Source organism: Homo sapiens, chromosome 5, assembly GCF_000001405.40.
Source record: "Homo sapiens chromosome 5, GRCh38.p14 Primary Assembly".
Taxonomy (NCBI): Eukaryota; Metazoa; Chordata; class Mammalia; order Primates; family Hominidae; genus Homo; species Homo sapiens.
The window spans coordinates 10,523,811-10,959,495 of record NC_000005.10 but is presented as its reverse complement, the minus strand read 5'-3'; the positions used below and the strand labels follow the sequence as shown (position 1 = coordinate 10,959,495).

At 44.9% G+C, this 435,685-nt stretch overlaps 2 protein-coding genes, 2 long non-coding RNA genes and 1 pseudogene across 8 annotated transcripts, besides 62 other annotated features; 3 read left to right on the top strand and 2 right to left on the bottom strand.

The window, feature by feature from the left end:
- Positions 54,108–54,762: an enhancer, noted in NCBI's record as "OCT4-NANOG hESC enhancer chr5:10904846-10905500 (GRCh37/hg19 assembly coordinates)". NCBI's record gives its function as "activates a minimal SCP1, AML or CMV promoter by ChIP-STARR-seq in naive H9 embryonic stem cells {active_cell/tissue: H9 hESC(naive)}" and the evidence as "EXISTENCE:reporter gene assay evidence [ECO:0000049][PMID:30033119]".
- CTD-2154B17.1 (uncharacterized) lies at positions 172,464–184,855 on the top strand. 3 transcript variants are annotated; one of them, NR_188229.1, is made up of 5 exons: positions 172,464–172,530; positions 173,910–174,044; positions 182,435–182,532; positions 183,895–184,039; positions 184,196–184,855. It is a non-coding gene; the product is annotated as an uncharacterized CTD-2154B17.1 (long non-coding RNA). The 3 variants fall into 3 exon arrangements; NR_188230.1 differs by lacking the exon at positions 183,895–184,039; NR_188228.1 differs by having other exon boundaries at positions 183,895–184,855.
- Positions 184,856–189,200: 4,345 nt separating this feature from the next.
- On the bottom strand, positions 189,201–198,460 carry DAP-DT (DAP divergent transcript). The gene is made up of 3 exons (NR_187555.1): positions 198,280–198,460; positions 191,721–191,872; positions 189,201–189,346 (listed from the first exon to the last, which is right to left on the bottom strand). It is a non-coding gene; the product is annotated as a DAP divergent transcript (long non-coding RNA).
- Positions 197,359–198,204: an enhancer, noted in NCBI's record as "H3K27ac hESC enhancer chr5:10761404-10762249 (GRCh37/hg19 assembly coordinates)". NCBI's record gives its function as "activates a minimal SCP1, AML or CMV promoter by ChIP-STARR-seq in naive H9 embryonic stem cells {active_cell/tissue: H9 hESC(naive)}" and the evidence as "EXISTENCE:reporter gene assay evidence [ECO:0000049][PMID:30033119]".
- Positions 197,727–198,196: a silencer, noted in NCBI's record as "silent region_15931". NCBI's record gives its function as "represses an Ori minimal core promoter by ATAC-STARR-seq in GM12878 lymphoblastoid cells {active_cell/tissue: GM12878}" and the evidence as "EXISTENCE:reporter gene assay evidence [ECO:0000049][PMID:35858748]".
- On the top strand, positions 198,262–280,266 carry DAP (death associated protein). 2 transcript variants are annotated; one of them, NM_004394.3, is made up of 4 exons: positions 198,262–198,482; positions 211,225–211,321; positions 275,925–275,967; positions 278,327–280,266. In NM_004394.3, the coding sequence occupies exons 1-4, from the start codon at positions 198,428–198,430 to the stop codon at positions 278,438–278,440; spliced, it is 309 nt and encodes a 102-aa protein (NP_004385.1). In that variant the 5' UTR covers positions 198,262–198,427; the 3' UTR covers positions 278,441–280,266. The 2 variants fall into 2 exon arrangements, with proteins under 2 accessions (NP_004385.1, NP_001278892.1); NM_001291963.2 differs by lacking the exon at positions 275,925–275,967.
- Positions 198,277–198,706: a silencer, noted in NCBI's record as "silent region_15930". NCBI's record gives its function as "represses an Ori minimal core promoter by ATAC-STARR-seq in GM12878 lymphoblastoid cells {active_cell/tissue: GM12878}" and the evidence as "EXISTENCE:reporter gene assay evidence [ECO:0000049][PMID:35858748]".
- Positions 202,453–202,532: an enhancer, noted in NCBI's record as "active region_22382". NCBI's record gives its function as "activates an Ori minimal core promoter by ATAC-STARR-seq in GM12878 lymphoblastoid cells {active_cell/tissue: GM12878}" and the evidence as "EXISTENCE:reporter gene assay evidence [ECO:0000049][PMID:35858748]".
- Positions 202,753–202,842: a silencer, noted in NCBI's record as "silent region_15929". NCBI's record gives its function as "represses an Ori minimal core promoter by ATAC-STARR-seq in GM12878 lymphoblastoid cells {active_cell/tissue: GM12878}" and the evidence as "EXISTENCE:reporter gene assay evidence [ECO:0000049][PMID:35858748]".
- Positions 223,139–223,288: an enhancer, noted in NCBI's record as "active region_22381". NCBI's record gives its function as "activates an Ori minimal core promoter by ATAC-STARR-seq in GM12878 lymphoblastoid cells {active_cell/tissue: GM12878}" and the evidence as "EXISTENCE:reporter gene assay evidence [ECO:0000049][PMID:35858748]".
- Positions 227,510–228,009: an enhancer, noted in NCBI's record as "NANOG-H3K4me1 hESC enhancer chr5:10731599-10732098 (GRCh37/hg19 assembly coordinates)". NCBI's record gives its function as "activates a minimal SCP1, AML or CMV promoter by ChIP-STARR-seq in naive H9 embryonic stem cells {active_cell/tissue: H9 hESC(naive)}" and the evidence as "EXISTENCE:reporter gene assay evidence [ECO:0000049][PMID:30033119]".
- Positions 228,010–228,511: an enhancer, noted in NCBI's record as "NANOG-H3K4me1 hESC enhancer chr5:10731097-10731598 (GRCh37/hg19 assembly coordinates)". NCBI's record gives its function as "activates a minimal SCP1, AML or CMV promoter by ChIP-STARR-seq in naive H9 embryonic stem cells {active_cell/tissue: H9 hESC(naive)}" and the evidence as "EXISTENCE:reporter gene assay evidence [ECO:0000049][PMID:30033119]".
- Positions 231,646–232,145: an enhancer, noted in NCBI's record as "H3K4me1 hESC enhancer chr5:10727463-10727962 (GRCh37/hg19 assembly coordinates)". NCBI's record gives its function as "activates a minimal SCP1, AML or CMV promoter by ChIP-STARR-seq in primed H9 embryonic stem cells {active_cell/tissue: H9 hESC(primed)}" and the evidence as "EXISTENCE:reporter gene assay evidence [ECO:0000049][PMID:30033119]".
- Positions 233,017–233,180: a silencer, noted in NCBI's record as "fragment chr5:10726428-10726591 (GRCh37/hg19 assembly coordinates)". NCBI's record gives its function as "represses an EF-1alpha promoter that drives an FKBP-Casp9 reporter gene in an ReSE screen in HepG2 liver carcinoma cells {active_cell/tissue: HepG2}" and the evidence as "EXISTENCE:reporter gene assay evidence [ECO:0000049][PMID:32094911]".
- Positions 255,887–256,609: an enhancer, noted in NCBI's record as "H3K4me1 hESC enhancer chr5:10702999-10703721 (GRCh37/hg19 assembly coordinates)". NCBI's record gives its function as "activates a minimal SCP1, AML or CMV promoter by ChIP-STARR-seq in primed H9 embryonic stem cells {active_cell/tissue: H9 hESC(primed)}" and the evidence as "EXISTENCE:reporter gene assay evidence [ECO:0000049][PMID:30033119]".
- Positions 258,879–259,588: an enhancer, noted in NCBI's record as "active region_22380". NCBI's record gives its function as "activates an Ori minimal core promoter by ATAC-STARR-seq in GM12878 lymphoblastoid cells {active_cell/tissue: GM12878}" and the evidence as "EXISTENCE:reporter gene assay evidence [ECO:0000049][PMID:35858748]".
- Positions 258,879–259,966: a biological region, named in NCBI's record as "H3K4me1 hESC enhancer GRCh37_chr5:10699642-10700465".
- Positions 259,143–259,966: an enhancer, noted in NCBI's record as "H3K4me1 hESC enhancer chr5:10699642-10700465 (GRCh37/hg19 assembly coordinates)". NCBI's record gives its function as "activates a minimal SCP1, AML or CMV promoter by ChIP-STARR-seq in primed H9 embryonic stem cells {active_cell/tissue: H9 hESC(primed)}" and the evidence as "EXISTENCE:reporter gene assay evidence [ECO:0000049][PMID:30033119]".
- Positions 264,149–264,208: a silencer, noted in NCBI's record as "silent region_15928". NCBI's record gives its function as "represses an Ori minimal core promoter by ATAC-STARR-seq in GM12878 lymphoblastoid cells {active_cell/tissue: GM12878}" and the evidence as "EXISTENCE:reporter gene assay evidence [ECO:0000049][PMID:35858748]".
- Positions 274,262–274,571: an enhancer, noted in NCBI's record as "active region_22379". NCBI's record gives its function as "activates an Ori minimal core promoter by ATAC-STARR-seq in GM12878 lymphoblastoid cells {active_cell/tissue: GM12878}" and the evidence as "EXISTENCE:reporter gene assay evidence [ECO:0000049][PMID:35858748]".
- Positions 274,672–274,751: an enhancer, noted in NCBI's record as "active region_22378". NCBI's record gives its function as "activates an Ori minimal core promoter by ATAC-STARR-seq in GM12878 lymphoblastoid cells {active_cell/tissue: GM12878}" and the evidence as "EXISTENCE:reporter gene assay evidence [ECO:0000049][PMID:35858748]".
- Positions 277,251–277,751: an enhancer, noted in NCBI's record as "H3K4me1 hESC enhancer chr5:10681857-10682357 (GRCh37/hg19 assembly coordinates)". NCBI's record gives its function as "activates a minimal SCP1, AML or CMV promoter by ChIP-STARR-seq in primed H9 embryonic stem cells {active_cell/tissue: H9 hESC(primed)}" and the evidence as "EXISTENCE:reporter gene assay evidence [ECO:0000049][PMID:30033119]".
- Positions 284,921–285,621: an enhancer, noted in NCBI's record as "H3K4me1 hESC enhancer chr5:10673987-10674687 (GRCh37/hg19 assembly coordinates)". NCBI's record gives its function as "activates a minimal SCP1, AML or CMV promoter by ChIP-STARR-seq in primed H9 embryonic stem cells {active_cell/tissue: H9 hESC(primed)}" and the evidence as "EXISTENCE:reporter gene assay evidence [ECO:0000049][PMID:30033119]".
- ITSN1P1 (ITSN1 pseudogene 1) lies at positions 294,337–295,388 on the top strand (annotated as a pseudogene).
- Positions 301,680–395,426, bottom strand: ANKRD33B (ankyrin repeat domain 33B). Of its 2 annotated transcripts, NM_001164440.2 has the most exons (4): positions 394,663–395,426; positions 341,034–341,163; positions 321,328–321,468; positions 301,680–310,230 (listed from the first exon to the last, which is right to left on the bottom strand). In NM_001164440.2, exons 1-4 carry the CDS (start codon positions 395,026–395,028, stop codon positions 309,383–309,385), a joined length of 1,485 nt encoding a protein of 494 aa, NP_001157912.1. In that variant the 5' UTR covers positions 395,029–395,426; the 3' UTR covers positions 301,680–309,382. The 2 variants fall into 2 exon arrangements, with proteins under 2 accessions (NP_001157912.1, XP_005248400.1); XM_005248343.5 differs by lacking the exons at positions 341,034–341,163; positions 394,663–395,426 and adding an exon at positions 340,118–340,209.
- Positions 302,415–303,363: an enhancer, noted in NCBI's record as "H3K27ac-H3K4me1 hESC enhancer chr5:10656245-10657193 (GRCh37/hg19 assembly coordinates)". NCBI's record gives its function as "activates a minimal SCP1, AML or CMV promoter by ChIP-STARR-seq in naive H9 embryonic stem cells {active_cell/tissue: H9 hESC(naive)}" and the evidence as "EXISTENCE:reporter gene assay evidence [ECO:0000049][PMID:30033119]".
- Positions 321,794–322,526: an enhancer, noted in NCBI's record as "H3K4me1 hESC enhancer chr5:10637082-10637814 (GRCh37/hg19 assembly coordinates)". NCBI's record gives its function as "activates a minimal SCP1, AML or CMV promoter by ChIP-STARR-seq in naive and primed H9 embryonic stem cells {active_cell/tissue: H9 hESC(naive and primed)}" and the evidence as "EXISTENCE:reporter gene assay evidence [ECO:0000049][PMID:30033119]".
- Positions 323,100–323,419: an enhancer, noted in NCBI's record as "active region_22377". NCBI's record gives its function as "activates an Ori minimal core promoter by ATAC-STARR-seq in GM12878 lymphoblastoid cells {active_cell/tissue: GM12878}" and the evidence as "EXISTENCE:reporter gene assay evidence [ECO:0000049][PMID:35858748]".
- Positions 324,060–324,189: a silencer, noted in NCBI's record as "silent region_15927". NCBI's record gives its function as "represses an Ori minimal core promoter by ATAC-STARR-seq in GM12878 lymphoblastoid cells {active_cell/tissue: GM12878}" and the evidence as "EXISTENCE:reporter gene assay evidence [ECO:0000049][PMID:35858748]".
- Positions 325,312–325,391: an enhancer, noted in NCBI's record as "active region_22376". NCBI's record gives its function as "activates an Ori minimal core promoter by ATAC-STARR-seq in GM12878 lymphoblastoid cells {active_cell/tissue: GM12878}" and the evidence as "EXISTENCE:reporter gene assay evidence [ECO:0000049][PMID:35858748]".
- Positions 325,642–325,731: a silencer, noted in NCBI's record as "silent region_15926". NCBI's record gives its function as "represses an Ori minimal core promoter by ATAC-STARR-seq in GM12878 lymphoblastoid cells {active_cell/tissue: GM12878}" and the evidence as "EXISTENCE:reporter gene assay evidence [ECO:0000049][PMID:35858748]".
- Positions 326,822–326,891: an enhancer, noted in NCBI's record as "active region_22375". NCBI's record gives its function as "activates an Ori minimal core promoter by ATAC-STARR-seq in GM12878 lymphoblastoid cells {active_cell/tissue: GM12878}" and the evidence as "EXISTENCE:reporter gene assay evidence [ECO:0000049][PMID:35858748]".
- Positions 326,912–327,571: an enhancer, noted in NCBI's record as "active region_22374". NCBI's record gives its function as "activates an Ori minimal core promoter by ATAC-STARR-seq in GM12878 lymphoblastoid cells {active_cell/tissue: GM12878}" and the evidence as "EXISTENCE:reporter gene assay evidence [ECO:0000049][PMID:35858748]".
- Positions 326,912–327,994: a biological region, named in NCBI's record as "H3K4me1 hESC enhancer GRCh37_chr5:10631614-10632356".
- Positions 327,252–327,994: an enhancer, noted in NCBI's record as "H3K4me1 hESC enhancer chr5:10631614-10632356 (GRCh37/hg19 assembly coordinates)". NCBI's record gives its function as "activates a minimal SCP1, AML or CMV promoter by ChIP-STARR-seq in primed H9 embryonic stem cells {active_cell/tissue: H9 hESC(primed)}" and the evidence as "EXISTENCE:reporter gene assay evidence [ECO:0000049][PMID:30033119]".
- Positions 327,742–327,821: an enhancer, noted in NCBI's record as "active region_22373". NCBI's record gives its function as "activates an Ori minimal core promoter by ATAC-STARR-seq in GM12878 lymphoblastoid cells {active_cell/tissue: GM12878}" and the evidence as "EXISTENCE:reporter gene assay evidence [ECO:0000049][PMID:35858748]".
- Positions 327,872–327,951: an enhancer, noted in NCBI's record as "active region_22372". NCBI's record gives its function as "activates an Ori minimal core promoter by ATAC-STARR-seq in GM12878 lymphoblastoid cells {active_cell/tissue: GM12878}" and the evidence as "EXISTENCE:reporter gene assay evidence [ECO:0000049][PMID:35858748]".
- Positions 327,982–328,121: an enhancer, noted in NCBI's record as "active region_22371". NCBI's record gives its function as "activates an Ori minimal core promoter by ATAC-STARR-seq in GM12878 lymphoblastoid cells {active_cell/tissue: GM12878}" and the evidence as "EXISTENCE:reporter gene assay evidence [ECO:0000049][PMID:35858748]".
- Positions 331,553–331,602: an enhancer, noted in NCBI's record as "active region_22370". NCBI's record gives its function as "activates an Ori minimal core promoter by ATAC-STARR-seq in GM12878 lymphoblastoid cells {active_cell/tissue: GM12878}" and the evidence as "EXISTENCE:reporter gene assay evidence [ECO:0000049][PMID:35858748]".
- Positions 331,623–331,902: an enhancer, noted in NCBI's record as "active region_22369". NCBI's record gives its function as "activates an Ori minimal core promoter by ATAC-STARR-seq in GM12878 lymphoblastoid cells {active_cell/tissue: GM12878}" and the evidence as "EXISTENCE:reporter gene assay evidence [ECO:0000049][PMID:35858748]".
- Positions 351,281–351,530: an enhancer, noted in NCBI's record as "active region_22368". NCBI's record gives its function as "activates an Ori minimal core promoter by ATAC-STARR-seq in GM12878 lymphoblastoid cells {active_cell/tissue: GM12878}" and the evidence as "EXISTENCE:reporter gene assay evidence [ECO:0000049][PMID:35858748]".
- Positions 352,201–352,250: a silencer, noted in NCBI's record as "silent region_15925". NCBI's record gives its function as "represses an Ori minimal core promoter by ATAC-STARR-seq in GM12878 lymphoblastoid cells {active_cell/tissue: GM12878}" and the evidence as "EXISTENCE:reporter gene assay evidence [ECO:0000049][PMID:35858748]".
- Positions 358,174–358,303: an enhancer, noted in NCBI's record as "active region_22367". NCBI's record gives its function as "activates an Ori minimal core promoter by ATAC-STARR-seq in GM12878 lymphoblastoid cells {active_cell/tissue: GM12878}" and the evidence as "EXISTENCE:reporter gene assay evidence [ECO:0000049][PMID:35858748]".
- Positions 358,524–358,603: an enhancer, noted in NCBI's record as "active region_22366". NCBI's record gives its function as "activates an Ori minimal core promoter by ATAC-STARR-seq in GM12878 lymphoblastoid cells {active_cell/tissue: GM12878}" and the evidence as "EXISTENCE:reporter gene assay evidence [ECO:0000049][PMID:35858748]".
- Positions 363,085–364,284: an enhancer, noted in NCBI's record as "CDK7 strongly-dependent group 2 enhancer chr5:10595324-10596523 (GRCh37/hg19 assembly coordinates)". NCBI's record gives its function as "activates an origin of replication core promoter dependent on BRD2, BRD4, P300/CBP, MED14 and CDK7 cofactors, with strong dependence on CDK7, by STARR-seq in HCT116 cells {active_cell/tissue: HCT116}" and the evidence as "EXISTENCE:reporter gene assay evidence [ECO:0000049][PMID:35650434]".
- Positions 363,798–363,857: an enhancer, noted in NCBI's record as "active region_22365". NCBI's record gives its function as "activates an Ori minimal core promoter by ATAC-STARR-seq in GM12878 lymphoblastoid cells {active_cell/tissue: GM12878}" and the evidence as "EXISTENCE:reporter gene assay evidence [ECO:0000049][PMID:35858748]".
- Positions 370,305–370,599: a silencer, noted in NCBI's record as "tiled region #12583; HepG2 Repressive non-DNase unmatched - State 22:ReprW". NCBI's record gives its function as "weakly represses a minimal TATA promoter and a strong SV40 promoter by Sharpr-MPRA in HepG2 cells {active_cell/tissue: HepG2}" and the evidence as "EXISTENCE:reporter gene assay evidence [ECO:0000049][PMID:27701403]".
- Positions 370,305–370,599: an enhancer, noted in NCBI's record as "tiled region #12583; K562 Activating DNase matched - State 5:Enh". NCBI's record gives its function as "activates a minimal TATA promoter and a strong SV40 promoter by Sharpr-MPRA in K562 cells {active_cell/tissue: K562}" and the evidence as "EXISTENCE:reporter gene assay evidence [ECO:0000049][PMID:27701403]".
- Positions 379,087–379,136: an enhancer, noted in NCBI's record as "active region_22364". NCBI's record gives its function as "activates an Ori minimal core promoter by ATAC-STARR-seq in GM12878 lymphoblastoid cells {active_cell/tissue: GM12878}" and the evidence as "EXISTENCE:reporter gene assay evidence [ECO:0000049][PMID:35858748]".
- Positions 380,474–380,643: an enhancer, noted in NCBI's record as "active region_22363". NCBI's record gives its function as "activates an Ori minimal core promoter by ATAC-STARR-seq in GM12878 lymphoblastoid cells {active_cell/tissue: GM12878}" and the evidence as "EXISTENCE:reporter gene assay evidence [ECO:0000049][PMID:35858748]".
- Positions 381,962–382,061: an enhancer, noted in NCBI's record as "active region_22362". NCBI's record gives its function as "activates an Ori minimal core promoter by ATAC-STARR-seq in GM12878 lymphoblastoid cells {active_cell/tissue: GM12878}" and the evidence as "EXISTENCE:reporter gene assay evidence [ECO:0000049][PMID:35858748]".
- Positions 392,253–392,302: an enhancer, noted in NCBI's record as "active region_22361". NCBI's record gives its function as "activates an Ori minimal core promoter by ATAC-STARR-seq in GM12878 lymphoblastoid cells {active_cell/tissue: GM12878}" and the evidence as "EXISTENCE:reporter gene assay evidence [ECO:0000049][PMID:35858748]".
- Positions 392,383–392,442: an enhancer, noted in NCBI's record as "active region_22360". NCBI's record gives its function as "activates an Ori minimal core promoter by ATAC-STARR-seq in GM12878 lymphoblastoid cells {active_cell/tissue: GM12878}" and the evidence as "EXISTENCE:reporter gene assay evidence [ECO:0000049][PMID:35858748]".
- Positions 392,970–393,471: an enhancer, noted in NCBI's record as "H3K4me1 hESC enhancer chr5:10566137-10566638 (GRCh37/hg19 assembly coordinates)". NCBI's record gives its function as "activates a minimal SCP1, AML or CMV promoter by ChIP-STARR-seq in primed H9 embryonic stem cells {active_cell/tissue: H9 hESC(primed)}" and the evidence as "EXISTENCE:reporter gene assay evidence [ECO:0000049][PMID:30033119]".
- Positions 393,573–393,622: a silencer, noted in NCBI's record as "silent region_15924". NCBI's record gives its function as "represses an Ori minimal core promoter by ATAC-STARR-seq in GM12878 lymphoblastoid cells {active_cell/tissue: GM12878}" and the evidence as "EXISTENCE:reporter gene assay evidence [ECO:0000049][PMID:35858748]".
- Positions 393,573–394,468: a biological region, named in NCBI's record as "H3K27ac-H3K4me1 hESC enhancer GRCh37_chr5:10565140-10566033".
- Positions 393,575–394,468: an enhancer, noted in NCBI's record as "H3K27ac-H3K4me1 hESC enhancer chr5:10565140-10566033 (GRCh37/hg19 assembly coordinates)". NCBI's record gives its function as "activates a minimal SCP1, AML or CMV promoter by ChIP-STARR-seq in primed H9 embryonic stem cells {active_cell/tissue: H9 hESC(primed)}" and the evidence as "EXISTENCE:reporter gene assay evidence [ECO:0000049][PMID:30033119]".
- Positions 393,763–393,852: an enhancer, noted in NCBI's record as "active region_22359". NCBI's record gives its function as "activates an Ori minimal core promoter by ATAC-STARR-seq in GM12878 lymphoblastoid cells {active_cell/tissue: GM12878}" and the evidence as "EXISTENCE:reporter gene assay evidence [ECO:0000049][PMID:35858748]".
- Positions 393,873–393,922: an enhancer, noted in NCBI's record as "active region_22358". NCBI's record gives its function as "activates an Ori minimal core promoter by ATAC-STARR-seq in GM12878 lymphoblastoid cells {active_cell/tissue: GM12878}" and the evidence as "EXISTENCE:reporter gene assay evidence [ECO:0000049][PMID:35858748]".
- Positions 394,243–394,452: an enhancer, noted in NCBI's record as "active region_22357". NCBI's record gives its function as "activates an Ori minimal core promoter by ATAC-STARR-seq in GM12878 lymphoblastoid cells {active_cell/tissue: GM12878}" and the evidence as "EXISTENCE:reporter gene assay evidence [ECO:0000049][PMID:35858748]".
- Positions 394,469–395,363: an enhancer, noted in NCBI's record as "H3K27ac-H3K4me1 hESC enhancer chr5:10564245-10565139 (GRCh37/hg19 assembly coordinates)". NCBI's record gives its function as "activates a minimal SCP1, AML or CMV promoter by ChIP-STARR-seq in naive and primed H9 embryonic stem cells {active_cell/tissue: H9 hESC(naive and primed)}" and the evidence as "EXISTENCE:reporter gene assay evidence [ECO:0000049][PMID:30033119]".
- Positions 394,469–395,842: a biological region, named in NCBI's record as "H3K27ac-H3K4me1 hESC enhancer GRCh37_chr5:10564245-10565139".
- Positions 394,593–394,642: a silencer, noted in NCBI's record as "silent region_15923". NCBI's record gives its function as "represses an Ori minimal core promoter by ATAC-STARR-seq in GM12878 lymphoblastoid cells {active_cell/tissue: GM12878}" and the evidence as "EXISTENCE:reporter gene assay evidence [ECO:0000049][PMID:35858748]".
- Positions 394,983–395,842: a silencer, noted in NCBI's record as "silent region_15922". NCBI's record gives its function as "represses an Ori minimal core promoter by ATAC-STARR-seq in GM12878 lymphoblastoid cells {active_cell/tissue: GM12878}" and the evidence as "EXISTENCE:reporter gene assay evidence [ECO:0000049][PMID:35858748]".
- Positions 406,762–406,811: an enhancer, noted in NCBI's record as "active region_22356". NCBI's record gives its function as "activates an Ori minimal core promoter by ATAC-STARR-seq in GM12878 lymphoblastoid cells {active_cell/tissue: GM12878}" and the evidence as "EXISTENCE:reporter gene assay evidence [ECO:0000049][PMID:35858748]".
- Positions 406,962–407,759: an enhancer, noted in NCBI's record as "NANOG-H3K27ac-H3K4me1 hESC enhancer chr5:10551849-10552646 (GRCh37/hg19 assembly coordinates)". NCBI's record gives its function as "activates a minimal SCP1, AML or CMV promoter by ChIP-STARR-seq in naive H9 embryonic stem cells {active_cell/tissue: H9 hESC(naive)}" and the evidence as "EXISTENCE:reporter gene assay evidence [ECO:0000049][PMID:30033119]".
- Positions 426,008–426,975: an enhancer, noted in NCBI's record as "H3K4me1 hESC enhancer chr5:10532633-10533600 (GRCh37/hg19 assembly coordinates)". NCBI's record gives its function as "activates a minimal SCP1, AML or CMV promoter by ChIP-STARR-seq in primed H9 embryonic stem cells {active_cell/tissue: H9 hESC(primed)}" and the evidence as "EXISTENCE:reporter gene assay evidence [ECO:0000049][PMID:30033119]".

Here is a 435,685-nt window from a genome sequence, read left to right as displayed (position 1 = left end):
AAGTATTTACACTGTCTTAAATCAGGTTATTAGTTTTGTTGCTACTGAGTTGTAGGAGTTCTTTTTATATTGTAGAAATTAACCCCTTATCTGATGGTTTGCCAACATTTTCTTCTATTCTGTAAATTGCCTTTTCACTCTGTTGATTGTTTCCTTTGCTGTGCAGAAGCTTGTCAGTTTCATGCAGCTCCATTTGTCTAATTTTGTCAGTGTTGAACTTTGCTTCTACTGTCAGACCCATTAAATCATTGCCAGGATCAATGTCATGATGCTATTCCCCTGTTTTCTTCTAGGAATCTTATAGTTGCAGGACTTATGTTTAAGTCTATGAGTCATTTTCAGTTTACTTTGCGTATGGAGTAAAATAAGGGTCCAATTTTATCCTTTTGCATGTGAACATCCACTTTTCCCAACACCATTTTTTGAAGAGATGATTCTTTTCCCATTGTCTGTTCTTGGCACCCTTATCACCTTTTGAAGGAAAAATTGATTGTATATGTGTGGGTTGATTTCTCAGCTTTCTATTCTGTTCCATTGGTACCATAAGCTTGTCTTTATGCCAGTACCATACTGTTTTAATTACTGTAGCTTTGTAATATATTCTGAAATCAGGAAGTTTGATGCCTCCAGTTTTGCTACTTTTCAAGAAAACAACCTACAGTTTCAATAAAATTCCTATCAAAATCTCAATGACATTTTTCACAGAAATAGAAAAAATAATTCTAAAATTCATATGGAACCATGAAATACCTCAAACAGCCACATCTAATGTATATTATTAACATTCATTCAGTTAGCCCACAATCACTGAAGTTACCACGTAAGAGGCATTATATAAAAGTTTTTGGAAACAAATATAATGAGAAAACCAGTGTTGTTAATAACCACCCAAAGCTCTCCAAGGTGGATACATTCTAGTACCTGAAGGAGACTGTTTTCTGGATGGAGGGATGTGATGGCTGTCATCCATGCAAGAGTAGACATGAGATGGAGCCAGATGGCCATACCTAGAGGGAGAGGTGGGCTTTAGAGGGATGCCAGTAGTAGGTTCTTGGAGTAGGGAAAAGAGCATCAGTGTGTTGCAGGGGATGTGGAGGAAGGAGGGAGGTCTCCAAGGTGAAGCATATTAGGAGGAATTGAGGAAAGGTGATGTGTAGAAGAGGGATTGGTAAAGGGGTGGGCAGTGTAACACCCTGCCCAGCTCAGCCCAGGGACAGCAGCATTTAGAACAAGTGTAGATTATGAACCTGGGACCCCGTTTCTGCTGGACTCTGTAAGCCTCAGATGCTGGATCAACTCAGATGAGGGAAAGGTAGCCATTAAATTGACAGATGGTGCATTTCTTGTTTTAGAAAAATAAAAAAATAGGCCACTGTTTGCACCTTGAAGATGCTGAGGCAATTGTTCAGTGATAATGTTACCAAGTTACTTCTGGCTGCTCAAGATACAGTAACTTAATTACCCTGAGGTTTTAGTGTCCTATTGCTGCTGTAAAAAATTACTACAGATTTCATGGCTTAAAACAGAAATGTGTTATTTTCCAGTTCTGGAGGTCCAAGATGGGATGGCAGGGCTATGTGGCTGTGCCCCTATGGGGGCTTTAAGGAAGGATCTGTTTCCTTGTCTTTTCCAAGCTGCCTGTTTTCCTTGGCTCCATCTTCAAATCCAGCCATGTAGCATGGCTAAAACTCCTTCTCTCTTCTACTCCCCCACCCCTGTCTCCTTTTTCCCTCTCTCCTTTATAAGGACCCTTCTGATTACACTGGGTCCACCCAGATAATCCAGGATAATTTCCCCACCTTATGTTCTTTAACCCCATCTGCAAAGTCCCTCTTGCCATGTAAGATAACATACAGGTTCTGGAGATTGGAATGTGGACATCTTTGAAGGACTATTATTCTGTCTTCCACACCTGGCTTTTGCAATAGCATCATCATCAGAGTCTATAGAAAAAACAACAACAACAAAACACTCTCCTTTTTTTTTTTTTTTTTTTTTTGAGACGGAGTTTCACTGCTGTCGCCCAGGCTGGAGAGCAGTGGCGATCTCGGCTCACAGCAACCCCTGCCTCCCAGGTTCAAGTGATTCTCCTGCCTCAGCCTTCTGAGTAGCTGGGACTACAGGCACCCACCACCACACCCAGCTAATTTTTATACTTTTAGTAGAAACAGGGTTTCACCATGTTGGCCAGGTTTGTCTTGAACTCCTGACCGCAGGTGATCCACCCACCTCGGCCTCCCAAAGAGCTGGGATTAAAATAGCTTCTTGCTGTATATACATTCCTAGAACAAGGCCCTCAAATAATCTATCTTATATTAAGTTCTTCTCTGTAACTGGAATTACAGTTATAACAGAGTCCCTCGTATTTTTGAGTCTCATGCTTAGAAGTAGGTTTATTTGCAACCTGGCCTGCCAATTGCAAAGGTGGGTAAACGTTTCCAGCACGGATGGAAGTCAAGGTATAAATGTCTTGAAAAGACCCCCTGAAGACTGGGATTCTCTAAGGGAAAAGTCAAGAAACTGTCAGTGCTGCACCTCAGCTCCCACCCCTCAGCATTCGTGCACCCCACACGCTGAACTGAGTCACGATTTTGAGCTCTCAGCCTGGCTGTGCCTCATGGCCCTGCCATCTAAAGTCTAGACCCTTCCTTGACAGACAGTCATAACTTTCAGAGACAGAAATGTGTAACAAAGGAAGGCATGCACTTTGCTCACTCAACACAAATGTGTGGAAGGGATTGATATGGGCTTAACTGTGTCTCCTGCAAATTCATGTGTTGAAGTCCCGGGCCACAGTAGTTCAGAATGTGACCCTATTAAATTACCTCTAAGGAGGTAATTAAGTTAAAACAAAGTAATTAGAGGGAGCCCTAATCCCACAGGACTGGTGTTTTTATAAGAAAAAAAAAAACACTTGAACATATATAGGGACATAGGAAAGCCCATGTGAGGACACAGTGAGAAGACAGCTATCTGCAAGCCAGAAAGAGAGGCCTCAGAGTGAAATCAACATTGACAGCGCCTTGATCTTGGACTTCCAGCCTCCAGAACTGTGAGAAAATACATATCTGTTGTTTAAGCACCCAGCCTGTGGTACTTTGTTATGGCAGCCCCACAGGAATCAAAGGGGGATGCCACTGAATCCAGCCTAACTGTGGGAAATTTTCAAATTGAATGTGTCACCAAGCATCAAATCTGTCTTAATGGGGCACCAGCCATGAGAACTATATTTAACAGCACTGGTGACCACACTCATCCTGAGGCCATGATGCTTCCAAATGTCACACTCACTGTTGCTGACTCAGCTGTGTCTCTGCTGGGAAAACAGGCCAGTATGGGACACTAAGGTTCTCCACCCCCAGCCAGTGTTGCCCTCAGGTGAGGGCTGAAGAGGTGGCATCCCTGTTCCACCGCTTCCCCGTCTCAGCTCTGCTTTGAGCAAATCCATTCTTTAGGTCTCAATCCTCTTCCAGGGTCAAACTTTCCTGGGAATCCCATGAGCCTGTGAAGGTTCTTTCCAGTCCCATTTGGGGAAGCAGAAATTCAGCAATATGGTAAGTGTGATAAAGGTGATTTTTCAGAAGTGATAATGAAGTGCTTTCACTTTGTGGACTGGGTTGAACTGTTTCTTCCAAGTATTCATGTCCACCCAGAAGCTCAGAATGTGCCCTCATTTGGGAATAGATCTCTGCAGATGTAATCAAGGTGAGAGATTAAGTCAAACTGGATTTCACTGGGCCCTAAATCCAGTGAGCATGTGCTGGGCTCTTAGCCACTTATTTGAAGGCCCAAGCCCATTCTTCCACTCTGCCTGAGCCAACCCCGGGCCTGCTGGCACCTGCTCAGTTCTACCAGAGAGTCCCTTGTGTGAGCAATAAACCTTCTCTCAAACACTTTTGTGCATGGAGAGTCATCAACCTCCATACCTGAACTAAATTTGGGGTAAGGGTCCTTGCTGCTTTTGCAAGGGGACTATACAACACTAACAGAAGAAAGAGGCACCTCTGGGAAGAACATCAGCATTGAATGACTCGTATCTATGGAAACCACTAGGCCCTTAAAACTCTTCCTCCAGCAGCTTGGCCACTAAAATTCAGATTCGTGTCCATCAATAGACCCATGGCCTCCTTGGAGGTTGTCAGAAGAATCTCCAGGGGTCATTCAGACAAGCTGACATCAGAAAGTGTCAGAGCTGTGGCTTCAACAACCTTGTTCAGTGATGGTCATGGAGCTTCCATGTTAGTTCACTTCAGCCTTGCCACAATTTGTCGCAGGTTTTGACGGTTAATTTAACTAGCAAGCAGGTGATGGCAGAAATGTAACATTCAAAGAAGAGAACCTCTGGTGAATCTACATTGTGATTGAGCTTGCCTCAGCATTTCTATTTTCGTTCCAACTTTTGCTTGCCATGAGACCCAGACTTGGTGTGCCCCTCCTCAGGCCAGATGCTAAAGTCAGTTTGAAGACATCATGGCTATTCATTATTGATTAGGCTTTTGGCACCTCGAGGGTGAACTAAAGAAGACACAGCTGTGGTTTTAAAGGTATGATCTGTAAGCTGAGAGCTGCCAAAAACAACAATAGACTTTTCAGGTCAATGTGTCCTCGATGTGTCAAGTTGTCTGCCCCGGGCTGTAAGAAGAGGTAGATAATTAAGAAAAGTAGTGCCCATGGTGGCTTCATAGCTCCATGCATGGAAGAAAGGAAAAGTTGTTGCCAAGTTGGGGCTTTGCATGGGAGCAACAATAATAAAACTGTAAGGATACGAGAATGTCTTTCTCCAGGACTGCATCTGTCACAATTCTTTAGTTAAGTTTTTCTGAAACCCTGCAGGAAGCAAAATGGAATTAATTGACACATGTAAATGAGAAGCCTAGAAGTCATCAAGCTTTAGGCATGGTGGACCAAAGTCCTCACAGGCTTGTTTCTCTCTGGCTCTTGCCTTTGTCTGCAGCTGTCCTGGTCCTAATCTCAGAGTTCAGATGTAATAGGATCTCTAGGAAGTGCCGTCTCAGCCTTAAATCCATTAAGCAAGAAGAACTCCACGAAGCCTTGGTGGAAATCACAGTCTATCTCATTAATTGTTATGGGATTCACACGCTCATCCCTGAATGAGTTGTTATAAATGGAAGAATGGACAGTTCTGACAACACAAATATTTTTAAAAATTATTATGTACCAGGCACTATACCAGGGGCTTTGCTTTACATATCTTAAACTGATTTTTTAAAATAATTTCTGAGAGATATATTTAATCTTCCTGATCTTAAAGCCAAGGAAAAGAGACTCAGAGAGGTTTCATAACTTGTCTAAGGTCACACAGTATGTGGTGGGACTTGGAGAGTAAAGCTAGACTTTAGACTTACACCCTAGAGTTAGAGTGGAGCTGGGGGTCACCTTGTCAAAAGCAGAATCAAGTTTGCAGCCTCTTTGACAGATGTTCACCCAGCTGTTCACAACCTTCCAGAAATGCACACCAAATTATCAGCCCAATCTAATAACACAATAAATAGCAAGAAAGTTCCCTGTTATATTGAACTTGAATCTATACCCCCTATTTGTTACTTCCTCTAGGGCTTTTGGACACTGAGTCCGATTAATTCAGCCTAAGTTTTCTTTCAGTTTATAGGACAATCACATCACACCCTTGGTGCACCGTAAGCTTGAATCAACTAAAACTCTAGGTCTTTTTTTTGTTTGGGGAGGGTTTTGTTTGTTTTTGATTTTGCAAATAAAAATTATTTTTATCAGGCACTCTCTTCTTGCATCTATGCCTTTGATCTTTTTAATTGCATTTGGATGTCATCTCATTTCAGCCATGCCTTTTTGCATCTTGATCCAGCATTGAGGGGGCTGTTAGTGCAAAAGCCTATCATTATAGGGTTTTATTCAGGTCCTGTGTTCAATAGGAGAGTGCCCATTCAGGTCTATGGAAACCCAGGCAACTTTTCCTATTAAAACAATTATCCCTGGAGAATATTGCTCACCTTGCTGCCTACAGCATGGAGGAGCTGGGAGCTCCTTACTTTGCAAATATTCCCTAGATTTTTACTCATCACGATGGGCACATTATGTAGGTATTAGCATCTTTTTTTCATGTAACTAACTCTTATTTATTTATTTAAAAAAGTTTATTTCCATAGGTTATTGGGGAAGAGGTAGTGTTGGTTACATGAGTAAGTTCTTTAGTGGTGACTTGTGAGATTTTGGTGCACCCATTACCCAAGCAGTATGCATTGCACACAATTTGTAGTCTTTTATCTCTGACACCCTTCCGACCCTTACCCACCGAGTCCCCAGAGTTCATTGTGTCATTCTTATGCCTTTGCATCCTCATAGTTTAGCTTCCACTTATGAGTGAGAACATAGGATGCTTGGTTTTTCATTCCTGAGTTACTTCACTTAGAATAATAGTCTCCAATCATCCAGGTTGCTGCGAATGCCATTAATTCATTCCTTTTTATGGCCGAGTAGTATTCCATCATATATACCACAGTTTCTTTATCCACTAGTTGATTGATGGACATTTCGGTTGGTTCCACGTTTTTGCAATTGTGAATTGTGCTGCTATAAACATGCATGTGCAAGTATCTTTTTTGAATAATGGCTTCTTTTCCTCTGGGTAGATACCCAGTAGTGGGATTGCTGGATCAAATGGTAAAGTTTTCACAGTGCTCCATCCTTTGACACAGTCTTCTAAACTTACATGCTCTGTCTTAGCCTGTTTGGGTTGCTATAACAAAAATGACATAGACTGGGTGGCTTAAACAACATTTATTTCTCACAGTTCTAGAGGCTGGGAAGTCCAAGATCAAGGCCATGGCAGTTTTGGAGTCTGACGACAACCTGCTTCCTGGTTCATAGATGGCCGTCTTCTCACTCTACCTTCACATGGCAGAAAGGGAGGAGAGAGCTCTCTGTGGTCTCTTTTATGAGGGCTCTACTCTCATGCAAGAGACCTCCACCTTCATGACTTAGTCATCCCCCAGTGGTCCCACCTTCTAATACCATCACCTCAGGAGTTAGAATTTCAACATATGAATTTCAGAGGGACACAAACATTAAGTCTATAGCACTTTCCCACTAACTAATAAGCGACCTTGGGTAGATCACTTTCTTGGCTGGGCCTCAGTTTCCCCCATTGACAGAATGAGAGCATTGAACTAAATGCACTTCCAAGGTTTCTTCTAGTGAATTTATTCTCTATATCTACAGTTTTGCTTCACACACCACAAAAAGCCCAATGAGGCTTTTCTTTCTTGTTACAATGGCTTGGTTTTGGATTTAGATACTATTTTAAAAACACTCTCAACTTCTTGCCAGGATAAACAACAGCTAGTTCAATGTCTCACCTATTATGTTCATAGCCCATTCATTTATTTGGTTGTTGATTTTTTTATTCTCTCTCATCCCCTTTCAAAGGTTTGCATAACAAAGTAGCTTCTTGCCTGTCCATACAAATGTCACCAAGTAATATTGGTGAGGAGCGAAGTATACCATTCAAAATTTGAATATATGCTTCCACTCTAAAGCAACTCCTACCAGAAACTCCAAGTGATATGCTTTCTATCACCGACTGGGAATAAGTTATTTTATGTTTAAAAGACAAGGACTTGATGGTGCTTTATTAAGATAGAATTTCATATCTTCCATGACCACATCTTATCTAGTTGACTCCTGGGGCATGCATCATCCTGGTGGCTCAGTTGACATCATTATTTCCACTCTAAGCCACAACTACCCATGCTGTTTTTAAAAGGTGCACATTTATCCATAACAATGACCCTGGTCTGTGCATTTCTTTCAAAAGAATGAATTGAAGCATAGCGGGTACATGTTCAACTTACAAATGTAAATGAATGAGAAGTTATAAAATTAATGAAATCAGATGCTATTTCCAAGCCTTCTATTAGAGAAAACCATTTGTCAGCTTAGTACATCCTATACCTTGATTACTAATGTCCATCTCCGGAAATGCTTGTGAAGCCTAGAAACTTGTTCAGAAAATATATGGTTTGTATAGTGCTGACACAGGTCATTAAAATATTCAGAAACAATTACTAGACTAATAGAAGATTTTATTTCCAGTGGAAAAATGTTACAGTTGACAATAGAAAGAGATAAGTCTTGGAATAATTAATGCCTTTGCTCTCCTCTGGTCTTCAGCATTGGTCTATGATGTACATAGATGGCTTATAAATGAGGACCTACATCTACTTGGAAGCAGCTATTTAAATGTAGACTTTCTTTATTTGATAAAATTACATCCTATTTTTCAGTTATCTCTTTGCCAGTCATTTGCTACTTAGTCAAATAATAATACAACCAAGACAATAAGTCTTCCAAATAAGAGTGGAATTCAGCCAACTCCGGTTGATGAAGAAGAACAAGGAGGTACTTTTACAGAATTGTTGGGATGGCTGGTGAAACAGACCAAAAGCTAAGGTTCTGGGCACAGTGGCTAAAATCCAGCCGTGAGCTGCCTGGCCAGGGAGCCAAGCCTCTGCTGTTGTCTTCTGGGTGCCAGAGGAAACAGCATGGTAGCCTCAGTCCACATCAACCCACTTTTGCCCAGGGAGGGTACTATAATTTGATTTGCTTGACCCTTTCAAATCTCATGTTGAACTCTGATCTCTAATGTTGAAGGCATCACCTAATAAGGACTGTGGGTAGTAGGGCAGATTCCTCAGGAATACATTAATGTCCTCCTTGGGGTGAGGAGAGTGAGTGAGTTCTTGGTCTATTAGTTCCCTCGCCTGCCTCTCTCGCTTCCTATCTCGCCATATGATCTCTGCACACACTGGCTCCCCTTCGCCTTCCACCATGAGTGGAAGCAACCTAAAACTTCACCAGAAGCAGATGCTGGCACTATGCTTCTTGTACAGCCTGAAGAACTGTGAGCCAAATGAACCTCTTCTTTATGAATTACTCAGCCTCAGGTATTTCTTTATAGCAATACAAATGGATTAAGACAGAGGGTCTTGCGAGACAGCTGTGCCACCACCTGTCCTGAGAGAATGGATTCTGCCCAGAGCCACATTCCTCAAGTCACTCAACTGAAAGGCCTCAGGGCAGAAGCTGATGGTTGGAGCCCAGGTCACATGCCTGCATCGCTGACTTAGTGACCACTCAGGATCCAAATGTTCTGGTCTCTGCCTTGGGAAGACTGGACTTAGACTAAAGCAAATATGTCCTAACAATGCCCCACCTCCAGAAAATGTGATAAATGTCCACTAGGACATCTTGGGGATTCAAATTACATTTAGCCATTGTCATTCATCAGAGAACCAGGAGAAGCTGTGAGGATGGTGTCCAGCAGTCAGAACTCTGGAGCCAGTTGTATCTTCCCTCCTTCCTCTGTCCATTCCACGTGTCCTCCTTAGGCCTGCACTCGCAGCCAGGCACAATGTATTCACTGCACGTGTCAAAGGCCAAGATGGAGTAACAGGAGCCAGATTTCCCCTCTCACCTTGAACATGCAGAGAACTGGAGAAAATGGATGCAGTAAAAGGGTTTGCACAAAGGGCTGCACAGGACTATGGTCCCTGAGTGGAAGGAAACAAGATGAGCCAAGCCTTGTGGTCTCAACAGCACACTACATGGGGGACAGGGAGGGAACCTCAAGCAGTACCTTGCTGAGTTGAAGAGAGAGAGAACCCAAAGTTTGGGGAGACCAGGGAGGCTTGAATTTGTGGGTCAGATACAGGAGAGAAGAAAGCTACACAGAATTAAGCTAGTTTGAGTTTGTGTCCCCCCAAAATCTATATATTGAAATCCCAAGGTGATGGTGTTAGGAGGTAGAGCCTTTGGGGGGTGATTAGGTCACAGAAGCAGAGCCCTTGCGAGTGGCATCAGTGCCTATATATGTATACCAATGGAAGCCCCTCACTCCCACTGTCCTGTGAGGTTATAGTGAGAAGTCAGCCGTCTGTAACCCAGAAGGGCACCCTCACCAGAACTCAACCATGCTGCCATCCTGGCCTTGGACTTCCAGCCTCCAGAGCTGTGAGAAGTAATTTCTATTGTTTATAAGCCTGCCAGTCTATAGCAGGCTGACCAGACTTAGACAGCTGCACAGGGCCCCTCTCCCATTGATTTTGTAAAGCCCCAGCTCTTTGTTCTCCCTTCCTAGACTTCTCCTAGACCAAGATTTTGCTTTCCCATAGCCTTCAGACACGTTCAGAACAACTTATTAGGTTACCGATTTTCCCTGTTAGCACAGTATGGTCCAAAAAACATTCCCTTTTTACTGGACAGGGGTGTTTTCCAAGCACCCCAGGACATATATTTTAAAAATATCATCTTAAATTATATCTGCAAATTTATTCATTAATTCAGTGAAGAATGGTCTTCTAACAAGTTCTTCAGCACAAAGTATTATGCTGAGTAACAGGGAGGTGGAGATAAAGTCCTTACCCTTAAGGAAACCAACTTACTAAGGAACAGAGCACTGATGAATACTCTATGAGGTGAATTTTGGATAGTCACATTTTCAGAGGCTAAACTTTGCTTCATATTCTGGGGACATCTTCTTTATCTAGCATTTTCTATAATAACTGCAGGCATCTTGATTATCTGCACCACTAACCTGCTAATTCTTTAATCCTGTAAAACTGAATTGCTTTAAATACATAAAGACAAAACCACATGCTGGCTAATGGTTTCCTCTCAGCTGCAGTTGTATTCCAGCCACCAAAAACCCATTCACTCTACTTCTGGTAATAATGCCACAATTTTTCTCTTGCAGACCACTATCTTGCCTATCTTCTGACCATGTGCATTGGGTGGAGTTGGCCCTTGCCCTGGTCCCAGGACTCAGACTTGACCAATCAGAGTATGGTATCTCCCTGGCCACCATGATGGGTTCAGAGAGGATTATGTCATCCAATCAGCAGAATCAGTGAAATGCAAGAAGACTTTTCTGACTTTTCCTTTGCAGTGAGGAAGATGTGAGTTCAGAGCTGGCAAAGACACCACCTGGGGTCCTGAGAATGAAATCAAAGAGGCAGAAGTCAGAGCCAGGAGATAGAAAAACACCAGTCCCCAATGACTATGTTAGAATGCCTCGGCCTATCCTCATTTTGGGATTTTTAGTAAACAACCCAAGAATTTTCCTTCTTCTGCTAAAGTTTGAGTTGACTTTCCTAACATTTGTTAGTGGAGGCCAAGCCCCAGCTGAAACAAATCTACTCTTACATTTTATAATAAGTGAACCAACGGTCTCCCTTCTTCCACCTGCATTTGAGTTGAGTGTTCTTGCCCTTGCTGTTAAAGGCTTTCAATCCCAAACACCAGCTGAGCAACTTCTCTGCTTTGCTTTGTGCTGATGCTTTCCAAAATGGTTTCCTGTCCATTACTGAGGATGATGGTTCATCTTTAAAGACCCTTTATTCTTGACGAGGTCTCAGGTCCCCTGGTCCTGTAGATGGTATGATGGGAAATATTGTGTTAAGTGACCTTAAATAAGTTATTTGGAGTATTTTATTCTCACATGTGCCAATGCACACTACAAATTTCCAAGATTTATTTGGTAACTGAACCTATTTTTTTATGTGGCAACTATTCACCTGCTAGGAAACTTGTGTTCTAAAGAATTCACACTGGGAATTCTAGTTAAAGTCCTGTATTTCCAGCCATTCCAGAGAGGATGACAGAAGCATACCAGTGCCTTCACAAAAATCAGGTTGTCTGACGTGGGATAACTGGTAGGGACCTGATGACAGTCCTCTGAAGAAAAGATCTTTGAAGTTTCATGGAAGATTCTGGAAGGAAGCAGGGGGTAAGGAGGGCTAGCCCAGCTGAGGCTCTGCACCAGGAGTCTCTGGAGAGGCTGGGAAGTGCACAATAGCACTAGGTACCAGCAAAGCGTGAATTAGGGGTAAACAAGGAGGCCAGAAGAACAGGAAAGGGAGGTGGGAAAATGCTTTTTTTCTTTGAGACAGAGTAGCACTCTGTCACCCAGGCTGGAGTGCAGTGGCACAATCTTGGCTCGCTACAACCTCTGCTTTCCAGGCTCAAGCAATTCTCATGCCTCAGTTTCCCAAGTAGCTGGGATTACAGGCTTGCACCACCACACCCAGCTAATTTTTTTGTATTTTTAGTAGAGATGGTGTTCCACCATGTTAGCCAGGCTGGTCTTGAACTCTTGCCCTCAAGTTGATCTGCCTGCCTCCACCTTCCAAAGTGCTAGGATTACAGGCGTAAGCCACTGTGCCCATCCAGGAAATGCTTTACAATTGTGCTTAGAATAAACTTTGGGGATGATAGATAAATGAAGATTTACTTGCTCTATAAAAATTATTGCTAATGGGACAAGCATCTCTCAATTTAAATTTAAATGTAAATGATTTTTTTAAACTTTTATCAACAGTGGTCTTTCACCTTCCAATAGAAACTCACATCTTCAAGTAATCGCTGTGGGAAGAAATTCTCCCAGCACCAAACCTTTGTATGGTTTTCAAAGTGATCATCCTTAAATTGGACAAGAGCACTTATATTGTTTACTAAAAGCTAGGAGAAACCAAAAGGATAACTGAAAAGTCAACTACTGTATAAATAAACTTGCAAATAGTTAAACAAATTGCTGCAGCTTTTTCAATATATTGTAAGACTTGTTTTGCCTGTTAGAGTTTTAACTTATTTTTGTTGTACTTGTAGCATTAAACACACTACTTGAGTAGATGAGACTTTTAAACATAAAAATCAATAAAACACATTTACTCTGGGACTGTGATGAAGACGTGGCATTGAGCTGCTTATCATGCCTGTTGCTGAGTGCACAATGGGGCATATTTCAGGCTGCCACAATCCCTTGTGTCTTCCCCTATCTCATTTCATAACTCATCCAGAATTGAGAGCTCATGTTATCATGTACAGGCTGTATATCCCCTTGATGTATTAAAGGTATATATTCATTACTCCTGCCTTGGTCCTTTTGCAATGACTAAGAACAGGGCACATGCAAAATAAAAGGTAGGAGAGGAGAGAAATGAAGAAATGTGGCACATTGGAAAGAAAAGTGGGGAAACGGAGAATAGAGTCAGCCAGACCCTCTGGGCTGCAGAGGACCTTCTACCAGCCAGACACCCTTTGTGCTAAAGGCTGAATAACAGCTCCTCAAAGATGCTACACCCTAGTCCCCACAACCTTTGACTACCTGACCTTATATGGCAAAGGGGCTTTGCAGATGTCGTTAAATTAGAGATCTTGAGATGGGGGTGTAATCCTGGATTAGCCAATGGGCCAAATGTGACCACAAGTGTCCTTCTGAGAGGGAGTGGAGAGGGCCAGAGTCAGACAGAGATGCGGTGATGTCTGCAGAGCTGGGCGTGCTGGGATTGTTCACTGAATGGTGTTATGAACAAAGGAATGGAGCCGGCCTCTAGGACTGGAAAAGGAAAGGAAATGAATTCTCCCCAGGGCCTGCAGGAGGAGTGCAGTCCTGCCAACACATTTCTTCCCCCTTATGACTTAATTGCGGCTTCTGATGTCCAGAATTGTAGGATAATCAATGTGTGTTGTCTGCAGACTCAATGCGTTTGGTAGTTTGTGACAGCAGCAATAGGAAACACACACAGACATCACCCCCTCTGGGCCCCCTGGACTCCAGTTCCCATGCATGCCTAGGTTAATGAAGAATTTACTTAGAGGATATTCACACACACTAGTTAATAGTGGGAAATATGTTTATATCTCTATTTCAAATTTTATTTAACCCACTCTGTTTAAGTTAACCAAGTTTAAAGGGTAAGTTTTCTGAAAAGGATGGACTGTCTTTAAAATGAGACAGGCTTTTGACTCAGTTAGTTCTCTTCATACCCAAAAATAGTGAATTTCAATGATGAAGGCCAACATTGTGCAGTTTTTTTTTTAACACATCCAACGGGGGGAAAATCCTTATAGCGATTGGTAAAATTTGTATGAGGTTCTTTTCTTATTGGAAAAAGACCCTTTTGGGATGTTCACACTAATCAGCATATCTTAGGATATGATTTTGTTTTTCCATTTCTATTGGGTCTAAAAACGGAGCAGCAGGCTGAGAAAAAATTGGGATCTTGGGAATGCTAACTGTTCATTTCACTGACAAGTTGTAACCAATTGTTTTATCAATATATATTTATGGATCATTTTCCATAGAGAGGATTAAGTAAGTACAAAGAAGTAAAAGAAGGGTACCAATTCTCAAAGAGTTTACAATATGATGTAGTCAGACCTTCCCTGATACCGTGATAATTGGGGCAAATGAAAGCAAAAGAAAAGTTACAAGGTCATTAACACCTAGAAAAATTGGTTTAGGATTATTTGATAACAAAAAATACTGAGGAGTAACACCATATCAGAATGAATTAATTCTTCATAAACTTGTGTGAAAATGAGTATCACATTGAGCAGTGACTGAGAAAGTTGTGAGTTAAATAGGAAAGATATCTAACTGTTCACAGGTATGTTTACTTGTTCAAATTTTCTCCAAACTGTGCACCATTCTTTAAAGATATTTATTGCTAATCAGAAATGAGCAGCCCTAGTTTCTGTAGAAGGTAATTGTAATGATATCCCACATCTAAGAAAAAATAGCCTTTCTTAAGGGCATGGACCCAAAAGACACAATGACATACAGTGCTTCATATTCATGAGGCCACTCAAGACAGAATCCTTCATTACAGAGAATGTTAACCAATCTGGGGACTTGCACAGTGGAAGCAAACATTTCCGTTCTTCTTGAAGAATTCACAAGAGGAAAGGAGGTGGAACTAGCAGCAGTAAGGAGAGGCATATCAGCTCCATGTGGATGGATCTGGGATGGGAAGTGAAGATTCTGGAACAACACTGGTCCTTCCTCCATCTCCCTGACAACTTCTTTCCTGGAGCTTCCCGATATTCTTCTTCCTTCATTCACTCAGTAAATGTTGAGCTTCCCCAAACCTCTCTTCCTCCTGCTCTATCCCCTACTCTTAGGTAAATCGGTGATCTCAACCTTCAGCTGTGGACTGATACCCGCAGTCGTATTTCCAGTTGATATGGTTTGGCTGCGTCCTCACCCAACTCTCACCTTAAATTATAATAATCCCCACATGTCAAGGGCAGGATCAGGTGGAGATAATTGAATCATGGGTGCAGTTTTCCCTATACTGTTCTCGTGGTAGTGAATAAGCCTCACGAGATCTGATGGTTTTATAAATAGGAGTTCCCCTGCCCAAACTCTCTCGCCTGCTGCCGTATAAGATGTGACTCTGCTCCTTATTCGCCTTCCGCTATGATTGTGAGGCCTCCCCAGCCATGTGGAACAGTGAGTCAATTAAGCCTCTTTCCTTTATAAATTACCCAGTCTTGGGTAGGTCTTTATTAGCAGCATGAGAACAGACTAATACACCACTCAAGACCTGCATTTTAAGGTCCCAACTCAACTGTGAGTCTGCCCTTGTAGCTTCCCCAGGAATCTGTTACATCGCTATCACACCATTGTATTGAAATCACTTATTGATTCATTTTGCAGACTTTCCAAAAGAGAACAGCAACTCAAGGACTGTCCTGGGTATCTTGAAGTCCTACAGTCCTGGCATAATGCTTTGCACACAATGAGTGCTCCATGAATGCAGTGACATAAACAGGTGCTGTGTAATTATCAGGAGGGAAATATTACTGAGCTAATGGACTGGTTCTACAAGAATAACAAAGTGGGTCTCTGCTTAGAAATTATCTCGCACTTAGAAAAGAATTGGATGGGTCAAAGGAAACAACCAGCAAAGAATTTTATTATTGAATTGAAAGTGAAGTTTGTAGGATTTGGGGAATAGGATATATCCTCCAGCGATAGTCCAGGTGACAGTTCTTGGACCCCTAAAACTGGAGAAAATTTAAGTGAGGTAACAGCCTGAGACAATAATGATTTCATGCTTTGGTTAATCTGTTTTAGCTTTTTCTTCATTTGATCATCTATCATAAATCACATGGAGGTAATACCAATAAAATTGGCATCTGTGAACTGGGTGTTTTTATAAGGCTTTATAAAGTAATCTCATGCAAAGTCTTCTCAAACCCCAAATACCACCTTGTCTTTAATTTGCAAAATACATACCTTTCCTTTGAAGATACAAAATCTCTCCTATTACAAACCATTGAACACTTTTTTTTTTTTTTACTGTTTCCTGATTTACAAGGTATTGTCATTCATAAAATCAAGGTGCTGTCATTCATAAAATCCTCTTACATAAGTATTTACCCAAGAATATCTCAAAGTATCTGAAGTATAAAGAGACCAAAAACGCAAAATACATTGTGAGTACTGATACAGGTTTGCTGGTTTCACTGTTTCTCATTTAGTAAAGAAAAACTCACAAACCTTTCACCCTTAAAGGGCATTTTCTAAACTCTAATAAGCACCAGGATGTCAAAGCCACTTCTTTTATCTGCTTGGTAACCTCGCACATAAGAACAGAAGAGTTCAAACATTAAAATGCCATTAAGATCACTTTGGTTGTAGGATTCCCACAGGCTCAGCAAATCTGGGTCTAATTACTGCAGCCTTAAATGTGAAAAGAGGATATTCTGAAGTTGCTTACAGGAAGATCTTACATGATTTAAAAAAAAAAAATGAAAATCAACAGTGAGACAGTAGACAACGTTAACTTAATTAAAAAACAGCTTCTGGTGAAAAAAGCAAAATGTCCTTAGGACTGTTGATACTAAAAACATTGACATATCTGAACTAGCCCAGAAATTAAACCATCGAAACTCCTAAGTGATCCTCTTTTTCTCTACCATTACAGGAGAGTTTGGCGCTTCTCAAAAAAGAAAGAAAAAAGGAAAAAAAGGAAGGAATGAGGAAGTGAGGGAGGGAAAAAGAAAAAGAGGAGAGGGAAGTAAAGGAAGGAAAGAAGGAAATGTTAACAACAATTTAAAAACTCAGGGCCGGGCGCGGTGCTCACGCCTGTAATGCCAGCACTTTGGGAGGCCGAGGCGGGTGGATCACGAGGTCAGGAGATCGAGACCATCCTGGCTAACACAGTGAAACCCCGTCTCCACTAAAAGTACAAAAAAAATCAGCTGGGTGTGGTGGCGGGCGCCTGTAGTCCCAGCTACGGGGGAGGCTGAGGCAGGAGAATGGCGTGAACCCGGGAGGCGGAGCTTGCAGTGAGCGGAGATCGCGCCACTGCACTCCAGCCTGGGCGACAGAGTGAGACTCTGTCTCAAAAAAAAAAAACAACACTCATAAAGTTTGGAAAAGGAGAGGAGACTATTTCTTGTAAAGAGCTGCCACCTGTAAGGTGGCCACCCCGAGGGCTGGGCAACACAGGCCTTGGTTGAAGCCCAGAGACGGACACTTTGAAGGAGAAAGGGTTGGGGTGGGAGCTTTATGCTGAACAGGCTGGCTAAACATACATATTCAACAGGTTACAGGAAGAACTACAAATATTCATGAGGGTGGTCCTGACACATGTATATTGAATAAACATGCGTGTAACATATGACCCATGTTCAGTTTGGGGTGGAGACTTAACATTTAAATGTATTACAATTAGGCCCTATACGTCAAAAGGTCTTTTCAGGACAGTAAGGCAGGCAAGTGTGCACCCACTGTAAACTGCCCAGATCCAGTCCACAGTTGGTGGTCGTCTTACCGGAGAAAGTTACTGAAATCAGTGTTTTGTCCAATTAAAGCTATAGTTATGGCTGGTGGAGCAGCAGGGCTTAGTCAGTGTTTGGAGGTGGCTGAGCTGCAATTGCTTCCATATTGCTTATTTCAGGGCCAGTGCTTGTTTAGCTGCTAGAGAAAAAGAGTAACCTCCTGGCAGTTAAAATGTAGTTGATTCTTTAAGTTTACGGATGTGTGACTTAACCCTTGCCTGGAATGGCCTTGGGCCCTGTTTATAATTTGGCACCCTGTTGCCACAAAGCGTCTGTTCTGCCTGTCTTACGATCTCTATTTTAACAGTAATGCCGGCCAATTGTTGTGTCTGAACCACCAAAGGGAAGGGATGTAACAAGGCCTCTGATCTCCCATCCCATCATGGCCAGGAACTCAGTTTTTTTGTTTTGTGTGATTTTTTTTAATTTTACTTTAAATTCTGGGATACATATGCAGAACGTGCAGGTTTGTTACATAGGTATACATGTGCCATTGTGGTTTGCTGTACCCATCAACCCATCATCTAGGTTTTAAGCCCGCATGCATTGGGTATATGTCCTAATGCTCTACGTTGCCTTGCCCCCTACCCCCCTGACAGGCCCCGATGTGTGAAGTTCCCTCCCTGTGTCCATATGTTCTCATTGTTCAACTCCCACTTATGAGTGAGAACATGCAGTGTTTGGTTTTCTATTCCTGTGTTAGTCTGCTGAGAATGATGGTTTCCAGCTTCATCCATGCCCTGCAAAGGACATGAATTCATTCTTTTTTATTGCTGCATAGTATTCCACGGTGTATATGTGCCACATTTTCTTTATCCAGTCTATCATTGATGGGCATTTGGGTTGGTTCCAAGTCTTTGCTATTGTAAATAGTGCTGTGATAAACATACATGTGCACGTGTCTTTATAGTAGAACGATTTGTAATCCTTTGGGTATATACCCAGTAATGGGATGGCTGGGTCAAATAGTATTTCTGGTCCTAGATCCTTGAGGAATCACCACACTGTGTTCCACAATGGTTGAACTAATTTACACTCCCACCAACAGTGTAAAAGCAAGGAACTCACTTTTAAGGATTTTCTGGGGTCCTCTTGGCCATAAGTGGGCCCAGTCAGTGGGTGGGGTGGGGGGTGGAGCATTGTTGCTTGGGTCTTTATTTTTAGTTTATAGAAGGAAGGACAAAAGGATAACACGAAAATGAGTTTCAGACAGAAGGGGTGGCAGGAAGGGACCCATAAAGGAAATATGGGACCCATAAAGGAAATAAGTGACCCTTTTTGAGATGAGGTGACCACAATTTTGTTCTTCTGAAACCAGCAGCTCTTCTTCTTCGGGGTCCCTCTATCCCCAGAAAGACCTCTCTGTTCTTTACTTCATCTTTCTAATCTTCACTTTTACATTCATCTATCCCCTTAATTTATTCTTTATTCTCTTTCTTCTTCCATCACTGTTTGTGATACAAATTGTAAGGTTGGGAGACAGGGTGTGGAGGTCAGTACTGTGGGTTTTCCTATGTTAATGTTGCCTTGAGAGACAGTAACAGTTTGAGTGAGGTGACATCCTGAGAGAAGCAGTTCTATCTCACCATGCATGAAGCAGTGTGTGTTTTGAATTGAAATTAGTTTGGACGCAGAAAGACCATTGAAAAGACATTTGAATATTATCTGAAATCCTCCTAGATCCCCATTCATGGGGTATGTCTATGTGTCTCCATTTGGTTAGGTGCTAGGAAAGCTGATGGGTTCAGGAGAATATCCTTGTACAACCTGGAGGTCACTGGGCCCCTCCTTTTCCCTCTCTCAAGAAGTAAATTTGCTAAAGAAGTTTTTATCTTCTCTCAGAGCCACCTCTAGATATCCCCTCTCTGCCCTGAGTGGGGCTCAGAGCTATTGCAAATAGCCATGTAAGAGTCTATGGTGTGACCTGCCCATGGGGCCAACACCCTCCTCTCCCACTTTCTCTCCCAGAACGTAGAAGGACAATGCCCTGTAGAAGGCCTGGCCCTCCATGGTCCACCCAAATCCCCAAAACTCACACTCCAGACTACTATGTACATAGAGATGGATGACCTCAGTCCATTAGCTCAGGTGTTCAATAACTGGAACTAGTTTCAATTCAGTTTCTCTTCAGAGTGACCCTTGATTCCTCATGGGGCGTGGGGCAAGGGAGAGGCTTCAGTCTTTAGGCTGCGGGACATCACTGTTCTCCTCTAGTCCATCCTGGGGACAGATGGACTCAGAGACAGGAGTTGGGGCAGGGGAGGTGTGGATTTCCCCAAGGGTCTAGTTCCGTCCTCAGGGGTGAGAATGGCCCACTGGCTTATGCCCTCCCTGGGTGATCTATAAAGTGAACAAAACCTACAAAGACTAACCTGAGGCTTCTCTAAACACAGCAGTCCAACCCTGGCTTCACCTTGAGTGATGGTCTAGGATAGCATTGGCCACAGATGAAGAATGATGCCGCTAAATGGAAAGAGAAGGGCCGGGCGCGGTGGATCAGGCCTGTAATCCCAGCACTTTGGGAGGCCGAGGCGGGCGGATCACGAGGTCAGGAGATAGAGACCATCCTGGCTAACACGGTGAAACCCTGTCTCTACTAAAAATACAAAAGCTTAGTCAGGCGTGGTGGCGGGTGTCTGTAGTCCCAGCTACTCAGGAGGCCGAGGCAGGAGAATGGCATGAACCCGGGAGGTGGAGGTTGCAGTGAGCCGAGATTGCGCCACTGCACTCCAGCCTGGGTGACAGAAAGAGACTCCATCTAAAAAAAAAAAAAAAAAAGAGGTAGGTGGAGAAGGTTACCTGAGCTCCATGCCTGAGAGATCTCTCGGGCTGTGTGAGCCAGGCTTCTCCAGCTGGCTCAGGGAGCAACAGGACTGAATCATTAAGTGCTGTGTTCACAGCCTCCTGCCTGCTGACTCCAGCATTGTTACTTGAGAGGAAGGGCTGGCAATCGAGAAACAGGACTGGAGATGTGCTGGCCACTCCCGTGGCACCCTGCGTAAAGCTCTGAGCCCCCACACCAGCACCCCAAAGCTCAGATGCTAAACAGGTGACTTCTTTTTTATTTTACTGAGGAAGTAAAATTATAACCTTTGTGACAAAAGAGGCTGCTTCACAGAATGGATAAGGGCAAGGACTTGGATTGAGAAAGGCTGTGCTCCAATCCTGTCTCCAACCCTTACTGCAGGGATACCAGTTTAGCTCCTTCATTACTTTGCCTCTGGGAGCCTCAGTTTCCCCAGCCACAAATTGGGTATGATAGTAGTATTTTCATCCTAGGTATATGGAATAATTAATGTAAAACACATAGCATTCAATACATAGTAAACAATAAATAAATTATAGATCTCCTTAATAAGTAAAAAGATTTGAGGTTACTAAAAAGATGGACATCACAATTTTTATTTTCTTTTAAAATTAACTTTATTGTGATATAAAATAATTTATAAAATGTTCCCATTTTAAGGATACAATATAGTACCTTCCAACAAAAGTATTCACTCATGTAATCACTACTCCAATTAGGACGTAAAATCTCCTCACTTACTCAAGGATCTCTCCTGTTCCTATGAGGTGGTGCCCGTGTGATAAGGTTTTTCTCGGGACTTGAAACCTGGGCCATACCGCGGGAAGCTGGGAGCCTCAGCCAGGGCAGGAAAGGAAAGACAGGGTGAAGACTGCAAGAGGACTGTTGTTGAAAACCTGTGCGATGCACGAGAGGCACGTCAAGGGACTTGCTCCCAGAAATAACTGGGTATATTTGGAGGGGTGGCTGAGGTCCTCCTACCACAAAATCTGGAGCCATAGAGCCACTTAGCAAAGGGGCTGCCTTGAGACCAGAGAGCAGAGCCTGAGTTCCTTGACCCAGCATCGCATGGTCTTTCACCACTGGACACTGGACACTGTGACACCTGCTCCCTGTCCGACGCCAACTTTACCATGCTGCTTACAATCCTTGGAGCACTGTCAATTGACTAGGACCTCCAGGAAAGTAGAAACATGCCCATTTAATTTTCTGCTGTGCCCAGGGCTTAGAATGTATGTGGCATATAGCAGACAGCAATAAATATTTGTTGACTGAATAAATGCTCGACAGCCTCACATCCATGTCCTTTTCCCTCTGGTTCTCTTTGTCATATATTCTCTCTCCCACACCCCATCCTTACCCGATTCTGACTTCTTCAAAGCCCATGTGAAATTGCTTGCTATGAACCCCTTCTCCCCAGGCAGGGCAGAACTAACCACCTCCCTTCCCCAGAGCCTGCAGCATTTTCATTCCTGTATTTAGTACTGACCTCTCGATCCAGAGATCTCATGAGCCTTGCTTTAAAATGGCACATATCAATCCTGAGGCAAAGAAGCTAAATCTTTATTTAATCCACCTCCAAGATGTGCCCTCCTCCCCTTTTTTAAGCCATAACTGAAGTGCCCTATATCACTATGCCAAAAGCCAGAAAATTATTAACAATGTGTGCCATGAGAATAATGAAAATGACAAGCCTCTGTTTCCACCCTAATTAGTTAATAATTAAAACTGCCTTCGAGTTATCGAAAGAGTAACAACTGTCTTGCAGTTGCAGCTTCATCTAGAAGGAACATGTTGGTGAGTGTTTCACTGCTGGTTTTCAAAATTAAAATCTCATCACTCAAAGAGCATCTAGCAACATCCCAACATTATAATTTCAAAAGCTCACTCTCAAAAATCTTATTCTATTAGATGCAGTGTTAGGCTGAATAAAAGGCTCGTTTTTGAAATGGATAATGGGACTGCAAAATACTCAAGATGTCATGAGATCCACTTCTGTTTTCTTCAGGTAGGAACTGTTTTAGCCACTGTGAGCAAAGGAATTGACTCTGTTATTCTTTTTTTGGTTTGTTGTGTTTTTGAGACGGAGTCTCACTCTCTCGCCCAGGCTGCCAGGCTGGAGCACAGCGGTGCGATCTCGGCTCACTGCAACCTCTGCCTCCTGGGTTCAAGCGATTCTCCTGCCTCAGCCCCCCGGTTAGCTGGGATTACAGGTGCCCAACACCACACCTGGATAATGTTTGTATTTTTAGTAGAGATGGGGTTTCACCATGTTGGCCAGGCTAGTCTCAAACTCCTGACCTCATGTGATCCACCCGCCTCGGCCTCCCAGAGTGCTGGGATTACTGACGTGAGCTGCCGCGCCCAGGCGGAATCCATGCTATTCTTAAAGACCTTCAGAGGAGAACACGCCGTCATGCCCTGCAGGTACTTTTGCAGTTAGGCAGTGTTTCTACTAACAAAGTCAAGCCCAAACATCCCCTTTTGTTTAGGCAACATAACTGGTTACACTTCAGGAAACTCCAAATGCTAACAAACTAGAGATTCACTCTCATATATTTAAGACACCCATCGCAGCTCAGCAAATTCCACGACAGCATGGCTCAGAATAGGATAAACTATTCTGAATCCATGCCCCAACATCCAAAACATAAAAGTACTAGAACAGTCCTAATGTAACACCATTACACACATCCACACACCAGGGTCTCAGTGAGAATGCGAAAATGTCAGTCGGTCATAGTAGAATCATTGGTTACCAGAGACTGAAGGGGAAATAACACGGCGCCTGGTGGCTGATGCACAAATCCCCAGTTGTAAGATTAACATCACACTCTAAGAATAAAATCCCCTAAGACTAGAAGTACCCAGGAGGGCACCTCCTTTTTTCTCTGACCTTCTTGTTTGACTGTCCCAGCCACCATGATAGTACCTGTATAAGACATTTCTAAGTGGCTCTGGAGAAGCAATCTCCCTAGGCAAGCAAAATGTACTCTGCTAAAAATATTTAATTTTTTTTAATTTAACCTAAACTCTCATAACTCCATGTAATGATTTCTTTGTGGCCTGAAATTAAAGAATCAATAATCTATTCAGCTGCCCTAACTGGTAGTTACAGAACTTGTCTTCAATTCATACAGGCAGTCTGCTCAGGCCTATTTTAAAATCCACATTTGTGATTCACTGCACAGTTTGCAAAAGATTGCTTTAACAATTGTTATGGCCTTGGTTGAGCCCTTGATCAGGTTTCCCTGCAAAAAATCCCAAGCTGCTCACTCAGTTTGCATGCTGCCAGGTTCCAATGCTCCAGCCTCCTCTAACCAGAACAGATGGAATGATCAGCCCACTTATAGTCCTTCAATGGCTCTGCTCAGATTTAGGGGGAGGTTAAAGGGCCTTATAAGGCCCTCCATTCCTGGCCCTTTGCCTCTCCCTTCTGCCTTCTCTCCAGCTGAATCAAACACTGTCACCCTGACTGTCATGGTACTGGTTATCTCTGATCTTTTTCATATGCTTAGTTTCTGCCTAGGATTCTCTTTCTTGAACTGGAAGCCTTGCATTAGCCATCTTCTCTAAGGACCTATCTTCCAGCATGGTGCTTCCCAATATTGTTCATGTAGTGACATCCAGAGAAATGATCATATTTGAATGGCACCAAGTAATTAATAGATTGAGGGGAACCGAGAGGCCAGCTGAGATTTCTCTGGCCAGAGGATCAGACCCCACCCCACCAGCCACTCCATACCCCACCTGGTGGCTTCAGAGGTAGAGATCAATGTCTAGGGCACCCTCCAACCTGGTGCTGGCACGCTCACAGAGCAACCTCGTTCCTCTGACTCCTAGGAGGAGCAGGTGTTCCTCACATGTGCTTCTTCCCCTCCCCTATCATTGAATTTATCACACAGAATGAAACCGTGTAATTAACCAATTTAGGTGAGATAAACAGTATTGTTCCATAGATTCTGTGCAGGCAGGGGCTGCAGCCTTCATGGGCACCACGGTGAGGCCGGCTCATGCACAGCTGGCTCTTTGTAAGTGGTCAGCTTCTTCCCCAGCATAAACAAACACAGTGGCTAATGAGGAACCTGGCACTGTCCCTTTCCTGGTGTGTAACTGCACATATATGTGACAGGAGGGACAACTTAGCAAAGCAAACCTTATGGCTGATTGCCTTTATTACTGGCTACAAACCAATTATTTCTTTTGCCTCGTATAGTGGAGCTGGAAGAATTCTAAAGTTCAACCTAAAATGCACAAATGGCATTTCCTTTTCATCGTAAATATGACATGTAGCCCCTCCACGAAGGGATTGATTTTGTTCCTTCTTTTTTATATTCAACAGACTAAAGTTCTCAGAATTTGAAGTCTTCTATAAATTGCCAGAGCTGATTGTAATGAAGATTTCTTGGGGAATACAAGGCCCCCAAGCCATTCCAAAGCTCTCCTTGGAATGTGGGATCAGAATCTCATGCAGATTTCTAAATCAAAATCACCACCATCATCATTCCAGGAAAGTATCATTATAATGTAGTGCCATGGTATATTCTATCTCATTTATATTACCAAAATTATCTTTTTTGTGCCCTAAGTAGCACAGAATGGACATTCTTTTTTTTTCTGAGAGGTTCAATGGAAGAATGAACGCCAAGGATCTTTATGTAGTTCCAGGCAACCTAAGGCCCATCTCAACTAGAAAGTCAAGAATGATTTGTCTAAGACAACATGTCTTCAGAAGAGACAGGTGCTTATTTTTTTTTTAACTTACCTTAAGCTGAATACTATTTCCAGAGCTAAAATTGCAGGCTTCCTTTGCTGCAGGCCATGGCAGCAAATCCAAACAGAAGCTTTCCTGGCAACCCCAAAGCAAACCCATTTGACCCCAAGCACTCGTCACTTCTGTGGGCTGTCATCACGACTCTTCTCTCCATAAGGAGTACATTTAGAAAAGGACAAAAATAGGCAAGGAAAGCTGTCGACCATTTTAATTCTTCAGTTTTCTACATAGAATTTTTTTTGTGGTCTATTAAAAAATACACAGCCACTCACTTGAAATCCCTTCATTGATGTGAGGCATTAAGTCTAATCCATCTTGCCATTTTTAAGAATTGTCTTCTCTTCCTTTAAAATCCTGCTCTTATTGTAAGGTTAACACCTGTACCTCTCAATACTGTTTCATTTTTCTCAAACACCTGACTTCAGTTAAACAAGGCATATTTATGATATCATCATAATTTGAGAGCAGAGGCAGTATTGGATCCAAGAGATTGATAAGTGCAACAGCATTTTTAAGCTCTAAAGAAAAATATAAACATTAGCTACCTTTATCTTTCTTGTTCCTTCAGCATGTAATGCACAGCAAGGATTCAATAAATGTCTGCTGCATGAATTTAAATATGGACAAATAGAAAAGACACAAGGGAAATATTTCACAAGAATGATAAAACCTAAATACTGAGTCCCCATAATGTCAGCATTGCCAACCTAGAGCATTGGTCTGTGCCCAGGAGAACTCCTACAGCTGAATGTGGACCTTGTGGGTGAGATGTGGCTGTCATCCCATGGGGTCATCTGATGCCAACTTAAGAGTTCTTAGTGCTCATACCCCCAACCCCCATAAAAGGATTGCACAAGGCATTAGTGAACGAGGAAGTTTTACTGAAGGTTCTATCGGAGCATGAGTATAATCATATCGTACACCATTAGTGAGAGCCCTGTCCCTCAATCCCTGCTCTCATCAGAAGGCAGCCCCCTACCCTGCCATCTGGCATCCTCACACTCGCTCAATTCAATTCTGTCCCCAGGGAGGTGAAAGGCAATCAGACTCAAGATGTCTATCAAACTGAGGGCTTCCCAAATTTGGAACAGAGAAAGAGGTGTGGAGATAAAAGAGGAATAGAAAGGACTCATCTGTTCACAAAGATATCTAACAATAAGTTAGATCTTAATTATTTTTTGTGTTCCCTGAAAGAGAAAGGGGTTATTGTAAGTTATGATTCCCTACACAAGTGGCAGGCACAGCAGGAAGTAAGGATGGGCTACGCAGGAGATCAGCGGGAAACAATCAGTGGGTCACATGTTAGTTCTCTCAGCCACTTTTACAACATCTCATTAACTGGTCTGAAGTGAGAAGACAGTAATGTTGAGATGCCTTACTCCACAATTTTATTCTCGTACCTTGTTTTCTTTGAATTAGATTTGGGCAAAATGTTAGTAAACCTGGCCATCAAACCAAAAAGCCAGTCCCAAACCTACATCATACATTACACAGAAGGGACCCCACTCAGTGCAGGCTGAATGAAGTTTTTCCCATCTGCACCAGGTAAACATTCCCATTGACAAAGCTCTGGGCTAAGAGAACAGTCCCCAGTTGGCAGCCCAAAAGGAATGGGAAAAGCTGCTTCCAGCAAGCCCAGGCACCTCTTAGAATTGACCACAAAACTACCCCTCAGCCTTTCAGAACAAATAACAAATATTTCTGCTCCCACGCTTCCCAGCCTGACCACACTGCCCCAGCTGTGTTAGTAGGAAGAGAATGTGGGTCTCTAAATGATAATACATCCATGAAAATGGAAATAGTCTGCCTCCCAAATGCAGGTTTAACTGTTTTTCAAAATGTATTGAGCAGGTCAACAGAATTAAAATCACCTGAAAACCCGTTTAAAAAATAAATTCTCCAGCCCCACCCCAAACCTACTGAACCAGAATTATGCGCTTTCATAAGCCCTTTGGAGGATGCTGACGTACACTCCCGTGTGAGAACCATCGGTTTAAGTGAACAGTTCTGAAAAGGGGATGCCACTTGATGGAACTCGTTGAATGTGGTGATCAGTGCAGCCTTAATTGACCCCTCCACCTACACCCCCTAGAGTGGAGACTGCTTTTGTGAACGGGAAGCGATAATGGCATCAAGCAAAGATTAGGAAACAGAGATGAAGGAATGGAAGACAAGGGGGAAAAGGAGGAGAGAAAAGAAGAAAAAGTAGCTTAGCCTGTTGGGGAAAATACGAAACTGGGATGAAGTTAGATCAAGATGAAATGTGAATGGGGACCTGGGGCAGAGAACCTGTGGCTCATTGGATATTCATGTGTTCTCTCACATTTCCCAGACCCCAGGAGTCTGGATGTTGACAGGCTGTGATCTGAAATTTCCCTTTTGGGTAGACATGTGCTGCCATCTCCAGACTCTACCAATGGAGACACCTCTGAATGGTATAAAGCTGTCCCTGTGTCCTCCATTCTAATTCCGTCTAGATAATCATTCATTCTAAGCATTTTATTAATAACACAGCTTCAATCATTACATGTGTAACTGCACCAGACCAATCTGGTTCTCCTTTTATGTAACAAGGTTGTGGGTTGTTTTTCAGTTACCATGGGCCCCTAGTTTAAAGGTCATATAACCTGAGCATGCCCACACGAACCAAGCTTGCAGCCACAAGTGGAACCTACGTGCTTAGATGGAGGAGCAGGGAACCTTTTTCAGATGATAGGGAACATGGTAAGACCAGTTAATTCCATGAGCATATGTCCCCTGTCACACTTCTTTAGCTGTAAAGTGAATGCCTTGGTCAGAACCAATACTGTGTGGAATACCATGACAGTGGATAAGGCATTCCATGAGTCCACGGATGGTAGCCTTGGCAGAAGCATTGCATGCAGGATAAGCAAACCCATATCCAGAGTAAGTGTCTATTCCATTGAGGACAAACCTCTGCCCTTTCCATGGTGGAAGAGGTCCGATATCATCAACCTGCCACCAGGTAGCTGGCTGATCACCCCAAGAAATGGTGCCAAATCAAGGGCTCAGTGTTGGTCTCTGCTGCTGGCAAATTGGGCTCCCAGCAGTGGCTGTAGCCAGGTCAGCCTTGGTGAGTAGAAGTCCATGTTGCTGAGCCCATGCGTAACCTCCATCCCTGCCACCATGGCCATTTTGTTCATGGGCCCATGGGCAATGACAGGTGGCTGGGGAAAGAGGCTGAGTGCTGTCCACAGAACCAGTCATCCTATCCAATTGATTATTCAAATCCTTCTAGCCATGGCCTGGGGCTTGCCAGTGCATTTCCTTTGTGGAGGAAATAACTGCTCTGTGCAGCAGGCAGTGAAGCCATATCCCTGTGAGCATTGACCTCTGCCTGCTGTAGATGAGGCTGAAGAAACCCTTCCTGCTAACATGAGTCCAACCTCTTAGTTAAGCTAAGCTTGGTAAGAAATAAAATACTGCCCAGTGCATTTCCTATCAAAACATTCAAGTTTCTGTGGACAACTCAGGGAGGATGTTATTCCTAGACATTTACCCTGTTTCTCCAATTTAGCTCAGGATGGCAACATTTGTTGACATAGCTCTTCTATATTTTCTAAGCTTTTGTGTGTGTTTACAGTTTGAATACTGTCCCCCAAAGACATACTTAAGTTCCAAACCCCAGTACTTGTCAATGTGACTTTACTGGGAAATAGAGTCCTTGCAGATGTAATTAAGTTAAAGATCTCAGAATGAGATTATCCTGTATTTAAGGTGGGCCCTAAGCCCAGCAATTGATATGCAGATACAAGAGAAGAGAGAAAGATTAGACATACAGGCCTGCCAAAGTAGTCAGGACTTGAGATACCAAGATCCTCAAGTGAAGAAAAGTGAAGACAACAAAATTCGATAGTTTAAGTCACTTCCTCAAAGCATTCTCTTAAGATATGCAGTCCAAAAACTGTGTGGAAATTGAGACCAAAAAAAAGCGCGCAGAAGGCTAAGAAACTAAGCAGAGCTACAGTCATCTTTACACTGTTGGGGAAACAAAAATTGGGATTGGATGCCAACCAAAGTGGAGAGCTCCTGGAAAATATTCCAGTTTGCAGTTGGGACCCCTGAAGGACTACACTCTAGGAATAAAGGTAAACTGGAAACAGACTAGACCTTTGATAGACTGAAAATTAGACTGTAATCAGTGTCATCTTCAGTTGGATAAAGGTTATCTGCTCCTAACTCCATATCAAGAGTTAAAGAAAATCCTTGTTGGAAGGTAAAATCATCCAGAGCCTCTACAATTTCTTAGAATATGAGTGAATGTGTGTCAATTTACAGCATTCAATGAAAAGTTAGCAGGTATATCAAGAGACAGGACATATAAGAGACAGGAAAAAGAAGAAAAGACAATAAAAACACACCCCAGGTGATCTAAGTTAAAAAGAGTTTAGAGACTGGACTCTCGCTGTTATTGACAGACTTTAAGACAAAATAGAGAATTTTACTAGAGAACTGAAATCTATTAAAATACCATCAAATGGAAATTCTAAAACTGAAAAGTACAATAACTAAAAGAGATGTGTTTCAAAGGATATTAGACACCACTAAAAAGAGGATTAATGATTTGGAAGGTATGTCATTAAAGAATATCCATACCGAAGCACAGAAAGAAAAGGAAACAAGTAAACAAGAGCATGAGACATGAGAACTGTAGGGCATGGTAAAAATGTCTAACATATGTGTAATTGAATTGTGTGTGTATTGTATGAGTCTCAGAAATGGTGCAGACGGAGTAGAACAGAAGTAATTGAAGAAATAATGGCTGAGATTTTTTTAATTGATTAAAAAATCAGACTACAGGTTTTAAAAGTGTTACAAACTCAAGTAATATAAATACAAAGAAAATTACACGTAAGCACATTTCAGCTGAAAATCAAAGACTGAGAAAATCTTAAAAGCATCCAGAGTGTGGAAAAGGCCTATTATCTTCTGGAAAGCAACAAGAAGATGGACAGTTGACTTTTTAATAGACTCGACTGAAGCCAAGCAACCATGTAGTGACATATTTAAACATAATGAAGGAAAATAACTGCCAACATAGAACTCAACACTCAGGGAAAGTATCTTTGAAAAGTTAGGCTAAGATAAAGATTTTTCACCAACAAACCTGTATTAACCTAACAGGAGTTTTTCAGGCAGAAGAAATATGATCTTAGCCAAAAGCATGGATATGTGGGAGAAATAAAAATATATATATTTTTTAAAATGTGAATAAATCCCAATGAATAATAATTGTAGAAAACAATAATCACATCTTAAAAACATTTAAGATGTGTGAAATTAAAATTTATCAGAATAATACACAAGACATTATGTGGTAAATGTTAAAAGTTAATGTTTTCTAATGTGTTTGCATTGTCCAAGAAGTAGACTGATGTAATAACTTAGTACTAGTAAGTTATTTTAGACCTTAAACTAAGGATGCACCTTGTAATCTCTAAGTATTTTTAAAAAGTAGGAAGTAGAAAATAAAAAGAAAATTAATAGAGGAGATCATGGAATAGTTAGAAAAAAACTTGAAAATTCTAAAATAAAGAACAAAAAAAAACCAGCTAATGCAAATATAAGATGGTAACTATAAGCCCAAATGTATCAGTAATTATATTAAATGTGAAAAAACAAATGCTTTAATGAAAAAAACATTCTAAGACTTAGAAGAAAACAAAGCCTAATTATTTAGAAACTCCCAACAGTTGGCAGAAAAGAATGGGAAAAACATACCATATTATAAATGCTGACTGAAAGAAAGCTGGTGTAGCTTTATTAATATCAAAGCAGTCTTTAAGACGAGAAGCATTACTAGAGAGAAAGAGAAATATTTTATAAAGAAAAATTAAAAGGTCAATCCACCAGGAAGATATAACAAGTGGTATATGCACCTGATAACACAGCTTCAAAATATATAAATCAAAAATTGACAGAACTAAAGGGAAAAATAGACAAATGTGCAATTATAGTGAGAGATTTTAACATTTCTCAGTGACTGGTAGCACACACAGAGGAAAAAAAGAATAAAAAAGATTGGGACAACATAATTAACATGAAGCAATTGCCATGTAAAGAATTGTACACTTGGCAACTGCAGAGCCCGCAATGTTTTATATGCATGAGAAACATTTAACAAAAATGTCCATATGCTATTTCACAAAGAGCATCTCAACACAATTCAAAACATCAGACTTATACAACATATTGTCTCTGGCTCCAGTGAAATTTAGCTAGAAATAAATAACAAAAAATAATTACAAAATTCTGTAATTTAAGAAATTAAGCAGCAAATGTATAAATAATCCATGCCATCACTCTATATTGTGTATTTACCTGATTGATGGAGTTACATGCTTTTTTGAAGGTAAGAAAAATCAAAATCTTTTACTTACAAATTACAAGTACTTAAAAATAATATGAAATCCTACAATAACTTTTACTAAGCTATACTTCAGGTATCACTTTTTTCCTTTGTCAGCATTTAAGGATAAAAGGGTGGTACCTACTATGGACAACACAAATTTATTCTTCCATTTCCTCAAATTAAGGTTAAAGGACCAACACTGTAAAATTGCCATTTTGATCATTTATATCAGTAAATGAACTTCAGCATCTTTTCAAATGACACTGTGTTTTTAAACATTTGACCTCCATTTACTTGAGATATCTGCCACTGCATTACAGATTACAATGGAATTATTCTGAAAATATATCTTTAAATTTTTTTAACAAAACATCCTATTTTCAAGGACACTGTGAAAGAAATATCAATAAACTGGAGGCTAGAATGGATGACCCCAACTTGAAGGCTCTGATTATCCTCAAATCCTAATTTGGCCTACTTCAGTTTTCTTTTCCTTTTTTTTTATACTTTACGTTCTAGGGTACATGTGCACAATGTGCAGGCTCGTTACATAGGTATACGTGTGCCATGTTGGCCTGCTGCACCCATCAACCCATCATTTACATTAGGTATTTTTCCCAGTGCTATCCCTCCGCCTGCCCCCAACCCACAACAGGCCCCAGTGTGTGATGTTCCCCACCCTGTGTCCAAGTGTTCTCATTGTTCAATTCCTACCTATGAGTGAGAACATGCAGTGTTTGGTGTTCTGTCCTTGTGGTAGTTTGCTGAGAATGATGGTTTCCAGCTTCATTCATGGCCCTGCAAAGGACATGAACTGATTCTTTTTTATAGCTGCATAGTATTCCGTGGTGTATATGTGCCACATTTTCTTAATCCAGTCTATCATTGATGGACATTTGGGTTGGTTCCAAGTCTTTGCTATTGTGAATAGTGCCACAATAAACATACGTGTGCATGTGTCTTTATAGTGGCATGATTTATAATCCTTTGGGTATATACCCAGTAATGGGATCGCTGGGTCAAATGGTATTTCTAAGTCTAGATCCTTAAGGAATCACCACACTGTCTTCCACAATGGTTGAACTAGTTTACACTCCCACCAACAGTGTAAAACATTCCTATTTCTCCACATCCTCTCCAGCATCTGTTGTTTCCTGACTTTTTATTGATTGCCATTCTAACTGGTGTGAGATGGTATCTCATTGTGGTTTTGATTTGCATTTCTCTGATGATCAGTGATGATGAGCATTTTTTCATGTGTCTGTTGGGTGCATAAATGTCATCTTTTGAGAAATGTCCATATCCTTTGCCCACTTTTTGATGGGGTTGTTTGATTTTTTCTTGTAAATTTGTTTAAGTTCTTTGTAAATTCTGGATATTAGCCCTTTGTCAGATGAGTAGATTGCAAAAATTTTCTCCCATTCTGTAGGTTGCCTGTTCACTCTGATGATAGTTTCTTTGGCTGTGCAGAAGCTCTTTAGTTTAATTAGACCCCATTTGTCAATTTTGGCTTTTGTTTCCATTGCTTTTGGTGTTTTAGTCATGAAGTACTTGCCCATGCCTATGTCCTGAATGGTATTGCCTAGGTGTTCTTCTAGGGTTTTTATGTTTTAGGTCTAACATTTAAGTCTTTAATCCATCTTGAATTAATTTTTGTGTAAGGTGTAAGGAAGGGATCCAGTTTCAGCTTTCTACATATGGCTAGCCAGTTTTCCCAGCACCATTTATTAAATAGGGAATCCTTTCCCCATTTCTTGTTTTTGTCAGGTTTGTCAAAGATCAGATGGTTGTAGATGTGTGGTGTTATTTCTGAGGCCTCTATTCTGTTCCATTGGTCTATATCTCTGTTTTGGTACAAGTACCATGCTGTTTTGATTACTGTAGCCTTGTAGTATAGTTTGAAGTCAGGTAGTGTGATGCCTCCAGCTTTGTTCTTTTTTGCTTAGGATTGACTTGGCAATGTGGGCTCTTTTCTGATTCCATATGAACTTTAAAGTAGTTTTTTCCAATTCTGTGAAAAAAGTCATTGGTAGCTTGATGGGGATGGCATTGAATCTATAAATTACTTTGGGCAGTATGGCCATTTTCATGGTATTGATTCTTCCTATCCATGAGCATGGAATGTTCTTCCAAAGCATGTAGTTCTCATGCCATGGTTTTCAGCCCCATCAGGTCATTTAAGGTCTTCTCTACACTGTTTATTCTAGTTAGCCATTTGTCTAATCTTTTTTCAAGGTTTTTAGCAGCCTTGCAATGGGTTTGAATATCCTCCTTTAGCTCGGAGAAGTTTGTTATTACCGACCTTCTGAAGCCTACTTCTGTCAGCTCATCAAAGTCATTCTCTGTCCAGCTTTGTTCTATTGCTGGCGAGGAGCTACAATCCTTTGGAGGAGAAGAGGCACTCTGGTTTTTAGAATTTTCAGCTTTTTTGCTCTGGTTTCTGGTTCCATTTTCTTAATTAATGATCAAGATATTAAATACTACATCTCATGCTAAACCTACATGACAGCATAAGGTTAAATTTCTTTTTAAAAATTTTGGGAAGACTTGATGAGACAAGAGTGCATTCTTCATATTTGAATGATGTTGAAGAGATTAGATTTGTTCTAATCCTAATTTCATAGGAAAAAACTAGAATCAGAGGAAGCAAATATTGGGAAGATTTCAGGTTAAAATGAGTTTCCTTTCATTTTAATGTAATATTTAATTTTTAGATATTGTAAAAGGAAATGTTAGACAGTATGCACTCCAAATTTCGCCGCAATGGCATTACACTTGTTTTATGTCTTCATTTGCCTGTGCAACCTGTATGTTCACACACCTGTAGTTGGTATGCATTTGTAAACTTCATAGTAGCAGGCTCTGTGACTGAACCACAGTGTTTCCAAACTTTTGACAGTCTGAATTGGGAACAAACTGCTATTTGTTAGAATGCCAGAAATATATGCCCTATGCCTCTAAAGGTAAAGGGTGAGTTTGCCCTTGGGAAAGACTCTATTTCACTTTTGTGAGTAATTACATTCTGAAAGTTTTAAAACAAGAAGCTTTTTGTTGTCCTTGAACTTTGGGAAGTATTCCCAATGTAAATGCTTAAAACTGAGATGTTAAATTTTCATCACATTAATAGAAAAGGCTATTTTCATCATGGGCATCTTTGAGAGATTTTTTTATAATGGAGATGGGTGGAACGGCAGAGAGGGGTAACTGGAGCCCCTGGGACTTGCTGGAGAAGAGGAAATGACAAAGTGGATGCTAAATAGGAAAGATGGGCCCAGCAAAATGTTCGCACACACAGCCTAAGGAGGGAGACAGCCACATGGGCCTGATGGGGTGTCATGAGCCACTGCCTTCAAATTAAAGTTGTCCTTTCCTGAATGCTAATTCCCTTACATTACTGTCAGATCTTCATTAAGGTATTTTAAACACCACTGTGTCGATGGTGCTATGCCTTGGGGATTAAGAGAGGAGTCAAGTGTGAGTTCAGACATGAGGAGTTATGAGACCATGAGAGCTCCACCAGCACGGAGAAGTGCACCAAGATGGTGCATGGACTATGGCAAATATATCTGAAAGTAGGCATGTGGAGCAGGAGTGAGGAGGGAAGGCAACAGGTGAGCACTCCCGGGATTCCTCGGGAAGGGACTAGACTCTTGCAGTCATGCGAGATGGAGCCTTGGATTCTGGGCATTCGCTTACTGCAAGCAGGAATGGCCCCTGGGAGCCTGAAGAACTCGGGATCAGTTGGGGTCCTCTTGGACTGAATATTGTGGGAATTTTCTTAGGCAGAACTTTCTATCAAATAGTGGACAGACTGTCTCAGCAAGCATCAGGTTCCCATCATGAGGACCAAGCAGAAGCTGGTGATGACAGATGCTGGGGAAGGATTTCTGCTTCGGGGGGAGTTTTCCCAAGTAAGCCTGTTAGAGCTGTTAGAGCTACAAGCTGAGCATTAACAGAATTCTAAGCTTTTGAACTGAAGCATAGAAAAGTGTTTCTGGAATACAAAAATAGGTCAACCACATGCTTTGAGGAGAATTTCCATGACAAAGCCATTCAGTTCTCTCCCTGATGTTACCTGGGAACATCCAGGGAGTCTCCTCAGTGGCACTTGGTTTAAAGACTGAGTGATAGGGAGTATATCTAGACAAAGCCCAGGACCCCAGGCAGCTGCTATTCTCTGAGGAGTAGAGTCAAGCATTCATGCATCTGAGAAACGCTGCCATGAGGGATAAGCCAATATACAGGAAATGTCACAGCTTTTGGAAATAATGGGTCGTGAACATGGAGGAAAGAGGAGATTGGTAAAGCCTGGGAGAGCAACCTTATTTCTCCTAATATAAAACCCTACCTATTTTAAGACATTCAGATTTCAGAGATGGTAATTTCTTTTACATGCATCATCTTTTTGTTTTTGAGACAGGGTCTCACTCTGTCACCCATGCTGGAGTGCAGTGTCACTCGACAACTCACTGCAGCCTCAACTTCTTGGGCTCAGGTGATGAAAAATACATCTTTAAATCACTGTTTTCCATGGCCTAACCTATATTTTGATAAAAATAAATAAAAGCAAATTAAAACCAAGGACTAATTGAGTTTATATTAACTAAAGAAAATTTTTCTACCAACAACCATACTATTGACATGCACAGCCCTGACTTCCAAAAATTTCTCATCAGGAGAGACACTTTTGGTTTTTGCTTTTTGCCTCATGCTGCTTACGATGGCTGTTTGTGATTTTTCAACTATTAGCAGGATCCACAGAGACCCTCACTTCAACCGGGCATGACAATGGGGCACTGTTATATTTTAGGAAATAAATTGTCAACCTGCATTGAATTACTCATGGAAAGGTTGAGTTAGCTACACAAAAGTGTAAAATTGAGAGCCACGTTCCAAAAGGGAATTCTTGGTCCTGGACTACAGCAGACTAATAATGACTGCTCATTCCCTTGAACATAAAGATCCTGGGGGGTTTCCCCGGGCGGTGTGCCTGCAGCCAAAAATATTTTGAGGGTAAAAATTTGCCCATGTCCTTTTCAGCTTCCATAATGAATTACACCATCTGACCTCCAAACTGGAAAGTTCTAAGTTAATTCCCTTCTCTGCATCCCTCACCCACCACCTGCTGTTCCAGTAATTGATTGGCCCTGGCAAAATTGGAAACTAAATTAATTTTGTCTTCCTGTGCCTTCTCATTCTCTTTTTTCAAACCTCCTTTGGCATGATTTTCACCTTAGTTTTCTAGGCCCTCTGACATCCCAGAGTCATTGGCATTTTCCTCCTCACTTCTCATCAGTGTCAACCCACCTATTCCAACACTAGACTCATCTCCTGCCAGATGCTTCCAGCAAAGGTGTAAATTTGTGTGTGTGTGTCAGAGTTTCATTCTTGTTGCCCAGACTGGAGTGCAATGGCACAACCTCGGCTCACTGCAACCTCTGCCTCCTGGGTCAAGCAATTCTCCTGCCTCAGCCTCCCAAGCAGCTGGGATTACAGGCATGCACCACTGCGTGGCTAATTTTTGTATTTTTAGTAGAGATGGGGGTTTCACCATGTTGGCCAGGCTGGTCTCGAACTCCTGACCTCAGGTGATCTGACTGCCTTGGCCTCCCAAAGTGCTGGGATTACAGGCATGAGCCACTGTGCCCGGCCGGTGTAAATGGTCTTGATGACTTATGGTGATGTCATGTGTTCCCTCTGCCAGAAAACCTCTCTGTTTAACAGAAGAGATGGAGTCACTGAATAGTCCTCGCCCTCTAGTTCTCTGGTACCTGAACACTAGAATCACCTGGAGCACTTTAAAAAATACCAAATGCCCAGGCCCCACCCATAAATATTCTGATTTTGTAGGTCTGGAGTGGAACCCAGATATCAGTATTTTTTTTAAATCCCCTCCAGATGACTCTAAGTATAGCCAGGGTTTGGAAATCACTACTTATCCCAAGGGAGTGAGAACGAGGGTAATTGCAGAGCTGTTCTGGGCCAGACAGGAGGCTTGGGATCAGGAGGATGCCTCACGCCTCACCATGTTGGCCACTGGCCACTTCAGCTGAACAACGAGCTACTATATGCTCCTTGTATATTGATAAAAGTAATTTTTTGCAGGTCTTGTCAAATGATGAAAAATCAAACAGCTGTGCAGAAAGTATCTTTTCCTCATCAGCTAACCTAATTGAGATCTTTGAGTTGATAAAAATGTGGCTGATCCCACACCATGATAAATCCTAAGAGTTCTGTCTCTTCAGAGACTGTGCTCATTCCTTCTCTTGTCCTCAGAGAAGCACACACCTCTCTCTCTTCTAGGGTCCCCAGAAAAGCAGATTACACATGTTTTTGTTTATCAGCCCTTATTCCAGACAAGGATGTAAAGCTAGACTCCAGTTCAGAGTAAGACTAGTAGGTCTCATTTGGTCCCCTTGGAAGACAATGTATTAATAACACGACATGAAATAGAGTACAGGCAAAGGAAGCTTAACTCTGCCGTCATCTCTTTCCAGTGAGCATCTGCAAGCATTTGAAAGAAGGCTCGCTCTCCTCTCAGCAACCTGTCATGTTTGCCAATGATCAGATTACTTCTTGTATAGGAGATGTCTATGACATTTTCTTTCCACTCTCTATGTCAGCCCTACTAGCACATGAAAGTGGTAAGGCTGAATTGTTTTTCACATCATCTAAAGAAATGTCATCCTCCAAATTTACCTCCTAATATTATTTTGATCCCACATAAAAAAAAAAACAGAGCCTTTCAAAAACAAAGGGAAGTAAAACCAGCCAACGATGGACAATTGCCTCTTCTAGAATTCTTCCCAAGCAAGGAAACAACTAAGTACTGAATTGAAACTAAACTAAAATACAGAAACTATACATTGCTTAGGCCAAATCAGATGGCTGGGATATTTTGGCAGGGGCATTTCCAAATATTTCAATGATGTCTTTGGGAACTCAAGTAGCTGCCCAGAAAGCCAGGCACCTCCCTGGTCAAGAAGAGCTCCTTTAAATGTCTCTACGATTTCTGTAGGTTCTGAGTTACCACCAGAGGCACCTTCAAATCTAAGATTTGGAGTTGTGGGTAAAGAGAAAGGGTTGGAAGACTGAGATGGCCTTTCCCACATTTAACCACTGCACCTTTTATACATGGGCCTTTACTTTAAAAATACCGTCATCTGCACACAGATTGGGGAGGAAACCAGAAATCCAAGCAAATACAAAGGATATTCATTAAAATAACTAGCAGACAAATTATAGCCCCTTTGCAAATAGGACAAATGACTAAGATTTTGTGGTCCACTCATTTACGTCCACCAATTTATGCTGAAATGCATTTTTTGAGCAATCTCTCACTTTCTCCATAGTGTAAAAACTTTTGGCTCATTTTCAACTGTTTTATGAACTTCTGAAAGCTCCATTTATAAAGAACCTTTTTATATGTTATTGCTCTACTATATCTTATTATGGCCACACTGTGGACTTGGTACTAGAAACTGTCAAAAAATATATATGCTTGTATCTTAAAATTTGTGAAGTTGAGCTGGGTGAGTTTGGGCAAACTTAACTGTTAAGACTATTGGCTTTAAAAAATAATACTGATTACAGCAGTAAATTGTCAAACTTGTGAGCCAATTAAAGTCAATAAAATGAAAAACACAATGAGATCCTTATGCTGTCATTTAGCTTGGGGCCAACAAAACTTGTCCAAATATGATATGTGTCCTGAGAAAGTCATTTACTTTGTGAGTATATTTATCATTCAATCTGTCCCACTTTTCTTCCATTCTCCCTGAAGTTAAAGAGGGGAGAAACACGCCTAAATGACACCTTTCACTGTTTGGATTGGATATGTGCTTTTCCTGTGCCTTCCTCATGGACTCAGGGTCTAGAGAATCAAAGAGAATAGGTACAGGAACAGACAATCACTGCATGCCATCTGAGCAAACACTGAAAGAAAACTGGTGCCAGTGGCCTGCCGGTGACCACTCCTGTGGCTCTGATCAGTTTTTAGGTGGTGGCTTCGGCTCTCTGCCCTTGTTTACATTGACCCTCTGCTTATCCCCTTTCATCCGACTCCTTTGCTGTGCAAGCGCTTTGGTTGTTGAAGGTCTGTGTAGATGTTTCAGGGACACATAGTGAAAGAGTGAACTAAATTAGTGAGCTTTGGGGACGATACACCAACAAGTACAAAGCAAAGAGAAAACAGTAGAGTCTATTTCAGCATCAGGAAGGAAACTATCAAGCCTAGCTATGTCCTGACTAACAATGCTCTTCCTCTTTGTCTCAATGAAATATCATTGAAAACACCTTCCAGCAGTCAATTTCCTGACACCATAAACTTACTAATCCAAGGGCTTCTTATGGCTGGCTCATCTCTACGTTCAAACACTGTAATTTTGTTTTTTTCAATGACCAATTTCTTTTTGTTCTCTATTTGAATTTTTCTTCTTCTGTATTACCTGACCTGAACCTATCAACCATTTAAAGTGCTCTTGTGTGAACCAAGGTGTTAATCATGTGAGGGGTGATGTCTCAGTGTAAATTTGGGTAATCCTGGAGTTACTAAATGATAACGCTTGACATTTGAACAGCAGGTTCCAGTTTGTAAAGTACTTTCACACTGAATGTGTTATTTGCTTCTCACTACAACATTATGACATAGACAAGGAGGCCACTGGGGAAACTGAGTCTCGGGTATGTTTGTCCAGGATCCACCAGCTTCCTGACGGTCCCTTTACCTGCTGCCATTCCTGCTATGCCAGTCTCCCAGCATTGGAAGGCAGGATTGTCTGGCAATTCATTGGCTGCCATTTACTGACACCCTCCTGAAGGCCAGGAGCAAAGACAGAGAGGAACTATAAATTAACATATCAAGGAACTTTATTTTGCTCTCCCTGAACCTAAAAAACTCCTCTTTTGGGTAATGAACAAAAATTTGCTCAGATAAAAAATCAAATTTTATTTATTTACACACACACACACACACGTTAGAGTCAGTCATTTGTGAAATAACACATTTCACCAGTGTTGTATCTACAGCCTTAACAGAAAGTCATTGTCTCTTAAAAAAGGCAAACCCATAGAAACAGGAAAATGGGGGTTGCAGAGGTTGGGGAGCAGGGGGAGTAGGGAGAAAGACACAAAACTTTAGTTAGAGGAGGAATCCATTCAAGACGTCTATTGTACAACACGGGGACTATAGTTACTAGCAATATATACTTGAAAATTGCTAAGAGAGTCAATTTTAAGTGTTCTCTCCACAGAAAAATGTGAGGTAATCCATATATGTTAACTAACTTGAGTTAGCCAGTCCACAATGTATGCAGATATCAAAACATTATATTGTATACCATCAATTTATATAATGTTTTATTGTCAATTAAAAATTAGTTGGTTTTTAAAAAGAAGTCACTGTCCCCATAAAAATTCACAGTGAGCTCACTGCATACTTTTTGCTAGCAGCACTTTTAACCATTCCCATTGTTACTAGTAGAATACACAGAATCTGTTTGTAATAGTTGTGTTCTAAGTTCACTGAAAAGCAAAGTTTCCTATAGAGAGTTAAAGTTTAGGAGAAAGAAGATAAATCTGACTATGCTCCCTGTTCATCTTACCCACTGTCTTTCACCAAGCCTGTCCAGGGATGTGGAGGTGCAAGGCCAGCTCAGCAGCCCGTGGTGTGAACAAATACATCTCATATCCCCGTCAGGATCCAAGGGATCACATCAGGAAGAAACCGCAATCTTAACCACAGCCTGGACTAGCGGGATGAACCTCTATGTGGGTAAATCAGAGCTCCAACTCTCCAAAAGAGTAGGTATGGATAGGAAGATATGAGTCTGCAGGAGTAGCAGGAAAATAATCTGGGATTTCAAATCTACAGTAAGTACATAGTGAGAGGGGGTTCCCTGCAGGCCAATACAGCCTTAGCCTTCCCGGATGAAGTCCTACATCCTGAACAAGGAAAGGGAGAGTTCATTTCTAATGTGACGTGACCAAACTACAGCTGATGACTCAGTGCCCTTTGAGGTCCTCGCTTTATTTTATTTTATTGTTATTTTTATTTTATTATTTTTATTTTTATTTTATTTTATTTTATTTTTATTTTATTTTTTATTTTTTGAGACGGAGTCTTGCTCTGTCGCCCCGGCTGAAGTGCAGTGGCGCAATCTCGGCTCACTGCAAGCTCCGCCTCCCAGGTTCACGCCATTCTCCTGTCTCAGTCTCCCGAGTAGCTGGGACTACAGGCGCCCGCCACAACGCCCGGCTAATTTTTTGTATTTTTAGTAGAGATGGGGTTTCACCCTGTTAGCCAGAATGGTCTCGATCTCCTGACCGCGTGATCCGCCCGCCTCGGCCTCCCAAAGTGTTAGGATTACAGGCGTGAGCCACCGCACCTGGTCGAGGTCCTCGTTTTATGAGCAATATAGAGATGATAAGAGACTTTCAGAAGAAAGTAAGCAAGTTAAAGACGCCATTCAGACCATGCCAGACGCATCAGGAATTAAATAAATATCTGTTGAATGACTGAATGCATTAGGAATAAACGTGACGAATTGTAGAAGGAATTAGACCTCCTTTCCTAGCAAGATGAGACTTGGGGAAACTCAAAAAAAAAAAAAAAATGGTGTGCTCAAGTTCTCCGAGATACTGATGTCTAGACAGGCACAGCATGTGGGGATTTTATTTGGGGAAGTCTCTTCTGCCCCCCGCCTTGGGAAAGGGGCTTGTACAGGCGGCCTCTTGCTACCTCCCATATTTCCCTGACTCTGGACATGTTCACCTGACCTCTCAGCAGCATCTTGACCTCAGCATAGCGTTTCTCAAACACTGCCCCCACTAGGTCCTTACAGCAGATACAGTGAGTTTATAGCCTGGGTAGTCTGAGTTTGGAACACAGAAAAACCCAACTCTAAAATGAAATTGTTGGTAGTTTACTTTTTTATATTAACATTTCCTGCTTCTAATATATGTGTGATTTTAACATAATAATAATGTATTTTTCACAAACTTTGTCCAAAAGGAACTTTCCAGAGATGTGTAACTTTATACGTCTTTGCACAATGCCAAGTGGGGGGCAGCCAGAGCTTTAAAAGCACAAAAATTAGGAAATTCAGTTGTTAATCTTCCTCCTTTCTCTAAACCCAACATCTCTAGTCTGAGATCCTTCAAGCTGCCTTTGCCTCCATCCTCCCTTTTCTTTCCAGCCCACTTCTGAATCCAGCCTTTGATTCTGCTGCACCTCCTGCCTTGAGGCCATCTCTCTGCCCAACTTTCCTCATTAACCATATATTCTGTCTCCAAACCATATATCCTCTAAATACTTCCCAGCAGTATATAACATTCTTCTCCATCCCATTACTCCACTTTAGTGAAGCAATAGAATTCTGTCTTTGAATTCGCCCTGTGCCTCACTCAATCTCACCAAAGCATGCACCTATCAAACTTGTGTCAAGATAAACAATGATTTCCAATAATTATCATATGGGTAATAAGATTTTGGGCCTCAATCCTTCATTTGATGCCCAAGATTTCCTTTGAAAACCTTTTTCTTGACTCTAAAATATTCAGACTGTTTGTTATTGTGCGTGTGCAGTGCGTGCTAGGTGCTACCTACTATGAGTGTTCCTAGAATAGTGACAGAGCCTACAGTAGAGTAAGTGCCAAAAACCATGCCCATGAATAGCTCTAAGATTTAAAATAATTGCGCTTTAGGAGAGGTGCAAACATCAGACCAAGAGAGCTCCGCGAGGGACCACCTTTCTGGCCTTGAAGGATGAAGGTGATTCTGTGAGGGGTATGATGGATTGAATATGCTTAGAAGGGTGACCAACGTGGGCAGACACAGATTAGGAAAGAGAGCCAGGGTGACTTATAACAAGTGTCAAAGCCTGTTTGTAGAGTAGTGAGTTCTACAGTCCAACTGGGCTGAACACAGAACGCCAAGAACAATGGGGAGTGACAAGACTGGGGAGGAAGGTTTGGGCAAAATCCCCAAGAGCCCACAGTTGTCTTCAGACAGAAGGAAATCAGTGGCCAGCACTCTCTCATTCCCAGCTCAGGGGCTTTGCCCAGACCATGCCTAGGATGCTCTCCTCTCCTCCTGGTGTCCTATTAGATTGTCAATACTTTCTCTAAGTCACCTTGCACTGTGGAGTCTTTTCTGCCTACACCAACACAGATGCCACTGCAGCAAGCAATAGCATATGGCCAGCCAGCCCAGGCTCAAATCCCAGCCCCATTACCTCCTAGCTGCTTGCTTTGAGCACATTGATCTCTGAGCCTCGGTTTCCTTGAGGTGATGGAGGTGATAACCATAGCTTCCATCTAGAATTGTGAGTCTTAAAAGAGATCATTGTGCTCAGTTAAAATAAATGGAAGGTATTATTTTCAGCGGTGATATTAAACATATTTTACAACCAGATTAGCATAGGCACTGACTGGTCAGAATGAACACCAGCCATAAGCAGCCAAGCGCATCTTGGATGAAGGTCAGCCGAGGCTGTTACTGTTACCATCGTCTTCATCATTATTATCAGCACCTACCCACGCAGTGCTTGTCTTTCTTTACCTCTCTAAACTCTCAGTAAAGAGTTCTTGCAGTTTAGCAGTTACATCATACAGTGAATCAGGAAACTTAGAGGTACGTGCAGATTAATCATGTCTTAAATAGCTTGCATTTTCTTAAACCTTAGCATCGTGTTTGGGAACATATATCAATTAGTTTGGGTCGAAAGAGATTCTACTCCCACAAATGCCCTCAATTTTCCTATATTTGCCCATATCAAGATCACTACATTTGCCAAAAAGGAAAAAAGTTCAAAAAGAACATGAAAGTGTCATCTGTAAAGGTAAAAAAAAAAATGCATATATTATTGGGACTAGCATTACCACTTCTGGACATCATCTGTTAGAAATAAAAGAATCAATGCTCAGGAATGTAGGCAAATAAGTGATTGTCACAGCTTGGTCTGAAATGGCAAACTGCCTGCATATCCTGGATGACTGAGTGCCATGTGCTATTCGGCAATTTGTAAGAATGAGGTTGACAAAATATATTTGAAAGATGCCTATAAAATGGCTGAGTGAAAAACATCAAATTAATGAATACAGTGTTTAGTATGATACGGTTGACCTAAAAAGAATAGATATGCATACACATGCATGCATACATTCACATGCATACACACATGCACACGTGCATACACACACATGCATGCATACATTCCCATGCATACGTGCATACACACATTCATGCATGCATACGCACATGCATACATGCTTATACACAGTCATGCATGATACATTCACATGCATACACACATTCATGCATGCATACATTCCTAAGAAAAGAAAAGAGTATGGAAGAAAATATACCAAAATGCCTCATTAGGGGTAGACTTAGAAGGAGGGAAGGGAGCATTTTAAATTTGACTTTAGATTCTCCGGCAGTGTTTGGATTTTTACCAGCAGCACGTATTACTTCTGAAGTTCCAGTGACTGAATTTTTTTAAAAGCCACGAACCTATAATGCACAAGAGGAGTGACTAGTACGTAATTCAGATATATACCACACTGAAGATGTGGCCTCTTGAGATCAAAAAGCAGTGGCTGAATAATGTCTATACTTCAAGTATCATGATGGGGTGTGAGGGGGATGGAGCAGTTGGAGTCTCATCCTCATGCCTAGATGAAGAGACCCCCAGGATTCCAGTCCTCAGGTGACCCCCCTGTCCTTGCCGGAGTTATCAAGCTGACTGGGGAGCCTGGAGGTACAGCTGCACATCTCAAAGAGAAGTCTCCTGTAAAAGTTGACAGAAAGCCAGCAATGAGGACTGTCAACCTGCCTGATAAGGGGAACTTACGTAATTGCAGTGGGTGAGCCATTCTATTTAGATTCACGACCGGCTGAGTCATGATTGGAAATGGTTGGCCACATAATTACAAAGTTTGGGTTCCTGAATGATGAATTAGAAGCAGCGGCTTCATTTTATGCAAGTCCTGCTTAAAGCCCCATTGCCTTAAATAGATCCCTTTTGAAATGAATCACACTGTAAACTAGAGACTGGAAAAATAGATTGTATTGAAAGTGAATCCAAAAAATTCATTTTTTTCCTCAGACTCAACTAGCCAAAATGTTAAAACTTGTATTTATATGAGGCTTTCATAGTACTCTTGGTCTAAACCCAAAACAGAGGCTACAAATCATGTTATAAAACCCTTTTTCAATAATTAAATTTTTTGCAAGTGTGAGGAAGGAATCCTAACGTTTTACAGATCCAGAGAGCTAAACATGACTTTCAGAGGACATGGTATTCCCTCATTCCAATGTCCACGCAATCTTCAAGCTCTTACAGCCCTGAAACAAAGCCTGGTAACAGTCTCCTTCCTTCCTTCCTTCCTTCCTTCCTTCCTCCCTCCCTCCCTCTTTTCCTTCCCTCCCTCCCTCCCTTCTTTCCTTCCCTCCCTCCCTTCCTTCCTTCTTTCCCTCACTTCCTTCCTTCCTTCTTTCCTTCCTTCCTTCCTTTTCTTTCCTGCTCTCCCTCCCTTCCTTTCTCTCTTTCTTTCTTTTTTTCTCTCTCTCTTTTTTCTTTCTTTCTCTTTCTTCTCTCTTTATCTCATATTTTCCTTCTTTCTTTTTAAAATTTTTTATAGTGATAAAATACACATAAAATTTATCCTAACCCATTTTAAGTGTTAAGTAGTATTGAGTGTATTCACATTGCTGGGCAACCAATCTCCAGCACTTTCTCGCCTTAAATCTGAAACTCTGCACCCATTAAACACAATCCCCATTTCTCTCTCCCCCTAGTCTCTGGCAACCACAATTTTCCTTTCTGTTTCTATGAGTTTGACCACTCTGGATACTTCACATAGATGGAATCATCTGGTATTTTTCTTTTTGTGACTGGCTCATTTCATCTAATATAATATCCTCAAAGTTTATCCACATTGTAGCATATATCAGAAATTCCTTTCTTTTTAAGGCTAAATAAAAAAGTTAATGTAGTATATTGCCTTCTAGACTTCCTATATATTTTTTGCTAGTTTATTATCTGAGTGCTTATAATCAACATTTTAAAAGAAAGCAAATATTATAACTAGCAAGAACAACAAAATCAGCAAAGGAAATGCCCACTATCACTGTTTTCTACCATGTGAAAAATATCTGGGCATTAAGTATGCAAATGATCACTGCTTTCTACCATGTGAAAATATCTGGGCATTAAGTATGCAAATGATCACTGCTTTCCGCCACATGAGGACACATAGAAGCCATTGTCTATGAGGAATGGGCCCGCCCCAGACACTGAATCTATTGGTGCCTTGACCTTGGACTCCAGAACTAAAAACTGATGCCAAAGTCTGGGTTTTGTTATCTTCCCTGGAATCATCAGGAATATCCCAAGTTTGAAATCTGGTTTATTTCCATCACTTTGGTTTGGGACACATCCATGGATGCCTGGAAGGGGAGAGAAGTGTCCTTTTAAGTTTAGCTGTTTCCAACCATTTTTTTATTTGTTTTATTTTGATTTAGTAAATGTATTAAATGTCTGCCACGTGTTAGAAACTTTTATGTTAGTAAATCATAGTTATAAGAAAGAAGGGGAGAGAGAGACGGATGCTCACTGAGCCTCCCTCCCCAGTGAACGCTATCCATAAATTGAGAATCGTAGCTAGGTAGTCTCTCACTGATGGTGACAGAGTCAAATAAAATATAAATTGACACTAAAGGAAAACTGGAAATTTGTCAAAAGATGACCTTCATTAAGGCAATGCACTTATTTGAATGATCCGTGGTGTGGCCTGGGCAATGAAAGTTTTTTGGGTGCCCCAGGGGGGCCTTTTGGGGGCCTATTTTATCACCTGTTGTAAAGCCAGGGTGGGGAGGAATGTGGTAGGTAGGTGAACTGTTGATGCCAAGGCCAGCTGACATCGGGCCCTGGATCTGATCCCTCTCACTGCTCCTGGGCCTGACTCCAGCCCTGTTCTCTTCTGACTTCGTCCATTTCCTTCTCTACCAGATCATTCCCTTCACTGTCACTCAAACAGGCTGCCATTTCTCCAATAGCCAAATAAGAACCCTTTTCTTAACCCACTCTGATCCCTAACTTCTTTCTCATCTTTCTGCTCCTCTTGATGGGAAAACTCATTAAATGAATTATCTGCTCTTGTCGCCAAGTCCTCTCTCACTGCAAGAATGCTTTCTTTGCCACCTCTCCAGGGAAGCTGCCCTTGTCCAGTGACCTCCAGGTTGCCAATGCAATGGTTTTTCTCAGTTCTTGAGGATTTGACCTCTCAGCACTAAGTTATCTCTCTGCTTCCTGAAACGCTTCTTTCACTTGGTGTCCAGGTGACCAATCCTCTTGACTTTCCTTTCCTTGCAGGCTCCTCCTCAGTTTGCTGCACGTGTTCCTGTCTGTCTCCGCAGATCTGGTCCAGCCTTATGGGCCCTACTGCTGTTCCTGAAGCACGTCAGGCATGACCCTAGCTCATGGTCTTTGCACCACTTGTTCCCTTGCCTAGAGCTCTCTTCCCCTAGGGATCCATACCCACTTCCCAAAGGTCCTCCCTCTGCTTCCCCTTCAGAGAGCGTGTCCCTTCCCACCAGCTCTCAATATTCTTCACCTACATCTACAGTGCCTCAAGCACTTACGTCTGCTGATTTGCTTCATCTGTCTTCCCCTCTAGAAACTGAGCTCCACATGGGTAAGCATTTATTTTGTTCATTCTTTGCTGTCCTCAGTATCTGCAAAGTGCCTGCACACCGTAGGTGCTTAATAGTTGTTCATACACATTTTAGAAGAAAAAATATATCAAAAATTGATCAACAGAGTTTATTATGCATTTATTTTAATAATTAGTACTTAGTCATAATCTTAAAGTTTGCTAAGGATAAAATATAAAATTTCTCAAAAGATTTTATTTAAATCTTCAAGATAAACATTTCTTTCTTCTTTACTTTCTTTTTTTAACTACAGAACTTATGTGACCACTTACACAGATTTACATTAAGTAGCTACTGGCCAGCACTCTTGATCCTGAGGTAGCAAGAGTATACATACATATATATATATAGAGAGAGAGAGCTCAGAAATATAATTATATTAAAATGCTGTATATCAATTGCATTTTCATTTAATACTATATCTTAGGCATCTTGCTGTGTCAGTAGACTTGATTTTGCATCATCATTTCAATGACTAAAGGGCTGTATTACTTAATAGTAATGACAATTTCACTACTGTCATTGTCATTACTATTAATGCAATGTGCCTATCTATAGATAGACCTTAATAGTAATGACAATGATAGTAGTGAAAATTTAGAGTACTTATAATATGTCAGGTGTTTTGTTAAGCACTCAAAGCACATTGCTTCATTTAATTCCCACAACAACTCTAAGAGGCGTGATTAATTATTTTGTTATACTTATGAGAAGGCCAAGGCTTAGAAAGTCACTGGGCTGAGATTCAGACCCAGGCTTATCTGGTTTCCTGTGCGGACTCTTATACCACCCGCTGCTGCCCACACATTTTTCCCTGTCTCTATTTCCCTGGTGATGAATTTCTAGAAATAGAGTTTCTGGGTCAAAAGTTATGTACAATTTGACTTTTGAAATATATACAAATTTCCCTCCAAAAATGTGTCATGATTTGTTATTGCTTATTTACCACAATCCAGCCATCCTGGGTATCTTATTATTGCTTTAATATGCATTTTAATTACTGATGGTGTTATATTTCTTCTTTTACAAATTGCTTGTTTGTGTACTTGTTTTTCTATTGAGATATGTCTTTTTCTTATATTGATAGAAACTCTTATGTCTAGACTATCCTTATAATATTTTTTCTAGTTTATTTTTCTTTATATGTATAGATTTTGTCATTGAACCAAAGATTTGCATTTTGGTGTAGTCAAATCTCTCCGTGGTGGTTTCTGGTTTTGTGCCCAATATCATAGACAAAATCACTGAGAAGTTTATTCAATCATTTTAATTTTATTTTTTAAATTAAAGTATTTAATTACCCTGAATTTTGTGTGTATACATCGTAAGGTAAGAATTCAGATTTGTTTTTTTCTAAGTTATTAGCCAAAAACCCAATACATTTATAAAATATATCTTTTTCCCAATGATTTGAGACGCCACTTTTTAAATTTATTTTATACTTGAGGTTTTTTCTAGAGTGACCACTTCAGTAATCAATCTTTTTTTTTTGTTTGTTTTTAGAGATGGGGCATCTCACTATGTTGCCCAGGCTTGCCTCAAACACCTGGGTGCAAGAAATCCTCCCTCCTCAGCCTCCCCAGTAGCTGTGACTACAGGTGAGAGCCACCACACTTGGTTTCAGTGGCCAGTCTCATTTTCTTGCATGAGCACTGTACTGTTTTGAGTGTGTAATAAAATAACTTAGTATCTGGTTGTACTTGTTTCACCCTCTTTCCCATTTCTTTAACAGTCATGGCTACTTTCCCATATATATTTTTTCTCTGTTATACTTATGAAAAGTGCAACAGAAAAAAATATGTATATGGGAAAGTAGCCATGATTGTTTAAGATAAGATTTAAAATTTTATATTTTCAATTTAGAGTCTTTGTACCTAAGGAAAATGTATCACTTTTTATTTCCTCAAGTCTTTGTTTATAGTCTTTAAAGAAAAGTTTTTGTTTTCTTCACATAAATTCTATACCACATTTGCTAATTTTATTTCTAAAACTTTTATCACTGCATTTGCAAATGGAATCTTCTATTTTCATTATACTTTCTGCATATTTATTGTTGGTATCGTAAAATGTTGATTGTCAAGAGCAAGTGTTTGGGGGCGGGTGTGAGGCTGTGAGAGCTTGTGTGCACTGCTGGTTGGAACATGAATTCAGAGCTGTGGGTTCTGTCTGGAAAAGAGAAGATATGGGATTCTCTTCAGTCCCTGGTACGTACTCTAGATCCCTGGGATCTGGAGAAACACTTGAGACAAAGAGATATATATATGAATGCTCATGACAGCAAACAATGGGATAAATAGAGCTCTATTCATGCACTATAATAATTCATAGTAAGGCAATGATGGCTAGAGCCCCACGCACCCACTCAGGTGAATCCCACAAATTCAGTGCTGATTGAAACAGGTGGGCCAACAAAGAACCCTTCCAGTAGAATGCCATTTCCTTGAGACAGCAGCCAAACAGCCAATGAAATTTAAGAAGACATACATTTTTGAAAATTTTATTTATTGTTTTTCTGAGATAGGGACTCACTCTGTCACCCAGGCTGGAATGCAGTGGCATGATCATAGCTCACTGCAACTCGGAACTTCTGGGCTCAAGTGATCCTCTGGCCTCAGCCTCCCAGTTGTGCTCCATCACTTCTGGATAATTTTGTTTTTTGTATCTTTTTTATTTTTGTAGAGACAGGGCCTTGCTATGTTGCCGGGTGTATTAGTCTGTTTTCATGCTACTGATAAAGACATACCTGAGAATGGGTAATTTATAAAGAAAAAGAGGTTTAATGGACTCACAGTTCCGTGTGGCTGGGGAGGCCTCACAATCATGGAAGAAAGCAAAAGACACTTCTTACATGGGGGCAGGCAAGAGGGAATGAGAGCTAAGCAAGAGGGGTTTCCCCTTATAAAACCATCACATCTTATGAGACTTATTCACTACCATGAGAACAGTATGGGGGAAACTGCCTCCATGATTCAGTTATCTCCCACCAGGTCCCTCCCACAAGGTGTGGGAATTATGGGAGCTACAATTCAAGATGTGATTTGGGTGGAGACGCAGCCAAACCATATCACCAGGAATGGTCTCAAACTCCTGGCCTCAAGTGATCCTACCACCTCAGCCCCCCAAAATGCTGGGATTACAGGTGTAAGCCACCATGCCTAGCTCATATTTTAAAATGTATTAAAAAGTGCATGAAAATGATCAACACCAAATTCACAATAAGGATTTACCTCTAAGGGAAGAATGTGATCAGGAGAAGAACATGCAGGGCTTCAACTGCAGTGGCAATGTTTAATTTCTTAAACTGGATAGTGGGTCCACAAGTGTTTCTATGGTTTTCTTATTTTGTTCTATATGTCTGAAATATACTAATTTATAAGTAAAAACATTATTGCTTTTTGTATGCTCATATTGTAACCAGATGGCTTACTTAGTTTTTCTGTTGGTTCTAAGAGTTTTTCCACTGGATTTTGTTGGGTTTTCCTGGTAGTAAACATATTATCTGAAAATATAAACTGTCTTTGTCTTACCACAGTATAACACTCTGATTCTGATTTTTTCCTAATTTTATTATAGCATTTCCAGAACAATGTTAGATGCTGTTGAGAAAAGTCCTCTATTCACATATTGCACCATCGAACATGACATTGGCTATTGTTTCAATGCAGTGATAAGACATATGTGACTTAGAGATGTGGAGTATGATGTATGCACACATGTGACAGACATATATATATAACATGAATGTATTGTGGTTTTTATCTCATATCTTACTACAAGGCATCTTTCCATCTATTTTAATAAGACTTGTTAGCCTTGCATATGTGTTAAATATTATCTTTTGATGTATAAAGACAATCATATGATTTTTCATCATTTGATCTATTAAAAGAGCATACTATATTAATAGATTTTTTCATGTTAAACCATCCTTACATTCCTGGAACCTGACCTTTGAATATTACTTTTAAAAATACACACCTATTTATCTGCTGACACTGTATTAAAGACGTTTGCTTTTATGGTTCAAGCTGGATTGGATTGGGTAGTTTTCCCATTTGTGGTTGCCCTGTTGGCAAGAGGGTTAAGCTGACATCAGGTTAGAAGAGGAAAGCTTATTTCTTTCTGCCCTGGAACAGTTTATAGGCCCTAGGATTTATCAGTTCCTTGAAGAAATGAAAGAACTTTCTAAGGAGATCATGGATTTTAAGATGAGAGGTGTGGGGTGCTTTTTGACAGTTTTCTCAATTTTTACACCTCTATGATTTTATTTTCATCTTTAGTAATGAAATCCAAAGACAGCCTTGTTTTACAACCACTGCAGTTATGATGTCTCCCAGCCTTACTTGTTTCTCCTGCTGCAGGTAAAATGATTCTTGTGTAGACTGAAGACATATTTTACTACCATCTGTACAATCTGTGTTTTATTTGTGAGAACTGTGTTTTTCCCTTTTTCAGACTTCCCTTAGCAAATAAAACAAGGCACTTCCTTCAAGAGCTGAATAGGGGATATTGCCAATGTTTTATCCAAGTTATGATAACCTCAGTATGGCTCACAGTACATTTTCAGGCAGCCACAAAACATTAGAGTGACTAGCTGCCCTTCTTACTAAGAAAGGAAAACAAAGAAATTCGGACGAAAAACAATAAAGTAAAAATAGTGTCCTTTGCAGCAGGATTTTAAGAGGGCAATCATAATAAACCTTGTATTTCTTTCTTAATGTTGACAGGTTCCTGCCATGAGGTAGACAGTAGAGGTCAATTAAGATTATTGGTCGGAAAAGTTTTAGGCAGAAGGGTAAAAAATCCATTATCTGTCTTAGTGTCAAAGTCAACCTGTAGAAAATTCTGAACAATGACATTCTGTGCAATAGCAGAAAAATATTGTTGTAAATAACTTATAACTTTTTAAAGTAGCCTCATGTTGTTTTTCAATGGATTCAAGACAGCCTTCACTCACAATGATTACAATGGTTGTTATTATTTTGTAAACGTTCCCAGTCAATATTCACTAAAAATCCTCATCTGATCATTTTCGTTATTCCAAGAAATAAGACCCAAGCCTTATGTAATTAGAGGTTCATTATTCTTTTTCAATATGTATTTCTGCAATATTAACTGCAAACCTCTTTAAGCCCACATTAATATTGGATGTGTTCATGATTGCATTAAGCTAATCAGCTTCCCCTCCCCCCTTTGCTGTAACACAGATTTGGGAGTTTAGCTTTTATCTCACTAGTTCTGTGGACTAGCCCCATGACTTACCTGCTAGTAGGCACATGCCAAGGATGGCAGGAGGCAACAGATTTGCCACACTCCTTAATACTAGGATTATTCTCCTATTCTACTTTAGGAGTTGCTTCTTTTACTAGTCCTTGCCTTGATGAGCAAGAACAGGACTTTGCAGGCCAATAACCTGAAGAATTTTAGTTCTTCCATTTACTTCAACAACACTTGGCAAATTGATGTCTAAACTTCATTCTTAAGTCTATTATTAGCAATTTAGGTTCAGAAAAACACCCATCAAATCAAATTAAATTAAATTAAACATGAATGTTCTTAGTTTCATGGTTTAGTATATATATAATTTATAAATATGCTATACCATAATCCTAAGAAATTTATCCTCAGTTTTGTCTGTATTTAAATAGCTTTATGATTAAAAAAAAGTTTATGTCAACTTTAGATGGTCAAAATATTTTTATAGGGTCCATATGTCTCCAATTTGAGAACACATTTCATGTCTAGCTCACTCTGGTACCTACAATGTCCTTCCTGCTCCAAAGCCCAGTAGAATTCCTTTTCCTCTCATAAACCTTGACTCCAGAATAATGGGGAAGCACACAGCACTCACACTCCAGGGTAAAAGCTCAAGGTTTTGAGCTCCAGGTGTCCTCACTCACATTCTCTGTACTTTTCTTTGACTTGATTCACTCTTTCACACCATGTGTGTTTATCTCCTCATCAAAATGTTTGCCTCTGTAAGGACAGAGACTCCACCCCTCTCACCTATTCATGCCCTCTGGGCAGAGCGCAGAGTTTTTGTGCAAAGTAGATGCCCAATGAATGTCTTTTAAATAAAAAGAAACTCAACCAAAGACCAAGACCACCCTGCATTGTTACATCCGTTCACGTGTTTCACAGCATCTTGGGGGATGAAGTTAAGTTTCTAACACAACTGCAGCATCTCTAGCAAGCACCCACCTCATCTGCATGTGAATGCCTGCAAGCACAGAGAGCTCACTGTAGGGCAGGCAGCACACTTATGGTGGTTACTTTGGATGGTTAGTTAATCCCTTCTGAGATTATATTGGAGAACCTGCCATTTTGTGCCATTTGCTCCAATTCTGCTTTCTGGTATTAGACAATCTGAACCTGTTCTGCACAAGAGTTCAAAGAGACATGCATGACAGGTGTTTTTAATTCCATTTTTCCTATGAGGAAACTGAGACCCAGAGGACTTAAAAGATTTGCCTAAGGTCACTCTAGTGAGGATAGAAGCAGAAACAGTTTCAGATGTTTCACAGGTGAACTTGGCCATCTGGATTGAAAGCTACTGGAAGATATGACCCATGTCTCAAATCCATTTGCACCTCCCTTACCACGTGGCCTAGTCCATAGTAGAGTTCACAATAAGTGCTTCTTCAATGGATGCATAAATGCATAAATTAATGTCTCTGGGATGAATAAATATAGGCTAAAGACCCAGACACTGTACCCTACACTTATCAGAGACTGTAGCAATTAGCATATGCTGCTTTGTGGATTAAAGCCACAGGTGATTCATGAGACTGTTTGGAAATGACACAGGACTCTGGAGAGAATCTTGCCAAAAATGGAATACTACAATATGCTTTGAAAGAGGCAGAAATTGGTATCTTGGCTCATGAGGCATACAACATGGGAACAGCCTGAACCACCACTTGGCTCTGTGCTGGCATTTTCCTAATTCTCTAAATATATGTAGTAAGAGGCCCCAAAGGAGAGGGGTGAGATCTACCTGCTTAGACTCAGAGCACAGACTCCCCCACACCTCAGTTCCTGGGAGGTCAGATGGGCAATCACTAAAATGGAGGAAGACAACCTTTGTAACTTACTCTGGTGGAAAGAAGGGGGAGCCCAGAAGAGCAGGTGCATCTTGAACTGGGCAAGAGGCAGCCCTGCCTGGTCCTGTGCAGGTGGCTACAATGGCACAGCAACAAGGTCAAAAGAGGGGCTGGTGCCAGTAGCAGCAGAGGCCAAGTGCCCAGACACTGTTTGCACTTGGTCAAGATGATGATAATTGGTAGGCAAGGTGCCTGCAAGAGCACCCATGTCACCCATAGTCAAAGCCAAGACTTGTCTATGACCACGGGGCTTTTAGTGTGATGATTCCCCAAAGCCGAACAGAAAGAGGCTCAAGGAGAGAGACTTGGCAACATTTGCTGGAGGAGTAGTGGCTGATGCTCAACCTATGGAAGACTGAGAAAAAGGAGAATTCTACAACAAGCACAGAAATGCTTTCTCTGCAGAAGGCAACTTGCGGAAGAGCTGGTGTGAACCACAGGCAGAGCAGATTGAGCAGTGGTCCTGAGCTAGGTGGCAGCTGGCCTGGCAACCAAGAGAGACTGGGGAACATCTAAGAAATCCCTGAGGCTTCCCAGATATCCTTGGAGAGCAGAATTTGCTGTCCTGCAACTGAGCAGGATAAGGGTTCAAGTGATTGTAATTTGGAAAATTTATGTGGCCTTGTGAGACTTTACATGGGGGAAAATTTGTAGCACCCCATAGACTGTTTGCCAGATGGAAACATCCAGTGTCTGCAGCACTGAGTGGACCTGCACTTCGCCAGGCTGCTAAGACCTCGGCAGTAAGACCTGGACCTTGAAATTCCTGCACCAACTATGTGCCAGAGTTTAACTATGTGGATTCAGAATCATTGAATTTGACAGAAATTCAGGGTCATCAGAAAGAGAGAATTAGTGGTTTACGACCTTATTCAGCACAACCTGCCTGTGTCTCAGGAGTGAGACTTTGACTCCTACATGCAATGGTAAAATAAACAGCGTCCAAGCTTCTCCTTTTCTAATCTTCCAAATTGATCTGCTTCAATTCCTAAGCAGCCCACTTCATTTGAAATAGTTCTAGAAATGTCTAAAAGTCATTTTGAGTGAATTTGTCTCTCTAGTAGATGAAGAAGTAGATCATTCTTTGATTTATTTTTTCTCCTCTGCCTTGGTTTTCCAGAGCGGTGTCACACAGATGATATTGCTGACTGATTAATGTACATTTAAGGTATGTTGAATTAAGTGTCTGATGCACACATGCCCAAATAATCAGTTAACCAATTGCCTGGCTTTTCTTTTGCTTCGTTTAGCTCATCAACTGCTCTTCCCACTACTGACCTACATGCCTCATAGTGTGGCCCTGTACAGCAAGATGACACCAAACAAGCAGATGTCTCAAGCAGAACAGTCGGCTTTCATTAGAACGAATACCTTTTTCTTAGCCTCATCTTCTTTTAAAGAGGTTTCTTTCATTTATCTTCGTTTAAAATGTGCTATTGAACTAAAACAGGGCACTGTTAACAGTCACATCTGAGATTCCTGGACTCACAGTGAATCCAGAGCTGATCACCCCCTGCTTCTCCTATATCTTTTATACAACTAAATCTAACTCTTAGCTTCCTCTCTGCAAAAACTCCTTTTATCTTGCTTATTTGAAAAATCTCATTAGCACATTTTGGTCTTTTCCTAAGAATGTGACTGAGTCTTAGCCATAGCAAAAGGAACTCTGTAATCAGCCATGATCTTTCAATAGCCCCCCTGAGTTTGTAGAAGGAGTGAGATCATCAAAGCAATCCTTGACCCCAGGAAGAAGACAACAACCAACATGAGCAGAGTCAGGGAACTGAGTCCAGTGGGTAAGTTTTCCTGAGTCATAAACAAATCAATGAGTCACCGTTAAAGAAGAAAAAGTCTGAATGTTCTCCAGATTTCATTAGAAAAGAAATTATTACATGCACTTTCACGAGCCTTTGTCTTGTTTTTCAATGTGCCACTTAAACACACAGAGACAGCCGAGAAGTGTTATTTGCAAAGTCACCGTCAATGTGTAGCAGACACGAGTGGGTTTGAGAAAAGGTGGAATCTCTGCAATGCTCACCATTTTCAGGATCTCCTATACGCCTCTACTTCCAGTCAATCACCTGTCACCCAAGGACTTCTACAACCTATGGCTTCAGAGAAAACCCTCCGTGTTTCAGTCTGTTTTTGAAGAAAAGGATGGCCCTGAGCAGGTCTTAGCTGTGAGCAGGACCCTGATATGCTTGCAGCCCAGTGTTTGAGCATCTTCAGTCCTTGCTTCCCTAGCCACCTCCACTTCTCCAGAACTCATTTATAGTGGCCAAGTCATGGGTGGAACTTTTGATGGGGTGAGGAGGAGTAAATTTTTTTTTCTTTTTGAAAAATAAAAAAAAAGTGTATGAAAAGTCTTTAACAGTATACACTTTTGTAAACCAAAAGTGACAGAGGCAGATCTCAATCCATTTAGAGGTTTATTTTGCCTGTGTTGAGGATGCACCTGGGAAAAAGAAACAGAAGTCACGGTAGGGCCTGTGTCCTTTGCTTTTTCCAAAAAGGGTCTTGAGAACTTTAATATTTAAAGGGGAAAGTGCAAGAAGGAGGGGAAGAAAAAAGAAAAAAATAAGAAGAAGTCAGAATAGGTAATGAGGCAAGCGGTTCCATTCTTGTGAGGCTCTGATTAGCACTCCGTGAATCTACATTTTGTATTTGAAAAGAAAGGGAGTAGAACAATAAGTCAATTATGCATTCCTCTCATGCTCAATAAATCTATATTTTACATAAGAGAAAGTAAACATGTGAAATTACAGCTATCTGTCTGGGGACAGAAGGAAGGCAGTTTTTACATGACTCAGTTCCCAAGCTTAACTTTTCCTTTGGCATAGTGAGTTTGGGGTCCCAAGATTCTATTTTCCTTTCACACTTTTCTGGCACATAAGTTGTATTTAACATATGAAAGGAAGCCCAATTTTATTGTAAACAAATATTTTAAAGTACTCTGTTTATCTATTGCTTATATAAGGAATATTTGGTTGCTGCAAAATAAAACCAAAAGTTTCATAACATAAGTGAAATGTTCCCCTCAACCACCTCTTCCCAATCTCAAGCCCCAGAGAGAACCATTGCTAATTGGATAATGGACTTTAAATGAACAGAATGAAATTGCATTAAATTGAGACTTCGAGTAATTTTAGGAATTAAAAAAGGCATTGAGATGCAATTATCAATTTGCCACCATTCTTGTCTGTCTCTTGCTTTCATGTCTGATGTAAGAGTGTCAGTAACATAGGATCAGTTCACATTTCAGGTGCATGGCTCAGCAATGGTTTTGCTGGATCCTACACACATTCTGGACTCATCCACCTTTGTACTTTGATTGGTTCCTACATGCTACCCAGCCCAGGCCACACCTGTATACTGTGTAGACATATCTCCCTGGATGTGCCACAGGAATCTCAGACACATCTCAAAACTGAAACAATCATCAGCTCCTACTGCCACCTATGGTTCCTTGTGCCTCTGTCTGTCCAAGTTACAGAGCCAGAAAACCAGCAATCATCCTAGGCTTCACCATCCCTGACACAGACTCCACACTATTCTTCATGCAGTCCTATGGATTTTCCTCTCCAAACCTCTTTCAAATCCATGCTATCTTAATCTGAATTGATTCATAGCCTCATCTCTTCTCAACACATTGCAGCAGGCTTGCCAACTCTGCATCTCCAAAAAGACCTCTCCAATCAGGTGTCTTCCCCACATTTCCAATGGCATTCCCTCTTCTTTGCAAGGGATAACTGAACTAGCTTCCTAATTGGCTTCTCTGCTTCCAGTCTTTCTTTGAAAGACGGCAGGTTAAATTCTACTTATTCTTTTGGTCTCAGATAAATGCCATTTCCTTGAAAAGGCCTTGCCCTGATCACCCATTGAAATGAAACACCCTGCCATACTTGTTTATAGCATCGTGGAATTCCATTCATTCCACAGATTATAAATATGTATTGACTTTGGTGTCTATTTATTTAAACCCAACTTTCCTACTAACTTGTAAACTGTTTTGGTCACAACTATATTCCCAGCACCTAGCCTGTCTCCCGGCACAGAGTAGGCCTTCAAAAAATATTTGTTGAATGAATGTGTGAACAAATGGTGTTTTTGAATGGTTCTCTCTCTCTCTTGCCTCTTGTTACTGTTATTTCATTCTCAGGCTAGAGAGATCTCTCAAAGTTGCACATATGATCTTGTCAGTCTGCTGCTTAAAGATTTTAACAAGGGAATTGCAAGAATCCATTCAAACTCTCATGCTTTCTGCTGCTTCCCAACTCTAGTACCCCCTACATTAATCCCCAGGGTGCTGTGAACAAAACCCAACATAAAAGGGAAAACTGGTGGGACCCAGCATAGGCAGGAGAGGAAGTCATTTAATGACAAAGTGACTACAACAATGGTAAAACCACATACAGAAGGGAATACAATTTAAAAATAAAACCATGCCACTGGTACTCTATCCATTTATCCTCTAAACAACTACTGTTTCCCCAGTGGACCATGCTGTTTGTGGTGCTGTGCCTCCTGCCTTCCCTCAAAGTCCCATTCACTATGTTCTGCTCTAGGAAGCCTCCCTGGATTCTTCAAACATTGGACCTTGGTGCAGCTTCTACCTAGATCAAATGAGAGTCTTTTTAAAAATTTGTTTATATAAGCAGCTATCTCCCCCAATAGTTTGTATATTCCTTGAGGACAAGCACCGGGACAGTCATTTTCATATTCCAGCCCTTTCTCTGCACCTATAGAATAGTAGGTGCTCAATAAAATTTGATTGAAAGGGTGATATTTGCAAGAATTAGCATCCTGAATAACAAAGGAAACAGTGGTCAGGATGGACCCATCATGGAGACGACGGCTGGGAACACAGGTCACCCGCAAGGGCTTGCGACAACTGGGTGCCATCCTGGACCTGAGGAATGAATGGATAAACAAGTGGGTGAAAACTGAGCACCCTCCCTTCCTGTGCTCGTCTTCTCCACTTCTCCCAAGGACAAAGCATGGCAGATTGAGGAGCAAGGCTCCCTCTCTCCAGCATTCCTACTGTGGCTGTTTCTGAAAGTTCCTGCTAGCCTGGCAGTCAGCACAGGGCCTGAAGCAGCCCTGTCTGCATGTCTGTTGAAGCTGTAATCACAGCACTTGGTGCCATTTGTCTTGAGAGGGTTTCCCTTGAAACGCATTCATGTCCCATGTAGAGTTAACACACTTCACCAGCATAGTGATTTATTGTTTAGGGAGTAATTATCAGAACTTCTTGTCAACTCTGCTCTATTTTGCTGAGGGGGGAAAAAGATGTATTTTGAACGAAACAAGTCCAGGGCACAGTACCTGTAAGGAATTAGCTGATGAATGAGAGAATGAAGGCACAATGCCGGCCCTAGTAGGGGATGTAATCCTCACCAGATGAAGTCAAACCAGCCTGCCTCTAAATAAATACGACTCTCCACTGTGGGCACAGCATGCTTTGGGCTGGATCAGCAGTTTTAGATGCTTTCCTTCCCTGCACAGGCTTAGTGTAAACTGCGGCCTGAATAGCATTTTACCTTTTTCATTCTTCATTTTTCTCAGCTTGGCTGCCAGTTTTGCTGCAAATATTCAGTTGACCGTTGAACAACATGGGTTGAAACGGCATACTTATATGTGAATTTTTTTCAATAAAAGTTCTACCCAGTGCGCCTGCCTGTCTTGCCTCCCCTTCCACCTCCTCCACCTCTGCCCCCACTGAGACTCTATGTAAAGATGATGATCCACTTCCACCTAATACATAGTAAATATCTTTTCTACATAACATTTTCTCTCTCTAGCTTATTCGATTGTAAAGAATGCAGTATATAATACATATAACATAGAAAAGATGTAATAAGTGACGGTTTATGTTATCCATAAAGCTTCCAGTCAACAGGAGGCCATTAGTAGTTAAGTTTTGGGGTAGTCAAAAGCTATATGTGGATTTTAAACTGCAGGGATCAGTGCCCCAAATCCCAGCATTGTTTACAAGTAAATTGTACTATCCTACAAAAAAGGGTCATTTCTAATCTCCAGGCCTGCCTCTCTCCAACACCCCAGTCCCACAAGTTCAATTTCTTAGTCTTCCAAAGGAACACCCATTATTATAAGATCCACAAATTCTCTGAGACCAAGGCCATCACCTTGCTGTATAGTTAGTGCCCTGCCTGAAATTTATTCTTTCTATGTATGCTTTCACCCTTCCTGTAGCCTCCCAGTCATTAAATGACTTCCTCTCTCTCCTCTGTTGCGTCCCACCAGTTGTCCCTTCCATACTGGGTCTAACTCATGGCATCCCGTTGACTTTAGACCCACGGCAGCTTCCGTGGCTTCAGCCCTTACTTCTACCCACTCAGATTTTCTCAGTAGCCTTGTAACTGATTTCCAATCTCCATTCTCCTCCACCAATCCCCACCTCCAAATCGCCTCCCAATTATTCTTCCTAAGACACAGCTCTTGTCAAATCATATCTCCACTCCCAGCTGTCCATGTCTGTTCATCACCTATACCGTGTACTTCCCAAACTTGCCTGGGCTATTTGTCTTGATTGACTGACTGGTTGAATTTTTCAAAGGAGAATCCTGGAGATTCTGGTTCAATAAGCCTAGAAGAGTGCCTGTGATTGTTAATATCGAGTGTCAACTTGATTGGATTGAAGGATGCAAAGCATTGTTTCTGGGTGTGTCTGTGAGGGTGTTGCCAAAGGAGATTAACATTTGAGTCAGTGGGCTGAGGAAGGGAGATCCACCCTCAATCTGGGTGGGCACCATCTTTTTTTCTTTTTTTTTGAGACAGAGTCTTGCTCTGTCACCCAGGCTGTAGCGCAATGGCCCAGTCTCAGCTCACTGCAACCTCCGCCTCCCAGGTTCAAGCCATTCTTCTGCCTCAGCCTCCAGAGTAGCTGGGATTACAGGTGCCTGCCACCACACCCAGCTAATTTTTGGTAGAGACAGCATTTCACTGCATTGGCCAGGCTGGACTCAAACTCCTGACCTCAAGTGATCCAACCACTTTGGCCTCCCAAAGTGCTGGGATTACAGGCATGAGCCACTGCATCCGGCCTGGGTGGGCACCATCTAATCAGCTGCCAGTGTGGGTAGAACAAAGCAGGCAGAAGAAAGTGGAATGAGCAGACTGGCTGAGTCTTCCTGTCTTCATCTTTCTCCCATGCTGAATGCTTCCTGCCCTTGAACATCAGACTTCATGAGTGCCCAAGAAGTCTTTAAAAATGTCTTGTTTTTTGTATTTTTTGGACAAGTGATTCTTACCATCAGCAAGTCTGGGCAACATCAATCAAACACCTTGGCCAGCCCCATAGAGACGTTCCCTGGCCTGGCTGCAACTCCTCTGCCTTCTTCCTCTTCCCTCACGTGCAGTGAGGTTTGATGTCGTCAGGCCACGTGCCCTGCTCAGGTGGGGCTGAACACACATCTTTCCATGTTCCCCCTTCTGGGCTGCTTGTCCCTTTTTCCCTATTGAAATCACACTCATCCTTTATGGAGAGGAGCCCACCCCACTGCTATACAAAGCCTTCCCCTGTCTGCCTGTGTCCTTTCTCTCCTTTCCTCTTCCATCTGCTTTTCCTCTTTGACCTCACTCCACTCAGAAAGCTCTGATCTGGCATTTACTGTTTCCCCATCTTGTCCTGGTTTTCCTTTCACTCATCATCTCCCCAACTAGATTTTCAACTCTCTGCAAAGGACCCAGGTCCCAGGCCTCCTTGTGCCCCCACAGGATGTAGCTCTTACACTATGATAATTATTCTAAGTATCTAACTGTTTAAACTCTCAACTAAAGCAACACTGTTTCTTCTCCCTGAAACTTTGAACCTGTTGATGAAAAGGTGCTTGTGCTTCAGTTGAGCTGTGAGTCATCTGTTCATTCAACAGCTATTTGAGAGAGGATTATGTGTCAGGCCACTTCCTAGGTGCTGTAGATACAGGAGTGAATTAAACCAGCCCCTGGAATAAACGAAGTGTTCATTCATTCCAGAGCAAGGAAGTGCATAATATACCAACCACTAGCAAGTAACTCTGCACCATGTCAGATGGTGACAGGTGATATATTTTTCATTTGTTATACGCCACAGCAGAGACACCAAGTCTAAAAACATGTATTTAAAATGAGGTTCCATAATAAACTCAAGAGATTTCTAATTGCCCAAATAATACAGTGCCTGGTGAGCTGGATGATGGTGCAGTCCAAAGAGTTAACATCTTGGTATCTGAGCTTCTGCAATCCAATCTGATGGCTGAGTAACAAAATGGGATTTGATCCACTTGGCAAGAGGAAAAAAAGATGTATCAGAGACCCAGAGCAGAAAAATTATAACTTGTGAGATCTGCTTAAAACTACGGGCATTTTGCATCTAATGTTATCTTCACGGCAATCCAAGGAAACCCACACGTAAGCCAGGCATTATTGCTCCTAGATTACAGATCAACAGTGTGGGATCCAGAATGAGGTGCACACCTGTGCTCACATAGAACATGGGAGCAGAGTGGACTCTGGGCTGCCAACCCCTGGTATCCTGTCCCAAAGGCTTTTCCCATAAGGTTATAGAAAGTTGCTCTTTAATAAAATGGGGTACAGGGTCTCCAAAATGCTAAACATACTAATAGCAACTAACAGTGTTACGTATCTGTGCTCAGCACTGTTATAAGAATTTACGCGCATTAGGCCGGACACAGTGGCTCAAGCCTGTAATCCCAGCACTTTGAGAGGCCGAGGTGGGCAGATTACTAGGTCAGGAGTTCGAGACCAGCCTGGCCGACATAGTGAAACTCTATCTCTACTAAAAATACAAAAAGAAAAAAAAAATTAGCTGGGCATGTTGGCATGCGCCTGTAATCCCAGCTACTTAGGAGGCTGAGGCAGGAGAATCGCTTGAATCCAGTATGTGGAGGTTGCAGTGAGCCAAGATCACTCCACTGCACTCCAGAGCTTGGGCGACAGAGTGACACTCCGCCTAAAAAAAAAAAGAAAAAAAAGAAAACTGGGGCCAGGCGCAGTGGCTCATGCCTATAATCCCAGCACTTTGGGAGCCCGAGTGGGTGGATCACCTGAGGTCAGGCGTTCGAGACCAGCCTGGCCAACATGGCAAAACCCGATCTCCATTAAAAACAAAAAGGGAGTTTACATGCATTAAGTTTGTTATGCTTCCCAATGTATCTATCCGGTGGAGTTTACCTCACTCCCATTCCACAGATAAGCAAATTGAAGCACCTAGAGGTTATGTAACTCAGAGTCCTAGTAAGTTGTAGGGCTGGACTTTGAAACTAGGTCATTTGGCTCCTGGTGCCAACATCCAAATCGGTGCTAGACATCCCAACTGGATGTTCTATCCATCCTACTTATTCCCAGCACCAATTCTCAGGAAGGGCCCTGGGAACTGAGTGACCTGCATCACTGACCCCTGACAACTTGAAACCAAACCCCTGGGCTGATGTAATTGCCTGCCTTGGCCTGAGGGAGAGATCCTGAGGGCCTCCAGGTCACAGTTCCTGGACACTTACGAGGGCAATGTTTGGGAAGGATGCTGCAACCCGGTGAGAGGAAAGAAGCCATTCTTTGGAGCCAAGCTATTACGGCTTGGGGATAATTTTTTCCATTTATTTTGCTTCTCCAGCTGAGGAATCATAAGGCATGTATTCTAATTTTATTTTTAATGTTTATGTGATGGGCTAGCTGAGACGTTCCTCCCTGAACCCTGACATTATTTTCTTCCATCATCCAATTCTGTTTCCCGAGGGAGCCCCAGGCTGAGCTGGGTGCTTGTTATCCAGAGTCTATTACCAGCCACCCCTGACAGCGTGCTGCTGTTCCTCTAATGCGAACATGAAAACAGCAAGAAACACAGCATTCTTTCTGGCTAAAAATAAAAATAAAAATAAAAAGCTAGTGTGTGGGAAGTGTGGAGAATCGAGTTAAGGAAGGGAGAGTGCCATATATGTTATATAGAATACAAACAGGCTGGCCTCCTGGAAACACAAATAAGACAGCCACAGAGCACGCATTCCGACTCTACCCTTTCAGAGAGACACAGCTTCAGAGACTTGTTTCACTACTCGTTTTGTGCAAGGAAGTGAAGTCTAGAAAAATATATTCTGTTCTGTATCATTTTGTGATCATCACTTCTGGCCAGGTGGAAACAGAGAGAGAGAGTTGGAATTCTCACACACTGGGATTCCCTAGGCATTTATATCGTTTATGGAGATGAAGAAATTGAACCGCAGAGATCAGTAATCTAGGGGGTGTCACCAGGTTAGGAGTGAATGAATAGAAGGTGCAAATTAAAGTATTGAGTGCATAGAATGGCTAGTTAGGCTAGTCAGGAGATGTTTTGGGGTGGGGTGGGGGCTTCCAGCATCGGCCAGCCATGCACGGCTGCATCATTGTTGCATTAAATCATCCGGTACATAAAGCCAAGTGGAAAGCACTAAGTTGTTTTATTATCATCATCATTATTTTTAATGAGAATTTTCCAAGTTATTCCTAAAGGAGTGTCTCTCAACTCCCATTTCTGTCCAAAATGAATCAGTACCTAAAATATGACCAATCCCTCGTCCTATCCCACACCCAGCAGATACCAAAATTCTTTGAGTTTCCACTTCATGGTACTCTAGGTCACTGAGGGGAGGGAGATGGATACACACACACAGAAATGATATCACAATGTCCCCACTCTTTTGCCATTTATACCCCACAGATGAATCCCCTAATCAGCATTGGCTTGAGAAAGAGCCAAGCTTTTCCAGCCTGTCCGTGTCGCCCTCCTACACTGCCCAGACCACCATGCTGAGATCTCCAATGACCCCACTCTGGAAGATCCTCTGAGATTTTTAACTGGCACAAGGACTTCTGTTTTCTAGGAAGAGTGCTGCTGTGTCAGCTACTGCAGTCTCTAGGATTGGCTGACTTAACTGGAGCTCATTATCTCCCTGGTCTGCTAGAGCTGAGTCCCCAGACCCAACTACAAACCAGAACCAGCCAAGCACTGGATGACATATGGGCTTCCAAGCTCTGCCTCCCAGAACTAGATCAACAGGTCCTCCGGGTGGGGCTCAGGTGTTGAGATTTTAAATGAGATCTCTGGGTGATTCCTCGTGCAGTCAGGACTGGCAGGCATTGGCAAGAAGGGGAGCATTATGCTAAGCGAATGCTCTACGGGAAGGTTTTAATGACAGAAAGGAGACAAGACAGGACTGCAGGCAGGAGTTGGTGGAAGGACCCAATGGGGCTCCAATTAGTGACAGGACAATCACGGAAGGGGTCTAGGGACACCAATGGGGGCAGCTGGGCTTTTAGGCCCCAACATTATGAATAAAGGGCTCAAAAACAGGCAACACCTACTTTGCACTCCTAGATTTTGCCTAGGAACAGTCTGACACATAGACAGCCTTGCTGTGTTGGCCAACATGTGGAGACGAACATTTTTCTCCCAGCAACCCCGCCCTGATGGAGGGCAGATATAAAACCATGCTCATCTGCAAGCAAGGCAGGCTGACTCACCCTTTCCTGAACCCATCTCTAAAGCACCCTATCCCAACCATTCTGCCTTCATTTCTTGGGCAGATAAAGTTGGAGCAGAACCAAACTCATGCACAATGACAGAACTTCTTAGTGAAAACATTAGCTTGGTGCACAATTGTTAGAGTGTCCTCCTCTGTGTCAACCTTGCTTTTCACATTTAGTTGTATGAACAGCTGGGTTCTTGGCCCCTGGGTCCCTGACAAACCAAATAATAGCCTACGTAACAGCCTGGTTACAGTGGTTATGGCCATTTCCCAGAGTTGCCAGAGGTGGCTCCAGCCAACCTGAATTCTGCTTTTCTGGCTCCATGACAAAGCTGTGGATAGATCCCATGTACCCAGGGTCCCAGAACACCTGCACCTTGTGCTGTCTTGAGACAGCAACAGTAGCCAGTTACCCAATGTCTTCTACCAACGGGCTCTTTGTCCAACATTTTACATGCATGATTCTCATCTTGACCACAGCCCTATTCCATATATATGTATATGTGTGTATGTATATATATATGTATATGTATATTATGTATATACACACATATATGTATATATGTGTGTATATTTTATATATATATATATAAAAATATAATTTCATAGCTAAGAAAAGTGAATTTCAGAGAAATTTAGAGAGGCTGCTCCCACATATACAGCCAGTAAGTGGGTTTTAGGTGTTTTAGTATTTTAATAACTAGGCTATTTTCAAGTACTAAGAAGTGAATGCATTTGTTGTAAAATGATTATTTTTATATTTTTAAATCATAAATGAACGCTGAATCATTTGGTTTTTGCTCAACATCAATGACTCAATTATTCAATTAAGATAAACAACAATAACAACAACAACAAAACTATAACCAAACTGCAAGTCTAAACAAGTCTCTGCCAGAGTAAGCCAGGGTAAGCAATCATGTTGTGGTATTGGCAAAGTTTCCATTCCAAGAACAAATCTTCCTCTGGTTTTTATAATTTCCAAACAAATTGGATAAAAAAATGATAGTATGAAAATTGGTATAGTCACCCTGCACTGGATTCACCATCTATGCCTGATGAAAGCAAAGCCAACAAAGATCAAATAACATACTCTCTTAGAAATGACAACCAAATATATAACTCATGGATTAGTCAGCTGGAGCTGCCATAACAAAATAACCAAAGACTGGATGACTTAAACAACAGAAATTTATCTTTACACAGGTCTAGAGGCTGGAAGTCCAAGATCAAGGTGGCAGCAGGGCTGGTTTCCCCTGAGGCCTCTCTCCTTGGCTTGCAGATGGCTGCCTTCTCTCTGTGTCCACCTGTGGCATGACCTTTTTTCTGTGTGTGCATATCCCTGGTGTCTCTTCATCTTCTTATGATACGTGAGTCATATTGGACTGATATCCCATCCTTATGACCCCATTTAACCTTAATCACCCTCTTAGAGGACCTGTCCCCAAATGCAGTGACATTGGAAGTTAGGGCTTCAACATATGAATTTTGGAGGAGGCAGAATTCAACCCATAGCAGCTCTTCAGCAATGAGAGTGCAGTTCCTGAAAAAAAGAGTGTTCAATCATATATCTTTAAAATTATCAAATAAGAAATAGAATTATTTGAATTTTTCTGGAGTCAGAAAGAACTTTTTTTATTAACTTAGAATTAGTCCACCACTGTTTCTTCAACTCATTGCATATAGATTAAGAAAGATATTTTTCAGTAGCTGGAAGAATTTGCCCTCAAAAAAGCTCATAAATGAACTGTTGAGACAATTTTATATTTTTATACAGCATTTTAAAAGAAAGATTACATCGTATTTTATAATCGTGAATCAAAATTCACGGTTACTTAAATTAGTTTCACTTTGGGTCAATAGTTATTTTTTGACTAATGTTTTATTTGTATTCATTTAATCTGCTGAGAATTTATGTGGCTATGATCACATATTTTTAACATTTATAGTTTTATAAATTTACATTTTACTTGGCATTTCTGAATATGTTTGCAAATTGTTATATTTGCATATTTGCAGTGTTACTGAGTGTGCAACGTCACTGGCTTTTTTTTTTTTTTAGACGGAGTCTCTCTGTTGCCAGGCTGGAGTGCAGTGGTGTGATCTCAGCTCACTGCAACCTCTGCCTCCCAGGTTCAAGTGATTCTCCTGTCTCAGCCTCCCAAGTAGCTGGGACTACAGGTGCCCGCCACCATGCTCAGCTGATTTTTGTATTTTTAGTAGAGATGGGGTTTCACCATGTTGGCCAGGATGGCTTCAATCTCTTGACCTCATGATCTGCCCACCTCGGCCTCCCAAAGTGCTGGGATTACAGGCGTGAGTCACCGTGCCCGGCCTGGTTTTCTAACCAATTGGAGACATGTTGGGATGTTGTGCTTCTGCTCCCTGCAATGGTCCCTGGGAGCTGGCTGTGACTCCAGTCCAATCCGTCTCTCCCAGTTTGCTCTGTTTCTGCCATGAGATGGGCTTTCTGTTCCCCAAACTCAACATGCGCACTTTACCTGGCCTTCAGGTGGGGTTTCACCTGTGCATTCCTACAGCCTTGAACACACAGCCCCTCCCCTGCCTGGCTCCCCCATCATAGCTGTCATCCCTCTGTGGATATCAGGCCCATGAGGGCAGCCACAGCATCTGTCTCATTCTATCTCATTCACCACTGCATCCAGGCAACAGGGGCTCCATGAGCACTGAAGGAATGCTGGAAGCACTTTTCTGTGTAACTCCAGGGCCCAACTTCTGGGTGTCAACCCCTTCTTCCCTGGCTCCAGGCCCTTGGCTGCTGTTCCCTTGTTTTTGAACTATGTCTATTTGGTCTGTTCACTTCTCTGAATTATGCTCTTGAGCCTTGTCTCTCTTTCTGGAAGGCCCATCAGTGTTTGTTCTCTGCAGGCTCTGGGGTTCCAGCTCCACTGGGCCTGTAACTTCAGTGGGGGATAGTGTTTCTGGGCTAGTCCTCAGCACCACTTCTCATCTCCTGGACAGACACCAGCCCCTTTCTCTTCTTGTTTCCGGTTAGGTGCATAACCAAGTTACCAGCTCCTGTTCTGAAAACGGCCCACCCGACCTCTGCTATTTCCAGAGTAAGAATGAATGATGAGTAGGAAGCCCCAGGAAGGCTCAGTCCTTACTGACTCAAGTGATCAGCCTCCTCTTCCTTGGCTTTCTGGCCAAGATCTTCTTATTGCATACTTAAGAGCAATCCATTCCATGCTCAGAGAATGGGTTTTTCTAATTTACTTTAAGAATAATAGGAGTGGAGGATGCGAGGTTTCTGGATCCTGACAATGCTCTGTTTCTTGATCTGAGTGCTTGGTACACAGGGTGTTCAGTCTGGGAAAATTCAGAGAGCTATGAATATTTGTGATATGGTTTGGTTGTGACTCCACCCAAATCTTATCTTGAATTGTAACTCCCACAATCCCCATGTGTCATGGGAAGAAGCTGGTGGGAGGTAATTGAATCATGGGGGAGGTCTTTCCTGTGCTGTTCTCATGATAGTGAATAGTCTCATGAGATCTGATGGTTTTAAAAATGGGAGTTTCCCTGCACAAGCTCTCTCTCTCTTTTTGCCTGCTGCTATCCACATAAGGTGTGACTTGCTCCTCCTTGCCTTCCACAATGATTGTGAGGCCTCCCCAGTCATGTAGAACTGTAAGACCAATAAACTTCTTTCTTTTGTAAATTGCCCAGTCTCAGGTATGTCTTTATCAGAAGCATGAAAATGGACTAATACAACTTGTGATTTATATGTTTTTAATATGTGACTCTCCAATACAAATCCCCTTCCCTACATGAAAACCCATACTGAGAAGGAACACTAAAGACAATTTCAAAAATGGCACCCCCCCCAACCAAAAAATCACCCATAATATGACCTTTCTCACTCTCCACTTTTGTGTACTTCATTCCAGATTCTGTAGATATGCATTTCTATTTTATGCAGATCTTTATTGCATCCTGCCTTTCCCCACTTAACAGTACGTAATAAACATTTTCTCATAAGTCAGTTGCTATAATTTTAATTTTAATGGTTTCCCATTTTAATCACTGTTAAATAAAATTTACGAGAGCCTATTGATATGGACTGAGCTTCTGCACTAGGCCCCAGCAGATCAAACCAAAATGGACTCACTTATGCTAAAGTTCCACATCACCAAACCAAAACTTAGTTGTTTATCTGACCTTCTGAGAAATCAGGAGAGAGATGGTGGCCAAATCCACAAACGGTCGAGTGTTAGGCAGCATGATAAGGAAGCCTCCTCTACGTTACCCCTTACAAGTAAAGTAACCTGGTGTTTCCCAATCCCCTTTTTAGATTATGCCATTTCCTTGTTCCTACTCAAGCTACTTTATAAAAATCCACTTTGGCCATGCCTAATGGAGTGTCTCTCCATTTTTAGATGAGAGGCTGCCCAATTCATGAGTTGCTAACAAAAGCCAATTAAATTTTTAAACTAAATACATTGAAATTGTGTTTTTTAACATCATTGTATGGTATATGAAACATGGAAACTCTATAGCAGTTCTCAGCCAGAGAGAAATGCTATCCCCTGAACCTGACCTGAGAGGGTCTAAGAAGAAACCCAGGCCTTCGGGGCAGCTCCTCCCTCCTAGTCTAGCCTGTGGGAACAAAATGGAGAACTATGTAACTCTGTTGAAGCATGGGTTTTCTTGGTGAAAGACAGATTTTTGTATGAAGCAGTATCTAACGTCTGACGCACTTGGATTTTAATCTCTCATCAGCCACTTGCTGGCAAATGATCCTGGTGAATAATTTTGCTGCTTGGAGACTTGGATCCCCATTCTTTGAAAGGAGAAGAATGCCCACCTCACAGAGTTCAGGACTAAATGTGATCACATGTAAAGTGTCTAGAACATTGTAGGTGCTCAGAAAACCTTAGGTAAATGGTGGAAGAGGTAGATGATCATTAGACTCTTCTTCAAACAAATTTAACCACAGGTTTTGGGTCAGATAAACCCAAATTCCAGTGTCTACACCCCATACCACTTACTAAGAGTTCAATCCAGCTCACTTAATTACTAGCTAAGAGAACTTAGGCAGTAATCTTAGCTCTCTCTGCCACATTTTGGGATAATAATACCTTATAATGGGGTTGTGAGAATTAATGTATGTGTCTAAAGTGCTGGGACATAGTAACCACTTGATAATCAAAAGATATTAAATAGTATAGTAATTGTATGTAAAGGTATTACAGACATTACTATTGTACATGTTACTTTTTATAATGTTTGTATTTATATACATTATAAATCTCACATGTCATGGTATAATGTTCACTTTAAATTAGTCACATGTATTTTTATTTGAAGATCTGTAATTTGGGAGATATACACTTATGATTGTCTTAACTTCCTGATTAATTGACCCTTTATCATTATAAAATGTCTGATATGGTTTAGCTGTGTCCCCACCCAAATCTCACTTTTAATTGCAATAATCCCCATGTGTCAAGGGCAGGGCCAGGTGGAGATAATTGAATCATGGGGGTGGTTTCCTCCATGCTGTTCTTGTGCTAGTGCATGAGTCTCATGAGATAGGATGGTTTCATAAATGGGAGTCCCCCTGCACAAGCTCTCCTGCCTGCAGCCACGTAAGATGTGACTTTGCTCCTCATTCACTTTCCGCCATGATTGTGAGGCCTCCCCAGCCATGTGGAACTGTGAGTCAATTAAACCTCTTTCCTTTATAAATTACCCAGTCTTGGGTATATCTTTATTAACAGCATAAGAACAGACTAATACAGTGTCCCTCTTTGTCTCTGGTAATATTTTTTGTTATGATGTTCTTCATGTAATATTTAATTTGTCCAGACAAGACATTGGAAACCACATCTCGGTTTCCTTCTGGCTGTGTGACATTGAGAAAGTTACTTAACCTCTCTGAGTCTCTGTTTCCTCATAAGTAAACTGAAGCAAGGATAATAATAAGATATATATCACATATGTAATAATCATCATCACAGCAATGGATGTTTTTAGAAAAAGAACTAAATAGAATATTCCAAGTCCTAACAGTGCCTGACACACGGTAAGCTCTCAGAAAATCTTTTGTGAATTAAAGAGGGAAGAGAGAAGACTTGAGGAATAATGGGAAGTCCCATTTCAATGCTGAGAGGGCATGGAAGCAACTGTTACACGGACGATGGTTTTTTTAGGAATTAACAACTCAAGCATCCCTTTACTGAAGCAGGCCATATGGGCTCTCTTTTCTGAGTGCCTGTCACTAGCTCTCTAAAGCTCTCAATGTGGGAGAGGACTCTTTGAGTCTGACATTTTGAGTTTTCAAGGTGTTTCATTTGAGGCAGCCATCCACTTGTCAAAAAAAAAAAAAGAAAGAAAAAGAAAAAGGCCGGAGAGGAAGGAAAGTGATTGCCCTACTCCATCCAGAAATCCTTTCATGTAGACAAAAGAGGAGCCAGGTCACATGTCAACCCCTCCCCTCTCTCTAATTCCTCCAACACAGACTGGTGCTAGGTGCATCTTCCTAAAGCCTAGCCCCAAACAAGACACCTTCTAGCTTAAAAAAAAGTGCTTTTCAAAATTTTGTGTCAAGTTATGTAACAAAAGTTTGGACTTCGTGTTCAAAGCCCTCCAGAATCTGCCTCCTGTCCATCTCTCTGGCCTTACCACAAACCTCCAATGCCACCTCCACATGCTGGCCAGCTCCCTTGCTTCCTGAGCCTGGATCACTTTCCAGTGAGTTCTCACCTCTATGTCTTTAATTACACTGTTTTCTCCACTTCATTCACCTACCTCTGTTAACAGTTTACCCATTCTTCAATTACTATCTATCCTGTAGAGCTCTCACCTACCCTCCCTATGTACTGTTTCTCATTCATTTTAATCCAATTAACTCCTTTGTGGGGAAGGGGGATGGAGTTTTGCTCTTGTTGCCCAGGCTGGAGTGCAATGGCACGATATCGGCTCACTGCAACATCTGCCTCCTGGGTTCAAGCGATTCCCCTGTCTCAGCCTCCCAAGTAGCTGGGATTACAGGCTCCCACAACCACACCCGGCTAATTTTTGTATTTTTAGTAGAGACGGGGTTTCACCACATTGGTCAGCCTGGTTTCGAACTCTTGACCTCAGTTGATCCACCTGCCTTAGCCTCCCAAGTGCTGGGATTACAGGCATGAGCCACCATGCCTGCCTCTTGACAAGATTTCAAAGTGACATTAATAAAACAAATGTAGAGACTTGACTGAGAAGTCAATCAAACGAATACAGGATGTGGGGGGCCCACAGGGAACCACAATCCATGCGAGAAGGTCTAAGGGAGCTAGTGGAATGCACTTTCCATCTTGCTGCAAGGACAGCTCATACCATCTTGGTACATGCTCACGGAAACAGTGACCAGACCCAAAGCCACGATCATCACATTGTTATGCGTTAAATCATTGTCTATTCCTGTGTGAGTTCCCCAATGGGCCTGCCTCATTTTTCTCTACTAACATCAGGAATGTAAACGGTGATTACACCTGTCACTGGCAGAACTCAGCATTCAGGAAATCTCAAGAGTTACATCTTCTAGGAAGTTTATTGAGGATCCTCAGGAAAGTGAGACTACGTGGGTTACTTTCTACTGAGGCCTGGAACTGATAGTTGGACCATTCTACTTGACAAAACCAGACGCACAAAATCCACAAACCAGAATCAACCCCACTGTGAAGACTTTCTAAATTAGCTACGGAAAGGAATGAACATGTATCGAATTAGCAGTTTATAATGGGCAATAATTTACCGAAATTACAACTAATTATGGAGCTACTTTATATTAGAAAAGCTAAGGAAGTACTTGCCTTCATGAAAGATCCACTATGTTATTATTCGTTTGGTAGATTCCATCATCCAAAAGAAAGAGGTATGTGAGGAGTGGGAGTATGTGTGCATTGGTGTGTTGAATGAATATTTGTTAGAATGCCACTGTAATACAGCTATTGATTTTTTAACTATTTATCTTTGCACTTTAAGTGGTCATTCTAGGGATTAGACTATACATCTTTATCTTTTCACAGCCTACTTCTTTTTTTTGTTAATTAAACTTTAAGTGCTGTGATACATGTGCAGAACGTGCAGATTTGTTACATAGGTATACACGTGCCATGGTGGTTTGCTGCACCCATCAACCCATCATCTACATTAGGTATTTCTCCTAATGCTATCCCTCCCCCAGCCCGCCACCCCCCGACAGGCCCCAGTGTGTGATGTTCCCCTCCCTGTGTCCATGTGTTCTCATTGTTCAACTCCCACTTATGAGTGGGAACATGTGGTGTTTGGTTTTCTGTTCCTGTGTTAGTTTGCTGAGAATGATGGTTTCCAGCTTCATCCCGTGTTAGTTTGCTGAGAATGATGGTTTCCAGCTTCATCCATGTACCTGCAAAGGACATGAACTCATCCTTTTTTATGGCTGCATAGTATTCCATGGTGAATACGTGCCACATTTTCTTTATTCAGTCTATCATTGCTGGGCATTTGGGTTGGTTCCAAGTCTTTGCTATGGTACATAGTGCACAGCCTACTTACTTCTAAGGTACTACTTCATATAACATAATGAAACTTGCAGCCTTACTGGTCACTTGATCTGTCTTCCATCCTAGATGCTGTAGCTATCATATCTATTATAAATTCCACATGGCATGGTATAACGTTTGCTTTAAATTAGTCATGTGTATTTTTATTTGAAGATCTGTGATTTGGGACATATACATCTATGATTGTTTTAACTTCCTGATTAATTGACCCTTTGTCATTATAAAGTGTCCCTCTTTATCTCTGGTAATATTTTTTGTTGTGATGTGTATTATCTGATATTAATATATAGCTACCCCAGTATTTTTACGCTATACGCATGGTACATCTTTTAACACCTACTTACTTGCATGTCTTTCAACCTATCTATATCTGTGTATTTAAAGCACATCTTGCTTTCTTGAGTTGGGCCTTGCTTTTATATCCATCCAGACTACCTCTGCCTCTTAGAGTGTTTAGTCCATTTACACATGATGGGCTCTTACATTTACATTTGAAAGATAAAGTGGGATTCGGATCTACTATTTTACTATTTGTTTCTTGTTCATCCCATCTATTTTTGGTTTCTCTGCTCCTCCTTTTCTATTTCCATTGGGGTTAATTGAATACTTGGTAGAATTTGCTGTTTATAACTGTTATGCTGTTATTTGAGGTTAGATGACTACCTGGTTGTTCATCTCTCCCTCCCTGTCTCTGGTGTTCTGGTTCTCACCATTCTTTAGCTACTGCCATCCCTACAGGGAGATACAGAGCATCGCAGGTGGCTCCCATTTCCACATCCCTCTCCACCCGCTCGGCCCTCCTTCCTTGCACGGGCAGTTCCCTGTCGCTTAGACAAATGCGTGCACTCACCTGCTGGCAAAAGAAGGCAAAGGAGCATTTTCTAAGAAATGCAGCAGAAGTCTATGTATGACTGAGGTGGGGCCTGCTTTTTTCACTGGTTGAGTTCTTTTTTTTTTTTTTTTCCCTGAGACGGAGTTTCCCTCTTGTTGCCCAGGCTGGAGTACAGTGGCGCGATCCCGGCTCACTGCAACCTCCGCCTCCTGGGTTCAAGCGATTCTCCTACCTCAGCCTCCCGAGTAGCTGGGATTACTGGCATGCGCCACCGCACCCGGCTAATTTTCTGTATTTTTAGTAGAGACGGGGTTTCTCCATGTTGGTCAAGCTGGGGTTGAGTTCTTTTGGTGGTTATTCGAAGGAGCTACTTGAGCAGCCCAGGTGACATTAGTAATGCCCAGGGTCTCAGCTTCGAGAACTCGAAGACACTTGTTGAGAAAAATTCAGGAAGGTAAAGTGAATGCCTCGACAGCACAGCTCCCGGCCTCATGCAGCCGCCGGCAGGACGAGCACGGCCTCACAGTGAGCGACTCTGCTCCTGACCTTGGTCTTCAACCCTGGCCGCACATTACAGCCACCAAGGGGACTTGAGAAGAAAATGCTGATAGCAGGGTACGTCCTCAAACCAATTAATTCAGGATCCTTGGGCCAGGCTCGGACAGTGGATTTTTTTAAAGCTCCCCAGGTAATTCTAACACTTAGCCAGAGTAGGTAACCAGCGAATTTTTTCATCTGGATCTCAGCAAAGGCCGACGCGCCCCAGAGTCCATCTTTTTCCTGATTTCCTGCCCTCTTTTCCTCCTCTTTCTGCATTCATCCCAACTCTCACCTGGGACTCTCACTCAAGGAGCCCAGAGGGAGAACATCTTCATGTGGGGACCATTCCCCATCACCACCCCAGAGGCATTTGGCAATGTCTGAAAGCAGTTTTGGTTGTCACCGCCTGGGGAAACAGTGCTACTGGTATCTAATGTGTAGAAGCCAGGGTACCACTAAACATCCAATAATGCACAGGGCAGCCCCCCAAACCAAATGTGAATAGTGCCAAGAGGGAGAAACCTTGGTCTATAGGGAGGAAAGGTGTGCTACAGTGACCTCAGGCCAGTGGCTTCTCACCCCGGACACAGCTGGGGCACAAGGGGGCTGTGCACAAATTGGAGCCCCAGTCAAATGCACCTATGACCACTGGACCCCCTCTACAAAGAATTTTCTCATATTCCACGTTGGGTAATTCATCTGCTCTTATCAAAATCAGCCAGATATGAGGAAGGGCTAAAACCGTCGAAAAGTAAAATTCTCCAGAGACCAGGGATGACAAAAAGAAAAAAAAAAAAAGGAGACTAAATGTTATTTGCAAAGTCCGTAAACTCAGCAGGTACACTGTAGCTATGCACAACTATTAGCCCATGAAAAATTAATTCTAGTTTTCATTCAGTAGACACTGACATTAAGAAAAAAATACTCAATTTGGAGCAGCACCGTCGTGGCCAATGCCACTGGCTGACTATCTGGGGGAAGGCACTGTCAGTCACCGAGTCTGTGAAGCAGAAAAACAGTAATTTCAGAGCGCTTGCAAATCACCCAAACAGCAACCTGTTTTCTGTTCTTTTTTCCATTTTAAAGCATTCAAGAACCAGCTAGATGGAAAGTACTCCTCTGAAAATTTGAAGATAGAAGGTTTATTGGTTCTTTTCAGACCAAAATAGGGAAAATAAGGCAGTGGCCACAAAGCAAATGAAGTGTGCGTTTCCCTCACTCCATGCCTGATGAATGGAATAGTCACACAAGCCAATCTCAGTGGAGAAGGAAAAGAAAAATGAGCCGTGCACACTGGATTTGCAGGCTGTAAGTCAGAATCAGAGAAGAGAGTCCTGATTCCTCGACAAATAAAAATACCTGCCTTTAGAGAAAATGTTGAGATCTGTTAATACAGGCTGACACTGATGTAATGAAGACTGAGCCTTTAATTCATAACGATCACAGACATCCAGTTCCCTTGGGAAGTGTGGCTATGACTGGGGAAGAAACTCCAGTTCTATTTCATGGCAGGACCCTCCTGGTTACGCAACAGCCACAAGGAGCTGGGGAATGTTTTATGAGGAGAAAGGTTGTTAAGGTGTCATCTCTTGAATTAGAATGGGAGCCTTTTCCTATTATGAAAATTTTAAAGCAAAGTCAAAAATTATCCCCCACTCTTTTCTATTCCCACGACAGGAGGCATCTAAGAAAGAATGATCAGTTAGAAATCTCCAAACATTGGGGTCATTTTTTCTGTGTCTGATTGCTTGGTGTCACTTTCCAAAGTTTCTCTTCTCAGTCCATTTACCAGAGTTCATTTGCTCTTGAGATGACAAAAAAAAGAGTAATTGAGTATCAGTTTGATGGTGAAATATGCATGATTCTCTATATTTATAACCCTCCTAAAGCTAAAATTAACGGATATAGCTGCACTGACTTTAACTGTTCGGTCCTTGGCACCACTGCACTTATTCTGGGTGTTCTCTAGGTCAGAAGAAGCAGGACCCAGCACACCTGGATTCTTTTTTTTCTTGTTTTTGTTTATTTTTTTAATCAACAGATAAAAATTGCATCTATTTATGGTGTCTTTTGATATATGCACACATTGCAGCATGGCTAAATCAAGCTAATTGGCATATACATTGCCTCATATACTTACTTCTTTGCAGCAAAAACACTTAAAACCTACTCTGTTAGAAATTTTCAAGTATGCAACACATTGTTTTTTAAACTGTAGTCACCATGATGTACATCAGATCTCTTCAATTTATTCCTCCTGTCTACCAGAAGTTTTGTATTCTTTGACCAACATCTTGCCCCTTCTTCCCCACCCTGCCACAACCTCTGGAACCACCATTCTACTCCCTGTTTCTGAGTTCACCTTCTAGATTCCACATATAAGTAAGATCATGTAGTAGTTGTCTTTCTGTGTCTGGCTTATTTCACTTAACATAATGTCCTCCAGGCTCATCCACATTGTAAACCACAGAATTCCTTCCTTTTATGGCTAAATAGTATTCCATTGTGTATGTACATATTTCTTTATCCATTCATCCACTGAGGAACATATCAAGATATAATTGATTCCATATCTTGGCAATTTGGAGTAATGCTTCAATGACCATGGCAGAAGTCTTGGATTCTTCATCTAAAATCAGACTGAACATTACTGTCTTGGATCTCCCTTGGTTGAGAAAACAATTAACAGTGCTGTACCGAGGAGAGGCTGGACCGATCCAACATAAAATGCAACATGAGATTGAGAGCCACACTCCTGAGATGGTTTTCTGGAATTGTCCCTTGACTCTGTGGCCTTGGAACAGAATGAGGCCAATCTGATCCAAAAGAAGATGAAATCCAGGATCAGGTTTCATATAGGGTTTTAAACAAACATTTCCTCCATGGATAAATGGAAGGAGTAGGGGATGCAAGGATGAATGAATGAAAAAATAAATAAATGAATTGACAAATGGATGCATTAAAGAATGGTGAGATGGCTAAATGGATGGATGGAGATGGGTAGGACACAGGGCTGGGGAAATCACGTGGTTACATTCTGAAGGGCACACAGACAGGAGAGCTTAATTCTCTCTAGTAGAAGGCTATCCAGATGTGGGAGACTTCAGGATAAAGCCTTTAAATGTTATCAGAAGGAGATAACTTAGCAGAAAGGTTTGGAGATTTTAGAGGTGAGGGACCTGTGAGAAAAAAAAAAATAGTCCAAGGTATATTAAAGGTGGTGGCAAAGAAGGTGGGGGAACAGAGGAGATGAGCATTTGTGCAGGAAAAGATTATTTACAAGCTGTTTTTATCGCTACATCAATGAATTCCATGTTTCTTTACCCTTGAACACAGCTGTATCATAATTGTAATAATATGCCACTGGATTTTGCATTTTCTCCCATATCCTTTCTGTGGCTCCTCTACCATTCCAAAATTGAGCTAGTGATGATTCTTGTCACAGAGGAATTTAGATTTTGCCCTACTGGTGAGGGGAGGTCCTTCAGGACTTTAAAGCAGGGGTGACATTGAGAACTCTAGCAGCAGCCACTATGGGAAGACCAGCACATGCAACAGCAGGATGCAGTGACCCTGGAGAGCAAGGCATTTATCCAGGCCCGACACTCGGTTTCTCCCAAGAGTAGCCAAGGGAAGGCCCACACAGCAGATGGTGTGAGGACGCAGGATGGGAGTGTAGCCCACAAGGGTGGCCTCCATTGCACCAGCATAGTGACAGCACAGTGCGTAGCTCAAGATTGGACACCTACAGACAGGTTCCCATCCCAGCTTCTCCACTTCCTGACTGTGTAACTATTTAAGAAAAATTGATATGACACATGTTAATAATGGGAAGGCAGGCTTTATTCAAGGGGACCCTATCGTGGGGCTTTGCAGTAGGAGAGAGAGATGGCGTCAACTCTACAGTCAACAAGGGCAAGTGCGAATTGGTAGCCAAGGAGCAAAGTGAGGGTCAGTGGGTAAAAAATTATTAAGAGGAAACATGAAAGCTAAAGGATTCTTGTTAGATTGACGTGACAGGATTATTGCTAAAGGGAGGCCAGGATGGGGGATGAGGAAATGGATCAAGTATCAAGGGTGGGAGATTTTCACTAAACTGACCCAGCAGAATTCTTGCTAAAACTGGAATAAAAAGGCCAAGGATAGAACCCAAGGTTGGGGATTTGAGGGCTTAGAGGAGCCTGACCGGAGTTAGGTTAAGGGGAGTCTTTAACATAAGGTACATATCTTCTTCAAGCCTCAGTCTTCCTAACCAATTAACGGGAATAATATCAACTTTGTAAGATCAGCGTAACAGTTAAAATGAGAAAATGCTTGTGAACATAGTGCCCATCACATGAGAAGTATTGAAGAGATTCTTTTCTTGCCTCTCCTTCCTATATCTCTCTTAGAAAGAAACACGATTTCATCAGGATTGGTCTACTCTTGCCTTCAGCTTATCCCATTTGAGAAATATCCTCCACATTTATTAGGTAGCTGAGAACCACATAGACATTCCCTCCCTCCACGCAGATGCTAAAATTATAAGCAAAGGGTAGAATGGTAAAACTGTCTTTAGCCACACAGCTTCTTGCTTACATTGACACCACTTTACTCCAACAGGCTATGTTAACATTACTTTTCCAGGGAATTCTTACTGAGGAAGACTTACTTTATTATTTTGTTTTAAGAACTTCTTGAAAATCTATCTAAACAGTAGACTACTCAGCTTGCCCTCATCGGGGTAGTAACCCACTTCTTGGAAAAATAGATCTCTCTGCTGGGTTTATGACACATCTATTTACTCCTCAAGTCTGCCTTGAAACTTTTGTCTAGCTGTGCCCACCATGCCTGAACTATTCCATCACAAATTTTGCCTGATCCCAATCAGCATCTCCTTTCCCCTGCATTCAACGAACTACCTTAAACTAACCCTAAAAACTTTACAAATCATCCGCCCTTGCCCCTCAGCCCCTGCCCCACCTTTTTGAGATAGCACTAAAACCGTCAATATAGTGATCTTGCTACTGAGGTAAGCAACAGTGATGGTTAACATTAGGTGTCAATTTTATTGGATTGAATGCTGCCTAGATGGCTGGCAAAGTATTGTTTCTGGGTGTGTCTGTGACAGTGCTGCCAGAGAAGATTAACCTTTGAGTCGGTGGACTGGGAGAGGAAGACCCTCCCTCAATGTGGGTAGGCACCATCCAATCAGCTGCCAGCCTGGCTAGAACACAGCAGGTGGAAGAAGGTGGGATAAGCTGGCTTGCTGAGGTTCCTGGTTTTCTTCCTTCTCCTGTGCTAGATACTTCCTGCCCTTGGACATCAGACTCCAGGTTCTTTGGTCTTTGGACTCTGGGACTTACACCAGTGGTTTGCTGGGGGCTCTCAGGCCTTTGGCCACAGACTGAAGGCTGCCCTGTCAGCTTCCCTACTTTTGAGGTTTTGGGACTCGGATTGAGTCACTACTGGCTTCCTTGCTCCTCAGCTTGCAGACGGCCTACCGTGGGACTTCACCTTGTGATCGTGTGAGTCAATTCTCCTTAATAAACTCCCTTTCATATATACATCTATCCTATTAGTTCTGTCCCTCTGGAGAACCCTGACTTGTACAGCAACATACAGTGTTTTGCTTGATCACCAGGTTAATACAATGGCCCTTTCCAGCAGCTGACATCCCCTATCCATATAGGAATGGTTGCTATGAGTAATCCAGGCTTCTCTGGTCTCTAACCTAGGAGAAGTGAATGAAGGACTCCATACCATAATCCTGCCTTTCCTTCTTCAATGAAGGATTGTTATCAGATACCTCCTTTGCTTGATTTATAACTAAAGGCCATAAATAACCAGAGCTTCTCAAAATCATCTGAGACAAATACATTCCCATTGTGCATATTTGGCACCATTTGGGGGAGTTCATGTTGTGGGGAGGGGTATGTGGCATTCTTTTCCTTAGTCCAGGGTAAGACTTGGGCTCTGAGCCAGGACCAGGGAGGAGGTCTCAAGCCTGGGACTGCATGAAAAACCAGGAGCTGGGAGCCCAGTGGTCCTAAACCCAAGACATAATACTTCCTCTTTTTCAGCTTTTAGGGGCAGGCAGCACGCGGCGAGGGCTCACTTTCCCATTAACATACTCATACTTCCTCTTGGCTGAGCTTCCCTCTGCAGTCCCTGATGAGCTAAGCACCCTCTCTGGGCAGATGGAGAAGCTCTGCACAGTCTAGGACCCCTGTGGGGTGAAACATCTCTCCACTCAGGGAACACTAGGGGGAATTTAAGGTTCAGGCTCTTAAGCCGTGAGTCTTGAGCTGTTGTTATCAGAAATGCATTATGCCATCTAATTCTATTTCCATTCACCTCTGCTTGGGACCTAAGGGATATTCAGGAGGAAATGATTAATGAGTTCCTTGGGATGTTCCCATAGCAAACAGCAAACCCATCATCGGGTGACTACAAATGATGCAAGTCGCCCCAAAAACCGACCAGGGGCTTTATTTTTACACTGCACACTTGTTAGAAATCAGTAAATCAGAGACGACTGAGTTGGCAACTTTTCAAGTCCGGGGAAATGGTTTTTAATAGGGAAACAGACTGCAGATCACCTCCCTCCATCCTGCCAGAAACCTCAGGGAAGTTAAGTGGAGAACATCTATCAAGACCCAGGGACAAAAACCCAAAATCATCCATCTGGAGGAAGTGACAAAAATCCCCCAAACAACTGGAATGTCTTTCCATATTTGTCTCACTTTACCTCCAACTCATCAGCTTTCTCTGGTGTGCCAGCCAGCATGCGCAGTTAATCATGACAGTCCACTGAAGGCTCATTACGCCAATCTTGGATCTTGTTTAACATCTACTTAAAGGATGTCCCATCCACAGGTGTGCCAGTTTATCTATGCAGATGACACATCTTGAGCAGTTTGGAGATGGCGGTGTCCGGGCCCATCCCTCCTATTCCCACAGCTTTCTTGGTGTCAGGCTTGCTCTCAGGTGGAAGGAGAATGTCAGCGTTGCTTCCATTTTCCACTGAAATGAAAGTTCTGACTCAGAACTGAGTTGTCTTATCATCCCAAGTTATGCCACCCTCTGCCCCATGTAAGAGCTGGTGTCTTTTCTGAGTCACACTTTGAAACATGAACCGAGGGTTTTAGGGCAGTTCTCAATAAGCCGACACCATATGAACGCCAGGCATTTGGGGCGTGTGGGGCACTGTCTGAATTCCCCACTGGGAGCAGGCCCTTCCTCTGCACCTCAGCACCCTAAAGCACATCACTCCCCGCTGCCCCCACTCCCTGACCATGCTTTCCTTCATCCTGGGTGAAATATTTATTGAGCAACTGCTTTAAGAGAGGGGCTTTGACCTCCTGCAGAGCTGGGCTTCCACCTCCTGCAGAGCTGGGCTTCCAGCCTGAGAGACAAGACAAGCACTTGTGAAATATTTAATAATGATACAAAGGCCGGAACAAGCGATTCAGAAATAACAGCAGCTGTAGGGTTCTGAGGAGAGAAAGATTGATAAGGGCTGACGTGACTAGGAGAGGCTTTATAGAAGACATCAGACTGGGGGATAAACTTTGTGTAGACCCAAAACAGGGGAGAGGCCTTGCTGGGAGAGGCACCCAGGATGAGCAAAGGTGAGAATGAACAGACAGGGTTTTGACCACTTGGAAAAAAACATCAAGGTTATGTTGAGCCAGGAAGAAATAAGCTGGTGCATGATAAGAAGAGGAACGCTGGAGAAACAGGCCAATGCCCGGGCAGAGCCCCTGACTTCAGCAGGCCCGGCCCAGAGTACTCTCCAGTGGAAGCTTTCCCGAGAGACCCTCCCCCAAAGCTGTCACTGGCTTATTTCCTCCTAAAACATGGAAAAAGGATAGAGAAGCTAATTAGGATGAACTGAAGCACTTTATCTTACTGAAGGGAACAAGTTAAAGCACTCAAAACACTCCTTGGGCATATTCTGATCAAAACGATGTTATCCAGATGGTACAAATATGCTTCAAGGCACGCAGATGCAAGAAAGGTCAGAATTCTTTATTTTTCCTTTATCAAATTACATCTAGTGAAACAGAATAGAGAGTCTAGAAAAAGACCCACAGGTATACATTCACTTGATTTATGACGAAGGCGGCATTACAGAGTGATGTGGAAAAGAAGGTCCCTCGAATAAATGGTGCTGAGTCAATTAAATAGTCATATTTTAAAAAATGAGTCTTAGTCCCTCACAACAAGCACAGTAATAAATTCCAGGTGGTTTATATTCCTAGATCACATAGGAGAGCATTGGTATGACCTTGGAATAGCCAAAGATTTCTAAAAATGATCCAGAAGGACCTAAAAGGGCATTGACCACGAAAAAAGTTTGATAAACCGGAAGAGGTTATCATGAAGAACCTCTGTTCAATAAAAGACACTAGTAAGAGAGTGAATGGGAACCCAGGGAGAAATAATCTTTTCAGTCCATACATCTATGTCCTAGGCAGTTCAGGCGGTTATAACACAATACCATAGACTGGGTGGTTAATAAACAACAGAAATTTATTTCTCACACTTCTTCTGGAGGCTAAGAAGTTTAAGATCAAGGAACTGGAAGATTCATGTCTGCTGAAGGCCTGCTTCCTGGAACAGATGGCCACCTTCTCATTGTATCCTCACATGGCGACAACAGGCAGAACTCTCAGGGGTGCCTATCATGAGGGCACTGACCCCATTTATGAGGGTACCACCCTCATGATCTAATTTCCTCCCAAAGTCCTCTCCTACTAATTCTATCACATTAGGGATTAGGACTTCAATGTATGAATTTGGGGGCGACACAAACATTTGTCCATTGCAATCTGATAAAAGATTTATATCCAGAATATGAAAAGAACTCCTTCAAGTCACTAAGAACATGGCAGGCAACCCGACAGAACAATAGGAAGAAGACGTGAACAGGCAACTCCTTAAGAAGACAACCAGATGGCCGATAAACCAATGAAGAATCATTTAAACTCATTCGTGATCAAAAAATGCAAATTAAAACCACAATGAAATACCATTACACATCCATCTGAATGGCTAATGTGGAAAAGACTGACAATACCATGTGTTGGCAAGAATGTAGGGCAACTGGACTCTCATACAGTGCTGGCAGGTGAGAAAATGTATACAAATACCTTTGAAAAGTATTTGGCAGGGTCTTGTAAAGCTGACCGTGCAAAAGCTCCACGACCCAGCCACTCTACTCTTGGTATTTATTCAAGAGAAATGAAAACGTATGTTCATACAAAAATTTATAATAAATGCAGCAGCTTTATTCATAGCCAAAAACTGGAAACAATAAAATGTCTATTTACCAAGGGAAAAGGAAGCAAATTGTAGTATATTTATACAATGGAATGATGTTCAGCAATAAACTAACAATATATAGGGAAAGAAATATGCATACAATGATGTAAATTACACTGTAGTGGCAAAGAAAGTCCTGAAAATAATTCACATGTTTACTGTTAAAAAGGAATGTTTTAATGAATCATGGTACATTCATTCAATGAAATACCACATAATGGATTAAAAAAAAAAGAGGGAGAGAGATAAAACTAGATGCGCCGATAAGGAAAAAAATGCCAAGATAATTAAAAAGGTATTTTCCAATTGAGTTAAAAATTTGTGTTATATATGTGGAAACTTTCAGAAGGATACACAAAAAACAAGTAACTATGGCAAGCTCTGGGGTAGGGTATGGAACTGGAACAGGGTAAGCTGCTGTCTGGTTTGTCTGGGACTGAGGGACCTCCTGCGATGTGGGGCCTTCAGTTGTAAAGCCAGGGCAGTTCCTATCCACAGAACACCGTCAGGAGTGAAAGGCCCGCTCACTTTTCATTGTCCATCATTTGTACTGCTTGGTTTTTTTGTTTTGTTTTACCATGTGCATATTATTTTCTTAGTTTAAGAAATTTAAATAAAATGTAAACTGCCCTAGAATTACTTGTTTGTTTTTTTTTTTAGACACAGTCTCGCTCTGTTGCCCAGGCTGGAGTGCAGTGGCATGATCTTGGCTCACTGCAACCTCCACCTCCTGGGTTCAAGCAATTCTTGTGCCTCCACCTCCTGACTAGCTGGGATTACAGGTGCCCACCACCACGCCCAGCTAATTTTTGTGTTTTCAGTAGCAATGGTGTTTCATCATGTTGGCCAGGCTGGTCTCGAACTCCTGACCTCAGGTGATCTGCCTGCCTCGGCCTCCCAAAGTGTTGGGATTAGAGGCATAAGACGCCACACCCGACTGGTTTTTAATAAGGACGTGGTCACATTTCATAGTTTGTATTCTACGATGGGGTCGGCTGAATAAAGGCCCCCAAAGATAGCCAAGTTGCTATCCCTGGAACTGTGAGTGTGACCTTCTAAGGAAAAGTGACTGCAGAGACAGAGGCAGAGGTTGAGGTGATGCACTTTGTGGATGGAGGAAGGAGCTACAAACCAAGGAACAAAGGCGGCCACGACAAGCTGGAAAAAGCAAAGAAATGAATCTTCCCTGGAGCTTCCAGCGGGGTGTGTGGCTCCACCAACGCCTTGATTTCAGCCCAGTGATTTCAGACTTCTGGCCTCCAGAGCTGTGAGAGAATACCTTTGTGTTATTTTAAGCCACCAGCTTTGTGGCAATTTGTTACGGCATTCATAGGAAACTCACACACAAGATTTTCAAACACTGGAGAGGAAACGTCCACGCTTCCTACACATGAATATGTTGGCAAAGCCTGGCCACATAGCGAATTCAGGCAGCAGCTTCATGTAAACTAACTCACCCAAGTCAGGCTACAGCGAGATCATCCCACCCGCATGATCATGACGGGGGTTTATTTGCCTGGCCCATTACCTTCCACGCTGACATTTACTGGACCCTGGATAGAAAGTTCCAAAATTCAAAGCCTGAATTCTGTGGCTGAATACAATTTCTCTGCTCAGGTAATAATCCAAAGCAGGTTCATAAATCAATACATACATGCTAGGACTCCAGATCAAACTTTGGCCAGTGTGTGTGACAGGGTAGATCATTAATAAACGTGAGTCTTAATGAGGCTATTTTTTAAGTATCAACTACAATCACCTCTGTTCAAACTGAGATCTGCTTGATTTATTATCATTTTTACTGTACATTAATGAAAAATAAGTGGTAAAATTTTTTAATGTGTGAATTAAGGAGTTTCATATCCCTGAAATCACTCTTAATTCGATAGAATCAATCATTTTGAATACTTATAATTGTCTGATTGATGATATTTACCTTAATGGATCTTTTGCCCTAACAAAAAATTATTCAGAGATGCAGTACCTACATATATTTATTCAAAAGATTTTTCTCAGGTGCAATGAGGGTAATACATAAACACTCCAGGATTTTCCAATGTAATTTGTAAGGTCTTCCTTCCAAAGTATCAGGTTTTGACCTGGTTCTTAAAAAACTGAATCTAGAAAAGGATACTTAAAAAGCCAGACTTTCTAGTGATGAATTTTTATCATTTTCTTGGTGATTAGTTTATGCATCATCTCTCCCTTTCCTGGATATTTTAGCTTTTGGCGATGTCTCCCTGTAGAACGAGAATGTGTGAATTTTTAGGGCATTTGCTTTCAAAAACGCTCTGGCTTTTATAACAGGGAAGCCAAGAAGTATGTGTAAAATGGGATTAAAGCGGGAGAAATTGGGCAAGAATTCACTACACCAATAATTCTCTTATGACATCTGCCATGAGGATGGGAAAGTGCATGTGTCGACGACGTTTGTGCAAGAAATTCAATTTCAACGCAGCTTCCAAAACCGTCAGCACGTCGCCCATCTAACAAAGCTCCTCTTCCCCTATCCTGTCATCTTCCTAGGTCTTTATTGTTCTTGCCAGCTCAAAAAAGCAAGCCTCACCCTAACTTTCTAAACAGGACCATATAAACTGCATTTTCAAATGCCAATTTCTGACTGCAGACAAGGTGGAATATAAAATCATGGAAAAAAGAAAAAATGACAAAACTCTATCCTGGCCCTGTGATGACTGTGAAGATTGTTTGCTTATCATGCTCCAATGACCCCTTCTTGACTGTATTTCTGATGAAATATAGAGGGTTATACAAAAGAGAGAGGAGGAGGAGAAGGAGGAGGTGGGAGAAGAGAAGAAGGAACTGGATGGCGAAGGAAGCTGTGTTTGGGATTAAAATAGTTGCTGCTTGCCAGGCACAGTGGCTCACACCTATAATCCCAGCACTTTGGGAGGCCAAAGCATGCAGATAACAGGGTCAGGAGTTTGAGTCCAGGCTGGCCAATACAGTGTAACTCCGTCTCTACTAAAAAAAAAAAAAAAATACAAGAATTAGCTGGGCTTGGTGGCGGGTGCCTGTAATCCCAGCTACTTGGGAGGCTGAGGCAGGAGAATTGCTTGAACCTGGGAGGCCGAGGTTGCAGTGAGCCAAGATGACGCCACTGTACTCCAGCCTGGGTGACAGAGTGAGATGCTGTCTCCCAAAAAAAAAAAAAAAAAAATGCTGCTAGTGTTGACTCCCACCTTCCGGTCCACTTTGGACATTGCCAAGGGGAATTCTCATGTATCTGAAGGGGTCCCCAACACCCTGATGCTCTTGTCAGTCAACCCCCACCCTCTGCACCCACCCACACCCATATATGCAGTTTTCTCTCCACAACAGACTTAAAGAAACCATTTAAATAGCTCTTCCAATGCTGCATTTTTAAAAAAAAAATCTAATTTTTCCTTAAGCTTTCTCTTTCCTTTCCTGTTCCCAGCCCTTGCTTTGTTTATCCAAGTTTGTGTAGCAAGAATGATAATAATGCCTATCTTTGATTAACTCTTAGTATGTGCTAGTTTCCATGAAAGGGCATTATCTGTTTGCTTTCTATTACCCAGCACAGGAGGCATAATTATCACCTTTTTGCACCTCAGCAAACTGAGATTCATAGGATTATAGTCGCCCAAAGTCAGATAGCTTGCCATTGAACTTGCCCTCCCCTGGAAGTGTGAGCCTTTACCACTCTTGCCTCCCAGGAGATGAGAAGTGGCACAGAATGGCTTTTATGGAAGAAGAGTTTATAGGGCTGCAGTGCCAATTGATTTCTTTTAATTTTATAGATGTTTTATAAGTTCTCTTCTGAATTCACACTGAACCTCACACAAAGTATAAGGCTGTAGTCAAGTTCAAGGTAGAGAGGAAGGAAGGAGGGGAGGGAGGAAGGAAGGAAAGGAAGAGTTTAGGATAATGTTATTTTAAACCTAGGAGAAAATTCTACAAATAGCCTAAGTTTCCATCCACCTTTCCCTAAAATAGATCATTATTCTGATGATTATTTCTCCAAATGAATTGAATAAAAAGAGAATTGCCCTGTTGTAGGTTTTCCCATTGGCTTTACATCTCTGAAGCAAAAGCTGTCAATTTGTCAGAGGATCTATTCTTTACAGCTTATTGAGCCTGGGGCAAAGAAACTCAGCTACGGAGAGCATTAAATCAAGCTGGGGCTGGCCTCGGCCACGTTCCACAGCGGCTGGGATGTTATGCACGTTGTGGAAGACTCCACAGAGAGACGAGGGGCTCGGGTGGATTCTACCTCCTGTTCTCTAAGGGCCAGTGCCAAAAAGATAAAATAACTGTCTCAGATGAGAAGTTTCTGATTTACTGCTATTTTTTTTCCTGTGTTCACAGAATGGAAAAAGCTGCTTTGAAGCCATTGTTTTTCATTGGGTTTAAGGAGTTGAGTTTATAAAACAAATAGCTCTGCGATAGTAAGCAATGTGCTAAGAGATGAAGCCCCAGGAAAGCTCCATTGGGCCAAATAAAAGCTTTGAATCCAGGGGAGTAAAGGCAGGGCATTTGTCATCCAGATTTAAGTAATCGACTTTCATTCGCCCCACCCACCTCCCCAGGTAGCAGGTGCACTCATCACACAGAATGTTATAAAGGGCGCTGGCAACAGCGGTAGGAGGAGGATGAACTGACCCAATAAAGTATTCCCAAGGCCTGTTGGGAAAGACAGTTGTAAATGGAAAACAATTACTGCTAATAGGGTAAAGCACTTGTAGTTTACAAAGTATTTTCACCGGCCGTATCCATTCGTTTGATCTTATATTTACAATTTCCAAACACACAACTCCCATGGTCCTTCTGGGAGTTCCTGTCCTGAAACGCATCCTCTGAGGCTGGGTTCTCCCAGGAGGCCCTGAGCAAGGACCCAGGCCCCGGGGATTTCCTGAGGATGTTCTCCCGCAGGGACAGAAAGAGGTGGGCAAAGCCAAGTAGGGAGGAGGAGAAGCCAGCAACAGTGCATTTTCAGGGGTGGTCACGGACTCAGCTTCAACCCAAGGGGCCCCTAGAGTATAGGTTGTGCCTTGGATTCTGTCCCACCCTTAGCGACGGAGACAATTGGCTTTTGAACCATGGGCAACTCTTGTGGGAGGCGAGGGTAACCTAAACATCCAGGCCCTTCCATCTCCTGCAAGAGAGTTAAGGTTGGTTCACAGATCCGGAAAAGGGCCCTGGAGAGGCACCAAGGCCCTCTGCTCCATGTGCCCCCCCCTCTCCGCACCTGCTCCACATACCTTGGCTGTCCTCCCTCATAGCACTCCTCTGTGAACCTGAGGAACTCCTGCTAGTACTTCAAAACCCCGTCCAGGTGTTAGTGACACATTCTTTGATTGCCAGTAACCCAAGCAAAAAACCTCTTCTTTGATGCTCTTCCTTTGACTGGAATATCCTTCGAAGAGCTGCACTTGTCGTTAAAATTTTAATGACTCGTTCCCCAAGGGCCACAGTGTTACTGGTGGAGGGTGTCCAGGTTCCCAAGAATTGGACAAAACACACAAAGCAAGGAAAGAATGAAGCAACAAACAGAGAGATGTGTTGAAAGTACACTCCACGGTGTGGGAGCGGGCCTGAGTATAGGGGCTCAAGAGCCCAGTTACAGAATTTTCTGGGGTTTAAATACTCTCTAGAGGTTTCCATTGGTTACTTGGTGTACGCCCTATGTAAATGAAGAGGATGAAGTAAAGTTACAAAGTCATTTACTTGGTGCACGCCCTATGTAAATGAAGAGGATATTTCCTGTCATAGCTGAAGCATTTCCACTTGATTTAGTTCTGGGAAGTCCTTAGGTTCCCTGCCTCCAGGCCCTCTTCTCCTAGTAAGCTTGATCCCAGGGAACAGACATTATTGTATTATCTTTATTGTAGTTGTATTATATAACTACTTTATGATAGTTGTACCTATTTGGGGAGTACATGTGATATATTGATACCTGTACACAGTGTGTAATGATCAAGTCAGGGTAATTGAGATATTCATCACTTCAAACATTTATCTTTTCTTTGTGTTGGGGACATTACAATTCTCTTCTAGCTCTTTTGAAATATACAATAGATTATTTCAACTACAATTTCTCTACGATTAAATACTACAACTTACTCTTTCTAATTGTATTTTTGTACCCATTAACCAACCTCTCCCAGATATTAATGCTTCTCTCTAAGACCTTAATTTTCCCCAGTGAGGCAATGGGGAAAGCGAGCCCCCTGGCTGCGGTTTACTGAGGTGGTGTTAAAAGACTCCCAGTGACAGCAAAGTTTGTTTGCCAAGTCATTCTTCTGAAGGGGACCATGTGAACAAATCCCTAAGAAAAGCTAATGCCAAGTACTCAGCATCACCCTTCAGAGCACAATACACGGTACTTCAAGAGTTTTAAAAAGAGAGTTCCTCAAAAACTCAAGCTGTTTTTATTTTCCTGGATACTTATGTAGTGATCATATCCATTGTGAGGTTGCCCTCGGGATGTTGGGATTTTCTAAGGAACGTAAAGTCCCCAAGATTAAAGCAATGTTGTAGTCAAGAAGTTTCTCTTACTTTCACCCCATATTTAGGTGTATATTTCACTGATGTTCCAAGTATAGAAACACATTTAGCAAATAATTTTGATCTTTGAAGAAGTTCTCTTTTCAACTTTATCAGGCAAGTTCACAGATGCATTTTACAAGGCAAATCGGGAAAAAAAAGGAGATCAATTCTACTGCCGAGAAGGAATCTAGGTCAATTTTATAGATTCACACTCAAATGAAATCCACACAAGAACAAAATTCAAGACATTGGTTAAAAGAAAAATCATACCAAGTACCAAGATAAGTTAAATTGCTATATATGTACAGTTCGATAAATTGAAAACATCCTAGATCTTTACCAAAATTAATTTCTCTGGCATCTTACAGAAGCATCTGTGGGCTTCCAGTAATTTGTACTTTTAAAAATCTTATACAACAGTGTTCCTACAAAAAGAAAGTAAACACTTGCAACCAAAATTTCCATTTTTGCTCGTCAAGATTTCAATCGATTTTACTTGAACAAGCTGTTTTCGTTCAATTCACACTGATTAACATTAGCCCAATCGCTGAAAACTTTGTGGTTCTGGGATACGGGTTTTAATTGTCTTCATAATGTACTTGGAAGGTCACTGGGGAAATTGAACACAAAAGTTTTCCTATACCATGTGCTGACTAAATAAAGAGCCCGAGCAGCATGTACCTCAGCAATCTCAATCTCAAATTGACCTCCTTTTTGTTTTCTCTTTTCTGTTACAGTGTGTTTCTCATCCTTTTCTTTTTCTGTCAATATTTATGTAGATGTCAACTATATTCTTGCCTCTCTGTAAGTACTGCTTTTCTCTAGGGCTCTCTCATGAAAACAAAATTTCAGTCAAAATTGTTATTTTTTATCCTCCCTCTGTTCGCAGCAAGCACGGGTCTTAGATGCAAAATGTACGGGAGAGCCAGAAACTCAGAAATCAAAATAAAGAATGTCTTAATGCAATGTTTTTAAAAATAAAAATGAATGTTAAAAAAAGAACTCATGATTAATAAAATATCCAAATTGTGGCTGGGCACGGTGGCTCGTGCCTGTAATCAGGCCTCCCACTTTGGGAGGCTGAGGCAGGTGGATCACCTGAGGTCAGGAGTTGGAGACCAGCCTGGCTACATGGTGAAACCCCGTCTCTACTAAAAACACAAAAAATTAGCTGGGTATGATGGTGGGTGCCTGTAATCCCAGCTACTCAGGAGGCCAAGGCAGGAGAATCGCTTGAACCCGGGCGTTGGAGGTTGCAGTGAGCCGAGATGGCACCATTGCACTCCAGCCTGGGCAACAAGAGTGAAACTCCATCTAAAAAAAAAAAAAATCCAAATTGTAATTATTCAGCCCTGATAGAGGCTCTGTGGTGGTCATCAGTAGTCCTTAGTGCTCCTGGGAATGTGATAGAATTCCTGGCTCCCTCGAGGACATAAGTGGGGCCATGTGACTAGTTCTGATCAACACATTGCAAACAGAAGTGATGAGCGTCACCTCTGGACAGGAGCATGTGGCTGCCAGTTCAAGACCCTCCTAAATTTTTCTCTTTTTCTCTCATGCACAGCAACTGGCAAATTCCCAGACCAGCATCATTGTATTGGCCAGGAACCTGCACACCTAGGGTGAGCAGAAACTCCCTAGAAAGCCACTGTGGTCAAGAAGTCTGAGTGAGGAATGAGCCTTTGTTACTTCAAGCCACCTAGTTTCTGGGGAGTATCTGTTACAGCAGCTGAGCCTCTCCTGACTGACTGATATACACATTAAGCAAGGTTTGCACTGTGGAAATCCTCAGTTTCTCAAGTGAAAGAAATGAAGCCGTCCCCAGCATCCAGTCTTACAGCTGGAACTTCTTGCCTAGAAAGAGCAAGATGCTGCTTCTCTCCTTCCCTAATTTCCTGTAGATTTTGTTCTTAAGACTGAGAGCTTTGTAGATGGACAATTAGAGACTTTAAAAACTTGTTTCAGTTGGGCACAGTGGCTCATGCCTGTAATCCTAACAGTTTGAGAGGTCAAGGCTGGTGGATCACTTGAGGTCAGGAGTTCAAGACCAGCCTGGCCAACATGGCGAAATCCTGTCTCTACTAAAAATACAAAAATTAGGCCAGGCACGGTGGCTCACGCCTGTAATCCCAGCACTTTGGGAGGCCGAGGCGGGTGGATCACGAGGTCAGGAGATCGAGACCATCCTGGTTAACACGGTGAAACCCTGTTTCTACTAAAAATACAAAAAAAACTAGCATGGTGGCGGGCGCCTGTAATCCCAGCTGCTCGGGAGGCTTAGGCAGAGTAGTGTGAACCCAGGAGGCGGAGCTTGCAGTGAGCCAAGATTGCGCCACTGCACTCCAGCCTGGGTGACAGAGCAAGAGTCCGTCTCAAAAAAAAAAAAAAAAAAAAAATAGCTGGGCGTGGTAGCAGGCACCTGTAATCCCAGCTACTTGGGAGGCCGAGGCAGGAGAATCACTTGACCCCGAGGGGTGGAGATCGCAGTGAGCCGAGATCACGCCACTTCACTCCAACCTGGGTAAAAGAGCGAAACTCCGTCTCAAAAACAAAAACAAAAACAAAAAACTGGTTTCACCTCTTACAAGCACCTAGGATGTGAGATAGCTCATGAGCAAAAACTTTAGTTGCCAACCTGTAAAGTGAAATTCGAAATACCTCCCACACAGGCAAATAATGGAATTAAATGAGATAACACAGAAAAACACCTGGAACACAGCCAATAATTGACACATTTTAATCTAATTGCACTCAAGGTGTGACCGAGATGCTCATTGCACAGCAGACCACATCATCCCCAACTTAGGAGGCCCAGGACCAGGAGACAGCACTTTAGCAGTGCCCCCTGGTGGTTATGCCGAGAACTACCTTAGGAAGCCCTGGGTTCTTCCTTTCCCCCGTGGTGGTTGCTACGAGGCCGACCCAGTGGCCTGGGTTGTTGTTTTATGGATAAATTTATTTTCTTTGCTGAGATGGGCTCGGGAGAAGAATCACTAGCAATTCAGTTTGCAACAACCTCGAAAAGTGGAAGAAAACAACAACATGGCTTTGGAAAGAAAGAGTCCTGACATGCTAATATCCCTTACCAGTTTTAATGCATTTAGAAAAGGTGGATGTAATGCTATGGTCCAAATGTTTGTGTCCCCCAAAATTAATATGCTGAAATCTTCACCCCCAAGGTAATGGTATTAAAAGGTGGGGACTTTGGGAGGTGATTGGGAGCCCTCATGAATGGGATTAATGCCCTTATGAAAGAGGATTGATAGCGATCCCTCAGTCCTTCCGCCATGTGGAACACGTGGGAGGCAGAAAGAAGGTACCGTCTACAAACCAGGAAACAGGCCCTAGCCAGACATTGAACCTGCCAGTGCTTTGATCTTGGACTTTCTCAGCCTCTAAAACTGTAAGAAGTAAAGTTCTGTTGCTTAAAAGCAACCCCATCTATGATATTTTGTTATAGCATCCTGAACAGACTAAGACATATAAGTATGCCTGAGACCAGCAAAACCTATGGGTTAAAAAAAAAAAAAAAAAAAAAAGTTATGGCTGGGCGTAGTGGCTCAGGCCTGTATTCCAGGCACTTTGGGAGGCCAACGTAGGGGATCCCTTGAGGCCAGGAGTTCAAGACCAGCCTGGCCAACAGGGTGAAACCCAATCTCTACTAAGAATGCAAAAATCAGCCAGGCATGGTGATGCACGCCTGTAATCCCAGCTACTCAGGAGGCTGCGGCACAAGAATCACTTGAACCTGGGTGGTGGAGGTTGCAGTGAGCCGAGATCGTGCCACTGCACTCCGCCTGGGCAACAGAGCGAGACTGTCTCAAAAAAAAACAAAAACAAACAACCGTTACTCTCATGAAGAATTCCATAAAACTAACAGGTTGGTACCCAGTTATTTGGAGTATCATGTTAGCACTAAATTATCATTTTTTCATATTGAATCAAAGAGAATAAATGTTCCAATGAATCTGAGCAATGAAGGGACAGCTTAGGAGCTGCAGACTTTCCTTTGCAGGTATCACTCAGATCTCATTCTAATGTGGGTAATCCAACTCCTGCCTTCATTCAAACAACCACACTTTGAATTTCTACATCTCCTTGGACTTGCCATAATAATCAGAAACCAAGAGGGTCCTAGGGCAGCAAACTGGAACGAGAAGGTGGTGGGACAGGAATTAGCGGGAGATCAGACATGCAGGACCAGAGACAGCCACCTAAAAGAGAAAATGGGACTGAAGAACAGAAGAAAGCCTTAATTTCATGTCAACAGGTTGATGACATCACATTCTATTTGCCATTTTAGTCAAGATTAACTGCAAAAAGGTCCTCTCCATGACCTTAGATGCCCTACTTACAGAGGCTGTCCTCACAACTTAGGAGTGCAGAGCTTAGCGACATTTTGGAAATCTCCTAAGGTTTAATCCTTAAAGGAATTACATGCTCAAAGAGAAAAAGAGGTATAGCAGGAAGGTCAATGGCCTCAGGTAGTCTGGACTTGTCCACAGGGAGCTAAGACAGTGGCCAAGGCTGGCTGCCAGAGTCAGGGACAGAAGCTGTCTCCCACCCACACCATCAAGAGTCATCTGAGGGCCATGAACTTAAGCCATAAGAATTATGAGGTCAGCAATGTTTCTTTTATGGAACAGGGTGGATATCAGGAAGGTCTGGAAATGAAGCTAGAGATCACAAATTAGTAGAAGAAAAAACTAAACTCTTTTCCAAATGGAAGAGCACCACAGTAAAATCTACCATCCCCACCTGTTTTTCAGGGGAAAGGTGCTTTGGAGAAGCGCTCAAGAGATGAGAAGTTTCCACTGAAGCCTCATTCCAGAGCATCTGTAGCAGAGGCTGCACTGCCATCCCCAGGACTGTCCTCTAATTCCTCCCTACAGTGAAAATGGGCCAGAAAAATGACATTTCTCAGTCTCCCTTTCAGGTACCTCCAGCCATTGAGTTATGTATATATTCCTGGGGCTGCCATAACAATGCAGTGACTTAAAACAACCGAACTGTATTGTCTCACAGTTCTGGAGCCTAGAAGTCCAAGATCAAGGTGATGGCAGGGCTGTGCTGCCTGTGAAACCCATGAGGAAATCCTTCCTTGACACTTGCTAGCCTTCTGCAGTTTGCAGACAGTCGTTGAGTCCCTTGGCTTGTAGCTGCATCATTCCAATCTCAGCCTCCCTTGTCATGTGGTGTTCTTCCTCTGTGTCTCTGTCCTCACATGCCATCTTCTTACGAGGACACCAGTCATATTGCACCAGGAGCCCACTTGACACCAGGATGACCTCGTCTTAACTAATTACATCTACAATGACCCTATTTCCAAATAAGGTCACATTCTGAGATACTGGGGATTTAGGACTCAACATATCTTTTTTAGGTCAGGTGGGGCAGACACAATTTAATCTATAACAAGATATAAGCAGAAGTTGTTGATGGAGCTTCCAGAAAAGTTATTTAAATGGAACTGCCTCTGTTTATAGATGTGCCCTACTTCCCTTATGTACCCTCCTCCTTTCTGTGGCCCTGAAAATAAATACCACCTGGGATAGAAGTGTGACTACTGATCTTCAGCAACCATCTTGCTACCATGAGGCAAACTTGGGAAGAGAAAACATATGCTAAGGATACAAAAAGAGAGAGAGAGAGAAGTAGAAACAGTCGAATCTCTGATAATTGTGGAGTTTCCAGACCACTATGAGTTGTTTTTTTAAATTCCATCTTGCTTACATCATTGTTATTTGGGTTTTCCATTATTCACAGCTGAGTTGAATCCTAACTGATTCATGCATGCTGAGGAAAACATCTCCCTCCACAAGTCAGCACCCACAGGAAGAAAAGATGGGAGCCGTGGATGTGAGCGATGGGCAGGATAGCTGCCTGGCTCTCTACCTAGTGCATTGGTAAGCCGCCACCCCACAGTTGCAGGCAACCAGAGCACCAGAGCCTGTGGCAGCCCCACAGTGGTGGCAGCAAAATGAGAGGCACAGAGGGTGTTCACCACAGACAGTGCTGAGTGCAGCAGGGGCAGTACCAGTCACTGTTATTTCAGATTCTCAGTCACAGCTAAATCTACACCACACTATCAGAAAGGAGAGACAGCAGATCTTAATAATTCTTTTCCCCTTTGGGGCTCTAGTGCAGGGATCATCCAATGTTTCTGTAGAGGGCCAGGCAGCAAACATTTTAGGTTTCAAGGGCCTTACAGTCTCTGCTGCAATTGCTCAGCTCTGAGATTCTCCTGCAAGGGCAGTCATAGGCAACGTGCAAATGACTGGCCACAGTGGTTGCTACGATTCAAACGTGTCTCCTCCAAAATTCAGGTGTTGCCAATGTGAAGGAATTCAGAGGTGAGGCCTTTAAGAGATGATTAGGCTATGGGGGCTCCTCCCCCTTAGGTGGGATTAAGACCCTCATAAAAGAAGCTTCCGGCAGCATTTGGCCAGCTTACACTTCTGCAAGGGGAGCCGGGTGAGGACACGGCCTTTGTTCCTCTTGCCCTTCCACCTTGCAACACGGGACACTCAACGAGAAGTCCATCACCAGACACCAGATGCAGGCACGTTCATCTTGGACTCCCCAGCCTCCAGAACGGTGAGAAATACATTTCTATTCTTTATACATTACCTAGTCCCCGTTATTTTGTTCTTGCAGCACACACGAGTGGACTAAAATAGCTGTGTTCCAACACAACTTTACTCACAAAAACAGGCAGTGTTCTGCATTCGACCTATGGGCCAAAAGTCGCTGACCTCGGCTCCAGGACATTCCTCTAACTCATTTACACTGGTGTTGATTCAGGGCACTGAAGATAATGCGGATTTGTTCTACGTGCTCTGACTAACCCGTAATAAAAGTCTTATTTGAGTTGGTGGCGGTAGAGCCGGCCCTGGGGCCGTGGGTCAGAGCAAGCTTAAACACAAACTGCTTTCATCCTGGTGAGCTGCCCATACAACTCCCCATTTTAAATCTTGCCCTGGGCACTCCATTATATATCAGATATAATTAGTATAGTGAAAACATTATCAGAAATCCGCTACATCTTAGTTTTGGTGATTTTAGCCTTATTCAAGCCAATCCAAAGCAACCGTGAAACTTTGGAACCTTGTGAAAATATCAGCTCACGGCTCCACTAAAGGCACATGCAACAGCATAGGCTGGCAGTTAGCCAACAGTGACCCACAGATCAAATCTGGCCTGTTTTTGTAAATAAAGCTTTATTGAAACCCAGCACGTTCATTCATTCACACAGTGCCCATTCCTGCTTGTATACTACATTGGCAGAGTTGGATAGCTGCAGCAGAGACCATATGGCCAGCAAAACCCAAAATATTTACTCTCTGGCCCTTTGCAGAAGCAGCTTGCTGAAGCCAGGCCTAGGCAATTGTCAGGCTGGGAGCCAGTCTTGCCAGCAATGCCAGCCCCGCTGTCCGTGCCCACCACCCTGGGATCCCAGTCTGCAGACCCCTCATAGTCATTCATGTGGGAAACCACGGCCAGCCCCTCAATTCTCTTCCTCAAAGAGTCAACTACCCATGCATCCAACCCTCAGAGAGAGCCCACCAGGTGTCCCCAGAGGACCCCACTAAATAAAACTTTCCTTCTTGTGCTACTCGGCACTGTGTATGCATCTGGGCATTTTCTGGAATATTGTTTGCTCGCTATAAGAGCAGCAATGCATGACTGGGGACCTATTGAGACGCACAAAGATGAAAAGTTCCTCTCCAGAGAGGCTATGGAGGAATTAGACTCCTGTTGCTTACACTACGGCAGGGGATGCGCGTGGCATGCTGACATGTGTTTTCTGTGCGGCTCAAGTGAGTCTCGGCACCTCCAGGGTTTAGTGAGATGGCCCATCTGGGGTCTCTCTGCCTGAAAAATGGAAAAGCTCTAGAAAAAGCACTCCCACTCACAGAAGAGAGGCCAGGGAGCAAAAGTAGGGTTTATGGGTCAGGACGAAAGGGAAGCATGATTTTGTGTGAAGATGGTCTCTGTAATTCGGTGTCCTTTAACACAGCCCCCTGTGGACTCATACCTGAGTCCTGGCTGGAGGACTGCAGCAAAAGACAGGTGAAATAGAAATGAGCTGTCTTATCAGAACCTCCATACAACGATGAGAGCATAAGGCAGCAACTCTGAAGGATTTCTGCTGAAAGAGGATGCCAACAACAAGGAAAGAGACAGCCTGCTTAGAGAAGATATTTCCATTGTATAAAACGAGGGATTCACGTCTAGAATAAACAGAGCATCTAAAATTAATAAATCTTTTACAAAAAGTTAGTAGATGGTTTGCAAAAGGGGAAGTGCCAACACCCAACATGCAGAGATGCTAAAAGTCACTAGCAATGAACAGAAAAATATCAGAACGAAAAATTAACATCAGAACAGCACACAGGGGAAGGCAGGCCCCTCCCTGCCGCAGGAGAGGATGTGGGGGAACTGGACACTTGTGTGCTGTTGTTGGGCTATGAGTGCACCCTGGGAAGCAATCTGCAGGACTCTGGGAAGCTAAGTTTGCACACACCCATCACTCAGACCCACTCCCAGGGGCCATGTGGAGATTCTGAGACATGAGTCCAAGGGTCCATGCACAAGGATGCCCATTGAGGATGTAGAGGAAGAGGCCACCTAAGTGGTCGTCACTAGAGAAGTGGCTGCATAGGATGTGGTAGCACCCTCTGGAATACATATGGGTAGGAAGAGGCAGCGGGCTGGATGAATGGATCGTGCCAGGGATAGAGCCCAGACAGACGGTGCTTAAGGGAAGAGTGTGGGTGCCCAGGATATCATTCCAGTAGGCATCCACAGTCCATGGGGGGCTGTGTTAAGCACACACGGGCACAAGTGCACACACACAAGTCTACACATTCTACACAGATCCCATCTTCATGCAAGTCCCCAGAGACACAGTCTGAGATGGGATTTGGGTGTGTGTGATGCGCTAAGGGAAGCTTCCAGGAGAACGGAGGTAAGGGAGGGACCCAGAATAGTGCGAGGCTGCAGCTCAGCGAGAACAAGGGTTTGGAGAAAGTCTAGAAAGATCCCCTGGAGCTCTGACGCATCCCAGCTTGGACTTCGCCTTGAGGTAAGGGGACTGGCCTTTTGTCCCCTCTATCAGACAAGCACTGGCTTGGGGACTCCCCCGCACCCAGCGGTGTGCAAAGTCTCAGCCTGGCAGCTCCCTTCAGCAAGAGCGGCCGTCACCATCCCCAGCCCCCGCAGCTGTGAGCTGTCTGCAGCCAACGCTCAGGGCTGCAGAGTGTCAGGTTCACCACCTGGCAAGGGGGTCCAGGTGGGGCTCCATTCCCATCTCCCGCAGGTACAAACACTTGTTGAATATGTTCGAGTAGGTACCAATGGAGGATGGGGACATGGAGAGGGGGCTGCAAGGAAGGACAAAACTACAGAAAAGGTAGCGGTAGCAGCATCTCAGAGGGCTAATGGGGATGTGCCAGGGACAGGAATGCGATTAAGTCGACCCTGAACCTAAGCCCCTCCTTTGTAACTTGTACAAAAGAGGAAGGCACACACAGGGACGGACCCCGGAGCTTGCAGCGTGTCCGGGAATCTGATAGAAACGAGGATGGACCCCCGCCCCCTGCTGGCAGGCAGCGCAGCGCACTTTGCAGGCGGCGAAGAGGCAGTGGCTCTGGCACTGGTTTGTTTGTGAACAAAGAATCCAAAGAATTCAAATCCCCTTTCTGCAAAGTAGAGTAACTATAGCCACAAAACAACTGATCACAGAGGTGAATAGAACCACAAAGCAGGGAGAATTCTAAGCTTCCCTCTGTGTCATCGGCAGGGCAAAGGCAGAGGGAGATGAAACACAGGCACAGCGGCTGCGCTGCAGGAGAGGAAGGCTGGAAACAGCAAACCCCAAATTTTCGGGAACCACAAATGAGTCTAGGGCTCTCATACAAAAATAGATTGCTGCACAACAGAGGGAAGAATTCAAATAGAGACGACTCACATGTGTGTGTCAGGGTGGGGCTATCTCAGCTTTTGTGTGGGAAGCCACTGCAGCTGGTGGTGGCTCTGCCTTGCCCAAGTAAAGCAGAAAGCACTCAGCAAGCCTGGGGCCACACATGCACGTGCTCTGGTGCATGTATGCAGGCACACATATGTACATGACTGCATATGCACACATACATGCAGTGACAGGTGCAGGCGCACACATACATGCAGTGACAGGTGCAGGCACACACATGTGAGAATTTTCTTCTCTTAGTCAAGCTTTGCCTCTTCTGCCTAATGGAATGGCTTTTGGGACCCCTCCATCTCAAAAAGATCTCGAGATAAACAATTCCTTAGGCTTCTACCCACAACTGTTCACTCCTAAGAGCTTAGACACAGGCCAGGGGACTGGGCCCAGGAATCCACCTTTGAAAACACCACAACAGATTCTTCATCTCCTACCAACTCCCAACCCTGCACACACACTCCTTACATTCTCTGCCCAGCCTCAAAAATCCCACATGCAAACAAATGTCTGTGGACCTCTGGTGTGCTTGTCCTCTCGGTCACCAGGCCTGCCCCGACCCGACAAGATCCCATTAATCCACAGAGCTTAGGCCAGTAAGTCTCAAAATGCAGCAGCAGCACCTGGGAGCTGATTAGAAATGCCAGTTCTCGGGACCAGACTCTTCTGGAGTTAGGCCCAGGAAGAGGCGTTTAAATAAGCTCTCCACATGCACATTAAAGATTAAGAATCCCTGCCTTAGGCCACACCTTACCCAGCAAAGGAGAGGGCCACTAAGCACATAGGCCCTACCCTCAGGGAGTTCCAATCTGATGGTGATAGGTCAGCTTCGCTAGAGGCCAAACCTGAGCCAGGCCTCGGAGGCACAGAGAGGATGGAGCACTGTACCCACTGGAAGGGAGGGGGTAGCCAGGACCCTCAGCCTGACCCCACAGAGAGCTCAGGAACAAGGAACTGCACCCCATTTGCACAAGGAGAGCAGCCTTTGTCCCATGCCAACCAGTCATTGACTGTGGGCTGCCCACCCCACTAGGGGTGCTGTGAAGCCTCCTGGGTGAGGCAGCTCTTGTTCCACAGGGGAAACTTCTTAAAGAGGACAGCCGTCTGAGCTGTCAGCAGCCCAGACTCACAACAGCTGGGGACACCAGCCCAGGAAAGGGGACCTAGGAGGGGTCCACTCTCTATTTAGCAGCCTCTGGATCCCTGCAATGTCTCAAGCCTTTAGAGTGTCTGAACCTAGGACTGAGTGCAGAGAAATGGGTCATGATTGAGGTTCCTGAGTGTTTCCTAGGGCTGCTGGAACAAAGTCGCACTAAAGAAGCAAACATTTCTGTTTAAAACAAGAGAAACCTATTCTCTGTTAGTTCTGGAGGTCAGAAGTCCAAAGTCAAAGTGTCAGCAGAGCCACACTCCTCCAAAGTCCCCAGGGAAGGATCCTCCCTGCTTCTTCCAGCTCCTGGCAGCTCCCAGCAGTCCCTGGTGTCCCTTGGCCGGTAGATGCCTCACTGCCAGCTCTGCCTCCATCATTGTGTGGCTTTCTCCCTGTGAGTCTGGGTCTCTGTGTGTCCTCTCCTTTTTTTATAAGGACACCAGTCATTAAGTTCAGGCAACACCCTAATCCAGCAAGATCTCATCTTGATCCTTAACTAATCACATCTGCAAAGACCGTTTCCAAACAAGGTCACATTCACTGCCACCAGGGGCTAGAATTTCAACACATCTTTATGGCAGACCATTCAACTCACAGCACTGAGGATGAGTTAGGAGTCCCACAGGGGCCACCACAGCCTAGGCCAACACTGCAGGGAACTCAGTGTTGGTTTATTGACAAGAAGCTACTGAAATAAAACACTGAGGCCAACTTTCAGAGGCTAAAAGAACAATGACCACCTGGGGCCAACTGGCCTTAAAAAAAGGATAGTTAAGCTGGAAGGGACAGTTCCTTCTACTAGCTGCACTTCTCAGTAGCGCTGGTGGAGTTTGGCTCCACAAAGGTGTCAAGCAACCTGCAAACCCCACAGCAATGGCCATCCCACATGGGGAGCAAGACTGGAGGCGCTTCTGTGGTTGGAGGAGTAGCTGTGGCTCACTGAGCCAGATCCTGTTGTGAAATAGTACCAAGTGGCTTTCCTTCTCTGGAACTCTTTTCCTTGTCTCTGCCCTGCAGTGCTTCCTCCACTAAAGCAAAACCGCAAGTCTGAGGCCTGTGGCAGCAGGGAAGAGCTGACCCAATGAGGAAGCCAGTACATGTATTTAAACTCTGGAACTTGGACCTTTGGAGTGAATTTCTGGCAATTGAGACATGGTCTTAATTGGTCTTGGAGGCATGGTCTTAAAGACCATGATTTTCATTTATAAAATCCAGACAGGTGAGAGGAAAAAGATCTTTTGTTGTATTTCAAGAAACATCAAGAGCCAGCCAGGAGGGTCCCAGAGCAAAGAGCTCAACAAACCACGGCACATGGTGAGGACAATAGCCCTCCTGGGTGGGAGCTGCAGATCTCACAGGAGGGAAGCAAGCAAGGTGAGAGGAGGGGGAGGCCTGCACCCTCCCTTGAGATCACACCCAGCAGGTTTGAGGGCTTGAGGGTCCAAGAGCAGAACTGATTTTCCTGAATATCCAGGAGGAAGCTGCCTCCTGAGCCACATATGGTGGTGTATTATATTAGGCAGGCCCTCCAGAGAAACAGATAGGGGATATACACACACAGAGATGACTGACAGATAGATAGATAGATAGATAGATAGATAGATAGATAGATAGATAGATAGATAGATAGATAGATAATACAGTATTGACTCATTCAATCGTGGAGACTGAGAAGTCCCATTATATGCCACCTACAGCTAGAGACCCAGGAGTCAATGGTATAGGTCAAGGCCTGAGAAGCGCAGAGCTGGTGCTGTGATTTCCATTTCAAGTCTGAAGGCTGAGAACCACGAGTGCTGAGGATGGAAGATCAAAGTCCCAGTTCAAGCAGTCAGAAGAAGACACAGAGAAAGAACCCTCCCTTCCTCTACCTTTTTATTCTACTCAGGCCTGCAACAGATTGGGTGGCCTGCACCCACATTGGAGAGGGCCATCTGCTTGACTCAGTCCACCAATTCAGATGCTAATCTCTTCCGGAAACACCCTCACAGACTGTGGAGAAAGAATGTTTGGTGAGATATCTGGACGTCCCTTGGCCCAATCAAGTTGCCACATAAAATTAACCATCACAGTTGGTTCCTATAATGCAGAAATGGGAGCAGAGATGATTCAGGCAGACAGGATGCCGAGAGGACCCATCCTCCCAACACCCTCACTCCTGCAGGATGTGGAAACCCAGAAGTCCCCAAACGTTGGATTCGAATGCCAAAGGGAGCTGAGAATTGAGGGCTGGTGTGCCTGGTAGGGAGGTGACCATGATGTAAGGCCAGGGACTATGTGGGCAGCCCAAACTAGGAACTAGACAAAGTCATGGCTGAATCTGCAGAAGCTGAGCTAAGAACTGGGTGGGGACAGAGCCAACAAGGATGAGTGCCCAGCTCTCCTGGACCAATTACAGCCTGTTGCCCACTGGCCCGAGGTCAACTCCCAGACCAGACATTTGCCTCCTTGCCATGTTTGCTAGAACACAGATCACCTTAGGGAAAAAGAAAGGAGTAGAGGAACTTGGAATCCTAAAGTAATTGAAAGATACAGAGCTTTAAACCAGGACTGACAGAATTGCCTGGAATTGGCAAGATTAAGTTCCCTACCATTAGCAGAAATGAGGGTTTGTGAGCTAAATTAAGCTCAATTATAAAACAATAAAGAAAGTTACATTTCTGCACACCGGAGTTTTATGGTTGTGAAATTTGTACCTACCATACAAGAACTGTAATTGCAGTTCAAGGCAATGTGTGATATATGCCATGTCAATTGTAGTGTTTTATGATTTCAAGAAAAGGAGAAAGCGTGCCTACTGGAGTTTTAGGACCTGCTCTGTTTATAGTTCAGCCTCTCCATCTTATAGATTACCTGACACCTTTCCTCAAACATAACTTCCCATAACTGTATTAGTTATGATTCCTTCTGCTGCAAGTGACAAAACTCTAACTCAAATCAGATTAAGAAAAGAAAAAAGAATTTATTAACTCACAAAACTAAAGAATCCAGAGGGAGCTCCAGTTTCAGGTACAGCTTGATCCAGGGCTCAAATGACTTCCCTGGGCTGGAGCTCCTGTCTAAATTTCTCAACTATGCTTTCCTGGTGTTCAGTTCATGCACAGGACTCATGTGTTGACAAACTATCTTCCATAATTCCAGTCCCGTGATCCTTTCACATTCATACCAACAGGAAAGGAGAATATGTTTCACTGACAGTTCCAACAAAAGCATGAGAACTGAAACTTCTTAGCTGTCATGGGCAGGATTCATATCATCTGACCATTAGGAAGTCAGTCACTCTGGCAGATGTATGGAACGTGCTGATTGGCTTAAACATGGAGTCAGTTTTACCCACAATGCATCCCTGGAGAATTGTGGAGCAATGATACCCCATGGGGCAAGGAGAAGATGTTGATGGGAAAAACAACAAATGTCCAGCATTCTCTCTCACATTCTGGCACACAGTTTTGTTACTTTTCCTTCCAAGACAGACAATTCCTAGGCCTGGGATATGCTCCATTTGTTTTCCCGTCACAGAGCTATGTAAAGACTCTGATGGGCTCCTAGGATTAATGTCACTGCCTGTGAGTAATAGAAACCAATGCAAGTTACCTTCAGAGGAACAAAAGAAAAAGAGAGGAAAAGAGGACATACTATCAAGCCACAGAGGAGTCTCACAGATCCTAAGAACAGGTTTGCATCAAGCCTCAGGAAGAGATGGAAACATGCCCTGTAAAACCACAGGGACCTGGGAAGTGCCCTTTCTGTTTTCTGTCTCTTGTTCCTTCTGCATGGCTTTGGGGCTCAGAAAACAATACCCCAACATGAAGGCCTTAGAAGCAAAGTTTTTCTCTGACCTCCTACCACCCTGTCTCTCAGACTCAATTTCCCCTGAGGCTAGCCATGGAAACTAGAATCCCTCTTCCCCAAGGCAAACCGTAGAAACCACAGCCTCCTTTCCTGAAAGCTATCCATAAAACCTAAAATTATTACGCTAGCTTTCCCTTTCCCGTTCTGAATAAAAACTGGCCATAAAGAAAATTATCGGACCTACCTTGTCTGACTGTAGATCATAAGATGCCTATTGCAGAGAAGGTCCTGCCCCATCCCCAGAAGGAAGGAACAGTGCTCAGAGAGGCCAAGAAGAATCTAGTCAGATAGGCTTTGTTGGGTTTTCCCACTCAGTCTATTAGCATTAGGTCACACCCTTTTTCTCCAATCGTATTTCTACATGGCTGTCCATACTTTGTTGTACCTAAACATAAAAATGGACAGCTTCTCCTAAAGGGGGCCTCATTCTCAAGGCTCCCGTGTACACACATTAAGTCAATATATATGCCTTTTCTCCTATTCATCTTTCTTTTGTGAATTAATTTTTCAGTGAACCTTCAAGGGGCTGAGGGAAACCTACCCCTTGGACCCTATAATGTCTATGCCAGTCTTTTCTCTCGTTTTAGCCAGTGCTTCCTCTGCTTCTCTGTCTGCATGGTGGAACATGGCTGCCTCATAGCTCCAGACATTGAGGTAATGAACATTTGGTAGCTTGAGATTGTCTCTTACTTTTGCTTTCCCTATTTTTCTAAATGCTTGACTTTTACCTCTAGCTCTGGGTGAGCGACCGTCAGAGCATCACATTTTCCCACCTATGGGGAGTGGTTCGGCTATAGACATGTGATTCAATCAGAGTCAGTGAGATGCAAAGAGACTCTTGCTAGGACTTTGGGTAATGAAGGATGCGCTCTTCCCCTTGGACTCAAACTTGGGAGTTGTAAACTGGAGCTTCTGTAGCCTTCTTGACACCACAATCTGAGATTGCACCAACCCAGAAGAAACAGTCGGGAAATGGAAAAAGAACCTTAGTCCTGTTGCAATTTTTAGATCTTTGGATCAATCTAAACCTCCACTGAGTTTTACCTTTAGACTTTTCAGTCATGGAGTCAATAAATCCTCTTCTGTTTAAGCCACTTAGACTGGATGTCAGCCACTTGCACCTGAAATAATTCTGATATGCCATGTTGATATGTTGCCATTTAAGTAACACATAGTATTTCTTGATGAAAATCCAAGTTCGCAGGAAAAAGAATCTACCTGGCCCAACATGGGTCACGTGTCAATACTCAGTCCAACCAACTGTGGCCAAGGAGGTTTGTGTGAGCAGGAGGAAGGGGCATCGCTCAGAGCCAGGAGACATACTGCCATATGCAATTTATCCCAGTGTGTTTGATGCTTAGATGCCTTTCCTGATCCTGGAGTGAAAACAGTAATTCTACCTACTTGCTTTATATTCCTAGTATGTTGATGCATCTCACTACATCTAAGACTAACAATGTAATATATTGGGCTGTACAGGACATTTCTCTTTGAGGGTACCTCCACTAGCAGAGAATACAGTTGTCATTTTTCTAAGAGTTGCCATGCTTCACTCTGAGTCATCAGCATATTCTCCACCAGTGTCCCTGGCTGCAGTGGTTTTCTCTTTGCTGAGGAAGCTTCACAATTAGCATATGATGGGGACAATGTACAATTAAATACTGGTGTAGGAGTGACATACATCAGCCTTAACACTGTAGAGGAACTGGAGACCATCTTCCTCAAGTATACCCTCCCAATATATGTCTCGTGTGCAGAGTATACCTTTCAGCAGCCAACTTCCAAACACAGCCAACAATGAGCAAATACTTAAATCCTTCAGAAGTCTTTATAGGTTAATTGGATTTATTTCTTACCTTGTGTTATAAACTGAATGTTTGTGCCCCCCTTAAACTCATATAATGAAGCCTTAAACCCTATTGTGATGACATTTGGAGGGGGATCTTTGGGAGGTAATTAGGTTTAGATGAGGTCATGAGGGTAGGGCTCCCATGATGGGCTTAGTGTCCTAATAATAGGAGACCAGAACGCTGTCTCCATCATGCGAGGACGCAGTAAGAAGGCAGCTCTCTGAAAGCCAGGAAGAGGGCCCTCAACAGACACTGACCATGCTGGCACCCTGGTGCTAGACTTCTGGCTTCCAAAAGGTAAGAAATAAACATCTGTTGATTAAGTCACGAGTTTATAGTATTTTGTAATAGCAGCCTGAGCAGACTAAGACGCCTTGACCTAAAAAGTTGGATGAAGAGTCATCCAGGAAATGAGGAAGAAGGAAGCCTTTATCTTCATGTGGATATTTGAGTCCAATGTGGATATAAATCTATTCTTATATACGTGGGAAAGTTTTTCTCAGACACAGCTTGCATTCAAAGGTTATTTACGTCATCAAAATGCTTTCAGACTTGCAAATTAGTGAGGATTGCGGCAGTACTCATGTAAACAGGGAACAAGTGCAGGATGCTGTGAGCAATAACCAGAAGCAAGTGGCTGTGCAATATTGAGTGACAAGAGGGGAATAAAATGAAACAGAAGAAAGCCATTTATTGAATACTATGTGTATCCAATTACTATGTGTATCAATCAGGGTTCAATCAAAGAAGCAGAATCCAGGAGATATATAGGCATACATACATGTATATAATATGTATGTGAGGACATCTATTATATGTTACATATTATATATAGTATCTTGTCATATATATTTTAAATTATATATTGCAGTATAGTTTATAATTGAATATTATATATTAGGCATTATATATAATATAAAGAGGGTTTTTAAAATTTTTCATTTTCTTGGGTACCATAGCAGGTGTATGTAGTTATGGGGTCATGAGATATTTTGATACAGGCATACAATGCATAATAATCACATTAGGGTAAGTGGAGTATCCATCACCTCAAACATTTATCCTTTCTTTGTGTTATAAAAATCCAGTTATACTTTTTTAGTTATTTTTAAATGTACAATAAATTATTGCTGACTGTAGTCACCCTGCTGTGTTATCAAATACTAGGTCTTATTCATTCTATCTAACTATATCTCTGTACACATTAATCGTCCCCCTTTTCGTGCTCCACTTCTGGTAGCCATTGTTCTACTCTACCTCCATGAGTCAACTGCTTTAATTTTTAGCTCCCACAAAGAAGTGAAAACATGCAAAGTTCTGTGCCTGGCATATTTCACAACATAACAATCCCCAGTTCCATCCATGTTGTTGCAAATAACAGGATCTCATTCTTTTTTATGACTGAATAGTACTCCCATTGTGTATATGTACCACATTTTTTTTTATCCATTTGTCTGCTGATGGACATTTAGATTGCTTCCAAATCTTGGCTATTTTGAGCAGTGCTGCTTAACAGAGGAGTGCAGAAATCTCTTTAATATACTGATTTTCTTACCTTTGGGTATATACCCAGCAGTGGGATTGCTGGATCATATAGTACTCAATTTTTAGTTTTTTCAGGAACCTTCAAACTGTTCTCCATAGTTGTTGTACCCACAAAAGTAACTAATTGGTAGTAAGTAGTCTTAATAGTAATTAACAGTCCCACCAACACTGCACAAGGGTTCACTTGTCTCCACATTCTTGCCAGCATTTGTTATTGCCTATCTTTTAGATAAAAAGCCATTTTAACCGAGGTGAGATGATATTTCATTGTAGTTTGATTTGCATTTCTTAATGATCAGTGATGTTTAGTACCTTTTCATATATCTGTTTGCCATTTATATGTCTTCTTTTGAGAAATGCCTATTTAGATCCTTTGACTATTTTTAAATTAGATTATTAGCTTTTTTCCTATAGCGTTATTTGAACTTCTTATGTATTCTGGTTATTAATTCCTTGTCGGGTGGATAGTTTGCAAACATTTTCCCCTATTCTGTGGGTTGTCTCTTCACTTTGCTGTTTGCTGTGCAGAAGCCTTTTAACTTGATATGATCCTCATTTGTCCATTTTTTCCTTTGATTGCCTGGGCTTATGGGATATTACTCAAGAAATGTTTGCCTTGTTCAATGTCTGGGAGAGTTTTCTTTTTTTTTTTGTTTTTGAGACGGAGTCTCGCTCTGTCGCCCAGGCTGGAGTTCAGTGGCACAATCTCGGCTCACTGCAAGCTCTGCCTCCTGGGTTCACTCCATTCTCCTGCCTCAGCCTCCTGAGTGGCTAGGACTACAGGCGTCTGCCACCACGCCAGGCTAATTTTTTTGTATTTTTAGTAGAGACGGGGTTTCACCATGTTAGCCAGGATGGTCTCGATCTCCTGACCTCATGATCCGCCCACCTCGGCCTCCCAAAGTGCTGGGATTACAGGCGTGAGCCACCGCGCCTGGCCGAGAGTTTTCTTTCAATAGTTTCATGGTGTGAGGTCTTAGATTTAAGTCTTTAATCCATTTTGATTTGATTTTTATATATGGTGAGAGACAGGGGTCTAGTTTCATTCTTCTGCATATGGATATACAGTTTTCCCAGCACCATTTATTGAAAAGATTGTCTTTTCCCCAAGGTATGTTCTTGGCACCTTTGTCAAAAATGAGTTCATTGTAGATTTATGCATTTATTTCTGGGTGCTCTATTCTGTTTCATTGGTATATGTGTTTGTTTTTATGCTAGGACCATGCTGTTTTGGTTACTACAGATTTTGTAGTATAATTTGGAGTCAGGTAATGTGATTCCTCCAGTTTTGTTCTTTTTTTCTCAGGATAGCTTTGATTATTCTGGGTCTTTTGTGTTCAATATAAATTTTAGGAATTTTAGAATTGTTTTTTCTATTTCTGTGAAGAATGGGGTATTTTTAAAGGGATTACATTGAATCTGTAGATTGCTTCAGGCAGTATGGACATTTTAACAATATTGATTCTTCCAATTCATGAATGTAGAATATCTTTCTTTTTTTGTGTCCTCTTCAATTCCTTTCATCAATGTTTTATACTTTTTATTGTAGAGATCTTTCACATCTTTCTTTAAGGTAATTTTCAAGTGTTTTATTTGTAGCTATTATAAATGGTATAAATGAGATTACTTTCTTGATTTCTTTCTCAGACCGTTTGCTGTTGGCATATAAAAATACTACTGATTTTTGTATGTTGATTTTGTATCCTGAAATTTTACCAAATTTGTTTTATCAGTTCTAACAGTTTTTGGTGGAGTCTTTAAGTTTTTCCAAGTGTCATATCATCTGCAAACAAGGATAATTTCACTCCTTCCTTTCCAATTTGGATGCCCTTTATTTCTTTCTCTTATCTAATCACTCTAGTTTGGATTTCCAGTACTATGTCAAATAACAGTGGTGAAAGTGGTCATCCTTGTCATGCTCCAGATCTTAGGGAAAAGGCTTTCAGTTCTTCCCCATTTAATATGATACTAGCTGTGGGTCTGTCATATGTGGTCATATATGGCCTTTACTGTGTTGACACATGTTCCCTCACAGGGTTTTTTATTGCAAAGGGGTGTTAAATTTTATGAAATGTTTTTTCAGGATCAATTGAAATAATTATATGGTTTTTGTCCTTCATTCTGTTGATATGATGTATCACATTGATTTGCATATGTTGAACCATCCTTGCTTCCTTGGAATAAACCCCACTTGGTCATGATGAATGATCTTTTAAATGTGTTGTTGAACTCAGTTTGCTAGTATTTTGTAGAGGATTTTTGCATCAATGTTCATTGGGGATATTGGTCTGTAGTTTTCTTTTTTTATGTGTCTTTTTCTGGTTTTGGTATCAGGGTAATACTGGCCTCATAGAATGAGTTGGAAAGTGTTCCCTCTATTTTGTGAAATAGTTTGAGTAGGATTCTTATTAGTTCTTTTTTAAATGTTGATAAAATTCAGCAGTGAAGCCATCACATCCCAGGCTTTTCTTTGCTGGTAGAATTTGTATTACAGCTTAAATCTTGTTATTTGTTATTGGTCTGTTCACGTTTTGGATTTCTTCATAGTTTAATCTTGGGAGATTTTATGTGTCTAGGAATTTATCTACTTCTTGTAGGTTTTCCAATTTATTGCCATATAGTTGCTCATACTAGCTTCTAATAATCCTGGAGTTTCTGCAGTATCAGTTGAAGTGTCTCCCTTTTCTTCTCTGATTTTATTTATTGGGTCTTCTCTCCATTTTTCTTAGTCTGGCTAAAGTTTTGTCCATTTTGTTTATGTTTTCACAACCAACTTTTTATTTAATTGATCTTTTGTATTTTCTTCATTTCATTTATTCCTGCTTTAATCTTTATTATTTCTTCTACTAATTTTGGGTTTGGTTTGCTCTTGCTTTTCTAGTTCTTAAAGATGCATTATTAGGTTGATTATTTAAAGTATTTCTACTTTTTGATGTAAGTGCTTATACCTATAAACTTTCCTCTTACTACTGCTTTTGCCTTATCCCATAGGTTTTGGTATATTGTGTTCCCATTAACATTTGTTTCAAGAAAATTTTTTCGATTTCCTTCTAGTTTATTCATTGACATACTGGTCATTCAGCAGTACAGTGTTTAATTTCCATGTGTTTGTATAGTTTCCAAAATTTCTTTTCTTAGTAATTTCTAGTTTTATTCCATTGTCTGAGAATTGTCAGACAATTTTATTCCATTGTCTGAGAAGATGTCTGATGTAACTTTGATTTGTTTGAATGTTTTAAGACCTGTTTTGTGGCTGATATGGTTTGGCTCTGTGTCCCCACCAAAATCTCATCTTGTAGCTCCCATAATTCCCATGTATTGTGGGAGGGACCCGGGGGAGATGATTGAATTATGGAGGTGGACCTTTCCAGTTCTGTTCTCATGATAGTGAATGGGTCTCATGAGATCTGATGGTTTTAAAGCCAGGAGTTTTTCTGTACATGCTCTCTCTTTGCCTGCTGCCATCCACATAAGATGTGACTTGCTCCTCCTTGCCTTCTGCCATGATTGTGAGGCATGCCCAGCCATGTGGAACTGTAAGTCCAATAAACCTCTTTCTTTTGCAAATTGCCCAGTATCAGGTATGTCTTTATCAGCAGTGTGAAAATGGGCTAATACACTAAATTGGTACCAGTAGAGTAGGACATTGCTGAAAAGGTAACTGAAAATATGGAAGCAACTTTGGAACTTGGTAACAGGCAGAGGTTGGAAGAGTTTGGAGGTCTCAGAAGAAGAGAGGAAAATATGGGAGAGTTTGGAACTTCCTAGAGACTTGTTGAATGGCTCTGACCAAAAACCTGATAGTAATGTGGACAATAAGGTCCAGGCTGAGGTGGTCTCAGATGAGATGAGGAACTTGTTGGGAAATGGAGCAAAGGTGATTCTTATTATGTTTTAGCAAAGAGACTGGCAGCATTTTGCTCCTGCCCTAGAAATCTGTGGAACTTTGAACTTGAGAGAGATGATTTAGGGTATCTTGCAGAAGAAATTTCTAAGCAGCAAAGCGTTCAAGAGGTGACTTGGGTGCTGTTAACAGCATTCAGTTTTATAAGGGAAGCAGAGCATAAAAGTTCAGAAGATTTGCAGCTTGACAATGTGATAGAAATGAAAAACCCATTTTCTGAGAAATTCAAGCAGGCTGCAGAAATTTGCATAAGTAACAGGAGCCACGTGTTAATCCCTAAGACAATGGGGAAAATGTCTCCAGGGCATGTCAGAGGTCTTTACATCAGCCCCTCCCATCACAGGCTCAGAGGCCTAGAAGAAAATGGTTTCGTGGGCTGGGCCCAGGGTCCCCGAGCTTTGTGCAGCCTAGGGACTTGCTGCCCTGTGTCCTAGTTGCTCCAGCCATGGCTGAAAGGGGCCAACGTACAGCTTGGGCCATGGCTTCAGAGAGTGCAAGCCCCAAGCCTTGGCAGCTTCCATGTGGTGTTGAGCCTGCAAGTGCACAGAAGCCAAAACTTGGGGTTTGGGAACCTCTGCCTAAATTTCAGAAGATGTATGGAAATGCCTGGATGCCCAGGGAGAAGTTTGCTGCAGGGGTGAGGCCCTCATGGATAAACTCTGCTAGGGCAATGTGGAAGGGAAATGTGGGGTCAGAGTCCCCACGCAGAGTCTCTACTGGGGCACTGCTTAGTGGAGCTGTGAGAAGAGGACCACCATCCTCCAGACCCCAGAATGGTAGATCCACTAACAGCTTGCACTGTTTGCCTGGAAAAGCCACAGACACTCAACACCAGCCCATGAAAGCAGCTGGGAGGGAGGTGTATCCTGCAGAGCCACAGGGGCGGAGCTGCCCAAGACCATGGGAACCTACCTCTTGCATCAGTGTGAACTAGATATGAGACATGGAGTCAAAGGAGATCATTTTGAAGCTTTAAGATTTGACTGCCTCACTGGATTTTGGACTTGAATAGGGCCTGTAATCCCTTTGTTTTGGCTGATTTCTCTCATTTGGAATGGCAGTATTTACCCAATGCCTATACCCACATTGTGTCTAGGAAGTAACTAATTTGCTTTTGATTTTACAGGCTCACATGCAGAAAGAACATGCCTTGTCTTGGATGAGACTTTGTACTGTGGACTTTTGAGTTAATGCTGAAATGAGTTAAGACTTTGAGGGACTGTTGGAAGGGCATGATTCGTTTTGAAATGTGAAGATATGAGATTTGGGAGGGTCCAAGAGTGGAATGATATGATTTTGCTCTGTGTCCCCACCCAAATCTCATCTTGTAGCTCCCATAATTCCCACGTGTTGTGGGAAGGACCCAGTGGGAGATCATTGAATTATGGAGGTAGGTCTTTCCAGTGCTGTTCTCATGATAGTGAATAGGTCTCATGAGATCTGACGGTTTTAAAAGCAGGAGTTTTTCTGCACAAGCTCTCTCTTTGCTTGCTTCCATCCATGTAAGATGTGACTTGCTCCTCCTTGCCTTCCACCATGATTGACAGGCCTCCCTAGCCATGTGGAAATGTAAGTCCAATAAACTCTTTTGTAAATTGCCTAGTCTCAGTTATGCCTTTATCAGCAGTGTGAAAATGGACTAATACAGTGGCCTAACCTTGTGAATGATCCAAGTGGTGAGGAGAAGAAAGTGTATACTGCAACCGTTGGATGAAATGTTCTGTAAATACCTATTAGGTTCATTTGGTCTATAGTGCAGATTAAGTCTAATGTTTCTTTGTTGATTTTCTGTCTGGAGGATCAATCCAATGCTGAAAGGGTGTTGAAGTCTCCAGTTATTATTTTATTGGGGTTTATCTCCTTAGTTCTAATAATATTTGCTTTATATATCTGAGTGCTTCAGTGCTGAGTACATATATATATTTATAGTTGTTACATCCACTAGCTGAATTGACTCCTTTATTACTGTATAATGACCTTCTTTGTCTTTTTTTCCCTTGAAATCTATTTCATCTGTTATAAATATAGCTACTCCTCTTTAACTATTTTCTTGGTTTCCATTAGCATGGAATATCTTTTTCATCCCTTTATTTTCAGTCTATTTGTGTCTTTATAGGTGAAGTGTGCTTCTTGTAGGCAATAGATCATTGGGTCTTTTTTTTTTAATCCATTCAGCTACCTTGTATTTTGATTGGAGAGTTTAGTCCTTTCACATTTAGTGTTATTATTGATAAGTAAGGACTTATTCCTGCCATTTTGTTGTTTTCTGGTTGTTTTGTGGTCTTCTCTTCCTTCTATCCTTCCTTTTAGTGAAGGTGATTTTTCCTGGTGGTATGTTTTAATTCCTTGCTTTTATTTTTGGTATATCTGTTGTCTATTTTTTATTTGAAGTTACCATAATGCTTACAAATAATATCTTATAACTCATTATTTTAAGCTGAGGACAATTTAACACTGACCTCATAAGCAAAGAAACTAACAAACAAGCAAGGAGAAAACTAATAAAAACTCTACACTTTAACTTTGTCCCTCCACTTTTTAACTTTTTGTTGTTTCTATTTATATCTTATTGTACTATGTCTTGAAAAGTTGTGGTAGTTATTATTTTTTATCAGTTCTTTGAGTCTTTCTACTCAAGATATAAGTGGTTTACACACCCCAATTACAATGTTAGAATATTCTGTGTTTTTCTGTGTACTTACTATTACCAGTGAGTTTTACACCTTCAGATGATTTCATGTTGCTCATTAATGTTCTTTTCTTTCTAATTGAAGAACTCTCCATAGCATTTTTTGTAGGACAGGTCTGGTGTTGATGAAATACCTCAGCTTTTGTTTGTCTGGGAAAGTCTTTATTTCTCCTTCACGTTTGAGGGATTTTTTTTTTTTTTTTTTTTTGCCAGATATGCTATTCTAAGGTTAAAGGTTTTTTCCTTCAGCACTTTAAATGTGTTGTGTCACTCTCTCCTGGCCTGTCAGGTTTCCACTGAAAAGTCTGCTACCAGACATATTAGAGCTAAATTATATGTTATTTATTTCTTTTCCCTTGATGCTTTTAGGATCCTTTATCCTTGACCTCCGGGAGTTTGATTATTAAGTGTCTTGAGTGAGTCTTCTTTGGGTTAAACCTGCTTGGTGTTCTATAACCGCCTTGCACTTGAATATTGATATCTTTCTCTAAGTTTGGGGAGTTCTCCGTTATTATCCCTTTGAATAAAGTTTCTACCCCTATCTCTCTCTGTACCTCCTCTTTCAGGCCAAAACTCAGATTTGCCCCTTTGAGCCTATTTTCTAAATCTTGTTGGCATGCTTTATTTTTTAAATTCTCTTTTCTTTTGTCTTCTCTGACTGTGTATTTTCAAGTAGCCTGCCTTCAAGCTTACTCAGTTTTTCTTCTACTTGATCAATTCCACTTCTGAAAGCCTGTGATGCAGTCTTCAGTGTTGCAATTGCACTTCTCAACTCCAGAATTTCTCCTTGATTCTTCTTAATTATTTCCATCTCTTTATTAAATTTAATGTAATAGAATTCCGAATTCCTTCCCTGTGCTGTCTTGAATTTCTTTGCGTTTCCTCAAAACAACTATTTTAAATTCTCTGTTTGAAAGGTCAGATATCTGTCTCTCTGAGATTGGTTCCTGGCAAGTATTTAGTTCATTTGGTGAGGTCATGTTTTCCTGGATAGTCTTGATACTTGTGGGTGTTCACTGGTGTCTGGACATTGAAGAGTTAAGTATTTATTGTAGTCTTTGCAGTCTGGGCTTATTCGTACCTGTCCTTCTTGGGAAGGCATTCCAGATATTTGAAGTGACTTGGGTGTTTAAATCTATTTTTTGGTCATTGCAGCCCTATTTGCATTAGGAGGCATCCCACACCCAGTAATGCTGTGGCTCTTGCAGACTCATAGAGGTGCTGTCTTGGTGACTTGGATAAGATCTGGAAGAATTCTCTGGATTACCAGGCAGAGACTCTTGTTCTCTCCCCTTACTTTCTCCCAAACAAACAGAGTCTCTCTCTTTCTGTGCTGAACTGCCTGGGGCTGGGGGAGGGATGACACAAGCACCCCCATGGCCACCACCACTGAGACTGCACTGGTTCACATCTGAAGACAGCATGGTACTGGGTCTCACCCAAGGCCTGTGGTATCCATTGCCTGGCTACCTCCTATGTTCACTCAAGGCCCTAGGTCTCTACAATCAGCAGGTGGCAAAGCCAGCTAGGCTTGTGTCGTTCTTTTCAGGGCAGCTAGATCCCCCAGGGCTGGGTAGATCCAGAGATGCCATCCAGGAGCCAGTGTCTTGAGTCAGAATCTTTAGAAGTCTACGTGGCATTCTATCGTACTGCAGCTGAGCTGGCACCCAAAACACAAGATGCAGTCCTTCTTCCCTCCACTTTCCAAAGGCAGAGGAGCCTCACCCTGTAGCCACCACCACCACAAGCCACAGGGAGTATTGCCAGATTATCACTGATGTTCCTGTAAGGCCCAAGGGCTCTTAAATCAACTTGTGGTGAATGCTGCCTGGCTTGGGGCTCACCCTTCAGGGCAGTGGCCTCCCCATTGGCCCCAGGCATGTCCAGAAATGTTATCCAAAAGTCAAGTCCTGGAATCAGGGACCCCAAGAACCCACTTGGTGATCTAAACCACTGTAGCCGAGCTGGTACCTAAGGTGCAAGACAGAGCCCCCTGTATTTTTCCCTCTCCTTTTCTCAGTCAAGCAAGAGTTTCACCCCATAGCCACCCCAACTGGGAATATGCTGAGTCTCACCTGAAGTGAGCAAGTCTCAGCAACTCAACCAAGGTCCTCGACATAGTACCTGAGTATTGCCACTGGTTATTCAGGGCGCAAGGGCTCTTCAGTTAGCAGGTGATAAATCCTGCCAAGACTGGGTCCTGTCCTTCAAGGCAGTGGATTCTCTTCTGGCCCAGAGTGTGTCCAGAGATGTCACCCAGGAGCCAGGTCCTGGAATAGGGACCTCAGGACTCTATCCTACTGTACCTTGTACCCTATCCTACTGTGGATGAGCTGGTATCCAAGTTTCAAGACAAAATCCTCTTTTCTCTTTTCTCTCCTCAAGTGGAGGGAAGGAATCTCTTCTGGAGTTTTGAGCTGTGATGGCTGGAATTGGATTAAAGGTGATGTAAGCACTCCATTCACTATCTCACTGGCTCACGTGTCCCCCAGGTCCACTGGCTTTGAGCCCAGCACAGCAGCAGGACTTGCCCAGCAATTGCAGTCCTTGTGGCCTAGACTGTGTTTCAAGTTTATTTACGACCCGAGAGCACTTTAGCCCACAGTGATGAGTCTTCCCTGAATTCAGATTGGGCTATTACCCTCTGGTTTGAGCTGGTCTAAATGTTTCTTTCATGGGCACCAGTTGAATTCTTCCAGATGTTGCTCTCTGACAGGGAAGCACTGAGTATTCCAACACAGTCTCATGATCACTACACTCTTCTTACCCTAAATGCACAGATTCTCCATGCCACAAGGTCACTGCTGGAGGATGGGGAAGGGGTGGAATCAGCAATTTAAGACTGCCTTTCCTACCCTCTTTAGTGCCTTTTACAGTAATCACCTGATTTTTTGGTTCTTATAAAGGTGCTTTCTGTGTGGATAGTTGTTCAATTTGGTGTTCCTACAGGGAGGACAATCAGTGAGCTTCTGTTTGGCCATGTTCCTCTGCCTCTCTCTCCTATAAACAGGGATTTGACCTTACATAGTTGCAGGAGCTGGTTAAGTGGCATCTGCAAAGCTGTTGTCCTGGAGTCTGATGACGATGCTTGAGGTCTACAAGGCAGGCAAGCAGGAAGAGAAGATGGTTATAAACTAGAAGAGGGGCATGGGCAAGGTGGTACCCAGAGGACAAACTGGATCTCATAACATATCAGTTTTTATTGCTTCTAAGGTTTATGATGCAGGAGTCCTGAAGAAGTTTAGGCCTTTGTCAGGGAGCTAAGCACACACTAGTGCAGGAGAGCTACAGGCTGCCGGTCAGGTTGCTGCCTAATGCCAGCCAGCCAATGGGCCAGCAACCATGCATGTGAGCTTAAAAAATACAAAAAAGCTGCCACTTTACTTCCACCTTCCAAATCTCCCATAAGACTCTCTCCTGAGGCCTGCCCTGACCAAAACATAAGGGAATTCTGAGAAACGTAGTTCAGTCTAGCCAGCACAACACATTACAAATGAATGATCTCAGGATGGCTGCATAAAAATTACCCTAACAGTGATGTAAAGCTATTTGTTATGCTCATATATTCAGGGGTTTAGAAACTGAAATAACGCGGTGTGACCATGACTCATCTCTGCTCCGCGATATCTAGGACCTTGAACACTGGGGGCAGAAGTGATCTGAAGGCTTGTTCACTCACTTGTCTGGTAGGTGATGCTAGTGGAGTCTAGGAGCCCAGCTCCTCTTCATGTGGACTTCTCCTTGTTTGTCCTCACAGAGCTGCAAGTGGTTCCAAGGGTAAACATCTGAGAGAGGGCCAGGTCCATATAAAGGGAGGTTGTACCCTTTAAGCTTTGGTCACGTACTGTCACTTCCACCATTTTCTCATGATTGGAGCAGTCACAAGTCTCACATTCATAGGGAAGAAACACAGACATGACTTCTCTGTGGGAAGATAGACAATTGCATTGAAATAAGAGCATATGAGGGGATATATGTACATACTACACATGTGGCCATCACTGGAAAACTCACCTGCCACAGTGACAATAGTGAATAGTGCTTGACATCATTGCATATTACAGGGAAAATCATCACAGTGTCATTTTGTTTAATTTGGAAATTAATTTTATTCTGACAATGTAGGATAAAAAATTCAACCAACTCTTAATGTACTGTGCTCCAAACACTGGAATAATCCAAGGCTTTCAGAGGATGTAAAGGGGCAAAAAATAAGTAAAGATTACACATCACAGATGCATTAAAACACTTTTCCTTGTAAGTGCCCAACTCAAAGTGGCTTAAAGCACAAGAGAAAAGTTATTGGTTTGTATAAGTGGAAAGTCCAAGGAATGTTTCTGATTTCAGGAAGGGTTTGATTCATGGATTAAGAATTCTGACTGACCCTATTCCTCCTGACCCAGCTTGGCTCCATCATTTTCAGTGAGGATCCCATCCTAAAAGAGAAGTCTACACTGACCTTAGGACTTTTAATTATTGATAAAAATAACATTTTTCCTGATCATGCCAGCAAAATGCCTGGGAAACCCTCTGATTGGTCTACCTTGGGTCATATTCTCATTGCTGAACCAATTACAGTGACCAGAGACATGGATAAGTTTTATTGGCTATCCCTGGGACCAGCTAGAATACATAGTTTTAACCATACCACAAGGACAGAGTAGGGACTAGACAGTAGCTCAGGAATGTTTCCCAGATAAGGAGATGTGGAGCAGACTAAAACATTCAGCTTCCCTACCCCAAGGAGAATGATATCATCATTACTAATATTTCAATGGTCAATGAATAGCTAATTAGTTACGTATGTGGATATCCACATGATTCGCTTTAAAATAAAATAATTTTACTTTGTAGGAATATAAGAAAAAGAGCATCTTAAGTAAATATAAAGAACACTACTTAATTCCCCAGAGGAAATTGTATACTAATATTAGTTGCAACCCAGCCACTGAGAAACTATTACACCTCACATCCGCATACATGAGCTCAAGTAGTTGACCTAGGTGTTCATTTGCTAGGGCTGCCATAACAAAGCACCACAACTGCGAGGCTTAAACAATGGAAATTGGCTCACAGTTCTGGAAGCTAGAAGTCCGAGATCAAAGCGTTGGCAGGGTTGGTCCCTTCCGAGGCTGTGAGGAAGAATCTGTTCTAGGCCTCTCCCTTAGTCTTGGGTGGTTTGCTGGAACTCTTTGTGTTCCTTAGCCTAGAGAAACACCATCCTGATTTCTGTGTCTAAATTTCCCCTTTTTATAAAGAAACCAGTCATACTGGATTAAGGCCCTCCCTAACGACTTATTTTAACTTGATCTGAAAAGACACTATCTCCAAATAAGGTCACATTCTAAGGTTCTGGGGGTTAGGACTTTAACATACTTTTGGCAGGGACACAATTCAACTCATAAAAGCTTGATTTCATTTTAGAAAGGTGTCATATCAGATATTTTAAGTACACTTGACACACAGTTGGTATTCCCTAAAATTCAGAAGTTTCAGAAGCTTCTTAGCAAGGACCATTATGTCTTTCTGGAACAATTCATGCCACCATGAAAAGTACAGGCTCTTATCAAAAGCAAAAACTAGGATTTCCTCCCAGGTCAGCACAATATGATCATTGAATATTTCTTGGTTACTTGGATATTCACTTCTAAGGTATCATATAACACTTACCTCTTTCCACAAGTACTAGGAACGACCAAGCATAGTTCCAAACCTGGAAAGGAAGAAGCAAACATTGTCTCTGTCAGAGACAAGCTAATATCAATCATTATTGTCAGATTAATCACAAATGCCATTCACAGTAAAAACTTTTCAGGCAAATTAATCAAGTATAATTGAATACTTGGAAGATAATATACTGTGTTTAGACAACTATATCCAGTATGAAAAGTCTTGAGATACTAGTTGGCTTGGAGGAAATAAATATGAAGCAAAGTTTACACATTATTTCTTCAATTTTTTTTTTTTTTTTTTTTTGAGATGGTGTTTCGCCCTTGTTGCCCAGGCTGGAGTGCAATGGAGTGATCTCGGCTCACTGCAACCTTCACCTCCCAGGTTCAAGCGATTCTCCTGCCTCAGCCTCCCAAGTAACTGGCATTACAGGCATGTGCCACCATGCCCGGCTAATTTTGTATTTTTAGTAGAGATGAGGTTTCTCCATGTTGGTCAGGCTAGTCTCGAACTCCCAACCTCAGGTGATCCGCCTGCCTTGGCCTCCCGAAGTGCTGGGATCACAGGCATGAGCCACTGCACCTGGCCTATTTCTTCAATATTTTAAAAGTTATATTTTTTCTAGAGTCAGCAAAAACAGTGATTTCTTTCGTAAATGGAAAAAGCCATAATCTGTCACCAGCTCACAAATGTAACTGAATCCCCAGCTGGTGCACACTCTTAGAAATGGAGGTTGAAGTCTTATCTATTAACTGTTAAATTTTGGACTAATGTATGGTTTCTTGTTCATTAAACTGTTAAATCCTTGGTTAGAGGTTGTATCTATGAATTATTGATTATCCCTAAATTTAACTGGATTTTTGGGGGGAAAAAATCTAGAGTTCCAATCTATAGGGGCTGAAATTTTTAATCTATAATGTTCATTCTTAATTTTCCCAATCATGCCATGGGCATGTCCATATTTACCATATTAAGAAGGTGAAATCAAATTTTCAAAGTAGTAAAAGATAGTATCTCTCCCACATCAAAGTAGCAAGTGCTTTCCAAGCAAATAGAAAGATTGACTATACCATGTACAGGTAACCAAAGAATGTGGAATGCTAGATTGTTAGAAATCCAAATTTTAATTGTTTTGTTCTATTGCCTTTTTACTGATCAAATAGGGATGAAGAGACAAAGACAATCCACATCCAATTTTATTGTTAACCTTCCTAGGTGTGATAACAGTATCATGGCCACGTAAGAGGCTGATGCATGCTGTACTTTCTAGGGATGAATGTGATGATATCAGCAATTCATTTTTGAATGATTCCACAAAAAACACATTTATAACATACATATATGTATAAATTCCACATGTGTAATACTAAAAATTGTTAGGCTTAAAATTTAGTTATTTATCATACTATTATCCCATATTTGTGTACATTTGAACAAAGTTATAATAAAAAATTGGGGAGGAAAAGGGATGGCAAAGATGTGGAAGGTTTTCTCCTGGTAAATTATTCTGTTCCTATCACATCCAAGGTTCACCTCATCACTCCCCATCCACCACCCCAAAAAACATACTAAGTCTCAGTATCCTTCAAAATATTGCTAGGGAGCAAAAAATAGTCCCTTTGCCGTCTACAAATTGTTGTCTACTTATTTTCAGAGTTAAATGAGCTATTTTGAGTAAGGCACGTAGGACGGAGCTTGGCACAGTGCAAGTCCTCAATACAAGCTGGCTGATGTGACTATTATTATCTAAAACACAATGCAGATCAGCTGTCATGGCTCACACCTATAATCCAAGTTCTTTGGGAGGCCAAGGTGGGAGGATCACTTGAAGCCAGGAGTTCCAGACCAGCCTGGGTGACTTAGTGAGACCCTGACTCTATAAAATATATATATTTGTAATTAGCTGGGCATGATGGTGCATGACTGTAGTCCTAGCTACTCAGGAGGCTAAGGCAGGAGGATCACTTGAGCCCAGGAGTTCTGATTGCACTGTTGCACTGCAGCCTGGATGACAGAACAAGACTCTGTCTCTAAAATAACAAATAAACAAAAATACAATGCAGACTGCCTATGCTGGCAGCTAAGGGCCACTAGGAAATCACAGGCTTCATTAGGGAGAAAAAATCCTTTCTAGCTCTGGTGGATAGAGGGGGTGAGACAGAGCAGGCAGGATTGGAGCTTCCATTGGCAGGAAGGTTAGAATTCAGTGACGTGGAAAGGAGGGCTCAGCTATTTTACCCCTTTGAGAAGAACAGGTAAAGCCACAGAAAAGTGTGTCCTTCAGACATATCAGGGCACAGGGAGGGAACAGCCGGTATTCTGAATCCAGAAGATTCCGCTTCCCGTCAAGCATTTGATGGAAAGAGGAAGCTTGTATCAGAAAGACCAGAGAGCTGAAAAGATCGAGCACAGAATATCTGAAAAGGTGAAACACCTCTCTTCTTCTATAATCTCTTTATTCCCATGCTCCACCACACGTTTGCACACATATGTGCATATCCTTGCATGCATGCACACACAAAAACTTTCTTCATCAGTAATTCGGGAAAGAAAGGAAACCTTCCTTTAAGATGTGAAGTTTTAATTGGACCAATCCTGATCCCAACCTAAAATGACATGACGTGAAATCACTATGGTAAACACTTGTTACGGTGAAATCAAGCAAGTGGTTTTTCTGGCACGGGAAGCCAGAAAAACCACTCATTCCAAATATTTGTTGACATGCTATTAATAATGTCTGCCTTTTCATATGAAACTTCAAATTTTCTTGGCAAAACTTTAAGGAGTTAAAAATTGCTGCCTGAGCTATATCACATTGGTAGGCTAAGCTGCTACTAAACAAAAGAGGACTACAACTAAAAACAGCTAAAAACATGGCATACTACACTACAGAAAGAGATTCTCCACACGCTATCTCCTTTGATCTTCTGACACGCTCAGGAGGCAGTCGGGTATGAGCCCAGTTTGCCTCATGCTCTTCTGTGGGGAATTTGAAAGGTAAAGTTCGAAAGGGCATCTCTGGGGCCTGACTGTAAACTTCCAGTCTGAGCATCTGCAGCATGGTTCTATTCCAGCCGGAGATGGATTCCATCTGTGAGCTTTGTTGGCTGAAACATTTAACATTTCTGAACCTCAATTTCCTCATCCCTATTTTCTGCCTAGATTATTATGTGGCTCAAAGAAGGTATATGAAAGCATTTTATGAATTTTAATGTACTTTATAAATGTTGTTGTTTGCTACAGACAGAATATTTGTGTCCGCCCCGTACCCCCCACCCCTGCCCTTCCCCCGCCGCTAAATTTCTATGTTGAAACCAGAGTCTCCAATGGGATAATATTTGGAGGTGGGCCCTTTGGGAGGCAATTAGGGTTAGATTAAGTCATGAAGGTGAGATGACATAACCTTACAAAAAGACACAGGATCTCTCTCTCTCTCTCTCTCTCTCTCTCTTTCTCTCTCTCCATCTGTCTCTCTCTCTCTCCACCCACACCAAAGAAGGCCAGAGGAGGACATAACCAGGAAGAAGGTTCTCACCAGAACCTAACCATGCTGGCACCCTGATCTTAGATTTCCAGCCCCCAGAACTATGAGAAAGAAATGTTTGTTATTGAAGTCATCCAGTCTGGTATTCTGTGATAGCCTGAACTGACTGAGGGACATCAGTGTTGTTCTCAATAATCAATTCTCTGAAGAACTTCCAGAGAAAAACTTAATAAAGTGCAATTAAGAGTTTTACCGTTAATTGATTAATTACTTAATTACCAATTTGCTGGGTGCTAACTGTGGACCAGGCACTGTGCACAGCTTTTTGCATGTGTAATTTCAGTATCACCTTCAGGATGATTCTCTGAGATGTGTGTTATTTTTATTCCCATTTTACAGGTGAAGAAGAATATACCTACCCTTCCCAGGACCACACATCTAGGATGTGACAACCCAGGTTTCATACTTAAGAGTGTGGACTCACAGCTGGCCTTCTCCCCACTGCTGTGCCACCTCTAAGATTTGCATTCCTGGATTATACACAAGAGTTTATCAGAATATGATTAATTTTACTAAATATATATCTCACAGAGCCACCTCTCCAACAATGTCAGCTACGTGGGCAACCAACGCTCATGTACACTGCTGTGAGGAGAGGGCCACTGGCTCGTGGAAAGGACCCTGCTCTTTCCCACACACAGCTCATTCTGACCCAAACACACAGGCTAACCCAAACCCCACCCCCACGGCACCAGTACTCATGCTCAGGTTCTCCATCTAAAGCTCACCTCCCCTGGAAGCATCTTGAGGCCCTCTCTCCTCTATCCCCCCACCTCCCAGAGCTGTGCTAATGCTCTTCTCCTGGGCTTCCAGGGCACCCGACTCTTCCAATTCATTGTGTAGCAGAGGGAAAAACTTTATTTTTAGGAGGCGGTGAGAGAATTATTTTGAAAAGAGACGCTGGCTTAGTCAAAACAGAACTCTCCTAAGCCACAGGGCTAGATAATAAACAAAGGGGGAGGGGATGCTTAGTGAGAAAAGGGTTTGGAATGACATATTTATAAATCCATGTTTATAAGTCTGCAGAAGCACTGGGTGGAGGGAGGAGAGAGGACGTGCATGCCCTGGTCACACATACTTTCCCCGACCACAGTCCTTTCCAGCCAACGCCATGCTTCCTGTACAAACTGCTCCATGAATGTTTAAATATGATGAGGATTATTTTACTACTGTGTTCTTCCTGATTAATTGGGGGGAAAGTTCTACGTTCAGATCAGTGTTCTGTGCAAGCTAGATTAATACCAGGGCCACATCTAAATCCAGATGATTTGAAATGAACAGAATATAGCATAACTTGTAAAAGAAATTGTCCATGTTTTTGGCCAGGCACGGTGGCTCACGCCTGTGATCCCAGCACTTTGGGAGGCCGAGGCAGGCAGATCACCTGAGGTCAGGAGTTCGAGAGCAGCCTGGCCAACATGGCGAAACCCTGTCTCTACTAAAAATACAAAAACTAGCCAGGCATGGTGGTGCATGCCTGTAATCCCAGCTACTTGGGAGGCTGAGGCAGAATCACTTGAACCTGGGAGATGGAGGTTGTCATGAGCCGAGATTGTGCCACTGCACTCCAGCCTGGGCGACAGAGTGAGACTGCATCTCAAAAACAAAAAAAAAAAAAAAAGAAATTTTCCATTTTTAAGTATGGCCAATTCAGGTCTGCTAACAAGTTTATTATAAAGGATGCTTCCTTGGATACCTAGTTTTCATATTTAAAGAAGATCCATTTGTAATTATCTTGCGAGCTATATATGTAAATGTAGTTTCTAAAGCATTTCATGACCAGATCTTGTATTTGAAATATATCCCATATATATTATACATATATATATAGATATATATATATATTTTTTTTTTTTTTGAGATGGAGTCTCGCTGTGTCACCCAGGCTGGAGTGCAGTGGCACAATCTGGGCTCACTGCAACCTCCATCTCCCAGGTTCAAGCGATTCTCTTGCCTCAGCCTCCTGAGTAGCTAGGATTACAGGTGTGCACCACCACACCTGGTTAACTTTTGTATTTTTAGTAGAGACGGGTTTCACCATATTGACCAGGTTGGCCTCCAACTCCTGACCTCAGGTGATCCACCTACCTCTGCCTCCCAAAGTGCTGGGATTACAGGCGTGAGCTACCTTGCCCGGTCAATATGCTTTATATTAAAATATTAATTGATGTTATTTTTAAAGAAAATGTTTGCTAAATAAGAGACATCTGTTGAGTTTCAGTCTGAATTGTTACAAATTTTAAACAAATGAGGCATGTTTGTTACTAGCAATCTTAACTTTACAGAAAATGTGATTTAGGTTATTAACATTAACATAAAATATATCAAGGAAAAATTATGCTCTTTATATATTTTTGTTTCTGCCAGTGGAAGAATGTCAGGATACAAAAATTGAGACATTCTTACCACAAAAAACTACATATTTAAGTTCATAAAAAAAACCTATACTAAAATGTTCAGATCAGGACTACTAATAATAGCCAAATTTAAGAGACCACCCAAATGTCCATCAACTATAAAATGGATAAATATGATTATTCTAGAATATATGTCTACTGTCTTGTATATTATATTTTATATGTAATAATATTTTAATAAAATAACAGAGTCCACACAATGGAATATTATGCAGCATTGAGAACAAACATTGTACAACTACATTCTATGACATGGATGAGTCTCTCAAACATATTGTTGAACAAGAAAAGCCAGACAGGAAAGATTTCATTTATATAAACTATGTAAATAGGCCAAACTAATGTAGGCCATTAGAAATTAGACCAACCATTACCTTTACAGTGGGTGGTAACAGAGGGGATAGAGGGATACAGGGGTGTTTCTGGAGGGCTAGTAACTTTTTTCTTGCTTTGGGCCCTGAATATATGGGCATTGCTGAAAATTTATTTATTGCATAGAGTTTTTCTGTATGCATGGTGTACTTCAATACAAAGTTTTTCTTTTTTTAACTAGAGTAAGAAAATAATACCAGGGTGGGAGGAGGGTAGAGAATGTGCCACAAAAGAAGGTATTTGTAGTTCACCATGATTGAAGTTGCATTTGAATTCTGTCTGATAAATAGCACATTCAAAACAAAAGACTATAAACAAGTGCTAGGGCAGCTGCATGACCAAACACACTTGACAGCAGTGAAGGTGATAAAGGGGGCCACTCATCTGTCTTTGCCAGCCATTATGGAAAGCAAATGCACAGACACAGCAGGAGGAAGAGAGTGTCTATGGCAGTAGAAGTCACTCATATACACTGCTGGTGGGAATGTAAGTTAGTACACCTCTATGGAAAACAGTGCGGAGGTTTCTCAAAGAACTAAAAGTTGGACTACCATTCGACCCAGCAATCTCACTACTGGGTATCTACCCAAAAGAAAAGAAATCATTATATTTAAAAAGATACCTGCACTCGTGTGTTTATTGCAATGCTAGTCACAAGAGCAAAGACATGGAATCAATCTAAGGCCATCAACAGATGAATGATTAAAGAAAATATGGTAAATACACATCATGGAGTGAAAAGCCATAAAAAAGAATGGAATCATGTCTTCTGCAGCAACATGGTTGGAACTGGAGGTCATTATTTGGCACCAAGCACAAAAAGACAAATATCCCATGTTCTTACTCCTAAATAGGTGCTAAAAAATGTGTTCACGTGGACATACGGAGTGGAATAATAGATCCTGGAAACTTGGAAGGGTGAGAAGGTGGGAGGGGAGAGGATGATAAATTAGTGAACGGGTACAATGTATGTTATTCGGGTAATTGGTACCATAAAAGCCCTGGCTTCACCACTACACAATCTATGCATGTGGGAAAATTGCACATGTACCCCATAAATTTGTACAAATAATTTTTTAAAACTCACTCCACATACAGCAACACACTGCAAAGGTCCAGGGAGGAATCCTTCATTTGCAAATTTTATGACTCGGGTAAATAATAATTTCTCAATTCCCTCACCTATCAAATGAGGCTAAGAGCATCTACCATGCAGGCTTGTTTTAAGGATCAAAGGAGAGAAAGTATGAGAATGTGTTTGTCCACTGCAAGGTCCTACACAAATGGAAGTTATCAACTTCATGTGGTCTTATTTAGCACCTTGTATAAACTAGATGCTAAAATCATGTCATTCCCGGCCACGGCAATTTTACAGTCTGAATATAGGGGTGTGTTTTTATACTTCAAGTCAAAATTATTCATCCAGAGCAACCCAAGGTCAGAAGTTGGAATGCTGTTTCATGATTCATTGACTAAACTTTTATTTAAAACACAAGATCCAAGAATTCAAAACAACACCACTTTAATTCAGAATTATCCTTCATAATCTGTCAAAGAAATAAGAGCATCTCATTATCTAGTATTATATCACAAAATTTTATCACTCTGTGTTCAACTAATGCTCACACTTTTCATTTTTATGAGGCCTTCTTTCCAATGCATGTGGCACCTAACTCTAATTTAGTCTAATTTTGGATCCACAAATATAAACTTCACTTAGCATTTCACTTATCTCTGAAATAAAGTTATTCCTTCCTCGAACACATTATTGGTTGTTGAATTATTGATCTTACTTGGAAAATTAGAATATTAGCTTTCAAGTCCTTTACATTAAAATGCCATTTGTTAATTTGCATTAAATAACTGGCATTATGGGCCCACTGAGAATTAACTTTGCTTCTAGCTGTTACTAATTATTAACATTTTTTATCTTTGGCCTTCAAGTATTTGTTTTGATACCCTACTTTCCTGTCTGTTCCAAGTTGTAAGTCATCAGGGAGGAAGAAATTAAGCTACCCGATTGCCCTAGTGGCATTCACCCAGGGAGATCATTTATATTATGAACTAGAGTCTGTGTTTTAACAACTGGTAAAAATCAATCCATTTCAATACTGAGAATTAAAATACAGAGACTCCCTGGGTTTAATTATCCTGTGTATGACTGTCCAGAGACTTCTGCTTGCCTTTGGATTTCTGGCAATGGGGAGAACTGAGCTGATGGGGACATCCACTTCTTCCTAAAGCACAGATAAATTCTGGATAAATATTACAAAATGTTTAAAAGTACACAATTAAGTTCAAAAGTAAGGGAAATTTTCAGGTACTGCCAGAAACTAGGAGGGAGCTTGCAGGGAGATGATGCCCTGGAGATACAGATGTTAGACAAAAGCCCCAACAGCTCAGGGCCAGGGTTTTATTGCCTGTGCTGGGAGAGGTGACGAGGTCTTAGACTGGTGGGAGCTAGAGAGAGCTGGAACTGCCAGCCTTACATAAAGTCAGCACCTTTGAAGATCTTCTGCCTCCATTCAAAAGTTATTCTGTTATCAGAAATGAGGTTGTATTGTTATCTAGGGCTGTGTAAAAATTATTCCAAAACTTCACAGTTTTAAACCACAAACATTAATTATCTCACAGTTTCTGTGGGTGAAGCATCCTCGTGTGGCTTAGCTGGGCCATCAGACTCAGAGTCTCTCACAAGGCTGCACTCAGGTGTCCAATGGGAGTGAATCTACTTCCAAGCCTACTCATGGGGCTGTTGGCAGGATTCAGTTCCTCACAAGCTGTTGGCCTGAGGGCCTCAATTCATTTCTAGGTATTGGCCAGGACCTTCCCTCGGCTTCTCACCACTGGGCCTCTCCATAAGGCATCTTGCAACATGGCAGCCGGTTTCCCTCAGAGCAAGCAAGAGCCAAGAGAGGGCAAGATGGAAGCCAGAGTCTTTCTGTAACGTAATCTCAGAAGTGGCATCCCATCAGTTGTGCCATATTTTATTTTTTTGTTAGGTCTAGCCACACTCAAGGGGTAGGAATTATACAAGAGCATAAATACCCAGAGACAGAGATGATTTGGGGCCATTTTAGAAGCTGTCTACCACAGAATTATTGGTCTGGACCTATGTGTTCTTGCCCAGGTGTGTAGTCATGAGAACCTTGCAGGAGGGTCCCCACAGAACTAAGACCCAGACCTCTAAGGAGGGAGTGCTGCTCAGCTGGTACTGCTGTCTCTGGAGATGGGATGAAATGAGGCTGGCACTGATGGTGTAAAGAAGCCAAGAACTGGAACCATTGCCATTGTTGGACCGGTGGACCATCACCAGGGTGATGCTTCAGGAATAGCAAACAAACAGGAAGTGGCAAGTCCTTTCTCTCTCCTGTCTTCCACCCTCATGTGGAGCCCCCTATTGGCAAAAGCTAAAAAACAGCCACATGGCAAAGGGGAAATGTGTTTTGTAGAATCACAGTCCTGGCATTATAAGACAGAGTATGGAAGGAGGGGTTAAAGTTGAGGGCCCGTAGCTTAATAATCAGCACAAAAAGTAAGGAGAAATATCGTCCTAACCACCCAAGAAAGTGTAAAGGAGGCTTATCTCTGCCTGTGGATCTGGGTGAAAAATAATTTTAAGGTCTCAAGTTTGAGAAATCAAAACAGTAATTTTGTACATAGTATAGGTGTGCCGTCTAAATGTACACTATTCAAATAGTGCAGGAATCTCAAAAAATAACAACAATCTCAGAGAAGTGAAACTCTGTGGTTACTAGCAAAGGCAAATGCAAAAACACTCTGTAAGGAGTAATGTTGAGCACCTTTTCATATACTTGTTTGCCATTTGCTTGCCTTCTTTTGAGAAATATCTATTCAAATCTTTTGCCCATTTTTGAATTGTTAAAATTTTTCTGTAGAGTTATTTGAGCTCCTTATGTCATCTGATTATTAATCCCTTGTCAGATAGGTAGTTTTAAAATATTTTGTTCCACTCTTTGGGTCGTCTCTTCACTTTGTTGATTGTTTCCTTTGCTGTGCAGAAGCTTTTTAACTTGATGTGATCTCATTTGTCCATTTTTACTTTGGTTGCCTGTGCTTTCCGGGGTAGTATTCAAGAACTTTTTGCCCAGACCAATTCCTGGAGAGTTTTCCCAGTATTTTCTTTTAGTAATTTCATAGTTTGAGGTCCTCAATTTAAATCTTTAATCCATTTTTATTTGATTTTTATATATGGCAAGAGATATGGGTCTAGTTTCATTTTTCTTCATATGGATATCTAGTTTGCCTAGCACCATTTATCAGAGACTGTCTTTTTCCTAATGTATGTTCTTGGCACCTTTGTCGAAAATGAGTTCATTGTAGGTGTGTGGATTTGTTTCTGGGTTTTCTATTCTATTCCATTGGTCTGTATGTCTGTTTTTATGCCAGTACCATGCTGTTTTGGTTACTATAGATCTGTAGTATAATTTTAAGTCAGGTAATGTGATTCCTCCAGTTTTGTTCTTTTTTCTCAGGATAGCTTTGGTTATTCTAGGTATTTTGTGGTTCTGTACAAATTTTGGGATTTTTTTTCCTATTTCTGTGAAGAATTTATTTGGTATTTTAATAGGGATTTCATTGACTCTGTAGATCATTTTAGGTGATATAGACATTTTAACAATATTGATTCTTCCAATCCATGAACATGGAATATCTTTCCATTTTTTGGTGTCCTCTTCAATTTATTTCCTTAGTGTTCTGTAGTTTCATCTACTCTTTTTTTTTTTAATATAAAAACACTTTCCTCAAATGTCTGTTAATTTTGGGTGCATATTTAAAAGTGAGAATTTAAAAGCCAATTAGAGGCTCTGTGTGTCAAAAGAAAGTAAAACAATTCTGAGGAAACAAGCGATGCACAGAAGCAGAAGAAACAGAAAAAGAAGCAAAAAACAACTATAATATCTTCAGAATTATGAGAAAGGACAGCACATGCATGAAACAAAAACAGGAGATAATTTTAAAAGAAACAATGTGAGAACAAAAATAATCTCCTAGAAAATAAGAATATGACAATAGAAAGACAAGCTGAAAAAGTTCAAAAGATAACAGAGGGAAGAGGAGAGCTGTCAAACAAGTGTAAAAAAGAGCTAAGGTTTCTATAGTAAGAAATCAGGGAGAGGACAAGATGGCCAAGTAGATGGAGCCAGGCAGAACAGCCATGACAAGGGACCAAGACGATTGGCACACTCCTAACAGATCTTCAGAGAGAAGGCACTGAGAGTGGATGGAGGGAAGACCACAGAAGCTGGGCTGAAGAGAGAGGAAGCTGAGAACTCTGCACAGGGCTACGTTGCCCTGGGACTCTTTCCTGGCCCCCAATGACTCCAGGGAAGCAAGTGAGCTGAACTGGTAAGGAGCAACCCCTCTCTCCATGGGCCCATAGAACCCTAGCAGGAGGAAACCCCTCGACCACCATGGACACTGGAGTTGGCAGCAAGAGCTGATTAGAGAAGTGGTAGGAACAGCAAGCCAGATGATGTGGGGCCCAGAGGGTTTGGTGTGGGAGCAGCTAGTGCAGAGCATAGCCAGGGATGGCCCTCCCCCTAGGTTCAGCTTGCTCCCATAGGAGGCTTTAGCCCTAGGGTAACTCTCAGACCTGAACTCTGCCTGGCGGTCTTTCCCATCAGATGGGCCTGGTCCAACCTGAGCACCCCTGGGTCTGCTGGCCTCTCTCAGGACCCCAGCCTCATTGTACCTGCTTGCAGGGCAACCTAGGGTGCCCTGGGGGCCACATAATAGCTCCTGCACTGGTGGGCCATGCCTGACCCATGGAGAGCTCCAGTAGGGCAGCCCCCATGGCCACACACCAGCCCACTCCCTCCCTCCCCACCCTGCAGCCTCCTCCCAGGCCCACACTAGCCTTCCATATCACTTTGCTGGTGCATGCGTGGGTAGGTGGGTTTTACCTTCCTTGCCCCTCCAGCATGCATGTGTACATGCACCCTGCTCTGCCATTGCTGCAGTGGGAGTGCGGCCTGCTACCACTCCCAATGCCGGATGGCCATTGTAGTCAGAGCCTTGGCAGGCACAGTGTTCTGCCCCTGCCAGTGTTCTGCCCTTGCACCAACACTGCTGCAGAAGTTAAACTAGGCACAGAGAATAGCAGACCCTCCCCCACCCTGAGCTACCACCCCTGCCTCTGGCTCACAGAGAGCACACACAGACCTGTTCCTTTCACCCCTGTGTCACCACCACCACCAGCGTGAATATATACAGAGTCACTAGCGGGGGCCCCTCTGCCTTGCTCAGCCATGATGCCTCCACCACTGTGGTAAATGCCCACACAGAGGCAGGTACCCAGGCACCCACTAGCACCCTGCCACCACTGACAAGAGTACACCTCTCTGCAATCCTGCTGCTTCTGCTGCTGGCATATGAGAACACAAATGGATCCTATTCCTGCAACACTATGAAATGCTTTGGCAGACACCACTCATCAGAGTGTAGTGACCAGTGGTCAGACAGCACTTTCTCCCTACCCGTCCTGCCCCACCCCAGTGCAGTGAATTTCAAACCTCGAGAAGCCAGAGAACAAAGTCAGGCCTGATACAAATTCCTCAGAGTTAGAGCACACAGTCCAGGAGTTAGGAGCTGAGCACTGGATCCTAAAACTTTTCCAGAAATGAAACCAGTGGCTGAATTCACCTTAAACCATAATCAAACCCTCAAGGTCATCAAATAGGATAAAAGAAAAGAAAAGCCATCCAGAGGTTAGCAACTTTAAAGATTGAAGAAACATCAGCCCACAGAGATGAAAAAGAACCAATGCAAGAACTCTGAAACCTTAAAAAACCAGAATGCCTTCTTTCTTCCAAGCAACTGCACCACCTCTCCAGCAAGGGTTCTGAACTGGGCTGAGATGGCTTAAATAACAGAAGTAGAATTCTGAATATGGACAGGAAAAAAATTATTAAGATACAAGAGTACTTTGAAACCCAATCCAAGGAAGCTAGGAATCACAATAAAACAATACAGGAGCTAACAGACAAAACAGCCAGTATGGAAAAGAATGGAACCAACCTGATAGAGCTGAAAAACCAAATACAACAATTGCATAATGCAATCACAAGTGTTAGTAGCAGAATAGACAAAACAGAGGAAAGAATCTCAGGGATTGAAGGCTGGTTTTCTGAAAAAAAGACAGTAGGACAAGAATAGAGAAAAAAGAATGAAAAGGAACAAACAAAACATCTGAGAAATATAGGATTACGTAAAGAGACCAAATCTATGACTCATTGGTGTCCCTGAAAAGGATGGGGAGAGTGTAAGCAACTTGGAAAACATATTTTAGGATATCATCCGGGAGAACTTCCCCAATTTAGCCAGAGAGGCCAACATTCAAATTTATGAAATGTAGAGAACCCCAGTAAGTTACCTCAGGAGATCATCCCCAAGACACATAATCATCAGATTCTCCCAGGTCAAAATGAAAGGAAAAGTGTTAAAGGCAGCTAGAGAGAAAGGTCAGGTCACCTACAAAGGGAAGCCCATCAGCCTAACAACAGACATCTCAGCAGAAACGCTACAAGCCAGAAGAAATTGGAGGCCAATATTCAACATTCTTAAAGAAAAGAATTTCCAACTCAGAATTTCATATCTGACCAAATTAAGTTTCATAAGCAAAGAAGAAATAAAATATTTTTCAGACAAGCAAATGCTGAGGGAATTCATTACCATCAGACCTGTCTTACAAGAGCTCCTGAAGGAGGCACTGACTCTGGAAAGGAAAGACTATTGCTAGTCACTACTAAAACACACCGAAGTACACAGACCAGTGACTATAAAGCAACCACACAAATAAAGTCTGCATAATAACCAGTTAACATCATGATGACAGGATCAAATCCACACATAGCAATACTAACCTTGAATGTAAACAGGTTAAATGCCCCCAGTTAAAAGGCACAGAATGACAAGCTGAATAAAGAACCAATACTCATTGGTATGCTATCTTCAAGAGACCCATGTTACATGCAATGACTCACATAGGCTCAAAATAAAGGGATAGAGAAATATCTACCAAGTAGATGGAAAACAGAAAAATGCAGTGGTTGCAATCCTAATTTTAGACAAAACAGAATTTAAACCAACAAAGATCAAAAAAAACAAAGAAGGGCATTACATAATGGTAAAGGATTCAATTCAACAAGAAGACCTAACTGTCTTAAAGATATATGCACCTAACACAGGAACACTCAAAGCAAGCTCTTAGAGATGTTCAAAGAGACTTAGACTCCCACACAATAATAGTGAGAGACTTCAACACCCCACTGACAGTTTAGACAGGTCATTGAGACAGAAAATTAACAAAGATATTCAGGACCTGAACTCAGGACTGGATCAAATGGACCTGATAGACATCTACAGAACTCTCCACCCAAAAATAACAGACTATACATTCTTCTCATTGCCACATGGCACATACTCTAAAATCAACCACATAATCAAACACACAACACTCCTTGGCAAATGCAAAAGAACTGAAATAATAACAACCACTCTCTCAGAACATTACTCAATCAAATTAGAAATCAAGACTAAGAATTTCACTGAAACCATACAATTACATGGAAACTGAACAACTAGCTCCTAAATGACTTTTGGGTAAATAATGAAATTAAGGCAAAAATCAGGAAGTATTTGAAACTAATGAGAACAAAGATATAACATACCAGAATCTCTGGGACACAGCTAAGGCAGGATTATGAAGGAAATTTATAGCACTAAATTTCCAAATCTGAAAGTTAGAAAGATCTCGATTTAACAGCCTAACATCACAACTAAAAGAACTAGAGAACCAAGAGCAAATAAACCCCAAAGCTAGCAGAAGATAAGAAATAACCAAAATCAGAGCTGAATTGAAGGAGATTGAGATATGGAAAAACCATTCAAAAGATCAACAAATCCAGAAGTTGGTTTTTTGAGAAAAATTAACAAAAATAGACAGACTGCTAGCTAGACTAATAAGAGAGAGAATCCAAATACACACAATTAGAAATGACAAAGGGGATACTACCAATGATCCCACAGAAATACAATCATCAGAGAATATTATGAACATCTCTATGACACAAACTAAAAAATCTAGACAAAATGGATCAATTCCTGGAAACATACACCCTCCCAAGACTGAGTCAGGAAGAAAATGAATCCCTGAAAAGACCAATAACAAACTCTGAAATTGAATCAGTAATAAATAGCCTACCAACCAAAAAAAAAAAAAAAAAAGAAAGCCCAGGACTGGACGGATTCACAGCTTAATTGTACCAGATGTACAATGAAGAGCTGGTACCATTCCTGCTAAAACTATTCTGAAAAATTGAAGAGGAAGGATTCCTCCCTAACTCATTTTGTGAATTCAGCATCATCCTAATACCAAAACCTGGCAGAGACACACACAAAAAAAGAAAACTTCAGGCCAGTATCTTTGATGAACACTGATGCAGAAATCCTCAACAAAATACTGGCAAACCGAATCCAGTAGCACATCAAAAGCTTACTCACCGTGCTCAAGTAGGCTTTATCACTGGGATGCAAGGTTGGCTCAACATGTGCAAATCAATAAATGTTATCACATAAACAGAACTAAAGACAAAAGCCACATGATTATCTCACTAGATGCAGAAAAGGCTTTCAATAAAACTCAACACCCCTTCATGTTAAAAACTCTTAATAAACTAGGTATTGAATGAACATACCTCAAAATAATAGCCATTTATGACAAACCCATGGCCAACATCATACTGAATGGGCAAAAGCTGGAAGCATTCCCCTTGAAAACTGGCACAAGACAAGGATGCCCTCTCTCACCACTCCTATTCAACATAGTATTGTAAGTCATGGCCAGAGCAATCAGATAAGAGAAAGAAATAAAGGCCATCCGAATAAAAAGAGGGAGACTCAAACTATCCCTGTCTGCAGACAACCTAAGCCTATTTCTAGAAAATCCCATCACCTCAGCTCACAAGCTCCTTAAGCTGATAAATAACTTCAGCAAACTCTCAGGATACAAAATCAATGTACAAAGACCACTAACATTTTTATACAACAACAACAGTCAAGCCAAGAGCTAAATCAGGAACTCAGTCCCATTCACAATTGCCACAAAAAGAATAAAATACCTAGGAATACAGCTAACCAATGAGGTGAAAGATCTTGACAAGGAGAACTACAAAACACTGCTCAAAGAAATCAGAGATGACACAAACAAATGGAAAAATATTCTGTGTTCATAGATAGGAAAATTCAAAATCATTAAAATGGTTGCACTGCCTAAAGTGATTTATAGATTCAATGCTATTACTATTAAACTACCAATGACATTCTTTACAGAGCTAGAAAAAAACTATTTTAAAATTCATATGGAATAAAAAAAAAAAGAGCCTGAATAGGCAAGGCAATCTTAAGCAAAAACAACAAAGCTGAAGGCATTATGCTACTTGACTTCAAACTATACTACAGGGCTACAGTAACCAAAATAGCATGAAAATTCATTTCTGCAGGTTTTAATAACATCAGTAAGTAACACTGATTTAGCACCAGCTGTGTGCAAATCCCCGTGTCTTATGTGCAGCATCTTATTTAACCCTCGTGACAATCCTATGCAATTGGTGCTATGGTGAAGCCCATTTTATAGAGGAGGAACTGAAATATAAAGAGATCGATTAGCCTACCCAGAAAGCCAGCAACCAGCAGATCAGGGTTTGAATCCAAGTCTTGTCAACTCCAAAGTTCAACAACTCCCCTGGAGCAGGGTTTCTCAACTTGGGCACTACTGGCCTTCTGGCTGGATAATTCGAGGCTTTCCTGCGCTGGTTAGGATGTTTATTGGCATCCTTGTCCTCTACCTACTAGATGCCAGTAGCATCTTGCCCAGATGTAACAAATAAAAACTGTCTCCAGACATCTCAAAAGCCCACTGGCATTTTGTTAGCTCACTAGCACTTCCATTTAGTCTGGAGATAGGAAAACACTGATCTGGGTGTCTTCATGTCCCCAGACTAAAGGCAACAGCCCTCTCTTCAATAAGCAGAACAGAAGTCAGGAAATGGGCTCTGGATTCATGGTCTATGTAGGACTTGCAGTCACTCTACACCTTCATCATCTTGGCTTTAAAATGAGAGAGGATCAGATATAATCTGAGGATTTGGTCAGTTCAGAAATCCCATGATTCCCATATAACATGGAAGTATTTTTGAGTGTGGAGATCCATGTTCCAAAAGTGCTATGTTTCCCAGGCACAAGGTGCAGCTGCCTATTCCATCCACCATACCCCCTGGTTTGACGGACTCATTAAAATAACCTGAAAATGGGAGCTCCTAGAACAAATGGTTAGTTAGTAAAGACAAAAAGCAGCTTGTTCATCTTCTCATTTGTAGTCAAGTAAACTGGTCATCTACTCCATAACATTCTAACATTTTACTCAATATACTGCAGCACCCAGAAGAACACAGAGCAATTAACAATATTATGACACTTGATTGTACTCCAAGAGGGAGAGAACTACTAGAAAATTCTGAAACAGAAAACCATTCCCCTTTGCTTGAAATGATAGCTTTTTTTCTTTAACATCATTAGTTCTGACAAAAATTAACTCGTTTTCCCAAATAAAACCTTTGTTAATTTTAGGTTTTTTCAACAGACCTTTGAGACTCTCAATGAATGAAAATGTAGGGCCCAGTTCTGCAGAATCTAATACGTTTACAGCTCTTTTTCTATTTTTCCTTCAACTTTTAAGTTCAGGGGTACATGTTCAGGATGTGTGGGTTTCTTACATAGGTATACGTGTGCCATGATGGTTTGTTTCACCTATCAACCCATCACCTAGGTATTAAGCCCAGCATCCCTTAGCTATTCTTCCTGATGATCTCCTTCCCACTACCCCCATCTCTGACAGGCCCCAGCATGTGTTGTTCCCCACATGTGCCCATGTGTTCTCTTCATTCCATTCCCACTTATAAGTGAGAGCATGCAGTGTTTGGTTTTCTGTTCCTGTGTTAGTTTGCTGAGGATAAAAGCTTCCAGCTGCATCCATGTGCTTGCAAAGGACATGATCTTGTCCTTTTTTTGACTTTTTATGGCTGCATAATATTCCATGGTGTATATGTACCAGTCTATCATTGATGGCCATTTGGGGTGATTCCTTGTCTTTGCTATTGTGAATAGTGCTGCAATAAACATACACATGCATGTATCTTTATAATAGAATGATTTATATTCGTTTGGGTATATAACTAGTAATGGGATTGCTGGGTCAAATGGTATTTCTGCCTTTAGATCTTTGAGAAATCATCACACTGTCTTCCACAATGGTTGAACTAATTTACACTTCCACCAACAGTGTAAAAGTGTTCCTTTTTCCCTGCAAACTTGCCAGCATCTGTTGTTTCTGGACTTTTAATAATTGCCCTTCTGAGTGGCATAAGATGGTATCTCATTATGATTTTTGCATTTCTCTATTGATCAGTTATGTTGACTTTTTTTTATGTTTGCTAGCCACATGAATATCTTCTTTTGAGAAATGTTTGTTCATGTCCTTTGCCCAGTTTTAATAGGGTTTTTTTTTTCTTGTACATTTGTTTAAGTTCTTTGTAGACTCTGGATATTAGACCTTTGTCAGATGTATAGATTGCAAAAAAAAATTCTCCCGTTCTGTAAGTTGTCTGTTCACTCTGATGATAGTTTTGTTTTGTTTTTGCTGTGCAGAAACTCTTTAGTTTAATTAGATCTCGTTTGAAATGATAAAATGCCAAAAGCAATTGCAACAAAAGCAACATTTTAGTCAAGAAATCTTTGCCTGTGCCTATGTCCTTAATGGCATGTAGCCTAGGTTGTCTTCCAGACTTTTTATAGTTTTGGGTTTTACATTTAAGTCTCTAATCCATCTTAAGTTTTGTATGTGTGAGGAAGGGGTCCAATTTCAATTTTCTGCATATGGCTAGCCAGTTCTCCCAGCACCATTTGTTAAATAGAGAATCCTTTCCCCATTGCTTGTTTTTGTCAGGTTTGTCAAAGATCAGATGGTTGTAGGTGTGTGGTCTTATTTCTGAGTTCTCTATTCTGTTCCTTTGGTCTATGTGTCTGTTTTTGTACAAGTACCATGCTATTTTGGTTATTGTAGCCTTGTAGTATAGTTTAAAGTTGGGTAGTATGATGCCTCCAGCTTTGTTCTTTTTGCTTAGGATTGTCTTGGCTATATGAATTTTTTGTTGTTGCTGTTCCACATGAATTTTAAAATAGTTTCTTCTAATTCTATGAAGAATATCAAGTTTAATAAGAATAGCATTGAATCTATAAATTACTTTGAGCAGTATGGGCATTTTCACAATATTGATTCTTCCCATCTATGTGCATGAAATGGTTTTCCATTGTTTGTGTCCTCTCTAATTTCCTTGAGCAGTGGTTTATATTTCTCCTAGAAGAGGTTATTTGTTTCCCTTGTTAGCTGTATTCCTAGTTATTTTATTGTTTTTGTAGCTATGGTGAATGGGAATTTATTCATGATTTGGCTCTCTGCTTGTCTGTTGTTGGTGTATAGGAATGCTAGCAATTTTTGAGCATTGATTTTGTATCTTGAAGGCTTGCTTATCAGCTTAAGAAGCTTTGGAGCTGAGACAATGGGATTTTCTAAAAATAGGATTATGTCATCTACAAACAAAGACAATTTGACTTCCTCTCTTCCTATTTGAATATGCTTTATTTCTTTCTCTTGCCTGATTGCCCTGGCCATGACTTCCAGTACTATGTTGAATAGGAGAAGTGAGAGAGGGCATCCTTGTCTTGTGCCAGTTTTCAAGGGGAATGCTTCCAGCTTTTGTCCATTCAGTATGATATTGGCTGTGGGCTTGTCATATATGGCCTTTATTATTTTGAGGTATGTTCCTTCAATACCTAATTTATTGAGAGCTTTTATCATGAAAGGATGTTGAATTTTATTGAAGGCCTTTTCTGCTTCTATTAAGATAATCGTGGTTTTGTCTTTAGTTCTGTTCATGTGATGAATCACATTTATTGATTTGCATATGTTGAAGCAACCTTGCATCCAGGGATGAAGCCAACCTGATCGTGGTAGATAAGCTTTTTTATGTGCTGCTGGATTTGGCTTGCCAGTATTTTATTGAAGATTTTTGCATCAGTGTTTATCAGGGATATTGGCCTGACTTTTTCTTTCTTTGTTGTATCTCTGCCAGGTTTTGGTGTCAGGATGAGGCTGCCCTCATAGAATGAGTTAGGAATGAGTCCCTCCTTTTCCAATTTTTGGAATAGTTTCAGTAGAAATGGTACCAGTTCTTCTTTTTTCCTCTGATATAATTCAGCTGTGAATCTGTCTGGTTCTGGGCTTTTTTTGGTTGGTAAGCTATTTATTACTACCTTAATTTCAGAACTTGTTATTGGTCTATTCAGGGGTCCATTTTCTTCATGGTTCAGTGTTGGGAGGGTGTATGTGTTCAGGAATTTACCAGTTTCTTCTTGGTTTTCTAGTTTATACGCACAGAGGTATTTACAGTATTCTCTGATGGTTGTCTGTATTTCTGTGGCATTAGTAGTGATATTGCCTTTATCATTTCTGACTGTGTCTGTTTGATTCTTCTCTCTTTTCTTCTTTATTAGTCTAGCTAGTGGTCTATTTTTTTTTTTTTCCAAAAAAAGCAGCTCCCAGATTCATTGATTTTTTAAGGGGTTTTCATGTCTATCTCCTTCAGTTCTGCTCTGATCTTGGTTATTTCTTGTCTTCTGCTAGCTTTGAGGTTTGTTTGCTCTTGGTTCTCTAGTTCTTTTAGTTGTGTTGTTAGGTTAATTTGAGATCTTCCTAGCCTTTTGATGTGGGCATTTAGTGCCATAAATTTGCCTCTTAACACTGATTTACCTGCATCCCAGATATTACGGAGCATTGTCTCTGTTCTCATTGGTTTCAAATAATTTCTTGATTTCTGCCTTAATTTCATTATTTACCCAAGAGTCATGCAGGAGCAAGTTGTTCAATTTCCATGTAGTTGTGAGGCTTTGAGTGAATTTCTTAGTCTTGAGTTCTAATTTGATTGCACTGTGGTCTGTGAAACTGTTTGTTATGATTTCAGTTCTTTTGCATTTGCTGAGGATTGTTTTATTTCTAATTATGTGATCAGTTTTACAGTAAGTGCCATGTGGTGATGAGAAGAATGTATACTCTGTTGTTTTGGGGTGGAGAGTTCTGTAGATATCTATCAGGTCTGCTTGATCCAGAGCTGAGTTCAGGTCCTGAATATCTTTGTTAATTTTCTGTCTCAATAATCTGTCTAATATTGTCAGTGGGGTGTTAAAGTCTCCCACTATTATTGTGTGGGAGTCTAAGTCTCTTTGTAGGTCTCTAAGATATTGCTTTATGAATCTGGTGCTCCTGTGTTGGGTGCATATATATTTAGGATAGTTAGCTCTTCTTGTTGAATTGAACCTTTTGCCATTATGTAATGCCCTTCTTTGTATTTTTTTTAATTTTTGTTGGTTTAAAGTCTGTTTTTTCAGAAACTAGGATTGTAATCCCTGCTTTTTTCTGTTTTTCATTTGCTTGGTAAGTTTTCCTTTATCTCTTTATTTTGAGCCTCTGTGTGTCTTTGCACGTGAGATGGGTCTCCTAAAGACAGCGTACCTATAGGTCTTGACTCTTTATGCAGCTTTCCATTCTGTGTCTTTTAATTGGGGCATTTAGCCCATTTACATTTAAGGTTTGTAGTGTTATGTGTGAATTTGATCCTGTCATCATGATGCTAGCTTGTTGTTTTGCAGACTTGTTTATTTGGTTGCTTCATAGTGTCCCTTGTCTGTGTACTTCAGTGTGTTTTTGTAGTGGCTGGTAACAGTTTTTTCTTTCCATTATTTAGTGCTTCCTTCAGGAGCTCTTGCAAGGCCGGCCTGGTGGTGATGAATTCTCTCAACATTTGCTTGTCTGAAAAGAATCTTATTTCTCCTTCCCTTAAGAAGCTTAGTTTGGCCAGATATGAAATTTAGCCCCCAATCTTTTCTGGTTTGTAGGGTTTCCACTGAGAGGTCCACTGTTAGTCTGATGGGTTTCCCTTTGTAAGTGACCTGGTCTTTCTCTCTAGCTTCCCTTAACATTTTTCTTTCATTTTGACCTTGGAGTATCTGATGATTATGTGTCTTGGGGTTCATCTTCTTGTGGAGTATCTTACGGGGGTTGTCTGCATTTCCTGAATTTGAGTGTTGGCCTGTCTTGCTAGATTGGAGAAGTTCTCCTGGATGATATCCTGAAGTATGTTTTCCAACTTGGCCCATTCTCCCATCTCTTTCAGGTACCCCAATCGATCATAGGTTCAGTCTTTTTACATAGTCCCATATTTCTCGGAGGTGTTGTTCATTTCTTTTCATTCTTTGTTCTCTATTCTTGTCTGTGTATCTTATTTCAGAAAGATAGTCTTCAAGCTCTGAGATCTTTTCCCCACTTGGTCTGTTTTGCTATTGGTACTTGTAATTGCATTGTGAATTTCTTGTGTTTTTCAGCTCCATCAGGTCAGTTATGTTCTCTCTAAACTGGCTATTCTGATTATCAGCTCCTGTCATGATTCTTAACTTCTTTGCATTAGGTTACAACATGATCCTTTAGCTCAGTGAATTACACAATTACCCACCTTCTGAATCCTAATCCTATCAATTCAGCCATCTCAGCCTCAGCCCAGTTCTGTGCCCTTGCTGGAGAGGTGTTGCAGTCATTTGGAGAAGAGCCATTCTGGCTTTTGAGTTTTCAGCATTTTTGTGTTGATTCTTTCTTATCTTTGTGGGCTTATCTGCCTTAGATTTTTAAAGATGCTGACCTTTGAATGGGGTTTTTGTGGGGTCTTTTTTGATGTTGTTGTTGTTTTCTGTTTGTTTTTCTTTTAATAGTCAAGCCACTCTTCTGTAGGGCTGCTGTGGTTTGCTGGGGAATCACTCCAGACCCTAGTTGCCTCAGTTTTCCTTTACCTGGAGGTATCACCAGTGAAGACTGTGAAACAGTAAAGACAGCAGCCTGCTCCTTTCTCTTGGAGCTCCATCCCAGGGTGGGACTGACCTGTTGCGGGCTTAGACACTTCTGTAGGAGGTATCTGGAGACTCTTACTTGGAGGTCACACTCAGTCAGGAGGGACGGGATCGGGAACCCACTTAAAGAAGCAGTCTGGCTGATTATTGGTAGAGCAAGTGTGCTGCATTGTGGAGAACTCTTTCATGTTTAGACCACCTGGACTCTCAACAGCCAGCAGGCTGGAAAGGCTGAGTCAACTGAACTGCACAGACCTCAACCACCCCTCCTCCCAGGAACTCCATCCCAAGGAGATATCAGAGTTCTGTCCATATAACCCTGGCTGGACTTGCTGAAATTCCCACAGGGAGGCCCCACCCAGTGAGGAGGGATGGATTGGTGTCCCACTTAAAGAAGCAGTCTGGCCACAATCTGGCACAGCAGCTGTGCTGCATTGTGGGGGATTCCTCCACATCAGGACCACCTAGGCTCCCCAGAGCCAGCAGGCTAGAATGGCTGAGCTGACCTAACCACAAAAATGGTGGCCACCCCTTCCCCCTGGAACTCATTCATCTCAGGCAGTCTCCAGCCTGAGGCACTGGCGGGCAGGAATTTCAAGCCAGTGAATCTTAACTTGTGAGGTGCCATAGAAGTAGGGCCTGTGGAACAAGGTTGCTTGGCTCCCTGGATTCAGCCCTCTTCTTAGGGGAATGTACAGGTCGAACTCCCACCATGCCAGGATCCCTGGGGCCAGAGTCTGTAAAACTGTTAGGTCTCTGTGTAAGCCCAAGTGACTGTTCCGCTAAGACTCTACACAGCTGTGTGTATCAGACCCAGGGCCCTGGTGGTGAGGGTTCACAAGAGATTTTCTAACCTGTGGGGTTGCAAAGATCTGTGGGTTTCTGCGTGGTTTCTGAGTTTGAAAACATAGAACCTAAGAGGAAAAAAAGAAGGATGGGGAAGACAAGGCATAACACAATGGTTCAGACAATATCTGAATTTTTTAAAAAATCCAACTAGAACAGATAGCCCCAAATTAATCAAATTTAGACAGATATTAAAGTATTGAGAACTTTAAAGTCATCAAATTTAGACAGGTATTAAAGCATTGAGAACTTTAAAGTTATCAAATATAGTCACATTAAGCCCCAGCTGAGTTGTAGATGTAGGCTCCTGGAGAGGATTTACAGAAAGAGGTAATTAGGGAGTGGCTGATGGGTTTGCTCTGCAATTCTTTCTTAGGTTTCCCAATTCATTACCCTCCCCACTCTGATCCCCATTTAGGTAACCTCTGTGAAGAGCCTGGGCAGGTAAGATAACCCATGGTTTTCATTTCACTTCTGGGGACATTGGAAATATGTTGCAATGAAAAAAAAAAAACCACAGGGCTGCTAATCAGGGGACCTGGTCCTAGACCCACCTCTGCAATTGGCCAGCTCGATGATCCTTAGCAAGGTACTAACCTCACTGTCCTAATGTTCTATAAAAGTACTAACCTGAGACAGGGGCACACTGTCCCCACTTGCGAAATGATGGGATAGAACTAGCTGACCTTTAAGGTCAGTTTTTGCCCTGACCTTCAATAAATCAAACCTGATGAAAAAAAAATAGTTAAGTCCCTAGGTTTAACCAAGATCTCTAGAATCTAGCTTTTCTTTTCCCCTCTTTTTGTCTAGACAGTTTATTTTTATAAAACAGGATAGAATCTGATTCCATAATGTGTACTTTGGTGGAAAGCCTTTTATACCAACCTGCTGTCTCCCATTATATTTATATAGCAAGCCTTGAAGTCTACATTTATCCTGATGAATGGAGTTTCAGCCAAAGCTAAGAGTAGCAACTTGATGTTCAACAGGGGAGGCACAAGAACTACCTTTTAGCTCTTACTAAGACTTGTCCTGTGGGTAACCTGGTTGGGATCATTTCAGAAAGTCTGTGGGGCTAGGTCAAAAGAGGAAATGTGGAGGGCAAGATTGCCTCCTCTCTAATTCCCTGCCCTCTCTCTTGTCTATTAACCCCACACCTTCTGAAAGAGAGGCCTGGGAGGATAGGAAGTGTGGGAAGAGTTCCTAGAAACAGGATGTAAGAAGAATCTTCTTGCCATTGGAGCCTGAGCATGCAAAGTATATCATCCTTGATGTCCACACATCTAGGGGACTGTGCCTTTCTAAAATGCAGGAGCTAGGCTAGTGTAGAATGCATTATTACAGGCAAAAATAAATTTTTGCAATGTAATTCTGAAGTACAATACCTAAGGATTATTTTGGCTTCACAATAACTAGGAATAAGGGTGTGCTCATTTTTTGGCTTCCCACTTTGCTGGTGCCCTGGTTTCTTCCGTGGACAATTTGCCTGCTCTTTTGCATGATTTAATTCTAGTATCTCACTCACACGTACTTCTACATCTGCAAACACACTTGGAGGATTTAACACCATGCTGCAGGAGTTTCCTTCTCTTGAAAGTCTGCTTCTCAGGCTCCATGAGATTTTCCAGGTTCTTCCCTGGACTGCCAAGTCCTACCTCTCACACACCCAAGTCCCCAGAACTCTGTCCACACATCTTTCCTGTTAATCCTCTTACCTGAAGATGGAAAACCATCTAAGTCAGGTTCTCTGCCACCAGCACAGTGACTGTGGGCTTTGACCAGTAAGTAAATGAAAAGGAAATAACGAAACTCGAGGGAGTGAGAGAAGGGAAGATTCCAAACATTTGGAATGCAAAGTGTTTATCTTCTCTGATTCTTCTAAGACCATTGTACTTATCCTCATTTTATTTTATGTCTTTCATTTTTCTTCGGCAAACAATGGCTGAAAGTTAACTGAAGAAATCTTGTAATCCCAACATTTTGGGAGGCTGAGGCAGGTGGATCAACTGAGGTCAGGAGTTCGAGACCAGCCTGACCAACATGGTGAAACCTTGTCTCTACTACAAATACAAAAATCAGCCGGGTGTGGTCATATGCCCCTGTAATCCCAGCTACTCAGGAGGCTGAGACAGGAGAATCGCCTGAACCCGGGAGGTGGAGGTTGCAATGAGCCAAGATCACGCCACTGAACTCCAGCCTGGGTGACACAGTGAGATTCCATCTCAAAAAAAAAAAAAGAAAAAAAAAAGAAATCTGTAAATAAAAAACATGCACATAAGTATCAAGAGCATGCAACTGAGGCTCCATCTCTAGAATCTGATGATTCCTTTGAAAACTATTCCTAGCAGATGCTGTTTAGATGCGGTGGCTCAGCCAGACCACGGCACTTAAAGCACCTCTGTTTGCGCATGAAATGTCCATCCACATGGATCAGCAAGGCATCTCTGCAGAAGAGAGGTGCAGGTTCACAGACCAGATCAACGTAAACTGACATGCAGGAAAACCGCAGTCAGAAGAAAAATAATGAAGCTGAAATTTCAGGAAAAGATTTCTTCACTAAGGAGGTAAGTCACTGAGTCTAGAAGTCCATTGTTCTGTATCATTTTGAGACCTGCAACGATGAATATGTCTAAGGATTCTGGAGGTTGTAATCAGCATAAGTGTTTACACAAACAGCAAACAGGACTTCCTCTTGCTAGAAGTAGAATATTCAGTGTATCCACTCTTATGTCAGGAGTGAAAGGAAAAAAAGAGAAAAGAGAGGTAGAAAAAGTAAATATCCAAGAAACACAGCCACATGCTGTGATGCTTTAAAATAAAGCAAAAATATTGACTCTGTATATTAATCAACTGGAGGGGCAGCCACGTATGTTTGTGTATGTTACGGTTGCTACACTTTGGAAAGCAGGACTGGAGGGGAAGTGTCACTTTAGATAACTGCAATTTAAGCAAAACAACAGCTTAATAAAGTGTCAGCAGCTCCCTCCCAGTTTAAAAACAGATGGACTTGGCTACCCAGGAAGGAGAATTGTTAGGCCTGCTGTGATTTGGAGAGACTGTCCTCACCCTTTACTGAATCATTAAAACTCTGAAAAGCATAAATAATTATAAAGTCCATAAACTTCAGTGCTGTGTGTCTCATTTGGTCAATAGTACAAAACTATCATCAGTTTTAAATTATAATATCTATTTTTATATATGGGCAAACTTTGAACAAGGTTTTAGCCGAAGGACTTTTGCAATCTTTTCACAATAGAGTATCCATGAGGCTAACAAGGTGGCTAACTTTTCAAGGTCAGACTATGAATCATAGATACATGTTTTAACCCCTCTCCTTTAAATAGAGATATCTCAAGTATTTTTATCTTAATGTTGTGTACTTCTTTCCATTAAAATGTGATTGTTATTGCATCATAACATTTTATTTCAAAAGTAAGCTCTTATCAGATGATTGCAGAAATAAGAAAATAAAATAACATTGTGTCCATTGTGGCTAATTAACAAAGGTGCAGATCCTAACACACCAAAGCTCTGTTTCAAATTGAAAGAACAAATCCATCTCCCTTATCTTCACTTTTTGACTCTGGAAGGTACTGCCAGCAAAGCCCAATTCTTTATATGCCCACTCCCTTTATGTCAAAGGAGGAGTAGGTCAGTAAAAATTAATTAAAAGAGTTACTTAAGCAGAAAAGAGAAATTTACCAAGCAATTTCCCACTTCTTGGAGAAAGCCTCATCTCAGGCCATGGTGTCTCCTGAAGAAGTGGCTCTATTTTGTGATTTAATAGTAGGGTATTTCTTAGCTTATCCCAATCTGCATCCATTTTCACAATGACTGAACAAATGCAATTAGCTTGCAGTGAGCCAAGTAATGGTTTTCTTAAAGGATTGGGAGCATTTTCTTAGATTTTAATGTGTACAGATGTCTGCAGCAGCTTCTTCCCGCCAGGCTCTCATAAGTAGCAGGCACATGTCTTTTTCTAGAGTACCAAAGCAAAAGTCTTGCCACAAGAAAACAGTACCATGGGATTGAAGTCCAGTTGAGAATGCAGATGGGGAGAAGCTGGTTTCCCTGCTATTTTCAGCTTAGAAACTCTATCTGGAACAAAGAAACTAACACCTATGGCACACCTACTGAATGGTGAGCATCGCACTGGTGTGTTTGCATACATCATGCCAACATTCACCAGAACGCAGACCTCACCTGTCTTGCTCACCACTGTATCCCAGTGCACATGAGAGGCACTCAAAAGGTGTTTTGTTTTTGTTTGTTTGTTTTTGTTTTTTTTTTGAAGGCTAACTAAACAACCCTAGGAGTCATCTCCATCCTAAGTAGACCCCCAGGTATCTTCTCACTGTCAGGTGATCCTAGAAATCAGCTGACTTCTCAGGAATCATCATACCTGGGAATGCTCTGAAGGCCCAAAAGTAATATCTCTAAGACTTTCAAATTAAAGGGAACTGGGAAACATTTTAATGGGTTTATTTAATTCACTGATCAAAGCAGAGGCCATAAGTTGATACCACATAAATGTATTCAAAAGTATTCAAATGAGACTATTAACCTAACCTAGACAAACAGTCCTCCATTCTAACTAATTAAATTAGCTAACACTATTCTCTAAAGTTATTAATAATTCAGTATTATTCATGTATATTTTATCAATAATTGCCTTCGGTGACAAATATTTGAGAATCTACTGTGTGTGTGTAAGGCAATATACTAGAGATGGTGGAGATTCCAAGCTGAAACAGGCATCATCACAGTTACTCAATCAACAAGCAGTAAGATTCCTGCTGTCCAGCCCACTAATAACTATATTTCATCAGATCTAAGACACGTCCTGTCAACTGTAAGACACGTTCTGATTTCAGATATGGTAGAATGTGAATTATGCTGCAGACATCCCTCCAAGATATTGTGGGTTCAATTCCAGACCACTACAATAAAGTGAATATTGCAATAAATCAGGTTACACAAAAGATTTCATTTCCCAGTGAATATAAAAGTTATAATTATACTGTACTATAGTCTATTAAGTGTATAATAGCATTATGTCTTTTAAAAAATGTACATACCTTTTTTTTTTTTTTTTTGAGATGGAGTCTCGCTCTGTCACCCAGGCTGGAGTACAGTGGCACAATCTCTGCTCACTGCAACCTCCGCCTCCCAGGTTCACGCCATTCTCTTGCCTCAGCCTTCTGAGTAGCTGGGACTACAGGCGCCTGCCACCAGGCCTGGCTAATTTTTTGTATTTTTAGTAGAGACAGGGTTTCAGCGTGTTAGCCAGGATGGTCTCGATCTCCTGACCTTGTGATCCGCCCACCTCGGCCTCCCAAAGTGCTGGGATTACAGGCATGAGCCACTGCACCCAGCCACATGTACCTTAATTTAAAAATACTTTATTGCTAAAAATGCTAATGATCATTTGAGCCTTCAGCAAGTCAAAATCATTTTGCTGGTGGAGGGCTTTGCCTCAATGTTGATGGCTGCTGACTGATCAGGATGGTGGTTTCTGAAGGTTCGGGTGGTTGTGGCAATTTCTGAAAATAAGACAACAATGAAGTTTTCTGCATTGATTGACTCTTCCTTTCATGGAAGACTTCTCTGTAGCATGCAATTTACCCACAGTAGAACTTTCAAAATTGGAGTCAATTGTCTCAAGCTCCTGCTTTATCAACTAAGTTTGTTTAATATTCTAAATACTCTGTTGTCATTTCAACAGCACCTAAGGCATCTTCACCAGGAGTAGATTCCATCTCAAGTGAACACTTTCTTTGCTAATCCATATGAAGCAACTCCACATCCATTCAAGTTTTATCAGGAGATTGCAGCAATTCAATCCCATCTTCAGGCTCCACTTCTAATTCAAGTTCTCTTGCTATTTCCACCATATCTGCAGTTTCTTCCTCCACTGCAGTCTTGAACTCCTCCAAGTCATCCATAAGGGTTGGAATCAACTTCTTCCAAACTCCTAATAATATCGATATTTGGACCACCTCCCATAAATCTCAAATGTCCTTAATGGCATCTGGAAGGTGACTCCTTTCCAGAAACGTTTTCAATTTACTTTGCCCAGATCCAGTAGAATCACTATCCATAGCCAAATAATTTTATGAAATGTATTTCTTAAATAATAATGCTCAAAAGGCAAAGTTACTCCTTGATCCATGGGCTGCAGAATGAATATTGTCTTCACAGGCATGAAAATAACATTAATCTTCTTCTATATCACCATCAGAGCTCTTGGGTGACCAGGTGCATTGTAAATCTGCAGTAATATTTTGAAAGAAATCTTTGTTTCTGAGAAGTAGGTCTCAACAGTGGGCTTAAAATATTCAGTAAATCATTCTGTAAACAGATGTGCTGTCATCCAGGCTTTCTTGTTCCATTTATGAAGCACAGGCAGAATAGGTTTAGCATAACTCTTAAGGGCTCTACAATGTTCCAAATGGTAAATAAACAGTGGCTTCAACCTAGTCACCAGCTGCATTGGCCCCTAACAAAAAAGTCAGCATGTCCTTTGAAGCTTTGAAACCAAGCACTGACTTCTCTCTAGCTGTGAAAGTCCAAGATGGCATCTTCCTCCGATAGAAGGCTATTTCATCTACATTGAAAATCTGTTGTTTAGTGTAACCACCTTCACCAATTGTCTTAGCTAGATCTTCTAGATAGCTTGCTGCAGCTTTTCCATCAGCACGTCCTGCTTCACCTTGCATGTTTATGTTCTGGAGATGGTTTCTTTCCTTAAACCTCATAAGCCAATCTCTGCCACCTTTCAACTTTTGTTCTGCAGCTTCCTCATCTGTCTCAGCCTTCATAGAATTGAGTTAGGGCCTTGCTCTGGATTAGACTTTGGCTTAAGGGAACATTATGGCTGCTTGGATCTTCTATCCATCGTCTATCCAGACCACTCAAACTTTCTCCATATCAGCAATAAGGCTGTTTCATTTTCTTGTCATTCATGTGTTCACTGGAGTAGCACTTTTAATATCCTCCAAGAACTCTTCCTTAGCATTCACAACTTGGCTATTTGGTGCAAGAGGCCCAGTTTTCGGCCTGTCTGAGTTTCTGACATGCCTTCCTCACTAAGCGTAATCATTTCTGGCTTTTGATTGAAAGTGACAGACATGCAACTCTTCCTTTCATTTGAACACTTATAGGCCGGTGTAGAGTTATTAATTGACCTGATTTCAATATTTTTATGTCTTAGGGAATAGGGAGGCTCAAGGAGAGGGAGAGAGATAGGGGAACAGCCAGTCAGTGCAGCAGTCAGAAAACACAAGAGTTATTGATTAAGTTCACTGTCATATGGGTACGGTTTATGGTAACCCAACACAATTACAATAGTAACATCAAAACTCAAGGATGACAGATCGCCATAACAGGTATAATAATAATGAAAAAGCTTGAAATATTGGAAGAATTACCAAAATGTGATACAGAGACACAAGGTGAGCACATGTTGTTGGAAAAAAATGTTACCAAGAGACTTGCTTCATGCCTGGTTACCACCAACCTTCAGTTTGTAAAAAACGCACTATCTGCAAAGCACGGTGAGGTGTAAGACAATAAGTATGCCTGTATTGTTAACACTCCCTGCATTTAGTTCTGCCCGTTCTTACTTCTATCATCACTACACTTCTGCTGAGCCTCACATAGGAAAGAAAGAAGAAATCTGAAAGTGCCTGATGGTTTAGGATAGATGTGGGACTGTTTTCATCAGAAGAAATGTGGTAGTCTAGATTACACATTAAACTCTTCATCCCAAGCCTCAGTATCCTTCTACTACCACAATATACTATATCACCTTCATTTGAATACACACTTCACACACATGCACAATTTAATTTAAATGGGAATTGACAATAAAAATACATTTTTAATGACAAATAAATTGAAAGGATATGAGAATTGAAAACTAAATGTTTATGCTTATATGCGATTTGGCAGATACATAAGTAAATTCAATTGCTACACATGAAAAAGAATGATGCTTTTTTCATAATCAGTGCAAAACTATTTGGTTGGCAGGCTAAGTTCTGCAGCTTCAAGTGTATTTTATTCTAGGTAGAAATCCTCAGTTTTATTTCAAAACTGATATCACTATTGTTTACGATTTTGTAGCTCAGAGGAACTTGTCCAAACAACTTATTTAAAAAAAAAAAAGGGCGGGTGGTGGATTAAGGCCGGGCGCAATGGCTCATGCCTGTAATCCCAGCACTTTGGGAGGCCAAGGTGGGCAGATCACCTGAAGTAGGGAGTTCCAGACCAGCCTGACCAACATGGAGAAACCCCGTCTCTACTAAAAATACAAAAATAGCCAGGCACGGTGGCACGCACCTGTAATCCCAGCTACTCAGGAGGCTGAGGCAGGAGAATCGCTGGAACCTGGGAAGCAGAGGTTGCAGTGAGCCAAGATCATGCCATTGCACTCCAGCCTGGGCAACAAGAGCGAAACTCCATCTCAACAACAACAAAAAATCGAAATTAAAAGTAATCTTTCTTTAAATCATTTCTATCTTTTTTGGTACTTTGGGGATAAAAAAAAGTTCACCATTGCTAAGTAGATTTTTCCATACAAATAAATGAAGAATTTGTAATAACTTCTAAATACTGAATCTTGGAGAAGTTTTAAGGTATAGAAACATGATCAGTAAAAACGAAGAAAAAGTTATAGCTCTCTGAAAGTCATCTTTTTTTGTAAAGTTGTCACAGGAAAGACACTCAAATAGGAATAGATACTCAAATAGGCATTATAGGTCTATATATATATGCCTATTCCTGTGACACTTAAATAGTATCTATTCCTATTTGAGTATCACAGCAAAGATATTCAAATAGGAAAGATACTCGAATAGGCATATATATAAACCCCAGAACCATCAGCCTCCCAAGAGAGGCAGGGTGGATGCTGGGTTTCATAGCACCTGGCATGTAATAAACTCTTAATAAACATATATTAATTGAACGAATGAATGAATAAGTGACTTGCACAGCCATGTAAGAAGAACCTGTGGATAACAGTCATAAGCAAAGGATAACAAGTCCAGGATATAGAATGTTAAGGGTAGCTATACAAAACCACAGCTTAGTCCTAATTATACTCCAATGTTTCTACCAAAGGAAAATAAACAAATGCATATGAAGACAAAAAAACAAAGAGGCTCAAAAGGATGTATTAGCTGAGAACAAACTGGCTAAGATGAAAATCGTTGTGTATTTCTGGTAAGGGTCATGAGAGGGTTTATTCTAATCTGTAGAGCCAGAGAGAGTTTGCATGTTCACACAGAAAAAGGAGGCAAACTCAAGCGGAATATGGATGCGCTTTCTCATGTGGGAATTTTCAGAGCTGCAAAGGCCAGGTATGACTCTGTTGGCCTCCCGTTGGGGATTCTGCAAGACCCAAACAAAGCTCATGTAGGGTACAGGAACTTAGAGGCCTTCATGGCGTACTCCTTGGAGAGTGGGCAGTCCACAGGCAGATGGTGCTAGAGGCAGATCTGAAGCCCATGTGTCCTGAATCCTTATCCAGGGCTGTTGTCCTAAAATGTGTTGCTTGCCTGAGTCTTCTGCAGGAAAACAAAGGGCATGACTGTACGACTCAAGTCCTGAAAATACTTGAAATACTGGCTGAAGGCAAACAGAACAGTCTTTGGATCAAGATTTGACATTTAGCCCTGTCACAGTTCCTCATCAAAATGAGAGGAGCAGATTCTGATACTGAATATTCTTGCCCACTGCAGCAGAAGCTGCCCCCCAGTGAGAGATGGGAGGGAGGAGGGGGGCTGCCTAGGAATCCTTGCTTTGACTAATGCAATGCCACAGCAGCTCAGCGGCTCAGCGGCTGCAGAACTGCTGAGCTGTTTTTACTTTGCCTCAGGTGTCACTGACAACATTGTCGGTTAGGCAGAGATTGCTGAATCTTTATTCCTGGCAATGAGGCAAGAAATAGAAAGTGCACAGCTGGATTTTCTGATCACAGGTTGGGTTTGCGAGGCTTAGGGTTGGGGAGGGAGGGAGTCATCTTTTAATGTGCTAACTGAACAGTCAAGCTGGAAGTCAAAATCTATAAAATCGAAGAGGGAATCCCATATTTTGTCTGCTGCCAGCTCTCAGATGGGGCTGTTCTTTAAAAGAAATAGCAATTTTCTTTTAGGGAATTCTATGAAATAAGCAAGAACCCCCCCAAAAGTGAAAATCATTGGACTTAAATAATTTAAATACAAATCCTGTCTTCTCTTTATAGCTAGTCTATACGTTTCTTGAGAGAAAGGACCTTGTCCACCTTTTTATTCTTTGTAGCACAATTTATGATGCCATGCACACAGCAGGGAATGAATGCATATTTTTGGAATGAATGAAGAAACACAGACCTAACACCATTCTACTCTCCATCAAGCAGAAATGTACAGGCTCAAAAAGGAGGCATAAAATCAATATATAAATTTATAAATGAATAAAAAGTTTGCAACTAATATATTAGAAAGGAAATGCCCCTACTAGATAGCACAAGGACTTTAGAGTAAGAGGACCTGGGTTCAAATCCTGACTCTACTACCTCTCTCTGTGACCTTCGGGAAATTATTTCAATTCTAAAGCCTGAATTACTAACTTTGCAGGGTTGTCATGGTCCTTTAAAAGCATGAGTCCCATCATGTCACTCCTCTGCTCCAACACCTCCCTTCAATGGCTTCCCAGCTCATGCAAAGTAAAAAGCAATGTCCTTGCAAGAACTTAGAAGTTTCCACAGGATCTGTCCACTCCCCACCCTCCTTACCTCTCTGATTTCATCTGTTGTGTCTCTCCCTCCTGAGGACTGTGTCAGCCACAATGGGCACAAGCCAGCACATTTTGTTCACCTCGACTTCACCCTTCTTCCTTTCTCTTGGTCAGCACCCTACTTCTGCTGGGTCACCCATCTGCCACTAGACTTGGGTTGGGTGTGGTTTTCCGGTAGACGACCAGAGGTCCAGAAGGTACAATCTGGCAATGTGAGGAAGTTAATTCCACATAGGGTGGCCTTTCACCAATGCAAAAGAGAAGATGGGAGGGAGCCAGGCTAATAAACCCCTGCCTTTTGTGAATATACCAAGATGCAGTTCCTCCTTGCCATCCTTCCCTAGAACTCTGACAAGCCAAAGAAGATGCAACCTGCTGTGCCTATTGGCAGCTCATGATGCTGCAGCCAACTCAATATACATCACATTGCTTCACATCTCTCTTTTCTTTTTTTTTTTTTTTTTAATGGCGTCTTGCTCTGTCACCCAGGCTGGAGTGCAGTGGCGCGATCTCAGCTCACTGCAACTTCCACCTCCCGGGTTCAAGCGATTCTCCTGCCTGAGTCTCCCAGCCTCACATCTCTTATCTCTCTCCTCTCCTTTCTATATTCTCCAAGTCCAGCCTTGCACCTCCCAAATCCTTGCTTCAACCTCTGCCTCCTAGAAGAGTAGAGCTAGCATTGATCGTATCTTATTGATTTATAATATTTCATCATTTTATGTCTTCTTCCTAGAATGTAAGTTCAATGAGGGCAGAGATTTCATCTATTTTATCCACAGCAGAATGAATACTGCCTGGAACTCAATCAATATTTATAGAATGAATAGATGAGTTTTTAGTACAGTACACAGCATTGTATCTGGCACTTAGGAATTGCCCACTAAATGGAGATTTTCACCATTATTCTTATTATCTACAATCTTTAGGATAAGCTGTACTATGTACTATGTGTTTTACACAAAAATAAGTTTTTCTAGGAACATTATTAAAGACATGTATAGTGTAATGTTTTATAATAGTATTTCAAGACATTTTCTGGATTTGACTTTTTTTTTTTTTTGCTTAATACTAGTTATACTCCAATGTCCTTACCAATGGGAAATAAACACATATGACAAAAAAAATAGAGGAATAAAAGGAATAGAAGATGCAGGCAAAAGAGCAAGGAGGAGCTAAAAGAAGAAGCTAAGAAGGTAGAAAGATGTAGGATCTGTGAGGGAAGAACATTTCTGTATGCTGTGGCAATATATAAAACAAAGGAGTAAAGGACATGGAGAAGGAAGGGCTGTCAGAAAAAGAGTAGAGAGACAAAGACAATTAATAATTCTATATTTTTGCAATGTTGTCTCCAACCTTAAAGCTTTGAGATTGTCATTAGAGTCCTTAAAAAGCTATATTTCCTTTCCTTGAATATATATTTTTCTAGCATGTTGCCAACAAGTTGTGGCAACTGCCTTGACTTCATTCCCATGGTTCACAAGGGACACACTTTCTCAGAGATCCGTGTTTCAAACATTCCCTTGGAGTTTCTAATATAAAAAATTTTTCACTTTATGATTATGTATCTGGAAAATTCAAAAGAATCAAAGGAAAAGATACTATAACACTGAGAGCAGTGTTAGGAAGGGAGCAATTTTTAGAATTAACAAAGAAAAATAAATACTCATCATATATTGTAAACAAAAACCAGTAAGAAGATAGAAGAGACCACCACATTTGTGGTAGCAAAGAAGTGCCCAAAACCTGCATGAAGAAAACCATAAAACACTCACGAGAGAGGCACAAAAGTAGACTTGAACAAATGGAAAGACACTCCATGTCCTTGTATAGGAAGACTCAGCATAAAAAAAAAAAAAAATCAGAACTCACTAAGCTAACATATAAATGAAATGTAATGTAATACAAAGTTGAAAAATTCCCAAGTTTTTTACCTAGGCCAGACAGGCTGATTATATAGAATGTATTTGTATTAACATACGAGTAAGCATAGCAGCTTAAGAAAGGAGAGGAATGGCAGGGAGGGTGGTGGAAAGACCTCTCAGATATTAAAACTTCCTACAAAGCTGCCATCATTTCAAAAGCTTTATATTAATGCTTAAATAGGTACACATGATTCAGAATATAAACTCTAGAAACAGACTTATGTGATTATTAAAATGTAGTATACAATAAAGTCAAAATCTGAAGTCAGTAGGGAAAAGATAGACTCTTTCACAGGTGGTGTTAGGATAACTGGATAGCCATATGGAAGAAAATAAAATGGAATCTTTACTCATGCTATATGATAGGATAAATTTCAAATGGTATGTATTTAAATGTAAAAACGAAACCAAACCATAAGGTACTAGAAGGAAATGTGGCTGAATTCCTCTTTATCCTGCGAATGAAGAAAACTTTCCTAATTATGACTTGAAATCTGAAGCATTAAATATAACATTTGATTAATTTGATCACCAAAAAACCTTTTTTATGAAAAATTAACAGCATAAGCAAAGTAGAAAAGGGAAATGATAAACTAAGAAAAAACACATGTATCAAAAGTCAATAACAATATATAAAAGAGATTCTAAAAAGAGAAAAAAAGGCTCACAACTTGACCAACAGTAGTCTAGAAATATGAGCAGATAGTTTATGAAAGAATTAATGTGACTGACTCTTAGGCACATGAAATGGTGCCCAACCTCACTTATAATAAAGGAAATTAATATTATACTAAGATGACATTGGATTTAAACACATCAAATATGATTGAATTTATATGTTCATAATGATACATGTGGGCAAACAAATCTTCATTGATTACCTCTGGAAGTTGCCTGAGAACCAATTCATTTTTGTGAAAATCAGTAAGTAAAAAGAATCAAGCATTTGTCCTGCCTTTCCTAAATGGACTGTCCCTCAGTGTAGTCAAAGAGGTGGTAAGGGGAGCTTTCTTTTTATAGAGCTGTTCTAGCTAATAAATAAAGAATGATAAAATTTAAATACCTATCACCGTTTTGCAACCCCTAACGGAAATCATGCCTTAGAAAAACCCAAGTTACACAAAGTATGCTCCTTTAGCTTGGCTATCCCACTTCTATGCTCTTAGCCAATGATATTCTGGCAAAAATCTGAAAATGTATAGGCGATTCATTGCAGCACTATTTGTGAGACTGCATAAAACTTGGAACAATCCAAATGTCTGTCAATCAGGTACAAGGTGAATTAACTGGGGTGCATATAGAAAGTATTAGGGTACTATGCAGCTGTTAAAAAAGACTAAGAAAGATTTCCATTATGAAGTGATCTCCAAGATTTATGGTCCAATGAGAAAAGCAAGATGGAGAATAGTAAATACAGTAGTCTAAGAAGGGGGATTGAACATATATATAGAATTTGCTTAAAATTTAAAGTAAAAGAAGATAATTGTCTTTAGTGGTTGCCTTATCGAAACAAAAGGGAGTAAAATAGAAGGGACAGGAATAGAAGCCGGACTTCTTTGAATAAATCTTACCTTGTAGTTTTAACTTTAGAACATAATTAGAAAACAAAATTAATTTCTATAAAATCAATCTCTAAAAATCAAAAATAAAGTGAACTAAATGAACTTAAGTGGCAACCAGTTGATAGCATAACCACAAAGAGGAACTATTCCAAATGCCGTTAAAATACATTTCCAACTGTACATCTCCAGTGACAAATCTGTAAGGCAAAAATAACTTTGAACAAATTTTAAACTGTTTTCAGTAAATACATTGCTCCCACAAGTTTTGATATTGCGACATGAAACTTGTGTCTGCGTGTCTTATGGGATAATGCAAATGAGTCATTACTTTGGTGTCACTGAGAATCTGACATTTTAGCATAGAAAAAAATACAATTGTAATATTGATGAAGCTAAGTAAAAACTCTGTGGTCCTAACTTTGAACTGGAAGCTTCAGGACATTCACCAGGTAAAGTTTATCTTAAACAGCAAATAAACAAACAAGTAAACAACCAAAAAAATGTTTTGTCTCTGTCTGTTGCAAGTCCTAGAATCAATGACCAGCCCAGTAACAATAAACATCCCTAGCACCCAGGTTTTATCTTGACATTGCATTTCCCATTAAAACGAATATGTGCTCCTTGGAGAGTGAGTTTTCCCAAGCCTGCGGTAGACATATATAAGAAGAGTCTGGAACTTCGTATTATGCTAGAAAGGAAGGAAGCTGCCAAAGACTGCTAGGGAGCTATCAAAAAGACTCAGAAGCCAAGAGGAAACAACCAAATGTCCATCAACCAATGGATGGATAAATACAAAGTGGTACATCCACAGAATGGAATATTAATTGGCAATTAGAAGAAATGAAATATTGATACATGCTACAATGTAGAGGACCCTTGAAAACATTTTACTAAATGAAAGCAGCCAGTCACAAAAGACCGCCTATTATATCATTCAGTGTATATGAATTGTCCAGAACAGTCTCGTCTAGAAAGTGGATTAGTGGTTGCCTAGGTCTGGGGGTGGGGTACAGGGATGGAAGAGGTAGGTGGAGGGAAATGGAGAATGACTGCTGGTGGGTACAGGGTTTCTTTCGGGGATGACAAAAATGTTCTAAAATTAATTGTGGTGATGGTTGTGCAACTCTGTGAATATACTAAAAACCATTGAATTGTGCCCTTTAAATGGGTGTTTGTACTGTATGTGAATTATATATCTCAATAAAACTGTTGAAAAATATTCAGAGGCCAAACTGCCCAAAGATGGCAAATTTGATCCTGAACCTGTCAATATGCTTACATCCCTAAGTTCACAATTATACTAAGAGGAAAAAAAAAAAATCTTGATTATCTCTGGAGAATGTCTAGAAACAAACTCATTATTATTAAAATCAGTACATGCTATGATCTGAATGTATGTATCCCCAAAAATGCATACATGGGAACCTAAGACCCAGTGTGATAACAGTATTAAGAGGTTGGCCTTTGGGAGGTGGTTAGATTGTGAGGGCTCTGCCTTCATGAATGGGATTAGAACCCTTATGAAAGGGCTCTGGGGAACTAGCCAGGCCTTTGGCCCCTCCATCTCTCCTGCCACATGAGAATACAGTATTGATCACCTCTGGCAACAAGGCTCTATCTTGGAAGCAGAGAACAGGCCCTCATCAAACAACAAAACTCTAGGTGCCTTGATCCTGGACTTCCAGCCTCCAAAATGGTGAGAAATGAGTGTGTGTTCTTTATCAATCACCCAGTCTCATGTGTATTGTTATAGCAGCCTGGAATGGGCTAAGATAGTAAGTAAACAGAAAAATCCAAGCATTTATCGTGTCTTTCCTAAATGAACTGTCCCTCAGGGTATTAAATAGGTGACTGGCAGAATCTTTTTCTTTATAGAAATAATTCAGCTAGTGAATGAAGCGTGAAGAGTTAGGCCATCACCATTTTGCAATCCCTTATGAATTAATGGATTTAGTCAATCAGGGATTGTTTCTGTGTGGCTCTCAGGCCAATGATGGAGTTTCTATAAAGAGTGGTGAAATAAAACAAAAAAGAATATACAACAGAGACCACAGGTGGTGTATTGGTCCATTCTCACACTGCTATAAGAACTGCCCGAGACTAGGTAATTAATAAAGAGAAGAGGTTTAATTGACTCACAGTTCTGCATGGCTAGGGAGGCCTCAGGAAACTTACAATCATGGTGGAAGGCAACAGGGATGCAAGGCACCTTCTTCACGAGGTGGCAGGAAGGAGAATGCCTAGTTAAGCAGGGAAGAGCCCCTTATAAAACCATCAACTCTCGTGAGAACTCACCATCATGAGAACAGCATGGGGGAACCACTCTCATGATTCAATTACCTCCACCTGGTCTCTCTCTGAACACATGGGCATTATGGGGATTACAATTCCAGATGAGATTTGAGTGGGGGCACAAAGCCTAACCATATCAGGTGGCCTGAAAAGCCAGAACATCTACCATCTGTCTCTGTACTGAAGCATCCTGCCACCTTCAGTGCTCATCCGCCATGTCCAACCTCACAAGGAGCCGCGAGGCATCCTAATGACTTTCAGCGGAAGGAAGTGCAGCCCAGCACAGAGCTACCTTGTCAGTCACCCAACACCATCACCATGGCCAGTGGTCAAAGACAAAACATAGAGATACAAAAGGCCAATGTCCTCACCTCAAAAGGGACCCGATGGAGCTGCCATGGGATCCGGCAGAAGTTGGTCTCCAGCAGAGGCCACATCCCCACCTAGCCCCGTGCCTTCCACCGTGTGTCTTCCTGATCCCTCCTCCTCCTAAGAATTCTGGCTTCATGAATCCCTCATGTAGTCTTCCCCAGCTCCAGTTCTGCTTCTGGGGAACTAAAGGCCCTTGGCATCAGAGTGAGAGGGTGCAGGGGTGGGGAGACCTTTCGGTGCCCATGGCCCCTTCACAGCATGGAGGCATCTGCCAAATTCCACCAGCGCAGCAGGTTCTGATTTCACCCCTGTCTCAGGGTCTCCAGCTTGATTTCTCCCCTCCCAGAAGTAACTTCATGGCTTTGACATCAGGGACACGGGGGCAGCCCCAGAAGTGAAGCAGGAGAACTGGCAACACTGTCAGGCAGGTTCCAGGGACATGACTCCACCCACCCTTCTCTACCGAGCAGTGGCAGCAACACGGATTCCAGAGGGACACCAACCCGTCTTACTCCCAGTGGATTTCTATCCTGCGGCACTCCTAGTTTCCTCCGCCATACACAACTTCTCCATCCATCTCAATGTGCACCACATCTGGGGATGCCTGGGGCTCCTTATAGAACCTACTCAAGTCTTTGTCAGCAAGCCTCTCTAATGTGGCAGAGGGGAGAAAAAAGAAAGGAAAAGAAAGGAAAACAAATTATTGCTGCTTTAAGACTCATAGGAAAAAAAAAACAGGTTTCCCCACTAGATTTCACATGGCTAACAGTTTTAGCTCTCATTTCTTTCTTGCAGAAATGGAAAGAAAGGTTTTTTTTGTTTTTCCTGATTTTGTGAGAGTCTGGAGAGAGAGGCAACATTTTATTTGTCGTTTGTACATTTTAGCTCCGTGTGGGTTCCTTGTTCAACTGACGGCCCAAAGAGCCATCAGTGAGGGGGAGAGTACGCAAACCACTTTGCCTGTGATCATTTTGCAGCAGGTCTGGGCAAAACCACGCTTGCAATGTATTAATGATTTCTGCATGTTTGCAGAGCAGATGGTTTTTAAGGGTATATGTGTGCTCTTGGTGGCCTGCCCCCTGCTGAACAGTGCTGCTCAAGTTCCACCAGGCATCTCAGATTCCAGAGTAAAAAGACCTCACAAAACCTCTCCATCCAACCAGCTTTCCAAGGCAAAGCTTCTGTTGAGTTGTCTCCAGGGGTCAAATGTCTTCCATGTAAGAACACATTTCAGAATATTCAACCGGAATTCTATCTTAAGTAGACTTAGAATGTATTTTCCGATATAGCTGCAGTGTCAGGGGAGCAGCATTCTCTCTTCTATTCAGTACTTCTCCCACCCAGGGTTTCAACTTCCTGCAGGTCATCCTAGGGTTGACACAATTTGAGTCGTGTTTCCTATTTCTTTTTTTCCATAGACATAATTTTCATTTTTTGACTTATTTTTGATCCTATTTTCCAATCTGGCCTGTCATGTTCATTCCATTCGTGTTTGTGAAAATGTGCTACTTGTCTAGTCCTCCTAGATGACACGCTGAAAGGTGAGCAAGTCAAATAGGAAGGCAACTGAGTGCACACCTGAATAGAATACGGGGCAGGTCTGATCCCGGCATGAGACTTTTACAAATGATGATGGTGTTACCCTGGTGGAAGATGTCTGAGTTACTGGCGAATCCATATGGGCCTGCAGCAACCTCAATTCTTGCCTCCACAGAAGAAAGAATTTAGCCGGGCACGGTCGCTCACACCTGTAATCCCAGCACTTTGGGAGGCCCAAGCAGGTGGATCATGAGGTCAGGAGACCAAGACCATTCTCACCAACGTGGTGAAACCCCATCTCTACTAAAAATACAAAAATTAGCTGGACGTGGTGGCACATGCCTATAGTCCCAGGTACTCAGGAGGCTGAGGCAGGAGAATTGCTTGAACCCGGGAGGCAGAGGTTGCAGTGAGCCGAGATCACGTCACTGCACCCCAGCCTGAAGACAGAGCAAGACTCCATCTAAAAAAAAAAAAAAAAAGAAGAAAGAATTTGACTGAGAGGCATAAGGTAGAAAAAGAGACCAAGGAAGTTTTGGAGCAGGAGTGTAAGTTTATTTTAAAAGACTTTAGAACAGGAAAGAAAGGAAAGTAGGCTTGGAAGAAACCCAAGCGGGTGACTTGAAGAACAAGTGCGGTGTTTAACCTTGATGCTAGGGCCTTATAGGCTGCCCCTTTTCCACGATTCTTCCGTTAGGCTGGGCTGCCCACATACACAGTGCTCCCCTTACCCTTGGGAAGTGAGCACCCACAGTGTGTTTAGGAAGCTGTGCACATGCCCATCTGAGGCTTTCTTCCCTTTCCTGTGGGGTGCCCTTGGAAGGTCATACTCTGCCATTTTGTCTCTTTATGTATATGCTCAGGAAGTTGCTTCTCCCTGGTGTCTGCATTCAGTGAACACTTTAGTGCAACAGGTGTGGGCCAGCAGGAAATGGCCTCTCCCTGGCACTGGCTGCCAATTTACCATTTTTAGAGAGGCATTGTGATCGTTGCTGAACCATTACCCAACCTTCCTAGTGGATGGGAGAGCCCTCTTCTGCCCTGCTCATGCTGTCTGACTACCTGTAACAATGAGGGAGGTGAAAAGGAGGGACCCAACTAGATTGTGGCTTTAGGAAAGCATATGCCTTTCTAAAGGAGATGGCACTGTGGCTGGGTTTGAGTGATGGACGTGATTTCAACAGGTAGAAATGGGAGGGGCGTGATGGGAAATGCAAATATGTTTTTTGCAGAGGGAACAGCCTGTGCAAAGGCGAAAGGCAAGGAAGCACAGCCGTGTTCCCTGGATGGGAATCAGCCCAGTGTGAGCTGAAGCCCAGAGCATGGATGGTAAGCAAGCGGGACAGTAGAGGCAGGTCCACGCCAGATCAGAAGGGCCCTGAGAGGTGGGCCAGTGCTGCCTCACTGTTAAACAGCCAGAAGCCACTACAGAGCTTTCAGCAAGTGAGTGGCTGGATTGTACGTAGTCTGTGTTTGCCCGCGAGGCCTTCCATAACAAAGTGCCACACACCGTGTGGCTCAAACACAAATTTATGTTCTCACAGTTCTGGAGGCTGGAAGTCTAATATCAAAGCGTCACTAGGTCTTGTTTCTTCTGAGGCCTCAGTCCTCAGCTTGTAGATAGCCGTCTTCTCCCTGTGTCTTCACATGGTCTATCCCTGTGTGTGTCTGTGTCCTAATCACCTCTTACTATTAAGGACACCGGTCAGATTGGATTAGGGCTCACCTCAAAGACCTCACTTAAATTTAATTGCCTCTTTAAAGACCCTACCTGCAACTACAGTGACATTCTGAGTTACTGGGTTAGAACATCAACGTGTGCATTTGGAGCGACACAGTATTCCACCTATAACGTAGTGTATCTTTATAAAAAATGCACTTAAAGAAGACGGAGACAACAGAGAAGGAGGCAATGTTGTCATGGAGGCCACTGGAGGCTGGCAGAATGAGTCCAAGGAGAAACAATAAACAAACAGGGAATGAGGACTTCAGAGATTTTGTCAAGATGGATGTTTAGGACTTGGCACCTGATGGGTGCTTCCTGTGTGGGAGGGAAGAACTAAAGATAACTCCATTGGAACTCCACGAGTCAGCTTGAACCTGGCACAGACCTTTGCGTAACAATAGTTTATCAATAACTAGGAAGGGAAGGATGAATGGATCCATGGGAGAGCTGATTTGGGCAGGGACTAAGGTGGGAGGCACACTTGCTCTCAACAGTACTTTTGTATTGCTTGAATTAATTTATTCAACAAATCAAATTCAATTCAAAAAATCAAAAACAAAATAAAAAATAATATATAATTGCAGAACTTCAAGGAGTTTTCCATTCTGGGCTAGTTTTTCATATCACTGGACTCTCTCCCTGACCCCAGGCATGTTTGTTGAGGACCGCCTCTGAGAAATCATGCCAGAGTAGAAATTGCAGTTGTCTAAAGTGAAGTCAACTACTAGAAAGAAAAGAAGAAGGAATTCACAAGAACCACAGCAAAGCAGTTATTTATGGAGAGCAATTTGATATTAAGAGGATTAACCCTGGGCTCTTCCAGGAAGATTCAGTTATTAAGGTCCATCTCACCTCCCAACAAAGCCCAACACAAGGAGCTTCAGGTTGTTAAACTGATTGAATGAGATGACACCTACCAAGTGCTTAGTACCACACCTAGTGCAGAGTACGTGCCCAGCAAGTGTTAGCTAACATCCTGTCATGCATTACATTTTGGGGACCTCCTCGGTGAGTTACATGGAGCAGAGGGTGCAGCCATTCTTGGTCACTGCCCCACAGCTCTTCCCCCTATTACTTGCCAACAGAACCCCAGCTGTGTCCAGGGACTGGAAGGCCTTGAGCTTCTGGGGGCTGAGCTCCCCCTCTAGCCCTAGAGTGAATTGGGATTGGTCTCGGCCATTCATAGTCATTTTACTCCCCTTGTTGGTGGCTAGTTTAAGATTGTGTGATGGTTACTGTTGTGTCAACTTGACTGTGCCATGAGGCATCTGGATATTTGGGTAAACTTTATTTCTGGGTGAGTCTGTGATGGTGTTTCCAGGTGAGATTAGCATGGGAATTGGTAGACTGAGTGAAGCAGATTGCCCTCCCCAATGTGGATGGGCCTCATCCAATCTGTTGAAGGCCTGATTAGAACAAAAGGCTGAGCAAGAGAGAATTTGCTCTCTCTGCCTGCCTGACTTTGGGCTGGGACGTCTCTCTTCTGCTTTGGACTCATGCTAGAACTTAACATCATTAGCTCTCCTGAATCTCAGGCCTTTGCACTGCAGATCTGGGGACATTTCAGCCTCCATAATCATGTAAGCCAATTCTTTATTTTATATATATACACACACACACAAACACATACACACTTGAGTGTATGTACATAAATATATCTATCTCCTATTAGTTCTGTTTCTCAGGAGAACCCGGACTAATACAGCTTGGAAAGAGATCACAGTCATGGTCAAGGGCAGTGGAAGTAAGAATCTGCTGGGGAACCTCTGGGAAATTATCCCTTACTCTTAAAAAGGGACAGAGATGTTGTCATCTACATGGCATGCCTGGAATTGTCATAGCCATCTCTGCATCATGAGGGAAGCCAACCCTAAAAGGATAAATCAAGCCCACGAGGATCGCAGAGAGAGAAGGGGGGAGGAATTGAGTTTTAGAGGATTTTGTTGCACTGCTGAGTTAACCAAGCCTGGTACTGGCCTATCTCTGAACTTCTTGTGAAGGAAATAATAAATGACCTTAGCTTCTTTGTTATCTGGTCTATTACTTACAGCCAAAAGCACCCTAACTGGTAAAACATTATTTGGTTCTTGTGAAAAGCTTTGGCTCCTCATCTGGTGCACCTCTCACTGTTTTCTTCATCCAGACTTGGGGTAGAGGTTTAGGGGAGTCCCTGTGCAGAGGCCTATAAACCAGCATTCTTTCCACAAGAGCGTGTTACATATCCCTGAAGCATCTTCCTCTTGGAAAAAACTTGGGCAAACAAGTATAATTTCCTGGTGGCCAAAGCGCATGTGTTTCACACTGAATTCTTCACAAGTTGAGACTTCTGTTCTCTAGTAACTGCCCTGCTTTTGCCTGGACTCTTTTCAATGTTTTCAGCATCCTGGTGCTCATGTTTTCAGCATCCTGGTGCTCACATTTCTAAACCCCAATACAGAATTCCAACTGTGGGCTCATCAGCTTTCTCCAGACTATTTTCTTTGTGTTTGCCAAGATTCTTTTCTGAGATGAGTCAGAATGCTTTTTCTACTGATAAACAAGTCAGCCTCACTGCCCCCACAACCCTGGGCTGTCTGCCATTCTTCTTCGATCCAATCTCCCCCATTGGACTTGAAATAGTAGCAATCATGACAATGCCTTACAATGCATTACACAGTTCTCAGTAGTTTACAAAGCATTTTCACACGTGCCATCTAATTTACTCCTTGCAACAATGGATGAGATGAGTTGAGCTGACGTAATTATTCCTATTTTACAGAAGAAGCAGCACAGATAGAGAGGAGGGCTGTTTGGGCCAAGGTCAAACGGCACATAGCTGGCCCAAGTAGAAATCAAGTTCAGAGGTAACCAGAGTTTCTCCCCATCTAATCCAATTCCACTCCACACATACTTAGCCAGCCTTCCCCTTGTGCTCAGCACTTTGTGGCTTGCCTGGGACAATTGTGAGGGTGAAGATTAATGTTCATTTCCCTGCTTAAAAGAAATAAAAGGAAGTCAAACTGACATCAGACAGCAGTGGCTGGAATCAAGGAGTTCTCACCTTGCCTTCATTGTGTGAAAATCTGGTTCTGGGAATTTATATATTCTACGCTTTCTTCTATTAGGAAAAGCCACTTTGGGTTTGTTTTTCCTTGAACTGTGTGTCAGGAATGAAAAGCATGACGCAGAGGATGTTCAGTGCCTATGAAGCTGGTTGAACCTGTGCTTAGCATGGACAGCAGAGGCCAGCAGGGACTAGCGAGGACAGTCACGCAGGAAGGGGCGGAGGCTCACCATGGAGAAACCAGTACTTACATGGGGAGCTGAATAAAAAGCTAAAGATGCTAGCTACATTTACTCAATGTTTATTGTGCTCCAGGTGTTTCAATTAGTTATCAATGAGCAACACAATACCCCCAAATACACTGCCTGAAAACCACAACCGGCCGGGTGTGGTGGCTCATGCCTGTAATCCCAGCACTTTGGGATGCCAAGGCAGGTGGATCACCTGAGGTCAGGAGTTCAAGACCAGCCTGGCCAACATGGCGAAACCCTGTCTCTACTAAAAATACAAAAATTAGACGGGCGTGGTGGCACGTACCTGTAATCCCGGCTACTCGGGAGGCTGAGGCAGGAGAATTGCTTGAACCTGGGAGATGGGGGTTGCAGAGAGCTGAGATCACGCCACTGCACTCCAGCCTGGGCAACAGAGTGAGACTCTGAAACACACACACACACACAACCATGTGTCAGTGTGTCATTTCTGAGTTGGGTGGGGAGGTTCTGCTGACCTAGGCCAGGCTCAGCGTTCTCAGCTTGGCTGGCTCATATGTCTGCAGTCTGCTGGCAGAATGGCTGGGTACAGGCATCCTTGTGAACCTTGAACTTGGCCAACCTCCTTCCAAGTCAGAGACCCCAACACAGCATTGCACAAGGAAAAAGGAGTGTCAAGGACAGCACTGGCCCTGCCTGCTTCAGTGAGGCATGGAGGTAGCCAGGTTTGGGGTACATAACAGAGTAAATACTGTCACAGTGGAATAGTCCTTCCACTGCATGGAAGGGTGACACAAGGTCATCAAGCCCCAGAAAGGAGAAAAGCCTCTAAGCAGGTACCTTGCTTTTCCCAAGGCTCAGAAAGACACAGATGATAGCCACGGTGAATGCTCCAGAGTCTTCCAGAGTCCTTGTACTAAGCTAAAACTCAGATGAAAATTCTCACAGCCTGTGTTTTTTGTTTTATTATTTTATTTTTATTTTATTTTTTATTTATTTATTTTTTTGAGACAGAGTCTCACTCTTTTGCCCAGGCTGGAGTGCAATGGTGCAATCTCTGCTCACTGCAACCTCCACCTCCCAGGTTCAAGTAATTCTCCTGCCTCAGCCTCCTGAGTAGCTGGGATTACAGGTGCGTGCCACGACATCTGCCTAATTTTTGTATTTTTAGTGGAGATGTTTGTTTTATTTTTAACATTTTAGGCTATTTACCTCATAGTGGAGTGGCGGGCCTCTTGAAATGGTATTTCAAACATCAAACTAAACTGCCTATCTCCTGAGCAGTGGGGTGGGGTGGCCTGAGCCTGGCCCCCTGAGTACCTCTGCCCATCTTCTGGACCAAGCCTCTGCCACGGTTTCCCCCATCCACTCTGAGGCAAAAGCACCATAGCCCAGGAACCCAGCATTGTTCCTCCTTCGGATGCTCAGCCAAAGCCAGAAGCAGGAAGCAGGAAGTGGGAAGCCAGAAGCAGGAAGTGGGAAGTGGGAAACAGGAAGCAGCTTTTTGTGCTGCTTCAAGAGTCCTTCCTCTAAGGCCCGGGGCCTGAAGGCAGGTGAGGGCCCAGGGAACTTTCGTCTGACCATGGCCCTTAAGATGATGGATATAAAGAATCCTTCCCTTGGGGTTCAACTATAGGGAATATTTCTGGAAACTTTTGATCAGGGTGTTGATTTCTGGTATTAAAGAAATAATAATGTGAGAAAAGAAAAAATATTTGGGAGCCATTGTAGAAATAACGTTAACAAATGAAATGCTGTGATTGAATAACACCTAGGCACATTTTTAAAAGTCAACTTAACTTTGAGACAAGTTTTCTTCCATTATAGGAATTACAAATGGCTCACAGGTGTCCCTTCCTCCTGGTGTTTTGGTTGGGTAGCATGGTCTAAAAAACAACTAGGCAGACATTAGCCTGTAATCAACATGGAGTGGACACCCCACGGTGACATTTTATCTAATATACTTGTATGCCTTCCTATCTGTAGTTGATGTGTCCTAGGAAAATTGAGTGCAAATTAAAATTTCCAAAGCCATACGATATTTTAAATGTCCTTTAAGGTCTGTCTCTAATGTATGCATTCTCAAAGAGGAGATATTGTACTCAAGGGGGTGAAAATTTGAATGAGAGGGTGTGTGCAACAAATGGTACTCTTTTATACATCTTTTATATATCATTTCATGTGTTAAGAAAAAATATACAAACAATACATAAATAGGTATACAGTATGTCTTCAATATTAAAATTTCATTGGGGGAGTGATTAGGACAAAAATGTCTAAAAAGCCTTGTTATTGGGGAGGGAGGTAATGAGGAAAGAAATATTGAGAAATACTGCTCCAAATGGATACTTTTGTGAAGCTCTTCTATTTTGAAGTGTCACCTTCTAATTAATTTTTAAAACAGAAATCTGGATTTTCACATCTTGAGATTGCTTAACATAAGACAGACCTACAGAAAGTCCATTACTGCCAGAAGGCAATATTCATCCATCTTAGCCATTACATGGAAGCCCCCAGGAGAGTCTTCCAGCAGGAAATTTGTGCCATGCTATTATAAAATAATAAGGTGCTTATTGTCTACAGCTTGTGGAAACAGTCTCATTATTATTTTATGGCCAGATCTCTTTGGTAATAATAGTACTGATAATTACAAGACCACAATTCATCAAATCAAGACTCCACTGATTGTAAGATGCATCATTAAAATTTGACACAGTGACACATTAAAATTTGACACAGATGCCATAGGCAGTCAGATGCACTGAAAAAATGTTAAATTGTGAAAAAAAATGCATCTTAGGATTGATGAATACAGAAATAATAGCTGAAAATCACAGCCTTCTGTATGTGCCAAGCAAGACCTAGTTTATCTAATCAAACACTTTGAACAGTGATGCCTATTACATGCAGTGATATCTATTATTCACTCCAGTTTACAAAGGAGGACAGCTGAGATTCAGAGAGGTTTACTAACTTGCTGAAGATTACACAGCTCCAAAATGGTAGAGGAAGGACTCAACTTGAAGGCCTCAGGATCCTAATGTCTCAGCCTTCTGGTGAACACAAGGTTGTATCTTTCTCTACCCCTGTTCTATCTGTTTCCCCTGCAACTCAGAAAATAAATTCACCTCAGTGCTTTTAAGGTACAAGTTTCTAGAAAGTGCACAAAATGAAATGCTTATAGCTTTTAAATTGATGAAGGGGAAGTTATTTTTTTAAAAGGTTGTTATGTAAATAATACTTTTGATAATGGGGCACCCTCCTGACATGGTGAAAAGATAAGTAATCTTGAGCCAGGAAAACTTGGGTTTGATTCTTTTTTTATTCTATATGTTGTGCATCTTTATGGGATACAGAGAAATATTTCAATACATGTATACAGTGTGTAATGATCAAATCAGGGTAATTAGCATACCCATTATCTCGAACATTTATTTCTTCATATCATGAACATTCAAAATCCTTTCTTCTACTAATTTGAAAATATATAATAAATTTTTGTTAACTGTAGTCACCCTACAGCAATATAGAACACTTGAACTTATTCTGTCTAGCTGTAATTTTGTATCCATTAACCAGATCCTCCCTATCTCCCTCTCCCCTTTACTCTCCCCAACCTCTGATACTCACGATTCTACTCTCTACTTCCATGAACTCAAATTTTTTATTAACTCCCACATATAAGAGAGAACATGTAGTACATATCTTCCTGTGCCTGACATTTCACTTAACATTGTGGTCTCTAAGCTCATCCATTTACCATGAATTACAAGATTTTATTCTTTTTAAATGGCTCAATAATATTCAATTGTGTATATATACAGATTTTCTTTATCCATTTGCCTGTTGATGGACACTTACATTGATTCTATATCTTTGCTATTGCAAATAGTGCTGCAGTAAACATGGGAATGCAGTTATCCCTTGGATATGCTAATTTCCTTTCATGTATGTGTGTGTGTGTGTGTGTGTGTGTGTGTGTGTGTGTGTGTGTGTGTGTGTTTTTAAAGACCTGATCTCACTGTCACCCAGGCTGCAGTGCAGTGGCATAATATGCCTCTACCTCCTAGGCTAAAGAAATCCTACCACCTCAGCCCTCTAAGTATCTGGGACTACAGGCGCATGTTACCACACCTGGTTAATTTTTGTATTCTTTGTAGAGACGGGGTTTTGCCATGTTGCCCAGGCTGATCTTGAACTCCTGAACTCAAGCAATCTGTGACTTTTTTTCTTTTGGATAAACACCCAGTAGTAGGATTGCTAGATTGTATGGTAGTTCTATTCTTGTTTTTTTGATATCTCTACACTGTTTTCTACAATGGCTGCACTAATTTACATTCCCACCAACAGTGTATAAGAATTCCCTTTCCTGATCGAGACCATCCTGGCTAACATGGTGAAACCCCGTATCTACTAAAAATACAAAAAATTAGCCAGGTGTGGTGGCTAAAACTGGAAGCATTCCCTTTGAAAACTGGCACAAGACAGGGATGCCCTCTCTCACCACTCCTATTCAACATAGTGTTGGAAGTTCTGGCCAGGGCAATCAGGCAGGAGAAAGAAATAAAGGGTATTCAATTAGGAAAAGATGAAGTCAAATTGTCCCTGTTTGCAGATGACATGATTGTATATTTAGAAAACCCCATCACCTCAGCCCTCTTTTTCTATTGATTGGAATAGTTTCAGAAGGAATGGTACCAGCTCCTCTTTGTATCTCTGGTAGAATTCAGCTGTGAATCCATCTGGTCCTGGACTTTTTTTGGTTGGTAGGCTATTAATTATTGCCTGAATTTCAGAGCCTGTTATTGGTCTATTCAGGGATTCAACATCTTCCTGGTTTAGTCTTGGGAGGGTGTATGTATCCAGGAATTCATCCATTTCTTCTAGATTTTCTAGTTTATTTGCGTAGAGGTGTTTATAGTATTCTCTGATGGTAGTCTGTATTTCTGTATGATTGATGGTGATATCCCCTTTATCATTTTTTATTGCATCTATTTGATTCTTCTCTCTTTTCTTCTTTATTAGTCTTGCTAGTGGTCTATCAATTTTGCTGATCTTTTCAAAAAGCCAGCTCCTGGATTCATTGATTTTTTTGAAAGGTTTTTTGTGTCTCTATTTCCTTCAGTTCTGCTCTGATCTTAGTTATTTCTTGCCTTCCACTAGTTTTGAATGTGTTTGCTCTTGCTTCTCTAGTTCTTTTAATTGTGATGTTAGGGTGTCAATTTTAGATCTTTCCTGCTTTCTCTTGTGGGCATTTAGTGCTATAAATTTCCCTCTACACACTGCTTTAAATGTGTCCCAGAGATTCTGGTATGTTGTGTCTTTGTTCCTATTGGTTTCAAAGAACATCTTTATTTCTGCCTTCATTTCATTATGTACCCAGTAGTCATTCAGGAGCAGGTTGTTCAGTTTCCATGTAGTCGAGCAGTTTTGAGTGAGTTTCTTAATCCTGAGTTGTAGTTTGATTGCACTGTGGTCTGAGAGACAGTTTGTTATAATTTCTGTTCTTTTACATTTGCTGAGGAGTGCTTTACTTCCAACTATGTGGTCAATTTTAGAATAAGTGTGATGTGGTGCTGAGAAGAATGTATATTCCGTTGATTTGGGGTGGAGAGTTCTGTAGATGTCTATTAGGTCTGCTTGGTGCAGAGCTGAGTTCAATTCCTGGATATCCTTGTTAACTTTCTGTCTCATTGATCTGTCTAATGTTGACAGTGGGGTGTTAAAGTCTCCCATTATTATTGTGTGGGAGTCTAAGTCTCTTCGTAGGTCTCTAAGGACTTGCTTTATGAATCTGGGTCTTCCTTTATTGGGTGCATATATATTTAGGAAAGTTAATTCTTCTTGTTGAATTGATCCCTTTACCATTATGTAATGGCCTTCTTTGAGTCTTTTGATCTTTGTTGGTTTAAAGTCTGTTTTATCAGAGACTAGGATTGCAACCCTGCTTTTTTTTTTTGTTTTCCATTTGCTTGGTAGATCTTCCTTCATCCCTTTATTTTGAGCCTATGTGTGTCTCTGCACGTGAGATGGGTCTCCTGAACACAGCACACTGATGGGTCTTGACTCTTTATCCAATTTGCCAGTCTGTGTCTTTTAACTGGAGCATTTAGTCCATTTACATTTAAGGTTAATATTGTTATGTGTGAATTTGATCCTGTCATTATGATGTTAGCTGGTTATTTTGCTCATTAGTTGATGTAGTTTCTTCCTAGCATTGATGGTCTTTACAATTTGGCGTGTTTTTGCAGCGGCTGGTACCAGTTTTTCCTTTCCATGTTTAGTGCTTCCTTCAGGAGCTCTTTTAGGGCAGGCCTGGTGGTGACAAAATCTCCTAGCATTTGTTTGTCTGTAAAGTATTTTATTTCTCCTTCACTTATGAAGTTTAGTTTGGCTGGATATGAAATTCTGGGTTGAAAATTCTTTCCTTTAAGAATATTGAATATTGGCCCCCACTCTCTTCTGGCTTGTAGAGCTTCTGCCGAGAGATCCACTGTTAGTCTGATGGGCTTCCCTTTGTGGGTAACCCGACCTTTCTCTATGGCTGCCCTTAACATTTTTTCCTTCATTTCAACTTTGGTGAATCTGACAATTATGTGTCTTGGAGTTGCTCTTCTCAAAGAGTATCTTTGTGGTGTTCTCTGTACTTCCTGAATTTGAATGTTGGCCTGCCTTGCTAGATTGGGGAAGTTCTCCTAGATAATATCCTGCAGAGTGTTTTCCAGCTTGGTTCCATTCTCCTCGTCACTTTCAGGTACACCAATCAGACGTAGATTTGGTCTTTTCACATAGTCCCATATTTCTTGGAGGCTTTGTTCATTTATTTTTACTCTTTTTTCTCCAAACTTCTCTTCTCACTTCATTTCTTTCATCTGATCTTCAATCACTGATACCCTTTCTTCCACTTGATTGAATCAGCAACTGAAGCTTGTGCATGCATCATGTAGTTCTTGTGCCATGGTTTTCTGCTCCATCAGGTCATTTAAGGTCTTCTTGGGCCAGGCGCAGTGGCTCACACCTGTAATCCCCGCACTTTGGGAGGCCGAGGTGGGCGGATCACGAGGTCAGGAGATTGAGACCATCCTGGCTAACACGGTGAAACCCCATCTCTACTAAAAATACAAAAAATTAGCCAGGTGTGGTGGTGGGTGCCTGTAGTCCTAGCTACTCAGGAGGCTGAGGCAGGAGAATGGCATAAACCCGGGCGGCAGAGCTTGCAGTGAGCCGAGATTCTGCCACTGCACTCCAGCCTGGGCGACAGAGCGAGACTCCATCTCAAAAAAAAAAAAGGTACTCTCTATGCTTATTTATTCTAGTTAGCCATTTGTCTAATCTTTTTTCAAGGTTTTCAGCTTCTTTCCGATGGGTTCAAACAACCTCCTTTAGCTCAGAGTAGTTTATTATTACCAATCATCTGAAGCCTTCTCCTCTCATCTCATCAAAGTCATTCTCTGTCCAGCTTTGTTCTGTTGCTGGTGAGGAGCTGTGTTCCTTTGGAGGAGAAGAGGTGCTCTGATTTTTAGAATTTTCACCTTTTCTGCTCTGGTTTCTCCCCATCTTTGTGGTTTTATCTACCTTTGATCTTTGATGATGGTGACGTACAGATGGGGTTTTGGTGTGGATGTCCTTTCTGTTTGTTAGTTTTCCTTCTAACAGTCATGACCCTCAGCTGCAGGTCTGTTGGAGTTTGCTGGAGGTCCACTCCAGACCCTGTTTGCCTGGGTATCACCAGCAGAGGCTGCAGAACAGCAAATATTGCAGAACGGCAAATGTTGCTGCCTGATCCTTCCTCTGGAAGCTTCATCTTAGAGAGGCACCCAGATGTATGAGGTGTCAGTCAGCCCCTACTGGGACATGTCTCCCAGTTAGGCTACTTGGGGGTCAGGGACCATCTTGAGGAGGCACTCTGTCCATTCTCAGATCTCAAACTCTATGCTGGGAGAACCACTACTCTCTTCAAAGCTGTCAGACAGGAATGTTTAAGTCTGCAAAAATTTCTGCTTCCTTTTGTTCAGCTATGCCCTGCCCCCAGAGGTGGAGTCTACAGAGGCAGGCAGGCCTTCTTGAGCTGCGGCGGGCTCCACCCAGTTCGAGCTTCCCAGATGCTTTGTTTACTTACTCAAGCCTCAGCAATGGCGGACGCCCCTCCCCCAGCCTCACTGCCTCCTTGCAGTTCTATCTCAGACTGCTGTGCTAGCAGTGAGCAAGGCTCCTTGGGCATGGGACCCTCTGAGCCAGGCACGGAATATAATCTCCTGGTGTGCTGTTTGCTAAGACCATTGGAAGAGCGTAGTATTAGGGTGGGAGTGTTCTGATTTTCCAAATACTGTCTGTCACAGCTTCCCTTGCCTAGGAAAGGGAATTCCCTGACCCCTTGCACTTCCCAGGTGAGGCGATGCCCCGCCCTGCTTTGGCTCACACTCCATGGGCTGCACCCACTGTCCAACAAGCCCCAGTGAGATGAACCCAGTACCTCAGTTGGAAATGCAGAAATCACCCGTCTTCTGTGTTGCTCACGCTGGGAGCTGTAGACTGGAGCTGGACAGCATGCAGGTGTGCAGTGGCCCCACTACTGGAGGGGTGGGGTGCTTCTGGTGGCAGCAGCCCTGGGCAGGTGGCTCCCAGGCTCTGGAGAGCATGCACTTGGGCTCCCTCTGTTCTGAGGGTAGCCTTCCTGTGTGGTGCACTGCCTGCTCTCTGTGTGGCCATAGGACACTGCATGGGCTAGAGTGCTGAGGATCCAGCCAAACCACTGGGTCCAGATGGTGTTGTGATGCTAAAGACCTCTGGGTGGACATGGGGGCAGCTCAGGGGGTACTCCATGGATGTGGAGATGCAGGGGATATTGGGCTCCAGGGCAGAATGTAGTCTGGTGGAGGCTGGACTCTCAAAATGGTGCCATGCCATAGCAGCTTGGGTCTTAAGGAATGAGAAGGATCCAGCATTTCCTCTCTAGGACAATGCAGTCATGTATACTCCAGGCAGCTCCCTGTACTAGTCTCAGGGCCTGTGAAGGCCAAGGGGTTCTCTCATGACCAGTATTGCAGGAGTCTGTGGTGGGAATGTGGACTGTTGGGAATCTCTTGCCTATCTTTTCCCCACAATGGGGAGTTCCTTCTGGCTTTATACCAATCTTAGGTGGACCAGCTGCTTTGCTTTCCCCACCTCCATGCTTCAAAGTGTCCCTACCACTTCCCTGCTGAATTCCAGTGTATTATCCTAGATGCACTATTCGACGTGTGGTTATCTGTTTGCTGTTTTGGTCCTTCTTTGTGGAGGAGGCAAGTGCTGGGTGCCTCTATTCCTGCTCCAACAATTTATTATCTTCTTCAGACCTATATGCTATTTTCATGGCAAAAGGCAGAAGAGCCTTAGGTTTGATTCTGTCTCTTCCACTGACCAGCTGTGAGAATGTGGGTGGAAGTTTGCCTTTGTGAATCCTGGTTTCCTCCTCAGGAGCCTCTTGCAGATGGAGGTGTGTGAAGCTTGACCAGATTACATGTAAAGTAGGCAGCTGTTTGCTGCCCCTTTCCTATGTATTTATTTGTTTTTTGAGTTGTTTGTTTTTGAGACTTTGGATACTACATTTACTTAAAGTGATTATACCCAGACTCATCAACTCCTTTCCTCTTATAAGCTGGAGCTTAATGTTTATCTGGAGTTGGAAAGAAGCTGATGCCTCATAAATCCAAGCTCTGATCGTCTTATAGCTTCATTAATATTTTCCTGAAGGATGAGATGTTAAACCTACGCTTCTGATAGGTTTATAGCTTTGTGCTTGGGGGCTAGTGTCAGGGAGAGATGTTCTATTTTTATCTCTTTTTTTTCCTTTGTTTTGATTGCTGTTCTGTAAAGGATCTTGGCTGTCCAGAGCATATTTCACTCATTTGGCTGGGATACTTTCTGAGTGGTACAGAGATAACCAATTGTGTAGTTTATATTGAAACTGAAAATTTTGCCTCCCTCAAGAATATTATAATCTTCACTTATTGTTTGAGGCTCCATTGCTTTTGAATAAATACAGAATGTGTTTCCTCTTCCCCTATTCAAGTGGGCAGTTATTTAAATGGACTGTAACAGGAGTTTTCTCTGTTTGCATTGGGAGCCATCTCAAGTTTACATCCAGAAAACCTAATAAAAATTTGAGCTGCAACAACTGGGTGGAAGCAGAGGAATGAAAGAAGTTGTTTGATGAGGATTTTGCCAAATGATGGCACAAGGCTGTTGCTTGCAGAAGGACTTAGCAATTTCTCAGGAAGGGGGAGTTTGCTGCTGCCCACTCCAGTCTTTCTGAAGGTTCAGATGACCATTAATCCCTCTTGCAAAACTATCCCACACATGTGAGGTGGTACATCCTTATACACTGGCCTCACTTAGGGTGCATTTCTCGTAAATTCTCCTTTCCCCTAACTCAGTGTGATACAAAGCTGTTCAAAATTATTATAAACAAAACCAAAACAAAACAACTGAAAATCTCATCAGAGTAGATGTCTCCCAGAGCTTATACAGTAATATTTATCATTTTGCCAATTTCCAGACAGGAAAAAATTCTACATTTGTTAACTATACATTGTGTCATAAATCAAAAGGGAATGTTTTCTTTCTAAGATTTCTCCACTGTTTTAGTTGACTGGAGCACATGTTATCAATTGAACAAGTAGATTTTGTCCAGTAGATGAGATGGTGTGTCAGTTCTGTTTCTTGTTGGTGTTTGGTATCATGGTGGTCTTTTGATTTGGAAAACCATTCCTTCACTTTACCCAACTTGTGATTCCTTAGTACCTAAGCCAGCTGTATTGTTTACAAGAGCAGACTACTAGTGCCTCCTACCAACAGTGTTTTCAGTGACATTATTTTGGTAGCCTGAAATCATTTATGAGTGGAGTGTTTACACCACAGAAATGGGCAAACTCTACAAATCAGGGCTCTCCCCCATATCCCTGACCCCCAGAGAGCTGATTGCTAAACAATTACAGACCTCCAGGGCCCATGGCTGTCAATTTCTCAATGCCTAAAACCCTAGAAGACAGGGGACTAATGTTGGACAGAAAGTCACCACCTGGGAAATTGATCTGGGTCTTCACCAGCAGATAAGTAAGCTGGACATTCCTACTGTCACTGCCTCTGCCTACCATCATGCAGCTGAAAGTAGCTCTGCCTGAGTGTGTGTATACCTGTGTGTGTATTTATGTATGCGGAAGGCCTGTGTGTGTGTGCCTGTGTTTATGTGTGCATTCATGCATGTGACTGTGTGCATGCATGTGTGCAGGTGTACACCTATGTGTGCCCATGTGTGTGCATGTGTGTACCTATATATGTGCATGTACACCTACATGTGTGCATGTGTGTGCGTACATGCCCTGTAGCTCCTGCAAGCAGTTGTCTGAAGCAGCCTCTGTCCTCTGCCACACACATATTTTCTCTTTCTGCCTAACACATCTTTCTCTTCCATCTCAGCCCATCAGAACAGAGCTGGGCCTTCACTAGTCTGGACGATCAGCTGCTCAGAGCCTTGCATACAGTGGGAGGCTGAGGAATGTTCTTTCTAGAAGAATGTGAGTATCAGGGGCAACTCCAACCACATCTTTTCCCTTCTCTTGTCTGCCTCTCCTTCCTTACCTTTCAAATTCACATCTGGGAACCTTTAAAGAGAAAAAGACGCCTGGACTGGGAGGCTGGTGGGAATGAGGAAGGAGGGAGAGCCGTTGCTGCCTGTTTGCCTAGCAGTGGTAGAGAGTTTGTGGACTGGCCGTGGATGTCAGAGCCTGGGGGCTTCTCTAGGATCTTCTGAAGGGCCTCTTCCTTCTCACCAGTGAAAACCTAGACTGATCTCCAAGACCTGAGCCTTTGTATAGCTTTTGGGTTTTGTCAGGCCTCTGCAGCTACTGTTTAGGCCATTGGGGCAGCAGCCTGAGTCACCACTCAGGGTTAGAGATGAGGGCCAGAGCCCTGGCCTTCTCTCTGTTCCCTGAGGCTGTGCTGCACCAGCCTAACATGTGCTCACAGTTTGCCTGTGTTGTTCTATAGTCTTTAAACATAATAGCTTCTTTAAACAAGGGCCCACTGAGGCAGGCCCCTCATATTCCCATTTCACTCTTGAAGAAACTGAGGTATGAATAGGTGAAGTAACTTGCCCCAAATCTTACAGCCAGCAAGTGGCAGAAGCAGAATTGGAAGACAAAGTTCCAGGTTCCCAGCTAAATCTCTAACCTGCCACTCACGGGCCGGAAGCAATGTTTCCGTTTATTTGCTAGTTTCCATAATCTCTATTGTGAATCTCTCTTCAATCAGTTTTGTGTCTTAAACGTAACCAAAGAAATCCAAACTTCCCAGGCTAAGCTGAGGATCTTGGTGTGGAGTCCACTCCTGCTGTGGGGCCTCTAACTCTTGCTCCACTCCATGCCCTGACTTGGTTGCAACCAGGAGATGGCTCCCTGTGCAGACTCAACAGGTTAAAGCTGGAGGAGCCATCCATCTCTGAACACAGCCCCTTGCTCTACCCTGGGGGAATCGAAAGCCAAGAGAGTAGGAGATTCATCAAGGTAGAATGCTGGATTCAGGCTCAGCCAGCCCGTCTCAGGCCCATCTTGTGTTTGTCCCTCCACCTGAGGGTGCAGACTGGGCTCTGCTGGCAGGTGGAGAGTGGGTATATGGGAGCCCCTAGACAGGGGACAGATCATTGCTGTTGGCCACTGGGAGGAGCTGCAGCAAGAAGCACAGAAGCATGTCTTAGAGCCATTCCAGGGCATGATGGAGCTGCAGATAGATACCCACATAAGTGTGGGCATTGGCAAAGCGATGTGAACACTGGGGCTGGGGTCTCTCTGTTCTCCCCAAAGACCCAAGACCTCGCAGAACTATGATAAGGCTAGAGGAAGACTTATTTTTATTTCATTTTTTTCTTTTTTACCTCTAAGGTGATGCCTCGTGCAAAGCTGGTGCTCAAAATATATGATTATGGATGGATAGGTCAACAAAGACATAAACAGCAACAACCCTGGCTGCTCGGCCCTTTTGCTCTCGTCATTGGCTTCTTTTTCCAGAGCATGCATCTTCTAATAGGTCTAACCCCAACAGTGATCAAATGGGACCTCTGTTCTATTCCTTTCTTAACTGTAATCATGAGTTTCACACGGCTGTCATTTTACTGCCTGCTAGGAAAAGGGAATATGTTTGAATTTTATAAGTTTCTGAATTTCATAATTTTTTTATTTTTAGAGGTGCTCCAGGCTGACTCCATACCTCCCACTGAATGACAATTGTTCTAAAGGTAGACATTCTTATTTCATCATCAAGAAAAGCACTCTGTAGTGAACAAGGGCACTCACGCAATTGGATTCATGGAGAGATGTTTGTTTTTCTCCCACTTGTTTACTGTTGCTGGTGTTAGATCAAGTCTGGCCTTTACTATTCCATTAAAAAATGACCATTTGTGATTAGATATTTACAAAAATATATTCAGAATGATATATTTCAGATATTACATTTTTTCTAACAGTTCGTTTTAGTTTTGAATAGAAGCCTTAAAATACTTGGCCAGGTGCGGTGGCTCACGCCTGTAATCCCAGCACTTTGGGAGGCCGAGGCAGGCGGATCATGAGGTCAGGAGATCAAGACCATCCTGGCTAACACGGTGAAACCCTGTCTCTACTAAAAATACAAAAAATTAGTCGAGCGTGATGGCGAGTGCCTGCAGTCCCAGCTACTCGGGAGGCTGAGGCAGGAGAATGGCATGAACCCGGGAGGAGGAGGCTGCAGTGAGGCGAGATCGCACCACAGCACTCCAGCCTGGGTGACACAGTGAGACTCCATTTCATAAATAAATAAATAAATAAATAATTGGAAAAGTAAGAGTTAAAAATAAATCATGGAAAATCATAAAGTGATTCATTATCTGAAATACTTTCTGAGTACAAAGCACTTTGTTTCCTCTTCTTTGCTGATACCTGCATGTGAGCTAAAATGTGAAGGAAGGCATTTGTGATCTGATTTTGTGTCTACAAATGTCTATGCCTAACCTTGAGCTGCTGCCTTTGTTGGTGTGTGAAGTGATGCAGCAGAGCAGGGGATGGCAAACCTTCTGCAAAGGGCTAGAGTCAATTTATTGTACTTTGGGGGCCAAATGTGTCTGCCACGACTCCTCAACCCCGCCATTGTAGCCAAAAAGCAGCAATGAACAATATGTAAAGAAATGGGCATGACTGTGTTCCAATAAAACTTTACACAAACAGGCACCAGGTCAGACCTGCCTTGCAGACTACTGTTTACCAACCCTGTAGTAAACAATACTCAAAGGTACTCTAGTTGAGAATAAAATTACAATTAGCGATAATGGTACAGTACAGCTAGAACATTATTATTTCTGACACAGCGTTAAAGTACCACGTGTATAAAACGCTTCAACATAAATATGGGCAGATTATATTAAAAGGTTGTATTGGCAATCACCATCCAAGTAGTGACCCCTGACCTGTGACTTCTCCTGTCATCTACAATCATTTAAAAAGTTGTTGAACCACTGGGGTGAGAGTGGTAAGATGTGAAATCTTCTCTTTGTCACCCTAATGATGAATGTCTACCTAATCAGTTGGAACAGTGATATCATACATTTCTTTGAGTTGATAATATGGCAAAAAAAAAAATCATGAGGCTGTCCATGAAAATCCCATCTATTTAGGAGATACAGGCAATATAAATGAGAAAAAAAAAGCTCATAATAATAATTACTAAACCTGAAATTAAGGTAGAGGAAGGCACTTGCCCATGAAGATGTTTTAAGTCTGAATGTCCAGAAACAAGAGTCAGCCAAGTCGAAAATTTGAAGAAGTCTGACTGAGTCTTCTCTTTCCTAATCCACTCACAGAAGTAGAGAAGTCTGTTATTTCAGGCCTCAAGCTGACAGCTCCCGGGGCTTGCCCTTCCATTCTGTCCTTTACACCACATCTCAGATATCCCAAAACTGAAACTCGACTTGGTGTGTGCCCTGCCTGCCAGCCTTTTCTTCCTTAAAGGAGGGTAACAGTGGGCAAGAGGCAGCAGCCTCCAGTGGCAGCATCACAACTGACCCCAGCCAAGAAGGACACCATGACATTCATGCTTTTCTTGTGCCTTTCAGGGGAATCCATAAATCAGACCCATTCATGGCCACCTGGGAAAACACCAGGAGCTGTTCACAATCACAGCACATGAACACAATGCCATCAGTCAACGTCTTCTCCTCAACTGTGATCGAAATTAATTTAAAGAGATTTAACTTTAAAAAGGAACATTGATGCGATGTTCACAAATCAATGAGCTAAATATTAGTCCTCATAAGTGTTATAAAATCAGTTAATGATCCTTTCTGCTGTAAGCACAATTCTTAATCATTAGCGCCATTACACATAGCTTCTCTTGAAATGCATCACCCAATACATCATGACACACAGCACTCAGTTTATAAGCAATCATGTAAAAGAATAAGGAGATATCAGTATTTCAAAACTGCTGCAGGCTTCTGACTTCCTAGCAGGCAATAGTCCCCTAGAAACTATAGATTAGTGATGTTCAGCGGTTCTCAAACTTTAGCATGCGTTAGAACCACCAGGAGGGCTTATGAAAACATGGATTGCTGGGGCCCAGCCCAGGGTTTCAGATTTAGCAGATCTATGGTAGGATAAGAACTTGGATTTCTTTATAACCTCTCAGTGGTGCAGATGCTACTGCTCCAGGGACCACACTAAAACCACTGTTGTAGAGAAGGGGCCTACACACTTTCTCTAGAGGGTCAAATTAATACTTCTGCTTTACAGCCCATGCCACCTCTGTTGCAACTACTCAATTCTGCTCTTGTAGCACAAAAGCGGCCACAGACAATACTTAAGTGAGTGATGTGGCTGTGTTCCATTAGAACATTATTTACAAAAATAGGCAGTGGACTGGACTTGTCCTTTAGCCACAGTTTACTGACACCTGCTAGAGAGAATGAAGGACTGTCTTCAAAAGACTTGCCCCATCTCTCTGGCATGAATAACCGAAAGGGATAAAGTGTACGCAAGCCAGCCTCTCCCTACCCAAAATTGCTTCCTGAAAGATCTTGCCTGCACATAACATAAAGCATGAATGCCTTGGCACCTGACTTTCATCTTTTAAAATGTGTTCCAAGGAACTGTCCAGAAACAACACATTATATTAATATCGGAAAGCTTTAGAAACTGGATCATCATTCAGCATTTCAGTCTGTTTTAGAGGAGAATACCAGAAGCCTACCTCTGTTACTCGTCACCATGTACTGTGTCGGCCTCCATTGGACTAGAGTATAAGCTCTGAGAGAGCTGAAACTTTATCTTCACTTTCTAGAAAGGTGCCTGGCAAAAGGAAGGTGCTCAAAAATATTTTCTTGAATAAAAGAAAGTCTATGAAATCAACAACTCCCTTCCCGGCCTTGAGATTTCTAGATTTACCTTCAGAGCCTAGTAGCCAACCATGCCTCCCTCCTCTCCGTTACTACAGCGTTGGGACTGTAGGAACAGAAAAGAGACTCCAGGAGGGAGGCTCAGGGTCAGCAGATGTCTACCATGACCACCACACTTGGGCTGATGATAAGGACAGACTTCCTTTCAGTCTCTCAGCTCCTGTACTTTGCTGTTTGGACCCTCAAGGACCACTCAGCTCTCCAGACACCTAAGTGAAAGTTGGAAGTGGAAACAAACACCAGGGAACTGAGATCAAACAAAGCAGAGAGCGTAGGGCTGTTGATGGAAAGAGCTGGCTCCATGGGACAGGCAGACTTTAGTATCAGAAAGGCCAGCAAGGTAGGTGGGAGTTGGGGGGAAAGGAGGTGGAAAGCAAGACTTCCCGTTGTGTAATGAATTCATTAGAACAGAAGCAATGTAAGTGTCCATCGACAGATGAATACAGAAAATGTGACATCTGTGCACAGTGGGAAACTACTCGGCCAAATACTGCAAGACCCCACTTACATGAGCAAGCCACAACAGTCAAACTCATAGAAACAGAGTAAAATGGTAGTGCCAAAGGCTGGGAGAGGGGAAGACATATCTCTTGGTGTATCTTACAGTTTGCAAGATGAATACATTCTAGAGATCTGCTACACAGCGTCATGCCTGTAGTTAGCAATACAGTATTACTCAAAGGTTTGTTAAGAGGGTAGATGTCTCATTAAGTGTTCTTACCAACAATAATAAACAAAAAGCCATTATTGCTTTTTGTTTATGTGCAGTTTGCAAGTTAGAAAGGAGAAAAACTAGAACTGAGTTCTGAAAATCTGATTAGCAAGAGAATTTATGTAAGATATAATCTGCGATGATGAACTAAATTAGTACGAGGTCATTTTGCAGCTTAAGTCTTTAACAATAGGCACAATTTATGAACACTATTCCCTACAAGGGAGAGGTTTAGGAGCAGATGCAATTATGTTAAATGTGTTTTACAACTTGGAGTTACACAAGGTATGAGGTTAAGGGGTTACATTCCTAATGGGTAAAGATAGGCTCTGGGGTAAAACACTGGATAATAGGAGTGCCCTCATCTCTTGAAATCAAATTTCAGAAAAACGTGGCAGGAGGATCAGTAACTTATGATAGATAACAGAATATAGCCAAATGTGATATGGTATGAGGACATCCATCCTGGTTGTCAGTTGACAGGGCTGCTTGATTAGCTCACTAAGTTGTAAATGTTCTCTCCACTTCAGCTTACACCCAGGAAGGTCATGTACAGCATAGCACCTGAATCAAAGTAGGTTCAGGTCCAAGAATGTTGCATGCTCACTGCATCAGGTCTGGAATGGAGATCCAGGAGAGAGGAAAGTCATAACTGAGCATGTCAGTCAGGGTGCTCCAGAGAAACAGAACCAACAGGGTGTGTGTGTGTGTGTGTGTGTGTGTGTGTGTGTGTGTGAGAGAGAGAGAGAGAGACAGAGAGAGAGAGACAGAGAGACACACACAGAGAGAGATTTATTTTAAGGAGTTGGCTCATGAGATTGGGACGCCTACAGTCAGTTTTTTTTCTGCTAAGGTCTTCACCTGATTGGAAGAGGCTCACCCACATTATAGCGAGTGCTCTTCTTTACTCAAAGTTCACCCATTTCAGTGTCTATCTCATCTAAAATAGAGCTTCACAGATACATCTAGAATAATGTTTGACCCAATACCTGCACCCTATAGCCCATCCAAGCTGACACATGAAATGAACCATCACATTGAGTCATCCACCAGCAGCGTCCTAGACAGAGGTCGTTTATTGGTGTTTCCAGAGCTTCCCTAGTTTTCTTTCTTTCAGAGGCTGCCGGAGTCTTCTCCTTAATACTGTGAGCCCCTCCAGTACCCTGTAAATATTCCAATAAGAACTTGGAGTTGGTTTCTCCTTCTGAAATGAAAAGAGAAGGGAAAAGAAAAGGAGAATAACAACATTCTTAAGGGACAGAGGAACAGTAAATAAGCCAAACCCAAACTAAGCCAGACCCAGCATGTTATTCCCCAATATTTGTGCTAAGTGATGTCATGTCAAGTTATACCTTTGCCACAACCTTGCCTGGAATGCTAAGTGTAGCTTTTCTTTACCCAAATGCCCTGTGGTTCTTTGTTAAGGCCGTGAATAGTCATGTTGTAAGTCTCCAGTGAGCTACTGAAATTGTATATTTTCTTTTATTTTTTCCATGGCCAAAAGCATTTTATTAACTTGTGTCAGTGAAAAGCTTGTGAATGGTGCCCCAGAGGGTCCCTCCAAACCTGAAGGATGGCTTTGGGATTTGTTCTTATCTGGATTAACAGCAATTGTACTTCCCAAGCTCGGACCTTTTCTAAAATTGAGCAAGAACAGAGCTGGCTTTTCTGCAAACACACTGAGGACTAGGATCCGACAGAAGTCATTATTTACAACCCTCTCTAGCCTGCAAAGTCACACACAGATACTTCACCCTGAATGGAATAATTAATCAATTATAGGAAATCATTTGTTGAGAAGAAAGATGGTCTAAAAAAAAAACCAAGTAATTTCAGCAGGAAAAAAAAAGCTCTAAATTTTTTTAAGGAAATTACTTGCCATCTCTAACCCTAGAATAGTGAGAGCAAATAAAGCTGAGATGGCAAGAGCCCAGAGGTATCTTCCAGACTCATGACCAGGCATAGGCTTGTTAATATAGACTCTTAGCAATTCTTGGGGAACTTCAAGGTTGTGATACAAAGAATTTAGCCCATGTTCATATTGAGTCCTATTATAGAGCTGAACTCACCAATAAATTAACTTAAATCTAATAAAATGGCCATACTTAAAAACGCTTTCTATCATGAGGTGATCAGGTTGACATCTTCAGTGATTAGTCATATTAATAACATTATGTTAATAATCACATTAACATAATGTGATAAAAAAAGGTCACTATGATCTTCCTTCCAAAAACCTGTAACTCCTGTTTTTAACTATGAGAAAAACATCAAACACAAATTAAGGGACAATTTACAAAATAAGATAGCTAAAAAGAATCCTTGTCTATTTTTGTCTGGAAGCCTGGAGGGACGTACAACAGAATGTTACAAGTGGTCAACTTTACCTGCTGGTAGGATTGTTGAGAAGTGGTGACTTGCTTTTTCCTTTGGACATTAATCTGTTATTTAGGTTTTCCAAAGTGTATTTTTTTGTATTTTTTAAAAAACTTATTCATAAAAATTAATTCTTTCTTGAATGTAGTCAAAACGTCCATATGGCCAGTAAGAGAAGATACAACATGCTCCTTTGGAGGAAAAAATAACCCAGGCCAACAGCCTCTTCTTTGAGACCTTCTTCACTTCAAAGCCTGTGAAAACAGCCCTTCTGAAAAATGGTGTCACTAATGCTATCAAAACTCTGAGATTGCCAAAACTACCTCTAGGAGGCACATAGTACAGCACGAGGGCTGTAAATGCTAAGACATAATATTGAATAACTATTTGAATCTTCAAGTAAGATAGGTATTATGGCCTCCAATATGGAAATGTAATTACAGAATGCATAAGTAGCTTGCACAAGGTCAAATAATGACTCAATGCAAGAGCTAGACATAAAATTTTCCTTACCACTTCCCATTTCTCTGCTAAAACACATTTTTTATAAATAACTTACAAAGCATTCGAAATTCCCTAGAAAATCAATATTCATGGTTGTGTTACTCTCAACTTTTTTGCAGTTTCTATTTTCTAACTTTTAAATAAAGATAAGAGGAATATTTTGCCAAGGTTCAGCCTGGTTATTTTTTTCTTCAAATACTGTTAACTAAAGTATAACCTCATATGTGACTAAAATGGACCTCCATGCTCTTTATTAGCTGTTGAATTACTTTTGAAAAATGCCTGAAACTGTCACTGAGTGATAAGTTGAGGCCCAGTGAAATCCCAAAGATCCCTCACTTGTGTGTGTGTGTGTGTGTGCACACGCACATGTGTGTATATGTGTGTGTAAAATATATTCTATCATTTTTATTTGATTTTGAGATATGTATATCCTCTTCAAGTGTTTTATGTGTATGTGTGTATGTCAAAAATTACATTAAAATTAATTTAAAGCCTACACTACATAGTATAATAAGAAATATCCTAGATGTTACAAAGCAAAGTCAAGAATGACTGACGCTCTCCCCTTATGAGCAAAATTAACAATGGAGGAGAAATCAGAGAAATCCTGGGTCATTGTCTTGGTCCATTTTATGCTACTATAACAGAATACCTGAGACTGTGTAATTTATAAAAAACAAATATTTATTTCTCACAGTTCTGGAGGCTGGGAAGTCCAAGGTCAAGGGCCCACATCTGGTGAAGGCCTTCTTGGTGTGTCATCCCATGGTGGAGGGTGGAAGGGCAAGAGAACACGTGAAAGAAGAGGAAGGAGGGCTGAATTCATCCTCTTATCGGGAGCCCACTCCTGTGATAACAGCATAAATCCATTCATGAGAACAGAGCCCTCATGAGCCAGTCACTTATTAAAGATCCCACTTCTCAACACCATTGCATTGGGGATTAAGTTTCCAACACATGAATTTTGGGAGACACATTCAAGCCATAGAAGTAGTAAATAAGAATACAAAATTCTCATCTATCAGACAACAGCACAAGAAGACAGGAAACAGAAACCAGCCTGGAATAAAGAAAGCAATATTCATCGAAGTGATTGTTATGTGGGATTATTTTAATACACACTGGGACTATTCGTATATTTCATGAATGCTGATAAAAAGAAACTCCCTTTGCAGTAATAACAGTACATTCTCTAGTATATTATGGCTTACAAAACACTTTTAAATTTACAATGGATAAGATAGCAAGAGCTGGGTTCTCTTGGGTCTCCCCACACTAGCTACCAATCCTTGCACCAAGCTTAGAAAATCCAGCTACAGATCCAATTTCTCCATCAAAAAAGGGCAGAGAACCCCCTGTGTCTCAGGATCCTGTAGGGGGTAAGTGGGGTGACACGGAGCTGTACGGGCATAATCATGTTTAGTCAAAGCCCTTAATTCTCACAACCTTCCTGGGAGAGGCATTAGTGTTCACATCTCTGACTTGCAGATGAGGACACTGAGACTCAGAAAGGTTTAGTGATGTAGCCACGGACACAAAATACACATCTGGAGAAGAGAATCTGCATTTTCCGTTTCTTCTTCAAATACTTTTTCCAGGGCTTACAGCATTCACACTAAGTGAATTTACCACCATTTGGGATTAGAAAACAGCCTATTTATGGGTGGATCATCTGAGCTCAAGAATTCAAGACCAGCCTGGGTAACATGGCAAATCCCCGCCGCTACCAGAAATACGAAGAATTAGCTGGGCGTGGTGGCATGGGCCTGTAGTCCCAGCTACTTGGGAGGCTGCGGTGGGACAAACACCTGAGCCTGGGAGGCAGAGGTTGCAGTGAACTGAGATCGTGCCACTGCACTCCAGCAGGGGTGACAGAGTGAGACCCCATCTAAAGAGACCCCATCTTAAAAAAAAAAAAAAAAAAGAGAGAAAACAGCCTATTTAGAGAAGAAAAGAAAATGGTTCCCAAAACTCTGTTTAGAAGTCAGCCCTCACTTGGGGGAATGGAACTGGGGCTTAGAAAATCCAGCCTGGGTCCCAGGTCACACTCACCAGAGTTGCATCCCACATAAGTCCAACAATCCTTCTCTTCTCCATTTTGTTTGTTTGTTTTTGTTTTCCTTGGTACATCTTACTCCTACTGTTATTGTGAGATGCAAATAAGATTATTCATTCAACAATTCTCATCCTATCTACTGAGTATGTACATCTACATAGAACATCTACATAGTACATCTATATCACCAGTGGGTGATGCCTGACATTTATCCTCAGCATCTAGGGCTGGAGGGGCTGGACACTCCCATGCATGCATGCACACACGTGTGCACACACATATGCACACACAAAGTATTTACAAGATAAAGCAAATGTCAGAAAAGATCACTGGCCATGTGCCATCTATATGCTATATACATTTTTCATTCTCTGTTTAGTCATCATTGGCTACTCTTCATTTAGGTAGCAGTTGTGAGAAATTAAATGTATCTATGTTCTAGAATTATGGGGAGAAAATAACTGTTGAATGCTTCTTCTGTGCCCACCATGGTTTTAGGTGCTGGGAATACCTAGTGGGCAAGATGGATTAGGTTTCTCCCCTCATGGAGCTGACATTCTAGTCAGTGGAGAAAAACAATAAGCCAGCAGACAGATAAATGAGGAATTTCAGATGAGGATAGAGTGCTATAAAGACAGTAAGACAGAGCAGGCCCCTTGAAAAGCTGATTCCAGAATAAGAAGAAGTTAACTACGCGAGGATCTGGAAGAGACAGTTCTCGGCAGTGGTGTTGTAGGACTTTCTTGTTAGCCTAGCTAAAAAGAGCGTCCTTGTCACATAACCACGAAAGATTAGGCTCACAGACACTTTGAAGGGTGGGGAAAATGGAATTTATTAGGCAAAAAGGAAAAAAAGGAAACAGGGACTTTCAGCAAAGCAAGAGTCCTGCTAGCCGGTTTCCCGCGTCACAGATTGAATCCCAGATTCCACCCGGGAAGAGGTCAGGCTCCTCTCCCCTGTAAAGGGCGTGAACTTCTGTGGCTCCACCCCATCTTCCGGTGTGCAGGTAGTCAGAGTTTCTCTGCGGACCCCTTTATGCTTGGCTGTCTCAGTGGGAGTGGCTAACACAAAGTCCCAAGGGGAAGAATTGGCTTGTCCTGCTAGAGGAACCTCAGAAAGGCCAGTGTGGCCAGAGGAGCCAAGAGGGAGGAGCTCACAACTGGGCAGGACCCCCATCATGCAGGGTCTGGTAGGCCATGTGTGCTAGGGGTTGCATTTGGCTGCCCATGAAGACACCAACCACAAGGACTTTATTTAATAGAAATTTGTTTCCCACACAACAAAAAAGTCTGGACGAGGAGTCCACAGCTCTGAAGCGCCTCCATGGACCCTCAGATTCCCACATGCCTTTGACCTTCCTGCTCTGTCACCTTTAGCTTGTGATTTTCATGCCTTTGATTGCCTCACAGTTGCGATATGATTGTTCTACCTTTGGCCTTCTGTCTGAATTCAAGGTGGTACAAATGATGTCACCAGGAGGAAGGGGTGTCCCCATATTAAGAATGTAAATTTTCCCCAAAACACCCCAGCAGATTTCCATGGTCAAAACTGTGTCACTTGGCTACCCCTAGCTACAAGGGAAGCTGAAAAATAAATGTCTTTTTTTTGCGAAGTTCACTACCTTCTTAACAGTATTTCCTTCATTAGAAATGCTATTGAGTAGACAGATTATTCCACACTGTAATGAGTAGCTTGGATTGTATTCTAGAGGAGAAGCTATTTGCCGATAGGTGGGAAATCAAGAGTTCTTTGAAGATGTAAAATTAACTTGGCTGTCACACTGTCAGGAGCAGAATGTACCTGAATCACGTAGCACCCAAATATAATACGTTAGTGGCAGTGAATCTGTACAGGTCTGCAGCAACCTCAATTCTTGCCTCTTCAGAAGGAAGAATTCAACTGAGGGGTATAAAGCAGAAAGAGAGACTGAGGCAACTTTAAAGGAGGAGTGAAAGTTTATTAAAAAGCTTTAGATCTGGAACAAAAGGAAAGTACACTTGGAAGATGGCCAAGCAGGTAACTTTAGAGATCAAGTGCACGGTTTGACCTTTGACTTAGGGTTTTATACATTGGCATACTTCTGGAGTCTTGCATCCCTTGATTCTTCAGGGATCAGTCTTATCCCCTGATTCTTCCCTTGGGGTAGGCTGTCCACATGCACAGTGACTTGCCAGCGCTTGGAAAGTGAGCAGGGGCAGTGTGTTTATTGGAAGTGTACACATGCTCACTTGAGGCAATCTTCCCTTACCAGCCTCATGTTCCTAGAAGGTCATATACCAGTCAAACGTTGCCATTTTGCCTCTCGATGTGTGGCAAAGAGATCTTACCAGGAAGCTGCTGACCACCACTTTCAGGTTTTTTCTATCTACTGGGAGACTGCCTTTCCCTGGCACTGACTGCAACCAATTATTATTTTAGAGAAACAGTGTAACAACTTCCTGACCATCACCTGATGGTCACACAACATTTCTGGTGGTGTGGGTTGTGGGGGAAGAGTCCTCTCCTGCCCTGCTCAGGCCGACTAGCTACCTACTGTAAGACAACCAGAGTTTCCCAATCAGTACAAACCTGGAGAACAGGTCACAGGCAAAGAGACACAACCTGTCAGACCTCAGGGCAGTCCAGGGGCCACCAGGGCCCCTCTGGAGCTCTGCTCCTTCCTGTGAAGGCTTTCTCCCCCACCCCCCAGGGTTCCTTACCAATAGCATTTGTTATTGAGTCTAAGATGCTGTGGCTCGTAACATGCAACTTTGTTTTAGGTACCACTAAGGGTAAAAACACTACCAATTAAATGATACCACAATGTGCTCTTTCAACTTAAAATTTTCATTTTATACTTCCAAGAAATAATTCTTTAGGCTTAAGACATACGACATAAGTTTTTAACTATATAGCACTTTTGCACATACATAAAAAGGAAGTTACTCATGAAATTAATCAGTTAGGTATCCTTAAACCTTTAAGAACGTGAGTGATGTGCTATCTCTTTAAAGAGTAACCCAGTATTAATTTCAGGATTCTCTTCTAAACTGCTGGCACCCACTTGGAAGTTTGGATGTGAATGCAAGACAATGGCAAGCATATCATGACTGCAGCCTGGCCAACAATTATCCTATTACCGGTGTTGAAATGTGTGTATGGAGTGGGGAATGCAAGACCAATGTATGCTATGTGCATCTCCATGTGTGCCCTGATGCACAGAGTTGCGCAGCACTGAGTTAGACAACAAATAGAGAAGCCAAGGTGGCGGTGGTGAGTTTGGAGTTCAGTGGAGGGGCAGAAAGAGAGAAATTAAGTTGCAGATGTGGCACCCATAAGCGTCTGCAGGTGGTGGTGGTGGTGAGTCTGGAGTTCAGGGGAGGAGCAGAAATAGAGAAATGAGGTTGCAGATTTGGCACCTGTAAGCATCTGCATGATAGTCGTCCACAGGCTGCATGTGACTATCTATGGGAAGTCTAGATAGAGAAGAAGGCCAATGCTGAGCCTTGCGATACTCAAATGTTTATAAATCTAGAAGAGGGCGAACTGCCAAGCTGACAGAGTGAGCAGCCAGGGTGGCCAGAGAACTGGAGGGTAAGGCAGTGATGTGGCACCTCCGGAGCAAAGGAGGAGGGGGACGGCCAGCTGCATCAAGTGCTGCTAAGAGCTCAAATAGAATGAAAGTAGAAAATGACCATTGGATCTGGCAGCACATAGGTTATAAGTGACTTCCACAAAAGGACCTCCCATGGTTGAGGGCAGTGCAGCAGAACTTGATGAAAACCAGACAAACTGGACTGGAGGGAGTGACAAGAGATGAGGAGCTCAGCCTCCCTGAACAGTTTTGTTGTCAAAGGGAAAAGTACAGCCAAGCGAGGGGTGGTGTTTCCTTCGCTAAAGAGATTAGGCCTGTCTGAATGCGAATCCAGCAAGGCATTGCGGAAGTTAACAGCAGTTGCAAAACACTGGGGCAGGCGGGAAGAACACGATCCAAGGCACGAGAGCCAGGGGTCAGCCACGGCAACAGGAAGATGATGGTGAAAACCAAAAGTTTCTGAGAGTGGTCTCAATTTAGGAAGTTTATTTTGCCAAGGTTAAGGACGTGCATTGACACAACCTCAGGAGGTTCTGATGACATGTGCCCAGGGTGGCCAGGAAACATCTTGGTTTTATACATTTGAGGGAGACATGAGACATCAATCAATACGTAAGATGTAGGTTGGCTCTTTAGGAGGTAAAATGTGAAGTGGAGGCGTCCGGGTCATAGGTACATTTAAAGGTTTTCTGATTGGCAACTGGTTGAGAGTTATCATCTAAAGACCTGGACTCAGTAGAAGGGAATGTCCGGGTTGCATGAAGGAGTTGTGGAGACCAAGGTGTTATCATGCAGATGAAGCCGGGAATACACTGCAAATGTTTCTTATCAGAGTCCTCTATTAGTCTTAGGGTCTCCGTGCGGATGTTTGTGAGGCCATGTTTGACTTCCGCTTCCCATCAAGGCCTGAACTAGTTTTTCAAGATAACTTAGAAGGCCACAGGCGGAGGGGAGGGTCCATCCGTTGGCTGCAGGGCTTAGAATTTTATTTTTGGTTCATAACGAGGAGGGCAGGGACAGAAGCCACCGTCTCTGCTCCCCAGCGCTGGCCCTCACTCGGAAAGCAGGCTCTCCCCTCGCATCGTCTTTTAACAAATTCCTGCTCTCTCGGCCCCCGTCGCTGCCATCTGGGCTCTCCTTTCCGCGCTTCATTAGGCGCTGCCGCGGCAGGGGCTGAGGGCCTCAGGGGACGGTCGCCTCCCTGCCGGGACGCCCCGGCCCTGGCCCGCACTGTGGGGCGCAGTCACCCAGCCGTCGCCGCGTAGCCAGGAGCCCGGCTGAGCGCGTTCGCTGCAGGAGCCATCCTCAGCTGGGCCCTACTTAACTTTCCGCAACTCCAGTCCCCGCAGCCAGTCGGGGACCCCGCCTCCCTCTCCTTCCTTCTCCCTCTCACTTCTTCACCCCTTCTCTCCCCTCCCTCCTCCGCCCCCGCCCCCGCCCCCGCCCCCGCCCCCGGCCACAGCATCCGACGTGGCGCGGCCGGCTGCGCACGCACCGTATGCTTGGCTCGCGGCCCAGCAGGGCGGGCGGGCCGCGGTGACGTCAGTGCGCATGCCGTCGGTGGGCTCGGCTGCGCCACGTCGGCGCGCGGCGGCCGCGCCCCCTTAACGGCAGTGGCACTCACCCGGCTCGCGCGGCCCCGGCGCCCCACGCGCGCGCGTCGTTCTCCCGCCCGCTCGCTCCCCGGCGCTCACACCTGAGCTCACTCGCGCACGCCCGCCCGGCCCGAGAACCGCGCCGCCGCCTCGGCCCCGCGGAAGCCCCGCCGCGTCATGTCTTCGCCTCCCGAAGGGAAACTAGAGACTAAAGCTGGACACCCGCCCGCCGGTACTGACTCTTTTCCTCTCTCTCCACGCGCGGGTGCCGGGGGCGGGCTCGAACCCGGGGGCGCCGGGCGGGGGCTCCGCGGGGAGGGCCCCGGCGAGCGCTGAGACGGGTTCCGGGCCTTGATGCCCGCCCGAGGGGCGCGGGCCGCGGAGAGGTCGGGCGCCCAGGCCCGGGAGGAGCCCGCCGGAGCTTCGGCCCCGCTTGCCGGCGGCGGCGAAGCGTTTCTTCCTGAGGACCGCGGGCGGCCGCGTACCTGTGCGATTGCGCGCAGGCTCCGGTGCCTTGGGCGAACCCAGTTGCACAACTTATAACAAAGTTTTGGCGGATAATATTTACTTAGAGGATACAGATGTCTAGAAAGAAAGTAGCAGAAGCAATGAAAAGTCAGTGGTGTTAATATCATGGTGATGATTAATTAGAGGCTGCCAGCGTTTCATACCGACTCAAGAACCAAGGAGCGGAAATAATTTTTATCATTAATCACTCAATATGACTTTCACCGCCAGTTTCTTCCACATCCAGATTTTTTTTTTCCCCCAAAGTTGCTTTTTCTGATTTTGAGCAAATCCTAAACTTCTGAGCCAAGGAAGTTAAAGCCAGGAAAGAGCGGTCTTTCTTAGAACATAGGGATCTAAGCAGCCTTCATGCTTCTGCCACCTCCTCCTCTCTCTGGGCACAGTTCCTGTTTGCACTTTGGATTCTGTCCAGACGGGTCTGTTTCCGTTTCTACTCTCCTTTCCAGTGGCAGTCGGCCCATATGGAGGGACACTGGTGAGAAGATCAAAGGCCTTGGGTCTCAGAAGCCAAGTCACTTCAATGTATGGATGCGTGAGGTTCTTTTAGGTCTTAATAGCACGCCTTAGTGTCATAAACTCAGTCTTGTAGGAACAGAAGTCTTTGAGAAACATGGCTTCTTTTGGTGGCACATTTGCGCCATTTTCTTGACAATAAAGATTCCTGGCCAGGCGCGGTGGCTCATGCCTGTAACCCCAGCAGTTTGGGAGGCCAAGGAGGGTGGATCACTTGAGGTCAGGAGTTCAAGACTAGCCTGGATAACATGGTGAAACCCCATCTCTACTAAAAGTAGAAAAATTAGCTGGGCATGGTGGCGGGCGCCTGTAATCCCAGCTATTCAGGAGGCCGAGGCAGGAGAATGGCTTGAACCCGGGAGGCAGAAGTTGTAGTGAGCCAAGATTGAGCCAAAGCACTCCAGCCTTGGCGACAAAGCGAGCGAGACTCCATCTCAAAAAAAAAAAAAAAAAAAAAAAAGATTCCCATTATCCTTCTCTGCTGTCCTCCGCTATAGGGCGGGAATTCTCTGCACCAGCACAATGAATAGGAGCCGTTCTTTAAATATGTTGCAGTCCAGAGTAGGCAATATTTTTCAGTGGTGACGGAGGCTCTCTACAACAAAACTAACTGGCACTGGGAAAGAAAAATGTCTAACTGATGCCAGAGAACTTAAGAGGCATGGGGTTTTAGAAAATCATTCCACTGTGATGGAAAATGGTTTTGGGGGAATTTGTGTTGCATTGGTTTTAAGAAAAAAAGTACTTCAAAGGGAGTTTTTTTTTTGATGGGATTTCTTTTAAGGATAACTGACTTCCATTCCACCACAGCGGGTCCCTGTCCACTGTGGGGAGGAGCGCCTTGATTTCCACCCCGGGCAGGGCTGCCTCCAGGAACTGCAGCAGCCACCTGCTCTGGCCCTCCACTCCCCAGGACATGGGTTACATTAAAGCGTATCTGTTGGAATGATACAGAACCAAAGTACAGTAATTAAATTGCATACAGAGACACACCCATAAAGAAGTTTTTTGTTTTGTTTTTTGAAACAGAGTCTCACTCTGTCACCTGGGAGTGCAGTGGCACGATCTTGGCTCACTGCAACCTCCGCCTTCTAGGTTCAAGAGATTCTCCTGCCTCAGCCTCCCGAGTAGCTGGGTTTACAGGTGCCTGCCACCACACCTGGCTGATTTTTGTATTTTTAGTAGAGACCGGATTTTGCCATGTTGGCCAGGCTGGTCTTGAACTCCTGACTTCAGGTGATCCACCCACCTCAGCCTTCCAAAGTGCCCATATGGAGATTTTTAAGGTCAGAGGTATAAACTGTACATACTCACTCCCTGGGAGAAATTCCTTGCTGGACTCTGGTTTTCTTTGAATTGCAGAGTAAACAGCTAGGCTTTGTGAATTACAGAGTAAGTAGTTTATTTACCCCTGAGGAGGGAAGAGGCAGCTTATTTGTGCTAGTGTAGCAGTGAGCTTGGGTTCTAAGTTTGAAGACATCACTTCACGCTTCACTGGGGCTCAGTTTTTCTCCTTTATGAAATTCGAGGTTTGGGCCTCGGGGCAAGTCACAGGGTGGGGCTGTGTTTGCTGCAGTGAGTCTCACGTCCCGCTTCAGCATCAGGGTACCAGCACTGTTCATCCCCCAGGTAAACTCCTCTAGTAACTTCAGGGCAACCCCTTTAGACTTACGGGGTGAGCTCTTGCGGGTGGCTGTCACCATCTGTCATCTGTCTCCAAGACCATAGTTAGAGGAGGGGCCCAATAGCAGCACCCCTCAAATGCCAGCAGCATCCCTCAAATGCCAACAGCACCCCTCAAATGCCAACAGCACCCCTCAAATGCCAACAGCACCCCTCAGATGCCAACAGCACCCCTCAAATGCGCTTTCCTAGATGTTACAGAGGACCATGTGTGAACCTTTTCTGGCAGGAAGCTCTGGTGTTCTTGTTTAGTCTGGCATTGCCAGAGAGTAGGCAGCTCTGAAGGGTAGATAGTTTTTAAAAAAAAAAAAAAAAGGCGGCCCACTACACTAAAGGATAATCATCAAGGATAGCCAAGAGCACAGTTCATAAATCAAAATCACTGCCTTAAAAATGTTGAGAATGCTTTCATTAAGTGCTTAAATTGGATAACAGACTTGTGCCTCAATGCTCAATCAGAAATAATAAAATTCTCTTACAGTGACTATCTTAATGTTCTTTTGTGTCTTCTCTTTGTTGCTGTCTGGCCCATATCTCCTGTACATTCCCCGCAATCCCCTTGTTTTCCTTCGTGCACTAACCTTCGCCTCTCTGCCTGTCTTCTTGCTTCCAGGGCTGGGTCTTCTTGATCTCTTTATTCCCGGGGTGGCACAAAATACTCAATAAGCACTCCAGAGTTTCCCCAGGGCCTCTTCTCACCCCTCACTGCCCCCATAGCAAACCGGGCCCACACCTTCCTCAACTCTGAGCTCTCTGTACTGTGCGCAGGGATGCAGGTGGTCCTCTTGGCCGGTTCAGGCAGCAGACTGGTGGAAACACTAATGAAGTTTGTTGAGTGTCACAATGTGCTGACACACTTCTAAGCGCTTGGCACGTTTAACTCATGAAATCACCAGTCATCTTAACATTGAGATACCGAGGACAGTGCCGTTTAAAAACCTGACCCAGAGCCGGGTGTCGTGGCTCACGCCTATAATCCCAGCACTTTGGGAGACCCAGGTGGGGAGAGCACCTGAGCTCAGGAGTTCAAGACTAGCCTGGCCAACATGGTGAAACCCCGTCTCTACCAAAAATACAAAATTAGTCGGGTGTGCTGGTGGGTGCCTGTAATCTCAGCTACTCTGTAGGCTGAGGCAGGAAAATCGCTTGAACCTGGGAGGCAGAGGTTGTGGTGAGCCAGGATCACACCACTGGACTCCAGCCTGGGCAAGAAGAGCGAATATTTCGTCTAAAAAAAAAAAACCTGACCCAATTGTTTGGAGTGTCTGTTGCCAACTCCCCTGAGCTAGTGACCTAGTGGGAGCGGCCGGAAAGGCTGTTGCCTTTTGGAACTTCAGCAGCCCGACAGACGACTCCATCACTGGCCAGGTGCCTCCTCCCAAGGTGGGAGACGAATGAGGCAGTTTGTAAAGGCTTCTGAAGAGTGTTAGAGAAAGGTGCTGTGCAAATACAGGTATTGTTATTTACAAGTGATGGATGGCACTGCATCATGTCCTGGCAAATGTGCTGTCGTCTGCAGTCCTCTGTAGAAGTAATCCAGCCTTAATGATTTGAGACCTTACCACTGCTCTTGACTACAAAATATTTGCAGAGAAATGGGGTGAGTGCTTGTTTGATGAGTTATTGCAAATGCAGATTAGCAGAGTTAGAATTAGCGAGATTCTTTCTGTTTCATCTAACAGCAGTCATAGCATTCCACAGCAGAAAAGAGGACCTAATTATAAGCCTCGCTATTACTCATTTCTGCCAGTCTTTGTGAGTCTGTGGCAGTGAGATGTGTAAAATCTCTTTGTTAAATACATTTTGCTGGCCCTGTTCCCCTCCATTTCCCAGTGGAGCCAAAACCATGTGTCAGTAGAGTTCTCATAAATCTGCTACATGATAGCTTTGAATGTTACTAATCTTACATGTGGTTTTCTTTGAAAAGCAGACTCTACATCCCCTCTCAAAGTGAATTAAATGGAAATATAAGCACGATTATATTTATTTCAAGCCATGTTACTTTTTTTAGTAACTTCAGAGTAACTTAGTTCTCTCTTACACTAATTGATACGTCAGACATGAGTTAAGGATGCCTTTCAAAAGTCTAGTGTAATTCTCCCTGAATTATCTCCCTGCAGAAAGACTTTCAGATTATCCATTGCTAGAAACAGAAGACTAATTTGTCTTCTATTAACCCTGTGGTCACAGATTTGCTAAGCATAGTCCCAGTGTCAACCAGTCAGGACCAGAAATTGAATGGTCCAGGTAAGAGGTCTGCCCTTGTTCCCAACATGCCAAGGAAAACAAGACCCTTTAGTTACTATCTTTTTTCAGAAGCCTTCTGTCAAGGTGGCCCATGGCATTTCACCTCTTCCCTAGCCTTTTTTTGTTGTTCTTGTCTAGACAGGGTCTCTCTCAGGCTTGAGTGCAGTGGCGTGATCTTGGCTCACTGCAACCTTGGCCTCCTGGGCTCAAGAGATCTTCTCGCCTCAGTGTGCTGAGTAGCTGGGACTACAGGTGTGCACCACCACAACCAGCTAATTTGTGTATTTTGTGTAGACACAAGGTTTTACTATGTTGTCCAGTCAGGTCTCAAACTCCTGGGCTCAAGCGACCTGCCCACCTTGGCCTCCCAAAGTGTTGGGACTCCAGGCATGAGCCACCGCACCCAGCCTTCCCTAGCCATTTTTGGTTATCTGTGACTTCTAACGTCTTTGTGAGTGTCCTTTTCATTTCGGCCAGTGCCCTGTGCATTCTTACTTGGTTTTGTGACTGCTTTTCCCTTCCCAGCTTCAGAAGTTTTTTTTGTTTCTATAGAGAATGTTCACTTTTGTATAAAGTACTATATTAGGTATAGAGAATGGTACTTCCTGTTGTAACAAACAACCTAAATTCTCAGTGGCCAAACTAATCCAGGTTTATTTCTCTCCTGGGTGGGGTCTTCTTAACAAAGAGCAATTCAGAGGCCCAGACACCCCTTGCTGTATAACACTAGCTTTTCATTGTGTGGCTGCTGCTGAGGGGACAAGTGTAGGTCGCCGTGCTGGGGTCCGTATGGTGTGGCCCACAAGTGGTATGCATCATCACATCAGTTTCCTATGGCTGCTGTACCAAATCACAATAAACTTAGTGGTTCTAAACAACACAGTTTTATTATGTTACAGTTCTAGAGGTGAGAAGTCCAAGATGGGTCTCACTGGGCTAAAATCAAAGTATCCACAGGGCAACTGGTTCCTTCTGGAGGATCGGGGAGAATCCCATTTTCTTGCCTTTTCCAGCTTCTAGAGGCTGCCCACTTTCCTTGGCTCGTGGCGCCTTCCTCCACAAGCCAAGGAAAGCTTCTTCAAAGGCAGCAATGACCAGTCACATCCTCACATCACACACTCAGAGCCCTGACTCTTCCGCCTCCCTCTTTCACATTCAGAGACCCTTGAGATTACATGGGCCCACCTGGGTAATCCAGAATAATCTCCTCACCTTCAGTCTATGATTCTAAGCACAGAATAGCAGTTTCCCTTCTTCTTCCTCAGCTTACAGTCAGCTGATGAGCAACCTTAATTCCATCTACAACCCTCATTTCCCCTGGCCGTGTAGCCCAGCACACTCACAGGTTCCAGAGTGGGGGGACGTGATGACATGATGCTGCCCACCAAAGTCACTTTTCCCCATACTATTGGGCAGGACCCAGTTTGATGCCCCCAATCCAACTACGGGGAAGCTGGGAGTGAGACTGGCAAACACCTGACTAGTCCTAGCCTCAACCAATTCCCAATGACAGCTTTTCCAAAGCACTTCCAGGCAGCCGATCCTACTTTCCCCTAAACTTTTTGAATCAGCCTCCCTGCACTCAAGGATATACATGTAGCTGCTCCATGTACCTCCCAGCTTGAAAGGGGCCCAGTCAGATGTCCGGCAAGGTGCCCATCCTGGCCCAGTCAGTACTCATTTTGTCCTTTGGGTCAGAAACTATGTCAAGGATGGAACACACACTGCTGTGGAAGATGGAGTGTTTGGCCCAGGGGGGTCCCACTATGTCTCTGAACTTCATTCTTTAACAGGGTTGCTCCGTGTAATTTAAGAGCCTTCTCACCTTCACAGTCTATGATTCTGAGCACAGAATAGCAGTATGAAGCCAACGAGAGTGCAAATTCAGGAAAGTATCTGGGGCTCCAGCTCATTTTTTAGCACAAACCATTACTTCTACCTTATCTATGCACACCTGAAAGCTCCTGTAAGGGCTCCACTTGGTCTGGGGGCAAGGTTCTCATTGGGGTCTTCTATAACTTATGTCTGTTATTGGGCCAGACTGTCAGTACCCACTCTCTGCATACGTTCTTACCGCCTCTCACCCCTTTATCCTCTCCACTTTTTAGGGTTCCCACCTTCAGGTGCATGGGCTTCCATAGATGTGAGTCTCCACTTGCCAGTGATTCTCCTCTCTCCTGGTGGAGTCATTTTTCTTAACTAAGATAGGCCATAGTCCCTTGCCCTGTTCGCATTGGGAAGTTCTACCCACCTAATCTCACCAGCCCCTTTGCTTACCTGCCACTACATTGCTCTACCTGAGATCCTTTGGTTTAATCATAACCTGCAGCACTGGTTGTTTTCTGTTTTGTTTTGTTCCTTCCACTGGAACAGTCCTCAGAACCTTTCGTCACTTCTTTTAGGTAGAAGAGCTTCCCTTTGAATAACATTTCCATAGCTCTTCTCAGGCAAGAACAAAGGTAGCATATACTTGTGAGTCATACTCCAGTACCTGCAGTGGATGCTTTTGGGACATTTGTGTGAGTTAACAGCCCTTCCTAGCTCCCTGCTGGAAATTGCTCCCTGGTTCATGGAACTCTTCCAGTATTTCCCCTTTCTTCTTCCCGCAGTAGCATTTTCTAGTTTGCTATTTGGCACTAGCAGATAGCAAGCCACCAGTGACTGCATCTTACAGCCAGGCATCCTGACACCTGAGGACGGATGCTTGGCCCAGGGTCCCACATAGTCATTTGCCTCCTTGGTGTTTGCTTACCTCCCAGATGTGACCGTAGGTAAAGCTTCCTCCACTCCCCTTCCCACTTGGGCAGGCAGCTGCTCTGTGGAGAGCTTTTCATTTCAAACTCACCTTCCCTTATCTAGGTAGTGTAATAACCTGGCCCTGTCTGTAGGCCGTTCCTTTGAGTTACTCTCAGAAGCCATGGTGCTCTGCTTCCTGGAAGGAATCTGATCAAGGAAAGGCTTACCTACGATTAAGGGTGGAACCCAGTTTGCCGCTTGCCAGCTGTGCGATTTGGGGCCGCTGGCTTCCCCTTCTCCCTGCCTCAGGATCTACTCCGTGGGGCTGCTGTGCAGTGAAAGATGCGTGGACTCCAAGTGGTTAGAGCGGTGCCTGCCACAGAGTGGTGATGAGGAGCAGAAGTTGGATCTGTGATTCTCCCAAAGCTTCCTCAGGTGGTGATGTAATGACGGAGGTCCTGGTGGTGGTCAGCACCACGATGGGCAGGTGCTTTACAGGGCATGGCCTTCATTCCCCAGCAACCCGTAGGGCAGCGCTCTTTAAGGAACTGCTGTGAAGAGAGGGTGAAGAGCTGGAAAAGCACCAACGATTTGAGGACTCCAGAGGCCTCTCTTGAGTACTAAATGCTAACTTAAAAACCCATTTAATAAGACTAGCTAACAGTTGAGCACATCCTGTGTGCCAGGTCCTGTTGGAGGCATTTCATGTGTCCTAACTCATGTAATCCTCAGCTGGCCCTGGGAGAGGGGAACATTTTCACTCTTTCTTCATAGGTGGCAGACCCTGAGGCACAGAGAGCTTCAGCAACTTGCCCACACACAGCCACACACACAAGCACATACGTATGCACACATGTGCACACACTTATGCACAGGCACATGCACACACACACACACACAGGCAGAACTGGGATTTGATCCCAAGGTTCTGGCTCCAGCATCTGTGTTCTTATCCTCTGCACAGCACTTCTGCTAAGAGGAAGCTTATTTTTTACATTTGAAGCTCTCATTTGAATAACAACCACCACGACAAAAATCTAAGGTTTTTCTGTTTCTCCTAAAAATACTGATTTGCAAATAATTCTGCAAAGATTTCTGCAAAAGTAATTCTTCTTTTGTAGTTTTACAAATGAAGAGTTCTAGAGACAGTGATACAACAATCACAATAAATATGTGCTGTCATATTTTTTGGCAGTATTGTAAGTTAAAATGAATCTGTCTCAGCTTTGAGTTATTATTGTTATTATTGCCACTTTTTATTGCTACATTAATCACCAAACATAACTGAGAGGGATTAATGAAGTTAATTGTTTTTAGAAACTAAATTAAATGCAAGTGCTAATGCTGGGTGACTGAGCCTTGACACTGTGTGCTTATTTCAGCAGAGGAGCGGACAGGCTGCCCTGCAGGAGCTTCAGAAGACTTGATCATTTCAAATGTCACCTTAACATTCATCATTAGTTTTCTTTATAGTTAGTTGCACAGCTCTTTTTATTTTTACTTTATGAACACATCTGTGAGTTACAGTTTAAAAGTTTTATGTGTGCCAAGTTGGAAAGATTCAGAGATCATTTTTAAATGGGCATCTGTATTGTTGGTTTGGCCTGCCTTAACAAAATACCACAGACTGGGTGGCTTAAACCATAGACATTTATTTCTCCCAGCTTGGGAGGCTGAAGTCCAAGATCAAGGTGTTGGCAGCTCTGCTTTCTCCTGAGACCTCTCTCCTGGGCTTGCAGATGGCACTTTCTTGCTGTTTCCTTGCAGGCCATTTCTTTGTGTGTGCACGACCCGGTGTCTCTTTCTCTTATAGAGACACCATTTCTATTATATTAGAGCCCTACCTCAATTCCTCATTTTAACTTAATTGTCTTTTAAGACCCTCTCTCCAAATACAATTACAATTTAAGGGTATGTCAGTTAGGACTTCAACCTATGAATTTTGGGGGGACACTATTCAGCCCGTAATAGCATCTTTCATCAATTTCTGATGAGCATGGGAAAGAGGTGGGATAGAGCAGGGAGGGAAATGAATTTTTAAAAAATATTTAGTGGGACAGTTCTTCTAAGCTCTTCCTTGAGCCCGAAACATTCATAACTCTGAGATCCTGTGTTTCAAGAGAGTGGAAAATGACCCTAAGGTGTAGGTAGATAATTGTATTTTCAGTCTCCATTTCTGATTGGGAGGCCAACTACGTAGGCTGGGAAATCTTTTTAATCTTAGATTAAAAAGCTGCCTGCAAATGGTAGGTCTTTTCTGTTTTGTCTTTGGCTTTTTGCTTTTTTAAAAGAATTTGACCTTGAAGTGAAAGGAATTCCTGGAAACCCAAAACGAAGAAGGAACTGAAATTCAGACCTTTAGCATGAGAGGTGGGCCCACAGGAGGCAGGGAGTAGCCAAGGTTGGATGCTCAGAGGCCACACCCCTGGGGAAAGGTGGAAGAGGGAAACCTGCCCAGTGGCCCTAGGAGGGCCAGGAAGCCGGACTGTGTCAGGCTGGGCTCCACATGGGGACAGAGGTCTCCTTGAGAATTTGTAAACAAAGGCTTGCTTTTACATGAGTTCAGTTCGTATTTGTACTGTTTGGCAATTTGTCTTCTGAGAAATCTGCCTTGAAAAGGATTTTCAGACACCTATACTCCTGGCCTGACAAAAACACGTGTAGCATCTCCCCAGAGGGTTGCTGTCTGCATCACAGGCCCCATGAGATCCTTACTGGTAAAGCCCAGTGAAGACAGATTCCTCCTCCAAGTCTCCCAGGACAAGAGCAAGAATCCACAGGCAAAAACAGACAGCAGGATTAGACTCCAGAGGACTTCAGAAAATCAAATAATTGGATATACAACTAAAATGATTAAATATATAAAGGAATTGAACGCACAAGAAAAGAATAAGACCCCATCAAATACCTGGTGAATTTGAGACAAAAGCTGTAGGAATGAAAAATAGAGTGATTAAAAATCAATTGATGGGATATAGAGCAGATTTTTGAGAGGATTACTGAACAGGATTCTGTTTCCTTCTGCCCCAAGTAGAATGTCCTCTCCGTTGAGAAGAGGTGCGGGCAGCAGGGAGATTTTAGTTCTAAACCCAAGCCAGAGGAAATAGTCGTCATTTTCCTTGCTCTCTTTTGCCCTTTTCTAACAGCCAGCTGCTGGGGCAGTGCTGGTCCTGGGAGCAAACGTCACCATCTCCCTCCAGTCGGGCTGGCCAAGTCTCCCAGGGAAATTGAAGACCAGTACACCTGAAGCATGTAAGCCCCAGGCTGCCTCTCCCATTCTCCTTCCCGTTCATCAGCAGCATAAAGAAAGTTGGCCTGGGTTTTCGTGACTCGGCAGGGTCCACTCAGTTTAAAATGCCAGAGGACATGGTGTGGCAAGTTGACTGTATCGTGATGTTAGCCGTCTTGTGGCAGAGACTCAGAGACTTGAAGGGTAAAGCTCAGTAAGGCCCACATCCAGAGCCTGGGGGGCCAATGACTACAAGGAAAATGACCCTGCTTTCTAGCCAGCACCCCACTCTCCCGAACGCCTCTCTCTTCTTAATAGTCTGAGGAGGTTTATCTCCTTTCTGCAGATGAAGCAGGGAATCTTTGAGAATCTGAGACACTAGTCTGAGACCACATAGCTGAGGGCGTGGAGGAACGTGCCGACCCCAAACACATGCTGGTGGCTACCATGCGAGGCTGGCTTTTTGGATTTAGGGCCAGCCAGCATTTCCAAATTCTGTTCATGGAACACTGTAGCCCTGATGGAGGATAACTGGTATTATAGCCAAAAAAAAAAAAAAAAAAAAAGTTGTGTGGTCAGATAGGCTGGGGAGAGCTGGCAAGCTGTATGCCTCCTGTAAGTCTTCCTCATGCAGGTAGCACACTAAGGGCCAAGAAGGTCTCTCTTGGGGAAACCTATTTAATTTTGTTCAACCTGGCATTTCCCACTCTTAATAGATGCTAGATTACCCGACCCCTTACAACACAGTATTAACATATTAGCCATAAAGGAATTGCACATCAAACCACAATAAGAGACCACTTCACACCCACTAGGATGGCTATAATTAAAAAGACACACAATAGTAAGTGTCGGGAACATGTGGAGAATTGGAACCCACACACTGGTGGGAATGTGAAATAGTGTGGAGGCTTTGGAAGACAGCTTGGTGGTTTTCAGAAGGATAAATTCAGAGGCACCATGTGGCCTGGCAGTTCCATTTCTCGGTATATACTCAAGGAAATGAAAACATATGTCCATACAAAAACTTACGTGTAAGTTCTTCACAGCTGCATTGTTCATAATAGCCAAAAAAGTAGAAACAACGCAAATGTCTAATTGATGAGTGGAGAGATACAATGTGATACATCCATGCAATAGAATATTTGACAAGAAGAGGAATGAGATACTTACACGTGCTGTAACATGGATGAACCTTGAAAACACGCTAAGTGCAAGGAGCCAGTCACCAAAGGCCACATAGTTTATAATTCCACTTATATCACATGTCCGAAATAAGCAAGTCCAGGTGACTGGCTTCCAGGAGCTGGGAGGGGTGGAATGGAGGGTAACTGTTCATGGCTGTGGGGTTTCTGTTTGGGGTGATGAAAATCTCCTAAAATTGATTATGGCAATGGTTGTACAATTCTGAATGCACTCAAAACCATCGAATTATACAGTTTAAATGAATGAATTGTATTCTACATGAATTACATATCTATAAAGCTGTTTTTTAAAACTAAGTTAACATCTGCCAGCGGTAGGGTTTCACAGCACAGTTTGGGCAAAGCTGCAGTAGAAGTTTTGTTGCCACTTGCCTGGGCTCTGTGAAGGCACAGTAGCTGTCCCATGTCACCCATCACCATATCACCCCATCAAAAACATCTTCGATATTTGAGAAAGTAAATTTCACAGGGGAGGGTTGAGGTGAGCTCTTGTGTTGAGACTGTGGAGAACTGAAAGCAGCAGCCACTCTCTTTGTGTAGTTTGTGCCCTCGTTACACTGCTGCTCTGACAAAATACTTGAAAGGTGACCAGATAGAAAAACAAGAGCCTTGGAAAGTTTCTGAGTGGATCTGTAGTAAGAGATTATGTTGAGTGCTGTATCATTTTGAATTTACCCCGACAACCCTGACCTTCCCTAGTTAATCATTTTCATTGCCAGATTCTCCAGACTGACTTGTGGCCACTGAGCAACCAGAACCTTTCCAGCTGGTCCCCCTGATCCACAGGCAGCCCCATTTCCACATTAATCCCACACTCTCTGTTTTCATTTCAGTGAAAGCTGGTGGAATGCGAATTGTGCAGAAACACCCACATACAGGAGACACCAAAGAAGAGAAAGACAAGGATGACCAGGAATGGGAAAGCCCCAGGTGGGATGATGCTAGCGACTCTTGAGCATGTTTTCCAAAAACCCTATTCGGTTAAGCATTAACATTTGTTCTCTGTTCTATGATTCTGATAACTCCTGGGCTATGTGGGGCCCTGTTCTGTGTATTTTTCCCTTCCTAATCAGGGAGGAGGGGGCTTTGTTTTCAGTCAGGGGAGAAAATAGAGCCCCTAGAGGTCCTCTTTCCTGAGCAGTTGCCACGCGCCCACCCTGTTCCCCACCCCACACCCAGGGGCTGGTGCCCCGTCTGTCTGCACAGTTAGAGACCTACCTCCACCTGCCCAGGTGCCTGGGTTTAGCCAGTGTGCCTCCCTTCCTGGAAGCCAGGGCAAGCCAAGCCAAGCAGGAGCAGCTTCCTGTGGCTCATTGGTTTTCTGATGGTGGACACAGCTGCCAGCCACCCTCTTCCCAAGGCTGGACCACCAGAGTGGACGAAGTAGGCAAATTCTTGCACCTGTGAGTCTTTTGTACTCCAGGTTTCTGTTGTCATTCCAGAGAAACAAATACTAACAATTTCTGGGCAGTAGTTTGCAACTTAGGCTTCCATACTGAAATCACATGGAGACCCTTGAGAATTGCCGCACTAGTTGAACCTCAGGGGTGGACCTGGCTGTCTGTGTAGCTGGGGCAAGAACTTCTGATTTCAGAATGGTTGAAGCATTTCCTCCCTCGGATCATCAGCCAGATCTAGAATTACAAGGCCATGCCCTTATGAGTGACTGGGTGTCCTTATATGATACCTCTGCTGCCAACCCTCCTGGGGCCTGCACAGGGGTCTCCTTGCAGACCCCTCCTCCCCTGCTCAACACCTATTTTCCTTAAAGGTTCAGATTTCCAGTTGGGTTCAGGGACCTTGAAAGGAATCCATTTCTCTCGACTTTGCAATACGCAAACAGGCACCACTAACACACCTCTGCGGGAGCTCGTCCACGTAGAAGAAAGCACTAAGCTCTCTACTTATACAGCCTGTCTCCAGATGATGTCTCAGTCAGAAGAGGAGAGGGTGTGGAAGGGGAAAGAGGCTGTGGAAAGAAGCTAACCTTGATTCCTGTGGATTAGGCCCATGCTTTTATTTCATTTCATTCCAGCAGTCCTGAATAGTAGGTGGTATTCTCCCCAGTTTATGTACAAGGAAACAGAACCCCAAAGAGGATATCAGCTTGCCCATATCATGCACCGTGCTAGGTAACGTAGCAGGAAGTTCAACCCAGTTCTCATGGAGTGCTCAGCGGGCTAGGCTTCCAAATGGATAGTTGCCAAGAGTAGGCACCCACATGAGGAAGTGGTGCATGTTCTTGGTAACCCTGCCTGTCTGCTTCTAAGTGGCCTTCCCCATTGAGTATTGTCTATAAAACCTGATACAGTATGAGTTACGGAGCGGCCACGTGAGGGAAGAACAGCATTTTGGGTGACATTTCTGAGTGATTATTAGTGATTATTGTCCATTTTAAATCATGAGATTAGCAGTGTAAAGATTCAGTCCCAGTTCTGGTTTAAAAGAAGGCAGTTTAAAGAAAATGCTAGAATTGTCCGGGCACGGTGTCTCACGCCAGTAATCCCAGCACTTTGGGAGGCCGAGGTGGGTGGATCACTTGAGGTCAGGGGTGCGAGACCAGCCTGGCCAACATGGGGAAACCCCGTCTCTACTAAAAACACAAAAATCAGTCAGGTGTGGTGGCATGTGCCTGTAATCCCAGCTACTCAGGAGGCTGAGGCAGGAGAACCCCCTGAACTCAGGAGGCGGAGGTTGCATTGAGCCAAGATCATGCCACTGCACTCCAGCCTGGGCAACAGAACAAAACTCTTGTCTCAAAAAAAAAAAAACAAAAAAAAAACGCTAGAATTATTTTTCTCACTTACTGTATTCACAAAGCTATGTTTGGAACGTAACAGCATCAGCAACTCTCCTGTAAGTTCACAATTGTATATCTGTAGGACTTGCGGCCCGACGTATTTTAGAATGGAGAAATTTGGGAGTCTAGGAGGATATTACTGCTTTTAGGAGAATAAAACCTTGCATATACCACATAGTACCCCCTAGGAGAATAAAACCTTGCATATACCACATAGTACCCCCAGTGGGGTCTCAGGCAGTATATTGTAATCTATATGTGATGTTCAAACCGAATTAGATAATTTTTTTAAATTTAGGGACTAGTGTCACTTCAGGTTAAGTTTTGCCTCCGTACAAGTTATGAGGAAGCCTTCCATTTTCTGAGCATTCTTGAGTTGGGAATCGAGGCTAAGAGTGTGTAAGCCTGTAGTAATTTCCCTCTAGGAAACCTGGGGTGTCATTGCCCTTCTTCATAACCATCTGTTTCCCCAAGGAAGAAAGAGGGCAAGAGATATCGCCTTGCCTGGAAAAAAAGTTCCTGGAAAGTTAATGAAACACTGCTTTTCTTGGTGAGTTTAAGTGGAATAAGGTACAGATAGCTAGTTCCCTACCTAACACAGTGTCAATACAATGAGAGATAGTAATTTATTAGCAAGTTTAGAAATAAGGACAGAACAGCCCACTAGTTTTCTTTCTGTTGATTTTTTTCATGAGTTGACATGCAGCTTTTCTAGAAGATGATCAATTTAAATAAATATGCCAGAGGATGAACAGTTGAAGAGGAAAGATCGAGCACCCCAGCGCTGTAGATTGTAGCATCTTATTTACCTTAAAGATTTGTTCTCTATCTCTAGAGAACCAGATATTTTGAAGCAGGCCGACTGCAGGGTATGGTTTGCAAAGCACATGAGCAAGGCTTTTGTTGTTGTTGTTCCCTGCAGCCAAATTGCTAGGATACATTCCTGATGAGTGTGTTAGCACTTGTCCTCTTGACTTTGGCTTGGCTGTTTACTGCTGTGGGTTAAACAACTCGACACAGCATTTACAGAACGGGGTAAGCCTGTGTACACTCTTTAGCTATTGATGTAAGTTGCCAAAACAGCTTTTTCTAACACACTCCACGAGGCCTGGTACTCTGTGTAATAGTTTACTTTTACCACCATGCACTCCCACTCCCCATTTCTCTGGTGGACTGATTGAATAATCATAATCAATCATCATCATCACTCATTCTTACAGAGTGCAATGAGCTCGGCTCTGTTCTAACTGCTCTGTTCATATTAATTCATTTGATCTGTGCTACTGCTCAGTTTGTTATCATCCCTATCTCAGAGCTGTTTATTATTGGCTATTACTCCCATTCTGAATTACTACTCCCTCTTCAAGAGCTCTGAGAGTGAAGTGACTTTTCCGAGGGCACACGGTGGGTAAGTGGCAGTGCCAGCATTCCAGTGCTGGTGGCAGCTTCTGGATTCCTTACGCTGCTCCACGAGGCTTTGCTTAGCCATTGGGCTCTTGTTTTGTGCTGGGCACCTGCTAAGTGCTTCACGTTGAATTTAGTGCTCACCGCACCTATAAGTTGGTATTACTGTGTCCATTATAGAGACGAAGAAAGCAAAGCTTAGGGAGGTTTCCAACCCAATGATATGTAGTCGGTCATTGGCCTGGCCAGGATTCAGCCTTGAGTCTGTCTTGGTTTGGAAGCCCTTGCCCCTGATATGTCACGTAAGTCCCTGGATCCACATAGATTGCAATCCTGATCTCTCTGTAAATGAAACTTACTGATTCTGGGGTTGCCCATAACCTTGTCTGCGCTCCTCAAACCCATAATCCTACCCTTTTGCAGCCTCACCGTCAGTAGGTGGTCTAATTATCACTTTACAATAAGGTTTCAGGGGACTAGGCTGGTTTTACTTCAGGTATGGAAAAGCCTACTTACTTGCAGAATGTATAAAACACTTAATTATCCTCTTGGAAATGTCTTATAGCATGTGACTTTCCTATCCACATTACCCTGATCCTAAAGTTTTATATTCTTTAATTTTGATCCCAGTGTTGTTCAGATATGAAAATGAGTACCTAACACCAAATGCCAGTTTCCTTCTTAGCTATAGATGTACATTTGCAAAACTTTCTTTTCCTTGCCAGACATTCAAGACTAGTTTTAAATTTACTGACTCATCTCTGGTGGCTTCCTTCCCCATTAATTGGAAAATCAAGTACTGATTACAGAGAAAAGGGACAAGTGGAAGATTAAAGATGTTACTGTGTTGACAGGAAAAAAAAAGCCCTGCAACTTTTACTAGTTATTTTTCTTGCAATTGTTTATGCAACTCTTATTCCCTTTAATCTTGTAGCTTTCCACAGACTTAAACGTAATTTCTTATGCTACCAAGTTGTTTTGAGATGCTGTGTTAAAAAAAATATAGCCAAAATGTGAAAATGCTGCCAAAGAATTTCCGTCAACCTGAGTTCTAGTTACTGGTGGTTCTTCATGTCCAGGAAGAGTAATAGTCTTCATTATTATTAGCTAATACTTTCCTGCGTGGCTGCTTGATTCCATCTCGAGCCGACCCAATTAAGGAAACTGGTGGTTTCCAAGCCTTTTGTCGAGTGTCATAAGATAAAGTAGCCAGTTTCATTATGTAAAGGAGAGACTGCAGACATAGAATGGACTTTAGGAGTCAGGGTTCACTAGAGAAAACAGTTTAATGTCAAACATTTGCTGACATTCTGCCATGATCTGGGCTTGGTACAAGATATTAAAAAGGAATGGATAACAGGAGGGGTAAACCAGAAAAGAACGGGTTTGGTCACTGACAAGTGGTGGATGGAAAAGGGGTGGAAAGAAGGAAGAAACAGAAATGGGGAATAAGGAACAATTCTTCCCTGAGCTTGACTTTTTGCATGGTTCTGACCTAGAACCATGGCACTGTTTCACACACCTGACAAGTAAGCCAACAATTCACATCAACCAAGAGGTGGGAGGGACCCAGAATGGCGTACAAGCACTGACGGATTGAAGGGAGTGGGAAATGCAATTGCTTGATATAACCATATTTAAGGGAGTAGGGAGTTACCTAATTAACTTTGGAAAACAACATTTTTAAGTGGATACTATAAGGCTAAAGACAATAAAAAACTATGCATAAATGGTGTACTTCAGTTAGTAAACAGGCTTCTTAAGGGGCATGGTTTAGCAATTCTGAAATTGCCTTATGTGAATACTAGGATTCAACAAACAAAGAGCCGAGTTCCTCACTGTCAGAGAAAGAGGTTACAAATAGGAAAGGGAGAAGACTGAAATGAACTTGGTGCTGTTGGATGGGAACTAGAAGTATCTGTATGAACATATGGTTCTGAATGGATAGATGGATGGATGGATGGATGGATGGATGGTAGATACAAACATACCTATACAGATATACAGAAATGAATATGGATGAGAGGGTTAGTGTCATACCTGTATTTCCTAGCTTTGTTCACTGAGAGGGCCTAAAGAACTGACGCCCATGCAGCCATAAGCATCCCTAGGGCCCAGACTGTGGTGTCTAAACACCATTCCCCAGTCAGAGGAACCACGGTTCCTTGGAGAAGTAGTTGATTCCAGGCCAGGACAGGAAAAATACTAGATGAGCCTGGAATATACTGTAGTGCCAGAACATAAGGAAGTTCTCCAGAAAGGTTTGGGGCAGGGCAGAATGTTATAGAAGCCCACCTGAAGAATCTCCTTATGGCCTTAGCTGGAATAATTTGCAACAAAGTGATAGTATTAGATTTTTTTGTTTTTGTTTTTGAGATGGAGTTTCACTCTTGTTGCCCATGCTGGAGTGCAGTGGTATGATCTCAGCTCACTGCAACCTCTGTCTTCCGGTTTCAAGTGATTCTCCTGCCTCAGCCTCCCGAGTAGCTGGGATTACAGGCACCTGCCACCACGTCTGGCTAATTTTTTTAGTAGAGACGGGGTTTCACCATGTTGGCTAGGCTGGTCTTGAACTCCTGACCTTGTGATTGGCCCGTCTTAGCCTGCCAAAGTGCTGGGATTACAGGCATGAGCCACCGCACCCGGCCGATAGTGTTAGATTTTAACCCATACGGTAAAATAAATATCCATGAGTCCATACTGACATAAATAATTGAATTAACAAGCCAGGAGAACGGATAGCTCTTTTTTGTAGAAGAACTCCAGTTACTTAATGTATAAGAAAGGAGGTAACTAGAATATCACCAGGAGGCAAACAGCACAGTAATTGTTATAGACAAGATCCACTGATGGATGTCAGAATTAATGGGTAAAAGTTTGAGGAAAAACACGATATTTACGTAGTCAACAGGATATTTGCGTAGTCTCAAAGTATCTTCCCCAATATATCTATTAATTACAAAACAAAATGAAAAGAGTGTCTTTACCGTGGAAGCCATGAGAAGCACATTGTGTACAGTATGAAAACGGGAAGAAGGCAGAGCACCACCTTCAGCCTCAGCTGGGAAAATGCAGGTTGATTGTCACAAAAAATACTACAAAAAGCCTTCGCTGCTCTGCCTGTGTCTGTGAATGACCACGAAGGTGCTACGTGTGTTTGATTTTGGGGTTACAAATAAATTTTAGCAAGTAGGCACGTTTACAAAAATGGAATAAATAAATAGTAATGATGGACTGAACTTATTATCTCGCCCTTTATAGAAAAGCTTTGCCAACCCTCATTTTAACTTAGTCTGCCTTCAGAAACTAGTCTACTACTTCATAAACAACTTAAGAAACTTACAACAGTATACTTCTAATTACCACTCTACCCACTTTGTGTTTTGTCATATACTTTACTTCTACCAATACTATAAAAAATAATGTGCTGGTGATTACTTATCTCCTGGCCCTCCAAGAAAAAATTTTAAAAGCCCGATTTGTAGCATTTGCTAATTTTATGGTGTGAATACTCCTACCACAGCCCCCCACCGCACCTGCTTTTTTTTGAGACAGGGTCTCACTCTGCCACCCAGGCTGGATTGCAGTAGCATAATCCTGGCTTACTGCAGCCTCAGCCTCCTGGGCTCAAGCAGTCCTCCCACCTCTGCCTCGCAAGTAGCTAGGACTAGAGGTGTACACCACCACGCTCAGCAAATTTTTAAATTTTTTTTGTAGAGACCAGGTCTCACCACATTGCCCAGGCTGGTCTCAAACTCTTGAGCTCAAGCAATCCTCCTACCTCAGCCTCCCATAGTGCTGGGATTACAGGCGTGAACCACCACACCCAGCTACAGCCAATTTTAAACTAACAACATGACATCACTAAACATAGACTTGTGAAGACATGTGAACAGTCAGCTCTACATGCCAGTGTAAGTCAGCTCCAACACACCACTGGCTACAACTTCCACTTACATTGTTATTGTTTTTAATAGTAGCCTTTTAAAGATGTTTAAAGAAAGATAGATATGAAATATCTTTTAAAGATTCATTATGCACATCTAATGTTCATTCTGTCTGGTGTCCTTTATTTCTTCCCACTGGGTTTCTGTCTGTTTTATTCTCTTTCTGAAAATATTTGTGATAGTAAATGTCTGCTGGAGATGAATTCTTCCAGGTTTTGTCTTTCTGAAAATGTCTTTGTTTTGCTTTTACTTTTGAAAGATGTTTTCACTATATATTGAATTCCTAGTTAAAAATTTTTTCTTTCAATGTGTTAAACACGGCATTCCATTTTTTTCTGGCTTCCATTGTGTACAGCGAGAAGTCAGCCATAATTCTTGTCATTTTTCTCTGTATGTAATGTTTCTGTTTACCTATGGTTACTTTCAAGATTTTCTCTTTATTTCTGTTTTTCAACAGTGTGTTTGTGATGCACCAAGTTTGGTTGTCTTTGTATGTATCTTACTTGGGATTCACTGAGCATTTTTTATCTATGGTTTGGTGTCATCAGCTTGGAAAAATTGTTGGCCATTGTCTTTTCAAAAATATCCTTGCTTCATTTTTCTCTTCTTTTTTTGAGACTCTAGTTGTACCCATAGTGAACATTTGATATGTTCACAGGCCTCGGATGCTCTGTTTTTCTCCTCTCTGCCGCCGACTCTTTTTTCCTCTCCTATTTCAGTGTAGATGGTTTCTTTTGAACCTGACTCCTTTCTCTTGTGCCCAGTGTGGCAATAAGTCCAGTGAAAGAATTCATCTTTGATATCCTGTTTTTCATTTCCACTTCCATTTGGCTTTTAAAAATGTATAGCTTCCATTTCTCTGCTGAAATTTCCTGTCTTTTCACAGATATTTATCACAGTTATTTTAAATCTTCATCTGATGAGTCCAACATCCAGGCTTGGTCCCTCATTCTGTTAACTGTTTGTTTCTTTACAGTGGGTCACATCACTTCTTCGAGGGTCTTTTAATTTTTAAGTAAAGTAAAACCTGGTGTGTAAAAGAATGACAGAGACAGAAATAACACTAGAAGCTGAAGTAAATAATATTTACATCAGTCCAGAAAACAGCATGCCTTTTCTGTTCAAACCCATTCGTGTGTGTGTGTGTGTGTGTGTGTGTGTGTGTGAGTTAATTTAGTATTTATAGTTGAACCGGGCCTGGGCTGTATTGCTGCTTAAGTTAGATTCAAGACCTCACAAATATCAAATTAATTGAAGGTAGGATTATAACCTTCCCACTTGTAGTGGCTTAGGATATGAATGCCTGGAAGGTGTGTCTATTTTCCTGCCCTGCCATTGGACTTCAGCAGGCTCTGTGTGTGTGCTGAGCCTTGTGGGCGAGAGCCTTTCAGTTCCCTCATCCCTTTCCAACCAAGATGGACCTCTTCTTGGTCCTGGGTGAGGCCTAGAGTGCCAGTGGGAATCATAATATTTGCCTCATGTGATTATAATTCACTGGTCAATTAGACAACATATAAAAACACCTCAACCATCTCAGTCACGTATTAAGTGATAGCTGTTATTACATCTGTGGTGATTTTTTAAAACTTTTTGTTTTGAAATAATTTCAGACATACAGAAAAATTGCCAAAAAAAAAAAGTACTAAAAAAATCCCATCTACCCCTCACCATATTCCTCATATGGTAAAATTTCACCACACTTGCTGCTCCTCCCATTTCTTTCTTTCTTTTTTTTTTTTTTTTTTTTTTTTTGATTCAGAGTCTTGCTCTGTCACCCAGGCTGGAATGCAGTAGTGCGATCTCGGCTCTCTGCAAGCTCCACCTCCCAGGTTCACGCCATTCTCCTGCCTCAGCCTCCCCAGCAGCTGGGACTACAGGCACATGCCACCACGTTCGGCTAATTTTTTGTATTTTTAGTAGTGACAGAGTTTCAGCGTGTTAGCCAGGATGGTCTCGATCTCCTGACCTTGTGATCCACCCTCCTCAGCCTCCCAAAGTGCTGGGATTACAGGCATGAGCCACTGCACCCAGCCCTGCTCCTCCCATTTCTTAACGCTCACATATATCTAAATCTACATCTGTCTGTTTATACGAACTTTCTTCTGAAGAGCTCTTTTACTCTGGAATGCTTTAGTGTGTGTTTACTAAAAGCAAGTACTGTATAATTATCAAAATCAGGAAACTAACATTGAAACAGTAGTGTTATCTAATCTACAGACTCTTCAGACTTGGCCCATTTTCCCACTACTGCCACAAATTTCAGTCCAGGATTATACCTTCATTTAGTGATATATCTTTAGTCGCCTTTAATCTAGAACAGTTATCCAGCTTTTTAAAATCTTTCATGACCTTGACATGTTTGAAGAGTATAGGTCATTTATTTTGTAGGATTTTCCTCAGTTCAATTTTTCTGATGTGCCTTCATGATTGGATTCAGGTCCTGCTTTCAGGGCAGGGGCTGCACAGAAGCGAGGTCTTGTCCTTCTTGATGCATTGGATCAGGAGGTACACGACACTCCCCATCTCATGGCCGGTGATGCCAGCTTTGATTGTTCAGTTAAGATGGCATCTGCCAAGTTTCTCCACTATCAATTTACTATTTTACCCTTTGTAATTCATACATATCTCATGGGGGAATACTTTGCAACTCTATGAGTATTGTGTTTCTCATCAAACTTTTGCCTGCTACTTTCAGCATTCACTGATGATGCTTGCCTGAAACAGTAACTACTGCAGATATACTGTATTTGTTTCCCAGGGCTGCCTTAACAAAATGCCACAACCTGGGTGGCTTTAAATAACACATTTGTCATCTCAGTTCTGGAGGCCAGAATGCTGAAAGCAAGGTGTTGGCAGGTTGGTTGCTTCTGAGAGCTGTGGGAAGCATGTGTTCCATGCTGCTCCCCTAGCTTCTGGTGGTTTCTGCAATCTCTGGCATCCCCTGGCTTGTAGATGCATCACTCCAGTCCTGTGCCTTTACATGGTTTCTCCCTGTGTCTCTACATCATCTTTCCTCTTTGTGTGTCTTTGTGTCCAAATTTCCCCTTTTCATAAGGACACTGGTCATATTGGATTAGGACCCATCCTGATGACTTCATTTTAACTGGATTAATAAAGATCCCACTTCCAAATAAGCTCACATTCTGAAGTACTGGGAGTTAGGATTTCAGCATGCCTTTTTTGGAGGACACAAGTCAACCCGTAGCAGATGCCAAATGGTGATCTATAGCAATTTTTAATGGTTCTCTCAGTCAAGTTCATTGTTAAGATAATAAATAGAAAATTTAAAACTTCAGTTAAAAGATGGCCCAGCAATGTGCCAGCTTAAATCTCAGGCATGTATGCCTGGGAATTTTTATCTTTAGCCATGATCTGCATGTTTGAACTTTAAGCCGTTTGGTGAACCAATTTCAACATTACCCTTAAGTTCTAATGTCACCTTTTATATCCAGGCTAGTTGCCAGCTGCCTTTTAAGAGGGGCGTGTCCCTGTTCTCTACCATGTGTGTGGAGATTTCAGTAGACCAGGGATGCTGAGCACCGGCCAGCTCTCAGCTCCAGTTTTTTTTGTTGTTGTTGTTGTTTTGTTTTTGTTTTTGTTTTTTTTTTGAGACAGAGTCTTGCTCTGTCGCCCAGGCTGGAGTGCAGTGGCGTGATCTCAGCTCACTGCAAGCTCTACCTCCCAGGTTCAAGTGATTCTCCTGCCTCAGCCTCCCGAGTAGCTGGGATTACAGGCTACATGCCACCATGCCCAGCTAATTATTGTATTTTTAGTAGAGACAGGATATCACTATGTTGGCCAGGCTGCTCTCAAACTCCTGACCTCAGGTGATCGCCTGCCTCAGCCTCCCAAAGTGTTGGGATTACAGGCGTGAGCCACCGTACCTGGCTCAGCTCCAATATTGTGAGTGCCCTGTGCTGGCAGACAGGGCCCACCACTTGCCAGCAGCAGCTGACCCAGGTGCTGGAGTGCCACGGGCCACAGAGCCCTGCACTGGCCAAAGGCAGAGCCGCAACATGGCCCAGGCACTGAGTGACATGTAGTGTCTGTTTGAGGGGGTAACTGGTTGTCACTGCTTATGGACTGAGAGGCCTCTTCCAGGGAGAAGCTGTAAGGAAGGTACAGCAAGACCCTCAGAATAAAAAGCAGGCCTGATTTCATGGCAGCATAAAATAGTAACAAATAGCCCATCTGCCCTGGGAAGGAGAATCAGGAAGATTCCCGTTGCTGTTGGGCAGTTCTTCCTGTCAGGTTTGTCAGACTGAGACTCAGAGACCAAGTTTGTAGGCAAAATGGGGCATTGCTGAAGTGTCACCGTTTATGTGCCAGCAAGGGAGTGGTAAAAGGAAGCGTTTTGCCTGTGGCAACTTGGGCGGCAGAAAGTTGACAGAACAAGCACAAGCCCTCAAACCCCCTGACGGCAGCCGAGTCTGCTGGCAGCATCCGCTGCGTGTGAAGCCCCATGCAGGATGACATCTGTGCAAGCGAGGCTGCCCAGGGAGGGTTGGCGTCTGGCAGCCTCTCCAGAGGCTGCAGGCTGTCCTAATGGCAGCTTCGAGATCTGCCATTAGGACAAAGCCATTCTCATCTCCACCCAGGTTAGAGTGGGCAGAACTTCCAGGCAGGCTGGCTGCCTCTCCACCAAGAAGCAGCACATTAGTTTTCCTAGTGCTCCCATAACACAGTTGCACAAACTGGGTGGTTTAAAAACAGAAATGTTTCGTCTCACAGTTGTGGAGGCCAGAAGCTTGAGATCAAGGTGTTGGCAGGACCACACTCCCTCTGCAGGCGCTGGGGAAGGTCTGTCGCAGGCCTGTCTCGCAGCTTCTGATAGTGCTTGGCTGGTGGCAGCCTCACTCTGCTGCCTTTGCCTGACGTTCTCCCTGTGTGCCTGTCTGTGACCAAACTTCCCCTTTTTATAAAGACACCTGTCCTATTGCATTAGGGGCCTACCCTTCTCCAGTATGACCTCTTCTTAACTAATTACATCTGCAACAACCCTGTTTGTAGATAAGGTCATGCCCTTAAGTACTGGAGCCTAGGATCTCAACCTCTGTTTCTGGGGGAAACGTAAATTCAACCCACAACAAGCAAGCAGCACCTTGTGCTACTAGGCGTCAGCTGGCAGTACCTGGCTCTGTTGGCATTCCAACAGCAATGACAGCACGATAATTTATTAACTATGATGCTTACATGGCAAATGATTCTCTCTTCCCCTATGCCAGTGTTTACTGTTGCTCAGGCTGAGCACTGCAGCAGCCCATTTTCCTGACCAAGGGCATGCTGTGTACAGTGGTGTGGCCCCAAATTTGATCACACACTCCATCAATTAAGAAAAATGTTTTCTGCATGCATCCCCAGCATATGAGTATTCATTTTAAAAGTATACATGTGCACTGCATTACCACTATATAAGTTATGAAACATATACAAAATGAATGGTAAGATATTTGATAAAGATGAAATCAGCAGTATTTTAAATGTCTTGCTATTTCTAGTGACTTGGTACTATCATTAGCTCATCTCAAGGTCCAGATACCCTTGAGATGGGATTTCTCGTTAATGATTCAGGATGTAAATCTAAATTTCTAATGGGCTTCCAGGCAATTTCAGGTTTTGTTGGGGAGAGCTGCTTCTTGTCACATGTGACTAGGTTGTTGGTATTTGTAACATGGAGACCAATGACGACAGGCAGGAGCGCTTCCCTTTGCTTATGTTCACTTGTGCTTGTATTGAGATTAACTTCGGCCTCCAGAGGTTATTTTTTCAGGAATTTTTTTTAAGCTACTTGTCCATTTTGTAAAAGTTAGCTTAAATTCACTCTAAATTCATCATCTGAGCACAGTTTGAGGCACTTGGGATATATTGAGGATGATACTAGAGAATTGAACTCATTACCCCGTTAACCAGATGGAGTCATGGGTATGTTGCAAGACACTGAAAGCAGATGAAGGGCATGGAGGCCTTTGGGTGGCGGCCCCACGGCTTCCCTGGGAGCTCTCAGGACCAGGAGGCCGGTGAGGGACAGTCTGCCTGGGGGCCACATAGTAAATAGTGGCAAAGCTTAATTCATTTTGTTTCTTTAGATAAAAAATAAATGTAAATAGAATATATCTTCATGTTTAGCTCATTTTCCCAGCTAAATAATTGCCTTCTTAAGCACATGGGACTGCCTTAATCATGGATTAATTCATCATGGCCCAATACCACTTTTGTTGTTGTATATAATAGAAATTAAACATTTCTCCCAACACCTGTGGATATGTGTATTTTAGCATGATCAGTAGAAATGACGCTGTGAGTATTTTAAGGAGTTTTGCTCAGAGTCGCCCTAGGAACACAGGGTAATAGCACTGTCAGGATTCCCAGTGAATCTAGCCTGATTCCTCCTGTCCTGGAGGTGGATGCCAGAGAAAGGCTTGAGGCTGGCAGGCAGTGAATCAAAGCCTCGCCACAGAGCGGCACAGCATATGGGTACCCATATGTCCGAGATCCTGGCTGAACTCCTTAGATTTGGGGATAAGAAAGAAAGTGCGGGCGGCCAGGCTTTCCTCTAGGGCCAGTGGCTTCTGGTAATAGGCTTTGAGACAGTATTTGTACAACTCTGGCTACATAACGGATGTGGAAACCAGGTGTGATTTATGAGCTTCCGAATGGCCCCTTCCTGCTCTCTCTCCCTCCACAGGTCCCAGCCTCCTTCTAAGATTGCCACACTCCTATCTACACCGGCAGGACTGTTTTGATCTGATGGAAGGAGGGAAGAAAGGAAATGGGGCTATCAGTTCTCCCTTCCAGGCTCTGCTCTGTGTGTCTGCACTGCAGTCATCCTCTTGGAACGGAGGCTCCTTTGTTTTTATGGTGTGACTTGAAAGGTTGCACTATTTATCAGGAGTGTTTTCTTACTACATAAACATATGAACTGAATTTAAATCAACTCTCCAGTGCTTGGATTTTATAGAATGAAATATGTAATAATAACCACATGAAAGTAAGAGCCCTTATTGAGTTTATTACATTAAAATGACTAGGCCTGAAGTTTTTAAGTACTTTTTATCTAGATAAGCCCTGTTGACTTCAATTGTCTCAGAAGGCATAGCACTCAGAAAACACTTGCTGAATCAGTAATAATTATCTTGGACTTTGATTCTCTAAAGATAAAATAGTCAATTAACTTGATTACTTCTTATTTTCCAGTTGGTGAAAAAAGGTGAATGCAGTAGTAGCCATGTTGGGGAAGAAAATTCTTTATCCTCACATGTTCTGTTGGGCCTTCCCTTCTCTCTCGGCAGGTGTTTACTTTGATTTTTTATAGTGCATATCCCCTAAGGCAGGACTGTAGTCATTACTGTGGAATTAATACGGGCTGGAGTATCAAGGGTGGTGTTCTACCCAAGGGATTCTCATAGAATCAGCAGATTTAGAGTTGGACACAACCTGAGGATCACTTAATCCAGGTGCTCCTAAATGGAGGCCTTGAGAGGTGAGATGTCAGATTTTGCTAAAGATCCAGAAGGATCTAGATACCAAAAGTGAAACATATATTGGGTAGCAATCCACAAAGTTTTTTGTGTTAAAAATTAGCCCTCGTCCTCTTCTGGGCATATACCCAAAAGAATTGAAAGCAGCAGGGTCACCAAGAGATATCTGTACTCCTGTGTTCATAGCAGCACTGTTCACAGTAGCCAGGAGGTGGAAGCAACTCACGTGCCCATCAACAGATGAATGGAGAAACAAAATGTAGGGTATACACACACACACACACACACACACACACACACACACACACACACACACACACGCAGGAATATTATTCAACCTTAAAAAGGGGAAATCCTGTCATATGCCACGTCATGGGGGAACCTGGAGGTCATTATGCCTAGTGAAAGAAACCAGCTACCAAAGGAAAAGTACTGCATGATTCTATGTATATGCAGTATCTAAAGTAGTCAGACTCATAGAAAGTTAGAATGGTGCTTACCAGGGACTGGGGGAAAGGGAAATGTGGATTAGTGTTTAATGTGTACAGAGTATCAGATTTGCAAGATGACAAAGATCTGGAGATCTGTTTCTCAACAATGTAAATATACTTAACACTACTAAGCTGTACACTTAAAATGGTTAAGATGGTAAGTTTTGTGATAAGTGTTTTAACCATAATAAAAATATTTTTAAAACAAAAAACAAGGCCCTTGCTGCTGTGGTAAGCAGTTTGATGGACCCTCAAAAAGCTAAACAGCATTTCCATGTGACCTGGCAATTCCCTTCCTAGGTATACACTCAAGAGAACTGAAAACAAGTGCTCAAGCAGAAACTTGTACATGAATGTTCATCCCATCATTATTCACAATAGCCAAAAAATTGAAACAGCCCAAATGCTCATCAGCCAATGAGTGGAGAAACAAAACATGGTAAGTCATACAAAGAATGAAGTGCTGATTAATGATACAGTCATGGAGGAACTTTAAAAACATTGTGCTACATAAAAGAAACCAGACACCAGGCCACATATTCAACAAGGCCATTTATATGAAATATCCAGAATAAGCAAATGCATAGACACAGGCAGCAGATGACTGATTGCCAGGGGCTGAGGAGAAAAAGGGGAATGGTGAGTGACAGCTTAATGGGTATCGATTGCTTTTGAGGATGATGAAAGTTCTGGAATTAGATGGTGGTGGTGGGTTGCATAACATAGTGAATGTATTAAAAGCCACTAAATTGTATAATTTAAGGTGGTTAAAATGGATTTTATGTTCTATGAATGTTACCTCAATAAAAAGGAAGTCCTTAGGCATGAAAATTGGGAACCATGGCTAGGTTCAGCCTGCACATTGTCATCACTGAGAAAGCGGAAGCTCACTGTGGTGACAGGACTTTCTGGAGGTCCATGGCTGAACTCCTCAGGGACATCAGGACTCTTCAGGGTTGGGGAGAGAGGCATCTCATGCAGCCAGGCTGCAGGCCCAGGCAGCAAGGACACATTGACTCCTTGAAGAAGTCTCAGGATGGGGTTGACCACAGGAGAGGTGGGTGCCTGGGGCTTTTCCAGGGCCACCTCTCTGCCCTCCTCCTAGAGCAGCTGCCTCCACAGGCTGGCAGAGGGTTGGCCATAGTAGATCCATGCTTCACACCCAGACAAGTGGCATTGAGAGGAAGAAACAGGCATCTTCTCTTTCATCTCTTTTTAGGAGCAAGTAAAGCTTCGCCAGAAGCCCCCTAGCAAACTCATTGGCCAGAATCAGGTGACCTGCCTATCCCTAAGTCAGACATTGCTAAGATTGCCTTAGATATGTGGTTTACAGTGGCATGGAGGTTGGGAAGTCAGGCACAAAGACCAGCACCACAGGCAGTGTGGCCGGGCAGAAGCCAGGCTAGGGAGGTCTCCTGGAGTAGTGGGGATGAGCAGGTGGCCCAGGTCTTTACAGAAAAGGAATGAAGTGCAGGGAGCACTGCTGAGCCAGATGTTAGGACCTGGAGCCTGGGCAGTGAGGTTCAGGAACCCTCACACAGGGCTCGGGATCCAAAGCCAATGCAGCTGGTAGCAAGAGATCAGAATCCAGGTCCAGGGTCTGAGGTAAAACTGGCACCAGCCAAAGCCATGGAGAGATTCCTCCCTTTCCTCCACCCGCAGGGCTCTCAGTAGAGAAAGATTCTCCCCACCAGGGCTCTCAATAGAGAAAGATTCCCCCCACCAGGGCTCTCAGTACAGAAAGATTCCCCCCCACTAGGGCTCTCAATAGAGAAAGATTCCCCCCACCAGGGCTCTCAGTACAGAAAGATTCCCCCTCACTAGGGCTCTCAGTAGAGAAAGATTCCCCCTCACTAGGGCTCTCAGTAGAGAAAGATTCCCCCCACCAGGGCTCTCAGTCCAGAAAGATTCCCCCCCACTAGGGCTCTCAATAGAGAAAGATTCCCTCCACCAGGGCTCTCAGTACAGAAAGATTCCCCCCCACCAGGGCTCTCAATAGAGAAAGATTCCCCCCACCATGGCTCTCAGTACAGAAAGATTCCCCCTCACTAGGGCTCTCAGTAGAGAAAGATTCCCCCTCACTAGGGCTCTCAGTAGAGAAAGATTCCCCCCACCAGGGCTCTCAGTAGAGAAAGATTTCCCCCCCACCAGGGCTCTCAATAGAGAAGGATTCCCCCCACCAGGGCTCTCAATAGAGAAGGATTCCCCCTACCAGGGCTCTCAGTAGAGAAAGATTCCCCCCACCAGGGCTCTCAGTACAGAAAGATTCCCCCTCACTAGGGCTCTCAATAGAGAAAGATTCCCCCCCACCAGGGCTCTCAGTAGAGAAAGATTCCCCCCTACCAGGGCTCTCAATAGAGAAAGATTCCCCCCGACCCGGGCTCTCAGTACAGAAAGATTCCCCCTGACCCGGGCTCTCAGTACAGAAAGATTCCCCCTACCAGGGCTCTCAATAGAGAAAGATTCCCCCCGACCCGGTCTCTCAGTACAGAAAGATTGCCCCAACCAGGGTTCTCAGTAGAGAAAAATTCTTCTCGACCAGGGCTCTCAGTAGAGAAAGATTCCCCCCCACCGGGGCTCTCAGTCCCCCACTCTTGTAGTAGATTTGTATAGGACAGGGTTTCGTGTCCTCATAATTTTTTCAGCAGCAGCCCTTAGCTGTTTTCCCTGGCACGCACATCTGAGCATCCACTCGCTGCACGTGGGCATTTGCTTATTCCCCTGATGTCTGTAAGTGCCTCGTCTGTGCCAGGTACTCTACACAGTGGGGACACATTAGTGAGCAAAACAAAATCCCTCTTCTCACAGGGCAGCCATGCCACTGGGAACAACAGATGATAAGCACATGGACAGCTGAAGATGAGCTGTGGCAAGTAGACTTAGCAATGCTGCAAAGAAAGCACAGAAGGCAAGGGGCAGTGAAGGGTCTTTATCTCCTGAGAAAACCGCCTGTGAGGACAGCCTGATTGAATTTTCGTAACCACCATTAATGGTAGCCAAGGCCTTCTGCAGAATGCATGTGGAAAGAGGAAATGAAGACAGATGCTAGGGTAGCTGTCCCAGGACACAGCTGTGCAGGCAGGGTCCTCGTGGGCCCACAAGTGCATGCTGGAGCTCGCCAGGCAGGCTCTGGCAGTTCCTGGATGTCTGAGCACTTCTGCTTCACTGTTAACTTGGGGTCGCCGTAAGGATGAATTTTCTGTTAAGGGGAACTGGAGTAGCATCTCTGTGGACATGGCTTCAGGATGTATGGGCAAGCCTGAGGCTAAGGATCCTGCAAACTAGGCACGATCAAGAGTGTTTGGTGTGCTAGTCAGAATGTGGTTGGCTGTAGTTGCTCTGGCATTCTAGGTAGGGACAACCGAAGAAAGAACACTGGAAAATAGGGGACATCTTTGGTATTCCAAGAATTTGACAAAACCTCTAACTAGATCACTTTGAATTTATCTAAGTCAGGAATAAAGAAGATTATAAATGACATCTGTTGAGCATTCCTTTGTAGCAGTTTCAGAGTGATAATGAAATTTAGGGCAATCTTGGCCAATCTAAATTAAGAGAAGTAATTGCTGTTTACTTTTTGGGGGAGCATCGTGGGAGGTAGGAAATGAAGGGGAGGGAAGCTAAGATGATGGAGTAGAAATACACATGTTCTGATATGGGTGCCTATTTTCAAAGATGGTGGTGGGGTATAAAGTTTGTTTGATTATAAGAGCATGAATTCATTGCATTTATCTAACATTCCTACCTACAGAACAGCAGAGCATGACCTCTGTAGCTAAGGTTAACTTTCAGCTATACCTGGCTTCAGTGGAAAGTGGGCATGAGGGAATTGTTTTGACATTTTTGAAACCTACACTCTTTGTGGGAAAAGGGTTGTTGATACCCTGCAATATTAAATAAGTTCCGTGGGTTGAGAAAAAAACTAGGACAATTAACAACATGGATGTTGTCAATTAACATGCTGTTTAATTAACATGAGAAAGTTGATACTCTTTGAACCTAAAAGAGCACATAGAATTTCGATAGGTGGAAATATGGTGAATCTGTACTGGTTGGGGGAACAGCATCAATGTTCATTTTGAAAAAAGCAGAATAAATGATGTCATTGATTCTGGGGATGGGGCTGACTGGCCCTCTCCCCCTGCCTCTTCCTCTCCGCATCTCTCCCCCCAATTCATTCACACTTTGACACAAGGGTGCCACGTAGGGGTATCTCTCCAGACCTTCTTCGTGGGTTAGCCCCTCAGCCCCCTGTCCAGTGCTGTGGTCGTGATCGAAAGTTGTATCTAAGGCAAGACATGTTTTTCCTAGTGTGTGATTAATTTGAACCCAGGAGTTTGGTGATTGTATCTGTTTACTTGGACTTACTGGAAGGTCAAGTTTTCTCAAGAACATTAACAAATCAGTAAAATTATCAATTAGTAGCACTGCTTTAATTTCTTAAACTCAGAATTGACTTGTCCATACATCCGTTTATATTTAATTTCCCTGAAGCTCTGAAAATAGGGCAAAAGAACATAGTCTTGGTCCATCAGAGGTCTTCTTTTTTGTCTTTTTGGCCTATCCTTTGGGCTCAGTCTAAATCTTTCCCCCAGGATTTTAAGTAACTCCACACTTAAGGTTTCTAAAAAGTAGCAGTGATAGCTGAAAACCTAATACAGACTGAAAATGAATGGGAAGTTCATATAAATCAGTCATAAACACATCAAATTCCCAGTGAATTCAAAAGAAGATGAACAAATAATTCTCAAAAGAATAAATATTTGTAAACAAATATTAGTAAATAAATACAAAAAAATAGCATTTCACTTTCTGATATCCAGGAAAAAAAAGTAAGTTACAACCGCCTTCATGTTCTTTTCTTTGCCTGTTAATCATAGACAGTCAGCCTTCTGTATCTGTGGGTTCTGCATCCAAGGGTTCAACCCACGGCAGAGTCACCCAACTGTGAACTGAAAATATTCAGGAAAAAAATGGATGATTGCATCTGTACTGAACAGGTACAGACTTTTTTTTCTTGTCACTGTTCCCCAAACAATACAGGATAACAGCTATTTACATAGCATTTACATCGTATCAGGAATTGTAAGTAACTGGAGATGATTTAAAGTATATGGGAGGATGTGTGAAGGTTATATGCACATACTACACTATTTTATATCAGGGATGTGAGCATCTGTGGGATTGTGGTATCCACAGGGGTGCTGGAACCACTCTCCCATGGATGCCAAGGGATGACTGCATAGATTGGATATCTCAATTTATACTCCCAGAAACATAGCAGATTGCCTACATACAGCACACCATTTTCGTCCCTCAAACTCTGCTCCCCTTTCCATCTTGTTACTAGGCTCTCATAACTTGGATATTGAGTTGTCCAAGCCAGAACCAGGGAATCAACATGTATTTCTCCCTCTCCCCAGTCCCCCCCATCTAAACCCTCAGAATGAAGTCGGGCCCTTGAGCATCAGGAGCAAGGCAGCAGGCCCCATCCCCACCACCCTCTCACGGCCGACTGTCAGGGCTTCCTGCCTGGCACTCAGAACCAGCCAATCCAAACGTCAAGTCTCAGCTTGGAAGCCAGCCCCAGGAACCCTTTCCTGACAGCCCTGCCTTCATCAGGGTGTGCTGACCCCTGTGCGTTCCCACAGGCACCTGGGACTTCCCCTCTCATGACACTGTGGTTCCATTGTGGGTGGTTCTCAGACTACAAGCTCCCCCGGGGCAGTGGCCAGGTACTGTTGCCTGCTGTGTGCCAGCCACCCATTCTCCTGACACATGGGCACATTGAGAGACAGTTCCTATGGACATGTCATGTTTCTGCACAGTCCAGGTCCTCTGAGCAAAGACATTTACAGCCAAGTTAATAATGTTCGTATAAGGAGACATTTTAGGACAATACAGCTTACAGAAGTTTCCCTTCCACTTCCCTAAAACAGTTGCTTACATTCCAGGATCAAGCTAAGTCTCTGTCTCTCCCTCTCGACAGTGGAGAGGGAAGGTCACCAGCAGCCCTGTACAAGGTCAGCGTTCCCTAATTCTGGGGCTTCTCTTCTGTGATGATTCCACTACATGCATAAGTGACACTTGGCCCTCACCATGTCACATCACTGTGGGGACTGGCACTTAGCAAACTAGTGCTAAGATGTCGTTCTTTCTGCTCTCTCTGACTCAGAGGTCTTGCACCTTCTGTTGTGAACACTCATACTCACACACACACACACTTTTCCACACACATGCACACACAGTGGCAGGCTGACGTATTAGCTGACAAGTGACATAAAACCTCAGGCCCTTCACAATTTTGGATGTAACGAGGGTAAGCTTGGAGGGTGATATGACTCGCCTGTTGTCCCTCAGCTAAGCTGAAGTGGCAGGGGCTGAAGAGCAGTCAGAACCCCGCCTCCTGGGCCGGGGCCGGCACCTTCACCGTCACACCTCTGCCTCCTCTGTGTGACCAAGGAGCCTCCCAAACTTGAATGCACTTGCAGATCACCTGAGAATCTGGTCAGAATGCAGATTCTGCCTCAGCAGGGCTGGGGTGGGCCTGAGACTATTTCTCATGAGCTCCCAGAGTTAGTGGTGCTGCTTGTTCCCCACCACGCTGTGAGCAGCACTTATCTGAGACACACACACCATCCCAGTCTCTGCAATGCAAGTGAAGCCTACACATTTCAGAAATGTATGAACACTGTGTTAAAGGGAGAAAATGGTTCATGAACAGTTTATTCTTTCACTGTGGGTGAGTAATGATAACTTCCTAATTGGCCACCATATTTATAAGGACTCCAGAGGGGAGGCGGAAGAGAGTATAAATGACAACTGTCCAACAGGCAGAATTGAACATTTTTTTCCATGGGACTTGAATCTATTTTGAAAGCATCTGTCATGTGTCCTGTTGACTTTATGATTATGTCTCAACTTAATCGGTCCTTGGGGAATGAGAAGTTTAGAAGATTGTCCCCAGTATGACTTAAGCAATTCAGCAGTATTCAGGAAGTCTAATAGCCAAATAACAGCAAATACAGCTACCTTTAGACCAGGTGCTTTACATACTTAGTCTTATTAGTCTTCACATCCTACAAGGTAAGTGGTGGGACTCTCTTTTGTGGTCAGGTATATCTACTGAGAAAGACTAATGGCATGCCTAAGGTCATTACCAAAGTAACTGACAAATAAGATGTGAATCCAAATGTGTGACTCCAAAGACTTCCAGTCTCCTGCCCACCGTTTCTGCTCTGTTAACTAGTCACCTTTTCCCAAAGAGTTGTGGGGAAATTATTGAGAAGAAAGCCTAAAATCCTACTTCAAATGTTTAAGTTGAGAGACATCTTTTCAGCACTAGGATTGTATTATTAGGGACTGCTTTCCATCAAGCTCATTTAAGACAGAGGAGTTTCAGTGATTTTCCTTCTACCCCAATTGTCAACTCAAGCTTTGTGGCTTTATAAGACACCACGGCAGTGTTGGAGCAGCTCTGCAGCGGCACCGGCTTCTGCAGAGGCTCCCTGCCTCCACCTGAAGGTCAGCAGCTGCCCTGGTGAGTCTTCGGATCTTGTGGGCAGGAGCCTCAGAACCAGGAACACAACAACCACTCAGAAACCCCTGGCCCAGCGTGCAGGAGCCCACACGCCTCAGGACTGGAGACAGCCCGAGCTCAGGACCCGGCATAACCATGTCAGAGGCTAGCGATTGGAGACTTTCAAGGCGCTGCAAATAAAGGAAATTAGACTGGAAAAGTACAAACGAGAGGAAGCTGGAGCCAGGGTTAAAACCAATGACTCACCTCTACCAAATTCATGATGACGATAAGTGGAAAAAAAATAAGCCTGAAATGGGAAGGGTGGTGCCAAATGGGCCCAAAACAAACACGGCTGAAGAATGGAAGGTTTGTTTTCACTTTGCCAGGGATTCCAAATGTGATCAGAGATAGAAACAAATGCAGCCCTTTCCCAGCCTTAGCGAGGCCAAGCCCATGGGGTGTTGGGTCAGAGGGGAGCCTGAAGGGGAGAGGGGGGAGGAAGAAGCTCAAGTCAGCACACAGCTGCAGAACCCCCACCTTCTCCTCCTGGGGGGAGTAGAGAGCTACACCCCCTGGCGGCTGTTGGGTTTGTCAGAGCTTGACTCTGTCCAGATGGCTGCGCACCCGGGTTGAGAGGCCCTGGGGAGCACCAGCACTCTTCCCTCCAAGTCACTGGAGCCCTCATCCATTAGGGACACAGAACCAGAAAGGAGGAATGTTTCCTCTGCAGCTTTAGTTTGACCCCACCTAGGCTGAGTCTTTGGTCTGTTAGTTCATGTGCTGGTTATGACTTTTTGAAAATCTTGGACCACATTTATGACTCTTAAGCAATTTAGGTACACATAGTCCACAAGAGCCAGCCTCCCCTGGTCTACCTGAAATGTGTGTAAAGCATTTAATCTAGGAAAGCCCTAAGCTGATGGGCCCTGGGGTGCTGGCCTATTGCTCCTGGGTGGCCCCTGGTAAATCATGAACCTTTGGTGCCTGTTTCCTCATCTGTAGTGCAAGATTTGTGCATGTGTCTCTTTCTCTTATGGGACTTTTATAGAGAAAAGAAAATGAGGGAAAAATATGAATATCTGTAAGCTTTGAAAAGAACTAAAAGCACAGCGTGAATTAACAGCAGTCCCATATTCATGGGGTTTCTGTTATAGAGGTGGAACCTTGCTAGACTCTGGAGAAAATAAGAAAGGATAAGTTAGTCCTCAAGAACCTTCCAGAGATGGATTAATCCTCACTGAGGCCATCTGCATTCCTTTGGTGGCAGAGTAGTTCCTGGGTAGGTATTTATAAATCATTTCAGGCTTAAACAGGATTAGAGGTGCTGTGCTTTTAAATTGTTTTAATTTAGAGTTTTTACCAGAAATTATTGTATAACATTTTGAGGGTAGCACAAGGAAATGGATTGCCTTTGCTGTATGGTGCCTTGAACACATCCCACAGGTTTACTTTTTTGCTATATGTTTTTTTCTGCACCCAAACAATGCACCGTTTGTATTTTGGCATTTACTTCAATAATCTTCCAAATAGACACCCGCAAGTACACTTGGATAGCAGACAGTCCCCTAAGATACAGAGCAAGATGTGCGACTCTCCTTCTGTATCCTTAGGAGCTCTGTCAACATAGAAGGTGTCACAACTCAGCATTGTAATGAAGATGAAGATAATGGCATATAATAACATGTAGGGCCAACTCAGACCAGAGATCTTTAATGAGGTAGGAGTTTGGTTTCACACATTCTTTTGCTTTAGTATCTGGCCTGGAGCCTGTGATAGAATCTCTCCTCAGAAAGGGCTATGTGTTAATTAGTGACTGTAACATGCTGCCTTTTTCTTTACTTAAAATGCTCAAGAATTGTTTTGTTTCTTGCCTGGGTCTTCTTAATGATTGTTTCTTATGTGCCTCCATCCCTTCTCTGCTATTTCTTTCCCCAATATCCCAATGAAATGAGCTTCACGAGAGTAGTTTTGCTTGGATGACCCAAAGGAGTTAAGTACTATTTCCAAGGTTTTGTAGCCACTGAATTGTTCTTACAAGGCATCGTGCTGCAAAGCAAGGACTGGCCTAGAAGACCTGAGCTGATCGCTGTACTAATAGCCAGCTGAGGAGCTCTGTGCAAATCAAATTATATTTACAGGATAGACTATATATAGGGCGTTGAATTAATTGCCATGGTTTTTATCATTCTTATGTTCTAATTTTTTGACCTGATGTGCTATTAATACAGTATCTTCCCTTTTCTATCAGTGTGAGTTTGTTATTGTAAATGGTGTTTTACAGGGACTGAACATTTAGCTTTTCTTTTTTAGTTGCTTACTCTTTTAGAGGAGACTGTGATGGCAAGAGGGAGGAGACATGGCAAAATACATAAGGCATATCTGTCTATATTTCTTTGGCATTGACATTTCATCAAGGGACATGACTCTGAAAGATGGCTGTCCCTTCTAATGGCTGGACTTTGCGGCTGTAGTGGCCAGAAGCATAAAGACGTGTAAAGAGGATTTTTCGGTACATCGAACACTGAATGTCTGGCTATGCAGCTTCTGTGATTGATATTCGGTTCTGTGGGCTCCTTCCTTCTTAAGTGCAGTCTGTAAAGGATGGTGGGGAATAGTAATTTCAAGAAAGATTTGGCATGAGTATCAGTCGTTGGGTGGTGGGTGTGAGAAGGGCGTTGCTATTGGTGGGTGAAGTGTTGTCACTTAGATGTTGTCATTTTCCCCCATATAGTTTTCATTAAGGTGACATTGCTGTGGCATCTGGGTCCAGGCAGGGTATAGCAGCCAGCATCTGACCACTTGCAGTCGTGAACATATATATATATGTATATATATGTGTGTATATATGTGTATATATGTATATATATGTATATATGTATATATATGTATGTATGTATATATATGCATGTATATGTATATATGTATATATATGCATGTATATGTATATGTATGCATATGTATGTGTATATATATAGAGAGAGAGTTTATTAAGTATTAACTTACACAATTACAAGGTCCCACAGTAGGCTGTCTGCAAGCTTGAGGAGCAAGAAGAGCTAGGTCCGAGCCTCAAAACTGAAGAACTTGGAGTCCGATGTTCGAGGGCAGGAAGCGTCCAGCATGGGAGAAAGATGTAGGCTGGGAGGTGAGGCCAGTCTCTCGCTTCATGTTTTTCTGCCTGCTTTATATTTGTTGATGGCTGATTAGATGGTGCCCACCAGATTAAGGGTGGATCTGCCTTCTCCAGCCCACTGACTCAAATGTTAATCTCCTTTGACAACACCCTCACAGATGCACCCAGGATCAATATTGCATCCTTCAATCCAATCAAGTCGACACTCATTATTAACCACCACAAGTCCATCCCTTGTCAACTTGAACCCATACACATTTCCTGAGATCATACATAATCTTCAAATACAATAAGATCATAATTACACCTAACATAATACAACTATCCTTTGTACTACCAGAAACGCACTGATCCCCAACCCAAATACTATTACATAAGATTAGCAATACTTAAATGCTGATATGAAGTCAGTAAATCTTATGTCACACAATAAAGGAAAAGGAAATACAATAAAGATATTTTCTTAGTACAAGTGTATACATGCACAAACATGTTTTTAGCAAAAGAAAGAGGAAATACTCATGACAATTACAGTCCCCATTTCTGGAGCCGGAACTGGTCACATGGTCGTAGCTGGTATTGATGACTACCTTCTTCTACCCAATCTGTATTCCCTTTGCCTTCAGCAAGCACCTCAGCAGGTTGTGGTTTTTTCCCTGCTTCATTCTTGAGGGGTCTGAGCCATTTGTAGTCCTGCCTGGGTTGGGCTGTTGTAGTTTCCCGTCGACCTTAATCACAGGCAATGGTAAGACTAAGAGACACCCTAATGGATCTCCTGTATTCCATGCATACTCTTCCTTATCTCTGTTGTGGAGTTGTAGACTGATTTCATCTAGAGAGTCTGGGTCAATCACCCCAGCCAACACTGTAACTCCCTTCTTACCCTGTTGACTTAAGGTAATAAGAGCCCAAAGTGTCCAGGCAATCTTAACTTCAAGTTTAATGGAATCATTGTTGTGTCTCCTGGTAGCCGCGTTCCTCCCTTTGGAACTAAGACCTCTAGGCCAGCAGAACATAATGTTGTGGGAACAGGAAGCAAAAATTTTGCCAGTGGATCATTAGGGGTGATGGTGAGTAGTGCCACTTCCACTTCCACCTCTTAGTTCCTGGACCCGTGAATCCTGGCTGTGGGAGAAACAGTAACATATATTGGAGGCTGACTGAGAGCATACACAGCCTTTTGGAGAACTTTGCCCCAGCCCTACAAAGTATTGTCACCTAGTTAGTGTTGTAATTGTGACTTCAAAAGGCCACTCCACTGTTCTATCAATCCAGCTGCTTCAGGATGATGGAGAACATGGTAAGACCAGTGAATTCCATGAGCATGAGCCCAGTGTCAGACTTCTTTAGTCATAAAGTGCGTGCCTTGGTCAGAGGCAATACTGTTTGGAATACCATGACAGTGGATAAGGCATTCCGCGAGTCCACGGCTGGTAGTCTTGGCAGAAGCATTGCATGCAGGATAGGCAAACCTATATCCAGAGTAAGTGTCTATTCCAGTGAGGATAAATTTCTGCCATGATGCCATCTTCCATGATGGAAAAGGTCCATTATAATCAACTAGTCACTAGGTAGCTGGCTGATCACCCCGAGGAATGGTGCCGTATTGAGGGCTCAGTGTTGGTCTCTGCTGCTGGCAAATTGGGCACTCAGCAGTGGCTGTAGCCAAGTCAGCCTTGGTGAATGGAAGTCCATGTTGCTGAGCCCATGCGTAACCTCCATCCCTGCCACCATGGCCACTTTGTTCATGGGCCCATTGGGCGATGACATGTGGCTGGGGAAAGAGGCTGAGTGGTGTCCACAGAACGGGTCATCGCATCCACTTGATTATTAAAATCCTCCTCTGCTGAGGTCACCCATTGGTGAGCACTCACAGGGGATACAAATATCTTCACAGTTTTTGACCACTGAGAGAAGTCCATCCACATACCTCTTCCCCAAATTTCTTTGTCACCAATTTTCCAATCATGCTTCTTTGAAGTCCCTAGCCATCCAGGGTGCTTTCTGACCCATCAAGCCATAAAGTGGGTCATGCACAGCAGCATTCCATCATCAAATGGAAGTGATGTAAGTATGACTGGGCTTGAGGAAGTCCTGAAGGCACAAGTAAGTTACATGAGGAAGTGGCTCAAATGCCCATGGTCTCCTTGGTCAGACCATATGGTCAAAGGTATTATGTATAAAGTCAATAAACTTGCTTCTCACAAACGGTGAATCAGACCGCTTGGAATGACCTCCCTGACCATCCAGCCAAACCATTGGCTGCAGCCCATGAATCAGTATGTAATCACACATTTGATTATTTCTCCTTCCATGCAAAGTACACAACCAGGTGCACTGCTGGAAGTTCTGCCCACTGGGAAGATTTCCCTTCACTGCATCCTTCAGGGATGTCCTAGAAAGGGGCTGTAGTGCTGCAGCTGTCTACTTTTGGGTGGTGCCTGCATATTGTGCAGAACCATCTGTGAACCAGGCTCTAGTCTTCTCTTCCTCTGCCAACTGATCATAGGGAACTCCTCATGAGGCCATCAGTGCAGGCTGTGGGAGAGAAGGCAGGGTGGCAGGAGTGGAGACCATGGGCATTTGAGCCACTTCCTCATGTAACTTACTTATGCCTTCAGGACGTGCTCAAGCCCAATCACATTTATATCACTTCCATTCGATGATGGAATGCTGCTGTGCATGACCCACTTTATGGATAGATGGGTCAGAAAGCACCCAGTTCATGGTAGGCAGTTCAGGTCACATGGTGACTTCATGACCCATAGTCAAATGTTCAGTTTCCACCAAAGCCCAGTAACAGGCCAAGAGCTGTCTCTCAAAAGGAGAGTAGTTATCTGCAGAAGATGGCAGGGCCTTGCTCCAAAATCCTAGTGGCCTCTGCTGTGATTAGCCTATGGGGCCCTGCTGTAGGCTCCAAACAGCACCCCTATCTGCCACTGACAACTCCAGCACCGTTGGATCTGCTGGGTCATATGGCCCAAGTGACAGAGCAGCTTGCATAGCAGCCTGGACCTGTTGCAGAGCCCTCTCCTGTTCTGGACCCCACTCAAAGCTGACAGCCTTTCGGGTCACTTGATAAATGGACCAGAGTAACACATCAAAATGAGGAATGTGTTGCCTCCAAAATCCAAATAGGCCCCCTAGGCATTGTGCCTCTTTCTTGGTTGCAGGAGGGGCCAAATGCAGCAACTTGTCCTTTACCTTAGAAGGAATATCTTGACAGGCTGTACACCACTGGACCCTTAGAAATTTTACTGAGGTAGAAGGTATCTGAATTTTAGTCGGATTGATTTTTCATTCTCTGGCGTGCAAATGTTTTCACCAGTAAGTCCAATATGTTTGCTACTTCCTGCTCACTGGATCCAATCAGCATAAGGTCATCAATGTAATGGACCAGTGTGATATCTTGCAGAAGCAAAAAGCAATCAAGGTCTCTCCGAATAAGATTATGACACAAAGCCAGAGAGTTGATATACCCCTGAGGTAGGACAGTAAATGTGTATTGCTGGTCTTGCCAGATGAAGGCAAATTGCTTCTGGTGGGCCTTATGGACAGAAATGGAGAAAAAGGCATTTGCCAAGTCAATGGCTGCATACCAGGTACCAGGAGATGTGTTAATTTGCTCAAGCAATGAAACTACATCTGGCACAGCAGCTGCACTTAGAGTCACCACTAGGTTAAGCTTATGATAATCCACTGTTATTCCCCAAGATCCACCTGTCTTCTGCACAGGCCAAATGGGAGAGTTGAACAGGGATGTCATGGGAGTCACCACCCCTGCGTCTTTCAAGTCCTTGATGGTGGCACTGACTCCGCAGTCCCTCCAGGAATGCAATATTGTTTTTGATTTACTATTTTCCTAGATAGAGACAACTCTAATGGCTTCCATTTGGCCTTTCCCACCATAATAGCCCTCACCTCATTAGTCAGGGAGTCAATGTTGGGGTTCTGCCACCTGCTAAGTATGTTTATGCCAATTATGCAGCCTGGCACTGGGGGATTGACCACAGGATGAGTCCAGGGACCCGCTGGACCCACTGTAAGTCAGATCTGAGCTAAAGCTCCGTTAATGACATGACCTTCATAAGCCCCTACTTTAACTGAGGACCACAATGATGTTTTGAGTCCCCTGGAATCAACGTCAGCTCAGAGCCAGTGTCCAGTAGTCCCTGAAATGTCTGATCATTTCCCTTTCCCCAATCCACAGTTACTCTGGTAAAAAGCCAGAGGTCACCTTGGGGAAAGATGGGAGAAAGATTTGTTGCATAAATTGTTGGTAATGTAGTAGGGTCCTTCCTCAAGGGGACCCAGCCTCCCCTTCATTCAAGGGGTTCTGGGTGTGTAAACTGACTCAAGTCTGGAAATTGATTGAGGAGCCGTGATTCTGTTTTTCTAATTCAAATTAGTCTTTTATCCATTTCACCTAGAAGCTTTCCGCTTGTATAAATTAAGTAGGAATGCAGTAAGCTTCCTATCAATTTCACTTCTAGGAACACTGTGATTAATTAGCCAATGCCATAGCTCTACACTAGTCAGACTATTCTGATTGCCTCATTGCCTCTGCCGTTCATTGTCGTAGCTGCACCCACCTTGCCTTTGATGGTCGAGTGCTGCCACTTGGCCCCTGCCACCTTGGTATCTAATTAGCAAACAGAGGTATTGGGGTGGATTCTGAGGAGAATCAACATTATCTTGCCTGGCAACTGCCTCAGAAGAGGTCATCACTGTTCCCTCAGGCAGCGCAGGGTTTATCTCCTCAGACAGAGGTGCAAAGGCTGGTGGCAGCATGGGTCGGGAAGGGGATGTTGCCACTACTGGGAATAGGGAAATTCCTTCTGGCAAAAATGGTTCATCAGAGTTTACAAACTCAGTGTGCCCAGCTTCATCAGGGTCCTCCCAAATGTCCCCATTCCAAGTTGCAGGGTCCCATTCTTTTCCAATCAATGCCCTCACTTTAACAGTAGACACCTGGCGAGGCTGTGCACGAACCTTTTGTTTCAGGTCAGCCACTCACATCATAAGGGCTTGTGTCTGTTTTTCCACAATTTCAGCTCTTTCTCTACAGGAGGTAAGACTCTCACTCAGGGCAATCTTAGCAGATTTGAGGTTCAGTATCTGCTTCTGAAGCCCGGAGACAGAATCCCTGAGTTCATCATTTTCTTTCATCAGTTTGTCCACTGAACTTGGGAGCAACCAACAAGCTGCATTATGTTCCTTGGTTCTCCACATATGGTCAAAGGTATTATGTATAGAGTGAGTGAACTCCTTGCTTCTCACAAGCGGTGAATCAGGAGTGCCAAATGCATTTATTTTGCATAAGTCTAAACAGTTTCCGCCTAGGACTTATCAGTATTCTCCATACTATTAGAAGCAGAGTCCTTAGCATTTTGGGGTCTAATCATATTAAGCAACCAACTCCAGAAACCCCAAAACCAATGAAAGAACTCCATCCTTAATATTCTGTTCCTCTACAACCACTCCTGGTACCAAAATCTGTATTCCTCAGAGTTCCCTAGAGGGACAGAACTAATAGGTAGATACATACATATAAAGGGGAGTTTATTAAGTATTAACTTACACGATCACAAGTTCCCAGAATAGGCTGTCTGCAAGCTTGAGGAGCCAGGAGAGCCAGGTCCGAGTCTCAAAACTGAAGAACTTGGAGTCCTGGAGTCCAATGTTTGAGGGCAGGAAGCGTCCAGCATGGGAGAAAGATGTAGGCTGGGAGGCTAGGCTAGTCTCTTGCTTCATGTTTTTCTGCCTGCTTTATATTTGCTGATGGCTGATTAGATGGTGCCCACCCAATTAAGGGTGAGTCTGCCTTCTCCAGCCCACTGACTCAAATGTTAATCTCCTTTGGCAACACCCTCACAGACAGACACACCAGGATCAATATTGCATCCTTCAATCCAATCAAGTTGACACTCAGTACTAACCATCACAGTTAGTATAGGGGTGGAGGGAGAGAAAAAATATTATTTTTTCTTACTACCCACAGATATCTAGACTTCGAAGGAGTTTACTCTGCACGATAGATGTGTTCCTGAAAAGTTCATTGAAAGCACAATTTCTCTTAGTCGCATTTTATCTTCTTACCAGCAGTTTCAGGGCTTATCCAGCTTCATTCTGCCCGCTGTTTCTTCACCGATGGAGCTCAATGTCTGTGTCCCCTGTCACGTTCTCATCACTTTGAAAATGGGAAATGATTGGCAGGCAACCCTAGGACACCACACTTCTAAAACTGGCCACAGCTATCAGCTAAAGGGAGCAATGCCAATATGAGGTGGGCCCACATTGTGTGAGATGGAAATTAATGAAAGCAGCCCTGGGTTGATACTCACATCCTCTGCTGGAGAAATTAACAGCAGTGTTTATCTCTGCTAAATCTAGGCATGGTGTATTATCGAGAGGTTTCCTGTCAGGTCCAATTTGGGATCATCAAATTAATTGTTACGTGTGACAAGCTGACATGCAAAGAAAGCAATAAATACCTCAGTGCCAGCTCCTTGTTGGAATTCCATGGTGAGTTCCCAGGGCCAGGGGGCATGAATGATAAATGAGGCTAACAGCCTCCCTGCCTACAGCAGCCTGCCCTTTCTCTCCGTGGCATCGGAAGACTCACCCCTGTTTTCCTTGAGACCTTAGTTAACTCACTCACTTCCTAACAACTGCGTTAATTCTTCTTAGCATTTTTCTTTTGCTTCTGAGAGGTGCTATGTACCTAGAAATGACCCAGCAGCTTCTTCAAAAGTACCTTTGCTGGGTCTTCAGGAACTGCCTGGTAATTGACCCACAAGACATTGCCAGTTTGCCTGCGTTTCTCAAGCTCAGAAGATTTTGCTGTAGGAAGCCCCCGGCAGCTCAGGCTTCTACTCCATGTCCCCAAGGGTGGAGTGGTGCAAGGTGTGGCCAGGCACTGTTTAGAACTGGAGTGAGTGGCACCTGGAGGTGGGTGGGGCATCAGCCTGATGGGTTGGAAGTTGCTCCTGTTGCTGTCCTGGGCCCTGTAATCTGGCTGCCATTCCTATTACTTCACAAATACTCCCTAGTGCAAGTACAGCAGCATCCTTCCAAGGACCAAACCCAAGGGACATCAGGCTACTGTGTCTTTAACCTCTCCAACATTTTACATTTGGGGCCTCCTCCTCTCCTCCAAAAACAGGAACTCAGCAACTGTCCATATAACTCCCTGCACTTTGGACACAAGCAAATTTAAGTCACATTTGTGGCACAACTCTGGAAGACACAGAGACCCTTATGGCGTGCATATCTGTATATTCGTATGTGTTAGTCCATTTTTGCCCTATAGCAGTGCAAATACCTGGGAATACCTGAGACTGGGTAATTTATAAGAAAAGAGGTTGAACTGGCTCATGGTTCTGCAGGCCGAACAGGAAACATGGCAACTTGTGCTTCTGGGGAGGCCTCAGGGAGCTTCCAATCAGGCAGAAGGCAAAGGGGGAGCAGGCGTCTCACATGGTGGGAGCAGGAGCAAGAGAGCAAGAGGGGAAGTATTACACACTTTTAAACAACCAGGTCTCACGAGAGCTCACTCACAACTGTGAGGACAGTACCAGGGGGGTGGTACTAAACCGTTCATGAGAAATCCACCCCCATGATGCAGTCGCCTCCCACCAGGCCCAGCCTCCAACATTAGGGATTATGATTCCACCATGAGAATTGGTGGGACACAGATCCCCATATCACCATGTATCTGCATATCTATGCTTCCTCACTTTTCAAATCCTTTTGAATTTTTTTCTGTATATTTTTCCTGACTTTGTTTTTATTTGTATTACCTGTTTTCTTGCCGTAAGAAGTATGAGGTACAGTTATCAAAATATTACTTTAAATTGTAATTTTTTTTAAGATTTAATAACAAGGTCTCCTGATAGGTCTGATCACTGCCATCACTTTAGAGTAGTGATGAATGTCAACGGTAATTCTAGGTATGTGCAACAACAGGAATGTGATATAAAACTATTAATATCTGTGATTTCTATTGATGAAAAAATTACAGGCACTGCTGATGCTGCTGAGTTCACCCTGAGAAGGCCGGCTAAATATCAGTCAGATGTCAGTGGAGATAAAGATGTGGGGTTGGCTGGTTTGTTGGTTGGTTTTCCCCCAGCCTAGTTCATGGGTGTCCTGAATTTTATTTCTGGGCCCATTAGATTAAGAATCTTTACCTTATACCTCCTAGATCTGTGTTACGTCAAAACATATATGTCTACTCTCATTTTTTATTACATCAGACAACTTTCCAAAGGTGTGGATCTCAGCGTGACTCTCACGGTTCTACACCCCATATGCCCTTTCCATGTGGAAAGAACCCACGGCCTAGTTTAAGTGATTCCATTGCAAGGCTGCTTTGCTGCGAGTCCTAATTACCCTTTTCATTGTCAAATATTAAGAGGAAATACATGGGCAGCCTGATGGGATCTTGACTGCTCCCTGACGTTCAGTTCTCAGACCTCTGCTTTCTTCTGTTTACCGTCCATTAGAGAACTTGCATGTTCCCGCCTTTGTCATCACCCGAATGAGGAATAAACACAGCAGCACTTGCCCAGCCCCGCTTCCCCGCCAGAGCACACCAGGCGTGCCTGCTGGCTGGAGGGACGGCTCCTTGCTGGTCCAGCTTTACCTCAGCCTCTAGTGGACGGAGTGCACAGGGCTTGGGGCAGGAGACTTGGGTTTGAGTACCAGCTTTGGGACCTGTTGCCTGTGTGATTGTGGAAAACACTTCAGCTCTCAGGGGGGCTTCTTAGCTGGAAAGTGGGGGTAAAACAGTAACCCCTGTCAGATGAGAAGATGCCAGCCTTGAGCAAGATAAAGCACGTTATGAATGGCTGTTGGTGGTGGTTCTCTGTTTCACTCTTCTGCCTCCCTCATTCCCTGCTCCTCCTGGGCTTGAAAATCAGTCATTGTGATCTCCTCCTCTGCTGCCCAGCCCAGTCCTGCTGTCGTGCCTGGAACGTAACTCCCACAAGGAACTGCTCTGACTGCCACAGATCCTAGACTTGGTTAGCCACAGAACCTCTTACTGGTCACCTTGTCTCAGTCTTGCCCTAGTCAGTTGACCTTCGATTCCAATGTTAGGTTGTCTTGCTGAGATTCCAGTTTCCCCACCCTGTAACCTTTGCTTCCTAGGAATCGATTATGGAGCCTTTGGCTTGGGAAGGTTGCCTGTGGAGTTCATCCTGAGAGGGCATGTTAAATATCAGTCAGATGTCAACAGAGATAAAGATGTAAGGCAGATTGGTTGGCTGGTTGGTTGGCTGGTTGGTCGGCTGGTTGGTTGGTTTTCCCTCAGCCTAGTTCATGGGTACATGTGTCGTATGGAGGCCTGCACTAATGAGTAGATGCCTTGGGGTCCACCTCAGGCTTCTCCCTCCCCCACTTCAATAGGAGCCCCACCTAGATCCATTTGATATCTTGAGGTTCCATTCAGATTTGATGTTTTAAAACAGGATCTACTGCTACAGACAGAGAAGTTGATAACCACTGAAAGAGTTCAATGTAGTCATTCTGCAACTGAATAACAGAAGCCCTGAGAAGCTAAGGGCATTCCCGCCAGCTTCAAGGCTAATGTGTAGACCCACAGGGCTTCCCTTGCCCTAGTCTAGAACTCTCTCCCCTGTGCCATGTTGGTCCTGTGGGTTCCTGCCCTTTGTAACCGGTCATTTAAGGCCCTGCCCAGTCTCCCCCACCCCATCCAGCCCTCCTCACAGACATCAATGTCTACCTTTTCCATGAATCAGGACCTGAGAGGCCAGAATCTACTCGGCAGAATACACCGTGCTCAGTCCTCCTCTGCACCTCTCCTGCCCTTCCTATGTGGAGGGGTCTCCCAGTCCCTCCATACCCTGAATTGTGCCGGTCCTTCCAGGCCCCACTGAAGCGGCTTTTTCAAAGCCTTACCTTATGACCCCAGCCCACAGGAGCTTCCCCCATCCGAATTCTTTCTGCACATGCTGTGTGTGTTGCTGTGTTAGTTTGCTAGGGTTGCCTTAACAAAGTGCCACAGACTGGGTGGATGAAACAGCATAAGTTTGCTGTCTCACAGTTCTGGAGGTTGAAAGACCAAGGTGTCAGCAGGGTTGGTTCCTTCTGAGGCCTTTCTCATTGGCTTGTAGATGGCCGTCTTCTCCCTGTGTCCTCAAACAGTCTTCTCTCTCTGCCTGTCTGTGTCCTGCTCTCCCCTTATAGGGACACCAATCATATTGGGTGAGGGTCCACCCTAATGATGTTGTTTTAACTTAATCACCTCTTTAAAGGCCCTGTCCCCAAGTAGAGTCACACTCAGAGATTCTGGGAGTTAGGACTTCAACATAGGAATGTGTTGCTGGGAAGGACGGGGGTGAAATTCAGCCAGAACAGCCTCTCACTTGGCACACAGTGGTTGCCTGCCTCAAGTCCTTCCTGCCCTGCCTGGTCCTGCGTTTGAGGAAGGATTATGTAGTATATTACTTTGTACCCACGCAGTGCTTGCAAATGCTAGACACATGTCATTTTTCAATGAAAAACTAACTTGCTCTTGAGTCCCAAACTTGGGTTTAATGAAGCCAGTGAATCAGCAGTTCTTGAGGCTCTATTCAGAGCACTGTGTGAGAAAGAGTAAACAGACGTCCCACCCAGAGTAAGGTGGCTGAGGTCTCATCAGGAAGATGGGGATAGACAGTTGGAGGGCAGGGTGGTGAGAAGCACCGACTCCAGGAAACACAGGAAGCGCTGTCAGAGTTCAGAGGATTTTTAATGCCGATAGAGTAAGAGAGCGTAGAAGTTATGGCTCTCACAGAGCATAAACGCTGGAGGTAGGTGCACGTGTGTCCTCAGAGGACCAGTGTGGGGGCAGTCATTAGGAGAATCCTGTAAACACTGCTCCTTCCTCAAACCAGGGCAGTTACGCCCCGGTGAGACCACCTTTGTCTCCAGTCCCACCCTGTCTGAGGCTGGCCTTCATAGAGGGTGGATGCAGACATGGATCGCCTGGCATCAGGGCAAAGTTCAAATGAAATTCTGATGAAGGTAAAAGCCCCAGGCCACCCCGGGTGAGCGGACTTCAGCCACCAACTGGGAGCCATGCGCTGCTCTTGGCCCTGCTGATCCCGAGGTCTGCTCACACCTACCTTCCCCTTGCTGTGTACAGCAGAGCAAAACCCTTTTCTCTCCCCTCATTTCAAAACATGGGAGTGTGGACCCCATGGCCATATTTATTTCACGTTGACAACTTCAGATGTTTCAAGAGTTCAAGTCTTAGATTCACTGATGTTTAATTAAAGACCTCAGTTGTTATTTATTAGCTGCACTGCCTTTTCTCTTTGTCTCTTCTGTCCTCACACAACACACTCCAGGGTAAATTCATTTCAGCCACAGTTTCTCACACCGTGCCTCTGCGGACAACCCCTCAGCCCTCACCACTTCCCCTGGCTCAGCTTGGTATTGCTAACTGGGCAGCTTGATGCAGATGCCTGAGATACCTTCAGTTGTCCCAGACAATTCCATTTGCCCCTCCCTTTCATACCTGCTTCTCACTGACTCCACAGTGTCCCTTAACACCCGGTGATTGGGACTCAGGCACAGGTGCAGGGCTGAAGGACACTCCCAGCCTGCTTGCCCTGTCACCCGCAGAAGTCAAGGCACGTCCTGCCTTCAGGGCACCTTCTCCAGCCACCCTCCCAGGCTCTGTGCTTCCCACCAGCCCGTCCATTGGTGTGGACCCTCGTGCCTTCCTCTGCACCCTCCAGAGCACACCCATCATCCCACCACACTTCCAGGCCCGATGCCAGAGGCCTCCTGACCTCACTCAGAGCGCTCTGTGGCCTCTAAGCCCCATGAAAGGCTTCTGTGGCCCCCTCATGGTTCTGTCCGTATTGGGGCTGTGGACACGTTTCCCAGGAGGCCTCTCAGTGCAGTGGGGTGAACACAGAGAACAGGAGCTAAACCTGCCTCTGCCAGGGCCATTCTGTGGCTTGGGTCAGATAACTGCAACTCCCTGAGCCTCAGCTTCTCATCTTGGAGATGGGCCTGTGATATCCGTTTACAGGACTTTTCAGGGGATTTGGTGTGATTGAGGCTGTGAAGGCTTCCTTATGGCCCCTGGCCAAAAGCAGGCCCTCAGAAGGGCCCTAGCCACCTCTCCCTGAGGCTTCGGGGCTGGATTGTTTTGTAGCCGAGGGAAGGGGAGGGGTCGTTTGCTGAGGAAGTGATTTTTCCCTGTTTTGTTTCTGAAGGTGGAGGTGACGGAAACTCCCAGGCAGCCCCTTTATGTGGGCACTTCTCCCTCATCACAGAGCCTGGCAATCAGCCTCGAGCAGCGCCAGCATCACCTGGGGCTGGTTACACACAGATCGCTGGGCCTCTGTGTTTGAGGAAGGCTTATGTAGTATATAGAAATGTGCATTCTGACCAGTCCCAGGTGAATCCATACCGATGCCCTGGGTCCCAGGACATCATTGCCCTAAAGAATACAAGAAGGGCTGCAGTGCCCAGCACTCTTCCCTTTGGGGGTATTCCCTGGGACATGTTCCAGGTGGGTAACTGTCAGCCTCTGGTCCATTGCCCGCATTTTCAATGCCCTTGTGGAGGGTGGGAGCCCTGCTGTGCAGCAGAGTTCCAAGCCTGCTCCTTGGCTTCCTGTCATGTGGTCAGAGGCAAGCAGCCTCTAGGATTCTCTCCTGGAAATTCATTATGCACCTTAGCTTGTGACCTGGCCTGGAGACCATGCCTCGGAGAAAGCCACACAGCCCTGTTTAACCATTTGCCAAACCCATCTGACCACGAGGCAACCCTCTGGGCAGTGCAGTGGGATGTTTTGAACACACCCAAGCAATGAGGTTGGAATTGAAAATCCTTTCCAAGCTCTCCCCAGTGGTGGGATTGATGTACTGGGCTCCCTTACCTACCTCGTTACTCTGGGAGTGTCCTGCGTTTGGGTCTGGCACACCACACCATGCAGTAGTCACACTGTGTGAGCTCCACGGCTGCAGCATCGCATAGTCGGACTTTTATTCATCTTCTTTCCCCAGTAACTCACCTGGGTTTTTATAGGAATGCATGTACACGTCCTGAATAGCAAACCTAAAAACATTTATAATGCATACCTCATACAGTAGAACTTCAGCTATTTGTGTTAATTATAGTGAATGGTAGTCAGATGTGCTTTTTAAAAATCCAGATTATTAAATACAAAGAAATATGGTGGTACTTTCATGATCAAGCCATGGCACATGCTTGTCTATTCCAGAGGTGCCAGGTGAATTCCTCGTAGAGGAGATGTGACTGAAAGCACAAAGGAGGATTACTTGTAATGAACGTATCAATTATTTGTAGATTGAGGGTCTTTTGATTTTAATATTCTTTCTACTATCTTGTTTATGTTGCCTATAACCTTTGACCCAATGAACATGAACTTCAAATTAGTGAAATCCAACGAAATAAGGTTTTACTCTGTCAGAAAAATCACTCACCCAACAACAGGCACAGCTGTGCTCCTGTGCTCCTGCACCCTAGTTAGAGGTGCTGAGAACATTTCACAGCATCCAGAGCCTTATCTGTTGACCCCAAACGCATTCCTATATGGGCCTGCAGTGTAGGAGTCCACCTGCACAACCGCACAAGGACTTTCCCCCATTGCTTACGATGACAAAGAAAAGTGGAAGTGTGGAAACTGTTATCATTAATAACATGGTTTCAGAGTCGCTGTGCTTTTCACACTGTACGCTATAGCCCGTTGGTGGGTCATGAAGTCAGTTGAGTGGATGGAGATCAGCAGGGATGGGACCATACAGATCCCATATTACATGGGATTAGTGCATCCCAGGATACAAGGGGCAGAATTGTTTGTTTAGGGAGATATGTGCGTGTGTGTGTGTGTGTGTGTGTCTGATATGTGTATATGTGTATGCCTGTGTGCGTGTATGTGTCTGCATGTGTGTGTGTATGTATGTCTGTGCATGTGTGTATGTGCGTCTGTGTGTATCTGTGTGTGTATATGTGTGTGTCTGTGTCTGTGTGTCTCTATGTGTGTGTGTGCACTTGTGCCCACTGCATCACAATGTAAAATGATCCAGGTTTTTATTGTGGGTCATACTGAAAATGTAGGAAAGCCATTTGATAGAAAATCTTTTAAGCAATTCCAGAGTAGAGAAGAATTAATAATTTGGTTTAAAAATTTTCCTCCTCAAAGTGGTCATTTCAGTTTATATTCTCCCAAGTTATTTCTCTGCTCTGACAGCATATGCCCTTTATAATCTGCCTGTTGGTATATCTGCCTGGAGTTGTAACAATGCTCAAGTTTGTATTGCCCGTGAAATTCCTTTGTACTTAATATTAAAGGATGATTCAGCTCTTCAGTGTAGCATCCAACTCTTAAGAATTTCAAGCCTAAATAAGAATTAGAGCCACTTGGAGGTAGCGACAGCATGGGGTGAGGCACCAAATTAATGTGATTCATGGAGAATTTAATCTAAAAGAGAACTGGATGATGAGCAGAGCCAGTACTCATCCAGTGCCACCCATCCATCACACCATCTTTGCACCATAGCACCTGTGCATCACATGATTCCTATGCCACGCCACCTGTGTGCCATACCACCCACACACCACACCACCCATGCATCACACCACCTGTACATCACGCCGCCTGTGCACCACACTGATCGCAAATCACACCACCCGTGCATCACACCACCTGTACATCACGCCGCCTGTGCACCACACTGCTCACAAATCACATCACACTGCCTGTGCACCACACTGATCGCAAATCACACCACCCCTGCATCACAGCACCCATGCATCACACCACCTATGCATCACACTGCCTGTGCACCACATAGTTTATGCACCACATCACCCGTGCATCACACCACCAGCTCTCCTGCCCTCAGCTCAGTGCTGGGGCCACATTGTTACGGGGTTTTGAATATGAATCTTTAAATTACTCAAGTTTGTGCTGCTGTTGAGAAAAGGCAGAATGCACCCTTGGGCAGTTCTCCCATTCCCGAACCCACCCACATGTCTGCCTCTCAACACTTGCTCAGCTGACTAAGCTACACCTTTCAGATATCAGCTGAAATCTCACTGGCCCTCCAAACCAGTTTAAACCCCTGCTGTGTGCTCCTTTAGCACCTTGGCCTTCCCCTTCATAGCACTTGGCTTAAATGTAAATGCCCAGTTGAGTTTTCATTATTCATTTGACATTGAGCCCCAGCCACCTCAGACGTTGCAAACTGGCCGACTGACTTGGGGACAGACCCATGGCTTTTTTTAAGGCCAGTCCCCTCTGACTTCTCCATGTGGGTTTTGAACTTAGCCTGCCATCCTTCCCTCTTATAGTTGTGGGAATTCAGATCAAGAAAGGAGGAAGCGCGTGACCAGGTTACCTAATTAGGGGAGGACACAGGATGTTCGTGTTGTTCATGAAGATGGACCTGAAGCATGCCGTGTGCATCGGGTTTTTCTGGGCTTTTCTGGAATGCTGAGCCCTTTTCTCGAGGGCAGTGCTCCCACCTACAGCATAGGATCAGGTGCACACATCTGTTGGCCTCTTCATTAGGTACAATTTAATGTATTAAATTTGGATACTGTTTCTAGGTTAGTAAAAGTGTGTCTTTATCAAATCCGATCATCATTTTTGTCTCATAAACAAGAGACAAGAAATTCTTCCAGGTAAAATGTTTCTCAACTGCCTCGTCACTGATTAGTAAAGTGAGTTTGTCTTAACAAGTCCATCTCTGTCCGATTTTCTGACAAACCAGGTAACATTTGAATAAATTCTCAAGATTGTGCCCAAGCCATATAAGGCATTAATGCATTTGAGGTTTGGATTTGAAAGCATCAGCTGCAGTTAGGAGCCCAGGCTTCGGTGTCACACTTGTGAGTTTGGTTCCTAGCTTCTCCTCTTACTCACTGTGTAGCCTTAGGCAGGTTATTCAACCTCTCTGTGCATGTGTCCTTATCTGTAAACTGTGATTATTAATAATATTACCTAAGCTGACTGTTGTGAAGATTACATGAGTTAATGTGTCTCCAGTACATAGAATAGTTCTGGGCCCAGAGTCAGAAAGAAATACTAGCTATTATTAGTAGTATGTTCATTAGTAGTTGATGTATCGCCATCATTTTATAGTCAAGCACCTAGAACTAAAAGTTATCCTAACACCCTGTAAGTGGATGGCTGTGGTTAATACAGAATATTTAGGCAAAATGTGTTTATGAAGACACTTCTGCCTGTTCTTGTTGTGTACTGCTTTCCATGTTGTGCTGTTGGATGCAAATGCCGATGTGAGCTAAGCTCTCTGCAGTCCAGAGGGCGGAGGTGACTGTGGCTTCTTTCTCATCTACCTAAAATGATGCATATTTGAGAAATGCTTTGTTTCTGGGGCTCTCACATGATTCAGGGGCAGTAAATCCCCAAAGGAATGTCACTTTTTTTATGGCTCATGGAACTAATGTCTCACCAAGCACACCTGGTCCAGCATACCCACCTAACCAAGGATTTCATAATTTGTGGAATTTTTCAACACATAGGTATATCAAATCATAACAAAAGAAAATCAGCACTCAAAGGTATGACTGCACCTTACATTTAAATCTGCTTCTCTCCCCATGAAAGATGATACTGAGTAGGAAAGGAAAACTGCAGGAGGGCAGAGAGCATCTTAGACCAAAGTTGAGTTCTCCTTTCTCTATGAAAAATGCCCGTTGTCTGACAGGTTTCGCCCAGATAGTACACACCATGAGGGCATGTGGCCCTGCATGGAACTGCTTCTGTTTCATCACAAATGACAAGGCAGCTGAAAGGCTGGGGCCAAATGCACAGCCTTGTTCTCACACAGCAGTGGAGAGAGCCCAGGCTTCTGCCACACAGACTTGTCCTTCCAGTGACCAAACAGCACGTGACCCAGTGGTGGAGAAAAGGAGGATGGAGAAATGGATTCCCTAGCCTGGGCCTCCCACTAGATCACTGTGACCCCTATTTAGCCTCCGAGGTAAAACTCTTTCCAAAATGTGTAAACCACCTTCACCTCTACATAAAATATGGAACACAATTGCAACTCAGCCTTTAATACATGTGTCACGACCGTGTGTAGTGTGGGCCGCGGTGGGCTGATGCTAATGGAAGTTCTGCCCAAAAGGCTTCCTGATTCAAACGCATCAGGAAATGGGTGAAAGGAAGTTAATCTGGTTTCCTTAAGATGACTCAGAGCCCCATTACACTAAGGGGCATTTCAGTCTCTCAGAGGAGGATACAGGAAGTAGTGTTTCCAGAATTTAGTTGACCACAGGCTACTCAAATTGCATTGCAGGATGAGAGCCAGGCAGAATGTATTTTGGGCCACAATTCTGAGGTTGTGCATCCGACAGGTGTAGGAAGACCAGAGCTAGCCAGAAAGTTTGAGGACCCACGTGCTTGTCCTGGCTCCACTTCCTCCCATTCCCTCGACCACAGGGACTGTCTACCTCTAAGCTGCTTTCTCACCTGTATGAAAAGGAGGTCAGTGATGCTTGTGGGCTCCTGGCCCTGTACACTGCGCAGGAAAGACTGAGGGATCACAGGCAACGGGCTCTAGAATCAGTGAAAGGCCACACAAACAGAAGACAGGTGTTGGTGCTCAGTTCTATTAACCCAGAAAAGACCAAGATACAATTTGGGGAAAATTCCCTGATTACATTTGTTCTATTCTGCTTTGCCAAGGGTTTCACTTAATTGAATGAATCCAATTTTACTCTATACAGATAAGTGTATAGAGCTGACCATGGCATCTCCATGTAATCCAGGAGTAATCTTTTTACCTCCTGACAGTTTTACCGTCTTACCTGTTTCTAATCCATTTCCCTTTCTTGGCAGCAGACTGGGCGACAGCACAGAGACACATAGGAAGTGGTGAGCGGAAAGTGCCCATGTCTCCAAGGCAAATACACATTCCAGAGCACTCAGAAAACTGCAGAGGGCTTTATGTTTTCACACTGAAACTCATGGTGGCAAAAATTGAGCTGATGTGAGGATATTTATGGTCCCTAAATCCTACTTAGTGTAATATCCATACATTTTGCTGTAGAAAAATTAATGGGTTTGAATATGGGGTGCTGCCCAAGCCCCTCCAGAACTGTTCACTATATATGATTTTTATAACATATTGCCTTTATAAAACTTGAAAAATCCTGAATTCTGAAACCTATGTAGCCCCAAGGGCTCCAGGTAAAAGAGATCAGGGACTATAAAGGAAACTCTGGGGTACAAAGGCACCTGTGGAGATGAAGGTCACCAGGCTGGCTGGTATTTGACAGGCAGGACGCCCTGTTCCCAGGTTCAGGCAAGAGGTTGCCCAGCCCTCGGGATGCTGCTTTCTGCCACAGCATGGTGCTGTGAATTCTCCCCCTCTTCACCGCTGCTGTATTTTTTGTGAAGCCATAGAGACAAGCCAGTGCCTGGCCCCCAGCAAGGCTGGAGAGGCAGTGAAGGCACATCCCCACAGCCACGCCCTGCGCTGTCCTCTACCTGGAGTCCTTGGGCAGCCAGCCAGGGGAAGGCTCCCTGTGCCCCCCACACCCAGGCTGCTGTGTAAAGAAGCAATTGGCATGAGCCCCAGGACACTAGCTACTGCCAAAGCCAGCAGTATTTTATGAGCCTTAAAAAATCTTGTTGTACCAGTCCGTTATGAATTATTGAATTAACACTGCATATTTATAGCAACTTCTTAATAGTTTAATAATTTATTCATCCCTTATGGATCCTTTGGCATATTTCTTTTAATTGTTAGAGTAAAGAGTTTTTTTAGAGCTAACTTCACTGGACTACTTCCTCAATGATGCTTCCAGAATACTAAAATAGAATCCTGCACAGTTGTTCCGAAGCTTAAAGCACCTGATGCGCAGCAAAGACCTGCCCACATGCGAGTCGGTGACACCCCCCCTGCCTGTGCACAGGGCTGCAACTACTCTGTAGAAGCCCACAGCCAGCCAGGCCCAGCTCTCAGCCCCAACTCAGCACACTAGCATTTCACAGCCTACACTTGGATTACGTGTCTTCTGAGACAGTTTAGGAACCTAAGCATCATTCATATTGTTTCTAAAGGGAAAAACATCTTACTGTGTCCCAACAAGTAAGCTCCCTATTTTGGGAGCACCCCTGCTTTGTAAGATGTGTCCTACTGCCCAGAGTGAGTCATTCCTCACAGAGCCCTGCTCCTAGGTGCTTGGTGATAAGGGGAATCAACAGAAACAGGCTGTTTCCCAGCATTCACTTGCAGATGACTAAACCCAGAAATTGTGGAGTAGCCTTAGGTAAGGAGACGAAAGTTGAAAACTTAAGACCCAGATTCTTCAGGCATTTGAGACTCTGGCTGAGGAGGCAAGGCATGCCAGATCGTTTATGCTCAGGGTAAGGGTGCACATCTGTCTGCATGTTACTGTCCCTTTTGCAAGGGTTTTTTTGGTCATGAGTGACATCGCACTTTATTAAAAAGACATGCTTTCTTAACAAGATGAGCTACCTTTGATGCTTAGTCTTTCTCTGGTTTAGGCAAGAGTCCTGCAAAGCCATCCAGCTGTTGTTGGCAGCTGCCAGGAGTTGCCATAAAGAAGGTAGATGGAGTTTTTCCTGTTGAATTCGTTAATTCAGGCTCGTGAATGTGGTCATTGATAACACCCCATCCCTCTTTTCCTTACCGCCTCTAGCTAATTGTGCTTATCATTTAAGCTTCAGCTCATGGCTCTATCACCATTCTCAAGTTTGCCTTGAAAAGATCTGAAGAAGTACCTGTTAGCCTGAGCTCCCTCTAAAGAGGGAGAAAAGCCAATCTTCCAGGTCAGTCTGGCAAAAGCTGGAGGAAGGGCCCATTTGCTTGGGGACTCCAGATATCAACCCATGGCCAGCAGATCCAGCTCAGCCAGATTGTCGGGTCACAAAAATAAATCCACTATCTCTAATCGCTCTTTTGCCTCTTTTGCAAGCCTTTGAGGCGGGCAGGGCATGAGAGTTACTCATTCCTAAGAAATGAGCAACAAACAGTTCCAGCTAAGCACCCTGGTTCATTCACTGCCTGGCCACGACCACAAACTTGTGCTAAGCTGAGGGTCGCTGACCGGTGATGTCATTTGGTGCTCAAAGCATTTGTTGAGTATGTGTGCGCACCAGACCATGTGCCAGGCGCTGGGCACACAACAAATTCCACCATGGTCCTTGACCTTGAAGGGGAGCCATGCGTGCAGAAGCCTAAAGCTGTGTTGTGATAAGCCTAAAGCCATGTTGGGAAGTTCTTATGGCAACACAGCTGGGAAAGTATAAGTCCTGCCCTTGGAGGGGAAGGAAAGTGATGGAAAGAGAACATGAGCCAGCCTTGAAGTTGCTGTTTATCAGCTGGCTCAAGTATCAAGGTGGAACCAAGCACAGGCAATCCGAGCATTTCTTCCATGAAAAATGAAACTTAAGTGTCCCGGAAAAGTTGAGGATCATACCAGAATTCTGTGTCTCAGCTTGGAGTGACCATGCAGCATATTTAGTCTGACATGCTTTGAGAGTGAAAGAAAGCACTGCTAGTAATAACACCAGGACCAATGCCTGAACCCAGACCGTCCCAGGGAATCAGGGACATAACCATCATCCTAGGGATAACTTGAGGCCTAATTTGCTGCCCTGAATGAAGTTCATTCTCCCTCTACTGGTCAGAGACGAGATGGCAGGGGATTGGTTGCACCACCCACTGCCCCCCCGCCCCCCGTCCCCCTCAACCTTTTTATTTATTTATTTATTTTAAGAAACTGATAGAAGACAAATACAATGTCATCTGACATTGCAATCATTATTGGAAACTACAATGCACAGTATGTTTGTACTTACATCCTTGAAAACCATTTTAGGGCTCTCAGCCCCGTTACTGAACCATAAAGATGCTGGGTTTAAAAATATTCAAATTGGTTCCTTATTGAGGCAAATGCTGAGGAAAAGCAGCAGATTGCATCTTGAGCTTGAAAAGAACTCCTCTTTGACTTGCGTTCTCCATGATACAGCTGACTTCTTTTAAATCGGTGTTGTGAGTTAGTGCTCCTGTTCCATCTTCACCTGCCTTTATTAAACAAGCAACACAGAGGCAGATGACTTCTCTGGGTGCTTTATGCATGTATCTCACTTTAAACACTGCGTTTTTTGTTTCCTTGGGAAATAAGCCCTCATAGCCAATGGTTGCTTCAGGTCTTGACCAAGTACCCGGATGCCCCAGCCAGATGCCATGGTTTGCCTCCTGGGTGTTCACCTCTCTGTGGGCTTCTTCCCTCTGGTTTCTAAGGTGACAGCTTGTTCATCAGATGCATGGAACAGCACAGACACAGGCATTTCACACCCGTCTATTCAGAGCAGGGGCCCCATGGCCCAGATTTTCTGGGAAAGTTCTGTTTTCACACATTCTGCCTTGTGCTGGTCAGCCAATGTATTCTGGTTTGAGATAACAGAATGTAAAACAGTAGGGCCATCTTACCTATAGCACGTGACCCAGAGAAACAAGGGCCCTGGGTTAGTTTGCAAAGCAGGTCAAGTCAGCCTTGAGTCCTATAATGCTGCAGAGAGCCCAGCACCCTCTTGCCGCAGCAAGGCCGGCCCCATCTGGGTGGTGGCTCCTGGGTCTCCAGCACCCAGCACTGGGCAGGCACTGGGTGGTTGCTCAGTGAATATTTACCTGATGGAAGCGCCCAGGCACAGTGGTGGTGAGCACAGATCCATGCACGCTGACTACCATGCCCCACACATCCACGCTGCCCCTGGGGCGCAACAGTGCCAGTGAGAACTCCCCACCAGAACCTGTGCCTCAGCTGAAAATTTCCTTCCCTTCTCCCATCCCTAACGACTCCCCTTCCTACAGGTCCCAGCAGATGTGAAAAGGAGAATAAAGAGCCTCCAGTTCCTCCTTTGGCCCCAACCTTAGTTTGCATTCTAATTCATTAACATTTGCAGGGTGGCTTGCAGCTGTCCTTAGAGATGGTGGTGGCAGTTCTCCTGAAATGCACCTGTGTTGTTCTTGCACTTTCTGTCACTTCTCAGTGGGCCTCAGAAGTCAGGTGGGTGGACTTATCTGCCCAGCCATGTGGAAGAAGGAAGGCTCTCATGTAGATGTCTACGTGTACATAGCGCCTCAAAGTGAGGATTATACACTACACATCAATTCCCCTCTGACGTCTTAGTGGAAAGTTTCCATTGAGCCCTAATGCTCCCTAGAAGTATGTCACATCCTGCCCGCGGAGGGGCCCACCCAGGGCCCCATTCTGGTTACCCTCTTCATGCTCGAGGTTGTGCCCTCCAGGTGCATCTCAGCTCGGAGAGGGGCCCTCAGGGTCGCAGCTTGCTCTGTCCATCATCCAGCATCTGCCTCCTCACTTTGTGAATAACAGGGCACATAGATATCTTCACTGGTGAGATTTGCTGGTGGTAAAGCATATTATCTGGCTGTCCTCATGGAAAGCAAAGGAAGCTCCCTCAAGGCAGGGGACACCCCAGGGAACCTTTGGGAGAAGCAGGAAGGAGTGAGAGCCGTGGGCCTGGGGCCTAGTGCAGCACACTCTGGAATTCCCCTTGCTTCCTGCCCCTGCCCTTTCATTCCTCTCTGGAAAGGCTCATTCACCAAGTTCACAGAGATTCTGTGGTTCCCTGCATGTCCTCAGGAATAGCTCTGGGGGAATTCTCATCCCTGATGGAGGATCAGTCTTGTGGAAGTCCTTCCTGTCAATAAGGACATTCTTAGTTTTCATGGGGTTGCCACAGAGACCGGCCACATCAAAATAGAGACAGCCCACTTTTCCAGAAACCCATGGTGACCTGCTTTCGCATTAGCTTCTGGTAAACCTCACAGGTGTGGCCTGTTGGCCTCTTGCTATTTAGGGAGCCCTCTGGGACCAGTCTTCACCTCAGTCCCTAACCCAGCGTCCTATACAGTGTGTGAACACCAAATGCCTGTTAGTGGAGAGGAGGAAGAAGATGACAGTGATAAGAAGCGGAGACAAGCTCCTATGTCCCTCCAGCAACTGGACAGGCAGGAAAAAGTAGGAGATGCTCCAGAGATTGTGCAAATGCTTCCTTATTTTCAGGCATGCTTGATACTTATAAACACCGTAGACAGACAGACAGATAGGTAAGTAGGTAGGTAGGTAGGTAGGTAGATGTGAACAAATGTGAACCTGGAAGGGCCAGTCTTCCAATATAGATCCTTAGTGGCTCACTGGGTCCAGATTTGAAATAGAGCCAAGTGGCCATTTGCCGACTAGGGGTCATACAGGTATGCTGAGATCCCCCCCAAACCTGCACCTTTTTATCTTTGGGACTTTTAGAGCTCACCTGAACCAACCAACCAGTACTCAGCCGTATCAGCCAATCAGAACTAAGCAAATTTCATTTTTTTTAATTTGAATAAACAGACCTGATTGGGAACCTGGGTGGGAACTTTTGCTCTAAAACCCAAGTCTTCCTTTGTTCTTTGGAACATACCTTCATTTTATATTGGAGGCTGTGTCTCCCTGGTTTGCAAACTGTTCACTGGAATAAAGTCTCTTTCCTCCAAATTCCTTTTTCAGAGAACTTTTGTTGACAGATAGATGGATGATTGATAGATAGAATGACACTCTACATATATATGTATAGTATGTGTGTGAATAAATGAATGAAACCAACTAATAAATAAACCACAATAAACCTTAGGGCCCTGAATATTAATTTACCCAGGAGAGACCCAGTCACTAGAGATCAGGGCATCATGAATAGTCAATATCAGGGAGTGAGTGAAGACTTTAATTAGTGGCTCACAGTGCATTTCTCGAAACCCAAACTTTAGGGGCCTTTGATGCTGGTCTATACCACAGCCTGCCCTGCTGCGCTCCCATTGTATTCTAATACTCGGCGGTGTTTGCTATAAACGTGGGTGAAGGTAGGGTTGTTGGGTTGAACGTAAGTTATCCCAACTCACTAGCTGGTTTTGGAAAGTAAGCAGAATTGGTTGTGAGTTTAGTTTTCTGTCTACTTGACCTTGCTCTCTTTTTTTTTTTTTTTTTTTTTTTTTGCTAAGTCTGGAAAAGGCCCAAGTGCTTGGTATGATCTGAGGAAGGGCCTTAGGAGGGTCCCCAGAGCTAGCATTTCCAGTCAGGTAGCAGTTGAATTTGCAGATCCAGAGACCACTGAGGACACTTACTGCATCAGCCTGGCTGGCTGGTGAGTAGCTGTGCTCTCAGCTCACCAACTCCCTCCCTTGCTGTGTGTGGGAAAGGTGGACTAAGGACATAATTCCTGGTGAATTCAGGAATTCAGAAAGCCCTTGTCCATCATGCAGTGTCCCTGACCTGAGTCCACACTGTGCGTGGTTCTCACAGGCCAGGCTTTGATTCTTGCTAGATGCGTAGCTCTGTGACTTTCCAGCCAGACACCTGGCTGGAAAGTATCCTCAGTGCAAGTTAACTCTGGCATCTCTCTAATTCTGTTGCTGGGTTCGACACAAAAACATCCTAGTGACAGCTGGTCCCATTTAAGGTCAGCCACCTGTGCTTCCGGAGATGGAAGTAGACTCAGACCAGATGAGTTTTTTGGTGTCTGTATTGGATTAATGTGTACTTCTTTCTAATAGGAATTCCAATGACAGTTGTCTTGTTGGATTTTTTTCTACCTACATGATCATTTTCCTTTTTAGAGCCACCATAGTTTTATCCTATTTAAAATACTTTGTACTTTGAACCATGGACACCCACCTCCCAAAAATTAAACCATTTATAACATGACCCTTGAGCCTGAAGATTGCATTTCAAAATATAGACAATAAATAGAGTGATTTTTAAAGCACCTGTCTAATCAGCATTAAGCAGTCACCAGCACCTCCCCATAATTGAAATTCCAAAGAGTGACTCTAAAGCGTGGACGTGTTCAGAATCAAAGATGGAACGGTTTTTAGGGTAAATGTTACATACTGAAATCAAGCAACATGTAAAGTTTTTAATACATAGATGATCGTTATACAGACTAATAATCATACCAATTGTCCTCAGGCCCTGCTGGACAGCCGCGCATCTGTCTTGTAACGAGCTAACCATGTAATAAAGCACGGTGAGCAGGCACTTCCTAGGGCAGTGCCAGGAGCCTTTCTGAATACTGCAAAGGACTATGTCCAATGCCTGATCTAGCGTCTTTAGAGATGGCCCACCTACAGCCAAGGTCTCCCAACAATGTAGCTTTAGAGCTAAGCCTAGGCGGGCTTCCCCCCAGTATGTTCCACATTGCCATGTAGTTAAACATGCACCCTTTTTTTTAAGTTTGCCCCTTGCCCTTAATGATAACCTACATTCTTCCTAAAAGTTACCTTCTCTGGAACATTTCATTAAGGAAAGGAAGCAGTCATTTTTGCTGCTTTATACTGTTTGAATTGTTCAGGCTGCTGGCAGTGGAGGTGGACAGGGATTCCCACTCTTTGGTGCTGGGGGAACCTTTTCTCATAGTAATGCCCTGAAACCCTGCGCCATGGCACAGCGCAATGCTTAGAACAAAGGAGTGAGGAAACTCAAGGTGGGCCCGCTGGCATTCTTCAAAGAAGCCCTGAGAAACTCTGAAATTCCCCAGTCTTGAAAGAAATGAGAGAGAGAGAAAGGAAGTGTTATGCTTTAGAAGACAAAAAGCAATTTCTAGACTGTCTTTACATAGGAAACTAATTCATTACTTATTGCCACTAAACATGAGCTTGTCAGTGGAGGCCTATTCCAAGCACAGTGAATACATTATTTTCTTTAAACTCCCTATTCTACAAAGTAGGAATCATTCCCATCTTACAGATGGACACTGAGGCTTTGAGAGGCTGCTCATCTGAACTGAGATTCAACCCCAGAACCATCTATTTCCTAAGCCCAAGCCCTCAAACGTGCCATGACACTGCTTTTGTCTGTGGTTCTGAATCGCCTATGACTCCTGTGGAGATGGCAGCAGAATGTCTGGGATTTCTACACCAGGCTGAAGCCTCCCCCCCGCCACACCCCCTATTCCCTGGCTCACTTTCAGGAAGTGGTGCCTGGGCTGTGCCCCTCAGATGTGGTCGCTTCTGTATATGTGATGAATTTTGAGACTCTCAGTGGCCCAGGACCATCACTACGTATTAAATCCATAAGATGTGAGAAGGGTAATTAACACTTCCTGTTGTTATTTCCCCTTCTTTGCATCCAGGGAAAGGGGTACAATAGGGAAGAGCAGGAGGAGGGGGAGGGAAGATCCACACGCCAGAAACTGAAGTGGTCTGGAATGGGAAGAGTGCTGGGCACACAGGAGCTTTCTGGAGCTGTGTCTAGAGGGAAAATGAAGGTTCCCTCCTGTTTAAACCAGACTCCCAGTCTGTGGCTTTCACACTACATGCAGAGTGTGGAACACGTCATCTACTGATGAGCCCTATTCACCCAACACACTCAGAACTTGGGGGTTTAGCCTTTCCTAACTAAAAAAAAAAAAAAATCTCTGTGAAGTTTTGACATCTGGATCAACAATTAGCCAAATATCTGTGGGTGGAATGCTACCTGGAGAGAAATATTTCAGAACCCCCAAATGAGAGCATCCTTCCCACACAGACCCAGACCTGGCCCAGACCCAGAAGAACAGGTTGAGATGAAGTTTTGTCCTGAAATCACAGTGTCCTGGAAGCAGTAGTTCTGAGGAAGGGGCAGATTGCCGTCCCAGCCTCTTCACTGAAGGATTTGAAGGCTGATTCCAGTTGTATGAAAACAGCATCTCACTGCAAAGAAGGTGCTGTTAGACCAATGTGAACATGAGCTCAAGCATTCTCACCTAGAAAAGCACCTCTGGTTGTGCCCTTTTGAAAAATGTTATAAATTTCTTATGCCAAATTTAGAAGGAATTAGGTTCCAGATTATTTTCTCTCGGGTTTAGAATTGTGTTTACGACACTGAAGTTGAGTTTTATATGCCTTTGGTCAGACTCGTGACAATTAGCCACTCCTGGGGAGAAGGGGCACCCTCGTGCCCAGGTGCCAGCAGCCCTCGCCCGCAGTGCCTGGCCGGCTTCCATTTCTCCTTGAGGTGGCTGAGCTGGCCGGAGCGTTCGCGGGCTGAGAGGACCAGCAGTGCCATCTTGTGGAAATGTTGTCAGTGCTGAAGCCAGGCTGAAGGAGGGAGACAGCCTCGACTGTCACACTCTGAAGAATGATGTTATCCAGAAATGTCTGGGTGCAATCGAGTGAGACGTTTCCCTCTGCTCACCAGCCATGCTAATTATTATTTTGCTGTCCAGAAAATTAATAGCCCAAATAAATTAAGACCAAGCCAAGAAGGTATTTCAAGAACTAAAAATGGCAGGAACGGATTTGTTTTCCATCGACTTACTGGGAAATGTTTAAAAAGTCACCCCAGCTGGGAATATATTTTCTGTAAACTCTGGAAGCACAAAGCTATGGATTCTGAGCAGAGTCAAAACAAGAGTTTTGGAATTTGCTTCTAGGCTGCCCTGCAGGCTCTGTGCTTTCCTGAGGAGACTGCTTTTCCCGGTCAATGAGCGCATGTGCTGGGCCACAACCTATGTCACCCCCTTCATCAGTGCATGAGAAGAGCCCCCAGCCCCATTCACTTTGTATGGGCAGAAGCTGATCGAGGGTACCCTGTCCTCCCACTGCAGTGCTCTAGTGTCGTGTCCTCTCTGTTACACAAGTGCTAAGCACACACTGTGACTACCTTTCATCAGCACACAGTGGGTGAGGCCCAAGGGCCTCTTCTTCTGCACTGACAGAGGGTTTGATTTGAGGTGCGGCCCAGTTCTCAAGGTCATTACCCTGGAAAAGCAGTCTCTTTGCCCACCCTCCTCAGGAAAGCACAGAGCCCGCCAGGCAGCCTAGAAGCAAATTTGGAAACTGTGTTTCGACCCTGTTTAGAATCTGTTGCTTTCTGCTGTGTGTATGTGCGTGTGTGTGTGTGTGTGTGTGTATGCACATATATAGAGTCACCTAAGAAGGTAGGGTCTGTTGCTGTCCAGTTTTATAGACAAGGAAACTAAGCCTCAGAAAAGTCAACCACCAGCTCACCAGCTTGTCCCTGGCAGAGTCAGGATTTGAACCCGGATCATCCAACACTCTAGCCCACACTCATGGTGTCCATTTGCCACGGTCCCTCCTTTGCGTGGTTCTGAATCGTCTCTGGCCCTGTCGGCTGCCTCGAATCTGTTAAATGGTTTGAAGCCTCCCCTGCATTTTGTTCCCGAGACTGAGGAACAGAGTCGTCTGAGATGGTGGAGATCTCAGACGACCCGACTGAAGAGCACAGCCCTTGCGCTTCCTCCCGGGCTCCACCCCCAGGACCCCAAGCAAGGTTCCAGCCTCTCTGAGGCACCATTTCTTCCTCCGTAAAATAGAACATCACCTGCCGAAGGAACTCAGATGAGCTAATGATTTATGTGGAAGTGCTTTGTATGCTAGTTAAATGCTAGAGACATAAGTGATCATTTTTCAGGAAAAAAAATCCACTATCAAGTCAGAAAGTAAATCTTTAGGTAGATTTGAATATATTGTACTGTCTGGTTGAATAAAGGACCCTCAGGTTACATTTAGATTGCTTACCTTAAAACTCTGCATCTCTAAATCATATACAGAAGACAAGCTAAAACTCTGCTTTAAAATGAGGGGACTGGGCTTGGAGCCAAGATTACATGCACTATACAGCCCTCGTTCCAAGTCTGGTTCCCAGCACTTATTACTGTGCAACCCTTGGGCAAATGACTGGTCCTTTCTGATTTACCATTCCAATCTGTGAAATGGACAGTTCCTGCCTCACAGGACCAAGAGAGTTAGATACAGCACTTCTAAGGGGAGCGCCTAACTCAGCACCTGGTCCATAGTACATAGTGGTGATTGATAAACAGTAGCTTTTATCAACCTGAGATCATTTCTATCCTTTAGGGAAAATAGAGCACCAGTGGCTTATTAAAGGCCATGTGTCCCTGCCTTCTGTGTACATGCTTCCTGCTGATAGAGTACATTTACATGAAAAGGAGACAGCATTTGCAGAGGATAACTTGAGTAGACTTCCATGAACCCAGGTCAAAACTAACATGAAAATGATTCTGTTACGTACAACTCTCCAGTAATGCCTTTGCTGCCATTTTGATTACTTTCAGTGGGATCAGAGATTTGACCAGATTCCCAGTTTCACTACTACTACGCACGTGTGTGTGTGTGTGTGTGTGTGTGTGTGCGTGTGCATGTTTCTCCCCATCCCAGAATTCACCTTCGTGGTAACTAAGCTGACCCTAATCCCTACCAGGATGCTTGGGAAGGAAGAGGCTGACCAGTCAGATGCACATCGGACCCTCCCTGTTGCACAGAATCCTATTTTGGGGTGAAGAAGGGCACTGCATTTTTCTAAGAGTGCAGAAGCTCTCCAGGGTTAAGGGAAGAAGGGTAAGGACCCCACAAAACTAGCTGTGGTGAGCCAGGCTGGAGCAGGGCAGCAGATACAAATTACTTTGTTCACAAGTTGCCTGTCAGTAGCAGTCCTATTTGAAGATTACTAGCAATCGGTCCTTTTGGGGAGCCCGGATTCATTTCCTGGCTGACCTGCTCTCTGTAGCCCAGGGGAAAGTATTATTGCAATATCGGTGTCCTGTGGGGACTGAGTAGGTACATGTGGGGTGTCGCGTACAGTTCTAGGCAAAACTCTAGAAACCGCACTGGAATGCAGTTGGGAGAATAGCTGAGAGAGTGAAGGAATTTGAAATCATGCCTTTGAGTCTGGGAAAGGGATGTTCTGGGGGCTTGTGGTAGCCTTCTTCAAATACCAAAGGACTGTCCTGTGGAAGAGCGTTAGACTTGGGATGGGCGCTGGACTAAGTGCAGGGAGACAGAATCCGGCCCACCTGGGAGACATCCAGGCGGCCCCCACTGAAGGCCCTTAAGCTCTCAACTGCGAAAGGATGAAGGTATAGATTGCAGCAGCCGTCTGCCTGGTAGGGAACCTCCTGTCCAGCTCTAACTCACAAGAGTGCATCGCTTTACACCTCTCAGAACTGGGGCAGAAACCAGGCTGTCAGAGCACCACGATGATGAGGGAGGGTGTAAAGCCTTAGAACACAAAAGAATGTTAAAAGTCTTCTCAATTTTTATATGAGTTACATGTTGGGGTAGCAGTAACTTGAATATATTGAGTTAAATAGTTGCTGTTTGGGAGTTTAGGGAAGTTTTAAAACTATGAATTTGGGTTTCTCAGCCCTTTCCACATTCCTTTAAAGATGAGACCATCAAACTCAGTCTTGATGATATCTGCATTCCACAGGGTTACTCAGTCACTGAGCGTTTCTGGCATTTTATCCTGTCTGTCTGCAGTTTCCACAGAATGCCAATAAGGTATAAATCTTCATTAAGAAAATTTAGAAAATAAGTAATAGCAAACTTTTGTTAAGGACAAAGGGTCCTTTTAAGAGTTTGATGTGGTCCTTGCCAGATGGACAATAGAGACCCACGTGCACGGACATCAGGTGGCTGCTTAGTCTGGGTGTGAAAAAGCTGCAGTTTCTGCTAGTGTATAGGAAGTGTTATCTGGATTCTAATCCTGGCTAATTCTGCCTGGCTTGCAGTTCTTTTCAATTTAAATAAGTGTAGTTTTTAAAGTCTGGAAAGGCCTGAGGATATGGGGCGGGCAGGGTTGATAGTTTTCACTCTCTGTTTCCTGAGAGAAAATAATGTTGCATCTTCAAAACAGCATCTGTCAGAATGATTTTCATCAGATTAAATAAATCCTCAAAGCAGCTATCATACTTCTTAGACTTGAGAAATGTAGGTTATACTTTGCATGGAAGCCTAATGGCATTTAAAATAGGTGTGTTTTGCATGTACAGCCTTACACCCAGACCTTTGACTGGGGTTTCTCGCTTGTGAGATTTTGTTCAAGCTACCACATCTCAAAGAGTTTAGTAACTGTTTTTACTTTATAAACGTCATAAATAATTATTTGCCAATTTAAGTTGCTGTTAATTATAGTTGGAAAAAAGGATTGGGCTCTGAAGCCTTTGGGCCAAACTTGATGAAAACCTTCAACACAACATACGCTCTGTCACGGGACAAGTTACATGAAAATACATATCGCTGTTAGACATTTTGGAAGAGGCCTGCCTTTTGCCATCTTTTCATGGGCAGCTGCCATATGTCCTTACAGCCAATTATGGCCTTTTCAGTTTTAGAGAAGAATTTTGGGGGCGACTTTTGGTTCATAAAGACCTTTAATGAATGATCAATACAGATTGATATTTATTATTCTGTGGCAGGGAAGCTTATTCTTAAAATTAGTTGCTAAATCTAAACCACAGTACGATACTTCCTCACACCCATTAGAATAGAGCCTTTATCCAAAAAAACAGAATAAAACAAAACAGAAAACAACGAGCGTTGGCAGGGATATGGGGAAATAGGAACCCATGTGCGTTGCTGGTGGGAATCTAAAATGGAACAGCCGCTGTGGAAAACAGGTTGGTGATTCCTCAGAAAGTTAAACACAGAATTACCATATAACCCAGCAATTCCACTTCTGAGTTACACACAAAATAATTGAAAGTAGAAACTCGAGCACATATTTATACACCCACGTCCATAGCTGCACCATTCGCAGCAGTCCAGGTGTCCATCAGCAGATGAATGGATAAGCAGAATGTGGTCTGTCTGTACAGTGGAATGTTATTCAGCCTCAAAAAAGAATTCCCACACATTCTGCAACATAAATGAACCTTGACAATATTATGCTAGATGGAATAAGCCAGACACAAAAAGACAAGTACTGTATGATTCCACTTACATGAGATCCCTAGGGCAGTTAAACTCACGGTGATGGCCAGGGGCTGGGAGGAGGAGAGAATGGGGAGCTAGTGTTTAATGGGGACAGACTTTCTGTTGGGAATGATGAAAAAGTTCTGGAAATAGATAAAGGTGATGATAGCATAATAATATGAATATACTTAATGCCACTGAACTGTATACTTAAAAATGGCTAAAATGGTACATAATTTTTTTGTAATTAGTTGCTGAGCTGGCTGGGGTTTCAAAGCGAAGTTAGAAGGGAGGGAGAGCTTGGACTGTCTTTAGGAAGAACGTTTGCCTTGAGCAGACCAGAGCTAAAGGAGACCCTCAGTCTGGTGTCCTGTCACTTCCCGCCGAGTCGCCTCTTGCGGCTCGATAAGACTTTCTCATGCAACACAATTCTTGAATATTGTGTAAAAAGTGCAGTCTTAAAGCAAGGACCTCGCCTGCGGAAGTGCTGGACACATGGGGTTCTTTTCTTTCAGTGCCTTATTTCTTACCAGTGCCAAACAGATGGGGGCGCTGGAGCACAGCAGTGCAGGATGAAGTCTCAGGCCTTCATGTTGTTCTTCCCCAGGTTAATTAGGTGGAATGCACACTGTTTTGGTTGTGCCCCAAGAGACTGCTCTGACCTAAGCTTGCCACTGAGTGACATTCCCTGTCCCTGCTCCTCAGCTCGGAGTCAGCCCTCAGGGTGTGCACAAGGGCAAGTTCACGGCCTTTCCATCCTGAGTGAGTCCCTTTGACTGCGGCATCAGACCCTCAGTCTTGCCATCACTCAGCCAAGTCGCCAGCACCACATCCAGCAGAATGACTAGCCACTTTGTATAGGATGCAGCACAAAGGACACCAGTCCCTGGCTCATCGCCACACCCGGTGGGCCTCACCTCACCCCTCGCCACCCAGTGGTTGGCAGAGGCACATTTCTTATGCTGAGCCTAGCATGATTTTCATTGACATCCTCTGTCTTTATGAGCAGAATCCACCAAGCCACTAAAGCTCAGCAGATTCAGTCATGACTCAGCACAAAGGAGCTATCTCCGTGAATTTGGGGTTTCACAAGGACAGCGCCATCTGTGAATGACTCCTGTGGACTCTTAGACGCTGCAACCTGCAACCATGGCCCTGGACACTCCTGGAATGAGCTGGGCCTGTGGGGGGAGGGTCATTCTTACTGCTGGGGGTCTCCTTTAGCCCCCAGGGTCTCCATGGCCATTCAGCAGTTGCGATGGGACAGTGTCTTGAGCAGCTCACATGGGAGTGAGGTGCTAAATGTGGGTTTAGGAAAGGAAAGAGCGTGCCCTGGGAGTCAGAGGCTGGTTTCTAGGCCTCAGCTTCCGTGTGTGTTTTCCAGCACTCAGGCTAGAGCAGAGCTGTCATGATCTCATATCATCACTGTTCACACACATTTCTCCGGGTACATACTCGAGGCATAGAACCCCACCCTTGTCGTGATCAATGCAGGAGACGCCCAGAGGACAGCACCTCTGAGGAGCACCGAGGGCAGGGAGGAAGGGCGGGACTGTGGCAGGCCCCTGGGCTCCAGACTCCCGTCCTCAGTGCACACAGGGGACCAGTGCTGGAGACAGATTCCTGATAGCCAGGTCCCCCGAGAGCCTCACGTGGCAGCTACTACACAGTGGGGCTGGGCTCAACCAAGGAGCCTGTCAGGAACACCCAACATGGAGGCCTCTCCAGGCTGGCGCCCTACTGCTGGATGGCGCCTCTGCGTCCTGGAGTTCCACTCCACCTCTGCAAAGGGTGGCGTACTCACAGGGTAGACCACCCTCATTGCTGGGGATCTCCTTTAGCCTCCAGAGTCTCCATGGCCATTCAGCAGTTGTGATGGGACAGTAGTTGTGTGTGTGTGTCAATCTTTATAAATACACACGTACAGTAATACAGAAGTACAAGTGATTTTAACTTGTTTTGCTTGTCTGCGTTTCAATAATGAATATGTACAGGCAGACCTCAGAGATATTGCAGGGTCTGCTCCAGGCCACCATAATAAAGCAAATATTGTGATAAAGTGAGTCCCACAACTTTTTGGTTTCACAGTGCATATAAAAGTTATGTTTACCCTCCACTGTAGCCTATTAAGTGTACAGTAGCATTACGTCTAAAAAACAATGCATAACTTAATTTAAAATTTTAAAAATTTAAAAATTCTGTATGCTAATGATCATCTGAGCCTTCAGTGAGGCTCAGTCTTTTTGTTGGTAGAGGGTCTTGCCTCAGTGTTGATGGCTGCTGACTGATTGGGGTGGTGGTTGCTGAAGGTTGGAGTGGCTGTGGCAGTTTCTTAAAATAAGACAACAGGCCAGGTGTGATGGCTCATGCCTGCAATCCTAGCACTTTCGGAGGTCAAGGTGGGTAGATCACTTGAGGCCAGGAGTTCGAGACCAGCCTGGCAAACGTGACAAAACCCTGTCTCTACTAAAAATACAAAAATTAGCCAGGCATGGTGGTGTGTGCCTGTAATCCCAGCTACTCTGGAGGCTGAGGCATGAGAATCACTTGAACCTGGGAGGTAGAGGTTGCAGTGAGCAGAGATCACACCACTGTACTCCAGCCTGGGCAACAGAGTGAGACCCTCTCCCTCTGTAAAAAAAAAAAAAAAAAAAAAAAGACAACAATGAAGTTTGTGACATAGAACATAGATCAACTCTTCCTTTCAGGAAAGAAAGATTTCTCTGCAGCATACAATGTTGTTTGATAGCATTTTACCCATGGTAGAACTTCTTTCAAAAATGGAGTCAGTCATCTCAAACCCTGCCACTGCTTTATCAATTAAGTTTATATAATATTCTATATCCTTTGTTGTTATTTTCAGTGTTTACAGCATCTTCACCAGGTGTAGATTCCAGCTCAAGAAATCACTTTCTTTGCTCATCCATGAGAAGCAACTCCTCATCCCTGAGGATTTTAATCACAAGATTGCAGCCATTCAGTTCCATCTTCAGGCTCCACTTCTAATCCTAGTTCTCTTGCTGTTTTCACCACATCTGCAGTTAGTTCCTCCAGTGAAGTCTTGAACCCCCTCAAAGTTACCCATGAGGGTTGGAATCAGCTTCTTCCAAACTCCTGTTAATATTGATATTTTGACCTCCTCCCATGAATCATGAGTATTCTTAGTGGCATCTATAGTAGTAAATTCTTTCCAGAAGGTTTTCAATTTACTTTGCCCAAATCTACCAGTGGAATTACTTATTTCTTAAATAATAAGACTTGAAAGTCAAAATTACTTCTTGATCCATGGGTTGCAGAATGAATGTTGTTTTAGCAGACATGAAAACAACATTAATCTCCTTGTATACTTGGTCTTGGGTGGCCAGGAGCATTATAAATCAGCAGTAATACTTTGAAAGGAATCTTTTTTTCTGAGCAGTAGGTCTCAACAGTGGGCTTAAAATAAGCAGTAAACCTTGATGTAAACCAATGTGCCGTCATCCAGGCTCTGTCATCCCATGTATAGAGCACAGACAGAGTAGATTTTATGTAATTCGTAAGGGCCCTAGGATGTTTGGAATGGTAAATGAGCATTGGCTTCAAATTAAAGTCATCAGCTGCATTAGTCCCTACTAAGAGTCAGCCTGCCCTTGGAAGCTTTGAAACCAGTCATTGACTTCCCTCTCTAGCTGTGTAAGTCCTAGATGACATCTTTTTCCAATAAAAGGCTGTTTTGTCAACATTGAAAATCTGTTGTTTAGTGTGGCCACTTTCATCAATGATCTTAGCTAGATCTTCTGGAGAACTTGCTGCAGCTTCTTCCTCAGCAGTTGCTGCTTCACCTTGCACTTTTATCTTCTGGAGATGGCTTCTTTCCTTAAACCTCATGAACCAACCTCTGCTAGTTTCCATCTTTTCTTCTGCAGCTTCCTCACCTCTCTTAGCCTTCATAGAACTGAAGGGAGTTAGGGCCTTTCTCTAGATTAGACTTTGGCTTAAGGGAATGTTGTGGCTTGTCTTTTATCCAGACCACTCGAACTTTCTCCATATCAACAATAATGCTCTTTTACTTCCTTGTCACTCACTCCAGTGCTCACTGGAGTAGCATTTTTAATTTTCTCCCATAACTCTTCCTTTGCATTCACAACTTGGCTATTTGGTGCAAGAGACCAGCCTGTCTGAGCTTCCGACATGTCTTCCTCGCTAAGCTGGGTCATTTCTAGCTTTTGATTGAAAGTGAGAGACATGCAACTCTTCCTTTCACTTGAATACTTCCAGGCCATTATAGACCATTGTAGAGTTGTTAATTGCCCTAATTTCAATATTGCTATGTCTCAGGGAATAGGGAGGCCTGAAGAGAAGGAGAGAGACAGGGAATGGCTGGTCAGTAGAACTGTCAGAACACATATGACAAGTATTGATTAAGTTTACCATCTTATATGGGCACGGTTCGTGGTGCCCCAAAACAATTACAGTAGTAACATCAAAGATCAATGACCACAGATCACTGTAACAGACATAATAATAATGAAGATGGACACCCATAGACTTGCTTATGCAGAGTTGCCACAAACCTTCAATTCCTAAAGAAACACATTACCTGTGAAGTGCGATAAGCAGATGCCATAAAACAAGGTGTTTGTTTGTGTGTGTGTGTGTCTGTAGAGGGGAGGGTGTTTATATATGTATATAATTACTCAAGCTTCCTCAGCCACCTTTTAGGGCTCAGTTTGGTGAGGAAGCTAATTCCCTTTATTATGCATGTATTCTTACTAGATTGACTCTCTATGGATGACATTTTATATCAAGTTTCTGGAGTGGGGTGATGTCCTGCATTTCCGCCTTTCAGAGCCTCAGCAGGTTAAAAAACAAATAGGACATGGAGACAGTGGAAGCCACTGTGCACTCCTGCTACGGAAAGACGGCTGTGCCTTGTTGAAGATGATACTATATGATTCGCTACCAGAGTGGGGCCATCCCTGCTTCAGGCTGTTCCTAGATGTTTAAAAGAACATTCCAAACGACGTTAAGAAACTTTGTGCTGCCATTTGTGTATTCCTTTCCAAATCTTTTCTAAAATGTTAGAATTCAGACCACAGTTCCTGAGCTTTGGATGCAAACTCCTTGGCCCTGAATCCCTGGAAGCCCTCCCCTGTGGATGGTATCAGCCATCACAGCAGGATGTGCTTTAAGAATCCAAATGAATTCAGTTATACCACGTGGCGGGACTTTTAAACTTGAGCTGAGCTTACTCATTTCTGGCCGACTATTAATCCTATAGCTAAATCATGTACGTAAAGGAAGGGGAAAAAAATCCAACCTGGGTAACCACACAACAAACACTAAATAAAACCAAGGTAATGTATGGGGCATCTCTGTGCTGCTTAGTAAAACTTGAAGTTTCTTAATGTCGCGAAGTAACAGAAATTACTTGGGGGAATTTCAGGTGTTTTTGGTAAACTCTTTGGGGAAGTAAACAGTCAGTGAACTTTCGGAATGCTGGGACTTTTGACTGCAGCAAAACAAAGCTAAGACAAGTGGATTCCTTAAAAAAGACCACTGGCAGCAGAGGAGAAGCAGAGCTGGGAAGAGACAGGCTGGTGAGCTCAGGGGATAAATTCTACCCCCTCTACCCAGCAGGACTGGCCTTAAGCAAAACTGAACTAAGAGGGAGATGCTTCCCCTCCACCCACCTCCGTGAGTGTCCCCGATCGATCGCGCTGTCCCAGCTGGGCTGACCTTGTATTCACCTCCAGGTCTTGGGTGTCTGTACCTCTTGGTGGAGGCATTTGGAAGTGCACACACCTTGTCCACTACCTCAAACTGTGTCCTGATGTTTTTAAATTATGGCACACGTAGCCATAAAAAATAAGTGTACAGAAGAGTATATAATTACATGGAGAGATGCTTGCCATAGCCTTAGTTCAGAAGGCAGATTACAAAACAGTATAACTATTTTTGTAAGAAAAAAGTTAATAAGAAGACAAGCACGTACATCTGTCCATAGAAGGAAAGCCTGGGAGGATAGCCCCACGTTAACAGTGTGTGTTTCCAGGTGGTAGACCTGCTGGCGATTTGAGCCTGTTTGGGCTTGTCTGTTTTTTCACACTGAGCTGTACTGCTTTGGTACTGCATCCATTCCCTCAATACTCGGCAGTTTAGGTGAGCTCAGTGTGAGTTAACATGTCAAGAGGTGACATGTTTCCCAAGGACCTTATATTTGTAATGCTCAGGGATTGATGGGGACGGGAGGTTTGTGTTGGCTCTAGAATCTCCCCTGTGAGGACGCTGGAAGGGGAAGCCTAGGGTTGAGGAGGCAGTGAGAAAGTCTCCAAGTCCACACCATGTAAAGCTACTTCTCCCCTGCTTTAGGGAAGCGCCTGTTTCACGATCTCATTAAATCCAAATAAATGGGCTTGCCCATAGTTAAAATGTGTTGATTTAACCAAAAAACAAAAATAGGCTGGGCACAGTGGCTCATCCCTGTAATCCCAGCACTTTGGGAGGCCAAGGTGGAAGGATGGCTTGAGGCCAGGAGTTTGAGACTAGCCTGGGCAACATAGCAAGACCCTGTCTCTACAAAAATAAAAGAAAATAGCCAGGTATGATGCTGCACACCTGTTGTCCCAGCTACTCGGGAGACTGAAGCAGGATCACTTGAGTCTAGGAGGTGGAGGCTGCTGTGAGCTATGATCGTGCCTCTGCATTCCAGCCTGGGTGACAGAGACCCTGTCCCTAAAAAAAACACAAATAGAAAGTGGTTGAAGGCAATTCACTCGCAGTTGGCTGCAGTCTGTTTCTCTCTCGTACTTGGGGCTGAACTAGCCTCAGGAGAAGGAGGCTCCCGAGCCCCGTAGTGTGATCATTACAACAAATAACGCAGAGGAGAGGTTTGCTTCCCATTCTGCCTCCACGCCCTCCAGCCTGGCTCATCCACATACACATCGTCTGCCACCGTGTTCCCTGTTGTGGACTGTTTTGTTAAATCTGCCTTTTCCCTTCTTTTTTTCCAGTCCACCTAAACCCACTGTGTTCATCTCTGGGGTCATCGCCCGGGTAAGTCTGGGAGTGTCTGCGGTGGGTTTGAGGCTTTTGCATGGCAGCATGGAGTCTCCTGGTTGCTTCTGGTTTTGTTAAACTCTACCTGGAATAACCCAGCACCACTGCTCATCTCCTCTGTGGCCATGGCTCTCTTCATTGCCGCGTTTCCCCAGAGGCTGCTTCTGCAGACCGCAGGCCAGACTCGCATCCTTTACCTTTCCAGAGCCGCCGTCTGGTGAGACCCAACATTGTGACTTAAGCGCAGACCTCCCACCAGTGAACTCCCATCAGCAAACCCCCGCAGTGAACCCCACAGTATTGCCGTCCATAGGGCTGCTGTTCTCAGAACATTCACTTTCTTATCAGAGGATGCCTGAAGAAAGTGCCAGTGTTGGGGACAGCCCACTGTTGGTGGAGCTGTGACCGCAGCCAGCCAACCTGCCAGCCAGAGAAGTGTGGCTCCAGCCTGCCCATGTGGACCCCACCCTGGCCACACCCACAGTTGGCACAGAAGCCCATTGATCCCTCTGGAAAATAGGGAGTCCCTCCTGAGACTGGACAGGCCGAACCTGGCTCTGTCTCGTAGGCGCCCTGTGCATTTCCTTCCCAGCCAGCGTCCCAGGCCTGGCTCACAGCTGTGGTGGCACATCTGAACTTAAGATCCTGGATTTGGTTCTGTCCTGCCCCCAATTTAAATAGTCACAAATACAGATGTAGCAGAAGAAACCCCGCAGCATCCAAGTCAGTTCTGTGGGAGTCGCATGTTCCTGTGTCTCACGGCATGGGGCAGAGCCAGTGAGCATTCTTGCTGTCCTGCCAGTGTGTGGGCCTCAGTGCCACCTGCCATTCCCTGGTTTTGATTGCCCAGGCCCCCTAACACCCACAAGGGACAGACTTCCACCTTCCTTTATCCATTCACAGTCCACGCCTGCCCTGCAGGGACGCTGGTGGGTGCTGGCCTGGGCTTCCTCACATACAACTGCCATGCTTCCTGCAGGGACGCTGGTGGGCGCTGGCCTGGAGCTTCCTCACCCACAAACCCCATGCTTCCTGCAGGGAAGCTGGTGGGTGCTGGCCTGGGGCTTCCTCACATACAACTGCCATGCTTCCTGCAGGGACGCTGGTATGGGGCTTCCTCACCCACAAACCCCATGCTTCCTCCAGCGACACTGGTGGGCGCTGGCCTGGAGCTTCCTCATATACAACCGCCATGCTTCCTACAGGGACCCTGGTGGACGCTGGCCTGGGGCTTCCTCACATACAAACCCCATGCTTCCTGCAGGGAGGCTGGTTGCTGCTGGCCTTCGGCTTACTCACATACAAACCCCATGCTTCCTGCAGGGACGCTGGTGGGCACTGGTCTGGGGCTTCCTCACCCACAAACACCATGCTTCCTGCAGGGACGCTGATGGGTGCTGGCCTGGGACTTCCTCACATACAAACCCCACGCTTCTTGCAGGGACGCTGGTGGGCGTTGGCCTGGGGCTTCCTCACCCACAAACACCATGCTTCCTACAGGGATGCTGGTGGCTGCTGGCCTGTAGTTTCCACACATACAAACCCCATGCTTCCTACAGCGACGCTGGTGGGCTCTGGCCTGGAGCTTCCTCATATACAACCGCCATGCTTCCTGCAGGGATGCTGGTGGGCGCTGGTCTGGGGCTTCCTCACCCACAAACACCATGCTTCCTGTAGGAACGCTGGTGGGTGCTGGCCTGGAGCTTCCTCTTATACAACCGCCATCCTTCCTGCAGGGACTCTGTTGGGCGCTGTCCTGGGGCTTCCTCACATACAACTGCCATGCTTCCTGTAGGGACGCTGGTGGGCTCTGGCCTGGAGCTTCCTCACATACATACCCCATGCTTCCTGCAGGGACGCTGGTGGGCGCTGGCCTGGGGCTTCCTCACCCACAAACACCATGCTTCCTGCAGGGACACTGGTGGGTGCTGGCCTGGGGGTTCCTCACCCACAAACACCATGCTTCCTGCAGGGACACTGGTGGGTGCTGGCCTGGGGGTTCCTCACCCACAAACACCATGCTTCCTGCAGGGACGTTGATGGGCGCTGGCCTGGACGTTCCTCACATACAACCGCCATGCTTCCTGCAGGGACGCTGGTGGGCGCTGGCCTGGGGCTTCCTCACATACAAACCCCATGCTTCCTGCAGGGGCGCTGGTGGGCCCTGGCCTGGGGCTTCCTCACATACAAACCCCATGCTTCCTACAGGGACGCTGGTGGATGCTGGCCTGAGGCTTCCTCACACACAATTGCTATCCTTCCGCAGGGACGCTGGTGGGCACTGGCCTGGGGCTTCCTCACCCACAAACCCCATGCTTCCTATTGATTAACCTGAGCTTTCCGTGTTTCCTGACAGGGTGACAAAGATTTCCCCCCGGCGGCTGCGCAGGTGGCTCACCAGAAGCCGCATGCCTCCATGGACAAGCATCCTTCCCCAAGAACCCAGCACATCCAGCAGCCACGCAAGTGAGCCTGGAGTCCACCAGCCTGCCCCATGGCCCCGGCTCTGCTGCACTTGGTATTTCCCTGACAGAGAGAACCAGCAGTTTCGCCCAAATCCTACTCTGCTGGGAAATCTAAGGCAAAACCAAGTGCTCTGTCCTTTGCCTTACATTTCCATATTTAAAACTAGAAACAGCTCCAGCCCAAACCTTGTTTATGGGGAGTCTGGTTGGATGTCATTTGAGGATCATTGTGCCCCTAGAGGTGCCATTAGCAGAATTTGCCAAGATCCGAGAAAAATTTTAGCTTTAGTTCTATTTCAGCAGTCACCTGACGTCCTTGTCTATGGTCTTAAAAACAAGAAGGCACACATTTGAGAAGATGAGATTAAGGTTAGGAGAAAACCTCAGTCATTGCATGCTTTTTAGTATGGGCCAATAAAATCTCAACACCTGTGGGAGAGTAAGAACTAAGGGAATGAGTTTGGGCGGCCCCTCATAAAGGACCTTAGAGGCAGGGAACAGCAATGCCAAATTTCCCTCTCTCGTGAGATGGGGGATCCTGTGCAGGCTGATGAGGCACCCATGAGAAAAGCCGAAAAAGCATGCATCTTAGAAATAGCCCCTCAATTCCAGGAGTCAACATGCCAAAGAATGAGGCTGGAGACAGGTAGCTCCGAGGGAGGACTTCTGGCATGAGATCTCGGCACGGCAAGCCCAGCATCGCCTCAGCCCAGACAGGCTCCACCAGGAGATCAAGCAAGGGCTGCCTTTCAGGAGTCACCTCCTGAGCCACTTCAGAGTTCTGGAAGTGACCACGGACCAGGGTGGAGGAATAGACTTCTAGTTCATTCTGGGACACTTGAGCCAGAGAGTTGAAAGCTTGGAAAGACCAGATAAGAAACCTGCCCTTTGTCTCCCTAGGGACATGAGACACCACATTCCATTTGTGCTAGAAAAACCTATCCACTGATGAGTCTAACTGTTCCAAACGCCTCCCACCTGGTGTGCACAGCTGCCTGGGTCCATTGTCACTTGGGTGCATCAGGTTGTCCTCCGATTTTTAGATGAGTTTCCTGTCTAGAGATGTCCTAGTCTGCTCACTGGCTGGTGGCAGTAGGGTACCCTGCGTCCTCGAAAAGCCAGAGGGTTCACCTAGTCAGACGAAACTCCAGAACAGTGCTTGTGGAGGGCCTGACTGTCCTGCTCACCCACAGCCGATCTGCTGCAGGTCAGCAACTGTGTCGTGAGCAGCTGCCAACCACCAGCCTTTCTGGTGCTGTTCTCCAGTTCACGTCTGCCAGCTGGTGAGGGCAGAGGCAGACCTGGTCAGACCCAGCGCCCCTCCTCCCTGAGGGAGCATGGCACAGCCTCACACTTGAAAGACGGTGTTTGGTTTCCCATCTAATCAACTTAAGGGAAGCCGGCATGTACCCTTCAAGGCCCTGTCACCACCTATTTCCTGATCAGTTGGTATAAACTGAGGGTGGCTTTTAGAGACCCAGACTTGGTTGGCAGCGCTGCCATGGAACACCCCAGCAAGCACCTCCCAGCCTGCCTTTCGGAGCAGCACCCAGGAGGGGATGCCGCGCTCCAGCAACACCAGGTCAGGCCTGTGCAGACCCCTGCCCTGCCGCTGCAGAAATCCAGAAGCATCCTTAATGCTTCTCAGTCTTCAGCCAGAGGGAGGGCTGTTATTTCCAGAGGTGCGCTTTTTATGTACTTTTAGCTAGATGTGGCATGCATCTGTGAGCTTTAGATCATTAAATCCAAAATGTTTGCCTAAATGAGTTTATCAGTTGTTAACTTCAAGAATATTAAATGATTTATAATAAAGCTCCTGCATTTCTCTCCAGCTTTGTTTTTTCTTATAGATCAGAGATTCCCTTTTACATTTTACCAGGGTTGCCAGGTGGTTTCAGTAGAAATACAAACGTGTACATGATAGGTATTTTCAAAACTTATTTTCCAGATAGAAAAGTAGAACTGTTGGACACCTGGTGACTGGAGTCTAATTATCTACTTAAAATGTCAGAACATGGAAAAAGCTTAATACCATTGATTAAAACATATTACTTGGGCCCAGCAGCTGGCCTGTGCCAGGTAGGCCCTTTGGGAACAGATTTAAGAGAGAATGATGAATAGTAAGCCCAGGGGTGACAGTGAGCAGCTTTTGATGTACAAGATGTTTGCCTTAATCAGAAGGTCTCCTGTAACCCTTGTGAGAAAATAATCACAACTATTACACTGGCAATCCAGAATCAAATCAGAATTTGAGTGGGAGGGGCCTGAGGTTTTCTCACCCAGGGCCATATTTGTCAGGGAGCACCAGAGAGAGCACCAGGGGCCACATTCAGAGCCCCGGCTTGGGAGTGGCTGGAGCCCACGCCTCCAACAACCCTGGCCTTGCCTGGTGTTGCCTCTGAAGCTGCTGCTTGTATTCCTGCCTCCTGTCTCCCATGCTAAGCTGAGGACAGGAACCAGGGCCATACTCATTTTCTGTCACTGGGCAGAGAGTCCATTCTCAGTAAATACATTGTGGTGGCCAGAAATGCCAAGCATCCAACAAGCATGGAACAGAACCACCCCCAGGGCTCTCCACATCATTCCTGAACATCATTATCCTGTGTCAGTTTTCTATTGCTGCCTTAACAAAGTCACAAATTAAGCCACAAACTGGGTGGCTTAAAACAACAGGAATGTATTCTCTCACAGTTCTGGAGAGGTTTGAAATCAGTGTGTTGGCCAGGCCACACGCCCTCCACAGACTCAGTGGGAGTTCCTGGCCTCACCCAGCTCCTGGCGGCTGTGGCCATCCTTGGCATTCCTTGGCTTGTGGGCAGCATCACTCTGGTCTCTGACTCCGCTGTCATATGGCCATCCCCTGTCTATGTGTCTGTCTCCAAATCTTTCTTGTTTTCTGAGGATACCAGTCATTAGATGAATGCCCACCCTATGCCACTATGACCTCGCCTTCACTAATTACACCTGCAGAGACTCTGTTTCCAATTAAGGTTACATTCAGAGGCACTGAGATTTAGGACTTCCACATATCTTTTGGGGAAACATCGTTCACCCAAGAACATCACCCATGTGCTGAAAAGCCAGAAACCTCACTCCCAGCTCACACCATTTGAAGAACAGTTCACTTAGTGCATCACTTTTCTGCAAAAACTTTGCTGGGAGAACCTTCACCTGCTGCAGGTTTCATGATAAAGCATCTCTAGCCGTGCAGCAGCCCAAGCCTGGCTGCAGGACGTACAGAGAAAAGACTGGAAGCAGAGACATGAAGGGACAGGACCCTTGGCTGCAGAGGCTGCCTGTCCCTGGGTCCAGTGGCTGTGGGATTACTTGCTGTCGCATGTGTCCTCAGCCCAGAGAGTCGCGGTGTTGCCACTGTGCTCCATGGATGGTGGTTGTACCATTTTACAGGAGGAAAGACTGAAGTTCAGCATCCAGTGTCAAAGCCACTGTTAGCAGTTGGCCAATAAGCACATCAAAAGATGCTCAACGTCTTTCGTCACCAGGGAGATGCAGATCAAAGCCACAATGAAATACCACTTCACCAAGATGGCTAGAACCAAAAAGTCTATGGCACAAGGGTACTGACAGGAATGCAGAGAAATTGGAACTCGTACAATGCTGTTGGGAGTGCAAAATGGTGCAGCCACTTGGGAAAACAGTCCCAAGTGAAAAAACAGAAAAACAGTTTCTCAAGTGAGAAAACAGTTCCTCAAACAATTAAACATAGAGTTATATGACCCAGCAATCCACTCCTAGGTATATACACCCAATAAAAATGAAACATGTCCATGCAAAAATTTGTAAACGATTATAGCAGCATTATTCATAATAGCTAAAAGGAAGAAACAACACAAATGTCCATCCACTGAAGAATGAATAAACAAAATGTATAGCCACATAGTGGAGTACTACTCAGCCATGAAAAGGAATGAAGGACTGATACACACTACAACATGGATGAACTTTGAAAACATCATGCTAAGTGAAAGAAGCCAGTCACCAAAGATTACTTGTGTGATGCCATTCATATGAAATGTCCACAACAGAGAAATCTGTAGAGACAGTGCTTGCTTAGGGCTGGTGGGGGGCAGGGAGAGTAGGGAAGTGATGGCCAAAGGGTACAGAGTCTCTTCTTGAGGTGATGAAAATATTCTAAAATCAACCATGTTAATACTTGCACATAACCTTGAATATGCTTTTTAAAAGCCATTGAATTATACACTTTTAGGCGAATTGTGTGGTATGGGAAATACATCTCAATAAAGATGTTTATTTTAAAAGTCACTGTTAGCAAATGGCAGAGCTGAGGCTTGAATCCAGATCATTCTGATCCCACAACCCATCACACCTCACCCTGCCATGGTCTAGGGACTAAATAACAGAAAACACAGAATGTGGTTTGATGCGAAGGGCAAGGGGGTCAAGAGCATGCTGCGGTTTCAAGACTGGATGGCCAGGATGTTGGCGAAGGTGTTAAGAAAAGCCAGCGTGAATGGAGGAGGAATTAACATGGGAAGCAAGAGACCATTCTGGGCAGACTCCAGTGTGCCCACGTGGCCTCCAAGCAGAGCTACTGTGCAGGGCTTTGACAAGGTGAGACCACTGCTTGGAGGGATGCCAGGGCTGGAGAGACATCTGGGATCCATCTGCTTGGAGATGCTGATAAAGGCAGGGACTCAGTGACGGAGAGGCCATGGAGACACACTGAAGGCATGAGTGCAGAGGTGCCAGGTGAGGGAAGGTTGGAGAGGCACACCAGCACACACAAGGTCATGAGTGCCAGGGGGTCTGGCAGATGGGACACAGGGAGCTGCAGACAGGTGACTGCATTCCATCACCCTGTGACCCTAGAGCAGGGGCTTCTGGTAAGTGGAGAGATGGAAGCCAGATTTCGCAAAATTAGGAATGGAAAAGTTTGCCTATAATGGGAAGCTATAGGTAAGACCTTCACTGGAGGGGAGGGTAGGTTTGAAGAAGAAAAGTTGTTTTTAGCCTGAGCTACAGGGAGACTTGGACATGGTTGTGGGGAAAGGCCCCAGAGTGATTTAAGGCATAAGAAAGAGAACAACTGCATGATGTTCATTGACAGCAGAGGTCCCGGGGCCCCACAGAGGGTGAGTTCATGAGCCAGAGCAGGAAGGTCACCCTTGAGGGGAGGCGAGAGGGACAGAAGTCAATGTGGACGCAGGAAAGTCACACTGAGGTTGGGAAGAGGACAGCAGAGAGCACCCACCGCAGATGTACAGCCAGCCTTCTCAACAAACCTATGAGAAAGCTTCTGCAGAATAGGGCGCTGAGAAGATCAGGTTGTTTGAGATGCAAGGCCACTAACGGATGATTCGAAAGATTACTGAGCCTGGAAAGACGGAGCTGAGACAGGAGAGTGGATCTGTAGTGGAAGTGATGCATCCAGTCTTAGGACTTTCTCTAGCCATGACCGGGGGAGTTTGGAAGAGGTAGAGGCTGCCTGCAGTGAAGCGTGGGGATTAACATGGGGCCAGAGCATGGCCATGGGCCGAAGGATCAAGAGCGCTTCCCACAGTGCCCACAATCACTGAGCCCGGGACCCAGCCCAGGGGACAGGGATGGCTGACTCACACCAGGTGCTCCTTCTGTGCAGGCGTGCGTTACTGTCTGAGCCATAGACGCGCACCATCTGCTCCAGGAGATGGATCCCCATGTTGTCATACCCATTTACAAGATGAGGAAACTGAGGCTTGGAAGACTTGGGACTTGCACGCAGGCAGTGTCACCGTAAAGGCTTATGTTCAATTACCAAACAAACGTTATCACCTGCTAGCCCAGAAGGGACAGATATCATGGAAAGGGCAGCTCGGGGGTCTGAAGGAGGCAAGAGAGACTGGCAGTCAGAGAAACTCAGGGGAGCTAGTCAGCAGGATGGCAAGGAGCCATTTGAGGAAAGTCGAGGAAAAGAGAAAACCTGGAAGGGTCAGTGTGGATGCTGAGACCCCAGAGACTATGAAACTGATACTGAAATCCTCAGGGAAGCAGCACATCCCAGGGGTGATTAGATGACAGCAGTAAGGACCGGGAAAGGCTGAGCTTAAACAGAAGGCATAAAACACGGAGAAAGGAGACCTGTAAGGAGGACAAATGGTGACCTAAAAACCCCCACAGGGAGCAAGAAGCTCTGCTTAGCTGCTGCCCCTGGATTAGGGACACAGTGTGGGGGACAAGCTGTCCTCTGCTGTGCAGAGCCGGGGAAGACAGGGTCGTGAGCACCTATGTGTGGTAAAGGCCAGATGGTGAATGGCAGGCTTGAGGAAGGGAGAGGGGGGATGGCACTGCACCGGGGCAAGCACAGGCTCTAGAGTCACCCCTGCCCAGGCTCAAACTTCAGCCCTGCTGGAGCAAGAGGCTCCTCCATCAGCGTCTCTGGACCCCAGTCTCCACCTACCCAATTGCACCTCTGCATTCTCAGTTTTGTGAGCATGAAAAGAAGTCATACACGCTAACCTCATGGTTAATACAGATGCTCAGTAAATGAGAGGCGTGACTGGGATCATGAGGACAGGGGTCCCAGTATGGACAAAGGGTGCTAGAGGGGTACAGAGATTTGCAGTTGGCAAGAAGATTCCAGAAAGGGATGGTTGGATCAATGCCAATCAAGACTGTGTTCAGAAACAATGAGGAGATGGAGAGGAGGCCAGGGGCCCAGGTGAGTGTTGGCGGAGCAGGGATGGGCAGGAGGGTGCTGGGCCCTAAGGACCCTCCAGGGGCTACCTGTCACCCAGAGGTCAGCGGCGCGTGCGTGCCTCTGGTTCCCGCATGCCATCCACCGCAGTCTCTGGACTCAGGTGGCCCCAGCACAAAGCACAGCGCCTTGAATGTTTTCGCTGATAAATTTCTTCATAACGTTTACAAGTGTTACTGGAATGATCCAAGACTGGAGGGGTTACCAAGAGGAGCACATCGTTTTCCAGTGCCCCTGACTCATTCATCTGCTGCCCCATGGACCACAAGCCCTGAGCTCTCCCCTGCGACCACCCGAGAAGCAAGCAGCCCCTCCCTGTGCCTGCAATGTGCCCCTGGGACATCCCTGTTGCTCCACCCTGACCCAGAGGCTAGGTCCCTGGGGCCACCCCCTCTCTCCGCAGACCCCTCCTGGAGGGAGAGAATCCCTGGGACATTTCCTTTCTGGGTCCAGGGAGGAAGGAGAACAGGGACCCTATTCAAATGTGTCCTGGAGTTCTGCCACCTCGACACCATTTCAAAGAACCTCCTTAGCTCCAGTTCTTCAAACTAAAACCGGCCCCTGATGGAGCCAGTGCCTGGACCGCAGAACCCGGAAGCTCAGGCAGGGCTCAGGTTCAGTTGCCTCCTGCCACTTACTAGGTTTGGGCACCAGGTGAACCCCCGTGTGTGTATCAGGAAGTGAAGCTACAGGGTGTGATGTGCCCATGGCTTGGACAGGAACCTGGTCAAGGAGACCGTGGAATGACCACCAGCCAAGCAGAGGGCACACCCAGGCCTGGATGAGCGCCACGCAGGCAGCCTGAGAAAGGGCAGGGATTGGGGGCGAGAGAGCAGAGCCATGGGGAGATAGGGCCAGACCCAGTGGGTTTGTCATTCATTGGTTATTGTTAAAGCATCTGCCTCTGCCTCGGCAGCCCATGCTATTCTGCTGTTCTGCAGCTTTTCTTGTCTTCACAGCTGCTGTGCTGGTTAAATGCTGCTTTTTACAAATTCGAAAGTAAACTTTTTCCCTAAGACTTGGCATCCTGCTGACCTCTGCAGTATAAAAACAAAAACAAAACAAAACAAAACAAAAAAATAGGCATTTTGTAACCCTCCCAGGAGGCGCCGGCAGCCATATGCGCCTGAAGAATGGGGAGGGAGGGAGGGAGTTGGTGGTGGTGGCGAATCATGAGGCTTTGCGAACTTGAGACATCCTCATCACAGTTGTATTCGCCAGGTCCTCCAGAACCAGTAGGGTGTGTGTGTGTGTGTGTGTGTACATGTTTATCCGTGTGTACACACACATGCTACACATATAGGAAGAGACTTATTTTAAGGAATTGGCTCATGAGAGTATGGAGCCTAGCAAATCCCATATCTGCAGGGATGGCAGGAAGCTGGAGGCCCAGGAAGAGCTGGTGCTGCTGTTCAAGTCCGAAAGCTGTCTGCTGGCAGAATCCCTCTTGCTCAGGGAAGGTCAATCTTCTGTTCTATTCAAGCCTTCAACTGATTGGATGTGGCCCACCCACATAATGGAGGACAGTCCGCTTGACTCAGAAAGTCTACTGATTTAAATGTTAATCTCATCCCAAAACATCCTTATAGAAACATGTAGGATAATGTTTAACCACATATCTGGGCATCATGACCCAGCCGAGTTGACACATAAAATTAGCTAAAGTAAGTGTTCATTGCGGCTGATTTTTCTCTGGGTCCTTAAAGCATCTCGGATGTGTTTTTACTTCGACCTATCTGCACATCTTTACAACCTTCTGTCTAGCATTCACCTTGCTCTTTCAAACAGTTTCTAAAATTCAATTAAGGGCATTCATGACAAGAGAAAATTAGTTTCCCTCATCCTCCCCTTTAATCCTAAATATTTTCATAAATCCAACTGCCATGCTTTCAAAAAAATCTAATTTGTCAACTGGAAAAGCCCCAGCATGGTCTGCTATAATGAACTAATATAATCTGGAGGATTTGGAACTCTACCCAGAAGCCCGGAATGAGCTTTTGATTATATTTTGACATCAGCATTCTGCACTGCCAAGGGTCACTTAAAAGAAAGACTCCAACATTTTGCAGCATAAGGACTCAGTTTCCTGTGCAAGTCACCAGAAACCCACTTGTGTTAGTCTTTAAATAGGGATGTACTGAGAACATGGAATGTGCTTAGAGGACTAATAATGATCTTCATTATTTCTAGGGCAATGATTTTCACCTGGGGGTGATGTTGCCCCCCCAGGGAACATTTGACACTGTCTGGAGGTTGCTAGTAGATGGAGGCCAGAGATGCCACTAAAAATCTATAATAATGCAATTAAACAATCAAAAGCAAATTTCCCTCAACCTGGAATCCTGAAAAAAAAAAAATACATGTGTTTCAGTGATGACAGCACGTTTCGTGGAAGCAGCTAACGTAGCTCAAGCTTGTGTTTTCCAGTTCCTGGAGCAGAAAATAGTAAATTGCTGTGATGCAGATTTGCTCCTGGACGCAATGGAAAATTTTAGATAAAGCAAATCTTTGCCTTCAGGGAGAGCGTTCAGTGGCTCTCCAGCATAGTGTTTGTTTTCTCAATCACTGATACAAAGAAGAGCCAAGATCAATGTCCTCGGTGGCTTCCCAGCACACTCACCTAGGGCAGGAAGGACAGTCACACTGGCTTTTGGCTCAGCGATTTAAATATTCTCAAAAACAGGTCTAGAAACCTCTTTGCAAAGAATTGCAGCTGCTTTCCAAAATGAACCATGTGTCCCTCAAGTTGATTAACCTCCCAGATATCAGTGTGCATGGCAAAGGGATAAATAGCTGAGAGGAAAATGTGTGTGTCTGCAGAAAAGCAGCATGAAAAGAAACTCATGTAGGTAAAGATCTCCTTCAGGGCAGGGACTTTGCCCTTGTCCTGTGTCCCTGTCTGCTAGCAGAATTCCTACCTATCGCAGCCGCTCAACAAATCCCTGTTTCTATTACAGGAGTGAAGGCTAGATGTGAGTTCTGGGAGAAAGTGGTCATTTCTTACCGTACCTGGCACTTACCCAAGCCTCCAAACTAACTGGATGATAGACTAGGAATGCTGGCACCCACCATTTCCGTCAGACTCTGAAAATGTTCAATTAGTTGGTTCCGCTTTTAGCTGCAACATGTGCAACTAGATTGCGTCACGCATATATAAAAGACAAATTTCAGAGCACTGTACAAAACAAAACTTTTCAAAAGATGCAAGTTTCATCACAAATTCCCTACCTTCTATACCAATGACACCTCCATCCTCACCCAGTGGGACCAGTGGCCAATGCAAGAAACCCACATCCTGAGACTTGCCCCATCACAGGCAAGGCTGTGCCTAAGAAGACAAACTGGAGTACAAAGCATCTCTAAACAAAAACAACCACAGCCATAATTAATACATGCATAAAAACAATACCTAAGAAATGGTATTTGGGGTAATTATGAATCATTTCCATCATGCATACTAAGGAAATCATCTCAAATTGCTTTGTAATGTCACATCACATATATTTAACAGCCCTAAATGATGCTAAGGACTTCATATATGTATTGTTTAGTTTCACAGCTAAAGTATTTTCGCTGCCTTAATACTATTTTTTTTCAGCCTAATAGTTATTCGGCTATCCTCACAGATGCTCTTAGTATATCAAAAGGATCCCAAAGAAAGTTATCCTAGGAAACAATAACAAAACCAAAAGATTATTACTTTTCAGGGGCAACACTATTGCAGTGTCTAAGAAAGAGCATTAGATCACTAAACCAGCATTTTCTTCAAGGACAATTAACTAACCTGAACATAAGACAATGACAAATGGGCATTTATTAATTAATTAATGCTTTGTTTAACCCATATAAATTTAGCCAGAGTTATACTTTTTCTTTCATTAATCACAAAAGTCTTGAAGTAGACAGATTTCCCACTGAAGGAGATTCTGGTCCTAAATCACCACCGTCGTGATCCCCATCACCATCATCACCACCATCATCACCAGCACCATCATCACCATCATTGCCATCATTGCATTACCATTACCATAATTACCATTATCATCACCCTCATCACCATCATCACCATCATCACCATCATCACCACCATCACCACCATCACCACCATCATCACCATCACCACCATCATCACCATCACCACCATCACCGTAACTACCATCACCATCATCACCCTCATCATCATTGCCATCATCACCATCATCATTACCATCATCACCATCACCATAATTACCATCACCATCATCATTACCATTATCATCACTCTCACCATCACCACCTTCATCATCATTATCACCATCATTACCACCATCATTACCATCATTGCTATTATCACCATCATTACCACCACCATCATTTGTCATCACTATCACCACCACCACCATGATCATAACCATCACCACCACCACCACTATCACCACCATCATGATCATCATTATCATCCTCCTCCTCACATTTATTGGACACTTACTATGTGCTAGATGCTCACATATCCTACTGGTAGACATTTTCGTCATTGCTGTTTTACAGGTAAGGAAACTGAGGCTTAGTGTGGTAAAATAACATACTTAAATCATATAGCTAGTAGGTGGCAAAGCTAAGATCAATATGACAGCTATGATTTCTACCACCAACTTTTAAAGAGCAGGAAGCTCCACTGTCATTTTCACACATTTGATTGATGGAACAAATCAATCCATCATTCAGGTGAAAGTAGGACCCCAAGAGTTAGAGGAACAGCTAGGTCCTCCAATTGTCAACCGTTTAGGTCAATAATTGGAACCTCACAGGTGTCTAGGTCCTGTTCCCAGGATGGTAACACTATAAGTCTGAAACCTATTAATCTTGAAGAGATGTCATCATTGTCAGTGATAACAATGACAATGACAGTGGGCCATATCATGAAAAGGAGGAAATCTTTAAAGACCAGACTTCAGTCCTGCTTTCACTGTGCAGAAATCCAACTCTATGCTCTAGACCCTGTCTCTCTCAGCACCAAATAGGACCCCCTATGCACACATTGCAGGGCTGGTCTTCAGGGTCCCTGGAACAGGGAACTGTAAGAGAAAGTCCTATGGGGCAAGCAGGTCTAGAATGATGAAGAGCTCCAAAAATCAGACAGAGAAAAGGATGGGGCCTCTTCCCTCTTGCCCCCCAGGAGACGTTTCAGGAAAGAAAACACAATAAAGAAACTGATTTTCTTGGCTTTGCTGCCAAGTTGCTTCCCAGTGTCCATTCTCCCCTCTGTCTTTGGACTGGAGCCGCGTTATATCCACGCCAGCAATTGGCCCAGTTCTACTGCTCCATTTTCCAACCTAGCAGTAAGTGTGACTCATGACTGAGTTCTGGTTAATAGGCTATATAAAAGGATGGTATCTTAAAGGGAGCTGACTCATCCAGAAGATTTGCCTGTTTTTCCCCCTCACTTCTTCCTCCTGCCTGGAAAACAGGTGTGATGGCTTGTCCTCCAGCAGCTACTTCAGATCATGAGGCAATGAGGGAATACCAGCCCCTTCCAAGGATGACTGAACAGAAGGAGCCTGGGTCCCTGGTGACAGTGGCCCCACCATGATCGCCCCAGCCTGCCTCTCTGGACTTTGTTTATGGAGACACAAACCCTTAAGTATTTAAGCCACTATTTTCTTGGTTGTAACAGAAAAGTTTGGAGTAGAGATTTTGAGGCTGAACACCCCGGATTATATCTCAGCACCTTCACTCACTAGCATCAAGACCTTGGATAGGTTACTTGACCTCTCTGTATCTATTTCCCCATCTGTAAAACGAGCATGAAATGGTCTCTATGTTATGTCATGTTTACGTGACTTGCAATTAGAGGACCTAACTATTCCTCTAACTCTTGGGGTCCTACTATGGTAGGCACTTTTATAAGTATAGGCCATGATCATGATCATGATCATGATGACAATGACAGTGACAATGATGGTTACTGGGTTTTCTGTTATGTGCAGGTAAACCTAACCTGGTACATATGCTCACAATGGCCAAGCCAGAATGGGTTTTCCAGAACCTTGAACAAAGGAAGAGACATTACTCTTCAATACCTTTCAGTAGCTCCCCTGTGAAACCATGAGCTCAGAACAGCAGAGGCCGACCAGACGTGTGGCTCACACCTGTAATCCTAGCACTTTGGGAGGCCAAGGTGGGAGGATCGGCCAAGCCCAGACATTCAAGAGCAGCCTGGGAAACATGATGAAACCCCATCTCTACAAAAAATGCAAAAACTAACCAGGCATGGTAGCACACACCTGTAGTCCCAGCTACTTGGGTGGCTGAGATGGGAGGATCGCTTGAGCCTGGGAGGTTGAGGCTGCAGTGAGCCAAGAACCCCACCACTGCACTCCAGCCTGAGCAACAGAGCCAGACTCTGTCTCCAAAAAAATAGAGTAGAACCCACTTTCAAGACAGAGCACACTGGGGCAACAGAATATAACCCGCCTAGCCAACTACTGGTTCAATTGTGCTAAGTCAGCGTTCAAGTTGTGGACAATAGAAAGGATCTCCAAGGATGTGTGGGGCAAAGGAGGGAAGAAAACATACAGAGACTAAAAGTCAAGGCTGAGGCCCCAGAGGGAGCATGGGTGCCCAGCAGGGGGGTTGGTGGAGTTGTCCCCTTGGGTGGGGCCTGTTGTAACTGACTCATCCTTCACCTCCTCTTTAACCTTCGTTTGGTAAGCTCTGCATCACTGGCTGTGGAAGCCGGGTTCTGCCATTTTCTCTGTGTCTGTTCTCACGGCATGACCCTGGGATACAATCAGACCCAGTATCAAGTATGTCTGCATGGATGTCAGTGGGCCTCATGGGACTTGTTACCAGTGCAGCCCAGAGCCAGGTACATAGGAAAAAATGTGGCCTTGCCCACAGAGGGGTTCTGGCCATTTCCCTCAGCTCTAGGAGGTGACTGATGGCATACCTGATAGGAGTGTCTTTGTTGGTGGCAAAGGCTGGCCACATGGAACCTTAGCATAGAGCCAGCCACATCTGACAGTCTCAGGATAAGAACTGGCCATGCAGGAAAGACCAACAATGGTGGCTTTGAGTTACACAATATCAGTGGCCTTGGTGCCTGATTTCAATTACACATGTGATCAATCAATCATTCTTTCATGCTTATATAGTGAGGCCCCAATACAAATTCTGCACACTGAAGCTCTGGCAAGCTTCCTTGGTTGACAATTCTCCATGCATTTGTCACACATCAATCTCAGGAGGGTGACACATCCTTAGGACAGTGGGAAGTTTCACATTTCAGACCCTCCCTGACGCCCCATGCTTCTCTGCCTTTGGCTCATTTCTGTCAGTGCCCTTGCCCTGTATTCAATGAGTATAATAGCTTTCACTGAGTTCTGTGAATCCTGTTAGCAAACTCTTAATGCGGGAGGTAGCTTGGGGAACCCTCCAAGCTTGCAGCTGCTGTCAGAAGTGAGGGCAGACTTGGAAACTATTTCCTGAAACCTCACAGTCTGGGTGCCTAGTGCACCCATAACCTTTTTGGGAAACAGATGTAGACACAGGCATCGAATGGCTCCATAGCCACCTCAGCCCCATTTCTTTATGCAGCTGCCTCTGGCCAAGGCCCTTCTCTTGGGGGAGCAGTTGCTGCCCGAGGGTCAGGAGCATGCCACTCTCTGTGCTCGGTCTGGGCAGGGAGTCTCAAATAAGACCCCCTTGCATACTGTTTCATTGGTCAGAAATACAGGGGCAGTGGGCCGTGTCTGAGCATGTTGTCACATGCCTTTCTCAGCCCTGATTTTCTGAAGCTTCCCATGTGTCCATAATTTCTTTACAAAAGCGGCATGATTTTTCCTCGCTTGGAGATGAGAAAAGAACCTGGACATAATGAAATCATCTATTGGCTGTGTTCTGCAGTCTGTAGAGGCAGCAGCAGGCCATGCTTGCTGGAGCTCTAGCCCTGAGGATGCCAGCACGGGCTGCAGTTGGGTGCCACCTGCAGGGTGAAGGGGCCGAGAGGAGAGGCTCCATTGTTTCACAGAAGGCCCACGTTTCCTGTCGCCCTAGCTTTTCTCCTAGTTCCAAGTGGCTGGATGGTGGGAGAGCAGATTTGGGACACCATCCACCCCAGAGGGGTCCCCTCCTCTCAGAGGGCCCCAGACCAGGCCTCTTCGCCACACCTCACTCTAGGCTCTGAGAGAAGCGGGGGGCTTCTCCTGGGGGTCCCCGACTATTCTTACCAGGATTGGAAAGATTTGGGCCCAGATGGTCTGGGACGCTGTTGCTGGTACTGAGGACACCACGGGGTCTTCCAGACCATGATGACAGCATGGCCCTAGGGACAAGGAGCGAGTGCATCTCTTCACCTGCTAGAAGGCCACGCACCAGAGCCGGGGCTCACACAGGGCCTGGGGCAAAGAGCTGTGGTCTGATTCTCCTGGAGGAAGACCTATAATGGAAGGTGTGAGAATTCAGAAGGATTTTAAACAGCAGTCCCCAACCTTTTCAGCACCAGGAACTGGTTTTGTGAAAGACAATTTTTCCAATGACTGGGGTCGGATGGGTGGCCGGAGAGGGGGCAGCAGATGGTTTCAGAATGAAACTGTTCCCCCTCAGATCATCAGGCAGGTACTAGATTCTCATAAGGAGTGCGAGACCTAGATCCCTCGCATGCGCAGTTCACAATAGGGTTCAAGCTGCCATGAGAGTCTAATGCCACTGCTGATCTGACAGGAGGCAGAGCCCAGGCGGTAACGCTCGCCCACCCACCACTCACCTCCTGCTGTGTGGCCTTGGCCAGCACCAGGCCTTAGCCCGGGGGTTGGGGCCCCTGCTTTAAAACACACCCCACTGCAGGCTGTATTATGCTGATCTACCTTCCATCAAGAATTGCTGGGGGGTGGGGGAGGTTGGGGAACTGTTCCTGATCGGTGGGGGGGTAGGAGGCAGAGAAGAGATGGAGAACCCCTGAGGACTGTCAGTCAAGGTGATGGGCACAGAGTCTGTGCTCAGAGTGGCCCCCAGCATCGTTCTGTCCAGGACTGGCCCAGGCAGGGTGTGCAGCGAATTCAGAAGTTTGCTCTTCTCTAGGACGTAACAAACACTGTCAGAGTCACACAGAGAGTATGCATCCAAGGCTGGAGAAACTGTGTAGCCAGGGGTGGAACCCCGTCTCTGCCCCTGAAGCCCCCTTCTCACACAGCCTAGAATACGTGGACTGCTAAGCCAGTCGTTTCGGGAGAAGAATTTATTGCCATGTACACTTACCAGAGTTCTGAGCAAGGAGATTTAACCTTTCAGCAAGGAGATGTGATTTTGGTTACCAAGAAGATGGTGACCGGTGGACAGGAACAGTGGGCGACAAGGCCGGAGTCTTCCCTTCTAACTATGTGAGGCTTAAAGATTCAGAGGGCTCTGGAACTGCTGGGGAAATCAGGGAGTTTAGGAAAAAAACCTGAAATTGCCCAGGTTATTTCCTCATACACCGCCACGGGCCCCGAGCAGCTCACTCTCGCCCCTGGTCAGCTGATTTTGATCTGAAAAAAGAACCCAGGTGGATGGTGGGAAGGAGAGCTGCAAGCACGTGGGAAAAAGCGCCAGATAGGCTGGTTCCCAGCTAATTATGTAAAGCTTCTAAGCCCTGGGACGAGCAAAATCACTCCAACAGAGCCACCTAAGTCAACAGCATTAGCGGCAGTGTGCCAGGTGATTGGGATGTACGACTACACCGCGCAGAATGATGATGAGCTGGCCTTCAACAAGGGCCAGATCATCAACATCCTCAACAAGGAGGACCCCGACTGGTGGAAAGGAGAAGTCAATGGACAAGTGGGGCTCTTCCCATCCAATTATGTGAAGTTGACCACAGACATGGACCCAAGCCAGCAATGAATCATATGTTGTCCATCCCCCTCTCAGGCTTGGAAGTCCTCAAAGAGACCCACTATCCCATATCACTGCCCAGAGGGATGATGGGAGATGCAGCCTTGATCATGTGACTTCCAGCATGCTCACCTACTGCCTTCTGAGTAGAAGAACTCACTGCAGAGCAGTTTACCTCATTTTACCTTAGTTGCATGTGATTGCAATGTTTGAGTTATTACTTGCAGAGATAGGAGCAAAAATTACAAAAATACACAGGGCAGTGGGTCCTTTTGTGGCTTTCCTAGTTACTCAAATTGACTTTCCCCCACCTTTGCACAGGTGCTTTCAATAGTTTTAAAGTTATTTTTAAATATATATTTTAGCTTTTTAATAAAATAAATAAATGAAAAAAAAAAAAAGAATACGTGGACTGCTGCTGGGTTTCATTAAGCTGGCCCAGTGCCTTCATCCAGTCTGCTTTTCTGGGAGAAGAGCCAGGCTGAGCCTAATGGAGCAGGTACTTTCCGCGTTGCTGTCTCCCGGAGGGCTGATTTCGCTGGTTTCCATTGCCATTTAATATGCCCCTAGTCAAAAAACGCCCACATCGAAGCAGCCTAATCAGCAATGTCCTGCAGCATTTGGGAGGACAGCCACCTCCCACACGCCAATAGGCGGCCGCTGGTGGCAGGTCACTTTTCTGAACCCTGGGCACAAGGGGTGAGGAGGTGGACCACTGCCCCCAGCCTCGCTTCTGGCTTCCTGCAGCTCCTGCTCATCCCCCAGGAAGGCAGCTCTGTCCCTGGGAATGAGTCATTGCCAGAGACGCAGAGGGGAACAGGTGCCAACAGGGGAGCTGGAAACCCCAGCTGGACCCTGGACCCTGGAGCACGGAGTGACTGGAGGCCCTCTCTCTGCTCCTGCCTCTCTATGGGGTACAGGGGGCTTTCATCTGGGGTCACTGGGTGGGTTTGGTGCAGGTTCCAGCTGTGAACATTCTTTTAGTCTCAGGAATGGAAAAGCCCAGGCAACCGCAGCTGTGGCCCCTGGATAGTCAGGAAACTTTTAGAGCTGATGGAAAGTGAGCCAGTGGGTGTGGGAGACAGGGGCTGGGGGGAGGGTTAAAACTCCCTCACCTGCAGCCTCAGTGACTGGCCCTCTGGAAGATGACCCTGGGTGGTCCTGGATTTTGTAGCCATCTGTTATTTAGTTTGAAGCAGGACAGAGAAAGGCAGGAAACTACCTTTTAGTGGCCTCCAACTCTGCAGCAGCCTTGTTAAAGATCTGAGTAGAATTTCTGTCATTTAATTAAATTGTTATGCAAACCCTACAATCCCCACTTTACAAATGAGGACCCTGGGCATGGGAAATTAAATAACATGCCCATGCCCCACAGCCAAGGCGGGCAGGGTTGACCCACAGGCCATGCCGTGACTCCGAGGTCCGGGCTGCTGCCCTGGGGTGGAGAGCTGTGCTCTGCTCATGGTCCCACTCAGTCGCAAGGCCCAAGTCAAAAAGTAGCCCCAGCCCTCCTCTCTGTCAGCTCACCAATACCAGGGAGCAACTCCTGTGGGCCAAGCCCAGTTTAGGTGCTGGGACGGACACATCATGGGGAATGGACACCAAGCAGAAGAGTATAGAAAATGCCATAAAGGAAAGAGGAGGGTGACGGGGGGCAGCGCACCCCAAGGGGAGCTAAATTTAGCTGGGGGCCCGGCAAGGACCTGAGCAATGACACTGGGCTGAAGGCTGAGCAGGGAAAGCAGGAAGAGGAACAGCAGATAGGGCCACACCCCATGGGCCTCCAGGCCATGGGACAGGGGCTGGGTGGTTTTTCTAGGTGCAACCAAAGACTGCTGGCAGGTTTTGAGCAGGACAGTGGCAGGATCTCATCCATACTCTCAACAGATCCTTCTGCCCATTAAGGGAAGGATGGATTTGCGGGGAACGAACGTGGAATGAGGCCGTTGTCTGGGAGGTGTGATGGTAGCTCAGGCTAGGCTGGTAGCAGAGAATGGGTGAAGGATTTGAGGTCTATTTTACAAATAATACAATATAAAGCCTGAAATTAAAATTCAAGATTTTTTGCTCCTGACTCTGGGTGAACCCAGGAGAGAATGGAGTGGTCCAACCATGCGCTGTGCTCCCTGCTCTGCTGCCGTGGATACGGCCCCCAGCCAACCTGCCCTCCTGTTGCAGGACCAGATGCAGCCCTGTCCTGCTCTGCTGCCATGGATACGGCCCCCAACCAACTTGCCCTCCTGTCTCTGGACCAGACGCAGTCCTGCTACCCCTGCAGAGCGGCTTCCATGGCCCACCAGCCCCTGCAATGTTCCTAACGAGCCGATTGTATCTTCCTATGGAGACGGAGTGGGGGCACCCCATCTTCTCGATACCACGGAGCCTGCCTCTCCCAGGTCCTGGTTGTTCACACTGTTCCCCCTGTGGTCTGTGTGGCAGGCAGTGGCCTCCTCCTGGGCTGTGAGTGCATGTGGTGAATACACCACTGTTGACAGTGTGTCCAGTGTCAGGTGTTGGGTGCGCAGCCAACCCGATGCCCCAGGGTGGAAATCTCTCCCTCACGCAGATGGAGAAGTTACCATCAGATTTGCAGCTGGCCGGGGTGGTGGGATGAGGGCCCTCCCAGGCTCTCAACATCCTTATTCAATAGTCTGTGGTAGTGGTGTGGGTTTGTGTCCCCTGCAAAATATGTTCAAGTTCTAACCCATGTCCCTGTGAATGTGACCTTATTTGGAAATAGGGTCTCTGTCCATACAAGCAAGTTAGGATGAGGTTGCACTGGATGAGGGTAGCGATGAGCCAATGGCTCGTGGTCTTATAGGAAGAGGAACATTTGGACACACACACATAGACAATGGCCTCGTGATGACAGAGACAGAGACTGGAGACCCTCTCCACAAGGAGGCCCTCTCCAAGGAATACCAAGCGTCGCCAGCAGCCGCCACAGGCTGGAGGAGGTGCGAGGGAATTCCCGCAGAGCCTTCATGGGGCGCGCAGCCCTGACAACATCGCGTGACCTTGAACTTCTGGCCTCCAAAGCTTTGAGAGAATACATTTGTTTCCAGCTATCCACATTTGCGGTAATTGGCTAAGGCAACTCGAAGAAAGGCATACAGGTGGGGCTGGAGAACCTGCATTTCTGACAATTTTCCAGGTGGTGCTGATGTTACTGGTCCGGGGACCGCCCATGGAGAGCCATGGTGCAGGTAAATGCGGTTCATCACTGAGAAGATGAGAGTTGCCGCAATGTCTCAAGGGCCACCTGGCCCTGAGTCCACGATGAGGACCAGCGTGTAGAGTTAGAGGAACACAGCCTGGGGCTGAGCACGCAGAGGAGACACTCAGGGGCAGCACCTGCAAAGCAGGGGGAGGAAGCGCAGGTGGCGGTGGCTCAACCACCCCTACCTGCCACCTCTCATGCTCCAACAGACATTGTGGGCTTAAATCAAGCCAGGAGACGCTCATGTGCACCTGGGAGGCCCTTTCAGATGGGGCTTGGCGAGGCAGGACTTGTCATCCCTTCAAATGATCACCCTGGCCTATAAGCAGGTCAGGGCCCCCGACAAGGGGTGAAGGGGCATTGGGGTGCCCAGGGCTGACACCAAGGCAGGCCCTTTTTGCAGGACACAGACTGGCCATCTTTAGCCCAGGCTGGAGGGTGGCTTCCCCAAGTACCCCCTTGCACTGGGAGTGAGGACATTCCACAGCTTTTTCAGTACAGGGTACCGGCTTCCCCGCACAGTCCGTGCACCTGAACCCTCCTGTCTCCCTTGGCCTAGAGAGGGGCCTCCTAGTCTAGCTTCTCACCTAGGCTGTAGGGATGAATAAGGCTTCTTTCTTACATAAGAGCTAATAAAAAGGTGAAGTATTTTCCTTGCAGCTGACCAATTTCTTGATTGGTTTTTAAAATACTGCTTTTGGAATATCAAGGTGCTTTTGAGTTGGATTGATGTATTTTAATTATTTTTAGCCAAAAGAACCTATTAACCTTTTGCTAGGTTTCTGTTGGCTTTTTAAGGGAAAGCAGTAAAGGGCTTAGGCAGCATAAGGCTGGAAGTACAGGTGATGTGAGGGGGATGGCGGTGGTGGCCGTCCTGCCCGGGGGCTGTCACCCCTTCCCCACCCCTGCCCAGGCCACACTGCTGAGGGATCAGTGACCCCTCAGGACTGGGAAGCCCCTGGCTGGCAAGCTGACAATTTCTGCCTGAGCAATTTGCACATCAAAGTTGTCATCAGACTGGAAGCTTTGGGGCCACCTTTCATGTCCCTGGATGGAAACCAGCCTGGACATCATCAAGGAAAATGGCAGGCATGACCTGCTGGGAGCAAAGACCATGTAAAGGGCCTTGGTGAAGGAGGATCACAAGGGGCTATGTGTAAAATCCTCAGCGGACGTTCTTGACCACTTCAGCCCAGCGTGGGCAGACACAGCCGCGAGGCAGCTGGACTGGGCCAGCTCCCTGGGAAGATGCTCCCATCTTCCACGGGAAAGAACTTAGTACACCGTTCCCCCAGTATCTCCAGTCAGGAAGATGAAGGAGACAAGATCACCTTTCTCCCAACCCTCCCCAACCCCATTTCCCTTTTCCCGTCCCAGTTCTTTGGATTTCCTATGGGGATCCTCCCTTGTGTGTGACCTTCCTATTCAATCATGTTTCACCCAACACACACACATTATTGGCTCTTTCACAAATGAGCACAAATAATCTCCAATAACAATCTTGCCCTAGGACAAAGGTTCATATGTAAAATTTTATTCCCTACTTAGACTCTTCCTTAATAATCACATAGATTATGGTATTTAATGATTGAGACTTCCGATTTCCTACGTTCGAAATGGAGCTTCCCAAATAAATAGGGGCTGGTTGTTTTCAGTCCCATCAAATATAACCTAAACGAGTTGTGTATACAGGTACATGTCTTTCAGCTAAAAGGAAAAAAGCAAAGTACCTATAGGTCATTAGAAGAAAATATAGAAGAAAAAGATTGTTCGTTTGGGGTAGGAAAGGCCTTCTTAAAAAAAAAAAACACAGGATGCAAATACCAAAACAAACAAAAGTTAGACAAATTTGACTAAATCATAATTTAAATCTTCTACACTACAGAAAATACCTTAATAAAACAAGAGAAAATGCACACCACATGAATGAAATATGATCCCAAATACATATCAACCTCCAGCAAAAATGACACCAAAAAGTGAAATAATAACCAAATGAGGGGCCAGGTACGGTGGCTCATGCCTGTAATCCCAGCACTTTGGGAGGCCGAGGCGGGCGGATCACTTGAGATCAGCAGTTCGAGACAAGCCTGGCCAACATGACAAAACCCCGTCTCTACTAAAAATACAAAAATTAGTGCCCGTAATCCCAGCTACTCAGGAGGCTGAGGCAGGAGAATCGCTTGAACCCAGGAGGCAGAGGTTGAAGTGAGCCAAGATCGTGCCACTGCACTCCAGCCTGGGAGGCAGAGTGAGACTCCGTCTCAAAAATAAAAAAAAAACAAAATAAATAAAATTCCACCCACCACCCCCATCCTTAGAAAGAAAAAAAAAAAAACACCAAATGAGACATGGCTATAAATAAGAAATGTGTAAAAATAGGAAATTAAAATGTTGAAAAACAGGTGAAAAGATGTTCAGCCACATCAACAACTGGGAAAATGAAATGAAATGAAAATTAAAACGAGATACAATTTTCTAACTATTGGGAAAGGGCCTCTCTTGCTCCCTGCTGGTGGTTGCACACACCACAGAGCTTTGCAAAGTGCACCATGGCAGTGACTATAGCAATTAAAACACATATTCTTTGAAACCTGGCAGATCTCACTTCTGCACTCCTATCTTAAAAGATATCCATTTGTGTATACAATTGGGTAGGTACAAGGATCTTCATTACTAGCAAATCATAAAAACCGGGACCATTTGAAAAGTTCACCCATGAGAAAATGGTTAAATGAACCATGGTGCACTTCTGCTGAGGAATACTACACAGCAATGAAAAAGAACAAAGCAGGGACCAACATGCCCTTCCCAAAACACAGTGAGTGAATGAGACTCTATATCCCATCGGGTTCTGTTTGCACAGTACGGAGGGAAGAACGCATTCAAAAGGTATTTCTAAAAGGATGTACAAGTAGCTGGTCTGAGGGACTGTCTTGGGGGAAGGTAAAGTCACTTTCATCTGAGAACTTTGTACAATGTTTACATTTTTTCTCATATTTGTGTATTACTTTTTTAGCTGTCAAAAGAAAATATTTAAATTCTTTAAAAAGCTCTCTAGGGACATATTTTAAGTAAAGAAAAGAAACTAATGGACAACCTGTACAGTGTACCATTTAGGTAAAAGAACACATAGAAACTGAATTATATTCTTGTTTTTATGTATGTACATAAATTCATGGCAACATCCCTGAAGGATGCCCACCTGCCAGTGGGTTCTTCTGAGAAGAGGCAGATTGTAATGAGATCATCTGAACATGTGACAAACTATTTGTGGGGAACTCACAATTTTTAAATCTTACCTTTGAAAAATAAGGTGAAAGTTTGTCACGATAAGAAAGTGAACGTCTATTTCAATGAAAAGAAGTGACATGAAAAATCCTGGTATATTTCACTGTATCATTCTCTAATTTATACACACTTAAGTTTATTTAAATATCACACATTTGTACCATAAGAATGCGTTTTAACAAGTGATTTTTTATTCTTTAGCCACAATTCTCCCACATTTTTACATTATCCCTTTTTTCCATATTTTTTAAACATTAGATACATAATTTGTTAGAAGTTAAAAGGGAAAAACATTTTTTTCTGAATCATATCACATTATATTTAGCTTAAAGATTATTAACTTTTTGAATATCAAAAATTGAAGCTGCTGGGAATCACATTTATTTGTAGGTCCCAAAATAGCCCTGAGGTCTGAATAGGAAAATATCTTTTATAAACTATAACAAAACTCTCACCTCAAAATAAAACACTATGAAATTTACACAGTTATATCTGTACTCAGTATCTTTACAATATCCAGAAACCTACTGGATTATTAGAAATGACAATGCAAATAGGTTTACATTCAGAAAAAAAGAGAGCTTATACTAAGAGGACCTAACTTGAAACCTGGCACCCTGTGCAGGAATCTGTTCAATCCTTAGAACGGTCATAAAGTCATCTTTGTTAAAAACACAGGTCCTTGGACACCCCCAAATGTCGGGCAGAACAAAGAGAATTCCAGTACATTGGCTTTTAATGTTCATCTGAATGGGGTATTATTTTCAAATTCAGTCGGATGCCCCAAAGGCTCACGGGCTTGCTGGTCATATTTCTGGGCCTGTCATCGCCTTTTGCGGTTTTCATCAGGTGTATCCATAGCTGTGTAGTTCTAAATCAGCTTCTAGAACTTCTGCTCAAAAACTGGTGTTAAGGTGCCTCCATACCTACCTCCTCAAACTTCTTAAAGCATCAGGCCAACACGGACCATTGCTTTGATGGAAAGTTTCGTGGGGTTTTTTTTTTTCTTATTTAAAAACAATAGAGGGGTGTAGTATTATGACAAAACTAGTTCCCTCAAAAACTGAACTGTGTTAGCATTGATTAGAGTGTCTAATACATAGGCAGACTTGGGGAAATACCAGGGCTTCCTCAGGATATGGTGTTGATTCTGACGGTAACCTGCAGCCAAATGTCAAGGGCCATAGGCTGAATGCCTGGGGAGCTCTTCCAGGGGTAAAGAATCCTCTTGGGCCTGGGCCCCTCCAGGCAGCCAAGATAGGGCAGAGGCAGAGAGATGGCCCAGACCTGGCCAAATGGGTTCTATATGAGCCGCCTTTCAATAAAGACCTGGGCTGTGATGACCCCAGCCGTGTTCTGTGCCACAGCGGGCGGAGTGCTCACAGTGGGTCCTCGGGCCATGTGAGACCCCACTGAGTACACTGAACAACACGCCATCAAAGCAGGTTCCATCTGACACTGCCTGGGGCCCACAGCCAAGCTACAGCAGCATCGTAACCTTTGCCAGCACAAAGCCCAGTGTCCCTTTAGTTCATCTGGATGTATGAGTACACATACATGTGCTCGCCCGTGCACACACTCACAGCTTAGTGTACACTGTCCACATTGGCACTGCCTGCTGCCAAGGGCTGTGCCTTTTATCAAGTCTTAGTCAGGCTGGGTCAGCGTGAGGAAATTGTGTATGCAACACCGGCTTTCAGCTGAGTCGCTTGAAAATAAGTCAAAACAATCCAGGTACTGTGTGTTTCTTTTTCCTGTCTCTTTCAAAAACAACCTCCAGAGGAGTTTTTTTAGCCACTTATTTAAAATGTTAATGAAGGAACCTGTGAGTGCAAGGGCACAGAAATAAGCAGCTGACTCGAGTTATACCAGCGCATAAACAAGTTCCAAATGCACCGAGAGGCGTGGAGGGAAGATGCAAGCAGTGTCTTGAGAGGAACTGCTTTTGTTGTAAGCTCTCGGCAGCTCCCAGCATGACCGCTGCAATGGCATTCATCCCACTGCAGTTGTCATCAATGGGACTTTATTGTTTTAGAAAGATCTGTCATGGTCAGGGTCCCACCTGTCCTTCCCTGGACCGTGGCCCTCCAGGCAGTCCCATGCAGGTGCCGGCTGAAAGCGGCTGGGGTAGAAACCAAGGACCAGGCTGGAAGAAACAGGGCCCCCAGGTGTTTCCAAAGGGGAGCGCCGATTGCCAGGTGCAGAATCCACACAGTTACCCACCGTGGGAGGTGGAGGGACCTGGGCAAATCCCCGGGAAATGTGTTAGAATTTCCCCAAATACTGCAAAAGCGAAAAAGTGCTCGCGCTTTATCATGTGAAAGACTAGTAGTGTCCAGGAGCTGACACAGCACAGGGGGACTCTGACCACCGCAGGAACAGCGAGCTGTGTCAGGACGGAAATGAGCAAGCCTGCGTCTCCGGCGCACCTGGGGAAAGAGTAGTGCAGGGTGCACATCAGGGCTGTGACTCACTCCGCAGAGCACACTTGAGTCCCCAGGGTAAGGATGAACGGACAGCCTTCCCACGTCATGTAGTGTGGCCGGTGGGGCTGGGGGGAGTGTAGTGCTCTTGGAGGCGGGCTACCAGGGATGTGGCAGACCCACTTTTCAGGTCCCATTCATTTCCTCTCTGGGATACGTTTCATCATAATCACTCGGTACGCACGATTCTTCCCAACAGCCTGAAAACAGCAGGCTTTGCATCCTTTTCAGGCCTAGGGTCTGGCCCTATGCCAGGGGCTTCTGTTTCACTCACAACAGCCTCGTCTCCGCTCCTGAGACCTGGTCACCGCCAACAGCAGGGAGAGAAGCGGGCAGAGGGGCCTAGCACGGCCCTCCTGCATCCATAAATCCTATTTTCCAACCAACATCACAAACTCTCTCTCTCCTGCTCCCAGGAGGAGCCTCTTGCCTCAGGAGTGGCCACACTGAGATGACAAAGCCATTACAATTCTGATCTCCATAGTCCTGAGGTCTCCAGTGCTGCCAGGAGTCTGTCAGGAGGAGCCTGAGAGGAAGGAAGATGTCCACGATGTTCCCAAGTGCGGCCAAGGGGCAGCCTCTGCACATCGAGTAATTCCAGATGAATGGCTCCGTGCTGTTCCCTCCTCTTTTCTGGTGAGTTTAGTGCTGGGCTGACTGTAGAACACTTTATTCACAGAAGCAAGTAGAAAAAATTGTCACTCTTAGTTCACGTGCTCCAACGTCAGACCGGGAGCGGCCGGTTCTGGAGGGAAGAGCGAGGACTGGCCTATCTGTATTCTCATCAGCCGCCTCCATGCACACGGAGGTGCATTTCATTGTTGTTGATACACACGTTCCATCCAGAAGAGGCAACTCAGAGGGACTGAAGCAACTTCACACCTACCCCAAAGCCATTTCTGCCACCAGAGTCCCCCATCTCCAATCACCAAGGAAGTCTCCATCAAGGGTGAGCTCCAGGCATCTCAGTTGTCATCAGCAGCATCGACATTGTCTGAGAAATATTTCTTCTGTCCAGTTAAAGCATAATTTACTCAAACACTAAAAAGTAGTAAAATAGACTTCAACTTTTCCTCTAACTATATTTATATATAAATCCCTGAGAAGGTACCTGTCAACTTGAAATTCACTATCTACAGTTAATAAACATCAGGGTGCAGGGAGGGATCCCGAGCCCCACCCCTGTGCACAGCAGGGGCTGGGCTGTCATGGAGGAGAGCAAACCAGGTCTCCCTTCCGAGCAAAGAGGACGGGGTGGGAGAGGCACAGCCGTGTAGGAATTCTAAGCCATCAGCACAGTCACTGGCAGGCCTGCCATTCATTCACTCTGGGGTCTAGGAGGTCCCACCATAACCCGACAGGGACAACACATTGCCCCACACAGGCCCTGGCTTTTCTGTTCTTGGAAGACCTTAGGGTAGGTGGTGCCAGGGATGATCAAGAACTTAAACCAGCTGGGAGAAGAAAACAGACAAAGGAAGGAAAGGCTAATGAGTTAGAAGAGACAAGGTGACGGGGGCAGGAGAACGTGGTGGCAAAGCCAGAGGGGGCACTGTGGTGGCCACTGACAGGTGAAGAGAAGGGGTCGGTGCTCATCGGTCCCCTCCTCCCTGAACCACATGGCAGATCCAGGGAGGGCGAGCCCTCGGTGAGTGAATGCAGCTGTTCAAAGCAACGAAAACAGACAAAATGAAAAATGTTCTCCAAGGACACCAGGCTTTTGGAGAGGCCACTGTGAGACCCCTGACTACCAGATACCCGATGATACTGAGTGGGGATGGGACAAGAAGCCTGCACCTCCCAGCCCTGTCCACATCCTGAGACCGAGGGGCCTGTGTCACCAGTACCTAGGGCTAGAGGAAAGGGCTTCCAAATGGCTCAGGAAGACGAGGGGGTGTTTCTGTCCACCTCTACGACCAGATGACCACACCTCCCATGAGGAATTCCTTACCCAAAAGAAACGAACAGAATAATGTTGCTTAAGTATGAACTGACCCGTCAGATCACCCTGACACTGACCCCATGACACCCCCTCAAGGTGGCTCTGTTTCCCCATCATCTGGGCTTCCCTCCCTGGTCTCCTGCACTCCCTGAGCCTCACTGGGGGCCGACTTGTCCCCTCTGTGCCCACTCCAAAGAGAATGAGAAAACAAGAGCAGAAGGCCCCCCACAGGTCGAGGCAAGAGGTTTGGCAACACTTCCCTTGACTTGGAAAATTCCTCTACTAGCAAATCTGCTTCCACATGGCAAAAATGAGAAGTTCTGGGCCAGCAGCCATGAGCACAGCTGCAGGAGCTGCCTGGACCCGCCGCATGGGCCAAAGGGAAGGGCTGTCCACAGGCAGGCCACAGCTAGAATGAGTCCAGAGAGAGGGACTGGGGAGAGTCTCCAACTCAATCAGGAATGACCCTTCTTTCAGTTGGGTCTGGCAGGTTTCAAAATCCAATCTTTCCACTGAGGCCACAATAAAGCTCCCCGGGAGGTCAGGCTTCCCCCCATGCAGCTGTCATTTTCCCTCGAGTTGCAAACACTGGCCAGGTAATGGCAGCTTCCACTCACCAGGCAAGTGGTCAGCTCGCCTGCAGATTTGCCAAAGAAATCCGTGTCCTGCCCCAAGCTTGTTGGCTCAGCAGGCTTTTCAAAATGCAGGTATCTCTAGAGCTGTTTTGTGGACACCAGGAGCATCACTGGACAATCCCTGTGCTGGCCCCAGAGTATCCTGTGCACCTGGATGAGGCTGGAACACATCGGGGGCAGGGCCGCAACACGTCCACTCCAGAACAGCGTGGGACCTGGGGAAATTGCCAGTCATTTGCTGTCCCATCATTGCTGTTCCACGCATCCCTGACAACTCTGAGCATGGGTTGTGGTGAGGTAGCAGCTGGGCAGGACCAGAAATGTCCATTTTTGACATGGAGGCAGCAGACACCCAGGCTTGGGGTAGAAGTGAGGGCTCCATACCATTCCCAGTGACAGCTTCCCATGGTGGAAACAGGCAGGAATGTCTGGCAACCCACCAAGGGTCAGACGCCACGTCAGTCCGAGCAGAAGCTGCCTGACCCTGGCTGTTCCAATGACAATGAGACATTCTTGGGGAGGTGGAGCCCTCTGTGGGAGCTCAGAATGGGTGTCCTCTCGCAATCACTGTGTTAGAGCTGCGGTTCTCAATGCGGGCTGCAGTGCAGTTACCTGCGGAGCTTTAGGGCGCTCCCAGGGCTTGGCTCCCCGGACCAGGGCCTTGAGAACCTTCACAGCAGGGGTAGCCGGTGTTGAGAAGCGTGCCTGGGAGACCACATGGCACTGCCTGGCTGGGTCCTCGGTTGACAGAGGTGAGGGTGGGGCTCGTGGTGACTTGGTAATGCCGTGAATTATCTACATGTGGCAGGAAGGTGCCACATGCCAAAGGATTCAGGAAAGACAACCCCAAAGATAACCAGTGTCAGTTACAGTCTCCACCTCCTCGAAGAAGACATGGCCAATCCCAACTCCTTGGCCACGAGGGTGACCCACAGTCAACTAATATCTGCAGTTCTCAAAGAGGGTCCAGTCTCCTGTGGCATTCATCATGGTGCCCTTCTGGGATTAAGGAGGAACTCACTGCAATCTCATCTTAAACACTGTATCATCAACACACCAATCTCCCATTAGCCTGGGTGCAGCCTGCAGTCCTGTTCAATGGAGTATTTGGAGAGGCCAGTTTAAGATCCCTGGTTGCTCGATGCCTGCTGGTGCCAAGTGGAAGGGAGTATGGAGAAGCCTGCACCAGCCCTGCCTGCATCCTGAGACAGACACCATGTATCATGATGTATCTAGGGTTATTAGGGTCATAGTACAGAGCCTCCAAATAGGCCTGTGATCGTGCGTGTCCAAGTATTTCAATTAATACTGAAATAAAGTGCATATGTGACAGACACTCTACAACCCACATGGCCAGAGAGCCATTAGAACTAGAAACTCCAGCCTGAGTTTCCAGCTTTCATACCCTGCCCTGCCGAATTAGAATGCTGCAAATCTGATAATGATTACAAATACAAAATTATGCAGAAAACCCCCTTTGATAAATTCAAATTTGATCACTGAGAAAAGTGATCTCCATGTCACTTTGGAGATAAAAGTGTGGACATAAGACTCTCACCAAGAGCTTGTGGCCCAAGGCAAATCACACCCATGCCCTGCCCTGCCCAAGGCCCTGCATCTTGGAAATTCTAAGAGGTCGGCATAAGGATGAACTAAACACCAAGCGCAGTCCTCAAAGGAAAAATAAAAGAAATATCCACACAACGGACTCTTTGGAACTGAGCCTGGAGGAGGGGGCTGCCCAGTCTACTCCAGGAGAATTTGCCGAAAACAAGTCTGTTCCCCATTCCATTCTCTCACCTCTTCTAAAAATCACCTCCTCCCCATTCCTGTAATTTGCGTCATTCTGGGCTCCTGACTCTTGTTGCATCTTTTTGACATTTTAAGGATATCTGGATTCGAATTACTTAAGAGCACATATGGCTTAATTTTGTATTTCTGGTAATCATTTATTATTAAATTTGCCTCATTTTATCGAATGACAGTTTTTTTCTCATATCTATTTTTAATGTTAAAGATTTCGTATCCAGTTTACCTAAAACCCCTTGCTTAAAATGAGTTTAATTCTAGCAATAAATACATGTTTATCGCTCCATTGTTTTATAATTTGACAATATGTTTTTCCTCAATATATTACTATATGGATAAGAGTTTTAAAAAGATACAGTAACATCTGATCCTCTGTCTCACTTGATCATGTGGCTCAACGAGCCAATGCCTCCGTCAAATAGAAATATCCGGCAACACTTAATCTAATGACTAAGAACATCCAGTGTGCACCTACACCCACGATGAGGAGAAAAGACCAAACAGCCAAAAAGGGGAGAATCCCATGATGTCTGTGTGAACTCATACAGGTATCATGGATACTTATTGCTAGAAACAGTATCTTAAACAAAAGGTCTTCAGGCAAGTGTATTAAAACTGCCTTGGATATAAGGGGCCCTATCACTTGTAAAACGTTGCAAATTTGATAAATAATGATTAAAAATACAAAATTACGGAGAAAACGCCCTTTGATAAATTGATCTTTAAAAAAAATCTTAATTGAGGTTCTCTAAAGGGAGCCTTTTAGGCAACGTGCCCGCTAGGTGTACTGATTGCTAGGAGGGCTGGCGACAAGCGAATCCATGTGGCTCCCTCAGCCCTCTCTTGGAAGCAGCCTGGACAAACAGCCTGGAAATGCGCGCAGCCCCGTGGTCCATGGAGCGGAAGTGGTGCGATGCGCAACGGGGCCGCCTCCTTCTCCGCGCCCAGCCCTGCGGCCCCGCCCCGGCCCCAGCCCCGGCCCCAGCGCCAGGCACACGGGCCCTCACGTCCTCTTCTTCCAGGGCGCAGTGCGCCTCTCCTTCTGCGCCTCGGCCTGGCGCTTCTTTTCGGCCTCCTCTGCCTTCCTCTTCTCCTCCTTGGCCTCCTTGTACCGCCACTTGGGGATCTGCAGGTGGCCGCTGTCCTTGGTGCTGCCCTTCCGCGCCGGCCGCTCGGGCTGGAAGGTGGGCGCGGGCGCCTTGCTGACTCGGACCCGGGGCACCACCACACCGGGCCGCACGCTTCTCCGCCGCAGGCGCTGCAGGGGCAGGAGGCTGGCCTTCCGCGGGGCGGGCGCTGCGGGGCCCCGGGACCCCAGGGCGGGAGGGAGGCCGGCTCTCGGGGAGCCCTCCCGGGAGTCCGCGTCCTCCTGTCCGGTCCGCCCGCGCTGCCCCGCGCCCCCCACCTCATCCTCCTCCTGCGCCTGGGGGCCCCGTGCAGCCCGCGCCGCCAGGATCTCCTGCACCGCCAGCCGCCTCTTCCCCACGCTCGGAGGGCTCTCAGGGCACACGGTCTGGCACACGATGGCCACGGCGGGGCTGTAGAGGCTCGTGGTCATCCGGACCATGTGGTCCAGGACGCCCCCGTCCTCCGGGCCCCGCACGGAGCGCGGCGTCAGCACGGACAGCACGCAGTCTGTGAGCCTCTGCAGGCAGTTCTTGGAGCCCGCGGGCTTCCGCGCCGCTTCAGGGGGCGGCGGCAGCTCGGGCCGGTACTTCTCCCAGAACTGCTCCGGGCAGGGGCGCTCCAGCAGCCTCTGCATGAGACGGACGGCATCCACGCGGCCCGTGTAAGTGGCCCACTCCTGCGGCGACATCCCACGGCGGGGGTCCCTCGCGTGGACATCCGCCCCTGCAAAACGCAAAACACAAACAGAAGTGGGTGGCGGCAACAAGGACTCTTCCCTCCCAGGCAGAGCCTGGGGCAAAGGCAAAACTGCCCCCACCCCCCACCCCTGGCCCCAAGCCTCCTAACAGACTGCACCTAGTTCACTCTGCGAACCCTGTGCTCATCTGAGCGCCGGAAGGCGGGCCTGGAGTGCAGTGGCGGGAACACGTCCTACTGTAGCCTCGACTTCCGGGGCTCAAGCCATCCCCCCAAGTCAGCCTCCCGAGTAGCTGGGGCTACACCACCGCCCAGGTAATTTTCTGTAGAGATGGGGCCTGGCTATGTGGCCCAGGCTGGTTTCGAACTGCTGGGTTCAAGCAATCCTCCCACCTCCGCCTTCCAAAGTGCTGGGATTACGGGCGTGAGCCACCGTGCCCAGCCCAACCTGCCTTTTAAGTGCTCCATTGATTATCTGTCCTGAATAAAACCCCGCCTGAATTCAGCACCTAAATTACAGAATTTTTTTTTTCGAGACAGAATTTCACTCTTGTTGCCCAGGCTGGAGTGCAATGGCACAATCTCCGTTCACCGCAACCTCTGCCTCCCGGGTTCAAGCGACTCTCCTGCCTCAGCCTCCCGAGTAGCTGGGATTACAGGCATGTGCTACCACGCCAGGCTAATTTTGTATTTTTAGTAGAGAGGGGGTTTCTCCATGTTGGTCAGGCTAGTCTCGAACTCCCAACCTCAGGTGATCCACCCGCCTCGGCCTCCCAAAGTGCTGGGATTACAGGCGTGAGCCACTGCGCCTGGCCAAATTACAGAATTTTTTAAAGAAATAAGATCCTATAGCTTTCCATCAATGGAGAGATGACCAGACAACAAAGCTGCCTTGCATACTTGAATGCTGTGGCTAGAAAGTTCTAAAAATATGACCAGTAACAGTCACTTGCAAAGTGGTGGCACCCCAGCTGTGGTCTCACTCTTGAGGACTGCCATGGGTCCTGGACTGTGGGAAATGGGTGGTTCCTTCGCTTCTCCCACTGCGGCCTAGCTGGCTGGGGTCTGTCTACCTTTAACCGATGGTGGGCTTTTCCAGGATAGAAAAATTCATTTTTGTTTGCTCAACACGTTTCATCCTGGTGGGTAGGGGGCATGAATTTTTAAAAGGCTTGTTGCAAAAAGAATGGCAGTCACAGTGGCTGTGGGCTAGTAACAGAGAGAGGGTCTAAGACTTGGGTGTCCTAACCTCAGTCTAATGTACTTCCTACCACCTGGCAGTCCTGGTGTGATGGTCAGTTTTAGTTTTCTATGTCAACTTGGCTAGGCTAGAATACCCAGTGATTTAATCAAACATGGATCTAAGTGTTGCCCCAAAGGTATTTTGCAGCTGTGGTTAACATCTATAATCAGTTGACTCTAAGTCAAGGAGATTACCCTTCATAATGCGGGTGGGCCTCGCCCAATTAGTTGAGGGCATTAAGAGCAAAGACCAAGGTTTCCTGGAAACAAAGAAATTCCACCTCAAGACTGCGGCATCTACTTACTGCTGCCTGAGTTTCCAGCCTTCGAGCCTACCGCACCAGTTTCAGACTCACCAACCCCCCAAACCACACAGCCAATTCCTTAAAATAAATCTCTTGATATCCACATCCTATTGGTTGACTGATAGGTCCCCTTACACAGTCTCCCTGACACTAGTCACTCCCTTAATAAATCTCCCCAGTCCACCCACTGCCCCCAAATATTGCAAAGTTAAACTTCAACTCAACTTGATGAAATCTGCATAAATTTCAATGTTGTAGTATAGAAATTAATACGGAATTGCTGTTCAATTAATCTTGGTCCAATCTCAGTCCCACATACTGTTAAAAATCATTGAGGGGCCAGGCATAGTGGCTCACACCTGTAATCCTAGCACTTTGGAGGCCGAGGAGGGCAGATCTCCTGACGTCAGGGGTTTGGGACCAACCTGGCCAATACATGGTGAAACCCCACCTCTACTAAAAACACACAAAAAATTAGCTGGGCGTGGTGGCAGGCACCTGTAATCCCAACTACTCAGGAGGCTGAGGCAGGAGAATCGCTTCAACCCGGGAGGCAGAGGTTGCAGTGAGCCGAGATCGCACCACCGCACTCCAGCCTGATTAACAGAGAAAGACTCCATTTCAAAAAAAAAAAAATCATTGAGGATTTCAAGTCCCATTAGTCATATCTCCACCAGCAAAGCAACATGGAGAACTAGGGCAATTATCTAGTCTGTGAGCTCAAAGGGGACCGGACCCGACAGACGCTTCTTCATTTATATCCCATGCAGACCCAGGAGTCTGACATGTGATGGCTGATCAACGTGTGCTGAACTGAGGAAGGTCGGGTCCCCAGCCACTGCCCTGGCCTGTTGGCCCACAGTGGCCTCATGGCTCTGGCAGACCCAGCTCACCTGAGCTTGCCTGGTAAGGATCTTAGTTCTGTGACACATTAAAGAATAGCCATATTAGAAGAGTGGTAATTATTTGGAACTGGATATCAGGATGGAACTCATTAGCTAGAGTACAATTTATAAACTGACTAAAATGAAAAGGGGGCAGTAAAAGTGTCATTGCAAAAAATAGATGACACATTAAACCTTAATTAATTGCATGTCACTTAAAAAAGGAACAAACTATAAAATTAAAATCTTAATGAACACTGCCTGAAAGAGACATTTTTCAAATGCTAATGGAAAACCAGAGGAAGATCTGTCCAAAGTTTTGCACTCTTCGTCCTGATGTTCACCTATCTTTTCAAAATGATCTCAGAAAATACAAACATTCTAAGGAACAAAGGCCACTGAGCCCTAGAATCAGAGTCATGCTATAAATTAGGGATCTGCTGCCTTAGGAAGCAACTGTAAAGGGTTATATTAATGACATGAACACAGCAATTAAATTATAAAAGATAAGTACCGATTATTAACATTTTATACAAATACCTTCCAGAGAATACAGAGGATTTCTGAAATGCCACTGTATCCATCTTCTCGCCAGCAGACCCCCCAGCATCGTCATCTCCCACCCAGTGTTGTTTTGCCCAGGGCTCAATCATGTGGACAAAAGTGGAGCTGCCACCCATGGGTCCACTCGCTGCCTTGTTGAGTGCTCTAAGTCTACACAAAATCCTCTATTTCACTTGAGGCAGCAACATCCTCAGTTCTTGGCAATGCATCACGATCAGTCTAACCCAGGACTTCTGAACCTCAGCACTGTTGACATATTAGGCCAGGTAATTATTTGGTGTGGGCTGTCCTGTGCATTGGAGAACATTTAACGGCATCCCTGATCTCTACCTTCTTCTAGATGCCAGTAGCAGTCCGCCAGTTCTGACAACCAAAAATGTCTACAGACGTGGCCAAATGTCCCCTGGGGCAACATTACCTCCAGCTGAGAATCACTATTGGAATCTAACGGCTGCAATCCTGTTCCCCATTCTTCCAGCCTCCCTTACAGCTAAAAGTAGCCAAGCAACCCAGCACTGGTGACTGAGCCCTAAAGAGGGTTCTGCCTCCTGACGAAAGGGACCAGCATGGTTGGTGCTGCTGCAGCTTCCTGTCTGAAACACATATTGGGTGATTCTCGTGGAATCAAGGGGTGACAGATCAACAGGCTAAGGGGAGCCAAATGGACAGGAGGAAACCACTGTTGTCCTCATGGAATCCAGGGCCAGCTCTGGAGGGTGACTGCCAACCTCAGACTTCCAGGGAGCTGAGAAATGCGGCCTGTTTTCTTTAAGCCACTGTCTAGTCAGGATTTCTGTTACTTGCAGCCAAAAACATTCCAAACAGGTGCTAATGGGAAAAAAAAATCTATACTTTCCATCACTCATTCTCAAGAAGGCTTTCTCTGGGAGCCATGGCCAGGCCCAGGACTAGCAGGAGGTGGGTGGAGCGTGAAGCCCTGAATGTGTCACTTCCTTTCCTGCTTCTCCACCAGCCCCCACCCACCCCCATGTTATCCACTCTACAAACCCTAGCTCAGGTCTCCCTCTTGCCAGGGGGCCTTTCCTGGCCACAGGAGACCACTGTGGACCAGCCCTCACTGCCTCCCCTTGTGCCACCTCCAGCCTGTATCTTGGGCATTGTGGGTATAATCGGGATGACAAATCTGGATGCAGGGTCCAAGAAAGAGCTTGTGCTCCAGCCCAGCAGGGAGGACAAGCCACCCCCACCACATAGCAGGTGGGAAGTGTGCTCAAAGTTCTCATCTCCCCTCAAAGAGGCACTGGAGTTGGGAAATAAACTTCCCAGCATCTCTGCGATATCTTTTCCTCATAGTGGAGGGTCCAGGGGGTCTGAGTCCCAGCTGCCCACAAGAGGAACCTGCTCATTGGTGGACATTTCTTAGCTTCCATTCTTCCCAATCTCACTTGCTGCCCCCTCACTCCACTTCCTGGGGCCACCATCCCTCAAAACTACTTGCCCCCAAGTCCTTGTCTCGAGGTTTGCTTTGCAGGTGACACAGAATGCTTGACTTTTCATCCTTTCTCTGGCTAATGACTTCAAACAATTCTACATGGCAAATTCACACTTCATAGGAAATTTAAGTTTTCCTTATAAACAGAAAGAAACCTCTATATGGTTGGAAATCATCTGACTTTCCAGAAAGAGATATCAGGGCTTCCCTGAGACAAGAGCAACCCTCTGACCCACAGCGGGAGCATCTCTGATCTCTGTTCCTCGCCGTCCTTTAAATCCACTTTGCGCCTTGGAATCACAGGAAGATTTGAGGTTATTGCTGCTTGTTTTTGCTTCCTGAAGGCTGCGGCAGTTACACCACACTTCAGGTCTGAAAGTGAGCTCCCTTAAGCAAGCCTGGAACCTGGCAACCTCCACAGATTCTGCCTCTCTTCAGAAAAAAATCACATCCTCGATACGCTTCTCAGAGCCACCTATTTAAATAGACCTGTCACTGTGGGCATTAATATTTCAGTGAATTAACAAGGTTCTGCAACTCCCTTGTGATGCTCTTCAGCAGAGCCTGCATTACTCCTTACGAAGCCAAACCAAAGATGCAATCGATCAGCCTCTCAGAACCCGGTTATACTTTTTATTACAATCTGAAGTGTCAATCTAAAAGAAAGGCTCTGGCTATTAGTTTCTTTAAATGGTTTATTTTTTTCTTAATATCACGTATTTAAATGGAAAGAATAAGACTTAAAATATTTGTGTGAATTTTAGAAATATATCAACATCTGTCCTTATTGCTCTCCACTAATCCTGGGGAAGCAATTCAACACTTTTTTTTTTTTTTTTAATTCTTACCCATCTACTGTCAAAGGAAAATAAAACCCACTTTTCTTGGGAGAACTGTAAGCTTAGTAGTAATAGTAGAAGATGAAAATATTCCGTAAGTTCTACACTACAACCAAAGCTTAAGAGGGCAGCTCAAAAGTTCCCTAAACAAGATGTCACTTCTCTTTTTTTTTTTTTTTTTTTTTTGAGACAGAGTCTCACTCTGTTGCCTAGGCTGGAATACAGTGGCATGATATCGGCTCACTGCAACCTCCGCCTCCTAGGTTCAAGCGATTCTCTTGCCTCAGCCTCCCGAGTGGCTGGGATTACAGGCTTGTGCTACCATGCCCGGCTAAATTTTTTTTGTATTTTCAGTAGAGGCGGGATTTCACCATGTTGGCCAGGCTGGTCTCGAACTCCTGTCCTCAGGTGATCCACCCGCCTCAGCCTCCCACAGTGCTGAGATTACAGACGTGGGCCACCATGCCCGGCCAAGATGTCACACTTTTATTTGAGGGAGGAATACAGAACAAGCGAGGAAGAGTACACAGAGGGGAAAATGTCTCTTCTCACTTTGTATATCCTTTCCCATTTAAATTATTTATATCAGTGGTTCTCGATGGGAAGCAATTTTTCCCCCAACCTGGGAGACTTTGAGCAACATCTAGAGACATTTTTGGTTGTCACAACTGAAGAGGTGCTACAGTCATCTTGTGGGTAGAGGCCAGGGATGCCACTAAAAATCCTACAATTTGAAAGACAGCCCCCACAACAAAGAATTATCTGGCTCTGCATGTTAGTAGTGCTGAAATTAAGAAACCCCTGGCCAGGTGCGGTGGCTCACACCTGTAATCCCAGCACTTTGGGAGGACGAGGCATGCAGATCACAAGGTCAGGAGTTTGAGACCAGCCTGGCCAATATGGAGAAACCCTGTCTCTCCTAAAAATACAAACATTAGCTGGATGTGGTGGTGCATGCCTGTAGTCCTAGCTACTCAGGAGGCTGAAGCAAGAGAATTGCTTGAACCCAGGAGGCAGAGATTGCAGTGAACCGAGATCGCGCCACTGCACTCCACTCTGGGCGACAGAGTGAGACTCCGTCTCAAAACAAAACAAAACAAAGCAAAACAAACAAACAAAAACAGAACAAAAAAGCAAAAAACAAAAACCCTGAGGTAGGGGCTTACTACCCTCATTAAGAAAGTTTAAGTATCTCATTTACAAGATATTTCTCAAAGGGAAAAACAAACCGTATTTTTTCATTCACTTAACAGATAACTATTGAACACATAAACTCACCAATAATCATAATAATAACAATAATCACAACCAACATGTCCGAAGGCTTCTCCAAGCCCAGCATGCACCCGAGGGCTGTTCTGTTGTGAACGTGCCCAATCCGCATCCCACCTTCCTGCGGTGGGTGCTATCATTAGCCTCATTTTATAGAAGAGGAAACTGGGGCCCAGAGAGGTGAGTGACAGGCTGCAGGTGTAGAGATGGGAAGTGGAGAAGATGAATTTGAAACTGGGTCCTGGTTCCTGGACTGTTTCTGTTCAGCTCCTGCTCTGTACCTCGTATAGGACAGGGAGAGACTCACTAGAGGATCCCACAGACAATAATCCGTGGATTGTTCTAGACTGTGATGGGGGATGGGCTTGCAAAGTGGAGAATAGGGGAGGGAGAGTCTCAAATCTAATGTCAAATTTGTATCCAAATAACTGATGGGGGAAGAGCAATGTCAGCAGTAAACCCACTGCCCGCAGACTCATCGTTCCAAGAGATGTGCAAGGTGTTTCTGGAATCCTCTAAATGCTGTCACACATGCCTGAAACCCCCAGGAGACCCAGGGAAGAAAGCACGGCAGTCAAACGGAGCGATTAGAGGGCAACTGACCTAAAAAAGGTTTGCAGTTCAAATTAATTCAATGGGAAAGTGCAGTGATGTGACTGACATCATAAATGTTCAGTTGAAAAAGTCAATTACCAAACATCTACGCCCAATTATAACTAGATCCAGAAATAGTAAAAGTGTCTGAAGCTCCCGCCAAACACAAAAGCATCACATAATTACCATTTAATTAGTAGGAACCATTTCTCATTGATGAGGGCAGGCAGGGCCGAAACTCTGTTGAAACTGATATCTCGTTTTTTTAAAATAAAACTATCATCTCTGAATCAAAAGTACAATCGATAGGACTCGTTTTTAATTATGTTTTTTTTTTTATTTCCAAGAAAGTTTTCATCTTTGAAGCCTCTATTCTCATTCACTGAACTTATTTTTATTATAGCATCTCCTAAGACTAAAGAATCCCCTAAGGTTAAAGCAAAAAGAAAGATAAATCTGAAGCAATTGTGAATCCTGTAACTCCAGATTGATCTCGAGAAAAACAACAGACGGGCTCAGACTGGGCGGTGCTGCACACTGGTTGGAATCAAGACTGTCCCGTCATGGGCAACAGGTTATGACAGAAACTTCACAGACCCAAGAAGATGAGGGGCAGGGCGCGGTGGCTCACACCTATAATCCCAGAACTTTGGGAGGCTAAGGCGGGCAGATCACGGGATGTCAGGAGTTCAAGACCAACCTGGCCAACATGGTGAAACACCGTCTCTACTAAAAATACAAAAATTAGCTGTGCGTGGTGGCAGGTGCCTGTAATCCCAGCTACTCGGGAGGCTGAGGCAGGAGAATCGCTTGAACCCGGGAGGTGGAGGTTGCAGTGAGCCGAGATTGCACCACCGCACTCCAGCCTGGGCGACAGAGTGAGACTGTCTCAAAAAAAAAAAAAAAAAAAAAAAGAAGAAGAAGAAGAAGACTGGGGACAACTAAGAAGAAGACAACTAAATGTGGGAGCCCAGCAGGGGTCCTGGAACAGAAAAGTGACATTAATGGAAGCACTGATGCCTGGGAAAACTCTGATGCCACCCTCAGGATAACCAAGACAGGGGTGGTGCTGTGGTCTGAATGTTGACGACCCTCCAAAATTCCTATGCTGGAACTTCAGACCCACTGGAATAGTATTAAGAGGTGAGGCCTTTAGGGGGTGATTAGATCATGAGGGCTGTGCCCTCCTGAATCAAACTAGTGCCTTATGAAAGAGGGTTTGAGGGTACCTCGGTGTCCCCTCTGCCATGAGAGGAGACAGTAAGAAGGAAGGGGCATCAGCAGACATCGAACCTGCCGGCACCTTGATCTTGGACTTCTCAGCCTCCCCAAGTGTGAGCAATAAATTTCTACAGTTACAAATTACACAGGTGAGGTATTTTGTTATAGCAGCAGAACAACTAAGACAGAGAGGAAATCCACTTCTTCAGGAACTTGCAGCGCCAAGCAGGACTGGCTGAACCCAGTGCCAAGAACAAAAATAAAGAGAAATTAAAATAACAGAATTAAGTAATGGTGAAAGCAGCATCGCACATTCACTGAGATGTCAGCTGCTAACTGAATCTAACACGACATGTGCTTGACACATATTTTCTCATTTAATTCTCAAAATAACCCGATGAGGTTGCACGAAGGATGATCATTGATTCTATTTCAGAGTGAAGAAAAGAGTTAAAGCTATTAGTTGTGTGGCATTTAGCTTAGTAGCTCATTGAAGCTGGATAGCCTCTAGGAGTGTATAAAGTATTGTTGCATTTTAGCCTCAGGGAGGTGAGGGAGAAAGAGGTCATTACTCCCATTTCACAGATGGGAACAGGAAAGTGCGTTCTCCAAGATGGCGCAAAAGACAAAGAGGGGTTGATCCAGGTTGATAGCCTGAGAATTTTCCACTCTATGACACAGCATAGAAAACGGAAATTGCCACACACATCACCATGCAATACCACGTTGCCTCCTAACATTACCACGCAACTCCACATCACCCGCTAACATCACCACACAACTCCACGTCACCCGCTAACATCACCGCGCAACTCCACGTCACCCGCTAACATTACCACGCAACTCCACGTCACCGCCTAACATCACCGTGCAACTCCACGTCACCCGCTAACATCGCCGCGCAACTCCACGTCACCCGCTAACATCGCCGCGCAACTCCGCGTCACCCGCTAACATCACCGCGCAACTCCACGTCACCGCCTAACATCGCCGCGCAACCCCACGTCACCCGCTAACATCGCCGCACAACTCCACGTCACCGCCTAACATCGCCGCGCAACGCCGCGTCACCCGCTAACATCGCCGCGCAACTCCGCGTCACCCGCTAACATCGCCGCGCAACTCCGCGTCACCGCCTAACATCGCCGCGCAACCCCACGTCACCCGCTAACATCGCCGCGCAACTCCGCGTCACCCGCTAACATCGCCGCGCAACTCCGCGTCACCGCCTAACATCGCCGCGCAACCCCACGTCACCCGCTAACATCGCCGCGCAACTCCGCGTCACCCGCTAACATCGCCGCGCAACTCCGCGTCACCCGCTAACATCGCCGCGCAACTCCACGTCACCGCCTAACATCGCCGCGCAACTCCACGTCACCGCCTAACATCGCCGCGCAACGCCGCGTCACCCGCTAACATCGCCGCGCAACTCCGCGTCACCCGCTAACATCGCCGCGCAACTCCGCGTCACCGCCTAACATCGCCGCGCAACCCCGCGTCACCCGCTAACATCGCCGCGCAACTCCGCGTCACCCGCTAACATCGCCGCGCAACTCCGCGTCACCGCCTAACATCGCCGCGCAACCCCACGTCACCCGCTAACATCGCCGCGCAACTCCGCGTCACCCGCTAACATCGCCGCGCAACTCCACGTCACCGCCTAACATCGCCGCGCAACCCCACGTCACCCGCTAACATCGCCGCGCAACTCCACGTCACCGCCTAACATCGCCGCGCAACGCCGCGTCACCCGCTAACATCGCCGCGCAACTCCGCGTCACCCGCTAACATCGCCGCGCAACTCCGCGTCACCGCCTAACATCGCCGCGCAACTCCGCGTCACCCGCTAACATCGCCGCGCAACTCCGCGTCACCCGCTAACATCGCCGCGCAACTCCGCGTCACCGCCTAACATCGCCGCGCAACTCCGCGTCACCCGCTAACATCGCCGTGCAACTCCGCGTCACCCGCTAATATCGCCGCGCAACTCCGCGTCACCCGCTAACATTACCACACAACTCCACGTCACCCGCTAACATTACCATGCAACTCCACATTGCCTCTTAATGTTACCATGTAACTCCGGATCACCTCCTAACATTACCCTGCAACTCCATGTTACTTCCTAATGCTACCGTGCAACATGTCGCCTCCTAACGTTAACAAGCAACTCCACATCGCCTTCTAACGTTACCATGCAACACGTCACCTCCTAACGTCACCATGCAACTCCACGTCACCTCCCAACGTTACCATGCAACTCCACATCACATCCCAACATTAACATGCAACTCCACATCACCTCCTAACGTTACTATGCAATGCCACCCACCAGCAAGCAGTGACCTAGGATGGCCTGGGCCGTTCCCACCATCCCTACGCCCACCTTCAACAGCACAGTCTTGCCATTTACAGCCAAGGGATCACCCCTTTCTGAGGAGGAACAGATATGGACAGGACTTGGGGTGTAGAACGGGTGGGCAGGAGGAAAACAGCAGGTGAGGGAAGGTGCCACCCACTGCAAAGCTCAGCAGGGAGCAGAAAGGGGTGTCCTGAAGGGAACCAATGCTGTGGCTTTTTTAAAACCTCAGATAGTTACAGAAGTATATGTCAGTGAAGAAACTATTATTTATTGCAGCAACTAGGCATTGTTTCTATGGGAGTGATTAATCTCAAAACATATTCCATAAAGGAGCAACTCTGGTGTCCCAGGGCCCCTGGAAGCTGCACAGGACAGGTGGACATACCTGCTAGCATCAGGGCTCGGATGCAGTCCGTTCGACCCTGCATGGCGGCTTTCATCAGGGCGGTGAACCCGAACGCGTTCCTCCTTTCAAGGTCAAGACCAGGGAAATAGTTCAACAAGTAGTTAGTGATGATAGCGTGCCCTGTAAAGAGAAGTGTACACGTGTATTGGTTCCCACTTCCACAAAATGTGCTGGTTCCAGCCAGGCCTTCCTAGAGAGAGAAAGAAACACTGAGTCAGCCCTGGGCCAGCCGGTCTGCTGTGTGAGTTTTTCTCGGACCCCAAGACAGAATTCTCCTGGAGCCCAGGAAACAGAGGAAAGGAGAAGGCACCGCCCTGGCTGCAGCGCTGCTGTTTTGGGTTCTTGCAGGTCCCCTTCGGCAAAGCACTCGAGGGAGGAGCTGTCCCATTACACTACTGGGGGTGGATGTGGGGGGCAGGGACGCTGCGGGCAGGTAGGGAGCGCAGCCTCAGACAGCCAATGAGGGCAGGAAGCCTCAACTCCCAGCAGGAGACGCCCGTGCAAACAGATGCAAAGCTGCAAATGAGCTTCAGAACCGCTTCCAAGTGCTCCAGAGCTGCAGGGAGGAAAAAGTCATCATCATAGCAATAGGACAGTGCCAATTCACGCTGGCACCCTGTTCCCACCCAGAAGCAGGAGTCTCTCTCTCCACCCTTACCCACCACCACCCCTCCCCCCGCCGCCGTGTGTGTGTGTGTGTGTGTGTGTGTGTGTGTGTGTGTCTAACTACCTACGCCCACACACATCCCACAGAGTGTCGCAGGCAAGGCCCTCAGCTATAAAGCAAAGCAGGTAAGGAGATGTCTCAGAGAACACAGATTTCTCCCCTTTCTCACCTTGCACCTCCAAAAAGGATCTAACTTTCTGCTCATTCCCAGGCACGCCCATGGTGCTCTCAGTTAATGGTGAATAAGGAGAATGTCACAGCAACAGTGCTGTTTCCAGGATTCTCCCATGGAAAACCAAAATGGAGTGGGAGAGCATCCTCTTGGGTCAACTGTCCATGCCACCTGATGCCGGCTAGCTCATAAGTCCTTGTGTGAATACATCTCCCCCTCCCCCACTTCAGTGTCCTGGAGCAGGGTCCGTCCCAGCCTTGGCACAGTCGGCACAGGGGGCCGCATGACTCTTGGTTGTGGGGACTGCCCTGTGCACTGCAGGACACTAGGCAGATCCCTGGTCTCTACCCGATAGATGCCAGTAGCAACCACCCCCACTCCCGCATAGGTTGTGACAACCAAAACTGTGTCCAGACACCACCAAACCGCCATCGGTGGGGCAAGAACACCCCAGGTGAGAACCACTGTCCCCGAAGCTCAGACTTCACTCCTTCGTGACCAACCACACCTGGTGGAAAGAGCTTCCTTCCTCTCTCCCTCTGCTGCACCCTCCCCTGAGCTGCCACCTCCATCCAGGCCCCTGCTGATGAGGTCTGAAACTCTTGGGAATATGAGCAATCTGCCCGAGTCTCTCCTCCTGAACCCCAGGGGAGGTGCTGGGTACCCAGTTCCCATCCTTTTTGTTTATTTAAGAGATGGAGTCTCTCTTTGTCACTCACACTGGAGTGCAGGAGCACGATCATAGCTCACTGTAGTGTGGACCTCCTGGGCTCAAGAGATCCTCCCTCCTCAGCCTCCCAAGTAGCTGGGCTCACAGGCGAGCATCATCATGCCCAGCTAATTAAAAAAAATTTTTTTTTGTAGAGATGGGATCTCCCAACGTTGCCGAGGCTGGTCTCAAACTCCTGCATTCAAGCAGTTCTCCTGCCTCAGCCTCCCAAAGTGCTGGGATTCCAGGTGTGAGCCACTGTGTCTGGCCACAGTCCCCATTCTTATGCACCGATGACGCAGTGCTCAGAAATCCCCACTTATTCATTCCAACTCAAGCATGTTCCTTTCAGCCCCCACTGTCGCAGCTGCAGGGGCCTCGTGGACATTTCTATGCACTCTCTCCTTAACTTGGCATCACCTCCCTCCCCCCAGGAACACCTGAATCATGGAGAAGCCGGGCCCTGGGCCCAGAATCTCCACAGGCATCTGGTTTGCACAGAAACTTCCAATGGGTGGCACTGCCTGAGATTTGGGATGGGAGAGAGGTGGCAAGGACATCACTCTGGGGTCGGGCAGGCATGAGACCTGAGGTGCCTCCCCAGCCCAGCCCACCTCTGCAGACAGAATACTACGTGAGCATGACGCTGCAGCAGCCTCCAGGATTCCCCGCTGCGGCTGAGATCTCCAGTAGGCAGGGCTGGGCGCCCTTGGCCTCTGCTCCCCTAGCCCCTTCAGTTCAGCAAATCCAATATGAAACCCTCCGATATATCAAGTGGCTTCTGTCTCCCCAGCCACACCCTGAGGGATAGTACTGCCGGGGTTGGAACCCAGTTTCCTCCTTTGAGGGCCACTCCAGGCTGCTGCCTCACCAGTATGAAATCCTGTGGGTTTGCTCTTCATCAATCCAAAAGAAGAAGGAACAGGCAACCAAAATCAGGGGTGAACTCTCCTGAGGAGCAAGCTCGCCATTGACCTCAGCCCATCTCCTGAGCTCTCCACAAATGTGAAAAGGGGAACCATGTATCTTTTTGAAAAGGAAGCCCTGATGAGTCTAACAGTGTTCAGGTTATAAGCAGGAAACAAAGGGTACGATCCCCTCGCTGCGTGACTCACAGCCAGTCGCTGGTGCTTTTTTGACTCATTTACACCACATTGCTCTCCCTCGTCCTTTACTATGTGCGGGGAGGGGCTAAGGCCAGCTGTCAGGTACCCAGAGCTGCTGAATTACTCTCAACTGGGTGGTATGGGAAGGTGGGGGAATCCTTTGATCTCAGTTTGGTTTATGGTCCAGTTAAATGCTTGGCGGCACCTGTCAGTTAGATTTAACCAGGGGCATAGTAAAATGAATTGCAATTCCTTTGGAGCCATTTCTTTAAACTGTGAAATAGCGTGTCCGTCACAATCTTCTGCAGGATGTTCCTTTGCACTGATATATCCTCAGCACTTTGAACAGGTGGAAAGAGGAAAAACTCAAAGTCCACAGAGCAAACCACCCATTATATAGATCTGTTCTGCGTATTATGTTGAGTCCAGAAAAACCAACATGCAGTCAACTTGTTCTGACTACAGGCCTGAGCTTTCGATGATCCAAGAAATCACGCCCTGCTTCCCACGGGTTTTCCCAGGATGGCAGAATAATACCTCTCATCACACAGATGACCCCATTCAATGGAAATCAAAGGTGGACCCAATACTTCTAAGAATGTATAAGTATTAACCTTTCTTCTTTAAAAACCATGATGAGTAACCAAAAGGAGCTTTCCTTTTCTTTACATATATGAGACACACAGCCTTCCTTGCACAAGGGAACCCAAACACACGCCATATTGAAATCTAGTTTGAGGCCAGGTGCAGTGGCTCACTCCTGTAATCCCAGCACTTTGGGAGGCCAAGGCAGGCAGATCACTTGAGGCCAGGAGTTCAAGACCGGCCTGGGCAACATAGTGCCTGTCTCTACTAAAAATACAAAAATTAGCTGGGTGTGCTGGTGCATGCCTATATTCTCAGCTACTCAGGAGGTTGAGGCAGGAGCATTGCTTGAACCCAGGAGGTGGAGGTTGCAGTGAGCTAAGATCACACCACTGAACTCCAGCCTGGACGACAGAGTGAGACCCTGTCTCAAAAAAAAAAAAGAAAAAAATCTAGTTTGAGCCCAGTCCAACTTGGACATTATGGAATCGGACTTGGTTCCTGAAATCCTCAGAGAAGCCCTTTTAAAGGGTAGGTTCACCTAGAGAACCCCAGAACACCCCCTCTCCACCAATAAGCCCTACCCTGCTTAAGAGAGGGTCACAAGTGACCCAGGGAGGAAGTGAATTTGAATGAAATCGCGTCACTGGAACATAGTGTAGACAATGAGCTCAGTACTGAAGAGAGCTGGCTCTGAGAACAGCCAGGTTCAAGGCCCAGGCCTGCCACTCAGAATCCGGGTGTCTTTTGGAAGTCAGCTTTTCCATATCTGTAAAATGAGGGATAATATCAACCTCCCATTTGTGAAAATTATAGGAGACAATCTGTGTGTAAAAGGTGCCCAGCAGAATAGAAAAATCTGGAAGAAAAATTCTGAATAATCCAGGCAGGCACTCCACTCTCAAGGGGCTAGAACGTGTTCCCCCCTCCTTAACCCGCGGGCTGCGTGCACTGACTTCCTGTGAAAGACTATTACACGGAAACGGGGGAGGAGGGAGAGAACCTCACAGTGGAGAAATCTGCTAACATGACCTCAGCCAGGTGACCAAGGCCCATCAGCCCTTTATCGGGCGTCTTCCTCCAAAAACTCATAACTCCAGTCTCATCACAAGAAAAGCATCAGGCACGTCCAAATTAAGGAACATTCTGCAATGTACCTGACCAGTCCTCCTCAAAACTGTCGAGGTCATGAAAAACAAGAGAAGTCTGAGAAGCTCACAGCCAAGAGGAGCCTGAGGAGCCATGAGTGCTAAATGCCACATGCGATCCTGCAACAGAAAAAGGAAATCCGGGAAACGCTGAGGAAATCCGAATAAAGAACGGACTTCAGTTAATAATGGTGAATTGACACGCGTCCATTCATTGTGTTCAGCGCGTCACGGACGTCAGATCTTAACAACAGAGGGAACCAGTGTGAGGCACACAGGCATTCTCTGTACAGTGTTTGTGGTTTCTCTGTAAACATAAACTATTCTCAAATCAAAAGTTTATTTTAAAAAAAGAGGAGATAGGCTTGGCGCAGTGGCGCACGCCTGTAATCCCAGCACTCTGGGAGGCCGAGGCGGGTGGATCACGTGGCCAAGAGATCACACCGTCCTGGCCAACATGGTGAAACCCCATCTCTACTAAAAATATAAAAATTAGCTGGGCGTGGTGGCGTGCACCTGTAGTCCCAGTTACTCCGGAGGCTGAGGCAGGAGAATTGCTTGAACCCAGGAGGTGGAGGTTGCGGTGAGCCAAGATTGCATCACTGCACTCCAGCCTGGTGACAGAGCAAGACCCCATCTCAAAAAGAAAAAAAAAAAAAAAAAGAGGAGAACTGGCTGGGCATGGTGGCTCACGCCTGTAATCCTAGCACTTTGGGAGGCTGAGGGGGGTGGATCACCTGAGGTCAGGAGTTCAAGACCAGCCTGGCCAACATGGGGAAACCCCATCTCTACTAAAAATAGAAAAATTAGCTGGGAGTGGTGGCGGGTGCCTGTAATCCCAGCTACTCGGGAGGCTGAGGCAGGAGAATCACTTGAAACCAGGAGGAGGAGGTTGCAGTGAGCAGAGATCATGCCACTGTACTCCAGCCTGGGCAACAGAGCAAGACACTGTCTCAAAATAAATACATAAATAAAAATAAAAATAAAAAAGGGGAAACTAGCATAGAGCCGTTCAAAAAGAGTGCAAGGTCAGGACCATGATTCACAGCTGGCTGTGCGGCCTGGTGTGGGGCCTCTCCACCCTGGACCTGAGGCTCTCCCAGTGGTGGGGAGCTCACCAGGAAGCCACGGGAGCATTCAGGAGGCAGAGATGGAGCCCAGCCCCCAACCCCGGGCAGGAGGAGGGAGAGGAGTGCTTGATTCAGAGAGCTCCTAAATGAGTGGATGGACAGGTCTGTGGTATGCAAAAGAGGAAAGCTGGAAATGACGCCTGGCCCCGCCACACCCCTGGTTCCGCTCTGCATGGATGCGAAGGTGCCTTCGTTGGGGGACACAAAGAGGTGGACACCCACGCCACCCGGGCCCGACCGGCTTCTCAGCCTGCCCCAGCAGTGCTCCTGTGCTTCCCGGTTGACTCTTCCCCAGGCCCCATGGGGAAAATGTTAAATTTTTCACATGGAAGTCACCGACCTCACGCAAACCCCTCTCCTGGATGACTCATCTTCAAGTTCATAGAGGGAACAGAAACCACCAGAAGGGAAGTCCCTCGGCTTTCCCCCATCGCCCCCCACGCTGCCCACATTCACGGGCCTCCGAGAAGGAAAAGTGAAATCCTGAGCCATCCAACGGACTGAACCGACCCCCTCCTGCCCAAGGGGACCCCAGAGAACCCTTGAAAACTGAGTCCTGGCTATGACAGGATGGAAGGGCAATGCGCCTCGTTATACCCATTCCTTGCTAACCGTGAGGCTTTCTTTCCTAAGTCTAAACAGAAACCAGCCCGTTCTAAAGACTCCTCCACTGATATAAACCAACCGCCTGATGCTGCCCCGCCGTTCTGCAATTTGGATGAAACAACCGACCAGCATTCCGTCCTCATGAGAGACACTGGCCATGGCTTTGGAGTGCGTCCGGCAGGTCCACAGAGGACGCGCAGTGAGGGTTTTCATGTCCTCTGCTTCACCTTTTGAGGTCAGGGCCTGAAAACTCCACCCTCAGATCATGCTAACGCTGTTGCTTTTTGAACACAGGTCCCAGGGAGAGGCACGGAGCTCGATTGCACACTTGCGTGTTTCTCCTCTCATCGATATTCAATGCTTCTCCCATAGCTTATGGAATATGTGTATTGAGCCACCTCCTTCAGCATGCATTGTTCTTCTGTCTTGTTCTTCTGCCCCTGGAAGGGTCTGTTTCTGGCTTCTGGCCAGAGGCGCTGCTTCCCTGCCACAATAGCCACCCTGCAGGCTGCAACCCTTTATGAGAAGAAAGCTCTTCTTTCCAAGTTTATGAACCTCGTCAATCCTCAGTTCACTTTTCCTATTGAAAACGCAGGGGATTCTCCTCTTGCTGAAGGAGGCTTATCCCTGCTCCTCCCCTCCTGTGCTTGACAGCCACTCCCTGCCCACTGCTGTGGAATATTTATCAGATCCCTCCTGTTTCTCATCAACCTCTCATTCCTTGCAGACCCACTTCCCTCAGAATGCTGTTGGGGCTCAGAAAGCAATACCCCACAGTGAAGGCCTCAGAAGCAAAGGTTTCTCTCTGCCCTCCTGCCCTCCCATGTCTCAGTCCCTTCTTCCCTGAGGCCAGCCATCCAAACTGGAATCCCTCTTCCCCAAGGCAGATCTTTGAAACCAGAACCCCTTTTCCCTAAGGCCAGCCTAAAGGTTCCCTAAAACCTAAAAATACTGCCCTAACATAAAGAAATTATCTGACTTGCCATGTCCGACTGTAGGTCATAAGACCCCTGTTCCAGGGAGAGTCACTCCCAGAAGGAAGAAGTGCTGCTCAGAGAAACCTAGAAGAATCGAGGAGACAGGCAGGCCTGTGGGGTTTCCCCACTCAGTCTATTTATTAGCATTATATTTCTTCTTCTTTTTTTTTTTTTTTTGACACAGTCTCACTCTGTCACCTAGGCTGGAGTGCAGTGGCGCGACCTTGGCTCACTGCAACCTCAGCCTCCTGGGTTCAAGCCATTCTCCTGCCTCAGCCTCCCAAAGTGCTGGGATTCTAGGCATGAGCCACCGTGCCTGGCCTGTCCAACTATATTTCTACATAACTGTCCACACTTTGTTGAACCTAAGCAGAAAAATGGAAAATTCCTCCTGCATTTTTGGGTTTTCATTCCGAAGGCTCCCATGTACGCATGTTATGGGAACATGGCCTCTTTTGTATGCCTCTTCTCTTATTCACCTGCCTTTTGCAAGTTGATTTTAGTGAACCTTCAGAAGGCCCTTAGTTCCTACAATGCACTAATGGCCCATCTTCTTCACACTGCCCTTTGTTAAGTGACTTCCCAGTTCTCTGTCTAGTGGAACCTTGGCCGATGGGATGTTTGCAGGCGTGATGGAAGCAGAAGGTTGAAATGTACTTATCCAGACTTTCATGCATGTTTGTGCCTCAGCTGTCTCCCCAAGAAGAGCATGCCCAGGCTGGCTCGCTGCTCCCAGGAAGAGGATGAGTAATGCATGCAGCAGAGCTGCCCCAGCCGAAGTGCCCAAGAACAGGTCCCCGACTTGCCCACAGACTTGAGCAAGGACAGTTTAGATCAACAGATCCCCAGCCCATCCACAGATGCATAAGCAATAAAAACATCCCAGAGCATGGGAGTTGTTTGTTACACAGCAATAACTAGCTGACATGCATGCTCAAGGGTCTCTCATCTTAAAAGCATATGTGACTCACAGCAACCCCTGTGGGCCGTCTTCATGTTCCCGCCACCCTCCATCAACCATTCAACTCCGCTTCAGTCCAATTCCAGATCCATCTACTCTCACTGTTGCTAATGACACTCTCTGACTTTGCTGAAACCACCCCCAGCAGTCCCCAGTGACCTTCTTACAATGAGACTCAGTGGTGATTTGTCAGTTCTCATCACATTCAACATCTCCCCAGCATTTCCCACTCACTCCTCTCTTTCATCCTTTCTGAAACACGCTCTTTCCATGGACATGCAGATGCTCACCCTTCTGATTTTCCGCCCTCTCAACATTCTGAGCTCCTGTTCTCTCCTTCCTGAAATGCTGCTGTTCCTCAGCTGCCTGCTAAGCCCCCTCCTTATCTCATACACTCTCCTTTGGTGATCCTATACACTCCTGTGGATCCAAGTTTCAGCTCTAAAGCTTCCACATCAACTCTTTCCAGTTCTATCTCTTTTCTTCAGTTTTTTACCTGAGTATCTGTCTACTGAGTATTTCATCATGGGTATCCTACAAACTCAATGCATCAAACCCAAAACATCTTTCCTCCGAAGCTACTCCTCTCCCACATCCCTTATTCAGTGATGAACACCACCAGTCACCCCATCACCCAAGCCAGACGGCTGGACTCAGTCTCAAGCCCTCCACATCCTCCCTCACCCAAGCAATCACCACATTCTGCCAACTGCACCTCTGACATCACTTGAGCACGGGAATTTGAGACCAGCATAGGCAGCATGGCAAGACCTCATCTCTACAAAAAAAAGTTTAAATTTCCTAAAACTGTCTTTGTTTCTCCATCCCTGACCTGGGCTACCACGTCCCCATGGGGCCACAGCTCCTGTCCTGACTAGCCTCCTTTGTCCCACTTCTGCCCCCATTCATTCTCCACACCAGCAGCACGGTGACACCAACAGGGGCCTCTGACCATCCCCACTACTCATCCGAAACTCTCCATGGGCTCTGCTCTTTAGATGAGGTCTCAACTCTTCAATGAGCTGGTTTTTACCTCTTCACCCTCAGCTCTCACCGCCAATGCCCTCCCAATCCACTTTATGGTCAAACAGCCAGCATTCCGTGTAATTCACTCATGAGCCACACTTCCTCTAATCTAGTGGCCTCTGCACAAGGAGTCCCTCTACCTGGAATATTCTGCCTCCTCTTTTTACTTGGTGACCTGATGAGCCATCCCTTCCAACTCCAGGTCTTCCCTGGTGCCCCTTGACCCACGGTGTCTCATCGTCCACGTTCCCATGCATATATGGGTTCCCACAGCCGCCACAGCCCTCGTTACCCAGCTCACATGCTTAAAACTTCCAACTGACTGCATGCTCTGGGGTGCTCAATAAATATGCATTAGATGAAAAGGCTGAAACATTCCTACCACTCCTTTGGGAAAAGTTTATTTATTGAAAGTATCAGGGTGGGCAAGGTGGCTCGTGCCTGTAATCCCAGCAGAGAGGCCAAGGCCCGAAGAGGCCAGGGAGGCTGAGGCTAGAGGATCACTTGAGCTTAGGAGTTAGATACAAGCCTGGGCAACATGGCAAGATCCCATCTCAAAAAATAAAAATTAGCTGGGCTGGCCGAGCGCAATGGTTCACGCCTGTAATCCCAGCACTTTGGGAGGCCGAAGTGGGTGGATGACCTGAGATCAGGAGTTCGATACCAGCCTGGCCAACATGGTGAAACCCCGTCTCTACTAAAAATACAAAAAATTGGCTGGGCGTAGTGGCAGGCACCTGTAATCCCAGCTACTCAGGAGGCTGAGGCAGGAGAATCACTTGAACCCGGGAGGCGGAGATTGCAGTGAGCCAAGATCACATCATTGCACTCCAGCCTGGGCAACAAGAGCAAAACTCCATCTAAAAAAAACAGGCAATAAACACAAACTGCTCTAAAAATTGGAAAATGTTACAGAATTGGGTTGTCTAAGATTGACTGACTCAAGGCACTCAAACTGCAGTTCTCCAGACCAGGCCAGTAGAGGGAGCTGTCGGCTTTGGAAATATGACATCATACCAGCCACGCGGCATGAACAGACTCCAGGAATTCTTAGCATAAGGCATTTACCATGCAGATGGAGGGGCAGGGTTAGTAGGGGAGGGCAGCATCCCTGCTCTTTGCAGGGCAGGCAGGGGTCTGAAGGAGGAGCCAGGCAAGCCCCAAGCTGGCTGAGGAGCCCTCCTGGCTGGCCAGCGGGCAGGGGTGTGGCGCTGCCATGGCCAATCAGAAGAGCTCAGAAAAGCTCACAGGAAAAGATAAGGCAACGCTGGGAAACCGAGACTCACCAAGTTCTACTCTCTTATTTGAAACGGTATAAACTGAGAAAAAAGGAAGCACTTCAAAACAACATGAACATCACAATGAGATCACACTAAGATCGTGATCGTGTGCACTGCTAATAAAATAAGATAAATAACATGAAGAGGCATTGTTCCTGGGTTCTGACCAAGTCATAAATTCTCCTCTGAACTGGGACTCTCCCCGATTCAGCTCAGGAACCAGGGCTCCCCCGCAGCCCAAACCCACAGCTGCCCCTGAGAATCCCTCCCGTTCTGTCCCCGTCCCCGGGCAGCATCCTGCCAGGCTGGCTCTCAGCACGTAGCCTCAGAATTTTACAATTAAATGCAAGAAATAACAAGTTGCAAGCACACATCAGAGGTTCCTTATACCCAAAACAAGCTTCACGTGCTGTATCCCATCACCAGCTCAAAGAGACCCCTGGCGTTTCCTCACTTTACCACGTCCATGCTATTCTGTTAAAGCACAACAAGGAAACAGAAATAAACACACAACTCTATCCATGGGACTTCTTGTTCCTTTCTTTGGTTATCTTATTTTATTTTTGTTAGTGGAGCGGTGGTGAAAGTTGAAATGACTGGCTAAATGAGACTTAGGGATTACATGGGGATTTATTTTCAAACGTTCTCTCCATTTACAGACCTAGTACAGATTTGGCTGTATTTTTATTGTGCATTAAATAGCCGAGGAAATTAGACTTTTTAGAGAACACTCAAAAGGCAGATGAAGGCATTTGCATCCGAATTCGTACTCATAAATGCTGTGTCCTCCAGAAACCCAGAGCTTCCAACTCTCAGACAACCAACCCAGTTGCCATAGCAAATAATATAAACATATGGTTGCTTTAAGATTGCGCTTCACAATGCTGATTCTGCTTAGTGCGACTGCTGTCTACACAAGCCATCCTCCATCACTGGTTTGGCACGGGCTTGTGACGCAACCCTGGTTGGTGAGATGGCAACGATACTCTGCTGGAGCCTTCTGGAAATGTTTTCCTGTCTTATAAAGGGAAACGCCGACAGGGATTTGCTCCTCTTCCTTGATGTCCCTGAGTGTTGCAACGTGAAGCCGTGGCACTTCTAGCAGCTGGGGCCACCTTGGGACCATGAAGGAAAAGGCGAATGTATTTCTGAGAAGTGGCTCTAGGTCCCAGCATCACCCAGCTACTCAGTGAAGCAACCCTGCAACATCGCCCGCAGATGTCTTGTGTTGCAAGAGAAGGCAGTGTCCTTGTGGTTGAAGCCAAAAGCATCCTAACAGGTACTAGGCTCAAAAGAGAGCTGGGGAAATACAACTGAAAACCAGAGTTTTGGTTCATTTGAGTAGGGAAATACTGAAAAGACTGATCTCAGCCAGGGCTTGCAAGAACACTCTTGGACACTCAGGGGAAAGGAGAAATCGCCACAGCTTTCTAAAGACCACTTGGCAGCTGCATACACTTAAAACAGGCACAGCCCTTGCTGAAGCAATTCTGTTCTAAGAGTGTGTCTGCACATTGCTTCTCCTCTTCCTTGCCCTGCTTTCGGCCTAGGAAGCTGACCTGCACCAACAGCACCTGCCCAGTTTCCGCCCCAATGAGGTTTCTGGGTTGGCTCAGCAGGGGACCAGGGTGGAAGGAGCGGGACATCTGGCCCTGCCTCCCACTCCGGCCCCTGGCTGCGGTTCTAGGCCGAGGCTGCCTCTCGGGTTCCAGCTTCTTGGCCTGTGTCACTCGGGTTCTAGGCCGAGGCTGCCTCTCGGGTTCCAGCTTCTTGGCCTGGGTCACTCTCTGCAGAGTCCCTCCCCTTAATCCTTTCAATGTTGGTTCCCTTAACTCTACCCTTCCCCCCGTAATTGACAGGCCCTCATCAACTCCTCTGTTCAGCCCTCTGAGACCACCTGTCACTCAACATGCTTCAAGCTGCCAGGATCCTAACACGCTGTCCTCAGAGATGCACCCCAGATCCAAAGACTTCACTACAGCCTTGCTGCCGTTGATTAACTCAAAAGCCCACCTGTCCAGTAACTGGGACAGTTAAGTATACCACGGTTCATGCATTTTACACAATATCCTCTTTTCCAACAAATATTTAAGAAGCAAGTACTTCATGTTCAAGGACTGGCCTAAGAGCCGGGTCCACCACAGTGAGTGAAGGCCAGTCATAACGCAGCCTCTCAAATTTGAAGTCTTGGTGGGGAACCGGGCATGAGCCACACATCCCCGTGCAGGAAGGCAGGGCTACGAGCGCCTGGCAGGGCTCAGGGACACCGACACAGCAGGAGCTTCTAGATTAATAACCATGTGAACAAAACCACTAAAAACACAGTCTCAACAGCACTAGCCCAGTCATGTGAATACAAAGCGCACATACATACGTGTGTGTTTGGAAAGGACTGAATGAGGTCTGAAGAGGTGACTCCTGAGTGCTGATAAGGGAGCTGGAATATTTGGAAGACAGAGAAGGGATCTTTTTCTTCCTCCCTGATAATACTTTTGTAGTCATTTTTGGCTGTAAGCAAATATGCATGGACAGCTTTTGAAATTAACAAATCATCAAAGAAATAAAACTGGTTATGAAATTGATTAAAATGGGACATCACCTGATTGGGCCTAAACAGCCTCTTTGGCAAAACAGCACAGGAAAGTCATGAACACATGCTCACCTGCCTTCCTCATTTTCACTTTAATTCCGTGATGCCTCTGTGTCTGTCTGACAACATCTCTCGTGGGGTCTGTGACTCTGCTGGTCTTCAGTGCCCACTGAGAGGGGTCCTTTGCCGTCATCAGGCATAAAATCTTCAAAGCTCTCCATCCTCAATGTGGGGTCCCTGGGCCAGTGGCATCAGCCTCACCAGGAAACCTGTTGATCTGCTCATTCTTGGGCCCCACCCCAGGCCTATTCAAAGAAAGACTCCAGGGGCAGGGCCTGGCAGTCTGTGTTTCCACCAGATCTGTGTTAATGCTCACATGAGCCAGCCCAGGTGATGCTGACGCCGGAGGCGCAAGATTGGGAGCCAGTGTCTAAGGAAACTATGCCCATGGGGACAGGGGCAGCCCCTGGAGGTTCAGAAAGAAATTAGGGAAAATCTCTTCGGCACATTGAGGCAATTAAGACACACACAAGGAAGCTTTTTAATCTGTGTTTGTTTAAATGGTGTAAAGTCCCTCTCCCCTCTGCCTCCGTATGCAACCTCAACAATTCAGTCCCAAAGCCTCAGGCAGCAGCCTAGGTTGGGTGTCCAGGGATCAGAGCCCAGGCCAGAGGGTGGGTGCACACAGTGGCGGCCACAGAGAGCTCAAGCAAATCAGTAAGTAGGGGAAGATAACAAAAGCCAGTAAAAAAGAAAAAAAAGGCCAGGCCCGGCGGCTCACGCCTGTAATTCCAGCACTTTGGGAGGCCAAGGTGGGCGGATCACTTGAGGTCAGGAGTTCAAAACCAGTCTGGCCTACATGGTGAAACCCCGCCTCTGCTGAAAATACAAGAAGTAGCTGGGCACGGTGACTGGCGCCTATAATCTCAGCTACTCGGGAGGCTGAGGCAAGAGAATCGCTTGAACCTGGGAAGCAGAGGTTGTAGAGAGCTGAGATTGTGCCACTGCACCCCAGCCTGGGCGATAGAGCAAGACTCAGACTCAAAAAAAAAAAAAAAAAGAAAAGAAAGAAAGAACGAAAGAAAACAAGAAGTAAAGAAAAAATACATTATAATAATGATTTTATTTAAATTGAAAAGGCAGAGTAAACCCATCTAGGCATCAAATCATTAACAACAGTTATCTCCAGAGAGCAGACTGAAGAGAGGGCTGACAGTGAGGTGGAAGAGGTATTCACCTCTAATTTCCTTGCTCATGTGGGGTCATTTTCCCCCCAAACACTGTGTATTGTATTTTAAAATCAGCCTCCAAGAACATCAGCCAGGCCAAGTGGAGGAAGCAGGATAATGGCTGAGGCCTCTGCCCGCCTCCTCCTGTCCACCCAGGCAGGTTTCCAGCTGTGATGCTGCCCTCAGGATAGCCCAGACCCTGGTACATACCCCGGCCACCCGATCCTGCTACCTGACTTGGACTCCAGCTCTGTCTGGCAGCACGGCTACCCCTGGGTGGGCCAGCTCCCAAGAGAGCTGAGAACACAGGAATCTTCCCTCCTATCCAGCTTCCCACCTGCCACAGTCTGAATGTTTCTGTCCTCCGAAATTCCTGTGCGAAAATCCTGCCTCCAGGATGACACTACAGCAGGTGGCTTTCGGAGGTGATTAGGTCCTGACGGAGGGGTCCTCGTGGTGGGATTAGTGCCCTCACAAAAGAGGCCCCAGAGAGCTGCTTATTTCCTTTATCACAGCCTAAGCAGATGAAGACACCATCTGTGACCAAAGGCAACAGAGAGAAGCCAGGAGTGTGACTAGAACCATCGAGGGACACCACCCAATTTCTGTTCCTTAAGGAAGATGGCAGGGACAGGCCTCTGTTGATGAGGAGGATGGGGTATTACACCTAATTCAGTGAACCCTGCAAAATTCCGGCAATGCCCCACAGATAGAAGGGCAGAAAAGGAGAGGTGGTCTATGGGGACGCTTTGAGACCCACTGATGCCATTTTTCAACACTCCAGGCACATGAGGCCAGGGAGGGCACTAAGCTCCCGAGGCCACCTTCCCCCTGAGGTCCCACCAGGCAAAGGGTGGGGGCTGCTCCTTGGTTGTTACAGGCTCCCATGCCACACTCAACTTGGAAGTAAAACTACACAGCCCAGGAGGGGAGTGGCTGCGGGGCCTGCACCTGGACCCGAGTTCTTCCCACCACGCCCCAGGCTGCTGGGCACTGAGCCTGGATGGAAATCAGCTGGAGCCCTTTCCTTCTTCCTTTGCCAGAGAGCCCTCCAATCTCCAAGAGGACCTGTGTCATCCTTGACTTAAAATAAACCAGAGAAGGATGAGCACAGTCCCTGCAGAAGAATGAGCAAGCCAGAAAAAAAAAAAAATAAAATAAAATAAAGCAAAAACAAAAAACAACCCTGGATCACTGTAAAGACAGTGAGATTCAAAAAGAAGGGGCTGGGCTACAGGTTTCAGGGCAGCATCTTCATCTGAAATAGATCGATTGCTCCCCGGTTGTCTAGTGCCTAGGAAACAATTTAAAAAATGAAATTGGTTTATTGCAAGAAGCAAAAGAACATTTTTCAAATTTTAACAATCCATATTCTTAGAAAAATTCAATAGGTCACTGACTCAGTGAAAAACATAAGCATTTGTGGAAAGGGAAGCAATTTGAAATCTGGAGAGACTGCATAAAGTTAAAAAAATTTAACCGCGTTTTTGAATATGGTGCTATAAGACCAATAACTTTTGGTAGAATATGTTGGAAGAAAACAACCACAAAGAAATATGGGCTTTTACTTAGGTCTGATGCTGGTAGCAGTGGTGGTATTCTAATTTCTGATTCTTTGGTTAAAAAAAAACTGTTCATAGCTGGAAACTGAGCTAATGAGGTGACTGGGTCTCTTTTCCCTCCAGGGAAGTGCTGGTGCTGGATGTGGGGTTCTGGGTGCTGTCCAGGGGACCCTCTGGCAGTATTCAGTTCCTAGGCTGCTCCACAACTCTACAAGGTTAGAAGTTAAGCTGTAAAACTGATTGTCCACAGCAAGGCAATTGCATTGTATCTGGTAGAGATATAATTTACTTCCTGTTATAGCTCAGGCTGCTATGACAAAATACCATAGACTAGGTGGCTTAAACAATAGACATTTATTTCTCACAGTTCTGGAGGCTCCTCCTCCTGTTTGCAGGCAGCTGTCTTCTCACTGTGTCCTTACATGGTGGGGAAGGAGCGAGCTCTGGTCTCTTCCTCTTCTTATAAGGACACTAATCCCATCATGGTGGCCCTACTCTCATGATCTCATCTAAACTTAATTACTTCCCCAAATCCCCACCTTCTAATGCATCACATTGGGAGTTGGGGTTTTAACATATGAATTTGAGGGGGAGGACATAAACATTCAGTCCATAACATCACCTTATAGAAAAGATAACCCACAACATTATATTCTATTGCCTTATAGGATATTAACCAGTTTTGCATCTATTAGCAGATGTATTTCAGCATTTGTGATTGCCTCTATGTGCCTGTTCTTCAAATTTCCTTTGAACTGGCCTTAACTAATTACTAGCCCATCACTAATTAATGAGTTTTCACTTTCTGTCCACCTAAGAGTCAAATTTTTAAGCTTTTGAAAATTATCCTTTAGTATCACCACTTTGTGCACATTTGTCGTAGGACAGGAAAATGGGTAAATGCATTGTGATTGCTGCAAACCAGGTTTCTTGCCGACAAAGAATGGGGGAAGCATATGGAAAGGGTGAAGAGGAGGAATACTATGGTGTTGCATTTGGATTGGAGGTATCCTTATTTTTTAAATATTTTTTTTTCTAACTCTGCTCACTGAAATGCCTAGAAGCAATAACATTTAGTGTGAATGAGCACAGCTAGAGTCCAGATTTTGGTTTCTAAATACCATTCCTCACTAAAAAAAGAACTATCATTCCTTGAAGATACAGCTGGTTACAGACAGGGACTGGGAAAGTCCAGGGAGAATGTGGAACACTTTGGTGTGCCATAAATCAAGAAAATACTCAAAACTGACAGAAATATGACAAAAGGACACTGGAGCCATCTTCAGGGTTACCAACTGGCTGGGTTTGGGATAACTTCAGCACTGAAAAGAACAAAGGCGTTATTGAAGTAGAACACACGAGATTTTTAAAAAATGAGTAATGGTACCAAAAAAAGGGTGGGGCTAAAGGAAAGCTCTTCTTTATAGAAAAATATCAGATAATAAGTGTAAAATAAATGATTCAGAAAAGGATTATCAATGGCAAAAACTGGTGGGGAAACAGGATATTCATACAATCTCTAAGTATCACCTTGCAGATTACTTACTAATTACAGAGGGGAAATATCTGCCTTTAAAATGGAGAAATGTAAGCAGTTCGTCAAATTTAGCATCACCCACACCAGGACACACTGGCAGTATGTGTCCTGATAGGACACACCAAGGACATATCATGGCCAATGCCATATTCTTGCCAAAAATATACGATGTGCTCCTGACTCTGAAGAAACAATCATGGGTGAATATAAAATCAAAACACCTGCAAACAGGCAAGACTCTGGAAAGCACCTCATGGGTATCAAAGCACAGCTATTATCTCTAACGCACAAAGAGCTCTGGCAGATCAGTAAGAAAAGAAATCCCCTCTTATCGTACATTCTCATATTGTCATGACCTAATCCTTGTCCCAGCTCTCACCAGCAACACCTGTCCCTCATCTGTATTTCTAGCAGGGACCAGATTTTGGAGCTCCTTCTCTTCCTGACTTGCCATGGAGACCTCTTTACTTAGAGGTCTCAGAGCATTTCAAAGTCATGATAGCCAGCTCAAAACCAATGTTCCTCCCATTCATCTTCTTTTACTTATATGCCCTTTGCAGTTGGTGTTATCCCCTGTCCCAAAGCCCAAAGCCATCCTAGACCCCCAGCTCTCCTCCATGGCCCGCATCACCACCACCGCCAACTGTGTTTCTAGCCACACAGCTCCCGGCCCTTCCCTGTGCTCTGAGCCCTCTGCTACGCCCCTGGGATCCTCTCACCCCTGTCACCACTCACGCAGCCTCACGCTACTGAAATACATTCCCTTGCATTGGGCTTAGACCCTTAATGGTCTGGTCCCCATCCTTCCCTCATCTCTCCTAGACACACGCCATCCTACAGCCATGCCCACCTACACTGTCCCTAAGACTCGCCATTCCTGAGAACTGCCCGGCTCCCTCTCAGCCCCAGCTCAAATCCCCTTCTTGCAAGACCTTATCATGAACTTCAGGCTAGATAGAGTGTTCTCATCCCACAGCACCAAGCTCCGGCAGACAGATGGTGCTGGGCTTCGTGTGTTTCTCTGTCCCATGAGCTGCAGAATTACTCAAGGACGGGGCTGCCCTGCACTTCTGTATCCTTGGTCCCTGACATGGCAGCTGGCCCACGAGAGGAAACGAATCACTGAATGCCTTACAAAGCCCTTTCACACTCTTGCTAGGTTTTCAAAGCCTGGAACCCTCCATGGAAGTGATGCCTCACGCTTCGAAACCTGAGGAGGTGAACACATGTTAGCACAGCCCCTGGCCCTTTCTAAGTTTGAAGAGTTCCCCCACTCTATTCGTCTTGATTGAAAAGTAGGGTGCCCAGACCACTCCCACCACAGGGGATGAAACTGTCAAACACTGGTTTTCCAGCCTCCCTGGCCCCCCACCCATCAGATCCACCCAGGGTGGCTTTGGTCCAGGAGCTTGTGAAGCAACAAGGGACAAGGAGGTCTCCTTTTGGTGACAGCAACAGCCATTTCCCAACCAGAATCAACATACAGTGTGGTCGGGGGCACTTCCTCCAGTTTCCAGGCCCTGAGTGGGATTCTCAACAACCCGACAACCGTGTAAGCTTCCCCTCCTTCCTTCAACACACAAGCGCCTGTTCTTCCTGGCTCAGCTGCAGGCAGCTTCTTTGCTTGCAACTGAGAACTTGACCGATGAAACAGACAGAATCTTTGGAGGCAAAGAAATGTGAAAGGGGTCAGTGATAAACCTGGTCAAGACCACTGTTCCAAATGAAGTGTGATTATGAAGAGGCAAGCATAGGTTTCATGTCTGTCCTCAAAAAAATGTCTGGATACAGTTCCAAAGCAGGAGAGTCGCAATGCACTTGGCAATATTGACATAAGCACTGTCTTCTTGATGACTGATGGGCTGAGGGCCACATGCTTGGATACCCGCTCACAAGATGCTCCCACTGACTTCATCTCAGCTTGTTACACGGATACTCTAACAGCTCTCAGAAACAGTTCCTGGCGTTTCTTTAACTCTACAGGTGAAGTGCAAAGTCACCTTCTACACGTGTCTACTTTCATGATTAACTATCACTGAGACACATGATTGTGTCTCTTCCACTGGTGGGTCTGCCAGCCTCGTGCCACCCCCAGTCTTCGGGAGCAGGATGGAGTGTGAGGCTTCAGGTGAAGCGGTGACAAGGGTGGCTTTCTGGTACAGATTCATATTCAAAAACTTTGGGCAGTATCGGAGCTTGATCTGCCCATACTGAATTCTGAACAAGTGGGTAAATGCATAGCGTGTGGTCACAGCAATCAGCCCTTCCCTGGCACCCCTTGGTAGCAGGACATGGTCTCTGATCATTTCCATCCTGACTGCATCGCAACGGGAGCCCGGGCTGCCCGGCGGCGGTGCTCTGGCCACGGCTCTGAGAGGAAAGGGGAAAGCCAGCTCTTACCTGCCTGTGCAGCTGTGATTAGGGCTGTGTTCCCCTCGCTGTCCTGCCAGTTGACGTCAACGTGGGGGCACTCTGCTAAGGCCACCACGGTATCCACAAAGCCGTGGTAGCAGGCGACAATAAGGCCGGTCTAGAAATGAAGAGGGGAAGCGGGTCAGAGGGGCAGAGTCGGAGCATGGTGGGTCAGCACTGGGGACCCCGAGGGGCACCCACTACCCTCCAGGGGGCTGGACAAGGCAATGACAGGGACCTGGAGTCCCAATTCTCAGAGATGGTTTAGAGTGAGCCAGCCGCTCGATCCTTCTCAAATGTGTGTTGAGCACTGACTCGAGTGAGGGCCTAGACGTGAAAACATCAGTGAACTGCTAAGGTCTCAGCCCTCCTGGGGTGTGCTTTCTCCAGGGAGGGAAACACACCAACTATGGGGCTCGTAGAGAAATAAACGACAGAGCACGGCAGACGGCGATGGGGTAAAAAAGGTGTGTGCAGGGCGGGTGCAGCTCTCTAGGGAATAGAGTGGTCAGGCTGGGCTTGGCAGAGGTGATGTTGGGGTCCGTGTGTGAAAGAGGCAAGGCAGTGGGCCACAGGGACACAGAGAGGGGAAAATGCCCCAGTAGAGGAAACAGCTCAAGCAAGGGCCCCAACTCAGGACTGTGCCTGGTGCATCCAGGGAGCAGCCCATTGGCCGGCAGGGCTAGAGCAGAGTGAGTGAGAAGAGGAGGAGTAACCCGGGTCCAGGAGGCAACAGGAGGTCTCAGAGACCGTGGACAGGGGCCTGGGGACCCCCTGAGTAGGGGGAGTGTCCTGAGCCATCGGCTGCCAATCATCTGCATCCACTCTGGCTGCTGGGTGGGAAACAGGCTCTAGAAGAATGGGGTGGAGGAAGGGGGCTGATGGGAGACCACTGTGGGGCCAGGCAGGCAAGGATGGTGTCACACCAGGGTGGGGGCAGCAGCTGGGGAGGCGAATTTGGATTCTGGAAAGGAAGATTTGCTGTTAGAATGGAGGTGAGGTTGAATAGAAAAAGAGTCCAGGATGACCCCAGAGTTTCGGCCCTAGCAGCTGAGAGGATGCAGTTGCCATCAAATGAGAGCGACAGGATGTGGGACAGAGCGGGCGTGGGGACAGATGGCACGCAGACTTCAGTGTACTGTGGGAGACTGTCTCTGGACAACCCAGTGGTGACGTCAGGTAGAGATGAATAGCAGCGTGGAGTCATGGAGAGAGAACCAAGCTGGATACATACACTGATAGTTGATTTTGTAGATCTATTAATTAAGTATTACCAAATGTTAAAATCCTAGCTCCCAGTGGAATGGCGCAGGAAGTGGGGCTTTGGTGGGGTGATTAGATCACGAGGGTGGAGTCCTCATGAATGGGATTAGTGTCCTATAAAAAGGACCTCAAGAGCTCTCTTGTGCCTTTTTCCTCCATGTAAGGACACAGAGAGAAGTCTACAGTCTGCATCCTGGAAGAGGGCCCGGGCCAGAACCCCACCATGCTAGCGCCCTGATCCTGGGCTTCCAGCCTCCAGAACTGTGAGAAATAAATTTCCACTCTGTAAAAGATCTTGGACTTCTAGAACTGTGAGGAATAAACTTCCATTCTGAATAAGTACCCAGTCTATGGTGCTTTGTTGCAGCAACCCAAGTTGACGAAGAGACCTCGTAACAAAGGAAAACAGCGTAGACTCAGGTGTGAGGCTCACCGCCTCACAGACGTAGATACGGTGAGATGCTAAAATTCAACCCAGGGCAGGAGCTAATGACCAGGCAATCAAGTGTCACTCTTGGCACTGCCAGTCACACCACCACTGCATGAGAGGCACAAAGTTTATATTGAGAGCAACTCCACAGTGGCCCAGCCCAATCTTCACCAGATTTTTTTTTTTTTTTTTTGAGACAGAGTTTCACTCTTGTTGCCCAGGCTAGAGTGCAATGGTGCGATTTCAGCTCATTGCAACCTCCACCTCCTGGGTTCAAGCGATTCTCCTGCTTCAGTCTCTCAAGTAACTGGGATTACAGTCATGTGCCACCACGCCCGGCTAATTTTGTATTTTCAGTACAGACAGAGTTTCATCATGTTGGTCAGGGTGGTCTCGAACTCCTGACCTCGTGATCTACCCACCTCAGTCTCCCAAAGTGCTAGGATTACAGGCGTGAGCCAACACACCCGGCCAATTTTTAGTAAGAATATAATTTTTCATGGAACAACAAGAGGACTCGAGTAGCCCTGCCCACTTATCTCAATAAGGCTCCTAGTTGCCCCACAGAAGAATATTAAATCACAAATATTCACATGTTTAAAGTTCTACAGAATACCATTGATTTTCTAACACTGACATCCATACCACAGCATAATCAACTCAATAACTGTTGACTATGGTAAAGCCTCTTTAATATAATCTAGCTTAAGCACCCTTTGAAATAGGTCATTCCATCTATATGGTGAAATGTTTCACAATAATCTAATTTTAAATAGAAAAGAGTGGGCTGCAGGCAGGCTCTACTTAAAAGCCACTGAGGTTTTCAGCCTCTTTGGGAACTAAGAGTTCGCTGCCACCACCACCTCCATTCTCCCAGCTAACCTACCCACCTGCTTTCGCATAAATGTGCCGGAAAACTTGTCATCCCACCAGGGAGCACCCAAAAATCATTTTTAACTTCTTTGGATGGAGATATTGCTCTAGTATTCTACAATTTCCTGACTTATAAATAAAACATATTGAACATAATGTAACATCTTCCTTTGCATATAATTACACAAGTAATTCATATTTATTGCAGAAAAAGATCCAAAAATTAAAGAGAAGAAAAAAAGTTATAGACCAGACACACACATATGCACACATTTTTCTTCAAACTAAAACAGGACCATTTGCTATATGTCTTAGTTAGGACTATATCAGCAATATCTTCACATCAATAAAAGTAACTCTGTGTCAAAATTCCTGGTAGATACAGACTATCCTATTCTATGTGGGGTAGAATTGTCATTATTTAACAAATCCCTATTCTTGGATACTCAGATGATCTGTTTCTCACTTTCTTTCTCATGAGTAAAACCTGCAATGAAAAGCCCTAGAGCTAAGGCTTTGTGTATTTTGTTTCTCGTTTTCTCAGGAGACATTGTTAGAAGCAGGATTTCTGGATTAAAGAAAATAGGTATTTTGAAAGCTTTTAGCATATTCCAGCTTGGAATATGCTAACCTGCTCTTCAGGAAGGTCCCAGATGGCATCTGCCTTTGCCAACCCTGATATCCAACCTGCACTTAAAGGGCTCAGGTTAAAAGGAATGCCTTCCCTAGGTGGATACAAGAGAGACACTCTCAGGGTTCCGGAAGTATCTGGCTCCTGAATTAGGTCTCTTTCAGGACCACCCTACTCTTCCCTCCTTCTCACCTCAACCAGTGAAGGGTTCTGCTCTGGACTAATAGCACCTCCTTCTCCCCACCACACTCCTCCAGCTTCCTAAGGTAAAACTTCCCAAAATGTGCAGCAGGCACCTGCTGACAGCCACCTTGGGAAGGCTGATATAACATTTAGAAACCTAAGAACATCACTTTTTTTGTTTTTTGAGATGGAGTTTTGCTCTGTTGCCCAGGCTGGAATGCAGTGGTGTGATCTTGGCTCACTGCAACCTCTGCCTCCTGGGTTCAAGCAATTCTCCTGCCTCAGACTCCCGAGTAGCTAGGACTACAGGTGCCTGCCACCAAGCCCGGCTAATTTTTGTATTTTTAGTAGGGACAGGGTTTTACCATGTTGGCCAGGCTGGTCTCAAACTCCTGACCTCGAATGATCCACCCACCTCAGCCTCCCAAAGTGTTGGGATTACAGGTGTGAGCCATGGCACCCAGCCAGAACATCACTTATTATATTAACAAATTAAATGAGGCCAGGTGCAGTGGCTCATGTCTATAATTCCAGCACTTTAGGAGGCCAAGGTGGGAAGACCACTTGAGGCCAGGAGTTTGAGACCAGCCTGGGCAAGACAGTGAGATGGCATCTAGAAGAACCACACCAAAATATTAAGAACAGAAGGAAGATGAATGGGAGGTGTGTGATGGTTAATTTCATGTATCAACTTGGCTAGGCCACAGTAGTACCTAGGTATTTGGTCAAACATTATTCTAGCTATTTCTGTGAAGGTATTCTTTAAATGAGACTGATATTTAAATCAACAGACTTTGAGGAAAGTAGATGCCCTCCGTCATGTGAGTGGGCCTCATCCAATCAGCTGAAGACTTTAAGAGAAAAAAGGCTGGCCTCCCCACACCCTGGAAAGAAGAAACTTGACCGGCAGCACTGCCTTCAGAGTCAAACTGCAACTCTTACCCAGATCTTGAACTTTTCATGGAAAAGTTTTGAACTTGCCAGCCCCTACAATCGCACACGCCAGTTCCTCAAATCTCTCTCCTTCTCTACATATATGTTTATACACACACACACACACACACACACACACACACACACGATTTCTCTGGAGACCCCTGACTAATCCAGGGTTGGTGGGGTGGGGAAGGAACATTTTGGAAGAACTACTTTCAACTTTTTTTTTTTTTTTTGAGATGGAGTCTCTCTCTGTCACCAGGCTGGAGGGCACTGACACGATCTCGGCTCACTGCAACCTCCGCCTCCTGGGTTCAAGCAATTCTCCTGCCTCAGCTTGCTAAGTAGCTGGGACTACAGGCGCATGCCACCATGCCCAGCCAATTTTTGTATTTTTAGTAGAGATGGAGGTTTCACCATATTGGCCAGGATGTTTTCAATCTCGTGACCTTGTGATCTGCCCTCCTTGGCCTCCCAAAGTGCTGGGATTACAGGCGTGAGCCACCCCATATGATTCTGTGCAGTTAGAATTCTTATGTAAAACAAAGCTGTATTCATGAGGAAATTATATCATTTTAATTAACATTGAAAAAAGTAAGCAAACACAATGTTTACATTAATAACATCCTCTCCTGGCTAACACGGTGAAACCCCATCTCTACTAAAAAAAATACAAAAAAAAATTAGCTGGGCGTGGTGGCAGGAGCCTGTAGTCCTAGCTACTCAGGAGGCTGAGGTAGGAGAATGGCATGAACCCGGGAGGCAGAGCTTGCAGTGAGCTGAGATCGTGCCACTGCACTCCAGCCTGGGCAACAGAGCAAGACTCTATCTCAAAAAAAAAAAAAAAAAAAAATCCTCATTAAGAAATAGTTTTACAATAACCACTATAAACAAATGCAAACAAGAGCTGTCTGAAGGAAAAAGGAGGGCCGGATGCTGCGTGAGGCCCAGCACAGTCTGCAGAAGAAGAAGCGGGAGCCCACGACAGCCAGGGGAGAGACTGAAGCACCAGAGGCCCAGGGAGCCCCAGAGCCACGTGGGGCCTATGGTACCACAGTAGGGGAGCCATCATCCTGATGCCCCAGAAGAAAAAGGATGTTACCATGCTCGAGTGTGAGAAAAAATTCCAAGAACGAAGAGAGTACATTTCAGATACTTAAAACTCCATTTCTATAAAACCCCATAATAACACCAGCAATAGGTCGGGGGAGATGTCTATGTGGCTTTATGAATGAATGCAAGAATTCTGGCCTCTAAAGAGCTACTATATTTCTAAAAGGCTGCCATGAGCCCCTGCTAACACATGTGTGATTTGCTGGGTAAACTATTTTAGGCAAGTTTCAATCATCTCAGGATGTTTTAAGACAATGCAAATTAAAATCATCAGGGGTCTAAGAAAAGAATCTTGCGCTGGGGACGGGGTGGGCATCCAGGATAAACATCGATGACAGCATTTGGTCGCAGCAGCTGCAACGGCGCAAGAGAGATGGATTCCCTGTGAGGGGACAACTTCCTGGTTCAGTTCACACAGGTAATGCAAGAATACTCGGGCAGCGTGAATGAAGACTGACTCAAATGTTCTTCTGGTGACAGAGCCTTACCATCTGCCATGGACGGAACGTTTGTGTCCCTTCAAAATTCATATGTTGAAATCCTAACCCTCACGGTGATGGTATTAGGAGATGTGGCCACTAGGAGGTAACCAGGTCATAAGGGCAGAGCCCTCATAAATAGGATTGGTGCCCTTATACAAGAGGACCCAGAGAGCTGCCTTGCCTTCTCCACCCTGTGGGGACACAGTAAGAAGGTGCTGTCTATGAAACAGAAAGCAGGCCCATGATCTTGGACTTCCCAGCCTCCAAACAGTGAGAAATAAATCTCCATTGTTTATAAGCCACCCAGTTTACTGTATTTTGCTATAGCAGCCTAAACGGACTAAGACATCATCTAATTAAGCTATTCTCCAAACAAGATTCCAAAGGGAAGGATACTTCATACAAGTCTTAAAAATTCTAAGATCCCTCAACACCAGTTGATTGCTTCAACATATCATAGAAAAATGGTGAGTACTGCAGCCTCAAGCCCGGCGCCACAGGCAGGAATCCTTTCCCTGGGCCTAAACAGAATGAAAGAGCATGAGAGGGAGGCCCCAGTAAGGCAGGGAATCTTCAACACATGTGGCCTGTAGAGAAGACCAAGTGTGCATATCAATCACCACCTGCTGGCCTTAAATTCCACACTACACTAGGCACTGGGTGTCATACAAGGCAAACCCTTCCCAATCAAGTCTCAACCAGGCAGCAAACTTCCTTTCTGAAGGGACTCCCCAGGAGTTCAGGTTTGTCTGCAATTTCTACGATATGCCATCTATTTTCCTTGAAATACACTCCCCAAGTGTGATTGTTAGTATCTTGAACCAGATCCTTTCTGGGATGTGTTGTTAGAAGTTTGGAGGGTAAAGGTCAGGCCCAGGTCTAGTGCAGAGGGGTGGCAAGTGGCAAGGGGAGAGGACTTCCTGGCCGGGAGGCAGGACCCAAGGGTCAATCCCTACAGGGTGTGGCCCCAGCACCGCAGGTCAGACACCACCATTTCAGCCCACTGCTTCTCCAAAGCCAGCTCATAATAAAGAATCCCATGGAACGTTCCATGCACCAAACTCTTAACCACAGATCAGTGTTGGGGAAAAGCAGGCGAACCACACAGACACAGGGACAACCCCCACTGAGCTGCCTAGACTCAGGCAGCCCCTGTTCCAAGTGCCCTTTGGTATGTGTGTATCAGAGTTTATTATGAGAAAAAGTCCAAATATAGAGAAAAGTAAAATAGAAAGTAAGATAAGTAAGATAAACACCCATGTCTTCATTGGTAACATTAACAAAGGTCAATATTTTGTCATAACGGCTTCAAACTTTTTAAAGGAATCAACATTACAGAAAAAGTTGAAATGCCTTTTTGTGCTTTCTTCTCCATCCCTCCCAGAGGTGATCACTATTTGGTGCAGCTGTGTATGCTCTGATTTTGCTTTTGAATTTTTATTACATATGCATGTATCCATAAACAATATATTTTTATTTATTTATTTATTTATTTTGAGAAGGAGTTTCGCTCTGCTGCCCAGGCTGAAGTGCAGTGGCGCAATCTCAGCTTACCGCAACCTCCGCCCCCCAGGTTCAAGCAATTCTCCTGCCTCGGCCTCCCAGGTAGCTGGGATTACAGTCTCCCGCCACCACACCCAGCTAATTTTTTTATTTTTAGTAGAGACGGGTTTCGCCACGTTGGCCAAGCTGGTCTCAAACTCCTGACCTCAGGTGATCCACCCACCTCGGCCTCCCAAAGTGCCGGGATTACAGACGTGAGCCACTGTGCCCAAGCGATATATTTAATAGGGAGCATTATTTCCTATTGCAACTATTTGCACAAAATGCTCTCCATGTACATCTGAGCCTGAAACTTGGTTTATTCACGCAGTGCTGGACGTGATTCAGCCAAATCACTGGCAAATGCATCGTGACTGCTATAGTGTCTCTGCATGTTCATCCATGCCCCTAAACTGATAGACACTGTGTCCAAAGTTCTGTGACTACAAATACAGAGAGCACTGAAATTAAAACCTTGATCTGTATCTCCTGATGCACCTGAGCTGGAAATTAATTGCGATCCTCGCCTGTGTCAGTTTTTCGACCAGGGCACTATTGACATGTGGGGCCAGATAATTCTTTATTCGGGGGGGGGGCTGTCCCCTGTACTATGCAATCCCTGGTCTCTACCCATTAGACGTCAGGAGCATCTCCTACCCTCATTTATGACAACCCAAAATGCCTCTAGACATTGCCAAATGCACCCTGGGAGGCAAAATTGCCCCAGGAGAGAACCAGTGCTCTAAGTGGACAAGCTGGGGGTAGAACATGAGCCAAAGTCCTCTCCAAAGCGGCTGCAACAACTTCAACTCCACCACTCATGGGTGAAAGTTACAGTTTTTCTTCATTCTCACCAATTCCCAATACCTTTGCATTTTCACCAATCGGATGCTTAAACATTGTTATTGTGTTTTCACTTCGCATTCCTGATTGCCAGTAAGACTGGCCACCTTTCCATGCATCTATTGGCTGTCTGGATTTCCTCTTTGGTGAAGGATTTAATTATGTCTTTTGTCCATTTCCCATTGGCTTCTTTGTCTTTTCCTCATTGATCAGTATGAATTCTTTTTTTGTGTGTTTTGTTTTTTTTAGATGGAGTCTCACTCTGTCACCCAGGCTATAGTGCAATGGCACAATCTCAGCTCACGGCAGCCTCCATCTCCTGGGTTCAAGCGATTCTCCCACCTCAGCTGCCCAAGTAGCTGAGATTACAGGTGCCTGCCACCATGCCTGGCTAATTTTTGTATTTTTAGTAGAAATGGGGTTTCACCACGTCGGCCAGTCTGGTCTCGAACCCCTGACCTCAAATGATCTGCCCACCTCAGCCTCCCAAAGTGCTGGGATTACAGGGGTGAGCCACAGCACCTAGCCCAGTTTGAATTCTTTATAATACTTGAGGACAGTGCTGTCCAATAAAGACATAAGGGGAGCCACAAATGTAATGGAAAATTTTTTTTGGAGACAGGTCTTGGTCTGTTACCTGCTGGAGTGCATCACGGCTCACTGCAGCCTTCGCCTCCCAGGCTCAAACAATCCTCCCCCCTCAGCCTCCCTAGTAGCTGGGACTATGGGTGAGCACCACCACATCCAGCTAATTTTTGTATTTTTGTAGAGATGGTGTTTTGCCATGTTACCGAGGCTGGTCTCGAACTCCTGGGCTCAAGTGATCTGCGCACCTCTGCCTCCCAAAGTGCTGAGATTACAGGCATGAGCTACTGCACCTGGCTGATAATTTTTAATTTTCTAGTGGCCAAATTAATAAAAGCCAAATGAAATCCTAATAAATATATTGTATTTAACTCAACATATCCAAAATATTACCATTTCAAAATGTAATCAATAGAAAAATTTTAATGAGCTATTTTACCTTTTTTGGATGAATCTAGTACATATTTTACACTTACGGCACACCTCAGTTGCACTGTGTTCCACAGCCACTTGGAGGTACCAGCTACACTACTGGGCAATACAGCCCTAGACACTAAAGCTGGCATCAGGATGGCACTGGCGCCCAAGGCTGGCACTAAGATGTGGCAAAGGAGGCCCTGGGGCACCAAATTTAAAGAGGCGCTCCCTCTCAGGCACCACAGAGAGTAGGTGCCTCTGTAAATGCTGCCCCTGGACCTGAAGCTCTGTCAAGGGTGTTGCGATTGTTTTCTCGACACCACTTGTTTTTCATTTACCATCCCGTTTTACGTTTCGATGCAGTCATATTATTAATCTTTTCCTTTATAGGAATGCTTTTTGTCATGCGTTTAAGCAATGCCTCCCATTCAAAAACCCTAAAGATATTCCTCTGTATTTAATTTCAACAGTTTCAAGTTTTTTTTTTTTTCATAGTGAGGTCTTGAATCCACCATGGTTTTTATTATAGAAGTTTAATTTTACCTTTTTCTGTTTTCCTAGCACAATATATGAACACATCCATTCTTTTCCCATTGGTAGTAACAGCATGCTCAAGCTCATCCCACCTCCCCATAAACACAGGAATGAACCTGAGAGTTGCTCCCATTGGTCTAACAATCTACCTCAGCCCCAAGGCAATCCTGATTCGCTACTGCAGCCTTGTGTTTTGCAGGGAAGAAACCTTCCTTGCTCTTCCCCTTCAGAACTACCACGGCTCTTTTTTTTTTTTTTTTTTAGATGGAGTCTCGCTCTGTTGCCTAGGCTGGAGTGCAGTGGCACAATCTTGGCTCACTGCAATGTCCGCCTCATGGGTTCAGGCGATTCTCCTGCCCCAGCCTCCTGAGTAGCTGAGACTACAGTCATGCACCACCACGCCCATTTTTTTTTTTTTTTTTGTATTTTTTTAGTGGAGACAGGGTTTCACCATGTTGATCAGGCTGGTCTCGAGCTCCTGACCTCAAGTGATCCACCCGCCTCAGCCTCCCAAAGTCCTAGGAATATAGGCGTGAGCCCCCGTACTCAGCCTGCTGTTGCTATTCTTGATTACCAAGCTTCGTTTTAAAAGTCAAATTCAGTTCTCAGTCCTTCTAGAAGGAGTGGTGATGAAGATTGTGCAAAACACCAGACCACAGGTCACGAGAGGACGCCTAAGACGACATGCTCAGGCTGCCAGGAATAGGCATTTGTGCTCCTCCTAGAGAGGGCTAAAGGAAACTGCTGCTAGGAGGCACTCAGTAACAAGGAGCTTTAAATAAGAAGATGAACTCACAGACAGTCCAGCAGGAAAACAAGCAGCTGGAAGCTCATCGTCCAGTGTGTTTCACTGTCCCAAGTAGACTTCAGTATTCCTCAAAAATGTCCCTGACAACACTCTCTATTCTCTTCCACTTATCATATACAGTAGCATGCACAGGAGGAAGATTCACTCAAGTATGGGCGACGGTCTGTGAAGAAGCTGGTGAAAGTACACACACAAAGTCTTTTTTAATTGTTTGAACCAGGACAATTCAGTTGCACTGGATTCAGCTGCAGTACTCACTGGCGTTATTCCGTTATCTATTTCTTCCTGCCTCTTGGTAAAATTGCATTTCCCCACCCTTTCTGAGTTCTGACTTGACCATCTGGTTTGCTTTGGGTAATTAAACGTAAGTGAAATAGCAGGTGTCACTTCCAGGAGGAAGTTTCGAGAGACGGTGGACGATGTGCCACCTTCCCTTTTCTTGACTTGACTGCCCTTGAAGCTCAGAGATGCAACTGCTCCCAGACTGGGCCTCCGGAGTGAGGGCAGAGAGAGCAGAGCCCTGCCCCCTCTAGCCGGCGCACAACAGCATGAATGAGCGAGAGGCAAACCTTTGTTATTTTAAGCCACTGGGACTTGAAGTGGTTTGTTATCACAGCATCACAGTCTATTCTGAGTGTGTGTGTGTGCGTGTAACAGTAGCATACATCATCTATTCATGTGTCAGGTTGCCTACTTTCTTTTTCCCTTGGGAAGAACTGTCCTTTATTTTAAGATTATGTCTTTGATACTTGATTGGGCACAAAATGTACTTATAAAATGGGCTGGGCGTGGTGGCTCATGCCTGTAACCCCAACACTTTGGGAGGCTGAGGTGGGTGGATCACTTGAGGTCAGGAGTTCAAGACCAGCCTGGCCAACATGGTGAAATCCTGTCTCTATTAAAAATACAAAAAAATGAGCCAGGTGTAGTAACGCACACCTGTAATCGCAACTACTCAGGAGGCTGAGGCAGGAGAATGGCATGAACCTGGGAGGCGGAGCTTGCAGCGAGCTGAGATTGCGCCACTGCCCTCTAACCTGGGCGACAGAGCAAGACTCCACCTCAAAAAAAAAAAAAAAAGACAGAGTCTTGCTCTGTCGCCAGGCTGGAGTGCAGTGGCACGATCTCAGGTCACTGCAACCTCCACCTCGTGGGTTCAAGTGATTCTCCTGCCTCAGCCTCCCGAGTAGCTGGGACTACAGGCACTCGCCAACACGCCCAGCTAATTTTTGTATTTTTAGTAGAGACAGGGCTTCACCATGTTGGCCAGGATGGTCTCGATCTCTTGACCTTGTGATCCGCCCACCTTGGCCTCCCAAAGTGCTGGGATTACAGGCGTGAGCTACTGTGCCAGGCCAATATTTGTATTTTTATCTATGCTTTTCTGCTTCAAATAAAGAGATGCCTAATAAACTGTTTTAAATAAAGAAATGACATTTTATTAATAAAATAAATAAATATGTAAAATACATCAAGATAATTCCTTCCAACATGGGGTCACCTTGTAGCCCTGTAATCAGGATTTGATAAATTCAAGGTTGTCAGTAATTCAAAACAATTTCCCTTTAGACTAAATTTTGCATAAAACGTAAATCTTATTATCACTGCAAACCTCTCGCTGGGATTTATGATTTTAGATTAGTAATGTATGAAACCACTACTTTGTTCAACTGTATTCCCTCTGCCAACTTCATGTATATACCTAATCTATTCCTATCTCAGAGGCTCATCTAATTTTCCCAACACTGGGAGTGGTTTCCACGCAGTGATCATACAAGCATTATGTGATGAAAGAAAACTAAGCCTGTTAACCGTTGACCTGAAGGCAGTGACTGTCAGTAACAATTACATGTTCTTCCAACCATTGATTCACTTAATCTTTCTGAAATTAAGCTTGGAATTTTTACAACAGATGTACAAAGCTCGACAGAGAACTTAAAGGAACTAGCAAGGCTAGAAGAGCGGAACACAGAAACTCACTCAGCCAGGCATGGTGGCTCATGCCTGTAATCCCAGCAGTTTGGGAGGTTGAGGCAGGCGGATCACCTGAGGTCAGATGTTCGAGACCAGCCTGGCCAACATGGTGAAACCCTGTCTCTACTAATCATACAAAAATTAGCTGGGCATGGTGGCGAGTGCCTGTAATCCCAGCTACTTGGGAGGCTGAGGCAAGAGAATCACTTGAACCCGGGAGGCGGAGGTTGCTGTGAGCTGAAATCTTGCCACTGCACTCCAGCCTGGGCAACAACAACAAAACTCCACCTCAAAAAAAAAAAGGAAGAAGAAAAGGAAAGAAAGAAACTCAATGAGAAAGAGGTCATGCAGGGGATGAATTACAACAGCAAAAACACAGACCCTGTCCTAGTACCATGTATGTCTGTCATGAGTATACTTTTCTTATTCATTCCATACCCTGTACTTCTAATATTCACAACCACAACTGTGGTAGCCAGCCTCCTGGATGGCCCCAATGATCTTCGTTTCCTCCTGGTATTCACATCCTTGGTGATCACCTCCCATGCTGCATCAGGGCTGGCCCCATATGGCAGGAGTAATGGTGTGTGCCTTCCAAGGCCAGATCCTAAAAGATCTTGCAGCTTTCACCCTGGTCTCCTGGATTGCAGGCTCCTGAGGAAGCCGGCCGCCACGCCCTGTGGACACTCAAGCAGCTCTATGGAGAGACCCACAGGGAGAGGAACTGAGGCCCCCAGCTAACTGCCAGCACCAATGTGCCAGCCACGAGAGAGAGCCACTTTGGAAGAGGACCCTGTGGCCTCAGTCAAGCCTTCAGACAACTACAGCCACAGCCAGCATCCCACTGCAACTCACGAGAAACCCTCAGTCAGAACTGCCCAACCAGGTTCCCACATTCCCGAGCCATAGACACTGTGAGAGAAAATAAATGATAATTATTATTTAAAGCCACTGTGTTTTGGGGTGATGCATGTAGCATTAGATAATACAAACATCAACAAGTCATAAGGATAGAATAATGACAAAATCCAGTTACAATTTTCCAAAGCCTGTCATATTAACATATAATTCTATGTTTCTGTCTTGAGAACTGGATCATTCATTAAAGTTGAATATATGTTTATATAAGACAATATATAATTAAATAAAACATATTAGTATTTTATTATTAGCCATTGAGATCTACTAGATGTTAGGTGCAGCGAGATTAGATATAATTAATTCTGCAACTCAGCTAAGAAAATCTCCTCTCTGGACTTCACTATACTCCCAGAAGACACCAGGAGAGTGCTATATTTTTCTTTTTTTTTTCTTTTTTTTTTTTTTCAAAAAGGTTCTCCTTTTGGTCAGGCACAGTGGCTCACACCTGTAATCCCAGCACTTTAGGAGGCTGAGGTGGGAGGATTGCTTGAGGTCAGGGGATCGAGACCAGCCTGGTCGACATGGCGAAACCCCATCTCTACCAAAAAATATAAAAATTAGCCGGGTGCGGTGGCGCATATCTGTGGTCCCAGCTACTCGGGAGGCTGAGGTGGGAGAATCACTTGAACCCAGGAAGCGGAGGTTGCAGTGAGCCGAGATCACGCCACTGTACTCCAGCCCGGGTGACAGAGAAAGACTCTGTCTGAAAAAAAAAAAAAAAAAAAGCCAGGCGCGGTGGCTCACACCTGTAATCCCAGCACTCTGGGAGGCCAAGGCGGGTGGATCACAAGGTCAGGAGTTTGAGACCAGCCTGGCCAACATGGTGAAACTCCGTCCCTACTAAAAATACAAAATTAGCTGGGTGTGGTGGCAGGCACCTGTAATTGCAGCTACTGGGGAGGCTGAGGCAGGAGAATCGCTTGAACCCAGGAGGCAGAGGTTATAGTGAGCCGAGATTGCACCATTGCACTCCAGCCTGGGCAAAAAGAGTGAAACTCCATCTCAAAAAAAAAAAAAAAGTTCTCCTTTTGAAATTATTTTAAAAAGTTTAAAAAAAAACATTTTTCTATGGTATAATCTTACATTTATCAAATATTAGTAAAATTGAGGTATATAAAGAATTTTAATCATGAGGAAAGGCTTAAATTACCATAAGATAAATATACATTTAAAACAATTATATAAAATCATCTATTAACACTGCATGACAAAAAACAAGAGAGAAATGCACTAAGCCTTCAGTAGTAATTGATTCTGAATAGGTTATAAAAAGTTGTAAAAAGTCTCATTTTTCCCTACAATGAACATCTATTTTTATTTAATAATCAGAAAATACAAAATGTTTAAGGATGGGGCTGGGCACAGTGGCTCACCCCTGTAATCCCAGTACTTTGGGAGGCCAACGCAGGTGGATCATCTGAGGTCAGGAGTTCAAGACCAGCCTGGGCAACATGGCAAAACCCCGTCTCTACTAAAAATACAACAATTAACCTGGCATGGTGGTGCACACCTATAATCTGAGCTACTCAGGAGGCTGAGGCAGGAGAATCACTTGAACCTGGGAGGCGTAGGTTGCAGTGAACTGAGATCACTCCACTGCACTCCAGCCTGGGCGAGGGAATGAGACCCTGTCTCAAAAAAAAAAAATTTTTTTTAAGGATGAAAAAATTCTGATGAAGCTTCCCAGTCTCCTGCTTAACTACACAAGTGGATTCACGGGCTGTGAGAAAACTGTACAGAAGACAGAAAGCTGCCTCCCATCCTTTTCTAGAAAGAGTTGGGAGAATATAAATAGACCATCAGGCCGGGCACGGTGGCTCACACCTATAAACCCAGATCCTTGGGAGGCTGAGACGGGAGGATGGCTTGAGCTCAGAAGCTCGAGACCAGCCTGGGCAACATGGCAAAACCGCGTCTCTACAAAAATATACAAAAAGTAGCTGGGTGTGGTGGTGCACACCTGTAGTCCTAGCTACTCTAGAGGCTGAGGCAGGAGGATTGCTTGAGTTTGGGAGGTCAAGTCTGCAGTGAGCTGTGATCATGCCACTGCACTCCAACCTGGGTGACAGACTGAAACACTGTCTCAAAAAAAAAAAAAAATGACAAGCAATCAATGGAAAGCAAATTGGACCTTCAGGATCTATAGACTATGATCAGCTTTATAAGTTCCTTGCAAAATGCTGCATACAATTTCATGAAAGGAATCTACATTGTCCACTCGTTTCAGACTCAAAGACTTGAAACCCTTTTTGAATGTTTTACCTACTCTGCCAAAGCGGTTCCCACTCCGGAGGCTCCCAGCCAGCTGCTCTGAGGCAGGCTCTCAGACGACAGCATGTTCTATTCATGAGAAATAAAATTCTCCAACTATTTTCAAGGCAATGTTTTCACAAATATTGGGCCTGTCATGCACAAATACTGGTCCACCTCACAAAAAGTGTGGCCTAATTTAGTACAACCCAAACCAATGGATGCAGAATTAACAACCTGGCTAATGATTGAGCCAAACGACCTATTTACTGTTTTCTGCCAGGCGCAGGTTTGACTTTGGCCACTCATAGTGCAGTCCCAGGACCAGCGGCATCAGCGTCCCCTGGGAGCGTGTTAGAAATGCAGATCCTCAGGCCTCAGCCCAGGCTCCTGGCTGGGAGCCTGCAATTACTTTTGTCTACAGGACCTAAAGTGTGAGCATGCTCCGCTGACGCCCTGGGTGAGGCCCCGGGATGGACAGTGGTGGTGTTATCTCTACACCCAGGCACCGAGGTTGCTCAGTCACCCCTTCGGGGACACAGGACACAGAGCTCAGCTTGTGTTCTTGTTCATTTTTACTTGATTGGCTTTCTTTCAGTGGGGCAACGCACCCACCTTCTTGTCTTGCCCAGTCTCTGCTATATATAAATCCAAATAAATTCTTACCTAGTCCTGGCCTGGATGCCTACAGCACTCCCTCACATGCCCCCTAACTGGTCTTGTTCTCATGTGCACCAGCTCCTGGGTGCTCTACCAAGAGTCATCCCTGGCCCCATGGGGGGAAATGGCAGCCCCCTGTCATAGGCTGGGGTGGAGTGGTCAAAGGAGAAGGGCAGATCTCGAGATATTGTGGCTTGTACTTTGTCTTACAGATTTAGGAATATATAGGTGTCGTCACACTTAAAATGTGTGTGACTAAACCAGCACATCCACGGAGAGCATGCCCCGCAGGGAGGAGGGCTGCACCGCTTTCAGCTGGCTGTCGTCATCACCCATGAGCATTTATTCACCATCAGCAGGCTTACTGGTCCCTGGCTGTGTGTTCAAAATACAAAGATTGCTGAAATGCGACTCCCTCCCCTCAGGACATTCAGTCTGGGGAAGGAGGCAGAGAAGTAAACAATGAGAATGCCAGGCTCGGCCCAGAGGATGGTGGGAGCACAGATGACTGGCAACTTGCCCAGGCTGGGAGGAGTTGGCACCCAGCCAGGTTGAGCCTCGTTAGCCAAGCAATGGTGGGAGGTCCGCAGCGCCAGGGATGGTGGAGGGACCGTGTCCCAGGCGGGAGGCAAGCATGTGCAAAGGCGTGGAGCTGACGAGTGGGGAATTCTGGGTCATGACGGGCTTCCACGAGGGCTGAGGAGGCTGAAGTGCATCCAAAGTTGGTGGAGAACCACGCAGGGTCTTAGAAAGCAGCGTGATCAGATTTTCCTGCTAACTATCTGGCTCTCAGGTGGGAGCTGGTGTGGGAGGAGACAGCCTTGCCACATTTTCTTCTATTTTCAAAATATTCTTTAAATATATGCCCCCCAACCCTATTCTTTTTAAACTGAGTTGGCAACTCATTTGTGATTTAAGGTGTAACTGAAACTGACATCTGTCTGTCTGACTCATAGCTGTCAGGGCGGTGGCTTCCACATGACATTCTGGGCTTTGGGATGTCTGTTCTGCAGGTGTTCATTAATGTCTTCTAACTTGATTTTTTTTTAATGTACAAAATTTAAATTATAACCTTTTCCAAATGTGAAAGGGCTCGATATCGTTAGTCACAGGGAAATGCAAATTAAACCCACAATGAGATACCGCCATACACCCACCAGAATGGTTAAAATTAAAAAGACTGACAATACCAAATGTTGGCAAGGGTGTGGAACTCTCATGTTCCCAGCAGGTGGGAGTGTAAAATGGAAGAACCACACTGGGAAACTGGCAGTTTCTATTAAAGTTTAACACATGTCTACCTTATGAGCCAGCAACTCCATTCACGGATACTCTCTCAAAATAAATTAAAGTCTATATCCACATGAAGATGTATACAAGAATGTTCAGGACAGCTTTATCCATAATATCCCAAAATTGCAAACAACCCAAATATTCATCAAGAGACTAGATAAGCAAAGTCTGCTATAATCAAACTTGGGAATACTACTGAGCAACAAAAGAAGAACAAAATCCTGATACACACAGCAATGCCAGTGGATCTCATGCATATTACATTGAACAAAATATGCCAGACACCAAAAAGTGCACGCTGCTGGATTCTATTTAATGAAATCCAAGGACAGGCAAGATTAATACTGTATATGGTAATAAAAAATTGTGAAGGGGGTTATTAGAAAATGGCACAAGAGAACTTCCTGGGGTAATGGAATCATATCTTAATCTGAGTGACATTTACATGTGCATATTCATTTGTGAAAATTCACTGAACTACACCCTTAAGAGTTGTGCATTTCACTGTATGTAAATTATCTCTCAATGAAGTAATGATAGCAGAAAAAGCAACTTTGCCTATGCAGACATACAAATGCTGAATAAGCCTGTGAAAAAATGCTCAACATCATTAGTCACTGAGTCATGAGAAATGCTCATCTAAACCACAATAAGAAATCACTTCACCCCTATCAGGATGGCTACCATTTAAAACACACCTATATAAAAAAATAACAAGTGTTTGTTTGGTAAGGATGTGAAGAAACAAACCCTTGTGCATTGCTGGTCAGAGTCTAATGTGGTGCAGCCACTGTGGAAAATAGCTTGGTTGTTCCTCAGAAAGCTAAACATAGAATTGCCACATGATCCAGTAATTCCACTCCTAGGTATATGCCCAAATGAGTTTAAAGCAGAGGTTGAAACAAAGATTTGTACACTCATGTTCCTAACAGCATTATTCACAGTAGTGAAAACATGGAATACCCAAATGTCCATCAACAGATAAATGGACAGGCAAAATGTGGTATATACATATGATGGAATATTATTCAACCTTTAAAAAAAGGAAATTCTGATACATTTTATAATATAGATGAACACTGAGCATATCATGCTAAGTGATATTACCCATATACAAAAAGACAAATATTGTATGATTCTATTTATGCAAATATGTAGGATAGGCAAATTCATAAAGGCAGAAAATAGGTTAGAGGTTATCAGGGGCTGAGGGGAAGAGGGTAGGAGGAGGAAGAGGGACTGGGGGGAGAGGGATGATAAAAACATTTTGGAAATAGTGATAATGTTTGCACAACATTGCAAATGCCACTGAACTGTACACTGGTTACAATGGTTAAAATGAACAATTTTATGTTATATATATTTCACCACAATTTTAAAAATTAATAATGGAATATGCCCCAAACTATCAAGTTGTATACTTTAATGGATGAATTGTCAATAAAGTTGTTAACTATGGAAAGAAAAAAAAAAGCAACCTAGTGGTACACACAACATGGCTAAATCTCAAAACCATTATGTTGAGTGAAAGAATCCAGGCACCAGAGCGCACACTGTGTGATTCCACTGAATTTTCAATACTGGCTAAACTAATCCATGGTGACAGAAATCTGAACAACAGGTCTTTGCCTCTGATGAGACAGGGACTGAGTAGAAAGGAGCAAGAGGAAACTTACTATGGTGATGGAAATGCTCTATATCTTGAGTAGGGGGATGACTGCACAGGTGTATATATTTGTCAAAATCATACGGCTGTTCACTTAGAATTTCTGTACTTTATCATATGTCAATTATACCTCAACAGAGTATTTTTTTATTTTTTCTTTAAGACAGGATTTCTCTGTGTTGCTCAGGCTGGTCTCAAACTTCTGGGCTCAAGTGATTCACCTGCCTCAGCCTCCCAAAGTGTTGGGATTACGGACATGAGCCACCATGCCTGGCTAACCAAGTATTATTAACATAAAATATGATTGGCCAGGTGTAGTAGCTAATGCCTGCAATCCCAGAACTTTGGGAGGCTGAGATGGGAGGATTGCTAGAGCCCAGGAGTTCCAAGACCAGTCTGTGCAACATAGTAAGACTCTGTCTCTAAACATTAAAAAAAATTTTTTTAATTAAAAGCAAAACAAAACAAAACAAAAATCATGGCCAGACACAGTGACTCACGCCTATAATCCCAGCACTTTGGGAGGCCGAGGCGGATGGATGATCTGAGGTCAGGTGTTCGAGACCAGGCTGGCTAACATGGTGAAACTCCATCTCTACAAAAAATACAAAAATTAGCCAGGCATGGTGGTGCATGCCTGTAATCCCAGCTACCTGGGAGACTGAGGCAGGAGAATCGCTTGAACCCAGGAGGCAGAGGTTGCCATGAGCCGAGATTGTGCCATTGCACTGCAGCCTGGGCAACAGAGCAAGACTCCATCTCAAAAAAAAACAAAAAACAAAATATAAAATATGGTTAAAACGCAACAAGGCATTGAGAGTGCTAGAAGGGGCAGGCTAGAAGTCAGAAAATACTCAAAAGTCTCCTAGGAGTCACTAGGTAGAGATGACGCCACTGAATGGGGTGGTCACATCCAGGTACTGAGAGGAGAAGGCAAACTTAGAAGAGATGGAGGCTGGAGAACAGACATCTGGATGTGGGAGGAGGCAGGAAAAAGTAGTGGTAATTGGCTTCTGACTCCAACCCCTCAGAAGGATCAAAGTCATATGCCAAGAAAAGGAACATAGCAAGAAAATCTAGTACTCCTGGTAAACATGTCAAGGTCCAGAAATCCAAAACTAAAAGAAAAAAACACATGTATGTACAAGATATAACCAAGAATTAGAGGTTCACATTAGAAAGCATAATTAGTTTGTGCTGTGGTCTGAGAGACTGTTTGTTATGATTTCAGTTCTTCTGCATTTGCTGAGGAGTGTTTTACTTCTGATTATGTGAGCAACTTTAGAGTAAGTGCCATGTAGTGATGAGAGGAATGTATATTCTGTTGTTTTAGGGTGGAGAGTCCTGGAGATATCTATGAGGTCTGCTTGATCCAGAGCTGAGTTCAGGTCCTGAATATTTGTTAATTTTCTGTCTTGATGATCTAATATTGTCAGTGGGGTGTTAAAGTCTCCCATTATTATTGTGTGGGAGTCTAAGTCTCTTTGTAGGTCTCTACAAATTTGCCTCATGAATCTGGGTGCCCCTGTATTGGGTGCATATATATTTAGGATAGTTAGCTCTTCTTGTTGAATCGACTCCTTTACCATTATGTAATGCCCTTCTTTGTCTTTTTTTATCTTTGTTGGTTTAAAGCCTGTTTTGTCAGAAACTAGAATTGCACTCCCTGCTTTTTCCTGTTTTCCCCTTGCTTGGTAAATTTTCCTCCATCCCTTCATTTTCAGCCTACATGTGTCTTTGCATGTGAGATGAGTCTCTTGAAGAAAGCACACTGATGGGTCTTAACTCTTTACCCAGCTTGCTATTCTGTGTCTTTTAATTGGGACATTCAGCCAATTTACATTTAAGGATAATATTGCTATGTGTGAGTCTGATCCTGTCATCACGATGCTAGCTGGTTATTTGCAGAGTTGTTTATGTTGTTGCCTCATAGTGTCACTTGTCTGTGTACTTCAGTGTGTTGTGGCTGGGAGTGTTTTTTTCCTTTCCATATTTAGTGCTACCTTCAGGAGCTCTTGCAAGCCAGGCCTGATGGTGACAAATTCCCTCAGCATTTGCTTTTCTGAAAAGGATCTTATTTCTCCTTCACTTATGAATACTTAGATTGGCTGGATATGAAACTGAGTTGGAATTTTTTTTTCTTTAAGAATGTTGAATATTGTCCCCCAATCTCTTCTGGCTTGTGGGGTTTCTGCTGAGAGGTCCACTGTTAGTCTGACGGGATTCTCTTTGTGGGTAACCTGGCCTTTCTCTCTGGCTGCCCTTAACATTTTTTCTTTCATTTCAACCTTGGAGAATCTGATGATGATGTGTCTTGGGGTTGATGGTCTCATGGAGCATCTTACTGGGTTTCTCTGCATTTCCTGAATTTAAATGTTGGCCTGTCTTACTAGGTTGGGGAAGTTCTCACAAATGATATCCTGAATTATGTTTTCCAAATTGGTTCCATTCTCCCCATGTCTTTCAGGTACGCCAATCAGTTGTAGGTTCGATCTCTTTACATAATCTTATATACCATGGAATACTATGCAGCCATAAAAAGGAACAAGACCATGTCCTTTGCAGGAACATGGATGGTGCTGGAAGGCATTATCCTTGGCAAACTAATGCAGAAACAGAAAAACAAACACTGCATGTTCTCACTTATAAGTGGGAGCTGAACGATGAGAACACATGGACACACAGTTGGGGATCAATGCACACAGGGGCTTATCAGGGGGTGTGAGGCAGGAGAGCATCAGGAAGAATAGCTAAAGAATTCTGCACTTAATACCTAGCTGATGGGTTGATCTGTGCAGCAAACCACAATGGGCATGGCACACTGCCTGTGTAACAAACCTGCACATCCTGCACATGTGCCTCAGAACTTAAACTAAAAGTTGAGGGGGACAAAAAGAAAGCAAGCATAATTAATTTTAAAGGGTGCTGGTACATAATTAAGTCATTCTGTTGTTTTGGTTTGGCTTAGTTTTTTTCTGGCCTGGAACAATCTGTTCGGCTTATGCCAAAAACAAAGATCCCCCAGGCATAGGCGAAACATGATATTTTCAAACTTTCCTATGAGTCAGCGAAGGCAGTTTCACTTTTGTCCTGGGACACGTAATTCCAGGAAGCGCTTCCCCTGCCCTGGTACACTCAGCCTTCTCCCTCTCTGTTTTCAGGCCATCACACCTGCTCGTTCACAGAGGAGGCAAAAAAATGGATGATGGACAGAGATTTCCAGAGTCGTAATCATCCAGATGGTGGCCACTAGAAAAGACCAGAGAAAATGTCCAGGGTTGGAGTGCAGGGATGAGCCCAGAAGATGACATTGCAAGCAATGGCTGAACCTCTGAAGATTCATTTCGTCTCTTAAGGGTGTCCAAGTCTCTCCTCTGCCCATCAGGCCCCACTGGAGGATTCTGAACCCCTCTCCTTCAGTTACTCCTTCAGGTAACTGCCTGTAGTAGGTTGAAATGTATCGCCCAGAAAAGACATGTCCACATCCTAACCCCGGTCGCTGTGAATGAGACTCTGTTGGGAAATAGCATCTTTATAGATCATAATTAAGGATCCTAAGATGAGATCATCCTGGAGATTTGAGACACAGATGTGCAGAGGACAGATGAGGACAGAGAGAGATTGGAGCGATGCTGTCACAGACCGCAGAATTCCCAGCTCTGCCAGAGGGAGCGTGGCCCTGCTGTCACCTGGACTTCAGACATCTGCCCCCCAGAATTGTGAGAGAATCAATTTCTGATGTTTAAGCCACCTACTTTGTGGTCATTTGTTACGGCAGCCTTCAGAAAAAAATCCACTGCCAATCTAGCACCACAACCACCTATGTCCCCCAGGCCGCTCCTCCACCTGGCCTCCTCCCTCCTCTCCTGCTCAGGATGTAACCCTCCGGTCTGGCCCCAACACAGCACCTCCCTCTGGCGTGACTCCCCTCCACCCTCCACAGTCACAGGGCACACTCGCTAGAGATAGGGATCCATGTTTGGTGTTTCCTCTCTGCTTAACAACATCTGCTCCTGCAGCTCTTGAGTTACTTGCCATAGGAAAAGCCCAGGACTGGCCCTGCTGGGTCCCACCAATCACCCGGGGAGTGAAATCCCAACTACTCAGCCCAGCTCCTTCAACTCTATTTGCAGTTCACCCATCCTCTACCAAGACAATCACCACTCCTGCTGCCTGTACCTGGAAGGCACTTTCCTACCCGCTCAACGGCAGTCAACTCCCACTTTCCCCGAAGGACCCACACACAAGGTTTCCCAGTGCCGAATCCCACCCACATCGCAGGCAGCTCTGGGTTCCTGACATGTATCAGTGAATTCCTTTCCTGTTACCTCATTTTCTTTCAAGGAGTCGTTCTTCTTAGGTTCATGTCTTACCCCACCTAATGAATCAAATACCCTCTGAGGGCTTCAGTTTTGAGGTCGTGAACCCCATGTGGCTCCCAGGGGCCTTCCAGAACATGTGCCCTCGGCATGCATGGGGATGAGTGCATGCACGAAGGGAATAACAAGTAGAAAGAAGAATGTGTTTTTGGCTGGGCGTGGTGGTTCACACCTGTAATCCCAGCACTTTGGGAGGCCGAGGAGGGCAGATCAGCTGAGGTTGGGAGTTCAAAACCAGTCTCACCAACATGGAGAAACCCTGTCTCTACTAAAAATACAAAAATTAGCCGGGCGTGGTGGCGCATGCCTGTAATCCCAGCTCCTCAGGAGCCTGAGGCAGGAGAATCGCTTGAACCCGGCAAGCGGAGGTTGTGGTGGGCATTGCACTCCAGCCTGGGCAACAAGAGCAAGAAACCCTGTCTCAAAAAAAAAAAAAAAAAAAAAAAGAAGGATGTGTGTTTTTAAAATGCATATTTTCTGCAGTATTGGAGATCAATCAATCAATAAATACATGATCTCTTTAAACATCCCTCCCTGAATAAGAGTGAAAAAAAGCTTTAAATAAGGAATAGGTCTGTGACAATGAAGAGAATTCCTGCCCTTGGAGAGGAGAGAAAATCCCCGTGAGCTGACAGCTCCCACATGTGGTTACTCCTCGCTGTTGAGTCTCTAGGCTTTGCTCACTGCAGAGACTCTGGGACAGGTTCTGCCTTGCCACGGGACCAGAATTCGGCTCAGAGACAGCACAGGCCTTGGGTCTGAAAAAACTGTAGCTCAACAGCCAAGAGTAGTCTTGCAGCAGAAAAGGAGATGAACTATCCTTAAATGGCAGAGGGTTCATGAGGGGGTGAGGGTAAGTGAGTTGAGAGGGGTGGGGGTTGTGCTGGAATGGGGATCCAGGTGAGCCAGGGTCAGGGAAGTTGAGCCAGGGTGAGGGGTTGGGGAGTGAGTGGGTCATTGAGTCGGGGTCTGATGTTAGCCCCCCTGCCCGGGAGGAGAAGAGGTTGGAGAGAGGCTGGAGAGGTGAAGACTCAGAGCTCTGGAGGTGAGCTAGGGTTGGAGGAGTTGGGCTGGAGTCATGGTGAACAGGAGGTTGACCCAGGGTGGGGTTGGGATGAGCAGGGTAGGGTGTCGACTGAGACAGAGGTGAGGTACAGTACAAGGCAAGTTAAGGCACTAAAAAGTAAATGTCATACAACAAATGTGTAGATGACCCCTTTGAGAAGCTCCCCACTCAAATATCCAGTGTCTAAAGGGGAGGAAAGTATTCTGTCATTGCAGATGGGGTCGTACATTCATTGATGGTACAGGTTTTTGCTTTATTTTGTTTTTTCTTAAAAGAGTTAATAGCTAATGCTTTAAAAAAAAGTAAACAGAGCAAAATATATTATCTGCGATAATAATTTAAAATATGTTACTGCACAGAAAAAAAGAGAGTCCTATTATGCCAGTTGACTCAACTAATAATAGCTGTAGTGTTATAATATAAGGGTTAGTTGTTTTCTACTTTTAGAATCAAACTATAGATAAAGTTGAAATAATAAGCATAATTAAGATCCAAGAAAATGTTACTAGTCTCGTAAGTGGAAAGCTAGCGAAGACAATATGAGGGGTGGATACGGGGTGGTGGGAAAAGGTTAGGAAGGTCCTTACCTAACAGAGGAGAAGTCAGGAAATACCAGCTAGAATTGATGGAGAAGGAACTGGGGTTGAAATAACATATATAAGAAACTAAAAGAATACATATGAAAAAGGATGGGTGGATGGGTCTGATCAGAGGGGTGAAAAGGGCAAGTCAGCAAAAAACTCCACTACCATTGCACACAATCATCTCCACTGCCTCAAATGGACAAACCAAGAGTAGCTATGATGAGCAGGTTGCAACTGGCAGGGAGGGGACTGCCAGATGAAATGAAAGTGGGAACAGTGGCAAGAGACAGCTCTGAGGAGCAGACAGGTGGCCAAGAAGCCTGGGGTCTCTCACTGCAAGCTCATCTGCAGGATTCTATTTTCTTTTCTTTTTCTTCTTCTTTTTTTTTTTTTGACAGAGTCTCACTCTGTTGCCCAGGCTGGAGTGCAGTGGTGCAATCTCAGCTCAGCTCATTGCAACCTCCACCTCCCGGGTTCAAGCGATTCTCATGCTCAGCCTTCCAAGTAGCTGGGATTACAGCCGCCACCACGTCCACCTAATTTTTTTTTTTTTTTTTTTTTTTTTTTAGTAGAGATGGGGTTTCACCATGTTGGCCAGGCTAGTCTTAAACTCCTGACCTCAGGTGATCCGCCCGCCCTGGCCTCCCAAAGTGCTGGGATTACAGGCATGGGCGCCACCGCGCCCAGCCAGGATTCTATTTTCTATCACATATATGCTCTGTTTAACAAAAATAAGAGACAAGGAAAGTAGAATACTAACAAGAATAAAGTTTTCCCACAAATTGGTGAGAAGAAAATAAAGCAGATGGCCCAAAATAAGACCCTGTCTTTAAAGGGGAACATGTGTTAAAGGAGCAATCTGGGCAGTGATGGATGACTCAACCAACATTGCTGGAAAAGTTGATTACTGAGCAGTAAACACACACACACACACACACACACACCATAAAATCAAAAGATAATACAAAAGGACTAAAAAGTCAAGGGTATAATATATATACATACATACATACATACTTATATCCTAAAATAGTTTACTGATGGAGAAAAGAGATTCAAAAGCTAAAAATAATAAGATAACAATAAATATACAATGTAAGTTACTATATAAATACAATATTCCCTTATATCAAAATTATAAGTAAAATTGAAAGAAAAATGAAAAAGCAATCAAGATTAGTGACATTCACAGAATGATTTAAACAGAAATATTATATTGAATATCAGCATAAATACACCAAGAGTACAATTTTTCAAGGGTAAAGGAATGAGTAGAAAAACCAAAAAATAGCAAAAAGCCAGTAAATACATGTAAAATATACATAATCTTACTAGTAAGCAAAATAATGTAAATTAAAATATTAATGAGACACCATATGCTTAACAATAAATATTACATTTCAGATCTTCACAAAAGATGAATTCATTAATAGTTCTGGACAAAAGTCCCAGTCATACGGAAAAAAAATAAGGTTGGATCTTTATCTCACATCTCAGGCTGAAATGAATCATTAAATATTCAATCATAAAAACACTAAAAAGGCTCGGTGCGGGACAGCACTCTGGGAGGCCAAGGGTGGCAGATCAAGAGGTCAGGCGTTCGAGACTAGCCTGGCCAATATGGTGAAATCCTGTCTCTACCAAAAGTACAAAAAAAATTAGCCAGGCATGGTGGCACGCACCTGTTGTCCCAGCTACTCAGGAGGCTGAGGCAGGAGAATTGCTTGAAACTGGGAGGGGGAGGTTGCAGGGAGCCCACATGGTGCCACTGCACTCCAGCCTGGGCAACCGAATGAGACTCCATCTCAAAAAAAAAAAAAAACCACTAAAAAAAATGTAGATGACTATTTCTATAAACCTGGCTTAGAAACAGCATTTTGAAGCAATAGAGCAAGGCCGGAAACCATAAAGAAATAGATACATCTGACTGTATAAAAATTTAAACCTTCTCAGCAAAACAGTGTAAAGAAAGTAAAAAGGCAAATGACAGGGACTCTCACTTTCAGCTCTGAGAAACTGGCTTCAATCAGAGGCACTTTTCCCCTGAGAACAACTGAATACTTTTTTTCCCTAAATATCCATTTGGAGGCATCCAGTTTCCAAGACGACCAGGACTTGCAGGCCTGATTGTATTCCAGAAAGAAGGCGGAAATCCTGAGATAAGCTTCCATTCTCATGGCTTTCCCTAAGGGCATTTGCTGAGTAAGGCTGGGTGCTGAGAAACCAAGCAGAGAGCAGTAGTGAAGGGTAGGAGGAGCTAAGCAGAGTTGGTCATACTCTCGAGGGTTTGCAGGGAGGGGTATCCAATCTTTTGGCTTCCCTGGACCTCAATGGAAGAAGAATTGTCTTGGGCCACACATAAAATATACTAACACTAACACTGGCTGAAAACACACACACACACACACACGCGCGCGCGCGCGCGCGCATCTCAAAATATTTTAAGAAAGTCTACAAATTTGTGTTGGGCTGCATTCAAAGTCATCCTGGGCCTCATGTGGCCCGCAGGCCAGGGGTTGGATAAGCTTGGGTTAAGGAGACAAAAGTGGTATTCATGATCTGCCCAGGCCATATTTCTATAGGAAGCCAAAAGGGCTATATCCTACAAGACAGGCCAGAAAGAGGCCAGATCTTATAAAAACTACAACCTAGACTGCAATCTTCTGTCCCACTCTGTCTGCCAGAAGCAAACTAAATCCTCCCTGGACAAGATAACACAATCTAGTGCTACTTCAATTTTCATACACAATGTCTAGCATTCCAAAAATTACCAGATGTATCAGGAGACAGGGCCAAGAGAAAAACAGAAAATAGAAAACATCCCCAGAAGATCCAGAAATTAGAACGATCAAGCTTTAAAATAACTAATATGTAAAAGCAAATAATGACAAATGAGGAACTTTATTACAGAACTAGAATCAATAAAGAATCAAAAATTTTAGAAATACAGCATAATTGAAATTAAGAATGTAAAAAGCAATTAAATAGTAGATTAGGGTAAAGATATGATTAGTGAATCAAAAGATAAGTTTAATCAAAAATGCCCAGAAAATTAAAAAAAAAAAAGATTTAAAAGATAGGAAGAAAAGCATAACATACACAGGCAGCATGGTATAAAAGGTCTAATGTGTGTGAATTTGGTGTCACAGGATAGGAAGAAAAAGGGATTGGAACAAAAACAATATTTGACAAGATAATGGCAGAGAATTTTCCAAAACTGACAAGAGATATCAAGCCGCATATTCAGGAAACTCTATAAACCCCAAACAAGATTTTTTAAATGACAAATTAGAAAAAGAAGGCAGAATATAATAACTTTAGCATATGTAAAAAAATCCTTAGACCTCAAGAAGATAAGACAGACTAATCAAAAAATTGACAAAGGAATTGGTAAATTAGTTCAAAGAAAGAAATACAAAGGGCTAGTAAACATGTGATATGAAATATGTCTCAGCCTCACTAATCAACAAAAATGCACAAATAAAAGTGAGGTGTCATTTTTTGACAAGTTGGAAAAGAGTAAACAGAGTCAAATTAATTGGTGTTGGCAAAGTGTAGAAGGAAATGTACTCCCTTACCTTGCTAGAAAGCTTCAGTGTTGTAATGTTAAGTGAGATGGTGAGGCTTGGTGTAGTCAGGTGCAGCACAGTGAGGGACACTCAGACTGCAAAATGAATCAAGTTTACTACTCACAGGTCTGGAAGGAAGAGGACAGCACCCCTGGCAAGACCAAAGAGAAGAGGGGAGGAGCCATCCAGGACCTGCTCCTTCGACCAGCAGGTGGGGAACGAGAAACGGAGGGGCCTGTGGGTTGGATCCTTTATGGGGTTACCTAGGTGGGTTTCCCACAGCACGGTTGGATTAGTTCATTTGAAGGAAGCACGAGACTCAGCACAGGAACTCGGGGGTTACCTTATCAGGTTCCCGAGGCTTAAAGCAGAAGTAATGTGGTCAAGCAGCTCAGGGTATGGGGTCTTATCTACCCAGAACATGAAAACAGGAGCTGCGTGAAGACTGCCTCAAAATATGTTAGTCAAGCATGACAAGCTGGGAACAGGACAAGCAGATGGACGCTGAGGCAGTATTCATATGCATAAGTGATGACAATAAGCAAGTTCACTCTCTCTAGGGAGCCACTAGCTAATATGCACTCAGGCTGAGTTAGACTGTGCAGCAGAACAAGCAATCTCCACATCCCAATGGCATACGACAAACGTCTGCTTCCTGCTCATGCCACATGGTTGGCATGCAGCTTTTTTCCACATTGTTTTCCCTTGCAAGACTCAGGCTGATGGAGAAAACTCTACCTGGAAAATTGTGGGTTGCCCGGAAGAGGGGAAAAAGGATATGGCAAATCATACGCTGGATTTTAAAACTTCTGGCCAAAAGTTACACAAGTCACTTCTCACTGAATTGGCCAGAGCAAGTGACATGGCCAAGTGTGATGTTATGGGGAGGAAAGTCTAATCCTACCTTAGGGAAAGGCACATTTACTTTCAAAAATAAGAGAACTTACTCCACAGATCGAAACAAAATCTAACAATTTCCTAAGAGAGTCAGTAGGTTTCTGTACAAAGATGTGCAAATCTCTGTGTTGTTACTAATCTGCAAACCAGAAATAACCTCAATGTCCACTAGGAAGCCACAGGTTAAAGAAACGAACATATCCAGAAAGAGTACATTGTGGTCATTAAAAACGACATGTATTTGCTGGCAAAGAAAGGTGCCCTCATGAAGGTGCTAAGGAAAAAAGATTATAAGTACCGTATTATATTAAATGTCGCTAAAGTTATACCTCAAATACATAAGTATGCCTAGATCATGAATTCGCAGTCACTTTTTTATCATCTTTGGCATTTTACCTTTTTATGTTATCTGAATATTTTACAATAAGTATGCATGACTTAATATTTTGAAGATCAGCAAAGCCGTTTCAACATTTTTGATAATTAACATTCAGTGTCATGAGGATATAGTGAAACAGGCAATTTCATACCCTGTTGGTGGAAGGAAAACTGGGTACAATAATAACATACCAATAATATACCTTCTTGGAATTGATCTAAACAGAACTGCCCAGAGAGCCAATAAGAGACGTATTTAGACATTCATACATCAGAGCATTATTTATATCACAAAAAATTTCAGAAACAAAAAAGACCCAAAATTACTGAATAAACTATGATATATGCAGAAGTTGGATTTTTAAAATCAAGATTCTGAAGTATTTCTAATATAGAAATACCCCTACAAGTGAATAAACCAGGACTCAAAACTTTATTTATAGATAGATAACTTTACAGATAGCTAATCTGGCAGAGCATATATATTTCACAGCACAAGTCAGAAAAGAACACCGAAAAATTCACTATCATTAGCTCCAGGTACTGGGAATACAGGTGACTGGTTTTTGTTTTTTTCTTTGTACTTCTCTTTTTTTTTTCATTTTCCACACCAAAAAAAAAAAAATTGTATCAGAAGAATAATAAAATACCTAATAAATATTACTATTCAATGTTGTCCGAGTAAAAGAATAAGGATCATGTTGTGAATGTGATCATTCACAGTGAAAATAAAGTAACTCTACTCAGAAAGATCTTTAACATCACTAAAATCTGGCCGGGTGTGGTGGTTCACATCTGTAATCCCAGCACTTTGGGAAGCTGAAGCAGGCGGATCACTTGAGGTCAGGAGTTCAAGACATGTCTGGCCAACATGGTGAAACCCCGTCATTACTAAAAATACAAAAATTAGCCAGGCAGATCACTTCAGGTCAGGAGTTCGAGATCAACCTGGCCAACATGGTGAAACCCCATCTCTACTAAAAATACAAAAATCAGCCGGGCATGGTGGCGGGCGTCTGTAATCCCAGCTACTTGGGAGGCTGAGGTGGGAGAATTGCTTGAACCCAGGAGACAGAGGTTGCAGTGAGCCAAGATCGCACAACTGCATTCCAGCTTGGGCGACAGAGCGAGACTCCATCTCAAAATAAATAAATAAATAAATAAATAATAAATAAAATCACTAAAATTGGAAACACTCTCCCACAATGAAAACTTCACATACCCCCAACACTTCACTGCTTTTTTAAATTCAGTAGGCTAAAGAGTCTCCCAATTTCTTAGCTAAGTAAATACTGCTGTTGATTTAAAAGCCAGGCAACACATGAATAATAATGTCCTGGTCTATGTAAATGTTTCAGAAAAGGCCCATATTTGCAGTGCTGTTAAAAGCCAGGAAACAAATGAGTAATGTCCCAGAATATGTAAATGTATTGGAAAAGGCCATGTTTGCACTGGAAAGATCCCTCACCAATTGAATCTGGCTGTGACTGCAAGATACCAAGAGCAATTTCCTAAATTGCGCATTAAGATGCCACACAGCAAAACTTATTCAGCACTAAAAGACTGAAGATGAGAACTGTTTGTTGGTCTGAATGTCCTCTTATAAACTGTATGGAAAATAAAGAGAAGAAAGCAGTATACACACACACACACACACACACACACACACACACACACACACACACACAGTTACAAGAACCCAACGCACATCGTATTCTCACAGTGTATCAGGTCTAAACAAGAACTTCCAATCAAGTAGAGAGCCACTGGCTGTGGCACCAACACCAGCCTTTTCTTTCTTCTTCATATAGGGCTGTGTTACAGTTGAACCTTAAACAACTCTTGAACTGTCAGAGTACACTTATAGGTAGATTTTTTTCAACCAAATCGTGGGAAGTGAAATCCACCTACAGAGGGCTGACTCTGTATACAGGGGCTCCACAAAGCGGATTGTGGGACTTGAGTATATGCAGATTTGGGTATAGGTGGGGGAGTCCTGGAACAAATTCCTCACGTGTCCTGAAGGATGACTGTATTTCTCGGTGTTACATAATGGAAGAAAGAAATGCTATGCAATTAGCATGGAGCAGAGACAACAGAGAAACTCCCAAGACCCACAAGAACATAGAATTCAGGGTCTTCACCACAGCCTATGTTGCTGCCTGTTGGGTCCTTGATGATAGAGCCCCGTGGCTTGTACTTGTCTTGGCCTCCAGTCTCCTGCGGAAAGCCTGGCACAGGGAAGCCATCACCAAAACTCTGGGATGGGCGAAGGACTGATGGATGCAACTGCTTCAGGTGAGGACAGAGAGGAGGGGCCCTGCAGTGAGTCCCATCTGTCAGACCCTGGACCCACAGCTCTGCTTTACGCATGACCCCATGGCCATGAGGCCATGACCCCATGACCCCATGCTTTATGCCATTGGCACAGCGCCCTCACCCAGCATGGTAACCCATCAAACACCTGGGCCCGGGCATTGTCTTTCATGAGGGCTCCCAGCAAGGCTACAATCCAGACATCTCCAGCACACCTGTTAGCCACACAGGCCTTTGGGCAGCCACATCTCCAGGGCTGACAGAGGAAGCCACAAACACCCAGGAAGTGCTTTCTAATTCCAGGTGTTTCTCAGTGCGTTTCTTTTCCCTAGAACAAGCAAAGCCACATGCTCCACAGACCCCATCTAATCACATGCTTAAACTCCCTTTGTCAAATGGAAATGACTGTGGAGACTCGAAGTCAGACCTAAGACGTCTAAGTTAAGGACCACAGATCAGCATCCCAAATATGGATTTGTCCATCAAGGACAATGTTTAGGGGACCTCAGGTTCCAGCTCTGTAGGCATCCAGGAAAACACTTGTTGATTTAAACAAACACTGAAAAGGCATTGATCTAAGTAAGCACAATGTAAGAGACGAGCTCACCACAACCAGAGCCTAAGAAGATCTGCCCTGGAAGACTGTGTCCACTTCAAAGAGGACCAAACTTCAACACGACGCCAGCAGAGCTCTCACTTACCACTGGAGTTGGGTCTTCTTCCTTCCCCTCCAGCTCTCCTTACCCAAGTCTGTCCTTCCCTTTGTGAGTAAAGCACTGGTCACTTCTGACCTCATCTCCTGCCCTCTCCCCATGGTGCTCTGCTGTAGTCCCTCTGACCTCTGGCTCTTCTAGAACATTCCAGCTCTACCACCTGCTCCACCAGCCTGGAAGGCTCTTTCCTAGACCTCCAAACAGCAAGACTTTCACTTCCTTCCAGGTCTTTACTCAAAGGTTCCTTCCTCAACGAGGACGGAAATTTTCAGCACCAGCCCAGTGCTGCAAAACCCTTTCCCTGCCTACCTTATCCCATCTCCTGAGCACTTGCTCCCTCCTGAGAAGAGGTGCATGTATTTGAGCTTGTTATTGTTTCTCACCCCCAAAATCACGTAAGCTCCACTTCAGCAGCAATCTCCATTTCTGTCTGGCATTCTGTCCCCTAGAACAGCGCCTGGCACAGGTACCCCTGTCCAATAAATATTTGCTAAATAAATAAATACATTAAACTGAAAAAGAGGCAACTTCATGCTGAATCAAGAGGCTTATTTAATGCAAATTGTTTTGTGACATTTCTTTTTTTTTTATTATTTTTTTGAGACAGGGTCTTGCTCTGTCTCCCAGGCTGGAATGCAGTGGCATGATCATGGCTCACTGCAGCTTCAACTTTCCAGCTCAAGTGATCCTCCTGCCTCAGCCTCCAAAGTAGCTAGGACTATAGGCATGTACCCCCACATCTGGCTAATTTTTGCATTTTTTGTAGAGACAGGGTCTTACTATGTTGCCCAGACTGGTCTTGAACTCCCAAGCTCAAGTGATCAGCCCACTTCAGCCTCCCGAAGTTCTGGGATTACACGCATAAGCCACCGCCCCCAGCTGACAGTTCTTTTTAAAGGGAGAATTCCAACAGAGAAAGTGCCTGCTTGAAGTGTTATTAGTTCATAAAAATCACTTTGAAAATCAAAGCCAAATGTATGATTTCTTGGTAAAACACGTGTCATGTGGTTCTGTTAGGCATAAAACAGTCATCTCTGGCCCCTCATTAATTTCCTGTCAATTACATTTTCACCGGGCAGGTGGCAGCTGCCACCACTCGTCTTCTAGGCTGCTCACGCCGGGCACTGGGTAAACGTGGCAGGATGTCCTCGAAAGACCGACTGTGATCTTCGGAGGGATATTTCATGCCTCCTGGGGTTAATCTCCTCAGATTACACTTTTAAAAGCTCCCTTGTCTTATTACAACTCCAAGAGAAAAATACAGTCAAATGTTAAGATTCAAACAACAACAAACACTCCAAATCACAAAGAGAGAAGCATTTACAGAGCCAGGAATTCTAATTATAGGTATTTTCCATCTTACAGAATAGGACCGCCTGTTGGAAGGGCTGGTAAACACAATTTTCCTACCAAAGTACATAAATTCTTTAACTGTAAAAAACACCTGACAAAACTCTTGGTGAGGAAGAGGCAGGAGAGAGCAGCGAGGCGTGCCAAATACCACAGATCCTTCCAGGTAAGAAGGCACTCAGGTTCACAACTCCAACAATCTTACTCCCTTCAGTCTCTATCCCTATTCCAGTGACTTCAACAGGAGAAACTGGCAATGTCTGGAGACTTTCATTGTCACAGAGGGGAAGGCACTGGTGCTGGCATCCAGTGGGCAGGGGCCAGGGATGCTACTCAGCACCTTGCCATGCACAGGACGGGTTCCCACAGCAAAGGATTATTAGAACCAAAATGTCCACAGTGCTGAGACCTATCCTATTTTTAAGAATTTTCAAAATAGTATATGTAACTGGCAACAGGGCACGATACTTGAATCATGTTCAAAAAGCAGGGACAGGTCGGGCGCGGTGGCTCGCGCCTGTAATCCCAGCACTTTGGGAGGCCCGGGGAGGGAGGATCACCTGAGGTCAGGAGTTCAAGACCAGCCTGGCCAACATGGGGAAAACCTGTCTCTACTAACAATACAAAAAAATTACCCAGGCGTGGTAGCATACACCTGTAGTCCCAGCTACTCGGGAGGCTGAGGCAGGAGAGTTACTTGAACCCTGGAGGTGGAGGTTGCAGTTAGCCGAGATTGCCCCACTGCACTCCAGCCTGGGCGACAGAGCAAGATTCCATCTCAAAAACAAGAAAAAAAAAAAAAAAAGCAGGGACAATCATCCACCAACCATGTGCGACAAACTGCCGGACTGCACAGGGCAGAAACTGAATGAGGTTGAGCATCTCCCTCATGGAGCTGACCAAGCTTCAAGAGAAAATATCCACCAATCAATATAAAACAACGCAGAATGAAAGGCATCTATACCAAGTTGCGAACTGCGATGAGGGTCCAAAGTCGGGGAAGCCATGCGGCAAAGGAGCCCACGGGAAGTCCATGGGAGGGGAACTCTGAGTGGCCTTGCAGTCAAAGGAGGGACAGGTGTGTGGTCCATGGGGAACAAGGATCCACCATGGCGGAACAGGGAGCAGGCAGCACAGCGCACAGCTGGGGGACAGCAAGTCACCTGGCTTCTGTGACACAGAGGGAAGCATCTGGAGAACTGTTGGGAGGAGCCCTGCAGGGAGAGTTTCCAAAGACAATGCTGTTGTTAAAAAGAAAATAAAAAAGCCACATACATGAAGATAAATCTAGAAGTGGCAGCAGAACAGACTGGTGAGAGACTCCAGGGCGGGGGGTTATAGCACTTGCTTAAGTGAGACCCCAGTGAAATGTGGGAGACCATCATGGTGGACATCCCCCCCGCTTGGGAAATGACTGGATACAGGAGATGAGGAAGGCTGGGCTGACTCTAGGATTGTAAACACGGGCAGCCAGAAACGCAGGGACAGCTAGGACCAGCTCCGTACTTTGCAGCCCCAGTACAAAATGAAAATGCAGGCCCTGGTTCAAAACCATTAAGAATTTCAAAACAGTAACAGCAGAGTGTTACATCAGACATAGGGCCCTTTTAAGCACAGGCCTGTGAACTGGACAGGCTGTATACCCAGGAAGCTGGCCCTGGAGGCAAAAGGAATACGTTAAGAAGGAGATGCTGGGGGAAGACTGGCAAGAGGAACTCTGCACATGAGGCTGAATGCACACATGACTCTTAGGAAAGTGGTCCAGGGCTGAGAGCTGGCACCAGCTGCGTGAGCCTGAGGAGGCTCTGCCAGCAGACAATGTTCCTATGGGAATGCATAAGTCAGGGCTCTCCAGAGAGACAGAACCAAGAGGAGATACAGACATAAAGAGATTTATTTTAAGAAACTGGCTCATGAGATTGTGGGGGCTGGCAAGTCCAAAATCTACAGGGCAGGCAGGCAGGCTGGAAACTCAGGCAGGAGTTGAGGCTGCAGCTTTGAGGCAGAATTTCTTCTCCTCCAGGAAACCTCAGTTTTTGTTCAACTGATTGGATGAGGTCCACCCAAATTATAGAGGGTAATCTCCTTGACTTAAAGTCAACTAATTGTAGATGTTAACCACAGCTACAAAATACCTGCACAGGAACACCTAGACCAGTGTTTGACTGAATACCTGGGTACTGTGGCCTAGCCCAGCTGACTCATAAAACTAACCATGACAGGGAGTAAAGAGGCCAGCCTATGAAAAGTGCCTCATGGAACAAAGGAAGGGAAACCAGACCATCCAGGGGAGACCAAAAATGAGCAGTGTAAAGAAGCAAAAAGCAAAAAGAGGCTCCCGGATCCAGGGTAGAGGATCCCAGACGCAGAGCAGTTCCTAGGAGCCACGGTGTTGGCGAGCCCAGAGGGCCAGGCCACCGTGCACCTCAAACAGGCTGCTCTCCCCTAGGACACCTGGCTGAAAGGCAGGGGGCCAAGGGAATCTGAGACTCTGCCCTGGCATCCCAGTCCCCAAAGCAGGTTTGTCATCATGTTCCAATTCTGACAATAGTGCCCAAAACACTGGGGGAGGAGGAGGCAGCCCTGCCAAGGTCATGAGAAGTCTCAGTGGCTGGGATGGGGAAGAAATCAGGACTTAAGGGGTGGGACCAGGCCCCAGGCACAGATGCTTTCATGACACCCACCAATAAAGCCAATACACACTGCAGAGAAGCAGCCTGAGAAGGCAGAAGCCCTGGGCTGGCAAGGGCAGAACCAGCCCACCCCAAGGCTGGAGGCAGGACGAGGACATGGGACCCACCGACTGGCAGCCCTTTGGCCTTGGGAAGCAGAAGACTTAGAGGACCTGCCAGAGCCCAACCCACTGCCAAGTGAGTTTGGAGTGTTGGGTTGGTTTTGTTTTTAATGACAGGAGGGATCTAAATATGTTCATGAAAAGGAGGGAAAGAACCAGAAGAGAGGGAAGGATGGAAGAGGCAGTGGGAGGAGGCCACTGAAAAGACCTGGTCCAGGGGCAAGTCCGGACCAAAGCCACTGGCAAAAGCAGATTTCTGTCAACATCTCTCCACTCCCGAGTCCCTCCCAAGCCTCACCCCCGACACCCCACCAAAGGCAAAGCCAACTGGCCTACTCTCCACAGAGCTGCCCCCACCCCAAACCGGAGGCAGGACCAAGAAAAGAAAGAAAAGAGTGAGAGAGAACAGACAAGATCCAGAGAAACCAACTGCAACCTTCTCTTCAGAAAAGAAAGCAGGGTAGAGAAAACCTGAAGGGTGGCAGGGTGGGGCTGGGGGTGGGGGACAAGAAACATCCATGGTGCTCAAACTCGAGCAGGCAACATAATCCGCTGGAGGGTTTGCTCAATACTGAGTGCTGACCCTGCTGCCCCAGCAAGGGGTCTAGGGTGAGGTCCCAAGTGAGGCTGGGTGGGGACCACACTCGGAGGACCTCTGCAGCGACAGGTCAGCAAACCAACTAGAGATGAATGAGCAGACAGTGTGGCCCAACGCTCAACACAGAATGAGTCAGACTTAGGGCTCTGCATACTTTAAAAGACTCAGCCCCTCATCCTCCACTGTAATTGACAGGTAATTTATGGTGAGACCCTTGCAGGTAGAACCCACATATGTCTTGCATGTGGCAGCCACTCCTGGTGGTGGAGTGATTGTCCTACTCTCTTACTGAGGAAAATGTCAAGATAGGGGGACATAAAATTACAGGGATCTGGTTCTTTCATAAAAATCCTCCCATAAATCATGTAAACAGGCAGACAGAGTAGATTAATGGTTGCTTAGGGCTGGAGGGGGTGGGGAATAGAGGGTAAAAGCTAAAAGGTATGTGGTTCTTTCTGAATTGATGAAAATGTTCTGAAATTAACTGTGGGGATAATTGTACAAATCTGTGAACATGATAAAAACCACGGTAGACATTAAACGGTTAAATTGTATGGTATGTGAATTCTGTATCAATACAGCTGTTATTTAAAAGGTTCCTTTTTCTTCACTTTCAAATTGCTTCCTTTTACTATGCTTTTTGGGGATTTCCCATTACTTTGACCTTTCTCACTAGGTTTCTTTAAAAAAAAAAAATTCTGTTCCTAGTCATCCCGTGACTACTTATTTTAATCATTTAATACTACTCATTTAATTTTTTAAATCATAAGATAGAATCCCATCAATTTTTAGAGCTAGAGATCATCTATATGTGCACTGATTAATTTTCCAGGTAAAGAACCTGGTATTTTTTGAGTGAAAGTGACTTTTTCAAAGTCATGCACAAGTAGTTCTATTCAGAAATTTTAAAAACTACATACCTCTTCTGCAAGTGGAAAGACATTCAAAATACAGAATTTCAAAATTATCCCTTCAGCACCTGATTTGTGTTTTAATAAAGTTCAGGAAAATCTATTCTTTTCCAAATGGTTTTTCCAAAAAAAAAAAAACCATTACTTAGCAGGCTTCTTGGATGTTATTGATAGGAAAAATAGCCTTCCTGTCTATGTTAGAACTCACACACCCAAACCAATCCATAAGAATGATATGAGTATTTAAGTATTTTCAAGGTCCCTCTACCAGATTAAAACTGGGGAATTAAAAAAAAAAGGAGAGAGTATCTTTTTTTTTTTTTTTTTGAGACACAGTATCACTTCCCTTGCCCAGACTAGAGTGCAGTGGCGCGATCACGGCTCACTGCAGCCTTGACTTCCTGGGCTCAGATGATTCTCCAACCTCAGCCTCCTGTGTGGTTGGGATTACAGGTGCATGCCACCATGACCAGAAAACTTTTGTATTTTTTGTAGAGATGGGGTTTCGCCATGTTGCCCAGGCTGGTATTGAACTCCTGGGCTCAGGCAATCCACCCACCTCAGCCCCTCCAAGCGCTGGGGGATTATAGGCATGAGCCACTGCGCCCAGCCAAGAGTATCTTAAGTATTCTTAGACCCAATAAAATTATTAGTAGAGTCACTGTAAGTCACTATCTCTAAAAAATGAGATAGGTTTGGGGTTTTTCAAAATTAACTCAATATACTTGTGCCTCATAAACAAACCCAACGGTTCAGATTTGTTTACACTTGATAAAATTTAAAAATGATTATTTCTATTAAAAAGAAATTGACCGTAGCTTCTCTAGCATATCTTAACTGAATTTTTTTCAAGAAATGTATTTAATCTACATTTCCCCAACTCCAATCCAGCCCCACCCTCCACCCCATGGGCCCTCTCTGATCAAGGGCTGTCCTATCTCCCAAAATCCCCCCAAGAAGATCTATCTGTCCTGTGTCCCCATGCGGGTCCTGCCCTTGGCTGGGTGATGGCTTTCTTGTGTGATAAAAGAATCCAGTATAAGGGACTAAGTTTAGTCCAGTGCTTCCTTCCAGATAATGTAACTTAACATGCTGCTTTCCTCCAAAGTCAGGGGCCAGATAGTGCTAAAGGAGAAATTCTGCTGTTGGTGGGTCCTTCAGCTTCTCTTAGGCAGCACTCTGTGTGCAGCCTCAACCTAAGGGTGGCCTTGTACATAGGCAGGTTGACTAACCATCCCAGTTTCCTGGGGACAGAGGGGTTTCCCAGGATACAGGATTTTCAGTGCTAAAAACAAAAAACCGGAAAGTCCCAGGCAAACTAGAATGAGCTGATCATCTACAGGGTCTGTACTTGCAGCTGAAAGTGGCCTTCCACCCATCACAGTGTGTGAAAGAGCCTCAGAGATGGCCTGGTGCAGTTCACTCTTCAACAGAGGACATATAGGTGACAAGGCACTGCCCCTTTCCCCACTCCTGAAGGCCCCTCACAGGCTGTGCCAGCTTCCTGAAACGCGACTCTTAAGTGTCTAGGGCCTTTGTACTCCCAAGGAAACAGGTCCCCCTAAGACCTGGACCCTCCAAAGCATGGAGGTCAGCAGGGAGATGATTAAAGGACCCCACGGTGCAGCAAGCTGGGTTCAAGGTCTCCAGTGAGGTCAACTGAACCTGGCTCTACTGTACATGGAATTCATTTCCTAGAAACCTGCCCGTTATCTAACACCAGAGACAAAAGCTGAATTCCCAGTGCCAGCAAAACTGACTGCGGAGCTATGTCACTGCTGCTATTTTTAGGAGATGACTATTGTCTCTCGAGTTTTAAAATACAAAAGCTGCAAGGTCTAGAAGGAAGCGATACAGACTGACCCTCCCGCTACACATGGAAAGGGTCATGCCCTTTGGATGGCTGCCTTGACATGTTAAAGGGAAGCAGATGTGGGGAGAACCCAGGAATCCACCACAGCTGCCTGTGCATAGCCCGACACCGGACAGAATCAGTCCCTGCAAGACCCAGGATGGGCCCCGACTCCAGGGGTCTTTGCAGTAACTGGTGCTGAAGAAAAGAGAAAGGCGGCCGGGCGCGGTGGCTCACGCCTGTAATCTACGGGAGGCTGAGGCTGGTGGATCACTTGAGGTCAGGAGTTCGAGACATGCCTGACCAACATGGTGAAACCCTGTCTCTACTGAAAATACCAAAATTAGCCAGGCATGGTGGTGGGTGCCTGTAATCCCAGCTACTTGGGAGGCTGAGGCAGGAGAACTGCTTGAGCCCGGGAGGCAAAGGTTGCAGTGAGCTGAGATTGTGCCATTGCACTCCAGACTGGGCAACAAGAGTGAAACTCCATCTCAAAGAAGAAAAGAAAAGGGGAAGGGGAAGGGGAAGGGAAAGGGGAAGGGGAAGGGAAAGGGAAAGGGGAAAGGGAAGGGAAAAGAAAGAGGAAAGGCTTGTGACCATCCCCGGCACCAGCTTCCTCCCCCTTCTTGAAAAACTCTCCTTATGCCGCTTCCGATTCTCCTCCCACCCACAACAGGCTTCTGTTCCATTTCCTGGGCCAGCGTTTCAGGCTCCACCCTCGCGTCATCCGAGGTGCCCACAGGATGCACCAGAAGCCCCAGCACCCTCCTCTGCTCTCTTCTGGGCTTCTCCCCATGGCACTGGCTGCCACTTTTAACAGTTACAAAAGAGGCCTCACCATGTGGATGTGCTATTTTCTTAACTACTCTTCTTTTGGTTAAACATTCAATTTGCTTCCACTTTTCCCCTTGGCTAAAATGGAACTAGCAGTACTGGAAAACCATCTGGAGATTCATTCGCCCATAGAAACAACAGCTCTGTTTACTGAGTGTCTATTACAGCACAAGCACATTCTCTGTAACTTACTCGTTAGTTCTGCCTAGAACCTCTAGGAGGTGTTATTATCTTCATAGTAAGCCTCCCAGTTTCTAGATGGGTATCTAAAGGAAACTAAAGATCAAAAGATCATGGGACTTGTCCAGGATCATGCAACCAACAAACTGGATTTCTACTCTAAGAAAAGTTCTAGAACTCCTGAAACTTAAATGTATGTGCAAATCATCTCAGGACCTTGAAATGCAGATTCTCAGGGGCCTGAGATCCTGCATTTGGTAGAAGCTCCCAGGCGATGCCAACGCTGCTGGCCCATGAACCACAGTGAAGGCAGCCAGGTTCTGTTGCCCAATATTTCCAGTGAGTCCTCTTCCCACCTATTAATAACTAGGTCTGACCCTGCTTTCATGTCCAAAATTCAATCGATTCATGGAAACAAGGCTACAGGAAAAAGGTCATGCGTGCAGCTTTTCACGCTCATTCAACTTTTTATTTTGAAATAGTTACAGCCCCACAAGAACTTGTACCCTTCACCTGTCCTCCCCAAAGGTAGCATCTTCCACAATTACTGTACAATAACAATGCCACGAACTTGACATTGCTGGAATCCATGCAGCTTATTCAGATTGCACCTGTATGCACACAATCGTGTGTGTGTGTGTGTGTGTATACGTCCATCTATACAATTTTAACCCCCACGTAGCTTCCTGTAACCACCACCATCAAGGCACAAAAAGGTTCCAGCACTGAAAGGCCCCCTCCAGCTACCCCTTTATGGTAACACTTCTCCCCTCCCCACGCTCGGCCCCAGCAGCCTCTGATCAGTTCTCCATCTCCACAACGGCATTATTTCAAGACTGTGACGTCAATGGAAGCATACAGCATATAACCTTCTGAGACCAACTCTTTTCACTCCCTGTAATTCCCTGGCCTTCCTTTATTTTTAAATCAGCAAGGGTAAGTCGGTGTCCCTGTGAAGGGAAGCAGAGTGGCCTAGAAGTGCTTGAATGTGCAGCAGAAGGTCTCTGGAGATGGTGTTAGCCATGCTCTGGGAACCTACAGAAAGCTCTCCAACTTAAATAGGGGACTCTGCCCGTCATATTTACCCTTAGCTCTAGCTCTAAAGGACAGAAAACTGGTTCCGTTTGCCAGGCCCTGTTTACTTATTCATAAAGGTAAGGCCCAACAATGGCATAGAATTAAGACTCTTTTTTTTTTTTTTTTGAGACAGTCTCGCTCTGTTGCCAGGCTCGAGTGGAGTGGTGCGATCTCGGCTCACTGCAACCTCCGCCTCCCTGGTTCAAGCAATTCTGCCCCTGCCTCAGCCTCCCGAGTAGCTGGGATTCCAAGCGTGCACCACCACGCCCAGCTAATTTTTGTATTTTCAGTAGAGATGGGGTTTCACCATGTTGGCCAGGACGGTCTTGATCTTTTGACCTCATGATCCGCCCACCTCGGCCTCCCAAAGTGCTGGCATTACAGGTGTGAGCCACCGCGCCCAGCCTGCCAGCAAGACTCTTAAGTGAGAATTGTTTGTTTGTTTGTTTGTTTGTTTCTTGGAAACAGGGTTTCATTGTGTCATCCAGGCTGAGTGCAGTGGCACCATCCTAGCTCATCCTGCAGCCTTGAATTCCTGGGCTCAAGTGATCCTCCCACCTCAGCCTTCCCAGTAGCTAAGACAACAGGCATGTGCCACCACACCCGACTAAGTTTTAATTTTTTTTTTTTTTGTAGAGACAAAGTCTTGCTATGTTGCCCACGCTGGTCTTGAGCACCTGGCCTTAAGCAGCTCTCCCGCTTCAGCCTCCCAAAGTGCTGGGATTACAGGTGTGAGCCACTGCAGCTGGCCAGTTTTAAAGTTTAATAGGATGACATTCTTACAGGATCTCTTTTTAATCTTTGTTTTAACTGTGCTATAACCTGTTATCCTGTATTTTCAAATGTGTGCTATTTCTCTTTTTGATGACAGCTACTGTCAAAAATATCTATTTTATTATTACTTTCAGAGAATCAGCTTTTGTCCTGGATCTATAATCTTCATGATTTCATCAATTTCTGCTTTTCATTTGATTATTTCTTTCCTTTAGTTTTATGCTACCTGTAATTTTCCTTCAAGATACCACTTTTGCTTTTCCCCACAAATTTTGATATGTAATATTTTTATTACTTTTCAGCTCAATTTACATTATGGTTTCCCATTTTATCTAGGAGTTATTTAGAATTGTGTTAGATCTAGAAAAAAAAAATTAACCAAATTCAGAGAACATGGTGTTTATGACACCATTTTTTTGAATTTTCTTGAGCTTGGCTTTACAGCCTACTGGGCTAATAATTCTAAATCATAACCATGTGAAATTTTTCTCCAAATTAAGTCAAGATAATTCCATATGTAAAAGAATACATAAATCCTTTTAATTGAAAGAAATATGTAGAAAAGTTACTAAAATATGTGAACAAAGAAAATAGAAAATATGTTTCATTCACAAAAGGTGGATATCTTCTACACAGCCGGTGGAATGATATGTGTGTATGTGTGTGTGTACACGCCTGCTCACGCATGTTTGTGCGTGTGTAAAAGAGCCCGGGGCAAGGAAGGGGTTGATGGCAGCCACACAGACGTGAAGAGCATGACTGAGAGGAGGCCCCTTTTATTTGTGATGGGGAGTGGAGGGGTATGATGGTGTTACCTGTTTGTAGATCTGATGATGTCAGAGTTTAAGATAAAGTAGGGTGTCAGGAGTCCTTGATGTCATTAAGTATGTGATATGGTTTCCCTGTGTCCCCACACAAATCGCATCTCAAATTGTAATTCCCACATGTCAGAGGAGGGGCCTGGTGGGAGGTGACTGGATCATGGGGGCAGATTCCCCCTTGCTGTTCTCATGATAGTGAGTTCTCACAAGATCTGATGGTTTTAATGTGGCACTTCCCCCCTCACTCTCACTCTCTCATGCCGCCATGTAGTAAGACATGCCTTGCTTCCCCTTTGCCTTTTGCCATGATTGTAAGTTTCCTGGGGCCTCCCCAGCCATGTGGAACTGTGAGTCAATTAAACCTCTTTTCTTATAAATTACCCAGTCCCAGGCAGTTCTTTATTTCTTTACAGCAGTATGAAAACAGACTAATACAGTATGTATGTCCATAAAAGAATTGGAAGAGGTTTTTTTTTTTTTTTTTTTGAGACGGAGTCTCGCTCTGTTGCCCAGGCTGGAGTGCAGTGGCGTGATCTCAGCTCACTGCAACCCCCGCCTCCGAGGTTTAAGTGATTCTCCTGCCTCAGCTTCCCGAGTAGTTGGGACTACAGGTGTGTGCCACTACACCGAGCTAATTTTTTGTATTTTTAGTAAAGACGGGGTTTCACCGTGTTAGCCAGGATGGTCTCCATTTCCTGACCTCGTTATCTGCCCACCTCGGCCTCCCAAAGTGCTGGGATTACAGGTGTGAGCCACCGCGCCCAGCTGGAAGAGATTATTTTTAAATGATGTCCCTGAATTTAAAGGACAGTTGAAGGTGGATTTTACTTATTTCTACTAAGTCAGAGATACAGAAATTGAGGTAGAAGTGAAATCCCATGTCACAGCTGGCTCAGTGGCAACTGATTGGATTGGAGTGGTGGGATTTGAGAGCAATTTCAAAGAAACAGAGAAATAACGACGTATGCTTCCAGAGGCATATTTATGTCAGGTCTGATGAAACTCAGATCAGAAGTAGGCATCTGATCAGATGGGAATGAAGAATGAAGCATTTCTCTCTGGCCTCTGTTTCTGGGATGCTTACCTGGCCCTTGAATTAGGACCCACACTTCTGGCAAGGGACATTCCAGCTGGGAGAGGCATGGACAGGGAGGCCCAGGAAGAAGCAGGTGTAACCACGTCAGCCTGTGCTCAGCAGAGGTGCCCAGTGAAGGGTGTTAAGTGCATTCATAGTGGCACACTTTTTCTGAGACAAGGAAAGACAGAAGTCACATTCCAGTGTCCACTTGGGGAACAGGCCCAGACGGGGCTGCCTGACACTAACGCTGCGGCATGGGCAGTAGGTGAAGCCATGTGTTGTGGGGATGGTAAGTTTCAGACTCAGACCACACCGGAACTGCCTCCTGGCTCCACCACGGGAGCACCTATGGCACCTCCCTGAACCTGTAACTTCATCCATTCATCACAGACACCCACATCCACATCACAGGGCTCCGAGGGTAGAATGAGATGCTCTGTGCTAAGGCTTCTCAAAGGCTCCATTGCCTCCAAAGCCCCTGGCAGGTTTTGTTGAAAAGTAGGCCCTGACTCAGCAGGTCTTGGTGGGGAGGGCTGGGATTCTGCACTCCTAACAAGTTCCCCAGCAGGGAACCCCCTGCTCCAGGTCTCAGGACCCCACTTTGAGTTCAAGAGTCTGCACCAGTGATTGTCAGTGTTGGCTGCACATTGAAATGACTCTGGGAGTTTTAGAAAATACTGATGCCCTGGCCGGGTGTGGTGGCTCACGCCTGTAATCCCAACACTTTGGGAGGCCGAGGTGGGCAGATCACCTGAGGTCAGGAGTTCGAGACCAGCCTGGCCAACATGGTAAAACCCCATCTCTACTAAAAATACAAAAATTAGCCAGACATGGTGGCGGGTGCCTGTAATCCCGGCTACTTGGGAGGCTGAAGCAGGAGAATTGCTTGAACCTGGGAGGCAGAGGTTGCAGTGAGCCGAGATTGCGCCACTGCACTCCGGCCTGGGCAATAAGAGCAAAACTCCGTCTCAAAAAAAAAAAAAGAAAAAAGAAAATACGGATGCCTTATCTTACCCTCAGATTCTCACTTAATTCTGAGATGTGGCCTGGGCACTTGGACTTTTATAGACCTTTCCAGATGATTCTAATGTACAGTCCAAGCTGGGAACCACCATCTCTGGGAGACTACCTGGTGCAAACACCTCAGAAATCTGGACTCACATTTTTTTCAACTTTGTCATTGTTGTTTAAATTTATCCAAATTTTGTTTTTTAAATTTATTTCAGAAAACTATTAACCCCTTGAGGTGATGGATATTTCCTCAATCTAAAAAAATCAGAGCTGGAGATCAGGACTAGGAAATGAAAAGCACACTCTGGGTTCCAGGCACAAGCCCCAGTGTGGACACCTGTTGGCTCAAATAAATACTCAAGAGGCCAGGGGCGGTGGCACAGGCCTGTAATCCCAGCGCTTTGGGAGGCTGAGGTGGGTGAATCACCTGAGGTCAGGAGTTTGAGACCAGCCTGGCCAACATGGCGAAACTCCATCTCTACTCAAAATTCAAAATTTAGCTGGGCATCGTGACGCATGCCTGTAGTCCCAGCTACTCAGGAGGCTGAGGCAGGACAATCGCTTGAACCCGGGAGGTGGAGGTTGCAGTGGGCCGAGATCGCACCACTGCACTCCAGCCTGGGCAACAGAGCGAGATCCATCTCAAAAAAATAAATAAATAAACAAATAAGATTTTAAAATAAGTACTCAAGAAACCCAAACGCAGCAGAGCCCTCTCTCCATTTCACACTGTAGATCAGGGGCAAAGTCACAGACTATGGGGGAAATTAGCACTGTAAGTACAGGCTTGAAGTAGATTATTCTACCTGTTGTTTGTTTTCAGGTTGGCAGCTGACCAATAATAATAATAATTACAATGTTATAAACACAAACACACTTATACCAAGGAATTTTTTTAAAAACTAAATGCCTGTTTTCTCTTCTTTAATGAGTCCTAATTGACAAAAAAAAAAAAAAAAAAGGTTATTTGAGTCATGTTGTTAAAGAATCTGAAAAGAATAAAGGAGGCCAGGCATGGTAGCTCATGCCTATAATCCCAGCACCTTGGGAGGCTGAGGCAGGAGGACTGCTTGATGCCAGGAGTTTGAGACCAGCCTGGGCAACATAGCAAGATCCTGTCTCTACAAAAAATAAATAAAAATTAGCCTGGCGTGGAGGTGTGCACCTATAGTCCCAGCTACTCAGAAGGCTGAGGTGGGAGGTTCATTTGTGCCCAGGAGGTCAAGGCTCAGTGAGCTAGGATTATGCCACTGTACTCCAGCCTGGGCAACAGAGTGAGACTCTATCTCAAAATAATATAAAATAAAATAAAGAAGCAATACGTGACAAAGCAGCCAGAAGTGATGCTTCAGCCAAGCTGAAGCATCATGAGGCCATATTTGCTCAGCCTGCTCTCCTGGAACCCTGCCCCTGCCATGGAAAACAGGCCGAGACAGCCTGCTGAAGGATGAGAGACCAAATGGAGCAGCGATGAGTCCTCCCAGTTAAGACTGTTTTGGTCTTGCCATTCGCAGCTGACCACCAGCTGAATGAAGACGAATGAGCAAATCCAGCCTACATCAGCTGAGATAGGCCACCCCCAACAAAACATTTACAGTTGTAAACACCTGTAAGGTTTTGTAGCTATTTGGTAGGCAGCATGATTGTGGCCACAGATGACTGACATTCTTATATCAAAAACACATGGGGGCTGGGTGCAGTGGCTCATGCCTGTAATCCCAGCACTTTGGGAGGCCGAGGTGGGTGGATCACTTGAGCTCAGGAGTTCGAGACCAGCCTGGCCAACATGGCGCAACCCCGTCTCTACTAAAAACATAAAAATTAGTCGGGCATGGTGGCACATGCCTGTAATCCCAGCTACTCAGGAGGCTGAGTCGGGAGAATCGCTTGAACCTGGGAGACGGAGGTTGCAGTGAGCTGATATCACACCACTGCACTCTAGACTGGGTGACAGAGCGAGACTCCATCTCTAAACAAAAAAACAAAAACAAACAAACAAAAAACACATGGGCCTCTCTACTGCTGCTAGACTCAGAATGCTCCCCACCACGGTCAGCAGAAGAGGAAGAGGCAGACATCTGCCAGCCCACCCATCGCCAAGCCCATTTCAGCTGAGACCTCCTCTGACTCCAGCCCCTCGGACTCCCGGTCTAGGATTCTGCTCAATTTGCCCTCCTCACCCGCTTTCTCACAGTTCAGAATTTGGAGATGCAACTAAAACACTAGCATACATGCCTCTATTTATTTATTTATTTATTTATTTATTTTCAAACACGGGTCTTGTTCTGTCGCCCAGCCTGGGGCGCAGTGGTGCAATCTCAACTCACTGCAACCTCCACCTCCTGGGCTCAAGCGAGTCTCCTGCCTCAGCCTCCCCAGTAGCTGGGACTACAGGCGTCCACCACCATGCCTGCCTAATTTTGGTATTTTTTTAGAGATGGGCTTTCACCATGTTGCCCAGGCTGTTCTCAAACTCCTAGGCTCAAGTGATCTGCCTGCCTCGGCCTCCCAAAGTGCTGGGATTACAGGAAGGAGCCACCACGCCCAGCCTAACATACATTCCTAAAAAGCAAAGCTTGTGCTTGCAGGCCCTCCGCAAGCATACAGAGGCCTGAGGCCAGAATTCACTTTCTATGGTAACTAACAAGAACCAGAGAAGTCACTTTCTATGCTAGTCAGCCCGTTGCTGTGCACACGCAGGCCATGAGCACCGAGGCCTGGTAAAGACGGAGGGCTGTTGCAATAACTGGATTCTCATTTTTGGGGAAAAGTGATTCTGGAGCTTATAAATCTTTCGGAAGTATTAAAAAAATAAATAAATAAAAACTTTCTCACATACATTTCAAGATAAAGCCCTGATCATCGCTATAAATCTATGAAAATTAAGTTTTAATTTTAAGCACCTCAAGAGTAAAGGGAAACACCCACACTGGGTGTGATGTGGGCTTTGCTGACCTAACAAAACAAACCAATGGAGGGGCCTTTGGAAAACGTAACCAAGAGACCCTGGAAATTTAAACACGCAGAAGCAGGGCAGGCGCGGTGCCTCACACCGGTAATCCCAGAACTTTCAGAGGCCAAGCAAGAGGATCACTTGAGGTCAGGAGTTCAACACCAGCCTGGCCATCATGATGAAACCCTGTCTCTACTAAAAATACAAAAATTAGCCGGGCGTGGTGGCGCACGCCTGTAATCCCAGGTATGTGGGAAGCTGAGGCAGGAGATTCACTTGAACCCCGGAGGCGGAGGTTGCAGTGAGCAGAGATTGCGCCACTGCACTCCAGCCTGAGTGACAGAGCAAGACTCAGTCTCAAAAACAAACACGAACACGCAGAAGCAGAATCCCATCAGGACAGGAGTGCAGTATTTTAAATTGAGCATGTATTTGGGCCTAATTAAGTCCAAGAGCTGTCTGACATTTAAACTGCCCTTCTGCAACAATTAAAACAACACACTTTGTGTGTTTTCACTGTCATCTCAAGAGCCGCCAAGGCCATAAAGGTGAACTTCAGGTGATAGTAAGTGGAAGAGAAGAATTAAGAAAAAGAATTATGGCAGCTTGCACTGCCTCAAGTCAGAAGGAACAAAACAACCATAAATCCAGAAGACATTGGAAGCAAGCTTTGAATGTTATTGGGCAATTATCTGACAAATATTTACATGTTGCATATTAAATCATGCAATGCTTTTAGAGCAATAAATATTTTAGAAGGAAAATGGTGTGCTGAGCCACATCCAACATTCTACCAATCTCAGGAGGCAGGAGAGAATGCATTTTCTTAAACAAAACACATCTGACCCTTAGTTACCCAGACCAAATGGAATGCCTGTCAGCTCAGGCAAAGCTCCCTTCTTAAATGCCCAGAGATGAAGAGCTCAACAAGCATGTCCCAGAAAAGTTTAGACGCCTTTAGAGATCATTTCCTCCTAGAAAGCCGGCTGTGGGCTGTATCTGTGAGCTGTCATTCTGTCATTAATGCAATTACCCCTCCACTGCACCAAAGCTGTCCGGGCCTTCTTTAAGGTTTTCACTGCCACTAATCATGATAAGCTTGGAGACCAGGCTCCAACGAGGTTCCCACCTCAGTCTTTGCACACACTGTTCCCTCCGTCTAACTCCTCTTTCCCCTAGATGCCGTCTCTGCTCAAACGTCACCTGCTCTCTAAATGACCATCCTATTTATAATTTCAGCCCTAAATGTGTGAATGCCTACATTACCCTTGCTCAGCTCCAGGTTCTGTAGGCTTGGACAAGAGGAGACAGAAAAGCCTCCCAGGGAAGGTGCCCTTAAACCAGGAGCCTGCAGACAGAGAGGGAGTGACCCACACTGCCGTCGGGGAGACCGGACACCGTCATGTGAAAAGCAGTCCGTCTCCCAGTTTCCTAGGTCTCAGCTAGCCGCTCTTCCTCTGCAAGTTCTTCTCCTCACTAAAAGGCTAGGACTCTTCAAAGGCAGGGACTGCCAGATTCAGTTTTGAGTCTGCTAAAGTACCTAGCGGGAGCACAGTAGGTCTGCGGTAAACACTTTGGCAATGACTCACTCCATTTACCACAGAGCAGGGCATCAGGGCTTTGCCACACTTGATTCTTTCAGCTGTTTTTCAGGAAGATAGAGGCTGTTTGATCAACAGCCTTGAGAAGCTAATGAAAAGAATGGAGGCTCCTGCCTCGCTCCCCCCACTGGCCTCACAAAGCACAGAACACAAGCCCTGCTCCGTCTGATCCAAAGATGAAAGAGTCCAAGGGTCTCTAAGTTAGCAGGCTATGTCCGGGCCTACATCATTATTTTACGTGACACAGAGAAACAAAGTCTTCACTTCTGCTGTAATCAAAGGGGAAGAAAAGCAGCGAGAGAAAAAGCCTTGCCTGGCAGAAGACAAAAAACAAAACAAAACAAAATAAAACTGGAAGGTGCTCTCTTCCAAGCCAAGAGAAGGCAGACGAATGAGAAACACGATGGTAAACACAAGCCTGGGGCCAGGCCTTCCCAGAGCCTTGTGGGCACTAAGCCATTTTATGCTCACATCCTAAGAGGAGAGGCTGCCCTTATCCCTATTTTACAGACGAGGAAACTGAGGCAGAGAGCTGCTGGGAGGCTGGAGCTAGCCTCCCATACCACGGCCCTCCCCTGCCTCTCTGCTGTGTGGCCTGGAGACTCAGTCTGTTAGGCTCGAGCCCCTGGGGATGGTTTACGTTGCTGTCAGTTTTCTTCAATGCAGCTGTTTTCAAACATTTATGTTTTGCCCCTAAAGGAAACATTATATAAAGCTGAGCCCAGTGGTGCCCTAGAGTGGGGACTGGGCGAGCCAGGCCCCTCCTGTGCCCATTCCAGCCCACTGGAGACCACCAGGCTGCCCAGGACAGGGGGAGAGGCCCACCCCACCTGTTCCTTTATGAGCTTGGTGAGGCTTCCTTTAAAGCGGGCCCCCATACTGGCTTCCAGAAAGCAAGGTTTCTGATTACACACATCTGGGCCTGAAAACTCAGTTAAACCAAATGTAGAACTTGAGAAACAGGCCCTAGGACTTCGGGTGGAGCTCCAAGCCCTAATCACATGCCAGCCAGGGCATCTGTCGCCAGGGCTGGGGGAGGAGGCATTGCAAGAGGAATGGCAGCAGGAACTACAGGGCTCCAGGTGATGCTACCTACGGGGACGCCACCTCAGGTCTCACTGCCTAACATATGACAAGCACAGACCCTTCCTCCAAGTTCAAATGTTGTGTGATATGGTTTGGCTGTGTCCCCACCCAAATCTCATCTTGAATTCCCACGTGTTGTGGGAGGGACACGGTGGGAGGTAATTGAATCACGGGGGCAATGTAGTACAAGGGGAGAGTGACATTGGAGGGCTTCCCATCCACCTAAGCCCAGCCCAAACCACAGTCAGGGCAAACCACTTGCCCCACCCACTGCAGGATAAACCAAAGGCACAAGGTCACCCGGGTCCCCAAGTCAAAGCACATGTTTTCTGTCAGCTGCAGGCTCCTGAGCAAAAAGCATGTGCATTTGTGCTAGGCTGCATCTGCAGATACCACGGTCCTTGGACAATACAAAAATCAGGTGAGAACGCTGCCATTTGCCCACTGAGCACAGACTACGGGGAACTTGGCCACCGTGGTCACTCTGCAGTTTTCCCTTGAAGTGCTTTGCTTGGTGGAAGGTGTTCCACCAGCCAGTCCTTCTCAGGTCTTCTTAAGCCAACTTTTTTTCTTTTCCTTTCTTTTCTTTTCTTTTCTAAACATCTCGTTTTCTCTGAATCTGGTCATAACGAAAGGATAGCCTGTGCCTGCCTCCACGCCTCCTGCCCTACCCGGGTGGATGCCCGCGGCTCTGGGGCTCTCCCTATGCCCTGACTCTGGGGAGCCCCGGCTGGCATTGGCTCGCGAAGGTGACCTGCGGACAGACCAGTCAGAGATCACGTTGGCTGGTCGCGGCGCGGGCCACAAAGCTCAGCGGAGGTGGGGTAGGGGACCAAGCTGTCCCGGCGAGGGAAGAAACTGTTGCTTCCAAATCATTGCGGCTGGAGGAGCCGATCTGCGCCCCAGCGTGTTAGGACAAGGGCGGCGCGAGGGGCCCAGGGGCCAAATGGGGCGCTGGGCAGGAGGGGCTGTCTCCTGCAGGGGAGGAGGAATGGTCCCCTGCCAGGGACCTGGGGAAAGGTAATAGTCAGGAGGGGACCGGGCCGCAAGAAGCCCATCCTGGATTGCAGCACGGGCAGCCAGCGCGAATTCAGTCAGGAGGTCCACGGGGACCGGTAAACGAGAAGGGGATGCGGTGAGGACGCCGGACTGGCGTTTCTGCCGCGCTGACACCTCGACTGCTCCCTCCCCGCACCGCGTCCCCCAGCCTGAGACGGGGAAGCCACCCAGGGCACCGCGCTCCCAAACAGCGGGGAAAAGGCGCTCTGGGCGGCGGCTGAGTGACCGAGGGACCGGTCCGGAGCCAGGAGCTGGGAGGCGCGGGGATGTGGTGGGGAGGAGGGGAGTGGGGGCAGTGAGGGGGCTCAAATCCTGCGGGGACGCCCGCTTACCCTGCCGTTGCGGTCAGTCTCCTGCGCCTCCTCGACGCTCACCCCGCGCCGCACCAGCGTCCGCAGCAGCCCCACGTTGTTGGCGCAGGCGGCGCGCAGGAGGGTCGCCGTCTCCGGGACGCTTTCCGGGACGCCCTCCGGGACGCTCTCCGCGCTCTCGACGCCGTGCTCCTCCTCGTCCTCGAAAGGGTAGAAAGAGTCGTCCGAGGCGATGCTGCGGGTGTCTGGCAGACTCGAGAAGTCCTCAAACTCTTCGTAGTCAGCGGGGTCCTCCTCGACCTGCGCGCCCCGGGGTGGGGACGGCGGTGGTGGGGTCATGCAGCGCGCCCCGCCGCCCTCCGGCCCGGTCCCGGCCAGCAGCACCATGCCGGCGGCCGGGGCGCGGGCCGGGGGCCGGGGCGCGGGCAGGAAGAGCGGGACGCGGGGCGCGCGCCGAGGTCCCCGCTTCTCGCTTCTGCGTCCCCAGAGAAGCCGTGGCCCGCGCGCTCCAGCTCGGCGGAAACCGGCACCAGGCGGCTGCGCTCAAAGAAAAAAGTCTCCGGAGGCTGAGCGAGCCCCTGGGGTGGGCGGGACCGCGGGGGCTTTCCGAGGCGGGGCGGGGCGGGGCGCGGGGACACGCCTTCCCCCGGGGCCTTCCCCTCGCGCCCCTTCCTGGCCAGAGTTCAGAGCCAGGCAGGCGCTCTCTCGAGCGCGGGGACTGGGCACCTGGCAGCGTTGCCCCAGAGCTGGGGACAGCTGGCGCGGGAGAAGCAGAAGCAATCACTAAAGAAGCCGAACCCGAGTCGCGGGCGGCAAGCGGCCCCGCCCCTCCCTCCGCCGGCCCGCGGGATGGGGGCGGAGGTGGCGGCGGGGGGACGCCGGGGCGGAGCCGGCCTCCAGCTTCGGGAACCTCGGACCCCTGGAGCCGGCCTCCGCCGAGGGCGTCGGGCCCCCGGACCTGGGTGGGGCCGGTTTCTCCCGCCGCTTCAGAGGAGCAGAGCGGGTTTTCTCCCTTCGGGGGATCCCGGGCTTCGGGGCTGACTCCACCCGGCCGCGGCCGCTTGGAGGCCGGGGAATCCCCGGGGCGCTTGGCGGGCAGAGGAGCCGGGCGCGGGAGCGGAGCCGTCCACCTGGGACCTGTGCCCGGGGAGCGCTGCGGGCCGGGCCACTCTGAACTGGGGGCGGTCGGCTGCTGTGGGGGAGTCCCAGCCCGGAAGGGAGGACAATCCTCAGAGTCCCCCGTCTCGCGGAACCGGGGCCGGCCGTGGCTTGAGGGTTGGTCAGATCCTGGGATGGGGGGCGGGGTGTTCCGGAACCTCAGGGAGCATCTGAGTGGGAACGGACGACGAGGAACTCCCCGTCCCCATGCCTGGCCTGTGTCACGTGCGGGGATCTGCGGACTCACCCCCGGAGGCTGCGACTGGGCGCTGACCCCACGTCTGGCTGCCCAAAAGAGCAGGGCCGCGGGCGACAGCCGCAGTCCAGGCCCACAGCCCCTCTGGCCCGGCCTTGCCCTCTCCCCGTCAGTCCTGGCGCCGGGGATGGGCGGGGAGGAGGAGGGCGTGTGAGGATTTGCCACAGGGAGCCCTTGACTTCGGGGTAGGAGGCGTCGTGAGCCAATCTTGGGGGAAGGTCTCTGCGCAAAGGCGCGGAGGTGCGCTCGCGCCCGTCGCAGGTCAAAGACTGCGGAGGCCACCAGCCCTGTGTCCCCCTAGCCTCCTTCCTTCCTTTTTTTCCCCCGATCTTGACAGCGTGTCCACCAGCTGCCAGCCGGTGGGAGGCCCTCGCGGCCCCAAGGTGAACACAGCTAGGCTGGCGCAGCCGCTGGGGACCAGGCTTGAGGCCCACGTGCCGCTGGGCAAGCTGAGGGGCACGAGGGCACCGAATCCGAAACAGCCGTGGGAGGTGTAGGATGAGGACACGTTTAAACTGCGAAGCCGCTCGAGCCCTCGTGTCACACCGCACTGGCCCGACCCGCTGTCCTGGTCGCCTGGTCTTCCAGTGTCTCCAGCAGGAGCCAAAGGGCCTGCTGGCGGCCCCCGACCCGGCATCTGCAGGGCCCCGGAGGGTGGGGCGCGCGGGAGCACCGATTTCTGGTGAAGACGCCCTCGCACCTGGGCGGCTCTGAGCGAGCAGCGAACTGAGACTCGCTGGCCTCCTTCTCTACTCCGGGGATTCTTTCTGCAACCAAAAATAGCCCCCAGATTACAGTAAACTCTACCTTTTTGTGTAACTGACCACAGTTTGCATCAATTCCCACTGGGAATTTCCCCTTTCAAGGTTGAGGGTTGTTTCCAAAGGCCTGGGGTAGTTACAATTTCAAGTGCCCCCTGAGGGCTGAGTTGGGTTTGCTGGACCCACTGTCCTCCCAGGGAGAGCACTGCGTCACTTTACAGCAAGAGTCCCGGCTGCGGGTCACCAAGGCCCAGGTGGACAGGGCCAGGCCCTGAGAGGGGAGCACCACGCAGCCTTTTCTGGCCTCCCGTAGGCGATTGGTGCTCATTGACCGCGTCACTCAGCAAGGGAATTGAGGTTCTATCTTCAGAGTTTACCACTTCCTTTTCTTCCTTAGAAATTTGAGTCCAAATAGCATTTGAATGTGTTTCCCCTTAAATATAAACTAAAATGTCATCGTCTGCTTCAAAGAAGAACTATCGTTTATAAGTAAGTGGTCCGATTCAGGATGCAAGCTGATCATTTTCCTGTCTTTTAAAAATAAACCGCTAAGAAGAAACAATAAATAAAAAATAAAATATGCTTCTTTTACAACAAAGACAGTAGAGTCTGGACATTTCTGGAAGATGGGCTAAAAGAAACACAAAATCGACCGGGCGCGGTGGCTCACGCCTGTAATCCCAGCATTTTGGGAGTCCGAGGCGGGCGGATCACGAGGTCAGGAGATCGAGACCATCCTGGCTAACATGGTGAAACCCTGTCTCTACCAAAAATACAAAAACAAAATTAGCTGGGCGCAGTGGCGGGCGCCTGTAGCCCCAGCTACTGGGGAGGCTGAGGCTGGAGAATGGCGTGAACCCGGGAGGCGGAGCTTGCAGTGAGCAGAGATTGTGCCACTGCACTCCAGCCTGGGCGACAGAGCGAGACCCCGTCTCAAAAACAAAACAAAACAAAACACCAAAAAAAAAAAAAAAGACACAAAATCAGGCATAGGCATTTTTAGTAAAGCCAACATTTATTATATGTACAAAATCTGCATAGGTAGGAGAAAGTAGCTTATCAAAACTGCCGACTCAGGATAACTTAAATTAATATTCTGAGGCCAGGTGTGGTGGCTCACACCTGTAATTTCAAAACTTTGGGAGGTTGAGTCTAGCGGATCCCTTGAGCCCCAGGAGTTCAAGCCCAACCTGGGCAACGTGGTGAAACCCCATCTCTGCAAAACATACAAAATATAGCCTAGTGTGGTGGCGTGTGCCTGCAGTCCCAGCTACTTGAGGGGGAAGTCGAGGCTGCAGTGAGCCCTGATGGTGCCACTGCATTCCAGCCTGGGCAACAGAGTGAGACCCTGTCTCAAAACAAAAAGAGAAGTACTGAGAAATTATATTTTATCCGACTGTCAAGTTTCAATGAATTATTTTGTTATGATTTTGAAAGATATACATAGCAATTACACAATTTGTTCATTTAGTTGAATAATTTGTCTTTGGACCATTTTTTAAAAATTCAGCACTAGCTCAGTTATATGTCTGTAACATGCCTTTCAAAATTACAAGCAGTATGTTTATCTTGAAGAGAGAGAAAACTGCATGCACCTATAGGGCCTGCCCCACCTTGGTTTGGAAGGAGGGAGGCAGGGGGAACCTAGTGGTGGAGGAGCACACAAGTGCACCACAGTGTTCATAAAATAACTAGCTCCAGCACTTTGGGAGGCCAAGGTGGGCAGATCACTTGAGGTCAGGAGTTCGAGACCAATCTGGCCAACATGGTGAAACCCCATCTCTACTAAAAATACAAAAATTAGCCAGATATGGTGCTGCATGCCTATATTCCCCACTGCTCGGGAGGCTAAGGCAGGAGAATTGCTTGAACCTGGGAGGCGGAGGTTGCAGTGAGCTGAGATTGTGCCACTGTACTCCAGCCTGGATGACAGAGTGAGACGCCATCCCTCACCAAAGAAGAAAATAAAATAACCAGTTCCCATCTCCCAAGGCTAAATGAAGAACTGAAGGAGAGAGTGATTTAAAACCTTCTCACATTGTCTGGAATTTAGCAACAGTGTTAACTTTCATTAGTATGAAAATTAAAGTATCCATTCGCCTTGATATAAATTGTTCTGTAGGACCTGCTTCTCCAGATTCATTGCCTTATTTGCCGAGAGAGCTAGCCCAGGTGAAGTGAATGAGAAATGTGTATAGAAGGCAGTGCAGCTTGGGGTGAAGACCAGATAGTGATATCAGACAGGCTGGCTTCCAATTATGGCTTTACCACTGCTAAGTTACAATGATAATAGTTCTAGATTTTGAATGTCTGTTACTGTGGGGGTACCAATCTCCTATTCTTGATGTTTAGGGTATTTCCAACATTTTCCTTAGTGGACACAAATGCACCCTTGTCCAGGTATTTCCTCAGAAAAACATCCCACCTCAAGTGGCTTGAGCTTTTTAAACCCCAGTATTATGTGTAAAAATTGTTCTCAGTGAGAGAGACTGGGAGAGCCAGACCTCAAGCTCAGATGGGAAGACTCAGGGCTGTAAAGATCCTACTTGTCTTCATACTGTTCTAGAAATGACATGACCACATTCCTGTGTGAATGCTTGGAGGGGAACATGACAGCACTAATCCAAAGTAGATCTCATGAGATAACAACCGTCTGATAATTTCTTTTGCTGCTGTTGTTTTCATTGTCGTTGACGAAAGCTTTCCAGAGTTAGTCTCTGTTACTAGGAACTAAAACTCAGTTCAGCAAAACAGCATATTAAGAAAAAAACTCGACCGGGCGCGGTGGTTCATGCCTGTAATCCCAGCACAGAAAGAGAGAGAGAGAGAGAGAAAAGAAAGAAAAGAAAGAAAGAGCAAGCTAAATGGGGAAAAAACATTAATTGCAGAAAAAACATTAATTGTGCTGCTTGTGGCAAGTGGTTAGGATGATAGCCAAAACGTAGAGAGAATTCACAAACCAAGAAGGAAAAGCTGAGCATATTTATTAATTTGTTTAGCCCCTGTTGTTCCATAGTGAGGGAAATACAGCTCATTACGATGAAAAAGACTCATTCGCTTGCCTTAGGTAGCCGAAGGGAAACTGTGCCAGGAGGCGTGGGCTCTGCCTTCTTCAGCGAGTGAGCTGAGTGGTAGCTATAGTTAAAGGGAAACAGGCCAATCCTTGAAGTTGGATGCCAGAGAAGAAAACGAGGGTCTGGGGTCAGCCAGGGCTGGAGAGGGGACCTTAAGGCTCAGCTTCACAAAGGCTGGATGCTTTGTTTTCTCAATACCACCTTCCTCTCAGTCATCTTCTCAAAAGACAGAGCTGGGAGATGCTAATGGGCTGAGGTTTGTAACAGGCTCTTCCAGCTCTCCCACTGCCTACGAGAGAAGAAGTGAGTGGGGAACGGGACATCTCTTAGTCACTCATTTTTTAAAAAACAGTTTTAAAACACTCATGTTTTTAAAAACCAAAATGATTTGTTTTGGAGTTTTTGCAAATTTCTCTGAGTTGATTCCCACACTCGTGGGAGCAACCTAGAGTGTCCTGAAGTCAATCTGTGGAATCACTAGGCCAGATTACCTTTCTCATCAGTTTAGGAATATAAAGAAAGGTCTCTGTGTATTTCTGGATCTCCCTATTAAAGAGATTAGTTGCTGTTTGGGCCTCACTCCATTCAATTGACAGCACCTAGATCCCTCCTATTACAATCTCAATTCATGTAACCATTTCGGAACTTCAGCTTCTTTTAAGGAAGTTTTCTTTGTGATTAAATGTCTAGAAGTAAATGCATGTGTGCACTTAACTGCCAGTTCTGCCACCTTTTTCCTGCTCTGCATGGGATTAGCAATAGTGGGGTATCACTAGAAAATCCATGCCTACTCTAAGGACAAAAGGCCTTGGGTCTTTTGCCAATGGAACCTTTTATTCAACAGAATAAATGTGGTTGGATTTACAAGGCCAGTTGAGGGAGTCCTGTGAGGTGAGAACCTATTAAAAGACCTACTGATCGGCCAGGCGCGGTGGCTCACGCCTGTAATCCCAGCACTTTGGGAGACTGAGGTGGGCATATCATGAGGTCAGAAGTTTGAGACCAGCCTGGCTAACATGGTGAAACCCCATCTCTACTAAAAATACAAAAATTAGCCGGGCGTGGTGGCACGTGCCTGTAATCCCAGCTACTCGGGAGGCTGAGGCAGGAGAATTGCTTGAACCCAGGAGGTGGAGGTTGTAGTGACCCGAGATCGCGCCACTGTAGCCCAGCCTGGGCAACAGAGCAAGACTCCATCTCAAAAAAAAAAAAAAAATGACCTACTAATCGAGGGCTTCCCCATGACCCACCCTGATGGCCTTCCCCGAAGTGCAGGAGAAACTCCACCCTTTTCCCTATCACTTCCCCTGTTACATGCCCCTGTAATCACTCTTACTGCCCTGCTTTCCAATATGTTTTTGCAAAACTATGTTCCTCTGTAAGCTGACAGTTTGCCAAGAGCAGGAACCAGGTCTCGTTAATTTCTTTTTGAATCCCCAGCATCTAAAAGGATGCCTCACCATCTTGGTTGATCTTCAACAGATGTGTTAAACAAAAGAGAAGGCGATGCCTGCTAGACCCAGCTCTGCTGCATCTTGGAAACTTCTGAATGTACACAAGGTCAGCACAGAGCAGCTGATCACCAGGAACCTGAGCTTTCTTTAGCCACTTACACTTCAAAGTCTTTGTATCTTCAGGATTTTTTAAAAAACCTCCTGCCATAGGTAGGTAAATATGGGACTCAGGAGGATACTCAGATTCTGTGTCAGCTTCTGAGGATCAACAGCCCTCTGTAAAGCCGGATTCATGCCTTAGCACGTGTAAAACTGCCAGACTGAGACTTCAGGGACACCAAGCAAGGGGACTGGAGCTGATAGACCAGCACCTTATGAACCAGGAGGGATGGGGGCATCGTGCCTGGCTCTCAGCTGGGACCAGTGTGCTTAATGCCAGGCCTACAAGTTGCCACCCCATCCTCTCCCTAACTGAGCATAAATTCAGTCAGCAAAGCAAAGCCTAAATCAGGATTTCAAACTACCGTGGTGAATCACACAGTTTGGCTTCCCTTGTCACTCAGCTTATTCTCTCTTAGGTCAGTTTCAGGTCAAAACGTGCCCATGGGGACAAAGATGAAGGCAGGGAGAATGCAGGCTGGGCAGCGACTGCATGTTGGGAGGCTCAGCCATCAGCATCCCTGACTTTGTCATTCTGATCTTGGGGAACACAGAAGAGGACCCTCCCCTGCAGCAGAACCCTGAGCCCTCCTTCCCTGGGACTCTGGATCCCTCCCAACCCTCCCTGAGGTCCTCCCGTCATGGTGTAGCATCTGTTTCTGCATCCACAGCCCACTCAGATCCCCACTCCACAACAGACTTTACGCCCCCACACGCTCCTGCGCTACCCCCACCAGCTTAGCTCACAGCTGAACCTTCTGCAAGACAGATCCGCACAAGCTGCACTTTTTCATCTTCCATTTCTTCATTTGACATATGTAATACACACAATCGAAAATTACAAAAGTAATTCACGCTTCTTGGGAAAAACCCCCCAAACATTATGCTCTACACAGTAAGAAGGCAGTGTCAGCCGGGCATGGTGGCTGTGCCTGTCATCCCAGCTACTTGGGAGGCTGAGGCAAGAGGATGGCTTGAACCTGAGAAATTGAGGCTATAGTGAACTATGATCACAGTTCTGCACTCCAACCTCAGTAACAGAGCAAGACCCTGTCTCAAAAAGTAAAATAAAATAAACATTTTTTAAAGAAGGTAATGTCTTTACTTTCATTTCCTCCTGCTGCTCTTTGAATTGCTGCCATCTGCTCCTGCCCCACCCACCCCCACCATCCCTGGCTTCCCCAAGGATCCCACAAGGGTTTCTTTCCTATGAAATTCAGTGGACATTTCCAGCCCTAAGCCATATTTGATGACGACATGTGCCCCATGCTTTGCCTGAACAGTGATCATCTCCAGGAAATACAGACACAGTCCCCTGGATTCCCTTCAGCTGTCCATACTATGGTCATCCAAGCACTGTAAACAGAGCTGGAAAGTGGGGATCCCCATACTCCATGCCCCTGGCAGTCCTGAGACCACAGGAAGGGAGAGTAGCCTGGAGTTCTGCTCATAGCCTTGCAGAGGGGCAAGGCTGAGGACTGAATTCTCTAGGACAGAGACTGTTCCCTGTTGTATGCTAAAGCAGCACGTGGCTTGAGTGCCTGGGAAACATTTCTGATGACTAAGTGAAGGAGGGATGGCTGAGCCAGCCCAGCTCTCCTGTGACCCTAAACCTAAAGCAACCTACTCCACCTACCTAACCCAGAAGCGACATGCTTAGCAGTGCCAAAGCTCAGCTCAACCCTGGCACAAAGTGTGTGGGAACAAAATCCACGCTCCTAAGACGTGGACTGCAATGGAGCTGGAGCTGATGGTTACTAATTTTCTTCCTTTTCTTTCTTTCTTTTTTTTTTTCTTTTTCTTTGAGACAAGGTCTTACTCTATCACCCAGAATGGGATGCAGTGGCAAATCATAACTCACTGCAGCCTCCAACTCCTGGACTCAAGCAATCCTCCCACCTCAGCCTCCCAAGTAGCTGGGACCACAGGCATGCATCACCATGCCCGGCTAATTTTTTATTTTTTGTAGAGATAGGGTCTCCCTATGCTATATTGCCCAGGCTGGTTTTGAACTCCTGGGCTCAAGCCATCCTCCTGCTGTGTCCTCCCACAGTGCTGGGATTACAGGTGCAAGCCACTGCACCTGGCCCATTACTACTTTTCACTAGCACACTTTTTTTTGCACTTGAGTACGACTGCCTCTGTTTCCATGGCTGTATATGTATATAGGGTTTAGACTCTCTCAGACAATTCACCAGAACATTTTGGTATTTCATTTTTAGAACCAAAAATACCCCAAGTTTATAATGATAAAAATTCCCAAGTTCTATTCTCTCTCCTAATCTGGAGTTATTCAGTCAACTGGCTTACTGAGCACGGCAGATGCACACTCCACTTCTCAATATGCACACTTTGTCATGGTTTTCCTCCTCAGAAGCCCCCACCGGTGACTCATGCCCACATTCCCTGTGTCAGCAGCCGGCTCCCAGGCCCCGCAGCAGACCTGCCAGGATGCCTCGGGGCTTGTGGCTTCTGGTCTCTTTGTTGGCATAGACTTCCCCTCCCATCCCTTGTAAACATTTTCCTCAATAGTATTTACTCAGTTTGATGTATTACTTACATATGTAGTCCAGATATCCACTGCAGGCATTGGGAGGGAGAGAAGAGGATCCCGGTGTCATCCTGCTTGCAGTTATTCATAATGTTGAGATTCCTGTGTGTGCAACCTGTTCACAGGATGTGCAGCTACCGAGCACTCAAACTGGAAGGGCGGGAAGGTGTTGCTGAAGAGGTGGGATGTCACCGAAAAGAACAGGACCTCAATAAAACTCTCAAGTTTAGGTGGTGGAGCAGAAAGTATAGTCTGTTGAGGGGAATAGACCAGACACACATACACGCATGCCTCAGAGGACAGAGCAGCACAGCCGGTTTTGACTTCATATAAGAATTCTCTCTCTCTCTCTCTTTATTTATTTATTTATTTATTTATTTGGTTTTTGTTGTTGTTGTTGTTGTTTTTGAGACAGAATTTTGCTCTTATTGACCAGGCTGGAGTGCAGTGGCGCAATCTCAGCTCACTGCAACCTCCGCCTCCCAGGTTCAAGCGATTCTTCTGCCTCAGCCTCTCAAGTATCTGGGATTACAGGTGCCCGCCACCTACCCCAGTTAATTTTTGTATTTTTAGTAGAGACGGGGTTTCACCATGTTGGCCAGACTGGTCTCGAACTCCTGACCTCAGGTGATCCGCCCACCTCAGCCTCCAAAAGTGCTGAGATTACAGGTGTGAGCCACTGAGCCCAGCCTCTTTTTCTCTCTTACATATGATTTTTCACTGCACCTCAACTCAATCTCTACTGTCTGTCTTTGAGTTCCAGATTCTGGGGCCCAATTTGCCCTTCCCCAGGTTGTCAGAAGAATGGAACCAAATCTCACCTCTCCCTTAGTTTCAGATCATCCACCCTTTGAAGAAGGTGTCTGAACTCCATCAGTGTATTTTTTAAGTCTTTTTTTCCTAAGCCCTAATGATATCTACAACTGAATGCCCTTCCTTTTCCCCACTCCAGCACTCTAGGGACCCTTGCTTTGGGCCCTCTATTGGGGCCGCTTCCTCACTTCCCTCACACTGTCTCCAACACCTGGCAGCTCCTTTCCACTGCTTCTTCCTCTTGCACCTTCCCACCGTCCCCAGCCTCTCGTCCTATCCAGTCCACCCCACACTGATGCGGTTCTCAGACTTCCCAGATATCACTGCACAATCAGAGGGCCGCAGGGGGACCACCGTCCATTACACATACGTCCACCCCATGAACTGAGATCACTCTCACCAGCGTAAAATCTGCTTTTATTGGCACAATATGAAATCACAACAAGTGCCCCCCACCCTCCACCCAGCACACCTGCATGCACACACACACACACACACACACTCATACACATGCATATACATACACAAGCTCTCCAGTGAAGATGAGTGTGTCTCTCAGTAAGGATTTCCAGTCATCAATACAGTGCTTTCTGCTCATTGATTCCCATGGTCATCTAGGAACATTTGCCACTAAGCAGTAAAAGGCACTGAAGGTAAAGTTAAAATGTTGGTGTAAAAGACACTGAAAATGGAGCTGGCCGAATTCTAGAGCCAGCATTTTTCTGTGTATTGGGAAAAGGCTGCCTTGTTTTATTCTAGCTGTGGATATTTCAGGTGGCTTAGGGAGCTTTCCACCTGGCCTCTCTCCTGACCTCCGCACCTCCTTTGACCTTGCCCTAGGACTTGCCCCTAAATATCTCAACCCTTTTCACTACCCAGATTGCCCCTAAAGGTTTGAGGCTGTGCCCTAAACCCCGCAGCTGCTGAGAGGCTGGACCACTGCCCTGGGCTCGGGGCGGCGGCCCCAAGGTGATTCTCCAATGCTTCACTTTCTGACACCCTTTGGGGCAATGGCTCAACCCTTTTCACCACCCAGCACCACAACCCTGCTCTTGCAGTTTGTCTCCTTTCCTGCCTCAGGTCACTAGGCAGTCTCACGTGAATGCCCCTCTTATCAAACTGTCTCCTGGCCTGCCCTTGGCTTCCGGAAGCTCCACATCATCCTGGTTGCTGAGTATTGCCCCGCAAAAGTCACACTGCTGAAAAAGAAGGCTACTTAAAAATGCGGGTGTCGGCCGGGCATGGTGGCTCACGCCTGTCATCCCAGCACTTTGGGAGACCAAGGCGGGTGGATCACTTGAGGTCAGGAGTTTGAGACCAGCCTGGCCAACATGGCGAAACCCTGTCTCTACTAAAAATACAAAAATTGGCCAGGCATGGTGGTGCATGCCTGCATGCCTATAATCCCAGCTACTTGGGAGACTGAGGCAGGAGAATTGCTTGAACCCAGGATCTGAGCCAAGATCGTGCCACTGCACTCCAGCCTGGGCAACGGAGCAAGACTCTCAAAAAAAAAAAAAAAAAAAGCAGGTGTGGTCTGCACACAGGAAGTTCCCAGTCACTCAGCAGTTCTTGCACTTGGCCTTGCTTTATAAACAGTCACCACTTTCTCTCAGTCCCACCCCACTTGGTCTGAGCAGGCAACATCACTCTCCAGTGGCGAGGGTTGAGGGCCCAAGGCACAAGGCTTGTCTCTGTCCCCTCCCTCCCCAGGCACCTTACCTTCAGCCCTGGCTGGCCCCCTCACACCCAGGGTTCCCATCAAGCTTAAAGAGGCATAGCCAGACGGCACCCTGGATAGTGCCTCCTGGGGGTCACACAGGCACCTAGAGACTCCCCCAAGCCTGACTAACACAGCACTGCCATCTGCCCAGGAGGCCTCCCTCTGCAGCTCCTGCTTCTCATCCCTCCCCCTCCATTCCCACTGCCACCTCAGGTGTCTCCTCTGTAGGCCTCCACATCCACACAGTGATCTATGGCATGGCACCGCTCTTGAGTTTAGAGCAGGCATGTCTAGGCTCAAAACCCCACCTGGCACCAACCCTGTGACTCAGTCATTCCACTCCTGGGCACGTACCCAGCAGAAATGTGTACATGTGGCCAAACAAAGACGTGAACGGGAATGTTCACGGAAACTTTTTTCACCGTGGCAAAAAAGAAAGAGAGGAAACAAATGCTCCCCAACAGTAGATTGGATAGAGTAGTTGCGGCACAATCATCAGTGCAGCACCGCACAGCAGTGAGAACGGGTGAGCTGCACACAACAGCATAAAGGAATGTCACCCGCTTAGCGTTGACCAAAAGAAACCAAACACAGAAGAGCACATGCTGTATGATTCCATTGACAGAAGCTTAGAAATCAGGCTAAACTAATGGCTAGTGCTGGAAATCAGGATAGTGTCTACCTTTTGGGAGGAAGAAGGGGTAGTGATTGGGAAGTGGACAAGGGAGGTTTTGGGGGCACTGGGAATGTCCTATCTGTTGTCCCAATGGGTTCACTTTAACATAATTTCATCAATCTATATACTTAAGATTTTTCTGAATGTTTGCAACCCTTCAATAAGTTTGTTTGTTTGTTTTTTTGTTTTTTGTACAGAGTCCTCCTGCTTGGGCCTCCCAAAGTGCTGGGATTATAGGCATGAGCCACCATGCCCGGCCCTTTTTTAAAAACTCAGCTCTTTTTAGCTTGGGTAAGTTATGTATCCCTGTCCAGGAATACAACACCTGCCTCACGAAGTGGTAATGGAAGACAGAGAAAGGCAACGCATGAGAAGCATCTAGTGTGGAGCCTGAAACTGAGCAAGCACTCAATATTAGTTATGATTATTAATTAGCCCTTAGTAAATGCAGAAGGAAGCTAAACCCACTGCCCCAGCTCTCTCCCTATCCCAGAAATTCTCTTGATTCCTGTAGCCCCTGTCCTGTAAGAGGTGCCCTGGGAACCACCTCAGTGCTAGTGCTCCACGCCCTGTGGCCTCCCACTGAGAATGGAATTCCTAGGGAGGAAGGCTCCCTCCCAGTTCCAGGCGTCCTCAGGGAGGGGATTCCAAGCAGCCCATTGGATTTCAGGATCCTCTGTAGCACTACTCACAGTTTAGGCATTTCTTGTTGGCTCTTGAGCTTAACTACGATTCAAATCATTGTTTACCCCAAATTCCCCAGGGCCAGATCACTGGTTGGGAATGCCCACCCCGGGTGTCCTCTGACCTATTGCTGCACGTTTAACCCAGAGAGTGCCACTGATATTGAAGAATGTGCTCATTAGCTCCCAGCCCACAAGACCAACAATAAACACTGGTTTTCTGGCCGGGCGCTATAGCCCACGCCTGTAATCCCATCACTTTGGGAGGCCAAGGCAGGCAGATCACCTGAGGTCAGGAGTTTGAGACCAGGCTTGCCAAAATGGTAAAACCCCGTCTCTACTAAAAATACAAAAATTAGCCAGGTGTGGTGGCAAGGACCTGTAATCCCAGCTGCTTGGGAAGCTGAGGCAGGAGAATCACTTGAACCCAGGAGGCAGAGGTTGCAGTGAGCCCAGATCATACCACTGCACTCCAGCTTTGGGCGGTAAGAGTGAAACTCTGTCTCAAACAAAAACCCTGGCCTTCGGATGGGCTTTTTCTGGGGGACATTATAACACCCTAGGCTCAGGAAATGCATCAGCTTCTCTTGACAAGTGGAACAGTCTTTCAGCTACTGTCTAACCCCTTTATGCTTCTATTTTCCTATCTATAAAGATGGGAGTGAGAATAGAGCCTTTCTCATAGTATTTTGGTGAGGATTAAATGAGCTAATTTATGTAAAATTCTTAAAACAGCGCCTGGCACATAAGAAGCATTGCATAAGCATTAGGATTGGCATTCCTGCTGTTGCTGGTAGAACACAGCACATTGCTTCTCTAATTGAACTGTCCTGGGGCTGTGCGGTGGTCCTCCCTGCTCCAAGCAGCCTCCAGTCATACTAGAGTTCAGAAGACAAACTGGAGAAACCAAGGGCAGCTTGGCAAGGGTACCAGCCACTTAAAAACTGGGTGCAATTCTGGAAGATTAAAAATGGCAGCAGAGAAAGACGGTGAAGGGCTTAGGCGGAGAGGTCATCAATGTCGTGTCCACACCTCCAATGCTTCAGGTGTCGAAAAGTAAGGTACTGGAGAATCACCTTGGGGCCCCCGCCCCGAGCCCAGGGCAGCAGTCCAGCCTCTCAGCAGCTGTGGGGTCCTTTTCCTCCAGCACATTCCTCCTTCCCGCAGCCACACCTCAGCCCTTCTCCAGTTGTGTAGTAGGACACAGTCACCTCCGATCTGACTGCCTTCTTTCCTTGTGGCCCAGGACAGGAGCATAAAAATAACAAACATGGAAGCATTTCCAGAACCTTACAGATTTCTACAACCACAGGCCTGATCTGGAGTTGCCAGCTTCTTCCACTATAACACCTGGAAAATCCATTGACTTCTCCCCCTTCTGGAAGGTTTCTCCATCTCCTACCAGTCTCTCCTATGGGCAGGTATAATCTTTCCCACCAGAGTGGCTGCTTCCCAGCCCTGAAGTTAGAAAAACCACCCGAAGCAAGGCGGGGCGCAGTGGCTTACACCTGTAATCCCAGCACTTTGAGAGGCCGAGGCGGGTGGATCATCTGAGGTCAGGAGTTCCAGACCAGCCTGACCAACATGGTGAAACTCTGCCTCTACTAAAAATACAAAATTAGGCAGGTGTGGTGACAGGTGCCTGTAATCCCAGCTACTTTGGGAGGCTGAGGCAGGAGAATTGCTTGAACCCGGGAGGCAGAGGTTGCAGTGAGCCGAGATTGTGCCATTGCACTCCAGACTGGGCAACAAGAGCGAAACTCCATCTCAAAAAAAAGAAAAGAAGAGGAGAGAGACACACAGAGAGAAGGCCGTGTGAACCTGTGAAGATAGAGGCAGAGGTTGAGGTGATGCCGCTTAAAGCTAATGAATGCCAAGGATTGCTGAGAGCCACCAGAGGCTGGAGGAGGCAGGAAGGAGTCTCCCCTACATTGTCCTGCAGATGCCTTGATTTCAAACTTCTAGCTTTTAGGATCATGAGACCATTCACTTCTGTTGTTGTAAGATACCTGGTTTCTGTGACTTGGTTATGGCAGCCCTAGCAAACCAACACACATGCTAACACATGCCGACATGCACTAACACATGCCGACATGCACTAACACATGCCGACACACAGGCTAACATGCCGACACGCACACCAACACATGCCGACACGCACGCTAACACATGCCGACACACATGCTAACATGCCGACACGCACACCAACACATGCCGACACGCACACTAACATGCCGACACGTGCTAACACATGCCGACACGCACACCAACACATGCCGACACGCACGCTAACACATGCCAACACGCACACTAACACATGCCGACACGCACACCAACACATGCCGACACGCACACCAACACATGCCGACACGCACACTAACACATGCCAACACATGTGCTAACACATGCCGACACGCACGCTAACGCAGACACATGCTAACATGCTGACACGCACACCAACACATGCCGACACGCACACCAACACATGCCGACACGCACACCAACACATGCCGACACGCACGCTAACACATGCTGACACGCGTGCTAACACATGCCGACACGTGTGCTAACACATGCTGACACACATGCTAACATGCCGACACACGCGCTAACACATGCCGACACGCACACTAACACATGCCAACACACATGCTAACACATGCCAACATGCACTAACACATGCCGACACACATGCTAACACATGCCGACACACATGCTAACACATGCCGACACACATGCTAACACATGCCGACATGCACTAACACATGCCAACGCACACGCTAACACATGCCGACACACATGCTAACATGCCGACACACGCACTAACACATGCCGACACACACGCTAACATGCCGACACGCACGCTAACACATGCCGACACGCACGCTAACACGCCGACACGCACGCTAACGCGTGCCGACACGCGCACTAACACATGCACTAACACATGCCAACACACACGCTAACACATGCCAACTTACATGCTAACAACACAAATCTGCGGCCTTCTTCGTGGCTGTGTAGCACTGAATGGCATTGACATGCCATCATTCATTCAAACAATCCAATGGTGATGGGCCCCTGGCTTCTTTCCAGTGGTCACTGTTGTAAACAAAAGCGCAATGCACCGCCGTGTGTATCTATCTTGGCTCAACTGTCTTTTATATGCTTATAATTATTTCTATAAGTGGAATTATTTATATGTTTTTTCCAGCTTTATTGATGCATAATTGGCATATGAAAAAACTGTACCTAATTACTATATACAATTTGGTGAGCTGGGCCATATAAACAGCCTCATGTTACCACAACTGAGGTAATAAACCTACCCGTCACCTCCAAAAGTTTTCTTGTATACCTTTGTTGTTCCTGTACTTTTTGTTTGTTTGTTTTAGAGACTGGGTATCATTATGTTGCCCAGGTTGGCCTCAAACTCCTGGGCTCAAGCAATCCTCTTGCCTTGGCTTCCTGAGTAGCTGGGACTGCAGGTGCAAGCCACCATACCTGGCTCCATATAGCTTTGAAAGGCTTTTGAAAACTTACGCCAAATCACCTACTAAAGAGGCAAATGAGAAAAAAAAAGCAATAAAAAAATACAAATAATGATTTATCTGAAAAGTTTCTCAATTTACAGAGCTGACTTTCTAGCTATCTGTTTGTTGCTATGCCAGAGGAATCAATTGTTTAAGAAAAAAAAAAGGTTTTGATATCACGTGAGTTCAGAGGCAGCACAGGATGAAACTGGGGAAAGCAGGCTCAGAGTCTAATTATTATTCATTACTAGAAATCACACTGAGCAGTGGTGAAATTGGGTCAGCAGCAGCATGGTGGGGGAGTTTGGTGGAAAAAAGGGGTCAGATATCTCCCAACTGTGGCTCGCATAGGAGCCACTGGGGATGGTGAGCATATGGATGCAGGAAGGTGGGTTAGATTCAGGAGAAAGTCTTTGACTCAGGCCTCAAGTAAGGACCCCCACCACTTGAGATGAAGTGCAGAGAACCCAAGAAGATGAACTGAGAGGGTGGAGCATGTTTGTTCATTTTGTTTCGTTTTGTTTTTTTGGCCCAGGCTGAAGTACAGTGGCACAATCATAGCTCACTGCAGCCTCCACTTCCTGGGCTCAAGCGATCCTCCCACCTCAGCCTCTCTAGTAGCTGGGACTACAGGCATGCACCACCACACCTGGCTAATTTTTTATTTGTTGTAGAGACAAGGTTTCACTGTGCTGCCTAGGCTGGTCTGGAACTCCTGGCCTCATGGGATCCTCCTGCCTCGACCTCCCAAAGAGCTGGCATGAAGCCACACCCAGCCTGGAGCAGTTATTGAGTAGGTGGTCAAGGTTGCTCAGGACAGCCTTGCCCTTCTGCAGCACTTTGCTTAGGACTGGCCCTGGCCCATGGGAGGGAAGGGAATTCCCTTGTGCTTCCTGTTTTCTCCCCTTTTCACTGTTAAAGATAATTTTAAAAAAAGAAAACAAAAAAAATCATGACTCCCTTACAGATATACAAATGAATGCTTATTAAAGATTTTCTTCCATAAATGAAGGAACAAGGCAGGTGTTCCATCCAGTTTAAAGATAATCTGAAGAGCAGATGTGTTTCTAGATCAGGAATATGGAAATGATTGTGCAAATTAAGGCAAAACTGATTTTCCAAGGTGGCTGGGCAAGAAGTCAGTTGAACCTCTTCTGAACATGACAGAATTTGCATATCTATAAACAAGAATTATTTCTCATTGCTATCAGTTACTGTACTAGGTTGAATAGTGTCCACCAATAACTCATGTCCACCCAGAACCTGTGAATGTGACCTTATTTGGAAATAGGGTCTTTGCAGACATAATAATGTTAAGTGAGGTCATACTGGAGAAGAGTAGACCGTAAGTCTAACATGGCTGATATCTTTATAAGAAGAGGGCAACTCGGACACAGAGACCCAGACACACAGTGGAGAAGGCAATGTAAAGATGGAGGCAGAAATCAGAATGATGCGTCTACAAACCAAGAAGCACCAAGCATTGACAGCAACTGCCAGGAGCTGGGAAGAGGGCGGGAAGGAACCTCTCCTAGAGCCTTTAGAGAGGGCTTGGTCTTGCTGAGACGTCGGTTGCAGTCTCAGTAAGCTCTGAACTGGAGCCTTCAGTTCCAGTAACGTCTGGAACTGTGAAGTGATCAATGTCTGTTGTGCTAAGTTACCCAATTTGTGGTGCTGTGTTACAATAGCCCTAAGTAACTAACACAGTTATCTACAACTTCCTGAGGTATGAAATAGCTCAAAGACAACGAAAGGCTAAAATCAGATACCCTGGAGTTCTAGCTACTAAGAAAATGCACAATTTTCCACGGAAGCAAATATATTTCCTGCATCATATTAGAGTTTCCTGCTCCTAGCAACCAAACTTGAAGATGGGCTGGTTTTTATCTGTACAAGTCGATACAATATTGTCATTCTACAAGTGTGGGACCAAGTGTTTTTGCCAAAACCTTTCGTTTTTACAGAGCTTTGTGTGGGGAGGGTTGAAGATGTCATCAAAATTTTTGACAATGTTTACTGTCATGTATGGATTCATGCAAAAGAATGGAGCATTTCTTTCAGTATGCTACATTTCCAAAAATGTTGTGTAATTATGCCAGAAATTCTTGATTTAAATAATATTTTAGTCAAAATATTTTAAGAAGAATTTTTATATGTTTATACATTTGTTTTTCCAGCAAAGGAGCATTTTCAGGAGCACAGAAGATTGGACAGAACAAGACCACACTCTTGGGAATGGACAAGGTGCTGTAGATTCTGTATGAATTAGCCTTTCCCATCCTCAAGATTAAAACAACACTAACAACAACAAAAGCTAACCTATCATGGCAGTGGAACTTGTGTGACAATTTGCATTCTGACAGCTGCCAAAGTTTTCTTTGGAGAGGAATCTGACAGAATGTTTCAGATTGCTGTTTAAGCCAGTCCCATTTTTCAATTGAAAAATGATTAGCTGAATTAGCTTAGGATGTGAAACTTCAAGTTTTGCAAAAGATTGATATAACACCTCTCTTGTCCCTGTTACGATAACAAAGGAAATTGAGTATGGTCATTCGTCTAGGCACAATGACTCGAGATTCTGTTGGAAAAGAATTGTGGTTTCTGGGACCTTGGAGATCATCATAAAACCTTTATATATATATACACAGAGAGAGAGAGAGAGAGAGAGAGACAGAGAGAGAGAGAGAGAGACAGAGAGAGAGAGAGAGAGAGAGACAGAGAGAGAGAGAGAGTCTCTCTGTCACCCAGGCTGGAACGCAGTGGCTCGATCTCAGATCCCTGCAACCTTCACCTCCCGGTTCAAGCAATTCTCATGCCTCAGTCTCCCAAGTAGCTGGGACTAAAGGCGCACGCCACCACTCCTGGCTAGTTTTTTTTGTTGTTGTTTTTTGGTTTTTTTTTTTTTTTTGTATTTTGGTAGACACGGGGTTTCACTGTGTTGCCCAGACTGATCTCAAACCCCTGAGCTCAGATAATCCACCTGCGTCAGCCTCCCAAAGTGCTAGGATTACAGGCATGAGCCACTGCACCCAGTCCCTTATGATATTTTTAACACTGCATGAAAATTTTTAACACTGCATGAAAATTCTTCTAAGCAAGTTTGCTAAATAGCAAAAAAAAAAAAAAAAACATTCTTAATGGGGTTTTGCCATGCTAGTGCTCCAGATGAACTGGGGTTTGCTGATACTGAGTGAAAATCAAAGGAAAAACACTCATTTCTGGTGTGTGCTCTGTCATGGACCATCAGTGGTACCTTTCAAAACTCTGTCCAGAAATCGATAAGAAAACTTCAACTAAAGATAATCAATGAAATGAAAAACTGTGTGTCAACCCCCAGATGTTTTGCTTTGCTCTGGATGAAGATCTGAATGCCAATCAGAAAGTGCTGCTCCACTGGGTACTGGAGTTTATTGGTTGTCAAAGGAAAATAAGCATTTTTACCTGCTGGTTGAGACAGGTATCCTATGTTTGGAATACTAGAGAAAAGAAACTCCTCAAAAGATCTTCCAGCAAAGCTTATCATATTAGACAACTATGTTCAAAAGTTTGAATATGAACTTTGCCTTATTAAAACATTTAGAGCTCAAATCAAGTCACAGATGTCAGGAATCATTACTAAAATGGTCTATTTATTTGTTTCAACATAAAACTTTCAAACACAATGTTCTTAAGATAATTTCACAGAAAAATAAACTTTTACCTAGTGCATGCTTAGGCTGAATTGGGGGACTATTTTCTAGATATCATGGCTGAAAAATCCTATTTCAGAGCTTATCAAGAAATCCTCTTTCCTCCTAATATTCTATCTGTACCAGGAAACACCACCAAGAATTTCTTTCTTTTTTTTGAGACCAAGTCTCATTCTGTCGCCCAGGCTAGAGTGCAGTGGCGCAGTCTTGGCTCACTGCAAGCTCCACCTCCCGGGTTCAAGTGATTCTCCTGACTCAGCCTCCCGAGTAGCTGGGATTACAGGCGTGCATCACCATGCCTGGCTAATTTTTGCATTTTTAGTAGAGACAAGGTTTCACCATGTTGGCCAGGCTGGTCTCGAACCACTGACCTCAGGTAATCCACCCGCCTTGGCCTCCCAAAGTGCTAAGATTACAGGCGTGAGCCACTGTACCCGGCTTGGCTTTGACATTTACAAGTCTATAAAGGAAATGGGTCCCTAGATAAAACTGTGTCTACAAAAGGAACAGAAAAAGGACAGACGGGCTTCCTAGATTACATAACTGAGTCATTGCATCAACCTGCCCGGAAATCTGCCCACCTCTGGACTTCTATAATGGGAACCAATGAATCTCCTTTGTCATCTAAGACAGTTTAAGTTGGGTTTCTAATTACTTGCCACATAAAGAATCTTTGCTAAATCTGAATTTGGTGCCAGGAGGTAAGTGTTGCAAATCATAAACACTAACAAGCTAAATTGCCCAGAGAACAGTGAGGATACCTCTAGCCCAGTTTTGAAACGAGGAATTCTTATTACATGTTTGCAAAATAGTTAATTAAATTGTCTTCAATTATATCTTAAGAAATAGGTCATTTATCCATTATGATAGTTTGAGGGGATGTTTTAGGAAATGTTTAGAATGTGTTGGCTAATTCTTGTGATCTTCTGTAAGGTTTTAGAAGAAAAACAGCTTGGGTCACAGGTAACCCAAGTAGAATGGGAGATGATAATCCCTGTTAATCACAACAAAGTCTTAACTGATACAAGAACTTTGGAGAATTGCTAGGTAAAATCTCCCTCCTTAAAACGAGAGAAAGCATTCTTATCATTTTTCTATTTTTACCCGTCTATATTTGATTTTTCCTTCCTACGGACTTTGAAAACAAAACAGTGCGTTAGGCTAGATGTTGAAAGGGTCATGATGAGCTCTGTTCTCCCTCTTCTTCAGAAGATGCCAATGCAAGACTCCAAGCTTACTCATATATAAACTGACAAATTTTTTTAATGTATCTTTAAAGATGGCCGAGTGTGGTGGCTTCACGCCTGTAAATTCCAGCACTTTGGGAGGCTGAGGCAGGAGAATCGCTTGAGCCCAGGAGTTTGAGACCAGTCTAGACAACCTAGGGAGATGCCCTCCCTACAAAAAACAAAAATAAATAAAACATTAGCCAATTACGGTGGGGCACACCTGTAGCCCCAGCTACTTGGGAGGCTGTGGCCGTGATCGTGCCACTGCCTTCCAGCCTGGGCAACAGAGCAAGACCCTGTCTCAAAAAATAAATAGGTAAGTAAATAAATAAAATAAAAAATTTGAAAAATAAAAATAATATTTTCTTCTATTCCTATCATTGTATTGGTTTAGTTTTGGTCACCATGTTGTTTTGAAATTTCAAGTAACATTAAAAGAAAGCATATGCTTTGTATATTTTCTCAAAATGGAGATAGATTTGAAGTTTGAGAATATTCTGCCAGAGAATCTGGAAGCAGAGAAACGAAAGCTGCTTCAATACATTGTCAAAGGGAGTCCAACCAAAAATAATTGAAAGATCATAGAACAGTAATGTTTGACAGAGGAAATGAAGAGGAATTTGATTTACAAAAAAAAAAAATACTTTAACTTTTATAGAACTTGTCTATTTTGAAAGGCATGAGTAATTGAACTGATTTCCACTTATATCCGCCTTCCTGCCAAAGTTTTCAAAGCTTGTTTTTTCTAATGATGATAATGCATGTTCCTTGCCTCTCAGCAGCTCCAGGGAACTCAAAGCATTTTGCAGATATTATCTCATTAGTCCTGACTCTATCCCCAGGTACTTTGCAGACATTATCCTGCATTTTAAAAATGATCGCAGCTCAAAATGGAAAATGACACCAAATCTCCTGCAGCTCTCTCTTTTTTAAACACTGTATGTAAATAACTAAATGCAGGTATTAGTCTAGATTCTTGGTTGCAGACAACAGAGCTCTCACTGCAGCTAGTTTAAGCAAGAAAGAGATTAAAAAGATGCTGAATAGCTCACCAAATTTCCTGGAGAGAGGGAGAGTCTGGTTCACAGGCTGTCCATCCCAAAGCTCATTGCTGCAGGGTTAAAAAAAAAAAAAAAAAAAAGATGCTCTTCAAAAAAAATAGTTTTAGATTTACAGATATATTGAGCATATAGTTCAGAGTTCCCATATGCCATGCCCCTATTATTAATACCTAACATTAGTATAGTAATTTTGTTATAATTAGCGAACCAATACCGACGTATTATTAGGAACTAAAGTCCCTAGATTATTCGGATTTCCTTCGTTTTTACCTAATATCCATTTTCTGTTCCAGGATCCCATCCAGGGTCTCACGTGACATCTAGTCATCATGTGTCTTTAGACCCCTCTTGCTGTGACAGTTTCTGACTCGGGGTTTTGGATGATCTTGGTGGTTTTCAGGAGGACTGATGAGGGATATTGTAGGATGCTCCTCTATCAGAATTTGCCTGATTTTTTTTTCTCACGGTGAGATGAAGGCTGTGAGTTTTAGTGGGGAAGACCACAGAGGCAAAGCTCCACGTGTATTGCATCACAGCAAGGGCACACCTCGTCAACCCGACTAACGCTTGACCTTGACCATGTGACAGGCGGCGATGGTCAGGTCTTCCCATGGCAGTGTTGCTCTTTGCCCTCCCCGTTCCTATGCTGTGCTCTTTGGAGGAAAGTCACTATGCACTGCAGGGGCTCACTTCGTCTACTTCCAGAGTCTCCGGTTGGAGGAATGTAAAATATAATTGCCTTAATCCTTAGCAGGGCCTTCAGGGTCCTCCTGGCATCCCTCCACCCTGCTGGCTTCTTGGCTAAATTCTTTCTGTGCTTCTCCTGATGGAAGGTTGGCATCGTGTCTCCATCATTCACGCATCCTCCAGGGGACCCCACATGGTACCCTGCACACAGTAGGCCCTTTACAAAGCTCTAAAAACTTTGAATAGAACTGGATTTCATCTAATAGTTAATACCAATCTTTCATAGGCTGCTGGTAGGTGAGTGAGGGTGAGGGCCACTGGAGCAGAGAGGGACGTAGCTGGTTGAATGCTCCAACCAGAGCAGTGGACAGGCCCTAGGGTTCTCATCTGGACCCTGTACCATCTGCATTTTAAAAACCTACTTGGGGCCAGGTGTGGTGGCTCACATCTGTAATTCTAGCACTTTGGGAGGCAGAGGTGGCAGGATCATTTGAGGCCAGGCCTTTGAGACTAGCCTGGGCAACATAGCAAGACCCCATCTTTATTATTTAAAGAAGAAAAAAAGAAAAAGAAAATAAAAACTTACTTGGCAGAAGACTGACTTACTTAACTGAGAGTTTCTCTTTTCTTTTTTTTTTTTTTTTTTTTTTGAGATGGAGTGTTGCTCTGTCGCCCAAGGTGGAGTGCAGTGGCATAATCTCAGCTCACTGCAACCTCTGCCTCCTGGGTTCAAGTGATTTGCCTGCCTCAGCCTCTTGAGTAGCTGGGATTATAGGCACATGCCACCATGCCCGGCTAATTTTTTTTTTTTTTTTTTTTTTGTATTTTTTTGGTAGAGATGGGGTTTCACCATGTTGGCCAGGCTAAGTCTTGAACTCCTGATCTCAAGTGATCCACCCGCCTCAGCCTCCCAAAGTGCTGGGATCATAGGTGTGAGCCACCATGCCTGGCCTGGATTCTTCCTTACCCCCACCCCCCCGCCCCCCTTATCAAGGGACAGAGACTCTCCTAAGACTCGAAAGTTAGAGGGTGGAGTTTCCTGTCATCGGAGTAATAAATTAGGAGGTGACAGAACTTCCTAATGCCCGAGACCCTGACATGTGGTTCGGACAGGCCTTGGCAACCCTGAACTGGGTATCCCGTCGGTGCAAAGCATCGTGGAATGAACTAGAGGAGGCCTGTGCCATAGATCAGGTCTCCCGTATCTGCTGGTATGGACTGAATGTTTGTCTCCCCGCCAATTCTTGTGTTGAAGCCCTAACCCCCAGTATGATGGTATTAGGAGATGGGGCTTTGGGGAGGTGATTAGCTTTAAATGAGGCCATGACAAAATGAGTGCCTTCGTAAGAAGAGACTCCAGAGCGCTCTCTCTTTCTCCATCATATGAGGACAGGGCAAGAGGGCAGTCACCTACAAGGCAGGAAGACATCTCTCATCAGGAACTGAATCAGCCAGAACCTCAATCCTGGACTTCCAGAAATAAATTCCTGTTGTGTAAGCCACCCAGTCTGTGGTATTTTGCCATAGCAGCCCAGCTGACAAAGACAGCAGTTTTCTCTCTGGTCCTCCACTGCGCTGGCTTAGTGCTTTCTCTAGCTCACTGAATCTTCCCACTCACACAAATCTGACCAGCCTTGGATCTCTCACGACTCCTGTTTCACCTGCTGACCATGTTGCAGCTTTAACTTTTGCTCCAACCCAGTCAGTTATCACAACCAGGAAGACGACCAGCCCAGTCCTTCCCTTCCTGTTCAGCCCTCTGCGTGTCAGTGTGTTTCTCAGGCAGCCGCATGAGTTTCTCTGGGGTTGGGAGCCCATCCACTCTTGACCAACTCAGCTGAAGCCAAGAAGGGGCCAGTAGGGCCTGGGAGCGGAGCACGCTCTTTGAGATAGGGCTGTGGGCATTCCCAGCAGTCAGGTCTCCAGGTCAACCCAAAGACATGGGACTAGGCTTGCCTGATTTGCTGCTGAAACATGCCCAGCAAGGTTTCCAAATCACCTGGGGAAGTGGGGCTGGGGGACTCAGCCAGCACAGTGGACCATGATCCAGCCTCAACTGCAAATGCCTCAACTCCAGCCGCGTCTCCACTAGATTTTCCCTGCGGAAAGGGTAAACACAGTCGGACCTGTTTCACAAGAATACACGCCTATAAAACCAGACTAAGCTAATTGTTGGATGTATCCTACTCCAGTCTGGATGTTATCAGTCTAACTTTCAAATGACTTGTTTTACATGTTTGGATGTGTTACAGGAACGAAGGGGGGAACGGAGTAATCCTACAGCGAATGTTTACAGTGACTCCTTGGAGGTAGCACAACATAAGAAATCATGAGGAAGAACATGAATTAGCCTGCCATGCCATGGAGGTGTGGGTCGGGTTGCTCCCTGCATCTGCGCTTCTGCGACAGCAATCAGTCATCTCTTTCCCTGCCAGAGCCCCACGCATGTGGGAGGCGTGGGGAGGTTCTATTTGTTCCTTTTCCACCTTGCACAGCATGTTCTTCTAGCAAGGAATTTATTCCCAGCTTAGAATCAGCATTTCATAGCAGGCGTGGCATGGAGTCGGCGCCCACTGCCCACTCTCGCTCCATGCTGCTCCCCCTAGGTGGCTGCCTACAGAGAGCACACCAAGCCAAGGATCAAAGGCTGCAAAGGGGACGCCAAGCCCAGGCTCGGGGGCTGCAGAGAGGACACCAAGCATAGGCTCGAAGGCTGCAGAGAGGATGCCAAGCCCAGCCTCAGAGGCTGCAGAGAATACGCCAAGCCCAGGCTCAGAGGCTGAAGAGAAGACGCCAAGCCCAGGCTCGGAGGCTGCAGAGAGGATGCCAAGCCCAGGCTCAGAAGCCCAGAAAAGTGTCAGGAAGAAGACTGGTTCTTCCAGGTGGAGGTGGGGACAGCCAGAGATCCTGACCCCTGATCAAGGCACCAGGAGCCCCCAAAACACTCACAATCCATTCAGAAGTGTGGGTTCCTGCCCACTGTGTGTTCACACACCCATCCTGACTCACGCACCCTCACACCCACACACCCTCACAGTCACTCACGCACACACTCAGCCTCGCTCATGCAGGCACACACTCTGACACACTCACATCCAGTCTCTCTCACACTGTCTCCTACATGCACAACATAACAGGGCACCGAGAGGGTCCCCAAGAGGGTCCCCAAGAGCCTCCCTCCAGGGCTTTCCTGTGCAGGACTGCAGGTGGTCACCAAGTCCAGTTCGCTCCTACATTCTTATGGCCACCATCTGGACTTCTAGGGTCTGGGCTTTTGCCCCGAAACTCTTCCATCTCCTGGAAGCATCACTCAGGTCACTGGATGATAGAGAGTAACAGGAAAGGCCAGGACTTGGGGATGGACATGGTCCACACTCCAGCTCTCCTGAGTCACAGCACCTCACCTCACCATGAGTTTCCCTCCCACCTCTGGGTTTGTGCGGTGGGCAGAGAAAGACAAAGGGGGTGCCCAGGATGTGGGCATCCTCACCGTGAGGCAGCATCATGGAGCTGGAGAAGGGGTGACTTCCTCCCCACCGACTGCAGCAGCCCTCTCTCTGCCCACTGGCTTCAGGCCCTCTGGCACTGCACAGGCTCCCCTGGGACAGTCTGGGATGTGCCCTCCTTAAAGGGATGGACCTGGATTCCCTCTGTAACTGGCTCCTCTCCCCAGAGTCTTTGAGGGCGGTAGGAATGGTGGCCTGGGATGCCTTGTGGGGCATGGAAGAGCCAAGGAGGGACTTTCATTAGCCTGAACAGAGAACTTCCCTGCCGGGAGAGTTGTCTAAGAGCTGCAGCAAATGATGAATACCAGTGTCCTTCTGTCGGAGCCCCTTGGGGAGCTGTTGGCACAGGGGGGCCCAGAGCAACGCCTGGCTCTGAGGGCCTCACCAGGATTTAATGAGTTAACGTGAGAAAGGCTTATCAGGACCTGTCACAGAGTGACTGCGGGATTACATAAGCATTTGCTTTAAAAGGAAAGGAGAGAAGCCACAGCAGAAAGGGACATGCAGGCTTTGGGGTTCCAGTAGAGCATAACACTCGAACTCTTCAGTGAGCAGTAGCAGGGGAGAGACCACAGCCCCTCAAGACATGCCGGTGTCATGCATGTGGCTGACAGTCTCTTCTGGAAGGCAGGGGAGCCTACTCGGTGACAAGAACAGTTGTCAGGTCGAGGAGGAGAAGCCATGAGATGCTTCGTGAATTTTGCTGAGTGCAATCTTTTCTAAATTTGGAAATGGACTTCCTCTGTGGGTTCTGTTTTTTATTTTAACAATATCAGTCCCTGGGAGGTTCTATGAAACACATTTCAGGAAGTTGAAATGAATGCAAAATTATTTAAGATCGTCACCTAGGTAATGACAGATCGTCAAACATGGCAATTCTCCCAGTTGAAAACGAGATAAGCTAAGTAGTGTATTTTCAAATGTTATGGCTGGGTTTGCTTCCATTAAAGTCTGGAAAGTAAAATTATAATAAAGTCTGGTTTGAGAACAAATAACATTTAAACCTAAAAAAAAAAAAAAAACAACAACAACAGAAAAAAAACAAAACACAAGAGGAGAGACAGGATCACTGAAAAGGCCACACCCTCCAGCTGCAGGGACCCAGTACTGCGATGACAGAGGCCAATTTCCATGGTCTTGTGTCTGTCAAAGGAGCCAGGCCGAAGGATGTTACAGAGAACAGACCTGTGGCTGTCAGGGACTGGGCCAGAGGTGGGGGACCCTGCAAAGGAACATCATTTGGAAGGGATTTTTGGAGGTGATGGGTCTGTTCTCGATCCTGAATATAACAATGATCACATGATTGTATGTATTAGTCAAAAATCATAGACCAGTATATCATGTAAATTACATACTATTATACACTATATTATACTACATAGATTATACTATCTCATTTTATAAAATGATAATAATATATATATACACCAGTAAATTATACTACATAATTCTGTTCCAAATTGTATCATAGAATTATATGATACTATCAATTATATTATGCTACCTAAAGAAATATAAATAAAAATTGTATTTCAATAAACTGACTTTAAAAGAAGACATTAGGCTGGGCGCCGTGGCTCATGCCTGTAATCCGAGCACTTTCGGAGACCAAGGCAGACGTATCACTTGAGGTCAGGAGTTTGAAACCAGCCTGGCCAACATGGTGAAATCCCATCTCTACTAAAATACTAAAAGTACAAAAAATTAGGCCAGGTATTGGTGGCAGGAGCCTGTAATCCCAGCTACTTGGGAGGCTTAGGCAGGAAAATGGCTTAAACCCAGGAGGCCGAGGTTGCTGTGAGCCAAGACAGCACCACTGCACTCCAGCCTGGCAACAGAGCGAGACTCCATCTCAATTAAAAAAAAAAAAAAAAAAAGACATTAGGGATGGGTGAGGTGGCTCGTGCCTGTAATTCCAGCACTTTGGAAAGCCAAGGTAGAAAGATCACTTGAGCCCAGGAGTTTGAGACTAGCCTGGGCAACATAGGGAGGAGAACTTGTGTCTACAAAAAATAAAAAATTAGCCAGGTGTGGTGGCGCATGCCTGTAGTCCCAGCTAGTCGGGAGGCTGAAGTGGGAGAATTGCTTGAGCCCGAGAGTTCAAGGCTGCAGTGAGTTATAATTGCACCACTGCACTCCAGCCTGGGTGACAGAGCAAGACCCTGTCTCAAAAAAAAAAAAAAAAGACATTTGGAGGGTGGGTTGTCACAGGCGGCACCTTTTCTGAGAGCCAAACATCTTGCCCTGCTCCCCACTACCCTTCCACCCCACCCACGAGGGCTGGATTAGGGCTGGGTTTGCCACTAGACAGCCTGACACCCTTTGTTTCCTGAGAAGGGACGTCAAGGGACAAGGTTGCCCCGTAAACATCTCCCTGTGCCATGTCCAGGCTGGGGCATCCCTGATTTTGTCACCTCCTGCCCTCCCACCCAGGTCTGTGTCCTGAGAGGCCAGGAGCAGCCTCAAGTCTCCAGAGGACAAGGGGCAGGGCCATCCCTAAGCTGACGCTCCCACCACACCAGGGTCCCCCTGCCCGGGTTCCCTGTACCTAATTACATGGGGACATATAGTAATACGAATGGCGGGAGCTGCGGGCCACCCTGTGACTCTGCTGTCACCGTTCTGCCTTGGGTGCCTCCTGCCCTGAGGGCTTTGCATCCTTCCTTTTCACAGCTACACAGCAGATGTTATGTCCCCAAACAAACATCCCGGAATTCCTCTCTGAGAACACGAAGGCCTCGTCACAGGGAACGAGCTTTTGAGGGAGGAACGTTTGGCTTATGAATGAAATGGCTTGTGATGGGCAGAAAAAATACTTCGAGTGAATTTCAAAAACAAAAACAAAAACAAAAAACCACTTAGTGTATTTTCCGCCGACAGAGAGGAATTGGAATGGGTTCACTCAAGGCTTCCAGATTCTACGTAACCTGCTCACTACTGAGCTGAGACAACCACATACTTTCCCTTATGGCTGTGTGTGGGCACGTGCGTGCACATATGTGCCTGTGTGTGCACGTGTGGGTCCACACAGCTGCTTTCCAAAGTCACTGAGCTTGCTCCCTGGCTCCCTGATGAGAAAGATGGGAAAATGAGTAAAATGACATTTCACAGCCATCTTCAACATTCTGGCTTTTTCAGCACTGAATGCCTCCTCTGTAGCAGAAGAAAGCTGTGCTGCTCTTCCAACCCAGGCCTCGCTAACCCCGGCTTCAAGAGGCACAGATGTCTGTATGTGTGTCCCTGGCACGTATTATGGTACTTCCACAGCATCTCTGGAAGGCCCCCACCCAAAATGTTTTCCCCCAGGGCTCAATGATGTCAACAAGAGAGACTCATTCCCTGGGGTTCTTCTCCTAGAAAGCTTTTCTTCCCCCTCGCCAACCCCCGCACCCCTCTCTCTCTCTCTTTTTTTTTTTTTTTTTTTTTGAGGCAGAGTCTCACTCTTACTACGCCGGAGTGCAATGGCACGATCTCAGCTCACTGCAACCTCGCCTCCCAGGTTCAAGCAATTCTCCTGCCTCAGCCTCCCGAGTAGCTGGGACTACAGGCACTCGCCACCACGCCCAGCTAATTTTTGTATTTTTTGTAGAGACGAGTTTCACCATGTTGGCCAGGATGGTCTCCATCTCTTGACCTCATGATCCGCCCGCCTCGCCCTCCCAAAGTGCTGGGATTATAGGGGTGAGCCACCGCGCCCAGCCTTTTTCTTTTCTTTTTGGACAGGATCTCGCTCTGTCACCTAGGCTGGAGTGAAGTGGCGCAATCTTAGCTCACTGCAGCCTCGAGCTCCTGGCCTCAAGTGATCCTCCCACCTCAGCCTCCCAAAGCACTGGGACCACAGACGCCACAACCTCACGGGCTATGATGCTTTTCTGAAATGCACAGGCTGTTGGCAGGGCCGTGGTGGGCACACGGGCTGTGGGGCCACTCACCCACCTCCACGCCCCCTCCACCTCTGCCCTGGCGCAAGAGGCCCTAGGACCCTCCCACCATTCCCACCCAGAACTGTGGGAGGGTCCTCTCCTCCCAGCTCTTCCTCCAGGACAGGACACTCCTCTCCCTGCTGCAGGCCCCTCTCCTCCTGGAGGGTCCCAGGAGGCAGGTGGGGAGGGGAAGAGACCGATCCCGGAGGGGAAAGGGCGAGGCAGAGACAGATCCCCCGGACCTCACCATTTTGTGTGTAGGATGAGTTTCTAAAATGGCTTAGAAACTTAAAAACCAAACAGATCCCAAAGCCTCCCTGCTTTTTATAGAACATCAGTCCCTGCTTCCAAATTAGCAACCCTTAATCTCCTGCCGCTCTAGTTCTGAGGGGCCCTAAGCTGCTGGGTGAGGACTCAGCCCTGCGTTAGCCAGCGGGGTGGAGACGCTGGCAGAGGAGGGGAGGGGACCCGGGGACGTCGGGGGCGGGGCGAGGAGGGGACCCAGGGCGCGGGTCGGAGGAGACGGAGGGCTGGGGGAAGGGGTGGCGGGGAGAGAACTACAGTTAGGGGGAGAGGACCAAGGGTGCTGGGGATGGCGTCAAGTGGAGGTGGCTTCGAGTGGAGGTGGCTTCAAGGAGGACCCCAGGATAGGGAGGGCAGGAAGGGATCGAAGGTAAAGAGTTGGGGGCCTGCGGGGGGGACCCTAGGGGGCTTCCTGGCCTGGGCCCAGTGTGTTCATATCCTGGGGCCCCCATAACCAAACATTACAAATTGGGTAGCTTAAAAACAGAAATGTGTGTTTCTCACCGTTCTGGGGGCCAGAAATCCAAACTCCAGGTGTCAGCAACACTGGTTCCTTCTGGAGGCTCTAAGGGAGGACCTCTTCCAGCCTCTCTGCCCACTGCTGGTGGCCAGGCCAGCCTTGGCGCTCCTGGCTGTGGCCACACAGCTCCTGTCTCTGCCTCCACTGCCACAGGGCCTTCTCCCCTGTGCCTGTCTTCAAAGTGCCCCTTCTCATACGGACGCCAGTCATAAGGATGAGGACCCCCCTGCTCCAGAATGGTCTCATTTTAACCAACCCCATCTGCAAAGACCCTATTTCCAAATAAGGCCACATTCTGAGATATGAATGGATATGAGTTTTGGGGGGACATTATTCAACCCAGCACATCCAGTGTCAGGACCACCCACAAGCCCAGACAGAAAGCCCGGCTGATTCCCTCTCACTGTGTCTAAGAGGCAGGTTGTGCCAAGAAAAAGCCTCCCCTTTAGATTGGAAGGAGTGAAGGTGTCATGAAAGCTGAGTCACCTAATGGGTGTTGATGGGGACAGGCCCTTCAGCAGCCTCTCTCCACCCCAGGCAGTCCTCCCTGACTCTCTGTGATGACCACGCCTTTCCCCAAGCCCCTGGGGGCTTCATTCCCTTGGTCCTATCCCAAGAGTTAGAGCGCCCACCTTCAGAACTCCTCCCTCCTTTAAATGACATTAAATGATTATATCACATGTGCTCCTTGTGCAAAACTAGGACAAATTGCCAACTTACACATACGGTCTATGATCCCACCACTCTCAGCATTTTAGTGAACCTCTTTTTAGCCATATATGTATTTTTTGAGACAAGAGTCTCACTCTGCTGCCCAGGCTGGAGTGCAGTGGCAAGATCACAGCTCACTGCAACCTCCACTTCCCAGGTTCAATCGATTCTCCTGCCTCAACCTCCTGAGTAGCTGGGATGACAGGCGCGGGCCACCACATCCAGCTAATTTTTGTATTTTTAGTAGAGATGAGGTTTCACCATGTTGGCCAGATTGGTCTCAAACTCCTGACCTCTGGTGATTCACCCGCCTCAGCCTCCCAAAGTGCTGGGATTACAGGGGTGAGCCACCACGCCCAACCAGCCATACACGTATTTTAAGTTATCCTTTGGACCTCAGATGGACAGAGTTGTAATCACCACCCTCAGTCCACCACATACCATGGTTTGCACACACATTGTTCTTTTTATTTTACTTATTTTTCTGGCAATTTGTGTCGAAATAGGATGCAGTGGACGTGATAGCTCCTATTTATCTTTTGTGTTATGCATTGCTCAAAGCATGTATTTATTTAATCCCCAAAGCCCCTAGCTGTGCTGTGCTGGAGTTAGCCCTGGCTGGCTTGTGAGGGTGACTTAAGTTTTCAGAAATTCTGTCAATAGGTTGTTAAGTCACTGGGAGCGTGATATTGGCCATTATGGGAGTATTTGCCACCGAAGTCACTAGATGCGACAAATCAGGGCTTTTTCATCAAGAGCCCCTTAAATGCCACCCTTTGGCCTGTGGGGTTGGTACTCTTGTTGTTCCCACTTAACCAATGAAGAAACCAGGATAGGGAGGTTGGTAACACCCTAGGATGCACACCCGGCCAGTGGCGAGTCCAAATTCGAACCCAGGAAGTTTGTACAACACCTGAGTCTGATGACACTGTCGCCGCCATTTTGAACTCTGATATTTTCCATCCATCAGAAGCAGCTTCCCAGGCACTAAAAATTCCTCAAATTTCACTTTTGATGGCTGCATAATTTTCTGTTATGTGGACATACAGTGTCTTGTTAAATTAGCCCCAATTGTAAGACAATAGAGTTCTATGCAGTGTTTTCTCCTTGCAAAAATGTTTCAACCCACCTTTCCCCTTTTCATTGGTGTTGGTCCTGTGGATCCAGTCCCAGGGGCTTCCTTGGTGAGCGGGGCATCAAGCTAAGCCTCGTGGCAGCCGGCCCTGAGGATCAGGCTGTGGGGGGCTCAGGACACACTCAGCTCCTCCTGAGGGTGAGGTGCCCCATCGCAGACCCAAACCTTCCCCAGGTACAGCAAGACCCCGCCCTGTCTATGTGTAGCCAAGAGACCCTGTGGTGGGTTTCTCTTTCTCCAGCCTCTACTTCCAGAGTGACGAGGGGCCAAAGCCCCTGACAGACTTCCTGTGAGAGCTCACTCACACACACGCTCACACTTCTACACAGCCACACACTCATATGCACACAAATACACATGCACATGCAGACAGATTCACACCCAACACTCTCATACACACACACATTCACACATCTATACCCACGCATGCATGCATACACACACACACACACACACACACGGACATACACATACAAATACTCCTAAAATCACCCAGCACTCAACACGGAGACAGTCTTAAGGACACACCAAGTTATGAGGTACATTCTGTCCCCAAGAATGAGGACTCTTGGAAGGCAGGGAAGGTGTGATCAGTTTTCTAAAAGTTCAGCAAGTTGCCTGACGTGTACCAAGGGCTCCATTCCATAAAAGGAAAAACGTGGACAGACATGAGCAAACATGTCTCCACCTTGGAAAACTGCAACCTCTTAGTTGTCAAGCTCAGCTTCCTCGTGGGGTGCGTTGTCTGGCTCTGGGTGCTGCAACCCAGCACCGTGTACTGGGGGCTCCCACCACCAGAATGCATCGTCTCACAGTTCTGCAAACTGGAAGTCCAAGATCAAGGTGTGGACGGGGTTGCTTCCTTCTGAGGCTGTGTGGGAGAACTTGTTCCAGGCCTCTCTCCTCACTCCTGGGCTTTGCTGGAGATCTTCGGCATCCTTGGCTTGTACACACATCATCCCAATCTCTGCCTCTGCCTTCACATGGCATTCTTCCTGCATGTGTGTCTGTCACATGCAGGGAAAAAGCAATTGCAACAAAAGCAAAATTTGACAAATGGAATCTAATTAAACTAAAGAGCTTCTGCGCAGCAACAGAAACTGTCACCCGAGTGAACAGACAACCTACAGAATGGGAGAAAATTTTTGCAATCTATCCATCTGACAAAAGTCTAATATCCAGAATCTACAAGGAACTTAAACAAATTTACAAGAAAAAAAACAACCCCATTAAAAAGTAGGTGAAAGAGATGAACAGACACTTTTCAAAAGAAGACATACATGTGGCCAACAAACATATGAAAAAAGCTCAACATCACTGGTCATTAGAGAAATGCAAATCAAAACCACAATGAAATACCATCTCACGCCAGCCAGAATGGCAATTATTAAAAAGTCAAGAAACAGGCCGGGCACGGTGGCTCACACCTGTAATCCCAGCACTTTGGGAGGCCGAGGCGGGCGGATCACCTGAGGTCAGGAGTTTGAGACCAGCCTGACCAACATGCCGAAACCCTGTCTCTATTAAAAATACAAAAAATTAGCTGGGCATGGTGGTGCATGCCTGTAAACCCAGCTATTTGGGAGGCTGAGGCAGGAGAACTGCTTGAACCCAGGAGGCAGAGGTTGTGGTGAGCTGAGATCATGCCATTGCACTCCAGCCTTGGCGACAAGAGCGAGACTCAGTCTCAAAAAAAAAAAAAAAAGTCAAGAAACAACAGAGGCTGGCGAGGCTGTGGAGCAATAGGAATGCATTTACACTGTTGGTGGGAATATAAATTAGTTCAACCATTGTGGAAGACAGTGTGGTGATTCCTCAAAGACCTAGAATCAGAAATGCCATTTGACCCAGAAATCTCATAGCTGGGTATGTAGCCAAAGGAATAGAAATCATTCTACTATAAAGATACGTGCACACATATGTTCACTGCAGCACTATTCACAATAGCAAAGACATAGAATCAGCCCAAATGCCCATCAATAATAGACTGGATAAAGAAAATGTGGTACATATACACCACGGACTATTATGCAGCCATAGAGAGGAATGAGATAATGTCCTCTGCAGGGACATAGATGGAGCTGGAAGCCATTATCCTCAGCAAACTAAGGCAGAAACAGAAAACCACACACTGCATGTTCTCACTTATAAGTAGGAGCTGAACAATGAGAACAAATGGACACAGGGAGGGACACAACACACACTGGGACCTGTTTGGTGGGGGCAGGGGGAGGGCAAGCATCAGGAAGAATAGCTAATACATGCTGAGCTTAATGCCTAGGTGATGTTTGATCTGTGCAGCAAACCACCATGGCACACGTTTACATATGTAACAAACCTGCACATCCTGCACATGCATCCCAGAACTTAAAATAGAATTAAATTAAATTAAATTAAAAATTTTAAAAACCCACTCATATTGGATTATGGGATCCACCTTATTCCAGCATGACTTCATCTTGACAAATTACATCTGCAACAATCTTATTTCCAAATAAAGTCACATACTGAGGTACTGGGGCTTAGGACTTCAGCAGATGAATTTTGGGGGGGGACACAATTCAGCCCATAGGGGGCAATCCAGTCCCCTCTCCTGTTCCTGCTACTTCCTCAGGGGCGCCATGTGAGACGATGGCATGAGAAGAGGCAGGTTTGGACTTGCCCGGCCCTGTCATTCTCAGCCCTGACACAGACACCTTACATGTATTCATTCACTTGGCTGCAGTACAGCATTCTGGATTTTTTTTTTTTTTTTTTTTTGGTAGAAATAAAGCTAATTAAAAAGTTGTTCAGGTCACAAGATATTTATTTACAATACCTGAAACTTCGACCTCACACTCTCTTTCCACACATTTGACATGAGAAAGGCTATCATGTAACTGTCCTCAGGGTTACTTAACCATAATTCGGCTATATCCTCTTAAGAAGAGAAAGGAATGAAACAGATGGGTCCTTCATCTGTTTCTTATTAACACAGCATTAGTTTTGTCATGACAAAAATTTCATATCTATTCATGTCTCTTCCAACAGTTCCTAACTCACATTCTCTCTAAATAGTGCAGAGAGCAACACGGCAGTTTCCTTCAGTTAATGCACGGACGGAGAAATTTCCCTAAGTTAATGTTCTGTTTGCTCAGTCGCAACCTCAGATGCAAAGTTTTCTTTTTCTTTTGGTGAGGACAGGAGGGTGGGAGTCTTTACAGTGACAAATTTTGGCTCCCACTCTCCTGTCCCCACCAAAAGAAAAATAAAACCTGTGCATCTCAGTTTGTGACTGAGAAAATAGAGCATTACCAGTCACTTGCGGGTTCTTCACTGACAGATTTCCATCAAGAAGATGGAGGGTGCGGTGGCTCACGCCTGCAATCCCAGCACTTCTGGAGGCTGAGGCAGGAGGGTTGTTTGAGCCCAGGAGTTCAAGACCAGCCTGGGCAACAAAGTGAGACCCTGCCTGTAAGGAAAAAAAAAAATGTTTTAAATTAGCCGGACATGGTGGTACATGCCTGTGGTTCCAGCTACGCGGGAGGTGGGAGGACGGCTTGAGCCCAGGAAGTCAAGACTGTGGTGAGCCATGTTAACAACCCTGCACTCCAGCCTGACTGACAGAGGGAGACTCTGCTTCAAAAAGAAGAAAAAAGAAAAGAAAAGCGATTATGACTGAAGTCTCATTATGTGCAAGGCTGGGTTGCTGCTGTGGGAGAGATCAATGCTGGGGAGTCGGATCTGCTCAACCAGCTGTGTGACTTTGGGCAAATTACTCAACCTCTCTGAGACTTAGGTTCAGAAAATATAAAAGAGAGAATAAAGTTTCCTTGTCAAAGTGGGTGTGGGAGTTAAATGAGGTGATGTAGGTGGAGTCTCTCGGACACAGCAGGCACAGACTAAAAACCAGATGCCTTTTGCCCCTCCCCAGAACAGAAATCTAAACAAGCACTCAATCCCCTGTCCTGCCGCCTATGAGAAGATTAGGGCCTCCTCAGCATGAGTCATTTGTCAATTCAAAATTTTATTTATTTATTTATTATTATTATTATTATTATTATTATTATTATTATTATTATTTTGAGGCAGAGTCTCACTCTGTTGCCCAAGCTGGAGTGCAGTGACACGATCTTGGCTCACTGCAATCTCCGCCTCCTAGGTTTAAGCAATTCTCCCACCTCAGCCTGCCAAGCAGCTGGGATTACAGGCACCTGCCACCACACCCAGCTAAATGTTTTGTGTTTTTAGTAGAGATAGGGTTTCGCCATGTTGGCCAGGCTGGTCTCGAACTCCTGGCCTCAAGTGATCCCCCTGCCTCGGCCTCCCAAAGTGCTGGGATTACAGGCATGCGCTACCATGCCCGACCCAAATTTTTTGTTTTGTTGTGTTTTTTTTTTGAGACGGAGTCTCTCTATGTCGCCCAGGCTGGAGTGCAGTGGTGTGATCTCGGCTCACTGCAAACTCTGCCTCCCAGGTTCAAGCAATTCTCCTGCCTCGGCCTCCCAAGTAGCTGGGATTACAGGTGCCCACCACCATGCCTGGCTAATTTTTGTATTTTTAGTAGAGACAGGGTTTCACCACGTTAGCCAGGCTGGTCACAAACTCCTGACCTCAGGTGATTCACCCATCTCGGCCTCCCAAAGTCCTGGGATTATAGGCGTGAGCCATCACACCCCGCTGCCTTAGTGCATTTTAAGTCAGAAACTAAACATGTTAGACCTATTGATTCCAGAATTCTCTCAAGATGAGAATTATCAGCCTTTAAGTTCGTGGTTCTTCCCACCCTTTCTCTAAATGAATAGACTCAGCTGAGGTTCGGAAGTGCGTTTGGTCCCCAGGTACACTGCCACACAGCACTTACCATGTTAAACAAAGGAATACCCTGTGTGTGAGGTTGATCTGTATCTGCTGCTAGGAGCAGAGGGTCTCGTGTGTCCCATATGCTGAGAAGCCCAGCAGTCACAAATTGCTGGTCTTGCTTCCGTTGCTGGACAATGCCATCAGGCATGCAGGCTTTTCCTTGTCTTTGTCAGGTTGGCTCTTCATTCTCAGGCTGGTTTCCTCTTGGTTTCAAATGCACTGCTGTAGCTCCAGACATCATGTCTATCTTTGAGAAAGTAAGAAGTGGGAGAAGAGGAAGCTGTGAGCATGTCTGTCTTTTATTGGGAAAGCTAAGATTTTGCAGAAGTCAGTTGACTTCTGCCTCCATTCAGTGAGCCCTTGGCTGCCAGGAGGATGAGTTTTGCAGGGTTGAATGAAGGTTCTCTTGGTAAGGCAGAGAGGAGGCTTGGATGTTGGATGGACTGACCATGGGTCTGCCCTAGAAACTCAGCATGTCATGGATGCCTTTGGTCAGGAGGGAGGTAGTGAATGCATCCTGGCACGGTGGCTTTGCCAGGTGAGAAGAACAAGGGTCAATCCTGTACCTCTGCCACTCAGGGGCCTCTGCTACTTGCATGAAGACAGAAAAGAAAGTGGGAAATGGTCAGCACATACCAACAAATTGATTCCTTTCTAAAGCAAGGACATCTTTACAGGATGGTCTAATGTCTTTTTGGGGGACATTACCTTGATCATTCTGGTATACAGTACTTGTGTACTTGTATAAATGAATATGATTGGTTGAAAGAAAAAAGAAAAGAACACTAATTTTCTTTCTCGAAGTGGCAGAAAAAAAAAGTTCTCAGTTTTCCCATCTGAATGAATGTCTTCATGGGCTATCTTGGGAAATAATACTTCTAGAACAATACAACTCCCTTTGCCCAAGATGTCTGTCACACTCACCAAATTCAGGCTAAGAGTCACTTATGAAAATCAGTTGGATTGCTTTAAAGTCATTCCTCATTTTTCACCTAAAAATACCTTATCCAAATTGGCTCACCCACCTTGTGCCCCAGACTCGGCTGTGAATGACTCAGCTGTTTCTAGAATTCAAATCAACCCTCCAAGACTGAAGTGTGTTTTGTTTTGTTTATTTGTTAATGGGAATATATGCAAAACAATTTGCCACAAGGTTTGAAAGCAGTTCAAACGTTAGTGACACAGAAGTTTGCATCTCGGCTCTCAAGGTGACTCCTTTCTGGGACCTTTGCATTCTGAAGGTTGAGAAGAATCTGGTGCCTGCCGTGTTCTCCTGGTCTGCAGCAGGAGGCCCCGGCCATCTGCACAAAGTGAGCCACACACTCAGGCCTGCATGCCCATGGGAGAAAAATGTACAGGATGAATCAGTGCCTGAAGCAGCCTCATAGAATTCCCAAAGGAAAACAGAAAGAAGTGAGCATTCTCCTGGGCAGGCTGGGTCCTCAAAGATGCTGAGGTAAGAAGTGAGCTAAACTGCTTAACCACCAGCAATGAGGCTCCACGCCAGGCCCATCTGGTGTCCAGAGCTGCCGGCGAATGGGGCCAATGACAGTGAGGTCAGTGATGGTACTGTCTTCTGGAAAGGCCACGTGGGGAGGCTTGGCAATGGCCAGCCCCCTGGGCGCAGATGGTGTGGAGGGCCGGGTAGCAGATGCCGGGCCGAGCAGGTGGGATTGTGGAGGGGCAGCAGTCATTACTTGTTGCTTGCTCTCTCGGCTCTCTTCCCTCCGGTTTGTAGACTCAGGGTACTAAGCAGACATACGCTTTGCATGGCTGGTGTTCACCATCACAGCCGCTGCAGGCTGGGAGATCTCCATTAGAAAGGTTTTAATGAGCTCCTCCTAACTGCCAGTGCCTTCCATCTAGTGATTCATTCACTCTCATCCCACAAACGTTTATTAAGTACCCGCTATGTGCCAACGAAGGCGCAAGGATGCTTAACCATTTGGGAGCCAAAAGTGATGATAATATAAATCTCTTTCTTTGGCCAAACCAGAGAGCAGTGGCGATTCGGATTCTTTATGGGAAAACCCTCACATCCCCGTCTTTAATGAAGGCAGATGGCACACAACAGATCTGCAGCACAATAGGTGCTTGTCATCAGAAGCATTTTCATCAAAGTATTTTCAAGGTCTTTTTTTTTTTTTTTTTTTTTTTTGAGACGGAGTTTCGCTCTGTCGCCCAGGCTGGAGTGCAGTGGCGCGATCTCGACTCACTGCAAGCTCCGCCTCCCGGGTTCACGCCATTCTCCTGCCTCAGCCTCCCGTGTAGCTGGGACTACAGGCGCGTGCCACCATGCCCGGCTAATTTTTGTATTTTTAGTAGAGACGGGGTTTCACCGTGTTAGCCAGGATGGTCTCGATCTCCTGATCTCGTGATCCGCCCGTCTCGGCCTCCCAAAGTGCTGGGATTACAGGCGTGAGCCACCGCACCCGGCCTTTCAAGGTCTTTAAAACTACTAAACAGCTCCCCAGGGCATGGCCGTTTCAGGCGTCTGGATAACATGTGTTTGGTGTCTAAGGCAGTCGGCCGTCAGCAAATGCTGAAGGAAACCTGGCGATGTGAAAATTGTCATTATTTGGTCACCCGAAAAAGTG

Bases quoted from the DNA above. Each gene is read 5' to 3' on its own strand.
- DAP (NM_001291963.2), top strand. From the start codon at position 198,428: ATGTCTTCGCCTCCCGAAGGGAAACTAGAGACTAAAGCTGGACACCCG. The intron at 198,483-211,224 runs GTACTGACTCTT...TTTTCATTTCAG, and splicing joins AGCTGGACACCCGCCCGCCG to TGAAAGCTGGTGGAATGCGA. The intron at 211,322-278,326 runs GTGGGATGATGC...GTTTCCTGACAG, and splicing joins CAGGAATGGGAAAGCCCCAG to GGTGACAAAGATTTCCCCCC.
- ANKRD33B (NM_001164440.2), bottom strand. From the start codon at position 395,028: ATGGTGCTGCTGGCCGGGACCGGGCCGGAGGGCGGCGGGGCGCGCTGC. The intron at 341,164-394,662 runs GTAAGCGGGCGT...CTTCATTTCTAG, and splicing joins AGACTGACCGCAACGGCAGG to ACCGGCCTTATTGTCGCCTG. The intron at 310,231-321,327 runs GTATGTCCACCT...TGCGTTTTGCAG, and splicing joins CCGAGCCCTGATGCTAGCAG to GGGCGGATGTCCACGCGAGG.